The sequence below is a fragment of the Tyto alba genome, unplaced genomic scaffold (assembly GCF_018691265.1).
Source record: "Tyto alba isolate M040663 unplaced genomic scaffold, T.alba_DEE_v4.0 Super-Scaffold_7, whole genome shotgun sequence".
Lineage (NCBI taxonomy): Eukaryota > Metazoa > Chordata > Aves > Strigiformes > Tytonidae > Tyto > Tyto alba.
Window position 1 is genome coordinate 32282752 of NW_024881328.1, and position 471907 is coordinate 32754658.

General features: G+C 39.0%; 7 protein-coding genes across 19 annotated transcripts; 6 read left to right on the plus strand and 1 right to left on the minus strand.

Moving 5' to 3' along the window:
- The first annotated feature begins 3645 nt into the window (after window positions 1-3645).
- On the plus strand, window positions 3646-27039 carry SF3B1 (splicing factor 3b subunit 1). Of its 3 annotated transcripts, XM_033010984.2 has the most exons (25): window positions 3647-3753; window positions 9911-10077; window positions 11291-11392; window positions 12069-12183; window positions 14028-14107; window positions 15292-15459; window positions 15615-15849; window positions 16666-16878; window positions 17287-17408; window positions 18034-18231; window positions 18323-18424; window positions 19172-19351; window positions 19789-19875; window positions 20003-20273; window positions 20568-20713; window positions 20802-20948; window positions 21143-21268; window positions 21664-21885; window positions 22124-22306; window positions 22407-22518; window positions 22604-22724; window positions 23155-23286; window positions 24165-24437; window positions 24923-25139; window positions 26408-27039. In XM_033010984.2, exons 1-25 carry the CDS (start codon window positions 3726-3728, stop codon window positions 26564-26566), a joined length of 3906 nt encoding a protein of 1301 aa, XP_032866875.2. In that variant the 5' UTR covers window positions 3647-3725; the 3' UTR covers window positions 26567-27039. The 3 variants fall into 3 exon arrangements, with proteins under 3 accessions (XP_042639987.1, XP_032866875.2, XP_042639986.1); XM_042784052.1 differs by lacking the exons at window positions 3647-3753; window positions 9911-10077; window positions 11291-11392; window positions 12069-12183 and adding an exon at window positions 13012-13711; XM_042784053.1 differs by lacking the exons at window positions 14028-14107; window positions 15292-15459; window positions 15615-15849; ... (16 more) ...; window positions 24923-25139; window positions 26408-27039 and adding an exon at window positions 13656-13700 and having other exon boundaries at window positions 3646-3753.
- A 20221-nt stretch (window positions 27040-47260) lies between these two features.
- On the plus strand, window positions 47261-196071 carry ANKRD44 (ankyrin repeat domain 44). 6 transcript variants are annotated; one of them, XM_042808533.1, is made up of 29 exons: window positions 47265-47397; window positions 93512-93672; window positions 111574-111657; window positions 120634-120712; window positions 127352-127422; window positions 130974-131174; window positions 132749-132836; window positions 135122-135264; window positions 136641-136853; window positions 138275-138353; window positions 141472-141586; window positions 145029-145111; window positions 146470-146533; window positions 148971-149039; window positions 149798-149938; window positions 152767-152847; window positions 153862-153973; window positions 166233-166304; window positions 169315-169516; window positions 173365-173443; window positions 174512-174629; window positions 175669-175885; window positions 176591-176678; window positions 178607-178690; window positions 179915-180060; window positions 180912-180994; window positions 182184-182266; window positions 183369-183460; window positions 195993-196071. In XM_042808533.1, exons 2-29 carry the CDS (start codon window positions 93634-93636, stop codon window positions 196019-196021), a joined length of 2955 nt encoding a protein of 984 aa, XP_042664467.1. In that variant the 5' UTR covers window positions 47265-47397; window positions 93512-93633; the 3' UTR covers window positions 196022-196071. The 6 variants fall into 6 exon arrangements, with proteins under 6 accessions (XP_032866804.1, XP_042664467.1, XP_032866803.2 ...); XM_033010912.2 differs by lacking the exon at window positions 195993-196071 and adding an exon at window positions 185654-190531 and having other exon boundaries at window positions 146416-146533; window positions 152764-152847; XM_042808530.1 differs by lacking the exon at window positions 195993-196071 and adding an exon at window positions 185654-190531 and having other exon boundaries at window positions 146416-146533.
- Window positions 183376-234502, plus strand: PGAP1 (post-GPI attachment to proteins inositol deacylase 1). 3 transcript variants are annotated; one of them, XM_033010915.2, is made up of 27 exons: window positions 183376-183460; window positions 195993-196146; window positions 200353-200528; window positions 201170-201341; window positions 202415-202575; window positions 204567-204619; window positions 204792-204858; window positions 206159-206264; window positions 206882-206937; window positions 207019-207102; window positions 208861-208910; window positions 210317-210368; window positions 210616-210693; window positions 212037-212112; window positions 212396-212469; window positions 212552-212603; window positions 213320-213386; window positions 214258-214366; window positions 214734-214772; window positions 215831-215924; window positions 216563-216653; window positions 216865-217062; window positions 219121-219256; window positions 220405-220455; window positions 221720-221943; window positions 222274-222378; window positions 223238-231526. In XM_033010915.2, exons 1-27 carry the CDS (start codon window positions 183452-183454, stop codon window positions 223374-223376), a joined length of 2673 nt encoding a protein of 890 aa, XP_032866806.1. In that variant the 5' UTR covers window positions 183376-183451; the 3' UTR covers window positions 223377-231526. The 3 variants fall into 3 exon arrangements, with proteins under 3 accessions (XP_032866806.1, XP_042664469.1, XP_042664468.1); XM_042808535.1 differs by lacking the exons at window positions 183376-183460; window positions 223238-231526 and adding exons at window positions 191563-191759; window positions 234418-234502; XM_042808534.1 differs by lacking the exon at window positions 183376-183460 and adding an exon at window positions 191563-191759.
- CUNH2orf66 (chromosome unknown C2orf66 homolog) lies at window positions 232530-237307 on the plus strand. Of its 2 annotated transcripts, XM_042808538.1 has the most exons (4): window positions 232530-233838; window positions 234418-234562; window positions 235506-235706; window positions 236991-237307. In XM_042808538.1, exons 2-3 carry the CDS (start codon window positions 234440-234442, stop codon window positions 235686-235688), a joined length of 306 nt encoding a protein of 101 aa, XP_042664472.1. In that variant the 5' UTR covers window positions 232530-233838; window positions 234418-234439; the 3' UTR covers window positions 235689-235706; window positions 236991-237307. The 2 variants fall into 2 exon arrangements, with proteins under 2 accessions (XP_042664472.1, XP_042664471.1); XM_042808537.1 differs by having other exon boundaries at window positions 232533-234562.
- A 500-nt stretch (window positions 237308-237807) lies between these two features.
- On the plus strand, window positions 237808-260105 carry GTF3C3 (general transcription factor IIIC subunit 3). Of its 2 annotated transcripts, XM_033010941.2 has the most exons (19): window positions 237808-237968; window positions 239087-239189; window positions 241677-241870; window positions 242321-242444; window positions 242959-243150; window positions 243421-243586; window positions 244642-244789; window positions 246524-246596; window positions 247595-247678; window positions 248723-248826; window positions 249445-249616; window positions 250076-250278; window positions 250873-250974; window positions 251851-251986; window positions 252625-252862; window positions 253233-253423; window positions 254085-254209; window positions 256680-256832; window positions 257778-260105. In XM_033010941.2, exons 1-19 carry the CDS (start codon window positions 237870-237872, stop codon window positions 257898-257900), a joined length of 2730 nt encoding a protein of 909 aa, XP_032866832.2. In that variant the 5' UTR covers window positions 237808-237869; the 3' UTR covers window positions 257901-260105. The 2 variants fall into 2 exon arrangements, with proteins under 2 accessions (XP_032866832.2, XP_042664470.1); XM_042808536.1 differs by lacking the exons at window positions 251851-251986; window positions 253233-253423; window positions 254085-254209; window positions 256680-256832; window positions 257778-260105 and having other exon boundaries at window positions 252625-252762.
- A 2075-nt stretch (window positions 260106-262180) lies between these two features.
- CCDC150 (coiled-coil domain containing 150) lies at window positions 262181-278333 on the minus strand. The gene is given in 23 exon segments (XM_042784461.1): window positions 262181-262291; window positions 262873-262992; window positions 263944-264030; window positions 264366-264527; window positions 264607-264675; window positions 265257-265439; window positions 266046-266172; window positions 266866-267035; window positions 267681-267774; window positions 268110-268279; window positions 268737-268924; window positions 272049-272245; window positions 272432-272480; window positions 272483-272549; window positions 273091-273198; window positions 274204-274293; window positions 275132-275196; window positions 276180-276295; window positions 276433-276538; window positions 276781-276853; window positions 277659-277761; window positions 277763-277903; window positions 278188-278333. Coding segments are annotated over 23 exon segments (2742 nt in total).
- HECW2 (HECT, C2 and WW domain containing E3 ubiquitin protein ligase 2) lies at window positions 262216-468947 on the plus strand. Of its 2 annotated transcripts, none has more exons than XM_033010788.2 (29): window positions 262216-262465; window positions 351883-352223; window positions 382947-383054; window positions 395540-395634; window positions 399415-399490; window positions 401325-401494; window positions 404059-404201; window positions 407611-407711; window positions 409162-410499; window positions 411822-411917; window positions 415791-415941; window positions 416309-416412; window positions 419970-420094; window positions 421586-421771; window positions 426810-426944; window positions 429746-429848; window positions 430876-430972; window positions 434853-434936; window positions 437689-437798; window positions 441352-441472; window positions 443561-443674; window positions 447374-447526; window positions 449474-449572; window positions 451355-451484; window positions 452079-452225; window positions 452903-453017; window positions 453783-453868; window positions 455161-455273; window positions 460951-468947. In XM_033010788.2, exons 2-29 carry the CDS (start codon window positions 351932-351934, stop codon window positions 461060-461062), a joined length of 4704 nt encoding a protein of 1567 aa, XP_032866679.2. In that variant the 5' UTR covers window positions 262216-262465; window positions 351883-351931; the 3' UTR covers window positions 461063-468947. The 2 variants fall into 2 exon arrangements, with proteins under 2 accessions (XP_032866679.2, XP_042664463.1); XM_042808529.1 differs by lacking the exon at window positions 262216-262465 and adding an exon at window positions 298955-299198.
- Window positions 468948-471907: the final 2960 nt, after the last annotated feature.

A 471907-nucleotide genomic window follows, 5' to 3' on the forward strand; every position in this document is an offset into this window, starting at 1 on the left:
GCCCTGGGGCGCTGTGCCAGTGGTGACACAGCCTCCTGTGGGCCAGAAGATTGCTTCCTCTTGAGACAAAATACACAGAAGGACCCTCAGGCTCCCCCAAGGGACCCCACAGTACTGTAGGAGCACAGGCAACAGTGCCATCCCCTCTTTCATTTACGTTCATCAGCCTGTCTGTACCAGCAGTGACAGACAAAGCAAGCATGGTTTGTGTTCAGGTTACGCACATATCTACTGTGCTGCACAACACAAAGCAGCACTCATTCGAACTCCTCCAAAAATTTTATCATCCAAAGGGTGGTTTATTAACTCATTGGCATGTCAATGAGAAAAAGGATCCTTTCCACCTTACTGCTTCTTGACATCAGAGCAAAAATGAGACTGGAAGAGATTTTTATTTCATGCTATTTTTTTTCTTGCTCATATTCTGTGAGAAACTTTGAGTTTCTACAGAGCTGAAACATAGCTGTTGTTGTTAAACATTTCCCATCTTTTAGAATTTTTGTCCTTTATTAGGCACAGAAATGTCAGTAAACTGTCCCTGGGGTAAGTTGAAGGACTGGGAGTTTAGACCAGGTTTGTGGCTTTTTGCATGTCAGTTTATTGTGCAATTCTTTATAGCATTAGTTGTGGGGAAAAAAATTGAACACAACGTTCTCTTTGGAAGAATCAGGTGGGTATAATCAGAAGTATGGGTTCTTTGAGTGAACCAGTGCCAAAAACTTCTACTGCCACAATAGATGGGGTCAACTGAGGAGAGGCAAAGTGGCTGGATACTTCTTCCAGCAGTGGTGCCAGCTAGTGATAGCTTAAGCTGGCCATGAAATTGGACCTGAATCTGTTACGTAAAGGGACCTCATGGGTCTGTAACTTAGGCATGATTCCAGATCTGCAAAACTTCTGGGCTCTTATATCCAATCTGTTTTCAATCCATACAGGGATCTCTGTGAAGTCTATATACCTGTGTATGTGACTGGGGCAGGCAAAATGGGACTGGTAGACCACTAAGCTACTACCTTGTCCATATCCTGTGGAAGCTGTGCAATAGGGATACTGTTAAGGAAGCAAAAGTATATATATCAGTGTTCAGGGCTTTGAGAGGCAGACACAAATTAAAGAACCTAGGGCAGCACACCAAATTTGGCAGGGGAAGCAGGGGAAGAGACACAAGCACTTTCCAATGCTTCATCACAGCACAGTTCCGCTCACAACACAGCACTCCGTCTTCTGCAGGAAATAGCGTACTCAAGAACTGCTATTTAAAAGCGTTCCTTGGGATTGCAACCCCTGAGCTCAGTTCTGTTTAATAACAGAGGAAATGCAATATTGCAACTGTTCTGCCTAACATAAGTTGGAAGTCAGGCTGAAGAAACAAGAGAAAGTAACTGCAAATTGATCTTCATCGTGAACCTGAGCATGTGACATACACTTAAAATAGTTACATGCATTAAATTCTTGCAGTAGGGAATTACTGTCTGCCTTGACCTTACCCTCACATGTCCCTGGGCAGCTCAGTAAATATCTCCTTTTGTGGTCTATCAGTATGGGCAAGTGCATCTTTCTAGAAATGCAGAACATGAACTTAATAACATTAAGAGAAGAACCAGAAGTCCCTCTGCACCTTCAAATGACAGTTGCTCTTAGGAACATTTGAATACATGTAGTTACATAAAATATTACAAGCAGAACTGTTCAGCAAACTTTTGCAAGCTAAGCAATACAAAGCAAAGACAGCTAGATATATAGATCAATTGATTGGTTAAACATACATATTAACAGAAAACATACGACCTTGGCTTTATTTTCTTTAAGACAATCGTCAAAAATCCATAATGTGAACTACCATGTTTCATTAGGGGAATGATTAGTCAGTAGTGAACATGAGTTTTACCATCGTGCATTTATCTCCCTTTTTGTAAATAATTAATGCATTTTATGTTATCGAAAGTTCTCACGTTGACTCAACTTTGCTTGTTGCAAAGACTTCCAAGAAGATTAGAAACTTAGCAGTTGTACAAGAAAACTCACAATAGTAAGTATGCAATGTAAGATTACATATTACTCTGTGTTATGAAATATCATTAATGTATTGAACTTAGATTGTGTGGCCAACCTTGGTGTTTTACTTAGGTTTGTGTTTACCACTGCTAAAAGTTTAGAGAAGAAAAAAAGCTCGTTCACAACACTTGACTATAAGGGAGAGTTTCCAGGGCTTTGCACGTGGGCAGAATCAATCCCATTCAGTTATGAAGTACACTGTAGACTGTGATGTTGAAATATGTGTATACTACATTAACAGAACTGGGGAATAAAGCTCATAGTTTCCAAATGAAATGTGGAAGCTGCATAAGGACAGTTATTGCAGAACAGCTAAACAATTTCTGTTTACATTCCCACCTAGGTCATGTTCTATAAACCTCTGATCATTCCTCCTACTCTCTTTTAGACTATGTCAAGTTTGTCCATGTCTTTGTTGAACTGCAGAGTCCCAAAATGAACTCCATCATCATGTACTCCCTCAGTGGCTTTGACTGTGCCAAGTAAAGTGAAATGATTGCTTTCCAGGTTTTATATGCAATGCCACTTTTAATGGCCTAGAATTAGGTTTACTTCCTCTGCAGCAACATTTTGCTACTGATAAGACATTTAGCTTTGATTTGCTATCCACATGTGATCACTTTCTGATGATTTGGGCTATTTTGAATTGACATACTTGATTTCAGATGCCAGTATGTAGTATTTTTGCTTGTTGTTATTAAAGTTCACCTTCTTGGTCATAGATTATTTCTCGTATGGATCAGTGTAAGATGATTCCAAATTTCTCCTTCCACCTGCTAGTGGTTTTGCCAGTTTGGTGTCATCTGTCAATTTTAGAAATATAGCTTCCATTCCCTCTTTCAAGCCATTACTACAATACTGAATAGACTTGATCTACCCGAAGTGCTGTCACCCAATTATGCCCCCATCTTGCGGCAAGTACACATTTGCCATCTTGTGGCAACACACATCAGCTTTATGCTGATACCGAGCGACTCATCTGTTGGTACCGGGCCAGTTACCCTGATAAGACGAAACAAAGGTCAAGCAGTTTGGCAAACACAGCAGAGCTTCCAAATTCCAGTGGGCTCAGCTGTCAGGGAGACCGGTATCCATGAGAAGCAAGTTTTCAGGAAACAGTAACATGTTTGACGATTGCCTTTTGACTGACCACACAGTATGCCATGTCATCACCTTCTGGTGTCTCGAAGGGGAAGACATCTTGCAGTCAGATAACAGAAGAGAGACATTAATGCTCTAGCCTGAAGATCAAGCTGAGGCTAGCGGCCCCTCCTCCCGCGGAACCGAGGGATGCCCCGGCTCCCTCCCTGCCGCCGCCCCGGGGCTCTCCCCTCGGCCCCCAGCGGACCCCGCCGCCTCACGACGTCCCGGGCGAGCCGTTACCGCTCGCCTCAGCGTCCGCCTCCGTGCCGCCTAGCCGCGCTGTCATTCGCTGGCCGTGCCATCCATCACGAGGTGGGCGGGGCTGGGGCCCTGGCCCGAGGGGCTGCCTGACCGACAGAGTGGCGGCCGCTCGCCGCCGGTACTGCGCTTGCGCAGAGCTCCCGCGCCTGGCCGGAGGCGGTGCGGCCCTCAGCTGCGCTTGCGCACTGCGCGCTCGGCCTTCCCCACCGTAGCGGAAGTGGCGGGGCCGCGCCAGTTCCGCCTCGGCGTTGTTCGCTTTGGACAAAATGGCGAAGATCGCCAAGACCCACGAAGGTAAAAACCGTGAAAAATACCCGCAGCGGTGCCCCCCCCGTAGCTGCGCGCTCGGCCGTCGTCCTTCGGTTGCGTTTCTCCCCGGCTCCGAGCAGCGTCGGGCCCGGCTGCCGGGGCGGAGGCCGGGCGGGCTCGCCCCGCGGCGGGCGGGCCTGGCCTGTGTGTAATGGCGTCGTCGCTTGTGTCACCGCCATACCCGAGCCGCCGCCCCGCGCTCGGGGGCTGAGGGCGGGGGGGCTGCGGGGGCAGCCTGGTTCGCGGCGGGGAACTGTCGCTGTGCACGCGTGCTCGGTTCCCGGGCCCGAGCGGGGGGGCGAGGGGGGAGGGTGTGGGTTAAGGCCGGCTTTGCTGAAAAGACCGGCGCCGCCGCTGCCGGGATGCGGGTCCCCGCCGGGCTCCCGCCCGCCGGCACGAAGCCGGAGCTGAGCACCGCTCCCACGGAAAGCCGCCCGTGGGCCGCTCCTCGCCTCCGCTCCCCATCGTTGCGCGCAGCTCCCCGCCCCCGGCGCTCACGTCCAGCCCTCGGCAGGCGCTCGGTAGGAATCGCGCAGTACGCCTCCCTGGTTTCGCATCATGAATGTCAATAACGGTCGTGTATTCTCTTGACCGAGCCCTTTGGCCTGGGTCCGCGGTAAACAGGAGGCCGGAGAGGGAGGGGGAGCGGGTGTTGCCCGCAAAAAGCCAGCATGGCCTGAGCGGTTACTAAGCATCGTGTCGACGTGGTGCTCACCAAGAAAAATGCCCTGAAGGAGGGGAAAAAACAGTGTGAGGTCTCAAGCATTTCAACTGCCATTTTAGCACAGATGTTTCCTGCCGGCTGGGTGTTTATGTAGGAAAACTGGTCTCTAAACGGTTTAATGAGTGAGGGCTTTCATAGGCAGTATGTTATTGTCGGAGGTGCAATATGGCTATGTTCAGTGCTGCTTCCAGCTCTTTATAGCATGAATCAAAGCTTTTTTCTTCGGCAATCTCTGTGGCTTGCCCTGCTCTTAATTATCTTCGGGCAAGGGAGAATAATTTTTAGAATTGTACTGCTTCTGTGTTTTTGGTTTTGGGCTTTTACTCATCTTACTGCACATGATAAGTGATCTGCTGTGTTTTACATTAATTTACATCTGTAGTTCACTAATCAAAAACTACCTCTTCACAGTGGTTATACACTGTGAGGCCCAGGAATATATAGCCTTTGGGGGGCAGCAAGTTTTGCACTGAAAAAACATTTAAAATGGAGAGGCCCATGGAAGCGAGGTTAATGTCGTCTCTAAAACCGCAGACCTAACTTGAATTTGTAGATGAAGAAAAGCTTAAACTGTTGTTCTTGCTATTTTTTAAATTTAATTGGATTTTATTTTCTAGCATTATAGAACATTTTTGTATAATTACAGAAATTGTCATGTCTTTTATTCATATTGCGACATGCATAAGGCTTGTGTGAGATCCTACCCAAGTGAATATTACCCATCAGAGTGCTCTGCCTCTCATATTACCTAAAGAGCTTTTAATAATAATATAATTGCTGTTGTTTTTTGTCTGTTTGTTTTTTAACTTAAATTGCTTATTTATTGAAGTAAATGGTGGCCCACTGACTTTAATGAAAAGATTAACATGCTTTCAGTTGCATGTGTTTTGATTAGTGTTGTATTGTATCAGAACAGATTTTAAGGATGGGCATAGGTAGTTAAATAAAAAATTATGCATAACTGGGTATGATCATGTAATTCTGTCCTTCCCAACATGAAGATACTAGCTGAACAGTTTGATTACTTTTCTCCTGAGTTCTGTCTTTCTTCAGTTCCTGACTGATTTTCCAAATTGAGTTGTTTGTTACTAAATTGTCTTTGAAGATTTTTCACATCTTTGTGCTGTTTGTTAAATATTTGTTGATGGATGTGTTCAAGACACAACTTGAAAGAGGTCTCAAACCGGTTTGAGATTGTTTCAGTTACATAGCTTAAGGGGCAACTCTTTGTTTTAGACTGAAAAGTAAAGTTTTAAATGGCATTTATAAGGCTTATAAATGCTTGAGTTTTGAATGCTGTGGAAGGTAGTTGTTAATTTGCATAATTTTTTTCTTGCTCAGAAAAGAACAGAGATTTCCAAACATAATAGAGAGACCTAATATTTATGAGAGTGCTAAAGTAGCTAGAAATAAAGCTGCACAGGGCAAGCTAAATGTGCAAAAACATGATAAGGTATGAGAACATAGAAACTACTTACGTTGTAAAGTACTACTTCGGTATAGGGTGTGATTCTTCTTTCTTTTTTCATGGTGGGTAGTGGCTGATGCTCCAAGTGTTGCAAGTAGAACTGTGTGTATGATGATGGGATTGTATATTTTTGAGAGAAAGTTACTGTGATCTGGCCATGAGCTAGATTTTCAGTGACTTTGAATTCAGATATGTTGACTTTAATAATATTCAGCATGCATGGTATGTTTCAAATCAACTGTGCGCGTTAAAGTTACCTCTTTTAAAATACCAAAATATATTAAATAGAGTAAAATACAGAAAAAGGAATGATTAGTAGGATATTAATCTCCCCTCTTTTTTTTTTTCCTCTTACAAATCCAACTCCCTTTACTGTTTCTCTGTTCTTGACTGACATTTCTCTTTATGTCCTAGTTGACTAAATTATCAAACAAGTTGTCTGATGTATTTTTAAGCTTTGTGGTTACTCTTTCTTAATTTGATTTGCATTTAAGTGCTTTGTTAAATAGAGTGTGAGCTTTTTCAAGAAAGCACCAGTTAGATGAAGGAAGGAAAACAAATCTTTAATGTCAGAATAGTCTTCTCTAGCTAAGTATGTGATGCTTTCTAAACTGGCAATCAGGCTGGCTGCAGACCTTTTAGACCTTCTGGTTAAAGGGGTTTTCTGGCATGTTAAATGGGTGTTATTTTCAGAGTGCTTAAATTAAACTAGCACTTAAAGACTGCATGGCATTAGTTGAAAATTATGGTGACCATAAGTGGGGGGTTTGTTAACCGTGTAGATGCTATGCAGGCTTTCTTTTATGGTGTAGATAACCCAGCAGCTTTTGCTGTAAGGAAATGAGAATGCACCTTAGTCTGCAAACACTTGCAGTCAATGTAATTTAAAGGAGAAGGCCAATAATTGAGATCTGTACCCTCTTCAGTAAATATAGGCATTTTAAAATTAAAATGAGAGAACAGGGCCTTAGTATGTAAAGTGTTGGTAAGAACTATTAATAGGAAAATACTTTTGTATTAATGATTTTTCCTGCAAAATCTCATCATTGTTTTAATAGATTCTGATGATGGTAGTAGTGGTGGGAGTCCATGCACAAGCAAATCTGTGGCCGGTCCTGCATGGCAGGGTTTTTTACTTGGTTGAGCCATCTGGTCAGGTTGACTCAGTGGACAGATGATGGAAAGGCTTTTGCATTGTAGACAAGATCTATAAGCTTTTTTTTGTGTGTGTGTGAGGTTGGTTACAGCTATGGATGGGCAATCAGGACTTAATATGCTACTAAAGAGGCAGTGTGTTGTTCTAGTAACTGCCCTTTAGAAATAGGAAACAATGTAATTGTACTCTAAAAGCACCCAATGTGTCCTTGGTAGCAATGGAAGCTTCAGGTATTCCCTTTCACCCCGGTGCTACATTGCATCAGGCTGCCAAAGGCATCAGGAACTTGATCTGCTTTTTGGAAGAAACGGAAACAACTAAAAAAATGGGTGAGAAAAGTATTTGAGTTGTATCAGATCCATAACCATGCCATAGGATGACTTCACAAAAATAAAATACTTTAGGATGACACTGGTAAACACGATATATGTGGGATGCCTCTGAGATTGATCAGACCTCTGTGGGCAAGACAGGGATCTCTAATTCAGCAGTAGTTTCTTTCTGCTGCTCTCCAGGAAGTACTGTATTGGGGAGCAATGTTCTGGACGCACTGGAATTCCTTGTGCTGTGCAGGATTTTAGGGGGAGCTGGATGCACCTGGGGGCAGGATTCAGCAGGTAATCGTGGCCAGCAGTTTAAGGCAGGTTTCAGCTTCTTGTGAGTTCAAGGCAGATACCAGGAATTTCTGTAACGCAGAGGTGACTGTTTAAGTTACCCAGTTCTAGGTATCTGCAAAAGTTTGATGGAAGCCCTTAACTGGCTGGAGCAGGATTCTCCTTATCAGCTGCTATCATGTCTCTTCTGTGCATGGGACTCTTAGAAACATGCTTCTGCTCCTTCTTTCTTTCCCCACTAAACCCGTTCAGGAATTGCAGATTTGCTGTCAGGTTTACTGTCCTTATAGTGAAGTCAGTGTTTCTCACTGCCAGTCCTGCAGGCTGTACATGAACACTTAATCCTGCTAGTCTCACCCATAGCTGTGTAGCAAAGCTTTGTCGGGTTAAACTACATGTTCAGTTACCTCTATAGAAAACACGCCTTTGTACAGGAGGCATAGTTTAGCTTACAGTGTTTTTGTTGTTTTGTTTCATTTTTTTAATTAGTGGCAATTTGTGATAAGGACCCAGCTTGGACTTTAAATCTTGAAGTTTAGAGGGCTGACAGTTTAAACTTTTAAACTAAGCAATTCTGAGCTGCAGTCTTTCAATCATAAAAAAAAAAACAAAAAACAAACAAACAAAAACCAAACAAAAAACAACAAACAAACCCCGAGCATCAAAACCAACCCACTTCCTCCCCCGTTTATGTCTTAGGTCCAATAATTTTGATTAGCAATAATCTTACATTTAAAAAAAAAAATTCTAATCTTAATTTTTGCCAGGTTTGTTAGCAGTTATTGTACTATGCTGTCTTTTGCAAGATATCTCAGTGGGAAAACCTTGTGAAATTTATTTATCCCGAAAAAGAGAAATGAGCAACAATAGTAAAAAAACTAGTGAATAGTCCAGATTTAAGATTATCTGTGAATGGAACTTCCCGTAGCTTTTGTAAATTGGCAAATTCCTTCAAGTTAATGTAGCAGGCAGTGCTGCTTCAAATAGGAGAATGCAAATGACAGAATCATGGAGGTTGGAAGGGACTTTTGAGACCATACAATCCATCTCTCCTGTTCAAGCATGATCCTTGATATTCCTTCAGCCATGAAATGCAACTCTTGGGTATTTTTTTGGCCATGAAAATAATTCTTCGGTCTACAGAAATTCTTTACATATCTATTGAATCATATAAAATTCAGATGGAAACAGTAATATTTTTTTATGGAGTTAGCTGTGCCTTAATATACCTACATGACAGTTGGATTTGTTGCAGACAGTTGCATTACTGTAACTTATTTTCTTGTTGCATTGCAGCAGGTAGGAGGAAAGCATGGTTGAATTTGGTCCTTTGTTTTCTGGGTTAACAAGTTAATGTTCTTTCTGAAAGTAACAAATTTCTAAGCTCAAAGATGACCAGCAGAGTTGATTAGAGTCAGACCCTGATATATTAGAAGAATGACAAAGCTTGCATTTGTCCTGCTTGAAGGGTAAGCTTTTTGTTATCCAGAAGAACAGTAGGCTTTTCAAAAATGGTGCTGCAGACAGGAATAGGCATGAGAACATAATATTTGAGCTGCCAGAGTGAAAAGAAACAGGTCCTGACTTTTTTTTTTGCTAAATTGGTATACAGTGACATATTAGAGTAGTTTTTTTGTTTGTTTGTTCAAAGATAATACAGTTTCGCAATATGTTAGATAACGTAATACAGTGTTGTTATATTAAATGTTCTCAGATTTGACAACTCATGCAGTAGCTCTTTTCAACAGATCTGTTTAAATTAGCAAAATTGGTTTGTTAAAAAGGTATTCCAAAATGTAATCATAAGTTAATGAGAGGACTGCATTTGTTGAGAAAGTGTTGTGTTAGTGTAGTGTTGGGAATTACTACTGTGGTGTAAATTCCCTTCTCTGCTGTCTCTGTTGGAAGATGTGATACATTAACAGTGGGTTTGAATAGTTTTCTTTAGGCCATTCAATTGAAGTAGTCTATGCTGCATAATATTACAACTTAAGGAAAATCTGCTTATAAACATAATGATTTTATAGTTTAATGTGTCATATTTGTTTATTTCTTTAGAGATAATATTTGAAATTGGGTGAAAAACTCAGTTTGCTGTACATAGTAACATGAGTATTTAATTTTGTCTTTATGTGTAAAAAGACCTGTTTGGCTTTTTTTTTTGTGTGTCTTTCCCCTAGATATTGAAGCACAAATTCGAGAAATTCAAGGAAAAAAGCCTGCCCTTGATGAAGCACAAGGAGTAGGCCTTGATTCCACAGGGTATTATGATCAAGAAATTTATGGAGGCAGTGACAGCAGGTTTGCTGGATATGTCACTTCTATTGCAGCAACTGAATTGGAAGATGTAAGTGATTTTATGTATTTGTTTGTTTAGAGCATGCATTCTAAGTACTTTGGAAATAATTTTGAGTAATTTTCAATAGCATTTGCTGAAATAAAAGCAGTTACTGTTGTTCAAGCCATACTGGACCAAATATGTCTTATCTGGGAAGCTCATAAGTTCTAAGTCTGGCTTGTACTTCATGAATTGTGCTTTGAAAGTCACGTAGGCCCAATCTAAGTAAACTTGAGTCAACAAACTTCAGTGGGTATTTTTTTCAGATTTCTATTTCTACTTAATTTCAAATTTCAGGGCAATTTTTGAGAATTGGCTTTTTCACTGTATTACGTTCTTTTTATGTATCCTGCTTGTATTATTACTTTGTATTAATTTCTAATACTAAACATGTGACCACATCTTCAGTTGCAGGAGCAGTCAGAAACTACTGTTCTGACCGTAAATACCTAGCCAACTACATATTACACTGAGTGAATTACATTTTTAAGAGGAAGGAAGATTGTTATGCTTGGTTTAGTATTAATTGATATATATTTTTTAGTGATGTACTTTGTGTTATTTGTAGACTTCTAAAAATCCCTTAATTAAAAATTTCCATTACAGAGTCTCACTGAAATAGTTTTAAGAGCAGTTTTTGATTTGGTTTGCTGTAAATTATTGCACAGGAACTGGCTACTGATATGAGGAAATAGATAGCAAAAGCATCCTACACATTCTGAGTACTTTTTATCACCACTGTGATTAAGAAGATGTAACTAAATTAACATTCATATATTTCTGATTTTTTTTGCTGTTTCTGAAGCTTTTTTTATAGGATTCATTACTGAAATTTTTCTGTATCTAAATGGCTTTTAAGAAAAAGTGGTTTGAATTTCTGTGTACCGGCTATCATGTGCCAACTAGGGAACCATATCAGTAATGCTAATACGAAATACAGACTTGTATAACTAGTATAGGTATCATATTTTATTAAATGTAGCATATTGCAGAATACTTGAATCTTGTAGAGAAAAAGTTATCTTTTTAGTGATGTGGGTAGGTTTATCTGATTCATCAGTTTGGGAGTAATAAGCTATATGAAGCAGCTAACTAAAATTTGGAGTTAACTATTCTAGTTGTCCATTTTTATATATTCTATGACCACAGTATGTTAATTTGGTATTATTTTATCTAAATATAATATCAACGTGATAAAATTGCCATGTCTTTTGATTGGCAGGATGATGATGACTACCCTTCTACAAGTTTGCTTGGCCAGAAGAAGCCAGGGTACCATGCCCCAGTGGCGTTGCTTAATGACATACCACAGTCTACTGAACAGGTACATATTAACTGAAGGCACAGTAAAATACTGTCATAGGTATTAGGAGAAAGAACTGTTAAAATTTTTCAAGACCAGGTCTTATCTTCTGGAAATACAAGATATATGTAAAGGGCTATGGTATTTTAATTTTGCTGTAAGCTTGTTACTGCTTTATTGTAGAATCACACAGGGTGATAAAAACTGGCGCTTCTGCATGGAGAGGCAATGTGGGCATATACACTAAGCTATTAAAAAATACTTTTTGATAGGTTGGATACTTCATAAATAAAAATTACTGGAAAACTTAATGTCCTTTATGCTTCTGGTTTTGTAAAGAAAATGTAGTCACTTAGGTTTTATATTCCTGGAGTATGAAAGTAGGGTCAAGTCCCCCTGTGAAAAGAAAGGGAAAGGTTGACAGCATGAAATGCTTTGGTAACAAGCGAATAAACTTCTTAAAATAGTGAATTTTTGTCAGAAATAATTTCATAAGAAAATCTGTGTTAAAAAATTTCCAGTTACAGAGGTAAAATTTATATTAGCATAGTGTTTTGACATTCCTGGATAGTTGAGATCAAAAATAAAGTAGGGCTTTTTAGTAATACTAAAAATGAATACAGGCTTATGGTCATCAGACAGTTTTCATACTGTTTTTTGTACATATGTGACTGACAAGCTTTTGTTTGGTTTTTAGTATGATCCTTTTGCAGAACACCGTCCTCAAAAGATTGCAGATCGGGAAGATGAGTACAAAAAGCACAGGCGGATGATGATAATTTCCCCTGAGCGTCTTGATCCTTTTGCAGATGGTAATTTAATTTGACTTTTCTATACCCTTTATGAAATTTGTTGTCTGTAATTGTCTTTAGCCCTTTGATTTCTGTTGGCATGCTTATAAACTTAGTTTTGTTTTAAACATCCCCTTTTCATAGAGATTTGGTTGAAAACTTAGATGCCATATTCTTCATCTTTATAATACGAGTTTTCTTTCCAGGTAGAAGGACAAGAAAATAATGAGCCATTGCCATAGAAACACAAAGGGTTAAAGGTTTCTCTTTTCATTTTGTTTTGGGTTGTGCATTATACGTTGAAGAACTTGTGTATTGAGTGCTCAGATTCTTTCAGTACCTTAAAAGTTTTCATTCCAAGTCATAGATTTACAGGGTTACTGCTTTTGAAATGCTAGTTCTCAAAATAGAGCACCTAATTCTTACCATCCTATGTAAACTTAGGTGGTATAGCTAAGAGAAACAAAAGCATATATAAGACTTTGATACTATTAATAGTTCAAGTCTGTTCTGCTAATTTAGAATGCAAGTCAGGAAAAGGGGTGTTAGTGGGTCTGACAGAAACTTTCTTCAGGTGAATGAGTTTCACGTGTGGCAATAAGGTGCCTGTTGGCTTAAAATTAGTAGCTATTTTGCAGGTTTTACAAATGAGATTTTCAGCCTGCATGAATTAATAGGGATATTAATTATTTTACTTGCTTAATTGTAATTGATATAAACATGTGTTGTCAGAATTCACAGGCCCATACTAACTGTCCTTAATTTCTTTCCTACAGCAGTACTGCTATATGCCAGTCCTGTCTGCATTCTTAAGGGTGCAGTTCAACACATCCTGTGTAGATTATGGTGAAAAAGTATTCCAAAGGAAAGTCCTATCAAAGCTAGTGTCAGAATGACACAGCCAATTGGGCAATGATCTTCAGCATAGAAATGTTTAAGAAGTTTATTGTTTTCCCTAAATTATAATGCTATTCCACTTGTATAGCAAATCTGCACATTTTTCTTAAAGAAAAGTGTTTTTCTTGACAAGTCTCATTTTTATAAAGTTGGGCTTCTTATAAAGTATTTAGAAGTTTAATTAACGCAAGATACACAGCATAAAACAACATATGGTATACAAACCCCATTACCTGTGAGTATCATTGTGGTGGTATATGTACTGTATTGCATTCAGCTCCCAATCACTATTGTACCTTGAGAAGAGAAGAGGGGAAAAGTGTCATCAAACAGTTTTTTGGGGTTTTTTGTTTTGTTTTGTTTTGTTTTTTAATGAAGCCCTTTTACAATATGACACTAGAAGATCTGGGAGACGTGTCCAGATTTGTCAAACTTATAAATGGGTCTTTATGATAAAACATTTTAAACATTACTTAGGTATGCAATAGTTATTTATAGTCAGATAACAACTAGGATTTAACAGCTTACACAAGGTAATGTTTTGAATATAAATATCTTTCCAAAGTGTTACTAATGGTAAAGAGATAATTTTCTAGGCTTCTATTCTGCTGCTTGAAGTCAGAACTGCTGATGGAGACAAAGGCACGAAAGTGTACGTATTCCGGATTAGCAACCCAGGAACCCATCACTTCTGAAGACTCTTAACTGTGTTGTCATTTTATCATTTATATTGGCTTTAAAATATTTGTTTGAAACTGCAGTAGTTATGTTTGTGTTCAAACAGGTTAAATTGATCAGCATACTGAATAAAAGTAAGATACATGTAATTTTAAAAATTTTCAATCAAAAAGTAAAATTAAACGATCATGGAATAATATAGTATTAGAGCAGGACAATAGAAAAAGTCAATATTTTCTGCTTATCCTGTACTCATTGTGCTCCATTCCTGTTGCTGTTCTCTTCCACAGGAGGGAAGACACCAGATCCTAAAATGAATGCCAGAACATACATGGATGTTATGCGTGAACAGCATTTAACGAAAGAAGAGGTGTGTGGAGGGGAGGGTTTTCCATCTGAGCCTAGTTTCAATTTACAGCCTTTGAAAGCATGTTAAGAAAGTGGGAATGCAAATTCTGTTGACATTTTATCTTAAAAGCTGTTTTCTTCAGAAAACCCTATTCTCCACATGTTGGAAGTCAGTAGAATTTAAAGATGAAAGTTCTGAAAAACATCTGTTCTATATAATACCTAAACAATGGAGGGAGAAGGGAGAAGTAGTCTCAATATATTTTAATATGGATATTTTTATAGCACTTGGACTTCTTATTTATTTCCTTTCGGAGGATGAGAGACAAACTAACAGTCACTGAGGGATATTCAGTGTCAGAGATGTTTGTTTTTCTGAACTCTGTGGAACCCAGAGAGGTTTTAAAAGGCTTTTGTTGAAGCACTTACACAGATGTTGCAGTCCTAAGAACTTGTTTAAGATTGAAATTTGGTTTTAAATATTAAAAAAAAAGAGAGAAAAAAGTAAAAGTGCAATAATTTTAATAGGTAAGAAGATATTGATAATACAGTAAAATTTCTTGTGTAATACCTACAGTGCCATCTTGATAATTGGAGCAAGATTTTGTAGTTCCAGTGACCTCTGTAGATTTACATTGATTTACCCTACTTGACTTACCTTAATTGAGGAATTAGTTCACAATTTTGACAATTTTACTGTTTATGGATCCATTGATAAGTGGAAAACAGTCTGGGTTAGTGTCCTATTTTAACAATGTTATTTCATAATTTTAAATAAGAATTGCAGGGCTTTTTTGTGTCGAGGGATATAACGCACACGAACATATTTTCTAACTCATCCACCTTTAATTTAGTGAAGTGGAACTTGTTTGAAACAGATGTGTAATGATTTTAAGACATACATATAGGTGACAAAAACTGATAGCTCTCAAAATTCTCCATGCATTTGCATTTGTTGTAATAATGGCTTCTATAAGAAATTACTTTGAAAACATGCCCTACAAACACACAACTGCTCTGTCAGTATAGAGGAATTTGAAAAGAGAATGAACCTGAAATTAACACAGTAGCTAATTGCATGTTATTTGAGCAAAACATCAAAAAATAGCATAAAAAATATGATACAGCTGAAAAATCGCTTTTAAAGGTGTAATCTGAAGTGGCCTTCTTAAGAGATCTGTTTCTTGTTTTTGTACCCTCGAATAGAGGGAAATTAGGCAGCAACTAGCTGAAAAAGCTAAAGCTGGAGAGCTTAAAGTCGTCAATGGAGCTGCGTCTCAGCCACCATCAAAACGCAAGCGGCGTTGGGATCAGACAGCTGATCAGACTCCTGGTGCTACACCTAAAAAATTATCCAGTTGGGATCAAGCAGAGGTAATAATCCTAATGTTCATCAGTTTATCTACAGAAAACATTAATGCTAATCCTCTTGAATTTCAGAAGTGTCTTACTCTACTAAAAAAGAGTAACTAGGAGTCTTCTACTGTATAGTATGAGAGATTTAATACTTTGAGTTTTGTCTTGTGTAGACTCCTGGACATACACCATCTCTGCGATGGGATGAAACTCCAGGTCGTGCAAAGGGTAGCGAAACTCCTGGAGCCACCCCAGGCTCAAAAATATGGGATCCAACTCCCAGTCACACACCAGCAGGAGCTGCAACACCCGGTCGGGACACGCCTGGTCATGCAACACCAGGCCATGGAGGTGCCACTTCCAGTGCACGTAAAAATCGATGGGATGAAACACCTAAAACAGAAAGAGGTATTTATGGTGAACTGGAAATCATGTATTAAGTTTTGAATGGTTAATTGTATATAGGATTTTTTCACCTTAAGTAAACAGTAGATTCAGAAGTCAGGCAAGAAGTAATTATATTCTGACATCTAGTGGTTGATGTGAAGTGATGTTTTTGTCTGATTTTGTAGCATTGAGTTCTGCCTGTTAGCTTAATTCACATCTGTGAAAGCACCTCAACTCAAAAATGGAATCAAAAGTTTCTGGTATATCTAGTGACTACTGCAGGTTGAGATTTTAATTTGTGAAGGACATAGTAAAAGAGCTCATTGAATTGCGATATATTTGTGTGTTGCCTTTTTGATACATTTGTGTGTTGGTTTTGAACTGTTTAAGTTTTTTCAAGAGGTTAGCTTAGAAACAAGTTTTGGAAGCATTTTCTCACCTGCCTAATTCAAGTTAGGCTCATGTGTTGGAGAACAGTGAAACACCATTGTTTCTTAATGCTTTTATTAAGGGAGTACATGGAGTACTTTGTCCAATTTCTACAATATCTGAGGTAGTCTAGTATTTTTAAGAATGTTATCTATTCATGCTAAGATTCAGCAAGATGCTTTTTTCATAAAATGAAGTTCTGTGTTAGATGATTTTAGTGTAATGCCTGTGTTTTTTCAATATTCACCGAAGTAGTCCTTAATCTTTTTCTACTATATTTGTTTATTTGATACTTGTTGATGTGTGTAGTCAGGAGGATGAGGTACTGAAAATGGGTTTGGGTATTGATACTGTACTTGGAGTATACACTGTTCAAACTTCTGCAAAAGTTGTTTTGTTTTTCCTTAGATACTCCGGGACATGGCAGTGGGTGGGCTGAGACCCCTCGTACAGATAGAGGTGGTGACTCCATTGGTGAGACACCAACCCCAGGAGCAAGTAAAAGAAAGTCACGATGGGATGAAACACCTGCTAGCCAGATGGGTGGCAGCACTCCTGTTCTGACCCCTGGCAAAACACCTATTGGTACACCAGCTATGAACATGGCAACTCCTACACCAGGTAAGCCCAGTCCATTCCCTGAAGACTTCACTTTCTTTTGTGGAAATGAAGCATTTACCTTGATACTATATTTTGAAATAGGTTTCTGCATGTCTGAACATTTTAATGTTCTCCTGTCTGTATGAGAGCAGTCAGTGTATGCTCAGTTTACATCCTCAGCAACTCACTTCTGGAGGGGAATTGACTAAAGTTATACGTCTGTTCTTGTTCAATTTAGTTGGTTAAAAAATGATAAAAAGCACTCTAAAAGTTTGATATCTTACTGGCTACAGATTGCAAGTGCTATGGAAACTTTGGCTCAAGAGGGCACGTAAAGATTAAGTAAACAGGTCATCTTCTGCATACAGAAGATTTTTTTTTTTTTCTTAAAATCCTTGTTTTGGTAATATTTTAAAAATTTGATTACAGGTCATATCATGAGCATGACGCCTGAACAGCTGCAGGCTTGGCGTTGGGAAAGGGAAATAGATGAGAGAAACAGACCGCTTTCTGATGAAGAATTGGATGCTATGTTTCCAGAAGGATATAAGGTAATTCATCTGGATTAAAATATAGCGGACCATTTTTTTTTGTTCTGCCAGGGCATATTGATTTTTAACTTGTTTTTAAAAAACAACTTGTGTCAGAAGTAGAATGTTTCACATTAAGTATTTGTTATTGATTGTAGACACTTGTTCTGTTCAGTTACTGATTTATTGTAAATCCTTCAGAGAGGGAGAGCTAAACATGATCTCTGCTTATCAATGTTGGGAATGCCTGTCAAGGACAGAAATATGCTCTTAATGGACTGATAAAAATACCAAGTCCAAATGTGGAAAAACGTAGAGGAGAGTTACAGATTTAAAGTCAGGACGTATACTGTGTTGATACAGATATTGAAGGGCTTCTTTAATACTTTGTAAAGAGACTTCAAAGCTTATTGTCCAAGCTCTCAGCAGTGGAAGTGAGTTTTTTTCAGAAATACCATCAATACAGGATAAGCACGAATACAAGCTGTCATGGTGAATTTGTTTGTATTTCTGAGAACATGGGATCGCTCGCAAAAATCCCCAAACAAATAAAATGGAAGATAGAAGTTTAGTAATGTTTTGTATTTGATGCCTTCCTCTGTTTATATCTGTTGTGATAAGACACATTTTGTTCTTTCTTCTGCAGGTTCTTCCCCCACCAGCTGGTTATGTCCCTATTCGCACTCCAGCTCGTAAGCTTACAGCAACTCCAACGCCTTTGGGTGGTATGACTGGATTCCACATGCAGACAGAAGACCGGACTATGAAGAGTGTTAATGACCAGCCATCTGGCAATCTTCCATTCCTAAAACCAGATGACATCCAATACTTTGATAAACTCCTGGTAAGTGAGATTTTACTCATGCTGATTAAAGTTTCCTGATTTCTTTTGAATATGTAGCAATGCATGTTTATTTGTCTGGAATTATTTACAGGTTGATGTTGATGAATCAACTCTGAGTCCTGAAGAACAGAAGGAGAGAAAAATAATGAAATTACTTCTGAAAATAAAGAATGGCACACCTCCCATGAGAAAGGTAAGATGAATTGTCAGATGCATTTATGTAATTTCATTTTTCAAAAATCTGTATTTGTTTTCAGGTTTAGTTTCAGTTATCCATGGGACTCGTAAGATAATCTCCTAAACTTTGATATTTGTTTAGTGGTTTCTTCCTCTTGTATTTCTGTGTGGCTTTTTGTTTGTCATTCAATATAATATAGTATTGTTGCTCTTTGTACAGTAATGTCAGTCACTAAATAGTATATGGCTTATAATTTTTTTTTTTTTTTACAATTATGAGAAACTAGATTTATAGTGCTTTTTGCTTACAGGGCTTTCTAATTTTCTGGATTTTGCTTCTTACACTTAAATTAGCAGTGTAGCTCTTAGTTAAGTTTCAGCTTTACACATTATACAATACATTAGCAGTCTTTTCTACAGAGTTTTGCTCTAAACTGACCATAGCACCAAGCTGCCTAAATACAGGGAAGCGCTGTATAAGCTACTTTTCAGATGGAGCCATTCTTAATATTAGAACACGAGCATGCTTTTCTTGAAAATTGAACATCTGGGAGCTAACATCAGGGTGTCTTTCTTAACGCATTTGTTTTTAAAGACATCAGCATAAAAATATTTGAAGTAGAATTTTGCAGTGGTAAGAACAAGTATTTTGAAGCCTGAGGTTGCAGCGAGTTACATTTTAACTTGGTTAATACCTACCTGTTATGTAATTGTTCAGTGTTGTTTCCTTAGGTTAACTGATAGGCTGTTTGGTTTTGTTTAGGCTGCGTTGCGACAAATTACTGATAAAGCTCGAGAATTTGGAGCAGGGCCGTTGTTTAATCAGATTCTGCCTCTGCTGATGTCACCAACACTTGAAGATCAGGAGCGTCACTTGCTTGTCAAAGTCATCGACAGAATTCTCTACAAACTGGATGACTTGGTCCGACCTTACGTACACAAGGTCTGCTGAAGTTACTGTCTCACCTTTGATTTGCCTTTTCTGATCATTGCTGGGAGAAGTGTATGTTTTACTTGCGTATCAGAAGAGGATGATCAGTGCTTTTTTAACATAATTGGCTTTCGTGTTTCTTCTTAAGCCAAACTTTAGGTTCTTGTAGTATGACCAAAGCATGGGCTTTATTGTATTAAAGCATGATGTAAAAATGATATATGCACACTTGGGCGTGGGAAGGGGATCTTATCTGATCTAGGTGGTGTCTCCGGGCTGGGTCGTTTTAGAGGCAAAGAGCTATAAAAAGAGCATAATTTTTTTCTGGTCATCATAAAGCTTTAAGCTTGGATCCATGGAATTGTCTCTGTTTCGTGGAAACTAGTAGAGCCAGAAATACTACTAAAAGTATTAATGAAAGGAAATATTGATTTGTTCATCTTTTTCAGATCCTTGTTGTCATTGAACCACTGCTGATTGATGAAGACTACTATGCTAGAGTGGAAGGCAGAGAAATTATTTCAAACTTGGCTAAGGTAAGTTCCATCCTTCATTAAGGCACTGAGTTAGCTTACATATAGCTGCAAGTTTATAGGCATGGCAGAAGAATTAACTATGCTGTTCATAGATCCAATTGGTATATTTTGTATGTTCTTCCTTCAGGCTGCTGGCTTGGCAACAATGATCTCCACGATGCGACCTGATATTGATAATATGGATGAATATGTGCGAAATACAACAGCTCGAGCCTTTGCTGTTGTTGCCTCTGCTTTGGGCATTCCTTCTCTGTTACCCTTCTTGAAAGCTGTCTGTAAAAGCAAAAAGTCCTGGCAGGCTAGGCATACTGGCATCAAGATTGTACAGCAGATTGCTATTCTTATGGGTTGTGCTATTTTGCCTCACCTCAGGAGCTTGGTTGAAATTATTGAACATGGTAAGTTTTGCATTTCCAGGCAAAGATTTTATTTATTTATTTATTTAGTTATTTATTATTCACTGTATATTTGGAAAATTTTTCATACCACAGTGAGGCACAGTGATGGTAATGTCCTTGTTTTATGTGTTCTTTTGACACTGAGAAAAAGTTCAACTGACTCTGAAAGAGGAGTAGTTGTTCAGTTTTCCTGAAAATAAGTTAATCCCTTTTATACTGCCCCTCTATTTTTCCTGTTTTGAACTGAAGTCACAAGAAATGCAAGAAGTGGTACTAAACACTATTCTCTTGCAGGTCTGGTGGATGAGCAGCAGAAAGTTCGCACCATCAGTGCTTTGGCTATTGCTGCTTTGGCTGAGGCAGCTACTCCGTATGGTATTGAGTCATTTGATTCTGTTCTGAAGCCTTTATGGAAGGGTATACGTCAACACAGAGGAAAGGTATATCTAGAATACTTTACTTAGTTTGAACTGAAATGGATGTTTATCTTTTGTAACTCATTAGAGACATATTTCTGCATTTAAATAGGGTTTGGCTGCCTTCTTGAAGGCTATTGGTTACCTTATTCCCCTCATGGATGCTGAGTATGCAAACTATTACACCAGAGAAGTCATGCTAATCCTTATCAGAGAGTTCCAGTCTCCTGATGAAGAGATGAAAAAAATTGTGTTGAAGGTATGTCAGAAATATTGTTTGGTATGAATATATAATATGTATGTTATCCCTTTTCTTAAACCTCTTTCCCATCCCCCCCACCCCCTCCAAAAAAAAAAAAAACCCAAAACTAACCAGAGCAACCCACCCCAAAACCACTCAGAAACCCAAACCCTACACAGAATTGAAATTGTTGGGTTTTTATTTCCTGTCAGGTGGTAAAGCAGTGTTGTGGTACGGATGGTGTTGAAGCTAACTACATTAAAACAGAAATCTTGCCACCTTTTTTCAAACACTTCTGGCAGCACAGAATGGCATTGGACAGAAGAAATTATAGACAGGTATTTATTTTTTCTTAGTTGGAAAAATAGTTATAGTAGAACAAAGTTCACATTAGAATGTTTATTCAAGCTAGATGATTGATTTTTCTCTTCTATGTCCTGAAACTGAATTTTGATTGAACTAGTTATTCAGAAGTTGTATAGCTAGAAGATTCACAGATTCTTAGGAGGCTATCAAGACATTTTACATCTGTGAATATGAGTCTACAACAATTGTAAGGTGGGGTAGTTCACCCCATTTGCATTGTTTAAAACATTGGATGGTTTCTAAAGGTAAAAACAGTTTTGGGTTAAACATTCATGATGCTGTTTCTCCTCTTCAGACCAGAGAAATTTATTTTCAAGATATAGAAAGTAGATTTTAACAATGCTTGCTTAATGTTTGTATGTTTTAGTTGGTTGATACAACTGTGGAGCTGGCAAATAAAGTTGGAGCAGCAGAAATTATTTCTAGAATTGTGGATGATCTGAAAGATGAGGCTGAGCAGTACAGAAAAATGGTCATGGAAACAATTGAGAAGATAATGGGAAATCTGGGAGCAGCAGACATTGATCATAAACTGGAAGAACAACTTATTGATGGTATCTTATACGCCTTTCAGGAACAGACCACAGAGGTATGGCCAAGGATATCTAGTATTTGTTTCACTTTAATTGTAAGTTAGCTCCCTGTTAGTTATACAGAAGTGTATGCCTGTAAGTTAGATTTTTAAAATCCTAGTTTAGATGTTGGCAGTCTAATCAACGAAATCCAGAAACAAGCTCTGGAGTGTTAGCATTTTAACTGCAATTTGTCGGTTCTAATTAAAATGTAGTGTTGCTATTGGTCTGATTTTTCTTTGTTTTTATGCTCAGGATTCTGTGATGCTGAATGGTTTTGGGACAGTGGTTAATGCTCTAGGCAAAAGAGTCAAACCCTACTTGCCACAAATTTGTGGTACAGTTCTGTGGCGTCTGAACAACAAATCGGCTAAAGTTAGGCAGCAGGCTGCTGACCTGATCTCTCGTACAGCAGTTGTCATGAAGACTTGTCAGGAGGTATTGTATTGACTTTTTCTACTAAATGTGTTGTAATATGTCATAGTAATGAGCGGAGGAAAAAAAAAAAAAACAACAACTTCTTTTTACTTGGTTGTAGGAAAAACTGATGGGACACTTGGGTGTTGTGTTGTATGAGTACCTGGGTGAAGAATATCCCGAAGTACTGGGCAGCATACTTGGAGCGCTTAAAGCTATTGTCAATGTTATAGGTACGTTCGTGTGTTGATTACATGCCTGTTCAAGAGCAAATAAAAAGGCCTTATAAAACTAAATATGCCTCTTTGAATTCAATAGGTATGCACAAGATGACCCCACCAATCAAAGATCTGCTGCCACGGCTTACACCTATTCTGAAGAACAGGCATGAGAAAGTACAAGAAAATTGTATTGATCTTGTTGGGCGCATTGCAGACAGGTAAGCTAACTAATGCTTGACTAGTTGACCGTCTGTGTGGGCAATTATTGTAGCAGAAGCTGAAGTTTAGTATCAAGTTTGGCATCTGGGTATTTACTGTTATATCTCTTGGTATTTTTTAAGTTGTGCATAAAGCTTAAGATGAGATATTTAGCAGATAGTCTGTTGAACATATCATAATTACGTTATTTTGCAAACACTTTGTTAGAAGTATGTTGTCCATTTATGCAAACTTAGAATGCACACATTATAATAATTCCAAGTACACTGTTAACTAGTGAAGGTCTAATGTTAACAGATACCTCATTGAGGAAATTCCTCATTCAGTATCCCTCTGCTGATAGCAGATGAATAGGTGCTGCAATTTTTGTGGTTTTATTTAAAAACTTATAACATTGCTGAAGCGGTAACTCACTTTATTCTCTTTCAGAGGTGCAGAATATGTTTCTGCAAGAGAATGGATGAGAATCTGCTTTGAACTGCTTGAATTATTAAAAGCTCACAAGAAAGCTATCCGAAGAGCCACGGTGAACACTTTTGGTTATATTGCAAAAGCTATTGGGTAAGATGGTTTAATGCTTATCTCCTTCTACACACGCTTACCTACCGTAGTGATGATTAAGAATTTTCTGGTGAGAAGAATTCAAACTTACATACATTTATCATGTTAAATGTGTAGTCTTGATTTTTACTTATTTTGTAGAAGGAGGATACAGTCGTCTGTTCTTCATTAAAATAGGATGCTGAACTTTTTAACTAAATCTGTAGATAAGCAAGGTTAGAATCTAATTTGGTAGTAAGATCTCTTTGTCTTATGAATATTTGATACTGTGATAGGCATTCAGACCCTCTCTGTATTCTGTCATAAACTCTGCTTTAAATACTCAATCTCTCTTATTTTTCCCCAAATCAATGCTTTTATTGATTTGTAAAGGATTTTTTGCCACCAAGGTCATACTGCATGTCAGTAAACTGTAGAGTGAAGCACAATTCCCCTCTTAATGCATATTCATAAGTTAGTGACCAATTACTGACTTAATGCAGATATAGCAGGCAATCAGGAAATGTCATAACTGGGCTTATCTCTACAGGACACTGCCTATCTCCATCAGTGTCTGATTTTATACAAGTTTGTAATTATCTGTGGGACCAGAGTCATAGTGTGAAGGCTACTGCTATCCTCCAGAGTTTACATGAGGCAGAACTGAAGGCAGGAAAAAAGCTATCTCTAGAGAATGTGAAAAATGTTGGTTATGAAAATAAGATCATACAGTGTCTTAAGCTGTTTTACAGTTTCATGGTTTATATTGTTTCCCAGTTACCTGAACTTTTTTTAAGGGATAACGATGCTTTTTTGCCACTTGCTGCTTGAAACTCAACTAATTTTATCCAAATCCTTACTGAATCTATTGACATGGACGTGCATGTTATCTCTTTCAGGCCTCATGATGTATTGGCTACACTGCTGAATAACTTGAAAGTACAGGAAAGGCAGAACAGAGTATGTACTACAGTAGCAATTGCTATTGTAGCTGAAACATGCTCACCTTTCACAGTGCTGCCTGCGCTCATGAACGAATACAGAGTTCCAGAACTGAACGTCCAGAATGGTGTGTTAAAATCTCTTTCTTTCCTGTTTGAATACATTGGAGAGATGGGAAAAGATTACATTTATGCTGTTACACCATTGCTTGAAGATGCTTTAATGGACAGGTGAGTGCGTTTCTTTCTATCTATGGTACAATTGGCTGTAGTCATATACTTGAAGTATATAGCTTGGTCTTAAAGATAGTAAATCTGCATATTATCCTTGTTTGCTAAAGGTGTTAAGTGACCAGCGTAATTTGGAAGTTGTTGTCTTCAAATAATTCAGGTTATATATTCCTGTTCTACTAATACCTTTGAAGATTAAAATGTTACAAGCATCGTAAATGAGTCAAGACTTCTTACATTCAAACTGCTTTTGATAATTTCTATTGTTAGTACTTTTGCTGCAGAATCAGAGCACGTTAATTTGTCAGAAAACTCCATCTCTTCTTAATTTTCTGATTTCTGTTACTCTGCCTCTTGCTGTCAATAAGTAAGGGTTAAAAGTATATACTAGTACGTTCAAAAAAAGTGTTATTGAAAATATTATGCTTGTCCAATCATGTTGCTTCTGAGTATAATTCATTAACAGACCATTGTTCTCTTTGCAGGGATCTTGTACACAGACAAACAGCCAGTGCCGTGGTGCAACATATGTCTCTTGGTGTTTATGGGTTTGGCTGTGAAGATTCTCTTAATCATTTGTTAAATTACGTGTGGCCTAATGTGTTTGAAACCTCTCCTCATGTCATTCAGGCAGTTATGGGGGCTCTGGAGGGCCTCAGAGTTGCTATTGGTCCCTGCAGAATGTTGCAGTATTGTTTACAGGTATGTCCTTGGGTATGCTGAAGTAGCAGAGGCAGCAATTATCAGGCAGGGCTTCCTTCCAGGAGACAAAAATATTCAACTGAAGGTGATTTCCAGCAAAGGAAAACAGTGTGGCTTTTCATCTCTTTAAATTATTCTTTAAACGCAGCATTCTGTACTAAGGAATTAAATTAAATATGCAATAAACAGAAATTTTGGTATAATGAGATATCTCATTACATTATGTTGCAGGTAATACAAAATACAAATTGACTAAAATAGCCTGGCACTCTGACTCGTAAAATGGAAGCATCTCACAAGTTCTGTTGCTAATGAATGGGGGATAAATTAATAGTGCAAGGGTTTATGAGAACAAGTAACAAGTGAGATAAATAAACCAGAGGATGGGCTTAATATTAAATTTAAAAGAAAAACAGGAAGACATTTAAAACTGTGTAAGGCTGAAGCACTAGAAAACAGTGCTTTGATCAGAAATTATACCATTACATCAACACGAGTGAGTTCAGTTTCTGTAAATGTGTATGTGGAGGTAAAACCTGAAGGCTCCTTTTCTGTGTAATTGCACATAACAGTTCTTGCCGCATTGGCTATAGTATCTAAACTCACATGACAGCTGTGAAGCAAGGATGAATGTAATGCACATCAATGTGGAGAAGATGTGACAGGGTTTGATTAATTATTTGCAGAAACGGAAATTCACTGTGGGTTTTTTTTTTATGTGAGGACCCTCAACGTAAAGATACTGACATCAGTAGGAAAGTGAAAGACTTTTCTTGCACAGTGTGTTTTTTTTTGCAATACTACTTGTATATTCTTATACAGAAATGTTTTTTTCTGGATCTTTCACATTCTGCTCATTTTTTTAGGTTTAATAATAGTTTATCTCAGGTATTCCTATCTATCGCTTTGTGCACAAATCACAATTAGCAGAGCCAGAGATAAGACTCAGTTCCTACCAAGTATACTGCAGCAGGTTTTAATTTTTATTTTAAAAGAATACAAAACTAGAAATATAGTCAGTGGAACTGCTTCCTGCAGAGAAAAGATAAGAAAAATCTGTCTCTAAGTAATACTTTGTTACTACTTGCTAGTATAGATAATCACAAAATTGGGGAATGGCACATTTAGCAAAGAAGGTACACTATAAGTGGTGTTAGTTACTGTAAGTGCTTTTTTTTAGGTGCTTGTTGTGCAAAACTTGATTAAATTCAATAACAGACATTTAGACCATAAGCTTTTAATAAATTTTGTTCTGATCTGTTTTCTAGGGTTTGTTTCACCCTGCCAGGAAAGTCAGAGATGTTTATTGGAAGATTTATAATTCGATCTACATCGGATCACAGGATGCTCTGATAGCACATTATCCAAGAATCTATAACGATGAAAAGAACACCTATATTCGTTATGAACTTGATTACATCTTATAATCTTCTTGTTCAGTTGTTTGTGTTTAATGCACAGCTGTTCTTTAATTAAATGCTTCAGATTTGATGATGTAAAATTTTAAAATATTGGAGATCAGTGTAGAGCTGGTCAGAGGCAGAGCTAGGAATCCAGTAGCATGATTTTTTAAATATGTCCTTGTTTTTTGATGTTAAACAGTTAAAGCCAGTAGTGACCAAGAAAACAGTGATTACAATGTACTGGAGGGATTTCATTTTGGATTCATCTTTATGAAGATTTAGAATTCATTCCTTGTGTTTAAAGGGGAAGTTTATTTGAGAAATAAACATTTGTGTATAAAAACTAATTTGTGTGTGGTTTTTGGACAGAGGGGCTTGTAAAACGAGTCCCTTTGGATTAAGTATTTGTTCATGTAATAAATAGGTGGCATAAAGCATTTTAACCCGTTTTGTCATCCCCTAGCTTTTGAATAAATAAGAAAAATGTACAAACTGTAGTTAATGTGTGTATCTTTGTCGTGCAATAATGTAGCTGTAGTCTGGTTGATGGTTTTGGTAGTGACCGTTTACTTTAATGGAAAAAGTAGTGATCGATTGTTTGTTGGTACTGTTTCATCTGCAGTATCCTGGTTGTGGGGATGGATTAACTTGTTAAATTTTCAGAAGTTAAGCAGTTTGTTTTAAACAGTATGTGTAAAATCAGTTGCATAAATCATGCATATTGATCATATTTAGCAAGTCTTTTAGCATGTATGGCTATATAAAAAACCAAATAATATTTATAGGCTGTTCAGTAACTCCTATAAAGAGCTAGGAAAGTAACATCCCCAGCACCTGAGATGAGGCAGTTTCGAAGTGTGTGTATGACAGCAAATGCTTCAGCTTGAGATAGGAAAAGCTTTTTATTTCATTATTTGCTTTTTTCCTTCAGTGCATGTACTAAAAAAAAAATGATCTGGATATTTGACAGTAAACCACATAAACCACAAGGTTCAATCATTCTGATAGTATTGTAAGTGATCACATGTTTATAAGATAACAAACGGTAGTAGTTGGCTGTCGGGCATGTTGTTCAGAGAGCTCTTGATTCAAGTGGAGTGATTAAGTTCCATCTTACCTTGTTCAGTGCGATGTTATTAGCTGCTGTTTCACATAAATGTGACATTCTTTAGCTGTTCAGCATATAAGAAAATTCCACCCTACCTTTCAAGGCATGAGGTTGTGGTAGGGGTTTGGGATGGCACAACAACAACTTGGGACCCTTTTGTTTATGAAGGTACTGATTAGGAAATGAAAGAAGTGACTTTTCATCAGTGTGCTTTATTAAAATATTTTTTAGGTGAAAACAGCTGGAAGTTCTCGAAGTCTTTGTTTCTGAATAGCTCCCTTGAAGAGTAGCGTGCATTCTAGTCTATTTCTAGTGCTTTCTTATTTAATAATATTGTTTGTATTACAGATGGCCTGCCACTTCATTGCTTCAGTAGTTCTGCAAGATAGGACCAAGCAAGTGCCAATAGAGAGGGTAGAGTGCTGAAAAAATACACTGAGTTTTGAGAGACTAGCCAAAAGAGAGCTCTGAAACAGGTAGGAATGGATGATGGCTCGTGACTTCTAGATGCAAAATAGTTATTTTATAAACAAGTCAAATTGTAAAAAATTTCTAGTAAGATGGGAGGGAGTGACTTCAGCTTGTTCTCATTTTTTTGATCTTTCAAGCTCATCACTTTAATTCTCAAAAGTGTTTTTATACATAATTTTGAGGAAAGTACCAAGCATTTTTCTTCTTTTGTGAGAAAAAGGGAAAGGAATTCTGTTTGATGAAACAGAATTGTATGTAAAACCATCATGTTCATCGTTTGGGTTTTTTTACTATCCCAAGTATCTGGCATGAAACTGGGTTTGAAACAGCAGTGTTGAAGCACAATTCTTGATATGCAGTATCGTCAGTAGGCCTTTTTTTCTTCCTGAGACTTTTGTGTATCTGTGGAATTCTTGCCTATAAAGGCCATTTCTGGGTCATACACTGGTTAATGTGACTTCTAGGAGCCTACAGCAGCTCTTGAAGTTTGCCCATGTTTAGCAACCATACCAAGTTTTATTTAGCACAGGCAGGTTAAGGAGACAATATTTTAAGGATGCTGACTTCCATTTTTTGTTCTGCCCAAGGGCAAAAAGTTTTGGGGAAGGAAGTAAAGTAACCATCTAGATATACTAGTGTGACATCTGTCCATCTGTAGACAAACATTTCTTTTCCAGTACAAATTAAAATCATTAATGAATGGAGTTTTATTCTGAGGTTGTGGCTGGTGCTTATCTGCAGATTTCTGATTCTAGACAACAAAGGGCAAAACATTTAAATGAATGGAAAGATTGGGTCACTGCTATTTATATGCCATTGACGAATAATTAATTGTGCCATTAATATACAAAAATAGACTAGGCTAAGTGAATAAAAGATCTATTCTGCTCTCTTACTGCTTGTTTATAAAATGGGAGACATGCCATGGCTTGGCAACTGAGAAGTTTACCTTGCTACAGAATTACTGTGTGGTGTTTGGTAAATACAGGTACAAGCTTAAAATCTGAATGTCCAGAGAGTCTCTCAACATCCTTGTTTAGGTTTCTTTATAAGGGGAACCAAATGTTTCTTCCCAGCTTTGCCACCTTCCCCCACCATTCTGGATTTACATGTAGCTCCTGACTTTATCAGTGAATTGCAAAAGAAACTATGGGCAAAGGCCTTCACTGACAGCTCCGATTCTTCTGAACAGGCTCATACAGTGTGCAGAATGAGGTGGAGGGACCTGTAGGAAAAAAAAAAAAAGGTATGTGATTTTTGTATTTATTTTTTTAAATCAATTACAATGGTGCCTTTAGACCTGGGCAGTGAATTAAGAGAAGAGCGTAAGCCATACTGCATTAGGCAATACTGCCTTGGGCTTTTCCTAGTTTGAAGTGTTTGATTTTACAACTTAATGTGGTTCTCGATTGTAACTAATTTTTTGGTTTATCCTTTTTAATAGAAAAAGATGCAACAGTTGTAATATCTGTATTTCCTTTCAGTCTAAAGTTCTCTATCGCAGCATGCCACTTTACAGCTTGAACTGATGGGGTTAAAGCTAGCCAAGGCTAGCAGTTATCCTTAAGGTATGCTAATCCTAAACCATGGGGAGAAATTTTTGTGTGTGTTTTGTCTGAGCTACTTTCTGAGAGCAGCAAAAGATAACGATCTAACGTTTCCTCAGTTTTATGTTCATTTGTAGTTGGATTCTTTTGCTTCTACACCTCTGTGCCTGGTATAATGTCACGCACATACACCCTCTTCACTCCTACTGTTCTGATTCAGTTGTACCCGCTCTGCTTATATTTGATTTTTTCATGATACCTATCTAATCTGCATCCCTCCCCTCCCACTCTCTGCACTGAAACCTGTACACTTATCCCTGTGTCTGTATCAGACTTCTTTTTACCCCTGCGTGTCTCAACACAGGAGCTTTGGTGGCAGCAAGAGCACTGAAGAGCAATTCTCCCTGCCTCTGTTTGTTGCACTTGCAATTGCAGCAGTTCCTAGATGCATGAATAATCAGTCACTGCTGGAAAATTCTCTCTACTTCTGCTGTTCATGCTGGAACATGCCAGGTACAGGGGGATCTTGAAGAATATAGCAGCCAAACTCCCAAATTGTTTTGGAAAATACCAGAGAGTATAGTGTACATGTATATCTATCCTGGCAAGGTTGATACTGGTCTTCCTTGCCCAGCCTGAGCTACGTGGGCTGCTCCTCTGCCAAGTAAAGTGGAGATGGAGCCTGCTTAGTGTCTTTTTACATTTGGTTTCTTGATTCTAGAGTCGAGTCGTTACAGGAGTCAGATGGAGCTTGTCAGGGTGCTCCTGTCAAGTCAAGGAAACAGGATGCCAGAAGGTTACTGAAATGCTAGGCTTTCTGTGATGGTGTTTTGTGTGTACCTCCAGAGGGAACATCGGAAGGCCTATTTCAAAGCACAGCAGAAATTTAAGCCCAAGTTCCTGCTTGAGGCAGAGTTCAGGAGTTTAAGATCAGGGTTTGCAAATAACCCTGAAATGTACTGGTGATTGTCATTACAGACATAAGGTAAATTTTAATTTACCTTTTTTTTCATAGACCCTGAGATTGCTTAAGGAGTGGCAGTTTTTTCACAAGAACAAGTTTGATGTCCAGCGTAAGGTTTTGAGGTTTTTTTGATAGAATTTCAAAGAATTATGCAGCAAAGTATGGATGTGATGTTTAAGTAAAATTGCATGAAAGTGCTTAAAAATTAGCAAAACAGGCTTCTAACATTTTGTTCTTGTCAGCAAAGGAATTCTGCTCTCTGAAAAATGGTTCACTGTGAAGTAGTTTCTAACACCTTAAGAAAGGTTGAAGCTTGGTATGTTTGTAATAAACAGAATAGTCTTAACAATAAGTGCTAGGAAACCTTAAGACTGTTTTGTTATCGCTATGGCATATGTTCTGTTCACTAGCTTTATTGACAAACCAAAGTGTTTTCCTTTTCAATTTTACATCCATGTGACTCTCAGAGATTACATGGTACAAATTTTTTCTTGGTTGCTTTTCACAAGTTTGTCTCCTAAGACCACTTTCGTAAACCTTTTGGTACAATGACTGTTGTGAAATCAAGTTTCAGACAGCGTTGCATGACACCGATTATTCTCCTACACATTTTTCTCCAAGCTAAGCAACATATTTTCTCTCTATTTAAGCTGCTGTAATGAGTACCCTTGTTGCTAATAGACTGGGGTGGGACGGGAAACAGCTTTCAAATTTGTCGTTCGTCACTAAATGTGGGAAGTGTTGATGTCTGAGTAAAGTGATTGCCTGTTATTTAATGTACATCTGCAAAGCAACTGCAGAATCTCACTCTTTGCCAGTTGATCAAAAAGGGAAGAGGTAAGTGTGACTCTCTCTCTGATCCAAAGTATAAATCTGTACATCAGTGTGGTGCTGCATGCTGGAGAGCCTGGAGTCTCACCAATAGGAGCTGAAAGGGATTTCTGCTGACCCCGGCCTTCAGTGCTCGTTTTCCCTCTGGCCCACATGGTTTAAACTGCAGCCTTCCCTGTGCCCTGTGAAACTGCTGTGGGGCTTGTTAAGGCCTCCCAGGACTTGATTTGTTTATCCAAAGACTGTATCTGATAGATCTCAAGTCAGTTACTGTGTCCGTTCTTGATAGTGATCATAATTAGAGTTTCAGATTTATTGAAAGCTTGCTTTCTTAATAAAGAGATTTTTTTGTTTGCTTGTTTGCATGTTTTTAAGATCTTCTCCAGGGTCTACATCCATTTGTTTATTCACTTTGAATCTGCTGTTTCTTTAACAAGTAGGAGACAGTTTGGTCACCTTAATATCTAAGTGTTCCTTCACATTGATAAGTATTTCTTTTCTTTATTAGCAACCATCTTCTGCACTGAGCTGGCTAATAAACTGATTCAGCAGTCTGTACAAGTCGTTTTCCCCACTGCCCCATTCCCTCTGACAGCTTGCATTTCTCACTGAAGAATGCTATCTTTCACTGGTCTTCAAGCTTTGTATCGTTGTCTTTTTTTTTTTTTTTTTGTCAAAATCATACATGATACAAGCCTTTGAATAGGCTAGCTGTTGTTCATTACTGGCTTTTGATTGAGGCCAGATGTGATGGCTGTTAACCACCACAGGGTGACATGGGTCTGAGGTGACTTATTTCCAGCCTTTTCTTAAGTAACTTTAGAAATAGTGACCTTCAATCCCTGCCTGTCATCCAAAACAGTAGAACAGAACTGTGTTCAAATACATTGATTTCGCTTTGAAAGCCATGCATTTTTGTTTCTGTCGAAGTCTAAGTCTCCAAGGATCTGCGAATCTTTAGCGTGGCTGATAAAAGGAATGGAACTGGCCATTTATTATTTTAGCTAATAAAAGAGGATATTGTATATTAGCTTTTTCACATTCCAAGGCACTAGCAACAGAATGAAGGTTAAAGGCGTCTGATATTCACAATTAAAGAATGGAGCCTTTGTTTTTAGCACAGTATGCAGCTGAGACAGAAGGAATATGCCAGGAAATGAAAACCAGGTGGCCTGGGTTTGAATTTTTAAGACCAAAGAAATGACCTTCAAAAAAGGCTATTTCCTCACTTACTAAATGTAAGTTAAATGTGTACAAAATAATTTAATTATTCTCTGCATTGGTTTGCAGATGTTTCTGTACATGTGTCTTGTGTTTCCACAGAACAAACATGATGCTGAATAGATTTGTCTTAAAAACTGCTGAGTTAAAGCTAGAGATTTTTGTAACACTAGGTTCTAAGTTAATTTTTACAAGGTTGGAAGGTACATAATATCCAGTGAGAGCAGGCAGAAATTTTTATCTCACTGCAATACATGTTAGACATTCAGCTGTATACAAATATTACTGTTAATATTTCAGTAATAATACTACCAGTTACATGATACTACCAATCTTGTGTCAGTGCTTTAAAAAACACTCCACACCCTGAGATTAAAATAAAAATAAGCAATATCAAGGGCATAATTGTTTCTTATTCCCTCTTCTTTATTATATATTTATTGTAAAAGATGTAACCATGGTAACTTAAACTTAGCATAAGGTATCTGTAAAATAAAATGACATGTTATCATTTAACACAATTACAATTTTTTTCAGGTACAGCTTTCATTTAAAGCTTAGAAAACTAGAGACAACACACTTTGCAAATCAGCTTGGTTTTGTTCTCTGGAAGATGGTGAACGTGACTTCATAGTGACCAGCTGTAGGGTCAGGGTGATTTTTTTACCCACTCAGCAGTACAGTTGCAGTTGCCGTGAGAGCTCCACAGAAGTCTGCTGCGGCTGTTGTGCCCTGCAGCAGCAGGCTGTATGGTGGGCTTTGCTGCTTGCCCAGATGATGCTAGAGAGGTGTGTTGGACCACAGGTGTAAAGCTGCTTCTCCAGCTGGCTGGGGAGTGCAGCACAGGCCCTATTGCCACATGCTTTTGTGGGGCAAGGGATTGATTCACATGTTGTGACTTGGGTGGTCGCGGAGAAGCTTCTCTTGCAGCACTCTCCTCCTAGAAACTGGGCTTCCTGCTGAGTATCTAAATTAAGGTTAGAGGTGATTGTTGATATGGGTGTTTTTGCCTGTGCAAACTAACACATTGTTAAACATGTTCTACAACTTGTTGCTGTTAAGGCAAAGTGTACTTTTTTCAAGTAGCTGAGTCAAAGCCTGGTTTATCTTAATTAGGTAGCATGTTTCCATGAACAGTTTTTCTTGTCTGCACTTATACTGTGCTTCAGGCTGTTGTTTGTGTGCAGGTGGCAGAAAATTTCACCGTGTGACAGGCCTAGGACAGCAGCTAACCAAGATTCATATAAGAATCAGCCTTACCTTTCCAAAAGTTTTTGCTGACTCTAATCTGGTATTCTGCTGAAAATGCGAATGGGCTTCTTGACTTGGTAAGTTCAATGAACAAGTCCACTGTTGTCTAGAATGCTTCCCTGCCAGTCATCACTACCCTATGTTTTGTGTGTAAGATTTTAGTGGAGTATTCCTGCAGAATTGATAGGAACAAAGACATTTAGTTACTTAATGCTGTCATATGCATATCATATGTTCATTATTTGTAGGAAGTTACAATAAGTAACTGTATAAGCCTTTGCATGCATTATATTTTAAGATCTTTCTCTGAACCACTGAAGATGGGAGAATAACTTCCCAGTATTGATAAGCATTTACTTGTCCATGTGCAAGTGAAAAATGCATATATGCTCCTGGGTGCAGCTTGCTGTTTCTCTTATGGCCAGTTAGTTTCTTTCTATACTTGTGTTGAGGTAGCTCTTGGGCGTTTCGATCATTGGAGTCAGGCCTGCAGTACAAACATTTTTGGAGTTAACTACATTTTCATACATTGGTTATTCTCTTGGTGTTAGAAATATAAGTCTGCTGTTCATGACAGCTTGTCAGCTGCCAGCTCTACATCCATTGTGCTGATGTAATGCCGTGTACCACAGTCATCCACCCTTCAAAAATTTTATTTTTCATATAGCATAGGATATACAGTGATTAAAAAAAAAAAACAAAACAAAACAAAACACAACCTCCCCCCAAAAACAAACAAACAAAACCAAAAAACACCAACCACCACCAAAAAAACCCCACCCAAACAACCAAAACAAAAAGCAAAACACAAAATCCAACCACCACCACATTTGCATTTTAGCTTATATCACTAATTGCTTCAATTGTATCCAATTTGATTGGGTTATTTTTAATCTCTTTCCGAGTGAGGTGCTTAAAGCTTTCTCTGATGTCAGAGAAGAGGCCTCCAGTAAGGGTCTTTGCAGGCACTACTGTGAGGGATGCTTATGTGATATAGATACCACCATTTGGGAGATGTCTGAAGACTTCTTGTGCAGTTCAGCTATCAAAGAACTTCCTGACACATCTGTTAAAGGTTTTACCTCTGTTTTTGCTTCCTTTGGATATCTTTGTTGTTACCTTCCTTGTTACCTACCTCTGGAGTTTTGTTCCTACAGATTGTAATTTTTCCTCCCAGAGGAATTAACGTGCATCTGATTGTAATACTTCTGTTACCGTTGCTTGCACATCATCTCTCTGTAAACACATGTAATCGTTTTATTTATTCTCTCCTTTTCCAGGAATTTGTGCTCTTTCCATTGATAGAAGTTGTAACCCTTGACCCCACTCAGTTCCTCTTTTAACACTCTTAATTGATGAGCGATTTCTTTTTATTTCAAACATGTTTAATCTGTTAAATTTTTATATTGTTTTACTGATACAGTTTTCTTTAACTGGATCATTTTCTTCTTATATCCCATCCATTTTCTATGGCTTAAAGCCAAAACAAAACTCCCTAATCAAGATAGGAGTCTGGGACTTTGCTTAAAAGTACTGAGGATGGAGAGTTAAGGTCTGGGTCCTTGGTCCAGTGTTTTGTAAAATAAGGATCCTGACAAGCAAACAGTTTTGCTTTGCTGTTTTAATTTAGGGTGGAAGTGTGGAACTGTCTAGATAACTGTGCTGTTTGTCAAAAGTTTGATTTACGTGCTTGAAATCGGGCAAGTGAGGGTGTAAAGAAGGAGCAGTGCGTAGTGATTAAAGCACAGTAGTGGATGCTGGGACCTCCTGCTCTGCCAAAAGGTTTCCTCAGTGACTCCATGGCTAAACTTTTCCAGAAAACAGAAATGGTGACACTAGTTCTCGGAAACCGGTCCGAGGGGAGTCAAAGGGATCTTACAGTAAATTAGAGGACAGTCGTTATCTTCTTCTAAGAGTTGCTGTCAGAATAGAAGATGCACTGGCTAAAATATGAATTACAGAAAGAGGAAAAAAATGTACTTGGCATGCAAATTATTAATTGTATCTGCTATTCTCTTGCCTTGATCTGTGTACACTTTGTAGTTACTTTGTGAAGTTTTCTGTTTCATTTTAACTACCATATATCCCTGAAAGTTGACAATTTTAACCCCAGTTTTTACAAGGATGTATCTGGGGGAAGAAGGCATTTATACTGGGGAAACAGTGGGCTTATTGCTAGTTTCAAGGCCTGCAGGAATGAGTGCCAGGGTCTGACCTCTGAGAAGACCAGGAGACGTAGGTCTGCAAGCCACGATTGAGCTGGTAAATCCACTCTAAATCCTGTGAGAGTCATTTGAGGCCACTCAGCTCCCTGGGCTTGAGCCCCGGGTCCGGGTGCAGTGAGGGAGTGCTGTGCCAGCGATGCTGGCAGTCCCCTCCTCTTCCTTCTTCCAGATACATCGAAGCGGATCGATCTGTTTTATTCTCCCTCATATTCAAGCAGTCTAAAAAACACTGCAATTTAGTAGCTGTTGAAAATTTAAACATTTACTTGCATCTGGGGTAAATTATTGCAAGGCATGTTAGAGTGTGGATTCTCCCCAGCAGTCTTGCCTGCAGGAAGACATCTGAGAGCCCAGCTGGTGCTATTTACTATGGCAGAACAATGCTGCCCATCCTTCAGGAGGCAGGTTCCCTTTCCTTTCCAGGGCTTGGCTGTGTCTCATTGCTGTGCTATGAATGCTTCTTAGTGTTTCTTTTTTTCATATCAGCTAACCTGAGTTGCTGGAGCGAACTCGGGCCATCTGTCCTGATGCTGGAAAGGAAGAGTACAGCCTGCTGTCAGCTATCTTAAGCCACTAGCAAATCGGCAGTGTGACGTGGAGGACTTAGTAAGGAGTCTCACACTGAATTGCAGACCAGAGTGATTAAAACCAGTCTGCCCTACTTGGCATACTGGTTCAAGATGATGTTGTTTAGTGGGGAGCATTCCAATAACACAGGCATAGCTTTTCCTGCCTGACTGTCCCCCCCTTTCCACTTCCATGGAAGTGGGTTTGAATCCATAACTTACTGTTTGGAAAATTAGTTTCCTGCATAGTCAATACAGAATGTCGTAGAATCACTGCAATGTTGTACTGAAAAGCATTGTTTCCTGCACTAAAGGAATTGGAAAAACCCGCCAGGAAGTGCTGCATGATAGGGGTGTGATTTGTAATGTTATTTATTAAGTACTAGCTTTACTTTATTAAGTATAGCTTGACTTGATTAAGTATTTATTTATGATGTTATTTATTAAGTACTAGCTTTACTGTATTAAGTATAGCTTGACTTTGTTAAGTATTTATTTGTAATGTTATTTATTACATACTAGCTAATTCTGCCATGGCTAGACAGCAGAGTTAAGATGTTAATGCATTATTAAATTATTAGTACTAGTATACAAGCATAAATTTGTTTTTTTAATGTGAAGTAAACAATCAAAACAAGTTATATCCTATTGCATTGACACAGTTTTGTTTTGAGAGATGATGGAATGAGCTCTCACCTTGCCATTCCCCAAAGATGTAGGTTTGAAATTTCTGAACTCCAGCATTCATCTGCCATATCTGAACACTGGCTGCTTCCTGGCACTATTTTTCTACCAGCAAGGTGTTTTTTCATCCTCACTGTGCTCTGGGACGTTGGGAATTAGAGGGAAGTAAGGCTGCTGTACCATAAGCTTAGAAGCTCATTTCTGACCTGCTTTATTCTTGTAGCTGTATCTGTGATTATGTCTGGAGATGTTAATAGTGACATTATCTGGAGCACAGCCATTGACCCACTCTTCTGATCTTGCGTGGGGATCAGGGAAGACATCTGCACTCATGTAGTCTTACAAATGTCCTTGAAGCATCATGCATGTTCGGGGCCCATCTGTATGGGCTGAATCCATAGATTTTTATTTTGGGACCAGGCACATGTGCTGAGCATTATTTATTTCATCCATTGCTAAGTCAAAATACTGTGCAAAATGCATATTTAAGAGTATACAATGCCAAAAAAAACCTTTACCTGTTGTATTCTGCATATGTAAAGGGTACTTCACAGTACTTTTAGAAAACATATAGCAAGTAATCAGATTGTATGAGCTCTAGAAGGCTTATACAGTGAAAGACAGATCCATTTAAAAGGGATTGGAATAAACTGTAACAGTTACTCAATCTTGGAGTTATGACTTTCCTCTCAGATACATTGTTCCAACTCACATAAATAGAGGGCAGGCTAGTAATTTCTTAGAGGGAAAGTAGGGTTTAGTTGGAAATGCTTCATATTTTCAACTGTTGGATCCTTTTCATCTGTTTATTGAAGACTCTCAGCAGTGCTTGCCCACAGAGGGTGGGTTTTGGTAAAGGACGTGCCAGATGAACTGATGTTGATGTTTGTAAGACAGAGCAAGGTCGTGTGCTATCCAGAAATCCAGTACAAATAAAACCGGTCAACCACAGGATATTCCTATTCGTGGCACTCTCTGCATGGGTTTCACCAGTGTCATTACGTGCTGTGGACTTCCCTAAGATGCACTGTGCAGGCAGTACAGCCATCAGGTAGGTCATTATAATTTCACCAACATCATTGCAGTTAAGGACTGATTCCTGTCTCTTTGCCCTGTTTCTCTCCAGTCACTGTAGGGCTTTAAGAGACACTCCTGACCGAAAGAAGTTATTTTTTTTCTCTCTCCCAAGAGCACAATAAGCCCCTGTCAAAACAATCAGTTGTTTATTCTGATGAATGTATGTAATTATTAAACACAGAACAACCTCTTGGACAAATTAAACTTCCTTAAAAATGTTACAAAATTCTCCTTCCACTACCTTGTTTGGAAACAAAAGGGGTTGGGGTAGAGAATGCTTTGTTTTCTTTTTCTTTGGAAACATCCTTATTTGGCATCTGTAAAGCATTTACATTCCCTAGTTCTGGATCAAAGTCCTTTCATGGCTCATGTTACTTATTTCCTTCTTTAACTGAAGCACAGAAAGAAAAATGGATTTTTCCTCCCTCAGGCTTACAGTATAAACCATTGTAAAAAGTCAAATCCCAGCTTTTAGCAAGGAAGTAGCAAGAACGAGGAATAAAACATCTCAAAATGTGTAAGCTGAAGAACCACCACCACTTGCTTCAGAATGAATGCTGTCAGTAAATGCAAGCCTATAGCAGTTATAAAGCATGTAAGGTAAAATTTAGTAAAACTAAACTCAGATCGCTGTGCTGCTGGATTTCCTTTGTTCCTCATATTCCAAAGGTTTGTGCTTTTCAGAGGAGGAACTTTGTCCCCTTCAGCTTGTATCGTGGCTATTACAGCTGGCCAAGTATTGCAATACAAACTGCACTCGGACTAGAAACATTAGAAGCAAAACACTGTTTTCCTTTACTGCATGAGTGGCAGAATAAAGTTTGGGGTTGGTGGAATTATTTTTTGATAGAGGAACAAGAAACTCCTGTGAATCAGCTATGACACATGATCTTGTTTTAAATTTGCAGGAGAGTGTAGAATGTTTTGTTTCTGAATGCAGAACAAATTCTTTCCAAGTCTGTCCCTCCCATTGATTCTGTGCCCCAAAGAGCTTGGTGTTTCTGCTTATTTTCAGAGCTGTGCTGGCTGTTCTGGCTTTCTGCCTTTTGTAGACACATGGAGCTGAGCCCCATCACCCCCTTCAGTTTGCAGACAAGCTTCTAGGCCGTGGCCTGTGACCATGAATATTGGCTCTCTGCTGTTTGAGTATTGCTACAGCAAAAGGGTATATAATGGCTGTTTCTGATTTATCTTCTAGGAAGAATTTGGACATCTGTCAGTTTTAGCATGGCCTATGATGATCCAACTAGCTTGAGGTAAGCGGGTACCATAACATATGTACCCTTTCTTCCCCCAGCTTTGTTCTTCTGAAAACAAATTGTAAATTCTCATCTATATTTCAGTGTATTCAGATATTTTGTTTACTTCACAGACCTTTGTTCTGCAAAGTTCTAGTCTAGTGTTCCCTTTTTGTAAGGGAATATATAGTACTGCATAGCATGTTTTATATTTAACCATAAAGCAACATGGACTGTCTCTTAGGCTGATTTGTTTCCATTAGCTTTCATGCAGCAGATCTGAACTTAATCCAGACTTCCAGCATGCCTCCAAAAACATTGCTGACACCCTCTGTCACATCGTTCTCCCCACAGAGCTCTTGGCCACATAACTTCTCTGATGGAAGGGAAAAAAACTCCCTTTGGATTATGAGCTAAACCATAACATCAGAGAGAAAACTACCAGAGTGCTGCTCCCTCCTTGGTGGCAACTGCATGTTAGTAGTCGCTGTGTGCTTCCACATGCCTTCTATTCCTGAAGTTGCATTTAATTAGGATTTCTTTTTTCATGTGACTTGAAAAAATTAAATCTCTTGCTGGCTTTTGGGCACTGTGAAAAATATAGTTGAGCTTGAAGAAGGAATTTTCTAGCAGAACAGTGCTAAATCTTACCCAGGTCTTAGAGCTGGTGTTGAACTTGTTAGGTCCTGGCAGAGCCTCAGGCGTAGGCCTTTTCTTCCTCTCTGCACACTGAGAATGGATTGATATGGATTCCTACCTAATTTAGCTCATACAATGCTCCTCGCTTCCAATACTGTGACCTTGAACAGCCAACCTGGTTGTTTGTTTCCAAAATTACTCTGTTTTGGCTGATAGATTTCAACATCACTGGCATGCATCCATCAGTGTCTCATTGGCTGTACCTAATACCAGACAGAAGTGAAGATTATGCATGTCCTGAGAAGAAGAACATGAAATCTTATATTAAAATAATTACGATATCCTGATGCAACTGAGATTAAAATTTGATATGTAGTGTAAAAGTTCAATGAATTTGATCTTGAGGATGAAAGTAAAAAAAGACTTCAAAACTAGGGATTATAAATAACTAATTGCTGTAGGTCATTTAGGTGGAGTGAGTGTATAAAGAGAGGCTGGTGTGGTGTCCAGTTGAACTATCAGTGATGCCTTTCTAATGAGTATGACTCAGTAGATAAATACACCTTGTGCAATTACCTGATGTTTCACTCAGAGGGGTACACAGGATGTTTCAATGTTACAGAAGTCCTACCCCCTGGAGAGCATTTGCTGAATTCTTTAAAGGTCAGGCATACTTCAAAATGTAAATCAGTGGCAAATAGGATTTAGATTAAAAAAGAATACTTTAAAGCTGGTGAATTACTTCAGACTATTATGAGTGCTGGAAGATACTGCTTTTAAAGTCCAAAGACTGTTGTCCTGATTTGAGGGAGTGGAGTGGATAGGATTGGAATACTTTAAACTCATATATACTTACACTTGCACAAGGGAGCCCTAAACATACTTTTCTTATGTCTTCTATTTTCTCTCCATGTTTCCCCTAGAAGGTTAATGACAGGAGATTTAAGATACTGTATATATCCATAAATGGAATAGGCCTGAGAACAGAAAATTTAAATACTGAACTTTCCTCCTGCTAGCTTGGGTTTGCTTATTATTATTTTTTTTTCTCATTTCTTTTTTTTTTTTTTTTTTTTAACTCAAGTACCTCAGCACTAGTAAGTATAGAGTGTCTGTTTTGGTACAGAGTCCAGACTCCACAGCCAAGCCAGCAGCTCTGTAGCGTGGTGAAGTGTCTAATGTGTTAGGTTTTTTTTTTGTTGTTGTACGTTGGGGTTTTGGGTTTGGTTTGGGGGTTTGTTTTTTTTTTTCATCTGTTGGAAGACTTAAAGCAGAATCAGGTAACTTAGTATATTCCAGGAAAGAAGGACAGGAGATAAAAGTAAAAACCCCGAAGAGCAAAACAACCCCGATCTATCTTGGCCCTCTTTATGCAATACAAGGCAGCAAAAAGCACAGGCTTTTCCTCCCCCCTTGTCCTGTCCTCACTGCATTATGTGAAACCTTATGCAAAGCCCCTGGAAATCAACATGTCTTTTTACTGACTTACCTGGTTTCTAGACAGAGCACTGGGCTACGTGACAAATGGCTGAAAATTTTGTTGTGGGCTCTTGTCAGGGATGGTAAAGATAGATATGTGTGAGCACAGGCCACTTAGACGTTGCTTTAAGAGCTGAAGTGAGCCTAATGCTTATCGCTATCAGTGAAATCTTCCTCTTTTGCAGAGATGCATTCCTAGACTGGTATAACCAGAAAGGAATTGTCCCACCTTAGCCTGTCTAGTTGTCACCTTTCTTAATTCCTCCCCTCTTTTCAATACCTAGTACTAGTTATATGGACATCTGCAAGAGAAGTGCTAGATAAGACCAACTGTAAGTACACCTTAACATATGGGGGGGAGTGTTTATTCCTTTTTGGTTAACACAGCAGAAGGCTGCACTAGTTATGATTTCAGCTTCAAATTCACAGTTTCCAATTGCATCATATGTCTAAGCCTCTCTGTGCATTAACTACATGGCTGCAGAAGTATAATCAAAAAGTATTTTAAATGAGAGGAGGCCTGTGTCTGGATAAGAGGAGGTGCTCCTAAGGTCTCCTCTTTGCCTCTCTCTGCCCTTATCAGTGGATTGATTGTTTTGTTTTGTTTGATTGCCCCCTGCCCTGTAAATATTAAACAAGTAGATCTAGGAGGAAAAATAACTTAATGAGATAATAAGAATCTCCCTTGGGGGGGGAAATAAAATAAATTCCACCTTGTGAAAATGAATTGTACTAAAGCAGAAGGGAGAAGACTTTGAGAGGACAGTGACAGGCAGCTTGAAGCATCTTCTGAGGTGACCTCCCCCCTCTCACTCCCCAATCACCTTGTATGCTGTAGCAGTGCAAGGAGGGGGAGATGGTGACAGCGATAATTAGTTACTGTCTCTGGTGTTTCGCTTGCCCAGTCTCCTGCTGTGGCCTGTGTTTGCCCTTCTATTTCAAATTCACACAGCTCTGTATGTTTTTGCTTGTTTCCACCACTGCAGTCTCATAATGATGCTTATACATCACTCTAAACTGACTCCCACCGAGTCTATAAGGGGGAAGAAAGCACAGCTGGATATTTATGTGCTGCTGTTAGAGGATAGGCAACAGGTAGAGACCGAAGGCATGCTAGGTATCTGAAGTCATCAGAAATGGTTAGAGATAACAAATGTATCTTCTGCCACCAGTCTTGTCTTTCATTCCTGCTCAACAGTGGCAAATAAACACTAAGGAATATGCTGACTATATTTACTTTAGCTTTCTTCACGAGGCAGGAGCCAAACACACATCTAGGAACAATTGCACCCTGCATCTGTGAGTGATCATCCTGCTTAAATACAGCAGCAGACCTGACTTTGGAGAGCAAAACAGAGCCCTTCCCCTGCCTCTGCTGCTCAGCTGTGCAGGCAGAGCAGGAGCAGGGAGGAGGAGGGTGGTGGTGCAGACTTTTGGCTGCCTTAAAGTGACCACATCCTGTTAGGCTGTGGAAACATCAGAGTAATGCAGAGATCTGTCTGTCTGAGACACAGGAGTGCTTGTGGGGATCCAGCAGATAATTTGCAGACACGTTTGTGTTGCTGCAGGAGGAACAGTGGTGCAGGGAGAACTCCTGACCTTGCTCCTGCCCTCGGCCTGTTCGCCCACTTCCCACTCGCATCCCAGCTCTCTGTAGCATTTAAGTACAGTGCAAATGGATTTATTTCAATGAGGTTGCTTTCTTTTCCTCTGGTGCAGCTCCCAGATACTGTTTTCTCGATGTTCCATGGGAAGACTAGCGCCGATGGCAGAGTAATGCTCAGAGCAGCAGCCTGTGGCCTTTACCTGAGATCCTTCCCCAGCCGTGTCAGAGTGCCACACCTTGCAAGGTGGGAGAATTTCCTTGTATGAGCAGGAAGCCAGGCACCGTGAGACCGGGGCTTGCTCACCCAGGACTGCGCAGGAGCACTAGTGGCACGAGAGAGGATTGACAGTGAGTCTCTCAAGTTCCAAGTCAGTACCCAAACCAAGACTTGCAGTACTACACCATGTACAAGTGGCATGTGAGATCTTAACAAAGGGCAGATCGTTTATGATGATGGTTAGGTTCTGTTGAAGTCACATGCTTAAATCTAAGTGTGCCTGGGAGTTTTGCTGAGCCCGAGTGGGTATAAGAATGCGAAGTGCTTTCCTGACACAAAATCTAAATGAGGAAGTGGCTTGTGCACATATGACTGCTAATAGCAAATGGCGTTCATCCACTTTCAGACGGAACTGGAGGAACTTTGGTTTTTCTGGGGACAAAAAAAAAAAGGCAGAAACCTCTTCTAGTGGACCAGTATCCTACAGAGCCCTGTTGTGTTGTGGCTAGAAGATCAAGAAATCTCGGTACAGGCAACTGTATGTAAAATATTTGGGGCAGTTCTGTTCTTTCTTGCTGTTGGCCAGAAATTGCTTAAGTGCTAAAGTTCAAGGCTTCATGTTCCTATTTTGCTTTTTAAAGCAAATGTGAGGGAGGTGGTGTTTGTGCTTCATAGAAGAGCTGAACTGGATGCACAGAATCCTCTTAGGATCAGGCACAGGTCAGGAAGGAACAAATGCACCAAGCATCCTTAGAGGGTTTCTTTCCACTTCCCTGTCAGTGTAGCCCTGTGGCTTTTTCCTTTCCAAATACAGCTTTAATCTAAGACGACAATATCTGTCAAGATCAAGTGTATTCTCATTAAGGCTGTGTTGCACACCTTTTTCGATTATACTTGTTAATGTCTCAGTGTGGACTGTTAACATAATGCTGCAGGTATGACCATTACTTGAAAAAATAGCTCTGGATACAAACGTCTTTGTGCCTTTTCTTCCCAAAAAAAGATAACTGACCATACCGCATCTTTTCACATGAAAATGTGCTATGAAATTACCATTATGTACCAGCCAGGGCTAAGAAGTTGTTGGATAACACAGTGCAGAAAAGAGAGTTGATTCTGCATGGTAAGTCAGAAGCCTGTAATGTAGTTGTTTGTGCCATTTTGTGAACAGGAGTAGGACATTGTACTTTCAGAGAAATCTTGGACTCCTTTACTGCAATGGTGATGATTGTAGCACTGTGACTGATCTTGGCAGTTCATGCAAATGACACTTTAAATGGATTGTGTCAATATAATTGTAAGGACCTCCCTAAACTGAGTGCTGGCCTGTTAATAGGCGATGCCATGCCAACACTCGCTGTTGTCCTGCATGTCCCAGGGGGACCTTCCCAAGGAGCCTCATCATAGATGATTGGTCCTCCTAGACACCATCCTGTGGGGCCTGGGAAAGAGGAGCTGACACAAGACTGTGCTTGTTGGGAACAAAAGACTTCCAAAAAATATTTTAACACTAGGTTGCATCTCGCCCAATTATTTACTCACAGGGAACTGGGCTCCTACTGCATCAGGAGACTTCGATCAGCTGATGCCTGACAGCCTCTTGTCAGGGATCCCAAAGAAGGTACGAGGGTTTGTACCAGGTTGTTGTGTGGGAAACTGAGGACAGCACAGAGCGAATAAAAAAAATCATTTTCCTTATGTATCCACCAAGTTTAGCTGCAGGGAGAATACTAGGGTGAATGCTGAGTCCTTGGAAATAGGCTTTTACAATGGAAAATAACAAAACAGAGCTTTCTTTCTAATGCTGGAAGTTCCCTCCATTACCCCTTTTCCTTCTTTATTGCTTGCTTTCAGATGGAAGCTAACTTCTTAATTCTGACCTCTGTGTGGTGAGCGTGTGTTTCAACAGAGCCTGGGAGCAGACAGTCAAAGCAGAATTTTTGGATCGAGTCAGTGGGACACAGGAAGGCTCTGGTCCACGGTGCATGGCAGCGCAGGGCTGCCAAATGCCCTTCTCAGTGCGTGGCTTGGCACAGCAAATCTGCTGATGCAAGCGTAATGCTTTCGAGGTGTTCTGGCATGATGAAGTCTGTAAGGAGTGAAGATACCAAAAAGAAAAACTGCCTGAGTTCATACATTCTTGACAGGTACTGGATTGTCTCTTGTGGCTTTTTTGGTTTTTTTCTTTAAAAGACTGATTTATGTTAACGCTGTTTTTCTGTTAAGACCCCTTTAAAATAGATCAAGTCAAAATGTGTTGTAATTTGTATGTTATTTTTAATCCCCATTTATAATGATGCCTCAGAAGCCTGAAATCAACATCTGTTTCCTTCTTGGATTGGTTTTCTTCCATAGAAGACACTTCCCTTTTTTATTTAACTACTTAAAGTCACCCTGTTCTGTAATCAAGGGCTGAAAATTCATATATCACGGTCATATCGGATGTGTCGTGGGGCATGGCAGTTCGCTACTGCAGAATCTAACTTGTGGGGAAATATCTGGCCTCTGTGCAACACGGAGGAGGGGAAGAGGACATCTTCAATCCTTTGCTCTTCAGTAACTTGCCCTTGGAAAAATGTAATTACCCTCTTTAACTTCAGTGTCTTTGTAACTCCTGTTGCTGTGCATTGTGCCAATGATTTCAATGATTTTAATCAAATCACATGCTTCAGGGATTCAGCTCGTCTTGGAGGGGTAAGAAAAAAATTTACCTCTTCCCTTAATGCTTTTCTTTTTCATTCTCTTCCCGCTCCCTTCCCCTCCCCCCCCCCGCTTGTCCATGCAGTCTTGCTCTTGGTGCTCAAGTCACACTGACAGCCAGATCTGAGTGTGGAACTGAAGTTTCCCTCAGGTCAGCTCAACAGGAACGCTGGATGATGCTCATTTTCCTCTGCAGCACGGGGCTGGGACTGGGCAGCTTGTTTGCTTGCTTCTTTGAAAAGAAGTACAGTTTATCTGGTGTGCTCGTCCTTGAAAAGTGAAATAATACATTGAGCAGGAAGAGACTTGGACTTGTCAGGTGTTACTCGATTCTTGCAAGGCAGCTGCTAAAACTGTATAATCCAAAAAAGAGGTGGAAAAAAAAACCCCTAATCACTCTTGACAGTTGTAGGTGCTTGATGGGATTGGACACACACTTAGTTTCTCTGCATACACAGACACCCGTGGAGAAAAGGGAAGGGTAAAGGCCTGGGCTCCCCCCTTCTCCAGAGCTTTGGCACAGCACCTTCCCCGCTTTCCCTCAGCGCGGTGGCAACCCCGGGGGGGGCCTGAAGCCCCTCAGCCCGCCCGGCCTCCCGCGGGCGGGGGCTGGGGGCTCCGGCCCGGCGCTGCCCACCCCCTCCGCCTCCCGCGGGCGGCAGGTGCCCCCGGCGGCACCGGGAGCGCCCCCCCTCCCCCCCCCCCCGGGGCGGCCCCGCGCTCCGCTCCGGCACCGGCCGCCGGCGCGAACAAAGGCGGCGGCGGCGGCGGCGCGGCCCGTGTGGGGCGGCCCGACCGCCCGCCCCTGCTTCCTGGGCCGGGCCGGGCCGGGCTGGGCGAGGCGAAGCGAAGCGAGGCGGCCTCCGCGCCCCCGCCCCGCCCCGCCGGCGCGGAGCGGAGCTGCCGCCGCCGCAGCAGCAGCAGCGACAGCAGCGCCGGTCGCGGGGCGCGCTCGCCGCCCGTCGCAGGAGCTAGCTGCATGTGCGCGGGAGCAGCGGCGGAGGATGGCCGTGCTGAAGCTCGCCGACCAGGTGGGCGCCGCGGGCGGGAGCGGGCCGGCGGGCTCTCCCTCAGCCTCAGCCTCGGCCCCGGCTCCGCGCTGTGGCGGGGCGGCCGCGCCGCCGGGGGAGGCCCCTTCTCCTCAGCCGGGGAGGCGGCGGGGCTCGGCGGGGCTGGGAGCGGCGCTGTCACCCCTTCCCGGGGGCGGTCGCCGTGGGGTGCCGGCAGCCCGCCGAGCCGCCGCGGATGCGCTTCTCTTCCTCTCCCGGCGGACATTGTCTGTGGCCGCGCAGGCGGCGTGTGCGGGCCGGGAGCCCGGGGCCGGGAGCCCGGGGCCGGGAGCCCGGGGCCGGGAGCCCGGGGCCGGGAGCCCGGGGCCGGGAGCCCGGGGCCGGGAGCCCGGGGCCGGGCAGGGCGCAGCTGGCCAGCCGTCGCCAGCCGGGTACTCGCCACCGGCGCTCGCCCGCCCCCCGCCGCGCAGCCGACCGTGCCGGCGTCGCCCCGCGGTCCTCGGTGAAATCCTGACATCTCCCGTCGGCGGGGTGGGAATGGAAGTGGATGTTGGCTCGTTTCGAAAGGCCTCTCGGCTCTGCTTGTCCTTCCTCGGGATTTCTCCCTCGTTCCGTTGCTGTGCCATACGTAGAAATTATTTTTCCTGTCGCTTTACTTAAGAAGTGCCTTTTCGGTTTAGCTGTCTCTGTTGTTCGCAGGCTGCTAGGAAAAAACATAGTATTAAACCCTTAGATTGTGTTATATTTAGCAATGGTCAGACAGCTGTAATCAGTATTACAGTATTTCTTATCACTGGTAGTTAAAAGCATTTAAAAATATTTAGTAAATTGATAGTATGTCTCCCACACCCTGATTTATCCACATACTCTACCAACTGTTACACACTTTGCGTGCTTTAATCTGCTATTTTTAATTTAATGTGGTCTGTCTGTGATCTGCAGCGTGGGTGTCCTGCAAGCCTCAGACCTTCCTGTTGGGTTCAGAAGGACTCTCTGCAGCCAGCCCCTCTCCAAAACACCCCTTACTTACAGATCCCAAGCCTCGCTCGCAGTCTATTTATTCTTTTCTAAGAAAATCTTCCACACGCACAAAGCTGCTACATAGCATGTTGAAAAGAGTTTTGAAAGGAAAAAAGGATAAAGCTGCTTCTAAAGTCAAAGCGGCACTGTGTGACCAAGCACAGTCTATAATGCGTTTTCGTGTGTAACAGAAGGCAGTATTTATGGACTGTCTCCTGACATGTCCCTTGAACATCCTCATCTTTAGATGTGGTGCTTATGACTGGCAAAGAAAATGTTTCACGCCATGAGGCTTCACTACCCTGTGGTGCACAGACTGAGTCTCATAAATAAGGAGATTCTGGTAGGGTTTGCGTATTAGAAGTCCAAACAGCAAGCATTAAAAATTCATATGTTACAGAGGATCAAAATTATACCATTTCAATGCTTTTTACACATTTAATGAAGCTCCAGAATCTACTGCTTTTAGAGTTTTTAAACCTTTGCTGGAATCTTGCAGCAAGGATTTTGCTTCAACAGCAGCAGCAGAAGTCAAAACAGATTTAAGTCAAGTGGATCACATCTTGCTGTATTGATATAAAAAATGATGGACTGTTGTCTTAGCATTCTCCCTTCTCTTCTGAGAACCCTCAAGGCTGAGGGACGAGGCTTCTTTAGAGCTGCTGTTACGTCCCTGCAGCACACCTGCTTTGGGGACGCTCAAAATATTGGTGGATGCTTATGGCTCCTGGTCAGGCTGTGGCCTGGGACATCATGTCACAGACTGATAGTTTTTCTTTGTGGGTATGTGTCTCCTGTCATTTATGAAGGGATATGTTGGTCTACCTGTGCTCATCCTATGGGATCTCTTGGTTTTTCTCAGTTTCTTCACCAGGTCTTTTTCCTTCACTCCTGAGGGACTGGAGGAGGGGGAAGATACATTCAAAGCCGGCTGTGGTGCTTCCTCTTAAACCGAGTGCAGAGGTTTACGTGTGCCTGTCTCTGTGCCTTTGGAGCTGTTGCTGGCAGAGCCTTTCCAACACGCAGCCCGAGCAGCTGTAACCGAGGCGCAGGGGCTGCGCAGCCTGCAGTGGCAGCTCTGTGTCTGTCAGGCCAGGCTGTACTTTTCATCTACGCCAGGTTTGAAGAGCACTATCCCCAGGCTGGCCCACCTCTGACTCAAAGAGACACAGTAGCAGCCGCCCCACATGTTTATAGACAGAGCCAGGCAAAACAGAGGTGAAGCTGGGGTGAAGAATGACGTGCCTGGGAAGATTTGCATTCCTGTAACAACTCCTGCCTGTGCTCAGACTTGCTGAGGCTGTGGGAGCAAGCTCCTTCTCTGTTTCTTCCCGCTCTTGAGGATCGAGGCAATCATGGCAGCAGTAACTTGCAGCGATTCAGGAAACCATTTCCTTTTGCTTCGACACCAGAGGCCACAGCAGTCCGTGTGCTTGCAGTCTCCCGCCGTGAGAATTCCACTGCGCAGGACCCTGCGCACCATGCATACCTGCGGCGGTCGGACCTGGGCTGCGGTGAGCGTGGGCTGCTTTTAGCGCACCGAGTGTGAAGTCTGGTTCAGGTCTTAGTTGCAGTGCTCAGGGGAGTTTGACTGTGAAGCTGAGAGCTTTCTTCTCTGCCTGTCATTGTGAGCTCTGTAGTACATGCTTTCCTCTGGATCCATGACTTTCTTGACCAGCGAGGAGAGCTTTGTGGAGAAGAGTAGAGAACCCTCATGCCGAGAGCTAAACGCTCCTTTCTCCAAGTAACCTGTTTCCTCCTCGCCTCCATTCTTGGCTTCTCTTACCAACTGCATCTAACAGCACCCGGAGCATGCAGACAGATGAGGAATTAATCACACCATTTCTCATACGGGCTTTGAAGACAGACGGACTTTCATTATTGCTTCTTTTTTTGATATAGCTGAAGGATGCTAAGGTATTGCTACGCTTAATCCTTCAAAGGGATTATCTGTACTTTTGGCTGCATTCACTCCTTAGGCAGGAGAGCTTAGTTGAAGAGTTCAGACTTAGTATAGGTTACTTGAATTTGCTTCCAGTGATGGTAATTGCTAGCTCATCAGTCAGGCCACGAGAAACCCTTAAATCATTTAACCACAGGAAATGTATTCTACCATTATTAGTTTCTGCATGATTTTTTTCCAGGCCTTCCTTTCTTCAGTAACCCCCCCACAAGCCAGTTTTGAATGACTAAATATTAAACTGAAAACCTAAGATAATTCATAAAACTGAAATTTAATGCCTAGGATTGTAATCTTGTGTCTGTAGAGGTGTGTTTGTGCAGTTGTAAACATTCTGATGTTCTGAATATTTCAGCTGTCATATACAAACACTGCAAAACTTACTCTAAATTTTAAAACTTTTATCCATTTTTTTAAAAAAAATCTCTGTAGTGAATGTTGATTACAGCAAGTATGCAAATTGCTTTTAGAACTGAAAAAAACAATATAATTTTTCAATTCTAAGAGTTATTGCTTGTTCCCCATCCAGTTTATTGGCTGTACCTTTTTCATTTTGATAAGCATTAGTATTTTATATTATGTGAGGGTGCAGCTGTATGTGATAAAAGCCTTTGCATTTAAGCTAGAGTTCAGAAGGAGCAGAAGACACATCTGTCAACAAGTGGCTTTCAGGTGTGAGTTGCACTGACACAGCTTGTGCCTGGCTGTGCACATATGACAGGACAGGAAAATCCTTGATGTGCCCCTCAGGTGCTGTTTGAGGAAACCTGCTTGCTGCAGCTCTTCATTCCTTCCCGTATTTTGAGCTGCCATTCCTCCCGCCTCATGAGTCTCCCTCCCCCTTCAACAAAGCTCTTTAAGGGTGAAAGTATCGATTGGTTTTTGACTTTTGTGGCTGCTTTTTGAGCAGTAGTTATTGCCTGGACCCACCTCTCTCCTGTCCTCTGAGTAACCAGCAGATGCAGGGTGCTTCTGCCGCCACTCTCCCTGCCTGCAGTTCTTTGCACGGCTTTTTCTTCATGCTTACACCGCGTAACTCGGTTTCTTGAGAACTTTTTGTTTGCCACCTGCAGACATTTCAAGAGAAAGCCTGTTAGTCAAAGTCCTGCTGAGCGCGCTTTTAATCTTCAGGGTTTCAGTTGATGGTTCTGGGCAGAAACCACAGACAATTGCTCCTGTCAGCACTCTGTCGAGAGGGTAAAATATCTCAAACTATTTCTCTATGTAAACTTTTGTGAGTTAGCTTTTGGAAGATTATTTTGGAAGAATCTAAGTTTCTGTAGTGTCTCCATCTCATTTCCAGACTTGCCTTGCCAGCTGAGGCCCTCCTTGCAGGACCGCCAGCAGTGCCCACGGGCCTGCAGGTTGTCTGTAGCTGACTCCGTCCTCTTCTTCCTGTTTACAGCCAACAAAGCCGCTCCGTGCGCGGCTGTGTTTGATTCGGGATGCCAGCTCTCTGCCTGTGCAGGCCGGGTCGCCTTCACGCGCCTCAGCCCAGATGTGCCCATCGTGCCGTGTCGGAGGCAGCGACGGTCCGAGCGGCTCACGCGTGGGGACGCCCTGCTTGTTGGTGTCCGTCAGAGGCTGATGCAAGCTCTCCCCTGCCTAGCTGTTGATTATAGTTATGCGTGTTTACAGAGGAAATGTGTCATTCCCTCTTTGAAAGACACTGAGAATGTTTTCTATAAACAGAAATAAAATGGGAAGCTACCTAGAGGTGAAGCCTGCATAGCTACTTTTAAGAGATGCAGTGCTTAGTGGTTTTACGTGTGCACCACCAAATTTGGTGGGAAGCTTGCTGTAAATCCAAGACAGACACAGGCTCTGTCTCGCCTTGAGCCAGTGTGCCTGGGGAGTCAAAATTTACCGTGACTTCGGTGTTACTGGCTCAGGCCCTGTACGTACAAAACAACAGAATTATATTTAGGCTACCCTTACAAGCATGCATATGCATGCATAAGGGTAATGAAGCCCAGATAAATGGTTAATATGTGCACTTAGGCTGCTATTAACTGCAGAACCTCATCCTGTCTCCTGGTATTTTGCCTGTTGTCCTTGATTGCTGAGAGTAATGCAGTGTGACTAGAACCGAGAGGACCATTTCTCTCCCTCCTTTTCCCAAATGTTTTCCTGTGTTTGACAGCTCTCTGCTGACCATTGGGATCCTTTTTATTATGGTCACAGAGAAACAGCATTAAACAGATGTTTAAGTAATTTTAAACAGATGTGAAAGATCATAAAAATCGGCTGGGCAAAGGCTGGACTTGTGTCTGATTACACTTAAAACCAAAATGAATACAACAGTAACAAATAATCTTCTAACAAAACCAATTCAATTTCAAAATGGTGGTGTATTTTTAACTTATTTCAGAATCAGTCAATTGACAAGATTATGTGTATCCTTTTTCTCTGGCAAGTAAAAGCGTCTGAGAAGATGCCCCTGAATCTGCTGTATGAAATAGGAGTAGTGAACCTGTGCCCACATGGGTTAATTTTGCATGGCATAAGGTCCCATGATTCCTCCTCTCCCCATATTGTTGCTAGATAATAGTAAGCTACATATTAATTTACAGACTTCCAAGTGTTTTTGAAAGGGCTCACAGCACAGAAGGGATAATCTGTTTTAGTACAAAATACTCCGGTGGCCACAAAGCAAAGGTAACTCTGGGGCAGGAAGGTGGAATTCTACCCACAAGAGTGTTTCTCTCTCATTTCCTATGAAATGAAAATGTGGTTGGACCAAAATAACCACTGCAGCAGCCATTGGCTGTGTAGAGCCGTGATATTCCTAGGCATGCCATACATGCTCTGAGATGTGACTCCATGCATTTTAAAATAAAATAAAAACTTTGGGAAAAATGGGATGGACTAGTGTTCCTGCCATTGTTCAGACCTGTTGGAGTAATGGTCACTGCCATCCGGTATGGATGGCACCTGAGCTCTGAGACACAGAATCATAGAATCATTTAGTTTGAAAAAGACCTCTAAGATCATTGAGTCCAACCGTAAGCCTAACACTGCCAAGTCCACCACTAAACCATGTCCCTCCATGTCGTTTAAATGTCTCCAGGGATGGTGCTGTTCAGAGGATGTGGAGGGAAGAAAGCTTTGAGTTGCTAAAGAGATCAAAATACAGGCTTGAAAAGCAAGCTGCTTGATTTTTTTTTTTTTTTTTTTTTTGATCAAGGCTGCTGCAATAAGTATAATTTTCTGATATTTTTGTAGCTTGTTTCAAGATAAACAAGAAGCACTTTAATCAGGAGAATGTCTGGAGTAGTGTAGCATGCTCAAGTCTATCTTAGTAGAGAAATCCTTCAGAAGTTTGCTGTTTGGTAACACTGTAAGGGTTTTGCAGTGGTTGCACCTAGAGGCCTGGGCTGCTTTGAGGGCGTGTGGGCCTGTCATGTTAGTATGTTAGTTTTCTTGAATTGCAGATGACATCCAGCAAAGCTTACCCTCCTGTGTGCACTTGAGGTGTGGTATTTTATCCCTGCATGACAAGTGCCTCATGACCTCTTCCTGCTCATCTCTTAAATGAAGATGTGGTTGTCATGACTACGTTTAGTAGAGAAATAAATGTTCCTCCCAGCTTGGGTGCTTGTGTAACAGCTTGGTTTGGGCAATGTGGTGTTTTTGTCTGGATCTTTGCTCGAGGGTGGGCAGACAATTTCTGTGACCTGGGAATAAAAGTGCCCAAGCTGGAGCTAGCTGGTCGCTGCACGCGGTGGCTGCTCGCGCTGCGGCTCTCCTGGCCACAGTCGGTCAGGCACCAGTCTTGGGGCAAATCCCTGGAAGCCAGCAAAGAAAACTTTTAAGGGTTGTTTCTAGGGGTCTGGGTGTAGCCGATCCTGCTTGTTGGTTGCTGGAGAGGCAGGGGCTCTGGGATGTGGTGCTGAGGGGAAGGGTTTCCCCGTGCTGGCCCAGCGCTCTGCGGTAGGTTCACCCAGAGGAGCCGGGCCAAGCGCCTTCTCCTCTTCCTAAAGTGGTCTTCCTGATCAGCAGGTCTCTGACTGTTTGCTTGAGAGGCAAGCAGCTTACTCTTCAGGAGCTATTGCTGTCTGCAGGCTTGGGCAAGATTTGTACAAAATACTTAATGCTACAGCATGTTATGTTTTTAGGCTTCTTTTTACTCTCTGTTGTCTAGGGTATTTTTTTTCTTTCAGTGGTACTAACACAGTTTCTAGTGTTATCAGATGGCTACAGGAGACAGATACTGTAGGTATAAGCCTATTAGGAGGCAAATGTTTCAAAGTATATTCTGATAACATTGACTATTTATTTTGGTTTTTATTCCTGCTTTTCTTCTTGAATGCCCTGCTTTACATATTTGCTACCTGTGTATATCGCAGAACATACAGGTGAGCTAAACTTGCTGTCAGCATACCTCTGTATTTTAACCGTTTAGTTTGAACACTTATCTGCTGAAAAATGTTGCGTTTTCAGCTGTTTCCATTTTTAAATTAACAGGTTTTTTCCAGAAGTATATATGTGACATTTGTCACTTTATTTGTTAGCTGGAAAGCTTGGGCTGGAAAGTTCCCACAGCTGCTGTCTGTGGCTTCAGCTTTGTTTTAATTGCCGCACTAGAAACATGTAGCAGCATGCTGTTGGAGCCCTTCAGCCTGGTAATGGGTGGGAATCAAAGCATTACAAAATTACATTTGAAGGGGGGAAATTATTTTTCAGTTTTATCCAAGGGTTTGAGGTCATTACTGAAGTTTGCAAGGAGTTGGTCAACAAATTACAGCATTTAGTTGCGGCTAGGTAATTGGGACATTCTGAAGAAGTACGGGCTTTTTGATGACGGCCATTTGCCTGTGTTTTGCTTTTGGGGAAAGAAAAAGTCTTTCCTGGCTGCGGGTGTACAACCGAGAATGGAGGCTGCTTAATATGTTTCTGCCATTCAGTGCTGAACCTCCCAGCCTAATGCAGGCTTGTCTGCTTGATGTTTGTACTTTGTGTTACGAGCTGGTTTTATGTACAGACATGCATTTTTGTGCTGGAATTATTTGTAACGGCTTGCTTTCTTATTCTAAAAAGACTACTCGGGGCGAATGCCCTCGCAAAGTCCCCGCTTCCTCCTCGCAGCTGCATGCTACTGCATCTTTATGAGGAAGTAAGCAAAACCATAATGGTTGACTTCTGCACACAGTTTTAACAGATGTACCTGATGGCATCTATTTACTGAGCTAAGGCTTTAGCTTTTTTGCATGAAGGAGTGGGTTTCTTATGAAAAACCCTTGCACTATTGAATTATGTATGTGTAGGATTGCTCCAAGGGCCACATGTTGATATCCTTAATGACACAGAAGGTCTGCAAATAATTGCTAGTGATGAATAATTTGCTGTTTAAGCATTACCATTTCTGTTCTGGCAGATTTTGTGATCTCATTGTATGACCTGTTTTTTTCCCCATCTTGCAGCCTTTGTAATTTTACAGACTTGTTGCTTGAACAACTGTCTTTTGTCCATGCAAAAGCTTTAGCAAAACAGTTGTTTGGTACCCATTGAAGTGCATAACTCTTACTGGTGTCCCTGTAAATGAAGTGTTACCAGCAATAAGGAGCATTTAACTCGAAGAAATTCAATAGTAAAAATACACAAATCAGGTATTGCTATCCGCAGTATATAAACCGAAGGGAAGACAGCAGTCAGCTGCGCCGTTAGATGCACAAGCTTTCACATTGTAAATAATTCCTGGGAAAGGAAACTAGTGTGAACATTAATAAGCTTTTATATGCATTTCATCATTAATAATGTAGGCAGTACCATTCGGATGGAGAACATAAACCATTTTATCATAGCATCATTCTAACATGATAGGCTCCTTGCCTTTCCAAGGTGAAAGGGCCACAGATCGCCTTCTGAAATCTCATCCTCGGATGAAGTTTTACTTTTGGCTGCATTGGTTCTAGACCAGCTTTGCAGGAATATGGGGAAGCTGCTTTGTATTTATAGTAACATGCTGGTAGCAGCGCCTGCCATTCTGTCTTTCTATGAATAAAGTTCATTTTTTTCATACTTTTAATAGACAAAGGTAGACAACATGTTCTTTTCAATAGTGTTTTCACTCTTGCCTTCCTAAGGTTTGTTTTGTTGGTTTTTTTTTTTTTTTTAAATAAAGTTGATTTCTTTTTGTCTTTTGTGCAATAAGGAGGCACAGCAAAGCCACTCCTGTGCTGTTGGGCCTTGCAGGCTGTAGGAGGCTGGGTCCACAGGCCACCAAGTTGGGCTGGTGTCGCTGGCTGAGCCAGCCTTCTTGCCGTGTGAGCTGGTGCCAGCAAGGAGCTGCGGATTTCGAAGCTAGAAGCCTGCAGTATTATCTGGTAAAACACTGATTTGCTCAGTGTGGTCTTTAGTTGTTTAACATGCCAAGGGTAAAAAATGAGAGAACAAAGGCCTGAAATCTCCCATATTGTCTTTGTGCTTCCAGCTGCTTTAATGTGCTTGCCAATGCGACACGCAGCATTTATCTCCAATTTAAAATCAAGAGAGGGACTTATTTAGTCATTGACTCCAGGAACATTTCCAAAGTGTTCTACCAATCAAGTAAAGGCGGTGTGCCGGATCCTGCAACCGTTGCCTCTGTTTGAGAGTAGTGTGCTTAGGTGAGTGATCCTGCTGCATCCCTCTTGGTGTGAATCAAGCCTAGGAAATTTTTCTCTTTTAATGTAAACAAGCCTTGATCCTTTAGGTATATGTGTAATCCTGCTGCTCTGTTAGGAGTTGTGGCCCTGCTTCTGGTGGGGTTTTCTGCAGATGGAGCCTGTGGCTCGGACACCCTTGACTAGAGGCACATCTGAGATTTTTTGAGAAGCTGCCAAGGTGGCTTTAGAGATGGGAGAGAGGGAGGAGGAAGAGCTGCTCTGCGGAGCCAAGGCGGAGAGCACAAGGGGTGCTAGGAGGAGGCAGGCAACGTGTAGCTGGAGGCGCAGTGCTGCTGCCTGATGGCACTGTTATAAGAAGGTGGTAGTTACCCCAGTTTGCAGTGGGAGAGCTGGGGTGGAGAGAAATTCTGTGACCAAGGTCAGGCTGAGGAGGGAGGAGGTGGCAGAGCAAGAGCCGAATCCTGACTTAGCTCTTTCAGTGGCTGATTCACAGCGGTGCCTTGCCTCACTGCAAGTTGTTTTAACACTGTTTACCGTGTGTGCTGGTGCCAATCTTATGATGTTGCAAGATGAGAGATGAATGGTGGCATACAGTTTCATAGCACAGTGTTAAATTCAATGAACATGTAGTTTATTTAGATATTTGTTCTATAAAGTGTAAAATCAGCATTGGTGCTGCTTAAGAGAAAGTGCTCTATTGGGAAACGGTCTAGGTCATCTGGTAGGTAAAAGTTTATTCTGGCTGATTGCAGTGGGTGGCTGCCTTTGGTCACTAATCCTGTGTCACAGGCTTAGTATTGTATTCTGGCAGTGCAAACGCTAAAAGTGAGATCAGCCTGTTGTGTATCAATGCCACTTGTTTAGACTAAATGTCCTAATAATCCAGGACTGTGTGACTCTTGGCCACAGAGCACACACACAAAGCTGGGTGGGTTCAGAGAAATGGAGATAGCCTCTCAAATATGAAAACTTACTGTCAGTGGATCAGATGGTGCCCTTTGGGTATGTTCACATGAGGTCCATTTCATGTCAGGCTGAAAATGAGCAGGCTTCTCACTAAGTTTTGTTCCTTACATGTGAATATTTATAGATTTATAATCTAGTTTCTAATTAGAAGAGGGTGCTTCTTTTAGAAGCATTTTCATGAAGACTGGTGAATTTGTGCATCACCCCTGCTACCCAGAGAAGTGTTGTTTCTTCTCTGCAAACGGGAGCAAATGGAGCTGAACAGATTTGTCCTCCTCCACAGAGAAGGGTGGGACTAGCTCACACAGCCGTGTAGCCCGTGTAACTCAGAGAGTGAACTCCCCAGACGCGTGTCCCTGAGGATGCACCCGCTGTTGGTGGGGAGATCTCACTGCCCAGGAGCACCCGCGTGCCCCGGGTTTGGGGGTGCAGTTACCAGGGGTAGCTGGTTACAGCAAACCTCGCTGTTAGCCTCTTCGTACAAGCATAGGTACAGCTTTCACATTCATCAGGGATTGCATTTAGGATCTCCTGGTTCCTGTTCCTAGGTAGAGTTTGCATATCTTTAATGGGTTTTTATGTCTGCTCCATGCCCTCCGAGGCAGGTATGTGATTTACCAGAGAGCTGCCTGGAAAAGAAGACACAACTGACAGCAAACCACAGAGCAGGCACGTGATTTTCAGCACTTCTTATTCCTGCAGGGCCAGCTGAAGACAACTCCAGACAACTGTCTGAAAACCCTTGTGTGACTCCTTTGAGATGACTCTTTGCAGACACATGGTCTTCAGCCCTTTAAAAGAGGTCTTTAAAGACCTGCACACTTTCAGACAGTTGTCTGGAGAATTCTGTCTTTGACTACTGTAGGGACAAAAATTAAAAGGAGGTGGACAAGCAGGCATAATTCAGTGCTTTAAATTTGCTCCTTTCTCTTCTGCCTCTAAAAAGCTCTAACATGGAGCGAGCTTTTACTTGGTGCCTGTTTACAGCTGCCTGTCCAGTACCCAGCAAAAAGGGAAGGCTCTGACCCACAGAAGTAACAAAATCTCTTCTTGTATTATCTGGCCCTATGAAATTATTGAACTGTTCAGAGTCTGCTGGATTGAATTGCGCTGCTGCTTGCTGGGATACTGGAGTGTCAAAAATAAGTGCTGTGTAGATTACTGTGCTTCAGCTGTATGGATGCAATCCCAGGAATAACGTTGCATTTGAGAAAGAGTGATTGTTTCATTCCTGACACTGCTTCTGTTGGTGTATTTTGTTTGCTTTCAAGCAGTAGGCTTGGAGAGAAAACAGTCCAGATTTTTGCCTATTTTTAACAAAGCGTTCAGCTAATATGTTAATCAAACCTTGAACACAGGCAGTTACCATTTTAAGCCACGGTAGATGTTTCACCAATAAGGTAACTGTCTCTACAGAGCGATAAACAGTTTGCTCAGTCAGAGGAGAGCTTGGTTACTTGTGCCCTAACCGCGTAAATTCATGTGTGTTGTATTCCCCTTAGAGTTGTTCTGATCCCCGGTGTTCTCAGCATGACAAGTACAATCAGTGTAAAATCCATCTCTCTGCTGAGGTCTGTCTTAAGTTTAAAAACCAGCCATACCTAGATTATGCTGCTCATGCCCCTTTTTTTGGAAACTAATGTGGTTGAAGGAAAGATCTGCATTACCAACAAGCTCTCAGAGGGTAGTTAAAACTGCCTGCAGAAGTATGAACAGAAGGGGCTTTACTTGGTTGGGGGCACAGGTGAGGCTGCGGGATCAAGGGTCTGCTCCCCAGCGGGTTCCTGGGAGCCGGTGCCCTCCCTGCCTGCGTGGCAGAGCCAGGCTTGGGATGCTGTCTCTGGTTTCTCGCCCCGCTGCCAGGCAGGCCTGCGCGCTGGCTTGCCTCGAGCCGGGGGGGCCCAGCACCCGTTGGTTAAAACCAGTGTAGCTTTACCGGCAGTGACCGCCCAGGTCCTTGTTGCTGGGAAGGCGGCACGTCCTTGCAAAGGACTTGCTTCCTCATCCTCAGGATTTGGGATCCAACCTGTGGGCTTCTTTCTTTCACAGTGGGGATCTGCCTTGTTATGCTGCCAGCCTTTTCCCTAAATAGAGGCTAACCCTGGATGTAAAGATTCCAGAAGGGACGAAGGTGTTCAAGTGTCTTTTTGACCTTTGTTGCTACCCTGAGGTGAAGTTAGCTGATTTGCTGTGAGCTGATCTCTGTTGTGCTTGGAGATTTACTGCAACAGCTACTCCCAAAAAAATTACTCTGAATAGTTATTTTGGTGTGGGCGCTCATATTCTTGCATAAGAACGCCTTTTGCTAGTCTGTCTTAATGCACCGTGGAAGTAGAATAACTACTGACTAATTTATTCAAGAATAGCTCTTTTGGTAAATGCCTGAACACAGAAAAACCCCACTGTAAAGAACAAAGACACCCCCCATCGCACCCTGATTCAAAAGAGGAGGTTCTTCCCAAGGTATTAAAATAGTTCTGTTCATTCATGGCTGTTTAGAAAAGAGCATACCAGTGGTAAGTTTTATGGTGCATGACTTAAAATATTTCATATTAATTAACAAACAAGTACCAATTAATTTTACATTATGATGCTTAAGGAGTAGACTGCAAGGAATGGTATTTAGCTGTGGCTGTTTGGCAATTATGACCTTGTATATAATAACAGACTCAATAAATTCTTGATGTGAGAGCGCACCATTAATCAACACAGAGTTAATTAACTGTGCTGCTTACACAGGAAGCGCCGCACAGAACTGTCTGGATCTCTGTAGTGCTACAGGCTGAAAATGTTTGATTTGTATGATGCCTGGTTCGTTCCCACAGACTTTTCCCTCAGAACTGCTGCTGAAGGGGGAACAACGTTTCCTCCAGGTGAGTGGGCTCTGCACTCTGGTCCCACAGGTCGTTTCCTTCCATGGCACTGATGTTCTGGCAGACCTTAGCTGTGTTACTGTGTCACTTAGGCTTTCAGTCACCTTCACAGAGAAGGTGGAAGCAAGCCCTTGGAGGAGTGCTGGAGTACTGGAAATACAAAGGGCTCTTGCAACAGTGGTTTTGGTTGTTAATCCTGTAGGACTGCCCAGGAAGTTAGGAATTGATGTGATAAAATTAAGAGTTACTCTCACCAGCTCTCATTTATACTTTATACAGGATTTTTTTTTTTTTCTGGTGGGTTTTCTTTTTTTAATAGTTTGAAAGGTAACTCAAAAAGGGGAAAATTAACAAGATTCAGCACACCTTCAGAGAGAAAAGCATTCCACCTCTGTACTACTCACCTTTCCACACTTGAAATAGATCTTGTAGTTTTCCTGAATATGAGATGCTTAAAAGTATGAAATTAACTTGGCCTTTCACAGTGACACTGACTGTCACTTTGTTGTTGTGTCTTATTTTTGTCTCAGTGTGCATATTAATGTGAAGGACTGATTTCTAACCCAGGTTTGTACATTTTTAATCACCTGGTTTACCCGCTTTTTTATGTCCTTTGAACAACTTGTGTATCTGCAGTCACTGTAGACTGTGTCACAGAAGAATTCAAAGGTCTGAGCTGTGGGATTACTTTAAACTTTGCAGCAACAGTGTCCAATAACAGCCAGTTTGGAGAGTTTTTTTGAGCGGCTCCAATATGAGAGAAATGAGAGAAAGCAACTGGGTCTTGTTTTCTTACTGCTGGTATGTACAGCCTCCCAAGCTAGAAGACTTCATAAGACCAGGTTTTATTCTTGAGGTTAATTCAGCTTAGAGGTATAGTACAAACACTGTGGGGTTGTTTGTTTGTTTTTTGTTTTTTTTTTTTTTAAAATAAGTGCAGTTAAGTGTAATCCTTCCTCTTCTTCTCTCTTTCTGACACCTGGGCTATTAGTCTTAATTACAGAGTCCCATTTAATAAATCACTAATAGCAGAGTAGCTCTGTACACTGCCACAAGATACGGTGAGCAAACAGGGCCAGAAATAGATGAGCAAAAAATGTATAGTCTGATTCTTACTCTTCCTTCTGCCTTGGTGTGGCTGAAAATGTACTGCCTATTAATGCCCACTTTTACTGTTACAACATTTTTAGAGCTGGGGGACTTCAAAGATTTTAACTGCTCTTTACATTTTTATGTAATGATCTCTTGCTTTGAGTAGCAAAGGAGGTGTTTTACTTGCTTCCTCCGTCTACCAGGACAAATGGTTTTCCCACATTCACCCTCATTTATAAAGCGTAAAGGAATGCTCTTAACAGTTTATAATGATAAACTAATTATGGGGGCCTGGGAATTGGAAAGGGAGGGAGAGAGGAAGAGGTTTCACTTTAGATCTCAAGGCAGAGGAAAGTGATGATTCAGCTAATCTATCTCCACAAATGAGATTTTTCTGCTATGGCCACAGAGCTTCTGTATTTGATACAAAGGGAGGCAATAATTCTTAAATGACGGAAAAACAGCTGTTCTTGTTTTTTGTTTTTTGTTTTTTTCCTCCCCAGTCTGGGGAACAGGAGTCAACTGACACCTCTTCTTATTAACCCCAAAGTGTAGCTAGTGGTTATGGCCCGGCATTCCTACTTTTCCGCTCTCCCGTCCAGCTGCCTCTGTAGCCGGCTGGCGTGGCTCTTACCGACTGGCGGCTCATCGGGTGCTCCAGCTGCCGTCCAGACAGCGCGTTCAGAAATGCTGCTCCATTTAGGTGCTTAACACTTTCTCAAATTCAGACTTGTGCCTAGTTTTTCGCAAGCCACAGGGGATTAAATCCAATGAATGGGCAATACTGTATTAAGCTAATCTTAAAGACAACTATTCCGTATTAGTACTATGGCTGATGGTCCCACATACATATGTTGAAACATATGCACTACATAATGCATATACAGACCCTTAACATACATTTTTTGGACTTCTGAGTTGCCTCAACTATGGTTTTGTTTAGAGCCATGTTTGTTTTTCCTTGTTTTGAGGAGCCCTTTCTTGCCCATATGCCGGTACAATTTGTCCTTCCTCGCACCTCTCGTGTTTTCAGAGCCTGATGGATGATGGTCTGTGCTCTCCCCTGTCCCCAGCTCGTGTCACAGAGGACTTTTAAATGTTGGACTTCTCCATTTTCCCGCTCTTTCATGTTTTCAGCACAGTCTCTCATTTCCTTTCTTGACAACTGCCACAGGGTCTGCAGTGCTGTGGAGTCAGATGAAAGGTAGCAGTTAAAGCTCCCTTTGCAGCAGCGCTTCCCTTGGGTGTGCTGGTAGAAATCCCTTGGATCGCTGCTGAAGTTTCTTCATCCCCTTCGTTCTTAGCTTCAGAAGACCTAGGATCATTTTCTCCTAACAGGACCAAAAGGCTGGAGCTGGTGGCAGTACAAGCAAGAGTCATTAGTTCTCAAATAGTTTTTAGATATCATGTGTCATTTGTGGTTTCTCATTTTCTACATTTCTAAAGAGAATTTCCTCCATTCATTTTGGCCTTATAAACAACTCGTATTTTTTCTCTTTAAACAAAATGGAAATGATTTTTTAAATATGTTAGAAGTAAGTTGAAGACAATGATAAATTTTATTAAAGACCTGTTGTATGATGTGGAAGGTATGTAAATAATGCATGCAATCAGGAAAGACTGGAAAATTAGAATATGAAATAGTCATAGGAATGTGAAATTTTATATAGATTATTTTTGAGTATGTGAAGGATGAGGAAAACACAAGACTGGAGACAGGCAAATGTTATGCCTTTTATAAAAGGGGGAAAGTGAGGAGCCAGGGAATTAGTCAATGTAATGCCAACATTGTGAACTATACAAAGCAAATTGTTGGACAGCAGATTTATAGGCATCTAGAGAATGTTAAGGTAATTAAAAAAAGAAAACCACAAAAAAGAATAGAAACAAATGTTCATCCTAATGAAGGGCCCATATCTTTACTTTTTTTTTTTTTTTTTCTTGCAAAGATTCAGAGAGATGAGAAAACTGGTATTATTTCAGATTTTGAAACTACAGTACCATTTGTTGTAGTTGGTTCGTGGTTTAAAAGCTGTGAGTATGGTGGGCTGCATCCTGGTCTCCCAGATTTCAGCAACATTTGAACTTCCCTGCATTTAGTGGCATCCAGCCTTTTTGATAGTACGGGAGAAGGAGGAGGTTCATGATGTTGAAAAGTCATAAAATGTCTTGTTCCCAGAAGTGTCTGGGATGTCAGAGGTCAGGACTTCTGAGAAGTGAAGTCTCTGCTGTTGATTTTTCTATTCTGTTCTGGGAAATCAGAATTTGTGCACTCTTTTTGAAACTTTCCTTCACAATACCAGCAGAAACAACCCGTAAAGGCCCTGGACTTTTGCTAACCACTTTACCCACAAGGGGAATAATAAGGAACAGTAAGTGCTAGGCTTGTTCCTCATATGAGTGTCATGAGATAGGCTGGCACCTGGGCAATTTTCAGCTATGTCTAAATTGGGAAGCTGATAAAAGAATCCACTGAGTCTTTACCACTCACTTTGTGGCTGTTTTCTTTGCAGACCCTCAGAAGGGTGCTCTTCGTTTTCTGGCAGCGATGCAGCTTTCTGATCAAGCTTTTGCCATAGCTGCAGCAAACTTGATCAGTGATACAGGGAGAAAGACGCTTTTGGCATGAATAGAGATTACAGGATTTTGTTGCCAAGGCAAGCAATTCCAGTTTCAGCATGCAAAGGAGGAAAAAGTATGCCATTGTCTAGTTTAATGAAAGCTGCAAAATCGAGGGAAAATAAATGTACTCTAAAGTATCCTTTTAAATATGTAAGGAATTTAACAGTGTCTGAATCTACCCAGCATAATAAGATAGTGATGACTTGTAGGTACTGACTCTTGTATTCAGAAGCATTTTTAATCCTTAAATGGTGCACTATGGTTGCGTTCTTGCATCCCAGTACAAATATTTCCATCATGTTACAAGACAGATGAATGAATGGAAGGGAGAGAGATAAAGTGATGTTTTGTGATCAGAAGTTTTCTTTTTAATAGGGCTAGAAGAGCTGTCAGTTCAGGGCATTTTGGTTGTTTTGGTATAGCTGAAGGATGACTGAGTGGGAATTTTAATGTTAGGAGGTTGACATGCGTCTGTTAGTATCAGAACTCTTGCTTGAAAAAGGCTTTCTGCTTAATGGCTTGCCAGGTGCAGAATTTAACATTGTACAATATTTGTTACATATTCATAATTTTGAATACTTTATTCTTCTGGCTGCAACTGGGCAAACCAGAATTTCTGGTGCTTGTATGGATTTTAAAGGTTTGATATATTTGGCTTCTTTTTACCTTCGTAATAAATTCTAGCTGAAAGGAATAGTGATTTAAGAGAGTTAAGAGCAGATATCTATACACAGCAGATCTGAGTGTACATTTAACTTTCTCACGATTGCAGAACATACACTGTAATTGCCTGAGAGGCCCTCAAGGTGAAACAAATTAAATCAAATCTTGAAAACAAATGGACAAGTTAGGTGAGGAGAGTAACAGTAGGGAACGTGATTTCCACATGCCTTAAATACCTGGGACAGGTTGTTTTGTGATTTGTGAAGCTTTTGTGATAAGACAGGAGCTCTTTGTGGCTGATGCCAGTTTTTTCTTTGAAGTCCGTGCTCTCAAACCACATTGTAAACATTACTTTTACTGTAGCAGGTTGGCTGGGTCTCACAGTTATATTTAATGCATTCTTGAAAGCATTTATGCTTGTTGATCTTTTTCCCATTCCAGTCAGTTCCTAATGAAACCACTGCAGGTGCTTGTTCCAAATAGAGGGAGCCCTCAGGGGGCACCGGAGTGGAGAACAGGGGTGATGCACTGCCGTGTTTCCATTGGGAAGGAGCAACACAGGCATCGTGCTTACAGCATTTCCTTTTGCAAGTGTTAAGAATTAACTTCTAAGCGACTATGTTGCCTCAACATGGAGGCTTCAGCATTCTTCTTCCTCCTTCCCATGAATGTAGAAGGAATGTCCTGCCTGGTTTTGTAAAGGTGTAGGTCTGCACATAGCCAACCACACTTCCCTAATGTTCAGAGAGGCACTGGCCCCACCACCAGCTTACATTGCAACTGAAGACCCCTGCTTTTGTAGTTCTGCTACTGGATATCTTAGGTGAACCCAGTGTTCAAAACAGAATGATGCTGGTTTTTCTTCTTTTACCATACTCGTCCAGAGCTTGTGAAAGTCAGTATACATCACTTGGAGATATTGTCTTTCTGTTGCTAAAGCTTGCATCTTTCATAAAAACTTAACAGCTTCTTTCCCACATCATCCTAGCTCCATGTGGTTATTAAATTCAGCGTGTTGATCCCCTGTAACATTTCTCTCCTTGTTATCAGAATAGCTGACACCCTTTGGCTGTCTCTGCTTTTCCTTTCCTGAGCTTTGTCTTGCTTCCTTTTAAGCCACCCAAAGTCTGTCTCTGAAATTGTCTTATAATTATTTTCATCTGTTCACTCTCTTTGAATTTTTCTCCTACTTTATTCTTGTCCTCTGAAATTATTTTATGCTTTGTGTTCTGCCAGCTGTGATTTTGCTTGACTTGTGCCCTTGGCAATGTTGCTGCCTTGCAGGGTTTCTGTAGAGAGAGAAGGCCTCTGCAGATGGCCTGTGGGCAAGCTGCTGTGACCACGGGGATCAGCTCAACGTGTGTCCTTAAAACTAGGACCCAAATGGGAGGCCTGGTGAGGCAAATGCAGGTATTTCTCGTTAACTGAAGGATGTTTTGCATGACTGTGTGTGCACGCACCAGTAATGATTTTACACCAAAATACCTTGTGAATGTTGAACCTTCCAGATAATTTTCCCTGTTTCCTAGTTTAAACCATGTTAGTCAAAAATTCCTATTTGAGTCATTATCTATCATAGGGCCATAAAATACTATGCCTCATATTTTGTATTCTGTCTGGTTTTGAACTATCTGGTGCTAAGACACATGTGTGAAGCACTCGGTCACGGTATTAGAAGGCACCTACTTTTGTAGCTGCAGTGGGATTCTAAAAATGTTGACTTATTAAAAAGAATTTCTTCTGGTGTGTGGTTCCACGTAGCATCATGCTTAAAGCAGCAATAAAACCATATCCTGTTTCTAAAAGGTAAGAAGTGCTATTGAATGTTCAGGAATATGTTCACTAAACAGATACTAAATTAAAAATTCAGTCTCTGAATTCTGTAATAAGAAGATTAGGACTAGAATAGTGATAGGCCCGTAGGCTTTACTATGTCATGGCAGGATTTTCTGTGAGCAGTGGATAAAAGGCCTGGATTCTCTGAAACTGGCTGCCCCAAACCAGCCAGGACCGCTGGTCCCTGGGAGCTGGGGCAGTGGCCATCAGTTCCCTCTGCTGGCCCAAGCGCTGGCTGCCAAAGGAGCTCCCAAAACTGAGAGGTGCTCCAACATAGCCAAGGAAGCTAAGTAAGGTTTATTATACCAAAATAAGAAAAGTGTGCTGTAACTTAGCTTTACAGAGTCCTCCTTAAAAAAAAACAACAGAAAAAAGCCCCCACCCAAAAATACAGTCTCTAGCCACTTCTTTTTGAAGGCTCAGTAGAGTGAGGATTTGGCAGCACATCATAACGTTACCCCCAGTAACCCACTGTTTTTCTCTCCTCTGTGCTTAGGCTGCTTTAGCAAGATTCCTTACAGCTGTGTAATTTCACCTTTATTGGTCTTATCTTATTTTTCCTTCTTCTTTAAATCACAATTATTTTCCCCCTGAAGATTTTGCGAAAAAGGTGACAGTATTTTAGTTTGTACAGTACCTCTTGCAACCTTTGGGCACTTGTATGTAAAACATAAGCTTGAACATGAACCTAACAGCCAGCAGAGAAAACACACCAAGATGCAGCTCGCGGAGCAGCACGAATCCCTTGCTGCCAGCCCCTTTCCCCAGGCTGTGCCCACCTGAGCAACGGTGCTGCATCCTGTACGGCTTATGAGCAGCTTGGTCTAAATTACTCCACTGAATAATTTGTGCCTTAACGTGTGCTGTTCTGGCACTGGCCTGGGATTTCCAAGACCAGCCAGCCTGGCACGCTGTCAGAGGATGCAGAGGCTCCTTTATTTGGAGGAACAATTTATGGGGAATATTGATCTTCTGAAAGGCATTTGTTCCTGCTTGGCTTTCATTCCTGCTTCACCTTTCAAGGTGAAGATGGTATGGGAGGACAAAGGAGGCGTTTGGAGGGCTGTCTGTGGCTTGCGGGGCCATCTGTTTTGCAGGCCTGGTATAAGCTCCCTGCATATGTGTTGTTACTCTACAATATGCTTATACAGTGTGTGCAGGTTCAGGCTAGCAGAAGAAAGGCATTTATCTTCTGCTGGCAGGGACAGCAGCCCTGTAGCACTAACATAAAATATAGTTGTTTGCTTGTGGGATAAATAGAAATCTCCCTTCTCTGATTGTTAACGAATTTCTTCGAATGTCACGTTTTACAAGTAACCTCTCATAAAATACCCTAGCGAAACCTTTCTGGTATTTTTCTCCCTCAGCACAGCCTTCTGAGTTTATGTTAACGGTCTATAACAATAATGGTAAATATTACCATTCAGAACTACCTTTTAGAAGTGCAGACATAAAAATTTGGCTCCACCGAAATTTATGGGCATGTTACCTTGAGCAGGACTAGCGTTCCCCCCTTGGACACTGGCTCCCAGCGCTGGGAGCGCTCGAGAGGCAGTCCTGTTTGCATTTCTTCCATGTCCATTGTCACGAGCTCCTCGGGCTGGAGTTGCAGTGCTTGTGGAGCACCTGCTGGGGTTTTTGTACTAAAGTATTAATCGAGAGGAGTAATGGGGGTTAAGGTAGTAGGAATTCCCAGACTGTATTTAGAATTTTGGAAGATCATCCCTAATTTCTAGGTTTTGACCTTAATTTAGGTGTTAATATTGAAATTGCTGAAATCAACTATTGAAACTGCCTGTTTGGTCCTTGGGCCTGCACGGTGACCGCAAAGACAGATCTGGATCTTGCTTTTAACTTACCCCTCATAATTTACGTATGTTAACAAAGTTAATGTACGAAAGCACCCCGATACTGGCAGCTGGCCACGTGAGGCACCCTGGAGGGGTCAGTGAGGGTTTGACAAAGGGCAGGCTTTCAGATTTCACCCCCCTGAGAAACACCAGGGTGCATTTTGGGATAGGCATCGGTAAATCTCTTGCTTAGTGGGCAATACTGAAAACGGCTACAGCAATGAGTTGGGTAGAAAATAGTACTGTAGTGGCACAGAAAACATTGGTCTGCTCTTCAGCTGGCTCCTCGTGCTGTGCACTTCTCAGGTGCTCTGGTGACGGCGGCCGTGCTTGTCTCCCATCCGTAAGTGGGCAGGTAGTGCTGGACGTGGGGTGGCCGAGTACCCCGAGCCCCCACCCTGGCTGCGGCGCTGGCTCAGTCCAGTGACCAGCCTCAGCCGCGGCCCAGCCATGGCAGCCACCGTGCTGTGGGACCCTCGGGAGCTCCCTCTCCTCTCCTAGGTGTCTGGCACGTGCTGTGTGGCTCTCAGCCAGAGGCAGGCTTTGGCACAGCACTCACAGGCGCTGCCTTTACCTGTTCCCCACGCTTACGTACCGATCGGGTATCTCTGCCTCCCAAGCCACAGGCGTTTTGCTGCCTGGGCACTAGGTATTTCCACTGTGGTGCCATGGCTATAGCCAAGGTGTCCTCCATCTCTGTGCCAGACGTCTCCTGCTGGGCCATTACACCAGCTTTTTCCCATTGCCAGAAGGAGAAACTAAAATCGGAACATGATCTTTCACTTGTGGTTTAGTCTGTTTTTCTTGTGGCTGCTGAAACAGCCTGCCACCACAGTGGGTTTTGGGATGTTGCTGGAAGGAATCGAATGGAAAATCATGGAGGTGCATCGGATGCCATGTGCTCAGGAATTCTCACATCTCTTGATTTAAAGGGATGAGCTTTGCTGTATTCATCCTCCTCCTGGGGATTCAATGCACTGGGCGATGAACACTTGGGAAGATGCAGGGAAAGGGTGTTATTTTGGTAAATGTTGTGTGTGTGAAATACACTTCTTTTTGGTCTAATCATTTGTGGGGATGGCAGTGCTGTTAGTTTCTGAATAGTTACTTTGGATTTTCTTGATATACCATTACTCGTTTTCTGTCCTAACCTCTTCAATGGTATTTTCAGCTGTTACACAGTTGTCTTTTTGCACCTGACTGTGTATATAATAATTTATATCCCTTTAAAATCTCTGCGGATAACTATTCTGGTACCAGTATATTTGACAGTCATCACAAACAAATGCCAGTCATTCCTGACATCAAAGAAGACAGGACTGGAACTGACATATACTGTCCTTTCCTTTCTGTACACCTAGTAAAAGCTAGGAAATGCTCCTTTTCATATATGATAAGAAGCTTTAACTTAATTTGTTGTTAATGACTAAGTTGAGGGATCTCTTTTCCTCCCAAATGTGGCTTGTACCATCAAGAATCTACTCCAGTTATTTGAGGATGAAATTATTTATGTCTTAACATTATAAGAACGAAGAGAACATGATGTAGCTGCCAAGTAGTTATTTGTTAACCATGTTATTTTAGAGACTAAAGAGTGTTTTACTGAATTTTTAATTAGTAAAAATACAGTTTCTACATGCATTGGTCATGATACTAATTGCAAGTTTAAATGAATCTCTGCTGTCTTTGATTACATGTAAACTATATATCAGTTTGCTGCAGTTAACGGCAACGACGTTCTGTAATTGCAGTATTCTGCATTGTGACAGACAATTTTATATGCATAGTTTTTTTCGCCGTCATTTCTAGTGTCCAAGGATCAGTGGTCTGTGAAATCAGATCTATGTGACTATTCCTGGTGTATTAGCATATTAGCATTACCTAATTTGCTGTGGCAAACTTTGGTAATGCAGTATGCTAGAGGTTTTTGGTTGCCTTTGTTCAGCTGGAAATGAAACTTAGTTATATGTTAAGTTGACACGCTGCAGGCATTCTGATCTAGTTGCCTAGATATACAAATAAACTCGCTTAATGAAATGACAGCTGCCTGTTTTTCTAGACAGACAGATACTGACTAATACAGTCTGGGTAGATTGAGAGAAGGAGTAAGATTACAGGGTGAGCAAACAGACTGAATCACAAAGGCTATCTCTTGGCCTGATGACTTCCTTTTTGTATAGGCTTTACAATATTATAATATGGATGCCTGGGTTTGTGCTGGCGTATTTGTGGTTTGGGTAGCTGACTCGGGGCTCCCAGATTCTTGCATACCCGAACTGCCATGAAGGCAGTGCCAGATGAAGACAGGGGAGCAGAAATGGAAAGAGCAGGGTCTGATTCTTGAAACCTTCTCTGATGTCATCCCGCTTTGCAAATCACAGCTTCACTTTTTGTGACTGCAGCGGATGTAGAGCTACTGTATGGGAGTATGGCTGAGAACTGACGTTCGGCCTGGAAATTACCACACACTGAAAAAGGAAAAGGAGTCCTAGAGTCAGTAGATACAAGGGAAGATTCAGTGGATAAATCTTCACAGCCCAGCATGGAAGAGATGGGATTAAGGGAGATTTTGGAACATCCCGAAGCTTTTGGTGTTTGGATCAGTGGTGGTTTAGGCCCATCCTCCACAGGTCATCACTTGCTTCGAGCTGCAATTCTGCTGAAAACTCTGGAAGCCTTTAGAAAAATACAGCTATTTTGTTTCTTTAAGCTGGAGGACCTACCTCTTGTGCATACTTAATAAGTACAGAATTGCCCTTTAAAATAAAAGCAGGTTGCTTTTTAAAAGAAAATCAATAGTTAGATCTTTAAAATACAGTTAATTGCATGTTTATTATATTCAAGAGATATCAATGTGTGTGTATGTGGGGGGGATGGCATTTACTGTAGGATGCTGATACCCTGTATTGAAGAAAGAGAAGCCCAGAGTCTATAGGGAACAGTGAAAATTCATGTCTACTTCCACATTCTAAAATAAAAGGTATCTGTTTAGACTGTCAGCAAGGTAGTTTTGAAAGAACTGGAGGCTTTTTGTCTCCAGTAGTGGGTTTATATATATACTGACCAATAATAATTTTACTTTTAGTAGTATTCCATGTAAAATTAAAATGTATCACATAAACATGAGTGCCTGATGTAATAGCTAATGCTACCTTTAAGAATGAGAAGCATTGCAAACAGCATGTACATCTCCATGAAATATTATTAAGCTGGGAGTAAACTTTTTCCAAACAGGTCTGGTTTGTGAGGTATGAAAGTGTAATGTGTTTGCTTCTGCTGGGAATGGAAAGCTTTTGAAGTTGTTTTCAAAATGCAGTGTTTAATACGACACTAAACTGTATGTCAAAATACAGCTGGAGTAATGCCAGGACTAGTACAACAAAAGACAGAACAGAAAGAGAGGCTGGAAGTTTTCTACAGAGAGCAACAGTGTGAACAAGTTGTCACATATCAAAGTATGCATAGAAGCTTAAGTTTGCCTTCTTTCGAAGGTTGTATTGTATTTCTGAGTTGGAAGACAATATTACAACATCTTAAATCAGCACTTATCTGATCTGTCTCACTAGTTCTTGTTGTTCCTGTGCTTGTTGATATAACCTCTCTGCTTCTTCCCTAGACCATCGCAATGGAGAGGTTTTGCTGCTTTCTTTACATCCCAGCAAAACTCAGTGGAAGGTCTTACATTGGTGTGGTGGAACATGTTCATCACTGAACTGCGGATCAGGAGCGGGCTGGGGCCCTGCTTCCCAACCCACTGCCACCAGGTCTCCCTGCCCTCTCCTGCGAAGAAACATCACGTTATTTCTAGTCAGTGGTACGTTCCCGTCAGCAGTCCAAGAAGCTTGTGGGTAGAACAGACGCTGACGGTCGCGCACCGAAATAACTACACGTGATGAAAAGAGCTACAAAAGCTTATTCTCCCATTAGTTCGGAGTAAGCTTGCAGCGTTGAGAAGGCAGAAAGGGGCTGTGTTCATGGCGTGGGGCAGACTGCTGTGCTTTCTCCCAAGACAGCTTACATGGGTAGGTTTTGGAAATTTTCCGTACAAAGGCAAACAAGCCACGGGGGCAGCAGTCAGGGCCCCAAAGATAAGGCAGTATAGCAGTGTTTGTGTTAAAATGCTGGTCACCGCTCCAGCAAGCTCCCACTGAGAGGCACTTTCTGTATCTTGTACTTTAAAATCTGTGTTAGTCAGGTGTCGGCCTGGTGCTGCCACGATTTCTTTTGCTGTGCCTCGTTAATAATGAAGGAAGTGAATAATATATTGTGGGCTAATGTCTGGCAGTAGAAGCAGTGGCCTGAATTTGACATGTAGTTTGTAAAAGTGAGTGAGACTCTCTGCTTCCCTCCCTCCCCCCCTCCTTGTTATTCCAGTTGAATTGAAAACCGCTTTTACCGTCCGTCTTCTGCTGTCTCTTCTTCCGTCAGTCAGATGGGAGTCTCAAACTAAGCTTGACAAGTTGAGACTTTTTATCTGGAAAATACTGATTCAGAGAAATTCATGAATGTCCCAGGTTCAAGTGTTGAGCTTTTTTGTTGTATCCTTCTCTCTTTCCTGTTCTTAAGTGTTGTGAGATCCTGCCTTTGGCCAGTCTCTAACAGTGTGGTTCATCTTACCCGGTAGAAGCTGACCTCCCATCTTCTGGCAGGAGAGTGGAAGTCAGTCTCGGTTTCAGGCAGTGTTAAAGATTTGTGATGGTATAGCATAGTTTTCAAATACTCCAGTTGTTTTCTGCTGAGATAAATTCTTGAAACTACTCCTTTAGCCCATAACAAATTTCAGATGTGTTCTCTGTTCCATGTATTTTTCTCTCCTGAAACTTCTCAGCTTTCTCTTTTTTCCCTTGTTCTGTAGCATGTTGCAAAGGATGCTTACAATACAGGGTTTGGAAAATGGTTGGTGACTTTTCTCTGTGTGGAGACAGTTCACCCATAGTTGTCCTGTTCATTGAGTCTGTATTTTCTGTATGTACCTGCAGGTTGAATTATTCAAGGTTTGCGAAGTGATGAAGTCTGTAAGCTCAGGTAAAATTAATTGGATGCTGTAAACATCCTACTTTCCTCCTTCCATGCCTTAGTGATGATCTCATTCCCCTGTGCAGTGAAGTTTAGGATTGTTATAAACAGGAAATATTATCAAAACAAATTGGTTGCACCCACCCTTAGAACTTCAATTATATTTGAAGATATTGCTTGAACAAAATAGACTATATTCATACAAAAGCATAGAGCTCTGACTATATCACTATATTAAAAAAAGGGAGATTGTAATAACATGGGAGAAAATCACAAGTTTCACAAGAAAAACTGGAAGGTATCCAGTTCTAAACTTGGCAGGGTTAGTTTTATAATTGAAGGTCTGTGAGGTCAATCTGCTTCATGCCTATGGTCTAACTTAACTTATATAATTAAAGCTGCTTCTGCCTCCTTTCCACCAAATAAATTTGGCAAAACGCTGTTCTGTCTTTAGCGTGGGGGATAATAGAAGTTATTGACTGTGACTGTGTTTTACCTGGTGAACTCTGCAGAAGTAAGGGAGATACCATCTTTGTAACTCTTATCAAGATGTATTAGGGGTCATTAAATAACAATGATACTGCCCAATTCTTGTTTATACTGAAGCATGCTTATGGGTTCGTTTCCAGGAGGAACAGAGATTAAAAAAACAATACAAAACCCAACAACAACAACAAAAAATCCCCAACCAACTTCCGGCAGCGTGACAAAAGAGACATTTAGGCTAAGTTGTAGCCGGAAATTTATTTTAATTTTCTATGGCAGCTTGCCTGTGTACAGGTGGCTCTGAGCTGGGGACAGTGGCTGCAGGTGGCTCCCTGAGAGGCTGGCCCTTCTGCACCCGGGCGGGCTGCGCTGGGGTCACGGCTGGGCGCTGCGGGCCTTGCGCTTTACCCTTCCTTTTTTATTTTGCACCTGTGCGGAAGGTGGTGAGGAAAACCTGTTGTTGTTCTTGCCACCTAGTTTATACAATATTTCACCCTTGCGCTTCTGTACATAGCTGCCTGTCTGGTCCTTTTTGAGCCAAGCAGAAGCACAACTAGTACAAGCAGGTAGTTCTCAGTCTGGGAGCTGGGTGCTGCCCTGAGCAGTCCAGCACGAGCAGCTAGGTGTGATGACACAGAAAGGAGATGGTGAGTCATGACAGGGAAGGGTGGAGGCTGCTGACCAAAAGCGTAGCCAGGGTCTGCTGCAGGCATCAAAGCTGCTTATTTTGTTTTATGTTGCTTGTTTGGAGTTTGCTGTTGTTACGCTACCTGGCCGTTGAGGCTGGAAGCTCTGCTAGTTTCTGTTTCGCAGGATAAGCAAGAAGCCTGTAGGTAAACCAGACGCCTCAAAGAGATGATCTTGGTTTGCTCCACGTCCTAATAAGACTTTTTCCTTTGCTCGACCTTGTGCTAAAGAGACTTTTTGGGCTACTTGAGGGGAAAGGTAGAGGAGCGGGATTGATCTGGTGTAGCTAGCAGATGCACACAGGGCAACTGATGCTGCACGAGGTGCTGGCGTGCCCTGTCCCGCAGCTCGCCTCAGCCGTAATTACAGCAGGAGATGTCTCGGGAGAGGAAGTTGTTTGTAACCCCGCGGCTGTGTGTCAGTGCTGCTCGGTCGTTACTCACCCAGACTGTTGCTGGAGATCCAGTGCATCAGGGAGCTCAGGAAGTCCCAGGGTCAAGTGCCCTGCAGTGTGGGCACCCAGCCAAACCAGGTGGTTTACATTTCTGTTGCTTCTTTTCCGAGTGAGCTGTGCTGAAACGGTTATTAAAGTTATCACGGACAAAATAACACTGTTCCCCTTTCTTTCCTATATTCACCCCAATGAAAGTATTCATTCACGTTAGTCATCCCAACCTCTTAAATCTTTATACAGGCATAAGCAAGATTTGACTTGCCACTGAAGTTCAGCAGGTGCATAGATGTTAAAAGTGCTGTGTCTTATGCAATTTTCCTGATCTAGTGATTTGGTCTTTACCAACAGTTTTAGGTTTAAATGGCGCAGGGTATAAAAATGAGTTAGTTATGTTGCTATGCTTATTTTAATAATAATTGTAAAAAGTACCTTTGGGTTTCTGGGGACATACACTAGCAGAAGTTGCGCTTCAGTAGCCTTGCATGGTCCCTGGCTTCTGCAGTGGTTCAGCTGCTGTTCTCAGAAATAAAAAAACCTTTGTGTGAGATTTATGGAAATGCAGTGGATTTTCCTAATGTTTGGATTTCCCCGCATCAGCCCCAGGGCAGTCTGGCACTGGGTGTCTGCAAAAGGAATACTGGGCAAGGAGCTTTCACATCTTTAAAGAGGCATATAAACCCCGAGTCTGCATTTCGGGGAGCGCAGCCCTAGGGACCGGTCTGTGGCTCGTGCCCTGTAGCCAGCGAGGGCAGGGGCAGAACCGCCTGCTCGTGATGGAGGAGGGAGCCTGAGTGCCTGAAGTGCCCGCAGACCTGCTCCTCCCTGCCAGTTACACAGCAGCACGTGGGCACTCTGAAGCAGCCCAAGCTAGTTTTTCTGGCATGGTCATGGCGTGTTGCACCAGTGATGTCGTGAAACTAATATATAATTTCCCCTTGAATAGTATATACTGTACTCTGCTATCCTTGCTCTGTTGTGATGCAGTGGCCGTGCAGAATGGTGGGATCCCTAAATCCACCACTAGAAGTTATGGTAGAGCGAAAGAGTTATTTTGGGTGCTTGTTGTAAAAAGGTACTATGTTTACATAGAAAAAGGGTGTATGTGATTCTATTTTAAAATAAGTTATTTATTAGGACTAGTTGACTGCAGCTGTTTTTTCCAATGCAGTTTAAATATCAGGAGATGATACATTTCAGCTGAAATGTATCTCACGTACTGACTGATCAAATTTGAATACTGGAGAGCTCTTGTTTTTATAGAGCCTCTAACAATGGCATATTTACGGTAAACATAGCAGTCTGCTTGTTTTCTGATTCAGTTGCTTTCATCTACCACTGAGGACATGATAGTGTTGTGGACACTGTGTTATATATCTGACCTTGTATTATACCTCAGACTCTCCCTTCAGCCATCCTTACCCCTTTTATGAGACAAAAAGTCCCAGAAGAAACTTGGCAGAAGAAACCCCAAACAGCCTGCCCCCAGCAAACTGCCCCTGCTCCTCCCCATAGAAACCCTCATGGGTGGTAGAGCCTAAGAAGCATCTGATGGAGTTGGATCCACTTCTAATCCACTGTCCCATTCCTACTCGTGGTCAGCTTCTGAAACTGAGAGCAAGTTGCGAGGATGCTGAAGGAACACAGATGGAGGACAATCTCCCCATCCGCAAAGGCTTTCTCATATGCCCCGATTGTTTGAGTTGGATTAAGGCCTGAAATCCAACTTTGTTTATATTTTTCAAAATATGATTGCGGTATACATAGTATATATGTGTGTAGATATGCATGTGTATATAGAATATATATATGTGTGTATGAAATATTGCATATGTTTCTTACAAAGTTTTGACTTCTAGATACAACAGATTTCTTGACCTAAGGAAGCACAGTGAAAGGATCCCAGTAATTACTGGTAATTTTCAAAACTGTCTGCCTCTGTCCATGTTGAAAGAGAAGATGAATCGTCCAACCCAGCAGAAAGTTACAGGGTGAATTCTGCTTGGCATAATTTCTTAGTGACTAAGAAACTCATAATTGGCTCTGTGTGGGCAGAGGATCTGTCTGTGGTGAGCCCAGAGCTGCACAGCAGACACAGAAAGTGTGTCGGAGGGACTAGGTAGGATGTGGCATTTATGTGGATGCTTTGTGCTCTGGGGTGTTAATTGTTGCTCTTCAGAAACCCTGTCCAGTTTGGGAAGGGTTTCTTCTTCCCCCCCCCCCCCCCCTCTCGTCTTAAGAGGAGGAGAGTCAAACTGTGCATGTTAAAGGTTAACATACTTGCTGAGGAACAGATACTTGATTGTTTCTTTCCTGTATGAATTAAGTTGACAGTGAACCCTAAGCAACATTCAGTAGCCTTGGCTAGTTTCAAATGCCTTCAAAATAGCTGGCCAAAGCTGAAATAAAGAATAATAATTTAAACCCCCCTCCCAACATAATAAATAAACCAACTCCAAATTTTGCAGTTAAATCTTCTTAGTGATGATTACCTGATATTATCATTCTTGAGGCTACTTTGTTGTTAATTACTACTTTGATACTGTTTTACTTATGTATCTTGAGCTTAGATGCTGCCCTCCTACGCCAGCCTTACAGCTATTTGGCTTAAATACAAGAAAATGACAAACAAGTTCTGACCATTCTTGTTTAAATGCCAGCCATCTACATTAATGTCGTCATTGTTGTTGTGAGCCTAGTATTACAGGGCTTACGTGAGCATTTATTCATATTTAAAAAAATATTGATCCTTTTTTAGTTACAAAAGGGAAAATGCATGACTTCCAGAATAAAAGTTGACTTCTTTATGCATGTTTATTTTCCTTTAACTCTGGAAAACTCATGCTTCTTATTTGAGACTTTGAGGATGTTTTCCGTCTGCGTTGTAAACTCGGTGCTTGCTTCAAAGCATACATGCAATTTGTAGACTTGTATTGCCTAGTGAATTGTCGGGAGTCCTTGTCTGCTGTGTTGAGATGAATGCACACAGAAGTTTGAGTCCTAATTTTTTTTCTTTCACCAGAACTGAGCTTGCAAACAGAACCTGAGCTCTTACTACTTCATCCCTTTCTTTCCTCTCTTCTCCCCTCTGTGGCGGCCTTGATTCTTATTTCTCTTTGAAGTGCCAGTGAGTAAAAACATAGGGGTAAGTAAACGGCCGTTACAGTTGCCGTGGCGTTATCCTTTCACCAGCTAGAACCTCCTTGTCCTCGCCACTGTGGTGAATGTGCCCCTGGCCCTCCCCAGGCTGCGGTGCTGACGCTCCGGCTCTCCCCCTGCGCCGTGGAGGTCGCCGGTGGCCGGAGCTGGCCCCCACCGGCTCCCAGGGCTGTCGCCGTCCCTCCCCTGCCCTCTGCACGGAGCTGGCCATAGCCTGCGTGGAAACAGGCAAAAATGCGAAGCTGTTATCAGGCCTTCCTTCCAGATGTTAATGAAAACCAGTTCAACCAGCAAGGCATTAGATACATAATTCATCTTATAAGTAACCCCATCTTCAGTTTAACAGGCAAGTGCTTATTAGTTAAAAGCTTTGCCAATGATGCCTGAAGGAGCAATCTGAGCGAGCAGATTTTAAGGTGCTGAATGAAGCCCAGTTCCCATTGATCAACTAAACGAAGCTGCCTAAGGACTCGAGCTGAAGGAAGAGGGCTGCGGCTGAGCGTTTGCTTCAATACGCAAGAGTTAAAACCCAAACCCCCAAGATCTGTGCCATTCTTTATTTTCTGCCTGCTTCCTGAAAGGGAGTCTTCTGGTCTTTGTTTTGCTGTCCTGTGCTTTTTGACATCGTTTGGGAGAGCTGAAACCACCACTGGATCACCACGTTGTCCAGGCCATTTGATTGCGACACAGTGGGACTTCAGCAGACCTGCTGGCTTGTCACCCCATATGTCCTGGCATTGCTTCTCACGCTGGAGTTGTTCTGAGATGGAAGCAATGCTGAATGTAAATGTGCACACATACTTCCCTCAGTCAGCGTCGGCCACGGTGAAAGGGGGAGGAAGTGGAAAAAAACCCAACCCAGCAGTATGTTTGCACGCCCTGATTTGAAATATCTATCCCATTAGATAACACTCCATTACTTGCAGGGGAACAGGGGGGCTGTCTCTTCTCGCGGTGATGTCTCAGTTGAAATGCAGAATTATTTTTGGCCCTGCCGTGTAATGGATAATGATCCTGCAGTTCAGCTTTTCACAGTCCTTTTGTTGACATGCAGTTGTCCTTCAGGTCCTTGGTTTGCGGGCTGTGCAGTAGGGGCAGAGGCGAGTGTGTGCTAGGTGTCATTGAGACAGCCGGTTCTTGGAACAGGAACTGGTGGGCACTTTCCATAGCACGAGGTTTTGCTATAGAAAAGCTTAAACTTTATCGAGAATTTTAATGAAGGTAGTTATATCTTGGCACATTATTTATTATTGGATTGAAACTTTTCCATATTTGCTAGAACACATTGCGACAAAACAGAAAGCCTTTTTAGAGGTTTATTTTGAAATTGCTGCTGGGATGTAAAGCTTATATGTGTGTTGGGAGAGGGGAAAGACTTAACGTGCAAACCCAAGCATGTGCATCTGCCAAGGCTACAAAGCTGCATTTCCTTAAAATACATTTTTCTACATTTAACTTAAAGCAGTCATTAATGTTTATTATTTAACTCAGGAATTCAAGGACTTACAAACTTTAGAGTGATGATATTTTTTCCCCCAGATTTTATCTTGAAAAATGTAAACCAGAGGTTTGTTATGTGAAGAGTTCATAGAAAACTTTGGGATTTACTTTAAAGAAAATTAGTCAGTCTTTCTCCAGGCAGCTTCATAGTGTTAAATGGCATCTCCATGTAGGCTGTGATAGTATCAAAGGGTGCTTTATTTTTGCCTCCTTCATGCCCTCCAAAGGGAAGAAACAGAAGAACATTAACCTTTTCATATGTACATGTTTGAAATTATAAACTTAAAAATCCATGAACGTGCTTCCGTAAAAATCTCTTCCCAGCTGGGTTCCCGTAGTCCAACTCATTTCACTGTTGTCTTTTGGTAGTGAAAAACACTCTTGGTATTTACAATGCATTTTTTGGCTAGTTGCCATTGCTTGCTGTTTATCAGCATGCCTGATGTTTTTGGTGGAGGAAATACTCATGCTTTTTTGCTACATATAATCAAGTGTAGCTTAATTTACTACTTTTCTGCTTTGTTTGGTTTTGGTGGTGGAGTCCTGCAGACATTTGTTTGGTATGTCAACTCTGCAGAGGGAATTTGTGAACATTCCTTTTATATTCCCTGCTTACCATCTACTGAGCTGCAACCTACCCTGGCATTACTCAATAAAATTTTAAAATTTAACAGCAGCTCTTTTTTACTTCATGTGTATAAACTGAAGGAGAGACAGGGGTTGAAATTCTCCTATGATTTCAGTTTCTGAAGGAAAACAGAGCAAAGATGTGAGAAAGTGATGTAGTGGTAGGGCTCAATTTCTTAAAAAATTGGTTTAGTAAGCTTTCGGGAATAGGTTACTCAGTCTGTAACATAATCTATATCCTCTAAGTTGTTGTGGAAGGTGGCAGAGCAGAGGTACATGAGCATGCAGAACACACCCCAGTGAGACATAAACAACGCGTGGCCATGATGGGATAAGACTGTGAGGCTATAATAGCACAGGAATGTATATAAATTATAGAGGCTGTTAATATGTTGTGGAGGGCTTTAAGGACTTTGTTTAGCTGCTTAAAAGTAGCCGTTCATGATAAAGCAGTACTCATAGCTTGCTTAATGCTTTTGCTTAACATCAGTTATTAGGGAAGGGGAGGCAGGTAACAAAGCAGTGTTTCCAATGTAGTGATTGTTAACTTCTTTAGAAAACCTACTTCATCTGGCAAAATGAAGGATAGTTTTTCACCTGTCTGAAGTGGGTTAGAGATCCAGACAGCAAATGGTGGCCGCTGTAAAGTAAATTGCATTACTTTCTTTTCTTGTTTTAGTCTCTTGGTGAACAGGGCAGTGTCTCTCATCCTGAAGTATTTTATGATGAACTAATCTTTGAGTCAAATAATCTTTTTATTCTAGGCCTCCTTAGAGCTGTGAAGTTTTTTAACAGGGCATCTACTAGTGTAAAAGTTTATTTGGGAAACTACTTATACCTTTTCCTAGTCTATTTTTGTAGTTGGGACTGAAAGTAAGTGCTTATGATGTGTGAGAATATTTGCTAAAGACGCTTCCAAGAAAGCTCTGATCCAAACTTCTCTTCAAGCTAGACTGAAATACAAGGGTCACTTGTAAGAATTTTAGGAGCTGCCCTTCTCAAAGTTGATAGTGTTCATGGAGGTTTTGGATTAGAGCTGCACTAAAATAATGCAAATGTTACTCTTTTGACATACATAGACCATGATCTTTCTTTTCTCATGTCCTAGTATAGCATCATGACTTTTTTGGGGTGGGACTACCTAGCATGTAGTTTGTAATGGAAATTCTCATCCTCCTTTTGCCACCCCTTAGATGATTTGTCACCTCCTTCCTCCACCCAAGATGTTTTGAAGAAGCTAATACTTTGAGGCAAACAGATAATTGCAAGTAAATGCCACTATATTGCAGCATATCCTTCCTTTTGTGCCAGTCAAGCCACCCTGGCAGGAAGCGACATTAAGACCTTCAGAAAAAACTATAAATCGTTGCTGTAGTACATCTAATTCTGTTTCAGGTCTGAAATGGCTGCCTATGAAATGTGATTCTGTGCTGTCAAGCAAGAAGTGGTGGCAAAACATTCAGAAATGACCGTGTCTTTCCTATTGCTGTTTTCCAGCATAATGAAGTGATGGAGCCGCTCATGAACCTGACTTTGAACGTTGGCACGTTTTGTTTATCTTGAATCTTTTCTTCTTGCAGCTGAAGCTTACTGAGCAACTGAAATTCTGGAGATCCCTATTCACTGGAGACTTGTTGCTTGAATCCTTACCTGACACTAACATATTGCTCTTCCCTGTGTGTTTCTGCCCTTTCACAGGAGATTTTGGTTGTCCTCTAAGTCTTCCCTCTCTTATCATCTCAAAATCAACAAGAAGTTACCTTGTATTTCAGCAAGAACTTTTGTTGTATTTTTAGTTTATTTAGAAGGAAATAAGTGAAACAGCTGTCTAAAAAGGGTCTATATCAATGATTTTGTCTTTCTTTTGGGGTAATATCCTAGCTAGTTGTTCCTGCACAAAAGTCTGTGTAAACATAGAGTTGTTGCTCACTTTTTCATGTTATTTTGCAGAGAAATTAATAAGTTTTTCTTTATTCTTAAAGAAAGCAGAGAAATAAATATGGACAGTTTGTTATATCACCCAGGGAGCCCTCATCATGAATTAGATTTGTTATTGTGCCAGGTGATGTTCAAATACAAAACAGCACAAGAGTTTCTCCCAGCAGGACGTACTCCTTATCCCCTGGAGAGTAGCCTGCCCCGGTGAAGGGCAGGCAGGGTAGGTGCGGTGGCCATAGCCCTCATTCTGTTCTCTGCCGTTAGACGTGCTTCCCTCCTCATGCAGGTCCCTTTGGTTGCCTCAGGGGAGGATGGTGTAAACATCTGGGACAGCACTGCTCCTCCACGGCCCCGTCAGAGGAAGCGATTAACTTGGATCCGGGCTGGGCTGTACCCGACTGCACAGTGCCTCTTTTTGTCCCCAGCAGCGGCAATCACGTGAGCGTGGTGTGGCTGAAATCGCTTGCCTGTGGAATGCGAAACATTTTTCCTTTTCCCCTTTTTATGTGAAAAACCCCATGATTCATTCATGTGCTGATCTCCATGTCTTGGAAGCATTGCTTGAAATACCCCTGGGTTGCACAGGCAGTGCTGCCTGCAGGTCCCGCTGCTAATGCTCGGCTCTGCCTTTGCCCCTCCTGGGATGGTGCCCCGTCCTCACCCCTCCATTTCCCTCCCTGCAAAAAGGGGGCAAAGCACTTGGACCTTTGGTATTTGTAAGGGCTGTGCTGAATGGCAGTGCTGCGGTGTGGTCTCCACTTCCCTGGTCCCCATCCATTGTTTATGCTGAGCCTTAGATAAGATGAATATCTTTTGTTTTTCCTGTCGATAATAATAACAACAGCCTGTCTCTACCTAATCTCAGGATTAGGTTCTTCTTTCAGGAAGACGTGGGAAGAAAAAAATGAATGTGGGTTTTGTAAAGTATGTGTGACAGAAAAGGTTTGAGGACAGGGAGACAGCAGGCTGCACTCTGGATGGGAGTACAAAATGGCTCTCTTGAGCGCTGGTGCCCTTGGAGAACCTCTCTGCCTCAGCTGTGTCAGCCGTGGCTTGCTCGCTGGTCACCCAGCAAGATCTCCTCAACGTCAGCATTTTCCTTTCATGAAAATACTGCCTTTTTGCTCAATGGCAAAAAGCAACTGTCACATTGTTGGCAACTATGAAGAATAACAGAAATATGGGAGCTGCTGTATGGGTTGGTGGGTTTCCATCATTGATCTGATCAATCTTTGACCTCTTATCACCTTTCTTTTCAAAATAAATGTTGTCCCTTCCTTATGCCTGTTCAGATTCTCGTGCCTGTGTCGATATGGAAAACTGATCTGCTTGTTCTGATAATGGCAGTAGCCTGGATTCAGTTTCAGGTCTAAAAGTGGGAAGCGCCATTGATATCTTGTTGACCAAAGCTAATGAGGCAGAAGCTTTCTTTTTGACACTATGTTTACAGGAGTGTTCACGTGTCAGTCTATCGCTCCGGATATTCTTGGATATTTGTAGGAATGCAGGTGGGTGGATTCATGGATCGACACCTGAAAGGAATTTGAAATCTTCAGACTCGTCATGTGTTAATTGGACTGTAAGCTAGGACAGAGCCCTCCTGTCTTTTCCCCGCTCTACACTGAAACTTGGCTGCTGTAAAGTAATTGGGAAGCATGTGCAGAGTGGAAACATGGAAACTCCCCAGAGGGTATTCACATTTTTCTGTGTTAATTCTGCTTTTGCAGGGGAACACACGGTTTGTTCTTTTTTTTGTTGTTCTTTTTTTTCCCCTCTCACTAATTCATTCACCAGCTTGAGGTAAATCAATCTTGTAGATCTCACTTTGTCAGCAGAGACTATATAATTGGACTCTGCTGTTTACATGATTCCTATCTGCAATGTGTCTTCATTATTGTATGGCTTTGCTGTAATGCAGACTTCTGAGGCTGTGAGGATGTATAGGTTCCGTTCTGTCCCAACCTAACTGTCTCCATGATGTTTGGAAGCAAGACCAAAATTTCCTGGGGCCTCCTTTATCACTTGTTGTTCTGTCTCATGGAGAATTCATCCTTTTTTTCCTATTTGTATATATTTTGTCTGTCTTATTCCATGAAATGTACTGGCATTTAGCTGTAACCCACAGTTACTCATATGATTTATTCCCTTCTTGCCTTCAGAGTTTAGTCTCTCTTTAAATGGGACTTACTTGGATGGCAGCCTTTCACACTGCAACTCCCCTCCAAAACATAGATTGCTAGATCTTGTACTTAACTGTCAAAATAGGAGTTTGGAGCAAAGTGGATGGGTTGTCACTTAGTACTACTTTCTGTCTTTTAGTATGGTTACGTTCATTTATCTTCTGGTTTTGGCTGTTTTCTATGATTCTTGCTAGCAAAAGCCTCCAAGATGTAATATGGTACAGTTCATCTTGCTGCTCTGGAGGACATGCTAATTTGGACTAGTATAGATGCATTTTTGTTAACTTGCCAGTAACGTGCCAGGGAGAAACTTTAGGCCAGCACAGTGTGGCACAGCACAAATTGTTTATGACAGCAGATGTCATTTACAGCAGGAACTTTCTATTGGCAAAGTGTCAAAATTAAGACTTTAATGTTGGTGTCTTCTGAAAGGGGCACCTGCACGAGTGGAAGAATCTTGATGGCATTGCACTGGAAATGAAATTGCTGATGATTTTGAGGCATAGTTTAACGATCAGAATATCTTCTTGTATAAGAGATTCATGAAACATAGGACGTATGCAAAACTTGTAGGCTGAAGTTTACCTTGCTATTTCTTCAGATGCTGTGTTTTAATAATTTCTTGCTATCTATTGAAAGAGGTTATGTCTTCTATTCTCTAAAGACTACATGACAATTAAGTGTCTTGTGTGCCCCTGTACTTTTCTGCTTACATTTATTAATTTTTTTTGCTGTCTGAGAGTCTTTGTGGGTATTTTGCAATGCCAAAATATTAAGGCTCCAAGCGTGCAAAACAGAAAATGTTCATCATTTGTGCAACTTGGAGATGTGTTTATCCTTATGATCTGTAAAGCTGAGGCCTGTTGTATCGCTGGGTGCTCTCCACAGCGCTCTTACATAGGGGTGAGGTTTTCCAAACTCTCTGTGTGGGTTTCTGTTTGGGTCCTGACCCTACAAACGCGCTTGCCCTAGTTGTGCTGTTTGTCTTGACTGAAAGGTTATCTGGTGCAAAGGATACTCTAGCTGCCTGGGCTGTAACACACACCTGCCTTCAGTAATACACCATCCCCTATTCTCATTTTGTTCTAATGTTATCTGAGACATTGTGATCCTGTGTTTGAAATGGGGGAGGGAAAAAAAAAACCTCTTGGGACCTTTCTTTTAAATAGACATAAGGAAAAGCTGTGGGAGACTTTGTTGTTTTAAGATGTGGATGCTGTTGGTTAGAAGTTGGCTGTGTCTTTAAGAAAAAATGAAGTATTTATATCTGGTGTCTATCTGAAATCATGTTTACCCTGCAGTGTTTATTAAACCTGAGTTAATTTTCCTCCTCTCTTTCTATGGCTGCAGGAGCTTTGCCAGCAATGCATTATAGTAATTGGTAGTCTAAGCCCGTGCTGCTCTGGAGCTGTGGCCGGCTGAGCTCCAGCGCCGGCGATCCCTGCTGCAGGAGCCCGAGCTGCTGTGGAGAGGCTCAGCCTTGCGACTGAGCGCTCCTTTGTTCAAAAATAATAATTATAAAGCCTTAATTGCTCTCTGTCTCTCTCCCCTCTCCCTCCTGTCCATTACTCTGAAGGGTTCTTGAAACGGAGCAATTAGCATCGCACCGTCACATGGCAGTCTTGCGCAGTTTTTAAAAAATAAGATCTCTGTGTCGGTTACTTTTTATTTTGCATGATGGCTGAGGATTACTTGCTCTTTTTAGTCATGTGATATTTTTGTCAGGACTATCTTGGCCGAGGTGAGTGCTATGAGTCATGCAGCTCTGTCGGCATTGGCTTTTCATCTGGTCTTCCTCAGCAACAAACACTTCCAGCCTGAAGCCCAGGGAGCTGGTGGCTTATTGTCACGATGCTGTCGGAGGCAGAACTTGCTGTTGGTTCAGGTCTGAAATCTTGCCTGGCTTGGGTATTCGCAAATGTAATTTTCAGAGAAACTTCTGCATCTGACATGTATGTCTTGGGCAAAGTTTGGAAAAAGTTGTTGCAATCTGAGCTGCCCACAGGGGTGGGTTACCTGAGGGAGACTCAAGGAGGTGGATGCCTGACATACCCAGCACATGCAAATAGTAGAAAAGTGCTTGGTAAGTGTGTGAGACTGTCAGAACACCACAGAGATACCTGTATTGAGGTAGTTTCTTTCTGTTGCACATCTTCTGGTACTCTTGCATTTTGCTGACATTCCTGGGCACAGCCCCTTTATCTCAGTTGTTTTTTCTGCCAGTTATCCTGGGAGTTCTCTTCCAGCTCTGAAAAGCACCCAAATAAAACATTAAAGAGCTGAGGATCTGGTGAGTATGAGAGTTGTTCTTGGCCCAACAGTAAATCATGGATCTGGGCTGTGAAGCCATAAGTTTTTGAGGAGGAATGCCATGTTTCTGGAAAAGTAAAAGTGAAGATTTTTCTAGTAGATTAATCATTCTCTGTTAGTGTCGTTAGGTCAGCTGTCTGGGCCAGGGCTACTTCTGTGGAATGGGGTAAATATGAATAGTGCATGTATCCAAATATGCATATATCCACATCTGAATTACAATATTTACATAATATCCTGCTTACACTAGAAATTTGTGTTAACTTGCCTGTGCCAACCCAGGTAATGTGAAGGTTTTCTGATTTTTAATTTTTATTTTTTTCGCCCTCTAGTATAGACAAAGTCATACCAGTTATATCAAATCATACCAGATTTAGTGCTGTTGTGTTTTAGTCTGCTCAATGAACTGCACAGACTAAAATGAAAAGTAAAAACCCACAAAAATGTTTTAAATTCTTCTAATCCTTCTAGTCTTCACTAGGAAGTTTTTGTTATGCAATTACATCAGCAAAACTAAATGTGGACTATAATTTTCCTTCTCCTTTAGCTGGATAATTCATACGTAAGAGATTATTGTCTTGAGTGTTTTACAGCATTCCAATGCTCAGCAGAGCATATTCTCAGAGTGTTTTTAAGGGATGAGTAAATAAGAACCATCTTTTCTGTAGATAAAAACTTATTTCTTCTTGTTCTGCTGATTTATTTAGTTAGTTGTTTCATACTGGAAAAATCTGGTTAAATTCAGTTACCACCTAAGAGAATTGCACTAGTGCATAGCAGTAATTGTGATTTCTTGAAAATGAGATTAGTGTTTGGGACCAGTGCCAGCTATGTGGTCTTGGGCTATACAGTCACCTAAGCATAAGATGTTTGTGTCTAGACATGATGTACATTGGTTGCAGGCATGCAGAAACAGCACCACAGTTGTTTTTCATTTTCCACATTTTGCTTTTCTAATGAATTAAGCTCTGTTTTGGGTTGGATTTTCTATGAAGAGACATTCTTTTTTAGGAATATGAATACTGATCCGGATCACTGGGTAACTCTCACGTGACAGGTTTTTGATATGTGATTGATATGAGCTGGATGCAAGCTGGTGTTCTGAAAGGGAGCAGCTCAGTGTCCAGTTACGTCTCTCTTGTGCCTTCCCAGTTACTTGGTGAAAACAAATTTCCACCACTTACAAAAATGCATTTTATGTGATTTATTTTTTCCGGACTATATGCCTATATGAAGGAGAGAACATAAACTGCCACTCAGGGTTGTTTGTTGCCTTTCATGAGGTATATGCTGGGTATTTTCCCTTTGGGGTTAAACTGTGAAGTCTGTTGAAGCTAAAGTTGAGCAGACCGAGGCTTTTACTTGCATGAGATGAAGTACAGTATCATGTCGTTTGAAGGCACTGCTGCTGTTTGGTCTTTTGAGGTGCTCGTTTTTTCTTGTGTTTTCCATATCTCTCCCCCAGCCTCTTTCCCTTGGACCTTTTCAGAGATCTCAAGAAAAGTTGAGGGAGTTGCTGACATTGAAGGAAATAGGATAATCAGAAAAAAGGGAATGTTATCCCAAAGTGCGGACAGCAAGGTTAGCAGTCATCCTTAGGGTTTTTACTCCTCTGGGTAATGGAGGAAATCTTTACAAGGAATCTGTATATCATTTGCATCCATGTATGGCAGGTTTGAGGTTTTTTTTAAACAGTTGAAGGAACCAAATACTGTTGTTAAAGTGTTTGTTATGGAAGCAGAGGTCTTAAACCTGTTTTCTGTTGGACCTCAGTCCTTGAAAATATTTTAGGTTCCTGGCCAAAGTGTGTTTCCCCTTTTGCAAAGCTTGCTCTGAATGCAAAGTTGTATCACTTTACCTTTGTGTTGATTTTCAAAGTATTAACATCAATCCAGCATGGGACATTTGAAGCACCCTATGTTCAGTTTTTCTCAACACTTACTTTAATTGGGTTGAAGCTTTGCAAGCGAGGAATTTCTTGCCCCATATAAGGGCTCTAGTGGACAAGTTCTGGCAGATTTGATTGCAGTGTAAGGAATTTCTCTCTCTCTGCTCTGGGTTTGTGGCTGTTAGACTTGTCTTAAACATTTTTCTGCGGGCTTTGGTTCCAAGATCGGTGAGAACAGAATGGATGGCTTGCCGCTGCTGTTGTCACACTAGCAAAAGCTTGTCCCTGCTGGCACAGCCCGACTGAAGGGCCAGCAAGGTTTCACATTAGCAGTGAACTGATGAGCTGGCTGGCTGGAAGGGATGGTCCTGGACCCTGTTTGCTCCTTGCTGTGCACTCCTATCTCATCCTGCGCGCTAGTGCTAGCATTTGCCGGGCCGCTCATTGAGCTTCTGAGACTCTGAAACCAGCAGAAGAATACTCACCGCCTCTTGGAGAGTAGGATTCAGCTCCCCGGAATTGTTTGCGATGGATGGCATGAGTGCCAGAGGAGTCTCCGGGGCAGCTGGTGGCCAGGGGAGCGGGACTGTCCCTTCTCCCGGGACAGCCAGCTGTGCCGTGCTGCGCTGCCGGTGGCTCGGAGGCTGCAGATGTGGCACATGCCTTGTTCTGGTGTCTCTGCGACCAGAGGGGTGCAGAGTAGGGGCTTGGGCACATTAGTCCCGTAGGCTGTCACAGCTCGCCCCTGGCTTGCCAGAGCCCTAAGACAAAGTGATTTTTTTGGAACTGGAAAACAAAATGCCGAACCACTCCGGCAGTTGAGATCTCCAGAACAGAGACAGTGGCTAAACCGGAGGTTTTAGTCTTTATCAAGTTCATGAAAGTTAGGGTGACTGAACTTTCAGAACAGCCTCAGCAGTGTGTGTGACTGTCAGCCGGCATCTCCCAGTTTAGGGTGGTGGTCAGCAGGCTCCCTGCTTTAACTTCTGGGAGGCACAGAACACAGGCAGAAAGAATTGAAGCCATGCATTCTTCAGGCTACCAGATGGAGGATGCTGATGGATAAGAAAAACCTAGCAGTTTCCTAAGAGGAGTTGTCTAAAAATCCAGTTAATGTTATATATTTTCAGAAGATTTATGTGGCTGCATCATGTTTAAATGTCAAAAAAAAAAGGCTGAAAAATCCAAGTGATAATTCACTCTTTATGAAGCAAAGCTACTATCTCCTGCCTCTGTAGGTAGGGTTTAATGAACAACATGTCTTTATACAATTTAGAAAAAAGAAGAATTAGAAGTTTGGTCTACTCAAAATAAGCAAAGACAGTAGCAGAAGACTGATGGTGCTCATTAAAAATGAGTAATTTCTGCAGGAAGAAATGGCCTCGTCAGTGACTAAAGCAGAGTAAGAAAAAAGGTACAGAAAGCAGGACTGCAAACCAGACAAAACTAGGGGAGATAATATTTATATTTTACAGTCATAGACAGGAAATATGTAGGAATACCTGGAAATATGTAAGAAATATATGTAATTTTTATGCGGCAGGTTTTATAGTACATTTGCCTATTTTCTAGTAATTGGAATGTTTGGTCCATAGCAAGTTTTATTTTGAATAATCATGGAAAACAAAGTGATTCATTGTGGGCAAAGACAAAGTGAAAGGTAGATAGCAGTGATGACAGTAGTATTGACTCTTATCACTCACACTGCACATAGACATTGTCAAAAACAAGTATTAGCCCTTCCTCGCGCTTTTGTGAAGTAGGAGGGGTTGGGGTGGCAAGGAATTTGTATCAGGACACGTAGTTTTCTTACTGGAATAAGAAAGACTAGACCTCTAGTCCCTGACCCAGTGCGCAAGTGATAGACCAGGTATTGGTTCTGATAAGGCCATTGCGTGGACTGCTGATTCTGCCTCCAAACCTGGCATGTTATTTAGATAGATAAATCTGTGCTGCATTTTTGGCAATAGAATCGCTGTCACTGGTATCTATGGGTGAAATTGGGATGCATTGAACTTAAACTTAAATTTTGCTTTTAGTGCATCTTATTGAAGCATGAATGGGTTCCTGAAACTCTCCAAAAGATATGATGGTTTCATATTCTGGTAGTTAATTTTTACCACTACTTAGTGCATTTTCTCCTTGAGGGCTTATTAGCAGGTTCTTCATTCAGTGACATCATTGTCCTTCTTTAATCAACCCTCTAGAATTTAACATACAATGTATAAGGATGAGAACATTATTACTTCATTATTTTCACTCTAGTAATTTTTATATTACAGTGAACACCCTGATTAAACATTTATCTGGAAAAGGCCATGATGAAAAGAAAATGTAATTAAATATAGCAACTAAAGATTGAACTCCTGACTTGAGGCTGAACTGATAAATGAAATTAAATTTATATGGGAAAAAAAAAGTATTGTAAAACTCATCCAGTATTGCATTTTAATGTTTTATTCAACTAGACCTACAAAGCAAGCTTCATATATCAACTACAGGAACTGATAATTTCTGAAGGTCTTATTTAGAATCCACTGACTGTAATCATGTTCTGCTAGAGTTTCTTGTTCTTTGAAAAAAGAATTAAAAAAAAAAAAAAAGTGTCACCTGCCTTTGAAATTCAAGCAGCACTGGTGGAGGAGAGTTGGGTATGGCACAGTTTGGGTTTCCTGGTCAGATTTAAACACCAAAGCAAACAAAAACCAGCAAAGCGTTATACTTTGTAAACAAGATTGCTAAAGAGAAACGGGCCTGTGTGCCTCCTATAAATTCAGGTGTCGGAGCAGGGAGGAGAACACGGTGCTTGGTGACAGTGAAGGTAGCGGGGCTGGACCAGGGCTTGCTTTTGAAGGCTGCGTGTATCTGCCCTCCCCGCATGCCTGTTCAGACTTCTTGGCACTCACTATCGCTGAATCAGGAAGACAGAATTGACTTTCCTGTCAGACTAATTATAGCCCTTCTTTTCCTACAGAGGGACTTGATCCGTGAACCCTATATCAGAGGGAGGCTGCAGGGGTGACCTGCTGCCTGGGATCGTGTCCGGCGATCAGCCGCAGCAGCGCAATGGCTCTTACAGCCAGTCTCGTGTTGGGCAGATGTCTGGGTGACCAAACCAGGGGTATAACGTAGTGCTTCCAGCATTACACTATGAATGTGGAAAGACTATGGAATTCATGGCTGGCAGTGGATTTACACAACTCCCTGAGATACAGTTGCAAAAACCAACCTATGGTTAAACATTTTGGGAAATGGAAAGCAATGTATATTTCTTGCTTTCTGCTTTATACTTTCCAGGAAGTGCATTTTATCTTCTGTATCTATAGCACAGTAAAATTATCTACTCCTTTCCTTCCTTCCTTCCTTCCTTCCTTATGTGTCTTGTGGGCTGTTTCTCTGACATGATGCTGTCTGGTTAGATATGAGGTGCGTCTTGTACTCTGGGAGTATTGGGCAGTTGGCAGCTGTGGTAATTGGTACCTAAGTGATAGGCCCTGTGAAGTGTGGATGTTGGGGTGCAGACCTTCTCGTTGCTCTGCTTTGGTTTCTGAACCAGTCCTGTGGGGAGAAGGGGTGAGGAGGATAATTTTCCCCCAGCAGTACGTTGATTATTGTGCCATCTGTGTGATTGAGGGCATTGGTGGGATTTTCAGTGTGATACGAGGCAGCAGTGTGCTAGAAAGTGAACAATCAGTAGTCCAGTTCCTCTCCTTGGGATTAACTCATGACAAGTGGCTGGCCGCTTAGGAAGGAAGGGAAGTCAAGTCCCTGGGCCGCTCAGCTCTCCCTCTGGCTGGGTTTTCAAAGCACAGGCTGGCGTGGGAATGAGCAGTGGTGTCTAAGGAGTCCAGCTGAGGGTAAGAGAAATAAAATGTTATCTTGGCAGCGGGAACCAAGTGTGCGGAAAAATTCCCCAAAGCGATTCATCCTTACGCTTCCTCAGTGCCCGGGTCTTCTCTCCTGGCTTTTGATTAGCCGTGATTAACACAGCTGGGCACTCGACTCCCACGAGCTCCTTTGACGTAACCAGGATGCTCTGCCTCCCTGGGGGGTGAGCGGCCCGAGCAGCCTGGTGCTCTCTGTGTCCCTTATCTGCCTGCTCCACCATCTCTGCAGTGCCCGAGCTGTGAAACTCCCCTGTGTTGGGGTCTGCCTCATTGATATGAATGTGGGTTTTCCGTCACTTGACACAGTTTCCCTCAGAAAGTCTTTGTGCCCAATTAATGTTCTGATGAATGGCCTTTAAGGAGAAGTGTTTTAAGTATGGACATATGCATCTTTGTTTTGGCAACCACATTCAGAGCTAGGTGGCATTTTTCTTACAGCCTTTACTTGATTTTGTGGCACCTGCCTTGGAAGGGGACTGGAACTGACATTCACAGGCTGACCCCTTGTTTCCACAGGAGAAAGCAGACAGCTGAGAGTGAGAATGAACAGTCATGGCAGAGACTAAGCATGAGCAAGGACTTTGAAATTTGGCTTCTTGAATGAATGATGGGTATGCAGATGTGACCCCAGCACTGTGATGCGGTACAGACTTATGAAAACCTGGTTCTCTGCTTATGTAAGTGCCTTTCTTGGGTGGAACAAGATGAAGAGGAGAGTTCAAACCTTTTTTTCCTAGCTTCTTGTAATTCCATTTGTTCTTGTGCCTGGTAGTTCACTTATAGATCTTATCACCAATTCTTTTATAAATGCCAATTTACTTATGAAATTCAATAATACTGTTACTCAACAAAAAGTACTGGAGAAATATTTTCCGTGCTTTGCAGATTTTGACTCATCTGTGAGATTCAGAGCTGTCAAACTCTACACAACTGAATGATGTTCCTCAGGCGTTGGTGTTGGGACCAGCACTGTTTAACATCTTTGTCTGTGACACAGACAGTGGGATCGAGGGCACCCTCAGCAATTTCACTGCTGACACCGAGCTGTGTGGTGGGGTGACAGGCTGGAGGGGAGGGATGGCATCCAGAGGGACCTGGACAGGCTGGAGAGGTGGGCCTGGGCAAACCTCATGGAGTTCAGCAAGGCCAAGGGCAAGGTCCTGCCCGTGGGTCAGGGCAATCCCAAGCACAAATCCAGGCTGGGTGAGGAGTGGGTTGAGAGCAGCCCTGAGGAGAGAGTTATTTATCTAGAACATCTTAATTACACTTTGCACATATTTTTTTGAGGTGTTTTTTTTTTTGTTTTTTTGAGTTTGAGTTTGGTTTTTTTGCACATATTTTGTGTTTGAGCAGCAACATTTGTAAGAAATGATTAGGAGAAACGAATGTGAGAAGTGGTTTTTTGACTTTGAGAATAAAATTTCTTACCACCTTCTTTTACAAATAGCACAAATTAGAGACTCTAAAATAAACTCTGGGCAGAGGTGTGCGAAGACATCACTGTCATAGGGCAAGCTTCAGGCAGCACCTGAAGTCTCTAATTCGGGGTATACTTCTTGACTTTTCAGAGTCACAGACTTTTAAAATAGTGGAGTATGTGGTGGTTTGAACTGATCACTCTAGGTGTTGGATAACATTGTAGTTTTCATAAATCCATCCTGGATACTCTAAAGGTCTGCTCTTGTTTTAAAGCTATATGATCTTTAATATATTAATTTCTTAATATCTTTTTCATTACCTTGTTTCTAAATTTCCAGTTAAGGCTTGAGGACAGCACTGTGAATTGTACTCATACTAGGAAAACTGCTTCACCTTCATGACAGGTCATGTACTTTTTTTTTAAGCTGAAGTATGTGACAGATCTTCATGAAGGCATGAAAACTGAGTCATGTTTCATGATAATAACAACAGATTATCTCGCTGTCTGCCCTGAGTCACAGCACACTGGTGCTGCTGGCACATGTAACACTGATAATTAATGGGGATGCATTCAGTAAGCAAGACAGATCTTGAGTTTAGTCTGTACATATGTGACCTTCCCTTACACTCGGCATTTCAGGACTTGGTTTTCGGTGGTAGCCCTAAATATGGCTATTTTACTTTTATCCTTGTCAATCATGATAATCCTTTTATAGAAACAAATATAATTTTAAAAGCCTAACTTGTTGCAGCGGGCAGGTAGTCTGCCTTTTATTTCTCTAGCTACTTCTGCTGTATGATATACAAAGGATGAATGTTTTTCAAATGACATTGCTCTGGAAAGGTGGAGTCTGTATCTCTGAGATTGTAGCCAGGAAGGAGGCTTGCAGAGGACACAGGTGGTAGTCATCAGAGAACTTGTATGTTTGAATATCTACAAGCTCTCATGCTCATAGCAAATGAGGGAGAACACAGTATTTATTCCTCTTTGCTTGCCAGTATTTGTCACTGATTTGTCTTTAGCAATCATGATTCTTCCCTGCAGAATCGTAGGTCCCCAGGCCTCCTCTTCTCATGTGCTATCCTAGCCTTCAGGAAGCTTAGCAGGAAGGATCAGTTTGACATTAATTGTCAGGAGAGAAAGAGAAAGGAGCTGAACTCAGTAAGAGAGATGTATCAGGTTGTGAAGATGGAAAGATGTAGGTTTTGCACAGCAGAGGACATGCTGGCTTGGTATTGAACATAACTGTGCATATCCAGCCTGAGTCACGTGTGGCTGGAGGCTGACTAGTGACGTCCAACTGTGATTTACTTCCCCCCTTATCACTGTTAAACACTGCTTCACAAACTCAGAATGCATTGCGGACAACTTTTGCTGTCTTAATACAGCAAGCTGAATGAAAGCTGGAGTCAGATAGCCCTCCAGTGAAAAATGCAAAAAGACTGGCTTGTTATCAGTTGTTACTTCCTACAAGAGCAAGCTGTGTTGTGTGGTACTTCCATTATCTGAAACAGAGCAGGCTCGTGGGGTTGGGTGCAGCCAATTAGAAATGTGGTTTGTGTTTTTCTTTCTTCACAGAAACCTGCCTAAAGTATTTCCTGAGGCTTTTCTCAGAATCTGTATCAGCACATCAAGTTAGCTAGAGGCAGCTCTGTCTCAGAGAGTAGAAATATAGCACGGTGACACTGTGATATCTTTATATGATGACCTAGATTAGAAATGTCTTGTTCTTGGTTTGCAGATATCTGTTCAAATATTTAATATGACTCAGAGCTGGGTTTTTTCTTTGTTCCCCCCCCCTCCCCCTCCGGTAGAGACAGAAATAAAATTTGAGTGAGAAATACTTAAAATGCCTCTAGGACCCAAACAGTTTTGGGGAACTACAGTCTGCCCCCGTGATCTACATACTGTTATGGCATGGGAAGGGATGAGAGATTTCCTGTTTCACTCTGCTGCTTATGGCTGTATGGGTTTCACCTTCTAAATTTTAAAAGGTGTCCAGCTTACAAGTTAGAAGTCTGAAGCAGGTTATAAGTGAGACCACTGAAAATCTGGATTGCCTTACTCAAAGCATGTGTCAGGATAGCTCCTTCCTGTTGAGGCCCGGAGAACGGGACCGTTGCAGTCCCAGTTTTGGTCCAGTCAGATCTGAAGTCTGGACCACAGACCTGGCTAGTCCAAAGCAGGAGGGCAGGGTACTGTGAGTGGCTTGTCCTCACTGGGAAGACTTTTGCTGCTTTTCCCTCCCTTCTATCTAGCTACTGCCTCAAGATTCTGCCTGTGTTTAAACATCCTGAAATCATCTGTACAGGCATCTCGCTGGAATGGAGAAGGGTATATGCACCTTTTTTGCTAACATCACTGTATTCTCATGGATTAAAGCTCTCTGGCAACCATCGTTTTAGCTCAGTGCAGTGGTACTGAATTCCCCTTGGGCAAGTCCCATTTACAGTGCTGTTTCAGTTGGTCGATGAGGCTTTGCAGACAGCGTAGATAAACTGTCATCTACTCATCTTACCCCAGAGGAGAAGGGAATCTGGAGCCTACATGAAGTGGCTGCAAGCAGCGGAGTCCTGTACTTCCCCATGCAGAACTCAGTGAAAGCAGTTTGACAGACTTCTGGGAAAAGGCTGCTTCCTTTTTTTCTTTCAGTTTTAAATTTTATTTATTTTTTTTTTAACTTCTTGCAATCGTGGTGAATTAAGATGGTGAGATAGCACAACCTTTCCCACCCCTGTGAAACCTTGCCCATCCCTCCAAAAGATCATGCAGTTTCATATGTTGAGGGTGGGTTTTTTAAAAGCATCAAGCATTGCTTTCAGTCTCTTGGCACGTTTTGAATATTTTTGCTATCGACTTAAATGCAGATAGCGTTAGGTGGCCCTTAAATGCATTTTGATTGTCCCATCCTGAAAATCTAAGGTCTGTGACACATCAAAGCAGTGCTTTCCTACATATTCTTCTGAAGTGTTGGGCAGCCAGCGCGTGGTGAGCTACATATACCAGTGTAAACAAGACATCGGAGAAGGAGACATACAGGTCTTGAATTACAATTGTCCCTATAAGAAGATGGCAGGAGCTTCACAAGGACTAAGAGGGAAGAGGCTGTGAGGTGCAGAGAGATTTGCTTTGTTTAGAAGATCAGACTGTCAGGGTGGCCTCAGAATGGGCAAACCAGACAGCAAAATAGGACAGTGGTTACCAAACCAGTCCCTTGAAAGAGTTCAGCAAGCGCAGAGCTAAGCCTGGGCCTAACTTAGATGCTCTCAGATCTCACTAGCTTCTGATGCTTTACTTGAGTCACTTGTAAAGAACTATGAAAATGAACGGAGGTGATTGCTAGTTTAGTTCCACAGACTCTGATTTGGCATTTACATGAGATTTAGAAGGAAAACTATAAGGTCAACACCTGCTGCTTCTTGAGTTCATGCAGGGGGATCATCCCCCATAGCCTGATCCCAGAAAGACATCTCCTTTTCAAAGAAGGCATCCAGGGTAACTAGTGGCAGTGCAGAAGTGTTCCTTGTGCTCTTCCTCAGACATCCTCTTCTCTGATGGGCAGAACGACTTGAAGAGCTCCCTGTTAAAAGGAAATGTTCAAATACCACAGGCATCCACAGTGGTGTGGACAGAGTGGGTGGCCAAGGAATGGTAAAAGAATGGTAAAGTCAGACTGGATTAGGAAATCCTCTGGTTTGTTTTGGTTTTATCATTTAGCTCGGTTACTGTAATTCAGCTTTCCTGAGCTCGTTAGGCAGTTGATCAAGCTGTCACCAGCTCCTTCTGCTCTTGTCATTCATTAGAGGGAGGTTGAGAATCATGTCCTGTTTAACAGCACTGACAAAAATGCATGTAAAGTGCATTCTCACTGCCTTGAGAACAAGCAGTTACATGAGTTAGCTGATTAAGTGGTGGTGGGTTGCTTTTTGTTTTGTAGTAAGGTTGCATATTTACAGGGCTAAATTTGACAAGACTAATACAGGAATATTAACAAGAGAACTGGAGAGGAGATCATGATCTGTAGTCCTTGGAGACTTAAGATACAGATTTGTTGTTTTTTCATATAAAACCTGTTTAAAAAGAAAAAAAAAAACACTATTTTTTTTTTCAAGTTTTAAAATATTTCTTTCTGCAAGCATTCCTTTTGTCATCAGACTCATGATGCATGACAGAACAACACAGAATGATAAGTTTTGCACTTTTGAAGTGGAGTGGTTCACAAAAAATAAATGAGAAGCTCAAGTGTTAAGCTATACAAGTCTTTCAGCTTTAATAACGAAGCTATGGCCTCTCTAGCAAAATAAAAAAGGGAGTTTAGATTACAAATGACACCTCCAGTTCTGATTTAAAAAGGGTTTTATAAAAATTGACTCTTTGTTTTGTTTTGTTTTGTCTTTTTTTTTCCCCCCTCCTTTCTTGCTAGCCTGAGCACTTTGTGTTCCAGAAGGGCATCTGAAGTGGACTGCACTCTTTCCCTCTCTTGCGTTGCCTTTTGTTCGCTTCATGATTCTTTGCCCTCCTCTGTGGCAAGGAGGTGTTTGTGAGACTCTGTTTGGAAATGAGTGGGGCTTGTCCTGACCTTGCAGGGGCAGTCATTCCATGGCTGAGCCCCCTCCCTGCAGAGCCTTTGTCTCCAGAAAAGAAAGCTCTGTTTGGGCAGGGATTGTCCCAGGCCAGAGGGGATCAGTGTGTCCAGATGTGGTATGGACAGAGAGAGGGCCTCTGACACATCTGGGCTGTGCCTGACTGCAAACCTTGCCACTTGGTTTCTGTGGCAGGGACTGGAAGTGACAGTGAAGAGAGGGCTCGCTGCCTGTGCAAAATGAGTCAGCTGTGTTGGGAGCTGGGGTGCTGAGCCCCTTTCTTCCCTCGCTTCTCAGTGCTGAAGGGTTTCTGCAAGAGATTGTGACCATGGCTGGAAGCTCCTTGAGAAGAAGTAGAAGGAGGAAGATTTGTATCCTACTTCGTCAGCTGATGAGAATGCACACACGCTTCTGGCTGATGCTTCTCACTCAAGATTATTTTTTCTTGGATATGGAGATGTATTTAATTTATGGAATTGTGTGTGATGAAGGGAAGGTTCACAGTGACTCTCTAAACTGTGACAGTAGTCTTGGAGACATCTTGCAGTCTTTCCAGCGGGTAACCAAAGTTGTTCGTAACTTGTGATGGTAACTTGTTGGAAGACAGTGCAATAGCTCATTGCGGCTTTCAGGCTCATCTTTTGGTGTAATATGTGTCTGTACAAATCCATTTTGAAGCTGCTGGATTTGACACAGTCAGGTGCATTATGCTTGGAAGATTCTGAACTAGTTTCTGAACTGAAGTCAATTTTGAAACCTTTTAAAATTTCCATTTAATTTTTTTGGCCTGGCTACCTGACATTGCATTCATCAGTAAAGCTTAATTTTTTTTTTTTTTTTTTTCCTGTCAGCTTCAGTAGTTTGGTTGATGATGAGTACAAGCATATTATCAGGATATGTTGAATCAAGCTAACTTTGCTAATCAGTTCCAGATTCAAAATAGAGGTAAAACATCTGCTTCGGTTGTTGAGTGGAGCTCCATGCCAACTGTAGCATGCCTAATGCAAAGATAGAGATGAAATGCTGTTATGGACTGATCTGCATGTTCACACATAGTTACTCTGCTATTAATGGAAATAACACTGTCATCAGCTTCAGTAGTTAAACATTTTTAATCAGAATTTTATACTAGCTATGCAGAAGGTGAGTGACAGTGGCTAAAATCTGCAAAGGATTTTACTGTTTTATGAAAACAGTAATAACCTGACCATGGTGCTTTTCAAGAGCACTGTGAGCTCCATGACCCTCTAAGAGAAAATAGGAAACATAAACTTTAGTGTTTAATGTCTTTTAAAGTGTATTTGACACTGGCTATGTATGACAAAATAAGTGGGGAGATTTTCTGAGTTTTTCTGGAGCTGACAGGAGGACGGCTGTTGGGATGGCACTTGTTTATGAGAGCAGTGAGCTTCATTACAGTGCTTAGGAGACAGCAGTGGTGAGGCTTTGTGTGTGACGTGCAATGCAAGGGGAAGTTACTTGAACCTGAGCAATATCCACCTGTAATATAATGGTAAGACCAAACAAATCAGATGTTTCAGATTTTGCTCAAATCCCTAAAATGTCTTGTCCCTCCCTTATGTCACTTTAATGATCCCAGAGGTTTGCTATTGTCTGAGGCTTGATTTAGCCACCCATGACAGCAGGACTTTGAAGGTGTTGCAGATCACTGTTAAGAGGAAGATGAGATTCAGGAACATGTGAGATTGTGACTGCAAAATATATCAGTCCTGAACAGAAACTCAGCGTGTGAACTCATGTGAAGAAAACCATAGATATAATTACCTTCTGATAAATGAACAAAACAGGGTCTGAAAGTTCTGCTGGGGTCATGTCACACATTAGCGTGTTTCTACTCAGAAGCACTAGGCTCCCCTTGAACTTTTGGAAATATATATATTTCTATTTATTAATTTATGTAGAAATTTCTCTAGCACCATGTGCTACAATATTTAAGTAATTGCCCCTTTTATGGTGTAATATCCAGCGGAAATGCTAGAAAATGCATGTTCTCTGCTTTCCATTAGAAGTGCAGTCCACTGTATCTTACCCTTTTTGCATTACGCTTTGTATTTATGTAAGTGTGGTGTGAATTTTGTTTGGGCTCTTTTGCTTTTGTGTGTTCAATCCCTTGTTTACCGAAGCCTGCAGAAAAGAATCCCTTTGACTTTCAGTGGTCATTGGACTAGATCTGTTTTTGAAATTACGCTCTTCTGTAGTTCACTGTTTGTACCTCAGCCATATTGATAACTGATGTCCTGCTTTGTTTTGCCTTTAGTGGAGCAGAAATACATCCTCTTCATGTGCAGCCATTCAAGCTCTCGTATGTCTTGGACATGGAAAACAGATTATTTCTTATAGTAACAATCTTTTACATATAGCAAATTGTTTTCATGTTCCCTTTAAATTTTCTTCTCTGTAGGCTGAATAGCTCCTATCTGTTCAGATTTTCCATGTAAATCATGTTTTAGAGCTCTGTTTTGGTCTTTAAGTCAAGTGGTGCCCCACACTAAATGTCTTACTCCAGTTGCAGTTAGAAGTACTGAGCAGCGTGGAAGGACTACTGTGTGTTTTGCAAGATGTATTCCTATTTTAAGGTCTCTTCCTCTTTTATAACATTGTTCGGTTTTGTTCAGTTAGTAAACTGCAGTCCCAAATTCTTTGATACAAAACTGCCATGTAACAACTCTGGATTTTTTGCTAACAGGCATTCTGTGTTCTCCTTCATACTGAACAGTGTCCTCCTCTTGCTCCAGCCCAGTTGTTTGTATAATTTGTCGAGGTGGTCGTAAATTCTGATCCAGCCCTCCAAAGTCCTTGTAGTCATTTGTAGTTCAGAAGTATCTGCAAATTTATTACGGCACTCTCTTTCATAGTTGCGTCCTTTGTGTGTACATTAATATGAAACAGACCCTGTTAACCAGCAGAAGTCCTAATCTTTCTGAGTAAGATCTTACAGGATCAGATGCCGCTTTATAGGTCTCTAAATCAGGATTAATTTTCTAAAACTGAAAGGATTTTTATTAGAGTGTATGATGAGTATCAGTGCATGCTGCATATATCAGATACAGCATTTAATTACAGTACAGATAGAGATTCACTGGACTATTACTCTGGACCATTGAGCGTCCAAGATGCCAGACAAAAAGCAAGTATCACTGTTCTGTGGCACTGAAGGAGAAATATGAAAAGGCTGCTTATACCAGCTGCAGTGTGTGTAGAGGCCCTTGCTCATGCTTACCTTGGCAAGGAAGAGAGCGGTAAGTCATGGTTTCATAAGTGACAAACTGAAAGAAGATAAACTTGCAACATTTCCGTTTCCCTCCTTTTTTTTTTTTTTTTTTTTTCTGCTTGGTTGCCATTGCTGCTGGTAGGATTGGGCGAAGGCAGGATATCAGCCATCTCCAGAGGATGTGGGGCCACTGAACACAGGAGATGTGTCAGTTTAGGTGGACAGCTGCAGCCAGCATGAACCCCTTTGTTCCCCAGAGCATTCCCCTGTGTACCCAGAACTGGTTTTAATCGTCTTTTTTTAACCCTTGGGGAATTCAACACCTATGCAATTGGTCAAAAAAAAAAAAAAAAAAAATTGCTGGTGTGCTTGAAGTGTGTTTGAAGACAAGCAAACAGGAAATGAAGCTTTCAGTAGGGTTGATGTTTTTCAAGTGAGCCTCTCTGCTAACTGTTTCATTCTTAAATCTCCAGCGAGGAGCAGACCTGTCACCGGGGTTACTGTTGCTCTGCCCAGCAGCTGACCATTTTATTTCTCTTGAGGTTTGTAACCTCATGCTGCCTGACCCGCTCTCAGCCCTGCTTATGGTGGGGAGAAAGGATGGGGCTCTTCTGGAAGCAGGTGGTGTAATGTGGCACAGGACATCTTGCTTGGCAGTTCACTTAAACTGATTTACACCAGCTGGAATTTATGCCCCCAGAGATTCTGCTCTCTGCTGTGCTCTTGCTCAGAAACGCTGCCTTGGTGCCAGGACTTCTTCCCTGCTCCTGTCTAGATGATAGATAGTTTGGGGGGGGGGGGGGGGGGGGGGAAGGCAAAAGCACTGGGACTCAAAATACCAATGTTATAAGAAATTCTCCAGTGGATTAGTAGTGCAGCACTCGCTACTGGGAATGTATAAAAAGAATTGGATCCTTTTTTTGGTAGTGCCGTTAAAGCCCTCTGACTGTTATTTAATGGTATCATTGATATGTCTGTTGTGAGCTATTACACAACACGCATGCAGTGTATCAAGACAAAACCCCAAGAAAGTTTGAACAAACAAATTCAAGAGGACAGGAAGAATTTGGGATACCATTAGATCGATTATCCTCAATCTTTGTAGATATTCCAGCAAACCTTATTATGCTGTCTGAGACAGGCTTTTCTCCACTAAAATGGGTAACAAATGCTGGTGAATATAAAAAATGTTATGCTATTATGTTTATTTTTGTCTCCTTTAAAAAATGCTTTCTTATTTTAACTAGTCTGCAGCATGCTGACTCTTTGTCTCCACTTGATTAATGTAACTTCAAGACAGTATTTATTAACTAATTTTCTGATATGATCTGCAGGCACTTACTCCCCCCCGCCCCAACCCCAAATGCCAAAACCAAAACAAAACCACACCACTTAAATCAAGACCGGTGGACAGCCTCCAGTAATGAGAATGAAGGAAAGGACACTGGACAAGCTGAATTAAACATGCTTAAACTCTTTTCCTTTTTAGAAGTGATCTAAATTTAACATGCCATGAGTTATTTCGGTGCCTTTAACTGATAAGTTTGACAAAACATAGGCTACTTGCAGTGTGTTTGGTGTGTACAGGAATTTTGGGATTCCAGGAACGGCAGGATGTAACCTTCACTTCACCTGGAAACATAAGCAATTCTTGGGGCAGTTGATAGGCTTCATAATGAAAAATGGGAGGCAGCCAAAATCTGGAGCCAAGCTAACAGCCAGAAATAGATCTGCCGAGAGTCTTGTTTTGCACCATCCGGAATGACATATCAGAAATTGTGCGAACAGAAATACCGGGCTTGATCTGGCATTGCACAAGCAGAGTCAATCCTGACTATTTTCCTTTTTAAGTATCATGAAGGCTTGACTAAATAAACGTTGTTAACATTGCAGCTGTCTCAGTATGTTGTAATAAACATACGTTTCCCCTGATAGTTTTCATTTTGCTTACAGTTTTCTTTCTTTTTCACTTGCTTGAAATGCAAGTGTTCGTTTGATAGTGTGCATTTGCCGTAAAGGTGTTCAAGTGTGCATCACCTGAGAACTCCAGCTCCCCTGCTCCAGCAGCGTGGAAATGGAGCAGCAGAGAGAGAGTCAAAGGTTTAAATGTCTTGGAGAAGGGCAGAAGAGGAGGGGAAGGAGCCAGACCCAGGGAGGACCAGAATGGGAGGGTGCAGGGGGTGTCGGGGAGGCAGGGGTATGAAGCAGGTTTATTCTTGTTACTTGGCAAGCAGCGTGCTTATGGTAAAGTGAACTTAAGTATATTCTGGTTTGCATATCACTTACTAAATGAAATGATTAATTGTGATTATGTTTAATTATAGAGTCAGATCTATTGTCTTCTTCGTCTGGCGGGAGACTCAAGAGTTTTGTGGGTGGGGTGTAAGTGAAAGCTGTCAGGGTCCTGCTGAGAGGGAGCAGAGAGCCAGAAGCCCAAGGGAGCCCAGCCTGGGTTTCCAGTCCCAAGCCCAGTTTGTCATTGCAAAGGCTTAACTGGTACAGAGGGGAAATGATTCAAAGGGAGGTGATGCAGCATGTGTTGTGACGGCCCTGCTGCCTTTTCAGGGTTGAGCCATACTCTGAGCAGTTCAGGCTGTCCTTTTCCAAATATAGCATAAGCAGTGTTCAAACCAAGAGCCTTAATGGAAGGTGTTCTTCAGGTTGTCATCAGACAATCTTGGTTCAGGCATCTTTACTGCTACTGCTTCAACCCTTTGCCAGTGATCACGCTTTTTTTCCCTTCCCCTAATGTGATGTACGGTAGCTGCAATGAAGGAGAAATCGTAGTTTTGGAAAACGCACTTGTTCACCTAAAGCTAACGGTTTGGTTTTTCCATCCTCAAGACGCAGAAGGGTGTTTCGTTAGGCCTGAATTTCCAGCCTCTAAACCTGATCAGCACTGGAAACCAGGCACCGGGCCGAATGCAGCCGGCGGGGCTGAGCGCTGCCGGGAGGCAGGTCCCCCCCAGCCCCCGCCGCCCAGCGGGGTAAGGCTGGAGCTGCTCTGCGTGGTGGCTGCAGCCGTTCGGTAGCTTGCGGTTCATCACCACCCAGCTCGCAGCGCGTACCAGGGATTAAACTCGGGTTTTATTAACATCACCAGCAATGGCAATGTCTGATGGTCACGTTAGAATTGCCATATTCCCACTGTTTCTGCACCAAATATTTATGGAAATATTCAGGTCTTAATTTGTGAAGCCGCCATGGGAAAGGCTGAGTGCATGTCTAAGTGGAACTACCTACGGACTATGTTAGCATGACATGAATTATTCAGATATTTGTGAACAATTACTTAAAATCCAGAACCACTTATGCATTACTGAGCATTTAACTAATCATTGGGAGGGGGGAGAAAGCACTGAATACAGAACAGGCATTGTTTCTGACACACTGGATGTCTCTTCAGACATCCTCTCCTGATGCGGTTGGTGCCGTTCAGTACCCGTCTCTCAGGGTTACACCATACCGGTAGCCAGAGGTGCACACTGGGGTATTTTTGCGTTTGGTCACTGGCCATTTCTTTGCATTTTGATGAAGTTGCCATTCACCATTTGAATCAGCAGGTCAGAGGGACAGGCTCTTGAGCACTGAGGCTGTGGGCAGGTTTTGGAAATGCTGGGTTGTTCAGGCAAACGCAGACACCCCCTTCCAGCTCCTCTTTCTTTAAAAGTTGAGGTACAAAGTTGCTCTTGACTCTAAACATATGCTCTACTTACAGTTTACATATACTTCTTTTTCCTGTCTCAGGTGAGGGTAGCAGCAAATGAAGCAGTGATGGATTCTCCACTGCTCCCAGGGTATGTTTCCTGTGTGCCCTGCGCCATTGGCACTACAGTCCTTCTTGTGGTCTGAAGGATGAACACAGCCCGAGTTTTTGGAGAAGCTGAATAGAAAGAGGCTGTTATAAATTACATGGAGAGAAAAGAGGAGCCGTTACAGGAAAAACTAACACTTCTTGCAATGAAATTTAAATGCCCAGCACATCCCTCTAAGCAATTTGCAGCACAGCATGGCAGTAAGTTATAAAGTCATTGGTCTGGGGAAAGTGTCAGAGCACAGTTCTTCTGTGCCCTTTAAACAGTTTCATAAAAACAACATGAAAATTTCTTCAAGTTTGTAAGAGCCATCTACTCAGAGTTTTTCTTACTTTCAGGAGTGTTAATTTGTGTTTTGTTGAATACCTCTGTGTGTCATATAAATTTGTTGGTCTTTGAGCGTGTAAACTCAGTGGAACAAATTGCAGTAAGTAGCAGCGTGTAGGCATACATGCTGTCCTTTCTGCAGTGCATTATGTGCAATCCTTATAAATAATTGAGCTAGTCTGCAAAAAAAAAAATGGAAGGACATAAGAAGATAGAATTAAATTAATTGAAAAACTTTTTTCCTACTGTATTTGAAATATTGCAGTGTGCAGGGTATTTTTTGACCTGGTCATTATAAACATCCTGGGTGTGCACATTTGCTCACTTAAAGATGCTGTCAGTTTGCTGCAGTTCTTCCAGAGGACCGATACACCCTCTTCACAAATTTGATTCTCTCCACTGGCCTTTCAGTAGCTTGGAGAAGGATTCCTTAGGAGTTGCTCAGTGAAAATCCGTAATTGCTCTGAAACACCCATTAACAGCCATCCAAGGACATTGTTCTCTGAATACCAGCTCTGTGGAAGTACTTTGCTGGCAGAAACCAGTATATAGAAATTCCAACAACAGAAATGCAGTCTTTGAAATAATAACGAATTAAGAGTGAACTTCTCTTTGTATTTACCCAGCAATCAGTTCCTAAAACACAGTAAAAGGCTAACCCCTGATGCAAGTGCAATAGACTGCAAGGCCTATAAAAAATTATTAGTGTTGAGTAATTTTTAGACGTGGAACTGTATAAACACTAAACACCAGGGAAATGTACTCTAAGAATTAAGAGAAATCAATTAATGACTGTTCACTTATAGACTTGTAAGTTGAAACTGCTTTTCAGGTATTCATGTTTTGTATGCTCAGAAGGAGAAAGTCCTACATTAAAATTAGGAAGAGGAGTAGTCTTTGTGCTATGATGAATGGAAGGAAATAGATGTATGTGATGTGACATTGCAGACAACCTTGTAATCCTGATTAATGGGTGTACCTGCAGAAAAAAAGAGGTTTGGCAAAACACTGACAAAATCAATACCACTTTGAAATGATTATGTGTCTTGCTACATTGCCTTGCTAGTTGTGGAGAAATGAGTACATGTATCCAAGTGTCTAGTCCAGCAACTTGATGTAATGCAATTAGAACACAAACAGGATCAGTATATAACTTTTTTCACTCACAAGACCACATGATAGTATATTATATCAAATTGGCATGGGAATGTATCATCCTTTCCTTATCTGCCTCCAGGTCCTGCAAAATGAAAATCTGGCTTAAATAAGTCCATATTAGTAAGTCAGGATATCTAAAATAAAGATAAAATATTTAATATATGTCACAGTTAATCAATGAAAATACTGTCTGGTTTGCTAGGGGCTTCAGCACCCACTCTGAACATAGTAATTAAAATGATACTTGGGACAGCCCACTTAAATACTTCATCTCATCTGGGGTTCAGAGGCTTGCCAGTGCCGCTCGGTAGTAGTCTCGGCTTTCCTCTCTACCATCAGATCTGCGGAGGAGGATTTCCCAATGCTGGATTTCTTCTGCCAGTGTGGCTTGTTGGCTCTGTGGGCACCAGCTAAGCCACAGGTTGTGCTTTCCTGTGGGTCTAAGATCTCCGTTGCTGAAATAATCACTGTGCCTTCAGTTCAACAAGCTAATTTTACCTGGTGGATTGAAGTCCAGCTTGCAATTGCCCCCGTGTGCAGTAAAGACAGGGATATGTTCCAACACTGGAAGATGTTTACTATAATGCTCATTACAGCACAAAGTAAAGACCATTCTAATAAAACTTGATGAGCTTTGTACTTATAATAGCAACTCTGTAGAAAAAGAAACATGGAAAGTTTTTCGTTAGCTGCTGGTGTGTATTTTCAGGAGAAAAATATGAACACTCTCAACTGAAACTCTCTTTAAGAATTTGGAAGCTCTGGAGAGCTGAGCTGATGAAACAGCTGTTTGTCATTCCAAAACCTGCAGCCTTGCTTAATTCTAATAATAGCTATACATAACCTGCTCTTAGCATTCTTTTTTTTTTTTTCTTCATTCTGAGTATTTGAATTTGAAGAGTTTTAAAGCAAAATATTTATGTTAGTGAAATAACCCATTAATGATGTTGTCACAGGTTTTAGAAATTATTTCCAAAAATATACTGTATCCTTCTTTGACAATTAGGAATTGTCATTATCTGCTCTTCAGGAATTAAAAAAAACGTTACTTAAAGTTGAAGTTATTCGTGGATGAACATGGTTATCACTAAAGTAATCTGTTCAGGTCATTGGACATCCATTATCAACACGTATATAACTGTACAAGCTCCATTTCATCACTGTCAGCTGCTGAATGGAGCAATACTTTTTCCATCGTGCTGATGGATGCGGATGCACATCCTCAGCTCTGACCTCAAATTGCCACGACAACGCTGCAGCACACTTCTGACATTTTTCTAAACAGTAATACATTACTGTGCATCTTACACAGAAACATGTCTTAATATGAAATAAGAATTCCTTAACAGTAATGTCTTTCTCACTTCAAAACTATTACCTTCGTAAATGAAGCAAAATCATGAAATAGTGATTTAAGAAAATGGCCAACTGGAGAAGGCTGCACAGCAGTGACTCAAGATGGTTATCAACCTGGACTGGTTTTATCTGTTCTTTCCAATTTACAGGCTCTGATCATTTTCTGTGATCTCTGCCTCTTGGCATTATCACTTGCAGTGATAGAGTCTCTTGTAATTTAATTTACAGAAAGTATATCTCATGGAAAAAGGGCTGAAGAACTAAAGGCTTTGCAAATGGGTATATGGCAGCTTCCTCCTGTCAGCAAACGTACTGTCTGTCAGCAGTGTGAGACTTAGAACCTGCTTCAGAGGCACAATAAATTCTGGGTTACGATATAAGGAACTGAATGTAGATACGACTGTGGTGTGCTGGACAAGAATTGAGATGAGGATCTTGTATATGTCACAGATCTAAAGAATATAATGTTCTTCTCAATCTGCTTTCTGTGTTAAGTAGCTGATGTTAATTAAAAAGGTCAAGCATTTCCTGTAAAACCAGGTGTCTGATTCACATTTCTGGCAGAGGAAAGAAGGCTCAAACTGCCTTATTGTAGACTTCCCTTTTTTTTTTTTTTTTTAATATAACAATGCACAGTACTTTACCCTTTCCCAATTAAAAGAAAAATGTTGCCTGTAACAGCATGTGAACTTTTTAAAAAATCCAATAGAAGTTGAATTTTTCTCTTGGTGATGGTACTTTTGTCTGAAGTCTCAGATCACCTGTTATCAGAGCCTGGCTGATACCTTTTGTTGGGTGCTTGGGTGTACCTGCAAGTGTGTTCAGAGACTCATCCAAGCTGCTGGGGATATTTGTTGCTTGGCCATTGGGTTGCATTGCCATTCATCTTGAAATTGAGGAGTTCTCAGCTTTCCTGTGTATTTTGTTATATGCATGTTACATGTACATATTAAATGTACGTGAAATGGAAATGTTTTGATGTGAGCATTCTAATTTCGTAAACATTAAGCTGGTTCTTCCTAGCTCTCAGAGTTAGGTTTGCACTAAGTCTAGGAATTACTAAGTTTTATTAGCACACTAGTGGGCATAAGATCATAGAACCACTTTAAATAATTTCTTTTGGTGGAGAAAAATGTGGAAGTGAGTCTGTCCCACTCTTTGCTAAATCCTGATTTGTTTGAGTTTGGCAGATGAGAGAGAATGGGTCTGACTCCAAGGTCTGTTGTTTGCATTCTCCAGTGGGGGTCTGTAACTGTTCTAACATGGGCTGGGAAGGAAGCATGCTAATGAATGGTTCAAATGAAATACAATTCAAAACAATGGGTTTTTTTTTGAACATCCACTGCAATACGTAAGACTGCAGACAGTTGTGATAAAAGGTGCTGCTTTAGTCCTTTTTCCACTGGGGGAGTGGCAAGAATGAAATTCTAGTGTGAATCTTTCTTAAGGATATAAGGGATTAATATGTCTTAAAATAGTCACCATCACCTTAGAAATGTATTTTCCATGTTCGAATATGATGAATTTTTCAGTGAAAAGACTGGTTAAAAAAATGGTATTTTCTCTGTTCTTCCAGCTTGTTTGTGGATTTTGAGATAACTTGTTTACCAGATAGTTAAATTCTACAGAATTTTAAGAACTGTTGCTGTTTTATGTGCTTGAGCAGGCATGCATGCTTCCATTTTGCAGGGTTATTTTAAATGCTGGTGATTGTGTGGCACCACAAACTCTTTTTTTGCTAGCAGGACCACAAGGCAACCTGGAGGTGGGCAGCGAGCTCGGGGGGGCACATGCTGCCTTCAGGAGGGGTGACGGCAGAAGTGGGGCCACCGCCTGTTTCAGCTATGTGCTTCAGGGGATAGGTGTCTTGGTAATTTTCCCCCCTCTTTTTCTGAGTCTCCAGCAGCAAGGTTTTTGTTCTTTTAATTCAGCAGATTGTGTTCTGCCAGCTTGGTTAATAACTGGGATATTTGCTGCTGGGGGTCCAGAGCAAACCTAGGCAGAAGGACTGAAATTGCCAGCTCTGGACGTGTAACGGAGCAGTTGAGCATATGCAGGGCTCCCTCCCACTGGCGGGCAGTGACGCCAGCATTGCCAGAGGAATGAGCATGGCATATTGTTTTTCCCATATGCCTGATTATTTATTTATGCGTTCCGATTCATAATAGCATAATAACAGACTTGAAACAATAAGATAATTATTTCGCTTCTTGGGTGGTTAAAATTAACTGTGCTCGTTGCATATTTATTCAGTAAAAAGATACAAGATGTTTAGTAATTGCCCAGAAATTCATTATCTGCATAATGTTCTGTTTCTAAATGTGTATTGCATGACCATTAATCTGTGCCAACAGCAAGCATGCAGCAATATCTGATGTAATTAGTTTTCCCCTTACATGCCAAGGAGAACATCTGGGCTAATTGCGTGTTGTTGACAAAAGTTGCCATTCTAATAGGGGTCCCTGTTTGTGCACACACACACTCATTATACATACAAACATACTCATGATTTCAGTTTATCCTCAAGCAAACTGAAAGTTCTTACTGATGAGATGTTCTTGGTGATTTGTTACTGGGATCATACAACGTCTGTGACCAGCATTAGTAAATGTTTGCAGGAAGAATATGCTCTCCTTTTAAACAGAAAACAAACCTGTAATGCCGCTTCTTCTGTTTTATTTTTCCAGCCACCGCTGGTCCAAGCAATTTTCAGTGGTGATCCGGAAGAGATACGGATGTTGATCTACAAAACTGAAGATGTCAACGCCTTGGTATGTGACTTGGCATGTTACGTGCCTGTGATACCTAACCACCATGCTTGTCAACTGTTGCAATGACAGTATTAATTGTGTCCTTCGTAATTAACACATAACAGAATGGAAATTATTTGGAAGTTAGAGACCTGGGGTTTCAGTGGAATCCTAATTAGTATTCGGAAATGTAATTATCTCCAGCAGGTGACTTTAAATTTTTTAAGTGTATGGTAATTATTCCAAATGTGCAGGTCAGTTGGGGACATTTTTTTTCTTTCTTACTGGGAAAATGAATAAAACCAGCTGAAAGCTGCATATTTTTACTCTCTGTAGAGTTTCCGTTTATGAAGAGTCTTTGCAGATCAGGAGCTGTTATTCAGTATTTGCCTGTACTTGAAATAAAGCTTCACTATAGGTCTCAGCAGTGAGAGTAAGGAAGCAGTATCTTGGCTGTGATTTGCCCACAAAGGAATTACTGTTCCGCAGATTGGCTTGCTCCAGCCAGAACAATTGTAAGCAGCTGTAAACAAGTAGTAGTTAAGTGTTTTGGCAGTGAAAAAAAAAATAAATCTCCATTTGAAATTGGTCTTTTTGCAGAAGTTGGGGAGTTTTTTCCCCTCTTTGATTTTAACTTAAACCCGTACTGTTAGAAATGAACCCTGCCAGTCCTGACTACAGTCTGTGGCCTCTGAAAGTGGTGCGAATATAAAGCAGAAGCAGAATGGTGATTTCCAGGTGTTTCCTGGACTTCTGAATCAACCTTTCTTTTCTTCATGTCCTTCCCTGATGTAAAGCCGTCAGTTTATTCATAGCTAACTCCAGCAGTTTGTCTGGTGTAGTCTTGGCACTGTAGCTTTTTCAGGCAGTGGGGTCCAACCGTGTGATTCGGAGCTGCAGAAGGGAACTGGAGAAGTGATCCTACAGATCTGGTTAACAGGGGCTCCGCTCCACTTGCTGTCAAGTGGAAGGAATGATTTGCTGCTGTTTTAAATGGGGAATCTGGACAAAGATGACCTTGATGTTAGGCTTTTCCTGTGATTATCAGTACCCAGTCATTTTCTTGAAATAAGTTCCTAAAAGTGCTTCCTTAAAGCATCATCTCCCTTGAGTTTCCTCCTTACTTGTTTTCCCTGATGGTATTAAAAAAAACAAAGGAAAAACCTAAAACCAACTAACCAACCGAAAAAAACCAACCTAGATGAACATGACAGTGCTAAAATATCCTCTGTATTTCATGCTGGTTTTTGAAAATATAATTTCCTGTAAAAGGTTATTGTAGGCTTCTCAAATGTTTTTATATGCTTTGGCTGCAGGTGTGGGAGTGATGTTTGCTAGGGCAATGCTCTCAACTCTCAGGTGCAATATGAAACAAAGAATATGTATTTTGTAGATAAGTAACAGATACCTGATAGAAAAAGTCACAGAACTTGGATGGTCTTACCCAGAATCCTGTTTAAGATGCTAAAAGTCCATCCAAGAATGCTTTGCCTGAACAGCTATTTTGTCAGAAGCAAAAAACAAAGCTATTATTTGGAGTAATTAGAAAAATACCAGTCAACACAAATTCTGAAGCTTGTATTCTGGATGGTAATTGCAGACAAGCGTCAAATGCTTAAAATGTCACTGAACAAAGATCAAAAGATAGCATTTTCCTCCCTTGTGCTGTGAGCTTGCAATTTGCGCTGCATGCTTATGTTTCTATTTTAAAGGTGTTTTTAATTACTTCCATATTAGTGTTTCTCCAGTGCTTGGTTGCTCACGTGAGAGGAAATTATGACACTGTTTGGCAGCAATTTGCCCTTTGTTGATCGTTTTGGTTGGTTAGCTGTGTTAATAGTGGAATAGTTCAAATGTAGGTAGGACAGGAAAGTAAAATAAAACTGGTTTTGCATCAAGCTTTGGGGATTTCTGAAGTTTTAAAAAATGTTTTTTTGGCATCTGCAGCAAGAGAGGGATTTGGAAGGCAGAAGAAAAAAGCACATGGAGCAAATATGCAAAATCAGTGATATATATGCATACTACCTAAAGGATAATTAATCTTAGAAGAAAGTGTATAGAGCAAATCAGAAGTTTAGAAGGTTACTTTTTTTTTTTTTTTTTTTTTGGGTCTGGTAAAATAATTAATATCTTTCCAAGCTGGAAGTGTGTGTTGGTGGAAATGGAAATGGCTACATTATGAATGCTGCTATAGTTGTGACTTCTATTTTGCAGTAAGTTAAAGCTGTAACTGTTTGGCTTAGAAGTGTGGGTTTTAGTTCCTTCTGCCACTCTGAGGGTTGCTTTGACCTCTCCAGTGTCTTGCTGTGCCTTGGGGGACCATGATGCTACTTTTGCACCCTGAGGGCATGGACAGCGTTCTCCTTGGCTGGTGGCGAGTGGTTCCTTACCACTGAGCATTCAGGATACTGGGTCGGACCACCCAGACCACCAGATTAGTTTCAGGCTGACATCTTTCGTGCTTGCTGCTTGGTACATTTAGAAATATCAGGGTGTTCGTGCTACATGCATGTATGTGGGGCTTTGGGGGGATGACTTTTTTACTTTGGGAAGAGTGTGATAGAATGGCACAGAGCCTTGTTCATGTAGGAATTATTCTGGATTCAGTGGTAACTCCTGGTTAGCTGGGATTCGTAATAGATGCAGCTGTGCAACGTCTTACATATGCAGAGTCCAGTTCTTATGTGCAATTTCATGATTTTCTACTAAACCAAAATCCTTCCTGTAAAATTTCCATTTTCATTTCAGACTTCTAGTTTAGTTTCCCTTCAGAATATTTAAAGTCAAACAGAAAAGGCAAAAAGACCTTCTAGTATTTTTCCCCATAACTGATTAGATGCTTGCAAGCCAAACCAGATATTTCTTTCCCTGTTTTTCCTCCTTATTCCCTAATCTTGCTTTTTCTCTTGGATAAAACCCTAAAACCTGAAACTTATGCAAAACTTTGATTGCCCCGGAAAATCTTCTATTGCATTCATGTTTTGGGGAAATTAAATAACATCCCCCCTCACCCCTGCAGTGAGACTTGGGAAAGCATATGTTGCCTTCAACAAACTTAGTTGCTTCTGTTTCTGATGTTGGGGCCTGAGTGCTAATGCTGCCTTCTCAGCTTGATCCCCATGGCCTCTTTGCTCTACGTTCTGCCCGCTGCTGTTTCTCTCTGCTTGCTGATGTCAAGAAGGGCTCATGCAAATGCTCCCCCACTCACTTTCACCAAGATGATATAGCTTAGGAGGAGGTAATGATGTAGCTGAATTTGGCTTGTTTTCATTGCAGCTGAGCTGCAGAGCCAGCAGATCTGGGTGGGCTGCAGGAACTCCTGATGGGCCAGACCAGGGGTGGGTTGGGGCCGTGTGGAGGTGTAGGGACCCTGGGCATTGCCTGCACGTTTATAGCTGCCAAGCAGCTCTGCAGGGGAAGGGACAGTGGCACCAGCAGAGATTGCAAGGCCCTACACGCAGGAGCATGTGTTTAGAGGGTGGTCTGTTAGAGTATAAGGAAGGCAAGAAGTCAGTTCTCATGGAGAGACGTGGATGTATGCTGTTTACTGCTTCTTTTTCTCATTGTCCTACTTGTTAAGGCACAGATTTGCAGGCCTGCTTTTGTTAGGAGGATTCAGGCTTTATCCAGATCTTCACACACACACACAAGTTGCATACGTAGGACAGGGATAGCTCTGTGATATTGCTAAGCATGCTTTTTGAGAGGGTACAAGTGTGCACACGTTTAGGATTGTGCATCTGAAAAGCTTTGCATGCTTGGGATAGCTAATGTGAAAACCAGTTTGTTGTTCAGATTGGAGTGACGTGTTTGATTTGGGACTAAGAGAGATGGTAATGTGGTATTTCAGTGATCTTGGGGACCAGACGCTTGCCTCTGCTCTTGTCCAAGAACTGATGATTTTCTTTCTGACACTGCAGAGTCTCACAGGAGAATGAAGCTATCCTGGAGGTAAATGTGCCTCTTCTAGATGCAGTTCTGCTGTGCTGGAAAGTCTTCTGGAGGATTTATTCAAGAATTTTGGAAGCCTTCTGCTTTGACACAGTATGACAGTTTGGTGCTGCCTGATAGCTGTGTTTTCAGTGGGTATTTAGCCTCTAGTGTGTTAATGTAAGTGGGAAGTGCTGGAGGATACTTTTTTTTTTTTTTTTCTACAGAAGGAACTTATGAACAATTTTCAGGAATGTAAGAGAACTGGACACTAACATTGCATTGATGTTTGTGATGCAAGGCAATCAGTATGACTTTAGAAGAAGCATTTTTTCTGTTAGAAAATAAATAGATTTTAAAATATTTTATAAAGATGATGTTTGAACTATGAAGAAGATTCTGCTGGAGTTTACTGAGTGTCTGAAATGTTGGGAGTTGCTTTGTACAGCATGCTAGTATACTAGTGGGTACGAAGTTTTATAGACATATATATCTATATGTATATATCTATTTCTGTCTGTGCTGGTGACTCATATTATTGTTGTCCTCAAAATGTTTGAGACAGTTAAGGACGTATAGGCCATTAAAAGCTCATGGCAGGGTTTGTCTGTAGCTGCTTTATTTTCTCCAAAGGCAGAAATGTCTGCCTGAAATACCTGAGGTTTCTAAATCTGCTTTTCCCATCAACTCACAAGTGATGTATGCTTTCCCCCCCCCTCATTTATAAAAATGGAGGAGTCACTTAACTCTAGCTTTGAGCCTTACATTGGAAACTGAGATAAGTATTAAAGTATTTCCATTAACTTTGGATAACAGTTTCTACAGTCTCCATCTAGGATTAGTAATTAATTTTATAAGTTATCTTTTTCTAGCATGAAAGCTACTGTCAGCCTCATGGAAGGAGAGGGTTAGATGGGGGAGGAGAGGGAAGAAAATTTTTCTTGTCTCTAGAAGATCAAAGTATTTGCTTCTTTCACTTCATGAGCACTTGGCAATTAAAGGCTCAGTCCAGAAAAATCTTTGTTTATGAGGCTAAACTGAAGACTGGGGGGATGAGAGGTGCTGAAACCAGGATCTGCAGATTGAGATGGGAACTCCTCTGCTTGGTAGTAGCAGAGCGGGCACCAAGCATAAGTTACACAGCTTGACTTTCACCTCCCAGCTGGTGCTCACAGCTAAGCATTTTGATTTGCTTTGTGAATTACAGGCTTTAATAAAACAATCTGTGAGAAGGAGGAAATCCTGAAGCAGCAGAGTGTCTATACAACGTCAGCTTTTGGTTCTAAATTGTTGTAAATACCTCAAGAAGTAGCTGCTGGTTTGCTTATATTTTTTTCAGTTCCTAACCAGTTCCCAATATTTAATTTTCATGAAGCCAAGCTGTATCTGAATCTTTGGGTTTTTTAATAGTATCAGCTACTTTGTGCTATTTGAATAAGGTAAGCTCAGATCGAAATGTAGCTAATGAACAGGAGGTTTGCTTCTCTTACTGTTTTGTTTAGCCTTGTATTAATGGAAGCTGTTGCCATTCACGTGCCTCTAATATATTTTAGTTTATTCTGCCACCCAGGCAGATCGCTATCCGCTTGGAAGTGGTGGCACTTCCTTCAGTTGGTTTCTGTGGTGTTTCCTTCTGCACTGAACTAGTCTTGTTGGCTGCTCAGTCAGTTTGGTGATAAAAAGAGGATACAGGCATTTATTTTCTGTAGCAGTTGCACTTACATTTTAATAGTAAATAACTGTTCCAAACATCTTTTGATCTGAACAGCTGTAGTTGATATGAAAGTTCAAATCCATTATGTACTTCGAGATGTAGGCTGTGTTGAGGAGAAACTGTTGGCTTTTTTCTTAATGTGCCTGAATATTTTACATATGCTGATATGATTCATCCGAGCCACCGTTCTGCTAATCTTCATGTACTCTGGGGCTCTGATCCAATAAAGCACTTAAGGACTAGACTAACTTTAAGCCTGCAAAGGGCCTTATCAGTGTCATTGTGATCACTTGAACAGTTTAAGCACGTGTTGAGTGTTTTTCTTGATGAGGCCTTCTGTCCTTGATTCCCTGTTTGTTAAAGTCTTAATTTCCTTTATTGGTACTTTTTTTTTCTAAAGTGTACAGTTAATGTTAAAATGCAGCATCATCTTTTCTGTGAACTAATATAATTCACTAATACAGTTTTGGGGAGAGAGTGCTTATCTCAGCATGATTTTCTAGCTGTTGTTTAGCTTATTTACTGTTTCTTATGGATCTTTTGTTCCTCTGAGAACTGCACTTGAAGCAGGTCTGATTATTTGTCTTAATGCTATTTGTAATCCCATTAAAATTTCTTCCCCCCCCCCCCCCCCCACCCCCCTTTCCTTGCCTTGATTATGTATGTTCAGGTCTGGGGTACTGCCAGACCTTTCCCTCAAGTGACGAATTTCCTTTTTATTCCTCTCTCTGTCTGTAGCCTTCACTCTTTAGATCATTATTGATTTACTTATTTGTACTCCTTTCACTGCCATCATGCCACAAGGACATCTGTAGCTGAATAGACGTTGATGCACTGGCCAGACACAAAGCCAGTGGGCTATTTAAGTCTTGCTAAAGGCAGTACACGTCTTTGAGGAAGGAGCAAGGAGTGTGGCTGGCTGGATGGGCAGAGGCCCCAGTTCCTCCATTTCTGTGTCAGCCTCGTGCAGAGAGTAAACAGGAACCTGAGGATGTTCCTCTGTTGAGCTGCTCAACTGCACGCTCAGCTGCAGATGTTGTGTGTGGACTTCTGCCCGCCAAACTCCTGAAAACATTGCCTGTAGGGCTCTTTTGTGGGCTTTTAATTTTCTGTACCGTGCATCAGGTTTTGTCACCTGCTAGTTCATGTGAGGGTGAACTCTGACTTGTGCCTGGCTGTGACAAATGGAGAAATTTTAGGGTTTTTTCCTCTTGGAGAAATTAAGCTTAAATTTAGTTGCATCACTAAACCCACCTTTCTCTGAAGACTTGATTCTCACTTCATTGGATAAGATTCTGCATTGCTTTTAAGAAGTGAAAGCTGAGAATTCTTACACAGAATTATTCCTGCTACAGAAGGCTAAAAATTGTACTTTTCTGTTTCATGTCCTTTCTTCCCACAATTATAAAATTTCCATCAGATTTACAGCTTAGTATAAAATATTGCTTATAATCAATAAACCACTGAATAGCCTTGGTTCCCTGATAAAGAAAATTGCTTGGTCTTGTATCGTTAGCATTCGACTTCAAACGACTGTTTTCTTGCCAAACTAGGCTGTGTTGCAAGAAGCTGATGTGAAATTTATCACTGACAGGTAGGATAGCTATTACAAATACTACATTGTGCTAAAGAGAGATTCATACATTAAAATTAACAAATGAAGAAAATAAATAAAACAGATTCTATTTTTGTACAAATGTTCGATCAGTCTTAATGTATTTTCTGCAATGGATAGCCTTAGGATAGGTAATATGAAGCCATACTTATGAAGGGCTTCGTCATGTAGCCTGTAAAAGCTAGTCCATGTTGGATTATGTCTTAGGAACAGAGTGTATCAGAAATCAAGCTTGTGATTTTGACATAGCTGGACGGGCACGGCTTAATATTTTTTTGTCTACCATGTGTGGAGGTGAAATTCTGTAAGATACCTTTCTCTTTGACCTGTGACAACCAGGGTGTCACATAATCTGTTTTTTGAGTGTTTTATGCGCATGCCCAATATATAAGATCAAAACCCATTGCATCAGAATTTGAGGACTAAACACATCATGTATGTTTGAAAAAATATACAAATATAAAAATTAAATGTAATTTATTCTGGTGACCAGTGGCTCTGTGCCTTGCAGTGCTGGAAAACAATTTTCAGCATTCACATGACAAATGGTTCTGCTGCACTAATTTGTCCACATTTATAGCATATTTTGAAGATAGTCCAAAATAGCTTGCGGTTGATGAACTCTTGGTCATGTTAGAAGTGGCATTTTGCTTGACAGGCTCGGAGATATGTTTCAGGGAAAGAGTGTAAGTACAAATAGGGTTTCTGTGTTAGGATCATTTGCAGAAAGTGATGAATCTGTTAACAGTTTACAGTATTTAATGCTGGTAGGTTGTAATTTGATAAGTTTGATAAGTCTCGTAAAACTTTTTTTGTATTAGTGGTTAGGAAACCAAAATGCAGTACATTTAGGACTGGAAACAGGGGTCAAATAGCATGATTATCAGTTCTTGTGTTTTTTGTTGCCCGTATTACAATGTTTAGCAGTTTATTTTAAAGGCCTATGTTCTGGAATCACCTGAATAACGCAATAAAAGAAAGATTTTTTTTGTAAACACTGTATTTACAAGTAAGAAAAGAACATCTTGAAAATGTGACTCTCTAAGGCTGAAGATTACCGAAATCAAATAAAAGTAGATCTATTTCAGAAGTTGTATATATGATTATTAGCAATTCTTCTAAATTTAAAGACACAGATGACTGGTAATATTTTCTTTATTGGTGTTTAAAGGTCAATCAGTGTGTACAAGCCCATTTTGGGCTGCTGTAGACAAGCAGGCTAAATGGTGTACAAGAACTTTTGTAGACTAAGAGGATTGCATCTCATCCTTGTGTGTGGTTCCAAACCATTCCCAAGGCTATGGTTCCATTCCATACCCTTCTGAAGAGTCTGGTGTTAAATGGTTGATGCAAACTGCATTACAAAGTCTAATGTCCAGAAACATTTCAATTATGTTGCTGCAGTACTTGAGTGGAAAATGTTTCCAAAAGAGAGCCAAGGATGACGTCTTTTCTTACTTTAGAGTTTGATTTGGTCTACCTGTGTAAAGGATATCAAGTAAAGATGATGTCTCTGCAAGGTCTGGTGGAACCAAATGATAAAAAAGTTGAGGATTATTGGGAGGAAGTGTGTTGTTCAGACCTTGAATGTTGTTGTTTCACCAGTTGAGATTGCATTTCTAATTATAAGCAAATACACATAGAAAAATAAACACTATATACAAATCCATTGCTCTTCAACACTAATGCTTGCAGCTCTTGACCATGTTTTATAACTGGACGATCTGTGGTTTTGTAGGATGCTGAGAAACGAACTCCTCTTCATGTTGCATCATTCCTGGGGGATGCAGACATCATTGAGCTTCTCATTTTGTCAGGTAAGGTGCTGTCCCTTGCTGTTATTAACTGGTAGATTAGCTAATTTTAAAGCTACAGGGAATACCCCACAAAGCATCTATGTGTGAGCTTTGGGCAGTGCCTATTTCTGAGTTTCATAGATCTGGTTGCAGTTGTTACAAGCTTAGAAAATACATTTAAATTTGATGATACAATTATAAAATGTGCACTGTGACTGAACGGAATTAATAAACAAGGCGACTAGTTTTTAAAAACTTCTAATGAATTCAAACTGACGATATTTGTGGATTCAGAAACTTGCTGAAGTACATATTTGAAATGTGGGCTCATGTCCTGGAGTACAAGCCAAGAATTTCTGTTAAGCAAAAATTATTATGGAATAATGGCAAAAAAGTTATGAATGAGTTTGAATGAATTGTAAGTGGTGTTTACATTAGAAACATGATTCTAAGTGTCGGGAAGTTGATTCGGAGAATAGAAACTGTGCAGTAGGATGTATCTAAACAAAAAAATAAAAAAAATACTTCCAGACTGTTGTAGTGACAAAAAACATGATCAAAATCTGTCAGAATAAAGCATAAAGAAGACATCTCTCAAGAAGTACACATAATTCATGGCAACCTCCAGGATGTGCTTGCAGATTTCAAAGGCAGTGTTTTTCTAAACTGGAGAACTGTAAGGGTAAAGCTTATGGGGGATTAAGAATGGGGAATTGAAAGGAACCTCATGGTACAGTTTAAGTCCTTGCAAGCAACCTTGCGATATGATTGGTTTCACAAATTATTAGACTGCCTCTTCAAACAAGTTGCATTTTTTCTTTTTAGAAAGTTATTTCAGAACTATCAGTCCTGTGATTGCGAAACACCTTCTAATTTCCGACCTCGAATCCTAGACTAATTCAGGCTGGAAGGGATTTCTAGAGGTTACCTGATCCAGCCCCCTGCTTAGGGCACCAGCAGAATGATTTCTTCCATTGACAGGTTATGCTTGGGTGGGTTCTCAGTATGCTAAATGCAAACATGATATTCTTCAGTGGGAGGTAACAGTTAATAAAATTCATCTATGCATGTGTTCTTGCAGTGTGTGTTGTTTGTCACATACTGTTGTTCTGTTGTGATGTGAGAAGAGACGTCTTTTTTCAGGTTTTGCAAGTAACAGCACAGGCAATATCCATATAAAGAAAAAGGTGAAGCTGTTCTGCTCATTTCTTGCCTGAATCCCAACAGCATCAGAAAATGTCCTGGTGAACATTCTTGTTTTCTATCACATTCCTAATGAGGGAAGGAGACTATCTAATGTTCTTCTGGGATACTTAGTTCCACCACCTCACCGCCTAAATGTCATCCATGGGCTATAGGGTTTGTCTGGTCAACAGTATAATATGCAGGTGGTATGTCTTGGGGTTTTTTTATATATCTGAGTGTGAAAAACTTATACTGGGGGCTTTTAAAAATTGGACTTTGTATCAGTGGGACTGTGCTGGAGTTTAGTCTGCAGATTTGTGTGGATCTTTCTCAACTTGCTTAGCATAAGTCAAAATTAATCTTGTGTTACATATTCTACCTATTCATTGCCCTTTAATCTCTGAAGTATCATTGGAGGTTTATGAGGTTTGGAGGAGCAAATTTATGAGTGGTTATAAACACCTCTTTGTCATTGCGATCTCTTGGTGAACTAGGCTCCAAAGACAACAGCAGCATCTTCCATTTGCTTCAACCTCTTCATTCAGTAAACTGTATTAGTAAGCATGTATTGTAAAAGATTAATCTGATCATAACATTTAGTTGCATAGGCAGAAAAACTGTTGTTTGTCTTAAAGTGAGACAGTGTTTTCACAGAGAGAAAGCACAAAAATGCTTGCCGTTGATGTCAAACAATCATATTCCCAGCATGAGTAGAAGCTAGGAGGAATAGCAACCCATTGCATTTTGTACAGGGCTCAGGAGAGAAATTAAACGAAATATGAGTGTTCTGCAATTTGTGACCCATGAACTGGTGGCAGCACAAATACATGCAGTGTCTAATGAATACAACTTCTGCCCAGGTGTTTGGAGACAGACCAGAAATGGCTTTCTAGGTAGCCACTGAAATGGAGTCTGTTTGGAATTGATACAGGAGAGAGAGTGCCAGACCACTCAACTGGCATGAATCACCCTGTCCCATTAAATGTCAGAACTAGGTAGATTTACACCAGCTCGAAGGTCTGATCCATAATCATGTGGTTTAAGCTGGGGAAATGTGCTGTGTGGTTTTGTTTTTCCAGGCTACATGAAAGCAGGGAACTTTGAGCACTTCTTGTAAACCTCATTTCTGTCAAGAAGGTGAAGGACCAGGGTAACCATCTTGCATAAATGAAGCTCTGTATGATGACCGAGTCACAGATGTGCAACAAGAACTGTCTGAGCAAATACAAGCTCCATTCTCATTTATACTGGTGCCTTTCTCCCTCCTGGGTTTTGAGCTGGTGCCCGAGGGCATAATATTTGAGTTCAGTCCCTTACCCCTTGTTCCCCACCAAGGAGCTTGCGATCTTGTCAATATCGCCATGCCTTACTATTTCAGAAGGTTCTGAGTTTCTTGGCAAGAAGTTACACACTAGGGGTGTGTGTGCGATATTGACATCCATCCTTCATAAATTACACAATAGTTGAAGAAAAGGATAAACCCTGGCATGCTTTGAAAGGGTTCCTGGTAAGATCTGCCACATAGATTTTGGAAGCGAGACCGTCACATGTGCAGCAGGTCCTTGGACATCCCTGTTGTGTAGGCAGCAGGGGAAGGTCACACATTCAGGGCTTCCTCTTTCACAGCATGCTGAAGAATCGGCAGGTTGGAGAAGCACCCTTCTCTCTGCCTTTCCCATGGCTTTGCAACTCCTGTACTTGGGGATTAGGAGTATCCCCTTTGGGTGAAAGTCTGGGGGATGTTCCAGGACTATCTCCTCTCTCCTTCATGAGTGACCTAGGCCCTGTGTCATCTCACCTGGTGGGATCCCCAGGCCACTTCCCTCCCTAGCAAGTGACTCGACTTGCCTCCAAAGAGATCCTGCCTAACCTCCCGTTCTTGCCACGTAGGTGTTTGGTTCCTGTGTTCGCACCTATCCACGGTGTTGTGTTGCTCTCATGTTGTGGGTCCCAGTTACATCTATCGGGTGGTGCTGCTCTGTTGGTATATTTCATTCATGCTGATCTTTGCTTTGTATTGTATGTTTGGCAGTGGGGGTGGGGGGACATTCCTTAGATTTTTGTGTACCTATTGCTGTATCTCACAGCAGGAGTTGGAAAGGTGCTTATTAATAATGTCATTAATAGGTTAAAGAATAAAGTTTCCTTCTTCCGTTGACCATCTCTAATTTCAGAAATTTAGACTGCAGAATCTAGAGACCTGTGGATTTGGCAGATGTGCTGGATGGAAAATTGTACTTTGGTTAGGATAAAGAGATGTTAACTTTATTGCTGAAAGCCAGCATCAGGTTGTTTATTTCAGATCTCAAAAGTACTGAGGCATTTTCAGATGTATTTCCTCTTCTGGCAGAAAAATTTAAGAGTGAAAGATGGCAAAGATTACAAAACAGCCATATTAAAGAAGAGTGGATTATAGAAAGTTTCCTCTCTGTTGATTTTATCTGTGAGGTTATATGTTATTGTCTACTTCTGCTTCACAGAGCAAATCCAACAGCCAAGCCTTTCCTTCAGGCCCATGGGTACAAGCCCTCCTGAGCGCAGAGTGTAGAGGATGGGGCTGGGAAAAGCCCCATCCTTTCTCTGGAGAGGGTTTTTTTTAAGTGGATATTTTATGGGGTGGCTCAGTGCCGTGGCTACCTGAAAGGAAGTTAAGGGAAATCTTTAAAACAGCTTTTCAGGGAAGATTGTACTACAAAGGACACCATATTAACCAATTTGAGTGTGTTATCAGCCCTCTTTGCCTTTATAAATACACAGATTAATTCACAGAGTATTGTGGAAAGTGCATTGAAACACCATTGACATATTTGGTCCAGAGTGAAGAGAGGAACACTGAATTTCTGGGTGACTTTGAGGAAATGTTGTGAGATGGGTTTGAAAATTTAAGTTTCTGATTTATGGACACAGCTCACTTTCGGTGCCTTAGCATGTTGTAGCACACTTAGTCTTTGGAGTTGGATTTCTCTGTTACTCAGTGCTTTCAAAGAGCTGTTCCCCAGGCTATCACAGTATGGACTCTCAAGTTTGTGAAGTGTAGAGGACACCTTTGAAAATATGAGCATTGCTCCCTGGGTCCCTCCACTTGTTTGCCTTTAAAATGGCAGATACTTTCTGTCCCTGAAGGAGTGCATCGGTGCTGGTGAAGTTTTTTCATTGTCATTAACAGTTGCGTGCAAAGAACTGCTTGGAACCTAAAAGCTGAACTTTGGTGATGGAAATGGGCAGTACGGAGGGAAACGTTTGGAAACGTCTCATCAGAAACTGTGCACCTCAGTAAATGGACAACGGCAGCCCCTGTAACAGGCAGCAGCTGAATTGTGCAGCTCTTTAAAAACAGAAATCGCAAATGTATTCAGCAGATGCATTGATTTAGATATGCAAGAGCAATTTAACTTTGTCACGTAAAGAGTCCCAAAGCACAGAGGTAAAGGCATGTGGAAAACAGCTGAGGAAGAAAAAGCTGATAGCATGCTGTGTATTATTTTATTTACACTGGTATTGTTTTGCTTTTATTTTCTTTAGCTGTTTTCTTGGCAACTATTTCAGTTTCTCAAAGGGTAAGTGGCTCAGTGAAAGGCATGAATAACTACTGATGGAGACACTTCCCTAGGTTTTCTAATCATCCTAGTATTCACCAATGCCACTGGAGTTGTTGAATACTGAGGAATGATATGTTTGTCACACTTTGCTACTTCACACATAAGCCTTTCTGATTTGCAACCATCTGCTTGTAGGAGTTAGTGAATGGGTAGAAATAAACCAAAAGAAACCTTAGTTAAGAACATAAGGCAAAACCCCAAGGCAAATACAAAATAAATTTCTAAACCCGAAAAGAGGTATTTGATGGCAATCATCAGGAATTCATCTAGGCAATTTGCATCCCCAAGACCCCTACCAGGCCAAATCAGTGTAAGGTAAGATGCCTTGGAGTCCTGTCTGTCAGCTTTATGATGGTGGAGGATTGTTGCCTTAGTGTCTCTAGAGCCTCGGGCAGTGTAGGCAATGGGCAGGATACTAACATGTACCAACCATAATGGCCTTCTGGTGAAGTCAGAAGCAGCTAACAGCTTCCTTGCTTAGACAGATTCATTAGAAAACTCTTTGAAACTGTTATCTTTTCTAAAAGGTGTTTTTCCAGAGGGCAGGTTGTACCACCAGATACCAGATTCTAAGGTGAGTTCGGAGGATTGCCTCCAATTGTTGCAATATTTATGAAAGTGGTTTTCTTTTTGTTGTAGCCAAAAATTATATCCAGCTTGCGGAAATATGAAAGAACTTGTTTTTTCTCTGATTACATAGCACAATTCCCAGTAACCACTGTGATTCAGAGGCAAGCACCTTAGTATTCCTGAGAAATGGCTCTCGGAAAGTACTTTTGATTCAGAGAGTGTGATTTATTAATTACAGGCTTTTGTGTGCACTTAAGTTATGGTGCAAAATGAAGCTTAAGAATCCCTTTGTTCATGGAGTTTGGAGTCTTATCCAGGTTATGTGCATGATGCTTGTGCTTCTCTAAAATTTTTCTGCACGTGCCAGTCTCCTCAGACTAGTACTGCTACCTGCAGACCTGAGAGGGTACAATGTTTTCAGGTTAAGCCTTTTTTAAAATCAGTTTCTCTAGTACTTTTCACTAGGCTGCCTTTCTGGGGTATCACATTAGTGAATATATTTAATATTTCTTTCAAAGAAATCTGTTTTATCACACAAATGTTCAGGATCCTTTTTCTTGTCTGCAGTCAGCCAGCAGTGCTGTAGTTCTTAAATATTCTTCCTTTATTCTGGCAAAGCACCCCAAACCCATCCTCTTGTGCAGCTCTCTGTCAGAGTGCACGTTAGCACTGAACTGCACAGAAGGCAAACGGATAGTCTCCTTCATCCCTCTTCTGACGTTTGCAGAATAACACCCACGAAAGCTGAGGTAGTAAGTGCCAAGTATCCCCCTCAACCTGAGCATTTCCCGCTCCTGATTTCTTGATCCCAGCAGGATTTGAGAAGCAGGGAAGAGTTTATATCTTTTAGTAGTCTGCCTGGTGGAGCTGGAAATAAGAAGCGGTTGTTCAGGCTCGCTCCTTTCATTGTGTCTGCAGACAGCAGCAGTGCTCTGAGCAAAGGGTTGCTTTTTGTCCCCGACTGTATCAGTTGATCTAAAAGAATACATATACGTAGACACACATGTGCATACATACATACATATGTAATCCCCAACAACAGATCTTCCTTCTTTTGTGTCCTGTAAACAAATCTATTCCCGATAATAGTCTGACCTATCCAGTTCCTTTCTTTCCAAATCAGGCTTCAGCTCCTATCTACCTGGGATCTGGAAATGCATTTCCAAGGTGAACAGGGTGCCAGGAGAGTCCTGGGGAGCGCCAAGAGTACCACGTATCGCACAGCTCTTCTTACTAGGAAACAGCTGGGCAAGGCTGTCGGTGCCGCACCCAGGGCATGGATGTAACCTCTGCTGTTTACTTGCAGGCGCTCGTGTTAATGCCAAGGACAATATGTGGCTGACTCCTCTCCATCGAGCAGTTGCTTCAAGAAGTGAAGTGAGTAAGATTTCATTACCCTGCTTTTGCACATAAACTACATGCTGGGGGAAAAAACAAACCACTGAGAGCCGTAGTAGGTAGCACGGTGATGCAAAGAGGGAAAGCGTTTTCTGTGTGCAGGGCCTTCAGCACTGCAGCTAGGGGCCAGCTTTTACAAGTTATTGAGCCTTAATGTTGTTGATGTTCACGCTGTGGAATGCTTTACGTTACTGTAGCAAGTCATATTGAGGAACTGTCAGCTGGACTGGGTGATGGGGACAGAAGTGGGATAGAGTCCACCGTGGTCTACAGTGGCCACACCATCTTTAAGTGGTGAAATAAAGAGGAATAAATCCATGTGGATGTGTGCACGCTGTGCGTGTGCCAGAAGGGAGTGGATGTGTATGTGATCCAACATGTTTTACCACATAGTTTGTTTTGGTTAATTGCATTTCAAGGCATCCATTAGGTTTTCTGTTAGTGCATTTAATTCATGCATAAAGGAGGGTTAGCCCATATTTCTTCTACTTGACAACTAGAAATATTCTGGCATCATGTTGTACTTCTTCTGTTGCTATCTCAAAAAGGAGCAGCAATAACTATCAGGAATGCAATTTGGGCATGACTGTGTTTTCAACTGCATCATTATTCTTGGCTTTCCATTTTGGACCTCACTGTATACTTTTATCCTCCTAATACTTAGTTAACAGTGAGCCCAACCGAGCTGGCTGCTGGGGACAAGGGGAGGGGTTGTAAAAGAGACAGAGGGTGGCTGTCTTCCAGAGATTGATGGACTTGAATCACCTCCGTAACAGTCCCAGCACTTGCCAAGCCTGGAGGCAGGAATCCTGAGCTCGCTTCTGAACTCAGGCATTGTTTGGCTGCTGGCTGAGCTTCCCAGCTGCTGGCATCCACTGAAACCCTCTGAAGGGAATATCTGATAGATTATGAATGCTGTAATGAGGCAAAATACAAAAAGCCATGTTGGAAAACAAAGGTCAGACTTAAACCTTAAAAAACAGTCACAGTCTTTCTGGTGCAGGAATTGCAGTGTGCTTGGTTTCTTTTTTTGGATGTGTCAGAGTACATGATTTTTATTGTCAGTGACAGTCCTAACAGAAAATGCATGTCTTTCTGTGGATTTGTGTCTCATCTTTAACTCTTCGTCAGCTGAAGGCCAGTGGCACAATGAGAAACTGTCTTCCATTGTGCGGGCAGTTCTGGCACCTCAGTGAGTACCCAGGTGCAGCAGTGAGGCGGCAGGGGAAGGCACCAGCCTTTGATGCCTTTTCGTGGTCTGCTATATATTTCGTAAACACAGAGAGCTTTCTTCTCCTGATCTTTTTTCTTTGTTATTTACATGATAATTTCTACTTTAGGTACTAACTTTGAATCAAGATTCAGCATTTTGAATCTCTTTCAGTGCTGCTTTTACTTTATTACACAAGCTAACAAATGTGCAACTTCAGTGTAATAGGGTGAAACTGATAGTGATAGTAGGAGATAGCAGTAGGTGAATTCACAGTTTACATTGATCGTAGGAGATGAATTCACAGACCAAAGGTTGACCAGTAAGACTTGATGTGGTTTTTGAAGTTCCTGTGAGCACAGATGCTTTTAGAATGTTCACCTACAAGTTTTAAGTTTTATTATCAGTCTTCTACTGTGAAGCTTTCACAGGATTCAGAAGCTTCTTGCACCCTTTTTATGATTAATTAAAATCACATTTTTACTTATGTCTTAATGATTTTTTGGGTGTGTTGTAAGGATTTAAATGCTTATTTACAAATCAGCAACCCTCAGGTGTGTCTGTACAGGTTGTTAATGGATGTGTCAGCTTTCAGCCTTATACGGTTTGAAAAAGTAAAGAGATTTCACTCTGATAACTTGGGATAGCTAGAGACACTGAACACAGAGGCTTACACCATAGCTGTGGACCACATGCACATGTAGAAATTATGTAAATAAAAAGGGATACCTCGTGCTTTCCAAAGCAATAAAATTAAAATTTCTCCATAAAGATTTTAACATTTTGATCCCAAATCTGATAGAGCAGTATAATTGCAGATGTAAACAAAAATATGTAAATGGTTTTTTTAAAGTCTAAATATTTTTAGCTTAGACTTTTCAGTCCTTACTATTTACTCCTAAGATTTCTCTTTAAACTTTTTCTTTCCTTCACTGAGAGTCAAAGTGCATGAATTTTTCTGCTGACTTCATGTCCCAGCTGGGGAGGTCTCCAGTGAGTTACATTTAAATTACTTTTAAAATAGTAGGCCTGTAATTTGAAAAACAAAATCCTGTTGAGACATCAACAGTGATCTGTCATTACGGGTGATCTAAGAGATGCAATGTCACTGACTGAACAAATCAGTTAGAGGACAGTTTGTGAGATGGCTGTAGAAAATGAAATTGCTGAGATCAGTTGAGGACAAAGAACTAAAACTCCCAGTAATAGATGTTCTGTTGATACAGACTCCAGGAAGTCTCCTGGGCCATTCTAGATACAAAAGTGCTATTTAAACATACTGTATGTGTGTGTTATTCATTAATGAAATTTTGGCTAGGCTGACCAGAAAACTTTTCAGTTTATGGAGAAAGAATAAAGTACTATGTAGGACTAGAGCTTTCCCACTTACCAGCTGTGAGTTGTGATTAGCAGACAAGCCTACTTGAATGCTACTGTGTCCCAGTGGTTCCTTTGTATTTTGTTTGTTTGTGGAATAAAAAGGAAGAAGAAACAAAATGTAATTTTGAGAGAGACTTGTTTTTTCATCTGACTTGCTTAATGGCAGATGCATGAGTAGAAGCAGAAAAGAACCGATTGTGAATTTTCCAATGAGACAATTTCTCTCAAGAGAGAACAGTACATTTTCTCACTGGGAAATATTCACTTTTAACCAACAAAATGAACCTTAAAAGATGTTGTTTGGTCTCAGGCTCACAGAATGGATGTTGCAGTGAAGACCCTTGGCCCAACTTAGCCCTTGGGGAGGGAAGGAATGCTGATGCTAACTTGGGGACACCAGCATCAACCCTTGCCTGTGATTCTCATGTTTTTGCAAGGCTAAAATTTTGTTTTCACATATTCTGTTTTATTTTCTCCTTTTTCCTGTTTATAAATAAAACTTACAGCATTTTGCTATGAGTTTACTGTCCAAAATGATGTGCTCTTCATTTTGTAAATAATTTTTGTAACAGCAAGCTCAAATAAGTACATTAATTTCTTCAATGAGAGCACAGTTATGATGACTTGAGGTTCTGAAGGTTAATCAATGGAACAGGTTGGGCTCTCTGCGTAGGCGGCTTTGTACATACTAAAATCAAATTGGAAAATTTTGATTGTGAGGATACTGCTCTAAATGACACCAGAGGTGATGTGCACTCTGGCATATGAATCAACAATACCATTTCGCTAGCCTGGGAGGTTGTTCTGATAAATGTAATTTTCTTTCCCTCCTCCTGGCCGTGTCTGATATGCATAGGTAATATGATCAAGCTGTCAAGGAAGTGTGCCATGTATTTATTTGAACTGCTTGGTTATGGATATAACTGTGTTGCCCTTGCAGGAAGCAGTGCAAGTATTGATTAAGCATTCGGCTGATGTCAATGCTCGGGACAAGAACTGGCAGACACCGTTGCACGTGGCAGCTGCAAACAAGGCAGTGAAATGTGCAGAAGTCATCATCCCCATGCTGAGCAGCGTCAACGTCTCTGACCGAGGCGGGCGAACGGCATTGCACCACGCAGCTCTGAATGGCCACATTGAGGCAAGTTGTTTAAGAACGGAATTGATCATTGGTTTATTTATTTATTTTCCCAGTTCAAAGAGTTGACCTGCCGTGGCTGGGTCTAGACTGAGCCCCACATCCCTGACCCCCACGATTCCTATCATTCAGCTGGTTTCCAAAATGTGCAACAGGTTTCCACCTGCAGAAGCAAGACAGTGGCTGGAAAGTACCTCTGCAGAGCCAGCATGCAAGTGAAATGTGCAGGCAGACTTGGAGAGCTGGTTGTGCCACTGGCTTCAGCAGCTCAAGTGTCTCCTTGGCTCTTTTGAGCTTGTCTGCCTGCAAAAATAAGGGTGGCAGAATGGAAAGAAGGGAGAACTTGTGGATTCATTTTACACTGAAGAAATGTTTGGCCATGTGAGAACCAGTAGGTCTGCTTTCTAATTAATATTCTAGAAAAATGTGCTTCTGGATTTTCCACTTATCTTATACAAGCAAACCCTTCTACTCTAATTACTGTTTCCATATGAAAAAATAATACTTCTGTAAATAAAGCGCCTATGTAAAGGGTTTTGCTAGCATCTTTAGATCCGGGTGCAAGGATCCTCATTTGCCCATTCCACACCTGAAGATCTAGATATGGAATAAAACCTCTTAGACTGGAACAGTAGGTTTCTGTCAACAAAAGTTGATCAGTTGTACTATAGTTAAAAGAAGGAAGAGGAATGTTAGTTCCTGTAAAACGATGATGGTGTCTGGCCTTTAAAATACTGCACTGTGGGAAAGAGATAGTAATGCTTGAGTCTAACTGTCATAATCTAAAGCTCCTGAATTTTTGGATAGAGTATATCAGAAATGTTAGCTCAATATATGCTGTTATTATCCAATCTCTGTGGCAAAGCAGTTTGTGTACAAGAGGAAGACAGTCATCCAGCTCTGCAATTTATGATTTTAGAAAGTTTTGCTGAAAAAGGCGGTTGTTGAATGTGTTTTCCATTCAGTTTTCTTTCTTTTCTTCCCCCCTGATTTTTCTTATGTTTAATGTTGGATAATTGGCAATGGAGAAAGCAGCTTTTCACCTCTTAGCCATGCTGTCTAAAAGGCCAGTGTCATATGCAAAGCAGCCTGGTGCCTGTTCACACCACCGTGGGCACGTGGGACCTTAATGAAAATTGGCATGGCAAGAAGTAGACAGTCCTTGTTGAAAGTCCAAGCAGATTTTAGGGTTTGTTACCTCACGGTCTGGAGGAATCTTACCCCAGTCCACAAGAAAACCCCTTAAATTGGTCTTAACAGTAAAAACGAAGAGCAGTGTTTTTCTTCCAGGCCTGTTTCTCTTCCAGGTTGTTTGCCAAGCTGAATTTGAAGCGCATTAGAGTAGCAGCATCCTGCATGCTCTCAGCCCCCACTGTGGACACAGAACTTGTCCTGGTTACCTGTGGCTGTCACCAGTCCATGCCATTAGTGCATACCACTTTGAACAATGTCTGTATAATTCAGATTTATCATTCAAAAGCAGGATTTTGCGATCCCAACTTTATTGCTAGAATGATTTCTTTTAAACTGTTGAGTGTGTTCTACGGGGTTGGTTTACTTGCTGTTGTTACTTCTAGATGGTGAACTTGCTCTTAGCCAAAGGGGCAAACATCAATGCTTTTGACAAAAAGGACAGAAGAGCTCTTCACTGGGCAGCGTACATGGGTAAGGCTTGGGCTGTTGCTTGTTCTTTTTCATTTCCTATTCACAAACCAACAGCGTGTTTTAAAACAGATAAGAGCAGACCTGGCCATGGAAAGTGAGGGTTATGTTTACCCTGAAGAGAGAAGGGTTCAGCTGATCTAAATACACACTGTCCATTTATGGTTTTGCAGCTGGTGAGAACTTGGCTGTGATCTCCTTTTTAACACAGTTAATTGTGGGATTTTTGTGGTTTTTTTTTTGTTTTTTGTTTTTTTTTTTTTAAATTTTGGTCTTTTTATACTGACTCTTATTCCAGCCTGAAGTATATTTGGGCTTGAAAAAATACAGGTTATATTTTTTTCAGTTCTTGCTAAGAACTACCTTATATAAAATGCAGATCAATACAATCATAAATTTTGCTGTTTATCTACGTTTATAAGTAGCTAAATTATGATATTGTTAGGAAGACCTTCACAGACTTTCTTCCTGTTAGGAGCAAACTGTTGTCATTTTTTCCAGAGTGGAGAAGAGGAACCAATTCATCTGTTCAAAACATAAGTGGTGCTACCCAATACTTCTTAATTAAATCAATTAACCTTATAATTCCTTTCAAGTTAAAGGAAAGTTTCTTACAGTGAGGCATTACAATTTAAAAATACTAGAACAACATTGCCTGTGATAGTGACCGCACTTGTTCAGGAGCTTTTGTGGGCCAAGCAGTATATTTCAGATTATAATCTGTGAGGTGTTGTGTGCTCTCAGCCAAGAACTCTTTCATCTGACCTGTCAAAATCTTGATTTTAATCCTGGCACTTTTGAAAATGAGATAATAGGAGATTTCAAACTGTGAGAAAAGCATATTGTGCATTTTTTTGATATACACAAACAGATGGAAAGACTCTTGCCAGCAAATGTGATTTGGCTTGTGAGCTAGCGAGCTTTGAACTCCACTCTGTAGAGGTGAAAGGCTTTTATGTTATGCTGTGCAATTCCACATCTCTTTTGCTCTTAATTCTTTTCAGAAATTGTGATGTACTTTTCAAAATATTTAGATAACTTTAAAGGCCTAAATTAGCAATGGGATATAGGAGTCTGTAGTGTAATTTGGACAGAGTTTATATAATGAGACCTATCGTGTAAGCCCTCACGTAGTTTTTTGAATGCTTAAATATATTTGGGCACTTTGGGCTTTGTCTACAATGTCTCCTAGGTCCTGTACATGATCAGAGCTGCCACTGTCATGCAAGTGGGATTTTATGGTGTTTGACATAATACATTTTTAATTCTAAGAAAGAAAGCTCAGCTTCAACATAAAACAATAAGGCCTGTTCCTTAGTTAGCCTTGATTTCATTTTGGTGGTTAGGACACTATCTGGGAGGGCAGCCCAGATGATTTGAGAACTTCAGAGGGAGGAGGAAACTGAACATACAGGTAGGTTATAAATTGCATTTTGAGATGCTCAGGTCTTCCCTTGTATTCTGTAGGGAGATCCTAATTCAGGGGTAGGCATTTCACTCCTGAAGACAGATGTCCCATTGATCTGGCAGTCAGCTCTCAATCTATGTCACTGTTGAGGCTATTGCAATTATTTTAGTTTTCAGACTAAGTATGTGTGTATAGACTGAGTTCAGATTCAAACATTATTAGAAAAATATTCAGGATTTTTTGCATGGTTTTGTGTTCATGATACAGTTTTGGAGGGTCAAAAACCTGATCCACAGATCAGTGGATTCAGTAGAAAATCTTGTGTTTGCATTGCTAAGCTTTGGATCAAATTCTGCGCTCACTTTAAATTTTACTTTCTGTGTCCTCAATGGTGCTAGAGAAGAGGATACCTTAATGCTATCAATTATTAAAAATATTTTGTATTGTTAACAAAAAAACAACAAGTGTTAGCAGTTGTGTTTGCAGATGACATCAATAGGATGCTGTTTTGGGAGACTTGTATTATCATGCTTCTGTGCTCACTGTTCTTTTTGTAACAGGGAGAATAAAACATAAACTGTTATTTTTAGAGAAATAAATGAGGAAGAGGTGTGTTTTTGTTCTCTTAATAAGTGGAAACCTAACTCAGCAAAGAGAAATTTGACGCATCTGATGAAGGTGAACACATGGATTTCTTGACACATCCTGGAGCTAGGATTAAGAACATTTAGGAAAATGCTTTTTGTTTCCCTTGTAAAACTGTGGGATCGTTGTGAAACAGGAGTGAAAGGGTCAGTGCATTAGCAGGAAGGCAGTAATTTGGGACAAGTGATGCTGTAGGATGGTATACTCATTGATTACTATCTTTCATCTTCTGAAGGTCACCTGGAAGTTGTTGCCTTACTGATTAATCATGGTGCAGAAGTGACTTGTAAAGATAAGAAGGGTTACACCCCACTTCATGCAGCTGCATCCAATGGGCAGATTAACATTGTGAAACACCTCCTTAACCTGGGGGTAGAGGTATGTGGTAATGTGCTCTTTGTGGCTTCCATGTTTCTCCATACTTGAAGATACTCTTTTCTTCGTTCTTATGGCTGCTGCTACAGACATTGGCAGAGCTTCTAAAGAAAACAGTTCCCGTTTTCTGGACCACCTTGTGCTTTATGTAGTTTATTGGTTCAATATCCAGGAAACATTCTGGAATAAAAAAATGTCTGATGTGTCAATTCCAGTCCACCTTGCTGAAGAAATCAGGAAATATATGGTGTTCCTGCAGAGGAAGAGGGAATAATGAAATTTCCCTTGGCTCAGCATTCCCTTTGATATGATGAACAGTTCTTCTCAACATATACACTGCATACTTTACTAAACAGCAGTTCAGGCTGTTTAAGTTTAGGGACCTGTATTTCCTCTGTAGCTGATGGACGGAAGGAGAGAGATTGTCTTCACTCTGGAAAAGAACTTTTGTTCATGGCACAGATTTCTCTTAATGTAATATTGTCAACTCACTGGTTCAAAGCACCAGTGAGATAGCCAGAAGAGCCTGCACTGATTAATCAGTGGTGTCAAATAAAGCCATTGCATTTGCCATTGCAATTTCAACTGACTTGACCTGCCAAAAAATTGTCAGACATCCATGTTCACAGGCTGTTGACTGAAGTTGAAGGGGAATAGGTGTTTCCTGTTACTGGCAGTACTATGCTAATAACTGCCCTTAACTTCTACATTCTCATGATCTTTGAGACACCTGTATTTCATGGAAGGTTATTCACATCATCCCCAAGTCTTTTGTACAACCTGTCTTGTCCTATTCTACAGAACAGCAGTTGAATACTAAGCCAGTCATCGAGAAGTAACGTAATCTTAATTTCATCTTTATAATACTGAGCTACTGAAAGTGGTTTCTTACTGAAGTGTAAATGGCTTTGCAGTTTCACCTTCCCTTCATTCAGACACCTTTGCTCCTTTTCCAAAAGAAAGAGCTCTTAAGCCTGATTCTGCTCACAAAAATCCAATAGTTGGTGATTTAATTCTTTTTTAAATAAAGATTGTGAGTTTTTTATTTATTGTACTTTCCTACTTATATGTAAAAGCTTTTCAGCTAGTTAGGACTTTTGTCATCATCATCATCACCATTACATAGTCCTGCTATCAGCTTTAAGCTTCATAATGATTTTAGAAATTGCCAGTAGGATAAAAAGTTAATAATCATAAAGCTAAAGCATTCCAAATGAAGGTTTCTGGAAGTATATTTTTGTCAATGAAATTTGCTGGTGAGAAATATGCCCTATGACAGTTCAAGCCTCCAGCTATTTCCATTTGCAGTATGTGATGCATTATGTAAAATGGTAAGCTGATGTCTGTAATTTTAACAATGTCTCCTTGTCTTATTTCAGATTGATGAAATGAACATCTATGGAAATACTGCACTTCACATTGCCTGTTACAATGGTCAGGATTCTGTTGTTAATGAGCTGATTGACTATGGTGCTAATGTAAATCAGCCTAATAATAATGGATTCACTCCCTTGCATTTTGCTGCTGCCTCCACTCATGGAGCACTGTGTCTTGAACTACTAGTGAATAATGGGGCAGATGTTAACATTCAGGTAAAATTTGCATGCAGCTCTTCAGTTTTACTTTATCATATTTTGCATACCTCAGGAGACTGGAAACTATAATAATGATTACAGTATGGCTTTAAATCTTTGATGGAAGTAGAGTGATGCTGAGAATGTTGATCGTTAAACTGTCTGGATGAGATTACTTCCCAGCAGAGGAGCTCTCAGTGCCTTGATAAATACGATGACAGCTTTAAACTCTAGGCCAGTCACTCTCCTGAAGTCATGAACCACTACTAAAATATAGTCCCAGGAGCTCTGTCAAAATGTTGTCTCAGGGAGTGGTGGTAAGTTTTCCTTCTCCCTACAATATGGATTTAATTAAACCTGAATCTAAAAAGTTCCTTTTGACTTTCCTGGGGAAGTAAGAACTGAAGGTTGTTTGTTTATCTATTTTAGAGCCGGAGTTTACAAAATCTGATTCTGTTTAGGATATCTGAGTGCTCTTGAGGTATAATTGATACATCTTGACGAAGCTGAAAGGAACTTGCTGTTATCCAACTGAGGGTACTGGTATAGGTACCAGAAGACTTGAGATCCCTGAGTTCACATAAGATTTTGACTGCTTTACTTTAAACACTGCATGTTTCAGTTTCCCATCTGTAAAACTGGTCTCCTAGCATTTAACACCTCTTGCAAGTCCCTTGAGATCAGTGAATATTCAGTGCACTGTTTAAACTCAGAATTATTAAAATTAAATTAGGGATTGTTCTTGCCAATGAATGTGAAGCCCCATGACAATAAACACCAAGTGATGTGAGTAGTGAAGCTGGTCCCTTCCATTGCTGTTTTCTCAGCTCCTCGGCTATCCCAATCTCAGTTTCTTTCTCTTGAACCTGAAACATTTATCTCTGCTCATTGTACTTTTCATTTCATATGCCTTCCCTGTTTTCTGATTGTCTTTTGTAGACATCCTATTTTTGACTGTGTGGAAATTTATTGACCAAAACTTTTTAATATAGTGGCTTTTATTCTGGGATGTATCTATAAAATGCAGATTGATAAATAGGAATCTCTCAGAGACTGCTCCTACTTAGCTTTATGGTTCCTTTGCTTTTCTTTATTCCCTTCGTTGCAAGGGTTAGGGAAAATAATGACCAAATGGGAAATGTTATTTAAAAGTAATACTCAAGAATAATATGTCATGTATCTGTAGGTTTCTAGCAGGTATTGTGTACAGCCGGGCTGTAAGGACAGGCTCCGTTCCAGCCCATTCCCTACTCATTGCTGAGGAACCATTTTGCTTGTATGCTTATACCTTTTTGTATTTATCATCATGTATGGATTCAGTCCTACTACAGTGAAGGTTTTATCTGAAGAATAGCTGTAGGATGGTGAGCTGAGAGACTTCAAATTGTTACCGCCACTTTACATGCGTAATGGTTGTTCTTATGTTTTGTTTCTGTTAGAGTAAGGATGGGAAGAGCCCGCTGCACATGACAGCTGTCCATGGGAGGTTCACACGGTCGCAGACCCTCATTCAGAATGGTGAGTTTCTGTGCCTGTTTAATGACTCTTCAAAATACTAGGCATTTCCAAGGTTGCAATTTTTGGTTGTTCTGACCCAAAGAGCCAAAGGACTGTTCTGAGAGGTGCTTAGCTCTCCATCAACTTCTGGCTTTGAGCTGCACTGACAGCTCTCATTCCAGCCTCTCATCACAAGTTGTGATTTTGGTTGTTAACAAAATCCCAGGTTCCTCCAGCTGACGGTGGTCCAGCTGATCTGTTGTGACTCTTAACCTGAAAACAAGAATTCAAATCTGTACTTAGGTCTTTTGGCAAAACTTTCTTTCTCAGATTATTTAAAAACTAAAAAAAGACAGAGTTTCTAGATGTCCTCCCTTGGGAGCCCTGGTGGTGTTAGAACTCAGACCATTTTCTCTACCCTCCATTCAAAAGCTGTACTTCTCTCACCACCCTTAGCTCCACTCCTTGCCACTGTCTTCATTAAGTGTTGAATAAATACTCAGGGGGGTAGACCTGTGCCACCCTGTTTGTTCTGGAAGCCAGGGTTCCTAATTATCAGTTATTTATCAGGTAACTCCTTTGTCCAAAAATACTGTGGAGTGTAACAAGTATTATTGTCGGAGATCTGGCAGAGGCCTGTTTCCAATTGACAGAGGTTGCTATTACTGATTGTTTACTTATGCTTCCCAGCTCTGACCACTATGCCAGACAGGATGGTCTGGGGTTTGGTGGTTGTTTTTTTTGTTTGCTTTCCAAAATCCCAAACTTGGAACTTAAGTGTGAGATGTTGAAGATGGCTGAACAGTTACACTGTGAAGGTAATGACACTTATATTTACACAAGATTATATTTTAAAATGGAGGTCTTCAGTACATCATACTTCTTTCAGGTCATCATGCAAATTGTTGTCATATCTCTCCTTGGATAAATAAAGTAATAATAATAAAAGGAGTCTGAGAAAGCTGGAAGAAACTGTGCTTTAATACAATTTTTAGTTGCTTATTCAAATATGCTCTCTGACTTACAGCTGTTGTTGTTTGGATTTGTGTGTGAAAGGACTGGCAGTTCTTCATCTGTCTTTCACGCCTCAACTTTTCTTTGAGTTACTCAGGTTTTGCTTCTTTCTTTGTTTGCTGCCCCTCTAATTTTAGTGTTATATACAGATCTGGTTGCAAGTGACTTTATGCCTCATTGCCATGGGATATTGTGGAACAGAGAAGTATCAGTGCTTTAAAGAAATGGAGTTTCATTCTGCTGTACTTAATGAGTTGGCTAAAGATGTCTCAATTTCTGGCTGCTGTCTCTAGCGACTTGTAGAGGAAGAACGGATTACCTTAAGCTTGTAAAATTGCAAATGTGATACTTATCTTTAAAAATGGAGGAATAGAAAAGCTGGAGAATTTTACATAGGTCAGCCAAAAATTCTGAAATGAACAAAGGAACAAATTTTTTGTAAACACTTAAGCAGGAGTGGGCAATATTTGGTACAGATTTCTCAAGAGTAAAAGATGCTGAAACAACATAATTTTCTTCTACAGTAGGGTAGTACGCTTTGTGAACACAGCATGGTCCTCTGAATTTTATGTTGGCAGGTAATGTTCATAGACACCTCCACTGGTGGAGGCTCCACCCCAGGGAACCTGTTTCAGCATTTCACCGACCTTTATTTACCATTAGAAAACATTATATAGTACTTTACTAGGCTATGTCATGTTATCGCCTGTGAATAGTGGACATGCAGTAAATATTACATGCTTTCATAAAGTATTCTCACAGCAAACTTGCAGAGTATTAAAATATTACAGTGTTGGTGCAGAACTAGTTGAAGAACTACACTCAGAGATCAGTAATAAAGGGATCGTTGTTGAAATGGAAGGTGTAGTGAGGGGGTTTTCAGTTTTCCTCCTGGGTCTGGAACTATCCGGTATTTTCATTAACAACTTGGAGAGTGGAATAGAAAATGTGCTTTTAACATTTGGAGAAAACATGAAGTTGGGAGAGACTGTTAGTTTGGCGGAAGGTGGAGTTGGAATGGAAAAAGATCCTGTAAAATTGGAGACAGAAGTTATAATGCAGGTGAAGCAAAGGAAAGATCCCACACACAGGCAGGAGTATCAGTTCAACCAGTTCAGAATGGCAACAGCTTGGTGAGTGGCAGGTTGTCAAGAAGGGATCTGGGGTTATGTAGGGGATCAGAAGCTTGTTGACCACAAGTCAACAGTGTCATGGTGCTTAAAAAAAAAAGATCAACAATTTACATGGTGCTGTACAATGTACCAGAATGTATAGATAGGAGTGTAGCCAGCAGGCATGAAGTAATCCTTTTGCTCAGCTCAGCCTTGGGAGATGTCAGCTGTAGTATTGTTTCTAGCTTTTGATGTTTTACTTCCAGAAGGATGTGGGCCAGCCGGAGAGGACTGGGGGAAGGACGACAGTAGTTGGAGTGCAACAAAACTGACTTGCAAGGAGAGGCTGAAAAAATTACAGTTCCTTGGTTCAAAAAGAAAACAAGGTCTTGATAGCAATCTGCATGGATCAAAAGCTGCAGCATAGAAGAAAGAAATAATCTTTTTGTTTTCCTGCTTGTGAGGATAAAACACAAGATGACAGGCTTAAATTGCAACAGGAGTCGTTCTACTTAAGCGCTGTTTGGTTGCTCTGTGGTAAGACACAGAGAAGGCACACAACACGCTTGTTGTTTGCAGTGTGTTCTGGCTGGCCTCTTGAATGAACTCTAACACTGTTGTCTTACAGATAAGGTTGAGTGGCAATGCCTTGATGAATGAGGGCATAGTTTCAGCAGTTTATTTGGTTAGTTTAATTCAAGGCATCCACTTGTACCTTTAGATGAGCAGCAGCTCTGAATTGTGTATTTGACCATTGTATGTCATCCTGTTTACCTGTTTTCCACCATTTTCCCCTACTATTGCAGTTGGAGAGGGAGGTGAAAATGCTTCTACCAGGCCACATTCAGTACCAGTGCCTGACAGCTTGCTGTGTGCTGGTTCTTGGTCTCTAAAATGTAGCACCTCTGTGGCTAGACTGGTTATGCTGCATTTGCTAGAGAGAAATAACGCTTGCGGTCATTGGTTCATGCTTAATCTTTCAGTGTTAAACTGTATGAAAATATCTTTTGCAGGAGGGGAAATCGACTGTGTTGATAAGGATGGTAACACCCCTCTGCATGTGGCTGCAAGATACGGACATGAGCTTTTGATTAACACCCTCATAACCAGTGGAGCTGATACTGCCAAGTAGGTGGCTGAAGTGGAGCTGTTTCTAATGATCAAGTGTTATGTCTGATACCTGGAACACAGTTACTGCTCAGATTCTCAAGTGTGAAGGTTAAAATGGATAAGCATAATTGTACTGTACTTCAGTGGGTGACGTGGAGCTAAAATATGAACACTTGGGAAGTGTGGAGGGGAAGGAAGCCCTACTAAGATCCTACTGTGCCCAGTTACATGGTTACAAGCAGTACAAGTGGTATATAATGTACATGAAGTACATAGGTATATAAAATGCATCTTGATCACAGTTACTCTAGAAAGTCTGTAGCAACGTGTTTGTATAGGAAAAGTAATGGAAAAAAATTCAGATGCCTTCCAAATGAATTGTGTGCATATTCATTAGTATCTGAATTAGCCTAATGTTTAGTGGCCTGTCATACATGGTGATTATTCTTTTGTCTTGTATCTTTTGGTATGACATAGGATAATCAACAGAAATGCAGTATTGCAAAGCAGATGTTATTACGTAGTTCTGTTAACTAGATCCTGTCTTCATGTTGCATGATTTCTGATATTCAGGTGGCTGAAATAATAGGACTGAAATATCTAATTTGTGAGTTTGGGAGTATTTTTGAATAGAGAGACAAGCAGTTAAAATTAGACACATTTCTAAATATTGTTAGTGCTTTCTGCTTCAACTCAATTTGTTGTTTGTTTGTTTTTTCTTGCATGTGTGTCAAGATTACACCCCCAATATGATAAGTATTGTCAACTCAAACATTGGCAGGTGCTTGATTTTTAGGAGTATTTGAGTATTGGTTACTTATGTTCAGGTTCTTATGGTCTGTCAAAAGAAAAGAGCAAACCTGAAGGCATACAAAGACCAGAGAAATGCCATGCCATGAGGGATATCTGTACCAGGTGTTTAATAGCAGCATCTGATTTCATGAATGTGAGTTTTCAGCCATTACCTCCACATGTCTCCAAAATATAATTTAAGAATCTTCTACCTAGAACCTATCATAGAAATCTGTGACTTCTCTTGAGTTACCTAGTTGGGAAAACTGGCAAATGATCTGGTTTTAATTTTGAAGATACTTGCAGCTCTTAGTATTTTGTTTGTTTGCTTGATGATGTTTAAGAAAGTGGCACATTTGCTCATATTCCTTTCTCAAATATGACTGTCACCGTGCCAACTTGGAAGGTGGAACAGATCTTCAATTGGCATGGATAATGAAATTCCACAGGCTTCAGCTAACATAAAATCATTGGATTTTATTAACATAGCCAGCATGAGGATCTTGTTGTCTAAATAGACATGTATTTTTCCTAGCTCTTTTTCCAGTACAGTCTCAGTCTGTCTCTTATCTTGGGGTTTAAAGGGAAAATGAGATGCAGTGGGATAGCCCATCCAGTTAGAAATTTCTATTTCACACTTGGGTGACTGGAACATTGATCAAATAAAATACTTTTTCCAGCAACAGAAATAAGTGAAATAAGAAGTTGGCTTAGAGATACCAGGCAGATCCAAATGATGCTACTGTCAGTGCTAAACAAGGAGCATTGAAATACTGAGAATGGGCCTTCGTATGTGCTGCATGTAAATAACTCTGGCTGAGCTCCCTGAACTGGCTTTGAAAAGAAAATTCTGCAGTGTTGTTAGCAACAACTGCAGGCAGCTTGGTCAGTCTTTGGGGCAACTGCACTTAAAGGGGAAAGTGTGTGAGTGGTAAAAGGAACCAGTGTGAACAGTGCTTTAGAAGTGTGACATTGGTTAGCAGATGTGCAGATAGTGTGTTTCGATGGAAACCAGCCAAAACATGTGCTGGGTGGAGGAGGAGATAGAGGGAAATGGACGTAGGAAGAAGCACAGCAGTACAGAATGTCCAATGTTAGCTTAAATAAATGAATCCACAGCTAAAAAAGGCAACCTGTTTATACAGACGCAGCAGCTTGGTGGAGCTTGTGCTGTTTCCTTCAAAGAATAGGATGTCAGATTGTCTTTTAACTGATTTATTCTCAGACGTAGATGCTGACGCTAGCAAAATTAAAATTTGTACAGCACCACAAGTCACTCCTTAGTGTAGTGAAGCATCAAGAAGGACACATTTAATGTGAAGACAGAGGAAGGATGGGCCTGTGGATTCTGGAAAGAGTAAGATTAGTTTTAAAAAACCCCCGAAAGTTAAATACATATATGTATAAAATGTTGGAGAGAGCAAGATATCTTTATAAATATCCACATTACTTGTGAAGCTTTAGACAAAAAATAATTGATTTATGGAGAGTCTTGCAGAAAGACAAATTGTGTCATCTTTGTGTCTGTATCTGAAATCTTCTTCCATGAGGTGATCATACACTCCCATCCACCAATTGTCTTGCAGAAATGAAGGGCAGACATGAATCCATCTGCTATTGTTCAAGAGTTTGTAATTTTTCAAAAATATATCTGCTGAAGCAGGCAGTAGATGATAATCTTGTCAAGATAGTTGGTTTCAGAAACTCCATGTTTATGTGCACTTGGAGGACTGCCGATAGGATAATATTTCTAGAATAACAAGATGCTTTTCACAAAACAGTGCCAAATGACAGAAGCCAAGATGTCCAAACCCAAAAGTCCTGTAGGACAGTAAGTAGTGGCATCCTTAAGTACTGAACTGGGCTGATTTGCTGATATTAATAAAAGCTGCTGGGTGCTCAACTTGTTTAAAAACTATGTGGTTGCCTGATGCAGATTCAGCATAATGATAGGTGCCTACCTTTTCACCCAGCATGTCTGCTCTGGGAAGTTTATAGTGTAAGTGAAAAGAGTGTCATGTGTTAAAGGGGGGAAAAAGTGAAAGGGAGTGTGAGGAGAGTAGCTGGAGCAAATAGGAAAATTGGATGTTTAGTTCTTAGGATATGAGAAGAAAACTCTAAGTGTCATGGCAGCCTAAAGGAGAGTGTGAAGAAGAGTCATCAGCTACCCCAGCCCCAGGGGAGAGAGAGAGAGAGAGAAAGGGAAGAAGGGGAGGCTTTGAAAACACACATGAGAATTATCTAAAGGATGTTAACTGCTGGAAAAATGAGTTTTGGAAATAATATTGGCATTTACTTTCGTCTCAGAATGGCAGTTGCAGTATGTGTGGCTGATGCAGAAATTTGTGCATCCCACACCAGGAAATTGAGTCCAAGCAATATCTGCTCTCTCGCTTCCTCCCTTACCTCGGCTTTCGCCTTGAATTTTTAGAAACCTTCCTGCCACATTCTGTTCAAAGCGTAATGCCAAGATTTTGCTGTATCGGAATACTTTTAACTTCCAAGAAGGCTGGTAAGGAAATACAGATAAAAATAACATGGCAGGAAGAATCTTCCTCAAAAAGGATAAAAAATGTTGCCTATGTGGAAGGAGCTTTTGATGTGTTGTGTCTGTATGCAACCTGCATTTTCACGTGACTCTGTGTAATGAGGCTGTTGTGCCTTTCAGGTGTGGGATCCACAACATGTTCCCTTTACACTTAGCAGCGCTGAATGCTCACTCGGACTGCTGCAGGAAATTGTTGTCATCAGGTGAGTAAATCCTGCAGTGTCCGTGGAGCTCAAGTAGTGTCTGTCTCTTGCTGCTTACGGCCCCTTTATACTCACTGTTGTGAATTGTTCAAATGAAAGACTTCCTGTGCTGCTGTTTGGCTGTGGGGTGTAGTTTGGGTGCGAGGCTTTCCTAACCGAATGCTGGTACTTCCTCACGTCCTGTATTGTTCATGCCCGAAGCTCTTTCCTCCTGGCAGGTTCAGAGCGTTTATGTTAATTCACCAGGAAGAGGGAGGAAGTTTAGGACCCTTGTCCAAACTGTAGGAATGTGAGATACTGCTTTGTTTTGTTTTTGGTTTTGGTTTTTTTCCCCCCAAAGGAGTAATTCAGGAAATTATCTCCTTGGAGCCTTCACTGGCTGAGGTATTTATGTCTCATTGATGATGATGTATTTTAGATACAGCTAAAGAGTGTTTCTGAATCCAGACAGAGTAAAGGAGTTAGGCTGGCCAGAGCTCTGTGGGCACAAAGGGGAAAATGAGTGAAAGTGTAGTGTCAAGAGAACAGTCTCAGGACCCTCACCAGAGCCCTAAGCAGAAGAAGCAGGGGTTTGCTGACACAACCATTTCAAAAGATGCAATGATCAGGTGCCAAATCCCAAATTCTATTTTTCCAGGCAAGAGTTCCCATGAGTTAAAAAATCACAATGTAGATCATATGCTTTTTCTAGAAAATTGCTTCATTATTTAACACACAAAATCTCCTACAACTACTTTTTCCCCTAAACTTGAGCTCTATAGGATATTTTAAAAGTGTGAAAAATGGCAATTACATACCCCATTACATTAAACCCTGGCGTGCTCTGGCCTTGACCACTAGATCAGGAAGGAAGAGAAAAGCTCTGGGTGACCGGCGTTAATACTGCTAGGCTTGTATCTTTGGCCTTGTGCATCCTGATGAATATCCCTGCGTGATCCTGGAAGCCTCTTTCCAACCTGAAAACCACATGCAATAAAAATGGCCCCGCTTCACGCTCAGGCTGACTCTGTGGTTTTTCCTCATTTCTTCATGTTTTCTGTCTTCATGTCCTGTTGTTGCAGTCCTCTTGATAAGTATCTGCCTTATAAATGCCTGTCACATGGTTTTAAATAGGGATGGGGCACAGAGCTGGATGCGGAAATAGATGCTCGTCGACTTTGCAGCTCTGTTTATAGAGCTGCCAAACTGGAGCAGCCGCTCGCCGTTCCCGTGACAACCTCTTTCTGACTGTAGTTGCTTGCGTTCTGTTTTTTTCCAACTAACTGATTTTTCTGTCTCTGCAATGTTTCTTGTGGTTTAACTAGGACAAAAGTATAGCATAGTGTCCTTGTTTAGTAATGAGCACGTGCTGTCTGCAGGCTTTGAAATAGACACCCCTGATAGTTTTGGAAGAACCTGCCTCCACGCTGCCGCTGCAGGAGGGTGAGTAGCTGCCACTCTAGCTGTTGTAAGTTATTTTGTGGCTTCTTTGCAGATCTGGTGCCAGCCAACTTGACTGTGTCATCCACAGAGGAATTTATTGCGGTGCAAGGGAAGCGAAGTGCTTTGATGTCAAATTTGGGTCACTTGAGGCTGTCTTTTGCCACTGCCCTCATGTAGGGGTTGCTTGCAAAGTAAAGGAGGTGATCTGATTCCCTTTACCACAGAGAGCTGGGTTGTGATTTGAAGCATGGGTTTCAGGCGTAGGGCAAAACTCTTTTCTTTCCATGGCCCTGTGAAAAATGATTCAGCTTTGGGAGGGGGTACTGCCTACTCACCCAGGTCTGTCTGTTGGTCACGACGATGGCTAAGGGCCAGCAGTCAGCAGGAAATCACCGGTTCCTAGGGCAAAGTGAGTGAGGAGGAGGAGCTGTAGCTCCTGGGATGCTGCTGGCAGCGGAGTTACTGCTTTGGACTGTGTCCTTGACCAAAAATTCAACTGCATAACAGTGCCCATTGGATTGCCACTCTGGAGTCCAAATGCAGCTCAGCTCCCTCTTTCCCATTTTTCAGGTGCAAGTTGAAAAGTTTCTAAAGGAAGAACCAATCAACCAAGGCAAAACCAAAAAAACAACCCCAAAAGAAAGAAACAACCCCCAACCTCCAAATTAGAAAGTCAAAGGAGTGTCATTCTCTCAGAGTGATGAATTCCTGATAAGTGCAGGGAGGCCAGAAATGGAAACAAATGAAAACTAAAATACGTCAATTTAGGTTGTAAATGTAGCATCCAGTTAGCTTAAATATTTCCAAATAATTGTCAGTGGAGTGCTGTGAAGTTAACCTAGCAAAAGGACAAAACATTTGGCAAGGACTGAGTTTTGACTCCTCTGTTGAGTACTTTATGGCTCAGAAAACAGCTGAAATGGAGCCTTGGCTAGAACCCAGCTTGGATTCTCTCTGGTTACAGCAAGCAGAAATGGTCATCCACATCAAATACTTGGCAGTCCTTCTGGAAGTTGCTTTTTTGTCTTGGTGGACCAAAATGTATATCGCAAAGTTTTTGTTTTTACAAAAGAACTAGTAAAATTGATCCAAATAATGGTTTTATTATTCTTACCATATTAGTCTTCTTGGTACTTGTCTCACATTAATGGTGGAGATATGACTGTTGCTTGGGTAGAGATTATTATAGTATAGTTCAGATGCTACCTCTTCGATAAGGCTGCACCCCAAAAGAATAATAAAAACAACCTGGAAGTCCTAAAGAGTAGGAGAGGCTTCATAAGAAGCAAAAGTGGCTCATGAAAATAAACCATATTTTTCCAGTGGTTTACTACAGTTGTCATCACTAACAAGTGTTTTTATTTTTAGTACGTTGTGGTGAGTGTTCTGTAGCTATTTTATGCAATAGCAATTTAGAGTAAGGCCAACATATTGCATCCGGTCTTTTTTTTTTTTTCCCTGGAGCTCGAGCTATACAAAAGGCATTAGGTTTTTTCCTGACACGTGCCTGTTACTCCCATTACATCAGTGGAAGTTGCATGGGTGCTGGGAAAAGAACATACATCAAAGGCATGCTTATCTGATTGTGAACACAAATGATTTATTGCCCCCATGAATGACAAGAAGTCTTGGAAAGTGCTGTGCTTTATGTGATTTTCTGGCTTGGAGCTGTATGTTTTTTCGCTTGAATTACAAAACATGAGAATTCAGCTGTTTTATTTTCTATTAAAAATCACCTTTAAACAAGATGAAGAAGCAGCTATGATGTGGTGAATTTTTTCAACAGATACAAAGCAATGGAGTCCAACTAATCCACTTACATAAATGCAATACTGAGATGACAGTCACTTGAAATAGCTATCCCCCTTATTCAACAAAGCACTTAGAGCTGTGCTGAAATCTATCAATAGTCAAAAAATCGTTTAAGAATAAACCTTAAAAGTAATTCTTGTGATTAAATCTCACTAAGTAAACAGGATTTGAGCAAAGTGCTTACTGTTGAATTCCTTGCTGAACAGGGGTGGATTTCATTAAATGCCATCTCCTCTTCATTATTAGATTGGCATTTTATAAGCTAGCAACAACTTTCTTTTGAAGTTCTCTTATAAAATACCAGTTCAGTGGGGGAAGCATTAGAGTACAGCTCATATTGAAAATCTCCAGACACACTGAATTCAGATCACATTTACTATGCTCTCTTTGGAAAATTAATTTTTTTTTTTTCTTCTGCAGAAATTTGATATTTTCTAGAAAGAAAGAAAATAGTTTTTTAAAACTTCATTTTTTGTTTAATTGAATTTCACATTGTATTTGACTGTACTTTGTTTTTGCATGGCAAATAAAAAATAGAGTAACTTTTTCCTTTTGGGGGCAGGGGGCAACACGGATATAAACTTCTGTTTTATTTATGTTTTGTTTTCCTTACTTTTCTTTCCAGCAACGTTGAATGTATAAAACTCTTGCAAAGCAGTGGAGCAGATTTTAATAAGAAGGACAAATGTGGGAGGTAGGTGAATTATGATGCTCATTTAAAAAAGAAAAAAAAGAATCTAGCAGCCAAGGAAGAAAGACCACCTCAGTCTGGAAATCATATGTTCTATGAAAAATGACAGTAAAATAAAGTAGGAGTTTGGCCTTCCCTGCAGAACTCTTGCTGCTGCGGTTATATGCCAGACAGACAGGTGTAGACTTCATTAAATACATAAAAAAAAAAAAAAGCTATCCCACCCTCCTGAGTTTTCCGTTTTAAAAATATTACAGTTTTGGTTTTTTTTTTCCTTATTGTTTCTCTTATTGCCTAAATTCTTGTGCTTGTGTGCCCAAAACAACACCTGGATTATGATGGGAGAATTGCTGCTATTTGATGTGCTTCCTAGAGGTTTTTTTCCCCCCATATGAAGTGTTGCTATGAGTGTGTTGCTATGCCAGCTAAATAAGATGCTGTGAGAGACACTGCTTTGCTCTGCCTCCCAACTGGAAGAAAGTAGCAAGTGTGTGGAGCAACAGCAGAGGCTGTCACTGGCAATAGGTCATTTGCAAGACACAGATTGATGATCTGTAACCTATTAGGCTTTGTAGGAGCACCAAAACTTCCTGTTAACACAGTATTTTGTTAAATTTCCATAACTTTGCTTTTCATCACAGGAACATCAGGTGCTAGTATTGACTGTTAGAAATCTGTAGGAAAGCAGCAATTAAGATTTATTATTATCCTTGGCGGTGCATATTGGAATATGAGGTAACAAACTGTCACTTATGTTCCAGGACACCTTTGCATTATGCAGCTGCAAATTGTCATTTCCACTGTATTGAGACACTGGTGACAACAGGAGCCAATATTAATGAAACGGATGACTGGGGACGCACCCCTTTGCACTATGCTGCTGCTTCAGACATGGACAGAAAGTAAGAAAGGCTCTTTGTATTCCTTTTTTAAAGTGTTTTGCTAAATCAGTGCCATTCTATTCTCTTCATGGTGCTATGTCATTTGAGACAAAAAAATGATCCCACTAGCAAAGGAATTTCTCTCAGATGCACGCGTAACTCCACACTGAGTTACTCTGACTATAAGCCAGATCCCCAGATGATGTGGCATTTCAGCTCTGCGGTTTACCTTTGAGGTAACACACAGTATTGCAGCCAGCCTGTCCTACTGAACTATTTTCACAACATTTTGTCTTCTGTTTTCCTCTGTGTGGTTTCCTCACAAGAGTAAGCTCAGAGAATTTTCTACATCTGCTTTGCAAGTCCATCGGAAGGGATGGAGCAAGAGGCAGCAGGAGAGGTGGTTCCTAGATGGGCTGCAGTGACAGATGGACATCTGGCCATTCTGACAGACTGTGGAAAAGATGGGATAGATCTACCCAGCAGTCTCACTCCACTGTCAGAGCTGATAAAAACGCTCACCCTGTCCAAACAGGTTGCTTTTTAGAGACTTCAAAAAGAGAGAGGCCTGGGGAATATCCTTTGGCAGAATGCAATGCTGTTCTTGTGAGAAAGGGGGAAAACAGCTGCAAAACTTAGAAATCCTGTGGTTAGTGACTGTAATTTCTAATTCCCAGATAGCTGCATATTTTGGCAATCTCTTCCTTATAGCATACTGTATAAAACAGACTCAGAACTGTTAGTTCTCTCTTAAAACTGTGAGCAACCTGTATTTATTTTAGGTCATCCTATGTTTCTCTGTCTTATTCCTCTGGACACTAAGGAACTATTTTTTTAGTTTCTTGTATAACGAAGTCTGGTAAAGATCTGTCTGGCCCACTGCCAGCAGAATACCACCTCAAAGCCACTGCAGGAACACTTCACTTTAACTTATGGTAGAGGTTCAGATGCCATACCAGAGCCATGGTATCTTCTTCAGCCTTTACTGTGATAATACTGATACAACAAAATGTCTTCCCTATCTCCCTCAAACCTGAACGGTGCTAGGAAGAAGGCAGCAGGCTCTTCAAAGGTTTGTGCTTGTCATTACAGAGTAGGCTTGTAGGAAGGCTTTCACCACTGGCTGTTTCTAATTCTGTCTTGACAGGGTGAGGTGATACTCAGGGTGTCAAGAATGGTGATTCATTGTGTTTTTTTTCAACTTTTGGCTCTTCGTAGGTGACCTGCATTTACACAAGCTCTTGGTTAACTTCAGGATGTATCTACTTCCGTCACTAATTTTTAAAAAAAAAAAAAAAACAAGCTTACTTCAGTCACATCCTGAACATTGACAAGAATATGTGGCCTTTATTTGCCCTCACAGTCCAAACATAAATTGATTCTCATGTGGTGATGCTGTCTTCTCATTACATTTTACAGTTTGAGATGTTCTGGAAGAAGCCTTGTTTTATAGATGAAATGCTGTTTGCAGTCTGTGATTTTATAGGTCAACATATTTTTTTCCTGCTGAATGGCAAAAAACTCCCAAGGTCAGGCAATCTCAATCCAAAGAATATTCATAATTATTTACTTTTGGATGTGGGCAGTTAATGAGCAGGGAGAAGTCTTGGTGCAGTGAGGTTGCCCTACTGTTTTAACTATTTGGGTAACTGTTGTTGCTTATGGTCCCTTTCCTGCAATGGAAATCACAACATTTTCATTAAATAGATGATGGCAGTTTCTGAGTATGTACTGTTCTACAGATCATCACTTATTCTCTTCAGGGAATCTTATTTTGGGATCTCACTGATTTGTAGTTAACTGAGAGCAGATGCAGGTAGGACTTCAGCATTGCACATGAGTACTGTTGATGAGCTTACAATGTTAATATTCAGGGGAGTTATTTTATTAATAATTAAGTTTTCTCTGAGTCAGTGGACATCAGACAGACCCTGGGCTTGTAGGACAACCCCTTATTGCTAGCACCCACAGGAAGAATGTCAGATCTTGATATTACAAATGGGAAATTGCATACTAAAGAAAGAATGTACTGTTCTGCACTGTGCAGAATCCAGTCTGGAATTTGCATGTTATATTGGGATTGAAATTAGCAACTGTCCTTCTACAAACCTTTCAAGCTACTAATCCATGATGATGGCAGTTAGTAAATGTATTCTGTGTTACCCTTGGTGGCCAGGAAAGGAAAGATCATAATCACAAGGTCATGATTGTAAGATCACAAATCATAGTCCTCTGTCTGCCGACTATCCAGCTGGGAAGGCAGAGTTGCCAAAAATGATCTGGGTGTTCAGGAATATGAAGACATGTTGAGTTATTTGATGGATCTAGAGAACCTGATCAGGAGATCCACATAGTGTTGCCGAGATATTTCACCCAGCTAATGCAGATTCAACATAGATCAATTTAGTATCAGTGATTAAAGTTTCACTAAATCCCAAACACTAGAGAAGAACTAGCAGGTTGCTGTTGAAAGAAGCAAGCTGTGGCAATCCTGAGTTCTTCTCTGCGGAGAAAAAGAAATGCACAGCATTGCTGTGAGAGAAACAGAAGGATTCTAGAAAGTGATGATCAAACTGTTTCTGACAGAAACCAGAATTTTCTGTGTTTTTTTTTTTTCTAGCTTTGACTTGCAGGATGATAAACTACCATGTTGTAGTTGTCTCCATAGCTTGCAAAACTTATTGGCTGCAGACCCATGCAGTACACACTTTTAACTTGTATAATTCTTATTGTTGGCTGGAGGAGGTCAATTCCTCGAAGAGGAGATTGGGGATGGGTGGCAGACTGCGTCAAAATCACTGGTATATTTTGAAAATAAGTTGCATTTTTCTGTCCTCTGTGCTAAGAAGAAAGAATATTTTAGGTAACTCCCATGAAAATGCTGAAGAACTTGAAAGAGCCAGTGAGATGAAGGAAAAAGAAGCTGCATTGTAAGTTTGGTGTCAGTAAAGCAGTTAGACTCCATTTCTGGAGAATGGCACTGCTTTGGGCTGCAGTCTACACTCTGCTTTTTCTCATTCATTGCTCTGCTAAACACAATGCTTGGCTTTAATGAAGGCTAACATAAGGAAAAAAGCTCTGTGTCTTCTCTGTGCGTATTTTCCCTATTATTCCTGTTTCCATGCTTATTGCTGTTTCTTCATTGAAAATGTACTGCTTCAGTAATTTAAGAATTCTGTAGTATCATACACTGTCTTATTTTAATGCTTTGCACTGAGCATGTATGTTGCAAAAAGTAGCCACCAGTGGCTTCCTCTATTTATTTACTTGGATTGACATTTTCATCTAGCTGCTTAATGATTTTATTTTAAAAATCCCCTTTTTCATATGACAGCCTTACATTTGCTACAAATTACAAGCTATGGAGGAAAGTACTAATAACAAAATGATGATTTCTTGATGGTATAAGAAAAAGTGACAGACACTGTAAAGAGCATAAGGGCTCCTCTGAAAAACACATGATTTAAAAAAAAAAAAAACAACAGCCAGCAAAGAAGAAAATATATTTATGTACATACATGACAGAAAATTAACTCAGTTAAGTATTTTTCAGCTTGCCACACTGCATGTTTGGAGGCCAGTGGTTTGATCTAAGAGTTTTTATGTACAGTAGTAATAATTCTAGATTGTTTACATCACAGTACAGAGTTGTGTAGTCTTTTTTAAGGCTTCATAAGAGAAAGTGATGTTATGATCTAGAGTAGCAAAGATTGGGTTGAAGATCGTGGTTTATGAAGATCATCTTCAAAAATGAGTAGGGATTTTCTGTTTAAAAAATGGTGAATGTGAGGAGCTCTTGGTGAAAAGAGGGAAACTCATAAGTGATTCGAGGTGCCGCTAGAAATACAAAATTAACTGCCAGTTTTCAGCACCGCTCCTAGTTGAGGTGAGAGATGTCTGTTAAATATTGTAAGCTCTCATTTAAATGAGTGAATTGTCCACAGGTGTCTAGAGTTCCTTCTACAAAATGATGCCAATCCGTCCATTCAAGACAAAGAGGGGTACAACACTGTGCATTACGCTGCCGCGTATGGGCACCGGCAGTGTTTGGAACTGGTGAGTGCTCAGACAGTTTGGAGGTCACTTTGCTGATATGTGTACGTGCATATGCAAGTATTATGAACTCCCCTGACAATTGCTGTTTGTATTCTTTGGATAATCACAAATCTGTGAAAACCTCCCATACAGTACAGTTAACTCAAATATGCACAACCAGTTGTATTTTAACAACTTGTTAATCTTGATAATCCAGTCCTTCTTCAACAAGATGGTGCTTAAATGTCGTCTTTGAGTGGAGTTTATGTGTGCTCAAATTATTTTTAACTGTGATCAAAATATTCTGTGTGTGTGTGTGTGTGCCAGTAGTAAGGGATAGTTCCCAGTGCATGATGGTGTATGTGCCTTCTGCAGCTGGCACATTATCTGACTTGCAAACTGAGAGAGTAAATAGCTTTTGTCAGCTGTGTACCTGCAGTGCCTGTCTTCCTGTGATGAAACAATAGCAGCACTGATAAAGTTACCATAATCAAAATTAACTTTGTATGCAGTGTAACTGGGGTTTTTGTTGTTGTTTCTTAATATCCTGCACTTGAATGATTAGAAATTGCATCTCATAAGAAGCCAAAAATTGGATTTGGGAGATGTATAGTATGGATTTATACAAGTTTGTGTCTTGTAAAAATAAGTGTCATGAAGATGGAGGTTAACTGATCTGCTTGATATACAGGGTGATCCAACATTATTGTGTCACATACAAGTGGGCTCCGATTGATTTAGAAAAAAAGCTATAATAAGAAAATTGTATAGATATTCAGGCTTTAGTAAGAACATTGTGTGCTGTTTAGTGTTCTATGTTGTTTGGTTCTTTCTTTCTTTGTTGAAGAGTCAGAGTACTTAATTATTGAAAAGGAGCTCTGCACAGCATATTCTGCTTTCACACCACATTTACCAGTGCTGTCAGTTATTACCGCCACAGGAGAAATATTGCAGCTGACCTATATCAGGGTCACAATAGCTAGGAAACAGTGACCTGTAATTACAACAGGGCAGCCCTGGGTCAGAATTTCAGGTGGGATGTTAAGCCTTTTTAGCTCCCACCTGCAAGCATGTATGTCTAGGACACTTAAAATATTACTGCTCCTTTCTTGCTTGTGACAGCGAGTTTGGCCTTTCTTTGCTTAGAGCCTTTTCCTAGAGCTGATCTCTTGTGACTCTGCCTGTGGGGATGAAGGGGTCTTCTGCTGAGCCTGCCACCCATTTGGAATAAAAGCAAATGTTCCTGGTATTTGAAGGGTGTAAATATAGAGTAGTCTCTTCTGTGCTGTGTACAAGCCTACACTTGTATGACCACCGCAATGTGTATTGCAACCTTACCCATGTCTTATCACTAGATTCTTGCATGACTTGCATGAGCAGAGATCTTTATAACAGCATCTTCACTGGGGAATTCTCTTCCAGCCTTTGTACCATAGTCCCTGTGTGCCACTAGCATGAAACAGGCACGGAACAAGAGTCCCCTCTCTTTTCTTTTGCTTGTTGCTGTGCATGTTTTCTGGCAACATATCAGCTGCAGACAATGAGCTGCTATGAAATCCTAGTGTTGCATAGGCTTGACAGACAAATGGAAGAGCTGGGAATGCAGTGAATATCAGAGGTGTGGGGTTTTTTAATTTTGGAGGGTGAAGTGCAAACTGTGGGCTTGAGACAGCTGTGCAGCAAGTGTTCTATATTTGAACAGAGAAATTCAATGTTTTTCCATGTCAGTCTTCCCATATTTGTGGCTAGCTGCAGTGTAGAAACCCAAGGTCAAGCATCATTTGCAGAGTTACAGCATTACATCTGTTCTGTGTACAACAGTGAAAAAAAACTGCTACAAATTTTAGCCTATTGCATGCGAACAACCACTCTTGTGTGCTAGGGTGTCTACCTGAAAGTTCTGGAGGAGCTGGGGTACTTATCAGCTGAAACAAGTTACTGAGGCTTGAGTGTAATTATTTTATATTTCATAACAGTGACTAATTGATATGAGCACCACATTTACAGTGGTTTTTTTTTTTATTCACTGCTTGGATTCAGGATGGTAGAAGGGTCAGAACCAAAGTCTTGAGTAGCTGAAAGGTAATTGTGCTGTGGTTTATTCACTTACACCAACATGAGTCTCCCAGGTGTTAAGACAATTGTTGATTCCCATGCTATATCTGATAAAGTAGTATCATCTAAAGACATCACTATCCTGTAATGCAATCAAGTTGATTTTGACAGAGTTGTGATTATTCATGGCTATTTGAAGGCTGTGTGTAAAATCTGCAATAAGAATTAATCTGGTGCAGATGGAAAGAAGCCTCACTGCCTTGTGGGGCTGACTGGTGGCTTGGTCGCAGTCTGTTGTGCTCCCTTTGGTGGGCCTACAACAAGGAGTTCATCATGAACCATGATCTTTATTTCTGGTAGCTATTAGCCACAGTATGTTGACTGCTCTAGTTATTCACAGTGGAATGAAACATCCACTAAGTCACGCTTCTAGGCATGACTTTTATCTAGAGGCCCTTTCTTTTCCACATAGCATAGCAAACAGAACAGTAAGTTGTCAAATGCCACCTAAGTCCTCGGGCCTTCTGCTTATCAGTTTTGAAAACTAAACCAGTGGAGAGCCAAAAAATTGTCAACACTGTTTGCCTTGTTTCTCTCTTCTGAGGAGCACTGCGCTCACCTCAGTTATGGTGGAGGCAGCTGCTGATTCCAGTTAACGCTGGAGGTTAACTTGGTGGGTTAGAGTTAGTTAGTGGTTAGAGTAGGTGCGCGAGGGCAGCTGCTTATGTCTGAGGAGTACTTTGCTGGTTTTGTTGCTGTATCTTGGAAATATATTTTTCTTGTTGTTTTTCTTGTCTTCAGTGCTAATGAAACAGAAAATAAAATTCACAATATTTTTAGTTGCTCTCACTCAAGGAACAGCGGGAGCCCAGTAGCCCTAATTCCAATGTAAACGTGAGTGTAGATAGGCAGGGAGATTTTAAATTTTCGTTTCACATGTGCAGTAACAGAGATAAATTGATGTCTGTCTGAAAAGTGCTAACTATGAACCACCAATTTGAATCACAGGAACTCTGACATATGAAATACTCCTTCTAAAATATTTCCAATCCCTTTCATCCTGAAAAAGAGATTTTCAATCAGGATTATTGAAACAACAACATTCATTTTCAGTGTCAAATTAACTCTTATTTTACTGTTTTATCCCTTGGGTAAATATTTTTGGTTTATAATTGACAGCTTATAGATGAAAATATCTAGGAATTAGCTTCCCTAGAACAAGACAGTTATTTATGGGCATAAAACTGTTAGATGAACGAGTACATATAAAATACGAAGCTTTAATTCTTATCAAAACTAAGGCAAAGTGGGTGCAGCAATAAGCTTGATTCTATGAGTAATGTTCACTAGTATTTCTCTACATGGATAATACTGAACTTTGGCAAAATGTTAGAGAGTTATTTCAGTGTTCCAGAATATGCCAAGTTTATAAAAGACCTTCTAAGATTAATTTTTTCCTCCTCTCTCCCCTCTAGTTTTTATAACAGGTATCTAAAATAGCTTATTTCTAAATAAATGGTCACTTAAAAATGTCAGAAGAAGAAGATGGAGTAGCCAGTGGAGTTTCCTTCACTGAGGGATCTGATCTGTGCTTTAAGCACCATAGCTTCTCAGCATTACAAAATATTTACATGTTTGATTACAGTTTAGGAAAGGCTGGTTTATCTACAAAAATATTTTTTCATTTTTTTACTTTTGTGTTTACTGTGAGCCCAAGACCTTGGCTGGAATTCAGCTAAATTTCTTTGTGGGGAGAGGAGAGGTATTAGGAGAAATAAGGACTAAGAGTGAAGAGGTCGTATCCTTTGACCCAAACAAATAAAATTTGTGTCTGTGTGTTCAACCACAGAGCTCAGTGACAGAAGCTTTTTTCCTGGAGGACCTTTAGGTTGTCTGGGATATTAGTGGAGTAGTTGCCCTGCAATGAATGATGTGATGTTGCTAAAAAGAGAAGAGTGGAAGCAGATTCTTGAATTCTTTCTCCATCTGTAAGAAGCCATTCATAAAGGCTGAATGGTGGGCATGTGTGCTCGCAAGCAACTGAAACTCCCATCTGTTTTCCTACTTCTAAAAATAACCTCACGTTTGTTAAGATTGGGACTGCCTTCTTTGGTGCTTGGTGTTTGGTAGTCAGGGATATTGGTTATGATCGCAAGCTGGTATTTTAGAGCTGATCATGAAACTACTTTAAAAAAAAAGAAAAATATGATGGTTTTTTTTCATTGAAATGATCTCTTATCACTAAATCCTTAGTGGTGTGAAAAGAGTGAAATGGAAATTGTAATTTCACATTAAAATTCTATCTGGAGAGCCAGTCAAGCACTTTGTGCTGGTAAAAATAGGTTTCTGTGCAGTGTTAGGGCAAACAGAATTACATGTCTGTCTCCTGTAGTGAAATCTCTTCTCTGACTGTAAAAATTGATGGTTATTATTTCTTTTAACCTATTCTTCTCCTTCTTCTATCAGCAAATGAAATTCACTCCTTGACTAGCAGAAATTGAGGATGGGGGGCAGCATAGTTTGACTGAAAATGGTGTCCAAAAGAAAAGACAAATCTCAGTTTCCTTGCCTGCCTGAAGCAAGGTGTTCCACACAGCTGTGTGTGTCAGGGAGAAGGGGCAGAAGGAGATTTCTTGTTAGCAGAAGGCCATTTTGGCCGTGCTGTGAAAAGAGAGGCTGGGTTTGAAGAGAAAGAAAATGCCTTTTATTAGACCGGCTGTTACCACTGGAAAATAGTTAAGCCGTGCCTTCCAACACTTGGTTCCTTAATCTGTGGAGAAACTGAAATCACAGACCCCAGAAATCTTCACGTGGCTGCTAATTATATTTGTCTCTTACCAACAAGAATTTGTTCATTCATCCATCTGCAAGCAGGACACTGTTAATTAGTGGTGAGTGAGTCACAAGTGTGGTTGGGATAGGTGTTAAAAAGCCTTTTGCCACACGGGGATCTGGCTCGGATGCTTGTCCAGCAGCAGCCCCAAGGCCTCCTTCTGACCCAAATGTCTTCAATCAGGGGATACATTCTGGGTTTTCTCCTTTATAAATGCCTGTCCATCTACATGACCAGCACTCTCTTCCTTAAAGGGAGGGTTTTGTCTGAAACCAGTGTCGATAGTGTTTTGTGTGGTGAATGACTTCATACCTATGTCTATGGAAGCTCCTTTTTTAGTGGAGAAGCATGAAATCATTAACTCGAGTGGTTCTAAAAAGGAACTTAAGAACTTATGCTTGAAAATAATTTTAATAAACCTAATTTGTCTGTCAGTCCTAGAACCCCCCAAATCATGGCAGATTTATTTATTTACCTAAGTTTTGATGTCAGCATTAGTGCAATATGTACCCACTGGTTAAAGGATCAATAGGAGTGTATATATACTAGATATGCCCATATATGTTAGCTTATAGCAGTGCATTTTGGCTTTGATTTTGTGTTTGGGAAACTAGATAATTTTGATCCTAAAAACATTTTCTAGAAAGCTAATGCTGCTTGTGAACTCAGTGCAGGAATTTACCATGTGCTCTGGCACCCTGCTGGCACTTTGGCTTGTAGGATCGGAGTATTGCCTAGCATCTCTGAGGTTTATTTTCTGTCTCTCTGACAGATTTTGTCTTTTTTTTTAGTTTATATTTTTATTTTCCTGAAGTGGAGAAGCAAGGCACTTATATCTGCTGTCTTGTGACAGAGAATAACAAGGCCATTGCAGAACTGCAGGAGACATTTTTCTTCAGTTTGGAAAGAGGTCATGGACTTCTGCTGTTGCCTTAAATACCTGTCTGTGTATCTGTGTGTGGTGTTTAAATGTAAATGTGTGAAGAATATCTGACTCCTTCAAACCTACTGATTTCAGTCAAAAAGGGCATTTGATCACACTACATGGCATTGCATTAGACTGTATAGCTCAGAACGAGCTGTGGGTGCTGGGGTTTTAAGGGTGTAATCAAGCTTATTTATATAAGGCAAGACGTTTGCCTGCATAAGCAGACTTTCAAAAAGAAACTATCAATTGTTTGTTGGTATTTGTAGGCCCACAAAGCAATCTAACTTCATTAGGCAAAGACTCCCACAGTGTGTGTATTTCGTATCTGTATGTCTGTATTTAGTCAGTTGGGTAGATTGAGCTTAAACATTCTCATTGTTTTCCTTTTTCTCCTCATCCCTTATGAAATAATGCATCTGCTGTCTGATCCCAGTGGCTGTCTGACAGTAGGCAGTAGTCTCATTGCTTCAGGAGTATTTCATCCCTAGGTGGACAGTGCAGAGATGGGTGTATGCACGATCAGGTCTTGGTTTTATGTTTCTGTTCATGCACTGCTTGCAATGCAGTTCATTCTACAGGAAAAAAAACAAAACAAAAAACCAAGAAACACTTGCATATTGCCATTACTTGAATACTTATGTCTTTAATTATTCTAATTGACATTTTTAATTAGATTGGAAGCAAAACTCCATTGGATATAGTGAGTAAATGAAAAATGATTGCATGTTGTGTATTTCCATTTTTATTTAAACTTCTTAGTATTTTGCAAATCCTTGTATTTACTCTGATAAAGCCTGAAGAAGAAGAACCACAACCCAAGTAGCATGCCATGTACTTCAAGCAACTGCATGTGTGCTGCTTTCATTTCCATTGGATTTCCTTCTTGCTGGTGCTTACAGGCTCAAGCTTTGCTAGAAAGTCTGTTGCTTTTTCTCAGTCAGTCTTAGGAGCTGTGAGTCAAGTGCACGTACCTGACTGGCATGACACTTTTCTGGATGTGAAAGTAACTTTACATTTGGTAATGTGAAATGGAACCAACACTTGTCTGTTTTCTGTAAGTTTGTGGCTAATTTCGGAGTAGTTCAGAGAAATGTAAATTACACATCTTCAAGCGAGTCTGAATTTAAAAAGTGCTTGTGTGTATTTCACAGAGGCACAAATGAGAGGAGAGTAGCAAAAATACCATTAAAACGCACATTTTAAAAATTGACTGTCACTGTATTTCACCAGCACTCAAATTTCGTAGCTAAAGAGGAAAATTTTGAAGGATAATAATTTCTCTAAATAAAAGCCTTCCTATACCTTTTACACAAGAGTATGAAATTTTGCAAAACTCTGATTGGGTAAGAGGGTCCTTAAACCAAACTATGAGGCTTTCTATAAGAACCACTGAGGTAGAATTTCTGGCCAGAAAGAAACATGATATATGTGATTTGAGTGTGAAAGTTTCAGGTTCAAATCTCTGCCCTGACTGATAAAGAAACTGGGCTTCTACATCCCAGGAAGTGACCACCATATTATGCTGACTGGTACTGGGTGGGATCTCTCACTCTCATTTGGAGCTGTCCTCCTTTGTATAAATACTGACTGGATGATAATCTCCTGTATAACCCATGGAGTATGGCACTTGTATGGCTTAATATCAAACGATTTTGTATGAAGTGGAAGAGCTCCAACAGAAGATTAGTGTCCCACATGAGAACAGTCAGTGGCCTGGAGGTCTGCTTGAATTTTGAGACTTAGATATGTTTAAAGACTTGAACATTGTTCTCATATGCCAGGTAAGTGTCCTGTTTGCATGGCAGTGACTGTTCTGGTAGGGTATTGGATAGTTAAACTTTGTACTGGAAGACTTGCATGGACCTACTAGTAAATTTCTTTGGACTCAATCTACCTAAGATCTTGTGAAATGACTTATTGCTTATGTTATTTTAACTTCACTCATAATCTATGCACACAAGTGAAATTAATGTAAACACTGATTTTTAAAGCCTGATTTTAGGAAAACGTATCAGACACTGGGTTGAGGATGTGTACTGGTTTTAACCTGATCGAATTAAAATAATTTGATCATCTGTATTTACAAATATGGAAAGATTTCATAGGATTGTTTGTCCCCCCTGAGGATATGTTCATACCACTTCGCCTTTGAATTATTCAATCAAGAATAATTCTGAGATTTTAAAATGTGCTTCCCTGATATAAAGCAGTACAGAGGTTAGTTCTATTACTTTTTTCTACCTCATCTGAAACAACTGATGACACTCTTCAATCCTGTGTTTGCTACTTGCTGGAAAAGCCTTTATTTAAAAGATGCTGCTGCTGGTATGTTTTCCCCCAGTAGAGACAATTATTGCAATTTATCAGAAAATAGGAGATTAGAAGTAACATCCTAGCTAATATATTTTTATTTAGTTCCAAAAGTGACATTAAAAATTGTTAGTAATTGCCACTTCTGAATGACCTTGTAAGTGATAAGCTACATTGCTATGTCATTATTGCAGAAGAGCAATATTCAACTATTTCTTTTGTCTTAATTGACTTTTGATCAGCTCTTTGCATGTGTCAAAATTTCTGAACACTGGTTAATAACCTTTCAGAGTAAAGGCTGTTTATAGATTATACACATGTAATCTAATGTTCTGCCATTATACGATTAGTATTAGTAGCACCAAACTGAAGGAGATCATTAACAGTGCTGGAAGTATGCGTGTTGGAATGCAGAAATTGCCTTACTCATTAAAATAGTAAAACTCTCAAAGAAAAGTCACTTTCAGTGATAGATCAAACCTTTGACGTAACTATCAGTGGTGCACAAGGAGGTGCCTAGAGGTGGGGGTGCATGATGGCCTGTACAGAATCATGGGTTCTGTTCTCTTTTTGAATTTGACATGGCACCCATTGTTAGAGCGTCTATAGTTTGAAGTTTCTTCTGACATCTTCCTTTTAAATGTGTAGCTTAAACCTTTTATGCATGATGAAAGTATTATCTCCTTTTCTGCATAATGGTAATTTTAAATTAACAAGATGCTCCATGAAGCTGCTGCTTTTTTTTTTTTTTTTTTTTTTTTAAACCAGAGCTGTTTTTTAGAATATATTTTAGTCTATAAGGACAATCATATAAAGTATCCTGACTTACGAACTGGCATATCTGAGTCAAAAAAAATTGGAAGGGGAGGGGAAAACCCCACACCATATCCTGCCACATAATCCTTTATTTATAACCACAGAATAAAATAAAGCAGTAAATCCTCTTATGCCTGTAAATACCTTTACTGTACAAATAGAATAAAATTGTGAGAACTGTAAAAGTTATTAATCTTCATACAGAGCTGGGGGAGAGAAGACAGTTTTTAATAGCAGCCTTGTAGTGCCATTAGATTGTAACAGTAGAACTGAATAATTGACATGTTTTATCTTTCTTTGTCTGCACCTCACTCCCAAAGCATTCAAATTCCTGTTTCTGAGTGTGAAGATGACTTTACAAAATAATTACATACAGTATTAAGTACTGCTATTACGGGAAGCGAAGGAGTTGTGCTGGGAACTTCCCAGAGGCAGAGTATGGGTATCCTTACCTTTTAAAAGGTTATAACCTAACCAGAGAGAAGAGTGCCCACCAATTTCTCTTGCAGTGTCTCTGCACAATTCTGACATCTGCTTAAAATCTGCAGACAATCAATATATAGAAATGTAATCAGCTAAAAGACATTGTTTTAATGGCACAAGAAATTGGAAATGAGATGAGATGGGACATTCTCCAGTCAGTCTCCAGTAACCATAAACTGTTAGTAACTGATGCTTATTTGTCTGTCTTCAGTGAAATGCACTGGCCAGGTTCTAGCAGGCAGGTATGTATCACAGCACGGATTGCTCTGCGGGGTCTGTGGATTTAAGCTTCCATGGCTTTCAGGGCAAGTGGTTTGACCGATAAATTCACCTTTTTAAAAGCAGATGGAACTGTGGGTAGCTTCTTACATGTACACTTCAAGATGGAAGCATTATGAAGCCAGGACGCCCCAAGGACACACTGTTTTATCTGTTCTTATAACAAATATATGTAATTTACTATAAATGCCTTCTTAGAACCATAGAAACACTGATGAAACTGAAGAATTGGTCGGGAACTTGGACCTGGTACTTTTTGTCTCTTTGTGCGTGATGTTTATCCTTCAGGTGACTTAGTTTTAATTGTTATAAAGAAGTGCTTGACAAGGCATACTAAAAAATTATTACTGTTGTGTCTTTAATCTTCTTTTTCTCCTTTATAATTTCTCTTCTTGCACTGTGTGGCTATGTATCTGAGTGCTACCAGGTTTACCATCAAATTCTTGTTTATGCTTGACTTTATGATGGAGACATTCAGCCTTATGAGTAATAAGCTCATTAAGCCTAAACTGCTTTAACTCTAAACCATGGTGATGCCTTTTGTGAGGGGCTCTCCAACCCTACGATTTGTTCCTTTAGAGGCTTAATTTTGTCAATTTTCTATGTGTTTTTTTTTTCATCTACTTGAAAGGCAATTATCTGCCTTGTTCCAGGAGACTTCTGGAGCTTTCTGACAGGTTAAGGGAAGTATTTATTTGTTAAGATTTTGATTCTGGAATTTCAACAGAAGTTGATAAATGTAATGAAAAGTGATTAAATTAGTCTGCTGCACTGGCCTTATGGACTTTGAGTGAAAGCCAGTACTAGGCAGGCAGAGGATCAGGCCTAGTGCTTGGGTTTGTTTGGTGGGATTTTTTTAGTTTGTTTACTCAGTAGAGAAAATCAGAATGTATTCATGTATTCAGAGCTGGCTACTGCTTCATCCTGTTTATAGCTATCTTTTATATAAGAGAAGAACAATATTGTAAACTGGAGGTGGCTCCACATGGTAAGACCAAATGTGTTTCCTAACTCTTCCCCAAACCTACTGAAAAACTGGTGTGGGACTTGATTTTTTCTTTTTTTTCCCCTTAGCTGCAAGGAAGCGTTAAAATCTGTATTACCTGTTAATACACACACCCACTTGCTTATGGTTATGCTTATTTGCATCCAGACACATTTCTTTCCCAGTCCTGACATTTTACTAGGCACCAAATATACAAATAAATTAAATTACTGCTTAATTTTCTAGCTTCTCCATAAGACTCAGATTAGTGTCATTGTTTAATAAGAGATTTGTGACACCTTATGCATTATTAATGCTAGCTTGTGTTCCAGTTTGGTTTTTGGATAAATTTATCCTTGATGTAGGTCTATTAAAGACTAATTTGTTGCACAAAATGTTCAGGCATACATCAGAGTTAGGATGTGCCATCATCTTGCAGCGTAGGCAAGCCCACTGTAGGCTTTCACCGGTCTCTTTGGAGAGTCTTTCATGTTGTCATACCCTAGAATTGTCCAGATTGTCACAAAAACTTCCCTTCCTCTTTTTTAGTCTTTTCATTAATTCCTGACTCAGAAAAATCCAAAAGAAACACACAAATGAAAACCTTTCAAAAAAACTGTGAAAAATTGACTTGTAACCTTGGAAACATTACAAGTCGGTTGTAGCTGCCTGTCATGCTTTTCTTTCCTTTTTACTGTCTCCTACTACTAATTTTCTGTAAAATTATTTCCAGTCACAAAGGTATTTGGTGACTAACTCTTTGATTAGTTACTAAGTAAAAGGCCACACACATGATCAGTGTTACTCAACAAATGTTGAATTGTCAATATTGTTGTCAAGACTGTGTATGATTTTCTTTGCAGCCTCAATTGGATAAGTTGTCAGGGTTGATGTGCTGTTGTGGAGTGGTGCTAATCCATAGTTCCTCCTTCTAGGTGGACATAAACACCCTGGGTTTTAAGCCTTAAAGTGCTTCAGGATCCATTGAATTTAAGAGGACCATATAAAAGTGCAGTGCATGTTATTAGATGTTTGTAAGAGTTCAAGGACGTGATGTATTTTGGAAGACTGTCGTTATAGGAGCAGGTTCTACTTTGATAAATTATAAAAATGACTGTGAATGACTCACAGTTCAGTTATTATTATTCCCAGTGCTAATTATGTGTCAGAATTATCTGAAACACTGTATCAGACATGGCTTGGATACGCGTTACCTGTGTAATCATGAAACTGCACTTTTTCCAATGTAAACTTACTGAGGGCTCTATTCCACAAATCCTTCCTTTTGATGGCTCCTTTCTCACCCAAGCAGATGCTATGATTTAAGGGAACCTAATTAATCAGGGTAAAGATGTTTATGACAAGCTTTTAAACTAGTTTTGTAACTTTACCCTGTGGGGAAAAACTTGAAAATACTTTACAGAAAAGGTTGTGAAGTATTTGATCCTCACAGTCCTTCAATACTCACTGTGGACGTCTGAGGACAAAATATATCTTTGCTGATTTATAGCCCGTGAGAATTTATCCTGCCTCATGTGAAGATGTTTTAAGACTGCTTTTTGTTTTGTTTTGTTTTGTTTTTAATTTTCAGCTTCTGGAAAAAACCAACAATATGTTTGAGGAATCTGATTCTGCGGCTACAAAAAGTCCTTTGCACTTAGCTGTAAGTATGAGATGTGTAACCAGTATCTCCTGGAATAATTCCTTAACCTCTGTCTTTGAAGCAAGTTTAATCATAGACTTGTTTTGAAAATGCTGGGAAGGGATGTATGCCTAGATGTAACAAAAACAGGTTCTGGGCTGGAATCGTTAATTAAGTTTCTTGGCAGTTGAAGCTCTTGATTCTTATTGACTCTAACATTTGGGTAAGAAGAAGACACAGACACTGAAGTGAAATTAAATGAAAAGTTGCAACTTTTATAACTAGTTCATAAATTTGGGGCTGGAGCATGTGCCTATGGCTTTGATCATGGAATGGGATACTCTGATGTTCTCCTGGAGATGTGCAGAGTGCAAAAAACTGGTACACAGCAAGGTGTTGGGAAAGCATGCTTGAACCCCAGCCGTGCCCGGGGAGCGTGCCACAGAAACTGTGCTGTCAAAACGGGATCCAGCACATGTGGCCTCGTAGATCACAGCAGCTCCCCTTTCCCAAGAGCTCAAGATTCGTGATCCCTCTTCCCAGCCTTTGTGTGGGAATCACAGAGTAGTTGAGGTTGATGTGTACCTCTGTAGAGCAGCTAGTCCCACCTCCATGCTACAAGCAGAGTCAGCTAGAGCAGGTTTTCTCCAGGCTGTACCCCATCACATTCTGAGTATCTCTAAGCATAGAGAGTTCAGAGCCTCCAGGCAGTCTATTTCAATGTCTGACCATCATCACAGTGAAAATGGTGGGGTTTTTGCATTAAATGGAATTTTCTGTGTTTAAATTTGGGCCCGCTGCCTCTTGTCTTGTCACTGGGCACCCCTGAGAAGAGTCTGGCTCTGTCTTCTTTGCTCCTCCATCAGGTGTTTATATACCCCTGAGCCTTTTCTTTTTTGAGGCTGAACAGTTCCAGCTCACTCAGCCTCTCCTCAGACATCTTTCACAAACTGGGTCTTCAGTGAATATCCAACATCACTGTGAAGCTGCCCTCCTCTGGAAAGGAAAGCAACTTGCTTACTCAAAAACGGGGCAAGTTTTAGTTCTGTAGCGATCATACCTCTGTTTCCCAGTCAGCCAGAACAGCCCTGGCCTGATGCTTGAATTATTCACAAGTAATCTGAGGGAACAAGAGCCAAAACAGTTGGCTTAAAAGACCGAGTTTGTCACTGAACTCTTCTTCCCATCTTTTTTTCTGCAATTTGTATATTGCAGGAGGGAGAGTGTCACTCCCAAGCCCAAAGAGGAGTTACAGCCTGCATTATCACCAACGTAAATTCCTGTGCTGGAGAGGGACTTGCCCTGCAGCTGGCGAGACAGCAAACTCATTTCCTCTCTGGTCCCTCTTGGACAGAATCCTTGCAAGGACACTGCCAGCGGCTCTCCCTCATGTACCTGTTGCTGGTTAACAGCAATTCAGTCACCTAAGACACCCCAAACCCACAGTTTAAAAATGAAAAAGCTTACATAAAACATCACCATGTCACACTCCAATTGCAACTATCCAGGAGCGTCTCTGACATTTGTTTCAACCCCTCCCATGTATCGGGGTGCCTCTGGCCATCCTTCCCCAGGTCTAGCAGTCTCCACACAAATCTCTTTACATGTGGATCCAGAAAGCCGGCAACCTACACCAAAACACAAAGTCCTGTTAAATGACTGATATGGCGCAGTGGCCAAGGCCTCTGCTTATAGATGTTTAACCCTACAATGTAAACAGGATTTAGAAACAAGGGGTGAACTAGCAGCCAACAAAATACTGACCTGCCATTCCCTGAGGCTATAGTGCATGATTATGGTCATGGTTGAGTAAATGACTGCACAAGGCAAACCAACAGGAAGAAAAAGTCAACTTTTTTATCCTGTCAAGGAGAAGATAGGGTATACAGTCTGCCTGGCACCTTCAACATAGATACCTCACCGTGTGTCAAAGACCAGGTTGTTGCTAGTTGTTTTCTAAGTAAAATTGCCATATGAAGGAAAGCTGACAACTGCGTCAAAATATTTTCTGAGATATGAGTTCCCTGTACCCTAAACTCCCTTTTATTTTCTTTTTCTGCCTTTTCCTTTCTGCTTTCCTTAAGTTGCTTTCTTGGTCTGATAGGGAAACAGCTGTTCCCTGCACTGTCCTGTTCCTTTGAACTGTTGACAATGGTCACTAGGAGCAAGCTGCTGCCACCACTACTTAACCTTGGAATTCAGTGGCTCTTTGATTCCTTCTTGTTTGCATTTCTCTTCATTAACTGCTTCAACTCTGGTAATAGTAATGATAAGTTCATGTATAAGTAAAAAGGATGTTTTCTGTGAGTCTGACAGTAAGAAGAGGAGGGCAGTCCCTGCAAAGCTGAATGAAATGCTTCCAGTTTCTGCGGCTATCCATTGGGCTTTTGCCATGTCACCCGTGTCTGTGCTGTTGGCCCAAATGTGGCTGTAGGTCTGGAATTGCATCTTCTTGCCCACTGTAATTGTTCTACCAAACGATCCTCTTGGCAGAAATACACCCTGAAGCAGCAGCTAAAAACAGCAGGTCAAGTTTTTGCTTGTATTTGCACAAAAATCTGTTTTGAGAATTTCTTTCATTTAGTTGCAGACCAGCAGAGATGTTGAATTTAGCACCCAGTTAGGTGATAGTCCATGCAACCTTTGACCGGCATCACTTTACTGAATCTAGTTTTTGAAGCAAACATTTCCCTGGAAGATGCTGTAGAATGTGAAAAATTAATTGTTGTTTTGCTTGTGCTGAATTAGCAAATTACTTCCTGCAATTCATCACCTTGGCTTGTAATAGAAGGTTAGAGCAAATCAATAATCATAATTTCTGTCCCTAAATACTAGGAATTTTTTAGTTTGTTGGCTAAAGTGTCATTCTGGAAAATTCTTTCAAGTTGAAGAAAGTCATAAGGAACCAAGAAAACTGATTTCTACTGTGTTTTTAGAGGCTGTGACAATGATGGATTTGGTTCACGTTTTATGTGAAAGTCTTTGAAAGAAAAACGTTGTGTTCTTTGCGTGACATATTTCATATTTCTAGGCCTATAATGGTCATCATCAAGCCTTGGAGGTACTTCTCCAGTCTCTGGTAGATCTGGACATTAAGGATGAGAAGGGACGCACTGCTTTGGACCTGGCTGCCTTTAGAGGACATGCAGAGTGCGTGGAAGCTCTCATCAGCCAGGGTGCTTCTGTCACTGTAAAAGACAATGTCACCAAAAGGACCCCCCTCCACGCTTCAGGTTAGTGTGCACGTATGTTACCCTTGTGGTATAAACCCTACAGCACAGAAGCAGTTACCTTCACCTGCCTACTACCCCATGCACATTTCTGCTAAACAGCAGGAGATTTTGACCTATACTGAGCACTGCTGCTTGTCTGCTGAGGTCCTACAGTTAACACTTTATCTTTCATTTCCTTGGTCTTTTTTCCTCTGTCCTTGTGGTTCACTCCTCCCCACGCACAGAATTCCATATTTTTCCACACCACTACTTACCTGCTTGCCTCTACTTTACCGTACCTCTCTCTTATCTCATCTCATTAAGATGTGTGGTGTTTCCCCTACAACACCTTCTCTTAATGGTTCCTCAGCCAAAAAAATCAGGGGAAGGGAGAACACTTGGCTCACTGCTGCTCCTATGGAAGAAAGGTTGAAAAAACAGGTGGGCTCTGATCGGTGATGAAATTATCCTGGTGTTTGAAACTTTCAACCTTTTGCAGTGGCAACACTACAGAAATTCACCCCCTTTCAGACATTATCCTCCTCCCGAGCTAGCTTGTGAACTTGCTCTTGCTTGGGAGTCTGCTCCATTCCTCATGTGTTGGGTGTTAATTATGCAACATTCATAATTTACTGGAAAACGTAGAATTTGCCATTTATTTAAAGGTAATTATTTAATACGTACCTGTCAGATAAATACGCAGAGGTGCCAAAGGGAACGTTGCTGCCCTGGCAGCTTGTCGAGGGGCTCAGTACAGCATAGCAGTGACCTCTAGTGGGAAGTAAAATTAATACCTCACTGGATAACAATTATTTTCAGGGCCAGACTTAATTGTCTTTCTGTTTATCTTTTAATCTTGCTTAGATTAAAATGCATATACATCCTCTAATACCAGTTTATTTTCTGTGTGTGGTCGTGTAAATGCAATCTAGAGGCATAAGTTCAAGTAGACTATTATCAGGTGTTTTTTTTCTGCAGTACTGAAGAAAATGCACGTAATTGATCTTCACAGCATACTAAAAAATGCTTTCTGCTTTCTTAAATTTTGCATCAGAACAGAGTACATTACTCCCAACAATAAATTAATCATATAGAGATGTGCTTCCAGAGTTTACGTATCAGAAGCTTGAGACCAGAATTCAGTGAGAGGGGGTTTTAGTTGTTTTAGATAAAACCACAAGATGTTAAATCCTGCTGATCCTCACCCTGTTAAAACTGTTGGCTTAATTTAAATCAAGATCAGTGCCACCACAAAACTGGAACTGTGTTGGTCAAGAGCTCTCCTATAGTAACTTCAAAGATACCTTGGGGTCTGATGACAAATAAGGTGTGACTTTGGTACGTCATCCCTATAGCAATCATTTTGCATTTATTTAAAAATTTGGTTATAGTGACATAGCCATATTTTTGTTAGCAGCTTTGACTTAAAATATGAATTTGTTGAATAAATCTATTGAATAGAACTGAGTAATTTGTTGAGTAGAATGATTTTAATATGTACATTTCTTACCTTCATACAAATTCTGATTGTGTTTTTTTTTTCTCCTATTTTGATTTATTTTTTAATTGCCCCCATCACCGTAGCATGAGGGCCTTCCATGTAGAACCAGTAGGAAGACTCATTGTAGGCTTTCGTGGGCTGTGATACTTTTTGCTTCTCAGATTAAAAAAAAAAATCCAGGGATACAAGCAAAACGTTCTTTAAATCTGCAGAGAAGCAAACTAAGTTAGGTACGTCTTAATAAAAAAACAAAACAAAACAAAAGGCAAGAAAATCCAGCACACAGGAATGAGACCGTGAAGAGAACATGTGCAGAAGGGAAAATAGTGTACAGACACATTAAATATTTGAACTCCCAGTAAAGGAAATTTATCACTGTCATGAATTTGGAGGCTTTCAAATGTGAGATAAGTGCACTTTGGGTAAATACACATTAAAACTATGTTTAGAACCTTCCACTCCAGAGCTATGCAGAGTTCTGCGGAAATTAGTTCTGGAGTAAAGCTTCTATCTCCAACCATTATAAAAAGCCACTTGCAGTCTGACAATTTTTATTATGCTGTTTCATAACAATACCTTTTGTTTAGGAGTGTTTTAGCAAAGAATGATGCCACCTGTTGGAAACTCTGTGTGGTGCCACTGCAGCATTTGGCACTTATTTGCAGTGCAAGTATAAGAGGTAGATTGACATATTCTGAGAAATCAAACAGAATTCTTGCTGATTTAAGCCCTTGAGTGGCAGTGTGCATTTGCACACACAGAAGTGACTACTTGCATGTGCAACACTGCACTGGAAAGAAACAAGAAGGCGTGTGTGCCCATCCCCTTAAACATGTTTGCCTTCATTCCTCCTAATTACACAAGCACAATTGCTGAACACAGCAGTGAAGGAGACCTGAAGTGGTGGATTGGATTACAGGATTCTGCAGAGCTCCGTTCAGTAAAGGGATTTGTAACTTCAGTAGAGAAATCACCTAATGAAGTACTTACTTTTTCTGTCTGTCCCCCTCAGGGAATAGACTTCCTCTGACCTCATAATATGGAGAATTTCCTTAGCCTAAATTATATGTTCCCTGTGTAATTTTATTACCACCAGTCTTTCCTCTGGCTAGCTTGGGGAATCCATTGAAAAGTTTCCCTAGTGTTAGTGTTGTAGTTCTGTTGGCAAAACTAATGTTCCCTGCAGGGGCTGTAATGCCTAGCAATAGCTGGGTCAGCTCCTAGAAGTTTCTGGGAGTATCTGTTCTAAATCTCATTTACCAAAATCCTTTTCAGATGTTGTCGTGAACAAGTTATGATTTCTCTTCCTCCTGCTGGGAAGAAGAACAGATTTTTGATTTTTTTTTTTCCCCTCTTTTTTTTTTTTTCCTCTAAGCCAGTGACTCATCAGCCCTGCGGAACTGTTTACGTGTTACGTATGTCATTACTTAGTGGTAAATAACTAAAAATGTATTTTATTTTTCTGGGTAGAGCAACTAAGATTATTTTTGGATGAGTGATTTAAATGTGATGATGTGCGCCTGTTTCTCTGCCAGAGTGATGTGACATAGGTGGTGTCCAAAGGTTTTGCCTCAGCCCACAGGGTGTAGGCAGTGTGAATGCATGACTTGCCGTAATAAGAACACAATCTATAGCTACTGAGTGCAGGAACTGTTGTTCTTCAAATAAGAAAATACTGTTCTCTCCATCCCATGAAAGACTGAAGCCTTTAAACCAGCTAACATTCAGATGGGTTTCCAGTGTCAGGCCCTGCAAAATGTAGTAACTCAGAGCTCTCTTCCAAAGGCAACGGGTTACATTTTAAAAAGCAAACCCTGCTTTTGAGAAGTAGCTGTGGCTTCCAAGAATGTTAAATGATAAAAGATGGAAAAACCCAAAAGGAATTGAATTCTCTGGTGTTATATGCTGTTATGAATATGACATTTGTATCGTTGGTCATTCTTTGCATAAGCTTCTTTTTTCATAGCAGCGCTGAAGAGCTTGCCTGTAGAGTGGACAGAAAATGAATGAGCCTTGCCGACGTACTTCCTACTGTGTTCCAAATCTGATTGCAGAAAGCCTTGTCTGCCTGCTTAGTCTGAGGGGTTTTGAAATGCTGTCTGGTTTAGTAGAAATCTTCTCAGTAGTGAAAATTACAATTTCTGTTTTACTCATTTGGGATTTTTTTATGTAAGAGAACTAATCCTCATCTTACTGAGGTCAGGGAAAAAACAGCTCACCATTTCATTGGTGCAAGTTAAATCAAAATTGTGGAACTATTAATTTCTTACACTGTGGAATATTTTCCTCGTTTATAAGGAAATTTCCTGTTCATAAGAATTACAATGAAATTAAACATTTTAATTAAACATACTTTTTTTCTTTATAGTCATTAATGGCCATACTCCTTGTTTACGGTTGTTGCTAGAAGTTGCAGACAACCCTGACGTGACAGATGCCAAAGGACAGTAAGTTTTCTTCGTGATGTTTTTTTTTCACCTCTGTGATTCAAGTAGCATCTCAGATTTCTCACCAAAAAAAAAAAAAAAAAAGTGCCGTTATTTGAAATACTGTATTTCCTGCACTTCTCCTTATAGCATTTGGCCGAGATTACAAAGTACACATTCAGTTGATCTAAGCCATGTGGAAAGGATTATTCATTAATCTTAGCCTCTGCTTCATACTTTAAACAATTCTTCATAGATGCTGAGGGCCAGATTCAATAAAAACTAACAAGATTCTGGGATGTTTCTATATAAAGTCTTTTTCTTTCTAAAACATTGCTATTTCAGGGTTTACTTGGTATATTAGGCTGGTGCAATGGGACAGAATGTTTATTTGAGGTGACACATGCATCTGAGATGTTCCTGCAAACATTTTACTTCTTGTTAAATGACAGTTATAGAGGGACAATAAAGTATATTTTTAAAGTGAAAATGTGAATGGTTTAAAAAGCTCATTTGGGGTGCCTGGAACATATCTGACTGTATATATATTTTTAGATGGCGTTAGTCTTATGTAAAAATAGAAGGAGAATAGATCTCTCTCAGAAAAAAAATGGAAGATAAGCTAGTCCATATTTTGGCTTGAATAGTTTCCTCATGTCCCTTCATCCCCTTTAAGCAATTGTGCAGCATTTGCAAAAGAAATGCTTTGGGTGGTTGTCATCTTGGTAATCAGCAGGGATGTTCATTCACAACATTTGGGTATTGTAAAGCTCATGTGTTGCTGGAGGTGACCATAATTGTAGGTTATTAAGAGAACAGATTGTCTTGAATGATGTTGCTCTGTAAACTGCTTACAAATGAGTTTGTTTCTATTTCAGTCATGGCAGTTGGCTGTTAAACATCTTAATAATTTCATCCAAAAGGTCTTCACTTGGGTGTTATATAGATCACTATGGTTAAAGAAACAGATTTGTGGGTAGGAACGGAGAGAAACACAGGGCTTCCTGATTTCTCTATTCCTGTAAGTTAGCAGTGGCAAGTAGGATGTCATTTTATAGCTGTGACTGGCTTGGTTTTGTTTTTGTCTAGAACCCCACTCATGCTTGCGGTGGCATATGGGCACATTGATGCTGTTTCGTTGTTACTTGAAAAAGAAGCATCTGTAGATGCAGCTGATCTCCTGGGATGCACAGCTTTACATCGAGGGGTGACAATTTTTATGATTCTTAATTATTTGTTTTACTGTGACTACAACTCACTTATAAATACAGGGGTATTGAATGTAGGGAATACTGTAAATGATTGGAAACTTGACCAAGCACAGTCAATAAGGTAAAAAGCAGACAGATCTGCTCTCAGTAATGGTCTGCTTTTGACTTTATTTCACATTCACTTTAATTAATTGGCCAAAATACTGATTAGACCATTGTTTTCTTGGCTCCAGACACTTTACAGTAGCAATCATTATTCTTATAACTGAGCACCTTATGAATTCTGAAAATATTTTCTTTAAAAGAACTGCCCAGCAGTTATTTCCATTTTTCTTGGGGAGGATGGTGTAAATAAGTAAGCCTTAAGTTTTTTCTAGAGGCAGTGATATCTGAGGCAGATCTAATCTTTTCTAGGAGTCAGCTTCTTACGTGACATGAAGTTGATGCAAGAGGTGACACTTATACAGAACTCTATGATAACTGCAGCAAGCAGTTCATCTTAGGAGTCCAGCATAACTAACTCCATAATAAAAGCTATGGCATAAAAATTCTGTATTGATAGCAATACAGGAATATGCCCAGGATACCAAAGCTAACCTGTGTATGACACAGAGGTCGCTGATCATAGCTGGCCAGCTGTTAAAGCAGGTTTTCATATTTCTGATGAAATTTTTGATCCCTTTTTCCTCAGTTCTTCTCTCACATTCATACATGCTTTCGAGAAACCAGATTCAGGTTTTCTGAACCTCACCCCTTGTTCATCTGTTTCCTTAGTCTTAAACTCCTACTTGGTTTTGTGCCTCACTTAGTGGAGTCTCTTCCATAGATTGGGAATCCAATGCCTTTGAAAGACAGCACCAAATACATTTCAGTGTCTCAGTTGTCATAGGTACTCAGGGGAACAAAGGAGCTGTCATCTCTGCCTCCTGAATCCCATCCAGGCCATTTCATGTTCACAGGCATCAATCATATTCCATATTTCCTGGGCAAGAATCTGTATTATGTCAACCTCTTTCCTAACTTCTCTGTTATCAGATTATGACTGGGCATGAAGAGTGTGTTCAGATGCTGTTAGAGAAAGAAGTATCTATTTTATGTAAAGACGCCAGAGGCAGAACACCTCTTCACTTTGCAGCAGCTCGGGGTCACGCCACTTGGCTGAGTGAATTACTGCAGATAGCACTTTCAGAGGAAGACTGCAGTTTGAAAGATAATCAAGGTTACACACCACTGCACTGGGCTTCTTACAATGGTAAGTTTCTCCCTGAGGACTGTCGCCAAGTTCAAATATGGCCTCAGTTTTAGGGAAACACGATAACAAAGCAGCCTAACACCTTGAGAAGCTTGAAACGAAGAGGCAAATTATCTGCCCTCCACTTGCTCTCTGCAGTTAGCATTTGCTGTGTTCATCCTTGGGCTCAGAAGCCAGGGAAATTCCAGCAATACCTCCCAGTGGCTTTGCAGCTCACTTGCTCCCAGTCACAGAAAGCCAGGGTGGAATTCTGGTTTTACTGACATCAGTGGTGAAATTGTCACTGACTTCTGTGGCGCCAGGAATGCTCCTTTGAGTTGTCACCTTCTTTATTTATTGATGCAAGAGAATAGATGGATATTCAAAACTGATGATCTGAACTTGTTGCTTAATATAAGGCTAAAGCTTCCTAATACCATAATTTAAGACCATCTCTGGAGATGTGTAAGGCATCATACATAACATCACATAAAAAAAGAGTCTTTTTTTTTTTCCTTTCTTTTTTTTCAGTAAGTGCTAATATTATATTAGCGTGATGCCATTAAAAAAAAAAAAAAATCTGTTCATAATTTTATCACCTAAGACCTAACATAAACACTTGTTGAATTTTGAACTTACTGTTAAATTCTAATCTGTATAAGCCTAATATGAATTAAGTGAATTATCTGCTTTGTGCAACACTCTGAAATGTCTGATCTCTTATAGGTCATGAAAACTGCATAGAGGTACTATTGGAACAAAAATTTTTCCGCACATTCTATGGTAATAGCTTCTCTCCATTGCACTGTGCCGTGTAAGTAGAAATAACCAGTAACAAGTGCTTTAGGATATGTCTGGAAAAAGTAGCAGTATGAGAAAAAAGATTTTTTTTTTTTTTGCATGAGCAAATAATTTTAAAGCTGATCGTAAAACTGTGCTTATACTTCTGCTGAAAAAGTGCCAGAATAAAGAGTATTTCTGCAAAAATTTCATACATTTAGGCTATTTGATGAAATTGTGACTTGTAATTAAATAGCTGCATTTCTGCTGCCTTTCTAGTTTCTTTTCCCTTGCTTACAACTACAGACCTATGCCTTTTCTTCACACAGGCTGGAACTTCATAGCTCTTCCATTCTTAGGCCATGACCTGGGCTATAGTGCCTTGGTCCGTGTAAGTATGAGCTCTTGAGGTTCTTTTGAATCCCAATGGCTGAAAGTTAAGAAGTTGTCAGAATCGATCCTTTCTCAGCAATAGGAACAAAGCGTTAATGAAGGAAGGCTTTGAAACAACAATCTGTGTCATGCTAGAATGGTGTTCTGTGCAGGCTGTATTTTTTCTGAGACATCCGCAGCTGAGTGTTTTCCAGACTGATTTTCTTCACAGTCTTTTTTTCTTTCTGGGATAATCTCTTATCTGGAAGGCTTAGTACTTCTTATCCAGGTCCTAGCCAAAGGCATTGTTTGGTTCTAGAGGCACATTCTGTATCCAAAGTTCTTATAGTACTTATGAGCAACAGAAAGGTGGTGGCTATCATGAGTTATTAATCTTCCTCTGTGAGTGTATTTTATACATATTCATTATTCAAATAAAGCAGTATGGTTTCATAGGGGAAGGATTCTAATAGAGCAAAATCGTAACTTTTCATAACATAATTGCAAATGCATTTTTTTAAAAATGCAAGATTACTTTAGTTTGTGGGACCTAACATGCTTATTAAAACATGTAAGCCATCAGAAGAATAAGGAATTAAGCACTGAAAAAACAAATGCAAACCTTCACAATTCCTGCCAGCTATTAGAATAACTATTATATTCTATGTTCTATTAGAAGAATGAATGTCTTCCAGAAGTAATGATAGGAGTTACTATTGTGTAGGCTTCCCTTCTAGAGTCCACCTCACTGGAAAGTAGAAAAGTAATCTGTCATGTATCAAACTTTGAAATTATAAAAAACCCAATATACGAGAGAAATAAAAGCATGTATAAAGCACTGGTTTTACTCTGCTTAAAATAAAATCATTTGTGGCTGAAACATTTTGAAACTTGAAATCTGAATTTCTAGTTGGCTTTGAAAATTTTTTTCTCAATATTGATATTCCTTTCAACTAGTACTTAATTCTCAAACCCATTAAAAATGTGTACAACTTCAAAATGCATGCAAATTTTAAATGAAAACAGCTGTTACTCCAGCAGTGTGTGTTAGCTATACTATATGTCCAATACTATTACTAAACACTGTTTCTTTTCATAATAAAATGAGACAAATGAACAATAAACAGGAAGAGTATTAACTGAGTACATCCATCAAGGAAAAGTGTTAAATGTGTGAGATGGAAGAGATGTGGGCTTCAGTACCTAAAACATTGGAATAAAGCTTTCTATACGTATCTATGACTGAGTGCTTTCCAAATCCAGGTGTGTTTGACATTTAGACTAAAGGATTTTCAGGTATTAAGGTTTTAATCCTAGGTTTGTGCTGCACTTTCAGTTACCTTTGTGCATAGTGAATTACAGGATCAGCTTTGCTTTAGAGACTGAAATTCATAGTAGCCGATGCAGTTTGCTTAAATGGAGAGATGATGAATAATCAGAAATGTGACTGAAAGCATTATGCAAAGGTATGTTAGGATAACTTATAAATAACTGATAAGAAATATTAATGGGAAGTGAAGTAAATTAATATTGGAAAGTGCGAAAAGATACAGACTTTTTACCTTTTTGAAAACGTTTTTTCTTTGGCAGAATCAACGATCATGAAAACTGTGCATCACTGCTCATCGGAGCCATCGATGCCAGCATTGTCAATTGCAAAGATGACAAAGGAAGGTAATAGTTTCTTAAACAAATTGCATTTCATTTTCATGAATCCTTCTAGTATTTTTCATAATTATTTCTGAACCTCTGGAACTAGTCCTTACCTTATATGGTTGAGTTAAGGCTTATGCTGGCTCTTTCAGACAGCAGTTTACACTGCAACAGCATTAAATGGTGGCTCACTTGAAGCAAGAGTACTATGAAGTGTTTGATTTCGTAGTACACGTGAAAAGAAATAGCATTTTGCTCGTTTAGAGCAGCTATGACTATAGGTTGTTTCCCTGAACCAGTTTTCTTTGTTAAATATTTAAACACGTTTATCTTTGCTAAATGGGGTGATACTATGTATGCATAGAAAAGTATTTAATTGAAAGCTTTAATGTTATGTTAGCATTCACAGCGCATACAACTCAAAACACCTATGCAGCCAAATCCTCAATTTGTCACCCTGATAATCATCTCACTCTGTGTGTGTAATTAAAATTGCTGAAATTCTAAAAATGTATTACTCATTGTTTCTATTAATTAAAATGAATTCAAGACCTTCAGTAATGGTGATTACTTATTCCTATAAGGGTAAGACCACCTCACCCTTACTGAGAAGCAAAACCTGAAGTAACACTATGGGGGCTGGTTGTGTACCAACTGTCTTTCATCTCTATTAGTCACACTTCAGACCCAAAATGCCATAGGGAGACAGCAAATGATTTCTAGTGTCTCAGTCTTGTGGAAACTGATAACCTTCAAAGGGGATAGAATTCCTTCCGCCTTTTATAGTAATACTGTTATTGTCATTTGTTGCTACAATATTTTAGACTATAACTTAAAATACTTCAGTTTTTTTAAATAATGGATCTGTTATTTTGTGATAGTTCTTCCCATTTTAGGCTTGTTTAAAAAAAACCAAATCAGATTAATAAGAATGAGGGATTGTACTAATTTTCATATTACGCAGTATGCTACATTAAATTAAGTATGCTGCTGAGATTCTCCACAATATCACATCTACCTTATGCTTCCCTTTTTTTAAAGTTTATATTGCACCAGGACAGAGACTCTAAATATTATTTAACTTATTTCACATGCTGCTACTATAATGTTCCCCTGGTGATTACTCAAAGTTTCACAGAAAAAAAAATTACAAATGTCTTGCACTTTCAGGTGCTTGAGAAGGTAAGTAAACGGGAGTGTTGTCATTCTTTAGCAACAGCTGTGGTCATGTTACTTTCCCCACAGAACACCCTTTCACGCGGCAGCCTTCGCGGACCACGTGGAGTGCCTCCAGCTCCTCCTGACGCACAGTGCGCAAGTGAATGCTGCGGATCACGCAGGGAAAACACCTCTCATGATGGCAGCTCAAAACGGTCACGTAGGTGCTGTAGGTAAATACATCCTTGCCTCTCTTCGTCTTGAAGGGCGAGTGCTACTGCAGTTAATATCCCAAATAGGTAGTCTTTTTTCTGTGAAAACTAAGGAAGAAGAAAAATAAACTGTGTGGATGTCTGTAAGAAGCTACCTTTACATCTGTAAAAAAGCTCTTTCTCTTCTCAGTCATTGCTTTCTCAGCAGTCTTGGTGAACATTTGCAATAACAAACTCGAGTCTTACTTCCTTCTAAGAGCACATTGTAAAGAGCATGAAGGGAGTAGTAATTCTATTCTCCCGTTTACTTCTTTGATTTTATGAAGCAATAAAAGTGCAGGTGTGGAGAAGATTGTGTAAACCTTTTTTCCCTGCTCTGTTATAGGAAGTCGTATTTTTAAAGTGGCAGCTATCAGCAGCTGATTTTTCAGGCTAGACTGTACACTGTAGACATACAGATTAGGGTTGTACTGGTTCAACAGAATTCCCTTTTCGCTACCCTCAACAGCACAGACTGCACCCTGAATTCTTTATATCCACTTAGTCCTCTTAAAGCAGGATCCACAGTTTCTCAGGAGAAGGTGATTCAGGCAGAACTTGCTGATCTGCAAATGGAGAAGTTTTTAAATAAATTAATATATGTTTGGCAGTTTGGGGCATAGTGAATTAAGGTATTAGCTCTGCCTTTGCTTGATGGTCAACTGCACAAGATTACTCTCATTCATTATTTTCACTTCATAAAGCTTACATCACAAAGCTTAATTGATTAGCGTGTATGGACATGTATATTGAAATAGTAATTTTTTGTCCTCTGTTTTTACATGTTCATCTGCCCACTGGGTTTGTTCATTGATTTCTATTCTGTACCTCAGACTTTTTGGTGAACATTGCCAAGGCTGACCTGACATTAAAAGATAAGGACTTGAATACCTGTTTGCACTTGGCTAGCAGTAAAGTAAGTTGAAGACCTGTCTATGTGACTGTTCTTGTTACAGCCTGCATGTATGTGTTTGTGTGTTTATGCTCCTAAATTTTTATCTGCAATGGGAATGGAATGATCAAACTTAAGGTGGAGAAAGGGAACATTGTTCCAAGGTCATTCTCAAGTCTGTTTCAAAGTTTAGTACTGAGAAATATGAATGCCTCTTATGACAGCTGAAATACAATGAAGATAAACTAAGAGAAACAATGGAAAATTCTTCGAGATTTTACCAAATAATCTCACTGAAAAATAGCTTAAACATAAGTTCACTGGCAAAAAAAAAAAAAAAAAAAAAAAAAAAAAAAAAGGTATTTATTCTTTTTTCTTATTCTCCAGTTTCTGTGGAAGGAATCAAAAATTTTCCCTTATGCTCTGTAGCAGTAGAACCAGAGGCATTGACTAGATTGGCGGTAGTGTCTCTTCCTATCCTTTCTTCCTCTCAATTCGAATTGCTATCAGTGTTTCTGCAAGAAAAAATGCCCATGGGATTCCCTCTCCTGGGCCTTTTCTTTTGGTCCTATCCACAGATTGGATTCCAGCGTGACAGTATTGCTCCAGTTTCTGCAGGTGCATGAGCCTCGCTGAATTGTCAAGGTCTTCCAGGCAGCTGTTCACCTGCCAGGGCTGTGGGCTCAGCATCCGTGACTTACTGTGCTCAAACAGTATCAGCAATGAGGCCCAGATCCATATTATTTCCAAAATTTCATTGTTAGAGCTCTCTCACCAAAGGGATTTTGCAGTAGCTTATCAGTAATACAGAAAGTGTTTAAAGACCCAGAAAGTATAGTATTCCTTTCTGAGATTAAACCATCTCTTTCTATGTTACTATGTAGTTCTAATAAATAATCCACTGAAAGTTCTCTGAAGCGAAATAGTAATCTTCTCTGGAAGCTGAGGAGGTGAATTTATGTATCGTGAATGGAGGGTTGAAAGACAGGTGAATCTTTAAATTTCTAAACATGCTAAAGCATCTTAGCAGTGGTGGTTTGTAAATGGTATTTTAAAGCTCCTATAGTTCACCTACTATGTATATTTATAAACTGAGTAGCATGTTTTCTATTTCAGATTGAGTTATTAAATTTCACTTTCGTATGTAACATTTCTTTTGCCTCAATTTCAGACTCCTCAAGAAATTAACACTGTTTTTTTCCACAACTTACAGGGTCATGAAAAATGTGCCTTGTTAATACTTGACAAGATACAAGAACAGAGCCTTATTAATGCAAAAAATAATGCATTGCAGACGTAAGTATAGCCTGATCCTCTCAAGTTCAGTTGATTTACCAGAAGATTCCAATTTAGCATTTCAAATTCATCTCAGACTTCTTCATAGAACAAAAAAGTTAATTTCTGATTTTTTTGAGTGCTTGCCCTTGAAAAGAGCAGATTTGTATTGCATTTTCACTTTTACTTTTGATTTCTTTGATGCCAATTCTATACATGGTCTGGTGGAAAAAATATATGAGGTCATTTATTTGAAGGCTATATCAAAATGTCTATTAATCATGTGAATGTGTAAGTGTACATCTGGCATGTCATAGCTTTTTAAGCTTCACCTTAAATCTAAATAATTTATTTAGACTTAAGGTGATGCTTTTAATTTTCAGAGGTTTTTTTTAGGTGATATTTTACGTGCAGCTCCTTTCCATACCATACATTATCAGCAGTTAGAACCATCAATATTTTTACTCCAGCTGCAAATGTTTGACTGGGATGGGCGGATCCCACAGTAGAAGATCCAGCCACAAGTTCAGGTGGCAGATCATCTAGTGCTTGCGGAAGAATTAATTCCATTTTAGCCCTTTCTGCCCCACTTCCAATATGAAATTATTTTTCCTGTCCCACTAGCTTCCCCCAAACAGGAGCACTGGGTGTTGGCCCAGGAAAGGAGCAAAGTACTGTTTATTTTGGATTAACAGTAACAGATTAACAATCAAGTATTCAAGGATAAAAAGGCAATGCAAGTATTTTGAGCAGTCTGTAGTAGCCAGAATTAAGGATGGAAAAAAAGCATTTCTTCAGTCTTAGATTCATTTTTCTTTTAAATGTCAGTTGTGTGCTGCAAACAGTGGGAAATTGAGAGCTTTTTAAAGAAAGCCTTTAGTCTGGAAAGTATTAAGCAATCTTTGTGTATGGAAAGATAATTATAGTTGTCTTGCAAGCACGATGCGGAACATGAGCATTATTGTAAAGACTGTAATGTAGTTCAATGCCTACAATATAATTGTAATGATCCAAAGAAGGAAAACATTCTCTTTCTGATGCTGAGTATGCTTTAAGCATTACCTAACTTTTTTTTAGAAAGTCTGTTTTAAACTGAAATTGAATTTAGTTTTTGTTTTTGTAGACCTCTCCATATTGCTGCACGAAACGGCTTAAAGATGGTGGTTGAAGAGTTGCTAGCCAAAGGGGCATGTGTCCTAGCAGTAGATGAAAATGGTAAGTAAATAATAAACTTTGACAATCTTCAGTAGGACCTAACAGGTAATTTTACAGCAGACTGAAGCAATAGACTTAAAAGCTGATGATAGACATCACTGATGCTTTTATCCTTCCAAGAACAGACAATGAGCTGTGTGAGTACCTATTAAAACAAGATACTATTTATTTTTCTTGAGTATAAAAATGTATTTTAAACATCACAGTGGTCCCTTTTACTGTTCATTTTGCATGTACTGTCAACAGCTAGTCTTTTTAATGCTTGAGTGCAGTGGTAACTTGAATTTCCTAAACATGCAAGTGGCACCGGATAATTCTGACGCCTTGCAGAAGAATTAAGGATTATGCATTCAATCAGCGCATGTTTTAATGGGTAGGAAGAAAACCATCAACATATGTTTGATTGTGTGCTAGTTCATTCTGAGAGCAAAGCTTGTGCTTACCAGTTGTCAGACCTAATCCAAGATGCAAGTAAATTACTGTTGCCTCATAAAATAGATGATTAGTTAATAAATCTGGTAATTTTGTTTCAGACCTCAGTGAAGTCCTTCCCTAAACATTATAAAGCCCATAGAGGGCTGTGCTTCTATAATTAATGTTTTCAAAAATGTCTTCCTGAAATAAGCTGGTCTTTCATACAATACTGACTTCATGGCATTAATGTAACAATTCGGTACCTCCATCTTCCCATGTCTGTAAAGTAACAATAATAATACTTACCCACCGTTGCAAGACATTTGAGATCTATGGATGAAAAGAACTGAGTGGTGAGTATTTACTATTAACCACATGCTACCTTAGATACACTTGCATGAATGAGTTCCACTGAATTCATCTGGCCCTAACCTAATTTTAGAGATAGGGGACGGAAAAATGAACCAGACTATCTTCTAACCACAGTTTTTATTGTTAAAGCTGTACATACTGATCCAGCTAATTTGCACGTATGTAACAAAGGAGAATAAAGGTTAAATTTTATACACGTTTAATATTTCTAGGAACAACTGCATGTGCAGTTTAAAAGAGATAAATTTAAGTACAACCTTAGTATAAGCACAACTCCAAAGAATATTCCAGCTTGGAACTCAGTGGAAGAGGGAATTCCATTTTGGGTATGCACTCACTGCAGTCAGTGCTTAAATGTGGGTGGTTTGCTCCAAAACCGTACTCACATTTGTCCAGCAAACTCACCTACACTGCAGGCACTCTCAGCTTACTTGAGGCAGTAGGAATCAGTAGCAGCCATTGCCTCAGATTACAAGTGCTGCAGTGCTTCAGATTCTGCCATCTGCAAAAGAGTTTGTTTGCTCTTAGCATAAAGGAAGATTTGTTGGAATGTGCTGGAGTACTACACAGCAGCCTTCAAAATGTATAGAGAGCAGGTATGATCAGCGTGCTGGTTTCCAAGATTTGCGTGTGTGAAGAGCTGCTTTAGGGGCAGCGCTTGGACAGGAGCCAAGTTAAACTGCGGTGAAGACAAACTTTTAATAGCTACTCAGTTCTTTGTTTTACTGACATCTGTATAATATTAACTTCATATTTAAAGTGTATGCCATGCTTTCTGAGTATAGTCATTATTCTTCTAACATAACGTTAATTTGGGTAATTAAACATCCACATAGCCATACCTGCAATACATGTACCACGTGCACTGGTCTAATTCTTTTCTCTATTAATTTAATTCCTAAACAAATTACTTTCTGAGTTGAGTAGATACTCAAATGATCAGTCTTTAAAACTGTTTGCTTATTACTTCAAATTATTTTTCAACTACTATACTTTATGTTCTAATGGAAGTCGTTGTTCTCAGAATGAGTCTTGTTCATACGCACAGAAACTGAAGCCAGTTTCTGCCCCTGTCGCTGTACCCCCCATGTTTTGTACTCATCACACCGTCTGTGCTGTAGAACTGTGTTTAGCGGGTGCTTTTATTCATATTGTGAAGTCTGTTTGCTGCCTGATTTTTAAAAAATAGTGCTTGTTGTGGTCACAGTGATTTAAACGCTCCATAAAGTGTGTATTTTCCCAGCATGTCTAATTTAAAGTAAGTAACATACCCCTGTTGCCTGGCATGATTGTAACTGAACATACATCTCCCGCTTACGAGTCACCTAGAGATGTATATGAGGAATGCTCAGTCGCATTCTCGGTACCCTTAGTACTAACCATTGCCTTGTCTGCATTTGTGCCCAGGTCATACGCCAGCCCTGGCTTGCGCTCCTAACAAAGACGTGGCTGACTGCCTGGCACTCATTTTGGCTACCATGATGCCTTTTTCTCCTTCCAGTTCAGTGACGGCTTTCAACTTCGTTTGTTTTAAAAAAGACAATTTGGGCAGGACACATCTCTGCGATGGCTCCAGTATGAGTAGCATTAACTCTTACAATAAGCCCTTGAGTAATAACATAGGAACAGAGGATGGGTACAATGAAAATGATTCGGATTCTGAAACATTTTGACTGTTTGGTATTCAGAACCGTTTTTTCATTATTATTTCATTTCAGCTTTATTTTCTGTCTTTTTCAACAGCTCAAATCCCACGGCTATATTCTTAGTTGGTATTATTCCTGACAAGTAGGCATTGAAAGATTTGTAGTGTTGATGAGAATCAAGCCTTGAAATAACAAAGGTGGAGGGATCGACTGGAACATATTCCCATTAGTGTTCTGCAGCTTTTTAGCTTCCTGATGTTTTCTTTAGGCCCTAAGTGCCCCCGTGGAAAGTCTCTACCTCTTATTTTAAGTAGAAAAAGAGAAAATGCCTTTTTTCTTTTTGACAGCACAAATAAACAGGGAACTGTTTGTAAAAAGTTCTTACATGTTTTACCTGTACCTTTAGTACACAAACATATTTCCAGTGTAGCCTTCACAGATTTGAGCATCACCCTTTCCTATGTTTGTCTGTTTCCTGCTTCCAGGGGCTCTGTTAATTAGATAAATTTTTTTATACAAACCAAAGGTAAATTTGTAAATTTTAAAACTGCCTGTATTACTTTTCTACAGGAAATGTAAACCTTTTACATTCTGTGTGTATTAAGCACTTAAACGTACAGAAGGCACTTTTTACAGTTCTTAGTTGCAGTACACAATTAGAAAAATACGGTTATTAACTCTTACGGCCAAATTCTACTTGTCTCTCCATATTTTCCCTCAGACATTAGTGGAACCACTTGTGTAAAGTGAAAATCACTTGGCCCTTATTTTTTTTTTTCAATTCAGCACAAACATGTACAATTTATTTGCACTACCGAATTAGGGTCATTAGACGTTTCTGTCACCTGAGCCATTAACCATGAGTAATGGTACCAGGAGGAGAAAAAAAAAAAAAGAGAGAGAGGAAAAAAAATAAATCAGGTGTAGACAAAGGTGTATGTGAAAGTTTATAATGACTTGCCAACTTAAATGGATTTTTTTTTTCCTTTTCTATGCTTAAATAACTTATTTTTACTGTAAACAGTATCGAATTTTAAAATACTTTTGCCAGTGTTTGGATTAACAGTGCAAAGGTAAAGCAATGAAAGCGTAACACCAAAAGTTGAAATACCAAACACCAGAGAACATAGCAGTGTACTGTGCAGGGGATTGGAGATATATGCTAAAAAAGCCTATTGTCACCAGCTTTTAAAGCAATGTCAACTTTGTGAATATGTTTACTCCTTCTGCCAAAGTTTCTAGGTCAAATGGACCACGACCCTCATCTGCAACAGATACACAAAAGGAAGAATGAGACTTTGTAAACAAAAACAAACAAAAAATCACAAAAAGCTATCATGAACTAGCCAGCTGTACCAAGAGGACCAAAATGCTTCAGTAATTAAATAGAAGACTTTGCTACTTTTATTTTTTCTTCAAATGTGAGTGGCATAATGAAGTAGTTTTTCTAAACTGTAAAAATACAAACTTTTGAGGTAATGAGTAGTCTTGAGTGAATTTTACATTTTATGACGCAGGTTTCAAGCTGACATTTGTAACTGATGATGTGTTGACCACAGGTGGTTTTTTTTCCAGACTAAAGAATATGTTCATATACTTTTAATGTAAATCTGTTTATATTTATTTGAAATGAAACAAATGCCCAGGAAAAACAACTATGGCTTGTTCTCCTAGTTAGCATTTGTGCATACTATTTGGCATGATGCAAAATGAAATGTGAATCTAGGCAAGACTGATGGCCTGAGTAGAAAAGGGAAGGGCTGATGCACTTTGGGAGAGTGCCCATCATCTTGCATGGAATGCAAAGATTAAGTCCACAGGCTCTATATGTAAAAAGCAGAAAGCAAAACACCTTCTCTCGTTTAAGAGCATAAGAAAGGGATCCAAGCCCTTGCTAGGCACGAGAGAGAACACTGTACAGCTACAGCAAATGGGGGAAAAGGTAGTATAGCATGGAGTCAGGATGTTAAAGTTCCCGTGATTCACGCTCAGGCTGTCTGCAAGCCTACATCAGTGCTGGGATGAGGGGATGAGCTTCCTCAGTGCACGCTTTCGGCAGGGTAAATGAAAAGTATGGATTTTTATTTTAGTTGCAGTTTTTAGCCATGTTCCACTGAATTGTTAAAAATGTATTGGCAGATTCCAATTCTTTAATTAGGAAAAATATTTATATATTAAGTTTATTTTGGGTTGCTAAAAGTAGATATCGTTTCCTTGATCATTAGGTAAAATTAAATATTGTCTCCTTGAACATTAAAAAATTTCTGAAGTTCATCACAAGAAATCATAAGGGTTAGTGTCTCTAAAGGTGAACATTTATTTTCCCTCAAGACTGTATTTTCTGCAGTAGAATGACAGAGCATCTGAAACCCTGGTTTTCTGCTCAGAAATTGCACAGAATAACATTTTTATGACTGATTTTTCTCAACATTTTTGCTTTTAAAAGTTGCAGAATAGCAATAACCACCTTACTTTAAGCACTGGAAATAAGAGGAGAGAGATCAGTTGTTAAAGTTTTCAGTGGCGTCTGTTCAGAAATGAATAGAAATCCCAAATTTTGCTTAATGTGGAATGATGGCATTGAAAACAAATCAGCCAATGGGAAATGCCTGCCACCTGTCTAACAGCAGGATCAGCTTTTTAATTTTATTTTAACCAGACATGTAAGTAGGCTCCTTGGCAGGATTAGTTATAAGTCTCACCCTGAAATACACAAAGTTATGCTATCCTACATGATTGATGCTTCATTAGGAAAAAAAAAAAAAACCAAAACAACAAAGAAAACAAACCACAAACAACAGTCCTGTTTACAAAAAGGATATTGTATTATTTTAAGCAGGCATTTAAAATATGTCAGTATTTTTACTTGCTACCATACAGAGTTACTGAAAATATTTCTGTATATTTGCAATATCTTATAACTCTGGTAATTGTGTAGTCCAACAACTGCTGCATCTTAATGATGTATACAACATTATAGAAGCATAGGTGGTTACTGAATTACTTGGATCCATCTAGGAACCGAATCTAAACTTTACTGATTCAACTTCTCTGTAAACTAACAATGATGTAAGTATGCCATATTTCAAAAATCATAGAAACATATGATTTGTTAGCATCTTAAGGGCATTGTGAAAGTCATCTTTTGAGTATGCTGTATTTAGGAGGAAACTGTCGTAAGCAAGACACTTGGAAGTACTCGGTATTGGCCTATCCCACATCTCACCTGAGTTACCAGAATCCCTTTTTTTGTATGCTAGTACATTAATCTGTACCATAATTTATCACATGTAGAAATTAATTTAGGGCAGGTATGTAAGCATGGGAATAATTTTACTCTTGTAAATAATCACCTTGCCTTTCTGTGGGCTTTTTACAAGAGTAGAGTTAATCATACCTAATTGTTGCACTTAACCCCGGATCCTGCAATTTACAGTGCGTGGACGACTTCTGTGTCTGCACCAAGCAAAGGGTATTTGGGGAGGGGCAGCTGTCTGCCCAGGTGTATTAGCAGGGTTGTTTCTTCCTGTATTTTAACCACAGCTGCAGGTGGAATCCATAGCAGGATGGGTTCCTCTCATAAATGAGATGAGTGTCTCTCATTAATACTGAGTTACAACCTCCGGACTGCCTGAAATTGCTGTGAAATAGCTCAGGGGATTTCTGTTCATCGCTACTAAAAGGGCACCATAATGTGTTTGGTACTTTTATGCAGTAAACAACTGCCAGATGATTGAATTAGAACAAACACATGAAATGAATTGTTTATCCATTGTACTGTTGAGAAACTTGGTTATGTATCTTGAGGATGATTTTAAAAAAAAAATTGTGATTTTTATTCTTAGTCATGTAAGAAATATTAGAGTGCCTTTTTATATTTGTGTATTATGGAAATGTTTTGTGAAACTTGTCTTTTTTTTTTTTCATTTGAGTGTTATAAAAGCAATATATTACCAGTAAATTTTCATTTCAGACCTTCTTTGAATGTATAAAGCATTTCTTCTTCTTTTCATATGTTCTACCTGCATTGAAATGAAAATTAATATGCTAAATTTCTATATGAATAATGTATAATTTTTGCAGTGCTGAAAATGCTTTCTTATTACACAAAAAGTAAACCTTAGGTCAGTGTTATAGGAAAGGGCGTTTTAAACTAGTGACAATCTGAGTGTGTGTATAAAATGTAATTTTATGCGTTTCTTATGCAGTGATCTACATATTAAAGCCAATATCTTACGTTTTGTAGGTTTTGTCTTATATTTTCTGCTTTAGCATGTGCAATATATCTTTACAAACCATGGTGATACGAATCTGGTGCCAGTGTTATATTTTGCATAACATTTGTAATAAACAATATAAAATATTGTTTGATGGTTTCAGTGGGGTTTTGTCGGTATTGTTTGCTTTTGTAAATTGAAGTTTAAGGACTTGTGTAAATGTCACATATGAAATGAGGAAAAAGACTTAATTCACTGAATGACTTGGAATTCAACCTGAATCTTCTCAAGCACAGTTTAGTAACTTTTTCAACTACTGAATGCTGTATTAATGTAATGAAGAACCCTAACTGTAAACTACTCTTGCAATGCATTCAGATGGTTATTTTTACAAATAAAAATGGTACAAATACTGTTGGAAAGCTGAGTATATTTTGTTTCATTTCAAAGATGAGGAAAGGCTTAAGTATTTAGCAGTGATGATGGAAAATGCAACTACATTTATTTCTACTTTGTAATAGCCTCATATGTAATTACCCCTTGTTTTAGTAAATTCGTGTTACTATTGCTTCCTCTGTAGACTGGGGGCTAGAGGGATTGACTTTTTTTTTTTTTTTGGTCAATCATTACTTTACTGTTAAGTTTTCACTGATGAGCAACACCAGGGATCACGGGTGTGTCACGTATCAGGGTGCGGCAGCAGTCCCACAGAGACTAAGACCCAGAGAGGAAAAGTCCCTAAAGATAGGAAGTTGTTAAAAGTACTTAATTAAAGCAAAAACCAAAACCCACAAACCGCTCCCCTCCCCCCTCCCGAACCCCAAACTAACACCAACCATCATCAACAACGTCTTTTACGTGTTGAGTGCTTGAAGCTTTAGGGATGTTTTGACTAAACTGCTAACAGGCCAGGAACCTTAAAAGCGCCTGAACTGTGGGGTTTGTAGGTTTAATTTCGGCAAAGTGAACTGCAGCAAGGCTCCGGCGCGGCTCCTGTCGGCACCCCCGGCCCCGGCCGCCAGCGGGGGTCTGGGAGGTAAATCTTCGCCCCCAGACACCCAGGGGGCATTTTTGGAGCCCGCAAACGCCGGTGAGCCACCGCCGCCTGCTGACTGGAGCGAGGGGAAGGAGCCCACCCTCCCTTGCCTCAGCCAGGCGCGGCGCCGCTGCCGTGACTCGACCTCCCTATCATGGCGGACAGGCGTTCCCCGCGCAAACTACCGGCTAGGGGAAGACCGTGGGGAGGTTCTTGACCTCCCCGTAATGGCTCCCAGGCCCACGACATGGCGGACGGACCCTCCTCAGCCAGAGGAAGCGGCGGCCAGCCAAGCGCCGGGACCTTCCCAAGATGGCGGCCGCCCCTCCCGCTGCCGGCGGCGGCCAGGTTGTGGCGCCAGCCCTCCCGCCCCGCCTCCCGGGCGGTGTCGCTTCCCGCCCCGCTCCGCCTGTGTTCGCGGAGAGCCTGCGGGGGAACCGGGGCTCTGCTCCAGTGGCGCGATGGGGCGGGCGGGCCGCCGGCTGCCCGCCTTGGTGGCGCTTTTCTACGGGGTGCTGGCAGCGCTGGCGCTACTCGGAGTGCGAGACGTGCTGTTCCTCTACGAAGAGAACCGGTGCAGCATGACCTACATGTACGAGTATCCCGAGTACCTGGTGAGTGCGGCGGCGGGAGGCGCTGAGGGAGCGGGCGGCGGTGTAACAGGTGGGAGCCCGCCGGTCTCGGGGCGGCCCCGCGCCGCTCGGCGCCCGCTAGGGCGTCGCCGCCCGCCCCGCCTCGCCTCGCCCCGCCTCGCCTCAGCCGGGAGCCGGGAGCCGCTCTCCTGAGGCGCAGCCCGCCGGGGAATTCCGCCCCTTCCTTGCCACAGGGGAAGGGAAACGGCCCCGGAGGCATCAGCCGCGGGAGAACCGCCGCACGGGCGGCTCCCACCTGCTCCCGTAACTCTGGGGTCAGCTAATTTGGCTGAGGCGGCCTTTGTAGAATAGCAAGCTGTAAACGGGGCGGGGGGGGGGGGGGGGGGGGGGGGGAATAGTTTTGTCTTGGCATGTTTGGTAAAATGTGCTGCTTTGGCTGCGCCGTGTAACGGTGCACCTTGGATAGCTACAGAAGGGAAAAGCTGTCTATCAGTAAAGTAGTGAGGTGTTTCGTACTGCTGCCTGTGCAAAAGAAAACGAGTAGGAAAGTTTTCCATTTGCTAACTTGTAAGTGCCTGTAGTTACCTGTAGTCCTGGTAAAACCGGTCCAAAGCTCATCCAAGCTTTTGCAAAGGAAGAGTTGGGCCAGGTCCTCTTGACAGCACTCGCAGCACTGTTAATGCCCAGGGGTTAAGTCTTGTACTTCTGAATCCTTTTGTGACTTTATAAAGTGTGAAGCAACTAATGTGTTAAAAAAAAGTGAACAACTAGAGATTCAAATATGAGTGTGTTTCTCAGGCTAGCAAACAGCAGGGCAAAGTCTTTGCCGGTGAGCACTTTGTAGGTGGTGTATCCCAACATGTATGGGAGAACTTGTAAATCTGTCTGAAGTCCCTCATGGTTTGCTAACGAAGCCATTTAGAAACCTCTTTGAAAATCTTGGAACAGTTTGAGAGAGTGGACTGCTGGTGGAACTGTTGTTTTCCAGACACGGTATTATGGATTAATAGCAGGAGGATTTAAATATGTGATTGTATGTAGATTCACTGATAATGCTGCATGCAGTTGTTAAAAAACAATTTTTCTTTTTAAAAGAAATACTTACTACAGGATTTTCTGTCCTATTAAAAGCATCCCAAAGCATAATTTATTTGTTCCTAAATATTCATTTAGTATTGTCTAGGATATAATCTGTGTTGGACAAAAAAATGAAGTGCTTTGAAGTAGGTGGCAAGCTGTCTTGCGTAGTAAAGAAAAAACCTTAGTACCTAAATTGGTAATGAAGCAGAAAGTTAATTTTTTAATATATTAACCTTCATTTGCTAACCTTGACATAGTCGTGTTAGCCTACAAATGAGAACATGTGTGATGTTATTGGTGGTTGCCTGAAATTCTCATCTGCCACCACACATCTTTTGTATTTATGCATTATGTCAGGGCTTAAATTCTAAGCACCTTTAGGCAAGTGTTGTGCTGGTAAGAGATGCAAGGCTTAAGGGTAAGCAGTAGCTCCATGCAGGAGATGCAAATTGCAGCTGGCTGTATTGCCTCTCAGAATTTCTATGCCCTGAATAATCAATTTTACTGTATAGAAAACAGTACTTTTATGGGGAGAGAAATTATGAATTTGCCTGGGTTTGGTAAGGCATTATGCTTTTCGAGCACCTCTTTATTGTTGGAGGGGTTGTTTGTTTCATTTTTAATGTCTTTGTAATGTTGGCATTCGTAGGAAACCACAAGGTAGTAATTTCAGGCGAGAGGTACCTGTTTGGATTGGATATCACATTACAAAACAAATAACTATTTGAGCAATTAAACATTAGAAGTTTCATTTCTTTTGCATCTAACACTGTGGGTTAGCTCACAGTCAAGCTATACTAAGTAATGGAATCAGTTTGGATTTTTTTTTTTTTTAATACTTAACTATCTTTTGTTGCATGAGTTGTAGAATAATTGCAGTATTTGAATTTAACCTACCCTTGTCCTGTTCAGCTAAGCTTAGTAAGAAATTTGGAAGTTAGTAATGAGGACCTTTTCATGTAAACCTGATTTCTTTGGGAATCAGGGTGAAAAATTAAACCTACATTGTCATTGTAAAAAGTTACTGCAGCTCATTACAACCAATTATATAACCAATGTCTTGGAAATTCAGAATTTAAAACCACTGTCATGGAACGTCAATGTCTGTCGATTTTCCTTTGGAGTTACATGTTGCCATTTTGTTATAATATTTGAGCACTGTGATTTATCAAAAAAACCCAGTATTTTGGTAGTACAGTTCTCATGAATTGTGTAGTTTTTTGCTTTTGATATATACCCAAAGAAGGCCAGCTCATTAATTTTATGTTCTGTAATGTTTTTGAAAAGACAATGAACCAGGATATCGTGGAAGAAGAGCTGATTTGATCTGTCAGGAAGTCATATAGACAGCTTGATGGCACTTCTAGTTTAGTAGTGGAAACTGATTACCTATTTTTTCACCGAATTTGGAAAGCCTTTGGAAAGGAGCAGTAGGAAGGAATGAGAAAGGGACAGTGAAGTTGGAAAGCTGAGATGATGGAGAAAAAAGAAAGAATATTGAAAAGATTAGCTGAAGTCATAAGCCCTGAACAAAGCTTAACCATTTTTGTTCCTAGTGAAAGAATTAAACACACACTCTCCTTCTGTGTATTTTGTTATAAATATATTGTATTTTTATAACATAATATAGTCTATATATTATAGAATATACATTTTAAGTATATATTTCAAACATAAGAAGAGGTTGCAAATAACCAACATGGCAAACAATTTGAAGGCTAGGGGAGAAAGGGAATAGTCTTTAGCTGAGGAGAGACAGAGGAAAACAGGGAAAGGGAAAGAGTGTGTATAGGCAGGCCAGGGAATTAAAGCTAAATCACCTTTACTGTAGATGCAGTTGAGAAACAACTGAAATACCTGAAATAGAGATGCTTCTATTTCAAGAAAGCAATTAAGAGAGACTTCAGTAAAGATTTCTGATACAAAACTCAGTTTAGTTTTGACCTTATTCCTAAAATAAAGTGCTTCCTTTAAATATAAATTGCACCTTAATAAATCGATTTTTTAATGATTTGTCTCTGAATTGTTATAGCATAAGTAAACAAATGCTAGAACAAGTGTATTTGCATTCATAGAGATTTTTAAAATCTGTATATTAGAAGCTCAGAATTATAAACCAACCTCCATATAGGAGTTAATTAAATCTTTTCTTGCTTACTACTTATTTTGTTTAAAGCAGTGTCATGTGGCTCTAAGAGTCATAACTTACTAGTCTAACACTTAATAATCACCAAGCCCTCAGGTTCAAAGAGATTTTGTTCTCTGCTCTTTAGAAATTCATAATCCTGTGAATAAGTTATGTGACAGATTAGGTGGTTAGTTGTTTGCTTCTTTAAGATGACATTTGACTATGTAATTGGATCCTCAGTTTACAAAACCAGGTTGTATGTCACTAGGCCACAAAACTGATTCTGAAAACAACACAAAAAAGCCCCCTGAAGTATCATGGGTTTATTTTTTCTGACGAGCCATATTAAGGTGGTTACTACTATTTAAATTCCCATTGCAGGTTACATGCCTGTAAAAACCACCTGGGAGAATTCATGCTCCATCTGTAACTTACCCTGACAATAATAGTTGTCATCTGACAGTCACCTACATATCCCTGCTCTCAAGATTAAGCTTTGTTTTCAGGTGCAGTAGCACATCCTTGTTCAGAGCTATATGGTATTGGAAAGGATTCCAGAGCCATTCTGGTACATTAGGAATAGTTAGGATCACTCACGTGCCTCAGTTTCTGGTCTCAAATTCTTATGTCCCGGGAGAGGTGTTTTGACAGGCCTTTTCTTCTCCTTTCCTTTTCTCCCCTGTAGTATAAGGCTTGATTTACTTTACAAATGTGCAACTTGAAAAGATAGGTAATTGCATCCATTTGCAGTTTGTTTCAAAGTCGCTTAATGGCTGTTTACAAGTAAGTTACAAGTTTAGCTGTTACAAGTCAGTAACTGTAGCCACTCACTATGCACAGTAATACCCACTTACACAAAATATGTGATACTTTATTTTTAACTTTTTCAGTGAAACCCAGATTTTCATTCTGTATTTTTTAGACTGTAATTTAAAACAATATATAAAACATATGCCAGATCATTTAAATGACTGAACAGCCACTATATTTTCTTGTTTGCAACAATATAAACCAGGTATTTGCCTTCTTTTTAACTTTTGCAACAGAAAATAAAGTTACCCAAGAAAACAGCTAGACGATACCCAGCGTATGAGCTCTATCTCTATGGGGAAGGGAACTACGCTGAAGAAAACAAAAATCTCCTACTGACAGGAATTCCGGTTCTCTTTCTTCCTGGGAACGCTGGCAGTTACAAACAAGGTAAGTGTTTAGGTAAGTTATAAGTATGTTACAAAGAGCTTTCATATTTATGCCTTAGTTAGTGGTGAGAGGCTCTCTGTTTGAGATATTATCAATGAGAGTCATAACGGTTGATTGTATTATCATGTAGATATCCTTGTTAGTCCATGGTTAATTTCAAGCAGTCAAAATACAGTATTTTTGTTTGAAACTGAACAGTTGAGCTGTAATATTTTTCTAGAGTGAGATTTTAAATTTTGAAAACCAGAAACAGTACCGCTTATGTTGTACTGTGGCAGTACTGCACCCTTCCTGTATTTTTGATTGCAAACATCTAGTTGGTTTTGATTTGAACAATGTTTAGTACAGTTATGCCAAATAAAACAAGACCTGAATTTGATTAGAAGAAACTGAACAAGCTACCATCTGTGATGTGAAATAATTACGTGCTATAGAAATAAGCATCATCTTGTGGCGTGCCCTGGAGTTTCGTTATTTCCTACTTCTTTATGTAGTGGTGTTTTTTCCTTAGCATCATCTTCCTACTTTCCACATAGTCTGCTTTTGTTTTCCAGGTGATTTGCTTTTACACTTCTAGGCTCCAAATTACAAGAAGTACTTGTTTTAAAGCATTTTAATTTTTCTTCGACAATACCAAAGTTAGTAGTTTGATGAACATGAAGTATTGTGTTTAAGTGTTTATTCAAGTATCTGGTATCCTTTCCAGGCTGGGTTTGTCAGACTATTATTTTTGTTCTCTAAAATGTGCTTTAAAACAGTTAGTAACACTCTTAAAATTTCAGCAAAATTGATATGTATGGGTAAAATCACCACAGTCTAAACCCTGATGTCTTACTGTGATGATTTTTCCTTATATTTACACTAAACTTGATGATTATCAGATTTCAGAGAACCTTTACAAAGTTACTTTCTTTGAGAACATACTTGCTTAGCTTATAATAAAGTAAAATATTTTACCAACTCATAGTTTCATAAAAACCATACAGACTTGCAGGCACAATAGCATCCAAAGAAAATTATGAACATAATGATGATGAGAGATGCCATATGGACTTTTGTAATTGTGCATAAGGTATTGCAAATCTGTGAATTAATGCTGTCTCTGAAAACAAGGCAGTACATCACTATGCAAGAAATAGACTGGTACTTTCAGAGCATGTTAGCAATCAAAAGGAAGTATCTGAAGAAAAACTTAAACTAGGTGAGTTGAAGCACTACATGCAGTGGATATAATGTGCTACTTAAATATTTAAACATTTACTGATCTTCTTATTTGAGAAGTTGATTTAGGGAGACTGGCAATAAACCATATGTGCTTTTTTTCAAAATCTTTGTTAAAATAAATTGTCCTGTCTTAATCAATGGCTCAGAATGGTTTTTGATTTATTATGGAATTTATGAAAATTCATATGTTGTTCAGAATTTATTGTGGGATAACATGCTTCAATTCTGATACCTAGATGAGCAGAGGAGGTATTGCTGTTGTTATTTTCATACTTGTTTAAAATATATTTGCTGAGCAATGAAGACAGAAGTGCTGCTGCTGCCTTTCCTGGGATTGTTATTTTCATAGAATCATTTAGGTTGGAAAGAACCTTTAAGATAATCAAGTCCGATAGTAAACCCGACACTGCCAAGTCCACCACTAAACCATGTCACTAAGCACCCCATCTACACAGCTTTGAAATACCTCCAGGGATGGTCACTTCCCTGGGCAGCCTGTTCCAGTGCTTGACAACCTTTTTGGTGAAGAAATTTTTCCTAATATCCAATCTAGCCCTCCCCTGGTGTGACTTGAGGCCATTTCCTCTGGTCTTGTTACTTGGGAGAAGAGACCGATACCCACCTCGCTACAACCTTTTAGGAGGTTTTGATGTGTTACAGCACTTTTGAAACTTGTTAATTCATCATCTTACATGGGCACTAAACCGAACCTTTTAAAATGTACAAAATTCAGACTTTGAGTAAAAGATGGTGGTGTGGTTTAATTGTTGAGAAATAGCCTGATATTGGGAAAACTGAGATCCTGAGTTCTATTTAGGAATCTGTCACACGCTTTCCTTGTGATCTTTGACAATATTCTTGTTTCTTTTACTATGACCTCCAAGATAAAAAGTTGTGATAAGATACTTGACCTTTTAAATACTTTTTAGGTCTTGTCAAACCATTTTGAAGGTGTTCTTATTGCTTATTAGCTTTTGATAGAATTGGAGAAATGATTAACTCCAAATTAGATTTATAATTTTCGTCATACTGATAATATCTGTCTGGGTGTTTGAGCATATGAAGTATTTAATAAATATTATTTTCCCATTTCATGAGCTTTGCTGAAATTTGTTTGATATGTTAATTTCTATAGCAAACTTTTCTGAGGAGGAGGATTCTGCAGGCTGCAGGTCTTTGAAAATGTTGCACTCTAGAGTTTTGATTCTGTATGCCGGATTTGGGCAGACCTTTCTGGCAGTCACTAGTTATTTTATATACTCACTTTTGGGACTTTCCTTTTCATATTCTTCCTTCCCTATCATGCTTTTTTATTTGCAGCTGTTACTGTTTCCATCTTGGCATGCCTCCATAGAAACTCAGGGACAATTCTGTGCTCAGAAGGCTGCATTAAATAACAGCTGGGGTTAGATGGAGAAGACAGGTCATAAACAAGACCTTGTAAACAGGAGATTTTCTCCCTCAAGGTTTTAGGCGGAAAAGTGTCCTTTAGGATTTCATTTTCCAGTCCCCCATACTTATCTTGGTGCTATTTGGGAATGTTGTCCTACAGTTGATGGTCTTCAAATGAATTTTAGGAAAGCCTACCAGTAGCAATGCCTCCAGAATTGAAGTCAAGAGTGCTTGTTTTGCCACCTTGTCCTAGTGGTGGTAAGGAGGTGCAAATGAGATGAGAAAAGCGGCTCTCCGGTGGAGGAATGTAATCCTTGATCTTGAATAAATTTGTTTTTGACATAAAATATCTCTGTAGTCAGTGGTAAGCTAGGTCATATGGTTAACTGCTTTAAGCATAGGATGCAGCTCTTGGTAACTCATTCTAAACTTCCTTTTTATCTAATCAGGTTTGTTCTTTTACACATTGTTCTGTAAGCTCTTATGATATGTTTACTAATATTTTTTTTTTACCAGAGGGATTCCTATAAAAATAGGAAATAATTATTTCTTTTCTCATTTTACAATTCAGTTCTGACAGCAACTGTCTGAAACTGTTAGCAGTTGCAATCGCGAATAAAACTTATCTACACACAGCAGATAAGCAGGCACTTCTTTATTCCAGCGCTGGGGAACACGGGGGATAGCTCCAACAAAGAACGTGTTTGCCGACAGATACAAAGCACAACGTATTTATACACTTTTTCCACAGAGTCATGGTTACATAAGATCAACAAAATTCACAAAGTTTAGTTTGACCTTAATAATGATTGGGTTTCAGCTACCTCACCTTTCCTGTATTCCTATTCTACAGAAATCATTGGTCATCTCTACTGATTGATTTGAATAGAATGAGGGGAGGGTGATGATTAGCATATTCATGTTATTTCCTGGAAATCATTATCATATGCAAACGTATCTAATGCACGCGTGGTTATGTTGGACGGGGATCCTCTGGTGGTCGTTGATAGTCTTCATCACTGTGTCCACTGATTGAACTCCATCCTTGCGCATGCTCATTTTATCTTTGGCTGATCTTCCCAACCAAACCCAGTTTCTTCTGGTACCTATTGTTTCAAATCAAGATCCATAACCAGTACCCATTTTTTTGATTCAGAGTCCATAACGATTTCCATAGTAATCGAGGCAAACACAATGCTAGTTGCTCCTAAGATCTTAACATATCATATGTTCTCATAGCTACTATAACTTCATTTTAAATCAAAGTCATATTTTAAACTAAAATCAAAATAATATTATAGGATTCAAGCTATTTTGTTAAGGTAACTGCAACAATACTTTTGCTCTAATTATTTATATCTTCAAATTTGTTTTTGTAAAACAAGTGTGACCGCATATTAGAAATGAGATTATTTGCTTTGGGATGTCTTTTTCATCCTTTTTTTACTTTTACAGATGACTTGAGATGAACAATGGATTTATGATAACATTTGTTTCTTAATAGATTATATATTTATGTGTTTGTCTACTAATGACAGTGCTAAGCATTGACTATTAGACTGTTCTAATTTATGTGGTTTCTTTTCCTAGTACGTTCTCTGGGCTCCATTGCACTTAGAAAAGCAGAAGATGTTGACTTCAAGTATCATTTTAATTTCTTCAGTGTCAACTTTAATGAAGAGTTGGTTGCGTTGTATGGTGGTAGTCTGCAACGACAGACCAAGTTTGTGCATGAATGCATAAAAGTAATTCTTAAGTTATACAGGGTAAGTAGCGACATATGCTGAATAATGTACCTGCATTTGGGAATGGAATTCTGGGCTGTCTTTTCTGCTGGAAAACTGAAGAATGATTAATAAGGGAGGGAGGCTTTATAATGGGCGTAGATAATTGAATGTGATAAGAGTGCAATAGAGAATTGCTGCTCTTTAATAGATTTTTGTAATGCTTGTGACAATCCCAGAGCTTTGGTTAGGCTATATATTGTGTTTCTAAATAAATACTTTCATGCACAATGTATGCTTTTTTTGTAGTAAAGTAGTAAACTCACTAGCTTGTTAAAATATTGATAAAGCATCACCTTACATCCAGTTTTCTCTAGGAAAGTTCTTTGATATCTTATGTCCATAAGAGTCTCAGAAATTAAAATAAGATGAAGTTTCTTGTGCTTACAAAGGCTATATAATATTTCCTTTTGAGCTGGAAACTTCATGTTAAGCACATTTTTTTGGGATAGCAACTACATTTTTATTCATTTTGTAAACTTGTCAAGTTGATGCTAGTTAATATTATCCTTGGGAAGACATAAGTTAATTTGGGAGGAAAAAAAAAAAGTACAACTGATAATCATAGTCCAATGTCAAACCTATTTCTGATGTGTCTAATTGCTCTTTGCTCTTTCCTTAAGAATAGAGAGTTTGGACCAACCAGTGTTGCAATAGTAGGTCATTCCATGGGTGGTCTTGTTGCCAGAGCATTGCTTACTCTGAAGAATTTTAAGCCTGAACTTATAAACCTCCTCATTACACAAGCCACACCTCATGTCGCACCTGTAATGCCTTTAGACAAATATCTTACTGGTAAGTGTTGCATGTTATCTAATATACATTGTATTTCTTTATTGATCCTCTCAGGCATTAATAGGTGAGATCTTGCTGATTTGCAAGAAAGATATGATGTTTTGTTTACTGTAATTAATCTATTCCTTTATTACTCAGGTGATTGCTTGAGAGCACTAGGATACTGAGAGAAAGTGTTACATAAAATAGATTATGTGCACTTGAGTTTTTGTACAGGGCCTGGGGCTCTCAATACTTCGTAATTTTAGTAAATTGCAGAGCATGTTACTAAATTTGTAAGCTCTCCAGCAAATGACATTTTTTCTTTCTTTTTCTTAAAACTTGTCCTCTGTAATGGCTTTCTTTATCAAATTAATTGCCTAAATTGCATTATTTTTGTAAAAGTTGTTGAATTTAATGTTTGTCACGCCTAAAGGTTAGGGAGGTGAGAATGTTAAATATAGGTATCATTATTTCATATATTTGCACAAAAGATAGATCGTATTTTCTGCTCACTTTAACTGTGGCATAAAAAATAAAGTATAATCATTATGCATGTACTATATACTCCTCAGAAAAGCTAGATTTGACTAAACTATACTGATGAAATATGTACTCAGTGATAATTGTGCTGCTACATGTAGATATTGAGGGAACTGGTAAAGATAAGGGAATAGACATTTATTGTCATTATTCTCTGTGGCATCCGAGAGGAATGGATTATCTTTAGGTGCTGAATTTGATTTATTGTGCCTGCATTAATTCTCCCTCCTACAACTGATTGCAATACCAGTGCTTCTTCCTTGCTCTTTCTGGACTGTGGCTGTCCTTCAAACAAATTTATGGTTTTCCACTTTAGCAATATATGTGCTCAGCTGATACAGAAAGTGTAAGTGTATGTGTCTTTCCCAACTGCTACCTCCTTGGGGTTAAAAAATAGTTTTCCTTCCCTATATTAATCAAAAGTGATAATGGGAGCTTAACTGTCTCTAGAGGGGCTTGAAGAAGCTTTTAGTTAAATGTTTCTTTATCTTTATTTGTGTATCAAATAGACTTATGGGGAAATTGTGATTGATTTTTAATATATCTTACAGATTTTTATACCGCTGTCAACAATCATTGGATTCTAAAGGCCCAAGATTTAAGAAATTTAACTACCCTTTCTGTGGCGGGAGGATTCAGAGATTACCAAGTTCGTTCAGGACTGGCGTTTCTACCAAGATTGAGTCAACATGACAGTACCTTATCTGTTGTGGTAAAAAGGCAAACTATTTTCTTGGTTTTGTATGGAGCTGTGTTAGATGGCTATTTATGTAATGCATGTTTCAGTGTCCACTTATAGTCTATATGTGCAGCATAGTATAACTATGAAAATACTACATGTGAAAAGACAAAGTAGATGGTGTACAATTATAAAATCATAGCTGATGTAGTATAAATGAGTGTCCACTGGAAGATGTATGTGTTGGGGTTGATTTGAGTCGTGTACCACTTGGTACTTTTTCTTCTCACCACCTTCTTGCACATTTTCAGTTCCAGAACTCAGGTTTTATTTTTCTGTCTTTTCACAAGACGTGTATATAGAGACTGAGAGATGTGCAGTATACAAGTAGACCGCTTGTTTGATTATAGAAAGAGAGCTCTGGCTTGGAGCCTTCTTTCTGTATTTATTGTTTTTCAAATAATTTCAGAATAAAGGACTGAATGATCAAATCCAGTATTCTGTTTTTGCAGGCATCTATCTCCTTCCAAAATTAATCAAGAGATACTATAAAGTAGTTAGGTTTGTCATTCCATCCCTCTTCTATCAACATGTTCCCTACAGGGAAGAAGCTGGAAAACATTCCCCAGTAGGGAGAAAATTGGTGATTTCCACCTTCCATTTACTGTGAAAACCGGTTTTTAAATGTGTTTGTTCTGACATCAACTTGAAATGTTACCTGAAATAGTTGTCAATTCCTTGGTGTTTACCTCTGGGTCCGTTGTATAGAAAGCTGTCTATAAATAGTCCCAAGTTTGATTTTGCTAGGCTAAGAAGATTAACTGCATTCCCTTTGTCCTAGTAACCGTTCTCTGCATCTGCTCTACTTTCATTTCTCTTTAGTGTTGGTGACCAGAATTTTGCATGAGATCTCATGTGTAGTGGTACCAGTTCTTTCTCGTGTTTTTGGTTTGTTTGTTTTGTTTTTGTTTGTGGGTTTTGGGGGTTTGTTTTTTTCTTCCCAACTGTAATGCATTAATAGTTCATAGCTTGCTTGAGCTCATCACCTGGTTGTACAACTTGATTCCATTTATGGAAGGCATTTTTGGTATTATTAGTCCCCAAAATACAATACACTTGTACAAATGAATAGCTTCAAACTGTCCAGTTCTTTCTGCATGGTGTTCTGATGCTTCTTTCTGCTGAGGATGCTCTCAATTTTTCAGCAGCAGCTTTCATTGGCACGCTTCTATTCTTGTGTGCCAGGATCACTTCCTAAAATAGTAAGATTAGTCATAGAAACAGTCTTTGAAGAAATTTTTGGTAAGTTTCCTCCACACCATTATTTGCCCTTTCACCATTAGTCATTACTATCTAACATGTAAAACAAAATGACCAAGTTATCTAAGTCCTGTTTTACAAGCGCTTCAGCACTTGTGGTGGTGGAACTTTCAAACATCGGGATACACGTTTAGCAAAAGCCACTTGGTTAGTCAACACTAGGGCATCTGCCAATCAAGCTGACCCTGCCCAGTCAAACCTTCTATGTACTGTAGTTGGGGACTGTACTGTACTATGTACTGTAGTTTACACTAACAATATGCAAGGGAAGACAGTCTGGGTTATTCCTGCCTCGGGTAAAGGTAAACCCATTCCTGGGACTACTTTTGCCCAAGGACACTGGGTGCACTTGGTGGGTAATGCAGAAAGATGGGGAATTCCAATGTGTGCTTCAAGGCGATTTGATTTTTGGGGTGAAAATAGCCACTGAATTGAATTGCATGATGTCAGTTGCTAAATAATCCTATCGTTGCTATGGTTGACATATTATACTAATGGTATCATATTAAGAATCACACAAGTGCTGCAGCACTTGTAAGATTTTTGACTGAAGAAGTCATTCTATTGTACCCTAGTCCCTGAAACTCCTAAGATAAGCACTATTCAATAATTGTACAAATATGTTTAAATAAGGAGAGGAAAGGCTTGCTTAGAATTTTAAAATGTTGAATACTAACAAAATCTTAACTTTTTTCCTTCCCCAGAGCTCAGCTGTGCCTAGAGTTTGGGCCTCAACAGACCATCTCTCCATAGTGTGGTAAGCTAATGGAACAAATATTGACTGACTATATGTTCCTCTGTTTTCTACTATTATCACATTATACAATAATTTAACTTCAGCATAATATTCTTATGGTGTCTCTTCTGACCACTTGAATTCCCCTGGGTATTTACTTTCTAGATTTAATTTTACTTATTCTGTCTTCTAGGTGTAAAGAATTGATCCTGGCTACCATTAGAGCTTTTTTCGATCTTGTAGATGAAAACACAAGGCAGGTTTGTATATGTGATCTACTGTATATTTCTCCATCACACTTTCTTCTTCCATCCCAGAATGCTTGATCAGGGCAGGTATCATCCTATTATACAGAAAACTAATTTTGATTATTGTAAGTCATGCTGAGAAAATTGTTGCCATCCTGTACCAGGCACTGAAAAATCCTGTGCCTTTGTTGTTTGGCCAGCATGTCAGAAATAATTAGATGTTAACTCAGTTTCTATTACTAACTGCTCGATGCTTTAAAACTGGGGTGTGGACTGAACTTTTCTTGCATAATGCACACTTCCAGAGGGTATTGTCATCATAGTAGCCAGCATGTAGTTGTGGTGTTCTCTTGCAAATAGCACTTACAAAAATAGAATGCAAGTAAAATACTAGCAGCTACCATTATTTATTGCTTTTCTAAATAAATATCCTGCATCTTACTTTTTAAATACTGTTGGAGAAATCTCCCATGGTATTCTGTTCTCTTTCTGAAATGCTATGCAGCAATAAGCATGAGTTGGAATTAAGGTCCAAGAGGTTGAAAATAAGTAAGAGCAGAGCCTCAGATATAAAAGAGGAAGGCTTCCAAGTATTCTTGAGACTGTTTGGGGCAGGCTTCTTATGTTTACTCTAACATGTGATATAGAATGACAAAAAGGGGGTACCATTGTTTTGAAGTTGACCGGCACTGTGCTGGAGGGCGCAACTTTTCATAAATCAGTTGTAATGGCCACAATTTTGAGAAGCTGAATAGACAAAATTTAATCCTGGAAATTTGATCTGGGGAAAAAAAAACCAAAACAAAAACAAAACCAAAAAACAACAACCAAAAAAAAAAAAAAACCAAAAAACCCAACCCAAACTAAAAGTGAATCCCAGTGTAGCTCAACAGCTATTTGTATGCATAAAATATAAAGATGAGATGTAGTAAGCTGGATTTGTGAATTCAGACTAGTAAATATAAACTTAGTTTTTCCTAAACTCTGGCATAAGTGCGTTATTTCAGGAAGAATGCATGTGTGTCTAGGAAGTTTAATGGTTTCCTTGTGTTAAGAGTAGGAAAGGCTATAAAACTAAAGGTTTTAGTTAAGCTTTATAACATGTGCAGACTTTCTGTATTGCAGTGATTGACTATCAATGGCACTTTATTTGTTCAGATTATTGAATTTAGATAGAATCAGTGTACATTTTCTTCTAACAATCTCTCCTGCCTTTCATATCCCAAACTGTATTGCTAACTATGAACATGTGATGACAGTAAATCACAAAAAATGGTAAAATAAAATTTGACGATGTGTTCTTTTTTTTTAGATAACTGACGATCCAAAGAAGAGAATGTCTGTATTGAATCACCACTTTGTGAGACATCCTGCAAAAATATTTGAGGAAAATCCTGAAGCTTTTACAGGACTCACAGGTGTGCAGCAGTTTTCCTTTGAACAGGATTCAGTGATACTCCTTGGTTAATAGTTAATCTTCTCACTAACAAACTTCTGGAATACATACTGCCCTTCTTCAGACATGGCTAAAATTATATAGGGGTTATAGACCTAAACTATCAGCTTTCATGTGGTTTCAGCACTAAATAGATTAAAAAGGATAGGAATAAATATCTGTCATTTTTATATGGCTTAGGTTCTGGGGGACAAGCAGGAGTCATACTTACACCAAGGTGTCCACTAGACAATCTCAGAAATTGAGAATAGCTGGATGTCAAAAGTACAGTCTAATCTATGCTTACACGCCATGCTTGCAAGAGGGATAGTATTGGTGTTGTAGAGCCATTGTGCTAGTTTTGTGCTACTTATGGAAATCCTGAAATCCTCCACATTCAGATCTGCTTCATCGGTGACTTCCTTTTTTTTTAATGACGTGGACTGCACACTAATGGTTTGCTTGTAACTGCTAAAAATGTGTAGTTTACAGCCATTTGCAGATAAGAGATAAGACCTTGGCAATAAGTAAAAGACAAGATTTTGGAGATAAATGTAATAGTTGCTGCAGTGTGGCATATAAAAATGTATATATTTTTAGGAGCTTTTAGATGGATTACAGTCAAAGCCTCAAAATGGACTTACACAGTTTACAATGTAAGTAACATTTTTTTTTTCTCATTGTGTTTTTATGTTTAATTTTTTTACTCTAATGAGCTTTTTTTTTTTTCTTTTAAGGATTCTGATGGAAAATACTTCACGTTTCCTCTTTCAAGCCACAGAAAATTGTACAGTCATGTTTACTGTGAAAACAGTATGTTGGTGAGAAAATACTTCTGTAATGTCTGGAGTTTGTTTATAAAACTGTATTTTGTAAATTCAGATTAGCTGCAGTTTTAAGACTGTTTAATGAACATTTGTTGAAATTACTGACATCCATTTATATTCGTAACCTAATATATTGTGTTAGATGTACTTCCTGTTTTAGCATGTTGCACTTAGTGTTCAAGATCTGAAACCTTCAATGCCACCTGAACCTCAAAGCTTTTATTTTTGACTCTTATGGTTAGCCCCAGATTACTTCCTCTTTTAATTTAGTGCCGTTCTTTACTGATGGTTTTGAATGAAGAAGCTATTTTTAGTGCTGCCAGGATTCAGCCATACTTCTAATCTGGGAAAGCTGTTTATAGGTTTACTTTCTCATAATAAAATTTAAGTGAGCCTGAAAGGCTACAGAGATCTTCCACTAAGCAGTGGAAGAGAATGGAAGCCAGATGAGAAAATGGCACCTTCTCAGTTGTCTCCTCTGTTGAGAGGAGAGACAATAGTGTGCAGTTCTTACATTTTTAGCTCAGAAGACATAAATTCAGCCAAAATGTTTTTGAAATATTTTTAGAAATATTTTTTTAAATGAATGAATATAATCTCTTGCCAAACTGGAGATGGATAAACATGCTTTTCAGAATTACATGGGTAATTTAGATTAGTGGTAAGAAAACTTGCCAAATAAGAAAACTGAGATGCTTACCCATTCCATCCTGCCTGTCACTGTTGCCACTGCTCCCCTTACCAAAGAAGACATTCGTACCATCATTGTGAAAAAAGATTGTATATTCTTGGTGGTTTTCTAATCATCATTCCCAGTAGCACCTTCAGTATTTTTATATAATTGTTGTGATCTTAGTTGTGCTTTAATAGGATAACATTTGCCCTTGTTATAATATCTTAAAGACAGGAGTAGTACTGCTTGAGGAGGAGGAGGTGCAGAACAATATCTGTGATACTTGCATCATGGTGCTATTGCTTCAGAACACGTAAATTCTCAAGGCAGGGAGCAGTATAATATTAAAAATCTAAAGTAGTCCTCAACTACTTAGGATAGTACCTTGAGATGTTTCTTTTAGTTAGAAAAGATTAAACTCTTAATTTTTTTTAAAGAGAAATGATGAAAGGTTGTTTACTTAAGCTTGTATTTGTTTTTAGAAAATTATTGATTCATAACTAGAAATGGTGGCAAATGGAAGTTATTTAAAATGGTTCCTAGAAACCCCCACCTTTCACTCTTATGCTTCATCTTTCCATCCTTGTAACTGTAATTCCAAGATTACAATATCAGACTTTTAATGGAGTATATCATTTAGTGTTAACACAGAAGTCTGACTTAATTATGAAATGAAGAAAAAAAGTTGGTGGATAATTTTAATTATAAATAAATGAGGAAGTCTGAGAGAGACTGTTTTTATCATCATCTTCACTTTTGCACTTCAGCATTTGACATCCTTGTGAGAGTTTGGTCACTATAGTGATAGCTGCTGCATACACACTTAATAGAAAAGAAGTGAGATGAAGATGCAAGTTTGTTCTTCTTTTTAGTAAGTTAATTACACCAATGTTCTCCTGTCAGAGGATTTTTAGAACAGTTATTGACATCTGGTGCACTGAAACAGCAAATAAAAATTTTGGAGAAGATTATCAGCATTAACTCCTGCATTGTTTGGAGTAAAGAATTGCTATGTTTAATATATTTATACATACAGTCACACATAGGTAATGCACTATTTAATGGTATTGACTTTACAGGACACAAGTAGCTGGATTTATGGCTGTATGAACAGTAATTCGTTGATGTGGTGAGTATAAACAGTTCCTGTTCTGTATTCAAATGGATATTATGAGACTATATTTGAATTTAAAGCAGATAAAATATCCTCCTCCATAGGAAGGAAGAGATTGGGAAGAAAAGTAAAATTCTTACTGTATCACTAAGAAAACATGAAAGAATAGGTTTTCTCAAAATTACTGCATGAATACAGGATAAAACAGGTGAACTTTTTCTTCTTTAAGCTATATTTTTGTCCTTCATAGCAGTGAAAATTTGGTCCTGTTACTCTCTTGTGGACACTACATGCTGTGCTGGATTCCTAAATTGTGTGTTTTGTAGCATCTCTTTAGAATCCTATGGCAAAAGACATCAAATGTCACTCAAAGCCCTCAGAAGAGTGGACTGAAGCATCTCTCATTTTTTCTCTTATTCCAAAATTGCTGTCATCATATGAAAAATATTTAGAAATGTGGGTGATTTAGTGATTATTTGAATCAGGTCATTACAATCATTACAAAATGGATTTAAAAACACTAGTTTAGCTTACATTTGCAAAGTAAGCTCAGAGTAAATGCAGTCTACCCTTCAGATTAGGGTAAGCTTCCAGGTGGAATTGAGCTAGCATAGTATTTCTCTTTTAAGGGATCCGTGCTGAGGAGTATAGCCACAGAATCTTGCCTTCCACTGATAGCCAGATGTCATAATTACTTTTTCGTGATCCAAGAAGTTGGCTGTTACTCCTTTGTATAACTTGATCATCATCAAGTTCAAATCAGCCTTATTCAGGACTGCTACCTAAAACCTCATTTAATAATAGTGGTTTTGCTGTGGACTGTGCCCTGAGGTCATGTAACACTAGTTAGAGAAACAGAATTATCCTGGTATTCTAAAACCCGTAATTTAAAATGACTGAATGACGATGTTGCAGTTCAGTGCGTTAAGTATACACCATTTTAAAACTGCTGCAAGCTCTTCAGCAGCTAACAAAACTTTTGGTTTATGTGGTATATTTTAGATGTTCTCCTAGGAACAACTGGTAATGTTGATGTTTCAAATATGCTAATAAAACTGGACATTAATTCAATGCCAGTGGTGTTTTAGCTCTTTAAGAATTTTCATTATGTGTCTGAAGTTGCATGGCTAATAACTGCTGAATGATTTGTCTATGACAAAGCTAGAGACTTGATTAACCTATTTTTGAAAAACCAAGATTAGCAGTATCTGAAATTATTACAGTTTGATAAATTACTATGGTAGCTAACTACAATAGACCCAAACTTGTTCTCAATTTAAAATCATGTGAATCCAGAGAGAGAGAGAGAGAGAGAGAGAAAAGCTGGTTGTTTAATCCACTGTCATAATGTAGTGTCTGCATAATGAATATGCTCATCCTTTAATGTACGTGTTTGTACATGTAATGTACAATTTTTGCAGCCTGGAAGCTGTTGATTTATCCTGGAGAACTGAGTTACTTCCAACCACCAAGGTAAGTATTGTATGTAACTTTTAGGAGGGAGAGGTGCTTTGTGGGGTAGTTGCATGTCATGGGAGAAGGATTTATTCTGTTTACAGCATTGGAGCATGCAGTTGTGTTCCAGAGGAGGGGGTACAAGAGGTGGACATCTGGGAACTGGCAGGGGGCAGGCTAAGGGATATGTTCAGTCATGGTTTTTCTTTTTCTTTTTTTTTTTTTTTCCTTTGTGTTTTTTTCCTCCTTTTTTTTTTATTTTAAGGTTGTAATACTGAAACTTCAGGACTATCCTTCTTTGTCGCACGTTGTCATTCAGGTACCACCCACAGTTGGCAAAAAGGTAAAAGAAAAAATAAAAAATGCAGAAATTACTTGCTTAGTGTTTTTATAGCTTTCAGATGCTGTGACAGAAGGAAAAGGAAGTATATTAAGTATGTGCTAAGTTAATCTAAGAAACCATAGAGCTACACTCCAGTGTGGTTTGAAGATAACTGTTATCTTTTGAAAGCCCAAATATTTTTCATTTCTTTAAATAACAAGCGCAAGGCATGAATAGTACTTGAAACATACAAAGCAACAGTTGTCAAACCAGTTCTTAGATTTCTTGTCAGAGATTCTAGTGTTGTTCTTCCTTGTTTTTCTTCATATTCTGAGTGCATTCTTGAATATTTATCTTTTTGAACAGTCAGTTCTCTAATCCAAGGTAGCAGTGATGCTGTAGGTAACTGAAGGTACCACGTACAGATTCTGGGGAGCATGATACAGATACTTCTGCAGGCTCTGAGACCACAAATAAGGTGGTAGACTGAGTTACAGAATCACAGACTGGTTTGGGTTGGAAGGGGCCTTAAAGCCCATCCAGTTCCAACCCCCTGCCCTGGGCAGGGCCCCCTTCCCCCAGCCCAGGGTGCTCCCAGCCCCGTCCAGCCTGGCCTTGAACCCTTCCAGGGAGGGGGCAGCCACAGCTGCTCTGGGCACCCTGGGCCAGCGCCTCACCTTCTTTACAGTGAAGAATTTCTTCCTTACATCTAATTTAAATCTCCCCTTATCCAGTTTAAAACTGTTACCCCTCATCCTATCCCTACCCTCCCTGATAAAGAGTCCCTCCCCAGCTTTCCTGTAGCCCCCTTTAAGCACTGGGAGGCCGCTATAAGGTCTCCCCGGAGCCTTCTTTTCTCCAGGCTGAACACCCCCAACTCTCTCAGCCTGGCCTCACAAGGGAGGTGCTCCAGCCCCCTGATCATCTTCATGGCCATGTTTGGACCCACTTGAGCAGGTCCACGTCCCTTCTGATGTTGAGGGCACCAGAGCTGGACACAGCACTGCAGGTGGGGTCTCACAAGAGCAGAGGGGGAAAAAAACAAAAACAAAAAGCAAACATGTATCTGAGAAGGAGGAATGTGAACTGGATTCTAGTATTTCTCAGCTGCTTGAATATCCTTTTGAAGGCTGTTGCAAATGGGTGGGAGCTAGTGTAACCTGGAAGTCTTAAGCTACCCAAGCTTGTGCTGCTGTGTACAGGAACAAACCACCTGCCAGTCCCTATCAGCAGAGCATGGAGAGGTGGCTTTTCAGTATTTGCATCTTGGGCTCTGCCTGAGACTGCGAATAGAATTTGCCAAGTGCAAAGGCTTTATAGTCATGTACTTGGATTAAATTGATATTTAATATCCTGAATTGCAGTATACGTTGGACTGTGAATTCTTCAAAGAGGATTCCAGAAAAGTACAGCTTCCTGTAACACATCTTTTTTCATTTGGTAAGTATAGCATATTACTTTGGGAGAAAATGTAAAACTAGTATTACTAACATTTGGATAATAAATTTGCCTAAAAATTCCAATGGTTGGGAGTTTTTTGGGGGGTTGTTTTTACTAAAGTTAATATTGCTTTTGTTAGTAATGGACAAATAAATAAGAAATGTGGATTATTTGGACTAAAGGGTGTCGAAGCACATAAGTCTTCTGGAAAAAGAAAGTCTGAGGATGTAGTGAGTTCTTAAATAGTTTTATCTAATATGTGAAAATAATACATCCTTTACAGGGCTTTCTTCAAGCAAAATTATGTTAAATTCAACTGGCTTACTTTACAGTGTACAGCTCCAGCACTTTAACCAGGTAAGAATACTACTAAAGTTTTTAAGCTAATGGAACCACTGTTTGGAGAATGTAATTGACTTTTTTTTTTTTAATGTTCTAGATATATCAAGCTTTCAATATTTATATAGAGAGCCACTGCCAGTCACTCAAAGGTAAATATGTCTTCTAAGGTACAAATTTATAAAACAAAACTTGTTGAAAATTCTCAAGACTGAAACTGGTGGAAACAAAAGTCCCCTCATGCAATGGGGTTTAGGTAGTGCTGTTATGATCTGCTCAAATGTCTCTGCTAATATGTCTCACTTTCCACTTTTTGTTATGAAGGATGCTCAAAGAAAATGTGGAATTAGTCCTCATATGTTTGTTTTTCTTCCCAACAAAGGGAGGTTGAAGTCTTAGCAGGATTCTGCATTATGTTGGAAGTGTTTCTCAGGAATAGCACATTTGGCTGGGATAATTATTTGCTAATTATGGGACTCAAATTTGAATGTTGACCTACATAAGCTTAAACAGAATGGGATGCTAAAGAACTCTGTTTAAAAAAAAAAAACAAGAAAAAGGTGGTAGATTTATTAGCTTGAGGTTACAGCTTTGTATTGAAAAGTTTTTTCATAACTGTCCTGGCTTTAAACATTGATGTCTTGCTGTTTTGTTCTGTAACAGCATGAGTTAAAAAATGTTATTTTTGTTCAGTGCTAACAGCACTGATCTGCATTGTAATGTCAATTGCAATGTAACTGCAAGCCCAGTGATTCTGTATAGCGACCTATATGCCACCTTTGTCTTACTTGCATTTTAGTTTTTGGAGACAGTTGCCACATCTTGTTCGTAATTAATTTTATATTTTTTTAATTCTCTTCCATTTCAGAAAGAAAACCTAGTGTTTACAGACTTCACATACCCTGGTCACATGAAGACTCAGTAGTTGTATCCAAGTAAGGACTTTAGTAATTATAACATACTTCTTGATATATTTTTGAAGAATGTTCGCATCCTGTTATGGTAATCTTTCTGATATAACTTCACTCTTAAGTGTTTGGTGTCTGCATCTTTTCCTCATTTACCTTTCTGCAATTGTTGACAAAGCTGTTTTGACTTTTCCTCAGAATATCTACTAACTGTTTGTTTAATAGTTCTCACTAATTTTCATGAAAAGGAAGTCAGATTTGCTGGTCTGAAATTCTCAGCATAATCTTTGACCCCATCACGAGTGGGGAGTAGAGGCTGCTCTGGATGCTGGCTCTTTCCTGTAATGCAGGGTTTGGATCACATAGCAGCCTGAATTGCTTCAGCAGTGTAGTCCCAACAAAATGAAATGATACAGCTTGAAATGTATGTCACTCATGAATTGCAGTTGAACAACATGACTTTATTTTAGATGGTTGGAAAACTGTCTTCCTTGTTTATATTAGAGGTCTTAAGGATACCTCCCTATTTTCCCCTCTCCCCCTGCATTTTCTAACAACATAATATTTGCAGGAAGCTGAATTGTGTTCTTGCAAATCTGTCCTTCCCATTTTTGTCACTCAGTATATTTATGTGCTCTGTGAGGCAGCATGTACACTAATACCAAACCTGCCTGTTTTCATTAGTACCATGCCCCTTGATAGGTCAGAGGACAGTGGATTGACATTGTCATGTAGTTCTTTGTGACAGGATAAACAAGTACATTATACCATTTCACTTATAGCTTGTAGTGACACTTGGTGTGCTAGATCTGCTTTATGTGCACTTGTGGAAGACTAAGGCATGTTTAGCTTTTTTTAATCAGAAGGACAACAATTACCAATTAAGTTGCTGTTTCAGAGTTCCGTCTTCTACTGAGATTTCTGCAAAACTGCATGTTGCTCAGCCTCAAAATGACAGCAGGGTTCCAGAGTTAAATATTTACTCTTCCTCAGACTGTCAGTACGAAGTGAGTAATATGAATTTATTGTATAGCTAGTTTGCATTGCTGTATAATTTTTGCATAATTCAGTCTTTTAAAACATGTAGCTAATTAATCAAAATAAATACTAAGCAAATCTAAAGGTGGGCTGTTTGGCCTTTTTGTAAGTGTCATGCATGCCACAAGTATTTTGCAACAGCTGGAGTGATAGTGAAAGTTTGGCTCTCGTTTCTGAGAAAAACGTTAAAGCATTTGTTTCTTAAAAGTCAGTAGTAAGCTGTTGTACATTTTAGTTTTGGAATTGCTGCATTCTAATGCTTAAGGTGGCTTCTTAAAAATAAGTGTTCTGTACTTACCATTGTAAAAATAATAAAATATTTGTGTTTTTATTAAGGTAATTCTGAAGACATCGCTTTTACAGATTCTTGGGCAAGTAAGAAAACCTTCTAGTACTAGGTTGTGTTTGATGTCAGTAGCATCTATAGAAGTTTTCCCTTCCGGCACTTTGCATTCCTTCTCAATGCCAGGAGGAACACTATTCAATGATTATTTAAAACCTTGTCATTTGGCAAGGCATCCCAGCCAGATAAATGTCAGGCCTCAGTTTTCAGAAGCACTCTAGCTCTAAAGAGCTAATGTAAATGTTGAGCACCTGGCTTTGTGATTAGGCAAATACTGGTTAAGGGATGACACTGTAAGTCACTTTAACTTTCTTGCCAGATGAGTCAGTAGTGTTAAAATTTTAAAATACATTGAGCATCAACTAAAAGTTAGGGGAAAAAAGTCTGAGTAGATCCATGTGCTCTTTTGCAACAAATTTTCTTTGGTTATCAATGAAGAATACATTTCAACATTGGTATCAGTGAAAACAGACTAGCCATCTGCAGTTTTCTGAAAGGTACTTCATTTGCAAGCACCTAAGGGTAGTGCTGCAATATTAGTGGCAAATTTCTCTATTTGAATGTATGCATTTACATCAAAGAATTTTCATTTTGTTATCATTTTAGAATAGTTTATGTGCTGTTTGTATATTAATCTTGACTGGGGACAGTGGAAGCCAATTAAAACATACATGAAATTGCTTCCAAAAATTCCTTGCTCAAAAGCATATACAACTACATGCAGGTTTTGCTTGGGAAGTGGCCTTTTACTTTTAACTTATTTTACTGAGACACCATTAATGTGCTACTGCATGATTTTAATATTTGTCTTGACTGGAAAAAAAAAATCATTCATTTATAATCTGGTTATTTATCAAAACATGTTTGATTATCTGTCTGAGAGATCTTAGTATTTTCCATATATAACGTTAATTGCTAATGGTGGTTATCAAATACTTATTCATCAAAACAAGAAAACGTTTGAATCTTATGAAAGATTTTTTAATCACGTTATGATGCTGGCTTCATGATAATATTTATGTATGTGTGTGATTTTAGTATATTTTAATATCTATAAATTAAAAGTTATCCTCTTATCCTTGTCTTTCAGATAATAAGGTTCCATGCCAGTGCTCTTCCTGTCTATGTTGTTTCTAATATTCTTCTTACTTATGGAGGACAATTAAGCACATTGATATCAGCAGGTAGCTTTTAGAAAAGTAATTTTCTTCTGTCACAAGTGTTTTTAGAGAAATTACTTATCAGATTTACTGTTGAAAGACTAACTAGTTGTCACGATTTCTTTTATGCTAAGTATCATTGAACTTGTAAGTACTTGGCTCTTTGCTCTTCAGTTTTGTTTTTTGTTTGTTGGTAGTTCTCTAAGGTTGTGTTGTAGCTTATTTTACTCTGAAGTCCCTTCTTTGCAAATGATTGGTGTTGCACAATATTTTAGAATTATTAGAAGTCTACTTAAAAATACATGTTAAAGTTTAAAATATATTGTTAATATGCACAAAACACTTTATTTCTTCCATGAATGAGATTTGCAGACTAACTTTTAGATATGTCTTCAGACAAAATGTATTTTTAGTTAAATTCAGGTGGTGTTTGTAACAAACTCCATAATGTCCCTAGAAGCTCTTGTGACATATTACCTGAATATGAGTGATCCAGTGAATAAGGGCCTTGATGATGAACTATACACTGTTATAAGACATGTTTATCTTGTTTTAAAGTAAACTTTCACACCTTTGTCTGAATTTACTTTTTGTTGTGGATCTTCTTTGTTAAAGTTCATGACAAAATAATAACTATAGATGCTTTCTGTTCTTGGTTCTAGGCCAGTGTTCAGACTTTTCCCTTGAACTAGTTAGGACAGCTAAACCCTACAAAGTAGAACCTCTTATAAGCATTGTTGTGTTTCTGCAGGGGTGAGTTTGCATAACTTATTTCTTTAAAGCAGTTTCCAAAACAGAAGTTTCAGTAAAACTATTGGTGGGGAGGAATAGTATTTTATCTGTAGTCATTGTGAACACCTGGCTGTGATTTTGGTTGAAAGGCTGTAGTAGGAGGAATAGTTGATACATATTTTACTGTAATGGCAATTGGGAATAAGTGATACTCCTTTCATGTTTCTGGCAGGTTTAACTGGTTTCAAGAGATATGGGAATCACTGTCACTACCAGAGTTGGAGGCTGCTGTACTGAGGAGTCAGGATGCGTGGTTCCCCCTTGTGTCCCTGATTCTGTTTCTTTTGGGGACAGGCATTGCCTACTGGAGTGGAGTGTTTTTCTCTACAGCTCTGAGACTCTTTTCTTCATTATGGTTAACTCTGTTTAGGTAAAACAACATTATGCTCTGTTAGATGACCGACTGTCAATTTTTTGTTTTCTTCAGTGTGAGTGCTTGGGCAGATTAAATTCTGCAACATAGTTCATACATGGTTTTAGCCATCTGGGTTTTTTAGTGTTAAGTACTAACGAAGAACAAGGAGGATTGCCTCATATTCCTTATTCCACGTCTCCAAAAGGGAACATAAATGATTTTCTTGTTTCCTTCACCAGCTCTTATGAAGGTTTGCAATTTGTTTTTGAGGAAAGCTTGCTGGGGAAAAGAAAGTAACTGAACTATTCCCTTTTCAGCAGCTCAAAAAGATAAATGTATATATCTAGGAAAGGGACTATGAGCATTGCAATCCATTCCTCATTGTTCATATTGGATAGACTGCATTAAAGAATGCAAACAGGTTTGTAAAACAAAAACTTCTTGGGTGTTAATTTCACACTACAAGACAGATTGATTAATTATATAGATCTAAGAACACTGGAATGTTTTGCTTCAAAAGTATTCAAATATGAAAGGGGGCTTAAAAAAAGCAAGGAAGATAAAAAGATTTTGAAAGAATAAATTAATAAATTGAATAACTTGCTTAGTTATGTTAATGATTTGACTTTTTTTTCTCTAATAACAATCCTCAGCTAGATTTGAGCCAACTCTGTCTCCAGAAAGTTGGTTGGGATGCTTTGTACTCGGAAAATATCCACTAAATTAACTCTTTTTCTTCCTTTCATCATAAGTGCTTCTAGTCTTATTCTACCAAATAATAGATGTTGTGTCAGCTATTTCTTCCCAGATATCGTGTATATAAATTACATCAAATGCTCAGAAACTTCAGTATTAAGTGATGAAGTGGCAAACTTCTAAGTTTTAAAACTACTCTTACTAAATTTTTAAGAAGTTTTAGGTTGATTCATACCCTTTTCATTAAAGCTCTTTATTTCTTGCAAACCCTGAGATGTCTTGGGCAGAGGCAGGAAAATAAGATTTTGTGTGCCTGCCTGTCAGTCGGGTAGTTTATTTTGAAATTCTAGTGCCTTACACAGTTCTGATACCTTACATAGGTTTTGATATAGTCCTACTTTCTTGAGGAAAAAAAAAATAGTGTTCACTTGACGTTTGCTCAGTGTTCTGAAATAATCTGATATAGTTAGCAGCAAAGAATTTGTCACTAGCTGTCTGTGGAATTCTTCGTTCCTGTCAACTAACCATCTTTTTGTGGTTATTTTCAGTATTTGTTGCGAAGGCTTTTAAAATTCTATTTTCCAAATAATGCTTTTTCTGTTTTCAATGTCTATTTTAATACTGGAATGACCTGTGAATATCCAAGAAGTACAGACTTTTTCATAGTTCTATTGCACTTCCTCCCTACCCCATTCCCCTTGTTATCTCACCTTTTCAACTCATCTCTGTCATTTCAGATTCATACCTGTCTCTTAGTTGTAGCAGCTGGACTCCAGAAACATAAAATAAACTTTTCTGCATTTCTCAGACTGAGCAAGCAGAAATTACTGTCTGAGAAGAATGTTTGTCACAGAATTAATCTCTTGGAGACTCATATGCTGCTGTACAATCATTAAACACTGCAGCTCATTGATGGTTGTAGTAAGAGTCACTTTCATGATGCAGCTGTGCAGTCATAATAATAAGATACTCATTCTCTGAACAGAAGAACTTAGTGACTGTTGCAGATATACAGTTAGCAATATATAATGCTTTATGTTCCCCAAATGAAGTAAAAATAATAGATTAGTTACATTCTGGAAGGTGTAAGATTGTTTTGATAAGAAAGTTTGGTTTCTTTGGTGTGGGTTTTGTTTGTTTTTTTTTTGTTTTGTTTGTTTGTTTTTTGTAAAGTAGCTTATGTAGCAGTTGGTCTGTATGTTCAGATTTGTCTGACTTTTGTTTTTCCAGTGTTTAATCAATAAGCAAGAGCAATTTATTCTTTTCAGTTATGCACAAAACAGAATTATTGATATATATTGATATATATGAATCTTTGTAGCTTTGTTGTTACAAGAATGTAACAGCAGTTTTGTCTTTTTTTTTGTTTGTTTTTAGACCTACTGTACTTCAAAAACATAACAGGTTGATTACACCCAGAAGATTCTGTGTGATGTTATTCCTTGCTTTGGTTAGCTGGACCACTTGTGGTGCATTTGCTGTATTCATTATTTATCTTCAATACTTGTTCAAGGTACTGAAAGGCTCAACATTATAACTGAATTCAAAATTTTGTATGCTTTGGATTAACCTTATGTTAAAAGCAAAAATATGGATTATCATTTTTCATACTTAAACATTATTGTTTGCATACTTGAAATAGGTCTTTTTTGAACTTAACCAGACTCTCACAATCTTGTAATTATTAGAATTATTTTGGTTTTTTGATAATGCTTTTTCCAAGGAAATGAACAGTCCCATATGTCCACTACAATAATGCATACAATTGTGATTTTTAATTTACAGATAGGTAATCTTATGAAATCAAAGACTGGTAACTTCCTTGAAGGGAAATTTCAGCAGAGGGAGGATTTGGAATGTTCTGTTGAATACTTTTTAAAGACTTTACACAAATCTTTATGGAGTAAAAGGAAGGAGGGTAGATATACTGTAGAATTGGGATAGTCTTACTGTATGTCTAATCAGATCCCTTGGCTAGTGCCACACTGACCCGTATTTAGTCTCTGCCATTCAGTTTCCATGGTCTTCCTTGCATCAGAGTGTCTAACTTATCTGATTCACCCTATGGTTATGTAGCTGCTAAATCAGCTGCTATACTTGGCTGCTAGCAATGTGCTGGAGCGTGCATCTGGGAGCAGGGGCACAAAACAGAGCAGCTTACAGGTGGTCTGAAGGAGGTAGATGGCAGCTGAAAGCACAGCCTGAGGGACGGGTCTATCTCTATTTGAACTCCCTGTGACATAAGGTTACCCTGTGATGTTCCCATGCTGATATTATTCCCCCTTCTGCAGTAAATCTGATGTGAGACTTTTCCTATGTCACCTGTTTATAGGTTTCTGCAGGAAGTGAAGTAGAACTGAATTAGCAGGAGGAGGTGAAGAACATGCAGACTTTTTACTCTGTTCTGTGTCAAGCACAGTGGAAGGGGAGAAAGCACAGCAGCTTAAGTTTTCTCGCTGTGCTTGCATGCATAGAGCACTCTGCCTTTTCTATAAGCAGCATCCAGAGGGAGTCTTTGCATTGAGGCTTCATTGTGGCCCTAGAGTTATTTAGCTATAAAAAGGGTCAAAAAATAATTAGGCCAAATTTTTTATTCCTTCTATACTGCAGCTTTTGTGTAAAGAAACATCTGTAAAAATAGCTGGACTGTTTGTCTTACAGGTTATAAAACTACATGTGAATGTAAGAGCAGAAGAAAACATGCTTAATGGGGTAAGTCTCATTTCCTGTTTCTGGTCAAAATTGTGACCAAAAATTGTTTGGGAAACGTATGCATTATGAGTTGTTATTGTCTTGCCTTTGGTCATATTAGGTTGTGCTGTGATGCCTGAATAGTTGTAGTTTACTTACTGTGTGCATGATGTGGAAAAAAAAGCCAGGACATGAGTAATCTGTTCCATCACGTATGACTACTGTATTCACTGTTCAAGATCACTGCAGTGTGAACTTGTCTGAAGTTCATTTAAGAAGAAAATGTAGTCTCTGAATACATACAGAACAATAGTTTTGTCTAAATTTTGGTATTTGATTATGCATGCCTTATCTTAAAAAAATAATTTTAATTTCTAGATAATAGTCTATATACAGGTAAATATTCTTTTCCAGGGAGGTAGTTTGTGGAGTTTAGTGGTTTTTTTTTTGATCAGGACATGATAAATATGACTTCTTAGATGGATATGGACTGAGACCACAGTAAATTAGGAGCTGTTTTTAAAGGAGTAAAGAAGCATCACTGTTTTTCAGGCATTGTGAACTTTGTTTGTTTTTTCAGTTACTTTAAGGTATAGGATCCAAGATGTACGCAAGTGTGGATTGAGGCATGTAATTGTTTTTTTCAAACCTAGTTTAAAAAGCAGTCTGCCAGAAAAAGTTGTTGACAGTATTCTTTGGGTTTCTTTGAGTGTTTTTTGTTTGTTTAGTTTTAAATTCTTTCTTCTTCTTTCATTTCCATATAATTTGTGTGTCTTGTCTGTGTGTGTGTGTTTCATTTGTGTGTTTTTTTTTTTTTTTCCTGTCATTGGAAGTTAGCATCTGCCAACTCATAATTCATCTTTGTTATTTATTCCTACAGCTAATGTTTTACTCCCAGTTGCATTAACTCCTCTATTTTTTTCAATGAATGAGCATCTGTGACTTTCACCTGCGTGCTTTATTACTCCTTTTATTTTGTTCTTCCTCCTTCCAGGAACTCAATTTCTCATCACTGCACTGGTGTCAGGGCATCTCCACTCCCCATTCTTTTCTTACAAAGACATATAAACTACCAGTGTAAGACAAATTTCTGGTTAAATCTAGACGCTTTAAAACTGAACTATTGAACTTTGCTTTTGACAGCTTTTTGAGAGATAAATTGCAAGTTTTCTTTTTAAATTGAAGCTGGTATGATGCTGTTGTGACAGTTTTTTGCTCCTCTTCCCCCAGCATGGGTTCTTACAAGCCTGTGCATGTTTTTATGACTTCTGCCTTTTGTTTTCAGGATTCAGACTGCTCAAAAGAAACTTCACAGAACTCCAGTATATACACAGTCAAAAACCAGAGTTCAACGGACAGTACCTCAAAAGCAACACAATCTCTTTGCGACAGTACAACAATTGCTGAAGCCATTAACAGTCTTAAGATGCATGTTACAATTCTCAATTTATTCACATGGATTGTGCTGCTCAATTTGCCATCTTTAATTTATTGGTTAAAAAATATCAGGTAACTTCTTAAATTGCCAGTAAGGTGGAAGAAAAGAACATAAACCTTTGAAGATAGTAAAAATTGGAAATGTTTGATTCTACATTATTAGCTTCCTTCTGTTAATTATAACCTGGTTTTGTATGTAATCTGGTGTATGTTATGATATAAGCAGATGTTAAGTGGATCAGTGATATGCTGAAGGAAGTAATGGTTCAGAAAGGGTTTAAAGTCAGGCTGTGATGCCATATTTATTTCATGTACGTTATCTGCAAATGCTTGTTCCCAACTTGGATTTTATTTGATAGCCTAGTTTAGAAGTAACATGCTTTTTTAAACTGTTTTTTGTAGGTACGGTGTTCGACTTGATCCTGATCCATGTAGATCTACAGCCATTATCCTTGTATGCATTTTAGAAATTCTCATGAACTCAGGTACATCTGAAGTGAAATCAAGGTACTGTAGCCTAATCCTCAGTTTTTGTTTTCCTGCTTCTTTCTTGCTACTTCCATTTGTGTGGTAAAACTTAATTCATGCTGCACAGACATGTAACTGTTCAGCCTACATAAAGATTCCTAAACTCGTAGGGTTAAATCTTAAAGACTGGGTAAAATGCATGCAAATTACCTGTAGTCCAGGTAAGTGGAGAAAATCACTGGTATTTACCACATGGACTTAAATGGAGTATTTGCTGTCTAAGCAATCAGTTGCGTAAACGCTTCTTTAAATGTGACTTTTTCATTCACAATTCATTGAATCCTTCCAAATGTTACAGAATTCTAATACATTTAGCAATTACTGTCAGAAAGTTACAAGGACAAGTGAATTCTAAACCATTATAATTATGTTCTTGGAATTCCCCCTTATGGGCACACTTGTGGAAACGCAATGTGCTTTCTACTGGATTAAGAAGTTTTGAGCACTTGGTTTTGCTGACAGGTAGAGCATTTCTTGTTCAAATATAAAATTAGTGTCTCATGAAAGACAGTGAATAATAACCAATGTAGTTTATTCTCTTGACCGGTACCTGCTAATTCAAATGATCTAAAACATTAAATCTTTCTTTGTTACAGATAAATTATTTCTAAATTAATATAAGAATATTTTTCAATGACATCTTATTAGTCTTTTTGAATATTTTCTCTTGTCTATGCGTTGGTTGTTATGGTTCATTACACGTATTTGTTCCGTTTTTAAAATTAACAAAACCTTGAAATCTATAAATTATTTTTCAACAGAAAGTGAAATATGGTGTTTGCATACTTTCTGCACGTATGGCTACAAAAATGGCAATTTTTTCTTTATATTCTTACAGTAAACTCTTGAAGATCGCAGCCAAAGTTCCACTCCCTTTGTCTGTTGCAATGTTGGCCTTTGGACGAATGCATTTATACAAAGTACCGCACTTTGTAACCTTTTCTCTTCTTCTACATGTGCTGTGTTGTATTGTGTAACATTCGGGATACATAGGAAGAACAGTGCAGCCTAGAAACTTAACACTGGACATGGGGCGAATTTCAACAAAGAATTGCCTAGATGAATGTCATCAGTAGTTTGTTATGTGGGAAAGAGGACAGAACTGTGAATACTTTATGAAAAGTTTGTGGTTCTGTTCATGTTGCTTAGAAAGTTTTTCATGGTGTTTATTTCCTGACTGTGAAAATTAAGTGAATTAACTGTGTGTGTGTGTGTGTGTGTGTAAGCACGTAAATCGTATTAGTGTAACATCTCAATACTCTGTTTGCCTTGTAGACACTTTGATATTTCACTATACTACTTTGTTGAAACAGACTTTTTTTATTCACTATGCCATGCAGTGCATATGTTCTGAACTTGCATCTCTTGCAGGTCTAAATTATGCTGGTTACAACTCAATACATTTCAAGCACACTGTGATTATCACAAAAACTACACAGCCAAGTATACTTGTAATCATTTTATGCTACATTTAAAAGCTGCCACAGTTGTGTCTAGACAAACTAGAATGTACTGCTTATATAGAACTGTTATTTCTATAAAATCATTTGTTCAATCAGTGTGAGTTGAACATTTGTGATACTATTGAAAGTCTTATACATTTTACTTTTTGTGAGAGTGAGAGAACAATGATATTCTGTGTAGCTTTCTATTCAGGAAGGATATCAGCAGATTCATAGACAATTTGCTGTGATGTTGTTTTAAAACATTGCCAGTTTTCTCTGGAATTTTGTCAATACTGAAATTACTCCTTGGACCTTGTCCATATGTAGAAGCTAGTAAATGTTAAGGTATAGTGTGAGTTTACAGTTCAGTTGCTGTACTGCACTTCTTCCAAGTCGACAAGGCAGGCTTTTTTCCTATTGTAAATGGAGAATAAACCATCTCATAATAAGCATCCATATATGAAATGAATATGGAATAGTTATCACACTGTAAATTCATGCCCTGCCATACAGTGCTAACTTCCTCACATGGACAAACTTGTAGTAATAGTAGGAAATACTAACCATAATTATTAGCTCTGTATAAAGTATTATCTTAGTGCCTAGATGCTACAGTGACTGCCATGTATAATAAAGCCTAAAATAGCTATGTGTAAGGAATTCTGTCCCCTGGGTATATGTTTTGCCAACAGAAGAAGTCTCAGTAGCCATTAGGTTAATATGATGTATTGATCCCATGTAGAGATGAGCCTACTACTTGTTTTGTGTGTTAGCTGCTGTGTTCTGCGCTCTGTCCAAGATACCTGTTATCTTCATATTAGATGAGCTCAGTTATCTTACATGAATAATAAGAGGAAATCTGCTACCTACAGTCAATCAAGTATATTCTTGATATAGTAGTACAGCCAGCCTGACCCATTCGTTTTACCGTATCTCATTAATCTTGCCTAAAGTGCCTCAGTTCTAGCGTGTTGTTAGGATCAATTCATATGCGCAGGCTGGAAAGACTTAATTCACACAGTGACTTTCTGAAATGAAGGACAAATATGAAGTAGGCATCTGTTTTGTCCACTTGTATACTAGTCAGCAGTTCAAGCTACCAGTAAACCATTAAAACTTCTTTAACAGGGTAAGATTATTGTAGTTAACCAAGCTGCTGTCACTGTTATCAGTAACTTATGTGCTGGTATTCTAGTCTTAACCTTTTTAAAAAAAGGTTAGGTTATACATAGTGTTTGTAAATCAGAAAAGTTACTCAAATTATATCATGATACTTTCTAGCCAAATGTATGCTACAGTGTATGTATATAAGATAATTTGTGTGTCTAAATATACTTGTAGCTAAATCCACCAGTTGGTTTAAACTAAAAATTGCTGTTCACACATAGAAGAATAGAGTAGTTTTTCTGCTTTCAAATGATTGTGAATGAAAGACAGTGGTGGCAGAACTGCATCTGGGGTGGTAGTAGCTGTCTATGAAATATGCAGGATCTGATTTCTGTGGAAGATGATTTTCCTTGGCCTTCATGGTCCTTTTGGCTTCCTACTGTATTCTTCTCCTGATTTTGTTTTGCCATCTTAATGGGCTCCTTATGCATGAATCAATTTTTTGGAGCTGTTGGTAGAATAAAATAATAATCAGAATAAGGAGATCAAACAGTCTCTGCATATAGTAGCTTTGATAGCTTCCCAAATCTGCCACAATGTGAAACTTATTAATTCTACCAGCATAGAATAACACCATTTTTATAATTGAATTGTATCTTTAAAGCTGGGAATTGTGTTGATAGTTGTTCTCACTCTTTATGAAATGGGTTACAGAGTTTTGCATAGATTCCTACCTGATTTTCAAGTTGGAGATACAAAGAGATATCGGTATCGTCCGGAGTCTGAGATCGCAGATGACAGAATTTATCACATCTCCCTCAGTGCTCCGTTTTTTTCAGGGATTATTTACTTTCACTGGGGGAAGGAAGGAAAGTCTTACTGCTGCTTTGGATTTACATCATTGTGTCATTTGCTGTATGAAAACTGTTCTTAGAGATGTGTGTCTGGATTTTGTGGTGATTGTGGACTGTGTAAATTCAGTTGTTTGCGTTATTAGGTGTCTAATCCTAACTAGATTTTTCTATATAATCAGTGGAAGGGATAGGATTAGAACAAGTCCAGAGAACAATTGATCCCATTCTGAGGATGAATGATCCTACTTGTCATTCTGAAAAGGACAAGACTTTGTAACAGTCTAAAATTGTTTTTCAGGTAAAATACAATGATTGTTTGCTGTTACTTCTGGAGAAGAGGCTTCTGTTATGTGGATTTCTAGTTCTGCCACTGTTCACAAATATAATCTCAGCAGAAATGTAGGCTAATCCACTATAAAGACTTTTAATTCTGTGTATGAGGAAGTGTAAATATTACTGAAATGTCCTTTATTATGAGCAGGCTACATTTATAAAGCATTTTTTGGCAAATATATTGTAATGTCTCTCAGTACCTTGAACTAAATTAAAACTGCAGTTTATTCTTCAAATTTTGTATTATCTAGACTGGGAGAAGATCGAGACACAAATTAAATTATCTTGTAATGGATTAGACCTCTGCTCTATAAGGGAGGATTTTTATTAACATGCAGACCCAAATTCTGTTGTTCTCTCCTTTTTCAGAAGTTAAGGTATTCATTTTGCAAAAACACCGTTCTTCATCCACATGAACATTCACCACATTTAGATGGAGATTATGCCTCATAATCAAGCATTTAGGTTGAGATTAAGCCACCATTTTTTTGCCCTTGTACCTCAAGATGCATTCAAAATAAGAACTATTTGCCTGGCTCTTTTCTAGTATTTTTTTATAAGATATCAGAAACAGAAAAAAAAAAAACAAAAAAAAAAAAACAAAAACAGGGTAAGAACCTAGATTACCAAATGTCAATAATTTCAGGGACAGCATCTATGTACAGCAGATTCTTTCACGGGTAGGGGAGATTTAATGAGAAGCTTTTAGTGACATCTCCATATCCTGATTTGCTCTTGAAGTCAATAATCTTTTCTGGTTGATATGATCAAACATGTGTTCCTCATAGTTTTATCACGCTACAATCATAGTAGCTCACAGTTCATAAAAGGTCTATATTTGGTAAGGAAAAACTGTTACCTCTTAACTGGAATTAACAAATGTACCTGGAAACTGAATGAATGAATGTTGTCCAAAGGTGGTGTTTTGATTTAAAAGTTGATTGTGGTATGATATGTTTCAGCATCCTGTTAAAAGGGGGATTGTTGTTTTGGTTGGGGTTGGTTGATTGGTTGTTTTGTTTCAAAAACAATTGCAGTAACTGGAATTTAAATTAATATTATTTCTAATATTTAGAGTTCTGCTCTGATTTTGGTTTTGAGTGAGCTGATACATGTAGCAATTCATTCCAAAATATTAAGTTGCCAAGTTTTAAAATAAACAAATGAATAACACAACAAACCCCTAAACAGTGTAATATTAATCTACTGCAGAAGACATATAGACTGCCTGTATGGCTAAGTGAATATTTCAGCTATAACCTAACTGGGCTAACTTTAAGGTCAGCGTTTAAAAAAATAGAATAAAATGTAATGATACTTAAAAAACAAAACAAAACAAAAACTCAACGAAAACCAAAAAGCATTGCTGCATACGTCAGTATTTGATATGAAGTCTAATTTTCCATGTGTTTGCCAGTAACAAGGCTATGAACTTACTGACTTTTTTCTGAAATCTGATACATCTGCTTCTAAGCTTTGACAGGACAGAATAAAGTTGATTATATGTCTGTGAATAAATGTAAACACTTGAGAAGCTTTCATTTGATCAAGTTTATTTCAATACAGTGATAAGTGTGTTTAGACTTTTGTCTTTTTTATACTGCGAAAAAACCCAGCCATTTACTGACCTTCAATACTCTTTGAGTTACAGAAAATGTTTTTGGAAGTGGCTGTATTTTGGAAGTGTTGTAGTATATTCATCCATTTCATGATGAATGTTAGTCACTTAACTTACATCTTTGACTGTTTACATAAGTCTTTTTTTCTGGGAGATAATCAGGCTAGCTTTCATAAGCACTTAGCACTGTACTGTAAAAAGTTTTAAAACTTCCATCACCGTTCCTTCAGGGGAGACATGCTTTTGTCACCAAAGCTACATGCTGTTCTTGTATACCTCTGGGAATGTGTGCCAATGAATGACAATTGAAAACAAATTCATTTTAATGTTAAAGTAAAATAGTTTTTCTATCTTTTTTTTAGAGCTAGAATTTTAAGCTAGTATTCTTAATAGAATCCTTAAAATCTCTAGAAGTTAATTGGAAAACCTTTGACAAATATTGTATTATCTGATGTATATTCTTATTTGTGGAAGAATGTATTCAAAGCCTTTAATCAGCTCATTTATCTTAAAGCTTAAATAAAATCTATAAAGTTCATCTTGTTAATAAACTTTACTGCTTTTAAAAATAAATTTTAAGCATTTAAGGAGAAAACTCTATAGCTCTTACTTAAGCAAATCTGCCCAGCACCTCAATTTTTCAGGTATCTAAGCACATAGCTGCCTCAAATATGTGCTTGTTGCCTTGTAGCATGAAAACCTGAGTCAAAGCTGTGATGTTTTGACATTAATTCCACTTAAGATTTAGGGTGTCATTCTGCATTCTTAAATGCTGACAGATTTTGCTACTCGTGCTGTCATAAACAAATCTTGTAAGCATGGCCTCTCTACAGTTATTAGCAGGTTGTGGTCTAGATGCTGTAGGAATCCGTGTGGTATCAGAGCTGATTTTTGTCTGTAAAAGTTAGGAATGGCACACATGAACTTGTTACTTTGAGGCACGTCATTCCAGTTCCTCCTTCCATACACAGTTATCCTGGCTTTGCAGTGTCCTCCCATTGCAGTACAAAACAGAACTTTCACAGGAATAGCAGGCAGCGTGACTGACCTAGAGAAGACACACAGCACCTGTCCTGTAGGCTGTTGTTCTACTGAAGTTTTGCATGGTGGTTGAAATACCAGCAAAGACTTTTTTTTCCCCCTCCAACTTAAATAATGTCAGGGTATATCTATTAAGTACCAGATGTGCAAGTGTGTTGATGTTTAGTTTTATAAAAAGCTAAGTGCACTATTTTGGGATCAATTCAGGCTTTAATATTTTCTACTTATGTCACTCTGAGTGTGAAAACAGTATTTGAGACTGCAGGACCTGACAACTGAAACATTTTACAGAAGTCTACATGTAGTAGATGTGACACATATAATGAGTGCCAGACCAAAATTGAAATGTGAAATTCCTCACTGTGACTTTAAACTTGTAGTTTCTAGAGCAAAAAAAAATACCATGCCTTAAACCAGTCAATGAATACACTCTAAATGTAGCCTGTGGACTTCTGTAGCCTTATATTCGAATTTTGAAGATGACCAAAATATCTGTGTAGATCATACTGAAACTTGATTTGAGGAAAATACTTTTCAAAAATTATTTTGAACCCCTTTTACTACATCTACAGAAATGAAGATTTATGACAGGTACAGTATATTTGTAGTTTGGAATCACACCAACCAAAGTCATAAAGCATTAGCTGACCTTTATTTCTCAAGTCTTTCTATTGTGACAATAAGAAAAATAGGGAAGGAAAATTAGTCTTGGATATCTGTCTGAACTTGAAAGTCTGTGTGTCAAATTATTTTTAAAAAATTTGTTCTTCAGTTTGTTCAAAATAAAAAAATCTTATGGTTTAAGCAAAATATTGTATTTAAGCCATTGAGTATCAATATCTATGCCAGCGTGAGAAGAAAACTAGATGGGGTTGGTTGGTTGTGTTAAAGCTCCACAAGTTTTGAATAACGAATTTCACTTTTTAGAAAAAATATTCATATATAAAACCCTGAAAGGTCTTCCAGGGGTGGGGGGGAAGTTTACATATTCTGCTCTTCTCAATTCATTAAAAAAAATAGAAAAAGTCAAGATCTTAAAATCTTGTTTTGATATAGTAGAAGGATTTCTTATGTTTATTTTTTTAATATAAAGAGCTTAGGAAAAGCTGCCACCAACTTTTCTTATTTGCCTCTACAGGATTCTTCGTATGTTTTGAACAGAACACCACAAATTCTGTCCACACCCCCCACCCCCTCCCCCAGGCCCCTCCCAATATTAATACTATGTAACACTGAATCTTGAATAAAGATGCCATCTCAAAGCTTATCACTGGACTGGGGATATTTAGGTATGCACACAAAATGACTGCATGTCAGCTGATCACAGTAATTGTTTGAAGCAGTACAAATCAAAGTTATTCACCTTCTTTTCTTGAGAACAAACTGGGACCTGGCTGCCACAATGCTGCTGATGCAGCTCAACAGACAACATGCAAGTTTTGTGTCTTCCATGCTACTTCCTTCTGTATGTTAGTTTTGATCTTTTAAAACTCTCATTCCTGTCACCTAACTCTGTCTTCTTTCCTTTGTGATGATGCTGTTTCGGTAATTGTAGCCATTGTTGATTTCCTAGCTACAGGAATGTTTTAGTATTAAAATCATTGAGAGGACAGAACTACCTTTAAGGCCTTTATATGTGATGATTAGTCTAGAGAAACTGTATAACTTGGCCTAGTAACTTGATGCCCTGCTTACGTTTTAATTGTTTTTCCAAGCACAGAGACAGAATAATGGTGGCCAAAATACCTGTTCTGGGTAATTGTGGGGGAGGGAGGGGCATGTTGTTCATTCAGCTTTAAGAGGACTTAAAACTTTGAAGAACACATATGTAATGTGTGGGAAAAGCTATCCCTTCACAAGCAGCCTCTTGCATATTTTTAACTCTTTCTCTGTTTTCAGTTCTTGTATAGCTAGTGTAACTCTCATGTTGTAGGTGGAGCTAATTCATAACAGTTACAGGTTTCTAGAGATGTTCTTAGGGTCTTATCTATAAATGTTTGAATAATGCTATAAATACTGTGCTTATTAAAATTCAGTTTATAACTGAATTCTGAGATACAGATCACGTAATGTGTGATAAACTTTGGCAAAGTCCTTGTCTTGTGAGATGATGAGGAACCTTGGAGAATGCATATCTTCAGCTGATGTTGAAATTGCTGAAAGCCAAAATCTCAGCATCTTTAAAAACTGTGCTTTTTGATACTGGTACTTTTTTGTTCAAGTTGAGGGCAAGTTGAGTGGGAGCTACTCTGGGAGGTTCATATTTTTTTTTATGGTTTCCTTGTCTGCGGCATATGCTTCACATTTTTTTGTCTCTTTTTTTACTTAAGTGCGCATGACTTAGAGTACACTGTATAGCATATGCTCTGCTAAATAAACACTTCTGTATATTTTTGTATGGTGTTCTAACATGGTTGCATTAGTACAAATGGTTGTAATTCACAAAAAGTGCCACTTACCAGTCATACTCTGTAGAGTGTTGTGAATGTTACCTGTACTTCTGTTGTACAAACACACTAATGAGTGTTGTGATGAACGTTTGCCTTTAGTCTTTGCTCAGGTACTCATGCGGAGCAGTTTGGTGCTTTTCCTTCTAACTTGTAATACTTGGGATTCTATGCAGAAAATAAAAACGGTGAACAAAAGGATTGTGGTTAGAGCACTACTTTAAGTAACAGGCGCTTTTTTCATATTTCAAGTAGAATACAATAAAGATTGTACCTGATGAAGCTTGTCTCAATATCTTAACTTGTGCACCTCAGGCTGTTATACCTGCCTGGCTATCACGGATAGGAAATGAAATAAAATGAAAAATGTTTGGTGAATAATATAGTTTATATAGAGCATCGTACATATAAAACTTGTTCTCAGCTAAACTAGTTTTAAATTTGCCTTTTGTTCTAGAACAAGATGTTAACCTTTTTGAAGTAATTTGTATGAAACAGAACAAGCAATGCGATGAGCATTTTCAGCTTCAGTGCAAATTAATTCAAATATACATGAATATTACTGTGCCATAAGGGCTATATAATTAGTATAACCACTTTCAAAATACTCTATTTGCTAAAGATGTGTGTCTATATATATAATTTGTCAAGAAAACCTAGTGCTTAAGTTTTGGCTGCATTAAAAAGGCAGTGCACTGACATCTGGCTTGGAAAGCATTTGTTAAGCTAGCTACTGTTCTCAAAGGAGGATGCAATTTTGTCCAAACAGTGTAACTTTACTAACAGTATTTTTATATTAATGTGTTATGCTTATATTTGACTTTGACTGAAGGAAAGAGCTATAATGAAATTATCTTAAAAAAAAAAAAAAAACAAACCACACCAAAAAACCCACATTAAAATGAGCACCAAGTCTAAACAGACTGTAGCTCAGTTTCTCAAACAATTTTAGCTCAGGAAGTAACAACATGAGTTTGTAGGGACTTTTTTTTTTTTTTTGAACAGCTCACAGAAAATATATGCTAACTGAATCTCTTACATATCTGCATACTTCATCAGTCAACTAAACTGCCTAAATTCCTACAGTAATAAAACTTATTTCAGATTTACAGATGACTTTTGTATGTTTTAGTAGCTGATGTGCTGCCTTTCCCTCAGTTTTTTATTTCTAAATAAATCACGTTAATTAAAAGAATTGGGGCGGGGGGGGGGAGTGGAATGAAAAGAATGGAATAAAATTGCCTGCTGTTCTGGCTTTTTTTTTTTTTTTTTTTCCTTAAAAAGCTAACTGAGGAGCTAGAATCTAACTCCAAACTGTAAATCAAGCCTTTTCCCCTTCCTGTCATTTCCTCTAGAGGAACATGTTTCTACTTTTGGTTGATTAGGAAGGTAAATTTTGCACAAAAGTAAAGTAGAAATAAGTGTCTACCTAGAAAATCAACAAAATTCCTTTATATTGGGGCCTGCTATTTTACAAGTTCTGTTGCTACTGCTGTTATGCTTCTTGATGAGTCTAGTATCTCAAAGTTGTCTGTTATGAAAAATAATTAATGGGTTTTGAGAGATTTTATTTTTTATATGTGTGTGAATTTTATTTTTTTCTTATTCCAAGTCTGTAGAATAATACACAAGCTGGATAAGCTGACTTGTATTTCTATATGTTACAGCAGTCATGAAAGTTAACACTGCTAGGATTTTGTTAACTGTATTGCTAGTGACATTTGGATATCCACAACTTTGCCTGCCTGGAAGGGTAGAGTTAGGTATTTGTTTTGCTTTCAGAATTTAAACCAAAGAAAGATGTAAAGCCTCTGGTCAGAAATAAATATCTATAATCCAGAGTAAGATAATGGCCAAAAATTTTTAGTTTTAACATGTCTATTTAGAAATATATTTTATGTGATACTAACTAAAGTATCATCTAAATAGTGGAGAGAAGAGTCTAATGAAATTATAAGCAAAAAGTTTGAGCAGCTGTGAGATAAAGAATGCTGTGAAATAAGGCCAGGGTAAATTAGCAGAATCCTCCTTGCAGTCTCTGTCTTAGTTTCTAGTCTGACAGGAGGATATTGACTCCCGATAAAATCACAGCAACACTTCTGTTAAAATGTTATGATTTTGGATCTTGAAACAGACCTTACTTTTCTTTCTCTCCCCAGTATCAAGAAAATGATCCATATTTCATCTTGCTTGAAAACCATTCAACCAGCTGTAATTATCTGCTAGGCGCCATTCTAGAGAGATGGCTAATTACTTTTAATTAAAAGTAATATTTTGATAGAGGTCTACTGTCTCTGCTAGGAATTTTTTTAAACTTACTATATGCCTATCACCAATTTTCTGCAATACGGTTTAGCGAGGAGGAGTTTGCACTGCACTGTTCGATAGCAACAGGTCTTAAGAGTATCAAGGATGAAATTCTCAAGAGTCTTTATGTCATGGATGGAAATGGAATCATTACTGTATTTTTGAACTCCTGCTAACGTCATTGACACCCACCTACAGTCCACTAGAAATATAAGTGCAGAGATCAGTTTGTTCACAGATTACAAGGAGACTAACCAAGAAGGGGCAAGCCACAGCCAAATTCACTGGTAAGCTTTATTTTAAAGAACGTGAAAGGGAGACATTTCTTTTTTTTTTTTTTTTTTTTTTTTTTTTCATTGAAGCAAGTTGTGAAATGGGTCTCTAGTATATTAAACCAGGCTGTAGTATTTTTATTGCACTTACTAATATATATATAGTACACTTTAATGCAATTTTAAAAATTGAGCTATCTGGATCTTAAGCCATATTTTTGCATTCTTCTTGGAGCACATAAAGATCTGATGCTATAACTAATCAGCCAATGAAAACGGCTGTATGTAATAGCAAATGTAAGTATTTTGTGTTCAATGTCATATTAGTCCCTCTCAAAAAGAGAATTCAGTGCCTAAAAATAGCTTTGGTATGGGAAACATTTCTTCAGAATATTTTTTTTCTTCCTAGTACAATAGTACTAGGAAAACAAAAAAAAAATGTTGATAGCACACAGATGTAATCTGCAGTAGGCAGATTTTCTATGCCATGGATAAATTATTTTCAGCACTCCACTGGATTGTCACGCTTACTCTAGTTGTTATTAGTGACAGTTCTGTAGGACTTAAGGAGTCTGATTCGTTGTCCTTTTACAGATAGTCTGTTCATCTCTTCAGCATGTGGAAAGTGGTGCTCCTGGGTCTATATACAGTACTGGCTGTGAGAGGATTGGCAAAGGGTGCACCTTTCCAACCAGAAGAAAAATGGAAACCTCTAGATAACCCTAGAAACAGAGACCTGGTAAGGAAATGCTGCAAGAAAGATAACCTAAGTTTTGTGTGGGTTTTGTTTTCCATCATAATTTCTATCTTCTAAATTTAAAGGTAAGAGGGGCCTGTTAAATGTAGTGTTAGTGACTGTGCACTCTGTGTAGTCAGTAACCACAAGTGGATGAGCATTCTTCAGTCAAGATGTACCCTTTCACTGAAAAGACATTCTCGGTGTGCAGTGGTGCATAAAACTTCATATCTCCATCTAGCAGCTTTATATTTTAAAAATGTTTTTTGATTATACAGCCACTTGTTTTATGAAACAGAGGAGGAATGATTATTATGTTTTTGTCAAATGTGCACTATGTTGATTGTGTGTCATTTTATCTTCTGGAAGTACAAATAATTTTGCATCTGACACATTGTCATGAATAGTGGCTAAAAATCTGAAAGTTAATTACAGCTAAGAAAATACCATTAGGAGAACATTTGCAAGATCTTATAATGAATTTGTGAAAGAAAAAAAAAAAAATCAGTTTCCCGTAATTTTTCCTCACTGTTTTATGAAGCATTAAATCTACTTTTAAGCAATCTAAGGGGCCAGTTCAAATCAATTGCTCATTGTTGCTCTTAGAGAACATTTCTCTTAGATAAATGTGTAACAGAACTGTTCTGTTTGCTCTCAGCAAGGGTTTTGCTGTGCCTGTTTTATAAGGGGTACAGTTTGAATCCTGTGTGGTTCAGTGGAGAGCAGAGATGATCAGTAAACAGTTGGTGGTCTGTCGACACCACATAAGGTGTGCAAGCCATGGACAGAGTGTACGTGTCTGAATTATATTGCCTGTATTGTACAAGTTCATGAACCAAATAGAGGATTTCATTCCACATAGGAACAAATATTACATCTACTTTGTGTCAGTAGAAATAATAAAACTGTTGGGCATGCTCTGTTTTCACATATGCAATGTGTTCAGTTTTTCAGAACGCTCCAGGCTTATTTTTCGGGCAGGGGTCTTGATCTCAGAAAGTTCCCAGCTACTTTCACTGTGAATAATGAAGGACCAAGGCCTGTCATGTTCTACTCAGATCCTATTGCTTCTGCATTTGCAGATTATGAAGAAAGGAAAAATTCTTTTCCAAATTATTTCAAAGGCTGAAAGATGCTGCTGACCAAGGTAAAAGAGGATGTCTTTTCCTCTAATGTTGTTACATGTGACCAAATCAAAGATCTGGATTCCAGTGATTTTCTCTTCTGTCTGAAGTATATAAACAACTTTTTCAGAAGAAATTAAAATTGTAGTACCCTAACTCTTGCCTAAAGTTTGTTTAAAATTGAGATTTAGGAGGTACTTATTACTTCAGTAAAATAACACATGATGCTTGTGCAGACCTATATAGACCATGCTTTTTTTTCTTCTTCTTTTTCACCCCTTTTTCACATGGAGAAGAATTCTGAAAAAGTACAAATAATAGTGAATGCAGGTTTTATTTAAATAATAGATATCAGTAAAATTATAAATTGACACTAACGGTTTCCTCTGATATATGTATATTAAGGAATTAATTTAGACATAAGATACTGCACTAACAGAGCATACATTATCTTTCACATCTTTGTCCATTCATGCTGTTATCCTTATTTCTACTACTAAAATTGAAGGTTGATAAAAGGATTGCAAACTTATTCACGTCTCTCCATAAATATGGAATAAAATTTAAGGGGGTCAAGCTTGCATTATAAGTCCAGCCTCAATTTATAGTAGGTACTTCTCAGCTATCTATGCATAACCATACTCTAACAAATAACATATCTCATTTGGAGAGTCAGTGAATACTGGCAATTCTGAGGAAAGGTAAATAATTGTTTTCTCCTATTTTACAAATAGTTGAAGACTTCAATAAGGTTTGAATCTAAGCATTTTTGTGATTTACTCAGTATCTTAAGAGATCAATTTGTAATCAGTATTCAGCTTAGGATTTCTAGCTCTGTCCTGCTCTCTGCCTGCATAACCACATCTGTTTCTATAATCAAAAGCACAGCTGCCCTCTTCTTATTATGAATCATAAGGAAGACAAAGTTCCAATTTTAATACTAAGTTCTCTTTTTGCCAAGTTTTTGTGTTAGGAAAAAAGAAATGCACCACAGAATTACTGTTGTGCATGACAAATAAATGAAAAGGGACTTTGGAAGGGTTGCTGTAGGTCAACTATAAGTTAGAGCAGCCATGAGAAAATGACTGGTGGAGGTAATTTGTCCTGCATAATTCAGGATGATCATGATAGTTCTTTTCAGCAACCAGAACTGTTTTTGGGAAGTAGCGGTCTGCTCTGCTCTTTTGGCATATTTCAGCCAGTGTTACCAGGTCTGAGCTTGGATCATACCCTGGTTGAATATAAGTATTTATGTATGTCTCACATCCTTTTTTTTTTTTTTCTTTTTTTTTTTTCCTCTTTTTCAGGTATTAACTTTTGAACTTCATGCGGAGTGGTAACCTTTACAGCAAAATATTACTGCTTTGACATTTTAACTGTCACCTGACAATTCAAAATTTTCCTCACTATCACAGTTTTCACCTATGGAATCTGATATCATGCTGTAATTAGCCCATTTGCTGTCTATTGACAAATGTGTGATGTTTGGCTACTACAGTTTGCCCAGCAGAATTGTGTTTGTTTAAATGTGAATAAATGAAGAGTGCAACAGTGCATTTAACTACCACCGTCTTTTGTTCAAAACTGGTAAATAAAGGTTACCTTTCAGTTTATTAAAACTAGACGCCACAAGGTGTTTTATGGCATTTTTTTCAGATACTTTTCTAGCTTCCTGGGGGATACAGTGCGTGGGGCAACACCTGCCGCAGGCGACCCATAGCTGCTTCTACCTCATCCCCCGCCCCTCACACCCACTTCTGACCGTGCCCCAGCCACTAAGGCACCTGCACAATAACGGTATATGTATATGAACTTAAGAAATCTTTCTCATGGTAAAATCACACCCATTTCTGGGGAAATAAAGGAGAATCTGACACCTAGCATGAGGCCGGGAACCGAGGAGCTTTCCTCAAGGCCTCCCGCCGTCCGCCGCTGGCCCCGGCCGGGCAGCCATCGCCGCGGCTCTCCGCAGCAGCCCTGGCTCCGCCGGCAGCCCCCCGGGCGCGGCCTCCCCGCGGGCTGCCCGCCCTCAGGAGCGCCGCTCCCGCGCCCCGAGGTGGCGGCGCCGGGCCGGGCCGCGGCCGGGCGGAACTCCTGCGTGAGGGCGCGGGGCGGGGCGGGCGCCATCACGGGAGGGACCGCGGGGCTGGCGGCGGCGGCCGCTCCCGGCTCGTCCCGTCGCCGCGATGTCGGGCTTCAGCCCGGAGCTGATCGATTACCTGGAGGGGAAGATCTCCTTCGAGGAGTTCGAGCGGCGGCGAGAGGAGCGCAAGAGCCGCGAGAAGGTGAGTCGGCCCCGCCTGACAGCCCCACGGCCCGGCCCGCTCCCTGCGTGACTGCAGCGGGCGGGCGCGGCCCGCCGCAGGAGCAGCGTGGCTGCCTCTCTTTTCTGTGTGTGGGCTTCTGCTCGCTTCTGCCGTGCCCGGCTACGGATTACGTCTACGTATTTGTTAATTTCTGTGCAAAAGCTATAAGAAGCTAACTTAATTCTGTAAGGGTTATTAGGTAATGGTAGAGCAAGTTGTTAAGGGGAGCGTGCACCGTTCAGAAGTGCAGAATGCAGCATTTTGGTTCATGCCAGTGTAGCTTGCGTCCCTGGACTTGGCAAAAACTAGTGGCAGTTACCTTCAGGCACCATAATTAATTTCTTCTTTAGGGTCAAGCAATGAGCAGAAGCAGGTTTTGATATAAAATCAACCAATGTCTGCTGCTACCGCTCCCCCACCATCTGTGTGAGATCTAAGGGAGAGGTCTAGTTTGACTCCTGTTGGTAGTTGTGGCTTCTTGGCAGCCCTAAATACTGCGGTAGACACAGCTTTGTGTCTAAAAGTAATCAGATGGACGTATTATGAGAATTTCTGTATGCTTGATTGGAGTGTTATAGTTAAAGTTAACTTTGCAATCTTTATGTCAAAATGCAAGTGAGTTTCTGTATTTTCTAGTCTTAAGAGAGCGAATTCAGTAGGACTCAGCTGTCGTGGAAGGAAAAGTGATAACCTAGGACAACCTTTTTACTGGGTTAACAAGTGCTATTTTACTATTTCATTTTGTGTTGAAAAAAGTAGGCTTCTAACAGGATTTGTCACGCACTTGTAGCTTTTTTTTTAATACAGTCAGCCATGTCATCTTACCTCACTGTCATGCCAAATAAGCAATGGACTAGTCTCTTCAGTCAAAAGTAATGTCAACAGTCACCATCTGAGTCACTGCACATTGATAATAATATAAATATCTTGAAAGCATGTAAAGCTGGGTTCATTTGAAAATGTAGCGCTTATTCCATCTGTTTTACTACCAGTGCAAAAGCTGGAAACCAGTGGTCTAAATGCTAATTGTCAATATTAGGGGAATTAGGACTGAGTCATGTTGTAAAGCTGATAACTGATATTATTGATGTGCATAGGATGGCGAAAATCCGTCTGCTGAGGAAAACGCTGAGGATGTAGAGGCTCCGTCTTCATCCAGAAAAGCATCTGGGAAATCCCAAAGTCAGGATGAAACTGATGGTAAATGTTAACGTAATGATTTCAGTGAAAAATATATTTAAATGGTCACTGAAAGCATTTGCTCTTTGATAGCTGACTTTATAAATACATGGCTGCTTCTTTTGAACCTCTGGGTGTTGAAGTACATTGGTAGAATGTATATCTTTGTAGGATGTTCCAAATCATAACCAGGATTTTAACTTTGTTCAGTGTTTTTAAAAGGGGCTAGCCAACCGGCCATCATCTTCTGGCAAGCCCTTCATTTTGTCTCTCCTGGCTTCTTAACCACATGGTCTCAATTATTTACTCTCTCTAATGTTACAAATAGTTTGAAGTTTTTAACTTATCTTAAGAAGTCTTCCATCTGTTTTGTTTTGGCTTTTTTCCTCTTCATCTCCTTGCTAGTCTTTTGCTGAAACTAGAATGTTTCATAATATTTGATTCTACTGTTTGAGTGTTGCCTTCTTCCATTGCCATCCAGAGGGAAATAAAATAGCTAAAAAGAGGACTTTGTTTTTCTTGGTGTTTTTTCTCCTTATCAATTATAGTTTGATCTCCTTATCAATTATAGTTTGATCTGTTTAGAGTGCCTACATTTATTTCTCTCTGTATTTTCTGCTGGATATTCCTAGCTACAGATTCCCTGGCTGGCTTTCTTTGTGCAGTGACTGGGATGGTAATATCTCCTTAGGTGCCTTAGCAAAATAAGCTTAACTTCCTTGGGGTTCCTACATAGTGAAAAGACTTGCAGGGAGTAGTAGGAGCAGCACTTCTCTTTTTAGTTTGTGTCAGTGCTTGTTGATCCTGTGCCTCAGGTTCTGGATTTGAGCTTGGGATTTAGAGTTGCCTCAGTCTGTTTCAGGCACCTTCTCTTCAGAAGCTGTACTCCATGCACTGGTCACAGCATATTATTGTGGGATTGCCAATGCTGTGAGACAATAAAGTGCGATTTTTGATCCCTTTGTGCTGGTTACCAGACTCTTCTTTCTACTTTCCCTGCAAATTCTCATAATTCTGTTTGTTTGTTTGTTTGTTTGTTTTTTCTTTTCTTAAATTTCAAAAATAGGCCTTAAATTCTCTCACCTAAAATATGTGTCAGTGGTGCCTTGATTTTGAAAGTGTGCCAAGACCTCATCCTGGAAGGACAGAAGATGAACACTGGAAGTGTGGCTAGAGCCAGATATCTGTGGTTCCTTATGGACCCCTTCTTTTTGCTGATGTCTTTGAAATACTTCTAAGCTGCTCTTTTTTGCTCTGTATTCCACCCAGTCTGTTACATGCTTTTTCATGCGCATCATCTTTACCTGAGAAAAAACATACCCTGATAGATTTGTTGCGAGTGTTACTTCTGATCTTACTACAGAGAACACAGAAGTCTCAATAGCGGTCAGAATCAGGGAAGTATTGCCATTATTTATCACTATTTGGGGAGTTGCTATTAGAATCAAACTATTCAGAGGAAAAAAGTTAGAAAAGGTCGTTGTTAAAATCACTTTTGATACACAAATCTTCAGAGCTAATCTACTACAGTGGATTTTTTAGATTGGGGGGAAGAAAAGTCTTGATTTTTAGATGCTTAATATTCAAGTCAGAATAAAAATAACCAAATATCTCCAAGTCAGAAAAAAAATAACCAAAAAACCCCCATAAACCCAGATATAGTAGGCAGTTCCCTCTTGTATATAGGCAATACGTGGTAGATTTTCAGTCCCAACTTGATACTGTGGTTATTTTTTAATCAAATCTTTACATGTCCAATCTGCTAGCTGAAACTTTTGTACACTACATATTTTGATATTTTGCATAGATACAGGCTTGTAGGTGGTTATAAACCAGGGTTAGCTTAGTAATGAAAAGTTGCAATTAAAAAATGTGAAAATGTTTAAAACTATATGCTTTAAGCGTATTTATTTTGGATTTATAGCATCATATTCTTATTTATTTTAAAGCATTTTGATATTTTTCTGGAGAAATGTGAATAATCTGGATTTTGCATTTACACATGTTAAAAGGTACTTATTGTCATGGATAGAATTGTTACAAGATCTTGTTTTAAATTCTAAAAATTGTTTGCTGCGTTATTGTTTAGTATAATTGTCTGCTCACTTAGCCTCTTCAGCTGAAAAGCTTTATTCCATCCGACCAGTTCAGTGCTTGAAAATTGCTTAATATGCTTCTCTGGTATGGATTGAGAAAAACATTGAATAAACTGTTGGTTTGTTCCATTTGTTTCTCCATGCTTTCATTTCAAATATCCAAAAAATGTCAGAGGCTGGGGTATACTAAGCATTGGTGATGAGTTTAGAACACAGATGGTTATAGAACTCTGCATTCTAAACCCAAAGAGGTTGTTAATAGTTCTTCTGCATTTCTACAGGCCTTTTTCTTATAAAATAGCTGTTTCAAGTGGGCTACTAATTATGAAGAATTCCGTTTTCTCTGCACTTGTCCTGATAAGCAGCATATACTCTTGATGATATAAACCCTTTTTCCTTCTTTCTCAACCAGGAGAAACTTCAGATGGCGTCAGTAAATCTGTTCATCGGGTCTTTGCGTCCATGCTTGGGGAAAATGAAGAGGAGGAGGACGATGAGGAGGAAGAAGAAGAAGAAGAGGAAGAAGAAACTACTGAGCAACCCACAGCTGGAGATGTTTTTGTTTTGGAGATGGTACTTAATCGAGAGACCAAGAAAATGATGAAAGCAAGTATTTAAACTTTAATATAACTTTCCTGTATTTAAACTTTAATGTAACTTCTCTGTATCTCCTGAAGCATAGTGCATCAATGCCAGTTTGTGTGATTTTTTTAGCTACTTGCTGAGAAACGTGCCTGAAAATAATTGTGTGTGGGATACTAATGCTTATGTTGCTGTCAGCACTTTTTGTTTTTTAAAAAATTACTGTAGATTACTGTTTGAAGACTTTTAAAAATAATGAAGTTAATTTTTCCAGTGTCTGGACTGTGTCTGTATTTGCTATCAGAGTTACTCCGTCAGTTATGAAAATTAGCAAATATTTTGGCCAGTCATTTTAATATTGCTAGTAGTTAAATAACTTTTTATTAATTTGTGTTAAGTGGAAGTGTGACTGATGTCTCCTGAATTTGGGCACAACTGAATCCGCAGTAGAAATAATATCCCTTTTACATTTAGGAGAAAAGACCTCGCAGCAAACTTCCTCGTGCCTTGAGGGGTCTCATGGGAGAGGCCAATATCAGGTTTGCTCGAGGAGAACGTGAGGAGGCTATTCTAATGTGCATGGAGATCATTCGACAAGGTATGTTAGAATGCTAAAACTTTTTGGCTTTAAGGATGGGTTGAAAATGCCACGTGCAGCAGGAAAATTCGGTGTGGCTTCACTGATGGTGAAAGTACTCAGTACGAGGAAAGTCACTATATAACTAGTGTGGAATGAAGAATATGTAGTGTGTTTCCTTTATTGTTTTGCTTATAAGAAGATACTAGCACCCTAATTCTGCAGGGGCCTCGGCATTTGCTTAGCTTTGTGCAGTTTGCTTTTATTGTCTTTGTAGAACCAAGGTATAAAGATCAGCATGACTTACAACGTATAATAATGCTGTAAATGTTTTTTGTTAGATTCAGTCAGACTGTTTAATTATTTTAAAAAAGGAATGAGAAGCTTGTCTGGCAAGTGTTTTTCTGAATTTAAAGAGAGCAATATTGATGTTTCATATAATTCTGATACCTGTTGTGCACAGAAAGGCAAGTTATTTGTTTCAAAGGTGATTTTAAAACAATAGTTCTCAATCATTCTTTTTCTCTTTTCGCAGCTCCTCTTGCTCATGAGCCATTTTCCACTCTTGCCATGATCTATGAAGACCAGGGTGATATGGAGAAGTCATTACAGTTTGAACTGATTGCAGCTCACTTAAATCCTAGTGATACCGAGGAATGGGTTAGACTAGCAGAAATGTCCCTGGAACAGGACAATATTAAACAGGCTGTTTTTTGCTACACAAAAGGTAGCGTAGCAACCATTGTAGTAGTTCAAAATAAATTTTAGGTGCTAATGGCAATAATTCTGTTTTCTGATTTAGTTTGCTGCAGTTTGATAAGGTTTTGGTACCTCTGTCTGGACTTTGGGAAAAGATTAATGGATCTTTAATATAGGCTGTCTTTCTTATACAACAACCTTGTGTGTGTGCATTAGCATTCACCTAGTCGGGGAAACGAGTGTGAAATTCATTGTTGCCTTTTCCTAAACTAGGCTACTAATACGCTTTTTCTTGTAGCTCTGAAATATGACCCAACCAATGTGCGTTATCTGTGGGAGAGATCAAGCCTGTATGAACAGCTGGGGGAGCACAAGATGGCTATGGATGGCTACAGGCGTATTTTGAATCTCCTGTCTCCCTCGGACGGAGAGCGCTTTATGCAGTTGGCTAGAGACATGGCAAAGTAAGTTGGAATTTAAAATACTGTGATTGGGATTCCCAGAGTTTCTCAAAAGCTGTTATTAATAAGCTCTGCAGCTGGTTCAAGCTGGGTATGTGGCTGGAAGCAGGGAATGCAGATGTTTTTGCTGGGGGTGACCCCCAAACAAGCATTCATCCCTCAACTGTTGTGATGTTTCCGAAGCCTGACATGTGGCAGTTCTGTGTAGGATCGATCAATGCATCATCTTAGAAGTGTTGCATTCTCTTAGAGTAAGATAGGAAAATGCAAATACTGATTACTGGGGAAATGCCAGTAGTAGACAATTATATACAAATGCAGTACATTTTTAATCTATATAATATCACTAGAAACCTGGAAACTTATTGCCAGCAAATCTGATTGAAACAAAGTATTCAATCTGAAATACAGACCATCTGCAACAGCATATAGTTTATGTGCCATTTATGATTAATTTCTGGAGCAAGTAGAAATCAGACTCCTCCCCTTTTCTGCTAATGAGAGCAGGTCAGGTCATAGAAGCTTGCCTGAGATGGCTTGTGGTTAAAGTGTGTAGCTCTCTTATTGCAGTTTTTATTAAGTCGTTTAACTACTTTATGTCTCAGCTTTCTCACACATAACTTATAGAAAGCTGTTATTGTCCTGTTTCAAAACAACTTGAGCATTTTGATCTTCGTGGTTATGAAATGCACCCAAAAAAATGCCAGGACATCTATTGTAACTGTATTATTGTTTAAAGTTTTTCTGAAACCAGATTAATGTGATATGTTATTGATACCTGGCTCGAGGTGGGGGATATTGTGATGGAAACTCCAGTAATGTCCTAACATATAGGGGAGAAAAAAATGATAATTATTTGAAGTACATAAAAATTATCACTAGTTGTAAGGAAAGAAAAAAGGCCCTCTTTTTCACTGTCTTCTGTTACTTACTCTTGTTAATGAAAATATTTGCTAATAGGCAAAAATAAAAGAAATATGAAAATCCTTTTGCTGGTGTTCAAAGTAAATATTGTCATTTATCTCAAATACTTAGTATCTCTTATCTGTATTTTATAGGAGTTATTATGAAGCCAATGATGTGACCTCTGCTATTGAGATAATAGAAGAAGCCTTTACTAAACACCAGAGCCTCGTTTCCATGGAAGATGTTAACATCGCGGCTGAACTATATATTTCTTCCAAACAGTATGACAAAGCATTGGCGGTATGGAGAATTAAATACATTTTTGTATGATCTTAAGCACCTTTTTGCCAGTCAGGATGGACAGTTATATACATGTAGTGCTGAAATATGGTCATGTTTCTGTAGTGATAGAGCTGATCAGATACAGATTGCTAGCTATTAGTTCTGTAGTAATTAGCATTGAAGTTAAGGGCTTGATTTAATAAGATAGACTTGTATACTGTTCCAGGTTTAAAATTTTGGGATCCTTCCCTCCTTCTCTACAATTGCCATAATCTTAGTAGTCAGAGGAGACCTACCTATGAGCTGGTTTTGTGAGGACTACCAGCAAAGGACATTCTCTAAGTTGAAGGTTAAAAGGGTGACACTAAACGGTTTAATGATTCAAATGCAGACCGTGGTGCTTTATCTGGCATACTTCTGTTACAACTAATTATGTATTAAGCATTAAGCATACATTCCAGAATGACAATACACCTTGAATCTAAGGCATCTGGAACTGAAGAAGATCACTTATTTGTTCCCAATTTGTTCTAGCTGTTTTTAACCCTCACTTTTGAGGCATATTTCTGAGTTGATTTGATCTGGCTTTGAGAGGAAAGACTTTAGTATCTGGCAATTTTATACTTTCCAAGACAGGTTGAAGAGACACTATGAGGTAGGACTTCCTCCTTGTGAACATTCTTATTTGCTGATATTAAATTACCTCCTTTTTATTTAATCTGCTTAAGATTTTTTTTAGCTTGCATTCTGTCTGTGCAAAGCATCATGAGCCTGCAAACAATTCCTCTGACCCTTCTCTGTACTTCCCATTTTAAAAAGCAGTCAATTTTATGTACCCAGTATTTAGCTGCCAGATTTATTAATCAGTACTCAGGTGTAGAACTGTTCCCCTGTTTCTTCTTGATTTTTCTCCTTGCGTCTATTTCTGTGATGGTGTTTCTTGTTCCTGGATAGCTGAAACCGTATTTGAGCTGGTAAACTAACCCTTTAAAAAACCCCATCTTAATACAGTCATCTGGGTATATTCCTTTAAGGCCCATGTACTCTGTGTTTATTACTCTTGTTTTGGCAACAGTAAGGACTTAGATATTTTACTTTTCAATTCATGAACAAAATACCAAACTGCATTGGGTCTTAGACCAATGGTCCTTCACACTTGTGCATCTCCCCCCTCACAGCTCCCCATTGGCAAGTGAATGTCTTGAATTGTGTGTCTTTGGTTTCTATTTTTTTTAATTAGTTGTTCTATTGAATTATACTAGTTTTACTGAGGTCATGATGTGTATGACCAAGGCTCTTGTAAAATGCCTCTATGTAGCTGTGGATTTCATTTAATTATTTCTTTTAACTGAGGCAAATCGTATGGTTGCCTTGCAGTGTATTAGGCTGAGGAATTCTTGGAGTGCTGTGAAAAGATCTGTGGAGAGCTTAGCTGTTTACCTGGTGCTTTGCTTTCTTTTTCAGTCTTCCAAAAGGCATTAAGAGAAGCTATAAAAGTTAAAAACTTTTCTAATGGTGATGAAAGTAACGGTTGCATTTGCTATAGAGATGCTGATCAGATCATCTTAGTCCAAAAATAGTGGACAAAGACATAAGGTGATCAAACTCAATGCTAGTCAGCTAACCCCATGTGAACTGAATGCGCTTTTCTTCTGATAACTTTTCTGATATCTAAAACAACTACCGTGTGGGCTGGTTACTCCATATACCCTTTAAATCTTTAAAATGACCTGAGCTATTCGTCTGTTTTAGGTTATTACAGATTTTGCAGGAATTGTACTTGAAAAGAAAGTATCGGAAAAAAGCCCAACCGAGGAGAAAAAAGGTAAGTAGCTAACAAGTGGTTAGGTGCTGTTCATCTAACATGGCATCTTTCTTTCCATTACCTTTTCAACTCATGGGTATATTTTGATGCATGTTAACAGGCTTTTCTTTTTGGAAACTTTTCAGTGTTTTTAATGAGTTACATGGCCTGACCTCAGCTTTCTATGAGAAGTTACTCTGGTGTCCATTTAGCCTTGCTGACTCATTAAGAACAAGGACTGCTCTCCAGGCAACTGGAGGCCTTTTAAAGTTCTAAACATTCCTCTGTGTGTTCACATCAGACCAGTTATTTCTGCCAGCTAAATAGTTTCTGAAAAAAAATTAGATAAGCTTAGTGTCATCTGTACTCCCGGGTATCAACCTTTGACCTGAGACTAATAGTCTTCATAAACCCTACTTCTGTTATTAAACATTTAAATGTTTTGGTATGTACAAATCTAGGGATATTAGCTTGTAACTGAATAAAGTAGGTTGTCTTTAGGTCTGCTTTGTGAAAGTCATTGCTTAAGTCTGAAAATGTTTGTCTGGTCTGCAGAATGGTCACAGCATGCCAACTACATAAGCAGACAGTCTGTTCTGTGATTAAACTGGTTGATTGTTTCATCAATCCAGCCCAAACCCGATGTAGGTATAAGATACTTCTGTTGGCTTTTTGCTTTAATGGATGAGGTAAAAATGCAGTTGATCAATGAACAACTGTCCTGGTAAAGACTTTTACCAAATAATTACTAAGAAGTGAAATTAACGAGTCTAGGAATTATAACACAGTGCTGCCAAATTACCTGGGGGGTGCAATTTCTTAGACAAAGCTTCTAAACTACTCAAGAGGTTGGTTCCCCACCCTGTGTTGCTTTACAGTTTTTCTGACTACTTCCCACTCTGCTGTCCTTCAAAAAAAAAAAAAAAGTCCAGTTTTCAGAGTAAGCTATCAGTTGATTATTGATTCAACTTTTGGCTGAGCTGGTGCTACTTGGATAATCTGCTAATCTTTTTAAAAAGATTCAGGGGCTGTGGTAGAAACTGAGGAAAGCCATGAAGCCACTGACAACCAAAGTCATCCAGTTGCTGAGTCCAGTGCTGCAGGTAAGTAATATAATTTTTTAATTTTGTACGAGTCAATGAACTAATCATATGCTCAGGAACCACGTTGCAATCATATAAAAATTGGGAAGGATTTCTAAGAGCAGAAAAATAGGGCTTCTTTCAGAAAGCATTTTCTGCATACTGCCTTCCTTACTCAGAACTTACTTCTAACCCAGACAGATACTAAAGCCAAAAGCACTCTCCCAGGCTTTACCTGCTTTGAAAAGAAAATTTTTCATTTTGTAAGAATTTATCAATAGGTAAATAGTTCCTCTCATGCTGGGTATTAAGATGTTCAGAGAATGATGAATTAATCTGCATGTTGAGATTTGCAGTAATTGGATGTGGGTATAGAATGTAATAGGGAAACCTTATGTTGGAAATCATAGTTTTTTCAGGTTATAGCAATCAGCCTTTGGATATCTGGTGTAAGGATTAAGTTGAAGGAGAACTCAGGCAGAGTAGTTAAGGAGGTGTCATGACTCCATGTGAAGGAAATAGTGGGGTTTTACTGTGTCACCTTTAATTTCTAGCATTGTCATGGTTAACTACTTTGTCTTGTGTTTGCAATCTGGTCAGATTGCATTCTGTCTATGTGTTGTGTAAAGTTCTGCAGTTAACTGTGTTTAACAAGGTCCACAGCCAGATCCTTGGTATGCAGGACTTAGCTTAATATAGGGTATTTCCTTCCAAGAGCAAGGAGAAGAGGGTACAGGTGAATAAATTGCTAAAAGAAAGCTTTATGAAGCAAGCACATCTTAAGAGAACGTCCTACAGGATCCTGCTGTTGAAATCAATGCAGACTGACAGCACTTGATATTTCACATGAAATTATTAGGATCAGAGACAGTAGGAAGAAGTTGTTCCAACTGTTGGGAAAGATATAAAAGGAGGGGAGAGGCCAGGCCTACACCAATATTTGCTAGAGTTGATGAGAATATATTTACTTCAGTGGAGCTGAACATGGCCTGGAGGGGATGTGGAGCTTGTGAAGTGTTTGTTAAAGCCTATGGGTTCGGAAAGAAATTCTTTATCTTCTCGTAGCTGTGGAGAAGGTCAGCTGCTGCATACCTGAGGGTGTTCCCATAGACATCACGGTCAAGCTGATGGTGTGTTTGGTTCACTTGAACATCCTAGAACCACTCAGTGTAAGTAGAAAGCAACTGAGAAGTTGGGGGATGTTCTAATAAATGATCAAAGCAAGTAGTTTTTCCTGTCTTCATATGACTGAGGTCACTGAGAGAGCTGCGGAGATGCTTTTTGCTTCCCTCCCACTCCAAGAAAGAAACCTAGCAAACCTGTAATAGCAGAAATACTATTTCTGTGCTTGCAAATTATGCCTTCAGTGGAGGTGTTACTAAAGCACAGGAAATCACAGCCTGTGTGTTGTGACAGGCCCAGGACCACATTGCAAAGTTACTGAACCCTAAGGAACACATCTTTGCTTTGTTTTAAAGCCCTGCAAAGTCTGAAGACTGTTCTTTTATAAAGAACACTCCTTAATGATGGGCACTTTCACCCACTGGATGTGAAATGTATGGATGTGACATGTCTACAATAGAAAAATGTGGCTTTTTCAGAAATTCTGAAATTCAGATCTTTATGTTTCACTTTCAAAGTAACAGTTAAATAAAGGAAGTGTAGTTTAGAATACAAACAGAAGAAAAATCATTGCATAAAAATGTAAGCTTCCAATAACCTTATTGTAAAGAAGTGCTCTCGTTGGTTAATTGTGCTTCTAGTGTTTTTTGTGTTTTTTTTTAAAGCCTCTTTTAACGACTCTGGTGGAACAAAATCCAGAAGAAATGGGTGACTTGTATTTGGATGTTGCAGAGGCATTTCTGGATGTTGGAGAATACAACTCAGCACTGCCTCTCTTGAGTTCCCTTGTCTGTTCAGAACGGTACAACTTGGCTGTTGTGTGGCTTCGGCATGCGGGTGAGAAGCAGCAGGGCTGCTGAACAGGTGGTGCTGAGAGGTGATAATACAATGCTGAGCATTTCCAGGGACCTTTATCTGGGATCGCAAGAATTTTAGATTCACATGTTGAATGATGATCGGTATTTGCAAAACTATAATTGGAGTTTATTGCGATGACCCTGCCATGGAGTGTTTTCTTGTTCTTCATAGATTGAAATTTACTTCAGCTAAAACTAATTTATTTTGATGTATGTGAAACAGCATCTGTTCCGCATTCCATCTGGTGTCAACTGACGATGCTTTAAGTGAAACTGCAGATGCATCAGTACATATTTCTAAATAGTTTCACTTTAATAATACATGGTTTCGGTGGTTTTAACTGAAAAAGTATCTGAAAAGTGTGTTAACTATTTTGCAAGCTTTGAAATCTTCTTTTTCTGCCATTTAAGCATTCTGTGTTGTTTATGGTATTTCTAGAGTGCTTGAAGGCCTTGGGACACATGGAGCGTGCTGCAGAGAGCTATGCCAAAGTTGTTGATCTTGCTCCGTTGCATCTGGAGGCAAGAATCTCACTTTCAACACTTCAGCAGCAGCTGGGCCGACCTGAAAAAGCTCTGGAGGCCCTGGAACCAATGTATGATCCAGATACACTGGCTCAGGACGCTAACGCTGCCCAGCAGGTGGGTGAACTGTTCTGTGCCTCCAGTTCAGGACGTATTACTGTGCTGAACTATGGTAGTGGTCAGAGATGTCAACTGTATAGGACCGGGGATCGAGGCTTGCTTATCGACAGCGTGGTGAGCCTTCAGAGCACAGCGAATGATTCATTACAGAGTCTCAGGGATGAGTCCTCGTGGCCCTTTCTCCCTGACCATTTTATCCCACCTGATTACTTTCATGAGATGTACAAGCTCTTGACCGCTAAGAACCAGTCTTGACGCCTGTCCCTTTGCATCAAGTTGATCGGCAGTTGCTACATACGAGCTACGTGGTTTGGCCTCTATTGATTGGATCTGATGGCATAGCGAAGGTTCTGTATCCCCTCTCCAGCAACACCTTTAGTATAACTAAGAGTTGTGCTGAATTCCTCTGAAATTTGAGAATTTGAAACTACTGCGTGGCAATTTAAGGAGATCTTACCTGCTGCTGCTAAGATTATTACAGCTTTCTAGAAGCTTTTACAATCCTGTTGGTACTTAATGAGTCAGAATTGTTTGTTTTATAAACTCAGTCTCTGTGCAAGAGGTTGAATAATAATGTTTAATATTATCTAGGAATTAAAGCTCCTCCTCCATCGTTCGACACTGTTGTATTCCCAAGGCAAAATGTATGGTTACATAGACACTTTACTTACAATGCTGGCAATGCTGTTGAAGGTAAGCCCATCTTTCCAGCTATATTTTAACAAGTTGGACAGCTGTGAGTTGGGTTAAGACAAGTGACAGACTAACTCAGGAGGTAGCCTAGTGGGTTTTTATATGGAAATGGTTTCATAGTTTTGTTAGATAATAAACTTGCAGAGAGCCTGTAATACCAGTGTTCCTGCCTGTAGCATTCAGAACAGAGAACCACTTGAGTATAAAAGACTTAATACAGTGACTTCAACTCCCCATTTCTCAGTGTGCGTAGAACACACCAGATACTAAAGCCGCTTCTTACCTGTTTAGCAGTCAGCATAGTGCTTGCTTGAAGTGTTAATACTGGCTTCAATTTCAACAATTTTCTTATGAATCTTTTTTTTTTTTTTTTTTCTTGTGATATAATGACCAAAGAAGAATTTGTTTAGACAGTAAATACTGAGGTTGTGGTTTTGTGATAATTGGTTTTTGGTTGATTTTAAATAGGGAGTGAGGGAGGGGAATATTTCGACCTCAATTTTATCCATCTGGTCAGAGCTATTACTATTGTATTACACTGGTTGAATAGCTGACTGTCCACACATTTCTGAAACTGGTACAGAGAGGCATTGTTCTTGTTAGGCCTCTGTGCAGATAGTTTTGATTTTAATATATGCAGGAGAAGTCTTTTAAATCATTTAAAGAGTTTGCACCTTTCTTTTGCGTGGCCCAGTTTGTACTGGAGCATGAGATAATACCCCTCTCGGGAATGTTCTCTCTCATGATTTTGCTTCATTGCGGCATTTCTAACTTGCAGACTGTTTTGGTGTGAGCAGGATGGATTGGCCACGAAGCTGCCTTTGTCATAGGATGTACTAATGTAACCTGAAATGCTGCCCTTAAATTTGTTTCTAGGTAGCAATGAGCAGAGCTCAGGTGTGTTTGATATCTAGTTCCAAATCTGGAGAGAGACACCTCTATCTTATTAAGGTGTCAAGGGATAAAATTTCTGACAATGACGACCAAGAGACAGCAAATTGCGATGCAAAAGGTAACAAATGTTTATTTTAAATCAAAGCAACAAGGTGAACTGCTTAGTCCTGAAAAATGAAGTAAACGCTACTATTTTGCATGCTCAATACATGCAGTTTGTGTTAACGTTGCTTTATTTCTAGGGCACAGAAGGCAGCAAAAATGAAATTAATATAATTTAAGGGAACAATCCCCATTCAGAGAAAATTAGTAAGATTACAGAATAATTCAGATTGAGAAGGACTACGGTCCAACATTCCTCAGTGCACATACAGCACATGCAAATCTAGAACATAATAGAAATGTGTGATCTAAAAGTGGTGTGAATTTTTAACTGGCCCAGACTCAGTTGAGTTAGGCTACACATTCTTAAACACCATTTGGTAGACTAGGAAGAGTACCTTTAATGCATTCATGTAGTATATCTACAGTTTGAACTGTGTGTATTTCTTGCCATTTGTTTCCAAGTTTTGACTGTTTTTTTGCTGGTGCTTTACAAAAACTTAAACTGAAAAAAGTAAATATTTTATCTTTATTCTACCTGTTAACACTGAGATGTTTTTGAAAAGATCAGTTTGACACGTGCACCTTTTTTTTTTTTAAGAGTTTAACTCTTGTGTTTTAATTTTCTCAACTTACTGACTTCAATATTTTTAGCAATCTTTGCTGTTCTCACGAGTGTTCTGACAAAAGACGACTGGTGGAACCTCCTCCTGAAGGCTATATATTCCTTGTGTGACCTCTCTCGGTACAAGGAGGCAGAGTTATTAGTGGATTCCTCACTGGAATATTATTCATTTTATGATGATAGACAAAAGCGCAAGGAGCTGGAATACTTTGGTCTCTCTGCTGCAATTCTGGACAAGAACTTCAGAAAAGCGTACAACTATATCAGGTGGGGTACTGAGAAGGCAGAGCGATCTCTGCTGTCATTGGTTCTGCTGAGACTGTAGTCATACTGCTGAAAATATTGCTAAAGGAGGCAGGCTGATGCTTTTCAGTTTTCACTAAAACAGATAAGGCTGTTGAAACTGAAGGAGCTTTCTGATAGCCTCCGATTCCAAAAAATGCATAATGCAGTAGGTTGGTTGATTTGGCCAGAACCACTGGTGTTCTGCGTTTCACTCTCAACTTTGCCTCAGTCACCGACCTGCTCTTTGAGTGTCTCTTCTTTGTTATCTTCCCTAAACATTTGAGGTTTTATTGCAGACACAGTATTTGCCATATAGCATTACCTAATTACTTGTATACTTTTAATTCTGTAGAATCATGGTAATGGAAAATGTCAATAAGCCTCAGCTATGGAACATCTTCAATCAAGTTACTATGCAATCTCAGGATGTCCGTCACCATCGCTTTTGTCTCCGCTTGATGCTGAAAAATCCTGATAATCACGCATTGTGTGTCCTAAATGGGCATAATGCATTCGTATCTGGCAGTTTCAAGCATGCCCTTGGTAATATCATTAATGTTCTAATATAAAAAGTACCACAAGTGAATGCTTTTTCTGAGAAAGATTTAGTAAAGTATTTTTTTTTGTACATCAGAAAATTAGAAGTGGCTTCACAGTGTTAGTGTGGTGCTTTAATTTGTACACAAATCAAAGCATCACTAAAGAGTTTTGCTAATAAAAATTAAGCTGGCATGTTTCAAGTTTAGCAGACATTGCAAAAGTAACTAACTTGTAGTTGAAGGCTAATGATAATAACGAATAAGGAGGACAGAAACAGACCAATTTAAACAGCAAATAAAGTTGGTTGGACATTTTAAGCAGGCCTTTGAAGTAAACCTGCTGCTTTCAGTCAAACCGTCCATATGTCACACTTACATTGTGTGGCCTCCAGGATCTAAATCCCAGCAAGGACTACGACTGCCTTCTGGGTCTGATTGGTTTTTGCTTATGTTTTTACATCATAGTCTGCATTCTTCCTTCAGAATCCAAGGAGTGCTGAAAACATAAAATTTTCTTTCATATTTTTTCTGTGTATTTTGATGTAGGTACAGTAAACTAGTTTCTTAGTTCACACTTCTAATTTGAAGATTTTCTTTTTTTGCCCTTAAATTCTTACAAGAACGCTTTTCACAATAAACATCTTGATTCAATTATTTGCTTTTAGGACAGTATGTGCAAGCCTTCCGTGCAAACCCAGATGAACCTCTGTACAGTCTTTGTATTGGCTTGACTTTCATCCACATGGCTTCTCAGAAATATGTGTTGAAAAGGCATGCTCTTCTAGTACAGGTGAGTTAACATGATTATTTTTACCTACAGTGTTTCCTGGCTTTGTATCTTGCAGACAGTTGTGCCTACAACATACTCTGTTTAAATAACTTTTCATAATTAATACGGCATTTCAAAAGAGGGCAGTGGCAAAACATGAACACAGGTGAGTATGGGTTTGAACTATAGTTACACCCATCTGAATCTCCTCTCCTTTTTTCGTTAAATGTAGCTTGTTCTGCCGGCTGTATACAATGATTACTCACACAGATGTTAGCAGCTGCCAGCTGTTTGTGAAAATACTACAAATTTCAGTCTTGATGGCTGTAGTCTGGATTTTCTTCAGAATTTTTCTTCTTGCCCTGCCTTGCTCTGAAGAAGTGCTGTAGAGTAGAAGCTGTGTCATGTGCCCTTCATAGACATGTTTCATACACTGCATGAAAAATGTTCGAGCAAACTTCACAGGCATAGAAAGTGGGGTTTTTTCCCTGTCTTCCTTTTCTCTCCCCCCTTTTAGGTGCCTCTTATAGCTCTCTTTGTAAAGATCTTGTGAACTCCAGTTTAGGCTACCCTCAATTTTTCAGTTTCCTTATTTACATTTTTCTTTCATCTGGCAGATCCAGTTACAAACCACAGACTGATTATTCCCAAACAGAACATTGAAAGTAATTTCCTCTACTCTCCACCAAGTATTTTCATTAACTTGAAATGCCTTTTAATTCCTGGGTCTACTGAGCTTAGAGTCAGCAGAATGTGGTGGGGAAATACTGAGCTCTTGTGACTTCTGAAATTGCTGAAAAACCATAGCTTGCACTGATTTTGACAAAATCTGTAGGTCCTCAGCTGCTCTAAAACAAGGCCAATTATGTCACTATCCAACTTAAGACATTTTGAACTTGTAAGCTTTGGCCTCATTTTAATATTTTTATCCAATTCTTTCTGTAATCAACCTGCCTTTCTTATGTGGGCTGCTATGTTCCCCTTTTATAATGTACTTGAACAATGTCCTATTTACGTTACCCTCCGGTGATACAGTTCCCTGCTTTCTTGCTTCTCATTTCTTGCTTACTATACTTGGTATTTTTACCACCTCTCTTGCTGCTATTGTACTTGATTAATAATTCAAACCACAGTGACATACTGGTGATCTAAATTATGATCACTAGCTGCTTTTGCCTGAACTAATTCCTCACGCTGAAGGAGGTACCTTCTCCAATTACCAGCATGGTCCCTAGAAAGTTCTCTATTTACAACAGAATCATTACATTCCAAAGTGGCAATAAAATGAAGTGCATGGGAGAGGATGAGAAGGTTGTGTGCTCAATTTCTCCCTTCTGAATTCACCTCTTCTGTCTGTCCCTTCTGAGTTTCTCCCAGGGCTCCTTCAGTGTCAGATGAAACACTGTATTTTAATGTAAAATAATACTGTATGTGTCTTTGTCTTTCCCTTTGCTCTGTATGGGAGTTAGCTCTGGTCTAATGCCATTCATCTTTATAGCATCTTATAGCATCTTGAGTCATGAAGAGTCTGTAACACACCAAGGCAGTGACATCCTACAGAAGAGAAACAAATCACTTCTCTCACTTTACAGCATGTCAGCGTATAAATGATGCTGGTTGGTTCCACCGGTGCCTGGTCACTGTCAATTTATGCATAGCCCGGGAATTGCTGGGTATGAGTTTCCTTTCAAATTCTACTGGAGACGTGGCAGTAAAACATCTGCTGGCTCCAAGAAGGGACATAGATCCTTACCTACTGCTTAGGATATATGGATTTTTCAATGCCATTAATCAGTGATGTTTATTTTTGGACACTTTATAAAATGATATAATTTCCCTGATAACTGGTATTGGAGTGAACATTTATATGGAGCACAAGATCAAGAAAATAATATGCTTGCATTCCAGAAATAACACTTTGATATGTACTACATGGAGTTCAGAATTTTGTAGAATTATGAAAAGTTGTAGAATTAAACCATTTCTAGTTGCTATTCAAGACGAGTGAAGGAAAGGAAATGAAGGTTCCTTTTTTTTTTTTCTCCTTTAAAAAAAAACCCACCAAACTTAGGGAGGGTTATTTTTAAAAGATTTTTTTAAGAAAAAGATCTCTTGCTCTAGCCTGTCCTTTGGCTGCATGTTTTTTAAGGTGCTCAGCTCCTCCGAACTTGAACCAGTCTTACCTGTGTGTATATTACAGAAACTTATATATTTAGCAAGTTAGTGCCATAAGTCCCTATACTAAATAACTGTTCAGTTTATTAAAAAGATCTACCCGCTGTTACCAATGGCAGTGAGACTGACAGAGCAGAGATTTTATGGTCTCAGGAATCAAATGTGACATGTTTTGCCTTCAACTTGCATGTGGTTTTGTGGGGAAACATAGATCAAAAGTTTAAATAGATACATTTAAACACCTTGTTCTCCAGCATATTTTACCTGCCACCTTCTGAAAGGGAAAATTCACAAACGTGCATAATAATGTGTGCAGGGATTCTCCTTTCTTCACCGGTACTTGGACCTGCGTGGACCATGTCAAGAGTCTTTCTACAACCTTGGCCGTGGCCTTCACCAGCTGGGACTGCTGCACCTGGCAATCCACTATTACCAAAAAGTACTTGAACTTCCTCCTCTCACCTTAGAGGTACTGTAGCTTTGTAAGTTATGTGCAGAGAATAAAGTCGGGTCAGTGTTAATAATTTCCCAGCCATAGTTAAAATAGGTACCTAAAATCCATGTACTTGAGTTTCTTTTAATTTGTATTGTAATTCCTTGTCACTGGAAGCCCAAATCCAATTGTCACCTGGTAATGTATTAAGCATGTATTAATTTCAAGAGTTTATGAATTTTGAAGGATTTACTAATAGGCTGAAGTAAGCAGCAAAAGTGGTTGCTAAACAACTTTACCTGAATAAATAGCTGAATTTTATATATATTACATGCAATGAACTATGACTGGAAGTTCTATATACTCACCCATGCTATAAAACAGCATGCTGGAGTAATATGAACCAATTTAAGAATGCATAAATGCCTGTGAGCCATAGTTTTGATCTAATTGATCGTATTAGTTCATCTGAGCTGATGTGTCATACATTTACAAGTCTGGTCTGAGAGAAAGCTTTTGCCGAGCTTTGGCATGGGTAGGTAGAAAAATTGCAAGTGCATTTGGAAAACGGGAAGGGTTGGTAAAGGCAGAAACATGAGTGTTAGTCAGTGTTGTGAGTTCAAAGCAGTGATCTTGTGACCAGATAAAAGATACAGGCAGGATTCACACTCTGACTGTAGAAACAAATACTTTACATCCAAAGACAAATTAAGATAGTACTTAACTGTTTCAGGAGCTGGCTATCTAATTTACAGCTAGTGGTTTGCGTATGTAATTATATAACTCTTTGGTGAGTAACAGCATGTAGAAAGTTGTTAAAGATGGAGGGCACAAGGAATACTACTACTTTTGGTTTTGTACAGCTGAAAGCCTATATAAACCATGTATATGTGATTTGATTCCCCTGTAATTGCTACTCATATTTCAAGTTTTATACTATTTCTGCATATAGATAACTTTTTTTAATCGTTATTTTTACAGGGAATAGAGACCGATCAGACAGACTTGAGAAGAGATACTGCCTTCAACTTGTCACTTATTTACCAGAGCAGTGGAAATACTAGAATGGCTCAAAAGATGTTGTATACCTACGCAGTTGTATGATGAGGTTTGTGGCAGGTGGAATTGATACTCTTTGTACCAACCTTTGCATATATGCAGTGCTGGGGAAACTGAGTTTATGTACAACTTTTGCTATAGAAGGTCAGAGACATGGCTGGTGCCGTCTGTAGCTGTATGGGCATTTTCTGCTTCTGACATTTGAACGCTATCGCGTACGGATGGCAACTGTGTGTTTGGAGCACAGCACTGCCGTGCTCAAGTGTACCTGTTACTAGCTCTTCTCTGGGAATGCACTGCTCTGTAATCTGATATTCAGGCTTGCGTGTAGGATCAAACAGTGAAAACAAGCCCAGTGTGGGTGTTGGTTGGGGTTTTTTTTAGGGAAAATTTACAATGTGCAATATTACAGCTAGTTACCAGTGAGGTTCTTCAAGAAGCCATATTTACTGGTGATGACTGTTTTTTAATGTGCAGCATTAAACTACTATAACATAGAAGAAATGGGCTCATGCTAATCCTTAGAGGATGGAGAACTCAGTATTTCCATATCTTTATTCAGAATTTTGTAGGAGTTCATATTCCTAGCAGCTGTTCTATTTGAAGGATATTGATTTCTGTTTTACTGAAATCAGTGTGACCTTTGTTCTTCTTCTGAACTTGTTAATAAAAATTCTGAGGTTAATGATAATGTTTACTCATTCTCAGCAAATGTGTATCCTACTGAAGAGCTTATATCACAAATTAATATAGTATCGTCATACAGCTTATGATCTAACATACATTGCAAATGGTCTGGGGTTTTCATTATTTCTGACAGTCGAACAGTAGCAAATGATGGTGCAAGCATCCTGCTTCCAACCCACTGAGAGAAGCAGGATGCAATGCTTTATCATAAATATAAGGAGTACATAGTTATATATAGAAATGGGTATGTTATGCACTACAGCAGATTAAGGCTGAAAAATATTTTTCAGCAAGGTAGCTTGCTGAGTGGCAAACAAACCGTGCTGTTGCCTCCCAAGCACTCTTGTTACTTACGGTATCACAGCTAACTACTGCTCTTTGCTTTCAGCCCACTTTTCTATGTGATTGTGTTCTGTAATCATTTCACATAGTTGCAATCAGTGATTAAGACACAAGTCTGGTGGAAATGCCTAGACTAATTTTAAGCGTAAGGCAGTTTCATCTCAAATCAAACACTGAATTGCAATGTAGTGCATGTCCACTTTACTAGACTTGTGCTGGGTCATAGTGAGAATACAAAAGTAAGAGAAACACCAAGAAAGTCTCAGGTTTGCAAAAGGACAGCGTGTTTTACTTGGAAATAGTACTTGGCAGCACTGCCTGAATACAAGTATCATGCCAAGTTTGCAGAACTGTAAATTAAATAACCACCTTAGTTATGTTAGCCTGGGGTGTTCATAAGCTGCAGAAGAAGAGAGAGGATGACTCCCTTACCTCCATTTCGTTATTCATTCTTTGTCATACCACATTGCTTGTTTTGACATGATAGCTAACTGTTTGCTGTGTGAACTGGAGCTGACTCACAGTCTCAGTACAAGCATAGTATTGTCGCATCATCTTGGGGTAAAAATTTTTCCACTGAAGCTTTCCTTATTCTTTATTGACCTTTTCATATCTCGTAACCCCACTGATTATTTTCTTCTTGCAGCAAATGACTTCTCTCCCTTCATAGGAAAAGAGTTTACCATGTCTCAGGAAATACAGCCCTCAGCACTGAACTAACACTTAGAAAACAGAAGCCAGAGATCCAGTACACAGATTCCCTTTGCCTTATTCTTTTCCAAAACTGAGTCTGAAATACTCAGAATCCTAGTGCTGAAGAGCTATTTTATATAAAACAAACACTAATTGAAGGCATACTTAGAAGACTGCTCATAAAAACATCTACTGATTGTCTTGAAAACTAAATCATACTTTTTTGGTTGTGCTTACCTCATAGCAGCATTGACAAGTGTAGAAAGCTGTCTGCTGTCCACATTTGCTGAAGGCCATAGCCTGGCAGGAAAAAACCCAACTGAACCTTTTAGCGGCTTAGAAAATTCATTTTTAAATACTACAAGTGTTACTATAATTTAGTTAGAGGCTTAGCAGCTGCCAAGACTAAGGAAAGGCTAGCAATATAAATCTCAATTATTGATCCTGCAGGTGGCAGCAGTGTTAGGTAACTACAACGTTACTGAAATTGCTATGTTTAAATAAAATAACATTCTTGTCTGTTGTGTATTTCTGATGTTTCCAATGCATGAGCTGCCACTCACCATGCTGTGGTTCACGTTGCAGATCAGGCTCTGAGCAGACGAACTACTTTTCTTTCAAAAGAAAGGAAGTTAGAAGGTGGCTTTCAGAAGTGCTGCAGTTGCTAGTGAGCATTCAGTCAGCAGGAACAGACTACAGCAAATCTGAAGTAAAAAGAAGGTATAGCCAAAACCTAAGGTAGTATTAAAGTTAAAAGGTACTAGCATACAGCAGTCCTTCACAATTGCACCATATCTTACTGCTTCCCACCCTAAACCCCAAACAGGTTTAAAAGAAGCAACAGGATGTGGTGAACCTGGAACAAACTGTCGCTAGGCAAACGTAAGTGCTAAGTTTAATGGCCATGGCCATGTAATCGGACTTTGCATTTCAATATACAGAGGAACTGCAGATGCATGGCCCTAGAGAGAGAAGGGGGATTCTGGAGCAAGGAAGGGGTGAAGAACCAGCCCTTGTTGGTAAAAAAACTCCAGCAGAGGGAAAGCTGAGGGGTGGCTGGTGCTGTTGACCTGCCAGTGCAGTTCATGCAAACACAGCTGCCCTGTGCTTTGGCCTTTTGCACCTGCCAGGGTCATTTGTCCCTTGTTAGGCAAACTACTTAAGCATTCAGTATAAACAAAAGTGTTAAATGGGAAGTGCTATTTGAGAAGACTTTTTATCAGCTGTCGTTACAGTTTGAGTTCATAACAAGCAAAACTAGATTATAGTTTTGACTGCTGTTTGCCCGAGGGCACTGTGGAGGTGGGCACAGCTGCTGCTAAGACACCTAAGCGGCTTTACAGGGCAGGTGTGGCATAGATGCCACTGATTGCTGAAGGAACCGGCCTGACTGTGACAAAGTGTAGGCCTGCTTTTAAGCAGCACAGTTTAATGAAGCTCGGGTGTGCATTAGCCGGAATGGTGCGTGCAGCCACCACCCCTTGTGCCTTAAACAGCTATTTGCTTCAGGGAGGAGAGGCTCACGTCACCCTGAATTAGTCCAGAGTCCTATCACACAAGTTATAGTTTAGGACCAAATTTCTGGAGGAGCAGAATGAGCTAATTCATGTGTCCTCAGGCTACTCTGAGGCTCCAGGGGTATGCAAGACTTCCCACGAAACAAAACAAGTATTGTAAATAACACGTACAGATCTCACAGAAATAAATAGTACCATTGATCCCAGAGGAGTTTGCAAGCAGCTCAGAGCGCAACACCACCTGTACTGAAGCTAGGTTATATTGAAACCACGGGAAGAGTAAGCCATGATGAAGATGAGCTGGTCCTTAGTCAAACAAGCGTGAAAACTGTCCATGTTCTAATCCTCTTTAACATATTATGACATAGGTCAACTGCTTCAACTACTCTTTCCCATGTGTTGTTCCACAGTAGGACAGGCTGAACAAATTCCACTAATTCTTCTGAAGGTAAGATGATGTGTGGTATAACATCACCCACCTAATGTATTCCTTACATGGTCCCCAAACAGCCCAAGGCTTACGTTCTCTCGTGACCCAGGTATCATCTACCATTAAAGCAGCCGGTCCTGCCAGTTCCTCCCTGTCCCCGGTCACGTCAGCATCCAGCCACAGACACATGACTCTGTCTTCGGTCATTCCCCTGAACCCTCTCCAAACCAGCCTGAGATTTGTTTTGGTAGCACCTGCCAGGCCTTAGACTAAAGCTGGTAAAACAAAAAGTGATGAAAGCAAAGATGTAGCATATCAACAGAATATAGTTTACAGTAATGTTAAACAAAGAATAATTATTTTGCTATAAGTAGTCATTTTGTTAACGTCAGCCTCACAATGCAAAGCACCTGAGTAAAAAAGACAAGGTGAGAGGTATGAGTTAATTCAAATCATGAGTTTATATTTTAATCAAACATTCCTAGGTCCCCTATGAGCACCTCTTATTTGCGAGGCCACCTCAGTGATACAGACCTACCTAACTACGTCAGGTCAAGTAAAGCTCAAGTATTCTTTGAGCACTGGGTGCCAGCAGGGAGTCTCCTGGCGGGGGGGTGCTGCTCTCCCTGGGCCAGGCATCACCCAGCCAAGTGAGCTCATTTCCTGTGCAGCTCACGTGGGCCTTCCTGGAGCTGAGCTGGGGGCAGCGGCTCCTCACCCTTGCTGGCCGGGGAGGTGGGAGGGGGAAGCTCATCTTCCTTTTCCTCCTGGGAAAAGATGCAATGTGTTAGGAGGCTGATGGCTCTTTGGGGAATCTTCGTTGTTCCAGAAGGAGAGATTAAAGTTTTAGCAGTTGAATACATGCATCTTTAAGAAGCTAATTACACAGCTATGTAAGAAGTATCAATTATGGAGAAGGCTGAGGAATCCACACAAACGAGGTAAGCCTGGCTTTTGGAAGGGTATCTGTAAAAGGTATGGAGGAGGGGAAGGGAACCGCTGAAACAGGTGAATGCAGAGAAGAAAATACATGAGCTGTTAGCTTTCAAAGAAGTATTTGGTTGGTCAACAAAACATGAAGTATGTGTAATAGAACTTAGTTCTAAGGACAGAAACAGTCCCTTGAAGCTATCTTGTACCTATAATATTCTTTGCTGCTTAAATATGTCCTTTGGCAAAAGAGAAGGAAGGAAACAACTGTTAGAGGGGTCTGTTTTCCACCCCTGTGGAAGGATCTACAAAAGAAAGCTTAGGAAACTGAAAATCTGACTGATAATGGGCTATCAACTATGTCCCCACTTATTTTCTTTGCTTTTCCCTTTGAAACAAATGTGCTTGCTTTCTTTACCTCCTTTTTGGAGCTGCTCTCCTCAGGGTTCTTTGGCTGGTGGCTTTTCACAACTTCTATCTGCAGGCTGTCAAACTTACATTTGAACCAATGGTGAGCTGCTTCTAGGTTAGCTGTGATCTAGGCAAGACAGCATAATTAGGACATCAGAGAGAACAGTTAACGCATGCTGGGTTCCAGTTACTGAGCTCTGTGCAAGAAGGAGCAGAACAGCATACAGCTCAAATCTGTCTCCTGCACACAGGGCTGGGAGCTCTCTGATGCCCTCTTCCATTGCTGGGGAAAGGATGGATCCCAGAGATGCTTGCTACAGAGTTGCCCCTCTCTCAGGCAGGTGGTGAAGTCAACAGGGGTCTCCACCACAGCATAAAATAGAGGAATTGGGAAGAAGTGGGGGAAAATGGACACCGAGTACCACAAACTCCTGAGAAAGAGGAGGGTAGACTAACTTTGCCTGAAGAACGCTGTGGAAATACGGAACAGTAATTGGACTGATATAAGCAGCATGTAAGACCTCAAGCTGGGGAACCTCTGTTACTTTTTAAATTTTACTTTATGCTGCTTAATACCCTATAAAACATTGAAATCCCTACATTTTCACCCCAAACTGCTGCAGTAACCCATGCAGACTATAATAATTTGGATATTGTGGTACAGTAGTGCAAGGATGATGTGATGTAAGGACAAATGACTTCTTGGGGGTGTGGGGTGAGGAAATGTGGTTTTGCATGATGTCACGTATAGAGTGACACAAGAGCAGCTCGAGGGGGCTGTTTACTTGGCCACAACACTTTACTTAATACAGATATCCCAAGCCTGATGAAAACAATAGGCTGTGGGGGACAAAAGTGCTTCTTACAAGCCCCGATAAATTGAAGCGATTCAGAGAAAAGATAAAAATGTTATTAAAAAAAAAGTATGATAAATGCCACTTAATTGAAAAGACCAAGTATGCACCTGACTCTTTACCAGAGACCTATATCTGAGATTGAAAGGGTTACTTGGTGCATATGCTGAAGTACTACCTTGTTACTTTCAATTAATTATTATTCTAATGCTAAACTGTCTCACCTGTTCTGACTCTATACTGGCTTCCTTCAGTTTCTTTTCTGTCTCATCTTTATATTTCTTCAGATGTTTGGCTGTTTTTTGCAGTTTCTAGGTAGAAAAAGTAGTAACAATTTCTATACAATTTTGTTATGGCACAAATAAAAAATTGCAATACAATGGAAGGACCTTCAAATCTTTGTTGTAAATAGCGTAGCCTTACTATTTTTTAAAAAATAATCCTCTCTCTCTAAAGTCAGATATATAGTGAGTGTATATGAAGTTGTTACTCGGGCTTTCTGGAGCAGGCACAGTAAGATTTATAGGAATATCTTTTGGCTAAGTTCACAAAGTCTTTCTACTACATCTTCTACAACCCCACAGATTTTGCACAAAAGTGCTTCCATGGGTGTCTCACCACTTTTTCCATGCTGTTGTCACTTTACCTGACATTTGTTTTCCAGCTGCTGCCTTTGCGTTCTCTCTGCTTCCAGCTGGGTCTCCAGCTGCCCGTTTTGCTCTTGCACTTCATGTTGTTTTTTCAACAACTCTTGCATTTCACTCTGCACACTTTTCAACTCTGACACATGTTTCTGGATGTCCTGTGACTGAAGACAATACAATAATGAAATTCCAACAACATTTTAGCAGATCAGTCTCTTCAGGAAACTAGTCAAGAAAGCTCACTAGTTCATTATTCTTCTTCTGATACTCCTCTTGTATTGCCTTCATTTTCCTCAGTTCAGATTCAGTCTCCTGGAAATTGTTCAGAGAAACAAAACGTCAGGAATTTTTCAGGCTCACTGGCTGTTACATGGGAACTATTTCTGCAAATGTCTGCACACTGTGTCCTTATTTTTTTCAATGAGACTGAAGAGAACTCATGCCCCACCTAGGAAAGGGGAAAAAGCAGGTGGCAGAGTTGCAAAGGAGTCAAGATTCTCATTTAGGATCAGGTAACAGTTGAACTGTAAGTTCTACAGCTATAAAGGATGGAAAGGGACTAATCACTGCACGAGCACCGTTTGGCCCAATCAATAATTAAGTGGACTGTATCCACAAAATGATAAAGAGGACAAATGCTACTATAAAAATCTAATGGTGGGATGGGACTCTGGCGTCACGTGTAATATGTGGTGGGAGGGGCGATAGAAGAAACCACACAGTTACTGAAGCTGCTATTGATCTGTTCATCTTCTGTTTGGAACTTGAGTCCAAAGTTAGTTTTATTTTCAAGTCTAGCGCTACTGCAAAGGATCAACAGCAGTCCTGCTCTGTAGGAGAAAAAAGGAGTTCTCAACTAGGACATCTGTCTTTACTAAAAAATGTGTGCATACCTTTACCCTTTCTGTGTTAGCTTTACAGGCCTGGCATTGTCTCACTTGAGCTTTTTGGCTTGTTAGTTTTTCCCTGTAACTGGACAAAGACTTTTCCAGCTCTGTTACTTTCTGCCGCAACTCCCTGTTAGCACGGGAAACTTGAGCCAATTTGGAGGAGGTTTCTTCAAGGGATTTCTTTACCTAGGGGAAAGAGGGAAAAGTGAGTTCACATTAACTGTAAGAATTAATTCTATACAACAACTAATAAGCTGTACACCCAATTGATTTGATGTATCTGAAGTATGCTACAGCACCTGGGGTTTTGACTTTGCTTTAATACCCTTCTAACAAAGGGGAAAAAAGTGAATGCTGGGATTTGAGCAATACTAAGGTTATGCTGAGCTTTATGATCCAGCCCCCAAGTGACAAAGTAGACTTCCAAACCAGTGTTTTACTCCTGGAGATGGCTACACAGCCTCAGACTACCCTTCTGAAGTCACTGGAATGACTGATACCAGTGTCTAGATCTTATGTACAATGAGGTATATAGTGTTGGGGGATGTAGAGTGGTACTTGAAAAAGTTGAGAGCACAGGTATCAGTAGGCATGGCCACCAAAATCTCTGTCCACCACATGACAAAATTGTTTGTTCTACAGAAGTGATGGACAACCCCGTGATGAATGGAAAAAGAGACAAATATTTGTCTCAAACATAATCCAAGCTGTTCTTGTTCTGTTGGAAAACTACATTAGACCTCCTTCTCTGGATATCATTCACTGAAATCTTTTAATTCTAACCCTCCTCACCACAGCAGATTCTTGACAGGCAGCTTTCCTGGAAGCCTCTTGCTCAATTTGAAACTGCTTTTTCAAAGACTCTAATTGTTCAGCAAATAACTTTTCCGCAGTCTTGGCTTTTTCCATTAACTGTTCTCTTTAAAGAGAAGAAACAAATTCAGTTATTCACGTTCATATTTAATATGCTTTATTTTTTAAACATAAGGATAGGAAGGAGGATTCCACTGTAAATACTTTCATCTTGGATGTAGACTCTGCACCACTACTGTTTAAAGATTGGAATGTGTTTTCTAATATTTCATATTCTGTTTATTTAAAAGGAGGTTCAAAATAGCTATACAAGGTAAATAGGTTGTTCTAAAGTGGTTTTTTTTTTTTTTTCCAAAATGTCTACTTTCCTTCAGAAAATTAAATGGCTAAGCCTGTTTAGACAAAGGATAATGAGGAGATCCAGACTGCACCTACACTTAGGTTTGAGGTTTTACTTACTGGTGTTCAGTTTTGGGTGGGGAATTTAAACAGCTCTCCATGCTACAGGTACTGTAAGCCACTTCAAAGCGGAAGTGGTATCTGCTATCCTCATGGAAAAGCTGTTTGTAGAAGGGCCATCGTGACCCTGGGTAAGCAGTTCCTCAGTACAGCAGAGCAGGTTGAGGAGTCATTATGGACACGAGTGAAAGAGCCCATTTCTGTAGCTCTGCTTGAATCTACCATGCTGCTGGCTCAGCATACAGGCAATCCTGGTATCGATAGATGAGTAAAGCCATAAAGCTCTGATAGTGCAAAGTAATGTTCCTCCTCGAGTGTAGTATCATGGATCTGGTCTTACCTGCAGACCATCAGCTGTTGATGCTCAGTTTCTTTACTTTTCAGTTCATATTGAGTTTGGATTAGATGGCTCTGCAAGGTATTACTGACCTGCAGAACTTCTTCCAAATGAATAACGAGTTTCTTGTTGTCTGTTTTAGCACTTTCTAGTGCCTTACAAAGTGCTTCCACCTGCACAGTAACAACAAATGAGGTTTATACTTACCCAAATGAAAAAGCTTAGAAAGGATTATTTTTGTCCTTCCCCGTCAGTATCAACTTGCAAGAAGTAACAGTGTGTTCACCAGCTGTCTGATTACAAATGCCCTAAGCACAGGCATCTAGATGGGAATCCTTACAATGCCGATCCACTTACTGGCTTAGTCAGAAGGATCAGAACAACTTGTCATATAGCCATGACTTTCTTGGAAAAAAAATGTTCTTTCCCAATAGTGTTTGGGTTGTGAGGTAATCCTTTTAACACTAAGTATTATGAGGAGAGATGAAATCAATTCTTTGGACCTTTCCCCCTCCATTCTTATACAAAATAAATAAAAGCTATATAAACTTCCATAATCTCTGTTCATATTATGTATCCAGTTGCAGACTGTAAAACCTTCACATGTGCCAAGGAATTTTTCTTGAGAGAGGAGATGCTCGCCTCTTTCAACAATTGAATAATAGTTTTCCTGCTCCATAGCCAAAAGTTGATCTAATATTTTTGCCTTCATTCACGTGAATGTGTCACACTGTATTGTAGTCAGAAAAAGAAAAGGTACTTGGCTCAACACCAAAACTGCGGTGGTGGCTGTTACTGCGGAAAAATGCAGTCTCTACCTGGCTTCTGTGCTGCCTTTCCATGACAACCACTTGGGCTTGGCTATGTTCCAATTCTGTTTCTAACCTCTGTAGTTTTCGTTGAGTCTGCCTCCTGAAAATGGAAATCGCATTAGAAAAATCATGCCTGAAGTCAGTCTCCTCTGAAGTGGTGACGCTCTCAGTTTGGTTCTCTACCTTATCCATATTTTTTGCCTGTCACTGAAGTTGAATTGTTTTTTACCTACTTTCAACAAGATGCACACTCAGTGTACTTGGTTCACTAGTACTAAGTACGTTTCAGTGCTGCAGGAAAGGATATAGGAAACTTCAAAACAAACTTGTCCCATAGCTTATTAGCCAGAACCATGAGGAAGGTGCCACTCGTCAATTGTACCTGCCTTCTCCACACTGCTGATAGACCACAGGAACAGTATCAGTGTCACCTACTTGTCTTTTCTGAGGTTGCTGATTTCAGTGTTCTTGTGTCCCAGCTCCGTCTGTACCATTTCCAGAGCTGCTTGCATCTTGTTATGAGAAGCTAACACATGCTCCAGCATGGCTGTCGCCTTACTGTTACCATCCTTTGCTGTGTCCAGCTGGTGCTGCAGGTTTGCCATCTGCAGTACGAGAAATCATTAGGAAAAGGAGCAGGATATTTTATATAACATAACTTTTATAAGTAACCTGCATGCTTGCAGCAGTGCCAACAGTATGCGATGGTTCTGAACATAGAAATAGCTTCTTCTTATCACATAACCTTTGTTCTGCCCCTGGTATAAGCCCAAGCTGAGTGTGTGGTGGTGGTCTTGGGTTTTTCTGTCCATGTTTTAACTGATAGTTCCAGTGCTTCTGAACTCTTGGCACTTGGGCCTCAGGAATTGCCACAGATGCAAGAAGCTGGGTTTCTAGTCAAAACTAGTTATTGATTCTAATGTTGCTTAGCCTGAGTTTTCATCTGCATCTGTTTCAAACTAAAAACACTCAAAGGTTTTGGTCCCTGTTAATTTTCAGCCGTCTCTTCATTGTCGTCACTCAATTGAAATTAACCACTTGCATTTCATGGTCATCACTCACCACATTACCGTCTCCTTCGTTAATCTCAGTAGGCCGTCCAGGTTTCCGTGGAGTGAGCATGTCTGTTATATTCTCCAGTTTTTCTCCCATATTCTTTATAGCATTTATCAGAATCCTCCGTCTCACCCTAGGACAATCTCCACATGCAGACACAGAGTTTCTTGAACATTCATCTTGTTCAAAATGAACTTGGTGTAAAGTAGAGCAGTGAGCACAAGCACATAAATCAGTCTTCATAGTTTCTTCTCTTGAGCCTGCAGCTGACCTAGCATTACAATCAGGAGACTTCTGTTGCCAAGACCTCACTAGTTTTTTTTTTTGGTTTTGGTGCCATTCCTACCACACAATCAGTCGAGCCCTTGAAGGCAGTGAAGATGTGAGTACCAAAACCAGAAAAACTGAAAAAAAAAAAAAAAAAACAACTCTCCAAAATGTCTATTCACTGGAGCAGAAGTAGGTGCTCCATATTATTGCTAAGTCTGCATTAGTTCAGGAAGATAGTTAGGCTCTCTTCCGTGATACTTTCCACAGCATGTTATCCAAAGTCATGTGACTTGCCTCTGTATCTCGGCAGCAGCGAGACACAGTGCAGGCTGGAACTTCATCAGAAGACTGTGATGTCAGCCACTGTCACAGCTCTGCAGAGCCAGCAGAGCTCTCTGGTTCTGAGCACCCCTCTGGCCTGCTCCAACTGTGAGACCTTTCTACAGCTAGTTCTTGGTATTTGCAAACCAATGGAACCAAGTGTTTTAACTTTCCCAAAATCTGAAAGTGTGCAGGTCATGGGTTCCAATCATCTACATAATATCCAATTGCCTTTGACTATCTGATGAACCAACCTCTATGATGGAGAATAAAGTACAAGAGAAACTTTGATTCATTTCGCTTTCTGGAAACAGAAGGCAAACATAGGACCTCCTGCTTTCCTGGGAAGTGTCCTAAATGTGGTTACATCATCTGTGGATACGATTGACAGTTTGTCAACTGCCTCTTCGGTTTTCCAACTCAAAATGATTACAAGATTGCTTTGATATCTGGGAAGCAAGGAGAGTCTGTAAAGAGCATTTATTGTTACAAGTTCATTCTTGCTTGTAAACAGAAGCCTCAAAGCAGTTACGTGAACTTACAGCTTAGAATAGCAAACTCATGACAGAGTCCACTTCATAGATGTATACCTACAAGCTTGGTTTCCCTGCCCAGGATAACACACCTCCTCTCTGTACTTCTGTCTAAGATTGAGCAAACAGATGGAAGCAGAATAACTTGGTCTCCTGGCAATCTAGCTAGAGAAGTATTATCTACAACTCTCAATCTCTGACTGGGAAATAATAATAAATCCTGAGGACTATCTTTATAATCCTGTAAAGTGTGTGTTTTCTAGCCTGAATACATGCAATCAACTTGCATGAAAACCAGCGCTGTTTAGCTGAGCTTCCATAGTTCTCATGTTTGTTTTGATGAAATCAGGTTCTGTTTCCAGCTGCAGACTAGAATGGGGCAGTTAACATCAAACATATGCTCGGTTCTTCAGGAAAAAGTGTTTAATCTGATTTCTAATGGCTATGTAAGCATTAGTCTGACCCTAATTCTGAGGGGTAAGAAGTTCTCAAAGTTCTGATTCATCTGAGTGTATTTGGTCTCTATACAATGCTCTTGCAAAGCTCGCTACTATCGAAACGTGCATCTACAGCTCTTCCTCCATATTCTGCACTTCAGTTCTAAGAGAAGAGATGTGGCAAAATAGCTCAGCTTTCTTTTAGTGCAGAAACACAAAAGCATTATCTTACTTGGAACACAGAAGCAGAGTGATGTGACAGTCCCTCTCTGCCCAAAGTAAATCTTTTCTTTTCCCTGAGTTCCATAGTAGGAGAAGCAGCAAGTGAATCACTTCTAATTTATCCTTCCATAGAAATAATTACAGTTTAGAATTCACCTTGTTTTAATCTAAGTGCAATGTCAGGCACTGGGGACTTCCTTCTGTTACCACCATCAGACCTAGGACTACTGCACAGATGTCGCTTTCCTGCTGTCTAATAATCATGACACATTCTGTGCTGTTTTTAAAAGAAACTCAGGAATCTTTGCACGACTGTCCCAAATTCTGTCATAGGTCACACTGAAGTAAAAGCTTTGCTTTCAGCACCTCATTTACTGCCTGGATAACTTCTCCTTAAGAAAGGTTATATATGCTGTTTATTTTTGCTTACCACCATGGTCTGCCTCTCTCCTTATTAATTTGTATAGTTTTCCACGTTTTTAACCCTTCAACCAATTTTCTACCCATACATTTTGTTTTAATGCCCCCTGGTGGTTCTTAGCCATTCTACTACTTTCACACATTAAGCAACTTAATTATCACAAATCCTAGAGATGCTACATCAACAGTATCTTGTCACCCAAAGGCAGTGTGTGTAGGATCAAAGATGATGTTGATACAGAACTCTCTTAATATATGTGCCTGACACTACACCAATAAATAAGTAGAGAAGATAAATAAGCACTTCCCTCCAAATTAAGCAATGAAGAACTAAGGTTAAACAACCTTATCTTAGATGAACATAAAAAACAAGTTTCCCCATGAGCTGACAAACAAGATGCTGAGAAGTACCTTAAGTTTTCCTTTGTCACAGGTCAGTTTATTCTTGTTGTTAGTCAGCGCTGCCAGCACGTGTTGCGCCTGCTGCTGGGCATACTGAGGAAAAAAAGAGCAGAGGTCACCATTCCGTAGGACAAGCAAGGCAAAAAGCAACAAAAAAGGTGCTCCATGGCCTCTTTCTCCCTGAGTATTTTAACTCTCCTCTGTTGCTTCAGATATAAATTTTCAATTAGGCGAAACACTGAAACTGATTAAAAAAAAACCCAAAACAAAAAACAACCCACTAAATTTAAAAAAAGCCATATAAATTGCAAGATAGCTCATTCTTTGTTTTTTCTACTTTCAATTTGTTCTTTCATATAGTTTAATTTCCTGTTGTTCTTATCTGTCAAAGTAAGTGTGAAATTGTTGTCACCTGAAAACATCCAGACTCCTAGAAATACTACACATCTTCAGAACAGTTGATCTGAAGGTTGCAAGTGAACTCCAAAATTCAGAAATAGTATCTGCAGAGCTGCCCTGTCTTCTCTCCCTTTTCATGCTTCAGAGAGGAGACATTACAAGTCAAAATGTAAGCATAATAGGAAAGGGGAGAGTTTGTCACACTTGCCACTGCAATAGCAAAAACTAATAGTTCTGAAAGCAAAACTGGTATGTAAATAAGAACTCCAGAGATGTGGGTCTGAAAGCAGCCTTCAAGAATGTAGCTTTGAAACAGTAAGTTTTCTGTACCTCCTGTTGACAGTCTTCCCCTTCTGCCAGCAGAGACCCTTTCTCTTGCAAATCTGTCTCAAATTCACCTTGCAGTCTAGCAACAGTGCATTCCAAAAGCTGTCTACCGTGGGTAGTTGCTGCCTCCTCAGCAAGGCTTGCTTTCTGCCTGTACTGGCCATGCTCTGTACGCAGGGCCTCCCTAAAGAAAGACAAAATAGCCAAGCTGGAGTTCTAGCGCAACAGGACAGCAGATGGCTTCCATACTAAATACCAAATGAGGCCTTCTGGGTTAGTAAGTAACAAGTGCTAAAGAAGCAGAAATCAAAGTGGTGAGAATGCAAGAGAGGAAGAGGAGACAGAGGCTGCAGACCAGAAGACTCCTCACAGCTCTCTCTGAAGCTGAGCCCCCTCACGCTGCACACTCTGCAGCTGAGAATGCTGGCATGGGCAGCATTCAGAAGCGAATCTTGTTCTTGCAGTTTACGTGTCTTTTCTTGTTCTGCCTAAAGGGGGAAAAATGACCCAGGCAACAACTCTACCATCAGAATGATGAGGGATGAGTTATTAATTTACAAAGCTGTTAATTTGTCACTGAGCTCCTGCATCATCCCCATAGTTCTGCATATTGTGGTGTGCTGCTTCTTGAAGAGTGTGTTAAAGCTGAAGTCACCTTATGTAGCTTTTATAAATGTATTTAATCTCAGGTCCTCATTACTTCCATGCAGCTTCTGCATTTACAGGATTTACAATGCCCATTAACTCCTGTGTTGCATTTTCTCAGTTGTTACAGGATGTTTCTATAAATAATATTATCATATTTATGTTCTTTCCACATAACATATGACTTTTTTTTTCCCTGTACTGAAAATAAATCTTTGCCAAAGAAGGACACTCACATTTTTATCACCACCTTTATAGAACTTCCATTGCTACGCATAAAGTATTTTACTGTATTCCCACAGATTATCAGTATTAGGAATTAGTCTGTTGTCTAATGTCTGAGTTGCAGACAACTTTCTTGGACTGTAATTGTAGGTTACATACCCTAAGCATGCTCTGATGAGCTGAAATGAGTTTGGCATTCTCCATGGCAATGCTTTGGAGTGTGGTACTGAGCTCTGAGCATTGCTGGTTTAAGGGGTCATCAAGGACCTGGTTGGATAGAAGGAGGAGGGGCAGGATGACAAACATGTTTTCAGGATTTTGTGGGTTTTTGTTTTTCTTCATAGTCGGCTGTCAGAAACTTTTTAAAAATCTTTTGCAGATGTGGAAAAGTCTATTTTAGGTAGAAAGGGTCCGAAAAAATTTCTTCAGGTAGTCTCACTTTATGGTAGACTTATTCCAAGGTGCTTAAAGTTTACAGTAATGGCAAAAAAAGAGAACATAATTTAAACTATCAATCAAGCATAATCACTTAGTAGTTCTGAAGTCCAGAAAAAAGTAATGGCTCTGAGGCAAAGAAGGCCAAAATTGGAACCAGACCCCTGCTAATTTCATAGTTGAATTATTGCAGATAACCAAAGAAAAAAATAACTTTCTGTGAAAGGCATATCCAAATCCCATTACCAGTGAACACCGCCCAATAAACAAGTATCTGGTGGGGGGGGGGAGGGGAAAAAACAGAAAAATGTTTTCTAAAATATGTTCTAAAAAGAGGGAAAACAGAATAAATAAATTTTTTTAGAATATACGGAGGTATATTCTAAATATACTTTTGTCCAAAAAGGCAGAGGAAATTCTAGCCAGGCAGTTATTCCACAGTTGACTCATTAACAGAAATGTATTCATGTAGAACCTAAAAGTGCAAAGGAATATAAAGGTACTACCTCAAGGGTAGATAGAAGAGGGAGCAGCAGTAGTTCTGCATGTCCTGGGCTCTGAAGAAGACACCTTCAAAAAAAAGCTGATTTGAAATAAGTACTGAGAAGAAAACTTTCCAGCCTTAAGGCTGGGAAATCTGGAACAGCTACCTGGGCTAGTGATTGAATTCCTTCACTGGAAGTTGTTCATTAGCCCACATTACCTGAAGGCACTAAACTTTGTCTCCTGACCTGCATTTGAGGCTTTCCAGTAAATGTATAGTCATTTCTCACTGTAAACACTTGTTTTGTTATGCTTTATTTCCATTTTGAAAACAAGAGTGGCTGTTCTCATTACCCGTACTTCCTCTGTTTCTCCCATGGCAGTCATTTTAGACTGAAGTTGCAGGTTCTCTTTGCATTGTTTGATAAAGGACAGCTTTGCATTCTAAGGGGCAATGAAGCAGAACATCCACTGAGAAAAAAATTAAATGTCATTTAACCAGGCACTTCACAAATATCAAGTCTTTGTTTCATACCTGCTGATTTCTTTTAAGTTGTTGTCACATGGCTACGTGCTCTTGCAAATACTGGACGTGGCTTCTATAGTACAAGCCTTTCCGAAATATACTTTAAAATAATAACCGAAGTGCTACCTACTCTAACTTAGCTTTGAAATTGAGCATGACTTCATACCCTTCTAAGCTCAAGCTTATTAGTCTCCACTATAATTAATCTCAGTACTCTTGAACTTAAAAGATCTCCCTGCCAGACGTGGTACAATTCACAACTGAAGGAATCCTTTGCCAGCACTGTGAGACTCTGCGTCTAAGCTGAATTTTTACCTCATCTCCACTGAAACTTACTCTTTCAGAGAAGACTTCAGACACCACACACAGTTCCTGTGTAGGCTGTAAGCATACCTCTCTGCCCAATTAGTACCCAGTTGACCGAGGTTATGATTTTTCTGTAGTATTAATCACCAATCCATCTATTTATCTCCTTTATATGCAACACTTGTGCTACTACAACTGTGTTTCGTGGTCAGTTCTAGCTTTCTAAGGTAGGCATTCATATTGCTATTTCGATATTTCAGTAGAATGTGAAAGTCAATCTTTCAAAAAATAAGTAGGGCAACCTCAAACTGGCAAAATAATAAAATAAGACGTTCAGTGGTTAGTAGCCTTGTTTGCGTTTGGTGATGTAAAAGTTCTGCCTCCGAAGTGTGGTACATTTGAAAGGCCCCATATAGGCTGTGCTGATCTTTATTTAGGTATTTTCCTTACCAACACTTGTTTACATATTACTTTTGCTTCTTCACCAAGCTGGGAAATTATACAGTTCCTGGAATCTAAAAATAGAAAAGAATGTCAGGACATGCTTTGTTATCTGTTTGGTAATTTTAAAAGGTGACATATTGATTTAATGTTTGAGTTTAGCTAAGTTACTCAACATGCCACAAACAGGTAGGACTTTTACAAATGTGTTCTTGAACACTTTCCTTGATAACTTCAGTATTTCAGCAAATTTACTTTTAAAAATGGATTTCATAAAGTAATTGTAATTTATTTAATTTTAAATTCCACTTCTGCTGTAGATTAACACAAAGATGATAAAAGGCATGTAAGAAAAAAAAAAACTAGTAACTTCTAACAGAACATTGTACATTTCCGGAACAAAGAGATCTTGATGCTCATCAAAAAATTGAAAAAAAAAAAAACCTAGTTACTTGAGCTTTGATACTTTTCTATTTGCTTTCTTTTACCCTTACTAAACTCTTGCTATGAATTTTGAAGTGTTAGAGTGACTGCACGTGACTTCTGTGTACTCACGCAGAGAGGGGGATTGGTTTTGTTTATTTGAATTATGTGTAAACTAGTTTATTTATACCATGAACTATGACCCCTCCTCACACTCCAAAATAGCTAAATAATACAAATACAGGTAAGAGCAAAAAATCTAGCTTTTTCATCATAGCAATTAATGGAGAAAACATTCTTACTCCCAGAAGGTTTGTCTCAACAGAGTATTTTTCAGAAATTGCATTTCTAGCTATTTCTATCTATTTATCAGCACCTCAAATTAAAAAGACTTGTTTAGCCTGGTGAAGAAGAGATTAAGGCAGGATCCACAAATCTGAGAGGTTGTTACAAAAATTGTGGCTCACAAATCTGAGAGGTTGTTACACAGATTACGAAGTCATACTCCTTTCAGTTGCGTTGAATGATTTAAGGAGGGGCAATGGTCCCAAATGTAAGCTCGAAGCATTCAGATTGGATGCTAGAAAAAAAAAATTTTAACTGGAACATTACTGTAGTACTATAAAAAAAATACCTAAAGCAGCCATGGAATCACAGTCCTTGAACTCTGCTAGACAAAGCCAGCACTGCCCCAGTCTGTTGTTTGCGATACTCCTACTTCGAGCAGCAAGTTTGACTACATGATTTCTTCTGATCAACATTTGCACAAAACGCTGTAATTATAAAGTGTTTTAACTGGTTTCTAGGAACGACATCCAAGTTCTTCCTCTTTCTCTCAGATGAGAAAATGAAAACAGATACAAAAGAAGACTGAAAGTTGCTCAAACCTGCTTCCTTCTGCTTTTACTGTTTGCATGTTCTGTACATGACACCTGACAGTATCTCGGGATTCCTCCAAAGACTCCTGCTGGCTGATCTCCTGAGACAGCTGTTCTGTTAGGTAGGAAAAAGAAACACTTTGTGACCCAGGTCTAATTAAGTCAAGTGAATAAATACTTCAAGTTCATGTATGAAAGATGTTCTGTCTGGGTATTTAGTTATGACCATGGCTGGCAGGTTCCTTTGTGTTGTGCACACTCCAAAATTGCACCCAGAATATTATTTAAGGATCTTCTTCATGTTTTTAAATAATACTTGGCAAATTCAGCCTCCTGCTAAGCTTCTTGCTCTTGTACTTACCTCCTGAAGTCTACAGTTAATTTTCTGTTTTGTGTTCCTCAGTTCCTCAGTCATGATTGCTACATCTATCTAAAGAAGATGAAAAAACCAGATATTTTTATCCTTTCATGTTCATAACTATTACAAAAGCAACAGATATTATAAAATGCAACTGCCACACTAACACCTAGAACTTGATTTCTATCTCCTGTCTTATGTTCTCTGTTCTGAAGCATTGGATAGAAGAGTGCAAGCACTAAGATGCAACATGTTCTTTAATACAATTAATGAGATTGAGTGACTTATTTCATTACAGTTCTCTTCAGGGGAGATAGTAATAGAAGTGTAAGACTGAAATACCAGAGAAATGCAAGTTCCTAGAAAACCAGAAAAGCTATTGGGAACTCTACACATGAAAGCTATGATGAACTTAAGTCACAAAGACGGGAGAGTTACAAATCTCAAATGTTTTTATTCTTGATTTGCTATGTAATTTTTTTACATTAATGGATGTATAGATGCTCATAAGCAAAAGTGCTTGCTGTTACTGCCAACCATATATCATAAACTCCTTTTCCCAGCTCAGTATACTTTCTGTTTAACAATGTCAGAGATTAATGTATTTAAAAACAAGTCTGTTAATACTTGAAACTATAATAAGATCATAATCTTTTGTACCTTGGATGCAGCTGTTAGTGCCAGAGCAGTACTCTCTGAACTTCTTTTGCCTTTTCTTCAGCCTCTTTCATACCACTTAGGCATTGACCCAGCTTCATTGCTTCTTGCTAATGCTCCTCATGGATTGCATTCGGGTGCTGCTCCAGCTGGGCTGCCACAAGGAAAAGGCAAAAAACTTTAATTGACAGAAAAAGCATATGGAGGGACAATGAAGAACCAAGTGGTAAAACTGCCCTTTTTTACTACCTGCATGCTTTAGATTCAGCTCCTTTTCTGTCTGCAGCCAGAAGATACTTAATTTCAGTGTCTATACAACACTTTAACCAACACATTCAATTCATCAGTGTTTCACAGTCTTTCCACAGTGTATTTTCTCCCACAGACACTACCCTGGCCTGCACAGGGCTAGTGGCTGCGTGGCTATCAGGTGTTTCTGAGGTCTCTGAGTAGAAATGATTGAGGCTTAAAAGGAGAAAAGACTGACCTACTCTGTGTATGCATACCTACCTACCTGACATTGCATGTATGCATTACAGATGTGATTAGATTAGAAACCATGTTTCATAGAGCTGGAAGGCTTCCTGTGACCCCAGGTTGCTGTCGCCCGTTCTCACTGACTACCAGTACCAGGTCCCTCACAGAGAGAAGAGCAAAGCATAGCAAATGGGTGCAAAGAGGAACAAGATAAATCAGGAAAAGTGTGAGCTCTCCATGAAGGTAGAAGCTTACCCCTGTGTTCTTCCTACCTCTGCCCATCGATACTGAGTGCCTCCAGGTCTGGCACCAGGGCACTGGTTTGCCTTTCCACTGCTCTCATCCTCAGGTGGAGCACCATGAAGGCCTCTAGTGCGGTCGCCCTGAGGCTCGCGGGCACAACGGTTGGCCCGGCCATCGCAGCCCTGCAGCCTCCCCCTTCCCACCCCACGGGGGCCCTCACAAGCCCCGGCGGCCTCCCCAGGCCTGGAGCACCTGGCCCCCTGAGCTCCCTCAGCTCCTCCATACCCACAACTGCCATGCACTGTGGCCGGGCCCACATCCAGCGGTTTAAGCAAAATGCATGAGACGGCAGGGCCTGCTGTGGGCAGGCGCCATGGGGCTCCGGCCTCCTCACCCACCGGTGCCGGGGAGCCGCCTGAGCCGCCGCTGCAGCTGGTGAGTGGGGTCCTGGGGTTTGCTCAGGGGATTCTGCTTCTCATTTCTTTCCCTCCGGCCTGCCTTGCAGCCCGCACCCTGCCTTTTCAGCAAGATGCTGAAGTAGTTTAGTGTTTGGAGGGGTTTAAAATCAGCTTGCAGGACCGGTAGGCTCAAACCTCCATAGGGACGACACGCTGCAGGAGCATGCTAACCTGTAGGCTAATAGCTATTTTTATACATGATCAATTTACTGCATATCAAATGACATGTTCACATTGGGCTCTAAGCAAGCATAGTATTTTATACTTAATGAGCATGCAGACATTTAATGTAGATCAGCAATCTTACTGAGTTATGCTGTCTCCATTGTGCATCTGAGGTGTCAGTCTTTTAAAAATGTACCACTTCTGTCTACTGAGTTTCATTTTTATAGAGAGAGGAAACCTGTAGTCTCTTGGTTAGAACATACAGCTGTGAAACTGGAAACGTGCTGTCTAAAGTAGGCGTCAAATAGCAATACTGCAAGCGTTAGATATTGTGGGGACTCAAGCAAAGGTGTTTAAGATATCCATACTAGAGATTTAGAATCTCCTTTTCACTTTTGACAGCTCATCTGGCTTCTGAGGGGCATCTGTGTGCGATTTAACTCCTCCCGTGCATTGAACAGGGAACATGAACACCTAATTCCCAGCTGAAGATTTTGCACAGGGTCAGGCATCACTCAGCATGCAGTGTGGAAACATCTAAATATCTTTCAACAACCTATCACTTGGTCTCAGCTTTGCCTGAAGCTTCTAATATGTTGAGGTATACCATTGAGATAATACGTGTTTGGAGTGAACTGTTTTTGTAGGGCATGTTGAGATCCTATTATTAAATATATATCTGGAAGTGACAAGCAGATATTTTAAAAATTTATATATATCTGTAGATGGCAGCAGAGAGAAACTATATTTATTGGAACATCTAAACACGGTGATTATGCATTTTTTAATTTGTGCAACTGCAGCTGGCGGCTATCCATTTATGCCGAAAATTTTATATTCTGTTGGTGAATATAATTGTTTTTATATAAGGATCTTTTGTCATGACTTTTATTTTGGAGGAAGAGTTGAAGCTTTTCTGATCAAAGAGAGTGACACTGCGGACAGGCCAACACTGCATTTGATCAGTAATGTGTATGTAATAAAAGGATCCTCAGCTGATGTAAAGATGTCTTGCTCCACTTGAGAATTTGTTCCAGGAAGCCTTTGCCTAGGGGATGTTGCCAGGAGGCTTGTGAAGAAACGTGGGATGTGAGGGAATATAAAGTTCACTAGGGAAAAAGAGAATAAAAATGATAAATTAAGTAACTCACCTAAGGAAGAGATGCATAAATAACATTGGATATTAAAAGTAACATTGATTTTATGGTGTAGTTTCTCAGTAACTACTGGTGTTGTACTTAGGCTATTCTTTTATCAGAGGATATCGATACAAAGGCAGTGTAGGGATGCCTAGTTTATGCAGTACAATAATCTGTACAGGAATTGAGAACATAAAAGAGCAACTGATATATAGATCGAATAGAAACTGTATTTCAGAGATCCTTTTATGAGCCAAGGTAGGGTAACAATATTTGACAGAAAGTTAATTCTGAAGGCACTATAAATTTTGAAAGAAACGCTATTCTTAATTTAGTTTGCATGAAAAGAATTGATTGATTTGAGCTTTTTATTCACGTTCTTTATTTTACTTTCGGAAGTTGGTGTGTAGTTCAATAAGAGTAATTTCATATAAAAAATGTAGGAGTAAAACGTATACATCAAGCTGTCTGTAGCATGTTTTCCATGGGAAACTTTTAAGACAACTGTGATCAAAGAACTGAGTGTTGAAAGCTGAAGTTAAACAATTTGATGTCCTTTTCTGCTCTAAATATCTTGCCCGGCAGTTTCACAGGAGACTTCAAAATAACCTAAAAATGGTATTTTCTTTTATTTTTAATATCGTTTATATGGCAATAGGAGATGGGGCAGGCAAGTGCATTATGGTGACACACCACCTACTTTTTTCTTCAAATCAGTATCATTTCCTTCATAGTTTGACACCTACATGAATGCCTGGTGAAATCATCATTGTTGCACAAAGTTCCAATGTAAAATGGGATACAAGAATGCTTTGGTTTGTGGTAAGAATACAGGTGGACTTCTGTTTCTTACCAAAACACCTGTGCTTTGTGTGACATGTACATCAGCTCACCTATCTCAGTAACACTTTAATTTAAATCATATATATATATAAAATATTGGATAATTCATGTAATGTTTTTATTATTTCAGCAGTTTTATGGCTCCAGTTTATTTTTGTACATTGTCTCCAATCAGGTTTTCAGTCTGATTTCAAATTTTTCAGGGAATGGGGCTTTCCCTGGGAAGTTTTTCCCTATTCCAATAGATCTCACTGCTTAAAGGTGCTGTTACATTTTCCTGTCTTGTAATGACATTTCTTTTAGTTATAGCCTTTTTACTAACTTGGTAATTTAATTTCTACTTATATTTGCCACGTACTTGTAGATAATTATGTGCTACAACTGTCATTAGTTAAGAAAATTTTATGCCAGCATATGAAAAATAATTCTTCATAGTTTTGTTGATCTTTCTTGAATTCTTTCTACTGTTTTGTGGTGGAACTGGTCTTTGTTCAAGGTGGAGTCTGAGCTGCTGGCACTTCTGCAGTGCTTGTCTTTAGAAAATCTTTTCCTCTCACTCAGTTACTTGCTATGCGGAGTGCTCTGGTATGAAGGTAAATCAGAGAGCAAACATTAGTACAAAGATCTCTATTTTAGATTTCTTGGATGATATGAGAAAATGCTACAGCAGTAAGTAGAACTTGCAAGTTTGAATTAAGAGGTGGGATAAATCAAATCTGCTAAATTGGATCAGTTTGTCCATCCAGGTTAGCATTCTGCAAAGGAAGATACTTTGTAGGAGTACGAGCCTCAACTCTCTTCTATTGCTGCTGTAGGTCTGCTTTCCTCAAGTGTTGCTTGGGTTAGCTTGTCCCCTTCTAAATTTCCCTTTTTTATTGCATCAGATACAAGCTGTAGAAATGGATGGCCGAAAGTTTCCTCTTTAGAAACCTTCATGATTTTTCTTCATCCTGTTTGGTTTTATGATTAATGAAATGCTAACTCCTGAGTTTGCTTGGCCCATGCTGGTGGACTCCAAAATGCTTTAATTTAATTTTCATACAAGCACATAAGTGTTTGTTTGGTTGTTTTTTTTTTATGTTTTTTTTTTTTTTTGTGGTTTTGTTTTTGCTTTTTTTTTTGTTTGTTCTCATCATTTTCACATTTAGAAGGGTATCAACATAAATATGCTGAAATCACTCTTCTTTGATCCATCCTTAAAACTCTCTTGCACCGTTACATCTGCAAAACTTTGTGAGAATTCAGGTTATCAGTATATTTCTACCACTGTGGTGGTTTACTGGCAATAACTCTGTACTTTGCTGCTCAGTCTGTTTGCATCCATCTGTTCTTTGTAGCAACCTGTCAGATCTTTAGAAAAGCTGGGGACCAGCTTTTCAGTAGTGTCATGACAAGATCATCCCTGGCTTAGTGTTATTAGCTGCTATAGAGTCTTACAGTAAGTATATTATTAGATATATTACATAATAATATGGCATTATAAGTATTCTATATAACATTTTTCCTCTTGATGCTGCCAGTACTGATAATCCTTATTTTGTATAACAGATAAAAAACAATGTTCTGTTTCTATCTCTCTGTGCTTACCTGCCTCTCATCTGCCATCCTTTTCCCCTTCTCCCCTTTTTTTATAGTGAACTAATACAATATTTCTTCAGTTTGACAGCTTTGTCTCAAACAAGGAGGGACAATAGTCAACAATGCAGGTAGACAATAGCAGATAGATATCCAACTCAAGTGTTAAATCAACACTGCTGACAGAAATTAATCTTTTTTTTGTGAGTATGGTATAAGAATGTTTATGCAAACCAGTGAACATAATGTTTCACTGAAGATGCTATCAGCAGAAGACAGCTTTTTTTTCTCAGTTTCCTATTTATCTCGTCTTTTTTTTTTACAGCAGTGTAAAATTAGTATACAGTGCTAATACTCTGATTTATTTCATATGATGTAGACCAGAGAAAAAGGGAATATGGATTAGGCTTTCAGGTGCCTAAACAGAAGTCTAATGCCAGTTTAGATATTGCAGGCCACTGTAGATAGTCTCACAGGGCTAACAGATGTCATGCAAAATATAAGGGGGTCCCAAGCAAAGAGAAGCCAGCTGCGATACTTGAGGTTGTCTAAAATGGCACTAGACACCTCTCTGTAAGCAACCAAATTCCATTTGAGATGTCAGAGAGGTAATTTCTATGTATCGTGAGGAAGATAAATGTTAAATGATTACCAGTGTTTCATTCCTCTTCCTTGAATCATTTGCTTGTTATTAAGATCAGTTTTATGAAAAAACAGAATTCAGATTGGTATGATTAATTTAAATTTCTTCTGTTTGTTTTCCCATCTGAGGTAGTCTGCGTTAGTGTCTTTAGAATGACTCATGATGATGTCACACTGAGAATTATGAGTTCTAGGGGATAGACACTAGGATCAAATAAACTAAACCCATCAGATTTTATATGAAGACTAATGTCTTTAATAAGAAACATGCAAGGTTAAGATTCTGTCTGTATATGTGTGTGTATATACATATAGGCAGAAAAGACAGTAATAAATTTGTATCTAAGTTGTTATTTAACTGTCTTCCCACTTTTTGATAGGACACACTGAGTTACTAGGTACTTTTCCATCCTATTGCTTTCTTCTAGAATACTGGGGTTTTTGTGTGTGATTTTGAACCCAGACTGAAAGCTTTAAAGAAAAACAAAAAAACTCTTGCACTTTGGATGTGTATGAATACATATCTGATTCTCACCTGGAGTTTATCGTTACAGTAAACCCCAGTACCTGTAGTTCAGAAGACTGTCAGAAACATTTGAAGTATAAATATAAGTTCTGCAGCTGTATTCTCTCTTTACATTGTAGGCATATAAGAAGTCTCTAGTTAAAATGCTGCAAAAATAAGACCTATGATTCTCCTGCTTTGGTTTTCCTTTCAATGTCTTACAATTTCAGTAATTAAAAAATGAGCGTGCTGTATATATCATGTACAATGTTCTGGATATGAAGGCTCATACTCTCTAAAAGAGAGAGGATGCAAAACTATTTGTCAGGTTTTTTGCGCAACTTTGTGGACAGAATAACATTTTTCTTAATTTAATGAATATTACAATAAGTAATATTAATATTTATAGTGTGTAAATACAAATAGGAGAAATGTGGAACACTTGTAAAATAATTGGCATGTTATCTGTATTCTATTAATTTACTTGAAGTGGGGTCGGATAAGATGGCAGTTTAAGTGGTATATTGATTCTGAATCAGAACTCTCACTTTTGGAAATCAGGAAACAGGCCATAGAGCACTAGACCAAAGGACAATCAATATCTGGAAAATGTGTCAATTTGTTGTCCAACTCCTCTCTGAGAAGTCTGCAAAATATGAGATGGCATCTGCTCCTTTAAGAGTATGTAAAACTGATTGCTTTAAATAAAGAACGTTTTTATGTCGCTCAGGTTTACTTCAGCAAGTAGTTATTAGCCAAAGTGCAATGTTTTATCATTTTTAACCTCTTGTACAGTACTAAGAAATTAGAAGGTCAAGAAATAATGACAACACTTTGATAACATTCCTGTTTCACTCTGAGATATGGGAGCAGAATCGGCTCCTACCTTAATTAGTTCGTATCAGCTTCAGAGGCCATCTTCATATCTTCAGAGGTTTACCATTAAAAACCTGATGTGGCACTAGACATTCTTTCATTTTTACCTTTCAGAGACAAATACCCCCTTCTCAGGCACTGAACTAAAAGAATACAGAATTCAATTGTAATCTAAGTGTTATTGTATGTGATAAGTTAATACATAAATTTCAACAGATTTAAAGGTATATGACAAATCTAAATGACATTGAAAACAGTCAAACATGATAGTCCTGAAATGACAGAAATGTTTGTCATTATTTCAGTTGTCACTCTTTGTACCTCTTTCCCGGAAATCATATTTAATCATATCAGAACATTTGATACACTTACATTATAGAACAGTGACCTACACTCCTGCGGAGAAGCAGTATTTCATGTAAGTAGAGTACAGTGAATTCTGCTAAGTGTTTGAATCCATTTTAAACAGATTGTCAGTAGTACTCCTGCAAACAGTAACATTCCTTGTTTACATCTGTGTAATTCAATGCAGGGTGAAACAATTGCATACATTTTGTGAAAATGAAAGAAAAATTCTGTTCTTTGTAGAATTCTGTCTTTTTTCATGCTTTAGGAGCTGGTAGTGGAAATACTGATTTTTAATCCCAGAAAAACATTGTAAGAATGCAGAAAGATTTACAATAGCTTTTATTGTTTTCCATATTATGACTTTCTATACATTCTGGCTACCTGGCTGAAAATCTCCAATCCCAATATGTAATATCACAAGTTTCAGTTGTTAAATCAATAGCAATGATCTTAGTAATATTTTTTTTCCTATTTTTAAATTCAAAAATTGCTGTATTTAGGTGCTTTTTATAAAATAGAATAAAATTCTGGGTAAGGGTTTGCCTCTTGCCTTAATAACAGTGACACATAAGTTTAATGTATCTGCTGGCCTATTTTTGGAGTGCAAGAGTCTCTAAGGGCAAGACACTGACATGATAGAAGAGGTAAATGACTGCTGTGCTTTCAGTTTGTTACTGGAAGAATGACTTCTCCAGAAAAAGTAAACAACAAAGCAGGAGACACCCATCAGATAGTAAGATAACTAGTCTCGGATTTAAACCGGAGATGCCTAGAAAACAAAGTCATCACAGAGGATACATTACATTTTAATTAACATTTTATATTTGAGTTCAGGTATTATTTACGCAGTCCTTACCAGGAACATTTTCTTTTTTAATATAATCAAAAGTCGGCATATATTTTTGGGAGGGATTTTGCCTTATTATATACTAAACCTGCACTGTGCACTCTTTGAAGTGCTGTGCTATTTTTGTGTGAATAAGCAGGGACTGCTGCATAGCTTTGGTGAGTGTGGCCCAAATCCTGGGAGTTGCGGACTGACACATGCTGTAAACCAGATGCATGCACAAAAGGAGAATACGACTTGACTTTTTTCACTTCAGATTCTTGTATCCACATTGTACAGAATTCATTCATCAGTGGGAGGGAAAGTGTTGTTTATCTGCTTGAAATTTATAGTGGTCCAGTGGGGACTGAACCACAGGACCAGGGGATTTGAGCCTGGATTTATGCCAGCAGCAGCAAAAAAAGCAGAGTAGCATAACCTACACTGTTAGCATCCATTTTACTCTGGGATCCTTGTGGGTCTAATGGAGTACACTGGAGTGCAATGCAAAGCACCAATTCCACCCCAGAGAATATGGTCTGTTATCTCTTAAAACAACTTGCATTAGTAACTTATTAATGCAACTAACGTTTCATTATCTTGAATAGCAGAGTTTAATTTAGATTAAAAACTTAATACATTCAGCAAAGTATATCACTCTGCTTATTGTTTTGAATGTCCTTGAGTTAATTAATCTATCTAGGAAATACTCTAATAATAATTGTTTTATTTTTTCTCTACTGGCTGCCATTTTTGTTGATGTACTTATGAAAAGGTGATGGTCTGATTAAAAGGCTTAACTGCATTTACAAACAATGCAGGGTTTTCTGTACTTCCAATGGTGCAGTATTTAATTATGCTAAAATGAAATTGCCCTAAATACTGCTTTATAAAACACTATTTCCCCCTTCAGACCTTGTTTCCTTAAATGCAGACAGATTTTATGTTCTTAACTCTCTACGTCAAACTGCAGACAACATCCTGGCTCCCGCTCAAAAAAAGTATTGATGAATAAATACTATTTATTTAAAGAGAACATTAAAATTCTTTTGCTGTTGTTGACCTTTGACAGCCTGTTCACACCATATGGAATTCGATGTTTTTCTCCTGATTTTTTTAAAAAAAACACAGACAAGTACTTTGGCACCGGAGACTTTGTAAGTGACTTTTCTTGCCAATTAAAAAGATTTGTGTGATTATGGAAAGAAAGCACAATTGCATTCAACAGGGCAGTGTCAGATCATTTAAAAAAATATCACAGAGTTGGAGTATCTTACAGTAACTGATAGGCTGCCGGATACAATGAGCACAGTTTCTTACCTGTATGGTCAAAATTACTGAATCATATAAAATACTGGCTGAATTAAATGTTGGCTTTTACCTGATATCTGTAGCACTTACTAGCTGAGTTTAGTAGGACCGTCCATTGTATTTTGTAATCAGAATTCATAACTATGTACACCAAAAGTGTGTAACATGCTGTAATCTTACAGTGCATTTTCAAGGTAATCACTACTCTTTATAGAATTTGTGGACAGACTTTTCTGATCATTTGCTATGATGTCATATGTAAAATATCTCAGAAATGGTTCAGTCATAATTCGTTCTACCTTAGGGCAGAAGGATGGACTTAGACCTGTGTGAGTAAATCCATGGTGGTATCTTAAACAAGAGATGATGGCCTCATCATGTGTAAAGAATTGCAGTTACAAAAAGTAAAAAACCATCTCATACATATATGTTTTTGTTTGAGTTAGCAGCTATGTGTCATTGGCTTTTGACAAAGTCAGGAATTAGGCCATATTATTATAATTTTTCTAAGGAATATGTTAAATTAAGATGGTACATATGGTAAAATTTTAATTTAGTACAACTTCTTTTGCCTAAATGCTAAATATTTATCACATGCCTTCCCACCAAAAGAAGAACACAACATTTTCCGTAGATTTGTTTCCCGAAGTACTATCTGGTCCTTGGATTTAAAAAAAAAAGTTTCAAAGCAGTGTACTAGATGAAGTTTCTCTGTTCCTTCCTATCCTTTCCAATAAATTTGAAAAAAAATAGGAAATCTCTGAACATACAGAGTGTAAACAGATGATAGAGAGAATGTAGCTTTCTGCTGTAGAACAGAAAACTAGAACTTGGTGGCCAGGTGCTGGTATAATGTCAGATATATCAATGTGTACTAGTTGAGAATCTGATATCAGAATTCTTGGGTTCCAGCTAAGGTGCTGTTTTGTGACTAAATCCAGCTAAATCACTTAGTATCTCCATTTGTCCCTTGAGGTACACCTAGCTAAGAATGTATCTAGCAGTCTCCTACAGTGTCTTATGACTGTGGAAAGGCTGTGTTTTACCAAAGCAATTGAAGCTTCTTTAGTGGACTATACTGTATGTATAAAATAATAATGATAAAAACACTTGATGCCAGATCAGCAGTCAAGTTTTTGTCAAGCCCTTCTGTTAAGGTAATAAAGTTTGCATTAATCTGTCAAATCAAGGAAGAGCATCTTCCCTGATCAAACACTTTAATGGAGCACATTGGAAGGGTCATGGAAGTAGAATAGCCATGATTTGCAGTGCACCAGTATTATTCTGTAAATTATGTGAACACCTAAATGCTGTAAATACACTTTTTTTGTATAGTGTTGCTAGTAAATTTACAGCTGAAGTAATATTCTTCATTCCCAACATTACACTTGCTATGTTATAAGTTATTTACTATTCCATGAGACTTCAGTAAACTGGTGACATGGAAAAAAAAGGACTACAGAAATGTTTTATGGTTTTATTATATTAGAACAATATTCCAACATTTATGAAAATATGAATTGCAGTGATGAGGTGACACCTATGAAAAGGAAAAACAAATAAACAAAAACCTTCAAACAAAAATGATTGAACCCTTCAATTACACTTTTTTTCCCAGTGTACAAAAGCAACAGGGGAAGTTTAATCCCTTTGTAGCAATAGTGACAGTGAAATCCATTGCTACACTGAAATGACGATTGCAAAGGAATTAAGCCTCATGGATTAAAATATTGCAAATTATGTTTCCAGGGTTTTTTCAATGAACTGAATAGATGCACTCAAGTATATTTATAATAAACAAGCAATGAAAAAACCCTACCATCTGTCTATAAAAGCAGAATTTAACCATAGAGTCTTACATGGAATTTAAAATTAAGCTTTTACAATTTAACATAAAAGCTTTACGTTTGACTGACTTCATTATTGCCAAATTTGGGGTTAGGATTTTCACTGTAAACAACTTCCTTGTTACATTTCCATTGCCTCAAATAATCTCATGAGGACAATTTCATGACCTACTTCAGTCTAGTATTGTACCTATATTTGCTTCCAATATCAAATAAATGGAATATACAGTCCTGAATGAAAAAGTTCCATCTTTTCCTATGCAGCCACAAAATTTTACCTTCCAGACCTTGATATCCTCTTCAATACTCATGTGAATAGAATTCCTATTGGATTCATTCTGAAGTTTTATTTCTTAGTCCATGCTTAGCATTTTTAGCCTTGAAGTCATGGACTTGTCTGTTGTTCATGTATTTAGCGCTGCACTTCAGTGTGATGTAAATGCATTTGCAAAGTATATGGCTAAAAGCACAATCAAAGTGTCCAGGGAGTAGAAAACAGCTCGTGTTTAGATTAAAGGTCAAAACAACAACACTGTGCTTTCAAACAGAAGTTGTCTCATTTCCTTCTCCTTTGCTGTCTCTTCTCAATCATGGGATCACCTGTCTGTCATATCAGATCTTGTGCTACTTGGATTGAATGGTGAACCCATTCAATTTGCTAACTCAGCAATAAAATACGCACTTTTGCTAGGTTGGTATTTTGTCATGTTAGTGAATAGAAGAACACTCTTTCCCTTGCAATTTGGTGGTTGCCAAAGCAAATGTAAGTGATGGGACTGCCTGAAGAGAATTGGTAGGGGTTTGGACCTCACCTTTTTGCTGGCAGTGAGAGATTAACTTGGCTAAAGCTCTAACATGAAACTGCCTTTTCGCAGCTTTTACAGCATTGGAATATTTTCATTCTAAAATCTAGAAATGCATACCCAAGAAATAGACATTAAATTTTTCTCATTTTATTCAAAGATTTGAAAGTGTATGGTAACTTGTGTGAATCCAGGAGGTTGTATGTTCAGTTCTAGTCCTCTTGTTCAAAGATTTGAGAAAATAGTGAGTCCTGGACACATTCCAGTCAGAGACTGATAAATCTTTGTTAATTGAGCATCACCCATATGGTGCAGTTCAAAGGTCTAAGCACAAATGGGCTGCTGCTGCTTCATTTTTAAGCTTTACATTAGGGGGCTTGCTGTGGGAGAAAGAGTATTTCTTTTCCTGCCACTTTCTGTTCATGGGTCAACCTAGCACTTCTCAGAAAAAAATAGACCAAATACCTGAAATAAATACTAGCTTCAGCAGTCTTCTCTAAATCGTGTATTTTGAGGCAAATTAAGAGGTTTAACAAATATACACTAAATATATTCTCCAAAATATACCAAGTTGTAATCAAAATAATTTTTAAATAGTTACATCACCTGGAATATTTTGTTTTGCTCAGAATGTCATTCCTGCCTTTGTGGAAGTAATGTTATAACTTCATGTGAAAATGACAGCTTGATGCCTAAGTAGCATTCATTATTCATAGGAATATGACATGGAGGTGATTTTTCTGCGGTAATATATTGTCACACTTTACCAAAGTTATTCAGAAACCTTTGTTAATAGTGTAGTAAAGTACCATGAATTAGCCATCAAGGCTAAACCAAGTAACATTTATTCCCTTCTTTTTCCTGCTGCATTCAGCTTTTCACTAGGAAATTAATTCCACTCATGCTTAATAAGATGCATTAGCTTAGAATTAAGGGTGCTATTCAAATCTTATTAGAACAGACTTTTCAGAATTTAGAATCCTTTTTCTATTCACTGGTAAAATCCATGGACAAATATTCACCTTGCAGAATACTCATCTTGCAGAAATCTGGACACGTAATAACCAGATCACTTACACAGCCTAACTCACATGATCAAAAGTCTCCAGTATCTTTTGTCAAGTAATTGCATCTTTGTCCCCTAAACTGGAGTCCTTGGGGTGAGATAAATTTTTGCAAGTGTAGACTGCACTATGTCATTGCAGGATTATTCTTTATAGAATAATGAATATGCAGTCTTGCTTTAAAAATCTATAGTTACGATCAGTATAACACATTCAGACTTTACTAAAAAATGTGAGGTAGCATTTCATACAAGATACTAGGCAATGGAGAATAGCTCCTACATGTTGTAAGTTTATGATGCCATCAGTCCATCATCAGGCAAAACCTCACTACAGAAATCTGGATACCTGTTTGTGTAGTACACGGGCTGTGTTGTTATGTCTGTACTTTCATCCTGTCATTGTGTAAATCCAAGTTTCATAATATGCAGTTCGGTGCTTTGTTTCAGAGATTAGAAAGTGGGTCTTTAATACAAAGAAAGTTTGGATAAATGTAGTGTAAGTGAAATCTCTAAAGTTGCCTTGGAAAATAACTGTTGTAGTAAAACACAAAACTAAGGCTTGCACCCATCAACGAAAACCAACAGAGGGGTGTTGATGGGGCAAGAATTATAAGCCCTGTGAATTCTACTGTAGAATAAAGAAGACAGGGGGCATTTTAGGTTTTGGGTAAAGCAAAGTAGGCAAGGCCACAAATGTAGAGCAGTGTGCTGCCTGCCTCAGCTTAGTAATGTTGCTATAAAAACAAAACCACACTTGTCAGTGAGAGAAACGCTTGTATGTGGTTTTGTTACTCGTGGAATAATTGCCATGTGGTAGTTTGGATTCTTGCTCTGAGATCACATAGCAGCCCAAAATCTTGCATGGGATTTAAATGGTTGCCTAATGCATTGATGTGAGCTTAGCTGAAACCTGACAGGTATTCCTCATCCAAATATGCCAGGATAACAGTGACTTTGATCTGTTCAAACTGCACTCCAAATGTCCTTGCAGTGTCATCTGCGTATCAGAATATTTAAAACTCCAAATACCTGTAGAGATTTATTTTCTCCATGCGTCAGTTTTTAGAGAGCTTGCGCAGCCATGCTCTGGGCTGGTCTTACTTTATTTTTTCTTATATTTGAGTTTTTAATGTTTTCCTCAAGAATTCCTGTCCATCTTGGCTCTGCTCTTCCAAAGCACCTGCGGGGCTTCAGGTTTAGACTTCAGTACACAGATTACATGAACAAGAGTTACTGCATATTCAGCGGGATACAGCAGTACACACCACCACTCTTCTGTTCCATGGGTAGCACAGGCAGATAGTGATTTGGGTATAAGGCTCAGCAATTAGCTGTACTGTTGATCACTCTGGAGTTGTTATTTAGGCCTTATTTCCTACACTCTATACTGAGTTTTAATTACTCTGTAAACCCAGATATTTGTTTACTGTTCTTTGCTACTATTGTTTCTTCAGTATGTGTATCCCATTCTTCTGAGCAGTTTTAAAATTTTGAATGTGATTGTTTTTCACAGATACATGGAGTATTTTTGCCTGTTGATGTTTGGCTTAACTTGAAGTGCATGTTTAAATTTGTTCCTCTTCAGTTAAGCAGTGCACAAATTTAAGAAACGTTGAATTTAAGTGCATGCTTAATGCACAAGCACTTTGTGTCATGTTAATATGCCTCATTGTGGCTTTATTTTGGAGCCCTTATTTTTATGTGTTGTTCAGCTGAGGCGCCCGTTCTTGGTTGTACTGGTTGCTACACTGCTGCATCACTGGGTCTGGGTATTCAGAATCTAAAAGCCTCAAAAATCTAATTTTTCGTTTGCCTAATTTTTTTGTAATACATACAACAGATGTTGGAAATATGAGTTTCAGCTTCAGAAGAAGGCTGAAGAATTTTGAGTGTTTCAAAAGAAAAACTCAAAGAATTTTGAGTTTTTTTTTAAAACTTTCTATTATAAGACACAGGAACATGTTAAAAAAAGTTACTTGTATAATATTTTAAGTAAACCTTCTAAAAGAGAGCTACATCTACAGGTCTCTTTCTACTCCTGTGGTTGTTTCTTGAATGTTTGATTTATGAACAAAAGTGTTGGCTCACATAGTAGAGCTGCCGGGTGAGCTACTGCTAAATGAATATACATTAGCAATAGATAGGCTGCAACATTTCAAGGTGGTCAGATAGCTTACACTATATTAAAAAAAAACTAGAATAAATTAGATTTATATTCTCGTGGGATGGATGTTGCCATTGTTACAAATGAATGGTTTGCCACTGCTGTCTTTCCCTGTGATGCCAAGGGGAAAATGCCAGGTAAAAAATCACATTGAAGTTGTATAACTCCTTGCTGCAAGAACAAGGTAAAAATATCAAAATACAAGATATTCTTTTTGCTTTGAACTTCAACAGGGAGTGAGATTAATTCGTGGCTGTTAGGATTTTGTAATTATCTGTGTAATGATGCTGGATATGGTTATGGTGACACTTCTACACAGAAAACTGACTGAGGACTGGCTTTAAGGTCACCATTATTTGTATGTTACGCAGTCACTGAAAGAAAGTTTTCTCCCTATAAATTTGGCAGAAGAGTTGGGGAAAGTAAAGCCCTAGTAATTTTCACCATTCTGAATTGAATTCTTAGCCAAAATAACCGTCTCAGTGTCTGTACTTTAGATTACTATAGGAATTCTTAAATATAAACTTATAGTCCTTTCATAAATGGCAGAGGATAAAATGGGTAAGAAAGCTACTGTGGGTGGAAATCAAGTCAAGTATCTATGTTGAATGGGAATTTAAGAAGGTTAAGCTGGATTAGGCACAAGCAAAAAGCTTCTTTGTTGATTCTTCAGGCTTTCAGAGTGGCTTTATTTTTTTGGCATTAATGTTTATTTGTTCTGTGCAAGATAAATGTGGCTCCTGTGTTTGACAGCTCTCTCTCAGTTCATGATAAATTGAGTTTCCATTGCTGATCATGCCTGTTAGTGAATTGGCGTTACCCTGTTTGATAAAGAGCAGTGAAGCATAAGCATCTCCTGAAGAGAAGCTTCCACTTACAGTGAGATATATATTATTTCTGCCTGAGCTGCAGGGGTATTTTCCAGCTCTGCTAATCCCACATTCAATCCTATGTAGGATGCAGAAGGAGTTAATGTCACTAGGGTAACCTGCTGCCTGGTTGCCAAAGAAATTACTGCTTGCTTTAAATCATTTAAAGAAAATTCATTGGTGGTATAGCTCGTGCACTTAGTATCTGCTGTATTTGCTTACTAAATGCATCTACGTGATAATGGTTGCTGTTGTGGGAAGTGGTAAGACTCCTAGAGAGATCATTTGAGGATTTTAGTCAAATTATTGCCCAAACATGTAATGCAAATAACCATTGTTATTGTCTAGAGAGGTATAAACTAACATGGAAAAGGGTACCCGATAAGTACTCTGGGATTTGAATCCTAGTGATGTGGCAGTTCTGTGTTACCTGCTTGAGCCTTTTCTGCTCTCTCTTCACTGGGGAAAACCAGGAATTGTTCCACTATTGTCAGTACAGATCTTTAAATTCTCCAGGGTTCTGATACAGATTTGTGATCCTCTTTTCAGCCTCAGCAGTGTCTTGATAGCTTCACAATTTTTACATCAACTGTCTTCTCAGCCTGATGTTGGACTGTTTCCCCACAGAATCCTTTTACTTGCTGCAGCAAGAATATTCCAAAAGAACAATGTGTTCATTTTCTTCAGTTATGGATACTTCCTGATTTTGCAAAACCAGGATCCACTGATACTGTAACATACTACCTCAATACAGCCTACATATACTGCAGGCTTTCTCTGCAGATTTGACTGATACGTTTATAAGTCAAATGGCAAGATCATGAAAGTGTATTTTACAAGTGACATTTCGGTATGACTTTGGATGCAATGTGCATGGCTCTAGTCCTATATTATTCGCCTATGGGTACAGTTTTAAAATTAAATCTCTGCAAGTACCAACAGAAACTGACAACTGCTTTTATCATAACTTTAACCCCAATTCAGTGATCTTTATGTACATTTCAGTAACTATCTGGAAGCACTGGGAACTGCAGCAGATTTAATTTCTGTACCCAAGAACTATTTCCATAATTTCATAAAATGTTATTGGTAGGAGATTGCTTTAATATTTGCAATTAATGTACTTCTCTTTAATGGTTTTTCTAAATACACACGTGGCCATGTGTTTATTTGCTTTATGCATGAGCGTTGCTCTAGGTCCAAGACCAGAAGGCCAGCTCTGGTAAGTGCACTGAGATATCCATGGGGGTTTTGCCAGATTAGGGTCTGCAGATCTGAGCTGTAACCAGATGAGCCCAGATGGCCCGATGCAGCAGGTCTCTTCTCTGTACACCAGAAGGGTGCAGAGCTGCTGCTAAGCCCCTTGACTCTGCCTGGATCAGTGCCTGCCCTGGCACCAGGTAGTACCAGATGGCGACAGCCCGGGGCCCGTGGACCAGCTGCGGGTGACTGGAGCAGCAAACCCCAGGCATGCTTTCCCGCCCCTCTCTCTGCTCACATTGCAGGGGCCGGTGGCCTCCTAGGGGGTGGGCAACGCCCCAGTCACTCACGGACTCTTTTATATCACAAAAATCCCCAGCTGGGGAGCTGCAGATGGTTTTCACTCTCATTAAGTCTTTTGTGCAGCACAAAAGAGGCAGGACAGGCCAGAGAATGTCCTGCAGATTTTGGCACCTAAGGTGATTCTTTCAATGAATCCTTTCACCTGTTGTACAGTAATCTTTCCAGAAGTCTTGTCAAACATTACATTTCTATCCTACGCAAATGTTCTTCCAGTAGATCCTTTCAGCTTGTTTATGTTTGGCTTTTTAATGGTCATGGCAGAGAAACTCTTTATTTGGGTATTCAGCTTGGCTCGTTGTCTTGCAGAGAATTGAACTGATAGGGAAATAAGAATTCTTCATATAACATAGAGCAGCATTTCTTGTCTTTTAATTCTTCTAGCTGTTGTATAGGAAAGTTAGTCTCTCAAAGGGCATTGTTCTTCATGCGCTGTACTGCTGATCACACAGTGCTAGATGATGACCTTCAGTAATGAATCATCAAGACTTTCTTTGCTCTAAAGGATAACAAAAGGAAGAGAAAGGAGATGGGAAGTACTGGAACATTGCTTTATTTTCTTTATTTACTGTTTGCTGAAGAGTTATATTTTGCTTTTTCTGTACTTGTTTCTTAAGTATTTGTGTGGGAATTAAGTAATACTGTCAGGAAAAATGTATGTTGCATTTTAATATTAACGTCTAATTAATTATATTAAGTATATGTCCAAAGTTAGAGCAGCTGAAAATCCCCTTTCATAGAGGCTGCATTCCTATGTCAGTACGTCATGGGTTCTCATCATATACAGAAATTTAAGGGCATTAATTAGAAATTTTGGATGTCTAATTTATTTTTAAAGTAAAAGGTTTTTACAGATCACAGCATTTTGCAGTTTGTTTAGTAAATAATTGGGGATGACTGAAAATCATTTATTCTCCAGTGAAACTTTTTCCAAGAATGTAACACAAGCATTCTTTGGAAGTTTTAGTATTCTAGTACTACTTCAGCTGGTTTTAGATCCTAATCTCCAGGTGATAGTCATATAATTTTTCCAATTTACACCCAATAATGTCTTTGCTTCAGATACATTGTAACTGAACTTTGTAAAAATATTTCTCAGTCCAGAAAGGTGCTGCCATGCGTTGTGCACTGCACATCTCTGTTACAGAATATTTGAGCCTGAGAGAAGACAGTAGGAATACCCACTCGGGCAAAGCTGATTTTGTATGAGTTTCTGTCACATTGGTTTCTTTCGTATTAACATCTCAGCAAAGCAGAGATGAGATGGATCCAGGTGTGTGTGTGGGGGAAGCAGTAAGAGTTGGAAAGAGGAGAAAAGACAGCTGTTTGCTCCAGAAAAGCAAGCTGCTTTTCTCTGTTTTTCAGACCACTGAATGTAAACTACCCTTTGCCCCAGTGCATGGCTCTGAAAAGTGGGCTGTTCCTTATTAGCATAGGGTCTGTAGGTGAGTAAGCACCCATGAAGACCGAAGTAGCAATTCTTCTGTGAAATGTGTTTATCTTCCGGTGTGCAACCAATTCTCTTCAGTTACAGCCAGAGTTACATCTGGGGAAAATAGAAGAGAATCCTAAATCATACCAAAGACACAGGAACTGTTAACATAGAACTATGCATGTAGTATCACAATATAATGTGAATGTATCAGAAACGTAAGTGTAGACACCAACAGGTTTAATTACTGGAAAGCAGTAGTGCTGAATTTTTACAAATACTTTATATTTTACTACTGTTGTGATTGCTGCCATTTATATTTGGGGGGAAATCAAGGAAATTTAAAGATTCATATGAATTAACATTTTTGCTCAGTGGAAATAGGATTTTTCTAGCATGGGTGCAAGAACATTCTCAAAATCCATTTTGAGGGAGAGAAACATTAAAATCCAGTCTATGATTTATGTAGTTTTTTAATTTGACAGATGAGAAGTCTTAACTTAAAGACAGTTTGCACTTATGTCTCACAGTCAAAGGGCTTTTACAGCTTGAAAATCCACTGAGAATAATTCATTAGCTAACGGTTTTCATCTTCTCAGTTTCTCATCTTAGCATCATAAAAATGTCATGATAACCAAAACCAAAGCACAAATAATTATAAATGTTATGAAACTCTTGGCGTTACACATCTTCTTCTCTCTTTTCATCTTGTTTCAGAAAGTAAAATAGGCCTTATATTATCAGTGCCAACTCAAGGTACTGCTGAAGAGAGAGATGTATCTAAGAATGCCCAAATCACCACTAACCTATATATGATTATCCAAATCTGAGCCTTTAATGTAGATCCGAACAGATTTATTGCAATGATACATCAGAGTAGTACTCTCTTAATTATAAGGAGTTGGGGAAAATTTGTATAAGACTGATCAGTTGCACCCCAATCATTTGCACACTAAGCATGTTTAAACTACATTGTAAGTGCCAACACATCTGTAATTCACAGAAAAGAACCAAAACATAGTTTTAAAGGTTCAGATAGATGGGAGAGTGTTAATGACTTTCATAGCTTGACCTACTTTGGAACACAGCCCCATACGCTTCTCTCTGGAGCAGTTTGTCTAGCGTCGTACAGCAGGGCTGAACAGCAAGTTCCCTCCTTCTGTTGAAGCCCGAGACAAAAGTGCCATGGGCTTTACTGGAGAAAGGATTTAAAGCCCAGGGCTTTGAGAATACACAATAAGCTGTACAAAATTTACTTTGTATTTTGACGTACATTTAATGTAGTTGCCAGATGGTTATGCTGAAGAAACAGTGTCTAGAGAAACCCGTTTAGTTGCCCATATATTGGTAGATATATATATATATATATATAATTTAGAAGACAGATGTAGAATATAAAGTAGTTAGGACTGATGTGCTCCTTGCTTGTGGGAAGATTTTGCCTTCATGTGACTCAGAAAACAAAGCATGAGGTGTTGTCTCATAATAATAACCAGGACCCAGATCATGTAAGAATAAGTCTAATGTGTCCATTTTTTTTTTTTTTTTGTGTGTGTGTGTTATTGGCATTACCGTGTTTTTGTTGGGCTGTGATTCTGCAGTGTTACACATCACCGGTCCTCTGGTAATTCCAGTGTGTATTTTAAGTTTTCATTTCATTTACATTGTTTGTAACCACATTTTCTTATGGAAACGTTCCTGAATTCATTGCGATGGACAAAGCACAAGCAAAATCACCGACAGAGTAGGAAATGTAGAGCTGCTTGCACGTAACTGCTTTCAAATAGATCGGATAGTTGACACTGAGAAAATGGTAAAGACTGGCAACTGTCAGTGCTAATAACTGTATGTGATTTAAAAAAAAAAAAAAAAAATGGCATTTCGAAGCACCATTTCAGTGGCGCTTTCTCACAAACAGCGGTTCAAATGCAGCAGCTGCAGGACCACCTCCCCCCGCACCCGCACGAGGAAGGCTTCTCGCCACCTTTTGACCGGATTTACTTATTTTGGGTGCGCGGGCCGGGGCAGGCCGGGCGGATCTCGGCGGGGCCCGGGGCCGGGGTCTCCCTCAGCCCGCTCCCGGGCCCGGGCGGCTGCCGAGCCGTGGCCTGGCCGGATCCCCGCCATCCCCCCTCCGCCGGCGGCCGCATCCCCCTGCCTTGCTCCGGCCGGGGGAGGGGGGCGGGCGGGCGGGCGAGCTTTGTTAGCGGCTGCCCGCCGAGAGCCACCCGCCCCCGGCCCCGCCCAGGCCCGCGGGGCTGCGGCCCCGGCCCCGGCCCCGGCCCCGCCGCTGCCGCCCCCGTCCTGCCGTGCCTGCCGGCGGCTGAGGGAAAGATGCCGGCGCGGGGGCGGGGGGCCTAGCCCCGGCGCGCAGGCGGGGGGCGGCGCGGGAGCCCCTGCGCGGGGAGGCGCTCGCCCCGCCGTGGGCGCGGAGGGGCCACCGCCGCCAGCGCCAGCAGCAGCGCCAGCAGCAGCAGCGGCGGCGGCGGCGGCGGGAGCTGCCTGCCGCAAGGACGGGGTGACTTCGGCCGCCGCCCGGGCTCTGCAGCGGGAGCCGCCCTCGCCCGGAGCCCGCCGCGGGGCGCGGAGCCGCAGTGCGAGCCTCTGCGAGGTGAGTGGGCGCCCCGGTACCGGCGGGAGCCGCCCGCCGGGGGTGAGGGACGCGGCGCAGCCCCGAGGGGCAGCCGGGGGGCGGCGGCGGCCGCACCTTGCGGGGGGGGCCGGGCCGCGGCAGGTGCGGGCCCGGGGGCTCGGGGCGGGCCGGGCCCCCGCTGCCCGCGCGCCGGGCTCCGCTCCCCCGGCCCGGCGGCCGCCGCGGCTGCCCCGTCATGAGGGAGGCAGGGGCCGCCCGCGGCCAGGGCTCCCCTCGGCTCGGTTGTCATCGCTTTGGGGCCATTTAATGCGAACTCGCTTCCTGCCCGGGGAACGCGGTCGGCACTTCGTGCGCCGCTTCTATTTCCTCCGCTCCTGTCTTCCCCGCGCCATTCAGTGCGTTTATTTATTCTTGCATGAGGCCGTTCTCCAGGTTTTATCCAGCAGTGTCCGTAGTGGGGAGGAAAGATCGCTGCGGATTTCAAGCATGCTGTTTTCCAAGCAGTGGGGTTTCGTGTGTGTTTCTGTTCTTGTGTGCACAAAATAGAGCACAGTGGCAGCGGGGGGGGGGGGGGGGGGGGGGAAATAGGCTAATATTCATGTTCTCGCTGTTCGCTGATGTGGAGATCTCTTTTTTTTTTTTTTCATAGTACACTTGGTTTTTTTCTTTTAACCTTTTTATGTGCATGTCACTACAAACCATGAGGGATGTAAAAAAAAAATATATCTTTTTTGGGTTGTATGATGTCAAAATACAGGGAATGTGGTGTATGTAGACAGTAACAGTTACATAATTTATTATCTCTCATTGCTGGATGTATGTCAGGAGCATGGAGGGAGTATTTATACGTTTTTTTTTTTCTTCATTTCTTTTCTGGGATGCTGTGTGAGGCAGTCTTTGCACTATACTACATTGCACTGGAATGTTTGTAAGAGATTCCTCCTGTACCCGAAATCTCAGCAGGGCCCTTACCTTACTTCACTTCATAAACGTCCAGGACGGCTTCCTGTATGCTCAAAAACTTCTTTTGTAGATTTTTTTTCTTCTTCTTCCCCCAACAATTATATGATATTTTTACTTTAAAAAAAAAAAAAAACCTCAAGCCATTATAAATATTTTAGTAGTAATTATTCACATCACTAAGGCACAGAAAGAAATCTATGTCATGGATGGATTAAAAAAAATGCCTCCTATATACAGGTGAGCGGGTTGCCCAGTTCTTAGACTCCTTTGGAAAAATTTTCCTTGTAAGATGATACTGTGTGGTTAAAGCATTGGGCCATAAGGTATGATGTCATTATTAGCATATGAAAGGAATAAACCTAATGCTGCCTGTCAGTCACTGCTGCTGTTCAGGGTCTAAATTTCACAAAATGTGGATGGTATCATGTCAGCTGGAGATACCACAGAGGATGTTAGACATTAGTCCGTGTGTATGCGTCCATATTTCTATCCTTATTTATATCTTACGCTGGAATTTAAACATATCGTCGTAAAATGGGCTCTGAGATTGAATGGAGCTCATATGGTTGACTGGAGACCATTTTTAAAGTTATGTTTAGTAATGGTTTAACTTTACAGATTTGTAATTGAAAAGCCTTCCATCCGTTTTGTAAACAGCCTTCGGGTGATGCCAGTGCAAACTTGTGGCATATCTTTCAGTCTTCTTGGCACTGTGGTATTGGTTTGTCTTGAAGTATTTGCCAGTCTCCACAAGGACCCCCTGACTTCCTTAAAGACCTATTTACTATCTTGCTATTTATTTTTAAAGTCAGTTTAGCTAATGGGCATTTCTGTTTGTTTTCCAGTTCCAGTGCTTACCCAAACCTGGTAAAATTCACAATGTTACGCCTTTAAGAAGCCCGATGATAATATAGGGGCTGGCAGCCAGAAACAATATACTGTTTTGTCAGACTTCCTGAGAAGAAATGGAATAAATTTTGTGTTGCTCTCTTTATAAGATTAAATAGTAATGCTTAACTGAAAAAAGTAAACTTTTTTTTTTTTTTTTTTTTTAACCTTTATGTGCCAACATTCTTTAAACTGCAGCTGAAGCTCCGGTATGCTGAAAAATAAGGGGGCTTTCTGCATATGGGACTCAATCTGCAGATTACAGTCTTGAATAATTAAGTTTAACTCCTCTTCCATTTTTTCTTTTTTAATCCAACTCAGCATTTTGTTTTTTCAAAAACTCTTCTTTAGTCAGGCAGAAACAGGATGCTTAGGCTATTGCATTTACTCCGTTGGCTAATGTGTACAGGGGAGATAGTGACAAAAATACCTATTTGGGTAATGTTACTTATCATTGAAAATGAGATGTAAATATGTGCTTAAAATTAAGTAGCACGTTCAAAACCCCTTGTTGGAGACCGTTTCCAACAATGTTGCCTTTCATAGTGTGGGGTGCTCTGAGTAGCTGAGCCAAATTTTGTTTGATCATGCTGTCACCATGCATGGCACGGTCACAGTCTTTCTCTTCACATTGTCTGTTGCTGATATTTTGGTTGTATTACAAAGACTGAGAGGCTGGAGTGAAGTTACTCACTCACTAGTAGGAAGAGTATTAATTTCATTGCCCAACAGATGGAACTGAACGTTTTATATAGAAGTCCTATAACCTAAAAGGAAAAGAGGCATACTCTTGCAACCTTGTGAACCTGTGTCTTGGTACTTTGAAGCTAAGGGTGATATACAAGGTGTTTATCTTATCATATTAGGGCCCTTTGTGAGATGAGAATGGGGTTAACTGTTATTTTTACAAATTATTTTGATATTTGAGTTCAGTATCTAGGAAATTGAAGTAAACTGTGCGCGGTTTATATAGACAGTGATACAGGGCCTCTGTGAGGTTCTTCCATGGCAGCTTGCTTGTGATCAGTTGGAATATCATTGGCATTAAAGAAAAGGTTAAAAATGCCCATTTCTCTGGCAATAAGATTGATAGTGGTGATAAAACTTTGTGTAACATGGGCATGTGTTACAGGGGAATCTCTTCTTCATGGGATGAGATGCCAAGTGAGATGTGCTCCTAAAATACTACAGTACTTGTAGAAGAGTTCAAGTAATACTTCTTTTTTTTTTTTAATTGTTTTTTTCACAGAAATGTAGACATCAGTACTTCAAACCTGTGTATTTTCTCAAAAATGATTGCATACTTGGTGGAAGTAGTATAGTAGTTGCATGCTCTCTTCTGAGCATCTTGATAGAACCTTTGAGTAGTCATGTTAAAAGACTGCAGTCAGATTGTGAATTCTCATTGGAAGTGTAAGCCCTGAACTGTTAGTTGGAGATGTAGTCACTCACAGCTGTATGTGTTCCCATCATCCCTTCCAACACCTAGGAATCCTATTATTTGTTTTGATAATGTTGGTGTTAGGTTTCCAAGTTCTGCTGCCAGGATGTATGAATTTAGATTTCGAGGCAAATGACTAGTTACATAGAGTCCTATCTCTCTGTCTTATTTGTGGAGCGCTGTTCCTTCTTCTTCTGCTACCCTGTGGTGCTGAGGAGAAAATTAAAAGTGACTGAAGCTAAATCTAGTTTGGATGTGACTACTGTCTTTATTGTGCCAGTGTTTTGTGTTATATTTACACAGTTTTGTGTAACAACTGTGGTTTTTTATGATTGGCGAGGACTGGTATGCTGATACTAGTTGCTTAATGGACAATAATACTTGTATTTAGTAATTTGTTTAGTAAATTTGCCCTGAAGTATGCAGTTTTGGTAAAAATAGATAATAATTACATTTGAAAGATAGATCTGAAAGACGAAAAGAAAATTTTTAAAGAGGATCTTTTCTTTGAAGTGTAGTCATCAGCCTTTCTACATGGCACAGTTGCAGCTTGTGAGTATTCTGGGGAAGCAGTAATAATTGAAATTAATCGAAATTGAAATGTAAATCCAGCATTATTTGTCCAAAAGACCCAATTAGTACAGTTAAGCCAAAGGTAATGTTGAAATAGTGCACTCCTTGTCCTTTAGAATTAAGGAAGTACCCAAAAGTGGATAATTGATGGGCCATCTGAGTTGTTTGCTTTTGGGGGGTTAAGGAGTCATTGTGACATAATTAATAGTTTGGGGTTTTGCTCTTTGTGTTAGCACTGAAAATGAAAGAAATCCTGAAAATAAAGACTAGGATGTTGAAATAAATAGAAAAAAATAGCTGTATTGTTGAGCTGGTGTTTCTTGATGCTGGTGTACAACAAATCATGAGATTGACAGAGAAACTGGGGAGTTCAGATAGTGTTTTGATTCAGATTTTTTAAGATGCGTGCCTCTTCATTTGTGAAGCTGTATATACACAGATATAATCTGACTTGTGGACTTTTAGTCATAAAAACTTTAATAACATTGTCAATGTGCCTATATGCCTTGTATTGACCATCAGAGAAAGATATTGGGTAACAAAATTAACATTTTGATAATAAGCTCACCTAAATATTTCATGGAGGACAGTCAAATGTGTTTTGTTAAGTGCTATGGTGGCCAGGATCCATTGGCTATGATCCACCTGAAAAATCAGATTAAAAGTTTCTGTGCTTGACAAATACAATGTCATTAGTTTAAAAATTCCCTGAAGGCTAGTATTGTAATTAGATGAGCTCAAAGCGTACAACGGTAAAATTCATCTTCTTCCAGGAATGACCAACAGCATCTTTAAAAAAATAAAACATTGACTGATCCTTGTTGGATAGAGTAACCACAGTAAGAAAGAAGAGTTTGCCAGGAATGAATGCAAGAGCTGGAGCTGCAGCACCTTACGGTGAGTGGAGCAGATCAGCAGCCAGGTCTGTGAGGATCCTGCTGAAAGAACACTCAGAAGTGATCATTCACTAGGTGCCCCATACCAAGGGCTTCACTAAATTGGATATTACAGATGCTGAGTACTGGCAAAATAGCAATAAAAAATTATAAAACCAGTAACTCCCTTTGGATCCTGATTGTTGCAAAAAGGCATAGACCCATTTTTGTCTTATTCCTTAACTTTGCTCTCTCAAGAGCTGTGAGCTTCATAGTGGTAGGCTACGATGTTTCAGCTTCAAAAGGTGTGCTTGTTAAGCTATGTGTTTTCTTTATTTAAGATGCATTCTAAAACCAGATACTCTGCTTGGTTGATTTTATTCTTATTCTGCTAGATTACCAATTTGAATCTGTTTCAGGCTGGTAGTTTGCTAAAGAGTTATTTCTCTTTAGCACTAGAAACAGCACTAGAAATAACAAAAAGTAGAGATTGTGAATACCATCTCTTTAAAATGTAGCCATAGCTGCATAAAACCCATGATTTATGTTTCCTGATTAATTTTTCTAATAAAAATGTTTACACTGTCTTCATGAACATAAATATTGTTATCAAGGAAATAATTTTCCAAGTATTTGTATTGCATAGGAAAATAGGAAGATTACAAGTGTAACTGTGGTGGGCTCTCCTGAGACTTGCAAAACTTTCATTAGGGTCAGTAAGTCTATGGCTGTACCCACTGTCTGAGCAGGCTCAGAGTTTGAACATGGATGCTGTCCCAGGGTTGTGGCACTGTCTGATTGTTAGTGGGGACCTTGGCATGCTTTTGGCCTGTGTCAGCGGCCCAAATGAGGCACAGCTCAGGGAAAGCCGTGGACCGCGGACTATCCTAAGACAGCCCCATTTTGTGAGAGAAGAGCATTTAGCATGTGTGCTGTACTGCATGGCTTTGGCATCTGTTTCCTGGCCTGTTCTGCATTCAAGTGCGGATGTAGCCGTAAAGATGCTGCTGCATGTTTTTGGATAAGAAAAAGCTCCAATTGCATGCTGGTTTACCTAGAGAAAAACAGGAAGGCACTGTTATTTAAAAGAAGGCAACATTTAAGAATGTTTATTGCATATTGTTGTTTCATATTTGTGTGTCTGTATATAAAATACACTATTTCATCTAACACCTAGCTGCTTCTGTTTGGAATAATGTCATGTTGAGTGATGTCCAGATCTTCCCAAAATGCTGTCAGGGTCTTGTAAGCATGTGTAGCAATATATCAGAACTAGAATAAACGTCAGAGTTCATGGTTGTCTTACATGGTGTGCATGTCTTAAATGTTCACCTGATAATCTCTGAGTGGTAGATATGACACCGCATCCCTGTTTAACTTCCTAAAAGATGTTTTGACTTTCTAAGAATGAAATAGCTTCCAGCAAAATATAACCTAGACCTAGCTCAATGTTTATAAACACATTCTATTAACTTGAGTGTGTATTATGAACTTGCTCTGAACTTTTGATAAGTATGTGTTATGTTAGGCTGTTAAGTGTGACAGGTTGCTATTTTTCATTATGAAACTATTGGTTAATGTAGAGAGCCACTGTAAACACCGTGGTGCTTTCTGCTTAGCAGTTGTAAATTGTCACACTTGTTCATGTTACACAGAATTCTGACAATTTCCACTTCTTGCCTTAGTTTCAGTGTCACACGTTTAGTTACTCTAAACACTTTAGATGTGTTTTGTTCCTGATACCAAAGATGTAGGCTTTTTTTTTGAGAGAGGGAGGGTTTGTTTTTCTCCTTAAGCATTGTATGAGACATACTGAATATTGCAAATTATGGAAGGCTGATTTCTCCAGAGCTGATTTATACTGATATAATTTATACCTTTATAATAAGTAGGCAAATAAAGTCAAATCATCAGACTCGATGTTCTAAGGGTGGCCTAATTGCTGGTTTAAAATTTTACCCTTATTTTCCTTGGTTGAATTTGGGTGGGTGTTTTTTGTTTATTTACTGTATTGAGGTGGGTGTTGTGTTAATTTTGCCTTGTAGTCTTGAAAATACTAATTTCCAATGAAATCCTTTGTCTTTTAAAAACTGATTCACTGTTTTAGAAGAAATCTTTGTTTTTATGTTAAGTTGGTTCATTTCCTCTTAATAGTGATTCTGATACGGACGGTGTGCAAAGGTATAGACTTAAGTACTGGATTTTTAGCTAAGGTAAGTTAATAGGTAGAAAGTTTTGGCTTAGATACACAATGAAGAAGTCTGGTTTTGATTTACGTTGAACTTAAGACATGTTTGCCTCACCATGATAGGATAAATCACTAACTGAAACAATTAACTGCCGAGGCTCCAAGAACATGAAGTCAGGAGATTTTAAAAACTTACTTATGCTTATCTTGCTTTGTAAAGAGTTTGAGGTACTTTAGATAAAAGATGTTCAACACCCCTTGGCATAAGCTTCATAAGTTGTAAGCTCTACGGAGACAGACCTTTATTAAGGGAAACAAAAAAGCTAACCAGTTTTGTGTCTTGCTTCTGTAGATAAATTTATTTCTATTACATTTTTTGGTATAAGTGAGTGGGGTAAATAAAGTCAATATAAGGAGGACTAATGCATATATTTAATTTTTCATTTTAGTTGGAGAACTACCATGTGTTGGCATGAAAGAACCCTCTGTTTTAAGCTTATGGCTTTTTATTTTTTATTAGTGTAAATTGATCATTCCTATACTGGCTTTTTTTTTTTTTTTTTAAAATGACACAATCAATTTTCAATGTGTTCATAGAGAAAATGTAATCCTCAGATCTTATGTATATTACCATGTCTCCTTTCCAAGGTTTGTGTTATTATTGTCACCGTGTAAGTGCTTTTCTTTCCAATACTTTGCTAAAAATCTACCGAAACAAACAGGAGACTGCAGTGGGGGGAACAAAACACAAGCATTGACAAACTCTCAAGTACTCAATCTGCAAAAACAGAAGTACTTTTCCTCAGAGCTTTCTTTTGTGTAATTTCAGTTTTTTTGATGAGGCACTAATACACGGAAACTTTTTTGACAGTTTAATGTGATTTTTAAATTAATGACATCCCATTATTAATGCATAAGACAGTGTTGGCTATCTGTCTATTAAACAAAGACTTTGTTAACTAAAATGTGTGTTGATTAACTACATGTGAAACATTTTTAAACAGAATAGAAACAATCTTGGTATGTATGGGTGATAATGAGTTCAGTCTTCCCAAGTGCCTCAGAAATAAGAGTTGTCTGGAAAAAGTATATGTCCGAACTTATTTTGCAAAGGTAAAACGATGTTGACTGAGTGTCTTAGCTGATTTTGTGTCATTTGGAAAACAAAAAGCAGTATTAAAAGAGTAAAGGATTTAGCTTTCTACTGAATATGCTTCATGACTTGTGGTGTAGGGCCATAAGTTGGCTGTAAGCAAGCTTTATTTGTCAAATAATTCTTTTGATTTTAGTTCACAAACCTAACATAAATTGATTAATGTTTACTCCTGTAAGTAACCCTATGAAAAATCAATATTGTAATCATTCCTTGTTAGTACAGAAATGGTTATGAAGTCCCTCCCTGTTACTGCAGTCTTGACAGCATTGGGGGGGCAGGATGATTAGGATCCATACAGTATTGCAACAGATTCTGATCACATATCGTCTTGCTGTTGTGGATGGCTTATCCTGTTATTCCTCCTCTATCCAAAACACATTTAAAATGTAAACCTCATTCATTGCTTTTTGGGAAACCAATAATGAAATCTTTTACTTGCAGATTGACAATCTAAGTCCATTGTGGATTGTTGAAGCCTAGAAATTATGTCTTGTAAGGGAGGAGAAATTAAGGGAAGTTTTACATCCTGTGGAGAAAAAAATGAGTCTTCTCAACTGAGTTATGTGCTTAATGATTTGAATATAGGAAGCTGGTCCTGTGTGTAATAGTATTTTTCTGAATGTTTTCAAAATTACTGAGCTTACTGAAAAAAGAAACACTTGTAGACATAATTCGAGCTAATGTAAATGGTCATAACACTTCATTGGGATACTGTGATTTTCACTTAGGTCAAATACAGTTTAAATTAAGTGGATTAACAGAATGTAATCTCTTTTGATTGGTGTATCTGATCAGTTTTTCCTTCGATCTGTTCAATGTACTAAGAAGCTAGTTTAAAAATTTGGTGAACATGTAGTTTACTACAGAAAAATAGCAGAAGTTTTGCACGATACATTCATATTTCCTGTATAAGGGGAAAAAGTTTTCTCATATGAATATTCTACTTTCCAAGTTACTCACTGGGTATCTGTATTATTGCACATACTCTCTTACCTTCATAAAATCTTAGGCAGTTCAGTCTAACTGAACTTGATTGAAGACATTTTATCTCATTAAAGTCTAAATGTTGGTAATCATACTTGGTGTTTTGGTAGCTCTTCACTTAAAAGTTCTGTTCTTGTTGTTAATTACCTGGAATTAAAAATAGTCCATACGTGATCTCTAGAGCATGAATATATAGCTATAGCCACATTTTCATCTGCAGGTGATATTTTACATATCTATAGTTTGTATTACATAGCATGGCTAGAAATCTCACTGAGGTGAACAGAATATCACCTATTTGACAGCAGGAACTGAATGTGTAAGAGTGCAAGCTGCTTTTTTTTTGGACAGAAGTACATAGTAGATTTAAGTATTTATCCATTATTCATACATGGAAAGGACCCAAGGAGTAAAATTTACAAGTGTTTATAGCACTGTTCCTCATTGTTTCCTGCAAGATAATTTTTTGTATAGGCATTTGTGGTGGAAAGAATGAGTCGGACTGTGAACTATCCCATTGGTGTGCCATTCTGGCACAATGCAGTTAGCAAAGCCCAGGATTAACGCTGAAAGAACTGGGGATAAAATGCTCTTGGTTGTTAGGATTCAGCTACGGAACAGTTTTCCAAACCAGATTAATGAAATCATAACTTCTACAAATGCTTCCAGACTTCTGGTTTTGAGAAAGCTCTTTCATGAGAAGTGATGTCTCACGGTGAAAAACTTGTTCTTGCCACTCTTATCTTGCTTTCAAAAACTGTGTAATAAAAAATGCTACCCTAAAGAGTGCTTTTGTTTCTTAAATGTAACAACCTCCATTAAATTTGTTAAGAACTTCATTGTTGTTCTTGATTTACAAAGATTGTAATACAGGTCTTGGAGGTGGTATAAAACCCAAAGACTAGTGCATACATCTGTCTGTTTGCTGTTGAAATTTAGGATAGGGAAGTAATGTGTCCCCAAAAAACTATCAAGCTTCCTAAGTATCGTACCATCATAATGTTCCATAAAGAGTTATGCCTGACTTGCCCTCCAATTCTTGAGTGATAGTTCAACCATTATGGAATTGATTATTGTAAATTCAGCTTGCTCATTGTAAGAATCCAAGTGATTTTGTGTAGTATCAGATTGTGAGAGTCTATTCCCCCTAATTATCATTAGTGTGTGTTTTAATGTGGCTTTTTAATTACAGAGCCATAGAACTTTAATCAATTTAACCACAGAACAAGAACAATTTGAGTTTTACGAATATATATTCTGAGATGTCATGTATCCATTATCTTTAAATTATTCTTTTGATTCCTTTCTTTGAAGTTTTCCTATCTTATCATCCTATATGTCCCAAAGCGTTTTCTCTTCTGATTTCCTTCCTTCGCTGATTTTTTTATATTAGTTTTGTCTTCAGGCATCTCTGCAGCTCTCTCATCATTCTAATCTGTCCCCAGATCTCCAGTAATTTTGGATTTCTGTAGTTCTCTGCATACACATTCATTCTCGTGGTCTTGGTCATCCTTTTCTTTCTGGTTTAGTAAAGGTGGGAGCCTGGAGAGTGAGGTGAAGTTTGATTATCGTTGTGTAGGGTAATAGAAAGAATATTTTTTAAAAGGACATATTCTATCTGTTTGGGACAGCTCTACTGACAGCCATGCTGGCCAACCGTGGGACTGGCAAAATGCAAATTAAAAGGAGGATTGTGCCCAGAAAATAGGGGATGTGGTTAGGATTCAGCTCCCTCTCCCTGATCCGTAGCAGGTGCCTCGGGTCACCCTTTATATCACTTGCTGAACTCTGCCAGTGCTCTAACTTTTCTTAAAGATACTGCATCTGAGAGACTGAAAGTCCTTGATGTTGCATTTTCTCCCATGTGTCAAGAAAGGGTGGCACATACTATCTTTTGCTTTCACCCCCAACAGCTCCAGTGCATTGGCAATAAGGAGGAACATTCACTTCAGATTTTTTTTTTCTATTCCTTAATGGAAGAGAGGGATGCTCTCTTCCAAAATACGCAACAGGGCACATGGAGCAAGGAGTGATTGGGATGAATCTGCAAACTCTTTTACTGCAGGCATGCATATGTTTGTTTTTTTGTTTTTTTTTTTTTTTTTTTTTTATCAGTTGGAGTGAGTTTTACTGTTTTTTTCATAGAACTTAGCCATAAAAGATTAAGGTTAGTACACAGAATTTTTTTTAGCCTCTTAAAAAAATTAAAAATGCAGTGGTATGCCCACACACAGAGTACTAATTTTAGGTTAAGATTTTTTTAGCAAAATCATAAAATTGTTAGAGCCATTTCTGAGCTGAGAGCAAATTTGTAACACTTTTACAATGTTTTCTGCATACAGTAATTTTGAAGCATCAGTCTAGAAGTGATCCATGATGCTCTGTTAGGTTTTGAAAAATAATTTTATCAGAAGTCAGAAGTGTGAGTAATAAGTAAATGTAAGTGATTTTTATGTACTTATGCAGATATAGGTGTTGCAGAAATAGTTGCTGCATGTTAGTGGTGCTTCTAAGATCCCTGAATAATGAAAACCTTTTTCTGTTTCTTTTAGGACAGTGGTGCTTTAACTGGAACTCCTTGACACAGGCAATTATATTTGAATTACTGGAAAAAATAATATCTCTGGCATTTATGCTGTCCAGAGACCTTTTGGACTCTCGTTTACTTTGTTAGTTTTGAGTATTATGATTAACATCAACACTTAGAAACTTTACATAGGCTAAGTTCACTATTGTAACTGATCCTACCAAAATGTGTTTGTGTCTAAAATTCTGAGTTTTGATCCTTTTTGGCTTTTCTATCTCATGGTCTTGTTGGAGTCAGTTGCTCACAGCAAAGAATTTAAAAGGCAGATGTATAAGTATTTCCAGTCCTTAACCTTCTATCCGTGTCCTCTGTTCTTTCAGTCTGCCTGAATTCATATGTTGTACTCTGACTGCTGTTGTCTCATTTGAGGCACAAAATTGTAGGCCATGCTGTTGAATTTCTGTTGTACTTGATGAGAATTTATCACTGGGTGATGCCTACTGAGCTGCAGCTATGTTTTGCCCTGCAAAATAACATACCAGATATGTAATTAATAACAAGAAGATTAGTTAGTAAAATTAGAATACCCTTTATTTTGGAAATCTATGGAGGCAAACATGCAGTTTCATGGCAGATGAACCACTCTTGCAAAATCAAAGGCAGAAGTCACAGTTACATTGTAAATATTCGGTATAGCTTGATACTTAACACTGTGTTGCTCTATAGTTGTACTTAGTTGCCAATTAACAGTTTATTTTCACTGTTATTAATACATTGGGAAGAAAGTTCAGCTGTATACAAAGAGGAGGCGAAAAACTATGCATGTCAAAATGCAACTAAATATTGAGCCACAATTATTTTGTCTGGAAAATACTCTGGGCATTGCATCAGCTATGTGTTGGATGTATATCCATTACTAGTTGTACAAGCCAGCAGTATATGACTAAAAATGTACTAAAATGAAAGGCAAGTTAACCTGTATAAGTGCAGTGCATTTCAGCATGAAATGCAAAATACATAAAGTGAAAGAAAGATTGAATAAAAGAAGGAAATGCCAGAATACTAGTACTGATGCAGTTACTTGGTGAATTTCCTGGTACCATTATCATGGATTCTGTTTTTTTTCTGCTTTTGGTGTGTTTTTTTTTTGTTGTTGTTTGCTTTTTTTTTATTTTTTATTAAATTATTATTATTTTATTTTTATTTATTATATTTCTCCTACTGTCATCAAAGTAGCTGCAAAATATCAAATTAACAGGTTTATTAAACCTGCCTGACTGCTGTTACTGATATGGTTACCACTACTGTTTTCTTCCCATTTTCTTTCTTTTCCACTATTGATCTGTAAGGAAGAAATGTCTCTGGATTGTATTTACAGTTAAAGTATGTTCATGGAAATACAGGCAGTCAGTAGTATTTTTAGGGAAATCACTGGAAGTGTCTGTCCATCACCTGAAATACCATAGTTGCCCATGTGCATGCTCCTCATGCTTTCCAAATGCTAAGTAAAAGTGTCCTTTGGAACTACTGTAAGCATCTTTTTAAAAACAAACAAAAAAACAAGAAAAAACACCAAAAAACTACAAAACACAAACCCCACCAAGAGATAAGTTGCATTGCATTGAACTGTGTTCTGAAGGTGATCCAAGATGGACTTGCTGTGGTTTGATACAGTAAAATTCCACCTTCTAATGTGGCTTTTCATCCTCCCCTTTGAGAGCTGTAAGCGTCCAGCTGAGAGTGGAGATCTTGTCAGGTTACAGATAGGAAGGAGATCTCTAAAGCAGCTTTCTCCTATCACATTAGTGGTTGTGAAGAACAGGAGAGGGGCCTTCACATGAAACTTGTGCAGTACAGGGAACCTGGTGTATGAGTTGTGTTTGCTTCTGTTGCTGATGGTAGAAGAGCTAGCTGATGGGGTGGGGCTGTGTTCGCAATATATTTGGAATCTGGGAAATATAAAAAAAAATAAAATGAATGGGAGGAAGAGAATTTTGAAAATGTAGCTCAGCAAAATTCATTGGATCATGAAGGTTGAAGAACAACACATAAAAGCATCAGGCTTATTGAAAAGGGTAGAAGTTTAAGCAAAATTAAGTTTTTTGCAGGCCTTAATGAATCCGTGCATCTTCATTTGTTTTCATTAAAATCCTGGAGTGCAAGCTAACTTTTTTTTTTTTTTTTTTTTAAATTATGTTTTATTGTTTAACTACTTAGGAAGTGAAAACTGCCATTATTTTGGTAAGTAGATGGAAAATTTGTCAGCTTCTGTGGTTCAGAAAGATCCTCTGAGATAATATTATCTTGAAACTTTTAACAGTACTAGCCCCCTAAATTACAGTATCTTACCCTGTTCTTCCTAGATGTATTAAACAGGAGAGGTAGCAAGTTTTGTGCTTCTTTTAGCAGCTGAAGAATGTCAGCATCAGAAAAATAGAGACTTGGATAGCTTGTTCTTCTAGTAGAGAGTCCAGGAGATTTTATACTTTATATAGAATGTTAAAATCACAAAAGTATTTTTTTAAATGTACTGTCTAAATCTATAGGAATTTCAGAATGACTGAAGAAGAATATAGTACACTTAGACAAAAGAGGTTAAGAAGTACAAAATAGCTTTGATGAAACTAAGCTGAGTACATTTTATGTTGTAAAAAAAGGCCAGAGAGAAGAGTATGACAAATGCATACAGAATTGTGAAAAATACAGAGAAACTGAATAGATTTGTTTGTTGGTTTTTGTTGGGTTGGGTTTTGTTTTTTTTTTTTTTTTTCCTTCTTTTAGAGAATGTAAAATTTAGGAGGCATCTAGAAAAATCATCATGGAACAAGTTTAAGAAAGCATAATTAATTCATGATTGTCATAAAATATTGTGGGAGCCAAACACAGATACATTCCATGACAGCAGTACTTGTAAATGGCTCAGAATGGTGCACAAATGTGTCAAGATTTGGGGGGAATCAGAGGTAGAAGATACAGTTTATACTGAGTGAACTGGTAAGACTAGAGTGGGAGAGAATAAACAGGATTTTGAATATACATGTCCTTTTCAGACTTCGGATAGCAGCATCAATCTTTGAAAATAAATGCACATGGAAAATAACAGCTTGGAGTTTAACTAGTAAGATAAACTTACTACTGGTAAGTTGATCAGGTACCTGAGAGAGAGTGTTCTCATGGACAATAGGATCTGTAACCTGCAGTTTCCTTTTTTTGTTTGCCGACTGAATTTACTGGTCTATTTGTTCTTAAATGGAGAAGGATTTATAAAACCCTGCTGCTAGCATATTTTAGTTTCTTCCTTTTCTATCTTTAACTGGTTGGTTTGTACTTATTAATATTTCATAAGATCGATATTAGACCATTCAGCATGCTTTTTTTTTTTTTTTTTTTTGCTGTTGGCTCTTCACAGGGCAGATGACAGGACAGACAACTCGGGTTTTGCTGATTACAGAATATATGGGTAGCTGTACAGTTCTGGAATTGATATTGTTGTCAAAATGAGAACATTGAAGGGTACAGGAAATATATGTAATATTTTATAATTATTATGTCTCTAGTTGCATGACTTACCATATTCTTCTCTGTGCAATTTCAAGAGGATAATTCCATAGGATGAAGTTTTGAAAAATATCAGGGAAGATGAGTAACAGTTCACACATTGTAGACACCCCTGATGTTTTCTCCCATTAGGTAGTGTGCAGTGGCCCATGTGATTAGGGCTACAAGGATGTATCAGACTTTAACTAATGCCCAGTCCTTAATGCAAAAGCGAGGGAAAGGACTGAGGGAAAGGAAGAAGCAGAATTTGACTGGAAATCAGTGTAACTATTGGTTCCCCAAAGCTACCCTTAAAAACAGAAAACCAAATTGACTGCTGTTGTGGTGAGAATCGTTTATTCTTTTCATGCTTTGCTTTCAGTGTGGAGGCAAAATGGTACTTGTGTTGGAAATACTGTTTTATGTCAATGCATTCATGCAATAATTCTGTGTAAGGGAAGACTTACCTTCTAGAGAAAAGCTTTGGATAACTTGATCACATTTCAGCCCACTGACAAGTTGCTGAAGGTGGTGCTCGGGCTGCTCTTCCAGAAAATAGTGACTCATCGTGACCTGCAGCAGGGTTAAGATATAGGTAGACCCAAACTGTGCTGAGTTTTTTAGTTGAACTAAGACATACGTTTGGGTTTTTTCCACAGTGTTTTCTAGACAAGTAAATACACTCAGCTGTGATGCAGTTAATGGTGTTCTTTTTTGACAGAAATGCCGAGCTTGTTAAAATGCTTCAGGATTATTTAAGAGAGTCTTTAAAATGCTTTATATAACTTACTATGATTAATGGTGTCATGAGGTGTTTCAGGAAGGAAAATACTGTTGTGAGAAAAACTGTGTGGGGTTAACTGTCTGAGAACAAAAAATAAGTAGCTGTTATGCTTGGAAGGAAAGGTAAGTAGGGATAATTTAGCAGTTTTGCACTTGAATTCATTAAGACAGTTCACTTACAGTACTGTTACGACTTACGCAAAAATTTTCTGAAGATGTGGGTGAGAATTTTTGTTGTATTATAAATTGTCTTCACTGAAAAATCTTGCTTTGTTTTTTCTTACAAGCAGACAAAATAGCCATAGGATGCTTCTGGCGATTTGGTGGGATGTTTTTATAAATGGGTTTTAATTTCTGTGTATGTACTTGTAGTGCACACCTTGAAGCTTAGCCCACACAGTTGTGGAGATGTGATACATACAGGTTAGTCAGTATGGACCAGCACCCTTAGAAGTGCAAGCACAGTGGGTAAGTGGGTCTCATCACTTGGGGACTGTGAGAAAGTGGGAAGGAGACATAAAGAGAGTTAAATTACTTTAAACTAAAATTTAATGGTCATGTCAAATCACCATGTAGTCTGTTAAAGGGTTTCTATGTTTGTCATCCGTTATTGGCCTTTTAGCTTTACTTAACAGGCTAAAAATAATTAAGCAATACAATTATTACTATTCTTTGTTCTAGTTTTATATTTCTTCATTTCAACTAATGATTTTTGGGATGAGCATCACTGCATAATTGTTTTCTCTTTCAAAACCAAAGTAGATGGGTCCCGTTTAAGTAGACACAACATACTGGATCATACAAGGTAGCATGTCTGAATGTTAATGTAAAAGCAGACCGAATAGAAGAGACTGATTTCTCATATTGCAATTCTTATACTGTTACTGTTGGAGAATGCAGTATTTCGTATGTTTTTCAACTCTGATGAGTCCCTAGAGGCAAAAACTTTTTTTTTTTTTTTTTTTCCTGGTTCTGTAAGTACATGGTCACACTTCCTTGACTCTAATCAAGAAATGTTCAGTCTCTAATGAAGTTCACATCACTGGCTATGATTGAAAAAGGCAAGTTTGGACCTTAATTCTTGGATGCTCTCCAAGGCATTTAGTCTTCATAGTGGTATGGAAAAGAAATGCTGGAGTTAATCTAGAATGTGATTGTAACAGACATGTTTTTGTTTTGCTTGAATAGTGTGCACAGTATAAGCCATGCTAATTTAGAAAAATTAATTTATCATTTTAACTTCTCAAGATCATCTGCTATAGACTGTAAGCTAACATAATATTGTTGTCTCAAAGATAGGAGGACTGTGGTCATCTTTTTTCCAGTTCCTAAAGTATGTAGGAACACTTTGTATCATAAGAACTTATAGTGACATCATGACTGTGCACTACTTCTGTTTAAATTTTCATGTGTGTAGCTATTTAGGAGAATACGTACATGAAATTAAGTGTGTACATAGTTCCCTATCAGAGAGATGTTTTTATTTAGTGTCTTTATAAAACATTTATATTATTAATAGTTTTCAGAACAAGAAAGTGTCCTTTAAGAAAGGAAAAATAAATGGTTTAATAAATACCATGGGCATTCAGAATCTGGCTTTGATGCACTTTTCAGGAAAAGATTTGCTTTAATTTAAGTACCTAGATTTGTAGGGTTATGTAATTGAACATAGTTTCATAAAATGAAAGCAGTCTTAAACAGTTTTAAAATATATTTCTGGTAAAATTGATCTTTGGGCATGAGTCAGGAACTGCAAAGCAAAAGTTAATTTTCATGTATGGTTCTGAAAGAAAGTTATTAGACACTGAGAAGGTATTGCACACTTAATTTTGAACTGTGTATCTCAACATTTTTTCCCCTCATTTTCTTACAGACCTTGCAGCCAGAGGCTTAGTGCAGGACTGGGGTTCTGCATAGTATTTTTTATTAAAAAATGTGTCATGTACTTTATCAGCCTTCTGTGGTAGAAATGTAGGACTGAAAATTGGTGGCATTATGGCAAACTCTGGCCAGAAGGAAAGAAGATGTCACCCTGAAAAAAGTTGCCAGAGTTGTGGGCCAAATGTGAACACTAAGCCAATAAATCTGTGTTTTATAGTGAAATGTATTTAACACCTGAACTGTTTTGAAGATGAAATCCAAAATCATCCAAGTATTGAAGCATGTTTTTTGGTCCAGTTTGTCAGAATGCTGAAGTGCCTACTTAATTTCCATAGATGCTTAATCAGATTGCAGATGTTGAAAAATTTAAGCCAGACTCCTTCCTCTGTTGAAAATCAGCTCTATTTTTACAAAATAGAATCCCTAGATTATTTTTAAAAAGCAGGTTCCTATAAGGATTTTTTTTTCTCCTCTAGAGAAAAGGTTTTAGATCAAAAAAGAAGTAGAATTTACTGTTGGAATGGAGAAATAAAAGTTTATGCACAAAATGAATACTAGAGTTTCCCATCTCTGAAATTGCTTTTGAATACAAATACAGATAAGTTTAGTATCTTGTTATTCAGAATATTCTTCTACCTATTAGCCTGATCTCCTGCAAATCAGTAAACGAGTGTCAGTTTGGTTTCAGGCAGGTACTATGCTGACCACAGTGTCATTAGACTAAACAATTGTGGGGTTAGAAACCAGGAGAAATGAGGTGGTCAGAAACGCTCAGGGCCTTCTTGTTAAGTGTGATATCTTCAGACGATCCACGTAACAGAGAAAAGCAAAATTATCCTTTATTCAGCTGCCTGCTCCCTAGCCAAAACACATGCAAGAATGCAAACCAGAGATCTAGCAGTCTTACTGGATGAAATCATTTGTTCCTACACCAGATCTGGCAATCTGCTTTACTTCAGTGAAGTGATCCGTGTTTATTTATCTGTTTGTTTAGAGTGTTCTGCAGGTCATCTGGGAATATTTGTCTAAGGAGCATGGTTTGGGTATTAAAAGGTACCACCTTCTCCCTGTGGCTCACAAAGAATGAATAAAAGACAGTATTTGTAGATCAAGAGATGCAGACTGCAGAAAGAAATGCTGTTCATTTAACAACTTCTATATAAATTCTTTCAGAGATAAATTAAACCCTTAATTTTACAAGCATATAAAGTGACAAAGATTCTGCCTGATGAAAAAAGCCTTGCATTTTTGCCCTCTGTCTTTCCCAACAAACTGTTCCAAGGTTCAGCTGCAGTCCCTGCTAGGAAATTGCAGACTGTTTCAAGGTTGAAGTGATCTAGCTTTAATTGTTATCTGCTGGATCCTATTGCGTTATTATCAGCAAGGTTGAAAATGTCTTGCTACCAGATCTCCTTCGCAGTGAGTAAATGCTTATGTCTGGTAATCAAATGACTCTCAGTCTTCATTTAGCTGATGCAGACAGGGCTCCCTAAGAGTTCAAAAATGGAAAAAGATGGCAGAGGAAAATAAATGGTGAATGGTGGTAAGAGTGTAGGAGGTAAAGCAAATAACATGACATTTATGGAACGTTTCCCACTTGAGAGACAGAAAAATTGCCTAAGAAAATTTGAGTAGACTTTTAGGTCCTTTCCCAGGTCCCTGAAGTCCTTCACAATAGATGCCTGACATGGCCTGTGGTGCCAGCGTGGATCTTGGCCAAACACTGCATTGCAATTTTCAATGACTGCCTTTAACGTAATTACCATAAGACAGGAAGGTTTTTTTTACAAAGTTACAACTTGGCCGAGACACTGTTAATAATGCTTCTTGGAATTAGTATGTAAGGTATTAATCCACATGTTTCATTAAGAAAAACAGAAGAAGTATCATATCTGGTATATAAAAATGTTTAAACACTTTGCCCCATCCAACATTATTAACTTCCCATTTGCATCTGTATCCAGTGTTCATTTAAGCTCTAATTTTGGGACCACATTTGTTCAAATTTCCATTACATTCTTTATGAATATGCAGAGTCTGCTTTCATGAAAAGAGCTACAATGTTGTAATCCTCTAAATTAAAGGACTTGTAAGGTAACAGAGGAAGGGCTAAGAATAGCTCTAGGAAAATGGTGATAGAAGGTTGCTACTACCAGAACCACTAATCCAGCTTGTAGCCCACTCTGTGTGCTCTGCAGCTGTGCTAGAAATATGCTGCGTGAATAATTTGGACAGTTGTGGCCTGTTTCATATTTCTCGGCTCAACTTCAGAACAGATCAGGAAGTGTGCCTGTGCACATGCTCTCTGGCAAAATACCCTTTTTGGAAGTGTTAGGGGAGGGCATGTAACCCAGTAATGTGTATGTACAGACTTTGGTGGACACATACAAGTTCAAGGGACAGAAAGGGGTTGGTCTTCAGTTGGCACTGGAAGGATCTCAGGTGTCTTGCCTGGTCAGGAAGACTGGATATACTGTATTCTCCTGCTGAGTACAGATTAAAACCTTTTCTAGTCTTGTTGGATGAGTTAATACACAGCTTCTGGGGAAGCGAGATGCAGGATTTGACGGGTGAATTCTCCAATCTGTGCCAAGCAGGGAGGCAGATTAATTAGAGTGATTTCTGTCCTTAGAAGTTAATTCTGTGGCAGTTGCTACATCTTCTAGGATCAGCACCTGTATATGACCTTTGTACAGTTTTCAATCATCATAAATTGTCTTTTTCTCATGTTTTAAAATTTATTTACTGCATTCTTCTATTTTCCTTGTCATTCCTTCTACTAGGTTTCCCTTTGTGTCCGTTTAGTTTTTGCTAGTTATTATTAGCTCTGATCCTCTTGATGTAACATTTTTTTAATTTGGAAAAAAAAGCAACTTGACTGATGATACCTGGAAGCAAGCCAGTAACAGCTAAAGAATGAGTGGAAACAAAGTCTGCCAAAGTTTCCTCATTTTAGATGAAACTGCCTGACTTGGATCTCATCAGTTTGAATTTTTCTTTTTTTTTGAATGTGTCATGGTTTAATCCCAGCCGGCAACTAAGCATCACACAGCCACTTGCTCACTCCCCCCGACGTGGAATGGGGAAGAGAATTGGGAGAGTAAAAGTAAGAGAACACTAGTGTTGAGATAAAGACAGTTTAATAGGGAAAGCAAAAGCCGAGCATGCAAGCAAAGCAAACCAAGGATTTAATTCACCACCTCCCAGCAGCAGGTGGGAGCTCAGCATCCCCAGGACAGCCAGTTGATGCTGTTACCCTGTAGAATCATAGAACCATTTAGGCTGGAATAGACCTTTCAGATCATCTAGTCCAACTATTAACCTAACTGTGGCAAGTCCACCACTAAACTATGTCCCTGAGTGCCATATCTACACGTCTTTTAAATATCTCCAGAGATGGTGACTCAATCGCTTCCCAGGGGAAGAGGCTCCCAATACCTGACAACTGTTTTGGTGTAGAAAGTCTTCCTAATATCCAATCTAAACCTCCCCTGGGGCAACTTGAGGCTATTTTCTCTGGTCTTATCACTTGTTGACTGATAGAAGAGACCAACACCCACCTGGCCACAACCTTTCAGGTAGTTGTAGAGATTGATAAATTCTCCCCTGAGCCTCCTTTTCTCCAGACTAAACAACCTCAGTTCCCTCAGCTGCTCCTCATAAGACTTGTTCTCCAGACTCTTCACCAGCTTTGTTGCTCTTCGTTGGACACACTCCAGCATCTCGGTGTCTTTCTTGTAGTGAGGCGCCCAGAACTAAAGACAGTATTCAAGGTGTGGTTTCACCAGTGCCAAATACTAGAGCCCTGGTGTTTAAATGAATTCATGCTGTCTTCGCTCATGTTTGGTGTCTTGTGTTCATGATGCATCACCCTAAGAAAACCAAAATTATACAATACTGAAGGGAAGAAAAAGCCTTTCTGTTTTTTCTGTGTGGTTTTGTTATATAAATAGTATGGCAGTGCAGCACTGCTGAAATTAAGAGTTCTGTGCTGATTAGTTAAGTATACCCTAAGCTTATTTTAGTTCAAGTCAATAAGTGTGTATATGTTCGATGTGGACCTGGTTAATGAGCAGCGAGTGTTGGGAAGACAGGCCATGGAACTGGCAAGCTTCTCCCTTGCTCCACGACATGCCGCATCACAGGGTGAAGGCAGGCTGTCTGTTGGATAGATTTGTCTCTGAGACAGTAGTGGAGCACTAGAAGCAAACACTGTTAATAGTATTAACTTTTTATTTTATACTGGTATTGTATTTATATCTACTGTGCAAAATAAGAGGCTCCACGTTTTTAGGAAATCCCAGAGGTATCAGGAAATTTGATATATCTGTAGCTCAAGGAAGCTTTGTTAGATGAAGGCAATGTTTTTTGTTGAATGGGAGGAGCCCTCAGTGTTTCTAAGTCTTATGAATTTTCTATTTTTTACTAATTGGACATCAACAGGGAAAATGGGCATCCTTCAAATACTGTACCAGCTATTCAGTGCAGAGAAAGTAATCATTACTTCTTACTGCTTTGTTTTCAGTGAAATGCAAATTGAGCTTTCAGGTGGAAGATAATACCACAGATACACTACAAATAGGATATATGTAATAAAGAATATGAATGTGTGTTGTTAAATAAAGCTTAGGTCTAGGAGGAATTTTGAATCAAAGTGTATGTAAGCATTACAATGAAATGCTGATGAATGTGAGATTTGACTCAGGGTTAAGATTTATAAACATTTAACTAGGCTTAAAAAATTCATTTATTTTAAAGGTTAAGTGAAATGTGTATAGCTTTAGACTAATGAGCTATATAATCAGTATATCAGAGTTTTCTTTACTTTCTTCTTCTGGCATCACTTGTCTGGTTTGTCAGGTTCTTTGTGTGGAGGAATTCAGGACCAGTGTTAACAGAAGCTTTGGATACTTCATTAGTCTGATAAAAGGGCATGCTGCAGAAATTGGCAATTGATTTCATTTATTCTTGAAATTACTGTGTTGGGAGATATCAGACTAATGAATATATTCAGTGTAATTGTAATGATAAACTAAAACAGTGATTAGCTTTGAACTTTTGTGTAAGAAAATATAGTTGCTTGAAGAGAGGGGAGGTGACTCATCTCTTTTAAAACTCCCAGTAAAACTGGTTTTGCTGTATAGTTGATCCTAGTGGAGGCTTCTGAATCTGGGATTGATGATCATTGACATGGTTTAACTAAATACTGGCATCTTCTCAGGCCTGAAAACTGCAGAAAAGACCTGTGTGGTTTTTCTGTTCTTTCTTCCCCTAGGTGAGGAATTATGTTTAACTATACACCCCTGATTATAGTCTATAGCAAATTCGTGAGAGTTTCAGAGTAAGAAGACCAGACAGTGAATCAATCAAAGATGTTCTTGTGTTGGGTTTGGGTTTCGCTGCTGCCAGTGATGTGGCTTCTAGTCCTTCAGAAAAGATGAGTTCTGTTGCTTTTATCCCCAAAATAGTCGGTAATTGTTTTTGTCAAGATCTCTCTTCATTTTCTATCTGCTTCCTTTCATTGAATGCAAACCTCGTTGCATGTTAATTTTTATATTATGTTGTTTTTTGATTTTGTAGATATTTGCAATTCTGTGGCATTTCTCTGATTTCTCAGCTTTCTACTTCAACATTTGTTGATGCTAATGGGTAATGGTAGTCTTGCAAGCACAGCTTCAGTTTCTATATAACATATGGAGAATTAGAGCTTGACCTAGACCAGTACCCATCATCCTGAGGAGAGGGCTGAAATACTGGTTTGTGAAGCTGAGAATACTGCTTTCTGAATTAAAATTTGCCGGCTGACTCTTGTCTACCATTTTCTACTTTCCTTCCAATCCAAATTTCAGTTTTAAAGATACACATCTTAATTTGGGTATGCACTACTCGCAGACCAACCTCCTTTTCATTCTATACGTGGATGCTTCCCAGATCATTTCCCAATAAAATTTTGTTCCCTGTTCTAAGCAGTGAAATTTTAAGTCCCAAACTTGCTGTTCTGGAAGTCTGTGCATTCTCTCAGTGCTGGTATAAACCCTTCATTGTGCTGCACAGACCCTGCACCACTGCAGTTTGTGGGGCACCCTTGCTATCAACAGAAATAATCCCAGTTTCATTGTTTGCTAGGATAAGAAGCATTTTTTTTTGTGGAGTACTGGTTGTATGCCACTTATAGTAGCGTGGGTGCTTCTTGGTGAATGAGTGTTTGCCTCTGCAATGCTAGGTAAACTTTTAAGAGTTATTATTAATTCTTAAATAAAGAAGAAGCTACAGGATTAAAAATTTTGAAAAAAAACATGCCTGTCTCCTTCATGGGAATGAGTTTCATCCTGCCTAACTAGGCAAGAAGTCCCTCCCAACCTGGATTGCACTGTAATTCTATTAAGGATGCAGAAAAACAAGCCTTCCACAAATAAAATTTAGAAAAGGCAACAGAGGCTGGTTTATACAATATGTATGACTAGTTTAGCACTTCTGTCTCCAGGGTGGCCTTATTTGTGAGTCTTCACACATCCTCTTTTGTGTAAAGGGACTGCACAACTGGCGTTTAGTATTGCATCGCTCATGTATTAAATAAGGAGACAGTACTTCAGGGCATCATGTGTAGTATTTTTTGTTATAGAGAGAAGATAAAAGAAAATAAGAGGATAGGTCCTCAATCAAGAGAAAGAGAGGGTTAAAGGCAGGAGGGAGGAAGAGGATGTGAGTGGAGTCGACAAGTGATAACTTCTAAGGTTTTTACAAAAATAAACATATTTTCTCAGATTCTAAGGTGCTCTTGGCCTTTTGTAAGATTACTGAATGTTAGAGAGCTGCTAAGCAGTTCACGACTAAAAGAGTGCTTTTGCAGTGGTAAAGTACCTGCAATGGTAAGAGGGCAAGGTTGGTCTTTCATCTACATCTACATTTTTAACTGATCACCACCAGTTGAGAGCAGGGTAGAGCTATTCTTTAGGCGTAGTGCTCTGCTCTGGCAGACCTGTGGAGAACAGATGTCAAGTCCTACCTTGGATCAATACACCTAAGTTCCCCTTGACTTCTTCAGAGCCCAGTGCTTTCTAAAACCAAGGCTCTAGCAAATTGGACATTATTTTGAGATTTTACTGTGCCGTTGATCCGCTAGCTGCTTCTCATTTTATATTTATTTTCTTTCTCTTTAATTCTCTTTTGTTTACATTCTTCTGGGCAGGAATTGTTTCTCACTCTGTCTAGGCAAAGCACCTGTCTTGCTCCCTGCTTGAGGACCTTGCCCAGTATCTTAACACATGAATAACCCCTGGGCAGTTGCTTGGAGGATAGCTGGAGATACGCTGTTTGTTCCTGAAATGTCAGGATGATTTTATTTTTTTGAAGTCAGTTGAAGTTGAATAGACCAGTCTAAATTGAGTGTAGCCTTCCATGAGGAAATCCAAATAGGAAGCTTCTCAAAGTTGATGCTTATGTATGTTTCAAGTCAATAATGATTTTGTTTGATAGAGGTTTTTTTGTAGTGCAGATTGTCTTTTCCCAAGTGTTCAAAACATCCTGGGCATCCAGGTTTTGACTCCTACCTGTTAGAGAATATGGTTGGGGTTTTTTATTTGAAATTTATTCTTTTATTTTTTTTTTTTAAATTTACTCACAGAGCCTAGACAGCTGCCATCATACTTCTGTCATTATAAAGGATGTCAAAGGGATATTTTCCCTGTTTTTTCTGGCTTCAGGCTAAGTGGAGGCTTGTGTGCAACCCCACAGTTCTCTGATGATTGTGCCACTTTCAGAATATATGTGGGTTAGCAAACTTTGGAATAGCTTTGCCATCAGTATAGAAATTAAAAATTGAGGTTTGGATTCTTTGCTATATTTTTACCATGGCTATGGCAAATGAAGCTTAAGGCATACAAAAAGTAAAGTCCGTCATGACAGTCCCATATAAACAGGTAAGTTTACCTTTGCAAAGATGGAAAAATAAAAAGATTATGCTATCAAAAACTGCACTTCTGAAAGCTTGATGAATTTAACCAGTGTTGAAGAAATCTAACCCACTTGTGTCATATATGCGTGTGCCTTTTTTTTTGTTTGTTTTTGAGTCTAAATAGTTTAAGATTTCACAAGTGAGTTTTCCCTGTCAGTGGTTTGAGAGCGCAGGTATACTGTGGAAAGAATATCAATGGAGAGCAGGAGTCATTTCTCAAACAAAACCTGACAGCTTCTTTGTGATTCCCACTGTTCTGTGAACTTCATGCTGAGCAGCTCTAGTTATGGATTCTGACCTGCAGTAAACTGTGGCATAACCAAGCGCTAGAAAACAGGTCATTCTCATAGAGGTAAAAGGTCCTTGTCATGTATAAACTGGCATAGCTCCTTGGAAAATCAGTAGAGATAACCCTGATTTATGCCAGCCTATATATTCTTAGAGTATGGCTAAGAAGTGTTCTTACAAATGATATATAAAAATAATTTTCAAGGTGAATGGGAAGTTACTGTATGTTATTTGTATAGCTATTTAGATGAGTCCTTAAAGATTCTAGTTTTCTGCTTTGAGAGTTCATCAGTGATCATGAATGTCACACAAGTAGCACCTCTTAATTTGCTTTCAGGGTACGATGCTGTTGTATGCTGTGATTCTGGATATACAGGGCTTCTCTAAATCCAGGTTTTACAATGTTATAAACCTATTTTTAAATTATACATTTTATTGTGTTGGTGTATGTGATGTTGGCGAGTGTGATACTTTGTCTTTATAGATTTAGATTTTTGATATGTGAAGGAAAACAAAAACCTGACAATCATAGAATCATATTAATAATTTCATAATTCTGTAGTGTTTCATGTTGTTAGAGGACTTAGAAAAATACCAGCAAAAGAAGCACAAAGAGAAAAACCTACAAGAAATTAAGGGAGAGATGAAGTATAGAATATGATACATTCAATAAAATAATGCTATGCAAAGTAAAAAATTGTTACCATATTGCAATGGTATTAACCTGTAACTGTTATCAGGTTTTCTTTCTTGTCAGCTGAGTTCCTCAGTTTCATGTTTTGATTATGAACATTTTGAATGAAATTCATTTTATTCAGACATCTCTCATTCCACCATATCTTTGTGACTAGCACAGAAACATATTTTTGTATTGTATCATAATTTGCTCCAGTAATACATGCTCACGTGATGTCTGTAATTTTGAGGATCTTCTTTTTCTTCCATAATGATGATCTGTCCATGATATCTGTGTTTTCTTGTGGGTTTTTTGTGCATTGCCATTGTTTGTTATCAATACCAATGAATGCAGATACTGCGATGACTCACTTGTGGTAAATGTCTCATCTATAAATGTCTCTGGAATATGATAGTGCTGCAGGCTTCATAAATAAATAGAACAGATGGATGTTGCAACATCATCTTGTGGAGGTCTTCCACAAAATAATTATTAGTGTGTGGTAAAAGTTGAAGTGTGCATGTTTTATAGAAATGAAGGGTGATAAGGAGTGTCTTAATATAATTCCCACTATTCCAGTGAAACTTCCTAAAAAATAACATTAGAAATGAGAAGTAGCAGCTATCAAAAGTATTTATGTATTAGTCACTCACTGAAAATGGTTTTCCATTTAATCCTGGAAAAAAATAGATACGATATATCAAATTTGATAAATGTATGGGTAATTTAGCATGAAAGCACATCCCTCTTCAAAAGGAACAAATGCTTTGTTCCCCACAAATGTATTTATGAGCCTAAAAAATAATCTTTATGTGGGAGAAGTGACAGAAAGTTATATGAAAGATTCTCCTAAACAGTATTAAATATTTTTGGTGACTCAACTCTAACAAATTACTGTTGTGAGCTCCTTCCTTCATCCATGCAATAGTGAGTTGTATTTCTATAAAATATCTAGGAGTCTGTACCTGTGTCCCACTGAATTTGAACACCTGGCATGACTTTTCTTCAGGTGCTGCATAAGGATTGTGAATTTAACATCGTAAATACATTAGTAAACATGGATCCATGTCATTTTGTTAGATGAGCTTCACTGGAGCAAGAGCTTCTACTTGCAAATACAAAATATTTTAATTTTTTACACAGTAAAGCTTTTGAATTGGAGATTTAAAAAGTTAGAACGTCAACCCTGGTAATTTCCATTCATATATGTGTATACACATATTTTATAATTATAAGTAATATGTAAGTGTGTGTGTATGTGCCTACACAAAACAGATATCCTTTCCGTTTTACAACAGAAAAACTGAAAATCCAGCTGTGAGACATAGTAGAATCAAGCTGCATATTGCTTTGGTCATAGGAGGGGCTAAGTCTTTTCTGGACTATTCACTTAGTGTATAGTATTTAAATTGGCAAATGTATGAGTATTTTCATAACAGTTTTGCTCACACATTGTTACACTGTATCAGAGCACACAATAGCTAATAAATAATTTCCAGTTCCCTAATGCTAAACTTATGAATGATTTACTATCTGCAGCAGCAAAAGCTGCGTAATTTAAGAGCAATGTTGAGTAAGGATGGCTTTCTGCTCGTTGCAGTAGATTCCCATGCATAAACCAACTCCAAGGTCATGCTGATTCTTTTTTCTATGCTCAGGAAATGCCTTTTAGAAGTGTGAATATAAATAGAGAGTAAAGGATACGGGAGTCGAGGAGTCGAGCATTCCCTCCTGAATGTGCCTGATGCTGCCCCAGGATGTGGGGTACTGCAGGAGGGAGGAGAATTGGGGGCTAATACAGTGACATAGTGGGCCCTGAAAGGAGTTAGCAAACTATCTTATGGGGAAAGCTTCTTGGAAGGAAATTGGAATATGTAATTTTTATGGAGTTTAAACACACCTGAGTTCTACTGTCCATGTCACATCCTATCTGAAACTTCTTGATACACTTGATGGAAATACTGATTTCCAATTCCAATCAGTGATGAATTAATGAATTGATAAGTGTTTTAATGCCTTCATCTTTCTCCTGCCCTCCTTAAATACTTTCAGGAAACTAATATTTCTATAAAGTCAGATTCATTACTGAGAAAGGACTAAGACAAAAAAAGACACTTGAGGTAAGAGGCAAATGACTGCTATACATAATGCTTCTCTCTCCTACCACCCATAGATGCCTTGTTGCAGAATAAAATTAAGTAATCGTTGATTTCTTCTTGCTGATGAGGTTCAGTTCTCTTAGATTAGACATTGAGTTCATTTGACTATGCATTTATGAAAAGTGGAAAGGAGTCCCCTTAAATCCCAGCTACAATATAGCAGGATTTTAACTACATTGAAAAGATCTGTGCAATTTCACAGTAAATATTTTGAGAAGGTTATATAAATTACTTATTTCTAAGAAGTAGTTTATCTGAGGTAAATCAATTCATGTACTCCTTGCGAATACCATGCCTGCATCACTTTCAAATTTTTAAAAAGGGAAAAAAGAGTGTTACAATTATTTCACTAATAGAAATTATTTAAGAGTGGTTCTGAAGGATAATCACACAGGTACAGTGAGTTGCGCAGCAGAAGTAGCCAAAGTTTGCATTGTGGGTTATTTTATTTTTGTGTGTGTGTGTTTTTGTTTTATTGTTGTTTGGGTTTTATTTTTTGCTGGTTTTTTTTTTTTTTTTTTTTTTTTTTTTTTTGGTTCATTGGTTGTTTTTTTTTTCTGGTTTAAACCGGTATTTTCATTAAGTAATGTTTAGCATGAGATCAACTAAATTCTGCAGGCTTCTGCTGACAAATAGAAATGGTACTTCAATCTGTTGTACTACCTGTCAATTTTGTGCTTTACTTAGAGTCAACTTCAGTTAAATTAAGTGGTATGTGGCTAACATTTAGTAGGATGCCAAAATAAAGATTCCAAGATGTTATTTCCCCCAGAGAATGCTTACATGTAACTCTCCTGTGTTCTGAAATTTTTGGCTTAAAAAGGAACAAAATGCCACCTCAAACCCTTAAGTGGACGTCTCTTAATTTTGCTTTCTTTTAAATTCCTGAGTTATTCTATTTTTTCCTATTTATTTTGTTCAATTTACTACTTCCAAAATCAAAAGTAAGCTCAGTTTGCAAGTGGTGGGTCGAGAGAGTCAATTCCTTCTGCAGCTCCTGCCTGCAGTGGTAGTGAATTGGGCTGTCTTTCTGCAGAGACACAAGGTAAAGGTCCTTTCCCTTAGCCATGAGTTAGTGATAGAGTTAGTCTCTTAAGTCTAGTATTTATTAAATTTAATTGCAGACCCCTAGCTCTGCACTGGAGAAAGACTGGGTCCTGGATAGCAGAGCAACTTCAAGCGGAGCAGGAGTAAGGCAGTCTGTCAGATGGTGACTTTATAGAATGCGTTTTCTTTCTTGCTGGAGCACGTAGCCTGACATAGTGGTCTTATACCAGTCCTTCAGAGAAATGTGGAGAGCAACATTATTTTTTTTTTCCTTGCATTAATTGGAAAGCAGATTTCTTAGGGGTTTTTTTCTGTAGCTACAGATTTGATGCTTATGACCCTGAAGCCATGTGAAAGCTTATTTACTTATTTTTCTCATTCATAGAAAGCCAGAACAGAATAGTTATTCTCAAGTGAGAAAAGAAAGAAGTGGAAGGAACTGGTGGCACTCAGACACAGTCTTTCAGATGAAAAGACAGGTATATGTTCAGCTTCACTCAGTAGTGCTAAATTGGAATTGCCAGTTTGATAAATGCTTTTAAAAGGAGAAAATATACTTACAGTCCTCTAGACTGGAAGCTCTTGCTTTATCTCTCTGTGGTTATGTCTTTCGCCACTTTCCTGTGTCTCTGAGGGAACACTAAGTATGAATTATCACTGGAGATTTTGGGAGGAGAAAAACCTCATGTCTAAGTGTTGTGGTTTTAATTCTGAAAGGAAGATGATTGCTGGGAAGTTGTTTTACCACTAATAAAGAACAGCAGTAAAAGTCATTGGTGCTGGCTATATTAATTTAACCACAGTCTTTCTTTGCAATTGCAGTGTCAGCATGAAAGAAAGCAAAGTTTTTATTTTCCCAGAGGTGGTGGTGAGATGTGGTGGGGTGTGTTACATGTAGTTAAAATTCATGCTCTAGATTCTGTTTTTTCATATTACTCCAAAACGTTGTTTAAAGAATATAAATTGGCTTTGTAAGGCTTTTTCATAAACATAAAATCCCAGGAATTCAGAGCTCTATGCATTAGTAATATTTCCAGGTATTGTATTTGTATTGAGCCCTGGCTTGTATTGGATAGGTTTTTTTAATAATCTCATTTAGAGGTGACAGTTTTGCTTTGCATGCTTTTTGTATTAGTTGGCCAAGTTGGCTTGTGTTAGCAGGCTGTATTGGGAGAACCACAGAAATGTGCTTCAGTAACATTGTGTGCCAGTAGTAGACAAAGGTGGCAGAGCCAGGCTGTAATATGAAGAAGAGTTACAAACATAAAGATTTATAGCATAAGGATGCTGAAACTTCATGAAAAACAGTTCTGCTGTTTAAAACTGTTTCACCTTGGCAGCAAAATATTACTTTAATCTGCCGTTTGGCATGTTTAGTTGCAACCCAGTTGGTCTGACTAAGTCTCCATTATAGTTTAGGTATGGAACAGAAGAGTAATTCTCTGAAAGTGGTGATCTGTGAGGCAGAATGCACTTGATCACTTCAATAACTTCTGGTAATGAGAAGCATGGAAAAATATCATTCCTAAAAAGTGTATAAAAGGAGTCGAGACTGTTTAGGAAGAAAAAGAAATAATGGCAATGCCCAAAGCATGCCAAATTGTGAGTGTGCTTAGTGACTGTAGTTGTATAATGTAAACTCATAAATGCAATGTGAGACTAAGAGTTTGGGCAAAACACTGATGTGGTCAGACTAGAACCAGCTCCTTGTCCGACAGAGGCTGGAACATCAGCCCCTCATTTCAGTTTAAGCTTTTCTCACAAGAAGGAATGGAGGAAGAAAGTTGTTGGTTGATATGAAACTGTTCTAAAAAGATAATTCAAAAAGTTTATCCTGGTAAATAAATTGGGCTGTATCAAAAGCACCACAATCGTTGAGAACAGTGCAGTTTAAGTATTTAATTTAAAGACAAATTTGGCATTGGTGTAATCTTAGAGAGTAATTGCTGAAATACACTTCACACTCTCTATTCAAATCCTTAGTTTCAAACTATTGTACTTCTACATTCTGCAAGGTACAGATTAAAATTTTCCATGAGGAGAAAGAGAATGGTGAACGTAAGGGCAGATGGCAAGATTTGTGCTTTTTTCAAAGTACATTTTGACAATCAAAGCATGGACATTTTCTTCTCTTGCAGTTTCTGGTTTGTAGATGTGGGACCAGATCAAATGAAATCTACAAAGATTTCCGAGAATAAAAATCTCAGGAAAACATAAAGTTGTAGCAAAAGCTTAATGAAAAAGTTTTAACAAAGATATGTCTCTATTTATCCCATGCAAGAGTCCTTCCCCCTCTTTCCTTTGGCTTTCAGTATGTGTCTTACCTTCTGACATGATTGCTTCTTACCGAATGTTGGCCATGTTTTCCTGATTGGCATACTCACTTCTCTTAGTTGATTTTGCCCCCTTGGAGAATATGTCATGCTGCTGTGTTCAATAACTAAAATAAATTGCTTGTACATACAGCTTTAAAATGTCATACTTGAAGTCTACTGATTTTTTTTTTTTTTTTTTTTGTTCCTTGACATGCTTCCTTTGTTAGACAATGAGTCACAAGCTGTCTCATCCTATTAATAGCTTGTTAACTTTTAATTTTTAATTTCTAAGTCTACTTTTGAAAATGTACTGTATTTACTAAATCATTAGGAGTATTCTGCTACTCTAAATATCTAATTATGCATTTCAAGGTAGTTTTATCAATGACTGCATACAACTTGTACGGATTAACAAACAGCTTGCTAATAAAATCCTCTGTTTATTGGAGGGTGACATTTCTTCTCTTAAAACATGGCTCTGGGTAGCTGTTCCTGGCAGTGTGGCTTGCGCATAGTGTTTTGTCATTCATTTTTTCAAATCTTAGATCCTAGTGATCTGTTTCAAAAATAAGTCACTGGAAACAAGATTAATAATAAAAACTCTGACAGTACTCTTCAGTCTTTTATCATAAATATTTTGAAAGTAATATTAAATATTCACATAGTTAATGGCAATACAGTGCAAACACCTATTGGGTACCAATTAGAGAAGCTGTCAGGGATGCTGTGAAGGAGAAGTGAGGAGAGCTTTATATAGCAGTTCTCAGTTGAATGTGTTGGGAGGGTTTAAACTCTTTTTCTTAGCATATGATACTTAGGTGTTTCAGGGCTGTTTAAGATGGTGTTTACACAATCTGGTAAGGAATCTTGAAGCAAGTGGAGGAGGGAGCACCTCAAACCCAGAAAGTCATGAAAAATCTGCTTTAAAAGTAGTCATTTCTATGGTTTTCATATTTATTTAACACAATAACATTAAGACAAGAGACTTACTCTTGGGACTCTCATTAATTCAGAAATTTCATTATACACATTCAGATTGCCTCTGACCAGTTCCTGTCTCTTTACCATTCCATTTTGCTCCCCTTCCTGGTCCCTAGTATAGATCTTAAAACCTGCCTCATCAGAAGTGAAATTCTCTTAAAAAAAAAACATCTATTATTCCTGTGTGGTGTTGATAATAGATGTAAAATAGATTTTGTATTTCCAGTATCTTACTGGCTTCTATTTTCATCTTTAACAAAAATAATTGTATGTTATGAAATGCAGGGTATTTACACCATTGTGTTGACTAATTGGAAATGGTAATGCTGTTTTTTAAAAAAAAAAAAAAACGATAGAAACAAACGCCACAAAACAACTGTTGAATGCCCATGAGATAGCTGATTGCGTAAAGCTGAATATTCTATTGTTGATCTATTAATAATAGAAGAATTTAACGATACCTGAACTGTGCCTATGGTTTAATAATGGGATCATTATGAGTTCTAGGTATGGAGAAATGGCCACCTCAGCCATGGCTTTTGTGCTTGTGGCTACCTAGGCTTAGTGGTGCTTATAGGAGATGACATCTTCAAATTGGAAGTTTGAAGTGAGTAAAATAAGATTTGCTACGCTAAATGTATTTCTGGGCTTGTTTTCATCTATGATTAAGAAAAATGAGGTCTCAGTTTTGTTAGAGCTTTCTGTCATGAGAATGTTATTCTGTTTGAGAGGCCTAAGGCACATTGTGCTTTAGGTTTTACCCTAGTGCTGAATCAGCCTTTCGATCTGATCCTGATCTGAAGCACACCAATGTGGCAGGGAGGCTCCAGTTAATTTCAGCAGTAATTGAGTCAGCTTTTACCTGGGCAGCATGTGTTTTTGTGTGTGCTTGAGTGTACCCACTAAATGGTGAGGGGAAATATCCTCTGGCTGCAGTTGGAGCTGTGGGGATGATGTTTCACTGTCCGTACTGCTACTGGATGATGTTAAATTGCATTTTAATGTGTGCTCTGCCAAATTCAGCTGGAAGACATATTTGTGCCTTAACACGGAAAAGGTTCCTCAGTGTGTCTATAGATTGTGAGACAGCTGTAAAAGCTCATGTTATATTTGGATCTGTTCAGTTATAGCTCATTGTTGTGATTTGAACCCGGTTGGCAGCCAAACACCATGTAGCTGCTAGGCCACCTTCCCCTACCTGGGAATTGGGGAGGGAACTGGAGGGGTAAAGGGAGGCTCACAGGTTGAGATAAAAACAGTTTAATAATGGCAATAAAATAAATAGTAACTATAATAGAAAGTATAAATGGGCAATGAACAATGCGATTGCTCACCCTCTGCTGACTGCTACCCAGCCCATTCCTGGCTGGTGATCCCAAAATACCAAGATCCCGCAGTCGCAATCACGGAAGCGAGAGAGACCCCCTCCTCTATATACTGAGCATGATGTTACATGATATGGAATATTTCATTGGCCAATTTGGGTCCAGTGCTCTGGCTGTGCTCCTTCCCCGCTTCTTGTCCACCTGCACATGGGCAGGACTTGGAGAGTTGGAGAGTTCTTGAAATCTCAGCAACAGTTGAAAACATCAGTGTGTTATTAGCATTCTTCTCACACCAAATCTCATATTGAATCCAAAACACAGCGCTATTCTAGCTACTAAGAAGAAACATTAACTCTATTCCAGCCCAAACCAGGACACTCGTTAAACGTAGACAGTATCCCAAATTATACTTCTTAGCATTAAGGAGTCATATATTTTTCAGGAATTGTTCAAAATTGGTTCAAAAACCAAAAACCCAAACCCAAATAAACCAGCAAAAAGCCTACCATGCATTTCTTAGTCTGTTCATAGCTGGATACTGGTTCAAATGTACACGTAACACGCTCTGTGAGCCTTTGTAAGGTTTGCTGCTGTGGTGTTAGAGCATGAAACCCAGGTGCCTTTCATCCACTGGGGCCAGGAGACGCCCTGCATCCTCTGAGCACACGAGAGAGCGAGTGGGACTAGTTGAAGAGTGAAATGAAAGGATTGCAGATTCTGGTTAGCTCTGAAAGGCTGGTGACATGGCATATAATGGGTATGATTTAATTTTCTGGCCCTCTAGAAAGTTCCCTGGTGGATTTGTGGCAGTATTTTCTGATCTTTTAATTGCCGTGCCTTTCCCTCTGCAAGATGGTCTGTCCAACCGCGAAGTGTGCTATTAAGACATTTTAACAGCCTATTGATTTGCTTTTGCGTAACCTATGCTCCCTGTACGTCTGCTGGTCAGAGCTGAACCCCAATAGATCCGTACCAGCTTCCCCCTGTGTTGATGTCCAGTGCTCTGTGAGTGATGAGGACAATTCCAGACTGAGCACATCTCATCTTGACATACGTGGTCACGTGCAGCCCCTGGCTGCTGCTGGATGTGGTTCAGGATCTGAGAGGTTAGCTACATTACTGAAATTTGTAGTGAAGAAAGCAAATTTTAACACTTCATCTTTTGTGGTCATGCAATACTTCAGGTTTGAAACAGCTTGTTGTCACTTGTGCTGAACCTTTTATTTATTATAAAATAAGTATTTGCCAGTTTGCTTTGAAGGTTAGCACATTATCCTAGGGCTTTTCCCTTGCATCAGAAGGATCATTTTGCATATCTTAACACGTAAGTGCCACAAGCATGTTCTGGCACTCTAAGTGTACATTTGCTAGGTCTTTTATTACCATTTGCTTCAGGAACTGTAGCTCTAAGGTAGAGTATTAAGGAAGATGCACAATTACAGTGATGATCCAAATTTATGTTGCCAATCCGCTGCAGTACAGATTGCTTTTGCTAACCCAGAACTTGTGCTGCTAATTTTCTAGAAAATGCCAGGAAACAGAGTAATAAGTTTCAGAAACTGATTTTTGTGGTAAATGTTTGCCATGAGTGTATGTCATGTGTGTATCTGCTCAGAGTTGTTCATGACCTGGTCAGCTGTAGTGGGAACTGCTTTTACCTCTGTGTTAGGTTGGATGCAATTATAAAACAATTTTTTTCTTTACTGGTAAGAAGAAACATTAAGTGTGTTTGAGAATAGCATGTTTTATAATTGAAGCTCTATTTTTGTTCTACACAAAATATAGCATCTGATGGGATGTCAGCAACGTTGGTGTATGTGTTGCTCTGTGACCAAGGAGAAACAGATTTAAAGTAATTATATTTATGTTGGTGACTTTAAAAATAGTCTGCTTTGTTTCCTACAGTCAGTACTAGTAGAAACCTCTGAATCTCCAGTGAATTTCTTCTACTGATCGCAAACTGGTAACTCAGTGTTACAACACTTGGATTCAAAATGTTTTCCATGTCCAGTAGGGATATTAATTTGAAGATAACCAATACAGCCGACATGACGTTAGTACAGGAGGCTTGCTGAGCCATTTTCAGCAGTCTCTGCTTTCCCAGGGGCAGTTGGCATCACGGGTGTGTATTGGAGTCTTGCAGGGTGTTACAAAAGGCTTCCAGTGAAGCTTTTTGAATAAATGAGTGATCTGATTCCTCAGTGTCTATAAAGCTATGGCACTTAAGCAGCAGACCTGTGCTGTCACCGGACATGGCTGTGACGGCAAGGATAGCTAATTGCTGCTTCTCATGGTGTTTCTGACTTTCTGAAGTGTTCAGCTTCTGCGTTCTAGCAACATTACTTTAAGTGTTTTTCTGTTGTATCACTGCTTTGTCTGATAACTGGTATTCTTTTGCAGTTCCAGCATCCTTCCCGAGTTTTTGATGTTGGCAGCTGTAAGATTTGTTTGTATTTTAACCTGAGGTTTGTGTATACACTACAGAGTGGGGCAGGATTGTTAGTGAAGTACAACAACATCCTCCTCTTGATTGGGCTGCTACTGTTGTTTAGGAAACACAGCTTAAACTTGCTGCTCTGGAACATGATGGAAGGGTGGTTGTCTAAACCTGACATTTTTTATTGTTGAGCTACTGTAATTACATCATAGGGAGAAAACAATTTAGTGGTAATAATTAGTAATTTGACTGTAATCATGTGGTCACAATTAAAAAATTCATCAATCTCAAATTACATAGAAAACTGCCAGCTAACCAGCAGTGTTGATATGAGTCTTCATTCGTATGTCTTAAAATAATGATGATGTGGTTCTGGCAAACTATGAAATCCAATCACTATGCAGGTATTTGTTTCTAGTGATTTCTCTGTAATTCTGCTTAGTAATAACCTACAACAGAGCTTGGCTGTGACAATTTGGCAAGAGTGGACGCCTGACACAAGGGCAGTGGCATTATCTAACCAGAAAGCTGCATTGCATCTTACTTTTTGGGAAGGTCACTCTGTGAAGTTAAATTCCAAATGAGGGAAAATGCAAGGACATTTCCATTAACAGGTAGAAAACTCAACCAACCAGGATAGGGTTCCCCCCTGCCCTTTTCCTTTTTTCTTTTATGTCATTGGGTTTTGATCAAGCTCTATATAGCTATTTTCAGTCAGTTGTTTTTCTAGGTTAAACCAAAGCATTTCATATCCTTCTTTGGATATTAAGAGGCAGGAGATTTTCACAGGTAATACTGAATGATAATAAATGGCTCCCTCTCCCACTGTACAGTCTCAGTGTGAGTTGGGGATCTGACTGCCAGCTTTTTTTTTTTTTTTTTTTTGAGTGGAAGAGGGTACTCTTTCTCCAAATTCTGGTTCATGCTTTAAAATAAATGAGTAAATAAAATTTATTAATGCCTAATGGAAACCTCTTAGATGAATCTGACTTTACCATTCCCTGGAGCCAGGTTCTGCCCACGATCTGCAAAATGGTACCCAGAAAGGAAGTTCCTTCTTTCTCTATTGTCACCATGCTGTAGCTGTCATCATCACTGACCAAATCATCAGCTGAAGTCCAAGTCGATGTCTTTGTTAGAGTCCCTGATTTTCACAAGTATATCTAGCTGTATCTTTTCCCTTAATTTTTACGATGTGAGAAGATACAAAATACTGGAATACTTTTCAGAGGAGTAGAGCAATATAACAATTATTTTGTTACGCTGTTCTTAGTTACTGGTGGGAGACAGGGAAACTGGGAGGACAGTGCTCTTGAGTATTAAGAAAACTCCCCATAATCACCAAATGCTTCTCTTACACTATATGTCTAGGTAGAGCTTTTGATATCTTTCACCTTTTGGAAATGGATGGCAGACTACAAACGTTACCTTGAATGTATGGTTGGTTGCGTTTCCTGCTGTTGTGGCTGTCCCTGCAAGCTCGTGCCCAGAGGGCAGGGATAGGAGGAATTCTTGTGCAAGGTTAATAACCATATTGTTAAAACTTGGTATTCAGAGAGTGTGCAGAGACAGAGACATGGCTGGTCTAGGACAGGCTGGATTTTTAAGGCTGAACTGTGTTAGAGGAAAGAGGTTGTTGGTGGATCATGCTGCAACAGACTCCTTTCAAGTCACTTGGAAGGGCTTAAGAGTGGTAGGAGGGTTAGGAGAGAATCTCGTCCTGCCATTGTAGAGAAATCAGTATTGATGGACAAAATATTCTGGATTGGGACAGAAAAAAAGAACAGATGGGCCTAATATAGTACCAGATGAAAAATTCTAAACTTTGTAACTAAAAAATTCTTCGACATAAATAAATGTAGGAAATTTAGGCCTCCAGATGAGATTGTCTTAACTTCTGTTTATATATTTGGTGGTACGTGTGCTAGGATTTCTTGGCTGTATTTATAAACACTGATTTCAATCTTCTTCCGTTTCCTGGTGCTGTAGCACCTACGCCCTGGGGTGGATTTATATAGAATTGAGCTGCGTTCCAGAATGCCCTCACTGTCAGCCAGGAGGAGTGCAGTCTTTATTAAAATACTTTATTCATTTATATCTGTAACATGACTTGATGTTAGAAATGAATGCTGAAATCCAAACAGAATATTTGGATTTGTGGCATTTGGCTTAATTTTAGACTCTTTTCCTTGGTGGGGTGATGAAGGAATGAGGAGAATATGTGTATTTTTCAAATGAAATTAAGATTAAAAAGTAAAGATTTAAATAGTTATTTCAATTTTATTGAAGTCTAGTGGTTATAGCTGCTGCTCTTTGTTATCTGATGCAGGAGTCTTCAAATGTATTCTTTCTAAACGCACAAATTGGGGATGGGGACTAGGCCACTGAGAGATGTGGGCTTGTTGTTAGATGGGTGAGTGGGATATGAAAACCCACACAGTTTGCTGCAGATTCTTTCAAACCTTATGGCAGAGGGTGGAAGTCTTCAGAATCCTTTATTTCCAGATCCCAAATACTTGGGGGTTTTTTGTGCGGTGATGAATTGGGGCCAATGACAACAACGTAAAAATGCACAGTGAGAGTCCTTTTAGCAATGGACCATTTCTTCACAGGATGAAGATGAATGAAGATTGTACAGCCTGGAGAAATTGTGTGATACATGTTTCTACTTTTAACTCTATTTATTAAAATCTCATGCATATTTAACAGTAAAAGTATTAATTCATAATAGGCCTCATCTTTATATAGCTCACTTCATATTGTTGTCTTTTCATTATTTGTTCATTTAGATTCTGAAGGATTTCTACTTCATTTAGTGCAGAAACCGAGGAAAGCAGCAAATGCAGCAGTAACCCTTCAAGAAAAAAACCTACAGTATGTGATCACTGAACTAAATAATAAATTGTAATATGCTCTTACAAGGCAAGGAAGCATGAGTAGTGATAGCTTTGATATCCCTAACTTCCTAGTGGTCTGCCTTCTGGCTTAAATACTTTTCTCATAAAGAGAACACAGACCAGACACAGAAACGTATTGGGTACAATTGCAGGGGATGGTGCTGTATGTGACTTACTGCAGGAGTATCATTTTTGTCATAGTGGAGTTCCTTAGGGTTCTTAACTATTTTTCTCTTCTCTTGAGTGTGATTATGGATTGAAAACTGTAAATCTGTTAAATAGGGAAAGCTTTTTCTATCATTTTCCTTTTCCCCTTCTAGTTATCTTTGAAATTTAGCATGCAATTCTGTGCGTGTTGCCTGTTCCCTGAAGTAGACTGTTTCCACAGAGCTGTGTTTCTCACCTCTGACAACTTCTGCAGTTGCACTGCAGCTGTTTAGCATTAAGCAGAGAGGGACTTTGGATGGCGTAGAGGATGTCCAAGTGTCCTAGTGGTGTTCTTGCTACATCATAACAAATGCAGGCATCTTCTGTTAGTAACCTTTGATATAAATTAATTCATCTCACTCACACAGTTGTGGAAGAGCATTTATCCAGAAGAGAGTCACTAGATACCAATTTGACTTCTTTTTGTTAAACTGAAGTACTCTGTTTCTTGAATTATCCAGCTAAAATGTTTGCTTAAAATGATTTAAGTCGTGTTTTAAAAAAAATAGTAAAGCAGCTGGTGCATAAGAATTCTACCATAGTGTTCAAGCATGAACTTTGGAGCTACATTATATTTCTGGAGAAGATCTGAAGTATGATATACAATTGCAGTTTGCATTTCTTTAAAACAAATTTCTAGACTTGGAACTGTTTGTATGTTCTGATTTTCTGGTTTGTAAAAGACAACCAACACAACTGGTTTGTTTTAGAGCCAAAGTGTGTTGAGTATTAGAAGTGATGTATCGTCTAAATATAGAGGGTAGTATCATCAACACCTTAGTATACAGCTCTACTGACTTTTGGTTTTATTGAAGCTGAAGATGATCAGCATGTGTATAATACAGACAAATATTACAAACAGAATGCAGACAAATAGCTTGCTTTTTTTTTTTTTTTTCTTAATCTGGGCTCTTTTTGCAGGTTACAAAGAAACAGTTTAAAAAAGTGTAGAGCAGGTAAGTTTTCTGGAGGAGGAGATCTTTAGGGCTTAATATCTCTAGTTTCTTCAAAGATTACATTCACAGTTATTTGATTCTCTGCAGTATTTGTAACTTAATATACTGAACACAATCAGCACTGCATTTTATCAGTGTGTTGGTTACTGTGGTAATGCTGTAAGTTCTGCTCAGAAAAGTATATGTAGGTATGTGGCTTAATTTTTACCTTTTAGCTACGTGTTTTTGTGTTTTGAAGTGTTATGAAGACAGGGAATTGAAGAAAAGCTGATCGAAAGAAATTCCTAGTGAAACTAGGAATACTGTTACGAAACATACTATAGTATTGAAATGTTTTTGCTAACGGCACCTCCTCCTTAAGGACATACCTTGTACTGTCAGCAAGCAAAAGGCATTGCCTTTGAGCTGACCTAACAGTTCTAGTACTTCTGCTAGTTTCAGGGACATCTTTGGTAGCTAATTGCTTAGTACATTATTGTGCAAAAAGCTCTGATAAACTGTAGGCAAGCAGAAACATTCTGACATTTTATTTCAGCCGAAGAGTCTCCTCAAATCTTTATGGGTGTGCAGTCTTTTTTGGGAGGAGATTATAACTTGTAAAAAGTTCCTGATTGAAATACCAGAAGGGTAAAAGGGGCAGGAGGACGGAAATTTGAATGTATACTGATGGACAGTTAAATTCACTCCAGCAAAATTTGTCAGTTTTCAAAAATAATTGTTTCCTGTTTTCCTGATATACTGATTGTATCTATAGTTTATTTATAAAACTTAGGTACACAAAGCTTTGGGTTTGTTTTGTTTTTAATTTTACTTTGTTCTTTAAGGAGACCAGCTGAGTCTGTTTTAGACATCTTCCACCCCCACTTCCTGGTCAGTTTTACCAGGCTAGAACTTTTAAAAAATGGGGAATCAGGGAAATTAGTTATCTACAGACTGGTGGGCACTCTTTATTCTACTTCCTGTCTGCTAGCATGTTTCAGTTATGGAATTCTTGAATTTCAAGTCAGTGAATATATGTTTTACACAAAGAAATGCCGTTTCTCAAGTTGATAATACCTCTTTTGTGACAAAAATGAATAAATAGCATGATGAATTGACGTGGTATGCTGCTTTGAGGGGAACAGAATTTTCCTGGGTTTTTTGATAATGTGGGAATCTCTCAGCCTGTGAGATGTACCTGTTCTGTGGTGGTTTGATATCATTTCAGTGAGTGAAATCAATTTTACGTGGTAGAAAACTGAGCTTGCACAGGCTTGATAATGGGAATGATTGTATTGGATTTGGACTTGGATGGGTGGAACAACGAATGTTCAATCATATTCATTGTATATTTTGGAGATTTCCATCAGTATAGAATGGATTTTCAGTTTAAAATTGAATAAAAATAGATGTATATGATTGCTTATTGCATAGGTTATATACTGGCTTTTAGTAACTGCCAAATAAATACTTAAATGAGACTCTGTTTGAGTATCGCTAAAATACAGCTATCTTTTATGGTTGTGACACTCATTGAATAGTATCTGCATTGGTATGGATGGCAGAGACTTGGAATGAAACTGCAGAACTACTCTGGTAGGAAGTAGTAAATAATCATACTACTTCTTCTGTCAAGTACATTATTTTATAAATGGCTTTTTGAATTGTGGCTTTTTTGGCCTGGCAGTTTTCCTTTCTTTTTTCAAAGGAACACATATTTTCTTTGCTGTTTGTCAGGCTTTTTGGCACTGGTTATGTGTTTATTTACTTTCCTGGACAGACAAATGCTAAATTGTTCTTTTCTGTAAAAGTTCTGTATTTTGGTCTTTATTTTGGTCCCGTGTTGTGAAAAAGCCTTGGGAAAAGACATATAATTGGGGAATTCTGAGCTGGTGCTGCTGTTCTGCAAGTCCTAAAGACAGGAGGGAGTTTCAAGAGAGTTAAATGAGCTATCCATTTTTCTTGTCATTACTATGTGCTTGCAGGCTTTCGTAAGTATGAGCATATATTAGTTTATTCACAAGATAATTAAATTTCTGTTTTCTCATCCTGTGACAAAGTCGCTTCTCACATCTCTTATGTTCTGTCTTTCTGGTATAGACATTTGAAGGGCACTATATTTTAGATGGATTGTGTGATCTGACATCAAAAGGCTAAACTGAGAGCAACTGCATCAGTACTTCAAGGGAAATTCTTCAGGACAACTGATCGACAGCAACTAGCAGCAGATATATCAGTGTCATGAACACTGAAGGTCAAACCCCTAGTAGTGAGGATTCTGATTTTAAAGATTATACAGAATAATATTGTATCGTGAATTATCCAAGGCCATAGTTTCATGATATTATGGGTTTAATGGCTCCATGTCTGTACCTCCAGTCTCTGCCTCATTTGTGAACTCAGCTCTTTGAGGGGTGGTGCTACTGGTAAGATTACTGAAATAAATGAACTTGTTTAAAGTAGTTGCTACTCCAGGAGAAGGTCGAGGGACTGTATGATACATAAAGAGCATAGCCTCTTGGATATGAAATTGTGCTAAAATTTCTAGTCAAGTTTTGTTTCTTCATGTGACTAGAGGATAAGAGTGTATATCCTACATTTCACTTAAATTTGTGTGCAGTTCTTATATTGCTACTTCCAGTGAAAGACAGGGATGAGTTTTAGGTCACAGACGTCCTCTTGTGTATGTGCAGAGTAATACTGAGGTACATTTGCAGGTCAGCAAGATCTCACAGCCTGGCAGCTGCAGCAGAAAGGACTGTATGAACCCTCCATAATGCCTTCAGTGCAAATTCAGACAAGTTATCCAAGCTCTTGGTGTTGAACACTGTAGTTCACCTGGCTGAGTTGTCTTAAAATGTTTCAGGTCTTGCTTGTCCCATTTTAGCTGTGGGGATAGCAGTGCAGGCACATGGGACGTTTCTCTACGCTGACATGCAGTATGTCAGTAACTGCACTCTAAAACTGGTATGACTGTAGGCATGCCAAGCTATACATATGTCTACGTATGGATGTGTACACTAGTCTCTGGATACATACTTATGACCTGTGGCCACATATTCTGTGTACCAGCTAGGTCTGTGCTGAAGCTTTTGTGTGAGAATGAATATGGTAAAGTAAGTTGTACAGTACTGTTCATCTTCATAATGGGCTTGAGCAGTAACTCCTGCCTGATGTAAGGGAGTGTCGCAGTTTGTGGGATGGAGGACGTAAGCCTTTCTCAAGCAGCTAAAGTAATATGATAATACAAGTGACGTTTGTTTCCAGCTAGACCCAAAAGTGTTTAGGATTGACTTTACAAATGAACTGTACAAAAATGCACTGAAAAGGTCAAAAATAGATATTCTGTTACACTCTGAATTAACTGAGCAATTTTCTGGCCAAATAATGTGCTGCATAGGTTCTTTTTTAGAAATACATATTTATGCTGAACTATATGCTTTTTCCCTTAGGGAAGATTTTCAGCCAGTCTAAATTATATGATGGTTTTGTAATCTGAGCTGATGTTTAACATCTGAGCTGAGTCACCAGATCTGACTCCAAAGGAGACTAGAGCATGCATGCACACTTTCTCCCTCTCTCCTTTTTCTCCTCCCTCTCCTGTATGGCAACATCCCTGTGAAATTTCAGCATGGTAATTTTTAGCCTTACTTTAAAACTTCTGAATACAGTTTCCAGAAGTAAATTATGGTGCTAGTTGTGATTACCCAGCAGTGAGTTCAGGGGATGAGTTAGCAGACCAAAGGCAGGGTATTCTCAGCACAGTTTACTCTTTTTGTTGTTTTGCCAGTGGTTTGGGTATGGCTCAGAGCAGGGCAACAAAGGAAAGGGGCATCTAGGCAAAATTCTGTCCTCGTTTGCTTGATTTTGGGTTACTCAAATTTCCTTCACAGATCAAGAGAGGGAGTGATTTTGTACTCTGCATTGCTTTTCAGAGGAGGCTCTGACTCTTCACTGAGGGGGCCAGCCATCTAGTACAGCCACCTGCCCGGTGTAGGGCACATGATTTAATCTGGCGCGCCTGTGGAGACAGTTTGAATGGAGAAGTCAAAACATTTGTTTTAGGAGAAGATTTACAAATTGCTGCATCTTTCAAGACGCTTCAGTTGACTTTCTTGGCAATTTTCTTGCTTAAAAAGGAAATCTGATTAAACAATCCTGTGTGTATAGGTTCATTTATGGAAGCTAGCAAGTTTATTAAATTCTTTTATCATCATTGCTTTGGCTTAAGATGCTTTCAAGAGTATCTAGTAATTGTCCTATTCTGAAAGTCTGGGGGGCTTTTTTAAAGGTGAAAGTAAGCAGATCGGCAGAAAAATAAAGTGTTTTTGAATTTAACTCGTCTCTTTGCACTTCTGGATAGAACAGTTTCTATTTCAAGACAGTTACAGTCCAATTAGCTTGAAGGTGAATTAAAAAAAAATTGAATTTTACTCCATTTAAAAAGAAAGAAATTAAAGAATGTTTAAGTACTTAAAATAAATCTAATTCCTGTGTCAGTTATGATGGTAGTTTCCCATAATTTTTAATATCTTTTCAAGAGCACCCCAAATGAAAAAAATATCCAGAACTGGCTATTCAAGGAAAAGCAGTGAATAAGAATTTATTGTCAAATGTGCAAATTGCAAGAACTGCAGACAAGAGGGAGACATCTTTCCCTCTTAATCACTCTGAGATATCCTCCATGTCCTTGTAATTAAAAAGAAAAATGGTGAGAGAGATGTAATGGTGTGATTTTTCAAGTTTATGGCATCTCTCTTTCGCATTTAATTCAATCACAAATTCTCTAGGTTTAGAATGATCACTTTTTTTCCTCCAAGATATCTATCACTGGATTTGTTTGTGTCATTTATTTGCATAATTTATTATTTAAAACATTCAGACCTAATGGGCACTCAGGCATTCTAGGTAGCAGTATTGAACAGTTATGATTATATTTTAGCTGAAGGATCTTGTCAGTTTTCTGCCTGATGTTGACGCTCAAAATTGTGCAGTTCTGTAGTATAATGGTTCTTATATTTTTGAAATAGTGAATTTCATGATCTACTAGAAAATACTAAATTTCCACTACATTATACTAATTGATTAATTCATATACTGAATGATCCTAAAGACTTAGGATATAGCCACTGTCATGTAAGTAAAGGGACCTTATTACTCTCTACCTGTTAAACAGTGGAGAAAAATAGAGATCCCAAATAGCTGATTTTTCTTGGCTGTTGAATACTATGACAGCTTTTACGTTCATCTTTATCTGGTGGCTGAATTGGAAGCATCCAGACACGTTAGCTTAACTCAAATCTGATAAAATGTTAGCTAACGGAGAAAAATCCTAATAATCAGACAGTGAAATACCTTCTGAGAGGAATTCGATTATGTGGATCGCATCTACTTGATGAATAGAAATTCTTGGAAGTATTCCAGGAGGAATAACAAGAAAAGGACGTCTGGGCAGAAAGAGGAAGCTTTTCTCTTATTTCTCTCTGTATAGAAAAAGATGCTTCGTGTCAGCTTTATCTGATTTTAAAATTTTGTTTTAATAGACCAAATCTGTGTCTCCAAATAGTCTTAGAAATATGAGAATATAGGCCTGGAAGGAAATTGAAAGAGCTGTCAAGTTAATCTCTTTGTCTTGGGCAAAATCAGCTTGATAGTGTTGCTGAGTGGATTTGACTGGGAAGGGCAGGAGCTGCACAGCAGCTCCAAAGGAGCTTGAAAGCTCTTCAGTACTGAGCTCTGGGTAAGTGCAGGCTGGTTAAGCATATGAGTTAACCGTATGGTTAACCATCACCCAGCTTCTTAGGCAGGTTTTGTAGCTGTCAGTGAATTCTTACTATTCTGCTTTTGGCCAGAGTTTGTAGTGAGTTTGAAGGCAGTGTATGGATAGCTGCAAATGGACTGTAGTCATACCTTACCCCAGAAAACAGGCTAGTTTTGAGTTCTGGGGGGAGAAAAATCCCACAATTCCTAATTTATCCAAGAAGCTTTTTCTTTTCTCAGCCACTAAGAGCTCAGAGCTGGTCAGCTTGAGCCCTTTACTTCATTGTAGCATTTATAAATCTTTCTAGTGAGCAAAGCAATGTCTCACAGTGTAAAATTGGGAAACCAGCATGTTTTCAGTTCTTCATATTCTTGATGTGTTCTTCTGCCTGTAATTATGTGGATTGCTTATCTTGGCATGGCAGTGGCGTTTGAGAGAGCTATAGCAAGCATCATCTGAATGCGTCCAAAGAGGAGCAATGAAGCTGGTGAAGGGTCTAGAGCACAAGCCTTATGAGAAGCAGCTGAAGGAACTGGGGTTGTTTACCTTGAAGAAAAGGAGGCTCAGGGGAGACCTTATCGCTCTCTACAACTACCTAAAAGGAGGTGGTAGTGAGGTGGGGGTCGGTCTACCAAGTAGCAAGTGATAGGACAAGCGGAAATGGCCTCAAGTTGCCCCAGGGGAGATTTAGATTGGATAGTAGGAAAAATTGCTTCACCAAAAGGGTTGTCAAGCACTGGACCTGGCTGCCCAGGGAAGGGACTGAGTCACCATCCTTGGAGGTATTTTAAAGACGTGTAGGTGTGGTATTTAGGGACGTGGTTTAGTGGTGGACTTGGCACTGGTAGGCTAATGGTTGGACTTCATGATCTTGACAGTCTTATACACCCTGAAGGATTCTGTGATTCTACGAATAGGGGGGAAATTTGGGGGCCAGTTGGGCTGTCTGGTTCTTCCTGCCCATCTGACATACAGCGACAGACACGCGGGTGCCGGGCGCTCCCCGAGGGCTCTCCCCGCCGCGCCCTGGCCGGGGGTGCCGCGCTGCCAGCCTCCTCGCCTCGCTCCTCTCGTGGGTGACGTGACGGTGCGGTGACGTGAAGCCAGTCCCCTGGCGAAATGTGGGGATCATCGCTTCCCCAGCAGCACCCTCCGCTGCCTGCTTGGAGCACAAATCTTGTCCAGGGGCTGACGGGCCGTGCCCCCAGGGCCAGCCCTAGAGAGTCCCGTTTCCAGTAAGCGCTGTGGGAAGAGGCTGTTAGCAAGACCTGTAAGGCACATAAAAGATCACTACATAAACAAGAAATGAATCACTGTTACGAGTAAGATAAACAGGGCAGCATGTGAACTCTGGTTTGTTTTGCATTTTGGATTGGATTTTGGTTTGGATTTTTTTGCTTATTCCTGTGCTGGAACTCCTGCACTTTCATTCATCTATTTTTTAAACTACTGAATGTTTGACTGCATGTCAGAAATAGTTTGATGTTTCTTTTCAGTCTCCTATAGTGAAGAAGGTTGGGCAAGGGGATTTTTCCTATCTATATTTTGTATATTAAGTGGAACTTTTTCCCAATCCTGATCCCTATATGATTAGTAATTGAGGAGTATATTTAGATAGAAATAATCTTGAATCTGTGCCACTTTAAGAGGAAATCAGTCCTATTTCTCTCTAAGCTACTTGCCAAGTATAGAAGAAAACACTGGGGTATGGATAAGCAGCTTTGGTACAGGTTTCACTTTTCAGCTAAAATACTTTGCTAAAGTTAGTATCTGCTGATTTCTCAAATGCCTGTATTTTCCCTACGCTTTTGATTTGGTTTCCACATTTCAGCTTGCCTTCATGAATCAATATTCTTTCCCAGTTTGTTCTGATATTTAGTGAAATTGCTGCTCTGACCACATTCAGCCTGATTAGCCAAACCTGCGGGGCAGGGCAGGTGCACACAGCTAATGGTGGATGTTGCCTTTACAGTATAGTCTGGATGCAAATACTGTTTCAGTTGCACTTAGCAGGAATTGAAGGTGGGAGGGTAATTCGTGTGTTCAGTCTGTGGTAGGCTGTATGTGTTAGTGTACTGTTGGTTATGTTATTAATTACAGACATCAGGAATTGCTAACCAAATGTCAGATAAGCAATTCTTTCTGTAGGCAGGAAGGCACCGTGTAAGGTTTTCATCCCATCTTCAGACTGAATTTTCAGACTGCAAATAATTCAAGTAGTGGCTCTTTTCTCCCTTCCATCACTCCTTATGGTTTGGGTTTTATGGCAATCACTTTTTCCCCTTTTACAATACGAGTGTTACATTTCTTTCTTTAGAAATTTTAATTCACCTCCCATCTTACTGTGAGATGCTACATAGGCACTGTCTGGTGGTAGGGCCCTTTTACAAGCTATTTCACTGAATTTAGAAAATATTCTAAAAGCTTATGAGTCCTGAATTTTTGGAGGTATTTTTTCTATAATAGGAACTCATCTACATGTGAGTTTAACTTGTTCATTGCAAATTGGTTTCGGTTGCTTTAAGTTATGTGATTTGTCGGGATCATTGTATAAATCGTGACTTTAAGATACTTGGATTTATGAGTAGGTTCAGGGAAGTTACCCAGCATTTAGATTTGTGGTTTACTTTACTTTCAGAAACTGTAATGATGTTTGTGATTCACCAGAGTGATATCAATTAGGACTTAAGAATATGGGCTGTTGCAAAGGAGTTAACATTTTTCTTGGGCTATTCTCATCTCTCAAACTCTGGGATAGTCCCAGCTAGTACAAGTTAGTTCTCATGTGTCCTTAAACATGGATGAGTTTGTCTATCTGCCTCATAAAAATTTTCAATATGTTCCAACAAATGTCAGTGCTGCCCTGGGTATGGTGTACTGCTCTGCAGCTGAAGGTAATTTTTTTCATCCCTCCTATTAAAACTTTGTCTTTAACTTGTAGTCCTCCTGCATGACACTTACTTTGCAGTGATTGTATGGCTGTAAAACCACTGTATACAATAGTTCAAAATTGCATAAATCTTTAGTTGTGGGATAGAAGAAAATTAACTTAATAGAGTGGTGTCAGTCTGTTAATTAATCTCACCCGACCTCCTGGTGCGGAGGGCGGCGGCGGTGGTGGGGTGGGTACGTGCTTGCTGTGCTGGGCAGGCTCGGGCACACATCGGGGCTTTTCCTCACTGGGCGGTACAACCCTTTCCCTGTGACATTTAAGACTTCACTGCTAGCGTGTGCTGTTACCCAGATCACAAAGTAAAAAAGAAGGGGGACAAAAAAAAAAAAAGAGTGGGTGGGGATCTCAGTGAGTGGCTGATCCTTGCGTGTTTCACTGGTTTGTAGGGAAGTTGGTGGCTGTTTCTTATTCACCCTTCTGTTCTCGAAGTCATCCAGGATTTTCAGATCTAGCGAATAATATTCCCATATAGAGAAACAAGATACCAACTTCACTGGCTCTCATTTAAGAAGGCCCTCTATACCAGAGTTTCCTTTTCGTCACTGACACTGATCTCAGAGGCAGAGTGCGCGGGAACATGACAGAGGAGGAGTTAGTGAACCCTGCTGACGTCCAGCACCAAAAATAAAATGTTTTGTGTATGCAGCCAAAACTTTGCTCATGTCAGGAAAGACTCTGACGTGTACTTTGTGAAGTAAATATGGTAATCTCTGTGACACTTCTGTATATGTAGAATTACTGAACTGAGTTTTTGTTTCTTTCCTTTTCTGCAATATTTGATGCTGAACCATGTACAGGGTGTGATGAGTTGCATACCATTGGATGAAGTGAACTTTATTTTTCCCCCTTGTTAGTACTTAGTATTTCAAAACATCTCCGATTTAAGAAAAGCTGAAAAATAGCAGAATTTGTGATACACTAGAGGAGTGCATACACTGAAATGTTATTAAAAAGAAAAATGGAGACGAATTATAGGAAATAGAAGTGAAGGGAAGAGACAGTTTTTGAAGATTCATCATAGGGAAAGAGGAATGAATAAGAAAAGAAAATAATCAAAACATGAAAATGCCTTTTATTTATTTATTTATTTTAAAACTCATTTTTCATAATCACAATCTTGGGATCTCCAAGTGCTCTATTTGTTCTTTCTTTCTAATAAGTTAATGTCTTTTGACCTCTAGAGGCAGAAGTTTCTACTTAATAAACCAGTTGTCAGACATTTGATTGATGGCAGTATTGTACTGTAGGTCTCATTACAATTCTAATACTATGACTGTGGCCAACCAATCCATTTGCTTCTTGTGGGCTATACCTAATTCTGCATTACAAGCTTCCTTACTGGAAACAAGGAACATTATAGCAGGTGACACTCAGCACTGTCTGACAATGCTTGGGTTTTTTTAAAAGAACAAATATATCTGTGTATGATAGCTGAAGGCTATGACACCAAGAAGAAAGCCCAAGAATAATATACAGATATCTCTTACTTGCTTTTTTTTTATACATGTAAATGCACACATTTTTTTAATGTGGTTATTTGTATGTATGAAAATAAGGAGATCTTTCCTGCAGTATGCGTCCCTCACAGAAGATATTATAGTGGAACAGTTGATGTCACTGGTCAAGTTGCAATCTAATCAGAAATGTTGAAATGCTGTTTTCAAATTGTATGAAGAGTGTAAGGAGCTCAGGACACAATTTCTTCCAGGTGAGCTCTGGAGTTCCTACTGGGCAGGAGAACTGCTTTGGTTTAGTTTGGCTTTGGAGGACATACATGGTTCCTATTCCATGTGAATATAGTACAGAAGATAATTCTCACAGTTTTGACTGCAGAACACATTACCAGAAAATTCATTTTCTTCTGAAAGCAAATGGTTCTGCCAGATGAGGACCATTTTATTTCCTCTGTAAAATAAAGAAACAATGTGTTGATATGAACCATGGCTTTTGAAAAAAGCAAACAGCTTTGGTCAAAGTCATGTAACTTAGATAAGGAAATTTTCATATTCCTTCTATGACAAGAAGTTCCCCATCGCTGATTCTGGCCTCCTATAGCTGTTCCTTCTGTTTTAATATTTTGCTATTTTTGTCTCTCCTCTCTGTCAATTTATCTCAAGTTGTGAGCAATGTGAGGGCTTATTTTCAAATGGCAGTACTTTTAGTAGCTATGGATAATGAGATGAAAGTTCTGCTTCTGAAGGTATGGTGTGATGGTTTTGGCATGACCATTTTAGTGTAGACCTTCTAGTACCTCCTCAGGGCTAGAGGAAAGCTGTTGAATTATAAGGCCTTTGTTTTCTGATGTATGGAAAAGAAAACAAAATCTGGCTGCACAGATAAACTGACATGGGCTAATTGGTTATATATCCATAGCCTAAAGTACCCCAGTCAATGGTCTGATGTGTTTTTGTGTGGTATAGAGGATCTCAGAAGCTATGCTTTGTATCTTAAAAAATAAAATCCTTACAAAGTTATTTTATAGTAGCATAAATCTGTGATACCCTACTTCTGCTGAAATATGTCCAACCTTATTAATATTTTCAATCCTTTACTGATTCTGAACATACAGTGCATAGAGAGTATTGCTGGAAACCAACATATCTAAGTGAAATTACATCATATACTGCTGTGATTTCTTTTGTGGAAGAAATCTCTTTAGGCTACTGCCAGACTTAAATCACCTTTGTTACTGTGGCAGTTCTTGCTTGATACATGGTCTTAGATGCTTTGCTTTCTGTTGCTTTCAGACTTAGAAATGTTATTTCATGGTGTGTGGTTAACTCTGAATTTTGTCGCAAGTTTTAAATGTACAACACTAAGGTGGCTGCAGTGGTAGAGCAGTGAAGTAAAAGATTTTACTCAGTCCATTTTAGGCTTCTCTAGGAACGTTTTTTCACTAATGCCTCTCCATTTGATATTTGAGTAACCTGCTGTCTCACTTTAACACACTCTTTTTTCTTCTTCATGATAGATCTCTGAATAACAACTTTTTCACGTAAATTGACAAAAGTGGAGAAGAGATGGCCAGTTCAGCCCGAGAACATCTGCTTTTTGTGCGACGTCGCAACCCACAGCTACGGTATACTCTGAGCCCAGAGAATCTGCAGAGTTTGGCATCTCAGGGCGCCATGGCTGAGAACATGAACTTGCAGCGTGCCAACAGTGACACTGATTTAGTGACCTCGGATAGCAGGTCTAGTTTGACAGCCAGTATGTACGAATACACCTTGGGACAATCTCAGAACCTCATCATTTTCTGGGATATTAAGGAAGAAGTAGACCCGACTGACTGGATAGGACTTTATCACATAGGTAAGTCAGAACCATGTTGTAATACTTCTGTGTGTTTCTTGCTCTTTTGCCACTTTATATTTCCTTTTCTGATAGGTGTTCTGGCACACTACATAATTAATCTAAAGATAAAGTTGAGGTAAAACTGCAGAAAATTACCTTGGATTTCTCTTCGCTTTTCTTAGTGCAGTGAACTATGTAAAAACATGATTCTAATTAATGTAGATCTGGTTCCACAATGACCTGCTAGAAAATGAAATGCATTATTTTTAAACGACAAACGTGCATACAGTTTCATGTTTTCACCTTTGCTGGTGGCTGGTTTAGAGACTGGAAAATTCAGAGTACTGTATTTATCATGTAACTTGACATGCTTACTGTCCAATGTTTATACAGTTTTCTGGATAAGTAAATTCTTAACACTTGTGAAAAGGTATTTTTTGTAAGTCTTTGATTTTGTAGAACTGAAATTGTATCAGTTCTGAAGGAGTGAACATTTCTGTTTATGAAGTCCTCTAAAGAGATTCTTTTATGTGCTTTTTTTTTTTTTCCTGCTATTCAGGATATTTCATAGACAGGAGCTGGAAAGAGCTCTAGGCTGGCACACAAGGGCTTGTGGAGAGTCTGTGCAGTAGAAAAAAATGTGGCTCAAAAGGAGTGGATCAGTAGGTCAAAGCAGTTGGTGCTGAGACCCTAGCATCAGCAGCATATTTGAGTTGGGATTTTCCATTGTATTATGTTTAATCAGGTCCCTAGATCCAGACATCCCTGCTGTGTGTGTGGTTTGGAGCTGTCCAAGGGACAATCCTTCTGTCCCCACTAGGAACCGGAGCGTAGCTAGTGGGTAACTCTAGTGGCACATAGGGTTTATTTGTTTTCTCAGGGAATCCAGTTCACATGCACTGAATTTAACCAGTGCTCAGTAAGTGGGACTGATTGATTGATTTATTTCAAAATTGCACTGCTTCTCTGAACCTAATTACTAGTGTAGAAAGGAACTGTCAATTCAACCTGCCAAAAGCAGCTATAGCAGAAAGTGGTGGAAGCAGATCTGACCACTGGAGTTTTGTCTGTGCTGGGACTAAGCTTGGTGCAATGAAGTCAGTCTCAGTAGGATTTTGGAGAGGTATTTGCTGTGCCAGCTTTTTTCAAGATGTTCCATCTCTTCATCACTTAATGTTACATGCTACGTAGATGGTGTTTCCAGTTCTCATTCTTTTTTTGTCTGATACTGTTTTCCGACGTTATAGCAGCTCCACAAATAGGACAGTATTGACTTGTGATGTTCCAGTGCTTACCTGGTTATAAAAGCTGTATTGGAGTTGCTGCATGAGCTGCAATCTCTCCTAGAATGAACTGTGGATATGTGCTAACATATAAGTCACCTAAATGAAGTGTCTCCATAATAAACAGAAATGAATCCTCCCAACAGCATTAGCAACTGAAGTGTGATCTGTGCTGTAAAATGCACAGACTGCTAAATGGAGCTTAAACATTCTAATTTAAATACATTGAGAGCTTCATCTGAATAAAGGTTTGACACCCCTTTATGTTTTTTTTTTTCATGGTTCACAGCACTTCAGGGTTGTTATTCAGGATGCTAAAGTACATCATCTTTCTGTAAAATTCTCATTGGTTCTTATTGTGGGCTATAAGTGACTTTTATCTTAATTTCATGATTAAAAATATTTCTACTTTCAATCTGTTGAGCCCCAAAAGTACAAAACAATGTTAAGTTACCACACAGTAAGTTAACAATGTTAACTTACACAGAGTGGTAACTTAAGGCAAATATTTTGCTCTTATTTAAAAATGCACATTGCATAACCAAAAGCACTGTCCCGTGGCTTTTTTTTAGATGTTTGTTGTATAATTAACTATCATGAAAGCTGGATCAATGCTTTGAGGGGAAAAAAAGTGGTTGTTAATTTTGTAAATGAAGAGAAGGTGAAATTCTAAAAATGAGCGTCATTCTGAGCTCAGGCATTCGTACGGAGGGATCTGTGAAGGGTCTGAAGCAATCCAGGTACATTTTCACTTCAAATTAATTTCACAGAGTACATCCATTATAAAAGGAATTGAAAATGACACACTGGGAAATTGTCTTGCCTCTTCACTCATTAATTTATTCAATTAGTGTGCTCTTACTAGTTTTCTGTCATGGCAAAGCAGTTAGTTCTGTGCTTCTGAATGTGGTTTTAGTGCACGAATAAAACTGCAGTGGCTCACTGGGAATCCCACCAAACATATTAGATCCCTTTATTTTTTATAAAGAGGCTGACTACAAACCACTGTACGCATTTACTCCGATGTTGGTTGGTGCAGTTGGTCACAAGACTCTCAGTAACCAGAGTCACTGCCTTTACTACTAGCTAGTTTGCAGATGATTGGCTTGCACTGGGGAATAGTAGATGGGGCATTTTCTAGTGGCATACAACCTCAGTGAAATTTTTGGCCTGTTAAATGGTTATGAAAATAGATGTTCTCTTTAAAAACGAAAAGCCTGAGGGGAGAAACAGGATCATCTTATTCTGAAGGACTGATGAATTATTTGTTTTTATGTGCATATGAATTATTTTTCCAGACTTCTGTTGTTTTTTTAATAAAAAGGGAGGGAAGTCATAAATGAACAAATACTTTGTAGAAAAGACTGCATATTTTATTAGACATTAGTTCACTAAAATGTTCTCAGGATGCTCCTCTGCAGTAACTTTTGGTCTTTCATTTTTAAATGCAAGAACTCCATCCTAACTGTGAAAAATTACACATAGCTCTACATAGCTAAATTAATGCTCAGTTTTTCTAGAATTTTGTATTTTAAGGTATGTTTTTATATACAAGTGCGAGTTTGCTGGGTTTAGTAACCATACTTGTATCTTCCTCTGTTTCATCACTGTGTACGGCTAAAATGTAATCTGTTCTCTTATTGAGAGAATGCTTTGTACAGAGGGTCTTTGTCTTTTTCCAGTGTGTTCCTAAGGATCACCAGAAGAACAGTGTATGTGAGGGACACGCCATATTCTGTGAAGGCAAACATACCCTTTTCCTGACTTATTTCTGGTTTTGTACTGTCTGAACTTTTTAAAGTGTAAGTAGCACTTCTTGAACAGTCTTGTCCATCAAGTTTTGTTGAAGCAGCTTTCTAGCTCCAGAGGCGAGGTGCATGGAGAATGTAGATAGAACATCTATAAAAAGTACAGAAAGGTGTCCCAGTGAGGCTACATGCAAGGGAGAAATGTTATTTCTGAGCCTTACCTCTTCTTTAGATAAATTGGTCAGTGTTGCATGAAATGTGAAATTGTCAGACCTGAAGTACAGATTTATCATTTTGAATTCCGCTTTAAGCTTTGCCTGGAATGGTCTTATTTCGTCTTCAGGATGGGTTATGAGGATTGTCACTTGAAAGTGACAAGGTGTGATGAAACTCCAAGAGGGGGCTTTTCAGTAGAGGTATTGTACATGTGCTTACTCTGAGGAGTAAAGGTAAATTTTCAGTCTTTCTGTACTAATGAGAAGGAAGGAAGAAGTCCATTCTCTCAATTTTTTTAACTTCTTTTTTTTTTTTTTTCTTTTTTAGAAGAACTAAGTTAAGTTAAGATTTAAACTGAAAACCTGCTTCATCTTTTGAAGTGATAAAAAACTACAAAATTTAACGAACACTGTTTGCAACCTGTTAGACCCTTGAAGTTTTCTTGTCCAGTACTGACCCAGCTTTTTCTCTGTAAATGCATGCTTTAGAAATGTTTGTTCTGAGCAATATTTAAGCTATTGGAGTTTAACAGACATTTTTGCCTCTGATTAAGAGGAATCTGATTCTTGCTATGGCAAGACTCCTGTAGTGAGTAAGGCTGTGCAAAGTATTGGTCCCAACTGGAATCAGAGAAGGGAAATGGATATTCAGTTAGAAATTGTGTTACTGTATCAAGAGGGTACCAGGACTTCCTTGGGAAGTGACTTGGGAAGGAACGTCTTGAACGCAGCGTGTGGACTCTCCACTGCTAATGGGGTGCTGAGGGAAGTTGAATCTTGATGAGTTTTATGGGTTGCCATGAAGTCTCATATTTAAAGAAACCAGAAGGTACAAAATAAAGAATGAAAAGTCAGGAGAGAGAAGCAAACCCTACTTTTGGTTTAAATAGATTAACTCCCATGGCCACACTGTCCAGGTTGGCCTATTTTTGGCCTAATTTATGGAGTCCTATTTTTTAGATCCATGCCCTTATTCTAGAGATCCTTAGCACATATAATATGCTGGCTATCAAAGGTCATTATATTTATTTCCATCAGCTGCTTTCCACAGGCTGCTTGACTTTTTGTTATACCTACAACATGGGTCCACAATAGTGTTATAAAAACAAAACAAAAATCAAAACAAAACAAAAAAAAGCCCTGATGCAAAGTTATATAGGGCAATTTAGACAGGATCTAGGTTTATACTAAGCCTCCTAGGGTAATGGAGTTTGGAGCCTTTCCATTTCAGGTCAGACAAGATTAAAAAAAAAAGCTTTCACATAAACTGCCTTTAATACGCTTAAAATAGCGGCTTACATTAGACAGAGAGGTTATAAAATGTTAAGATACTTTATTCCCAGAAGATTTTTCTGGTTTCCAGTGTAGAAAGCATAGAAAGTAATAATTTTATTATCTTCCAGATCAGCCTGATTATTCATTTGATATTTTTCCTTTCTGTTTTAGCAATATGAGTACTCTTCTGTACTGTAATATCTGAGCAGTACTGTTAATGTCTGCTGACTAGTTACTAGGCATAACAGTGTTAATTTGTGGTTACTCCTCATTGTGGCTGCTGCTAAAGTCTGCAAACCGTGGGCTTGACTTTCTGTGTAGAAGAGTCGGTCTTTACGCAGCTGGCTCCATGGCAGAGTCTTTGGCTGAGGCTTCCAGGAGGCTGGTGTTGTGCTGTTTGTCATCAACCACTGGGGGTTTTGTGGGTTTGATTTGTTGTTTTTTAATGATATCATCTGAATATCTAAGCACAGTGGTGATTTTGTTCTCTTCAAAAAATAAACAAAAGGACCAGCTATGGCCCTGAAACTGGAAGAGCCATACCTGTACATGTTGAGATGTCACTGAATGTCATTGAGATGTCACAGGAGATGTATGCTTTAAAAATACATAAAGCAAAATTCATAGTCAACAATAAATAGGATTACAGGAGAGAACTTGAATTCATCTTCGCCTGCATCTGGGATTGGTGCTAGTCTGTGTCTGTCTGATGTTGATACTTGTGAAGAACAAAAGTGTGTGGAAAAAGCTGCCTTGAAATACTTCATTTTCTGCTGACTTAGTAATATTCAGGGAAAGGCCACCTCTTGAGTGGGGTAATGCAAAGTGAAGGCAATTTAATATCAGAATTGTATCCTAAAATCATATGCGGTGAGGCTTACAGTGGTTTAAAAAAAAATCTGTAACAAGCAAAAGGTCTTCAGAAGCTTTCCCTCCAAGTACTGCATTTCAATCTTATTTTTTCTAGAATCTTATTTCTTCCTAGATTCTCTACCTACATACAATGCTACTTTTTCCCCAACACAGAATTTGATACTTTTTCCTCCTCAGTTGTGAGTTTTTTGCTCAAAAATCAATGTATGGACAACATAATACCTTGTCTTTACTGCCAAAGTTAGAAGACGTGAATAGAAGGTGCTTTATGTATTTTCACAGGCAGCAGATACCTTAAAAAATACACTCACGACATTAAAATACACTCATTATATTTGTTTTAAGAGGAAAAGAATTACTTCCCTGATAAAAAATAAAAACAAAACCTAGAAACTTGTAGGATGATATTTATGTCTGGAACAAGTTCAAGCTGTGACAAAGAAAGTGTTGCCAGAACATCCAAACTTTTCAGCTAATTGTGTTTTTTAAGGTTTTGAGATACCCCTGACCTGAAAACTAGACAAACGTAGCTGCAGGGAGGACACTTTCAGCTGTGTTGTCAGTATCTTTCCACTGCAAGAGGTTTTGGCATGACAACATTTACAATTCTTTGGATAGAAAGCAGTTCTCCCCACCCTGCCTTTTTGATGTAAGTGGCTGTGCCAGCAGATGGGAAGATGGCAAATACAAACACCGCATAATGGAAAACAGTGTACACTTCTGAATTCTTAATATTCCCCTTTACCATAAAACTGCCTTGTGCTAGCTTGGTTCTTGATTTGTTCGAAGGAGGTTGGCTTTTCAATTTGAATTTTTTTTTTTTAAAAAAAACATTTACAGAGCTGTTTTCTATCATCAAATCAACATGCCATACAATATTTTAAAAATAATTTGGGGAAAGGAGTTAATCCAAATCACTGACAACCTGATTGAAAAAATAGTTGCATTAATTCATCTGTTGATTTGTTTCATATAGAGTATTAGATTATGGATTAGTTTTGCATTATGCACGGTGTTAGAATTCCTCCTGTAAATTTTTAATGAAGTTGTTGGCTCCTTCATCTGCATGGATTTATCAATGACTGTAAGAATCTGAATTAATGGAGAGGTGTTATAAGCTGAGTGTTAACTATAGTATGTTAAGGATGTGACTGGTATAGTTAAAACCAGTGGCACTTAAAAAGATGAGAAGCAGGCATACAAGGACTCTGAAACTAACACTTTATTGGTGGATGTGTTTAATACAACCTTTTGATATGTGCTGATATTGGGTACACAGGTTCTTAAATTATACCCAGAGGGGATTACTGAAGGTGCCACTATTGATCTTGATAGGCCTTATTTCTTAGCAAAGCTCATCAAGATGTATCTTGAAACTTACACTATTTGAGGAACAAAGTTGTCCAGAGAATGGCCAAACCTGATCATCTTAAAGCTCCTCTGGTATGGAAAAAATTTCAGCTCGGCCTAAGTGGTACTGAGCCCTTATACAGTTTGCCAGTTTGGTGTAAGAGAGGTGCTGATGTGGGGTGAAGAAGCTACAAGAATGAAGTTAAACTGGCTGTGCTTCGCTGCCATTTACTCCCTGGGAAAAACAAAGCTTACAAACGTCTGCATGGGCAGTATTTCTTGTCTCTTTGCCCAACAGCATCCAGGACTCCATTGCTCTCACTCTGATGGGCAGCCAATTCTCAAGCAAGCAAATCCTGTCCTTCAGAGCTTTGTTTCAAGGTCTGGTCAAACTCTTTTCATGAGATCTGCCTCCTTTGTCTAGCAGTCATTCAGAGTTAATGTCAAACTGTTTAGTCTTCGGTTGTATTTCGAGCCACTAATCACTCATTCCATCCTAATGTGACAGTAGTCCTTGAAAGTTTATAAATATTAGTAGAGTCATTGCCCTTGTCATTCCTGCCCTGACCTTGGGAATAAATGAATCCTTTACATCCCAATGTGTAGTAATGCAAAAAATGAACCTACGATTTCCATAAAAATAGCACAGTCATTTCCCATGTACTGTAGTTAGGAGAAGAGGAAAAGATACAACAAAGATTCCTTACATTTCCTGGAAGAAGCAAGATGAGTATTGTAAGGTGTTAAGTGAATGTAAAGGATCATTGGTATTCATTTGCCATTAGAAGTTTCCAGTATCGGATATGGTATAAACTCTCATGCTCCATTCAGTCCTTCTTTCCTTGAGAATTTAAACTTGATCTGATGTTCATAAATGTGGTTCACATGAGTGGAGTCGCACTTGAGGATAATTTTTGACAGATTAAAACTGAAACTTTGGGCCTACTAGGTGTCATCTGTGAAGAGTACTAAGAATTGAAGGCATTCAGTGCCTTTGCAAGATCAGGAACTTAGTCAGTGTTTTAGCTTTGCCATCAAATGTGGAAGCACTTTCTCTCATATGAAGCCAGTTAAGCCTAGAATGGTTTGGCTTTATAGGATGCAATGTGCATAGAGAGATATTCTAGTGCAATAGCAGGCACCTACCCTTGTCACTGAGATAAATATCCTGTAATGACCTCATAAGAAAGAAGAAAACCCAACATCTTTCTATGTTCACAATAGTTTAATTTGTCTGTGGAGTTCCATGCATGACATAGTTCAGCAGATGGTAGCCTGCAGGGAGAGGGAAAATTCAGTTCGAGAAATTTTTCAACACAGATGCATCTCTGAATTGTAGTAGACTCGCAGACAGGCAGTTACTTTCAAGATACTGAATAAGGATGCAGCAATCTACCGAAGTCAACAATGAATAAGATTTTTTAGGAGTTATTGATGAGGTGGTACTTAATATACAGGCAACAACACTTTCTTTGATGTATTCTTTAACTTGTAACTTGTTTGATCAATAGGTTGAAAAGTGTATTGTCCAGTTCCCTTAAAAAAAAACAAAGCAAAACAACAAACACCTATACCTCTGATATGTTTTCAGCAAGTAACACGAAAGACAACCCGCCTCACATCAGTGGCCTTTCACCAAATGATGCAAATAGCTTTATGACTTTTGTTGTCCATTCGGCTAGATGTTCTGAGTCATTAGCATGTAAGATTTTGATTTGGAAAAGCAGTCTTAATTGCAGCCCACTTGAATATGCTCCTTTGCTCCTGCTCAAGCAGTTAAATAAAAATTACCACCTTTCAGATGAGTGTAGATTACTGTCTTCAGTGCTACTCTTTACTGCCCATTGGCTGACACAGAACACTCTGTGCCGATTTAGCATCTCAAATGGGATGAGGGAGAGCAGCAGGGGTAGGTGCAGGGAACCTGCAGGAGTGTGTAATGGGGAGTGAGAGGGACTGTCTCATTTTGGCAGTAATTTGCCACTTGACCCGCTCAGCTTCAGTGTGCAGCAGTGACCCCAGCAGAGAGGGTGTGATGGGGTGGGATTTGCCGGCTGCTGTAACAGGAGTGCAAGTCTGATTGCGCTTTCTGTAGTTACTTATTTATGCTCTGGGTTTAGTTGTATTGCTGGGAGTAGCTGAGTTGGCAAGCCTTTGTTTCTAGCTGCATTTAATTCTAGGTTCTGTTCATTGTTTGCAGAGTCCCAGGGAATTACTGCTTTTTAAAAATATTCTGCTAGGAATGTGAAAGAAATCATGGAAACGTGTGTTTTCAAGATATTTACACAAATTAATAAAGCTTCTTTACCTTCATTAGTCTACACAGTTTTGTGGTCATTTTTTGCTGTTGCGTGGTAACACTGTGAGAAAGAAAACTTTTTACTTCTGAGATTTCATGATAAAAAGTCCTTTTTGACTTGTGTTGATGATTTTAATATTGGGTTTGATTTTTTGGCACTGGTGAAATGATACCTCTTCTAAAGAATTGTGATGTGACCTTTGTGTTTCTTTTGGCATTGGTCTCATCCAGTTTAATCTGCAGAGCCATTTACTACTTGTCATGAGCAGTATTTGGCTTTGTCTGCCGGCATCCCTTTTTGTATAAGAGGTAGATCTTAACCCTGAAGAAATAATCCATCTCATTAGAAAACTAATAAAGCATATGTGTAAGGAAAAAGATCTAGGCAATGTATGGGTGGAAAAAGTCATTGCTATTTCTCTGAATATGATATGATGGTGCTGAAGACAAGGTAGCAGTTTTTTCTGGTTATTATGGGAAAACTCTGTTCATACTGTCAGTATATTACTCTGGAGTTAACTTATCCTGGAAATTCTAAATTCTCTTTTGCTGAAGTAGATTTCAAAGATCCTGGGCAATCTTCCAACCTCTTTTTCTACTCTGCTGCATGAGAGATAATGAAGAATAGGTCAGTAAGATGCTGTTACGTGGATAATGTCTTTTTACTTAGGACTGCTGTGCAATTAGATCTAGTTAATCAAAACTTTGTCATAAAATACCATTTCAGTTTCCAATGGAAAACTTCTGTTTAGCTAGGGCATGAACTGCCAATTTGAGGTAGGTTATTTGGTACTCAGGAATATTTACTAACATCTTAGTAATCTTGTAGATATGTACTCACCAGAAACTCCAGTTATTGTGAACAAATTGAAGCTGTGTTTGGCTAGATGGATAAGAAGTACATTAATCGAAAAACTGCATTTGTCTAAAACTAGAGTGTTGTGATTCTTTGAAGATGAGGAGAGCCTGTTAAAAGTATTTGATTTCGAAATTGTGGAGTAAGACAAACTTGCTCTTTAGAGGTTCCACTTGCTCACTATTTGAGGATCTGAATTACTGCTTAGCTTTACTCCAGTTCTCTTTTTGCTCAGACAAAAGATTGAACAATTGCATTCTGAAAATTAAGAGTGTGATTTTTTTTTTTTTTTTTTTTTTTTTTTTTTTTTTCCCCCAAATCCCACTTCTGCACCTTCCACTCAGTTTCTTTTCTTGGAAGGTTCTGTGGAAATATGTCAAAATTTAGGTTTATGACATTCTCAGTACTGTGAGCAAACAAACAAAAAAGCTGATTTGAAGTAGAAAATGGTGGAAATTACTATATATATATTTTTTTTTCCCAGCTCCACACAATTTTTATTTTTGCTTCTGTTGGTTTGGTGAGTCTGTATACACCTTCACGCTTGGTTTCTCTTTCTGCCTTTGTACTTCTCATATTTTTATACTGTGTTTCTTGTGTTAAGATGAGGGGGAGTCTGAGTGGGAAAAATCATTAAGATGATGAAGAAGTTGAAACCTCCTTGTCCTAGAGAAAACTAACACCTCCTCCCTCCCCCCCAAAAAATTGACTTTCAGTGTAGGTTTGGGTTGCATCTAATTTGGTTATAGTTTTCCTTTGGATACTCGCTGATCTGGCTGACTGTGCCGCTAACTGAGAGCTTTGTCTAGTAGAGCATGGCAGGAGGCAGCGTGAGGCTGCTCCTCCACGGGCCACGTGCTGATCTGGTGGTTGAAACTATTAGCTGCAATGTGGAACTACGTCGTTAGAAGAGCAGCTGTATCTCGGCTTTCCGGTATGAGATAGAAGTTTTAAAACAATGAAATATTTCTGGGTGTTGGGACTAGCATGTTAAGAACTCTTACGTGATGAAGGACTTAGTGGATTGCAAGGGGATGTTAAGGTTTGGAAACCTCTTTGTCTGACACACCAGGTAAAGATGACAAATTACCTACAGGGATCAAGGGATATTCCGATACAGAGAAGTCATCAAACAGAAAAATGAAGTCCAAGGCTATCAGCTGAAAAGGTGGAGCAGACACCGATCCAAACTATAAAAACTGTCAAGAGTAATAGAGAAAATGAGAAGGAGTCACAGAGATTTTACTGTCTTGGTCGAATCTGTCTGAAGAGTGACTTTGTGCTGCAAGGTCAGGGTGCAGTTTCCCTCTGTTGTGAGAGCCCCAGTTGATCGTTTCTCCAAGAGTGGGGTGGTGGTGACAAGATTGCCTCTCAGAACAGGCTGGAGATGCTACTGTGTTCTGGGAGGTTCAGAACCACGTCTGGACCAGGCGACATTTCCAAAAGCTGTATGTGCATATGGAGTGAGCCTCCCAAGTGAAAGAAGAGGCTTAGCACTTTTGCCAGCTCAAAACATGGACATATGTTGTCACTTGGTAAATATATAGCCAAAGGCATCTCTTCAGCATTGTCATGCTGCTAAATTCTTGTCTAATAGACAATGGCATAGAAAAGTTTTAATGAAAAATTGCCTTTTTTTAACTTCATGACTGAGAATACTGAAAATACGTGAATTGCACTCTTCATGCTTCACAAGTGCGTGAGAATCCAGAGAAGGGCAGAAGCAATTTGTAATAACTACCATTTAATGAAATCTTTATTGTTTGGCAAATGGATTTTTCGTTTGTACCTGTCATGATTTCAGATACTCAGAAACACAAAACCCTGGAGATGAGTGGTTCTTGGAAAGGCTGTAAAAATGTTTCTGATTCCTTGCTTTTGTTTTCAAGAGTTGAGCTTTTTCAAGGCAGTATACTTCATTGCATTGCTGGAGACCCTGGAAGGTAGGAACTTCTTGTTTCCTTGTTCCTGGGTGATGACCTCCAAGTAGCCAGCATCCCCAGAGCTCTGTGATGAGTTGGTCCCATGGTGCATTATGCATCTCACTGAAAAGGCTTCATCTTCAGATGTATAATTTGACCATGGACCCTATGTCCCTGGGGGGTAGGCACCAGGGATGTGAAATAAAGACCTCATGAGGCATAATGGCAGCAATATTTTTAATTTAAATACTGGGGAGATTCACTAAATGATTTCAGGGAAGGTTTTTTGTCACCACTGCGGAAGAACAACAGTAAAAAACACTTTACCTTCCTGAGTAGCCATAGTACGTTGCTTTTAACATGGGCATAAAGAGAGTTACGATGATGGGAAACAAACATTGTGTTTCACAGAAAATATTTCAGGTTCTTTTAGAACTTCCTCTTGCTCATTTCTTTAGAATTCTAAACTGACTTCTCTTATTGTGTGTGTATTGGATGAATTTCTTCCAGGATGTGTTGGCTCATTTCCTTGAGTACTTCTAAATTTTCTGAATTTTTTTCAGTCACAACAGATAGCTGAAAAAGCTTTAAGGAAATGAGTCAACCTCCTGAAATAAATTGCTTACTGAATACAGGATACTGTGTTCAAAATCACAGACGCCCTTGATAGTTGTGTGGATACTAATTTACAGTTATTCTCTGAAAATCTATTATAGATACTCCATGTTCCAAAAGGATTTGGAAGAAAATATCCCGAAAGAGCACCTGAGCTTTGCTGTTAGAAATGTAGGACGTGTTTTCAGACTCTGAGGTATCAGTGCAAGAGGTGCAGATTGGGAAGTAACAGGCAGAATCTCTAATGCAAAATAAAGGATGTCACTGAACTTGAGTGTAAATTAAGAGGAGTAATGTAAAGATGCTGAGTTGAGGACTACCAAGTTTTCTTAAAACAACATCCTGAAATCTGAAGGCTGCATAGGCAATGTGCTTTGCTCCTTATTTCATCACTTGCAAACAATTTGCATTCTGATTTCAGGAGCCCTTTCTGATGGCATCCTGCGTGTCCTGCAGTCACCTAAAGCAGCAGGTGCGTTTGCTGTGTGAGGAGAGCCCACGGCCTGGCCCCCATCCCTTCGGGGCTGCCAGTGTCTCAGCAGGGACGTTCTCTGCATGGGGCTTTGCTGAGTCACTGTGCTGGCAACTGGCTGGAAGCCTACACAGTGAGTTTAAAAATAAGTAAGAGGACACCATTTTACTAACATATACGTCTTATACAGTAGGTAGTCAAGGCTTTGGGATTTTCTTTGCTTCCCAAGAATTATGCAGCAACGCAGGGACAGAAATGAGGAAGCCAGCATCAAATGTAATGATTTGGGATTTTCTCTCTGAGCCAAACTAGAAATAAAACCAGATAATCCTGAATTTTTAGAAGTTTGACATCTGGATCTGAACTTTGATGTATCAGTAATTAGCCAGCTTGCCCTGCTTTAGTGTGTTACACAGCAAGTCCCTGTTGCAAGCAATATATACCATATCTCCAAACAGATGAAATACACCGCCAGCTTTTCAGGCACCCTAGAAAAATCTGAATACATGCAGATCACAACAGAGAGAAGAAAGCACAGAGTAACTGCAAATGAGTTGATCCCGTTGGTATGTAAAATGTCTCAGAACAATGAGAGTCAGATAAATGCAAGGTATGAAGTAAAAATCCAACTGTGATGCTCTCTGAAAGTTCCCCCCCCCTTCATCCACAAAAGGGAGGGAGTCGGAAGAAGATACAGGTCTCTGCCTCTGGTTTTCTAGTTGTTGTCAGTTTGTCTGGGACTTGCAGTCGTGAAAACTGACTCGCTACATTTCTCTTCTTGGAGCCTAAGTGTTGGCCAGGGTAGTTTGATACTTCAGTTTATATGTCAGTTTTTAATATGACCTTTAGGAGTGAAGTAGCAGTATGTAGTAGGAGTTGCACCTCTAAGTTCCATAGCAGTTTTGTCCTGGCATTCAATACAGCTACAATCTTTTCTGAAGGAGGAGCACAGGTATTTCTTAGTTATTCTGAAGAGGGTGAAATGTGAAGGGGGCGGTGAAACCAACCAACCAAAAACCCCCAAAATCAACTATTATCATGAGCAGTTGTAAAGAAGTCCCATTTCACAGAGGTGAGGATTTAGGATAGTGATGGCTTTTTCCCCTCCATTTTTGGGATATTTACCAAAGAGTATGACATGGTATATCTGTTATAGTGTCTCTCCAAGTCTTTATAAATATTTTCAACCCTCTATGCTTTCCTGGTATAAAATCCAACTACTTTATTTTGTAGTTAATTTTTTATTTAATCATTCACAGTTCTTGTGGGGGTGGCAAGGTTGGGGCTCCATGACCACATGGGGTGGGAAAGGGTGCTGCATTCCTTTTAGCAAGGGCATGCAAAAGGGCAGAATAGTCGTGGTTATTAAAAAAAAAAAAAAAAAAAACCAACCAAACAAAAGTATTGCATTAGCAGAAGTGTCCCCACTGAAGAATCTTAAGAAATTATTGATTGTAATGTATTTGGCAGAAATGCAGGAAAGAAAAACAGCGCTTGACGCGTGGTTGACTTGGAGGTCAGCATACGTACCTGCTTGCAGCTCCAGGTTAAGGCACAGGGAATGGTATCCAGAGTGGTAGAGAAAATCAGCTGAAGTAGGTGGCCACAGCCACCACAACAAACTGCTGGCATATTGTGACAAAATAGGCTTGGTCTCCTCAGCAAAGAACTGACAAAAACTTGGGAATTTGTCAAGTAAACAAGCCCCCGGCTGCAGTCCAAGGGAACCTGAATCAGGTCAGGGACAGTGCAAGAATGCAGGCACTGAGGCAGAAGCGGACAAATTAGATTTCCTGTGCTGTATACCTTGCAAAAATAGCATCTTTGAAAGTGTATGTGCAAATTTAGAATGTGCTTCACTCCTGCACTATTTCTGGGTTATCCTGTGTCTGCTTGAATATTAATACCACACATAACCACACTGTATTGTTTGGTGGAAATGACTGAAGAAAACTTGATGTGCTTCTGAAAAGTGAACTGGGTCAGACTTCAGTCATACGCTCATCCAAAAAACCCTTCTCCGGGTGTCTACTGTGTTTCCTTAATTGTGCTGTTAAATTCTGCAGTGTCAGCATGCTAGTGCCAGATCCCCAAATGGGGTAGTCTGTGTTTGCAAGTAATCAATGACACACAATATAAAATTATACAAAAATGCAGAAAACACAGCTTAGCTGAAAATTATGACCCAGGGACTCCATTCACAAGTTGCATTAACAAAGTTTTCAGGATCAGAGCTCACTGTATGAAACTGTGCATAGTTAGGTGCAATGTAACCAGTCTGAACAGGATTTTTTTGTTTAAGAAAGCATTTTTATACGCTCTGAAGACATAGGTTTCTTTTTTGTTGTTTTTGTATCCTGCTTGCCTGCTTCTTGAATATACACTCCCATATTGGGTAGTGCTGGGTGTTGTCATCTACCAGTAAGGGAATAATACACATCTTTGGGAACATTTAAAATAATTTATTTCAAGTGCAACATTAGTAACTAATAAACTCTTAAGAGATGATGTTTCACTTCTTATAGCTTTGCTGGGTTTCATAATGAACTCAGCATATCCTGTATAATGTATTAATTCTGCTAATTATTAATAGTCATATCAAATCTCAAGTGATTCCTGAATCCTTACATCAAAATCAGGAGGTAAATACAAGGAGGAATCTGGTCAGAGATAGGGGTACGAAATACTCTCGCAACGGTAAAGCATCTCAGCACATTTGAAGTCAAATAGTATCAATGGCCATGATAATGATTTAAAAAATATAATGTTTAGGTCTACTTTTATGCCAGTTCAGAACAAAGTTTTTGAAATAAACTCATTGCAGATGAGGAGACTATAAGGAGCCTGGAAGAGCTTTTCAGTAATGGAAAATCTGCAAGATGAGGAATCTGCCATTAGATCTTGCTATCATGAGGCACTGAGGGGGAGGTGGAAAGTATAGCTGGTCAGGAAAATAAGTGAGAATGGTGACACAGCTAATGAAAGGTAGTGATTCCGCATATTCCTTTAATCACCTTTCTTAGTGCACTGCTTGCGTGGATATGCTCTTTATGCTGACCTATTCCTCTCTATCTGTAGGTTTTACACAGCTGTAGTTGTCAACCATTTGGATGCCTTAGCAAACATATACATATATAAATAAAATAGGAGGATGTTACTGTTTACTTAAGCTGGGCGTTATGTGGTTTGTAGAAAGGAAAGGAGACATTGCTTGTGCAGAGGTATCCACAATATCATAGTTAATGGGCTCACTCTTTAATGGAGGCATGAGAGGGAAGCATTGGTGCCTCTTTCCACCTTGGGTTAGAACCTGTATTCTTGGACTGTTTCTTCTTTTTGTTAGTGGGTTTTACATTTTGTTTAGATTACTGAAAAGTTGAAGTATGGCAAAAGTGTATTGTTTAAATATAAATATTTTTCTGTGTTCCAAACCAGCAAGGTGACTTTCTAATAAATTCCTTAAGAAACCTATTACTGTCAGATGACAATAGACTAGCTTGCATTCCTGTTTAAACAGCTCATAATATTGAAGATAAGCTTTAAAAATAACAGCTGCTAAGGGAATATTAAATCCCACAAGATCCTTAAGAGATGTGTGCTGCAGAGACATATTTTATTGACAACTTTTAGAAACTAGAAGGATTTCTAAAAGGCAGTGAGTAATCACTTGGAACTGTCAAGGAAAAAAATGGTTTTGGAAATGTTTCTGAATTAGACATGGGAATGGACTTGAACACTGAGAATGAAATGCTAGCTGATACTGTGACTGTCAAAAGGCTGGAATGGATTAAGAAGAATATTGATCAGACAATGTCAGAAACTGCAGTCAATAATCAAGTGCAATCAAAAGTGAAGCTGAGGAATCTGGAGGCAGTGTCTTCCTCTCCTTTCAGTGATGGATCAGTTGTTTTTACCCAATGCTGAAGGATGCCTTATCGCTGGAAATCCAGAGGTGCCATCGCAATAGTTCCAGGGTTCAAACCACCAACCATTTGAGAAGGCAAAACCCAAGCCTCCTGGATCCCTAGATGTCAGCTGCTGTATGTAGGAAAACACCTTTTTCTTGGCATTTTATCTGTTCTGTGGGTATACTGCATCTAGGACTTCTTGTTTTAGCCTTTTACCGCTAGCAATAAATAACATTTTCACACACCAAAAAAAACAAACCAAACAAACAAACAAACAAACAAAAAAAAAAAAAAAAAAAAAGGCTAAATAAACATCAAGTAAAACAAGGGCTGAAAATGCAGGAGGGATTGAGTAGTTAAATGAACCTCCACAGGACCTTTGAGGTGTGCATCTGACGCTGACTTTGCTCCTTACTGGTTGATTCCAGGAAAGAAAATGGAGCTTTGGGAAACTTGAAGGTGGTTTTTATCAAAAGCAAAATAAAACCACCCAGCTAGCTGGCCATAAAAGCAGCTGATGGATCATCATGTGCAGGGACTGGGTCAGCTCTTTGGATGATGCTGGCCCTGTGGCTCGGAATGTTTTGTGCTCTGAGTTTTACACCCTTGCTAATGATGGATTAATCTTTTTTTTTTTTTTTTTTTTTTTTTTTTTTTTTAATCTTATGGAAAACCTTCAGTGATTCTGATTGAATCTTTCACCTGCACAAAAACCACATGTCATAACTGTCAGAGTGTATGCACATGTGTACAGTTAAAATGCTCAAGTTGTTTTTGTGGTTACACTCATTCTCCTCCATGGCCATCAGCAGAACATGCCATCTGGCAAGGGAGTGCCTCCTTCCCGTTACATGCCTGAGAGGTCCCACAAATGAGATTTCGGCTCATTAGGATACTTTATGCCTTACAGGGATTTAAGAAGAAATACATACCTTTTATCTCTTGTACTTTCTTCTGAGTTGCATATTGTTTCTTCAGTTCTAGAAAATAAAGATATTTACTCAACTTACCCTTTTTGTTTGCTTGCAATTTGCATATATACAGTTAAAGATTTTTCTAGAATTTATTCAGAGTTATTATATATACCTGATTAATCTATTTGGGCTTGCATCTCTTTCGTTGAAAGCTGTAACATGAATTGAGGATTAGAAGTGCAAGCTCTTGCTGAATGACACAGCTCTTGTGCTGATGGGTTCCTTTATTTGGATGCATGAAGATTATGAAGTTAGTTTTCCGGTGTAGCTGCTTATGGTTGGTTGGTGTTTGTGTGTATCTCTGTAGTGCCTGAAAGGTCTTGTCAGTCAAGATGCTGCACATATAGTAGGTGGTAGTTCCTGATCTAATGTGATTGAGCTCATCTTTTGTGCTCTATGAATATTTTCTAACAGTTGCTAAAACGTAAATATTTCTACTAGTGATATGTCTGATAGAATATGAATGGGAAAAAAAAAGCACATCAAGTGGATAATGCACCAGTGAATCCAGGTCAGTTTTTGTAGAAGATAATTGCACAGATTGAGGAATTTGTGTCACTTGAGTAAGTTAGAATGGGGCTTTTAGAATTATTGATGTTTACTGTGATCAGTGACTAGTTCTGGCTTTCCAGCAGTTTTGAGGATCATCTGTCAGGTGAGATTTTTGACTTGATAAATTTATTAACCTGAAAACTTTGTTAATAAATTATAGTTTCTTACATATATCTTCATCTCAATTTTAAGACCAGAGGCTGAAAAAAGGAAGTAAGCACAGTACTTGTCAAAAAGTGTTTGCAAAATTTATGTGAATTTTTAAAGTACTTGCGTATCATTGCTAAGTTGTAGGGCACGGGAAGTAGAGTGGCTGCTGATAATCAGGGCTGGGATGGCTCCTGTTAGTTAGGTTAGGAAGTTTTGTAGTAGTAGTACTTGCCTTGATACTTGCCTTCGATACTTCTTAGGGTACCCACCTTACTGCTGACAGAGTTTCTATACTAATGTGCCAATACTACTGTAAATCCCATATAAAGTGGGGTAGTTTCTTCTACTGCATGAATGGCTGGCGGAAAAAGGAAAAGGGAGCAGAAGGATGAACAAAAAGGAAAGAAGGAAACTAGAAAATGTTCTGTGCAAGCCTAGAGATCAGTAATAGCAAATATGCTGGTAATAAATTTTACTCTGCTTCATGGGCAGCCAATTCAAGGCATATTGCAAAATGCAATCAGAAGAAAAAGGTAAGCACTCAAGCCTAATGTTTCAGTAAGCTTTGGTGCACAACTGTCACGTACTTGTTTGCTGGTGTCTGATTTTAAAATTTTGTAAGTATAAGTAGGAAAAAGGACACTTGCAACAGTTTAAAAATACAGACTTAAAATAATGTGTATGTTTTAAAAATCTCTTCTAGCCTGTTGTGCTTTTTACATGTGCATTTCAGTGATGCATATGACGTTTAAGGGGCAGATGTACATTTCATAATGATTCAAAATGGTGTTTTAGATTTGCAAACAACAGCAACAACAAAATAGCACACAGTCATCTTGACTCTATTTTAAGGCCTCTCAGTTACGGCAATTGTGTTTGCTGACAATTCCACAAGAAAAACCTCTTTTTGAAGGCAAGTCAGTTACAGGACAGCTACATGTGGAATAAAGTGTACTTAAGGTTAGCTTATGAGCTAGTAATGGTTCTCAAATAAGCTTAAATTTTACCGAATTAAACCCAGAAGAGATCATTACATCCTTCAATCCGATTTCCTATATATTACAGGCTGCTCAGTGCTGTCCAAACTTTAATGAGCCTGAATATTCCAGTTCTCAGAAAATTAAAATATGTACTGTTATCAGAGAGCAGCAACAGACTGAATTATAACAAGCAATGATCTTGTTGCAGAGGAGGAATTGTTCCAAGTATGTTTTAGGGGTACGAAAGGGTGAGAGGGATGGGGTTGCTGACCCCAATGATGGACTCGACAGGGTTGCCATAACCATTTGGCCTTTCCTAAAGTGATTTTCACTGTTTCCACTTCAGAAATGTTTGACCAGAAAAAAAAAAAAAAAACAAACCCAAACTCAGAGGAAACCCCCTCCAAATTTCTGTGGTGCCTTTCTGCATTGGCTATCTGCATACATGACCAGACGCTGCTGGTCCATAAAAAAAACAGCATGAAGGCCATGAAATAAGTGAACCCCTCACTTTTTCTGCTGGCTGTGAGATTACATATGATCTGTACCAAGATGGCCACACCAGAGAAAGCCCTCTCTGTAAGTGCAGCTGCGCTAGCAAAATTGTGCTTTTGTTGATAATGTTTATTTACCAACAGATTTTTTCCGGCGGCAGGATAGGCTATGTTGACAGAACCACAGCTTTGCTTGTATCATATCTTCCACAGCAGGAATACTTTGTTATATTTTCTAGTTTTTATAGCAAAGACTTGTGATGGGAACATGGTTACAGATAAAAGTACATGCCCTTTATTCTTGGGAAGCTGCAGTCCTCTTGTGCTCAAGCAAGAGCAAGCATCTGTGTGGCTCAAGCAAGCTCAGCAGCTCATGCACTGCTAGCAAACAAGTGCTTATCTGACACCATATAAGGTTGTAGTCGAGAAGGAAAATGATGAAAAACATTCCACAGTGAACTTACACAGGCAGATTAAATATGACACAGAAAAGCTTAAATACAGCTTTTTTTTTTTTTTTTTTTTTAAATTTAATTCTGACAGTATTTACTCCCAAAATGACCTTTTACAGTTGATTAGGAAAAAATGGCTTGTGTTTCTAGATTTCCTAAACAGTCTGTTCTATCCCAGAATAACAGGTCTTTAGGATACTTGTACACACAGAGGGGTTTTTTTGTTTTTCTTGGATTTGCTACCATTAAAAGCGGGAGATAATAATGTTTAGGATACAAAGTTGTGAGAGTGTTGGGATGTGTTTGGGGATATGACAGGGAACTGGATGTCACAGAGAGGGGTGTGTTGAGAAGGAATTATGGTTGTGAAGATGGGTTTGTATCAGAGTTTTAACAAGGTGTGAGACTCAGTGAAGCGCTTTTAAAAAAACGTGAAATGAAAGATTTCTGAAAGTGTCAAGGGTGATGCTACAGGAGAGAGACAGATTCTGCTTTTTCTCAGTATATTGCTTGCATCTTTGTTATCCTCCCATTCTCTAATCTTTAAAATATGATAGCCCACAGAGTTAGTCTAGTATGTGAGATTATAAATGTAGTCCAATTTCAGTAGCCATTGGTGGCCTAAATCTGAATTTCCAAACTGATCCCTGCCTGGCGGCCCCTGCTTTTGGCTTTCTCCCTGAGAAACAGGCTGTCTCCATCTCCCGCAGATGTCACTTCGCCCAAACCATCAGCAGCTCAGATGATTGCAAGTTGACACAAGAGGTGGTGCAGCTCCTGCCTCAGCTGTCTGATGCTTCCTTCAGGAGGAGGTGGAAGCATCCCCCACGCAATATCTACCCCCACATACAGCCAGCTGGACCTCAGGGAACTACATGGTGGATGATTTATTAGCACTTTGTAAAGATGCAGGGACTTTTCCACAGTATGATCAAGTATCTAATGGTCTTTATGGCTAAGGGCATGCTGTACCGTCTGTCAGCTTATTGAGTGTTCTTCTCTCACTTAATTTTTTTCTCTATCATTATGCCTTTCTTGTAGTATCTGGTCTTTTGTGGTGCACTGCAGAAACACCCAAGCTCTGTGTATGTGTGCTGTATAGGATCTGGCTCCCAGGTGAGCCTGGTCAGCTGGTCGGTGACCCATGCTGCCCAGAGCGCTTGTGCCGTGGGGCTGACACACGTGTGAAGCCTGAAGTGCAGATGGGAATGAAATGCACAACATCTTATGGAGGATGATTAATAAGATTTTCAGGAAAGAGGTTAAGATTGAGGTCATTTCCTTCCTGTTGTTACGCTTTTGAATTTTTGCCAGTGAGATGGGTGAAAGGATTTATTTTTGTCTTTGAATGCTTTGAATTTCAATGATCGTTACTTTGAATGCAGAGAAGTGGAATTCCACTTTATTCATGCCATGGTACTGTGTCGTATGTATGAAAAAATTACTTGTATTTTTTGGCAATATCTTTACGTCCTGCATTCTAGTTAATTAATCCTTTGAGCTGCTGCTGTGCTTTGAAATATCACATTGTGTGAGGGGCTTATAGAGGTATGCTGATCCCCACGTTGAAGTGTTAGTGTACATATAGAAGGAAACAAAATATACTAGTACAATTCTTGAAAAAGAAGGAAATAGTCCATCTTATGGCCAGTGTCAGAATAAAGGCTGTGTATGAAAATGAGAGCAAGGGTCTTGCCACTCTAGTAATTTAAGCTTCAGTACCAAAAAGGTTTCATTAGTGTTTGGATGGGGCGTATTGTATGGTTTCTACCTTTGCTCTGCTTCCGCAGATGAAGGAGGAGTGAAGTGTTAGAGAAATACAGCTTATTCCTGACCATCCTGTCATTTACAGGTGGAAAAATTAATTGCTCTTGCTGTGTAAAGTAATAGAGTGCAATAAATGTCAGCAGCATAGTATATGTGCTATGAAGCGAGTCATGGAGGGCACCCAAGGGAATGTGAGTGGAGTCTTCCCTCTTCTTGCTGACGGTTCAGGGGCAACCAGTGGAGGTATGTGGACCTTAATTTTGGTTGTGCAAGGGAACAAATTGCTGCTGTGCAGTGAGAAACAAACACCTCCCTGATTTTTTGACCCTAGGTCATGATATTGAATATCTGAATATAGATGATGATGATCCTTCACTGCTAATATAGCAGGACTGTGTCACCAGAAGGCCGATATTTGTGTCTAGGTTGGAGTTTGAGTGTCACCCTGCACCCTCTGGCAGTGCCCCATCACCTTTGTGAAGAGCCCCAACAGCCACTTCTCTCCTATGTGAGGCTGCAAGAGCATCCACTCCACCTTTCTCTGCTATTTAGTTTTCTGCCCTTGCTTTTCAGCTGAAGATTTGTGTTTTATATTTTCAGTGGTGTCCAAGTTTTCCAAAGTGTTACGAGGAGTAAAAAGATCTGTGATGGCATATAGTAGGATTTACTAACAGTTTCGGCAGCTTTTAAGACTGTCCAATAATTTTGTTCTCAGCTTTTTGGGGAGTTGCTCTGTTGTCATTCATAGGAGAACAGTTTCCAGCCATTTGGTACACAGCAGTGTTTTAAATTTCTCTTACAGTAGTCCAGGTCTGGTGTTCTTTCCCTGCCTGTCCTTTGAGAATACAATTGCTAGAGGTGCTCATGCAAACATAAAGTGATACAGTAGCTTTCAGTTTTTCATTAGCAAAGAGTCTTAATTTCTTTGACTGGAAGCATTTTTTGGGAAGTCTCAAGGCGAGTATGAATAAATATTCCTGTAAGAGTTATTTTTTTATTCCTGCCTTTTGTTATCTGATTGTTACTAGGAAAACCAAGACTTGCTTTGAGTGCTTGAACCTAGTGCTCCACAAGCATACAATTTCATGAAATGCGTGCCATGAAGGAATAGATCTGCAGACCATGGACAAGATTGCAAAGATAGCTTTAAGTACCCTTTTTGTTCTTGCTGGGCTGGGGCCGCTTTGGCACGGTATGGGAACCTTGCCATAAGATGAAGGAGCTGTAGGTCAGCTGCCAGCATCCCCCAGGAGGCTTGTGAGCTGTCAGAGCATCTGGCAGAACGGACCCTTGTCCAAGCCCCTGCGCTGCAGTGGCATTTACCAACCTGAAAGAGGAGAGGTAGCAGCTCTGCCACCTGCTCATCCTCCGGCTCAGGAGTGCCCAGTGCAGAGTTACCCTCCTTTAAAGGCAGCTTCATCCCAGCCAAATCATGGAGCAGTGGCGTCTTCCCTAAAATAACTGCATTTGTGGGGAAGTCATGCGGGAGAGCGAAATACTGAGTAAACAAAAGCTAGCACTTCCAGCAAGCTCCCGCTGCGCTCGTTGCTGTGGCTGCCTTGTTGTCATTTCTAGGATTTAAACGATCCTCCTGTTGACATCAGCCCGCCCCACGCTGCGGGGCCGTGGCCCTGCTTGGGAATCCTCCCATGGACAAGGCGAGGAAGGAAGTGGAGGGAGGATGGGGCTTTGGCATCCTGTACCCTTCGGAGGGGAGTGGCCGCAAATAGCTGAGCTTGAAGGACGTAATACTTGATATGTTTTAACACGGGTTGTTTGAACCTAGATAAACCCTTGATTGAAGGAGAAGAGGCAGACGATTGTGTGTAACTGCTAGGAACTGCTGGGAGGTTTGAGAACATCCTTCTAAAACCCTTTCCTTCAAGTGACAAGAGGAAGGGAGAGGGCAGACGCGCCTTGTGGAGCTGAGATTATGCAAGAGTGCTAATACAGAGTTTAAGCCTCCAAACTTGAGCTGCAGAGGTTGAGTCCAGCAGGCAACTTTTGTAGAAAATACCATTTGTGATTGGGAACAAGGATGCTATTTTCAGGATCCGTCCTGTAAAATGTGTTTTTTTTTTTTATTCTTCAGTTTGTTAATTGGGCTCAGATGGAGGAATGCAGTTTAGGATCCACAGGCATCCTTTGGAATGGCGAGGTAAGGCTAGAAGGTGCAACTGAGTGTTGATCTTTAATTTCATCAATGTACTGCATATACTAGTGCCGTCTTTCATGAGAAATGGTCTGGTTCCACCTGAAAGCCTGTGAACTGTTCACAGACTGAGATGGGGAATTCTGAAAATCACATAACATAAGCTGTGCATAGTGGGTTAATATTTGTTTGTACAAACCTAACTGATATGTAGTGTATTTTAAATGAGTTGACATACTGTTGTTTATTATAATAATTGCTTGCAGTGGGAACTCTGACTTGAAATTGTTAATTTACTTACTGGCTTTCCAGAAAAGGAGTGAGGCCTCAGGTGGTAAAATTTGTCTTCTCCTTTAAATGTGTATTGACGCAGTTTTCAATTGCTTTTAAGCATATTTTGTATACAAAGGAGAAATCGATTTAGTTCCTTAGTTCAGTAAACAATGTGCTACTTCATTAATGATTACCCACTGGCTTTAACATTTTTTTAAAGTATTTATAGTATTAAAATTATGAGAGGTTACCAAAGTAAAAATATTGCACAAAATTTAGTGTTACAAACTTTCCCAGTCAGTTGCTAAAAATCTACAGTAAGTACTCTTTGGAATGTTCTTACTACTCTTACATTTTGGTGACCGTCTGTTTTACTGCTTGGAAGTCTGTGCTCACACTAAAAAGCAGAGTGCACTTACTGGTACCAAGACAGAGGTTTTGGAAGTCACACAGTAAAATGCATGGTAAGTCAGATTTCTGTTTTACATTGGGAATGCCAACCTAGAGATCTCCTGATGGTTGGCTCAAAATTAAGTTCAGAAATATCCTCCAATGCAACTACAAACCTGTTACTTCTAAAGACTGAGTGAAATGTCAGACTCAAATAGGTAGAGGATGGCCCTTCTCAATAGTATGCTAATGAGAGAAACTGAGGGCAGATCCATGAATCTCAGTTTGAGACAAAACTGTATGTAGCCTTGCTACCTACCAGCCTTCCTGCTCCTCTGATACACACTGTAAGAGAACATCTGATGAGAAATAACATTTAGATCAATGCTTTATAAGCTTCCCCAGGCTGAGTACAAACACCCCTCTTAATAATTGGGTGTATTGCATGCATCATCTTCAGTGCCCAAGAATTTATTAAAATTATCCTAAAATGCTAAGAAAGTCAGCATTTTGACAATCTGAACTTAATTTAAAATTAAGAATAAATGATACAGGCACTTCAAAAGATTTTGCATAAAATACCTTCCAGAAAGAGATGAAAAAAATGGAGATTGGGATGTAAATCCCAAATGAGGGATTATGCAAGGGTTCAATGGTGTTACCAACGTGATTGTTCTTTCCTGAGCTAAGCTGCATGGATTTTTCAAGAGATGTGAATTAGAATACCCATATTTGGTAGTGAAAGATGAAAATTTAAAAATTGTGTATAATTAAAACCATTCAGTGACATTCAGAATCTGTTAAGCATCACCTTCTCTCTGAGCTCTGCATATAAGCATATTTATAAATGTGTTGCAGAAAAGAGATCAATATGCTAAAGTTTGAAGCTCTTAGATTGCTACAGGGAACTTCTAAATTTTTTCATATGCAGTAAGCAGTCTGTGATGTTTCCACACTAGGAGTTTGTGACTATGTTTTGGTATTTGAAGAATAAAAATCCTTTGTATTCAGAGACAAGCCTTTTCTCACATAGCTTAACACTACTGACCACAGAAACTGGGACCAGAAGATGAACATTCCAGTCTGTGCACTGGGACTGTAAGGCTTGTTTCAGATCTTAATTAGTAGGAGTTCTTGGTTTTTAGCTATCTTATAAAAGACTGTGTCTTATTTATTTGTTTGTTTGTTTTTTGATTTAAGCTATGCAAGATGACTCTGTAAGGTAATGGATTTCAGGTAGTTCATCCTTTTTCCTAAGTCAGAAGTAGTGAAAGCTGTAAGACAGAAAGAACAAAACGTGAACTACACAGGAGCCTCGTGAGCCCTGATGTCAGTTTAGCAGGGCTTTCAACATGCCCATAACATCCTCATGCAAAACTGGGAGTAGCAGTTGATAAAGCAGATGGTTGTCTTGCCATTCAGACAGGATGGAGAAATGGGCAAACAGGAATGTCACGAGATTCAGAGGGAGATGCCATGTCCTGTGCCTGGGGAGGAATAACCCCTGACACCCGGACAGGCTGGGGGCTGACTCTCTGGAAACCAGCTTCACAGAAGACCTGGAGGTCCTGGTGGAAAACGAGTTGAGCAAGAGCAAACGTGTGCCCAGGCCACCCCCGGGCATCCTGGGCTGCCATAGGAAGAGCCTCAGCCAGCAGGTCGAGGGAGGTGGGGCTACCCCTTTGCTCCGCACCGGAGAGACACATTGGAGTGCTGGGTCCGTTCTGGGCTCCCAGTACAGGAAAGGCATGGGCGTATTGGAGCTGTTAGGGCTCTTACTCTTTTATGGGCATAATTTTATTGTGAAAACTAATTCTGTAAAAACGATACTTTCTTCTTTCATTGCACCATTCACCCATTTATCCAGTATTTCCACACTGTTTTTCACATAAGATAGCCGTACCAAACTGACGCATGCTGGAGGGAGCTGCATCCCATTCACTGTCACATAAGGGCAGAGCTGTGGTCACAGGTGGAGAAACTGCAGTGCTGACATGGAGAGCACAAGACATGGGTGTTACAGAGGCTGGTGGTATCTAACTTAAAGGGTGTTGTAATGATGGTGAAGCTTAAAAGTGGAAGCGAGTTCAGTTCTTAATACTAGGTTTGACTGTTTGCTTAGCAGTTAAATAAAGAAACCATCATTACTCAGAGCACGTTTGCTTTGCAATGATTTTGAGGAGCACTAGTTAGTGTAAAGTTCTACACAGTGATACATTTATTACTACCCACTTTTCATCATAGAACATGTCTCACAGGTGCTGATTTGTGCAGGGGTTACAGCTGTGAGAAATAAATTACTTTCTGTATTATTTTGTGTCTAAGAATTGTTGAATATAGAAAGATACTGTGTGTCTTGCATCATTTTATTTCTTTCAGAAGTGTAGACTCACTGGACAAGATACCAGTGCAGCAAGACAGTATTTTGTTGCATATTTTATGTTCTGGGAAGGGATATTTATATCTGCTCCTTGGCCCAGATTCTAGAACAGCCTCCAGTTTCACAAACAGCAACAATTATGTGCTAAAAGGGGACTAGAACTTCTTAGAATTTAAGTTCCCTATGGAATATGTATAGCGTGTGTGTGTGTGTGTGTGTGCATGCATATATATGTTTTGGGGAAGAGGAGAGATGAAGTTGTGGTAATTCTGACATGGCTTTTTGTATTCTTGAACACTTTTTTTTTTGCACAGCTGGATATTACTGAGGCTATCACTGTTTAACTTTTTTATTGCTGTGTTGATAAGTAAATTTCAGCAATATTGTGTACTTCAATGTTTTCATGCTATTTGATTATTTTTTTTTGCTGCTCAGTTTCTTTTCTTAAAATACATGAACTGAGGTTTGAAGTTATTTTTCCATATGCATTAGTAATGTTATATTTTTCCCCTATGTGAATAACATCATAAAAGTAGAAGAAAAATATCTGTTTCAGAAAAATCAAAGCTATCCAAGATAAATTCTGTAATTTGAGTCAATTTCTGATAGGCAGTGGTCTGTCAGCGTTTCTCACCCCTCTGTCTCCACTGCCTTCTGTTGCAAGGGCAGCATGCCTGTGGGCAGGGTATCAGTGACTTAGTCTTAATTGCTGCAGAGGAGACTGTTCCTTCATGACAGAAAATCCAGGTACTTTCTTAAATGTCGGATTTTATTAAATAAGGTGTAAGAAAATGTTCTGCTTTCTTCTAACTTGCAGCTCGGAATTCAAGACTCACTTCATGAAGCTCAGTAATATCCCTCTAAAAATTACAATTGACTTTACTAAGTTACTGATTTTAAAAAACAAAGAACAACTGCTTATGGCTTAATGTTGGAAATCTCACTGTTAAAGGCATATTTCATTGCTTCAGAGTTTCTTGAATTCTTGAACAAGATAAGAATAAAAAAATTTCATGTTTACAGTTATACCAAATATCTGTCCTTATGCTTTAAAATTATTAACAGACTCTTCTCCAATTGATTAAATACAGATGTTCAGAAGAACTAGAGCATGTGAGGGGAGGTGGGTTTTTTGTCATACAATACATCTTTATTTATCTAGATGTGATGAGGACACTGAATAATTTAAAATTATCTGTGTTTCAGGTAACTGTGGAGTTTTTAAAGAATCTGCTTGCTTTTGGTAGCGGTGGTTTGGATAAGCAAGTTTGTATGGTAGACAAAAATAGGCACTAATGTAGATTTGTTGGAAGTTAAGCTGTATCTCATGGCTTCCTCAAGTTTTGTCTGTGGAAGATAATAGTGGGGCCTTGGGTTAGGAAGGCACATTCGGGAAAAAAAAAAAAAAGAGTCAGTCAACAGTATATTGCTTCAGTTGGTGTAATTGCAAACTGCATACAGAGGTTATTTTCTTTTGAGGCCCATGGGATGCTTTACAGCCTGTACTTTCAGAGTTCCTCTTTATACAGCTTTGAAAAGAAGAAATACATGGGTGAGGTACAGCTTTGTTTACTCTGCAAGTTTTTTTCGGTGTAATGAAGAATAATTATGCTTGTTTTAAGGTTTTGCTGCCTGTGTGCCTGACTTTAAGGTGTATGCAGTTCAAGTGCTAACATGGAAAAGTTAAGCCTGAGGGTATTAGGTGCTTGAGGATCACAGGCGTTAGAAGAACCCTCCTGCCCCTTCTCGTTGTCATTGAGATAATTATGAAACTACTCTGGAGTCAGCATGATGTTGAAGTGTTCAGCCCACAGCTTTCTAAAAATTCTCAGTCGCCCATGCCTGGAGGCATAAATATGTGAGCAGCTTGGCTCTTCAGAGCTCTTCCAGGTTGTGGACAGGGTGTGTAACTTATCTTGAGCAATCACAGAAGTCCAGTGTGTGTCTGGTAATGGTAATGCTTTGCTTGTCAGTTTGATGGGATGTGAATGTAGAGATTGCACTAATCCTGATTCAGTAGGGTTATCTTGCATACACTGAGATGAGCAGTCAGAATGAAAAGGGGAAAGAGAAGCTTTAGTGTAAGTTTGTCTTCATATGACAGAAGTAACAAAGCTGCATTGCTTATTATTCTTTCATAAATAGCATATGGATTTCTAAAATGTAGGTGACAATTCTGTAATCTTATTTATGTGGGAGTTCCTACCAAAGTACAAAGAAAACGTGCTTGAATGGATAGGAGCTTCATGACCAAAGCCACAGTAGACTAAGGTCTTAGTGAAGTCTTTTCAAGATTGCAGAATGTATTCAAATGTATGTAATAAACCAGAATATTTTTAAAAACAAATTTAAGACTGAGGGATATCAAGTACCATTGGAAAGAATTAGGATGTTGTATTTGAGGTTGCAGGTATAATTGTCTAATTAAGAAACAGTTGCCTAAATGCACTTGTAAAATATTATGATGCAAGCTTCCAAAGAGTTTCTGGTGTGAAAGAGTTAAGTTGGATTTCTGTCAGCTTCCTCTAGGTCATCATAACTAACCTTTGTGCCCCTTCAAACAGCTGCTCACTCTGGTTTAGTTTCATTCATACAGCATTCTGGGTGCCTGAATACAGGCTGGTGCATAAAAAAAAAAAACAAAAAACCCAGGACATGTGTTTGTTACTGTTAAGACAGAGAGGAGAGGAGAAAATACTGATACTGCTAAGCTGATCTGCAGATACTTACGGTTTGCTTCTCCGTTATCTTTTGAATGTATTTTGCTGAATCTGATTTGTATCTCCGGCTTACTAAGTGACAGTTCTGTTCTTTGAGCCTCTAACTCGGCTTCACTGAGAGGGAATAATTCCGTACCTGTCAGGAAACTGAAAGTGTCAGATTATTTTGGTGTATGTAAACACAGGAATATATTACTGAAGTAAGCCTTGATACCTCTAGTTGCAATTCCATACTTCCTAGCTAGGGAATGAATGCTAGATTTTCACATCAGAGAGCAGGACCACTGTATAAAACAGTGTGGTAACTCTGTGATGAAGTTTGTCAGCTTTACACTCCCAATGGCCTCTCTGTTGAGTTAGGGGAGTTTTGGAATTTAATACTTTACCTTGGCAGGTCACCTCTTACAGGAAACCATATATTTACTTTGGCTGTATGTATGTCTGCTTGCTCTGCATAAATTGATCTATCGACTGTAAAAGAGAAGCCATTTATCTTTTTGCCAGTTAGTTTGATTTTTTAATTATTTTTTTCTTAGACACAAGTCATTTTCTGAATCTGGACTTCTTCAAACTGAAAACCAAGAAAACTACTATTATAAATACTACTTGATAAATTTTATTTTTTTTCTTTCCTCTTTCAGATGAGAACTCTCCGGCCAATTTCTGGGATTCCAAGAATCGGGGAGTGACTGGCACGCAAAAGGGACAAATTGTGTGGCGAATTGAACCTGGTCCCTATTTTATGGAATGTGAGTACCTATTTATCCAATGCCTATCCAAATGCAAGCATGCCTGTGTGTCAAGGCAAGTCAGTAGGATGACATTTGGTATTCATTTTGTCAATCCCTCTGATAAACCAAAGGAATTGATCATATTGCTCTAAGGATCAGCGTTTTCCAGTGTGTTTGCTGGACATTATAAAAATGGAGTTGATCTTAGATGTTCATATGTATTCTAGGGATATTCTTACACAGAATGCTTAAGTTTAAGGGTGGAAGAAATTGCCTTGTGCAATGTCATATAGTATATACACATTGAAAGATCAAGTCCCTTCCCAAGAAGTTTAAAATTTCAGCTGGACACACGTTAATGGTATGTGCACACAAAGGAAAAGGTAATAAGGTAGTAGTGCTTGCTGATATTTGTTAGTACAAAGGTTAAATTTTTCTCTAGGAAGTGCCAGCCTCCTGTCCAGTTGCAGCAGGATTTCTCAGCTGAAGTTCCGTTGCACTGGGAAATCCATTAGGCAATTTTGAAATACTGAGAGTCTCCATGTGACTGGAAGAAAAAAAGTGTTCAGTTGAACACCGTAAGGAGTATTGGTAGCCAAGCTTCAAACTGGAGAGATATGCCACTCCATTAGGTGACCAGGATTTATAGGAAGCTAAGCCACTCTGCTGTGTGCTTTTCTTAAAATAAAATTAAAAAAAAAAAAAAAATCTTTTTTTTATTTTGTTTTCTGCTTTTTGATGAAAAAGCGTATCTTACCATCTGAAATATATGATCCCCTAAAGAAACTGATGTTTCAATCCCAGGATGTTGTGACTGAGCTTGCTGGAAACTCTGAGATGCCAAGCATCAAAGTGGCAATCAGTCCCAAAAGAGCTGTGAGCAGCTCTACCACCTGTTTAGCCTCACAGCAATGAATCTTCCTTCATAAATTAAAAAAAAAAAAATACTCCCACTCCATTACTTCACTGTACACTGCAGTGCTGCTAACTATAGGTTTCTTGGCAGAAATTTTTATTCTAATTAACTGATATAACAGCAATACATGTATTTCAAGGGGTGTTGTATACCCTGTACTATAAATAATTATTAAAACTTCATCTTTCTAGAAGTCATCATTGAATATTGCCAACTTATCCTATGTGTTACACAGCACATTTCTTTAACAGCAACAGCAAAAAAAAGCTTTAATAAGATAAAATGAAATTAAATTTCAGGAGTTCATTACAGGAAAAAATGATTGCACTGCAGATAAAGATCATGAAAATTAACTTTTCTGGTGCCAAAGGCAGTGGTATATTAAAGCAGATTGAAATGTGTTAGGAGAGTTCATTGCTTCATCTTGTACACACATACTCTATCAGTATTGTTGCCAGTGCGGACAGTTTGACTCCAGGGATGTTTCTCTGTATCTTTTAGCTGGTTATGTGTTGCTCCATAATGTATGGAGATGAGGCTCTTGAACAACACTTTTAATTCAAGTGAGTAACCTTTGCTAATGCTTCAAGAACTAGTAGTTTTGACTTAAAGTCAGCTGTAACTGATGCTGCAACTAACTGCGCTTTGCAGCCAACTGACAGAAAGAGTGTAGGGTATACGCTCTTTGGTCGTGGTTAGCTTCACTGGTTAACAGTGCTGCTGCCATACAGTGAACAAGAGACAGGCAATTATGCAGCAACTGAGAACTGTAAAAGGAATGCTTATGAGCATATGTCGCTATAGCACATAATATGGCAAATAAATACGTCACCAGTGACACTTGTGTTTCTTTTGAGAGGCCAAAAATTGCCCCGAAACACTGAACTGAATTTCTGATTCCACTTTTTAAACCAGAAGTCTCCACAGATACGTGACGACGTTTGCTCAGTAAGTATTTTTTCTTGCAGCTTGTAGGTGGCGAAGCACCTCTGATGCAGCTAGAGGCAGCCGCTCCTTTTTTTTTTCTTTTTTTTTTTTTTTTTTTTTTCTTTTTTTCCTTTCTTTTTCATTCCTGAGCTCACTAAATGGCCGCCCAGGCGAAGGCGGCGGGCGGCTGTGCAGCGCAGGTATGGCCGCAGGGCCACCGCCGGCCGCGGGCACAGCCGTGCTGCCAGGGTCCTCGCCCTGCGCTGCAGGCACGGCACCGTGCTCGCCCAGCCACAGGGACAAACTTCGCTCCTCGGTTAGCCGCCGCCTCCTGCCGCGGTGCTGGCAGAACTGGTACTCTCTGTGTAGCGCTGCGTGTGATGCCACTGTCACAGCAAGGGAGTGAGAGGGAGAGGATAACATTTCCAGTAAATATGTGCCTGATTATTGAACTTCAGGTACCTCTGATGCTTTAATCTGCCATTATTTTCCAAACTTTGGAAAGAACTCTACAGTTGTAGACTTCCTGTGGTTAGAAATGCCTTTACTAAGGGGCAGAATATATCGGATACAGGTCATGGTATCAGGAGTTTGTCATATTTACTCCTCACAGTACTGACATGCAACAGATTGTTACCAACTTGACCGTGCTTCTCTAGGAATGAAAAGAGCAAGTGGAGAACAATCCCAGATTCAGCAGCAATGTCCCTGAATTTTTGAAGCAGTAGCTCCAGTGAGAGGCAACAGTCTCTGGGGGACCAGCATGGATAAAATGTCTAACTGGATCAGTCTAAATTCAGCTGGAGACTAATCACAGCATCGGAATTCTGGTTTCATTGAACCTCCTGCTCTAACCAAGGCTCGGCCTGGTCAGCTGTGGTTTGTAAAGCCCAGTATTGAAAACCTTCAAGGACAGAGATTTCACAGAAGCTGTAGGTAACTTTTTCCGGTGCTGCAGTATTGTTCCAGATAAAAAGATTTCTCTGACATCCAATCTGAATGGCCAAAGCTTAAGTTAGGGGCCACTGTCACTTTTAAAATCTTCTGATAGAACTGGAAAGAGTTGAGATTGAATTTATCTTGCCTTAATCTCCTCTTCACCAGACTAAACAAGACCAGCTCCTTCAGCCTCTTCCTGTAGGTCATGTTTTGTCCATCCCAACCATCTTCATAGCCATTTGCTCTCCCCTCTCCATCTTATCCATGCTCTTGAACCTAGGGACCCAAAACTAGGCACAGTATTCCTAACCACTACCGAGTAGAGGGGGACAGTAACTTCCATCTGTCTGCTGGTCTCACACCTTCTAATGTAGCCTGTGTGGCAGTTTGCCGTATTTGCGATGAGAGCGTGTGCCGGCTCATACTCAGTTTGGTGTCCATCGTGAGCCCAGTTCACTTACAGCAGGGCTGCAGCTTTGCTGGTTGCTCAGAGGCCGTAGTGATGCACGGGGTCGTTCCAGCCCTGGTGCAGAGACTGGCAAGTCTCCCTCGTGAACTTGATGACGTTACTGTTGACCCAGTCCTCTAGCTATTGCTCACGCTCTGATGTGTGGAGAAGCTCCAGCAGGCTGATGGTAAGCTAGGTATCTAACTGAGTTAGAGCTGGGCTTATGTCACTACAGGGTTTTCTGGGTTGGAACTGTTCCATGTTTGGAGCACAGACAGTGCTGTACCTGTACGATTGGCAGGGTCCCTGCTCTGCCTGAGGAAGGGGGATATTTGCTGCAAGCCTGAGAAGCCTTGAACCGCCTCTGGCAATGAGGACTGATGATGCTTGCTTACAGAGTTATGCTAAATATCTACAATAATCCTTTAGGATTTACGGTCAAAACTGGCCTGAAGTTGCCTGTCTTTTTGTCAAGAAAAGGAATGGAAGTTACTAATGTTGAAAAATGAGTTGAGATGGGTCAGCGTGCAACGTTATCCCAAAGACTTTGGTTGTGATTTTTCCCTAGTAGTGTCAGTGCTTAGGGACATTACATATCTTTTCACCAGTAATGTAACATCTCTGTAGGGTGAAGTGCAGAGGATGATGGTGTTGCTAACAAGCCATATGCAAACAAATCTCATGCAGAAGGCATATTTTCATTTTAACTACATGAATATTAATCAGTGGGAGTCAGCCGGATTGGGCCTCAGATTCCTTCTTCAATCCTCAGATTTATATGTTTTACGAGAAGCATCCTTTGCCTTAATTTGGGAAGCTGTTTTGCCATGAGCGTAATTGTAAACTTATTAATAGTTTCACTGTGGTCTGTGGAATTTATGCTTATGTTTAAAGGTAGGCCTTGGATAAGCATTTTTCTGAGTTTTGCATTACTGTGTATCTGTAGTCCTGTAACTCAGTTTTCCAGTCACTCCATTTAGTCCTCTTAAAATCCCCATATGGATTCAGCATCTCCTATTTCCCAAGCAAGTAACATAAAGGCATAGTTTGCCATCTGCTCTATTCAGGTCAAGCAGCCTGCAGAAAGAAGGGCAGGGAGAGTCTCATCATCTTCATACTAAAAACAGACATTGATTTCCCCCAAAGCATCCGAAATGAGCAAAACAAGGATGATCAAAGAAAACTTTCACTTGCTTTAGACAAAAATCAACACAAAAAATTCCGTAGACTTTACCCTGAGAAGGGAAAATCAAAGGAATTAACAGTGAAATAATGAGAAATGAACTTAATGTATTCCAGAAGTACAAACAGCCTCTGAGGGGAGTGGCTGAGGAAGGGGAGGAGGGGAAGAGTGTGTAAAGGAGAAAGAAAATACTTGCAAAGTACAAAGGCCAGCTTACCATCACAAACATCTGGTGTCCTTAAGCTGTCACTTTGAGACAAAGTGAGTCGCTCTAAACTGCAGAGCCAACCAGTACAGAGGCAGGTGTTCCTCTTTCTTTTCCCTGGGGAAGGAGCATTAGTGCCATGTAAGCATGAAAGGGAGCTCAGTCATTTTAGAGATTCAGGAAGGTGAATTTTGAGCATCAGTATGCCCGAGATGCTGTTTTCTTACTCACGTAATAGAGGTGGCTTTAAAACATCTTGCTCTGAGGCTTGCTAAAATGTGGGGGAAGGAAAACAATGACTCACTAGAAGGCTCCCTTGAGTTGTTTGCTGCATAAACTACAGAAGGATTGCTAAACATGGCTGCAGCTCTACAAACAGCTTTCATCCTTCTCCTGGAAAGGGAAAGAACAAGTTCAAGGAATGTTATTCTAAACAGGTGCCGATAGTGTGAAGGTGCAACACAGCTTAATGCTTTCATATTTGGTATATTCATCTGGTATTTAGCATGGCATTAGACTGTTCAGTGTGTCAGGACCTTTAGTCTCTCGTGCAAGAGGGGCAGCAATTGCCCCAGGAGTGATTTTGGATGGCTGAATGTTTCTTGGGGTGTAGCAGTCTGTGAGCTTGGATGGCAGGGGCTCCCTTTGGGGCATCGTGGTGGAACAGGGATGATGGTGTACTCCTTACAGAGACCAGAGCTAGCAGAGAGCTGGGGTGAAATGATCATGGAAAGGCTGGTGATAGAAAAAGCATGTGAAAGGAAGCTTGAGTTTTATGAAGACTAGTTGATAAAAGCTGTTGCTCATTTATAAACCACGGCTTCTAAGTCAGTTTTCTGCAATATGAGGAAGGACAGGTCATGTCAGAGGTGCCATGGGAGGGAGAGTCAGTATAGTACAGTCACTGTCATGCAACAGCTAACTGGTGCTTATGCACTTCCATATGCAAAGTCCCCAGAAGTTAAAATCTGTATGTGTTCTACTAGGTAAAACAGGCCAGGGCCTATTTTCTGCTGCTGGGAGCAAGTGACACAGCGTGGCTTGCGGCCGTGCAGCCAACCCTTCCCCTGTGCCAGGGACGCACGGTCACCGTTCAGCAATAGGGATGGTCCTGTACTCGCACTGGCATCCCCACTGTGGTCCTGCCTGGTTTATTAGTACAGGCATAGGCCCTGACATTCTTTGAGAATGTATTGGACTTGTATTTATAAGTTATAGCCTTGGTCCCATGAGTATTAATTACAGTATCCACAAGAACCACCTTTACCTACTTCACCTGTAGTGTAATGTCTTTGCTGTTATTTATAACGTTCGATGTCATAGTCATTACTGTGAGTAGAATAGAAATATATTGACTTGCATATATTTTCTTTACCGATTCTGTGGCTTATGTCTTGAACAATAATCCATAGTGGCAGCTGTTGGGATTCATCCAGAAACTGCCAGTCTTGTCACATCAATCATTTCCGAATCACCCTTGGGATGTTTGTGGTTAAATTACTGCTGGTGCCACACTGCAATACTCAGATGCAGTGACTGCACAGATGCTGTATGTTTTGTACTTAAAATCTTGTGTTTGTGGCATGCGCAGACTATGAGATATATTCAGAAATGATGGTAATAGATGTGTTTGCATTACAGTGGTATGTTACAAGTGAGGTTTTGTGTGGAATTCTTTGTATTCAATCCCTATTTCCATGAAATTATAACTTTTGCAAAAACAGCGTATTGAGACTGAAACTGCTATAATTTGTAGTTACCAGAGCAGACCCCCAGCTCCCTTTTTTGTTAAAGAGGCTAATATGTATATATATATATGGAACAAAAATACCAGTTTAGTAATTGAACATGATGTGCTTTTAGCTTTTAAGGGCTGCTGTAGCAAGGAATTGTTACTAGAGATGCAAGCACAGTTTAGTATTTTTAGTGGTTTTGATCAGAATGGTCAATGTTGATGAATATTCTGTCAACATAACACAGTACTTGTATGCAGGCTTTATATTTTTTGACCATTTAAATTAAATTTTAAAAAGGTCATGGTTTTCTCACATGGAATTGTTCTGAACTTGGAACACTCGTCTGTGTAGCGCCTTGCAACCAGAGCCCTTTCAGTGGTCTGTCTGGGGACTCATGGTTATTGTCCCTACCCTATTTATAAACACATTCACTGAGTTAGAAATACTTTTATTATTCTTCTGCTATTTATATCTGTTGTCTCTTAACAGCTATTTTAGAGTATCACAAATAACTGAAACAGGATCAGGTCTTGTATTTTTTTACATGCATGGCAAGCCTTGTTGACTTCCTTAAGCACATAATACCCTCAGTGTTTTGTTTTAAATGTTAGATTATAGTTAAATGCTTTGCCAAACTGGAATATAATAGGCAATGGTTGTGACTGTAAGTAAGAATGAGTGACAGCAAAGTGAGCGGGGCTGGCAGGGTTAGGTAGGCTGTGTTATCTGAACGTTTGTCCAAGCAGTTTTCTTTGAAGCAGGTTAGATGAAGAGAGACCACTGGGACATAAACATTTTCTGTTATTGATCCTAGTTTATCTCAAAAGCTTTCTATAAGTCTCCTTAAGTCCCTTTCTAGTTGTTGGGTTTTTGTTTTGGTTTGGTTTGTTTTTTTTTCAATCATTGCTTCAGTAAAATAAATTCTGTGATATACCTGCTGAGAGAGATGGCAAGTACCTGGAGGCAGCCAGCTTTGGCACTTGTGTTCTGCTGCTGTCTTTGCTACTCTGTACTGTTCCCAGTAGGAAATAATTGAAAAGGTACATGGCTAAAGTGATGCAGAGGATAGAATGCTAAATGTCCAAACAAATAGGTTGTGTTCACTGGGCTGTCATGCTAAGGAAAAGAAATTCAGCTGGCAGGACGTGCAGAGCACTTAAAAACTCCTGCAGTTGTCTATGAGGTGTTTGGGTTCAGCTGGGAAAAATTAGGGTTTAACCCAGTGCCTTTTCCATGGCTTGCATCTCCCTTTATAGCTTTGTAAAGCCTGAATGAATAAGAGTAACTTAACTTGTTCTAGCAACAAAGTTCTTTAAAAGAAGTTTCATGGAACATGCTCTCATATTTTCCAGACAAATTTATGTGATGTCAGCTTTTTCCTCACTGAGTGTTGGAGGGCATATGTTTATATCTGCAGAGTGTTATGGATTCAGTAGTAACTTCCAGCATCTAGCTGCAGTGCCCAGGAGGTATCAGCTGTTGTGCAGTTTCCATCCAGTTAACTGGGAGCCCTGTTTACCTCTGCAGACTGTTATAACCCAGCTAGGATTTGACGTGTCTTTTGGACGTGTCTCTGCCCCTCCCTTCTCAATCGAGTGTGGGGTAATTCCACCTCTGATATAGGCATTTCATTTGACTAGAGTATATCTGGAGCAAACTGTTCTTACAGCTAACACATTTGTTTCCCTGAATTATCAGTCTCCTGGAAAGGATGCATTCTAGAATGATGTTCATGTGTTTACATATTCCAACTTCATGTATTCTGAGCATCTTTCTATCATAAAGCAATTTTTTGATGATCAAAGTTAAAGTATTAAAGGCAGTAAAAAGGTAGTTAACATGGGGGGCTTTGGGGAATTAGTGATGTTTTAAAAGTAAGCTATTATTTGGTATAAACTGATCTCTCTTATTGAAGAGGCAAGAGTGTATGGTCCTTAGAGGGACGTACAACGCTATAATTTCATGCAGGAGTTCTTTTGAAATTCAAATGTCAATGTTTGAGTCCCAGAAACCTTTGTTAATTCCAACATTTTTATGTAATGGACCTGAGCTATAAAACTACGGTTATAAAATGATAACATCTATTGGTTTTTAAAGAAGGGGATTATGGTTTTATGGAGTGTTCCAATGAATTAACATATATATCACTTTTTATATGGCTGTGTGATAGTTTTTGAAGAATTACAGATACATCAATTTAATTTTTGTCTTATTTTTAAAATAAGGAATTTCTTGTTGTCTGTATGATGTCTGGAGGAATGTCAATGACAATGGGGCATGTGTGGTATCAAGAACACAGAACTAGGTACAGTCATTTTTTCCCCTTATTTATGAAAATACTTTTTGTTCCGAAATGTCAATTTTTTCTTTAAAGAGACAGCAAATAGTCCTATGGTCAGGTACAGATGTCTTTTCCTTGCTGGATTTACTGCTCATTTTCATTATAGTTTACATACAAAGCAAGCTAATTAATTTGTTGAGGAATAAGAAGTAGGAAAGAAAAAAGAGAAATGCAAATTTTCCCCTAAAAGAAGCATGTGAAAGCAAGGTGTCAGGAGAAATGAAAGAAACTGGGAAAACTCTAGATGACACATGCTATTGTGCAGTTTATAGTATGGAAGAGTTCAGAGGAAGCCTGTGTATTAATATGTTACTGAACTCTCTAAATATTAAAGTGCTGTTTGCAGCTAATTGAACTTACTGTTTCTGAGGAGGTCTGTGTATTTATGGGGCCTTAGTTATAGGTAGTAGGCTGAGATGTGTTCTGTCAGGAACAGAAACCTGTTTTCAGTATATTTGGAGCTCAGGAATCCATCAGTCATCAAGGAAAAACTATTCTTACCAACGTTTTTACTGATAGCACAGTACAAGAAATGTCAAAGAGCTAGATCCTCACCTCTTTTGAACTGACAGGGTGCCTCTGAGATTTCTTCTACTGTTAAGTCTTAACTGCAGTTTCCAGCATTATTAGCCACGAAAAAAAATTACTTAGCTGTCTCTGGTCCTATGAAGGGGTTGTATTCCTGCTGTGTACAAGGTCCAGTCTTGCAAACCTGTATTCACTTTGGCAACATCTGCATGCATGTGATGGGTAGATCATTTTTCAGTTTTGTGCTGAATTTCAAGCACAGCTTCTCTCGTGTTAATCCTGTCAACACAATGCCAACAGCAGGTCTGCCACTCCTGTGTGTAGTGCTGTATAAAGTGCAAACTAAATCAATGCTGCTTCTGTTGGGAAGTGAGAGAAAATGTCTCCACATCGTGTTTTTAAGTGCTCTGCTTTTTCTAATTATTTCTAGCAATTAGTCCTGAAGATTATTATTTTTTTTTAATTTAGTTTATATGAAAGGGGTCATCAGATCTATTTGTTGAATCAAACATTGTTTTCTTCTATCACCAGACACATACAGGTATTGAAAAGTACTGTATGCTCATAGAAGTCATTGAAAGAAAGAAATTTGAGGATGCAAAGCTCGTAGCATTGCATTTCAGCCTTTAGGGGAATGTACATGTCAGTGTAATGGGAATATATTACAGACTTCTGTCCACCATCATGTTGCGGACTGTTTATGGATAGAAGCAGCAGCTGATAACCTTTCCATTTCTAGGTTCTTTTCAGAAGTGATGAATTGGGAGAAGATAGTCAACAAACTGAATAAACAGCAGCTCCAGAAAGTCTCTGAAAAATAAAGTTGAGATCACAATAAAGCTGAGCACTGTAGCTGAAAAGTAAAAGTTTTGGTGGAATAGTTTGTTGTCTTAGCATGTTCTCATGTAGCCATAGTAAGTTCACAGTGTGTTTGAGGTGTTCAGGACTTCAGTACTGGTTACTTAATATGTGCATTTTACAATGTGGAGTAGTCCAGCACTTGGTATAAATCCTGCCAAACTTCTGCAAGTCCTGAAACTCCAATTTTATGTGAGCTAGAAATTCTTGTGCATCCATTTAGATAATCATTGTTGTTAGGTCAACAGAATTACTCAGTTTAGGAAGAAACTTTAGGAAGAAGGTCCTGATCTGTAATTTTTAGATCTGATAAACCTTTGTAGGTGATTAGAAATCCTGTCTGCATTTTGAATTTTGCTATAAAGCATGTGGTAAATAGAGCATGATTTGACTGTGTGTATGAACTCAGCTGTGAGGAGGAGGAAGTGGGATCAGCTGCTCCTCCACCTCATAAGTCTCTGGAGGCCCTGTCAGCCAGACGCTTTCCTTTGAAGGAGTTCTGAGATGCCTCCTCTTTGTTCTAGGGGGAAGATAGTAAATAAATGTCGACCTATAACTGCAGCAAATTTAAAAATAAATAAATAAACAATCCTTTTTGGCAGAGCAGGCTTGCAGGATGGGTTTCTGATCCTTCTGAGTAGGTCTAAGTGGGTATTTTATCCTGCAGTGAGGAAATACTTCAGCCCTCAAGGAATCATGCTGTATGTGTGTCAAAACCTTATACAAAACATTGCAGTTTTTTACTTTAGGACTACTGGCATATTGTTAAACCAAGTCAGAAGAATTGAACTGTCAAGACATTCATCTGCATCCTCTGGTCTGTCTGAACTGGCTGCTGTAATTTCTGCCTGCCCATGGCCCTATCTGTACTCAGAGGTAAACCCTCATCAACCTCACACAGAAGAGTTATCCCAACAGAGAAGGAAAACAGAGACATTGTTCCAGATAAGGAAAATCCCACAGGATCAAGGACAGCCATAATCATATCTGTTCTGTTGGGTTGGAAGAATGCAGAGGAACAACAGTGGAGGTCAGGCTTCAGTTAAGCATAATACTCTTTTGTTTGCACTAAATGAAATTTAGCAAACAAAATTTATTTAGTGGGACCAGAAACATGGTGCAACGTTTACCTTTCTGTGTTCCAATATAAAGTACTTCAGGCTTCTTTCAGTTATGTAGCATATAACTTCTTCCAAAGTCTGACAAGTATCATCCCAGTAGCAAATGTCTCAGTAAGTCTTTTCCATAGCTGATTATATTGAAATAGTAGCAGAAATACAAGCTGCAGAATTAGTTGAGTTACTTTTTAGGTCTATTAAGTAACAGAAGGACCCAACACACAAAGAGGAGATAACGAGCTGCTTTATTCTTAACTTCCTGTTAAAGTATTTCTGAAGACAGATCGCTGAATGATGGATCCTACTTGTATAGAATGAGCTTTCAGGACTACACTAAACAGCATATTAATAGTTTTCCACCATGATCAGTCATGCTTGCATCTCCACTCCTTCCACAATGTCAGAATATGTGTAGGGCTAATGTCCAAACTTTAAGACCTTGAGTTTTATAGTATTTTATCTCACCCTAAAGTTGTGTTTGTTTATTCTCTTACTTTACCAGGATCAATGGTATTTTTGGTTTGGCATATTAAATGATAGTAAAAGGTTTGATAGGTCACACAAAAAGGGAAATCTTATCAGACAGGATCTGCAAGAGTTAATGGAAGATGCAGTACTTTTAAACATTTTCATCAGTGGTTTGAAATCCACCTATGTATTATCAGACTGTAGAGAGAGGTCTCCATTTTCACATGATTAAATAATATAAGAATAAAAAATATGTGTAATTATTTTTTGATTTGCAACTTACAAGTCTGCTGAAAAATAATTCACATCAATCCTATTATGTTGAAATGGACTTATCTTCAGAGATCAATACTGATCTCATTTATTTCCCTTTGGACCCATATAAAACATACAAAAGTGGCTTTGTGTGAACTGTGGCTTGTGAATACTTAGGCCTTTCTTACCCACTAGGGACCATGGACATCTCACTGCAAGAACTGAGAAAAAACAAGCTGTTGTTTTTTTACTGACTGAGTAGAAATCTAATTAAAATTGAAAATTTGAAAAAAAAAAAAATGGCAGCATTTACCTCTTTAGCATTTAGCTCTTTAGCTAAAAACTCTCTTCAGACTTTCTTTGAGACAAGTTTCCAATTTTCTACAGGCTGAGAGAAAATACATTTCAGTTACAGTGACTGTGTATTTTCACAGCAAAGACGTATCAGTCAACTGTCCAAATTTGGACTCCATGAACAGAAGTGAACTGTGACTCCCTGTATGCATGTGTTCCTTTCATTGTCTCTCTCTTGCCTAGGGTCAGTCATTAAGAGCTTAATGTGAGTTTTGTTTTGTTTTCAGCTGAAATTAAGATCTGTTTTAAATACTACCATGGTGTTAGTGGAGCCCTCCGAGCTACTACTCCGTGTATCACTGTGAAAAACCCTGCTGTGATGGTAAGTTTAGTGCATTTGTTCAGTGTATTTGTATAAGGTGATAACATCAACTGCCAGACAAACCTATCAGTAGAAGTCTCCTAGTTTTACCACTGACTGCATTTTTTTGCTAAAAATTATATTGCCTGACAAAAACCACCAAAATTGGGAAATGCTTTTAATGGTTTTGTATTATTTGCGATAAAATAATAGTAAAAACTTACTGAGCTTAACTGAAATTTTTTATGCTAAGAATTTGATTTCGCTTGCTTTCAGTTTTGAGGCTTACAGCTTGCTGTAATTTAACACCATAATGAAAACTTTTCATGCTTGTTACATAACTCAGATGGAATCCTTATCAAAAGTCTCCATTTCTTCTTATTTGTTAATATTAAAAATGAAATTGTTGCTGAGATAGCAATTTTTAGTATAAAAATGAAACTGGAATTACTAAATTTTTTTAGTTTTCAAATGCCATTGAAATTTAGTAATTCTGACTATTGAGAATTATTTTTGCCCTGCTGTGCTTTCATTGTGAGACTTGTTCTTTTGAAACATTGAGTTTTAGAGGAATTTTTTTTAGTTGATTAAATAAGTAGTGGAAGAAGAGCCTTCCAAACTTGTACCCAGGTGTTTTTGATGGAAGTAATTTATCTAATTGTCTCACTCTGGTTGAGATGGAGTTTCACAGTGCATTTGATTCATTGATATTAACTACCTAATATTTAAGAACACATCTGTCAGGATGTAACACAACTGCAGCGTTGAAGATACTGTCGAACACAAGTTACTCGGAATGAATAGCTTTTATTCTGATCCTGCAGTTTTTCAGCATATATACAATGCATGCTGTGGCTATTTGATACTATATGTGCTATACTACACTTTAAATCTCATTATACCAAGTGTTTTTTCTTTCTCTTAGAATTACAGACCTAGGCGATAGCATCGTTTAATTGTCAGATCTTTGTCAGATCTGACTATGAATAATATAATTTCACAGCAGGCATATGAACTCTTGATATTTTACAGAAGAAAAAGTGTTACAGTTGATGAGCTTGACAGCCACTGTCTTTAATATCAATTTATAAACTAAAGACAGTAAAGCAGCCTGCTCTTGAACAAAGGAAAAAATGCATCTCAAAATAACCCTTAAAAGGGGCTATGTGCTGCACTATATTGTTACTGAGAAGCAGAATGATTATACTGGATGGAGAAGCCATTTGAGCTTGTGTGTTTTCTTGACCTTGTCATACTAACCACCAACATTTTTGAGCTTCATTGCACAAAAAGACATCTGAACTTCTGTCTTTGAATATGCATTCATTCACTTGGCAACTACCTGAAGACCTGTCTTTCAGGTCAGTCTTGAGGGGTTAATTGGCTGTCGGTATTTAAATTTCCTTCCTTTGAGAGGTAATGCAGGGTCCTGGGTGTTGTACAGAATGTATACACCTGATAGGAGGTGTCATTTTATATAAACGTTTTTGTTTGTGCTAACAGTACAGAATTCCAGTAATAGTGAGCTGATAGATTCCCTGATGAGAATGTCATATGACAACTCAGATGAGACTTCCTAAAACTATCATATTGAGTTAGTTATACATAACTATACCTGTTGTTAAATGTTAATACCTCACACCATTTTAATGGTTTTGGTGTTGAGCTTAAGCACTGTGCAGCAGAGAATACATTGTTCTCTTGGTGCTGGTCATGTCTGTTGTTGCAGAAATGCTGTTGGTGGAAGTGGTAAGAGCGTCATGGCATGCCCACTCCCTTTTATTAAGCTGCAATTAATACCTACTTATTTGGACCATTCTATGGTTTTGCTTTATATGGTTTGGGAGCCATGTTTCTGGCTGTAATACAAGGCCTGATCTAGCATTCAGAAACACTGTGTTACCCTAAATGAGACAGCCTTTGTAGTGCAAAAATTGAGCATGAAATTTTGTACTTGGAACAGAATAATTAAAATTGCTGTTCAGATCATGCTGGAACAGGAAAAGGTTATGCAGCAAAACCATGGCATGCTAGGCAACACTGTTACAATTAGTTTTATTACAGCTGAATTGTGGGCAAATCCTATTTTCTGTAAAATGGGGTAATAATTAGCAATGTAAACAATGTTATTCAAACAGAGTCAGTAATGTAGTGGAAAAATAGGTATAGAGTGCAGAAGGCCTTTTTGCTGATGAGTAGTGTTTTTAACAACAAAACAGGGCATGTTAGAATAAGTCCAAAAGAGTAAACTGGAATACACGCTGTTCCTCTGGCCTTGCCTGGGCAGCTTCGCCATCCCAGGGGGGATGTGCCCCTTGCTGCTTCCAGGGAATCTGTCTGTAGATGAGGGGATGCTGATGATGCCCTCATAATTTTAGTACCAGCTGTCACTGCTTAGGCATTCCTATAAAGTCACTGGCATAAGGATGTCATGCTGGGAGGGAGAGGACTAGTTTCAAGCACTCTGGTGAGAAGGGGGCTGCATCGTGAAGCCAGCAGTGAGGGAAGGGAACAGGCTGCCTGGTGACCAGCGGTGTTTGCTGGCATGGGGTGTTCCCTCACAAGACCACTGAGGCCCGTGGGGACGGCACTGCTGTTTCTTCATCATTTTGACTGACTGCTTGTTATGTACGAAGCATTCTAGTTTTGCAACAGGAAAAAATTCTGTGTGTTCGCTAATTCCGATGAAATTCCAATGTGCTTGCTGATCATTGTGGGAAATACTTGAGAGCTAGTGATATTAAATAGCTTAAAGCAATGTAAAAAGGAATGATTACGTTTGTGGTTAATGCAAAGCAGATTCCCTGCAGCTACCATGGCTCCAGAATCAGTTATCAATCCGGTAACTTCAAACAACTGTTCGGCTGCTCAGAACTGCTTTACATACTTCATCTGCACACATAGGTGTGGGAGGTTTTGTTCATCTTATTTTTTTTATCGTTCAATAGATCAGATGACTTCCTGTTCTATCACTAGTATTAACCCCCAGCACAGTGTTTGGCTGAAGCTTTTTCACAACGCTGTGTCACCTCTTCTGCCTGGGAGTGGGTGCAGTGCCTACCTGCAGAACCGTTTGGACTTGAAAGATAGCTCCATTCATGTCTTCGTGATAGATTATTCAGCTGGATGCACATCTCTGTCTTGAAAGACAAATTCTTCTGCTAGTTGAAAGAATTAGACATTAACATGTGAAACGTTTTATTTTGAAGTAGTGCTTTACCTAAGGAGGGATTTCAGTAGAAACCAAACCTGAAAATCTGTGAAGCATAAGCTTTTAGACCACATTCATATTTGGATATCTGATGCACTTTTCTGTTTAAGAGGAGCTTTTGTTCATAGATCTGAAGGCTTTTGTTAGTGTCTCTTTGATCTCTTTGCTTTTTTTTTGTTGCACTGTAAATTATCTATTTGTGGAAAGTGACAAAAGTTACACATGCTGTCACTGGCCAGCTCAGTGCTTCGGCATGCATTACTAATCCACACTGTTGATTTTATTTTACAAAAGGGAAACATATAACAAAATACAGTCTTATTTTCTCTGATTAACAGTGTCTGTCTGTGTATTAGCCTATACATGTTCAGTTTGGAAGATTCCAAATACTGGTGTATTAACACTGCACGGCATAAATAATAGAAGTTTTCCTAGGAACAAATGATGTAGCTCAGCCTGTCTGTAGTAATAGACAGTAGTTGCTCAAATTCTTCCCCTACATACTACCTTACAATTGCATTACTGTCCTCAAGCATGTACAAAGCAGATGAAAACTTCTGTGGTATATTTAATTTTTTTCTCCTCTTCAGATGGGAGTAGAAGGCATGGATGAAGGTGCTTCTGGAGCCCAGCACTCTAGGAAGTTAGTCAGCTTTACCCTATCAGGTAAAAAACAACACTATTCTGTGTTTTACAAGTAATTGTTAAAAAGAAATATATTGATGTTTTAAATAACATTAAAGACGGAACACTTTTCTTCATTAGCCTCAGTAGGAGCACACTCTAGTGGCTTGAAAGATGTAATTTCTTTAGAACTTCTGTTGTTGAAAACAATCCAGAATCATGAATCTCCAGGAGTGAAAGAAGTGGATTTGGTGGATCCCAGCATGAAAAATTTGGAGAAATTTCCAGTTTGCATAAGAGACAGATCCTCTCAGATTGAAGAGTTGAAAACTTAACCTCTGAATAAAATGCAAGCTGGTTCCCTCACTTTGAAGTGATAAAGAAGCAATGGCTGCGAATGGCGATTCGGAAAGGAAAGAGCTAAGCTGTCACTTACAGCAAAATAGCTGTAGGGTACAGTATACCAGCTCCACTTGTTTTTATTAGCACTTTATTCCATGAGAAGGCCTGTGTGAGACTAAAGCATATTCAGCTTGAGCAAAGACGGAAAAAATTTGCTTCTGCATCTTGAAAAGCTGACAGTGAAAACATTTAGAGATTGTAGGGGTAGAGCAGAATAAAACTCCACATTTTGAAATGGTCTTTTGGCAGTTATCTGGGATAGAGCTTATTGGTTGTATGGACTCACACAGAGTACTGTAAAAATAATTGTTTTGTGAATTCTGAAAAACCCATTGTGTCTAATAGAAGGTTGTGACTCAGCCTGAGGAGTCCTCTAAATTAATTTTGAGAGGTGTATTGACCGATAGGTCTGTAATGTATTTCCTGGAACATTTTTTGGTTGCTCATTTGTGCATGCGGCAATTACCCTTTATTTCATGGTATTTCTACTGTGTGGCTTAATTTTGAGTATTGGGTAGGATTTTTTTTTTATTGAATCCACAGGCGTGGCATCTCATTTTAGTGCAGTGAATTTTGCCTGCCTGTACGAACTGCTCATCTAAGTCTGTACGCGCCAATTGCATTAGAGTCATGAAGACTGCATGCAGCATATTGGAGTACATAATGGAGAAAGATACAAAAATCTTGTGTTTCTGCAAATGTAAACAGAGAAATATTTTGCAGTTAAGTTTTAAAACTAATTTTATATAAAAAAATACCTCTTTGTTCTTGTTGGAGCTTGTGCTATCATTAAAGTCTATAGGCATGAGAATATGCACCTGAAGAAATAATTATTTATTGTTGCAAGTCACAAGAGCTGCAGTACCAAGGTTTCCCTTGGAAGAAAGAAGCATTTTCAGAGAACTTTGCCTCCTCTTATGGGAGACAGGTTGAATTCTAAGTTGGGAGTAAGTGTGTATCATAGTCCAGAGCAACCTTGATAATGAGTATTTGAAGCTATGTTTATCAAAGTCTCAACTTTGGGAAAGTGTGAGGTCACTACGTTACCTCCCATACAGTTTTTTTATCTTAGCCTCTTCCCCAGAAACAGAGCAAGTACTGTGTGATGGGGTTTTTTGGTACGTTTTGGTTTTCAAGAGTGGAAATACCTTACATACTGAGAAAAAAAAACTTATAGGTGAGCTACAAGTTCATGCTTTTTGTTTTACAAATGACTGGAGGCTAAAATGTAAATGAGGATGTTGATACCTTTCCTCCCTATATGCTCTTGGGAAAACACTTGACTTCCTGCTTTAACTGCTTGAACTGTTTTCTGTATGCGGGATCCAGTTAACGTATGAGTATTTTTAAATTGCTTTATTTAGTAGTTTATGGTGAATTGATTTCCTGAGTAATATTTTAGGAATGCGCTACTTTGTGAACTAGCTTTAATTTACTCAATTCCTTTTTCCTTCCTTCTTGTTTTGCTTTATAGATATTAGAGCAGTTGGACTTAAAAAAGGCATGTTCTTCAACCCCGATCCTTATCTGAAGATGTCCATTCAGCCAGGCAAGAAAAGTACATTTCCTACATTTGCTCATCATGGCCAGGAAAGAAGGTCGACTATCATCAGTAACACAACTAATCCTGTTTGGCACAGAGAGGTAATGTATCCCTTTTAAGAGCTGTCTGCCAGCTGATGCAGTGTACCAGGCTTGTATTTTCTCTTTATGCATTAGTCCTTACTCTCCGAAGGCTGTGAGCTTATTTCTGTAGATAGTTATTTAAACTGACACAGAAATTGTAGTAATTTTAGGAACCCTGTTGTTGGATAGAAACAGCTGTCACCTGCATGTTTAAGCTGCACTGCTGTGCAGTTTTCTTTCCCTTCTCTGCTAACAAGAGTTGAACTCACTCAACAGCCCTGTAGATTTCTTGAAATTGCAAAATTAAATTAATTAAAATGGATTATAAGATGTGGAAAGACTCTTTAAGAAAGGGTACAATAAGTGAGCATTTATGCTCAGGTTTTGCAACAATTGTTCATTTGGAAATTATATTCTCATTGTACATAGCAGGAGGCAAGATTTCAGTTTTGTCTGGTGGAGGGGCTGCTCTTTGGTGTAGCCTCTGTATGCGCTGCTGTAGGAAGGAAAGACCAGGAAGGCATTACAGCACCACTCAGCAAGGGGGTAAAAAAAGGCAGTTTGGCAGAAGCCAGTTACCCAATATAAACGTATCTGGAAAAGCTGTGCAGGTCTCAGAGAAGGAACTCAGTCCCACAACTGTCTTTGAGCACAGAAGAGCCAGGCTGTGCCTTTGAAGATAAATGTTTATCTGGGAAACAAGGTGAAAATACTGACACAGGTCTGTGACTCTTTCAGGACTGGCGAGCACCTGTTTTCTAAGCAGCAGCTGCCTGTACTGTCTTTGACAAATGTTAATGTCTTGAGGAAGACTGGAAAATTGAGTGGGCTTTGGAAGATGTTCTCAGAAATCATAATCAAACCAAACAAGCAGTAAAGCAGAACAGAGCAGGGCCAACATTAGCACTACTCTGGGGTGCTTGGTTGTGGGTAAAGACTGTAGATGTTTGGAAGTCTTAAAATCCTCAAAAAATCAGAGTTCTGATCTCTAAATTGATTCTTCATCTCTCTGTCTGTCCATCCATTTGTCCAGTAGGTGGAAAGAAAATCTCTTATTTTTCCCCTTTTTTCTCTTCCACTTCTCTGTATTTTTGAAGCTTATTAGAAAAGTGGTAATGTTCACTGATGCACATTTTTTTATCAGCATGCTTTAGCTGCTGTATCTTCCCTGTAGCAATGCTCTGACAACAGCAGCTTATGATCACATTACATGTGCTGTCCTAGTGGTGCAGAACTGATCCTGGTTTACATCTACTCCTTTCTGCAAAATAATTTGCAATTTTATAGCAAACTGACAGTGACAAATTTTTAAGTTCTATTTATCACAGGAACCCAGCTCTGACAGTTGCCCTGCATGAGGAAGTGTTTTTATTCCTGACCCAATTTAATTGCTGTTTTTGAATATATTTAGCTGACATCTACACCTGACCTAAAGAGTTATTCCTTCTTTTGACCCTTGTTCAACACATCTTCAGCTATCTAGCCCGATGCATATGAGGCATTGTACTCAGGTTGTGGTTTGCTCAGAGGTTTTAAATAAGACAGATAGTATAAGTATGACCAGATGACCTCAGCTTTTCTAAGTAGTTATACCATACTTTTTTGTTTGTTTATTTGAAATACCTTAAAATCCAGAGGAAAAATAAATATCTTTGCTTCCTAAGCTTGCTTTCCTAAGGCAATTTCTTATCATACTGTGTGTATATGTGTGTGTGCCAACAGGCCTACTCATATATTTGTCCTGTACCACTTTTGAATCTTCTGGCCATCTTCACGTAAACTTGACAGAGCAGTACAGATCTCAGAGATGAAGTATTCATAAACTGCATGAAAATTGATGTTAGGCTGAAGAGAATAACTGTGGTAGTGTTCCCATGTAGGGAATGGTGGATGAATGATAGTACCAGACATCAAGAAACCTTTTCTAAATTAGCACCATGTTTAATGTCCCCAAGATTGCTTTTTCTGCAAGAGTGCGGAAAAAGATTCTGTTGGAGCTTGCTGAGAAGATTTGTGAACTTTGGGGCAAAAATCTATAGAAAATTCTCCTCCTTTAGTTACAGGGCTCCTGAAAATACTGTGTACACATTGTACTTTTGACTTCCTGTTATGTGTGCAAAAAATGAATGCAAAGCATGATGTTTCAAGGAAAGTTCACTAAGCACAACCTAGAGTGAGACACTTTCCTCCCTTCTGTTCTGAGCTGGCTACTCTTCTATAACCTCATAGAGTGCAACAAGGATTCCTTCTTTTTTTGCTTTCTACTATTCATACTGAAGAAAGCACTAGGATACATTGCTTTCTCCTTTCTGACATAGATCATGAAAGTGCTTTTGTCCAGTGCAGTTTCTTACTGAGAAATTATTTTCAAGGAACAATAAAAGGATACAGGTTTCCTGAGAGGGTAGTTACATATGCAAAAATACAGGGTTTAGTAGATGATGTTGACATTGTTTTGCCATATGGAAACTGCTGTCATCAGTCATCGCTTTCGGAATTCACTGCACACTAGTAGTAATTATCTCCATATTTTCTGAATAAAGGTGTATTGATATGGTGTCAAATATGTTCTTTCCTTCCAGAAATATTCTTTTGTTGCACTTCTAACAGATGTCCTGGAAATTGAGGTTAAAGACAAATTTGCCAAGAGTCGTCCAATCATCAAGCGCTTTCTTGGAAAGTTAACCATACCAGTTCAGAGACTATTGGAGAGACATGCAATTGGGTAAATTAATACATTCTTTATGCTAACTTCTGTTGGTCAAGCAGACTCAGCATCTAGGATACTGGTGCAGAGCAGCCTTTCTATCTTACTGGCACAGACCAACAAATTTCTACTGCGTCTGTAGTAAGAAATTTAACAGCCTTATTGCTTGACTGGAAGATATCAGTGTTTCTAACCCTGTTCCGAATGCATGTACCCATGTTTGTGTATATGTGTGTCTATAATTTATTTTTAACTTAATTCATTTACACAGAAAATGTTACCTTTGCAAAAAATGTTACCCTCTGGCTAGCTAGTCAGGAAGCAAGGCATTATCATGATATTACATGATTTTGTGCAAATTTTTTATAGGAAACAGATTTTATTGTCTCACTTCTTCTACAGTTCAAATATTTGTATTGTCAGTTTAATAATCAGAGGTTTTATATCTGTTCAGGTAATTGGCCAGAACTGCAAGGCTGTGACTCCTTAGTTTTTAGAGTGCTGGTGGTGCTATGCAATTAAAATTGCCTTTTGCTATGAATACCACACTGATGGGATTCAAAATTCACCAGTTATGCTCTTTTTAAAAAATTCTGTTCATTTTGTGATAGCTAACTGTTCTGGTATAAAGATGCAAATCATTTAGAAACTTTTAAAAGGTCTTATACTTCATGATGGTTATCGGAGGGAACCATAGCATAGTCATGTGGATGATCCAGTGAGGCCCTTATACAACCATATGCTCTGAAAAGAGCCTGAGAAAATATAATTTTACATTTAAGACAGAGCAGTCATTGCAGAGTATATTATTTTGTTAACATCTTTATATATATATATGCTATATTTGACAAATTAGAATAAATAATTCCTTGAAAGACAATGGACGGAACTGAGTTGGTCGAGTGTGTTTTGTATAGGACCTAACTCAAAGTCTGCTAAAATGAATGTGTCTACATTAACTTTCAAAGGCCACTGGATGAGGCCCATGAGGAATGATGGTGAAATAAAATGCCTGTATCCTTCCCTGAAAGTTTAAGGGCACAGCAGTTTCATCACACTTCTGCACAAAAAGAAGGATATAAACGCTACTGATCTCCTTTTTCAGAGATGTTCCCATCAAAGTAACAAGCTGCACAACTGAAGAAAGTCGAACTCAATTTGAAAATACTTTTCAGCTTTAAGTTTCCACAGTGGTGGTTACACTGGTAAATAAACTAAGAATAAAATTGTAAAAGTAGCTTAAGATTTTGATGATGTCTTATGATGCAAAATTTATTTAAAAAAAATAGTCTGCCCATTTGTTTTGAGTTGTGTATCCAAGAGCAGTTCAGGTGTATATTCAATGTAACTTTTCTAAGAAATGCTTCATCTCTGAGTTTCAACAAATTGTGATAAGTTGAGCAAGCAGCTTTTTCTAATAAATTTACACACTGCTATACTCTCAAAAATAGCACAGTAATACAGACTGGTTTCAAAATCCAGTTCAGGGTGTTCATTTCCATGCTAAACCCCCAAATATTTTTCTGCTTTGGTATTCCTAGTGCTGTGAGATCTGGAAATTACCCATTTGGTGTGTTCATCAGTTCCCTATGCTTTTTCAAAGCAGTATTCTGGAAGACATTTCCTGTCTTCTTCTCCATACTTCAGTTCTGTATATTTGATATATCAAATCTTTGTAGGAAAATAAGCTTACAATAAATATGTAGCAAGAATATAGGTAAGCATTCAGTTTGGTTTTGACATACTACTGTTAGACCTGACATTAAGTCAGTTTTACCTCTTCCTCTGTAATTTATTTGTCCATTTACGGTTTTTGTGTGCCAGTCAGTTGTCAGGGTTGCTTTTGCCTTGACACTGTAAAGAGAGACAAAATTTCACCAGAAGGTTTGCAAGTAAAGGAGCGGTTATTATAGACGTGAAGTAGAAATGTACAATCAACTGCTAACTCCCTTGTATTTTGTTTTTGGTCAAGAGAGTAAAATACCTTCACTTTCTTCTTCATTTTGGTGATGTCAAGGACAATTGAAGTCCTCTACTGGGTTAACATGTGAACTTGAAAAATTACACAAACAATGGGTTTACAGTACACCATATGCGTAACTTGCCCTTCTCTGTATTAATGACCAGTGTTAATGAACAAAAAGGTGAAGTCCAGAACCAGCTACTTTTAGAAAGACTGAATGAAAATTCTGCCCCGCTTTCAGCTGTTGTCTTAGCGTACAAGTTTGCATAACGAAATGGCGAGTGGCTTTAAATTTCATGGAAAATATGATAAATGAGCATGAGAATCATCTAGTTGATTCAACTGGATACAGAACAGACCTGGTTCATGTCATGGCTTTCTCTAATCTCTAATGGCCTAGAGTAATATAAACCTTATGTAAAAATGGTGGAAAGCTCAAATGGCAATCTTCTAAGGATACCCTCAAGTCTAGCTGAAGAATTATAGTTGGAGTACAGAGCAATGAAAATCTAAGACAGGTCCTGGAGATGCTACTATAATAATTTGATGTACTGCAGCCTACAGAGCAACGTGGGGAGGCTGCTGTGCCTTACGTTGTTCGCTCAGGACTTTTTTTGCTAAACGTTAATGTTTGGATGAAAACTGCTGCATCTTATTTCAGTAATTACCTTGCATTTGATTTAGTCTCTCACTCAGATTGTAGTAGGAGTGCTCCCAGTAAAGTAGAGGTGTTTATACCAATATAAATTTATTTGCATAAACAACAATAATTTCCTATGGAGATTTTCAGTAGCTCCCTCCTCTCCCTTCAGCTGTCCCAGCTATGCTGAGGGGGGCTGTGAATTCTGACTGTGCCTAATAAGAATAGATGTAGGATCTGATCCTAAGTCTCAAGCTGATACAAGTGTTTAATCAAGTCTGAGTCCCACTGAATTCAGTAACTCTTAAGAATGTATTTGAAGTTAAATCCAGGCATTGATAGCTTTTCTAAATAGGAATGCAGAAGTGCTTTACTGAAGAACTAAGATGTGAGGAAACTATCTGGGAATTTCGAACACAATAAAACCCACAAGGGGGCAGAAGGTTTTAAAAAATGAAAGGTTTTGTTAATCATAAAACATATTGTGGGTTAGGGGAAAGGGATCCTTTGCAGTTTGATTTCTTTAGGACTTAGGAAGAGATTTAGGGATGTATAAGGATTGCTGGGACACAATCTGTATTTGGAAATGATCAAAAGTCATTTAGGCTGTTTTATCTGTTAACTAAAGGTGTTTTACACCATTGTTGGTGTTTGTGCTTTTCCATACTAGCCAGAGCATGTGGCTGATTTTAAGATTGTAATAGAAATTACCTTCTATCATGCTGACTCTTATCTGATAAGAACCCCTAATACAAAATACTGGAAAAATAAAAGCAGTTAGAATTTAAAAAAAAAAATCCAAGCAATATCTTTTTTTTTTGCAGAGACCAGGTTCTCACCTATAATCTTGGCAGAAGGCTCCCAGCTGATCATGTAAGTGGATATCTCCAATTCAAAGTGGAAATCACATCATCTGTTCATGAAGGTGAGAATTTCTCAATGATCTGGATCAAATGATAGTTGTATGGAGAGATCGTCAGATCCATATTTCTAAGATTTTCTCATTTACCTGTAGTGCCTCTATTACAGATTTTTCTATTGAGATTCAAAGTTTAGGTATGTCAGATATTGCTTTGGAGATGGTAATTCTAAACCACCAACACTTAGTCATGTTGGTTTACTACTTTGTTAGATAGATCTTAAAAATATCTGCTTATGACTCTCATTATATGGGATAGATTAGGTAATTGAATTCATCGTTTCTCTTCTCTCTGTAACACCTTTGGCTGAGATACGCCATTGTGCTCTCCTCCCCTGCTAGTGTACATGCAGATCACTCTGTCCCGTTCCCCTTTCACAGGACTCTGTCCTGCTTAGAACCAAGAATATCTGTTATGGTTATGAGAATTCATGCTTCCATCAGGCAATTCTTTCGTTTCCCTTTTTTCCTGTTCTGAAGGCAACTATCAGAACATGGCTGGTACAGTTACATGTTTATTTCATCAGATGTGCCTATTCCATGTTTATGATCTTAGGTTCTTCTTCAATAGACTTGGTATTAATCTCTGTGGTAGTGAGATACTGCTCTACATTTTAACTTGATACAACCTTTCTTGCCTTTTCTGTAGCCGTGTAGTCCTGTATCTCATTAACGTTTTTTCTCTGTCACAGTTAAACAAATGCTTCTGTCTTCAGTCCTGTTTGTTGTCAGGCACTCTACTTCACTGACTTCACTGTTAGGTTTCTTGCAGATGTGTACAAACAGAGCTGGATTATTCAGCTCTATGACTGTTTAATTTCCATGTGGGAGGTTACCATCTCGTCTCTCAAATGAGATGGCTTATTTTAATTTCCCTTTTAGATTTATTACCATAGCATACCTAATATCTCATGAACTTTACTTAAGTAGATTCCCATTCTTTACCATGGGAAGTCCTATAAATTAACTCAAAAGGAATGTCGTGATTCCTCGTGTGATCTCAGATGCTGGTTTGCATGCTTCTGAGGGCTTAATGGCAACTGGTGTCACTGACTGGCTTTGTGTAAATCCTGCTTTTGGATATGAGAGATAGGCGGTAGAAAACTGGTTCCTTGGTTGTAAGGCTGGTTTTACTGACAGTTTAGCAAGATGCTTGGAAGTACTCTGTCTTTTGAAAGCACACAGGAGTCCTCTAAGGTCATACTTCACATCCCTTACATTTTCTGTATCCTACAAAATAGTATAGACTTACACAGAGAAAATTCTGTAATTGCTGTTATAACGCTGTAGATAACTCTATTGTTTTAATTGTATTTTCTTCCCTTAGTAGTCTGATGGAAACAAACAAACATCTTGAAAGATATGTATTTTTATATCACTTCTGCGATACAGACAAAGTAGAATTAACTGTCTGTTGCTGCACTGTGTTTTACATTCAGTCTTTGTGTCTCTGCAGATGCTTCACCAGAAACAGTTGGCACTTTGCTAGGAGTGAACTCTGTAAATGGAGACTTGGGGAGCCCCTCTGATGATGAGGACATGCCAACAGGACATCACGATACGTCCACAGTGTGTTCCAATGGTCCAGTCCTTGAGGAATCTTCTGGAGAAGCAATCCTGAGACACTCTTTAAGGACTAGTAGAACTCTGGAAACGGACCAGGATGAGTTGACATCTGGTGCTTCAAGATCATCACCTACTAGAGGACGCCAGGACTCACTAAATGACTATCTGGATGCGATAGAACACAATAATCATCCCAGACCGGGGACGTCTGCCTGTGGTGAGCGCCCACGTGGAGCCTCCCCAAAACTGAGGAGTAGCTTTCCTACTGACACAAGACTTAATGCTATGCTTCACATTGACTCAGATGAAGAGGAGCATGAGCTACATCAAGACCTGGGTTTTCCGTCTTCCTTGGAAGATGATGGTGGTTTAGTAATGCTTAATGGTGCTACAAGAAATGTGGAAAGAAATGGTTTAAGTTACTCATCAGATCAGGTAATTCAAGGGCCTGCAGAGAATGAAAACGTTTCAGCCTCTGAAGCTCCTTTGCCATCAGCTGATGACCAGCAAGAGACTCTTCCAGAGCTTCCACCATCACAGCTAGCAGGAGGTGAAAGCCTGCAAGGTTCTCAAGGTGAAGCTCCAGCAGAGCAGGCTGGCAGCGGGTGTGCCGCTCAGGAGGCAGAGCAGCCTCCTGGCAGTGTGGACGCAGGAGCTGCCGATGCCGCTGCTGGGAGCAGAAGGGGCGTTAGTGAAATGGAATCCCTTGATCAAGGGTCTGAACCTTCCCAGATGTCATCAGAAACCGAGCAGAGTGATCCTGCTCGCACAGAAAGTGTCAGTGAGGCTAGTACCCGGCCAGAAGGGGAGAGTGATGTGGAAGGGGCAGACAGCTCTTGCAATGAAAGCGCGACTGTGCGACATTCCTCGGTTGAGATGCGGTGTTCTTCCTTTGAAAGTGCCAGGTTTCCTGAGACTCCAGCCTTCTCTTCTCAGGAGGAGGAAGAGGGAGCTTGTGCCACTGCTGCAGCTAGAGTTGAGCCAGGTGCTGAAACACAGGACTCTGCAAGTACTTCTGGTTCTCTGCCTGCGGTACAGCTACCTCAGGAGGACGTACAGGAGGCTGAAGCAGCTGAATTGCAAGACCAAGAGGAAGCAGAAGAAATCTGGCAAAGAAGAAGCAGCCTGCAGGCGGCAGCTGCCAATAGCCAGTCTCAGGATGAGGAAGCTGAAGGAGCCCAAGCAGCTTGTGAAGGGGCCACAGCACAGGTTGAAGGAGCTACTGGAGGTAACAATTACAGGATGCACTTTCTGAAGTGACCTTTCTGCAGCCAGTAAAAATTACTTTAAAGCTTAACATCTGAAAATAAAGATCTTCATTTCTCAATTTCATTCTCTTTCAAGATTTTATTTTTTTTCCTTTAAGAATTATTCCCTTCTTCAAGATACTCTTGGTGGTTTTGATTTAACAAAAAATCAAACCTGAAATATCCAAGGCATGTTTATTTTGAAATTGAATATATTTTAACTCTTGATAGAGTAGTGAGAAGGAGGATGAAAAGGAGGAAAGAATTCCACAATATTACCCTGCTCACTAATCAAAATGGTAATGAGGGGGGAAAAAAATCCCAAAACTATGAATTGGAAACTAGAATTTATATTTGGGCCTTTTCTTTCATATGTTTATATATTAGCATTAAAACTTAACGGTAATCAAAAGAAAGGAGGAAAAAAAAAAAGTCTATTTTTTCATTCATACTTCAGGCTGTTTATCTTTCCTTTCCTAGTTCCTTACCTGTATAGGCACATCCTAGCACAGCTGGAACCATGGGAGGAGAGGAATGTCTTACTCCACACTGTAAAACTCTTGCCAATTGTAAAATTATTTTAACGGTTGAGAATTTTGTGTCTCACTAAAATCACAGAACGTAGGAACGTGTCCCTAATGGATTGTTTCCAAGCACATTTCACAATGGATTATCTGTTCAATTTCTTCAGGGATTGAAGTGGATCTAATCAAGTGGGTTTCTAAATGTGTCTTTTTCATAACATTTCAAAAGTTTTGGGATCTATTCATTTCTTCTCTTCATAAACAGCTCTGATTTGGAACAAATAATTTTGGTATTTATTTCACATACTGTCAATATTTTACAGCATTTTCTAGACATTTGGGACTCTCTTTTTTAGGTCGCACCACGTTTTGCAGATCAGTGTGGCTGCGGCAAGGAAGGTCAATGGCCGGTTTCACCTCCCACTCTTACAGCAGGGTTTCTGCAGGGGCCAGGCAGAGCTTTGTCCTTGTCCCTGGCTGGGATATGTCTCAGGCAGACACTGTTGTTTCTGTGCCCTGGCTTCTGCTGATCACAGGTGGATGTGGCACATCCCAAGAGGTGACACTTTCAGGACCAGGACTGCAGCACATCCCAGAGAAATCACTTACCTAGAATTGTAGACATAACTTATTTTGCAACCCAAAATAGATGGCTATTAGATATATCCTGAAATACCACAGTCCTGCAGAAGCTTTAGCCTGTCTTGTTCACTACAGAGGCAACTCTAGGGTTTCCCCACATTGACCAAGAAAATAATTTGTGGGCATTTTGATTCCAGGTTCTCAAGCCAATGGCCATCAGCCCTTGAGGTCGCTGCCTTCGGTACGTCAGGATGTTAGCCGGTACCAGAGAGTGGATGAGGCTCTACCACCAAGTGAGGTTCTTCATACTTTAATTGGGGGATAGGCTGCCTGGATCTCATTACTGAGATCTCACTATGTTTCTTTTTTAAATGTGAGAACTGAGAATGAACAGCTGAGAAGTTCTAAGTGAGCAGTGATGATGATTAAGTCTAGTGCTGTTTCGTAAAAGGCATTGTGCTCAGTCTGCAAACTCTCAGGATGTGTTATGATAATTATACCTGGTGTATACAGACTTGCTAAGTGACATTTGCAGAGAGGTAGGAAGGCACGGTGCTGCCTTTTCAGTATGCAGTGCACATGGGTAAGGAGGTGAGGTGATACACTATGTGAGGCACTTGGAGGGAAAGATGTCAAGCACTCTGAAATCTCTGAATACTTCTTGTATGGTGATGATTTACAGATAAATACATAACATCTTTAAAGGTTATGTGATAGGTGTCTGTGTTGTCCTTGCATTTTTTTAGGCAGTATGAAGACTTTTTGAATTAAAATAAACGTGGGTATTAAGCAACATTTGGATGAGCCTAAATTGACAGATAAATTGTAACTTCTCTAATGCATATGAAAAATACATTGCTCCCAATTGTTGAACTGATTCACTTGCTTAAACTTGGGACAGTGAAAATCTATTCAGTATTAGATATTTAAAGAGAGGAGAAAGGACCAAAAAAAGCTACAGAGATAATAGGCAAAGATTATTTTAAAACAAAAAAGGAGAAGAAGTTAAATTCAGACCCACTTGAAGCCTCTGGCAAAGCTCTGTTACTTTAAAGGAGGCAGGAATTCAGATAGTTAGTGTGAAATGGTTAGATACTTATTTCACAGTATGGAATGGGACTGTGTTTTCTCTAAAAGTGGAGAGGGTAACTAGAAGGAGCCTGATAGCAGAACATAGATATAACTGTGTATTGGAAAGCCAGGGTGATGAGAATATTTTGCTCCCTGCTGCTTCACTTACAATCAGTGCGTATAACAAATTAGTCCTGCATGCAGATCCTAAAGTTAATTAATTGCCACCTCAGTAAACCTGTATTATTTTTTACAAAATTGTTCTTGGGAGATGTATATTTCCGTTGCATTTTTATCACTTTTCATATTGAAGAAGAGAACATTATGGGAAATACTCTGAGATCAGAGAAATGCATAGAGATAGCTTTTATAGCACCATGCCTTATACATAGACTGCTTTATGTGTTTCAGAAACAAACTATGCACTATGATAACTACTTGGAAAAACTATTGGAATGTTAATGCAAGAGGTTTGGCTGTGTGGTAGTCTAGCATTTCTGACATTTGCTGGGATTTTACAGTCATGCATGGGCATGCATATACACAATCCCTTTATGATCAAAGCCCAGTGCAGTCTTTATATAGATCATTCATTTGCTAATGTGAGTAAAATCTTAAATACTTATTGTTGCCTAGATTTAGTTTTTCTCTCCAAAGCTCTGCTTTTGGATATGTAACACTTTTAATAGTGAAAAACTGGAAGAAACATTTAGAACACGATTTTGAGTTATAAACTGTAATTTCTTTGTAATTTGAGTTGTATTGTTTGTTGTTTCACCAGTATCTGAAACTAAGAAAGAAAAATAGGTGTATTTCTTTCAGTTGTGTGGTGGTTAAGTTAAAGGAAGAGAGAAATAATTGAAATATTTATTTAATATTTCCGTGTATAATGTGCAACATTATGCTCCAATTCCTACATTCCTAGGGCAAAATCAACAAATAAGCTTGGCCACGTAACCTTGATGAATTATGATTTTGCAGTTCAGCAAGCTAAGTTATTTGTAACACATTTGACTAACAACAATTTGACTAATGGAAGATACCCTTGTCTATTACAACACTGATGCGGGTGCTTTACTTTAGAAGCTGTTGCCCAGATATTTAAACTTGTGTATTTAAAATTGAAGGCAGGCAAAAGTGCTTTTCTTCTGGGAGACTGCATTACAGGAATGGTGACTATGTGTGAGAATTGGACATATAATCACTGTAAGAAAAAGCTCCACTATTTTACAGTGGTTCAGGGTTTGACATTTAAGCAGAATAATGAATTCACAAATTTTAACTGTTTTGATTTGTTTTTTTTTCCCCCAGTGAACAATTCTGTCCTTCCTGGAATATTTCCATGTTTTGTTTTCTTTACAAACGCTGGATAAAAATTTTGAGTATTTTTATTTCATCAGAACATACTACTTTTTTAAAATGGGACTTTTGCACAGGAACATCTGTTTCAGTAATTTCTTTCTTTTTAAGACACGGAAACGTTTTTCAAGAATATTGAAATGTTTCAGCTTTCTTTTTTGAGGCATAAATTAATTTTATAAAACCCCCAAACTTTTAAATGTGTTATGCTTTGAATAGCAAATGCCAAGATTATGCTATAAGCTTTGCGTTGATGTAATTTTGTTTGTTTTAAAATTTGTAGTTTAAATTTACAGTATAATACAAAATTTTGAATTTTTCCTCCTGGAATCAAAATCTGTTTCTTAAACAGTTCTCTTTATTCCTATCCTATCCTGCTGCTTTTTCTTTTTCTCATCTGAGCTTCCTTTTCTACATAGCTCTTGTTCACACTAGAAATGCTTTAAACACTGCTTGGATTATGCATCAAAGATAGAAGAGTAATTTCTGTTGTGGTCAGCTAAAACACGGAGCGGTTGTGTGGAGATGACACAATGAGTTTATCTCAAAACCTGCCTTTCCTCCCACTTTGAGAGTCAGCTCAGGCCCTACAGTGTAATGCAGCGAGCCTCTTGGCTGCCCCCAAGAGCTGACAGAGACCGTGCTACATGTACAGTATCAAAGCCAGAGGTTTTAAGGTTGTCAGAATTAAATGCTTTAAGTAGAATTTAGTTCTCCTTCTCTGCTGACAAGACATTTTTATGCCCTCTTTCTTCGCAGAGGAAATTAGCGGTCATTTAGGACTGGTTGCTTGCCAGTGGTTTTTAAAATGTTACTGCAGTCACCGATGTTTTCACCTAGTCTTGCAATGTAGAAAGTCACTTCTAGAAACCTTCTGAGCTCTCAAAGACTGTTTTTCAACTGACATGCTGAATGATTTGCACGTTTTCTGCAGTTGCTCTTGTCCTAGAATCAGGACTTGGTTTCAGCTGAGCACCAAGAAGCCAGATGTGGTTGGGGAAGGTCCCAGTGCCCTCATCTCTGCTCTCCTGGTGTAGTCTCCCTGCTCTAGACTTCTAACACTGTCTGTGGCTTGTGTTGCAAAGCCAGAGGACAGCCTTATAGTTCCTGCTTGCACAAGATGTTGAATTTGCTATGATATTTGCATAATAGGCAATTCTGGAACATGCATTTAGTATGTGAAGGAGTTTTTTTGTTACAATTGTCCATATTTTCTGGCAGGTCTACTTACCTTTAGCATAGGTACATGTAAACCCATGAAGAGCCCTGGCATCTCTTTTATTACTGTTACTATTAGCTGGGGAAAAACAACGACAGGTGTCAAGCTTTGCAAGGTGTTTTGGTACTTATCCATTGGCCTTTTGCACTTGAATAAGCCTCAGAGACTGGATCTTGAATCACTGAAGTCCAAGAGCATTAGACAAGTATCCTGATTTTTTTTCTTTTTTTTTTCTGGGACAGTTACTGGTTAGTGGGAAATAGAATAGAGGAAGGAATAGAAACAGTTAGATCTGGATTCCACAGAACCTTGCCTACAGAGGGGAATTTGATTTATGGGATAAAATAGGGAAAAGTCATGTCTCTTAAGGAAGTAAGAAAGTTTTGTGCCGAAGGCATCCTGTAAAAGAGAGATAGGAACGAAGCAATAGATTCAGTTACCAAAGTGACAGAGCTAAAATAAAGAAAGAGATAACCCCCTAGCCCTCCATAGTTCACACTATTTTATTGCTACTTAGATTGGGAGGCTCGAATTGACAGCCATGGACGGATTTTTTATGTGGACCACGTGAACAGGACAACGACATGGCAGCGACCCACAGCCCCCCCAGCCCCACAGATTCTCCAGAGGTCAAATTCCATACAGCAGATGGAACAGCTGAATCGCCGGTAAGAATTATCCTTGTTTGTGAATTGTGTGCTTGCAAAACTGCACTGACCATTGTAAGTCTGAGTATGAAGACAGGGTCATAGTTGCTAGCACAGCGGGCAATATCTGTTTATTTTTATGTGGCTACCCCTTTTAATTGGCATGTGGGCTTCTAGGGCTTTCGTATTCCACCTGTGTTTATAAGCTATATGGCTAAAAAAAAGAATCTGATAATGGGTTTTGGAAAGTCAGAATGCTATTAATCCAGAAATTAGAGGTCAGTGTATATTAACCTACATGGCAGAAAAGATGGGTAAGCTCCTGCGGAGCCAGAATTGGATCACAGTTACCATATACTATATGTAAAGTCCAGTTTTCTAACCCTAGGTACCAGAGCATCCGAAGAACAATGACTAACGACAGGCCTGAAGAGCATACAAATACCGTGGATGGAGCTGGAGAGGAAACCGACTTTCACCATTCTAATGCAGGTTAAATAAAAAAGAAATTTTTTTCCCCCCCTCTCTAAAAGAAGCACTCATCTCATAGATGATTTAATGAGAGTGACATAAGGCAGAACCTAACTTCTGCCCCTGAAAGTCTGGGTGAAAAAGAATCTATTTGTTTTCATTGCTTCTTGTTCTTGATTACGGCTCAGCCTGTTCAATATGCTGAAGAGGTGAATGTGAGATTCAGAGCATTTTTCTGTCAGTATCTGCCTGAGTAAAAATATAGGCAAGACATTTGCGGTGACAAAATATAAAATTGTGTGGCCTGGGTTACGAATATTTTGAATCTGCTACTTCATTTTGAAATGCTGAATATAGAACTAGAAGGGTCTTTGGGCAGTCATGGTGTTCATCTCCATGCTGAAGATAGATAGGATGAGCTGTACCTAAACCATACTTTGCAGATGCTATCTCATGTGTTCTTATAACGTGTTCTCCAGTTGATGGACATTCTATAACTATTTTAGACAGTCTAGTCATATCACTTCTCTTACATTCTTAAATCTGTTACTTCCTAGTCTTTCTTTGTGGCTTGTGCTTTTAGGTCTCCAGTTATTTTGTTGCCCTACTCAGGATTGTCTTCAGTTGGTCTGCAGCTCCTGAGGAATATTGCAAAAAATTAAGTAAATCTATAACTCTGCTGTACTAAAGAGATTGCAGAAATGTTATGTGTCTTATGTACAACACTCCTTGTACATTCCTGAAGAATTACTACTTTTTTCCTGGTAGTTTGTCACTAACCGCCAGTGTTCAGTCTTTGTTCTGCTGAAATAGGTCTGGACCCTTCTGTGCAGATCTCTGGCACAGATGTTTGTTTTTCATCTGGTGTTTGTGCAGTTGATTATCCCTACCTGCACACAGGGCTTTGCACTTTTCTAATGTGTCACTCTGGTTTTGAATATTGCCCATCCTGCTGTCCAAGTACTGTAGCATCTCCTAGTTGGAGCAAGTTCTGTCATCCCTATCCAGTCATTAATAGAAATAATGAATAGGACCAGACCCAGATAGATCTCAGTGAAACATCACTTGGTGTACTCTTTTTGTTTGACGTAAATCATAACTGCTTTTCAGTATGTTATTGCAAATGGTTGCATACCCCTCTCCAGGTGGTTTCATCAGTTTCAGGTAATTTTCTCCACCAGCATGATTCTGAGAGTATCATTTAAACAGTATTAAAGGCCTTATTGACATCAAAATATGTGGCCTTTGCACCACTTGAGTTGTTTGCTATGATTCATTCTTCAGAAATCCTGATTATTTGTGTTTCTTTACCTTGATGTCTTCTTGTTGCTTTAAGTAGTTTGACAATTAGTTCGTGTGTCTGTCTGAGAATAGAAAATATGTCGACTCGTCTATAGTTTCCTTCATCTATTTTTTGCATATTCTTCAAAATTGATATAATATTTATCCTTTTTCTTCTGAGAACTCCTTCACACCTCTGAAATAACCATCAGTGTCTTAGGGATTGCTTCACCTAGTTTCCAAAATGTGTTAGAGTACACTTCATCGAGCCCGAAGGGTTTGAAAATCTCTGATTTGCACCACAGTCTTTAACCTGATCTTTACCTATTCTAGCCTAAGAAGACAGTTCTCTTTCTTATCCTGTTTTTTATTTCTTCTGGTTGCCTGGTTGGTGTTAACTTTTTGAATGAAGACAGAAAGAAGGCTCTTTTTTAATGAGCTCTAAGCATCATTACTATTTTTTCTTCCTGCTAAGTGCTTCTCTCCTTGGCCATCTTCCTACTGCTAATTTACTAATACATTTATAAAGTTAGTTTGTTACCCGTTCACTCCCTTGTGCAGTTGTCTGTTATTATGTGCTTTGGCTTTGTCTCTAGATGCTCTTGATATTATCTTATAATACTCTTCCCTGAATTAATCTAATATCCAAGCAATGCCACCCTTTCTCGAGTGTCAAGACTTCATAGAACTTGTGATTTTGCCAAGTGCTCCATTTAAATTACTTTTCTTTAATTCTGCCATAGCCTTTTCCTTTTCTATCTTTGTGCATGTGCAGCTAGATGGTTTGCTGTGCTGTAAACTAATCGATTTAAGGCAAATTCAGGCTAAACCCTAATCAGCAAGTTTAGCTGAATAAGCTTTTTATAAATCAAATTCATAAGCCTCTAAACTATATGAAAAACCCACCTCGTGACCCATCCTGGTTTCCACATTACCCAGACTATGACAGTGGACCTACCTGCAGCATGTCACGGCATCTTCCAGGGTGTGAGAAGTGACTGGTGTACACCCAGGTTTTGTACCAACACAGAATGGAGATGCAACCGCAGCACATGCCTGCAAGAAAAGTCCCAGCCCAGGCATTCAGGCGTAGCTTCAGGGGTCTTTGTGCTGTTGCTCCATAGACATGCCTCCTGTGGGAGGGTTTGGGGTCTCTAAAAATCCTCTTGTTCATTTACTTTTCCTTTACTTATTACCCTTCTGTTTTCTGGATTCCTCTAATGCTTAGAATGAACGTCTTTATGTTCCCTGATCCCTTTTTTTCCATAATGTTTATGCATCCATATTCAGAATTTTATGCTGTCTTTGTTCTTTTCCGCCTCTTTTTAAATTTCTTCTTACTTTTCCCTCATTTTAGAGTCTCATTCACTGACTCTCTTCACCTGTCTCTGCCTGTGTGTTATGTTCTTTTATATCCATGGAGGCTGTGTTCTACGTAATTAACGTTCATTTGACGGGGAAGTGTGCAAATTCTGTGATATGTAAAAGAAAGAAACTGTGAAATGTAGATGGCATACGTTTTAGAGTAAAATCACTGCAGACCTAATCTGAATTTTCAATTTTTCAGTTACATTGAAATATGCATCCAAATGTCCTGTTGATTTTCAAAGATAATTGGGTGGAAACAGTTTGAACACTGTAGCGAATACCACTCATAATATACTTTCAGTTCCTAATAGTGTTGAAAAATCAGTGCACTTCTACAGTTGCTAGGAGAAGATCCAAACGTTTACTGAAAGTTGAAACTTGAAAGGTACTTCCTTGGCAACCTGTTTCTTACTTACATAAGTTGCTTAAATACTGTATCAGGATTGGGGCTGTGTTAGTGGCAGTGATTTTTTTTTTTTTTTTTTTTTTCTTTTAAGGAGGGAAGAAACATTTTTAAGTGTACAGTGACTTTTATATCCATTAGTTAGCAGTTTAAAAATTACTTACCTGCATAGAGCTACAGTATAGCAATGTAGGCTTGCCACAGGGACCTTCTTGCATCTTCTATGCATCCATATGTTTGGTAACCCAAATAATTGGATGTGTTTTTTTTAATATTTTTTTTTAAATATTGTTCACCAAAGGCAACAAGTAAAAGTTACTAAACTTAACCTGTGATATTTTCAGGAACTTCAGTGCTATGTTAGAAGAAATTCAGGTACACTTATGTGAAGAATACTTAATAAATCTGAAATAGTTGTATACCTAGTGCTTTTCTTGCTTGCGTGATTCAAATCGATATAGTTGTTTGCAGTGATGTTTTGGCAATGATTATTACTGGAAGTCTTTGTCATTCACTTTCCTGTTAGATTTTCGAAGAGAGAATGTGCTGCCTCACTCTACCTCCAGATCCAGACTTACTTTATTGCTCCAGTCTCCCCCTGTGAAATTTCTTATCAGCCCAGAGTTCTTTACAGTGCTGCATTCTAACCCTGTGAGTATAGTGTCTACAGCTGAAAGACTTTCATAAATATGTGCTTATAAATATAGTTATCTTGTGTACAAAGATATTGCTCAGTGTTTGATGCTAAGGTATTGGTAGTACTTAGGGAGGCTGGGTAAATTCAAACATTCATCATCATCCCTTGCAGTCGGTGGGCTCTCTGTTGTCCTAGTTGGCATTATAGCTTCTACAGTTTTTATTTTTCACTCAGTTCTTCCTCTTTCTTATGATACAGAATTAATATGTTTATTGAAGCAACAGCTTTCTTACTGTGCTTTACAGAGGGTGAGAGACAATTCTAAGAATGAAAATGATGCTTACTTTTTAAGATCACTTTGCTGCTTACAGGATGATTTATTTCCCCCAGATTGCCAGATTTATATCAGAATATATTAGAGGTCATACTGAATAGAAAAGCATCTTAATATATGTTTTCCTTTTCTTTTTTCCCTGTTCTTTAGTGCTGCTTCTTAAATAAGTTGTTGGTTTTTTTTTTTCAATGTTTTTTGTATTTTGTGTAACAGGATGTATAGTGTAAACAGAATTAATGGAATGAATAATTTATTGTTTGTAAGCACACTTGTTAATAAATCAATGCTTTCTAAATTACTGGTCGGTGTTTGTTTGGTTTTGATATATATATGTATGCTTCTCTGTATCTGAATAGTTCTGCTTAGCTTGCATAGCTTTATCTTGAATATATGAAATAGGACAGAAGTAGATAAGATCTCTGGCCAGGGAGTAGAGGTATAGGGGCACAGAGTGATTTAGGTAGCAGCACAGTGCAATAGGAGGGCCTATGTCTTGGCATCTGTCTATTGCTAATCCCAAGAGAAAGACCCAGTTTCTGGTTGGCTGGGGTTTTTTGGAGGGAAAGGCACTAACTGTTTATTTTACCCTTTTTATTTAAAGTTTTCCCTGTTCCTCACTGCTCTCCTTTTACTCTCTTATTTTAGTTTTATTAAGTGACATACGGACATGCAATGATAGGGTGTATTTGAAAAATCAATAGGTGGAAACAGTATTTATGTAGATTTGTGATAAGTTCCACAAGCTTATGTATCTCTGTCCTGCAGAAAGCCTTACCAGCTTTATTCCCCTGTATTCTATGGCTGCATTTGACTCGCTGTTCCAGAAATCAGAAAATACATATGAAATCTTTACCTTTAAAGTCATTTTAATGTTACGGGATTCTTCACAGATCCAGGGACAACTGTGGCAAATGGAATCTGTAACATATTTCACACTTTGCTGAAGTGAGTCGATTATGAAATTTTGTATATCAAGCAAAATAAGAAACATCAAACACCCCAAAACCTCAGAAAGAGGACTGTTTTTTTCATACTGCTGTGACTTAGTTCAAGATAATTTTTAAGGTTTCATAGGTGATTAGATGATTGATTTACAGTGAGAATGTTGTCTTCTGTCGTAAGAAGGAATTTTGTCTTTTAAAAGTATTTCCTTTTGTTATTTATTTTTCAGAGTGCCTACCGCATGTTTACAAATAACACGTGTTTGAAGCACATGATCACCAAAGTCCGGCGGGACACCCACCATTTTGAGCGCTACCAGCATAATCGTGATTTGGTGGGCTTCCTCAACATGTTTGCTAACAAACAGCTGGAGCTGCCGAGAGGTTGGGAAATGAAACACGACCATCAGGGCAAGGTAATGGTAATGCACATGTGGCTCTCTTGGGTGATTGATCTTGGACGTTGCAATGTCCGGACTCCCTTGGTTGCTCTTAACAAGAGCATAAGTGCACGTAGTTCTCCTGATGTAAAAGGTGCACATCCTTTTCTTCTGCTTTTGCCAAAAGAAGGTTGGAATTTCTTGTCTGTGCTGACAAAGCATTATATGAAAAGAGAAGGAGACTGATAAGTGGGTATAATCATTACAAGGAAAAACGCTAGACAATCTGTAGCAATGAATGAAATAATGAAATAAGGGTTTTTTTTTGACAATGAAATAAGTTGCTTAGATTCCTTGGAAGTTTAAAACTTCTTTTGAAAGGAATTGTCTACTGTGTAAGCACAGGCAATTCAGTTAAGCTCTTTGCAGTTTTGCCTATATACTCATAAGATAATTTAAAGTTACTATATTAATACCTTCTGAATTTTATTTAGTTATTGTTGAACCATTTGTATTAGGTTTTTTTTCTTGTTTAACTCTCAACCTTACCTAGATCTTTTTCTTCTTTCCTTCTTCAACCTCAGAGTTTCGAGTGAAATTCATTTAGCATGCATTGTTTGCATTTTTTTTTTTTTCTTTAATAGGTAACCATTTTCCTAGGTGAGTCCTCTACCTAAATGCTAAGTCCAGTATTCATGAGTTTCTGAGATAAAATGGATGCACTTAAGACTGGGATAGCTCTGGGGATGATCACCCTATTGGTTGACAGGAAAGAAATCATGTATAGTAATTGTCATTAATAGGGATCTTGAATATTTCCAAGTCTTACTGCTTTTCAAAACACGTATCACTTTTCAGTTTCTAACAAAATATTTTAAAATAGAACAGACATTTTTATTGTAGTAAAGTAATTTTAATGTAACTTTAAACTAGTATATCCTCACTATCTAGAATATGATTTCCTCTGTGGAAGATATAAGGGTTAATAGTAGACTGTGATTAGTATGTGAGGAAGTGATAAGGCTATCAGTTCATGTGAGAAATCTTTATTTGGACTATAGGCATATTAACCCTCTCAGTTCTTATGTTTATCAGTCTTGGTATGGTTAGCTGTGAGTGTCCCTATAAATAATAATCTTGATGCTTGAAAAGATTACAGGCAGATTCTAAATTGAAGGGTGGAAAAAGTGCTTGAGGGTTGTTTTCTTATTGGGTTTATTAACTCTGGAAAGCACTGTGTTTTTTCATTAGAAACACAATTAGGAATGTGCAGTTATACTAACCTTGTTCTTTGCCTCCCTCACTCTTTCCTGTTTTAAGTCATTCTTTTTCTCTCCAGTTCTTCAGAAGCCAGTTTTCTCCTGAAGAATACAGCAATTTTCAATTTACTTTAATAGGTGAGAATAGAGAGAATTAGACCTTTGGATTTCTGATGTGGTATTTGGTAACAGCAATGCTACCACAGCACTAGTCAAAAAGAGGAAGCACTGAATAAATCCCCACTGGGATTTCTTCACTTTGAATTAGGCTCAGTATTGTTCATTTTCATTATGTTGAATTGCCTTTGTCACAAGTAGCACTTGTGGCCAGCAGGAAAGCCTATTCAGCACTCGAGAGAGATGGTGGCCAGAATGCGGTGAGACCAGTGCTTGATGAGACCAAGCCAAAACTGGACCTGCCTTTATTAAAGCGTAAAGCGAAAGGCAAGCAAGTAGAATTTAGCCATGTCACAATATATAATTATATTTCCTTTCCCTGGCTACTCTTTCCTGCTGAGATGAGATTTTCTTTTATTTTTCCAAGTATATTATAGTAAGAGGCTTGGTGCTCTTGCTCACAAGGCACAGTGATTGTTTGGACCCTTATGCAGTGCTGAGTGGTAGAGTTTTTACTCCCCTGTGTCAGTGTGGTCCTGGTTGCTTGTACCTCTTTGCAGGCTGTCTTCCAAGCTCAGCTGGGGACTGCCTACCGCTGAACTCCCTTCAAAGCTGCACAGCAAAGCCCAGTTGCCCACTCCTCTTTGACAACTCTTTGTATCCCCTACAGAAGATAAAACCCATTTGGCATGCAGTTCTCCCTAAAAGGTCTGGAGTAACAAGGATGTAGTTTCTGATTGGCATGACGGATGAACCTTCATCAGTCACTGACCACAGGGAGGCAGAAGACGATTGTAAAAGGTGGTAGCAGGAAGCAGCATAAAGGCTAGATAGGTCCGGGGGCTGAACTCGGTCTGACCACTTTGAAATTCTGCATTGCTGCATACATGTACATACACACGTGTGTTATACAGATAAGCACCCCAGTGCGTTTGTGCCACATGTATAAGCACATGTTCACATTTAAAAGCCAGATCCAAATGTATATACTTGTTATTAGAACTCTGCAAGATGTGCAAATACATAATAAATTACTGTAGGATTTTTATTTCATTTTTTTTTTTCTTTCTACAATGAAAGAATCCATTATAATTGCTGACTAATGTCTTCAATAGTAATAAAAGGTATTTTAGCAAGCTTCCTAGGCTTTAACTGGAAAGATAACTTGGGCAACTATCCGTGTTTAATGGCCTAAATGTAGTTTTGGCACTACACACCATATATCAGTCTCTTCAAGCATCATAGATTTATGGATTATAACTAGACAGGAGTTATGAGAGGAATTTTTTTTGAAAGGAGACTGTGAGCCACACTGTATTTTGAGCTCTGTGTCAGTGTCCAGATTCACCCAAAGCCTTGAAGCTCCAATGATTATCTTCACTAAGGCTTCAAAGTAGTAATTTATGCTTTATTTTAAAGTAGACTGCTACTAGCTGGCCTGCAACCATTCATATTTAAGAAGACAGTCTTGTCTTTTACTTAATGTTTAAGCTGAATTGTTTGTTTAAATGTAATGCTACAGAACACTATATGCAATATTAGGTTGTTGCATTAACTGAAATAACTGTCTAGCGCAACTCTAGGTAGTACTTTCTCCTATACTGAATCAGTACCTTTTTTTCCTAAGTGATTTTACTGTATAATATTGACTTAATGGAATCCACCTTTGTTTTGATGGAAGTGCTTATCATCTTATAAATACACACAAACCAACCTAGATAAAATAGTAGATAGAGGGGCATTAAAAAAAAAATCCTATACCAACCACTTGCTAATAGGTGAAATAAACCTATCAATCAGGAGCAAAATTTTCAGAAAGCCTGGGTATGTTCCTGCAGCTTCTTCCAGTCATTTTCCAGGTCCCAAACTGAAATTTCAGAATGGCTTTCATTCTGCTTTCCCACTGGTTTCATATTCCCTAATTTGTATACTGCAGGTGACATCATTATTTGTCAAGGTGAACAAGTCCTGCTTTAGTCTCAAATGTTGCAATTAAAATTGCATTTATTGAATAACTTTATAGTTTTTGACCTGTGGAACAGTCAGTTTCACTTGCATATGTGTAACTATGTCAGATGATCAAAACAGAGTTCTTCCTTGCTGTTAGGTAATGTGATTTCTTGCTTGGAGGCAGAGGTTGCAGGTACAGGCAACCGCTGTTAGGGCCGTAGGAGTCTTGCTGCCCTCTTCTGGAGCATTTCTAAGGTTCTGCAACTTTGGTGACCCTCCATATGCTTCTCCTTCCTTAGGAAATGGAAGTATAAACATTTTCTCCCACCACAGTCCATAATGGTATTTAGTTGTTGTATAGCATGACATGCTGGTTTGTGTGCCTACCTTCACAGCAGTCAGAAGAACTGCATTTTCTCTGGTCGGGCTATACCAAGCAGTCTGAAATAATGATTTCATGAATACTGTAAGCTGGTGTTGCTGCCAAAAGAGCCAGTTTTGCTTTCCTCTTGTCCCTGGTGGGCTGACTGAGGTTAGAGGAACCAGCAGGGAGAGGGACAAAAAGAGAGTAATTTTAGCCTGGACCAGCTCCCCAGCTGGGTTCACTGCGTGGCTACACAAACACTTGTGCCAGCACAAGGCAGGAAGGGCATGCAGGGGATGAAATGAGTGGTCAGGGTAGGGGAGGATGAGATTGTTTCTTTTGCTGACACCACAGGACTGAATTGTTTATGAAAATATGGTCCAAGTACCTCACTGCTGTCCAAACACAGAAATGGCTCCCCCAGTCCCTGACCACCTCTCTGCTCGTTCTTTGATTCCTCAAACCAGATGTCACTTTTCTGTAACTCTCCTGCTCAAAACTGGGGTCTTTTTTTGCCACTTCCACATGATTCCAGCACTGTGACTGAAAAAAGCAAAGTGTGTTGAAATAGAACAGTGCTTCTTTCCAAGTACAACACTAGCACTGGAAAAAGTTTAAATTTCAGGGCTTAGAAAAAGTTAAATTTCAGGGTTTAGAAACCTTTTTGGTTCAAATTGGACAGAATTGTAGGAGGTATTCATTTTCCAGGATACATGCTCCTGTGACCTTGCTTTCAGTAAATGGATGACAGGCCAATATGTGGTAATTCTCACCAGTTGCCTGGTTTAAATGTTTTTGTTGCAATCATCTTTGTGTCCCTGACTGAGCTTTTTTTATTTAAAAAAAAAAAAAAAAAAGTTAGCAAACATAGAATAGTTATATCAGGAGGATGGCAAAAATTCCTGTTGGCCTGTAATTGTAGTTTATCACAGGATACAATCATACACTTGACATATATATACCAAACTGTGTTTGTAATTATATGGTAAATAGTTTGCAAAAGAGAATGGCTTTGCCACTTAATGGTGACTTTTTAGATGCTTATAAGGAAATGAAAGGGAGAATATACAAGAATTACTTTTATTAAACATTTAAGTCTTCTTCTCTTGACAATCTTAATAAAGCTTCTTACTTCTTATGCTTGTCAGTTGAGAATTTCAAAGGGCTTTATAGATATGAATGAAGTACGACATTAAAGAATTCATCCCTTCAGTGAGATAGAAAACCTTCTTCGGCCAAGTGGAAATGCAAGCCACAAAATGTGAGGAAGATTTTCCAAAGCCTCACATCAGCGAGTGAAACCTAGATCCTGAATAGACATTAACCATGGACACATTGAAAAAAAAGTATTTTCTATAATTCTTTCTTCTTCCTCCTCCTCTAGGCTTTCTTTGTTGACCACAATTCCCGCACTACCACGTTCATTGACCCCCGGCTTCCCTTGCAGAGTAGCAGGCCCACTAGTGCGTTAGTCCACCGGCAGCACTTAACTAGGCAGCGCAGCCACAGCGCTGGTGAGGTAAGTTGGATCTGCCCCTTCTCTTGGGAAACCACCAGATTTTGGGATCATCCTCCTTTTACATCGTTCCAATCACAATTCTGTGTTGTGAGAAGCATGATTCTTCTGTAAGTGTATGGTACTCATCTGTAAAGGTTTATTATTTTATTTTCTAGCTGTTGTTGCTTTTGAAAAGTGTGATTTCAGAGGAAAAATATCAGACATGAGTTTATCTTAATATGCAGTAACCCCATTTAACCACAGGAGTGCATCTCATTACAGATTACCAGTATCTGTATCCTGTCTTTTGCTGTTAAAATATGTATTGTTGTCTAGCGTGGTGTCTGGCAAGTATGTTGATATAACTGCAAATAAGAGGGGGTGAAAAAAGTGCATGTGTGTATGTAAATCTAGATGTGCAATTTTCTGAATAAGTATAAAAAAAAATCTTACCCACATACAGGCGTATCAGACTGTTTATATGCATTTGCATACGTGTTTCATCTCTACTTTCTAAAGAGAAATAACATGGAAAACACAGTTTTATTGATATGTCACTGTGAACCATTTTCACCAGCAGTCTCCATACTGCTGTAACTTCTTTATAGTTGTGAGCAAGTGTATGTACAATGACTTAGACTTCAGTTGTACTTTAATGTCCATACTGTTGGCTGTCTTTTCAGGGGAGGACTATTCCATGCCAGGAATGAAAGATTTAGAATGGCAAGAGAAAGGCTCTGATTTATCCTTTTTATAGCTCAGTCTTGTGGCAGATGAAGTTCTGCCAGAGGTCTGTTTCAGAGCAGGCATGAATCTTTTCTGCCACTTCTCTAACAGGGCTTCTGCCGAGCTGCAGCAAGTGCCATACCACTGGCTGCATGTCTCCTCAAACCCTGTGTGATCACCGTTTAGTCACACACAGTTCTTTCCACCACCCACCCCCATTGTAATGTATATTTTACAAATGGTTTTAAATAGCATTTTCTATCAGTTTGGTGATGTGGTATAGGAAGTGATGTCTTAGAGCAGGCAAGGAAGCCTTCATATATCTATTTAGATCTTCATTAGGGTAAAGCAAGTATTTCTGTTGTGATTGATTTATAACAGAGGAGAAATAGATTTTTTTTTTTCTTTTCTTAACTTTACCAAATACATACTGAAATTATCTTTCTTCAAGCAGTGTGCAGAAGCTCTGCGCTCAAAATAGAAAGATTCATGTTAACCATGCTGCTGAAATTGTCAATACTGAAAAATAAGTGTAGTTTATCCTAAAGGAAGTCATCATATATATTGCATATGCACAGTGCTGATTACCTGTCAAAATTTTACATAAAATGCCTTAAACCATGTTTCTACGTGTAATTGTAGAAGTATTTCCTTCATATTGTTACCACTGTAACTTGAATTGAAGTGTCATTCCAGAGAGGGATCTCAAACATAGCAATTCAATACAGAATTTCCATTCTGGGATTAATGATGTAATGATGTTAATTTATATGCATATGTATGAATCTGAACACCACTTTTTCTTCTGAGCTTATGACTGAAGTGCTGCATATTTGCAGCTGTTTTTCCTATTTTTAAACTACTGCATCAAGAAACTGTACGTTTATTGCGAAAGATGAATACTTAATGAAAAAAATTCTCAAAATACTTTATTTGGATTTGCCGTGCCACAAACTTTGATGTTTTGAAGCCACTAACCCAGTTTTTACAGAGGGATGCTCTAAAGCAAACATTAACCAACATAAGGAATGCCTTTTTAGCTAAAGCTGAGCTGCAGCGTGAAGCTGGAGCTAATAATAATGGCATTCCTTTTCCAGCACAGTGCCTACAGGAAATAATTTTTTATTTTTCTGAGAGAGTATTATCAGAGAGCACAAAGAACTTGGGAGATAGCTCAGGAGTTTTGCTTTTTTTTTGTGATTTCAGAAACTGGATTTAAAACCAACCTTTATAATTATTTCATCTTTTGCAGTTAGATGTTTTAGAGATCTTTGGATCTTGGAAGTATAGTTCAAATGCTGACTATTACATGTAGGCAGAGGAACTGAGAAGTAAACATAAAGGTCCAGCAGGATGAAAAAGAGGTTGAACAAAATCTTTTATATAGATAAAATACAGAATATTGACACTGTAGAAATAAGTGAAGCCTCAGCACACAGAAAACTGCAGAAGTTGCCCTGACATCACAAATGCTACCAGGAACAGTTCTACATTGTGGTTCTACCCTAAAAAATGTTCATATGCAACATTTTTTTATCCGAGAAGGTGAACACAAAAAGTCAGAACAGTTTTACTGAATGATTGTAGGAAGCATATTTTTACAAGTTTTAGATGCATTTGCCTTGCCTGAATGTGAACTTGCTTCTTTATCCTCCTGCTTCACACAAACTTGTTTCCAGTTCAAATTTAGGGAAACTCCATTCATGCACAGGGCTAATAGAGGTGCCAATGAAGGAGCAGAATTTGATTTTCAGAACCTTTGATATGAACAAAGATGTTCATGAAGTACAAAAGACCCTCTGAAGGACTCATAGTTTGAGTTCTTTAGTCCCTTTTCAGAATGGGACTATTATTTAAAAATAGCAGTAAAATTTCAATCAGTTTTGATTCTGTGTATTAATAGGCACAGTATACTAAATAACATTTTAGTAATAGCTGTCATAAACCACAGCTGATTCCTGCTGCAGCGGTTACTGGGGATAGTGATCAAGCAGAGCATTTACGTACATCTTTAAGCCATGTGAGTTCTCACTTTTATGCAGCAAGTACATGTGCTGGTATAGAGACACTCATTGTGGCTACTTGCACATTTTCAGGTTGGGGAGGACTCCCGTCATTCAGGACCACCAGTTTTGCCAAGACCATCTAGCACATTTAATACTGTCAGCAGAGCTCAGTACCAGGATGTGGTTCCCGTGGGTATGTCAGCGTACGGCCTCTTTTCAGAGAAGTTCTCCCTGACTGAGTGTGTCACGGCAGTGTGCACTGCTGGGTTTTTCATTTGGTTGGGGTGGGTGGAAGTTATAATTTGTTATGATTACTTCAGTCCATCAACGTTTTCCAATTGTTCAGTTGCAACCTGCAGGGATAATACTGAGAAGTGTCTGTGCAGAACCAAATAACTGATGTAAAACCTCGAGCTTCCTAGCTCACTTACTCTATGCAGTGACAAGAAGAGTTGAGGCCAGTGAGCCAAGTTGTGTCCTAATTGGACTCCCTGTACTCCCAGTGATTTCTGTACAACTTCTGAGCATCTGTTTTGGCAGGATTCCAGAAAGTGTTAATCAGCTTGGAATTAGTCATTAGCTTAACTTCTGTTCTCAGTTACATACAGACATAGTTAGTGACTTCTGTGCCACCAAGAACAGAATTTAGCTTATTGAATCTAACAGCTGTCACATTGTGCTAAATCAAGATAAATTAGTCTGATTGACTATAACTGGCTCATTGTACTTTGGCGTGTTTACTTGAAAATCTCTGCTAACTGAAATCCTTCCCTTTGCCATATACATGGTGTGCATACACTGCAGGCTCAGCAATTAGTGAGGATTTGATATGAGTGTTTCCAATGACTGTTTAATGCTTGAGAATGGATTTCAGTGCAGTGAAAACCAAGGTCCTTGTGATTTTATTCTAGCAATGAATATTCTAGTTTGACCTTAGCTAAGAGTGTGAGTGATGAAATAGAACAGAAATTTCTAACAGAAGTAGAGCTATTAACAGTGGGAAGGATGTGTCACAATAAGATTAGGTTCATAATCAAAAAGCGTCTTCCCTAAATGATAGAATCAGTAGCCTTACATGAAAAAGTATTAACACAGTACTGCTAAACTTAAAACTGTGAAGATTAAGTCTGCTGTCATTATTATTCAAAACTCAGAAGGAATGCAGTCCTGTCTTTTAGTATCTCCTTGTTTCAGCATGATATTTTTGTTGATGTTTTCAGCTTACAATGACAAGATCGTTGCATTTTTGCGGCAGCCCAATATCTTTGAAATTCTACAAGAGCGTCAGCCAGATCTTACCAGGAATCACTCACTCAGGTAATAAAATTAGTGAAGTTTGCTATTCCCGTTTCAATATAAAATGCAAATTAGAATTAGTTTCTTTCATTAAAATTAGCCATGGAACATAACAGATTGTATACTTTTGGCCTATTCAAACATATTCATAAAACTGCGGGAGATGGTTTTTTGTTGTATTTCTATGTAACTCCCTGAAATAAGGTTTAGGAGAACAGAGGTAATGTGTTATTACCAAATAAAGGTACCTACAAGAAAATGTTTGGAACAACTGGCATAAGAGTTTTGCTGATGTCTTCAAAATGTGCCAAGACAGCTGGGTGGCACAGCAAATGTGCCCATTCATTTGAGTCTGTGTACAGCTGGGAGCACGAGGCAGAATGGCATTTCGTTTTGTCCTTATGTTCTCAGTGTGCGTGTACGGGAAGGCTCTCCTGACCTAATGACCTTGGAGGTAATCTTATATCAATCAGAATTTTTAGTGATTCTCCAAAATTTACAAAATTACTATCTACAGGTTTTTGCCTAGCCCAACAAGATCTGATGAAGGATGATCTTTGATTGTTGTATGGTTGTTGTAACTCCCTTGTATGCTTAGACTAGGAATGATAAAAAGTGAAATTCAGAAAGCTACAGGGTCCATCTTAAAGTGTATCATGCACAGACACTATAGTTCATGTACTTGGGTGCGTAAAAGATGGAATAGCTAACAGCTTGGATATTAGTGACTAGGACTCAAATCACTGTATCTGTTCGTCTTTGGACACTAAATTTAAAAAATGCTGGTTTGATGATTGCCGTCTGTCCTGTGCGGAGAGCTGTCAGTGCAGCGCTCTGTGTTCCAGACGCCTATCCCCACTGGCTGGCATAGCAGCCACCACTAATTTGAATTTTTTTCTGTTCTCATAGTGTTATTTATTGATCCCTTCTCCTCCATGTCCTGCAAGTTCCCTAAATTCAACAAACTGCCCTGTTTCGTAGTTCCCTGAAGCACTGTGTTTTAACAAGTTTTGTGATGAGGCTTCTATGCTAAAGGTTTGGTTTACCCTCTGAATAAATCCTGGTTGACAAACCTGAAATTACATACTAGAAGAATACATGTTCTTTAGAAAATACAGATAAAAGGAGGAAAATAAAAATCTACAGTTCTCAGCCTGTCAAAACAGTTCCTGTGTTTCACCCATATCACTACAGGCAAGTTTGTCCCACCATGCTTGGTTTGAAATGTGAGCAAACTAATCTCTTGAGAAATAGTATACAAAAAATTTCTGATTATTAGTAGTTTTATTATTCCTTTTTTTTTTACCCAGCGTGTTTGGCTTCCTTCACTCTGATAGCAACCTAAGTGTCATTTTCTTCATGTGTTGTCTGTTTTTTTGATAATTTAGAGTTCAGACTGTTCAAAAGGTTTGTTGGTACTATCAGATTCTGCTTCTTGTAGAACCATACTTCCTGATTACAGAATCATAATTTGCCACAAGCTGAGCCCTTCTAAAGAAAAGATGGCTTTCAGAATAAAAATGGAAGATCAAAAGATAAAAGATAGTGGTTTCTGCAACTCCTCATTTACTTGAGACTGTATATCCTTCTGTGTGCTTACTTCATAAATAGACTGAAGATATATGTCTAACTTACCTGCTTTCGCAGAATGATTGAGGATTTTAATGAACATCATTTTATTTTACATTAAGTAGGTTTTGTCAGAGAAGCCATTCTCTTAAGTCGAATGATTCCATTCTAGTCTTAGTCTTTGAAGTTAGTATATTTAAGGTAAAACATCTTCCATTATACCTCTCCTATATTCTTCTAGAGATGATACTTCAGTAACATTTATTGCATTGTTATAAAGATCCCAGTTTCACTTTTCCTAGTAAGTCTTTTAAGACCCTGATTTAGGAAGTTATTGGAATCCAAGTCTGTTTGACACACTGTGAGACTAAGCAACACCAATGACATTGCTGTACCGCTTGATGAATTAAGACCTAGGTGAAATTCCACACTGTGAATTGAGTCTTTTTTTTTTTTTTTTTTTTTTTTTAGTGTAGTGATTAGTACAACTGTCTGTAATCTATTTCTTTGAGGACCTCAGAGCAATTGAAGTGGAATGATTATGATATTAAATATTATTATTACTACTGTTATTATAATAATTGTTACGTAGGTGAGGATGAAAACCATTATTTGGCTAGTGTAAGAGACAGAGACAATTTGAAAAGATCTCTTACAGTTTCTGTCCAAAATAATTTCTCATCCCTAAAGAGAATGAAGACATGTAATCAGAAGTTGAGGATCTATTAAAATATACAATGAAAGTATACTACAGGTGGGAAATTGCTGTTCAGAGGCTTTATGGTGGAATGAGAACATTGTACTTATCATACTGTTATTAAGCATGTAGCCAGGATCAAATCTCATTGCAAGCCACCACAGATGAAACTGAAAGACTGGTAAATAATGTAAAAGGCTTCAGGCAAAGGCACCTATTATACATTAAACATAACTTATACCTTAAGAGAAGATAAAAGGCATATATTTAAAAAATTGTCGTTGAAATCACAACTCTTATGGGTAGCCCCAAGAAGTCATGGATTGCATTCATTCGGAGGGCTGTGTATGTTAGTTAACCCAGAAAGCATGCTTTTGGTTCCTGGTGTTGCTGTGAACTAAACGCTAAAATGTATTTTGTAATCCGCCATTTCTTTCCTCAAACCTTGCCGCTTGGGCCCCGATGTAAACTGGAGTAGGCCTTGGAGGTGCCCAGCCATCCCTGCCCCGGGCGCTGCGGGGCCGTGGTCTGCCTTGGGGCCTCCACGCCGGGCTCGAGCCTCGACTGGGTCTTGACGAAGCAGGTGCTTGACTTTCAGTACCTCTCTTCTTAGAGAAACAGTGAATTACACACTCCTGCTACAGCCACCACCGACACCCTGGCAAGCGGGGACTGGGGAGCTCTTTTTCACACTTGGATATGCTGTAAACGTAGTGCTAGTTAACCAGGGAATGTGTGTTAGGTCCACTGTTTGAGAAGGTCTTTATGTACTGTGGTCTTAGAGGCAGATGGCAAGAAATTTGGTCTGATCCTTTTGTTGAAACCGCTGTGAATGAAACAATGTGTTCCAGAAATTTGTAGTGTAGCTTCAACTGCGTGCAGCTGCCAGAGCCTTATCATAGTGCTGATTGCACGGATCGTTTCTGGCCTCCTTGCCGCTGTTGGGGCAGATGGACCTCTGAGCTGAGCCAGTGATGCTTTTCTTAAGGGGAATTCTTTATTTTTCAGTTTGTTTGGGGGTTTTCTCCTTTGGAATTGGAACAGTTTTTGCTACATGTGTTTGGGTTTTTTTTTCTTTACTCCTGGAGAGTAAAGCCAAATTAGAATCTATCTCTACTGTACCATCATATACCTTGTACTGATAGAAGATAAAAGGGATGTACTTCTACTTTAGACTGCAGGAAAAAATTCTACAGAGAAAAAGAACAGGAATCAGCTAAGGAATTATATTCAGTATAGATCCTAAAAACCTGTGTGTTATCATGTTCAGAGTTTAGGATGCATAGATTCCACAGTAGTGACCAAAATGGGTCTGGGAAGAAGGGCGTGTGCTTGGGTGAGACAGAAGGAGAGAAGTAATAGTACAAGGGTTTTTCTGGAAGATCTCTTAAATGCAGTGTGGTACAAAGAACCTGCTTTTAAAATCACAAGTGTGCATTGTAATGTATGGCTTGCGTTTGTACAAAGGTTCAAAAAAGACAGTACCTCTTTAAACAGTTCACTTTCAGAATAGTAATGTCCTCCTGCAGGGTTCAGGTATATTTCTCATATACCCTGTACTTTTTCTTGTTGCTGTGGTGTACATTGCTGCCTTATTTGCAAAAGATATTTTGGAAGCCTTTTTTGCTTACACAGGGAGAAGATCCAGTTCATCCGGACAGAGGGAACACCTGGGTTGGTGCGTTTATCCAGTGATGCAGACCTTGTCATGTTACTCAGGTAGGCACTGCTGCTTTCAGTGCACGTGTGGAATACGCTGTGGCAGCTGCTGAGGAGCCTTTCAGTGAGTAGTGTGTGCTGGTTTAGTGACCTTGTCATTTCCCCTTCAGTTCTTGGACTTGGAGCTGGGAGAACTACAACTCAAGGGTCAGATTTCTATTTTCATCACGTTCAGTTTCTAGATGGTAGTTGGAGGTCACCTTTTTTCATCGCAGTGATGGAATGTGATATCCTGTCTGAGGGAAGGCGAGTGTGAGAGTGCTGTGCTTGGCATTCATATGGGTTTGCCCAGACCACCTTTTTTTGTCCTGTTGCATCCAGCTCTGACGTTCAGATAGGTGGTACAGTTTAGACTTCTTTGCAAGCATGTTCCTTCTACTGCTTTAAGAACACATCTGTTCAGTTTTGTGGTTTGGGAAGTCTGTATCTGTGAGCGTTCATACCTGAGATATGTTTTTATTACTTAATGTCTTGCTGCTTCTTCACTATGCTGTCAAGCATTGTCTTGTTTATTGAAGGAAATACTGCTACAGAGTTCAAGAAATGCGAAGCTGCTTCTTTAATGTTTTCCATTTAAGCAATTAACTCAAAAAATCAGGCAGATGCTTTGCTAGAATTGAACCCTTGTATCTTGATGTTGTATTCTCATCCATCGTAAAAATGAAGCAAGAAATTCACAAGTACATTTAAAATTGAATCTAGTGAAATAGGATTAGCGTTAGTAGTATATCGAGGTCAGGTTGCATAATATAGTCCTTTCTGGTCCCTAAATGTCTGAATTAATTACAGCTATAAAAAAAATCTCATTTCAAAGCCATACTGAAGCTTTTTTAAAATGCAAATATTGTTTCTTAAAAAACCTTTTAAGATTTTTGTTTTGATACATAAAGCATGGAGATGACACAGGTTTTACACAGAAAAATCTAGCTTCAGCTATTTGTTTTAAATAAAGATTGCACGAATGATTTTATCATCGCTTTTTGACTGGGTTTTGTTCCTTCTAGTGTTCTGCTAAGAGCGAAGACTGCAAATAATTCTTATAGTGGAAATAAAGCAAATTCAAAATTTTGACTGCAGTCTTTCTTTTGTAGAAAAGCAATAATCAGTACAATTATTTTTTAAGAGAAAAGTACCAGCCAGTGGCTCCCTAGAATAACTTTATCATATTCTTCAGATGTTATTTCTCTTGATCTACTTTTTTCCCCAAAAAAATATCTAACTGAAAAGTGTTGCTTGAGGATTTTATTCCCATTTGATTAATAATCTAATAGTACCATTGCCCTGAGGACATATTATTGATAAAATGTTATCTGTGCATTCTCATTAGTTTCTTAAAATGTTGGATGTTAAACCTCAAGACTGGACTGAGTTATTATGAGTTTATTGTGAGTAAATACTGGTGTAAAATCAACAGTGGGCTAAGTTAAAATAGTGGTGTACTGAGATGATGAAATTTATTTTCTTACCATTATTTAGTCTCAGTGGATTCTTCCTTTTAACATTATCTTCTACCAGGGTGTCATTATGACCCTTTTCTATGAAAACCTGAAAAAACTGCACTCTAATCATGATGACTCAATCTTCCTGGGGCTCAGGACACCTGGGTTCTGTATCTGGCTTGGCTGGTTGGATGACCTTGGCAAAGACTGTACCCATTTCCACGCCTCTCTCTGGTTGAGGGGCAATAATATCATTGTCCTGTAAAGCACCCTGAGATGTAGTAACTGACTGGGTGGAAGCACTATTTCTGGTATTTTTACTGCTTGAGAACACTGTACATTTTTTCACATGCTTCAGTAAATATTAAGTTTCAGCTAAAACAACCAACCCCGATGTGTTCAGGGACTAGAGGAGGTACAGTGCATCACATCTTTAAAAATACTCTAAGAATGGCATTATCTTATGTCTCAGATGTTAAGAAGAAAATATTTCTCAGTTTCTTCTTCTAAAGATGTTGTTTGGTATACAACACAAATTGTCATTGTAATTCTTTAATTCAATCGAAAGTTGAAATAGTGGTTTATATTTTATCACATTTTCAGCATCAAAATGTAACTTGGAGGAGAACAATGCATGGTCATGAGTGTAAAAAGAACTGCCAGAAAATATCCATTCCAAAAAATCTCATGCAAAACGTTTTTCTAGGTATTTATTCAGTGAACAAAGTTAGTAAGAAACATCTTGTATTTGAACATTGCTTTAATTGGTTGAGTTCTAGAGTAAAAGACTGGCTTCTAATTCTTTCTGTAGCTCAATTTTTAAAAATAATTTTTACATATTATCTCAACAGTTTATTCTTATCTGTGTTGCAATACACTCAACAAGTTCAGATGTGATTCTTAAGCCTGCAGGCTTAGAAAGTTTGTATCTGTTCCTGGTCTTTGTGCAGTATTGCAGATCTTTTTCCAGGAAAGCGTGACTAAGGTTATTGACCCCTTTGTAATGAGAACACAAGTTAAAAAAAAAAAAAAAGAAGCAGATTTTAAAGGCTGATTAACTATATTTTAGCCTTGAAAACAGATACCACGTTATGTATCGCCATGTCCCACAAAAGAAGTGATTATTGCTTTCCAGTACTTTCAAGAGCTGACTTGGGGAATGGCAATAAAATATTTTGTAGCACTCTAAATGTGCATAGTGGAAATAGGCAAGTGACTCCCGAGGGTTAGTAACTAGAGGTTTATTCCTAGAAAGTGAAAAATGCCATTCATTCACGTAAACATGTCATTTTTTATTTGCTCCTTTTTACCAGCTTGTTTGAGGAGGAAATAATGTCGTATGTGCCGCCACATGCCTTACTTCATCCTAGTTATTGCCAGTCCCCAAGAGGCTCACCGGTATCTTCGCCTCAGAACTCTCCAGGTAAGTTGTTCAGGCACAGCTTTTGCAGGGGCTGGATGAAACCATTTCTCATACTTGGTAAGGACCAGTTCCAGATCAGTAAAGTCAGTAGCACACTCCTGCTGCCTTCCCAGAAGGCAGAGAACAAGAACAATAGAAAAAAATGCTTGACTATAATTTTTTATTTGCTTTCCAAATTGAAATTCCCGGCAGCCTAAAGCCAGGAACCTGCTGTTTGGAATCTATAACCTATTCCCCTTTGCTGTTCCCAACTTTTAGATGCGTAAAGTTACATGAGCTGAAGCACCTTCTGAGGGGTCACGGAGCTTGTCACTGAAGTACTTTAATTATGATGGTATCTGTAAGATACTGCAGTAGAGTTAGTCCTCTAATTTAGTTTACGTTATGTTGCATGTAATGACTTTCCACCTTTCTGAAGATCCAAGTTCTGTTGCTCTAGGAACAACAAAGATTTAGTCCTATTTTTGAGCAAAGTCAACAAGTGTGATTGCATTTGACTGTCAAACTTGAATGTTTGCCTTGGGCTCACAAGATCTTTTACTGATATTAAAGACTGGTGTATTGCAACTTCAGAGGCTGTGAATTTGTTCTGACTTGTAAAACATGCAAACTTGGTTTTCACTGATCTGAAACAACTAAGTGACTGCTCATGCCAGGATCCTGATGCCTAGAGAGTTAAAAATAGGAGATCTAATAACTGTACATTAAACTGACAGTGTTAATGGGGCTGCGGGGCAATGAGTGACAATTTTATGTAAAGCCAGTTTGTTGTCTCTTAATATGAGTTCAAAAGATAGTGTATTGCAGCTGTCTGGAAATACATGTTAGAATGGAATTAAATTAATACTTCACATACTAAGTTGTGAATCAGAGCTAAAGTATTTAAAATATGGCAAGTTCCATTTAACCTGTGAAGGCTAAGTACAGCAATTTGAAGTTTATAGATGTCACTATTAGTTTTCTCAAGAAGGTAATAGGTAAGTAAAATAAAATCACTACAGTAAATTGGAAGTGGCTTAAGAGGATTTCTACAAATTTGAGAACACAAGTATAGATAAATGGAGAACACTTGAGATGTAAGCAACTCTGGATAGTTCCAGAAAACAAGAAAATTTTATCAGAAATAAGTACTTTGGTTTTTATGGGCATTTCCCAGTCCACAATCATAGAAAGCTTTGCCTTTTCAAGAAAGCAGATTAAAACTATTCATAAACATGTCCTGAGTGGTAGCTTTTCCTGCTGCTGGACATAGGACCTTTGTAGGACCTACTCGAAGAAACTATCTGAAGACATTAATGACTGAATCTCCCTGTCAGTCTGCAAGTATGCATGTTTGTGTTGGTGTACAAATTACTTTTTTGATGAGAAATTGTAAATAGGTAAATAGCCCCTCATTTCTGTGGAGGCTCTGTGGTGTTTTCATCAGCTAAACTGGCTGTGCTGCACTGCACGAGATTGTGTGTTAAGGGTCCATTGTTCGTATCAGTCATGATCGGTTGTACTTTCTTTTTTGGGAGAGTCATGAAGCTACTCTTTATATATGCTTTAGAATATAACCTCTTTGAAAATCAAAAATGGTTATCACATCACTGGTGTTTTTTATCTCTTCCATTAACATCTTTTGTTCCCAAGGCGGAAGTAATCACTATAATTGCCCAGGAATTTCTTGGCATATGCATCTGATTTGCAATGAGGACTTGTCATGTTCTGACAGAATAATATACTGCTGATTTCTGAACCGTGAAGTAATGTGTTACCAGATTTACATTCTGTGGTATCTCTCAGCAAAAACTTCCTTCAGGGGTTAAGATTAAAATATGCTTTCGTTGTGTTTTTTTGGTGACTACATTTTTGTACCTACTTTGACCCAAAGTGAAATAAACAAAGTAGGGGGAAAAGACCAATAATTAAAAGGCTGTTTACAGTTTCAAGCTTCCCTAAGTTTTCTAGAGAATTCATCTGAGCATACCATTAAAAGCCCTTGATTTTCTCAGTAAAAGAGGATAACCACTATAGATGAATTGATGACCATGATTTGTTTTTCCAGAGGGGCCCTGCATGTTCCGGTTGGAGGTCCAAGGATTCCCTGACACTTTCCATTCCTCCCACACATCACACTAAGCCTAGAACAAGAGGCAAGGGTCTTTCTGGTCAGATAGGTCTTTAGAAGACCTGTAAGTGGCACTCAGTGTTAATACTGATCTCGCTTGTTCTCTCTCTGATCTCTGCAGAGAGATCAACTCTGCAGCTTCTTCCAGCAGCCACTTCCGCAGGATGTGCTCGTCACCTTTTCTGTCAGACCCATACCCTTTGTGGCTAAGCAAGCTGCTCTCTTTTCCCCTGGTCTCTGCCCACAGGCTGAACGGATACACGTTCTCTCATAACCCGAAATGTTACGTTCTCGTGCCTTCACCCATAGTAGCAGTAAATGCTTCTGTATTGGCTTAGTTTCATACAGGGAGGCAAAAGAAAACTCACGTAAGAAACAGATTGTCACTTAAAAGACAAAAGTCTACATATACATGATACTCAGCTGATGACCACCAGCTGCAGATAAGTAGTTGGCAACCTGTGTATACTGTAGGGCATGAGAAATTTTAAATGTTCTCTGAGTTTTTTGTGGGGGATGTCTACATGGCCATGCAGGGCAGGAATTTAATGTTAAAAAAATGAGGGGTGAGAAGATGAACGTAAAACAGCTAGGATTAACTGCTTCTTTGGCGGCACACTGTCTTGCAGTCAAATCAACTGAAGTAATTTATCCAGGGAGGCAGTGGAAGTTCTAATGGTTGTAATATTCAGAATAGATCAGACTAAACACCTAATTTGTATATCCTAGACTTGTACATGCAGATGTGGGGGTATGCCAATTTTTTTAGCATACAGATCTCATCTCTTCCTGGTTTTTTAAGTAATTGACCCTCAAAAACAGTTTTTCAAAAACAAATAAATTCACTTAGATGACAGTCATGTATGTTCCTGCAGTCACATGTGAAAAGTTTCACAAACTTAAATTTGGTTGTCTTTCCATTCTTCCAATATTTTTATTTCTTGTACTTCCCCAGGGAGAAACTTTTGCTGGGGAATTTCCAAATGTCTTCCTCCTTCAGCTTGATGTATTCAGCAGGGCACAGCACAGTACAGTCTGTTTGTGCTTAATTTCTGAGTTCTTGTTTTTCCTGATAATATTAAAACCAGAACAGAGCAGAACATTTATTGCATGAGCTATTTTTAAGGTTAGACATAAAGTGTACTTGACAAACAAAAGTTAAGTCTTTCCATTTGATTGTGTTGTTCTTTTATTCCATCTTTTGCATTGACCTGGATTACTCTTTTAAGACTTACTTTAGAAAGATGATACTGTTGGAAATGAGCAACCAAAAAGTCTTGGATGCAGAGCAGATTTGAAGATATGCAGCTTTTACTCTTTATAAAGGTGACTAAACCAAACATGGACCATGTCTTTTGATATTAAGGAGTCTTTTCGGTAGAGAATGGGACACTAATCATTTCATGTCACTACAGCTCGTTCTTTCCTTATTTTTTCCTGCAGGTACTCAGCGTGCCAATGCCCGAGCTCCAGCTCCTTACAAAAGAGACTTTGAAGCCAAGCTGAGGAACTTCTACAGGAAGTTAGAGACTAAAGGATATGGACAAGGCCCAGGGAAATTGAAGTATGTTGAAGATTCTCATGAAACTGGATTTGTTTCTCAGGCACCTTGCCTTGCCTTGCACATCTACAAGCTTCTTCCCATTAGAAGGAATGCAGATCTTACGGTTACCCTTGCACTTCTGGAAATATAAAGCCTGTCATAAAAGACTTAGTGCCAGCATGTGGTTCATAGCAGAGGATACAGCAAGTTCTGAGCACTTCTTCTCTATGTTTCCTCCAACTACATTTTCATACAGACAGTATTACCAATACAGTGCCAAAAAGCACTCTGGGAAGAGGCATGCAGAACAGGAGGCATCTGAATTATTCCATTATAGCAATTGCTATGATATAAACAGTTATATTTTCTCATGTCTTTTTCCACTAAAAAAACCTACATAGGCTTATTTTTTATACATCATTGCCTGTATTGATACGGCAGTCCTTTTTAGTAAAGAGGACTCATAAAATTGAATGCTACTAAATTCTAAGGACCACCTTAAAAAACTGCTAATATTTTTACTTCATCACTCTGAATGCTAGAGTGCTTGGAGTGAGGTCTTCCATCCTTCTTTTATTCAGTAATTGTGTGATTACATACTGTTATGTTAAGGATCATCATCATAAGATAATTTCATGATTTTGTAAATTACCAAGACTTGTGCCAGCTATCAAACTCTCATAGTTTGATACTCTCATAGTGGCCATGAGGCACTAGAACTTTTTTTAACCATTTATTAGAATAGGGGTGTAGTGGGTTTTGTTTGTTTTGTTAAGTTTTTTCCCCCCCAGCCAGTCACTTCTCACATTTTGCAGGAATTTGTGAAGAGCTAAGACTTTGTTTATGTGAGCTTGTTAAAAGTTTTGCACAACTGAAATGGGATTAAAATTGTATTGTTTAGACAGCCTTAAGAGGCAGGAATGGGACACTGTCTGCCTATAATGTAATGAAATCATAAACACTTAAAGCTTAATCTATGCAAGTTTTGTCATGAATGCTTGGACAAATAGGTGATAGAAGAGGATGGCATTTGCTACCTGTAATATCCATTACATTTCTTGCACCTTTTTTTCCTGACCTATTTGCCATCGCACTGTGGGTTTTTAAGCAGGACAACAGCTTGATTTTTGAACAGAAGTTTTCTCTGGGTTTCCTTCCCAGGCACACACTGACCTGCTCCTTCTTTTCAAAACAGGACTCCAGCCCAACTTGCATACTGCCTGGGTCCTCTTATTACTCAGGTACCTGGCCAGTTCCTGGCCTTTCCACTTCTGCCTCCTCTCTCGGATAGCACAGCGCAGTCACTGACTGATCTCTGCACGAGTAGTAAGGCCAGCAAGGGCTTTGCAAGAGGCTGTGTGGTGGGGTAAGCTGCCTCTGCAGGCAGCAGCAGCTCCCAGCTTTGGTCTTGACTGACTGACCAAACACACACATGAGGCAGTATTTGAATATAGAGCAAGCTAAGTTTCAGGAAACTTATTAAACACAATTTTTTGGCGGAAGATAAATTGTTTAAGTAATGAGGATTCTTTTACCTCTTATTTTAGATCTTCATGACACTTCCTCATTTTCACAGGGTTTTTTTAGATGATACAGTATGTTTTCACATGTGATGCTTCAGTCTGGTTTTGGATGAACAATTGCCATTGCTTCTTGACTTTTTGTCCCGTCACACTTACACTGGGGATAATGTATTCTCTGACTTTCCCACAGTTTTATCTTTTTCCTTGTTAAGAGATCAATTTTTACATAGAAGGTTAGATTCTTGCTCACAGTAAGACTGATTTGGAGGCCCAGCATTACAAAAGGATTTTAAACTTAATGAAAATGCTCACTTCAGGACCTTCCCATTGAAGCCTTTAATTTAAGGAAGAACCATGGTAAAAAAAAGAAAAAACTACACTTCTTTTACGAGAGACATTTTATTGAAATCTGAAGGAGATCTTTAAGGGATATAGGCTAACAGACAGAAGCTGTCTGATCTAAATCAAATTATCAAGTAGAAACATATCTCTATGAAGTCACCCTGTTACCTTGCAGTGTAAATAGGTGTTTCCAACTGTGGTTCGTGTTCACAAATTGCTGTTTCAAAATTATTTCACTCTTCAGATTAATCATCAGGAGAGATCACTTGCTAGAAGATGCCTTTAACCAGATCATGGGCTACTCAAGAAAGGACCTGCAGAGAAATAAACTCTACGTAACATTTGTTGGGGAAGAAGGGTAAGTAGAACAGGGAAGTAAATGTGATCTCAGAACTCTGTGTGTCTTGCAGCTGCTGTTTCACCAAACTTCTTGTGGTCTAGAGTGAAATGAGGAAGGATTACAGTCAGGAAATGCCACATACATAAGCCTAGAACATACAGCTGTTCAGGATGACTTTTTAGGCAATGTGAAATGTAATGTATCCTGCCTTTGCAGAAGTAATGCGTGTGTTCATGTGAATTTTCACAGTAGCTGGTGTGTGTTTCAGAATGTTTCTGGCAAAGCAAAAAAACAAACAACTTTCTCGTGTTTTTCATATTTCTTTTCTGTCAGTGTGGACCTTATATCTCCAGTGCTTGTTAAAGGACAGCTGCCATTTGTCAGAGGGAGGGTGCTTCAGGAGTAGGTTAGAGGCTCAATCCTTAATTCAACTGTCTGAGGCAAGGGGAGCTGAAAGTCCTCAGTGCTGCAGGAAGTGCTCACTGCCTCTCCAGGGCAAGGCCTGCATTGCAAATAAAAGCAACTAGGCTGTTGCTAGTTTTCAAATAAACACAGATATTACTGAAATTTCAAAGTCACTTCAGAGAATGCTCAGCCTGTGTCTAGCGCAAGTCTAATGTGTTACAGGTTGCAAGATGTGCGTTGCAAAACAAGATGTGGTTAGATTATCCTTGCAAGTGAAACTGGTACTATTTACCTCTTTTGTCTCTTGATTTGTGCTCCCTTTGTCAGATCATAAAGCCTACTGCCATAGGCATAAATATTTTTATTGGTATATTTCATGAATGCATTTGTAAATACATTCAAAATTTTATTCCTTGATGTTTAGGAAACTGCAGCACACAGCTCTTGGAATGCTGTAGTGTGCACTATTGCCATGTGATGTGTGATTCTTTAAAATAGCTAAATGGTAATAGAAACATTTCATGCAAGATTAGATAAAATTAATCTGTCTTTGAAAACCCCTGAATCTTGTTGTTTGTTTAAAGTTCACCTTGAAGTGCTTAGTGTTAATAAGGACTCACTGAAGTCTTAAAATAAAAAATGTTGACAGCTGAGAGCCAAGTGTGGACTTGTTCATATAAATAATATCACCATGCTGTCTGAGGAAAAACTCAGAACTGGAATGACAAGGCTGGTGCAGGATGAGATTACACTATATTGACGGAGCAGGGTGGGGATGCAGGAACAAAGCCTGTCTTACACAGCCCTACCAGCCTTTACTTTCACAGCTACAACCTCGACTCAGATTTAAAAATGAAAGGGAAAATTTTAAAATCCTAATTGAGATAGAGATTGATCCAGATAGACTGTCTCCTTTCATCAGACGTCAGGCTTTTGCATTTCACCACTCAGTACAGCAAGATGAAGAGTGACCTGGAAATGGGGATGACACATCCTGTTCCCATTAGATCAAGCTTTACACAAGACTCTTTTCTTAATGGAAAAGAATGAGTTAATTAAGAGCAAAGTCAAATTAAAATTACGTCAGTTCTCTTATTTACAAATCTGTGTTTTGAATGAAGAAAGGATGTGTGCAAACAGTATTGTTTCATCAGAGATGGTGCAAGGATATGTATCACATCAAACTTCATTTGGCTAGGTGTAGAAAGACAGGTCAGGGTAGAGGAGAGGAGGAGGATGAGGAGGAGGAATACTGAAAGTTAATTGTTTCCTATTTGCTCCTCCTTTTCCTTTTTTAAGCGTTTAAGTGGGAGTTTGCTCTTGCATTTCTTTTCCTCTTGGTAAAGAGGTGTAAGTCTTAAAGTCATAGGTATTGAAATCCTCACAGATTAAAACATTTTCATAACTATTGATTTATTACTGTATAACTTAGTAAGTGGGGCAACTCAGACATAGTTATTGCTGTTCATATGATTTTTATCACGAGTCTCATAAAGTTTGGTCTCTTCCTTGAACCTTCAGTTTCTACAGTCAATGCAACTGTGATGCTAGTTTAATGTTTTCACATTCATATTTCATGTGGTGATAAATGAAGATAATTTTGATACAAAGAATATGGTTCCTTATTTTACCTATCTTCTATTACCTATTAGCAGAAGCTGCTTTCCATTTAAGAGTGTAAATCTTTAGTATTACTGATGCTTCCTAGGAGACGTGAGTCATGTTGCCAACAACATATTAATCTACTCCTGAATACCCAAATGCCCCACAGTTGCAGCTGTTGTGTGGTTACATACCTATCGTATGAAGTTTTCTCACCCTTGTGCCAAACCTTTAATTGTGGGATAAATCTGACTGGCAGTGCAGGACTTTTATGATTGATTTATTTAACATGACTCACAGTAACTCTGCGTACAAAAGGAGCTGTATGAAATGGCTGGTAGTCAGCACACAGTTTCTGTTCTATCTTAAGATTTCATAGTGCATTGATTATCCCAGAAGTTTGCAAGAGTATTCCAGATGACCCTTTACTTGATCCTGGTATTTGTGCCAAGATTAAGATCCAACAGTTGTCCATGATATCAAACCATTTTGGCTTTTTTTCTACAATTTGAGGATGGAATGTGCCCTTCTTGCCAGGGTAAAGATCTGTTTCAGTACTTCACTTCTGAAGCTTAACAGAAGCAAAGTGCTTCCAAATGACTGAAGGGAAAATGTTTTTCATTCAAGAGAGGAAAGAGGCTTTGTCTTCCGATTGATAATGGCACCTAGCCTTTACTTTCCTGACAACTTCATCCTCAAAAACAACTCTCATCTATGTTTGTCTTCTGTAAAAGTTCAGGAGCCAAAACTGCTACTAAAGCAGAAGTCTTATGTGAAAGCTGACCACCTCTGTGATACTTCTGTCTGGGCATTGTCTTAGTACTAAAGTGAGACCTTCTTAAAAGTAAAGTATGAAATCTTCAATCTACAGAAGATCTATCTTTACATCTATTTGTTAGGATTATAGTAATCTCTGTTCCCTACAGGAAAATCCCTAGTTTTGTGTTTTTCAACTCCACCAGAGCATTAACTTCATACTTAACTCATTTCACTGGTGACCTGCAGCATAATGTCAAAATTCAGTCTCAGTGCTTTGTCAGCAATGGGTTTGTTTATGATTCAGGAAGAAGGGGTTATTTAGATTCCTTGTTCATTAGTACTGGAATCTTGAAATAGAAAAAAAAAAAAAAAAAAAAAAAAAACAAACAACAAAGGAAATGCACTCTCCAAAAGACATTTAAATGCACTCAAGTTTGGAAGGCAGACAAGAAAATTTAGACCAAGAAAGATAAATCGCTGAAGTTATCTCAGATTATATTGCTAGAGAAAACAGAACTATTATCCTTCAAATTGTCCTATTGTTGCAAGTCTGCAAAGACAAAATATAACCATTGTTCATTTCATTCTTAATTTGTCAGATGCAGATAGGTCTAATGTTGGCTCTTTTCATGTTTCCTCCTACCCCCCTCCCCCCCCTCCAATTATTTGGTTATATTCCTGTGGCAAAGAGGCCATTACAGCTGGAGCCAAATTTTTTTTATGAGAGCAGCCCGCATAGAGTACTTCATTCCAGTCCTCCAAGCCATTCTATTTCAGAATAGTCCCCCGAGGACTTCACATACCTTGGCATTAAGCAATCTACAGGATAAGGGTTCTGGTTAAAATCTTACGAAATTTTAATTAAAATATAGCATAAGGAATGTAGATTCAAAGAAGGGTTTCTTTGGAGACAATAAACACTTTATAGTAATGTCAAATTTCTCTTTAAAGGCTGGACTACAGTGGACCTTCAAGAGAGTTTTTTTTCCTGGTGTCGAGAGAGCTCTTCAATCCGTATTATGGTTTGTTTGAATATTCAGCCAACGATACCTATACAGTACAAATCAGTCCCATGTCTGCTTTTGTAGACAATCACCACGAGTGGTAAGAATTATTTTTCTTTTGCAGATACATGGTCTGTTGTTCCCGCTTGTAGACAACTTCTCATATCTGCTCAGAATAAAACACAGAATCTGATCTTATTAACCAGCAGCAAAATAATTGCATTTCTTTAGACTTCCCTGATTTTGTTTTCTCTTGTGGTTTTAAATGATCTTATTTCTCACAAGGTCAGCAAAACTTATTTGGAATATGTACCATGGGTTTGTCTCACAACACAACTCTGTGTATTTCTTGTACATTAGCAGTCATTTCATGAAAGCAATATTAACCTCTCGTGCATTAAAAAAAAAAAAAGAAAGAAACATTGGCTTTTTGTCAGCTAAGGAGATTGAGGGAGATTTTAAACAGGTGTTACTGTATGTAATTTGTTTGAGTCTTCCTAAAGAGTACAGAGGTCTCCTCAGTGGAAAAAGCCCAACATTCCTATTGTAAGGAAACCTATGGAGCTATTGGGGGTGGGGAAAAGACTGCTGATTACATAGCTCTTAAGCAAAATCTGTGCATGCACACATGCTTTTAAAATAGTTATTAAGGATTTTTACGTAACCCCATTTTCAGAATTATAAACCAGTTTAAATCGCCTTCAGTTGATTTAAGCCATGGTTTCGCCATAAGTCTGTAAAGCTGTGCTGTGAATATGAACGGAGAATTAATTCTGTTGTGTAGGTAGTTAGATTACAGTAATAGTGGAATGACAGCTGCTGAATGATATCTGTGTAGGACAGATACGTACTGAGTTCTTATTTATTTATTGGAAACCAGTTACTCCAATAATGCAACAATAAATGGCATATGTTGTATTGGAAAAGCAGGACAGTCTGGCAAAAAGGTGAGAAAAAGCCCTTACATGCTATGCAGCTTCTGCCAACATTTTGTATTTGTCCCTGGCTTCTACAGTGTCGGACTTGAGACTTTGGGGGTGAGGGAGGCATGACCCCCTGCCTTTCTGGGACTGCTGGTGCCAGTGGCATCACTGGTCTCCTACAGCCTCAGGAGGAATTCAGAAGATGCAGCTGTGACAAGCAGTTATGCATGTCACATCCCCATCTTGGAAACCCTCTGTACAGGCAGGTATAATAAAGCCCTAATCTTTCCAAGAAAGATGTTGCTGATGATGCATAAAAAGGAAGTTTAAGAAACATTATTTTCTTTGAAAAAAGAACACTAAACTAAATCTAGTTCCAGGGATGTGGAGGATTTTTCACAATGGATCTTTATTCTCATGGGATTATTTGCGAAGACCTTACTGTCTCAAAGTTGCTGCTATCTGATCTCAAATCTGTCAAACTCACTCTCTCCCCCCCAACCCTCCTTACACACCTGACAAAATGAAGGTGATAGGGGAAGGAAGAGAGGAGAGGAGGAGATCATTTAGATCCCATTGCCACAGGGCTGGAGAGCACTGTGATGCATAAAAAAGCTTCCAGCCATTGTTTGTGAAAATATATATATAGAACTCCATAATCACCAGTCAGAAGAGGGAGCAAGGAGCTACTGTAAGCAGAACAGACAGACAGCAAGAACTGTCAGGCTGGGAAAGGGTAAAAAAACCTTTGGCCTCCCAGTAACACAAAACCAAGTTAATCCTATATGGGGCCTGTAAAGAAAACAGACAATGGCTATAATTTTGGAAGATATGCTTTCATAAAGAGGCTTGTCTGGCAGGGCTTGATTGGGTTAATACAGATTTAACATTTTTGAGAAGTTGCAACTTAGGTATCTGAGGGATTTTCCACACCCCGCAGACTTGCATTTTTTCTGTGCCTTACTGAGAATGTAGAAGAAACACAAGAAAAAAAAAAATACCACAATTTAGACGTAGCTATCTGATTTTAAAATGCTGTTTGGAAATATATGTAAGTTTTGATGACAGAGCAGTGCACAAACCACAAAGTTTCAATGTAGCAATTGTAACTCTTTCTCTTCCAGGTTCAGGTTTAGTGGCCGAATCCTTGGTCTTGCTCTGATACATCAGTATTTGCTAGATGCCTTTTTTACACGACCCTTTTATAAAGCACTCCTCCGAATGTGAGTAGGATTGTTCTGTCTCCTTTTTTGTTTCGTTCCTTCCCCATGGACAATGCCATTTTGTGTATGGAGAAATTATGGTGGTTTATTGTCAAAGAAGACAGGCCATTATTTGTAATTTAATAATTTCACTTCAATCCAGGACTTTTAAAAATAGAAGTTTACTTGTTTCTGCTTATGGTTATTAGCCAGCTACGTAATAACTCAGAATGTTGTTTCTGATCAGTATGAAAACCTGTTTTGTTTTAGCCACGTTACCAGTTTTCATCTACAAAATCTTACATTTGAAGTTGTACAATGAGATGCTGTGGTTTTATTCCAGATATTAATAGAGTTCTTACTCATTTGTCTTGTAATGTCTCACAGGACAGGGTATGAATCACTTCATAACTTAGACTGCAAGAGCCATTCTCAGAGGTAAACTGATTGTTTGCAATCTCCATTTTGAGGAGCTTTACTTTGATGTAATTTAGACTTTGTTTTCAGAACTACTCCTCCTGTTCTGGCTGAAACAATGAGAGCAGCTGCACTTGCTCAGCATGTCTGGAATTTAAGACCTAATGAACTTCAGGTGCTTTACTTTTTGTCCTCCATTTGAAAGCTGGTTTTGACAAGACTGGAAGGATGTTTTTTGTGTAAAACATCATACATTCTAGTAGTGTGGAGTAATGCGTTCATTCTTATTGCACATATTTTTTAAAACTATCTAAATGCTAACAGCATAATTTTAATGAGAATGAGGACTTACCCTAGGTGGACTTCAATACTAATGTTGTGTGACTGCCAAATTAAATTAATTGTTTAACTTGGTGGTTCTCTAAACAGTAAAATTAAAAATGAAGGGCGGCCACTTTTGTACACAGCCTAATTCATGCAACTTCCCCACCTGATCCCTGGACCTTTGCTTTCCTCAGAACTGATGAGCCATCCAGTCTACCTCTGCAGATCGGACATTGTGTCCAATCCATTATTTTGGGCTGTCACTGCAGGATGTCACTTAAACTACACTTGAACATCTAACTAAAAGCACAGGGCTTTCTTCTGACTTTATACGGACTCAAGCATAGAAGCAGGCAGGGAACCCTGCAGCTGAAAAGCACCTTACTTAATGAATAGTCCCGGTGTCATAGTTCACAGAACTGGGATTTAAGGAGTTAGGAAGAATGGCAGAAATTGCCACCATGGTGTTAAAGACATGACATGTTCAAAGCTTGGAGTAGTAACTGTTAAAGACAGCAAAGGGCAGTTGACTTACAGGTTGGATATGCAAAAGAAGGACTAGGTAAGGGGAAATATGGCAGCAGGTAAAAAGATATTTCTGTGGTAAGTAGGGTATCTGAACAGACTTGTTTGCACAATGAAGGGACAAGAGAGTTGGCAGTGTAGTCACATAAGCAAAAAGGATAGTAGTTGCTTATTACAAAAACCATTTCTTTTGTGATTTGAATTTTTTGTCTCTAAAATCTATGTATTTTCATAATTCCAAAATACTCTTCACAGGAAACATGGGACAGACTCACCATAAGCTTAAAAAGCCATGTGTCTTCAAATAAATATATTCTGGAATTTTGTATATTAACCAAATTATTTTGTGTTATACAATAACTGCTACTACTGGGCAAATAAACAGAGATTTTAGGTAGTGTCTTCATTATTCTATTGATTTTTCTCTTGGCTTCCATTCTCCATCTGTTTTTCAGGACTGTCGTATCTGAGTGTAGTTACTGAGCACAAGCTACTGCCATCATCTCTATCTGTGTGTTTTCTTCTTCTTTATGTTAGACTCTGTGACCTGAGTGACCTGGAGTATCTCGACGAGGAGTTTCACCAGAGTTTGCAGTGGATGAAAGATAATGATATACATGATATCCTAGATCTCACATTTACTGTAAATGAAGAAGTTTTTGGGCAGGTGTGCAAGATTCTTAATTTTCTTTGTGTATTCTGCTGCTTGATAAACATTTATTTGGACAGAATAATGATTATCACTCCATGCTGATTTGAACTTATTTGTATAAAATCCTGCTTGATGAAAACAATGTTGAAATCTAAGGAGGAATTATTATTTGTAACCAGTCAAACATGTCTTTCTGGTTAAGGAGATTTTCTAGAGATTATCTGAAATATCAGAATTTTGGATTGTTTTGCTGGAGGTAGTTTGCCTGAATTTAATTGCAGCAGAGTTAGCATTCAAAGATTACAACACCTTTGTTACGATATTATTTAGAAGACTTCACTACTTTAGTCGCTGTAAAGATTGTTTCTTCTCAGATTATTTTTCATACTACATAGGAAGATTCTTCAGACTAAATGGGATTTTAAATATGATTTTATCCAAAAAAAAAAGATTTGTTTTATGTTCTCTTACTTCACATATTCTACTTTGCTAAAGTCAGTTTTGGCTAGTCCTCTTGAGGAATTACTTCAACTAAAAAATTTAAATTACTACAGTTTTTTCTTTTGTATTTATCATACTGTGGTGGCACTTGGATGTTTTTTTCCTAAGATCACTGAACGGGAACTAAAGCCAGGAGGTGCTAACATCCCAGTCACTGAAAAGAACAAGAAAGAATATATAGAAAGAATGGTGAAATGGAGAATTGAGAGAGGTGTTGTACAACAAACAGAAAGTCTAGTTCGTGGTTTCTATGAGGTAAAAAACTCCAAAATTAAATTTCCTTTCTTCCTTTATCCTCCCAAAATATTTTACTCCTCATGCGCATTTCCCAAATATGGAGTCCCAAAAAGCAGATACATATATAAACGGAAGTGCCCTTACAGATATCTGGGGGTTGAGGGGAGGTTTACAAATATAATTTTATTAACCACTGACTTAAACACTAAGGTGATGTATCTTCTTTAAACTGGAAAATACTACTGATCGCTATTTGTATGATTAGCAGTGAATGCTTGCTAAAGTGACCTGTCTGTTTCTTCACTGGGCCATTGAGTCTTTTTGTGTGCATGCCATACTCAGTGTAAAACAGTAGACTGGGTATATTTCCAGGTATTTCTCTCTTGCCTGTTTTAACAAGGACAATGTAATTAATTGAATGTATTGAACTTCATTTGTCCTGAAATAACTCAATATTATTTGTCAATAAAATTCTCTCCCAGTCACTGTGATTCTCTAATGAAACTGAATGGAACTCTAATGTAAGAAAAAGAAGTCCATTTATTTGCCTTTTAAAATAATAAAAAAAAAAATTAATTCCTTGCATTCATGAGAGAAATGTTACCTGGTAAATGTCTTAGCAGCAGACAAGCCTTTTATGGTGAGGCAAAAATCAGTAAATTAAATGTTGCTACGCATTTTATTTCCTTTCACAGGTGGTTGATGCGAGGCTTGTGTCTGTATTTGATGCCAGAGAACTGGAACTGGTTATAGCTGGAACAGCAGAAATTGATTTGAGTGATTGGAGAAATAATACAGAGTACAGAGGAGGTAACCTTAATTTTGAATTGTTCACTGATAGTGTTGGGGGGCCTGGAATTACCCAGTTTCTAAGACAATAACGAACCATCCCATGAAGACATCTTCAGTATCTTCTTTACTTCTTTGGTTAAGTTTGCATTAGGAGAAGATAATTTGTCCATTTTAGTTTGCTTCATTGCTTCTCCATGCAGCTCTGCCCTTACTGTTCTTGCCTGGAGAGCATAACAGAACAGTCTTCCCCTCAGAAAGTGCTGTGCTCACCTGCACACTAGTAAAGTACCACCCAGGCACTGGAGACAAAAGAAAATGGTAACCATTATTAGTAGGATCTACCTTTTTTCCACTCTACCTCTTCCCACTGTCAAAGAAGACAGGAAATTAGAAGTAATCCCAGAGACCGCAGGCTGGCAGTTGAGATAATCTGAGAATAACGGAAGATTTGGGAACTACTTTGAGAGATGGTTGCAGCATCATTTATAGCTTTAGATATATAAAAAGCACAGCATTGGAATATTTCAAGAATTGGCATTCCTGTTAGTGATTGATTAATGGAAGAATGCTTGCAAAAGAGATTTCACTCCTTTTTGTCAGTGAATGTGCTTTTAAGATTTGCAAGCATTTTAGTGTTCTTCTCTCACCTCCTGTAGTTGCTGCAATTGGGTGAGAAATATGGCATTATTGTGACTAGGGCCAAGTAAGAAAAAAACTTACTAACTATTCTCACAGCCACTTTTGTAGCACCTAAAGGTATAAAGGCTCTTCTTGTTTTGACAGGTTATCATGACAATCACATTGTAATTCGGTGGTTCTGGGCTGCTGTGGAAAGGTTCAACAACGAACAACGGCTAAGACTTTTACAGGTAAGGAATCTGTGTAGAACTAGTGTACATCATTAAAATTAGATGGGAAACTCGTTCCATCCAGGTTTGACATCCAAAAATGATGGTGATGCTGGCTACTGGGAATAACCTGACAATCCTCCAAGACTAACTGCATTAATTTTAAGTGACTGAAGCTCACAGCTATTTTTAAGGATTTCTATGTTAAAAAATACATTTAAGATACAGTATGTGATGTCAATTATCCTTTAGTATTGTTTGATTAAAAGTGTATTAAGACTAGTAAAGGTATGAAAACCTGAAAATCAGTCCAATTCAATTTTCACTAAGTCAGCCTTTGCAATCCAGTCATCCTGCTGATGAAGGATAAAAACCTCTCAACAGAGGAATGTTTATACATGTGGGTTTACTATCGAGTTAATTTTTTGAAATTCAGATTACATCCATCATATCTTTAAAGAAACACACAAACCCCCACCCCAAACCATACCAGGTTCTTGATCTATTATAAAATCCACTATTTTTAACAATTCAGAATTTGCGTCTGATCATTGAGTTACCTATACGAGTATGATGAAGGATTTTCTTTTTTTATCTGTTTAAGTATTTTTAAAAGGTCTGTAAAAAGCAGTGTAGGACATCCTATTTGATGGAGAGCCAGAGATGTCTGCTTATATGTTCCTACCACATCTGTTAGTCAAAAGTTTTTATCATACCCAGATCATTAAAAATTAAGTAGCCTCTGATCTGTCAAAACCCATGTTTGATCTGTTCATGACAGATTATAACTAAATCTGCTCAACGGGACAGCATTTCAGGAAATGTCAGTGCACATTCCACCTAACCTTCAGAACGTAGTCCTTTTCTTACAGTATTTAATAACGGTTTATAATACATATAGACAAAAAGATATAACACAAAGCCTTTCTCATACGTTATTACTTTTTTATTAGTGCCTCTTAATACAGAATAAAGACAGCATAGAAAAACTCACTTAGGCCTAAGTGTAAGTAACAATATTAATAGTGTTTTATTCTACTGTATTTATGTAGCATAATTATGCTTTCAAAGAGAAACCTTTGAAGGAGATTAATCTGATAAATTGTCTTTTCTAGAGCCTTACCAGGAAATGGTCTGTTTTCTCTTATCCTTCATTTAAAGTAATATTTATCACTTGTGCCTCACAGATTTCCTTATTTTGCAAATCCTTTTACATAAGCATTTGGACTTCAGGGGGTATGCTGATATAAATAAATTTCTAACCCACACCATCTGTGTCTCCAGTATCCGTGATGTTTTGTTTGTGCTGGCAGTTTGTTACAGGCACGTCCAGCATACCTTATGAAGGATTTGCCTCTCTGCGGGGGAGCAATGGTCCAAGAAGGTTCTGCGTAGAGAAGTGGGGGAAGATCACTGCTCTTCCAAGGTACAACTGTGTGTGTATTAATGCTAGAGATACTTTCGAGTATCAGTTATTGAGATAACAGATGAGCTGTTTGAGAAACATAAACAAATATGCCTTACATGAAAATTTCCCTCCCTGGTGTTCCAGTGTCTGATGCATCCATTTTTCTTTGAACTCAATTTTGTTCTTATAAGATGGACAAGGCATATGTGGCTGACATCCATATTGTAATGCTTTTTTTAATGGAAAATTACATTAGAATGATAACTACTTCTGAACTTTATTTTGTTATATTTGATTAAATGTGCAAGTATTTACTTGCTGAACATGCAGTTCATTACTTAGGAGCAAAAATTAATACGAATTAAAATTAAATAGCACTTGTGACCGTGTCTGAGTGAAAACTACTATCAGGCTTTTGCATTAGACACACACAGCCCTTACAGTTTAGTGATGTAATTTTTATGCTCTGATGTCATGAGTGTTAACAAATACAGAAGAGGCAAGTTATGAACTGCAAAAGAGGTATATTTTGAAGGGGGGGTGTGTCATTTGACATAAGAAGCAGCACAGGAACAAGAGAAGATAAAGATTTCAAAGAGAACCAGTAGGATCAATTGAAATATGTGAAGATGGTAAAGGAACAGGATGAGAGTCCAAGATCTGAAACAAGGAGTCAAGTTGTACAAGTCCTTGCAGACAAGAGGCAGCATTTAAATTGGGTGATGGCAGGTTTGGAGGAGTAGGATGAAAAGGTTAAAAAAAAAAAGAAAAAGTTGCTTTTCTAAATTTTCCATTTTGTAAAGACAGGAAAAAGTTGTTTTCAAAAGATCATGGTAACGATACCAGGACTAGACTAGTAACATATGGGTGATGTAAGGACCATCTAGCGTGGATGCTTCGCTGACAAAAAATGACAGGTTCTAGTCTTTTCTATATTGTGATCAGGCTGATACGTTTCTGGAAGATTTCCTTTCATCCAGTTCTATAACTCTGTAGCCTCTAGAATAGGTTAACAGTGGTTAGACACAGATTAGTGTGCGGAGTGTGAGTGAACTAACTCTAATCAGATCTCAGCTTTAATATGCTCCTTACAGCCTGCGGTGGTGTCTTTGGGCTAGGCTGATCAACGGAGGAAATTCAACCCTAATTCTAGCCCATTTCTCTTAAACAAGATTTCTCAGGAATAACTTGCATTCAAAGTCTCTTTTTAGACACAAGGCATCTGTCAGATACACAGAGAGTTTCTCTGACCAACAACCCTTAGTGTTTTCCTCCAGCATAAAGTCAGAGGCAGAGACGTCCCTTCGGCTGGCACCTGCCTGCAGGCTGCCAGTTGAATGGCACTGAGAAAGTCAAAGACACAGAAGTGGCCCTGCGAAATCCACAGGTGCAGCAGGTGGCCTTTAAACAAAGCCATCTTTCCAGTTTACAGTACAAGTGAGAGCCAGGCAACTGAGGATTAGAAATAAGCAAATTCTGGAAATTGCTATTTCAAATCAAATACTCTCATGTCCTTTGGGGGCCTAGTAATACCTTCCACCTTGGTAAGTCTACATTATAGTTTGCATATGACTGATGTATGAACTAGCTTTCATTCTGTTTAAAAAGAAAAAAACCTGGATTTTAAAAAATATAATTTCTGACTTCAAAATACAAGATTTTCTTGTGAGTTTAAGTAAGAAAAGAGATGGTGGGAGTTTTTCTGTATATTCTTTAATACTGGAATTCCTGGTGCTAACAAGCACATCTTGCAACATGGAAAAGGTCAGGACATGCCAGAACAGGATGCTCGGGATTTCCTCTGAAAAGGTTACGCAGAGACCTGATTGTAATAAACTGCAGAATAAAACTGCTTCCTGTAGTGGAACAAGGAGAAACATGTTGAGAATCTTTGCTACTGTATGGTGTTAGGTAAGTGTAGGGGAAATGACAACTCTTCATGTTTAGAAGAATGTATCACACCTTTGAAATTTCATTTATGACACCCTTGGTTAGGAAACTTTTGATTTTTGTCTCTGTAGGTAGTTTTTAACATACAAGTGTGAGAATGAAAATAAACCAACAGCACACTTGTTTTGTTAAAATAAAAACAACTGCGTATGACAAATGTCTACAGTTGTCGTGAGCTGGCAATTCCTGGCATTTGTACATGGGGAACTTTGATCTCATAAAAAATAAATGATCTACCATGTTTGTGCTTAAATGGGCTAAGCCCTGAGCAGAAAGTAGTATTTGTATTTTTACATATCTAGTTCCTGCATGCAGTGTAGCTTCAGCCTGCATCTCAGCAGCTTCAGAGACTTAATGTGCAAATGCCAAGTAGTACTGGCTTGAAGGTAAGACATCATTAACAACAACCCCGAGTAGCAAACTTTCAAAAGGTTTCCAAACAAGCCCTGCGTGTGTAAACACATTGCTGGATCTGCTGAGAATGCTGCCCTAGGACTCTGTGACTCTTACTGATTCTCAGATAACTAAAGCATTTGTGTTAAGGCACCATCCCTCACTCACAGCGGTGTTATACTTTGCAAATTGCTCTTTTGATTTTAGGGGGGAGCGCTTGTGAAATGTGATAATACTTGGTGTGAGGGTGGCAAAAGCTAGGACTGAACAAGTCAGTGGGCTTGTGTTTCTTCCTTTGTTTCTGAAAAACCTACTGCACTGCTGAAAACATAATACCTGTCCCCATCTCTTCTTCCTGATATTGAGACACAGAAGGCAACTAATACAGTTACTTAGGTATGTGAGTGTGGTCTAAGCAGCTGTGAATATAAGCACAAAAGTACTCACTAGATGTTTACCTAGATCCCACTGTTCTGAATGCTGTATAGTCAGTTCTGCTGAATCAAAATAGTGAGATCTCTTGAGGCGCATGTTAGGTTGCCTATCTTGTATCACCATCTTTTACACTAACAAGTCAGTAGCAGGCCCTGAAAAGATTATTACAGGTTTAGCTTAACTATTGCTATCCCTGACACCATTTCTACTTCCTTCTTTTGCCCTGTGTTGTAGATTACACTAAATCAGTGGAGGGACTGTTACTCTTTCAATTCACTTACATGTTGAGAAATTGGTTCCAGGTTCACTGCTGTACATTATATATATATATATATATATATATATATATATATATATATATGTGCATGTGATGATTCACATGCAAATAGCATTTATGTCTGACTGCTGGATTTTAACCCTAAGTCACTCTATTTTACTACTATAATCAAAATGAAGGGGAGATTAACTGGGACTCTTAGACTTCAGGAACCAAGATGTTTTTTTCATGTTGTCATAAAATATGAGTCCAGGAAGATGAACAGTTAGTGCCTACTTGGTTTGAAATGTTGGAATGGGAAAATATTGTCCAGAGGAAAAAAAAACTTCCTTCTCAAAGACTTACGAAGTTGCTTGTTAGGGTGAGAAAAGCATGCATTCTGTCAGAAGACAGAGATCTTAAGTTTTTGTCTTTTTTAATGACTTGGTTTCCCAAAGTAGGTGATAGCATTTTCAAAATTGCCCTCAGAATTAAGATAAAACTCAGTTCTCTTAATAAATGTAAACAAAATGCTGGCTTACTATTAAACCAGTATGTAATGAATCCCTTGCTAATTATATACTGCATCTTTTATAATTTGTGGTTTTACAGCCCACACAGCATGATCCATAGTTCTAATGAGCGGCTGTCAGCCCCATGCAGCAGAAACATGTGGTTAGACTGTTAATTGCCTAAGACTCTTCCACACTATACACTGAACTTAAAGGATCACTGAGTTCAGTTGCTCATTAGCTGCTGGGTCTAAAGCAGTCTCTTTCTTCAAAAGGGAATTTTTTTTTTTTTTTTTTTTTTAAGTACTCTGCAGAAAATGCAATGCTTCACTCTCTATCACAGATATTACTTTGTAAGGTTTTTGGAAAGGCAAACAAGGAGCACAAAGAAAGCTTTCCTCAAGGAGCTTTAGACGGATGGCTGGGTAGATAAATTTTACCAGGCCCCTGGAATACAGCGGGGCAAAATGCCCTCTCTGCTACACAGCAAGTACTAGCAGTGTACTTCTAAGCAAGCGTACTATATTTGGGGAGGGTGCAAAATACAGTGCTTTTTTAAGTGATTGCGCATTTGGTGTTTGGACTGTGTTTATAATGATGTGACCTTCTGTACTGTGTATAGATTTCTTCAGCCTGATATTTTTATGACACTATAAGGCTGTAACTAAGTGAGTGTTTCAGCTTCGATGATGGTTTGTAATGGACTCATGTTTTTAACAAACAAGATTAACCCACTTCCCTTCATGTTCCATCCTTGTAGCTGGGAACTGAAAGCCACTTAGAATGGCAATTAATGAATTTCTTACATGAAAGGCAGCACTTTCTGGCTCAGAGAAACCTAACTACAAGTCTGTTGTAGACACTCAGATTTCTGGGAGTGGTTAGGTTAAATGAGGAGTTGCATTTGCTGCGAGGAGGGAGCTTGTTCAGTCCTTCCATTGACATTATTTACACTTAATATGGATCATACTGATGAAGGGCAGGTCACTGCAAGAAAAGGGGTTTTTTCAGCTGCATTGTATTTAAATAACTGTGATGTGTTTTATTGCAAAAGAATAAAGTATTTGTAAACAGAGACCTGCCAAAATACAAAAAGGTCCTCATCCTCTAAAATCAGTCTAAAGTGAGGCTTTGGTACAAAGCTTCAGAGCAGAAAAGATGCCTCCAGCCTCTCTTTGCATCATTTATTCCTCAAGAACCCATTGCATTCATAGTTATGCTATCTATTTCACTAGAGCAGGCTTATCCACTCTAGCATTTTAGAAAGTATTATCGTTTGCCTGCCCTGAGGTCAGGCAATGATATCCATTATTCTACTAAGAGAAGAAAACTTTATCACCTCCCTTTTCCTTCCCTGGAAGAGGTTTTGAGAGTCAGTTCCAAGTGGTCAAAAAACTGAGGTAGATGGACTTTGGAAACTGAAAAGTAAACCATGTGGCTGTCCTGTTAAGAAAGCAGGGTGGTGTGCTAGAGGTACATGCATAGTTTTGTGTAATTACAAAAAGTATTATTCTAAAGGTCATTGGCTTGCAGGGACAGATATGTACATAGTGTAAATCAGCAAAAGCAGTAACTTCCCAAGAACACGATCCATGTACCAAGGAAATGGAAGAGCATCTACTTTGTCTGTCCTTTACTACTGTGGAATTGTTTCCTGTATATCTGGAGTATTTTTTTTTTTAATATTTCATCAATTCCAATATCTTGTGCATATTCAGTGTACTGAAATATCTTGTTTATGATTACAAATATTCAGGTGTCATCAGTACAGAAAAAAATACTACTTCTCAGAAGATACATTTAAAGTCAAGATTTCAGAACAGACTATTTGAATTGTACCATGCTATATCATTCTTTTCTCGTGCACATTTAATGGATAAAATTTATCCCATGCCTTCTGGGCTGTCAGTGTGTTTCTAAAGACTTTTGTGAATGCTTCTTACTGGCTTATTTTAATTAGAAGAAAGTAGATTAAATGTCACTACCTGTTCAATTGGAAAATTGACAGAAATTGGAAATTTGACAGAACAAGGTCTTCTGAAAGAATACTATCTGCCCATCTCTACGCAAGCACATACCAGTCTGTATGTTCTCTTTTGAACTTTTAAAATAATGTTCTTCTTCATCTCCTCTTTTTTCCCCCCCTCAGGGCTCACACTTGTTTCAATCGTCTGGACCTTCCCCCTTATCCATCATTCTCTATGTTATATGAAAAACTGTTGACAGCAGTTGAAGAGACAAGTACTTTTGGACTTGAGTGATATACAAACCACAGTGCCCAGCTCATTGGACTTTTGTGGATCTGTCTTCTCAAGGAATGAATGAAAGTTTGTATTGGATTTCCTAGAGGAAAATCATTTCACGGTGCAATTCAAATAATGAGGTTCCCTGAAAGAGCTTATGAAGCAATTAAAAAGCATTGTGGTAGTGGCAGAACTCTCTACAGTGAAACTAGAGTGTGCTTGATGTGCAGGGAAAAGTCTTGCAATCCATGGTTTTTCAGGGCCGCCAAACTTGTTAAGTTTATGTTCTGAGCAAACAAGAAACATCATCCCATGTTGTGATCAACCTGGCTACTGCAAAACTGACATGTACCCGAAAACTGGATTTCATCAAAGTTGTTGAATAGAAAATTCAAGTCAAAACGTGAAATCATTAAGCCCCTTACCTACCCAGTAAATTATAAAAAAATCACACAATAATAATTTTTTTTTTAATTCATGAAGGTACATTACTTTATGCCATATGTTATAACAGCCTAACCAGTACTTGCTTTACCTAAGACTATGAGTGCCTGCATGGTGTGTATCACAGAGCTCAAGTTCCTGGGGCAGAAATGAATTGCAAGGAAAGTCAGCAACAAAGGATGTAACAACTGCTTGCATTATGGAGGTTTGTGGAAATGTGTTTGCCAGTGGTGTGTATGACAAAAGATGAGCTGTTATAATGAACTTAATAACCTAATAAGACTCATTTTATGCTTTATACTGCATGGAAACTATTTTAAGAAGAGACTAGCAATTTATCACAGCATATCAGGAAAAAACCCTAACACAGTGACTTCTGTTTATTTTTATAGGTTCATTATATTAGGTTTCTTAGAGTGTAAACAGGAAACAAGCAAACTAAAACACTATTTCTGTTTTTGTCACTTTCCATGCTTGAACAGACATTCTGCTAGTGTTTATTCTTTAAGCACTCTCAAGGAAAAAAAATGCCTTTTATTTTTATAAGAGTAAAAAACTCCCAAAACTATTTTTCACTGAATGTACCAAAGTTGAAGGGACATTATGATCTGACTGATAGCAAACTGCATCACTATCAAGTATCTATAAAAACGCTTAGGAACCAGGCTTTCTTCATGGTGCCATGTCTATAGATATCAGGACTGTGCACATAAGTAATAATTTTATAATGCTATATGTGATATTGTAATATGCATTTATTTTAAATGCATCCGGGTCATTTTTCATGCATTGGATAACTTAATGCAGTGGAGTTTAATACAGATATTTCATATTCTCCCAACTTTTTATTTGTACAGCATCATTAAAAATAGCTCATTTGGGAACCCATGAGTAACCTATTTTAAGGTAAGCCACTGGCCATAATGCCACTGTCCCATATCAGTGAACACCCACAAGATGTAAACTGTTCCTAGTGTCTAAGCTTGCATTTTCACTGATAAATAGTTTCCTATCAAATGTTATTTGAAAGAGGTTTTATGGCATATCAAAAACTGCATGGACACCAATTTCTTTATGCTTAGTTTTGCTGAAATACACATGGCTTGCTCGCATCTATTTTTGGTACTTTCCTCCAGATGATCTTGTGGAACACTTGCGCAGCGCGCCGTTTCTTGTACAGCTGCTGTCACACAGTGCATCCACCACATTTTAAAATTCCAGGAAGCTGCACTTGGATACGGAATTACAAGAACGTGAATCTAGCTTTGCGCTAGCCTTCTTGATGGCACTGAAGCACAGCAAGCCCTGTTCTGTGGGAAAAATGGCTTTTGAAGTAACATTCTCACTTTGGAGAATCTTGAAAGGGCATCTCAGGGAGGCATCCAGCCTGTTCTTGTGGGAGGTTTTTTGCAGCGGAGGTGAACGCCTGTGGAGATGTTGTCAGCAAAGAACTGCCGCTCCACCCTCCAGGTCAGAATCAGGTGCAGCGGTGGTGGTGGCAGCAACAAAGACCGAGACAGCCCTTCAGGCTTGCTGAGAAAACGTTACTGGTGCAAAGGAAACCCCACTTCCAAAATCAGAGTGAAGGCATTCTTTTATTTCAGGAACAACTGAGCTTCTGCATGACATCTGGGACTCGCTTAAGTAACATAGGTTTTCTTACACTACTTCTGGCTGATATGAAGTAGCAAAGAAAAGTCCAAACACATCACCCTATTTTTACACATATGTTTATCAGTCTTTGCTAAGATTGCATGTCACAGATCCTAATGCACATCTTTTTTCAGAACGCGACTGAGTAGTAGGCAAACTGACTTTTCATCGGGTCACTCCAGCATGGCTCATGTTTCATATGATCCATTCACTGAGTAGCTAAAACTCCAGTGCTCGAAGCAGAAGGCAACTTTTGGTTGGTTGAAGGACTGCAGAATTTTGATTTTACAATACTGTGTTATCTGTGGTCTAAAAAGGAGATTTCCCAGGTGGAAACTGTATCTACAAGTTTTGAACCAGAAACTCTTTGGAATGAAAAGTTTAAATATTTGGCACAAAGTAAGTTTATACTAGTCTGCCTTTTAGGTTATGCTTTTGTACAAAACTCAAACAATAAATGCATCTTCTCAATTTTTATTTAAATATATCTACTGCACACATTTGTTCTGTATTTATGCATGTAAAAATAGTTGAAATCAGTCATGATGATCCAGTATTCTGTCAAGATGTGACAGGGTCACGAGTGGGGCAGCTGTCAGTTTAAAAAAAAAAAAAAAAAAAAAGATAAATGAAAGCAATCCAGTATCTGTGTAGCATTAAGACCAAGAGAGACTGAAGAGAAGCTGCTGTTTCCTCCTTTGCTGCCAACATCACCTGGGGGAATCTAGGAAAATGGTATTTGAAAGTGATGGGGAGTTAGCTGCCCAGATATGGCTACCTGCAGTGCCTTGAGCACTTGCCTGGCTCTTTGTGATGATAGAAGCAATGCTGCTGCTTTGAAGAGATTAGCAGGGAGGGAGTACAGGAAAGGAAGCCCGAGCTTTCTCAGATACCCACGTCTCCTGGCTACTGCTTGGAATATTCTCCCTGTGGTGTGGGAAGTCGTTCCTGTTAAATGTGTCCCAGGTGAAAGCCAACTTTCATGTCCTGCAGATGACAGCAACAGGCGACCACGGTGCTTTTGCTTATGACGTGCTGTGGCAGGCAGGAGGGCCCAGACAGAGAAAGACTGAGAAGCCTTTCTGAAAGCTCTGTATCTCCTCAGAGCTTTTCCAGACGGTGCCAAGGAACTTTGCGTTTAGGCAGGGAAAAAAAGCCAGTCAACCTGAAGTAGACAAAAAGGCCACCTCTTCCCAGGTCCCCGCATCCCAGCCCGCCCACCTGGCGCTGCTAGCAGTCAGTCCTGCCAGCACGCTCCTCACTACACCAGAAACACTTGTAATTGATGCCATTAAGCAATGCGGCCCCTCCTGCCGCAAGCACTGACCCGTTCACAAGCTGCAAGCCAGCAGCAGCTAGGGCAGCAGCGTTTTCACCCGCAGCAGGCAGGAGACAGCTACCTGTCACCTCCAGTCACCCCGTCAGCAGCACCTTGCAGGGTAACGCGGGAGAGCCACCTTTTGATCCAAAACAAAATCCAATTTAACACTCAGTCCTGCTGACCAGAAGCAGACTCTATCCCTCAACCCCTGCCTGCTGTCTTTCCTTAGTATTTATCAAAGAACTGCCTTTTTTGCTTCTAAACAAAACTTTCATTATTCTTGTAGTGAACCTACCATAAAAAGGTGTTAATATGGCTTAGAGAGTATCTAGGGTGAAATCCATCTGCATACATAGGCCTGCTGGGCACCACATAAACTCCACATCGAAGCGGTTAACCTCGGGTCATACAGGGTAGGGTGAATATATGTAATTTTCGGGGAAACTGAAAAAGTAGGCAGCAGCATGCTGGCAGGACATCAGACAAAGTTTCTGGCATGAGTTAAACTGGCAGAGCACCGGACTGGTAGTTTGCTTAGTTTAAAATTATAGGAAAGAAAAGAGGTTTGTGGTTTCTTATGTATTTTTAATCCTTTAAAAAGTTGGGTTTTTTTAAAAAAGCTTCCTTATGTAGCATTTTTAATGATATCATCTGGTTGCTAAATGTAATCTCAGCAGTATTAATTGCAGATGTTTACTGAATTTCTGCAGCAGTAGCTGCAGAGGTTTATGGAGCTACTTGCAAACCCACTGTCTCTGGACTGAGGGAATTCCTTGTCACTAAAGGGGAATCTGTGGCAGCTGTGTTTGAATAGAATGGTGTAATTTCACTTCCCTTAGCATAAAGAAATTTAATTATTTTCAGCGAATGAAACTAATTAGTATTAAATTATACTAGTAATTACGTTTTTGTTGCCACTGGTAATTTATTCCTGTTAGCACTAATGGGAATTGGGCAAAAGTTTGGTCTCCAGTCATAAGATTACAAACTTAGCTTTAACGTTAACCTTACAGTATTAACATTCAACCATCACTGCTCTTTGCCCTCCTCATCCTTTTCTCCCTGGACAAGCAAACTGAACTCCACGCAAAACTTCTGAATAACTACTCAAATCTGGCTTAAACTGTTTGCGTTTTGGCTCAATTATGCTGTATGAAATGGAACAGCAGAAATACGGGTTGACTAGCTCGCCAATTGCAAGTAAAAAATCCTTTACAACCACAGTGGCTGCTATTGGACTAGTCTACCTTTTTGCCTAAATATTTTACAATTAAAAAAGAGTTTAGGAATTTAAATTTGAAATTGCTTGTTTGCTGGAAAAATAAATACGCATTAGGTAAATAGTAGAGGGAAAAAAAGGACTTTACAGTAAAATCAGTAAGGCTAAAACCTTTTTATAACCCATTTTTGTTAGCAGTATGCAAAATTATAAAGCTGACCGTACATACAGTTTTCACAGTGTGTGTTGGTTTATGTTATGCATCGCTTTCAAATAGACCACAAGCTTCTGTTTAGTTTCAGACTGACTAGTTTCAGCACTAGACTACTGTTTAGAATCTTCATTCTATGAAAAGTTTTCTATTGAAACATTTCTAGTATTTTATAAAATAATTTTATGTAAATAAAGGTATTGGTCAGGTTGAAACTTCATTTAGGGCTCTACTTCATAGGGTTTGCTCAGAGCCATGTTATGCCTTGGGTATTTTGAGGTAAACATGATTAATTTCAGAGTTCTATTTAATATCAGTGACATAATTACCTTCTGATCACTGCTTAGAAAGGCTCTTCCTGACTGTAGGTAAAAGGATGACAGTGAAGGACTCCTCTGGAATGGTTACAATCCATTGTACTATCTGTATGTATTCAAAATGCAATTAAAATATCTCCTGAGGACTATGTGAAATAATTACTACACTTGTTGATTAGCCACCTTCTAAATCAATAATTGGAATTTTGAATTTATGTCCTTTATGTACCAAATGCAGTCAGATTACATCGCATAATAAGAATTATTATTAAACTAGAGATGTATTCTCACAGATCTCTTAAAGTTACGGTGAATGTGAAAGGGAGCCAAGCTATACTTCTTTCAATCCTCCCTGCCTTTAAAAAACTTCTGAATAATGAAAAATGTATTTAGTTTTTCAGTTGTTTCTTTTTTAGAACTTTCAGAAACTTCTCACTGAACCCCCTGCTAGAAAAAGCCTTGTCTACTTAGAGGGCTTTTGCTAAGCACTCAGGAGGTATATTGTTCCACTAATTTAACAGTTTTGTGCTGACATCAATGTAATCAGCTTCCAGATGTATAGACCTACAAAACTCCGCAGGACTCTGGTCTCCCTTATTCTGGGCTGCCTTCCAAAGGCTGATTGTCCTCTCCCTTTTAATTGCACATAATCCTACAATCACCCAGAGACGATTGCTGGCCACCTACGCTGACTGTAGCTACAGTATCAGAGTAGGACTGTGGGCTTATTTTTTCATCAAGAATTAACCCGGTCTCCTTTGCAACAAAAGCAGCTCCCTTCAGTCCAGAGAGTAGATAGGATCACTGTTACTCTGACATCTAGATCGTGAGTGGTTTAAGAAAAAGAGTCATGAAAGTTTTTGGAAAACAGCTGATTAGGTATCCAAGTGTAAAATGTCCTCTGATTTTAGTTTTGCAAAAGCAATAATGAGGCAGGGGATTTTTCTTGCAATGCTTTCTATTGCCAGAATTTCTGAGGCCCCAGGGGCTGCTTCAGGCTGTTGTCTGGAAGGGTGAATAGCTCTTGCAGCGAGGCAGGCGAGTGCTGATGCAGGAATCACAGCAGCATGTGATTTATCACCTTAGCGAGGACTGTGCCTTCCACAGATGGAGGTTTTTGTCATACAGCCCTTGAACTGGTTTCTTTCAAAACCTCGTTCGTATCTGCATTGCCTGCTAATTGCAATACAAGCAGCTCCTGACATACTCCATGGACTATTCGGCATGTCTCATTTTAAATGAGAATTACAGTTATTATAGGTAGAAATACTTATCTAGCAGTATAAATGAGGTCAATAAAAGATTTTGCTGAGACATCATATCTGATTGCCATGCTGACTGCAGTCAGACATTGGAGCTGAGTAATTTTAAAACAGATTACTGTATGAATAAGCAAATAAATCTCTGAAGCCTCATAAATAATGCTGAGGAAGGAATGTAATTGCAGGTGCTGTAGTGATAAAATATGGCAGTTCCACACAGCACATTGAGCATACCAAGTGCAACCATGGCTCAGTGCTAGAGTGAAGGCAAGACTGAAAGAGTAGGGACAGAAAAAGGACCATGCTTTGCAAATAGAGCAGGACAGTGAGCTGTGCTGATGACTGGCTATACAAAAGGGAATACTTTTTGCTTGAAAATTAAGCTATGATAATGTATCCAGGAAAAATTACTATTCAGCCTGAAATACAGTAGTGTTACTGCAACTACAAGACATATTTTACCTAATTACTAGGTTTTGAAAATCTAAAGTACACAGTCAGAAAACTTACTTCTGTGTTGGTTTTTCTTGTTTTATTGGTTTTGGGTTGTTTTGTTTTGTTTTTTTTTATTTGGACTACTCAGGAAAATGAAGGCTTCTAAATAAAATGAAGGTGGTGTCTAGAAGTCCTATTTACTCTTACTGTTTGTACAAATAATTATTTTGTTTATTACTAGCTGGATTTTGCAAGAGAAATGGCATCTGATAAGTAGTTAAATCATCACTACCAAAGGTGACTGTCATTTGAAATGTGATGGGCCAAATCCCTATCATTTAGATGTGATTTTTTTTTTTATTTTTAGATGGTTGGGGTGTGTGTTATGGTTCTGTAAGAACCATGAATTTCCATGGAGAGCTTGATATGACGTTTCTAAAGCTTACTTAAGGTAATTAAAATATTCTCAGTGATCTAGTTAGCTTTGACCAAGCTGATGCAAGTCTTGACTCCATTCACACTATAATGAAATTATCAGAAAAAATACTGTGTAAGAGAGTAGGAAGATTTCAGGATCTTGTTCTCTTCCTAGAAGCTAACCTGGTTCTTTACCTGAAAGCCAAGATGATTGGATGTCAGTATAAAAGAATAATTCCTTCCAAGTTTTCTTCTTCAACAGGGTAACTGAAGTGATAAGAGTTTTATATAAACTTTAAGTCCTAAATGAGAAGACAACTAGTACGTTGGACCATAATGATTCAACAGTTCTATATATCGGGACATTTTTCTGCAATGAGTCAGCAACACTCAGGAGACTGCTGTTTATTATCAGCATTGCAGGGAGGAAGAAGAATTATAGGAATATAAAGTACAAAAATCATCTTAGGAGGATGCTTTTTCTTTGTACTGTTTTTCCTTGGAATGACATAGCCTTGAGGGCATCCATGAATTCTGATCAGCAAGGCTGCTTTTTGTATGAGTGACTGAACATTCGTACTTGTAAGGGCTGGTACAGTATGGAAGGGGAAAGCTAGAGAAAAAGAAGGTGATGTGTGGAATACTGGTACCCCCAAGTCAGTCGATATTCTTGCCCTTGCTAGGCTACAGGTTGGGTTACTCGGCATGTTTGAAAGTGCATATAGTTTTACAAGTTTTTGTAGTGGGGATGCAGGCATCCAGAATCTAACAGGTATATAGGTGCATCACCCTCATTTTTGACAATTACTTGATATAATTTTATACCAAGTTCTTTGTTTTTAAAGAATTTCAGGCACCGAGAATACAGAGTGCGTATTTATTTATAAGCTTTAAGTAGAACACGTGTATTTTTTAATCCTTTCCATACTTTTCAGTTAAGTGTTCACAGGACTGTATATCAAATATAATACCAAGTTTTTCTATCTTTCTACAAGCCAATTTAAGTTTCATCTGAATTTGGTGTATGTCTTTCACAAAACACTAAATGGGGAATATGTGCTTCAAGCATTAAGATGGTGTATGTCCTTTTCTCCATTTACATTGCCTTGCATTTCACTTTTTTTTTCTTTGAGGCAGAGAGAGCAGATACAAAATGCGTTGAGTGTGTTTCAGGGGCACACGATGTGTTTCGTTGTGCCTGGCTTCAAGGAATGTATTATAATATTTGACTGCTCACAGATATACATGATTATCTACTCAGTTGAATACATGACTTGTGTTGTACTTCCTGTTACTCAAAAACATTTGGGGAAAAGATTTTTCTGTGTATAATTTTATTTTCATACTGATCTATATTTTGTTTAAGACCATGTTTCATCATGAAATCACTTAATTAAAATAAATCTTCTTACAAAATACACTTTGGAGCTCAACTCTTTTATTGTGCCTCTGAATATATCGTAACATCATTTTTTAAATTAGTACCTCTCATCTCTAGATCATTTTATGTCATTTGCAGCGTTTTAAAACCTTTAGAGAAAGCACAAGATACTCTTTCTTACATCACCTTTTCTAAGTGGCTTCTGGTGACCGGCATGTTACAAATCATGATTTTGGAAGCAGAGAAAGTAAGGATTCTGCAGCCATATGCAACATAATTTGAACAAGAAATACGTATGAAACAAAAACTGTGACATATTAAATGAACAAAGCACCAGATACCACAGTCAACATGTTGGAGGGGCGCAGGCTTCATGTAAGTATCTGCTTTTGAGTGGAACATCAGAACTGGCAGTGACATACTTTACAACAGTGGCTGTAACACAGAAAAGCACTGTATTTTCACAGGGAACTATCTTCAGGGAAAAATACCCTTTTCTGTCTTTTATTAAAGTCAGTAGTCCCTGCCAAATATTTCCTTCTACTTTTGTAACTGATAATACTAGTTCCAGTAAGAGATACTGGTCTCTATTCAGCACTAGGCAAGGCTTCTCCCCACCAAGACACAGTCCAAAGAGACCTTTGCTCTGCAGGGTTAAATAGCAAGTTGTCACTTCTCTGTGTTACATAAACTCTCTGTAGAATCTAATACTGAAGTGACATTTCTGTTATTTGAAAACTTTTTCTATAAAGTAATTTTGCATTATCTTGCTGCTACCAGAAATGAGTTGCAAGCTAACCTAAATCACTGAAGGGGAGCTGCTGTGGGAAGAGAAGAGGCTTTGCAACGAGCCCTTCCAGACTGTTCTCTGTCGCTGTTCTCGATGTTAGACTCGTAAAACATTTTCATCCAGATCACTGATAACCAACACCATGTATTGAGCAATTGCTCATGTTCCCCTCGGTATAAAGACTGGAGTTTATGTGAAGCTCATGCTGGGTGACACTGAGGCAACTGTGGTAAGCAGTGACTGGGTGAAATCCAAAGACTTTGCCCATTGCATTGAGGATTGCCTCTTGCTGCTTTTTCCTATATGCGAAGGTGGTGGGATTCCTGCAGAGATTTTGGCATGGGCAAATGGAAGCCAGATTTTTTTAAAATGACATGTATTAAATAAAAACATAATAATTCTTTTTGGATGAGGGGGGATATTTGTATTCAATGATTCGGTCATGTCCAGAACTGACTAATGCAGATACGGCAGGAGGTGGTATGCTGATTCTGAGTGGCCTGTGGCAAAATGTCATTTTGTGCTTTGAATATTTCATGTTTTCTGTTGGCATTTGGTATTGGAGAGGTTGCTTCAGCTAACATTGCCCTCGTAGGTGTCTGGGGCCTGGGTAATCTCTACAGGGTGGTGGTTTGGGGGGGGGTGGGGGGGGTGGAGGAGGTGGTGGTATTGCTTATTTTATCTCCACAGAGAGAAACAACGTTCAGTGTCAGTAAGAACAGGAGGATCCCCCCTAAGACAGGCAGCTTTATGCTATGACCTGAGATGCACTGCGTCAGAGCATTTTTCAGCTAGCCTACTACTCTGTGTGGTGTTCTGGCATGCTAACTCCGTACTTTTCTGCCAAGCAAACAGCTGTGGGGACTTTGCACAACAACGATCATCCACTTTGCTGGCAGATTTGCTCTTGCTTCTTGAAGGCTGCAGCAGCAGAGGCAACTTGCAGATGACGTGGATCTTTCCCCGTGACTTTTGGACTGCAGGACACGGAAGATGCTCAGGTAAGGCTTTGTTTTGCACATGTTGTTTCATCACTTAAGGACGTACTGCCCTGTGGAATGGCTACACCACAAAGAGGCTTAACAGCTTGGTGGAGTTACTCTTTTGCCTCATGTACAACAGATCAGGGTCTTGCCTTGTCATTGTCTTGTTAAAGAAGTTACCACAAATGAGTTGGAGAAGGCGGCTCATTCTCAGCTCCCAGCTGTGCAGCTCTTAAGTGTTGCGTGCTTGTCTCCCACTCTAGTGACAGTTTTTGGCTGAGAAGGGTAGGTTGCTGTCTATTCAGTCCAAACTGCATCAACCCTGTGACAGGTTTGAGTTGAAATCGGCACTTCTTGAGGGAACTGAGCCTTTTCCACAAGGGTAGCTTCCTAAAACACCTATGGCTCTGATCAAGGCATCTTGTTGTGC

Coding starts and splice junctions, on each gene's coding strand:
- CUNH2orf66 (XM_042808538.1), top strand. CDS start 234,440: ATGTGGAAAGTGGTGCTCCTGGGTCTATATACAGTACTGGCTGTGAGA. Junction 234,563..235,505: donor ACCCTAGAAACAGAGACCTG/GTAAGGAAATGC, acceptor CAATGTGTTCAG/TTTTTCAGAACGCTCCAGGC.
- PGAP1 (XM_042808534.1), top strand. CDS start 191,607: ATGGGGCGGGCGGGCCGCCGGCTGCCCGCCTTGGTGGCGCTTTTCTAC. Junction 210,694..212,036: donor CACCCACAGTTGGCAAAAAG/GTAAAAGAAAAA, acceptor CCTGAATTGCAG/TATACGTTGGACTGTGAATT. Junction 214,367..214,733: donor CCTCAGACTGTCAGTACGAA/GTGAGTAATATG, acceptor GTTTTTATTAAG/GTAATTCTGAAGACATCGCT.
- SF3B1 (XM_033010984.2), top strand. CDS start 3,726: ATGGCGAAGATCGCCAAGACCCACGAAG. Junction 15,460..15,614: donor CCAGTTGGGATCAAGCAGAG/GTAATAATCCTA, acceptor TGTCTTGTGTAG/ACTCCTGGACATACACCATC. Junction 22,519..22,603: donor AGCTATTGTCAATGTTATAG/GTACGTTCGTGT, acceptor TGAATTCAATAG/GTATGCACAAGATGACCCCA.
- HECW2 (XM_033010788.2), top strand. CDS start 351,932: ATGGCCAGTTCAGCCCGAGAACATCTGCTTTTTGTGCGACGTCGCAAC. Junction 429,849..430,875: donor CCAGGATGTGGTTCCCGTGG/GTATGTCAGCGT, acceptor TGATGTTTTCAG/CTTACAATGACAAGATCGTT. Junction 434,937..437,688: donor GACCTTGTCATGTTACTCAG/GTAGGCACTGCT, acceptor CCTTTTTACCAG/CTTGTTTGAGGAGGAAATAA.
- ANKRD44 (XM_033010912.2), top strand. CDS start 93,634: ATGCGGTACAGACTTATGAAAACCTGGTTCTCTGCTTAT. Junction 93,673..111,573: donor AAACCTGGTTCTCTGCTTAT/GTAAGTGCCTTT, acceptor TTATTTTTCCAG/CCACCGCTGGTCCAAGCAAT. Junction 141,587..145,028: donor AGTGGAGCTGATACTGCCAA/GTAGGTGGCTGA, acceptor TGTGCCTTTCAG/GTGTGGGATCCACAACATGT.
- GTF3C3 (XM_033010941.2), top strand. CDS start 237,870: ATGTCGGGCTTCAGCCCGGAGCTGATCGATTACCTGGAGGGGAAGATC. Junction 242,445..242,958: donor CATGGAGATCATTCGACAAG/GTATGTTAGAAT, acceptor CTCTTTTCGCAG/CTCCTCTTGCTCATGAGCCA. Junction 244,790..246,523: donor AGTATGACAAAGCATTGGCG/GTATGGAGAATT, acceptor CGTCTGTTTTAG/GTTATTACAGATTTTGCAGG.